Source organism: Amphiura filiformis, chromosome 15 (genome assembly GCF_039555335.1).
Source record: "Amphiura filiformis chromosome 15, Afil_fr2py, whole genome shotgun sequence".
Classification (NCBI taxonomy): Eukaryota; Metazoa; Echinodermata; class Ophiuroidea; order Amphilepidida; family Amphiuridae; genus Amphiura; species Amphiura filiformis.
Genome location: NC_092642.1, coordinates 45,978,040 through 46,476,412, shown reverse-complemented (window position 1 = coordinate 46,476,412; position 498,373 = coordinate 45,978,040). Strand labels below are relative to the sequence as shown.

Below are 498,373 nucleotides of genomic sequence, written 5' to 3'. Positions count from 1 at the left end.
AAGTCAAATTCCAGTTGTTTTTGTCCTAGAAAAATTAACCCTAAATAGCCCCAGCCCAAAAACCAACCAGCCAGAGTTGATTCTTGTTGCTTTGAAAAGGAGAACCCCACCAATTAATTTTGTCAGAAATCACACATTCTTTAATCAACAGGAATGATGATATACACTACACTCACCAGCCAAGTAGTGTAGCGAGTGAAAGAAGAGGGTTTTTTAACGCCTTTTTGGTCAAAAAATGTACAATTTTTTTCAAAATCAGCCCCCCAAAAAAAACCAAATCCTGGTTACAGGCCTGCCAAATGGACTGTGTTTGAAACATGGGAAGAAAGAACCAAAACAGGATCTGTTTTTGACAGACAAATAAAATCAGTAACAGGATCTGTTTTTAGCCCCAAATAAAATCAGTTCTATTTTAAACCAAATATATTAAAGGTTATTTAATGAATGGGTATTTTAGCAAACAATCTATCCAACCATGAACCCATTGATACGGTTCACTGAATACTGTATAACAGGTTGTTTTGAGATTTTAACAGTCTGAACTGTTTGGTAGTTTCCTTTATTATTCTTGTTTTTAAACCGATACAAATTGAAGCTAACAAATATTTTCATGCGGTTTTAAACGGGCTGTTCCCAGTTGAAATCCATACACCCCCATTGAAGATATGACCTCAATCTAACACAGGGGTGTATACTTCAAATGGAGTCCCCCATTCAGGTAACCCCATTTGAATTTCACACTCCCTGTGTGAAAGATTAAGCTCATGTTTTCCATAGAAGATGTATGGATTTTAACTGGAATAGCCAGGCTGAGAGTGGCTTTACTTGAAAAAAGCTGAAGTAGAACAAAAAAGCTGAAAACGGTGTGAAATTGGCAAAATGACACAAAATTGGGCTGTAAATAAATAAAAATGTGTAAATTTGAATAGTCAAAAAAGCTGAATTCAACTGATCAGGTGAAAAATCTCATGCCTGAATAGCACAATTTGCAGTTACCTGTTTAACCACAAAAAATTAACTTTCCTATTAACAATAATTACAAAAATAAAAATGAAATAAACCGGACTCATATTCAATATATGTTTATTTTTGAACACATTAACATAATGAATTTGCTAAAAACTTATGTTGACTTAAACAAAGGATTGGTATACAACTTATAAACAAACTGTGAATATTACAATTTGGCTTAATTGTTCAAAACCATGCAGCCGTTAGACTATCCCCAAGTTTTTAATACTGGTAATCATGGTGATAGTACACTTTATATAACAATGACATTGATTTGAGCCATTGAATAGCCTGTTATTCACTGTTGTTGTTTTTCTCTGGTATACCATTATAAAACAAATATTGCATGCCTATGTTTGTGTAGTCCGACAAGTAGGACCTTTTTTCTAAGTTTCACACTATGATCACTATCTGTCATGGTGCAAGAAAGACGAATCGCGAAAGTCCAGTGACCGTGCCGCCCTTTTTTTCGGGAGGGCGGTTAGTGGATTTTGTGGTTAATCTTTCTGGAGCGATCAGAGTTAGAGTATAGTTGGTAACTAAGAAAAAAACAGGTCCTACTAAATCGGAATATGTTTGTGCAATGGTGTAAATATATCACTCTGTCACAAGGCAAAATGGGAAAAGTTAAAAATTTTCTGTCAAAATTTGAACTTTTCCATTTTACAAGACGAAAATGGGAAAAGTCAAACATTCAATATTTGCATAATATACCACCAAAACTTAATGACAGTTTAGCATTGTCTTAATTGAATTGTTGCTCATTAATTCCCAACGTTAATTCTAGCACTAGGATCCACAACATGCTCATCTATCAGGGCACAGTTCTTTAACCCCAATACATCTGTATATTCATTGAATGACCTTTGAAAATTTAGGTACAAAAACTCATACTCTGTAACTAGTGGTCAAAATTTGCACTAAGATTATTTAATTGAGGTTAATGAACTATTTGTCATTGGGATGAGGCCATTGTGGTCCATAGTGTAGGTTTACTTGTCAAATGTGCCTTGGGCATTATTTTAATTAGTCTAGATTCAAGTCTTCAGTAAAGGAAATGGAATGCTTTTTTTCCTAGTGTATAAGTTACTGATAGACAATCGAACATCCCTTGTAAGTTGTATTATTAATATTTGGGGTTTTCTTATAAACCCTGGACATCTACTAGTCTGCATTCAAGTCTTAAATTGAAAATATTTGTTTATAATATTGCAATTGTGACTTGATCCTCTCTATGCGGGTGTCAACTGCAGACGACAAGTGTCAAATTTTGTTTAAATATGCAAAAAATTCAGAATTATACATTTTCATGAACAAATTTGAAATCAACATGAAAAATGCATTTAAATGAGTACAAACAAGCCCAGTATTGGTGCAGTAGTTTGTAAGATAGTTCTTGATATTTTGAGAAAATATCTCAAAACTTAATATGTTGAAGCCTATGGCTAGCATGCAAAGCATTAAAGCGCCAGTGTACATGCTTGATCCCGTTGGATATGTCTAAAGCATGCGCACTGGTACTGTATGATGTAAACTTTAATTAACCTCAAGTTTGGTATAGTCCAGATACCATCTTTGAGTCAGTAAATTAAAATCAAACTTTGAGATTTTCTCAAAAATGTTAATTTTTGCAGAATCTGGTGTGCTAGTTGAATTCTTTGCATCATTTCCTTCCTGAAAATGTATACTTTTATATAATTTACTTCATTACATTTAGAGATACAATAAAAATCAATATCTAAATTACTGACTCGATGAAGGTATACAGACTATATACAACAATGCATTACATGGAATGCAAAAATAATGTACCTGTGACATTGCACATAGAACTTTGCTCTAATCATTAACACTCATTTTCTTCGTATAATATAATATATAAAATTCTTGATCACATATGGCCCTAGCCCAGCTAGCTTTTAATACAAAGATTATAAAATCATCTCCTCCGTCCGCATTATTTATTATTTGCCCATTCCTTGATTCACACACGTTGTATTTCTATTGTTTATCATATATCTCTTTTTCACATTATATACATACATCCTTTACATTATAGAGTGGGTCATGTCTCAGACATAGGGCATAAATAGAGGTTTAAACATCTTTGTGTAGGTTATTCATCCAAGTTTAAAACATGATTTTGTAAATAAATCTAATACTGCATGCAACTATTGCTGTGTACAAGCACTGCAACAAGAACACTGAACACCATGCCAGTAACCCCCCACCCCCACCACCACCACCCAAGTCCCATTTGCGAGCATAGCAGGCAAAAATATTGGGTTTTTTTATGCCTTTTTGGTCAAAAAAGGTTCAAATTTTGGAGAAAAGGTTCACTTTTTCAAAATCCGCCCCAGTCCAAAAACGTCCCAATTTTGAAAAAAAAAGTTCACTTTTTCAAAATCAGCCCCCAAAATAAATCCTGGTTACGGGCCATAAGAAGCAGTTATCCTAAACAAGGAGATGTAGTTCGAGAGAGAAATCAGAGAATCCATTTCCAATTGTCACATGCATGGGTCCGCATTACAAGACAATCCTCGCCATCTGACATCACAACAACATCACTGACATCACAACAACATCATCACAACAACATCATCACTGACATCACAACATCATGCCTGCGACATGACAAAGTCCGATGGTTTCAATGCAATGTAGCAAAGTGAGTTGCAAAATTTCAGTTCCAGTATTAGATTTAATTTCAAAATAAAGAGATTCAAACACTTTGATAACCCTACCTCTGTATGAGGTTAAAATTGTGTTTGTTTGTCCGCTTGTTTGTATACAGGTTCATTATACACATAATACTCTGAGGCACTCACCTAACAAACAACACACAGACAACTTAACCCCATGAGACCTACCTGCTGATTGGCCAAAATGAATATTGTGTCCAATTTTGAACCAATCAAGAAGGGTAATAATAAGATGATCTGGAAATCCAAGTTTGACCATAAATAATTTAAAGCCTGGTCATAATTGGCAATTGAAATGAGCATTTCAAGTTATCAACCAATCAGAAATGCTGTTAGATGACCAGTAGTGTCCAGGGGTTAAATCATTTGTTCACAACATGTAAAGTCGATTACCTAAAATTCTCAATTTAAGGAAAACAACTTTATTTTGGTGAACATAAGGTCAAACTTAATTTTGTTGGCTCAGCGGTACAAAGACGTATGTCCATAAATTAGCTTCTGTTTGTTCAATAGCCTGTGACTATCATATCATGAGTTCAATCATGTATTCAAATATGCAGGACAAGCACTGTGTATTGAGTGAATTCATCCATATCACAAGTAATCATAGAGCACCCAATGGAGATACGGCTTTGTGCCACTGAGCATCAACTTATTAAAGTGCCATTCATTAAGTTGCCTCTATCACCAGAGACTGCACTTTCCTAAAAAAAAAAAAAATTGGGCAAAAAGTACCAAAAACAGGCTGAAATTAAATAAAGTTGTGGACATTTTGATTAAAAAAAACTTCATTCAGTTTTAAAACTGAAAATTCTCAAGCCTGAGTCTATCCTCTTTTGTTTCAAACACTACACCCTCTCAGATTGTCTCGCTCTGAAGTAAGATTTGTTTCGCCCACACCTGAGACACAGCTCTCACACTGATATGGTCTGTCTGATTTGTACACACATTTACATGTTTATATGGTACAGTTTTTTAGTTTTTAGAACTGTAAATTTGTCGATTCTTCACGACAAACAAACAGATAACAAATCTATTAATGTACAGAACTTAATTATATTTAGAAACATGGTTAACATTAAACATAACAAAAAGAATGTCATAACGAGGGATTTAAAAATGCTTACAAAATAGTGAAGTGTAGTACAATAGTGATATTTACTTAAGCAATCTTATCTTGCATACATATTTTTGGCTATTCCAGTTAAAATCCATACTCCCTATATGGAAGACATTACCTTAATAATCTTCCACACACACAGTGTGACATTTCAAACGGGTTAACTGAATGGGTGACTCCATTTGAAATCAACACTCCCTGTGTGGGAGATAAAGGTCATGTATTCCATAGGGGGTGTATGGATTTCAAAATGAATAGCCTACTGGTGTTACATGTGCATTAGTAACATCAAATTAACATTTTTTTTATTCTTGATCCATTTTAAATTTATGATCAAAACTGAGCCTACATTTTGGCTCTACATCCATGACACTTTCAATTAACAAACTTTTGTTGAAACATTGCATTCATAGAAATTTTATGACACAATTGTAAAATAATTTCATAATAATGATGTGCATATCTTGGAATGTGATTTCATCATACTTATTATTTTTCAACAATTAACCCCCCATGAGAACTACCTGCCTATGGGTCAAAAAGAAGTTTTCATTATCAATCGGACCATTCAGCAACATTGTTACAATAATTCCACCATGCAAAAAAATTGTGGTGAATTATTTACACAGCTCGAATCTGATTGGTGATTAAAATGAAGATATCATGTAATTGGCCAATCAGAGGCAATGTTAGATCGACAGGTAGTGCTCTGGGGGTGAATACCTATGGTGTCACAATCATAAATTCTACTAATACTTCTAAATTCACATTACTTAACAATTTAGAATCTGGAATGTTTGAAAATACTATTAAATGTAAACCTTTAGCTTTTGTGCTTAAGGTATTGTACACACATGTATGCATGGCCAAAACCATCCTGCAGAAAGGTGGTTTTTGTTTGAAAAATTTGATCATGAACGTGTACGCTATAAAGTTTCAGTAGACCCCACCCTGAGAGCTTTTCATCAAACGTGACCTGCTACCACGAAATGAGCGTAAAGTCACAAGTTGCTAGTTTCACCCACACCTGTTAAAGCCGCTAGTATGCCTGTATGTCCTTTTTGAATGGGGGCACAGTGGGCCATTCACTATATACTGGCTTGTACATGTGCGCAGCAAACATATAGAACATCAACTCAGCAGCCAGGATGTCTCAAAACTACCAACTTGCGACTTTACGCTCATTTCCTGGTAGCAGGTCAGCTTATGCACTGTAATTTATTGGTGACATGAGCATTATTTTAATAATCATTATTAAAACAAAAAAAAAACTTCTCTTATCATACATCACCATACTGTAATGTAAGCATTAAAATTTATTAAACACATTTATAATAACTAAACCCCATGAGCACTACTGACTGAGTTACTGGCCTCTAACAACAATATTGATTGGTTATAAAGAGGACTATATCATGTATTGAGCCAATCAGAGATATGGTAAGAATAGACAGTAGGGCTGAATGAGATTAAGCTTTAAATTGCTAAGAGATCTAAAAGCTCTACTTTTGATTGGTTACCGAGATGATTATATAATGTAATGAACCAATCAGAGGCTCTGTATTAAAGAAAGACAGCAGTCCCCATGGGGTTTATATAATGTTAATCATGATTTGTCATACATTTCAAAATAATAGTACAATATATAAATATTTTATGTCGCATTCACAACATTTTGATATTTTCAAAAATATTCTATTATTTTAAGGTTCATTAATAAAACTACAGGCATAATGCTTGTTTACCTCGATTTTATTTATGAACCAAATTCATTATATAGTCATAATAGTTTGTGACTCTTCTTCAAAATAATAGTAAAATATAACATGCAAAATCTTTAAGAATGTGATTGTCTTACTCTTCTTTGCAATCATCAGGCTAAGCAGATATGCTTATTGCAGTTTAAGACCAGCTCTTGACAGACTGCAAGAAACACTGTCCCACTTAGCAGTTTACGATGTATACTAGTTTTGGACTCTTTATCTTTTGACATTAGCTAAAAGTTGCCTTTTCAATGCATGTCTGTGTTAACTCGACTTCAGATGACAAGTTTCAAATATTTTTTGAAAAAATTCAACTTGTCAAAATACTGTTTCACCACGTATATCACGGTGACTCAAATTTTTTCGGCCGGGTCAAAGGTTAGGTTTTCCCGGGTAAATATAATGGTGTGATTCATTGGTGTGCGCTGTGGGGTCCAATCATGTGTGACAGTATCGCGTATCGCATGCTCGGCACAATGCTTGTGAACGAGTCTCATTCTTTGTCGTTGAAGCACTGAAGGAAGATCGGTGGATAAATTTTCTGACCATATTTGGAATCAAGCAGCATGAAAAATGCATTAAAAACAACTGGTTCAGTGGTTCTTAAGATAGCTCTTGATATTTGGAGAAAATATCTCCCAAAACTTAGATTTTTTATCTTGAAGCCTATCGCTAACATCCAGAGGAAGCAGCAACGTACCTGGCGACATCATCAAAACATGAGCGTTGTGTTTACAATTGTGTTTAGGATTGTAAACACAACCCTGAACGAAGAGGCCGTGATGGCGGTACCCCAAGAAAAATAAAGTTGGTCCTACAGAATTAATTTGGAGAACAATGACTCCCTATGTGTAATAATACGATCACTTATGTGGTAAAAAAATTCAGATGATATGGTGTCCGGACAATCGAATGATTTTCAGTTGTCCAATTGTACTTTTTAGTTTCCCAGGCGACGGAAAACGGGCATGAATTTCGTATTCATAGGTGCCTCAATTTGGTGCCAAGCTAAGTTACCTCATTTAATGAGATACACCAAGCACCAAATGCTACCTATGAATATGACCTTCATGCCCATTCAGTTATGTAACTCAGAATACAATTGAGGATATTTGGGTCCTCATTCAGTATGTGAAACAAACGCAAACAATTCTGCATGATCATCACACTATAATGCATTGCATCGCTCCTTAGACGCTTAATAAATGCATCACGCCAAGGATCGCGCACAAACATCGATTAGTTCTGGGTACATTTTGTGCAAAGCCCGTATACCGGGTCTAATTTTTGTTAGATGTGTGATCAAGATGGTGGTTGAGTACAGTGTTCTCAGGATTTAATTGTGATCGATCCTCAATGAAGTCTCTGAAAAGGTAACTTTTTAGCTAATGTTTACTTGCATGCATGTATGAACTACTGTTTTAAACAGTATTTTCTGATAGGGTCTAAAATACATTTCTTGGCAACTAATTAATTTTATTTTCATAAGAGGATTGTATCTGTTTCTTTGAACATCAAAATTAAATACATAATTTAAAACACATAATATCATTTGCTCTCCAACATAATTGAAGATATATATTCTCTTAAAACCAAAGACATTTTGGCACAAAACATAAACATATTCATAATATTTGCACATTTTCCTGTTGTTTGGTAAAATTTTATATACATATAGTTTCTTCCAATGGCATTGAACATCAAACAGCACAAATTATCAAAAATTATAATATATCATATATCTTAAAAATAGCAATCGCCATCTGACACAAAATTACTAATATATAAAATAACACACATAAATCTAACCCATAATTACCATTTGTGATATTATATGATCCACTTAGACCAAAGTTGGAAATTTTGAATATTTTATTATCACCATTACTACTTTGCTAAGTACCTAAACTTAGGCCAAAAAAAAAAAGATTGTTTGCTTGTCCTCCACCGACAGACCCTAATCTAGAAAATCTGTTATTGGACCAAATTACACGTCCAAATTGATGGGTAGATGGGTGGCTAGCTAAAACCCTGCTGCTGACTCACTAGGCTCCACAACATGCTCATCTATCAGGGACAGTTTTTAACCACAATACATTTGTACATTTATTGATTGACCTTTGAAAATTTGGGTACAAAAACTCATGCTCTGCAACTTGAGATCAAATTTTGCACTATGATTGTTTAATTGAAGTTATTGAACTATGTCATTGGGATGAGGCCATTGTGGCCCATAGTGACTTTGGTCTATTGGATCAGAATGTATCACAATTACTTTACTACAAAACGGTTTTGTAGCTCACTTCTCCCAAATACAAATACAGTATCTGCAAATCATCAAGCAACACATGCTACCTCATGACTTGGTGTTTTTGATCCTTGCTCACAGAAATTATAGATCTACATACAAATTAAAGGCCTATTCAGTGATCTTCCAGAGAATCGTAAATATCATGAAAATTTAGATTTTGAAACGTTTGTTAGTGTCATAGATTTGCTAACAGTCGTTAAGCTGAAAACCACGTATTAAAGACAAAATAAGACATTCTACCTGAATCTGTAATTTCTATACTAAAGTAGAGAAATTACCTACATGTATTTGAACGGGTTTCAATATTGTTAATACTGTCATTTTCCGCAAAATTTTTCATTTCAAAAATACCTAATGACAATTTGAATAACTTATCCTTCGCCGCCAATTTACGCACAATTCAAATTTCTACACTGGGATCACTGAATAAGCATTTAACTGAGATCATCAATTTGCATCCTTCCCATGGCATTAGCCTACTTCAATTGAAATCAATACACCCTTTAAAGACATGACCTTAAAGAGGAAGCCCCACCAGAGCAGTTCTTTTGAGGTGAACCAAACCTGCCTGGTTATCAAATTAATCAGTGACAAGGTAATCTCTGAATTTGATGGGTGCTAACTGATGCAATAACATTAAAACATCACCTGTCAAATTCAGAGATAATTTTGTTACTGATTAATTTGATAACCAGGCAGGTTTGGTTCACCTCAGAAGAACTGCTCCGGTGGGCTTCCTCTTTAATCTCAAATGGGATTACCTGAACTCCATTTGAAATCTACATCCCCTGTGTGGGAAATTAAGGTCATGTCTTCCATAGGGGGTGTATGGATTTCAATAGCCAATAAAATAGAAAAACTAATGATAAATATAATATTTTTTTACCTTTGATTAAAAAATATCTTGCGACTCTATGACAACAGTATTTAGTTAAATCAATGACACACAAATACTTAAAACAGTAATTATACAAAATACATAACACAGTGAAAATTGACAAAACCATAATGGAGACAGGCTGTGTTTAACCCCCAGGGCACTACCTGGCGATTTAACATTGCCTCTGATTGGTCAATGACATGATATCTTCACTTTAGTCACCAATCAGAATGGAGCTTTGGAAATAATTCATCCCATTTTTTTGTGTGGTGAAATTATTCTAACAATGTTGCTGATTGGTCCAATTGATAATGAAAACTTCTTTTTGGCCAATTGGCAGGTAGTTCTCATGGGGTTAATGAACTCCAGCATGCCCTTATTAAAGGCAATCTATGCATTTAGGGTTGCAGCAATTACATTCACACCTAATATTGGCTGTACACGATGATATAATTCACTCCATGTGGGTGTCGACTGCAGGCGACAAGTTTCAAATATTTTTTGAAAAATTCAAAAAATTCAGAATTGTAAATTTTCATAACCATATTTGGAATCAGCATGGAAAATGCATTAAAATGAGTACAAACAAGCCTAGTATTGGTTCAGTGGTTCTTAAGATAGCTCTTGATATTTTGAAAAAGATATCTCAAATTTGGACTTTTTATGTTGGAGCCTATGGCTAGCACGCAAAGCATTAAGCACTTCCCAACACCCACTGTGTGAAACTTAGTACCCAACTCAATGTTGTGAGCAGATACATCAAAGTCACCTGCACATTGCATAGGGTTGTACCGTCAATAGGCTAGTCCACTTGAAATCCATACAACCCCTATGGAAGACATGATCTTAATCTCCCAAACAGGGGGTGTAGATTTCAAATAGAATCACCCATTCAGGTAACCCCATTTGAAATTCACCCTCCCTGTGTGGGAGATTAAGGTCATGTCTTCCATAGGGGGTGTATGGATTTCAACTGGAATTGCCCATTATTTGACATTCTCACTGCTATTTCACTATGTAAACACAGACTCTAATGTAAACTATCTAGGGTTCTGGAGAATCTGAGATTGTGGATACGTTAAATGCCCTGTGCGGAATTGGACTAATCATGCAAAATTATCGGTAATGCTTTGAGTTTTGAAGAAACAATATTTTAATTCATCAAAAGAAAATCAAATTTTGATTTATCACTTTATTATCATTAAAATGATTGATATGTAAGGTTTTATCAGTGAGGTTAGCAAAGATGACAGAAAAGCAGGATTCAATACAACAATGAAAATACTCTGGTGGCTTCTCGTCCATGCTTCACAATAATTTACTTTACAATGCATAATATGAACTGTATTTAAAGCATGGTATATTGCAAAATCTGCCTTTTTCAGAGTCCAAATACACAGGAAATATTGTGATGTGCTGATTAACACAGATGATGGTGGATGCGATATCGCTAATACTCTGGTGGCTTCTCGTCCATGCTTCACAATAATTTACTTTACAATGCATAATATGAACTGTATTTAAAGCATGGTATATTGCAAAATCTGCCTTTTTCAGAGTCCAAATACACAGGAAATATTGTGATGTGCTGATTAACACAGATGATGGTGGATGCGATATCGCTATTTTTGACGCCGCCATTGGATTAACACATAATCATGAAATCTTCACAAACAATTCTAAATTTGTTATGTGGTGTCAAAGCAAAATTATCTTACTCTAAAACCGTTGGGGTTCTGCAAAGTACCCCACTGCAAGTATGTTAATTGTCCATTTATAATCGCTAACCGTGTATTGTGAATGGGGCTGTCAGCCCTGTATCTTCACCAGCCTCGTACGTCCGTGTTGCGTGTCCTATGCCGCCTGGATTAACACAACATATCATGGCCCCCAATCAAGGATTCTCATGAACCCTATAGGCTATTCCAGTTGAAATACTTACATCCCTATGGCAGACCTTAATCACCCACACAGGGGGTGTAGATTTCAAATGGAATCACCCATCCAGGTAACCCAATTTGAAATTCACACCCCCTGCATGGAAGATCAACTAACCGAACCCATGTTTTTTTTGCTATCAGAAGGGAAAGAAGAAAAGAAATAGGAGAGAAGATGAACAAAGAAGTCACTTGGTACCCCCAGGATCTGAAGAAGATCGCTGACCGGTAGCCACGGAGGTTTCGCTGGCCCAGCCAGCGATTCCATGGATATATGATTTAGGCTGATTTCGCCATGGCATCACATGGAAAGTATGCATGCGCAGTGGCTTTCCTAGTGAGATTTAGTAAGTTTTAGTGTGGTTAGGGTTAAAGTCACGTCTTCCATAGGGTGTACAAAATTTCAACTGAAATAACCCAAAGTACCTAAGTCTTCATTTTTACTGCAATATCATTTAAACAAAACAACACATACATGTACAATATACTCATATACATGTATATATAAATTAAAACATGGTTGTCAAGCAATTATGAAATGATCAATAATGATACAAAAAAATATACAAGTTCACACAAATATAAATTCCACATTTCTGTCCTGATAACTGCCAATTAATTAATTAATTAAACAGTTACCAGACACTCTATTGTACAGCACACAAAAATTAAACACAGCAAATAACATTGAAAACATAATACTACGACAGTGATCATTTTGTAAACTTAAGTTATTGACTTTGTAATGGACTTTCTGGTACTGTTTTCAATATAGTTCCAATGTCATATTTTGCAAATATCGAATTCCACCTGTAACTTGCGTTCTTCTGGACCACAATGCTTTTATAAAAATATAAAGGTTGTAAGCCGTTGACTTCAACGGTAAAGATTTGCAACTAATGGAATTCCAATATAGCATTATGCTCCAAGACCACATATTTGTGGTCATGGATCACATTTTGTGGATGGAATCAGATATTTACATTATATTTCGTCTCAGCTTTCATCGTGGCTCTCCTTACTCTCATTTGGTATGTTGGCATCTTTTTGGTCCTTGTCAAGAAAAGTTGAATGATGTAGTAATTGTAGCGAGGAATGGATCTACAACAAGAAAAACAAAAACTAAATTTTAAACTTTATAAAAAAAATGAAATTTTAAAATTTGTTAAAGAAAAATCAACTTTTAAAATTTGTTAAAGAAAAATCAACTTTTAAAATTTGTGAAGAGATTCATCAAGTTTGTAGATAATTACATTTTGGAAATTTCATGTTACAAAACCAAAAAGTTAAATGTTGTACGTCACGGACGAAGTTCCTCGAAAGTGCTCCCATTAAGCGAAATAAACAAGACTACTTTAAAATTATTCTCAATACTTTTCATTCTCTAAATATCATATCAACCAATATACTCACTCTAGAAAGGGATTCTAACTGGGAACTTAAGGCATCTTGTATTTGAGCAACTTTCTGTTTATGATTCACCTGCTTCGACCAGAAACCACCTTCAAAGCTGAAATGAGAACAACAAGTGCGAATTACAATAAGAACAAGTGGTGCAGTGGTGTGAGAATCAACTCATAATTGCAAGGTAGCTTGAGGTCATGGGTTTGAATCCCTGCAGCATCAAGGCAGGGCAAGGCTCTTCACCCTTATTGTCTCTCCCCATCAGGTGTACAAGTAGGTACCAGCTTTATGCCGGGAAGATAACAGACTCACTGTGTAGGAAATAGAGATCTCCCCACAGCAACATTACAAGGAAGAGATGAGCATTCCGCCCTGTGAACACAGGCAACGAAAAAAAAAGTCCTCTTCTATGGGCAGACGGGCCTTTCCAGTAGGGTCGGATGGTCGGGCATTTTTTAAATTTTTTTTATCGGGGCTAAAATTACCCTAAAATTTCACCAAAATCTGACAAATATGAAAAAAAAAAAAAAAAAAAGAAGATTTTTTGCAAACATTTTTTCTATAATTATTCAGCAAAAATTAATACATTTCATTTGGCCCCAAAACGGCTGATTTTCTCAAATTCTGGGTTGGTTGGACCTGTAGGACAGGCTTTTTTTTTGTTGCCATCGCCTTACCTTATAATACAACTCATCTGATTTGCTTTTAACTTTATATTATTTGGAACTCAATAACAATGGTATATTGCGGATAATATTCGGAAAGGTCAAGATGGGATCAAGTGGGGGAAATAATCTTCTCCTCTGGCAGGCTATGTGATGTTATTGATATTGGAACATACCTTTCTGGTGTTGGAGTATTAATATCTCCCAGGTGGCATCTTGCTGCATCTGTGGCTCAAGTTTGGGTTAGGGCTAGATTTTAGATGTTTTGGAAAGCTTAGCATATTAAAACCTACCTTTCTGGTGTTGGTGAATTAATATCTCCCAGGTGGCATCTTGTTGCATATATGGCCCATGTTTGGGTTAGGGTTAGGGCTAGATTTTAGATGTTTTGGAAAGCTTAGCATATTAAAACCTACCTTTCTGGTGTTGGTGAATTAATATCTCCCAGGTGGCATCTTGCTGCATCTGTGGCCCATGTTTGGGTTAGGGCTAGATTTAAGATGTTTTGGAAAGCTTAGCATATTAAAACCTACCTTTCTGGTGTTGGTGAATTAATATCTCCCAGGTGGCATCTTGCTGCATCTGTGGCCCATGTTTGGGTTAGGGTTAGATTTCAGATGTTTTGGTAAGCTTAGCATATTAAAACCTACCTTTCTGATGTTGGTGTATTAATATCTGCCCAGGTGTCACACGGTTGTATCATTGGTTTAGTTTGGGTTATGGTTAGGTCTAGATTTCAGATGTTTCTGAAAGCTTAGCATAACTCTTTCCCTACACGACCTACCTTTCTGGTGTTGGTGAATTAATATCTCCCAGGTGGCATCTTGCTGCATCTGTGGCCCATGTTTGGGTTAGGGCTAGATTATAGATGTTTTGGAAAGCTTAGCATATTAAAATCTACCTTTCTGGTGTTGGTGCATTAATATCTCCCAGGTGGCATCTTGCTGCATCTGTGGCCCATGTTTGGGTTAGGGCTAGATTTTAGATGTTTTGGAAAGCTTAGCATATTAAAACCTACCTTTCTGATGTTGGTGTATTAATATCTGCCCAGGTGTCACACGGTTGTATCATTGGTTTAGTTTGGGTTATGGTTAGGTCTAGATTTCAGATGTTTCTGAAAGCTTAGCATAAATTATTAAAACCTACCTTTCTGGTGTTGGTGAATTAATATCTGCCCAGGTGGCATCTTGCTGCATCTGTGGCCCATGTTTGGGTTAGAGTGAGATTTTAGATGTTTTGGAAAGCTTAGCATATTAAAACCTACCTTTCTGGTGTCGGTGAATTAATATCTGCCCAGGTGGCGTCTTGATGCATCTGTGGCTCAAGTTTAGAAATACGATATCTGAGTACTAAGGCTGATGTGGTTAGGCAAATTAAGCTGAAATAACAAACAAAAAACAATAAAAGTTTGGTTAACTGCGGGCATATAATTGGGATATTTCAGTTGAAATTAATACACCCCCTATTGAAGTCATGATCTTAATCATCCTCACAGGGAGTGTGAATTTCAAATGGGGCTACTTGAGTGAGTGATCCATTTGAAATTTACACCCCTGTGTGGGAGATTAAGGTTATGTCTTCCACAGGGGGTTTATGGATTTCAACTGGAATAGTCCATTACAACACAGTTGATTGCATGTTTTAAAATAGCACTTGGGTTATTTTTAGGAAATTTCTCTGGCAACTTGCAGTTTAAAAACAAGACATTTCAAGCACGCACTTGGCGCAAAGTATAACGCTTGAAATGCGCAGTGGGCGCACGATCCAGTGACCTAATTTGACTGATCTGTACAACTTGTTTTCACCGGCACCCAGCATGATGTAGCTACGTCCCTGCCAATAATGATCATTTGTACTGAGTAGCCCCCCCCCACACACACACATTAGTGCAGGGGCATGTTTGTACTTACAGTATAATGGTAAGCCCAAGGAAGATCTGAGTATGACTAGCATCTTTGAGAGAACTGAATATCCTTAGAAGAGATTTGAACACACTCATTGCACACACAACTGTATACAGAAAAAAGAACAAATCAATATTCAAATGAGTTGGTATAAGGCAAAAAAAACAACCCCAGAACAAGTTTGTTTCCTGCAGCAAGGCGCATTTCATTTTGATGGCTTATTTTATGCATTAGAATTTTTTTCACTTACAAAGAAAAAAAACCCTGGAAAATCACAAAAAATAATATAAAACACTACTGGAAAAAACATATACACATTACACAAACGAGCGTAGTGAAAAACTACTGGAGAAAACATCACACATGTTTTTAAATACCTTTTTAATCTGCAGGTTGAAAGGTGATCATAAATATTCTTGAATATGAAGAAATATGATTTTTTTGTGGGTGTTGGAGAGACCCACTGTAAGTTCCCATTCAAATTTGCAGTAAAAAGTGTTTGTTCTTTTTCATTTCAAGGCATGGATTAAAAAAAAAAAAAAAAAAAAAAACATTTCGCATTTGACTTCTTAGACCTGCTACAGGATACAAACATGGTTTTTTTTTTGGCCTAATGTGATTATATGAAAAACTTTTCACATGCTCCTAAAGGAGTATTTTGTGGATCTAGCATCCTGTTTTTATGGTACGTTTGAGTTGATATCCATGAAGAATTTTATTCCCAAATTTTCAGTTGATTCTGATTTTGCTTTTGCGAGTTAAACATGATTTTATGTTTGAATGTAAGTTCATACGTGCTGGTGATAAACAATTTCTAAAAGTTTAAACTGACTTTCAGCACAAAAATCCAACTAATCTTGAATTTTTGATGTGTGACACACATCTTCATCAGAAGAAGTCCTAGGATGTTGTGATGGACTTGCCCTTTGGTTGAATTGGTTGACTTGCCCTTTGGACTGGAATTGCCAACCCTCTACAACGCCCTCATTCAACCAAAAGTCGCCAATGGAAGTCCATCACAACATCCTAGGACTTCTGATGACGATGTGTGTCACATCATCAAAAATTCAAGGTTAGTTGGATTTTTGTGCTGAAAGTCAGTTTAAACTTAAAGAAAATGATTTCATGTGTTATACTGCTCCATAGACCAATGTGTTTTTGTTCTGTTAGCAGAACATGACACCAATTTAACAATATTTTTGCAAAGCGAATAAATTTGCAAGAAATATTTTCCACACAAACATTATGTAGCCAGAGGTTTCTGGTGGTATAAAAATCTCATTTTTTTGAGAAAAGAGGGGAATGAGCACCGGCGTGTCCAGGATCTTTTCCTGCCGGGGGCTCAGAGAGGCTTTCAGAGTTATGCGAGGGGCTTAATGGCTAAAATCACCAAAAAACGGCAGATTTTACATGATTTTTAACCAAGTGCGGGGGCTTCGGCACCCTAAGCCCCCCTGGACACGCCACTGATGAGGCTACGGATCACCAAATGCCCCTTTAGAGGGACACTTCATGATCAATGGCTCCACCCCCACAACTTACTCCAAAAATACTGAGATTTTTTAAAATGAATACAGTTCTACATGCCATCAAACAACTGTGTACTATGTTAGATTCTCTCACCTTTGCTCATTTTTGAGCAATTTTCATTGGAATTTAAACTTTCTTCTCTCTCTATTGATGACTTTCTTCTGTAGCTGGCTGCTCTCTTGCGAGGTACACCGTCATCTTGAAAAAAAGGAAGGAAAAAGACACACAAAGTTGAAATTAATGTGGAATTATACATTAACTATACTGTGTCTCGTCTTATTACAGCTGTTGAGAGTTGCTCAGCATGCCTACCATCAATGCATGATACGGAAAAATTCACAGAATTCGGGGTTTGCTCACGGAAATTTGAAAATGCCACAAAATAGTGAAACACTGTGTAAAATGTCTAACTTTTGTGTTGATTGGCAAAAGAAAGCAAAGAAAAGTGATAATTTAGCAGTAATCAACCATTAAACAATCCATTCTAGCATTTATTCTAGGCCTATGATGCAAGATTCTGGCCGATACAGCTATCGGAAGTACACACAAGACAATTGATGATGCTTAATTTTAATGGAGATTTTGAGGGGAGACTACAGTAAAAAGGTACATATAATTATATAAGACAAATTACACTTTTAAAAACATGCTTGTATTCACTTTTCAGTGCTTTATAATGTAAAATGAAAAATCACAGAATCGTCCAATTTGTAACACGGAATTTAAATTTTGTAACACAGAAAAATCGTGGCTTTAGTTTAAGCTCTACGTTACAAATCAACATGTTTCATAAGTGAATTCTATGGTGACTGTAAGGTCATTTGAAGCTTCAAAAACACCTTGGGTGATCCAACACATTTTGTCCTGGATTATAGATATTACAGTGCCTCAAATTACTAAAACATGATAGAACATATCTACAAGTTTGTTCCTGGGCTATTTGAAAAGCACTTGTACGGTAAAAATAATGGCCAAAAGCTAATGAACAAGCCAGCTAGCCTGAAGTACATATATATAGATTCCTCTCATCTGATTGGTTAAAAGTGGAGTCAATAAAATAGCTGTGGCCCCTTTTTTCTATCAAGATGACGTCATAAGCAACTGTGCCCGTGGCATATATTCAACTGTGCCCTATAAATAATTGGATAGTCGCAACCCCAAATACACAGATCACACATATAAATTACGCACCCACTATACGGCCGGCGTTGATTACGAGTGTTGTAAAAGAGACTAGCGGCCACAGTTCACGATAAATTGACATCTTTGCCCTTGCAGACAACGACCTCTCACCGCAGTAATTTGTTTACAATCTGTGGGGAGTTTTTCCTGCCAAATGTCACTTTTTAGACAAATTACTACCACCTGAAGACTCAGCAGTATGTGATGTTTGCAAAGAAATGGTAGGGTTTTAGATATGAAATCGGTAGATATAGTCAGTCCAAATTCTGCACCTTGGTTCTTGCATGCACTGTGCATTTTGTATGGTACATTACAGTTCAAAATTAAGGCTTATGCTTGTAGGCCTTGTCAGTTCAGGAAATCTTTTAACCAATCAAATGACAAGAATCTATATTATTTGGTATATAAAACAATATTGACTGCTTAATATTCGGGTTCGCTTCGGGCATAGTCATGGTTTTGACATCACCTCAGGCCTATCATTTTAAATTGTGCCCAAAATATCAAGCAGTCAGTATTTGTATACTATTTACCTCCACCATTCAAGTCTTCTGGTACTGGCATATCTTCTTCATCCATCCCATTCATAGCTATCATTTCTGTTGAATCCACACTTACTTCACTTTTTTGCTGTAAAGAAGCAAAAAAATAGAGAAAAACATATTCAACCACCAATTGAAGCCTAAAAATATGATTTTGGTCCAATTTTTAATTTGGTAATTCTTTGCCAAATGTTAAAAAATAATATTAGTAACAACTGTCAGGAAAGTTTTCTGGTCATTTTAAGTCTAACTAAACAGGTAAAATGAAAGAAAACTTACTTCCTATCTTAGCTATCTTAGTCGCTTAACTGTGATGTTCAGACCCGTAACCAGGGGGTGGATGCCTCCTCCGCCAATCCCAAAATGTCCCGTGAAAAAAATGTGTTTTTTATGCCTTTTTGGTCAAAAAAGGTCCAAATTTGGGGAAAAAAGTCCACTTTTTCAAAAGCTGCTCCCCCTAGTCCAAAAAGGTCCAAATTTTGGAGAAAAAAAAGTCCACTTTTTCAAAATCAGCCCCCCCAAATATATCCTGGTTATGGGCCTGGTGGTGTTCTATGGGAGTATAATTCATACTTGCTCAGTTCCCCTAAAAGCAGGTAATCCCAATTAGGTGTTAAGTTGGGACATATGTAAACATTACAAATATGCTGAAAAAAATCATGTTTTAAAAAAATTGACTCCATTTACATTATGGCTTTAACATGATTAATGTAGCTGCAATTAACACAATGAATGCAATCTACTGAATCCGTTTTTTATGAGTGATACATCATTCTATATTGCAAATTTTACTTGTTGATGTGAATGTAGTAACTCCTATTAATCATGTTCATGTTAAAAATGATGATGTACAGTCTGACTACATCAATGCATCATTTTCATAGAGTAATCATCATCTATCTCTCTATCTTACATAAAAATAAAGGGGTGTTGATAATGTGCGAGTTGCAAGTTCGAGTTGTGAGATGCGAGTTACGAGCAAATGCCAACTCGCAACTTGCAAATCAACTCGCATCTACCCATGGCAACTCGCAAATACCATTAACTCGCAAATCCCCTTGGCAACTCGCAAATTTCAACTCGCAGATTTCAACTCGAATCTCACGACTCGAACTCGCAAATTACCTTTACCCAAAATAAAGGCACACAACATTATGTGAAATTTGTTAAGCGTATGCAGTGGAACGATCAGCATATGTGTATGTGAGAAAAACATAGAAAGCATAGGAACTTTGATGTGATTGAAATTTGATCTCTATCTTTAATGAACTTATGAAAAATGAGCTATTCCACCTGAAATCCATACACCCCTATGGAAGTCATGACCTTACTCTTTCATACAGGGAATGTTAATTTCAAAATGGGGTTACCTAAATGGGCGACTCCATTTGAAACCTACACCCCCTTTGGGGAGATTAAAATCATGTCTTCCATAGGGGCTGTATGGATATCAACTGGAATGTCCCAATAAAGATGTTGATGATCACTACTTGCTGCTAATTAAGGAATGTGGAAACCTCTACGTGTACATGTGTGTGTGTGTTCGACGAGAAAAGAGTGATAATATAATCATGCAGAGACGATATTACTCTCCATCATCCACGGTTGAAAGCTGCTAATTTATAAACCTTCATCAATCTTCACGCGCCTAATTTATTCTTATAGCCCACTTTCAGTTCCAAATTAACTAACCCCATGAGAACTACCTGCCGATTGGCCAAAAAGAAGTTTTCATTATCAACTAGACCAATCAGCAACATTGTTAGAATAATTTCACCACGCAAAAAAATTGGAGTGAATTATTTGCAAAGCTCCATTCTGATTGGTGATTAACCCTAACACTGGACCCTGCTTTTTGGGATCGGAAGTCAAAGAAGATCCGAAAAAGTCAAGGAGAAGAAGAATTTTTGACTTGGCACCCCTGGATTGAACCTTTGACCCTCGCATGCCAACCACACGATCACGGTCCGGTAGCTACACGGGTTATTGCTGCCCGGCCAGCAATTCCGTGCGCATATGACACTTAGGCTGATTGCGTCATCGCAGACCCTGGGATTCATGCATGCGCATATTTTTTCATCGTAAGATTTTATAAGATTTTTGGGTGTTAGGGTTAAAGTGACGATATCATGTAACTGACCAATCAGAGACAACGTTAAATCGGCAGGTAGTGCTCAGGGGGATAAAGCACCAAAGATCATTTGTTATATTGGGCTACCCCAGCTGAACTCCATACACCCCCTATGGAAAACACAACATTAATCTCCTACACAAGGGGTGTAGATTTCAAATGGAATCACCTATTCAGGTAACCCCATTGGAAATCCACACTCCGTCTGTGGAAGATTAAGATTATGTATTCCATAGGGGACGTATGTATTTCAACTAGAATAGCCCCAATGCAGACTTACAGGTAGGTAGAGATCAAGACATTCGGAGTCTGTGTCTTCTGAGGCAGGGCTACTTGAGTGATCCTGTGTAGGGTGAAATGATGACAATACAATGGTATACAATGAGTGAGTGAGTGATGTAGATCCACAACATGTTCATCTATCAGGCAGAGTTCTTTAACCCCAATACATTTGTACATTCATTGAACGACCTTTGGAAATTTGGGTACAAAAACTCATACTCCACAACTTGATCAATTTTTCACTATGATTGTTTAATTGAGGTTATTGAACTATGCCATTGGGATGAGGCCATTGTGGTCCATAATGACATGGTCAGAGAAGATGTCTTAATACCCTTCCCACAATGCATTTCTCCCATTTCAATATCCTGTTCTGATTTCTAGTGCAACGTGGGTCGAAGTCATAAAAAGTACCTCAATTAACAGAGCACATCCATATCTTGCATTATCGACCCATGTTTAGCCAGTCTATTCACAACATGAAACAAATGGAAGCTGTACAAAGTAATAGGAGTGTCATTTGATGTAATGAGATGATGCTTCATATTGCAAAGGATTCTGGGAAGATGTAAGACATCTTCTCTGGTTCATGGTAGTGAAAGTGAGGTGTTCTAAAGAGACTTCATTTAAAAGAGTCTAGAAAAATACCCCTGTGCAAAATGCTATATGCACAAACTAAATAGATACAGACAATCCGCAAACAGGTTAAGTCCTAGCATTACCCGTTAATGAGGGCCGATCATTCCATGAAGTGTGACAGGCCATAACTGCTACACACATACCACATACTTTTACAGCCTTTCGTGTTAATACAAAGTGAGACAGGCAGCGCTGGCGTGATTGTTCGACGTGCACGATCAACGATCGACCCTCATGAATATGCAAGAATTCACAGCATACAAAGCACTGGGACTTTGGCTATTTGTGGATAATCTGTATCTCTTTAGTTTATGGCTCTGATAAAATGTTTACAACAGTGTAACATGTTACTTCTCTGTTAAGCTTTTATTTATGTTGCTTCTCTGAGAGGCTTTTATTTCCATTGCTACTCTGAGAGGTTTTTCTTTCTGTTGCAATTCTCTGAGAGGTTTTTCTTTCTGTTGCAATTCTCTGAGAGGTTTTTCTTTCTGTTGCTACTCTGAGAGGTTTTTCTTTCTGTTGCAATTCTCTGAGAGGCTTTTCTTTCTTTTGCTTCTCTGAGAGGTTTTTCTTTCTGTTGCAATTCTCTGAGAGGTTTTTCTTTCTGTTGCTTGGCTGAGAGGCTTTTCTTTCTGTTGCTTCTCTGAGGGGCTTTTCTTTCTGTTGCTTCTCTGAGAGGCTTTTCTTTCTTTTGCTTCTCTGAGGGGCTTTTCTTTCTGTTGCTTCTCTGAGAGGCTTTTCTTTCTGTTGCTTCTCTGAGAGGCTTTTATTTCTCTTGCTTCTCTGAGAGGCTTCTCTTTCTATTGCAATTCTCTGAGAGGCTTTTCATTCTATTGCTTCTGTTAGAGGCTTTTATTTCCATTGCTTCTCTGAGAAGCTTTTCTTTCTGTTGCTTCTCCGAGAGACTTTTATTTCTGCTGCTTCTCTGAGAGGCTTTTATTTCTGTTGCTTCTCTGAGAGACTTTTCTTTTTGCTGCTTTTCTGAGAGGCTTTTATTTCTGTTGCTTCTCTGAGGCTTTTATTTCTGTTGCTTCTCTGAGGCTTTTATTTCTGTTGCTTCTCTGAGAGGCTTTTTATTTCTGCTGCTTCTCTGAGAGACTTTTCTTTCTGTTGCTTCTCTGAGAGGCTTTTATTTCTGTTGCTTCTCTGAGAGACTTTTCTTTTTGCTATACTTTTCTGAGAGGCTTTTATTTCTGTTGCTTCTCTGAGGTTTTTCTGTCTGTTGCAATTCTCTGAGAGACTTTTCTTTCTGTTGCTTCTCTGAGAGGCTTTTATTTCTGCTGCTTCTCTGAGAGGCTTTTATTTCTGCTGCTTCTCTGAGAGACTTTTCTTTCTGTTGCTTCTCTGAGAGGCTTTTATTTCTGCTGCTTCTCTGAGAGACTTTTCTTTCTGTTGCTTCTCTGAGAGGCTTTTATTTATGGTAAAAACACAACCTGTTTGACTGAAACATGTGATTGATAATGCCCACAGTGAAATCAGGCTTTTCTAATACTAATCTATATACAAGTCATCAATCAGCTTTATTGAAATGAATGTTTGCGCAAGATGAGCCAATTTTATCTACTTGACAAAAAGCATGGAAATGTATTTTACACTTGAAATGACCTCTGACCTTAAAACAACTTATGACTGGCACCCTGAAATGACCTCTGACCTTAAACAATGCCATGCATCCTGTAAGTATTACTAGGTGTTTATACTAGCTCCATTTAAGGCCCTTTCATGTCACTGATATAGATACATGGCTTCTTTTTTCTGAATCACCATAAGATTTGGTTAGCAATGGCTATGTTTGCTTTGCTGCAGATATCCGACATTTAATCAAGTTGCACATCCATCGAAAAGGGGTATAATCCTTCTTGTCTTCCATGAGCAACCGCATCACATCGGGTATAATCTTCCTTCCAGGAGCAACCACTGTGCATGATTGACGGGCTATTCCATTGCTCGTAATAGGGTACGGTAGTGTATTTTAGCGCGACAATGCTGGATGGTGCACGCATGAGTCCAAATTACAACACCTTCAGGCTGTGATATATCATAATATATCACATCTAGAAATGATTAATCCACATTGAGCTATCCCAGTTTTGATCCATACACCCCCTATGGAAGACATGACCTTAATCTCCTAAACAGGGGGTGTAGATTTCAAATGGAGCCACCCATTCAGGTAACTCCATTTGAAATTCACACTCCCTATGTGGAAGATAAAAGACCATATCTTAATTCCATTGAGGATGTATGGATTTCAAATGAAATAACCCATTTTGGAGCAGACGTCACTGAATAGGTGGTTTCGTTTGAACTTCACACTCCCTGTGTGGAAGATTAAGATCATGTCTTCCAGTGTGGGTGTATAGATTATAATTGGAATAGCCTACAACTAGCCCCGTTCACAAACCGCGATGCCTCTCGAATAGTGCGTAAAGCAAGCACCGAGGGTGGAATATCTTGGATCATCATAGGTATCAGAGTACAGCACAGAGCCTGTGCTAGAAATAGCCCATTGTGGGTCTCCAACAGAACACAATTTTACAGCCCCAGCACAATTCTAACTGAATAATGCTATATCCTAACACTCATCGTGTCCCATATCCTCTGGGTCTGAAACTTGAATCTTGCATGTTGATTAATCAGCATTTATTTCTAGTCCATAGGAATATGATATGTAGGTGATCTATACAATATGTGCCCATCCACCACAAACTGGTCGTAAAGTCGGCATTTTCCATTTTGAGATAAATCAAAAACAGTATATGGATTTCTATATAAAATATATTAGGAATTTGACCTTTGATGAACCATAACTTCACTTCCAAATGTCCGATGAAGCTGGTTGAGGTGTTATTTTAAAGCTGAAAGTGAATTCTTTCAAAATCTGCAATAAACAGAAGATGACCTAGAGCCGACTTTACTACCACTTTGTGGTGGATGGTCACATATAGGGCAACTCTTAGCCATTCCTTCCATCCAAAGGGCTATTCCAGTTATTCCATACCCTTGGAATTCATCATGGAATTGCTCTACAAGATTCTACATGTACTACGGCTATATTAATAACTAAATTTAGCCACTAAATTGATTTTTCAAATTGTTTGTGAAATTTGATGGGAAGCAAGATTTTAGTGTTAGGGGTCAATTTCACTAAACTTAGCAAAGCTTTCTTTTAAAGGTTTTTTGTTGCTGCTATCATATTTACTCAATGATCCGTAATGATGACAATTCGTCGGCAGAGTGCAACACCATCGTAAGTACAGTAGAATGCAACAGCTGCCATTTGCAACATTTCAATAAATGTACTTAATTTTAACCTATAACACTAGAAAAAACACCCAACTACATGTACAGGTGATCAATGGTGATATCTTGGGTTAGCTTAGTGGCCATCAGGAAAGTATACAGAACATCAACACTTTATATTATAATGAGCATGATGAGGGGATTGTGCTGCAAACAATAGGTCTTTTACAAAAGGCAGCTATTGTATTCTACTGCACTTACGATAGTGTTGCACTCTACCAACGAATTGACAAGGACACCCTTATATTATTACTATGTATGAAATGTTCATGACATGATGATGACATACTGTGTGACCGCCCATGTCATCCACAATCGTGTCATAATCGGAATATTACAACAACAACAACAACAACAACAACAACAACAACAAATTTTGGACATGACTGCCACATCAAAATGCAATTATAGGATCCACATAATTTGTTGATAAGTTATGGTCATTTCAAGAGTATCCAATTTTGCATTTGAAAGAAGTAAACTTTTATATAACATGTATAATCATCAAAACTGATGGGTACCAATCATAATAGTATTTCCCATTTTGCAAGTATAATGTGCACTAGACCTTATAAATCCAGTGTGCCAACACATTTTGCACAAGTTAGTGTGTCTAAAAGGCCCCATGTCACATGGGAAAACATGGTAAATCGCACATTATTTTTGCAGAATCTCTCAATTTTGCCATTTTGTAGATTTTAAGCTCTCTTAGCATATTTTTGGTGATTTTCGGCGACTGATCAAAATTTGAAACAATTTTGTAAAATTTGCTGTGGTCTATCAAAATTTTGCTCAATTCAGGTGATCGGTCACAGTTTAGCATAATTTTAGTCAATTTGCTGTTATTTCCAGCAATTTTGTAGATTTTAAGCTTTCTTTGCAGATTTTTTGGCGATTTTCAGCAATTTTCGCAATTGATCAAAATTTGAAACAATTTTGTAAAATCTACCTCAATTTGCTGTGATTTATCAAAATTTAACATGATACATTGTGGTCGGTCACAATTTATCATACTTTTTCAGCAATTGTTGATTTTGGGCAATTTCCTGTTAATTCCCATGTGACATGGGGGCCTCCTAGATAAAGTAATTTTGTGTACATCATGCTTACCTCATCTTCTGTCCCTGATGTGCCTCTCCATACTTTCATTAATTGCTTGTGAGTTGCATGTCTTGAGAGAAGGGACCCAAACACATGCTGTAATAAATGATACAAAGAAAAACAGAACAATGAGAAATAAGAGTCAAGTCCCATTCAGTGATCCCAGCTCAAGTATGAAAAAGTTAAAATTGTAAGTAAACCCCTTAAAAGTGAAGCACAAGTCGTAAATTGTATTTCTGAAATGAAAAATTTGGACAAAAAAAAGGAAACAGCATTATAGTGACAAAGTTGAAGATCCATTGAAATACATGTAGCTTATTTATATACTGTCAGTATATATATTACAGATTCATGTAAAATGTGTTATTTTGTCTTTCATACACAGCTTTCGGCTGAACCACTAGCAGGCTATATGTTAGCACATCTATGACAATGACAAAGGTACCAAAAGCTGAATTTTGATGATTTTTTCGATTGTCCAGATGAGCAAATCACTGAATGGGCCTTTAATCTTCATTCGTATCTCAAAAGGCTGCCTTGTGTGATTTTTATTATCATTGTTATATGTTTCAGTATGCTCCTTTCTTGAATGAATGGACTTGAGATTGTAATAGTGTGATATTACTTGATTGATATATTAAAAGGGCATTTTGTGATCCACAGCATCATCCCCACTTTTTTCAATTATACCACTGGGAGCCTCCAACTACATAATGCTTATGCACAAAAAATTTCTTGCAGATTGATTTGTTTAACAAAAATATTGTGAAATGTGAATTAAGTTCTGATGCAGTGTTATACACATAATCATGCATAACTCGCAAACGCAAAATCGGAATCAACTGAAATGTTTGAAATAAGCTTTTTTCCTAGATGTCTGCTGAAAAATGTCATAAAAAGAAAATGCTAGGATCACGACATACTCCTTTAAAGGCTTAATGTACGATTTCCTTCAAATTTTAAATTTGTCATTATATACTCAAAATGCTGAAATAATACTAGTAATAATGATCGGGAATGGTTTCTGTCCATTTTGAGCTGAAATAACGAGGTAACGTGAAAGAAACACTGCTTGTTATTTTGGCCGTTTAACACACAGTTCTATGGGCGGACATAAAGTCATAATTTCCTGAATTATGACTTTATGTCGAACTTTGCTCTGTTTACCTACAAACACAACAAATTTGGCTGATTCCATTTAGGTGCAAGTTGTGACATGTGTAAACATTACAAATATGCCAAAAAATCAGGTTTGAAAAAAATTAACCAAATTCATATTATAAGATCGTACATTATGACTTTAAGTTCATTTTACAAGGTATGAATATCACAATTAGATGATTATAAAAAAATCTCACAGGGCTGAGCTTTTTGAGATATGACAGTATATGATGCAGAAGATGAATTTAATCTGTCTAAAATTCACTATATTAAAAGATGCAAAAAATATATACTTGTAACACCTTGCCAATGTCGTATGTAACAAATAAAAGGTTAGAAAGAAGATAACCTGGTCGCTATGGTAACCGTATTGAATGGAGATGAACAGACGATGTAATGGTTTTAAAAGATCGCATCTCTAGCCATGTAATTCCTGAATCCAGACAAGCTTTATTATAAATCATGTTTAGCTTCACTGTTTAGCAGTCAACTATAAAATGTTGCGCCATAAAGAAAAGTTACTAAATCCAATGCCACAATGGGCAATTCGATTTGAAACACGCACACCCTCTATTGAACACATGACCTTAATTTCCCACACAGGGGGTGTAGATTTCAAATGGAGTCACCCATTCAGGTAACCCCATTTGAAATTCATACTCCCTGTGTGGAAGTTTAAGGTCATGTCTTCTACATAGTGGGTACATATGAATTTCAAGTGAATAGCCCTTCAACTATATAAATGCTGCACCATATAAAAAAGTAACTTAATTCAATGCTTCAATGGGCTATTCTAGTTGAAATCCACACTACCCCTGTGGAAGATTTTGGAAATATCTTCCACAGAGGGAGTATGTTTTTTTAATGTAATTGGTCAGAGTTAACCATTTTGAAACCCATACTCCCCCTGTATTATGACTTTACCTATATCTTCCACAACTGGAGTGAGTATTTCAAATGGAAGTTACACAATTGTCTGTTCTATTCAAAACTCATACTCCCTCTGTAGAAAACTTAAGCCATCTTCTACAGAGGTAGTGTGGATTTTAAATGGAATAGCCCAATCCTTTTGCATTATTCACCTTTGAAGCAGATCAGTGTCTAGACTCATGATGTATTTGGCATCTGATAGTGTAATCAAGGAAACAATATGGACCACAAGAGCCTCATCCCAAAGGCACAGTCAAATAACCTCAATTACATAATCATAGTGCAAAATTTGACCTCAAGTTACAGAGTATGAGTTTTTGTACACAAATCTTCAAAGGTCATTCAATGAATGTACAAATATGTTGGGGTTTAAGAACTGTTCAACTGATAGATGAGCATGTTGTGGATCCTAGTGGTAGTCACATTGTATAACACGCTTCCTGTAAATCATAACTTTTCCAATAATTTTTTAGCCACAGGCTTCAACATAAAAAGTCCAAGTTTGAGATATTTTCTCAAAATATCAAGAGCTATCTTTAAGAACCACTGAATGAATACTAGGCTTGTTTATACTCATATTAATGCATTTTTCATGCTGATTCCAAATATAGTCATGAAAATGTACAGTTCTGAAATTTGTGAATTTTATGATTTTTTTCAACTTGTCATCTGCAGTCAAGACACGAGTGGAGAGTTTAAAGATACTTCAAATATGATCATGTCAATTTAAAATTCACTTTTTTTTACCTACAAAAATGTAACTTTACTCCCATGGAGCATGTTTATATAGAAAAACATACCCCATCAGCATTTCTTACATACACAAACCCCATTTCATACAAAATAAATCATATAAATCATATAAAAGTATGACAATGTAGGTCTATGCTCCTTGCATGAAAAAGAATCTCCAATGTATGAATTGATATATAGTAACACAATTTAATGCTATCTACAGTAGACAGCATGCAACACATATAAATACTGTCTGTAGTTAATACATAGCAGGTGGATCCCCAGAGGGGCACTTTGGGCCCCCTACGCCCCCACCCTAAGTTTACACCAGAAACATGAAAATCAGGATGTATTAGTAATCCTAGCCCAATCCTACTCCCAAACCCTAAATTCTAACTCTAACCATGGGTAGATGTCCTAATTCTTATGCCCTCTTATGCCCTATGCATGTAGCTGTAAGTACCAGGTCTTCTGTTATCAGTTTGTTTATTTTTGTGATACATATCCTTTAAAACATCCTAAGGAACCTTTAAAAAAAGAGCAGTAATTTATGGTGCGCTATGCACAGGCATGAGCCACAAGCCTCGGCACACTTTACTTTAACTCTCACCATGTGGGAGTCAACTGCAGACGACAAGTTTTAAAAATATTCAAAAAATACAAGATTGGCAAATTTTCTTGACCATATTTGATTAAAATGAGTATAAACAAGCCTAGTATTGGTTCGGTGGTTCTTGAGATACCTCTTGATATTTTGAGAAAATATCTCAGAACTTGAACTTTTTATTTTGAAGCCTATACTATATGGCTTCCATGCAGCGCATTAAAATGAAGTGCACAACAGACTAGATAGGGTTTTAAGCAGCAAGAACAAATTGACTATAGACTTGACTTTATTGAGAGGCGAGCTAAGGTGATCAAGCAAAATGAGTCGGATGTCGGGAATATTGATTTTGAGATATAGCCAATAACAGTATTCAACATCCTTTGTATTTTATTGTTCTGAGCAACACTAAAATGGTCATATCTCTGGAACCAAAAGTATAATTATGATGGGGGTTTCAGCAAAATAAAGCTCTGATAATGGCTTATGTAATGAAATTGAAAACTGAATTTTGATTTTGATCGACATCAGACTCATTTTGCTTGATAGCATCACATTTAATGTAAAAGCCTCTTGAGGCCAGGAGAAAAGTAATTTAGATTTGCTTTCCTGACTGACACAACGTTCAAGGTCGTGCACAATGAGATGTGAAATTACAATGTCATTACCATGATTATAGAAAATTTAACCTTTGTTTAAATACGCTCTTTCTCTTCCCATGACTGTTATAAACATTGTAGGCATTGGACCAAAGAAGCTAACTGCACATTTCAAAAGGATCTGGTCGTTTTTGACCAGATCTGATGTGATTTTCTAATCAACTTTGACTAGACTAGCTAGTTGAGTTAACGGGAGCGATTACTAAAACGGGAAGAATCGCTGAACAGATTACATGATGATAGAGATTATTTATAGGCATGGGGCCTAAATGGCGTTTAATGACATGCCAAATTTCTATAACGTAAATACTAAATACCCTAAACCATAACCCCGTTACCCCGGGACATTGTTTGTTTTTTTGTTTTTTGTTGTGCCTTATATCAGGCCTTGAAAGAGTGGTTCTCCAAAAAGAGTGGTTCCACTCTTTTTGGAGTAGAGTGGTTCTCACTCATTTGGAGAAGGGAGTTTTTCAGTCTTTTACAGTTAAGAGAGTAGTCTATAAAACGCAGGGGGAAAACTACCCGAAGTTTGCAATCATGATAATGTAAGGTCACCCCTTGGATCGCCCACTCCTTCATAAGTTGACATTTAGAACACTGCCATAAAGCAATCTCGGAATTGAATCCTTGTTGAAAACAGATAAAAAACACTTTACTGGGTTAAATTTCCTTGTCTTTAAAGTTCCACCTGCTAGTCTAGCATAAGGTTACCTGTAAACCAGTGAAGACATCTTACTCTTCCCAGAATTCATTGCAACATGTTACGCTATCTCCGGGGGTACTCAGTACAAATGACCATCTGGGACGTGCCGCAAATATGGGTAGCATTTTCAGCCTTTTGGTATATCAATGACTCCTTTTTCAAAGCCTATTTTGGTATATGAATGGGTCCTTTTTCAAAATTTTCTCAATTTTTTAGGAAAATAGCCCAATTTTTCGTTAATTTAGCAAAAATTTTCAAAATTTTGGGAAAATTTGTAAAAACTAGGACAATTTGGGTTAAATTCGGCCGAAAATTTTGACTTTTGGTATATCAATGGGTCCAAATTTCTTGAAAAATTGGTATATTTATGGGTCCACTTTCAAATTCTCAGCTGCACGTCCCTACCAAAACCAAACTTGAGTACCCCCCCCCCCCCGGTGCTATCTCATTTAACACAATCACTCCCCTGTATTTTTGCGGCATTACCACAAGCACTGATTTGCCAAACAGGGTTATTATTCAATAAACACAATAAAGTAGCATAATTTGGAAGATCAAGACATGATTTAGGGGTACATTCATACAACTTTGTTTATGCTCTCGGGGTTATACATACGCAACATTCCAACATTCGATGTGCTTTTATTTTCCTCCACAACTAAAAAAACAAAATCATTTTACACTAAAAACTTCCATTTCCTTATCCTTTTCCTTTTTAAAAGTTTTTCCATCACCAACGGAGAGAAAACGTTTACTTGCTCAGTTCATCGTGTTTGGATGCAATGCGAACATTGTGTACATCGCTTGCCCTTTGTGTAAATAGTACGCGCACACATGTGCATATATCCGACTCACAAGCATCCATAGGTTCTAGCACGGCTTGTTCACAACCCGAAAGCCGGGCATTAGCATTGTTTATGCCTGGTCTATTTCATTGAGGTACATTATGTCACTATCAACCCATGTGGACTGGATAGCAACCAGTACAGGAAATTGCAATGGGAGAAATGCATTGTGGGAAGTGTACGATATCTTCTCTGCTGTAAACCAACCTGCATTCTGTTGCACCTAGTCAAATAGTAACACACCATAATGTAATGCATCACTTACACATCCCTTGTAGGCATCTTTACACCAACTCAGTGTTGCCAGAATACTGACACACCATAATGTAATGCATCACTTACACATCCCTTGTAGGCATCTTTACACCAACTCAGTGTTGCCAGAATATAAACACACCATAATATAATGCATCTATTAACATCCGACATTTGGGAGCCCAATTAGGTGACTTTGAACAAATTACTACTGCCCCTGTGTAACTGTTGAGTTTGGAGTATATTTGAGTTCTTTTACAGTGAAAATGTACTCTCTTAATGTAAAAGAGTTGAAATCTCACTCTCTAAAAGAATGAGAAGAGTGAAAATCATTCCAAAAGAGTGAAAATCACAAATGTATGATATATAAAGGGACTCTTTTTAAGTAATGTCCCTTGTATCATACCTTGACAGTCGTTTCCACTCTTAATAGTAGTGGTTTTCACTCTTTTACAAGTAAATTTTACTCTTTTAGGAGTGGTTTTCACTTTTTTAGGAGTGATTTTCACTTTTCTCACTCTTTCGGAGATGGAGATTTTTCACTCCTTCACAGTAAGAAAGATATCATTTCTAAATCAAGTGCACAGAAAATCATTGAAAAAAATGGACCTTACAAATGGACTGACAAGTTGAATTTTAAGCTGATTTTCAGTCATTTGTGCAATATTTCACATGTTACCATCTGCTAAAAGGACTAAACACTTATACTATGGACCACAATGGCCTCATCCCAATGGCATAGTTCAATAACCTCAATTAAACAACCCAAATTTTCAAAGGTCATTCAATGAATGTATAAATGTATTGGGTCAAAGAAGTGTGCCCTGATAGATGAGAAATGTTGTGGATCCTAGTGTTATCCAATCCTACACCACCCTGGCGACATGTCAACCATGGTCAATTATTTATGTTGAGTAAACCCTGGTAAACTGTGCTTGGCTGGACTCTTAACCATGGTTGTACCATGGTGCCATTTCACAAAACACAGTTGATCATGGTTAAACCATGGTTAGACCATGGTTAACCATGTTAAAAAAGAAAGGAAAGAAAGAAACAAAGGTGAAAAAAAAACTACCCAGAGCTCTGACGCCTTGAATTGAGGCTACAAGTAGGCAGACAGTGTTGCTAACATATACCATGCATCATTAAAGTGCTGTGTTCCATATAATAATATGCTTAACTTTTATTGCCAGAGGACACAATGTTTGATAGATAGCATGCATTGAAGAAGTAACACTCTCAAAATAAAATAGCAAGTTAAACCGGGTCAATCTTTCTCTCATGTTGCAGTAAAACCCATCAAAATGTCATCCCAATTTGGCATTGGGCTGATCCAGTTGAAATCCATAGACCCCCTATGTAAGACATAACTTTAATCTCCTACACTGGGGGTGCAGATTTTTTACATGAATCAAATCAGGTTAATAAGCCCATTTGAAAATCACACTCCCTATGTAGAAGATTAATGATATGTTTTCAATAGGGGGTGTATGGATTTTAACTGGAACAGCCTAATGTGGTTCTTGGAAAAATGGTTCTTTATTGGAAAAGAGCCCTGTTATTTTGCGTCATCTATGCATAATGAAGCTAGCTATGAGGGGGTGTAAAGAACAGGTTTTAACCACTGGACACTACTGGTCATCTAACAGCATTTCTGATTGGCTGATAACTTAAAATGCTCATTTCAACTTGCCATTATTATGACTTAATTGGCATTAAACTATTTATGGCAAACTTGCATTTGCAGACGATCTTATTAAAGGTCCGTAACCCGATCGACAGCATCATCCCCCCGATTTTTTTCATTGCTGATGAGGTTTTGGTATCACATAATAGATACTATTTTTCTCATTACTATCCTGAAATTTGACGCTCCAAGTCGATGTATTTCGGAGAAATCATGAATCACAGCGGTTTTACAGGTATACCAGTTTGTAAACAATAAAATTACTTCGGATCATGGGAAGAAAAAAGCGAACTACGCTAAGTGTAGTCTCCTACACAGCCAGTTTGCGTCGGTCTGACACTCGTCGATCCTCGTCGATAGCCACATACAGTCTGGCTCGAGACTACGCTAAGTGCTGAGGAGACGGTCCGCCGTATATAATTAAAACAATTCCTTGATTATTTCAGTTGGTGAAATAGCTCAATTGGCTAGCGCTACCGTTCTTTTTACCCTAGAGGTACCGGTTCAAAACCCGGTATCGGAAGGTTTTTTCCTCTCCATTTTTAACCCAAACTTTTTTATATTCATTTGAAATGTACATATTGCAAGGGGAAATATATTTTGTTTCCTTTTTTTCTGAAACAGTACGAAAAAAAAAAAAAAAAACAAATATTTTCCGTTCAATACGGGCCGGGCATTGCAGCATGTCAGCATTCGTCATCTGAACGGGAATTGTTGTTGTTGCATGCCTACCCAGAATGCAATTCACGTATACAAGGTATTGGATTGCAAATTTGGCTATTTATTCACATTTACGCTGAAAATGCTCTCGTTTTTCACAAAGCAGCATAAAGGGGAGATATTTGATATTATTATGTAATTTTAAAGACAATCCATATCCAAAACCAATAGGGTTACCCCCTTTAATACCCTCCTTGATTAGTTCAAAATTTTACAAAATATACATTTTGGCCAATCGGCAGGTAGTTCTCATGGGGTTAAAACATCCAATATTAACTGACCCTTAAGCCATTACGGCAAACAGGTTTTCAGTGTCCAGATTTTTGGGATGTAATTCAGTATAGTTTTTGTCCCCTGAAGACATCAGCTGATACAGATAACCTTTTCAATCAGGCCCATTTTTATCGGATAGGCATACTTATAACAATGAAGTGGGTAATGGACAATTCCAGTTAAAATCCATACCCCTTATGGAAATCATGACCATAATCTCCCACACAGGGGGTGAAGATTTCAAATGGAGTCATCCATTCAGGTAACCCCATTTGGAATTCATACTCCCTCTGTGGAAGATTAAGGAAATGTCTTCCATTGAAGGAGTATGGATTTCAACTGGAATAGCCTGACTGCATATTTTGCAACCTGCCCACTGGACATCAGGACAGGTGTTTATAGCATGTTGCATATGGGAAAACAAGTATATAGATCAGTAAACTACATTGTGCGTAAAATATGTCCCTGAAAGAAGGGTTGGTTTGTTAACATTTTTGCACCCCCCCCCCCCCACCCGCACACAGCCATAAATCAGAGTTTCTTTTATAGTCCCCTTTCCAAACTCCATCATAATCACTTATTTTCTTTTTAAAAAGCAAGAGTGTAATCAGCATTTTTCATTTATGGGCTTAACCAGCTGGATTAGGGGCCAGACTCTCCCCTTAGAATATTTTTTCAGGTATAAAGTTGGGACAGAAAGAATGGGAATAAATGTAAAATCAGCTAATTTTTTGTTATCATTCCCTTCCACACAGTACAAAATTTTCAACAACATGTTCCTTGCTGCTTGAATTGACTCTCTTCACACAGGTGTTGACTGCAGACGAACACTAGTTTCAAATTTTTTTATCAAAAATTGAAAAATTTCAGAATTGTAAATTTTCATGACCATATTTGGAATCAGCATGAAAAATACATTAAAATGAGTACAAACAAGCCTAAAAATGAGTATTCATTCAGTGGTTTTTAACATGGCTCTTGGGACTTTTTATATTGAAGTACGGTATATGGTTAACATGCAGAGCATTAAATTCCAAAAAGGATAATTTCCCAATAATACGAACAAAATTCTTCTAGTCAGAACTTGTCACTTAAAGCTATGCGAGACACCTGTAATACCTGTGCTAGCAAGAAACTATAGAAATTTTCGCGGACCATTAATTTTGTGCTTGTCAATCTCAACACAGCTACAACGAAAATAAAAACATGCCAATATGTTTAGTCTTTTATGCATAGGTCATGTGTGAAATCTCAAATTCGGGAATTTAAAAACAAGCTAAATCGTTAAAAATTGGTGAAGCACAAAAAATTACCTACGCGTAAATATAACAGTACACAGCCAGCATTATGCAACCATTGCTGACCTATCCATGCCTTATCTAATATACACAACAACAAATTGGCTTGAATTGTCTAATTTGCTTTCCTAATCTAATTTCATGGTTGCCAATCAGCGCACAAGTTGACTGTCCAATATGTTGACCAACGTGTCACAAATACTGGACCATTTTGCCGAGCCATGCTCGCTGACATTCTACTTGATCAGACGCGTATACAGAACTCCAACAACTGGGGCGCGCAAATTTTCTTGGTGAGCTAAGAAAAAATCATGAAACGTGTAATAACATATTGAAGCTTAAATGGTCAAATATGGTTTAAATTGGAACAAATTTATGCGGTTAAGCTCGCCTAACTTTTTTTTTTAAGCTGAAGACAGTTACAATTCAGAGACACCTATATCCTCCATGCTGTGTCAAAGAGGCTCTAAATTTGCAGAGGCTCTATAAATTTGAAGAGGCTTTAAATTTGCAGAACTGTTTCACAAAAATAAATGACTAGTCTAATAGAAATGGTAGCCCCAAAGTAATTGGACATTGGACAATGATTGCATGAGTGGCATAGTAAGGATTTTCCAGGAAAGAGACAAAGGGGAAGTTGTCCGATTGAAGATTGGACCTACAAATCATGGCAGTCAGCATCCCACAGGGGGGGGGGGCAAGAAGTTCAAAGGGGGAAACTTAACTGTCCCCTTAGCTATGCCACTGTTTCATAGTAATTAAAAATAGGGACGGCGGTCCAATATTCGCTGTCGTAGTGCACGTTACAATATGACCGTTGCTAGGCCAACTGGATCACGCTTTCTTTGTTACGAACCACTGATCGAAATAATCACAACACAAAGCCTATGGCATATCAAAATTCGGAACAGGTGTATGAGCCCAGGCTTGGAGCAGTAACCAATGGTTACTAACGTGCACTACGAAAGCGAATAGGTCATCAAAGCCATGACTTGAATCTCCCATACAGGGAGTGTAGATTTCAAATGGAGTCTCCCATCATCATTAGGTAACCCCATTTGAAATTCACACTCCCTGTGTGGGAGATTAAGGTCATGTCTTCCATAGGGGTGTATGGATTTCAACTGGAACAGCCAAGTGATCCACAAGAAGCTCTCTATAGCCATAACAAAGAATATCAGATAAAGAAATATTACTGCAGTCCCACAAGTGAATAATATTTTAGTGTGGGCCTCAGATATCTAAAAAATAAGCTTCTCAGTTTTCCTCTTTAGAATGTCTATTATGTAATATTATATATGATGCTCTGATTGGATTTCATACTTAATGGGGTATAATGTACAACATAGGGATGTGATGCTTAGGATGTGATGGATTAATACCACAATTTTAAAACCTAATCAGTGCCCCTTAATGCTCTGCATGCTAGCCATATAGGCTTCAACATAAAAAGTCAAGTTCTGAGAATATCTCAAAATATCAAGAGCTATCTCAAGAACGACTACATGAATACTACTATTACTAGGCTTTTTTGTACTCATTTTGATGCATTTTTCATGATGATTTCATAATATATGGTCATGAAAATATACAATTATGACATTTTTTATTATTATTTTTTTTAAACTTGTCCTCTGTGGTCGTCACCCTCATGGAGAGTTAAGCATCCTCTATAGATTGGTAAGCACCATAACTCTTTCCATAGCAGGCAATTGCTATTTGACATTTACATATACACCAATCCGAGAAGCGTTTACTGTATTTGGCCCTCTATTGACGGCAACACAGATGTACCAGAGCGGGAGATTTAATTCGTAATTCAATACTCATGATTGTGTATTGAATATCACTGTTGTGTACAATTCCCGGGTACAATTCTGTATAGCACACAATAAATAATGGATGGAACCCCCGACCTCGGGACACCGCAGTTTTACACCGGGGACACCGCAGTAATGGCGAAGTCGGATAGGTGTATAACAGTGACTATTAACCACAATTCAAATAAAAAATAAATTTGACTAAATGAATAAGATGGACATTCTACAGACTCTGAGTATTCTACGTATAATATTTGATGTAACATATCTCGTTTATTTAATCTAGTCCCATTCTATTTCCAGTAATGTTCTAACGAATGTTTGATGACGTAAAATCGATATTAAATATGTTACGTATAATATCTGGTAGAAATATATTATCGATTTTACATCATCGATTTTACATCATTACTGGAAATAGAATGGGACTAGATTAAATAATATAGATATGTTACATCAAATATTTTACGTCGAATAAAAAGTCTGCAGGGTCCTAAGGCCTAAAAAATTATTTGATTGGCGTAACATAAAAAATAGGGTAGGTCGGTAGGGACCTTTTTTTAATTTTTAAAGCTGTAAATTGTGTTTGATAAAGGCCTAGCCTTGGAACTTTTTTTGTTTTTAATTTAACATTTTTTTAATTTATTTTTTTGCAATTTTTTTTAGGCCTAAAGACAGATGATCATCTCACTTGGCAAAAAGGTAACAATCCTGTTAACTCTGACATTTCCATCACTTAAGACATAAAAAGGGTCAAAATTAATACCATTTCAACCACCTATGCTTCAACTTATTTGCACTAATAAAAGCTTTTTCTATGAACCATAAGATGCCATATTAAGGGGGTACTACACCCCTGCCTAATTTTGTGCCTATTTTTGCATTTTTCTAAAAAATTATAGCGCATTGGGGACAAGTAAAATATTTATAATATAGGGGCAAGGACTACAACTCTTGCACTGGAAATTTTATTTCAGCACAGACAACACTTGTGGAGTTACAGTCAAAAATGAGGGAAAACCAATATTTGATCAATAAATCAATAACTACTTGCTTTGAGTTGCTGAATTTTCAGTACAGTAGTTATAGTCCTTGCCCCTATAATATACATATCTTACTTGTCACCAATGTGCTATATTTTTGAGAAAAATGCAAAAATAGGCACAAAATTGGCCAGGGGTGTAGTACCCCCTTAAAGCAAACATCTAATATATTGATGGTCTAAAATGTCTTTTTTTTTGTCTCCAATTATTAATCTCAGACACCTTTCTATTCTAATACCAGAACAGAATAAAACGAACCGGTTACTTGACAACCACCTGTACCATTGCCATGGCAACCAGTTCATCTACACACATCATATAGTGATGTTGACATTTGGAGGCTGCTCCTATGCCCTGACATATCACCCATTAGTAGCATAGCATTTAATAATGATGTAACTGATGATGGCTGCTTTGCTATAAACTTAATGTAGATGTGTGATTTCCAAGAAATATATCTATATAAATAAAAGGAAGTCGCTAAATCTTGTCCAGAAGCAGGCGCCAAGATGCTTTCACTTTCAGCTCTGATTTTTGCGTACATTGATCGGGTACATATTGCCATTAAACCATCTGACGTTCATTTTTGCAAAACTATTCAATCACTATGGAAATAACAAAAAAAGTGGTTGGTTGCTAGGCCGTTGAGGTCAATAACCTTATGGATTAGATCATGACAGTAAATGCGTCAAATGCTGTAAGTGGCGAGTCACGCACCTGCGCGTACACGGCACCATAGTTTCACGCGTATTGCCGCGCATGGCATGGACGCATTTAATGTTGGCTTCGCGTGAGGCCTAGACAGTGGCGAAGGGGGGGCACACTCAAGTTTTTGCCGCCACCTTTTGAATGGCCACGAAGCACCATTGTGTCGCGCAGACCGTGCAGGGGTTGTGTCCCCTCAGAATTGAAAACTTGGTGAGTAAAGGCCTTGAAGCCATTTCGGGGGATCATGGGTGTAAGCTGATGAAAAGGGGTTCATTGGGTGACAGATTTGCAAGAAAGTCCACTTTTCAGAGGGAATGTTAAAATGTAGCCAACAGGGACAGAACTGTTCAGTATTATAGCCCGAAAAGGTTAAATGTTAGGGTGTGGGTGAATGTCCACATTTTGGAAATTCTGCGGCCCCCGCCTCGCAATTAAATCCTGGCTAGAATATAGGCCTTGCTATTAACAACACGGAATCGCTTAAAATGTTTTGCAGCAACTTTTAATGTTGCTTACGATTATAACCCGAAATTGAAACGTTTTCTAGCAACCTCTTCTAAACTTAATGTTTTATGTTTGTTGGGATAAAGTTAAAATCAATCATTTTGTCACAAGCTGTTTCAAAAGTAATCTGATGGATTGAATGAGTAACAACATTATCACAGGTCTGGATACTTATGATTATCAAGCTAACATGATCATTGCTATACTGGATGAATAAGATGATCTACACCAAGACACCATGATTATCATCACCGTTTACCATGTTTACTAACCACTCCCGTTTACTAACCGCTCCCGTTTACTCAACTAGCGGGGACCCGCGCGAAGGGGGTTGTGTCCCCTCAGAATTGAAAACTTGGTGAGTAAAGGCCTTGAAGCCATTTCGGGGGATCATGGGTGTAAGCTGATGAAAAGGGGTTCATTGGGTGACAGATTTGCAAGAAAGTCCACTTTTCAGAGGGAATGTTAAAATGTAGCCAACAGGGACAGAACTGTTCAGTATTATAGCCCGAAAAGGTTAAATGTTAGGGTGTGGGTGAATGTCCACATTTTGGAAATTCTGCGGCCCCCGCCTCGCAATTAAATCCTGGCTAGAATATAGGCCTTGCTATTAACAACACGGAATCGCTTAAAATGTTTTGCAGCAACTTTTAATGTTCCTTACGATTATAACCCGAAATTGAAACGTTTTCTAGCAACCTCTTCTAAACTTAATGTTTTATGTTTGTTGGGATCAAGTTAAAATCAATCATTTTGTCACGAGCTGTTTCAAAAGTAATCTGATGGATTGAATGAGTAACAACATTATCACAGGTCTGGATACTTATGATTATCAAGCTAACATGATCATTGCTATACTGGATGAATAAGATGATCTACACCAAGACACCATGATTATCATCACCGTTTACCATGTTTACTAACCACTCCCGTTTACTAACCGCTCCCGTTTACTCAACTAGCAGGTCTCCCGCTAGTTATCCTTAATTTGTTTGACATGACTTTTATAGTCAGTCTTTCATTGAAACGGGCTATTCCATTTAAAATACACAATACCCCTGTGGAAGATTTAGAAATATCTTCCACAGTGGGAGTATGAATTTCAAATGGAATTAACACATTAGCAGCTCCATTTGAAACTCACTCTCCCTCAGGGAAAGATTCAGGTTGAATCTTTCTAAGAGGGTGTGTGGAATTCAAATGGAGCTGCCTAATGTGCTCATTCCATTTGAAATTTATACTCCCCCTGTGGATGATATTTCCAAAATCTTCCATGGGGGTAGTGTGGATTTTAAATGGAATAGCCCAATTTGACAAGTACAGTTGCCATTTTATTCTTAAAATTTTCCAACTGTAGTGTATTAGGTTAAGTAATACATTTATCAAGTAAGGTACTTAAAATTGAGGTACAGCACGTATATAGGAAGATGATGAAGAAGAGGAAATTATGATAGGTTTTTATAATGTTTATATAATTTGCACAGGTCTTATTGCGACAGATTATTTTCTCCGTTAATTTCTACATTAATACGAAAAATGACTGAATAAGATGTTTTTAAAAATTTGATCTCAAATACTTTTATCAAGTATTTGTTAGTCAATCTGTTTTGTATCTCCTAACATGTCAAAATTGTGAATTTAAAAACATATGAAACAGCTCAAAGTCGGCAAAGCACAAAAAATTACATACGCAAAAGTATTACTTTTAAAGTCAATAAATAATAATTGTTGGGCAGGAAAAACCTCTTATGAAGCCCCTGAACATGTTTAACACTGTTAATGTTAATGTTAACAGGAACGATGATGATACAGTCAAATTTGATTACAACTATTACTCAGTGTATAAACGTGGTTACAGGTCGATGTTTCAAGGGTCATTAATCGGAAAACCTCAGTTATTAAGGGATCTGGAATGAGCGTTTTGAGCGCTTCAACAGTATTTTTTATGAGACATGAGAGCACATCAGACATATCGAATTGCATTTTGAATCTGGTATGTCTTTCTGATATCAAATAATTTTCATTTTTGAAATTCACGATATAATACAAATTTTATGACAAATTATTAAAATTTGATATTTTTCACATTTTTGATATATAACAGTCCTCAAGTAAATTTCATAAATCTAATGATATATTCTTAAAGTGTATGTAGCTGGGAGGAAAAGCCGATGATCAATTGAAAATTTTGACCTTTCATATTGAAGATATGGATTTTTTTCCCAAAAACACCTAATTTTTTTTTGGTGTTTTGGGAAAAAATCCATATCTTCAATACGAAAGGGCACAATTTTCAATTGATCGTCGGCTTTTCATCCCACCTACATACATCTTAAGTATAAATCATCAGATTTATAAAGTTTACTTCGAGTACTGTTAAATATCAAAAATATCAATTTTTAATCATTTGCCATAAAATGTGTATTACATTGCGAATTTCAAAAAATCTAAATTATTTAATATCAGAAGGACATTCTTCGTATTCAGAATGCAATTCGATATTTCTGTGGTGCTCTAATGTCCCACAATAAATACTGTCCAAACGTTCATACCCCATCCCTTAAGTAAACTTATAAACTCTTAACCCTTACCCTAAACTTTGCCCTAACTCTAACCTATAACATAAGCCCTAATCATAACCCTAAACATAGCCCTAACCCAAAACCTAACCATAACTCTAATCCTAACACTAACCCCAACTCCAACTTTACCCTATCCCTAATAATAATCCAAATACTAACCCCTAGTGCTAAACTAACCCTAAGGCCAAAAAAATATTGTTTGTTTGTCCTCCACAGCTTTGAAAGAGGACGTGCGGGCGGGCGGATTTTTATTTTTTTTATTTATTTTTTTTTGGATTTGGTGTATTCCTGGACCTAGTTAGAGCTAAATGCTACAATCATTCATGGTGACTTAAAAAAACCCAACATTTTGTTTCTTTAATATGCAGATAAATTTATAATTTGTGTTCATGTCATAGTCTTGTAATGATTTCAAATCCAATGTATTTTGAAGTCACTAAAAATAATAGACTATGACATGAACACAAGTTATAACTTTGCATATTGAAGACACAAAATGTTTTTGGGGGCTTTTTTTACTTTCAACCATGAAAGATCTTAGTATTTAGCTCCAGCTAGGTCCCGAGATACAGATACACCAAATCTGAAAAAAAAATTGAATTTTACTTATTTTTATAAAAAAAAAAATTGAAAAAAAAAAATTGGTCAGGCCTTAATCTGAGGAGCTGGCGGTGGAGGACAAACAAACAACTTTTTTTTTTGCCTAATGTAAAATGACTTAAACCCTAACCTTTTACGGACTAACAACCCTTCGGACTAATGGGCTGTTCCTATAAAGCATTATTTCTTTATTAGTGCAAAAAGCACAAGGCAGTTTTTGTCCTGACATCCCATTTGAAATCCATACATGCCTATAGAAGACCTCACCTTAGTCTCCCACACAGGTGGTGTAGATTTCAAATGGAGTACCCATTCAAGTAACCCCATTTGAAATTCATACTCCCTATGTGGAAGATAAAGGTACTGTCTTCAATAGGGGGTATATAGATTTCAACTAGAATTGCCCCATGTGCTTCTTCTCATACATAATACAGATAGGTGATACAGTCTGGTTTATAGTTTGCACAAATAACCTGCACGCCGGGATGAGATTTCACATTACTCTCTATTAGTGTCAACATGCTGGCCATAATACGCATCAATATAAAAAGTCCCAAGTTTTGAGCTATTTTCTCAAAATATCAAGAGCTATCTTAAGAACCAGTGAACCAATACCAGGCTTGTTTGTACTCATTTTAATGCATATTTCATGCTAATTATATGGTCATGAAAATTTACAATTTCAAAATTTTCGAATTTAATTTTTTGTTATTTTACAACTTGTATGTCGTATGCAGTCGACCCGCGTGTTGAGAATTAATGTCAACTTCACTATTTCATATGATGCTAACTACATTCCAAAATGAATGTCACGAAAGGCACATTTATTATTAAATTCTTTATCATTATCTTAGTATGTATGCTTGTGTGATGCAGATGAACTTAATTTACTGACATGAAGAAGTGCAAGAACTAGCTAGAGTCAGACTATTACTAGTTTAACATTATTTCTCACTAAACCACCTGACACCAACAAATTTATAGGCATTTTGTTGCTTTAAAATTGTGATCATCATGTTCGTATTCATATCAAAGTTTAAACAACTGAGTTGGGTCCCATTTTATAAATGGGGATCAAACACAAACTTTCATTTATAAAAATTTTCAAGCCTTTTTTCATTTCAAATTGGGTTTGTATCCAACCTTTAAAATCTTGAAAAGGCATAAAAATGTATGAGTTGATAAATATATTCTATAAAATCAAATAATAATAAAACTACTTTTGGACACTGATGAAACTGTATCCAGGGATGCCAGTGGTCTGAAGTGACTCTGAAGGAAAGGCCTGAAAAAGCACACAAATTTGGGCTCTAATTAGCTAAAGCCTCAAAACAGGCTGAAAATAAATTAAAAGTGCCGGGAAATTTGGAGTAACAAAAGGTAGGAAACCCTACAATTGATGGGAATCTGGCATCTCTGAGTATTGTGTAAAGCCACGATTTCTCCGTGATACGGAAAAACTGAAAAATTCACGGAATTAAAACACGCTCACAGAAATTTGAAAGTGCCACAAAATAGTGAAAAACTGTAAAATGTCTAAATTTTGTGTTGATTTGCAAAATAAAACAAAGAAAAGTGATTATTTAGAAGTAATCAACCATTGATGATGTTCAATATTATTGGCGATGTTGAGGGGAGACTACAGTAAAAAGGTGACATGTAAGACAAAAACACTTTTAAAACATGTTTGTTTTCACTTTTCAGTGCTTTATGGTGGAAAACGGAAAATCACGGAAATCAGACAATTTGTAACACAGATTTTAAATTTTGTAACACGGATAAATCGTGGCTTTAGTATTGCGATAGTTAGAATACCTGATCATTACATCTTCTATGGGCTCTGTAAAGGTCAAAGTATGCATAAATATGAAATAATGGCTAAAACATATAATTCAAATTCAAAACACAGGGAGTTTGAATTTCAAATGGGGTTACCTGAATGGATAATGCCATTTGAAATCTACACTCTCTGTACGGAGGAGTAAGGTTATGGATTTCAACTGGAATTCACTGTAGAAGTGATGTAATAATTGGATTAACTACCATAGCAATAGATGAATAAAATTTTGACTAATCGCCCTGCACTACAATGTTTATGTGGTAACTATGCATTGAACCATATCTTGTTGATCACTTGCACCTGTAAGATTAGGATCTTTGAAAAGAATGCAATTGTATTCAATCTATGATTGCAGACATACACAGGTGATGAGTGTAACCTACTTGTAGTGCCGGGCGATACAGTCAAAATTGTATTCATCAATTGCAATGGTAGTTAATCCAAATTACATCACTTCTACAGCGAATAGCCCATTAGGCCCAATGCCCCACCTACCTTCTCATCTTGTGTTACTATGCCAATAGCATTTGGTACAACAATAGCTGTTCTTTCTTTGGTAATAGCTACAATACTGCTCACACGGATCACTACCTGTATATGCACAAAGAAAAGAAAAAAGGAAATAATTACAATTATGATCGGGCAATACGACCTAGCTGGTATAAATTCATTAACAAATATGTGTCATTATTAATACAAGTTGTAATTTTCATCAGCAATCACTATATTACACATCTAGCATTAGTCTGTCTCCCCGGGAGGGGGGGGGGGGTCACTCGCATACCAAAGTGGTACGCATGCTCATCCCCAAAAACGGCCTTGTGGTGGCGTCAACGTTTTTAGAAAAAAGGGTGCTTTTCAGATAAAGTTTTGACGTTTAGGGTATATTTTTTCAACTTCAGTGGGTTTGTTTTAGAATTTACGCCATTTAGGGGTCCATTTTAGTTTCTTATGCCGAATTACGCCATATTTTAGGGGCAAAATTTACAGAGCCTTATGCCAATAAGGGGTGAAATTTTTCCACACTGATTACGCCATTTAGGGGCCATTTTTGAGGTGCTGGGACGAGCATGCATACCACTTTGGTATGCGAGTGTCCCCCGGGTCTGTCTCCTCAGTCACCAGTTGATTCTTGATCTTGATGTTGATACTGCCCAACACTCCTTGAGGAGTCACACGGAGTTGATATGCACATGCAGGAGAATGGGCTTTTGGCAAATCTGATTGTACACATAAAGTCAATTTAAAGATATGGGCTGCATTTCTCAGCTGTCTTCCATGGACTTCACTTCTACTAGGAGGAAGCAACATGTTGGTACGCTCTGATTTAGCAAGCAAATTCGTGGACTTATGCGAGTGTTATCCTTCTGGCAGGGAGAGAGTCTAGATTACAAACACTAACTGTGTTACCAAAAGAAATATAATCAGGACCCAAAATGATTCTGCCTGCACCTTTTTTGGACATGTTCAAGTGTACTGGATTGCTTGACAGTGGCAATGAATGCAAAATGGCATCAGAGTATTCCAAAAGGGGACGTATGTGTAATGACCAACGTAAACTGTGGTGTACTCATAAACAATGAAACCAACACATTTTAGAGAACAGAGCCTGACGAGGCGTAGGAGTACTTTTTAGATGTTTCCCTATGTCAGGAAACTGTAAGCCTACAATAGAGGTAGTCATTGTGACGTCAACGCCGCCATCTTGTGGGTACAGAGTGCCTTGTTGCTAAGATCACACAGGTGCGTCACGTGCTGCGACTTCCGCGTAATCGGGGCGTAATGTCTACCGACATGCAGAACGGCAGTACCCACAAGATGGCAGATCCCGCTGAAAAGGCTGACGGCCTCTATAGGTCTTGGGATAAACATAGTACATACATACATACATACAACGGCATTTATATAGCGCAATTTCAAAGAATGATCATTGCACTTTACAGAAAAACTTACCCTACTAATAAAGACTACAAGTAAACAAAAATATGCAAAAGAAACAACATAAAATTAGCAATGGTTAAAAAGATGGGTTTTCAGGCTACGTTTGAAAGTAGTAACTGTGGGAGATGACCTAATGGATGAAGGAAGATTGTTCCAGATTCTGGGTCCAAAGACACTGAACGATCCATCGCCTATCAGTCTGTTTGTCTTAGGAATTATACGGCGCGTAAGATCTTGATTTGAACGAAGACCTTCCCTAGTTGGAACACGGATGGTCAGACAATCAGAGAGGTAGGGTGGTGCCAGATCGTTCAATGTCTTGTAAATGTAAAGTAGCACTTTGAAGCAAATTCTCTTGTCTATTGGAAGCCAGTGTAACAAATTTAAAAGAGGTGAAGATGAGTGACGGCGTGGAACTTGGAAGATAATGCGGGCAGCACGGTTTTGTAGTCTTTGTAAGCGAGCAACGTCTTTGCTTCTACATCCAGACAGAAGGGCGTTGGCATAATCAATCTTGGATAACACTAGTGCCCGCATGGCATTACTGGATGCATCTTCGGTGACAAACCTACGAATTCTGGACAAGTTCCACAAGAGAAAGTTAACTGTTTTACAAATAGATGTTATATGGTTAGACATGTTCATCGTAGCATCAAAAACAACTCCCAGATTCCTGATGGTAGCAGATGGAATTACTTCAGCATCACCAATCTTTATATTGATGTTGGAGAGACTGGGCATATTGTGTGGAGGGGCAGCAATGAAAAACTCAGTTTTGGAGTCATTTAACTTGAGCATATTACAAAGCATCCAATCACGAACTTCCTCGACACACATGGATAGCTTGAAGATGGCACATGCTGAATCACCAGGAATCTTGGGATTGAAAAACATATAGATTTGAACATCATCGGCATATATGTGAAAATGTAAACCATGACGACGGATTATGTTAGCAATATACTGAGAATATTTTGTAAACACTCTTGGCCCAATAATAGAGCCTTGAGGTACGCCACACTCAAGAACATGCCTATCAGACATCACCCCTCCAACAGATACTCTAAACTGACGACCACTTATGTAAGACTTGAACCACTGTAGGACTGTGCCTTTGATACCAAAGCCATGCTCTAAACGAGAAAATAAAATGTCATGGTCAATGGTATCAAAGGCAGCAGAAAGATCAAGTAGGCACACAGTTCACATCAGGGAAATAGCTTGCACCATTTCCCTCATGAACAGTCAATATTTGTATAAATAATAAAGCTTTGTAATCAACCTAAGTGACAAGTAACCTTTCCTTTATATACTGCGCCAATAGAGTATCCTTACACTTGGAAAAATAATCACAATTTCACAATCTAATCCTGCCCATTATGACACCACATTGAATCCAATGTGACCTCAAGAAGTAAAGTTACAAGCAATTGAATAGATGAAGGTCCAGTTTTAAAAGTGACAAACTGGCCTATACAAGGCGCAAAATGATTCCGACAAGCGCAACAAAGAGACAACACAGTTTCTTCAATGAAGCGTTATTTAAAGCAGTTTTTTTTATCTCAGTTTTTACTTCTACGTACTTTTCATAACTTTCACTTTATTTGTCAGTTCTTTTGTTTCAGTTTTCTTTTGTTCCTTTTGTTTTAAATTAAAGCCAAACGCATAAGTTAGCCATTCACCACTCTCAAACCAGATTTGTGGTCTGTGGAGTTTTGAATAGGCCAGTTTGTCACTTTTGAAACTGGACCTTCGTCTAATCAAATGCTTGTAACTTTACTTCTTGAAGTCACATTGGATTCAATGTGGTATCATAATGTGCAGGATTAGACAGTTCATCTATTAAAAAAACAAATTGACTCCAATATTGTTCAGTTTGGAAATTGTGATTATTTTTCCAACTGTAAGGATACTTTATTGGCGCAGTATATAAACATTATTATAACTTCATTTGTAATTTAAGAGATAGACAATCACATGAGAGTAGTGAGTATTACAATCACCTTTCACCAACTGGCATTTGATCTTACAGCATCCGGAAAATTTACAGCAAACAATGTCACCAGGCAAAAGCTTAATAGAGGCCGTCAATGTGACGTCATATGCCGCCATCTTGTGGGTACATGCTGTGATGGTCGTTCGATCTTCATGCGTGAACAGCAAAATCACCGCGTTGATGCGTTATAACAGCTGCGTGGCAAGCTGCGCCCTGCGCGTAGTGTCCGACGCATGAACACGCAGATCATTTGTACCCACAAGATGGCGAAAGGTTGACGAGATAAACACGTCTTTGATATGATGTAGCTTTTTAGCCAGGAAAATTAATCTTCCCTTTGACTTTAATACTTATTAGGCCTAAAGGCCAGCATCAAATTTTATGACCGATATTACCAAACTTTCACAAAAAATGTCAAATTTGGATTCTTTTGAGATCTTTACTGTTATTGTCTGCAAAAAGGACCCAATTGCCAGTCAACTGCCAGTAGCTAGTCCCAATTGCTGGTTCTGCCAGGTGGCAGCAGTAGACCAGTGGGTGGGTTTTGAATCCATCCCTTACAGCTTTATTGCCAACAAGCAGAGTCCCCAATTGGGCTATTCCAGTTGAAATTCATACACCCCCTATGGAAGACATGACCTGAATCTCCCACACAGGGGGTGTATATCATCAAATGGATTCACCTATTCAGGTAACCCCATTTGGAATCCACACTCCCTGTGTGGCAGATTAAGGTCATGTCTTCCATAGGGGTGTATGAATTTCAACTGGAATAGCCCAGAACTTAAACCCAAATTTATGTGCAGTAATTGCACGGTCTTGATCATGTTGATGACAGGGTTTGATTTCAAGTTGATTATTGTAACTCTCAAATCATTAGTTTGCTTCATCACTACCATGCAAGCAGCAAATTGCCCTTCTAAAAGAATTGTCTTGTTTTATTAAACAGAATATTACATGTGCATGATGTGATCAAGAAAAATAATATATATTGATTTTGAGATGCAGCAAAACAAAGGAAGTATTTCCTTTCGCATATCTTTTTGGAAAACTCTTTTACTGCTCATATCTTTTGAACTGGTTGTCCAAATTCAATGGGGTTTTCTGCAAAATGTAGCTTTGCAAATGCTGTTTACAATCATATAAGAAATTGAAAATGTTTTAATATGTCCGACTTCAGACTGATTTTGCTTGATCACACCACATAATAGGCTTAACCAACAGCATATTAAATCTGGAAGTCATGTAGACATACACTTGGGATACTGGCATTTTGATCTTCAAATCACACTTCCAATCATACATCTATTAGTAATGAAATGAACAAACTGATGTAAGAATGTATTTTTGTCTAATTGGGCTATTCCAGTTGAAATCCAATCCGTACACCCCCTATGGAAGACATGACCATATTTCCCATAGGGGTGTAGATTTAAAAAGGAGTCACTCATTTAGGTAGCTCCATTGGAAATTCACACTCCCTGTGTGGAAGTATGTGGATATCATCTGGAATAATGTATAATCTTTTAATACTATAAAATTGTTTTTCCAAACCTGATTTATTTTTTTCTATAATTTTTTTAACCTGATTTTTGTTGTTGTTGCTATATTTGTAATGTTTACACATGTCCCAATGTACACCTTGTAAATGAAATTTGTGAAAGTTGTTGTGTGTGTAGACAACGGAGAAAGTTCAACATAAAGTTGTATTACAACATCATAGTTCCACATAGAACTGCACATTAAAACAGCGAAAAATAGCCAATGGAGTTTCTTTCACTTTACCTTGTTATTTCAGGTTACAATGGAGAGAACCCCTTCCTGACAGTTATTACTATTATTATTTCACTATTTAGGGTAAAGAATATCAAAATTAAATTTGACAGAAATTGTACATTATGGCTTTAAAGACCCAGCAAACTTTAATTGTTTTCCAGAAAAAGGTTAAATGTCAGGTTATATAAAGGGTATAAAATGTTTTTAATGATAAAACATTCAAAAATATTTTTGAAAACTTGAAACCAATTCAAGAGCATTAAAAATATCTGCATCACAGATAAACTACAATATCTCCTATGGATTTATTTAATTGCATGCAGATTTTTTTTTTTTTGCAGGTGGGGGGTGGGGGGGGGGGCACAGGACTTCCAAAAAGAAAGTGCGCTGGTGCAGATTTGTTGTAAAAAGTAAACCTATAATTTATGAACCTCCTTAAAATTGCCCTTTGGACTTTAGAATGCCTTGCCACCAAAAACTGGGCCTTTTGTCAATTTTTTGGGACTTTTTGAAAAGCTTCCACCAAAAAGTGGGCTTTTTGTCAATCACTTTTTGAACCTTTTATGAAAAAATAGCAAAAAGTGGACCTTTTTGGATTTTGGGCAGCATACCACCTCCCCCGCCCCCCAAAATGTCAACAATGCCTAGAAAAGTTGCTTTTGCCTTGTAAAAATACCATTATTTTTTTGCCATATTCTGCGATTCCTTTTTTTGATCGGCACCAAATCAACCTTCCTTTTACATGTTACTAACCAATCAAAGGTCGTGGGGAGTTTGATTGACAGCGACGTTAGATGCAAACTTGTGTTTTTATTTTGCTGTGAATCCCCCTCTCCAATCGGCACCAGAATCAACCCTCCTTTTATACACTACTAACCAATCAAGGGTCGTGGCAAGTTTGACTGACAGTGACGTCAGATGCAAACTAGTCTTATTCATTTTTTCTACATGCCATAAATAAACATACATCGGGCAGATATAGCAATTAATTAACTATGCTACTACTTAACTTATAATACACTAGCTACTTTTGGCCTGACATACATTTTTTTTCAATCAGCTCACATGAAATCCATTAAACATTTTTCTTACTTTTCCAATTAAGAGCATTCAATTTGATTTCTTTGTGATTAATACTAGAGAGTGAGCTAGTTGACTATCAACAAAAACTGGGTCTACAAAATGGTTACCATAGCAACCTGATGTCCTTAATGTTGTGATGCAGTAACTGATGTGGAAAATGTTCAATAATGCACAAATGGGCTTATTCCAGTTGAAATCCATACACCCCTGTAAGATATGACCTTAAACTTCAGGGAGTGTGAATTTCAAATGGGGTTACCTGAATGGGTGACTCCATTTGAAATCTACACTTCCTATGTGAATAAGGTCATGTTTTCTATAAGGGGTGTATGGATTTCAATTTGAATACCCCAAAGTATGTATTCCCTGTATACTCTTCTTATGTCTTTATTTGCTTGACTTCATATATCTGTCTCATCTCAAGTTGAGAGTAACACCATGTTAGATTTTGCAGTGCCAGATTCTTATCACATGTGTTTGTAAACACAGTGCATCGCCAGCGTATGGCCAAATCAGAATACTTTGGCCAAATCGCCCTTCTATGTGTGTGCATACGCCTCATGGGATTCGGTTATTGCATGTGACTCATATCTGCCACTATGAAATCCAACATGGCTTTATCTCAACTTGAGATGAGACACAGTATAGAACCTATTTCAAGAGAGTTCTCTATTCAAAATGAACATTTTCTTAATTCTACTAAATATTTGAAATCATTCTGAAACCTTGAATTGTCACTTTCCAAGTGAGTAATTTCAAAAACACAATTTGTCAATTTAGAATTCCAAGCACTAAAGCTTTATATGAACAACAACTAATTCAACCGCAATATCAAATATAAGAGGTCTGAGCTTTCCCCTCTAATATCTCCCTCCCTCCTCTACAAGCCCGCAGCCAGATTTTATTTGGGAGTGCAGCTGGCTAAAAAAGGGACCTCTAAATAATTTTTCCTTCAAAAAAAGGGCCAATTTCAATGTTTTTGACATTCACCTGAAAAAAATTCCAGCCAAATCACCAAATTTAATTCAATATTGTTACATCCAATTCCTGTTTGACCTCATTTCTTTCCATTACAGCACATTACCCACAGACTATACAGAAAACAATGTTTTCCACATGATCAATCCCACATATCTGGAAGTCATTATTGTCTTCCCTACAAGAATCCATTTAAAACATACTGTCAATTTAAGCAGGAAGGTATCTGGTACATTTATTTTCACACATTTTAAACACTTTAAGGGATGGGGTATGAATGTTTCGACAGTATTTATTGTGGGACATTAGAGCACATCAGACATATCGAATTGCATTCTGAATACGAAGAATGTCCTTCTGATATCAAATAATTTTGATTTTTTGAAATTGCAATGTAATACACATTTTATGGCAAATGATTAAAAATTTATATTTTTGATATTAAACAGTACTTGAAGTAAACTTTATAAATCTGATGATTTATACTTAAAGTGTATGTAGGTGGGATGAAAATTTGACCTTTCGTATTAAAGATATGGATTTTTTCCCCAAAACACCAAAAAAAAATTAGGTCTTTTTGGGAAAAAAATCCATATCTTCAATATGAAAGGTCAAAATTTTCAATTGATCGTCGGCTTTCCTCCCAGCTACATACACTTTAAGAATATATCAGTAGATTTATAAAATTTACTTCGAGGACTGTTATATATCAAAAATGTGAAAAATATCATATTTTAATAATTTGTCATAAAATTTCTATTATATCGTTAATTTCAAAAAATGAAAATTATTAGATATCAGAAAGACATTCTTCGTATTCAGAACGCAATTCGATATGTCTGATGTGCTCTCATGTCCCACAAAAAATACTGTCGAAATGCTCAAAACTCTCATTCCAGATCCCTTAAACTAGCATGAATAAATTTATCTCGCATCTGTATTACCCTTGAAAAACAATGTGTCAGTCTTATAATCATGTACAACATCTTCAGTACAATTTCATGTAAAGCATGCAAAATGTTACAAAAATATTATACTATGAATTTTCGATGTATGTATAGAGGAAGCACACATATTACAAACATTTAAAAAGGGGGATTTAAAGCACTATTCAGAGTGATTTCACTCATAGAAGTCTAGTAAGTATAGTGTCCAGCTGCAGGGGTGTGCTTAGATTAGATAACATCATTCCCTGGAAGCTGGGTCGGTGGGACGTGCCTCAAACAAGGGTTGCATTTTTAGCCCTTTTGGTATATCAATGACCCCTTTTTCTAGGCCAATTTTGGTATATGGATAGGTCATTTTTTCCTCAATTTTGGGGAAAATAGCCAAATTTTGCCTCTCTGTAGCCCAAATTTTCCAAAAATTTCACAAATTTTTGACAAAAAAGATATGTTTTACAAATTGACCTCGCCCTTGTGCTGTGATTTTGAAATTTTGCCTCACTATAGCCCAAATTTGCAAGAAATGTCCAAAAATTTTGGGAACAGTTATTAAGTTTGGCTGACAATTTTAACTTTTATGTATATTAATGGGTCCAAATTTCTTGACAAAATAATAATAATAATAATAAAGACATTTATAAAGCGCTAGTATGCAAGAAAGCCTCTTAGCGCTGTTATACAAATGACATATTGATGGGACCACTTTCTATTTCTCAGTGGCACACCCCTACCTACCCCTCCAGCATACATCTGAGCTGTATATGAAGTCCTACGACGTATATCCCATTCCTTGGACTTTTATCATTCTTCTTACTCACTCTTTATTTATTTCCTAACTAACCTCAAGCTATTTTTTTTTCAAGAACCTCTCGAGTTTAGAGAGGACAAGATTGTATTTCTACGAACCATTACGGCTAACTAGAACCATATGGCTTCATTTTACCGATAGAAAAAACAAAAACAATAACACTATGCTTATCAGAGCAACTTGACATTAACTCTCTCCATGCAGGTGTCAACTGCAGATGACAAGTTTCAAATTTTGTTTTAAATTAAAAATTCAAATATTTCAGAAATGTACATTTTCATGACCATCTTTGGAAGCAGCATGAAAAAATGAATTAAGGTTGGTCTGAACCCTGGAATTATGGAAACTATCGGGCCTCACAACTGCTAAATTGTTGGTGTAAAGTATATAAAAGTATACATATTTAGAATGGCAAAGACTTCATAAGTTCATATGTGAGGTCAAATTTGGGCCAAAATGCTCATTTAGGTCTTTTTGACGGTTTTTGGCCCACTTTTTTTTTAGTGCAACGTAAAAAAAAAAAATTCATGGGCCAATTTTTTTTTTATATTAATTTTTAAAAACTAGACAAAAATATCTAGGGACTGTTTTTTTATTTTTTGAATTTTGACCAACTTCACCAAAAATATTTGAAATTTGGGTAGAAAAGCTGGCTTTTTATGATTTTTTGAAAATTCAGCATTTTTTGACCATTTTTGGTGAAGTTGGTGAAATTCAAAAAAAAAAAAAAAGGTCCCTAGATATTTTTGTCTAGTTTTTAAAATTAATAAAAAAAAATTGGCCCAAGAATTTATTTTTTTACGTTGCAAAAAAAAAGTGGGCCAAAAACCATTTTTAGATTTGGGGCCAAAATGAGCATTTTGGCCCAAATTTGACCTCACAGATGAACTTATCAAGTCTTTGCCATTCTAAATATGTATACTTTTATATACTTTAGACCAACAATTTAGCAGTTATGAGGTCCGAAAGTTTCCATAATTCCAGGGTTCAGACCAACCTTAAAATGCGTAAAAACAAGTCTAGTGTTGGTTCAGTGGTTCTTAAGATAGCTCTTGATATTTTGAGAAAATATCTCAAACCTTACCACTTTTTATGTTGAAGCTTTGGCCTATTCAAAAATTCATGGCCTTCTAGTTTGAGAGTGGTGGATGGCTAATTTATGCGTGCCTTTTTATTTAAATTTAAAACAAAAGAAATAAATGAAAACTGAAACAAAAGAACTGAAAAATAATATAAAAGTTGTGAAAAGTACAGAGAAGAAAAAAACTAAAATAAAAACTTACTGCTTGACTGAACAAAATGTGTTGTCTCTTTGTTGCACTTGTTGGAATCTTTTCGCCTTGAATAGGCCAGTTTAATTTGTCACTTTTAAAACTGGACCTTTTGGCGCAGTATACCAATGCCATTACCATCATGTGTGGACCGAGGTATTTCTAGCTTACTTACACAAGATTGTATGGAAATTGTTTAAGAGGGAGTAAGGAGGGTGTTTATTTAATTTGATTTTTCAAAAAGACCGCAGAGGTATTTATTAGAGGAGGGGCATTTCTTAGAGAGGTATTATGCATTTTTGGGTCTTTTTGAATCTTTTCACTTTCAAGACATGGGCCTTTTGTAAATTTTCCTTCCACATCAGGACCCTTTTGACACATTTTAACACTTAATTCATTTACAAAAAAAGTAGAAATTTTGTGATTTTGAGTTGATTCGTCAAACTCCCACGCACCTAGCTATGGGCCTGGCTGTCGGCACATCATTTTGTAAAATCTTTCCACTGTTCATTTGAGAGTTTGGCCTTTATTGTGACCTAAATTACCTGAGTTATTCTGTCTTTTCTTAAACCCAATTTGCTTTTGCTTTAACTGTTATTGGATATTGTCTGGTGAGAACAACTTAGGTATGAAAATGGATTGATTTACACTGGAGAAGACATCCTATCCCATAATGCATTTCTTCCATTTTAATTTTAAATTTCTGTACTAATTTGCTATCTAGTGCAACATAGTGACAAAAAGTACCTCAGTACAATAGAGCATATCCAGATCTTGCAAAAATTATTTCTTGACTATTGATCCACATATAGTCTATTACTCTATTCTCAACATGAAAACATATAGGCAACCTGAACAAAGTAATAAGAGTATCATTTGCTGTAACGAGGTGATGCATTATGTTGCAAAGGATTCTGGGAATGGTAAGATATCTTATCTGGGTTTACACTTGACCTGATGGTATAGAGTTTGCTGCCTCTTTCTATATGGCAAGTGTCTTCTTCATTCAGTGACGGCAACATATTTTTTGTCCCGGAGGTAGGAAGTGGGAGCCAAAGTGATTTTGAGGAAGAAAAAAAACAACAGTATTTGCCTAATATTTGATGATGGGGAGTTTTTTGGTTGTTGTTGTTGTTTTTAATAGGGAATTACTCCATTCATGTTGACATGGCATTATATAGTTAACCCTAATAATGTAAGCAACATGATCGTTTCTCTATTGCTCTGATCGACATATGCTCTGCTAATGAGCATCATATGCCCATGGCTTTGTGTTCCCTTCAAGAATGCCGCTCTTCGCCGAATGAAGCTTTGACGCATAATCTGCCAATTTAACCGGTCTGCTGTTATGCTTGAATCAGCCAAACAGAATCCCATTTCTCTGTTAACATGTACGCTCACCACAGGCACGAGAGTGCCATTCTTCTGTGGAATTAGTGTAGGACACTCCACCGGGCTATTCCAGTTGAAATCCATAGACCCCCTATGGAAGACATCTTAATCTCCCAGTCCCACACATGGGGTATAGATTTCAAATTGACCTTTTCGGTAAATCCCATAAGCCTTTGCGAGTACACCTGAGATGCCGTCATTTGACGTCATGCCCTCTTGCAATGCGCAATAACAATGTTCGCTAAACAATGTGTGCATCGGCGAAAATCGGTGTGAGGTCAAATGACGACATCTCAGGTGTACTCGCAGAGGCTTATGGGATTTACCAAAAAGGTCAATGGAGTCACCTGTTGAGGCAACTCCATTTGAAATTTATCCTCCCTGTGCGAGAGATTAAGGTCATGTCTTCCATAGGGGGTGTATGGATTTCAACTCAAATAGCCCATTTAGTATGATATTTAAGCTTACCTGAGTCTCATAGGTGAAAATATTGGAATGAAAACAGATCCAGTTCTGTGAGACAAACATCCTCCCATGAAGAAGTATCTCTCTACACAAGGCACATGAATAAGCTGAAAAAACACAAAAAGAAAATATAACTAAATTTAAGTAAATTTGCATGGGGAAAATGCCACCCCCCATCAGAATCTTTCCCCAAGATGTCCCCAGTAAAAACACAAATGGGTGACATGGGGATGCGGGAGGTGTGTCATGGGAGAAATGCCCCCTGCCAGACTCTTTCCCCCAGATTCCCTCAGTAGAAACACAAAATTATGAAAATGTCCCATTTTTGCGGCAATTATGTGCAAAATTTGTTGATTGTTGCACCCCCCATTCTCTTTCCCCACGCCCTTCCTGAAAACTTGTTTCTGTTGCCACCACTGAACCTGGTAACCAAGGGAGGACAATGCCAGTGCATTGATTGGTCACCCCAGGTTAAGTAAGAAATATAAATAAATAAATATATACATATGAGCCAAGCAAAACCCTTTTTTTTTTTCTCCTGGCCTAATTTTTTTTCCAAACCAGGCTAAGCAAATGGAACAATAGACAAAAATATGAATCAAATACTGGACTCACCACGATTTTTCAGTAAGCGTTGCGACCCGTTCACGGGTCTTCATCAGACGCGCAGAGACTTGACTGATGGTTTGGTCACATGATGGTAATCTCGCAGTCTGATGAAGACCCGTGAACGGGTCGCAACGTTACTGAAAAAAAATCGTTGGTGAGTCCAGTATTTGATTCATATTTTGTCTATTTTATACTACTGGATGACTCAAAACATTCATAATCTTCAAATGGAACAATAATCTGCTGACCATCCACAATGTGAATCTGGGTCATTTTATTATCTACAGTGCTAGTGTTGTCCAGAATCCTCATGCCAACATGCTGACCACAGCTTTTGACTGTGATCTGAAATAGTAGCCCATTATTATCCCCAGACAGAAATAAAACGAATCACGCCATTGGCCAAAGCTAGTTACCCGGGAAAAACCTGACCTTTGACCCGGCCTGAAACTTTCTTTCTGCAGGTGATAAATTGAGTTTCACCGCGATATACGCAATGAAACTGTATTGTAAGGCTTCCAAATAAAAAGCACCTAAAATCAGGGCCCTAACAAGCGGAATTGCCGGAGAGGCCATGGCTACCCCCTTTTTGAGAAATTTGTTATGTTTTTCTTTAAATCTTTATTTAAATTTGGGGGATATATTTGCATTTTGGCCACCCCACAATTTTGATGGCCGCAAGCTCAAAAAATTTAAAGGGTCCAATTGGTTTTTTTTAGACCCTTTAATCCCTGCAAAACCCAAATATAAGGGGTCAAATGAGAATTTTAAGGGGTCCAAAAATTGTCAAATACTGATTTCGAGTCCACAAAATATCTTGCCAACACAAGATCAATGTTATTGTGTTGTTATTGTATATATACTAACCGGTTATTTTCATGACTTTGGAATACTCTATTCAGAAGATTTCTTGGGTTTTCTGTGTTAAAATGTGTTCCTTTTTTTGTATCGACAATGATATGAGCAACTCAGCAAAGCATTTACATAATTTAAGCTTCAGTAGTGCATCATAAAATTTAAGGGTCCATGCAGTATGTCATCCAAGCGACGTAATTATCCTATACAAAATGAATGCCAACCAAAATTCAGAAAATTTCAGGATTTTTATGTGTGTATTTAAGGTTATTTGCAAAAAAAGTTCTGACTGACCGACCCTACTTGAAAGGTCCATCTGCCCGTAGAACAGGGTATTTTTACATCACCTAAACATGGTATTTGAGAACAGACAATTGAAGCACATTTGTAACCTTAAAATACTATACATCTGCATGGTAAAATTAACCACTGCCTTATTTGCAGAACCCCAGAGTAAAAACACATTAGGGCAAAAATCAATTCACAACATAGCACATTTCTGCGGAATTTAATGATCGGTTACCATGACAACCATTGGGAGGTGACCATCTTTCACATCAATCTGTCTGTGATTAAATGTTGTGTCATAGAGCTTTGGCTTATGCAATTCTGGTCTACTTAAAGCTATGTTGATGTACTATTTATTGCCTTTTACTAAGAGAAAAATAAATTAAACAAGTAATGTCTTTAATAATGATAATGCCGTGGATGAAGTTCATGTTTCATAATTTTACATTGACAAGTACTTGGAATGCTAGTAATTTTGTGTGTGTGGCACATGCACAACTAACCTGGCAGGAAGAAATTCTCAAGAAATGTTCATGTTGAAAGCTAAATTGAAAAATGTATGCTAAATAGGTCTAAGTTTAATTCATAATTGTAACAAAGTGATCAATGGAAATCACATCCACACAGAGTTTCACAACAATCCAACAATCTATATTCAGACCTGACTCTGATCCTGACTCCACATCGCAGCGCGATGCGATGCTATAAAAACTGTAATCTGAGCCAGGTTTTTACGAGCTCAGCGGTGAAAATTCTCATCACGCGGTGGAAATTTCGAATTTTTTTTCTAACTTTTTCGAATCGCGCGGCAATATCGCAGCCGTGCACGCTGCCGATTAGCTGCTGGAAAATCAAGGTCGGTAGAATGACCTTAAAAGGAGATGCAGACCCCACATGCTTTTAAAACATCGCAACATCGCACGATGAAACTAAAATGTACATTTTAATTTCATCGCATCGCAGCATCGCACGGCATCGCATTGCGATGCGAAGTGGCGTCAGGATTGGGCTTAAGAATGTTTGCTGCCCAAGGGTGATCATAACCAATTCACGACAATTCAAATATCAGTAACTGTTAACTTTGATTTGACCTTGATGGTTTTGATGCTTAATTGTGATTACATTTTATGACAAGACTTTGAACATTCTGACAACCCAACAATAAAAATACTTCCTTTTGTTTGGCAATATTTCAAAATTAATATTTCCAACTTCCGTCTGATTTTGCTTGATCACATCACATCACAAATTTCTTCATCCATTGACCACTTTATTCTGTTATTCGCTGGCCAAGTGATGTAATAATCAGATTAACTACCATAGCAATAGGTGAAAACAATTTTTGATTATACCGTGCTGCACTAGTACGGTTCACACGCTACCTCTGCATTGAGCGATATCATGCTGATCACTCGCACCTGTAAGATTAGTATCTTTGAAAAGACCAGTATTGTATTCAATCTATGATTGCAAACATACACAGGTGATGAGTGCAAGCTGCTTGTAGTGCAGCGCGATATGTTCAAAATGGTTTTCACCTATTTGCTATGGTAGTTAATCCAATTTATTATGTCACTTCACCAGCAAATTTAGCTTTACAAAATGGCCTTTGTCTTTTAAGACAAAAAGTATCTGAACACTTAAAAGTGGTCAGATACTTTTTGTGTGCAGTAAATTTTATAATAACCACTTAGCTATTACCTTTTATATATTGCCATAATGCAGTAGTGCACTATACCCTATGTTTTTGCTTAATTTTCAATAATGACTTTCCTGTTATTCGTTAAAGGTTATTATTGAATCTGCAGTGCTATTATAACTACTGCAGGCTATATAATGTTGTGATTGTAGTGATGTGCCCTTTAAATCAATTATAGTTGGCTCTGGAGCTCACTGTAGCTAGAGCTTGGGCACTATGACAAACATATATAATAGTCGTGTTCACATTTTGTGTTACCCCCGGCATAAACTTACACTAACGTTGATAAAAATTCTGCAAATATTTTCACACACCTAGCCTACTCCTAGCACTACACCGACCAGTTCCACCAAGCATTCACTTCTGGTCGGCGTAAACATCGGCTAGTCAACTTCCGGTGTTTCTGTGACCTTTTTCAACCACGCAATATGTAATGTCTTAGTTCCAACCAACAAAAGGTCAAACTTAAACCGGGTGCCAGGAGTAGCAGCGTTCACATTGCAACTTACGCCTGGCGGAGGTTACACCCAGCTTGCTACTCCTGACTTTTGTTAGGAGTAAATCGTCAGACGTATGCCTGGCGGAACTTACACTGACCATCGTTCACATTACCACTACTCCTAGCAACTTGCGCCGATCAAGTTCCGCCGGGCGTACGTCCGACATTGTGAACACAACTATAGTATAGTGACCCGCTCTCTCTTATACAAGACCATTAGCAGGGATAGCTGGTGAAAACAAAAACCTGAAAAGGTACGGCAATGAAATGAGCAAAAACAATGCTTGATTGAGGCACAATCTTTTTAGCAAAAATGAGGGATCGAGGGTATTCCCCCCTTATGGTATCACCCCCTTAAATTGGAATTAGTGTAGGACACTCCACTGGGCTATTCCAGTTGAAATCCATAGACCCCCTATGGAAGACATCTTAATCTCCCAGTCCCACACATGGGGTATAGATTTCAAATTTCAGGTTTTTTCAGGCAATTTTCAACTAGAAAGCCAATAAAGACCCTTGATTTTGACCGTTCTCAGCTCCGAAAGACCCTGTTTTACCGGTGCACTGTCAGCGCCAAAGACCCACTACCTCGAAATTCCAGGGGAGCATACCCACCAATTAATGTTGTGCCCTCCACCCCACCTGGGTGGGCAGGTAACTGTATAACAGGATTTCTCAATTAATTATATTTACTCATGGGCCATGGAGGGTCAAACACATTTAATCGCATTGTGCAGCTTTGGAATCAGCTGCCTTTGTCTACAAGGACAGCCGGTTCCTTTGCTTCCTTCAAATCCGGGGTGGTTGAATTTTTGAATTCTCATTTTTCTCAAAATTTTTGTTCTTTGAAAACATGCTCTTACTGCAAATGCTCAAATTGCAGGCTTATTTAATTTGGGATGGGGCTGTGATGTTGTTTTCAAAAATCGAAAGGTGGGATGGTCCTAGAGGTGATTTTGCACCTGTTTGTCCCATTCTTTTCGCTGGCATTTTATTCTATTTACCTTGTCTTGATTAGTATTTGCAATATTTATATATAATATATTTGTATATGAGCCAGTGATGAAGCATAATAAATAAATAAAATAAATAAATAAATTTAAAATATCTGTGTGTGGGGGCCAAATGCTGGGCAAATGAAGAACCATCCAACACAAGAACATTTGAACATGAAATATCAATGGAAAGTCATCTCCCGTATTCATTAATAATGTGAAACAAAAGCCTCTTCCCTTGTTTCACAAAATACACCCTGTTTTGAATTAATTTTTTGAACTTATCTGTGCGACCCAAATTTTACAGGATTTAGGGTCAGTCGCTGAGGGCAACACAACAAAAAAAATTTGGTCTAATGTACACTGTACAGCATGATCAAAAGGCAAAAAGGGCATTAGATAAAGAGAAATTAAGAAATAAAAATAAAATATGACTGAATTTTTTTTCATTGCTACAACAAGAAATCATGAAACAAGAAGTCAAAAATCACAAAATATTACTGCATTAAGGGCTGGGGTATGAACGTTTGGACAGTATTTATTGTGAAACATTAGAGCACATCAGACATATCGAATTGCATTCTGAATACGAAGAATGTCATTCTGATATCAAATAATTTTGATTTTTGAAATTCGCAATTTAATACACATTTTATGGCAAATCATTAAAAATTGATATTTTTGATATTTAACAGTACTTGAAGTAAACTTTATATATCTGATGATTTATACTTAAAGTGTATGTAGGTGGGATGAAAAGCCGACGATCAGTTGAAAATTTTGACCTTTTCGTATTGAAGATATGGATTTTTTTCCCAAAACACCAAAAAAATTAGGTCTTTTTGGGAAAAAATCCATATCTTCAATATGAAAGGTCAAATTTTCAATTGACCGTCGGCTTTTCCTCCCTGCTACATACACTTTAAGAATATGTCATTAGATTTATATAATTTACTTCGAGGACTGTTATATATCAAAAATGTGAAAAATATCAAATTTTTATAATTTGTCATAAAATTTGTATTATATTGTGATTTTCAAAAATGAAAATTATTTGATATCAGAAAGACATGCTTCAGTATTCAGAATGCAATTCGATAGGTCTGAGGTGCTCTCATGTCCCACAAAAATACTGCAAACGCATAATAAATGCTCATTTTAGATCCCTTAACTGCTACAAATATTTTACATTCCGACTAAAATTTGTTTGACTTCGCTGTCAAATTTGTCTCTAAATAGTTGAGATACAACCTCTAAGGTCATTCACAATCAATTATTCTCTCTGTAAGATGCTTGCAGATGATACAAACCTGTACCATATTTCACCTTGCTGCGAAGATTATACACAAAGACGATTAGGCAAAAAAACTGTTGTGATGCCCTTAAGGGGGTACTACACCCCTGGCCAATTTTGTGCCTATTTTTGCATTTTTCTCGGAATTTATAGCACATTGGTGACAAGTAAGATATGTATATTATAGGGGCAAGGACTGCAACTACTGCACTGAAAATTCAGCAACTCAAGGCAAGTAGTTATTGATTTATTGATCAAATATTGGTTTTCCCTCATTTTTGACTGTAACTCCACAACTGTTGTCTGTGTTGAAATAAAATTTCCAGTGCAGTAGTTGTAGTCCTTGCCCTATAATATACATATCTTAATTGTCATCAATGCTCTATAAATTTTGAGAAAAATGCAAAAATAGGCACAAAATTGGGTAGGGGTGTAGTACCCCCTTAAATGGGGAAAATCAGGTTGGCCAGTCAGTCGGTCAATTTATTTTAAACCCACGCTTTTTTAAAAATCCAAAAATATCAAATAATGCTTCCTTTCATGGGGGGACATAATATCAATTTTAACTACTGGATAATTGTTAGATAGTCAATTTAAGACTTGTATTTAAATAAAACACTAATTTTTAAGTGGAAAAGATTGAGATTTTGAACATATCTGTAAAAATCAACATTCAGTATTTAGGGTTGGTCACTGAGGGCAACACAATTCCTTTTTGGCCTTATACACAATCATGATATATGGGATGACCTGAGTCAATCGCATAAATTGTTTCCATATTCTAACATATATCTGATAATTTGTGTATCAACTGACTCTCCTGTGGCACATTGAGATGATGGTACGTCCAGGTACAATTCAATTAGGTGATGTCAAAAAATATTTTAAGGCAACCCCCTCCCCCAAATTACAAAAATTTCCACTTTTCCTGGAAATTTTATGCTAAATTTGTCAATTTCCCCCTTGACATTCCCTTTGCGACCATCACCATGATTTTTGTAAACATATCATCATATATGGTATATATGTAGCTTAGGGGTACTACACCCTGTCCAATTTGTGCCTATTTTTGCATTTTTCTCAAAATTATAGAGCATTGGTGACAAGTAAGATATGTACGGGTATATTATAGGGGCAAGGACTACAACTACTGCACTGGAAATTTTATTTCAGCACAGACAACAGTTGTGGAGTTACAGTCAAAAACGAGGGAAAACCAATATTTGATCAATAAATCAATAACTACTTGCCTTGAATTGCTGAATTTTCAGTGCAGTAGTTGCAGTCCTTGCCCTATAATATACATATCTTACTTGTCACCAATGTGCTATAAATTCCGAGAAAAATGCAAAAATAGGCACAAAATTGGCCAGGGGTGTAGTACCCCCTTAAGGGCATCACAACAGTTTTTTTGCCTAATCGTCTTTGTGTATAATCTTCGCAGCAAGGTGAAATATGGTACAGGTTTGTATCATCTGCAAGCATCTTGCTGAATTTTCAGTGCAGTATTTGTAGTCCTTGCCACTATAATATACATATCTTACTTGTCACCAATGCGCTATAATTTTTGAGAAAAACGCAAAAATAAGCATAAAATTGGCTAGGGGTGTAGTACCCCCTTAAGGAATATTTTCCTGTCAGGAACAAAGCAGAATTAATTGATCTCATATTAGTGTAAACAAAAGCAAATGAGAACAAATAAGTGACAGTCATCACCAAATTATGGCCTACATGTATATTCACTACAGAAAACACACAAGTGTTTCTTAGGGACCTTTTTGTTTAAACAACCGACTACTGCCTTGTTATCCCGGGTAAGCAAAGAGAGAATTGGACTTTCTCCGAATTGCCGCAAGCGTCATAACCATGATAACACAGATTACTTGGAATTGAATCCCCAAAGAAGCCGTACAAGGAACGAATATTCCTAATAAGCCGTATACTACAAATAAACTTTGCCGGAACACCTGCTGAACAGATCAATTAACAAAACGTGGATTGGATGTCTTACAAAATAACTGGGATCGATATGTTTTTCTGCTTTGGAATAACACTATGCCTAGTTAGCGGAGAATTAGTTTTGGATTATTCACCATAAATTGTGTATATTATACATGCGCGTTTTTTGTCATAAGCAAGACAAACTAAGAAAATATTATAATTATCCAAAGTCAAATTTATTCTCCAACTTAAAATGGGGAATGTGATGAAAATTGGGATATTCCATTTAAAATCCATACTACCCGGTATCCGTGGAAGATTTTGGAAATAACTTCCACAGAGGGAGTATGAATTTCAAATGGAATTAACCCTCCCTCAGGGGATGATTCAGGTTGAATCTTTCTCAGAGGGTGTATGAAATTCAAATGGAGCTGCCTAATTTGCTCATTCCATTTGAAATTCATACTCCCCGTGTGGCATATATTTCCAAAATCTTCCACAGGAGTAGTGTGGACTTTAAATGGAATAGCCCAATGAATACTTTCATCTATGGTGATACACCACAACTGCAACTGAGGCTCAATCTTTTGTGTCAACAAGTTCACTGAAATAAGTTCTGTGACCAACTCTGACAAAACCAGGAACAAGTTGCATTTTTAACATTTTATGATTTGAATAGATAGACAATATGCTTTAAAATGATACCAAAATTATAAACATAGCATCAATACTTTTCAAGATATGGATAATTTTGTAAATGATACCTTGATATTTTGCCAAATTGCTATTCTGAGTAATGGACCAATTAGTTTCCTGCCTTACACAGCATTGAACAGGGATTTTCATAGTTCAACTGTTATTTAAAGATTCAAGAAACCTCTTTTAAATAAGTACTTTCAAGGATTTGAAAGTCCACTTAGTCCCACAGTCAAATACCATGAAATTAAGAATTCCAAAATTTCATATTTGTTCCGGGTATTGTTGGAGCTCACATATACGGCCCATTGTCATAGCTTTCTTTTGCTGAAAACTCTATCACAGTTGGACTTACAGTTATGGAAATTGCAGTGACGCTCAATACAATACGACTCAGCTTGATCATCACATATAATTTTATCTATAAGCATATGCTTCTATAAAACGAGGATTTTTTTTAGATGAAAGAGACGAAAGGCACCTTACACAAAAACATTATTTGGAGTTTGAGCTACTATATTACTGATACAGGTGGCTGTACAAACAGGTAAGCCTACTAATATAAGACCAAGCTATTGTAATGGTTTTGTGGAGGGTATCTGCCTTTCGTCTCTTTCGTCTAAATAAAACCCTCGTTTAGAGGTACATTATGCTTGCAGATACATTTTTGAGGTATTATCAGTTTCTGGATCTGAACTTTTCACATGTAGGCCCTATACCATTACATCCCGTGCTTTCCTCAAATATGTCAACAAGAAATGTCTTTAAAAAAGACAATGCCATGGATGAAGTTCATGTTTCATAATTTTACATTGACAAGTACTTGGAAAAATGCTAGTAATTTTTTGTCTGTGGCACATCCACATGCACAACTAACCGGGTGGGAAATATCGAAATATCGTTACCACCAATGACATATAATAGAAGGCTATCAACGGGGTCGTCGACCTGATTAAGTTATAAAGAGACTACACAAGGACAGACAAATTACTGTGGTCTACTTACTATTAACGACCACCTCATCTTCTGGCACTTCAGGGAAGAGTTTGTGAAACTGTTTGTTGCGACTGTCGTGACTGATTTCCTGTAGAGACAGATAGACACAGAGAGATAACAATTAACACGGTTAGAAATTAGTTGGCCTACAAGGTAAAAAGTCAGCTATTTATGGAACAAAAACCACTATAAAAATAAAAGGCACTGGTCAGGGAAGTAGCCAGCTTTCTTGGTCGGGTCGGGGGGGCAAAATAAAATGTGTAACTGTTTTTGGTGGGGGCAAAGACAAAAATAATGCTCGGTTGCATCATTTTAGTTGGTAAATGGGCTCCTTCCTCTTTTATTTTTCTTTGCCTTCCTGATTTTCTCTTTTTTTTTTGGATTGTGGGGGGCACTTTTATTTTTCATTTTTATTTGAGGAGGGGGGACTCTGGATTTTATCCATCATAAAGTAGGATAATCCTGGAGGAAAAAGCTGGTTACTGTCAACACCATGTTGACAGTAACTAAACATGGGGGCATCAGTGGGGAATTATACACATTATTATGTTTTGATGAATCCAAGTGTGTGAAAATATTGGATCCAAAACATAATAATGATAAAATTGGATGCTTTACACCCAATATTTATTGGTCTCGCTATGAGTTTTAAAATATTAGACTTTAAAATATTGGACTCGACTACGTCTCGTCCAATATTTTAAAACTCATAGCTCGACCAATAAATATGGGCTCAATCAATCCAATTTTATATCAATGCATGGTCATATAGATGAGTTGATTTCTGATGTCATTGCCTGGCAGTATGTGCACGCATCATCACAATTTCCATTGTTTTTTGCCTGGCAGTATGCCCGCGCATAATATTTTGTTCATGACCTGTGCTTTTAAACCTCCCGCCACATCTCAATAAGGCTATTGATCAGTGTAGTGGTTGTATGCAGTTCGCTCAAGCATATCTATATACCAGTCCCTTGCATTTGTTGATAAACATTAAGGTCAGCTCATCTATACCAGCTGCAGATAACCTTTCCCCTGTAATTATGCAAATGATTAATGCATTGTCAAGCATTTCTCTGGTATTTTATCACAATAAAAAACACCTTCAACAGCAATTTTCCAATTTGCTTCTCACCTGAAATAATACCATAATGAGCAATAGAAAAACAATAGAGATAACAATTAAGAGTGGTCACAGTTAACCTGTAATGGAAAAGTGGGTTAAAAGTCACAGCTCTATTAAAGGTTAATTGCTAAGAATATTGTCAGAAGTATACTTGACAGGTTGAAAATATTCAAGGGAAAATACATATATACGAGGGGGTATCAAAAAGTTTTAGAAATCGCCCAGAAGTGAAAGAGCTATATCAATGAAATTTTGTCAGTGCAATCACTGGTCCTTATTTACATTGTGGTCTAAAAATGGTCTCATAGGTATGTTTACTTTTTTTACAGGTGGCACTAGATGCCAATAACCTGCTGCCCCAGTTACTGAGCATAAACTGCAAGATTGAGAAAATTGAGGCAAGCAGCATTATTAAGATCCTGCTTTTGAAGGGTTGCAGTGCCTAGAAAATTAATGATGAAATGAAAGTTATCTTCGGTGGTGATTGTGATATGTCACTGTCGCTTTTTGGAAAAGGAATGTTTATTTCATCACAGATTTTCTGGGCACTGTAACCCTTAAAATGGAACTTAATCATGCTGCATGCCTCCTTTTTCTCCATTTTGCTGGTTATGGTTACATAGGCAGGTAGTGACATCTAGGTCCTGTAAAAAAAGTAAACACACTTATGAGACCATTTTTGCACCATAGTGTACATAAGGACCAGTGATTGCACTGACAAAATTTCATTGATATAGCTTATTCACTTCTGGGCGATTTCTAAAACTTTTTGATACCCCCTCGTATATATACGTAGCAGTGATCCATTTTATTCTCTTAAAATAAAACCTGGCCATTATTATGAAATGAAAAACCCTTACACTGGGAAAAATTCTCTGGGAGATCATTCATAATAACTTAGTATTTCTAGATGCTGACAAGAAAACATGCCTTAGATGATGAAAAAATAAACCTTGTTTTAAAATTTAAAAATTTCTAAATTTGTTTGAGCTAAATTCATATAAAATCAGCTCTTTTTGGGGCCAAAATTGATTGATTTTGACTGAAAAGTTTTGAAAAAAAAAAATCAGAACAATTTCAAAATATATTTGCAAAAATATTATTAAATTCCTCCCAAATTTTCAAGCTGTTGGTGATATTTTCATCGCCTTATCTCAGATAATATGTTTTGCTGTATATGTATTAGGTCATCCATCATCATGAAGCCCCACAAAACATGCAGAAATACAGAAAAGATGAATAGTCCAAACACCTACTATACTGTCTGTTTCATGCTCTGGGGGTCACTTGTTTTTCAACATAATATTATCATCATTCCCATACAAAAACAAAGGAGAAAGGGTAATTTATATCATGATCAGTCCAAAACCCTGCCTATGTCAGTTTCAAGCTCTGGGGGTCACTTGTTTTTCAACATAATATTTATATCATCATTCCCATATAAAAACAAAAGGAGAAAGGGTAATTTATATCATGATCAGTCCAAAACCCTGCCTATGCACTGCAAATTTGGCTAACAAAAAATGTTGTGTTACCCTCAGCGACCAACTTCTGAAAAATTGGTCGCAATTTATTGATTTACAGACGTTAAAAAATTGATGTTTTTCACTTAATATTGAATGTCCTTATGGAAGAAGCATGATCTTATATTTGTGGGGATTTTTAAAACTGAAGGTTAAAAAAAAAAGGGAAAAAAAGCAATTGACCAAAGCTTCCCATTTGAGGGCAACAGCAAATTTTTAGAGCAAACATTCACTCAACTAGCAGGGACGGATTTAGGGGGGGGGCGCAGCCGGCGCGCGCCCTCTCTATTTTTTGACTAGCAAAGGGCGCCGGTAACTTAAAATACAAAAATTGTAAGAAATTTAAAAAAGGAACAAATTCGCCATGAACAGCAAACAATGGGCCAAAACCGTTGAGTTTTCGAGGGGTAACCCCTTTAACACATTTTTTTCAGTCATCGACCAAAAGGCGCCCCTTTATCAAAAATTCCTGGATCCGACCCTGACTAGGGTGCCTAATAGTAATATACATCATCATATTGTTTTAACAAAAGCAAGAGGTATAGGCCTATATTTGAATAGGGTGTCATTATTGCAATTACAATTTACATAGGCTACTTGTTTAAGGGTACACAAGGTATTGTTGGTCGAAGCAGCCCAAAAATTGATTTTCATTATGTAAATCAATATATTGAAAAATAACACTTTGATGTTTTGCAAAATTTATTCTACAAATCTTATATAGTGTGAGCCGGCATCCACTACTCAAAATATTCGACCTGTCTATCGCTCTATCACACGGTAGAGGATAGTAAAAACAAAAATTCCTATTGTTAATTCTATAAACCAACTGCAAACATGTTTATAAAAAAAGGCTAACAAAATCCTACACTGAACAGTCTCTTTGCTGGATTTAAGGGCTAAATAGTTCTTGTCATGTGGGGCAGGATTAGATAAAGGCATACAAACTAGGGTATGAGATATTAGGAATTATTTCCTAGCCTCTTAACCACACTGGTGGGCTACAATAGCTATTTAAGACACAGGATATGTAAGGGATAAACTGTGCATATGAGATGTGGGGGAAAGTGGCCTCATTTCACTGCTGTGAAAAATATGACACCTGGCAGCTATCATTGCAGATGAGTGCACTACTATTAATCCTGGATATACAGATATGACAAGACTACATGTCAGGATATATGCATGATTAATAAATCAGGATACTGTGTTGTCTAAACAGGATAACATGAACTTCTATAATCATCACTGCAGTTCAATTGGTTTATGATGGACCAAATGGATAATGAATTTCCTGGACAGACTAAACAAACATGGTACATGTACAGATAATCCAGTTTGAACCAGACTAAACCAACATGGTACATGTACAGATAATCCAGTTTGAACCACTTGATCAAAGTCAACTTGACTTCAAGTTCAACTGAACAATTTCCATATTTCAGTGCCAAAGCAGTTTTCAGTGGTATGATCAGGCCCATACACAGGATCTACTTTGGAGGTGTGGATTTTTTGTAAAAAGTGGACCAACCCCCCCAAAAAAAAAATTGCCCTTTTTTAGATTTGTTGAAAACCTTGTCACAAAGAGTGGATATTTTGTCAATTTTTCTCTTACTTTTGTTATCTTATATCACTTATAGTTAAAAAAATTTAAATTTTAAATATGTACAAAAATATTGTTGTAATTATCAATTGTACCTGTTTAAATTAAGCCGAAAAAAAACCCTGTTTTGGTTCTCATCCCGCCTCAATTTCAGGAATTTAAAATTCAACATATTTAAGTCTTTGGAAAGCTTTAGGAAAACTTTACACAGTAAAACCTCATTATAACGAAATCTGATACAAGAAAAACCCTGTTATAAAGAAGTATTTTTCCAGAACCAAGATACAAAATTCTTTTGTTATTTATTGTTTTTACAACCCTGATATAACAAAATTTGGATAAGAACTATGGTAATTTCTCTGTCCCTGACAACTTTGTTATAATGAGTTTCAACTGTACATATAAATAGGTTTATTACAGAACAAGGTCACTTCCTTTTTGTGGTACTGGAGGTTTATCCCTCAGAATCTCACATTTGAAAAAAGAAAAGAAAAGGGGCCTCTTCTTTCCTCGAGCACTATTGGAAAAGATCAAAAACTACTAATCATGCTAATCTACAGCCTTATTACAGAAATTTATAAAATCATAATTTACAGCCTACATTGGACACATGCGACTTTTTCCTACGCAAATGTAAACAAGGTAATACCCTTCAAATTCTGACTACATCATCTAATAATAGCTCCCCACACCGTATTTCCCTGTGCTATTTATAGCTATACATTACAAGCTTTCATTTACTAAAATCTCTGCCAGGCTAAATCTATATCCAAGCCAGCTTTACTTACGTACAAGCTAGCATCGTACGATATCACGCCATACATCACACCATAATATATTCTCAATAGTAGATAATGCTTTACTTCCCAACTAGGCAAACCCAATTTCTGTCATGATATTATTTTAGAAGTTCATAATCAGAGAATATATCTTACACTTCCCACAATGCATTTCTTCCATTTCAATTTCCTGTACTTTTTTATCGAGTGCAGCATGGGTTGATAGTGACAAAAAACACCTCAATGATCAGAGCACATCGAGATTTATTTCTTTACTATCGAACCATGTTTAGCAAGTCTATTCTCGAAAAATAAATACAAAGAGAACCTGCACAAAGTAAAGGGAGTGTCATTTTGTTGATGTAATGAGGAGTTGCGTCATGTTGCAAAGGATTCTGGGAAGGGTGAGATATCTTCTCTGGTTCACAATATTATAAAGCATGAAAATTCATGTGCAATAAAATTTCGCAAGTGGCATCATGGATTTGTGACAATTTCACAAATATTTCTTTTTCCTATAAGCCTGTTAATAAGGAAATGAATCAATATTGTGAAAATTACATAATACAATTTTTTATTTTTTATTTTAAACATTTTGTACCGCTAAAATATTGTGGTTTACAGTAGCGATAATTGTGTATTAACCTAGATAATAACCAGTAATTATGAAATTATAACAAAAATTGTGTTATCAGACGTTTGTCACACAGTTATGACACCAAAATTGTGCATTTCCAACTATATATAAGCACAGCATTTAACCCCATGGACACTACATGGGCGAATTTCAAAAAATCTATCTGATGTGCACTCAAGTCCCACAAAAATACTGTCGAAACGTTCATACCAGAGCCCTTAAACTTTGACTAAAATCGTAATTGGATTTTAAGTTACAGAACTAGAATTATTTATAGAATACAAAGAAATCTCATTGACTATGTTTCCATTTCCTCAACATAGGCCTATAGGCAAAACTATATTAGTTTCACTTTCAGTATAACATAGGCCTAAACTAGAATAAATATCACTTTCAGTATTTTTTTATTCAGAATTTTTTTAATTCATAAAATATCCAACTTGACTTTCAAATTAGAAATGATGTTGGCCCTGAAATAATAATAGGATCACTGCCAAAATGGTGCTCCCCTGAGTCATAATATTTTGTCATGTAATACCAATTCAAAAAAAAGAATAGTTTGTACCATCTACAACATTTTGTTACTTAGGAAACAGCAAAATAGGTCACAATCAATGACTGGGTCTTACCTCTAATTTTGTCAGCGCATCAGTGAAGGCCTTTGAGACAGAAGTGCCAATAGATTTGGATCTGTAAATGAAAATACGAGAAAAACAAAACTATCATAAAAATGCAATTTGACGACAAAATGAGACCATAGAAAACTGACTGATTCATTCACTGGACACTGCATCATCAGGCTGTATTAGGCTATTCCAGTTTAAATCCATATACCTCCTATGGAAGACATGACCTTAATCTCCCACACAGGGGGTGTAGATTTCAAATTGAGTCACCCATTTGATCAGGTAACTCCATTTGAAATTCTCACTCCCTGTGTAAAAGATTAAGGTCATGTCTTCCACAGCGGGTGCATGAAGTTTTTTATTGGGCTTCAGCACCCCAGTTTTCTGTAAAACAAACAGCCTATTTTGCACATATTGCAGTCACTCGATCAGCCCCTGGAGGACAGGTTTTTGGGTACCCCACCAACTTATTCCGTTTGCCACCATAAACCATATTTCTATACCGATGATCAAAATGTTCACATAATCTATACTGGCAATGTGCATTGGGAGTGCTTTTTATCTTGACCCAATAAGAACTGCTTATTATTAGGTAATCATATAAAGGTCAGTGAATTCATGAAAAATACTCCAATGTTCCTGTAGCAAGTATAGCCATCACATAATGATCCACTCATACAGGTGGCATGCCTGATGGCCATGTCACATCACACACCCGATGTTCATCAAACTTATTAGCTCTTGATCAGAGCCCTCGAAATGCTTGATGTCCGAAGGTCCTGTTTCCTAGACGAGCTTAAAAGGACAATGTCCAGCGTGGCCCAAGAAGCATAATACTGTCTAGGCAGGCCACCACAGGCACGTGAAGCGAACCTATAGTAGTAAACTGTTTGCTCATAAAGCAAGTGTAGAAGTGTGCCCACTCACCGAGCGTTAGCGAACACGGTCGCTCTTCGGACCAGTGTCAGAGCGGATATGTCATGCATAGTTTTTCTCTTCTATTAGGTGGTAAATTATTGGTAGGCTTTGGAGCAAAGCTAATCTGTTTCTACTGAGCACATTAACATGTAGCCGTATCTATATATTCTAAATCAAATTAAACTAAACGGTACCAGCAACCTGTCCTGAATAGAAACATACTAGTTGGCCGCTTGTATCTATTTGTATATAAATATCATACTTATGTACTACATATACGTCAGTATAGAGGGAAAGTGACTCTTTTCAGAAAATGTATGATAAAAAATACAATGCATTATTGTTATGAACTTATGGCCATTGCAAGCTATTACATTTCTTAGTAAAACAAAACAAAGTCAGTCAGTATCAGAGATGAATTTATAGTGAACAGTGAACGAGGGAAATTCCCGCTTAATTAGCATCATGAGATGTGAAAGTAATTGCATTATTATACTATTTAGATTAAATATAAGATTCTTGCGAATAAAACCAAAATTACCTCACTAGTTTCCAGTTTTGCTTTTTGTGGACGAAAAGCATCAGTCTTCAGTATACTGATTAATGATCATATCTTCCGACTGGATGAATCCCGACCAGAGAGGGCATACAATTGTCCCACAGAAAAGGATCATAAAAATTATATAAACATGATCAAGAGGTCTTTGTACAAGAGGAACCAACGTCATGATTGTTGTATTGCGGTACAGAATAAGAATTCACAATTTCTAATTTATCGACCCAAGAGCTAAGAGCAAAATCATATTTGTTGGAGTGGCGTTTCTTTTCCTTACTCTTTTTCTCAATTTCCTATTTCTTTCTGTTCTCTTCATATAGGTCAGCATGCATATAAGCTTTTAAGGCTTGGCTTAAGCATTTAGCTTGAGCCTGGTCACATCAGGAACCAAGTGTGTATCCACCCGGACTGGCCAGTTAAACAAATGAACAACAATGACAGGGACCAATATCATGTCATGTGTATCATCCTTTTGGGGATTTGCCATTTGGTCTAATACCATTTGGACTAATATCCATTCCGTCTACATCCATTTCGTCTAAACCCATTAAGTCTATATCCACTACGTCCAATAATCATTTTGTCTTTTAACCATTTGGTCCAATAACCATTTGGTCCGATAACCATTTAGTCTAATAACCAATAAGTCTAAAACCATTTAGTCTACCAACCATTTAGTCTAATACCCATTTGGTCTATAACCAATAGGTCTAATAGCCACTTGGTCTAATACTCATTTGGTCTACAAACCATTTAGTCTTACAAGCATTTAGTTTATTAATAAATAGACAAAATGGTATTAGACCAACTGGTTATTAGACCATATGAGTATTAGACTTAATGGTTATTAGACCAAACGGGTATTAGACCAAATAGTTATTAAAGAAATATTAGACCAAATGGTTATTAGACTATATGGTTAGTAGACATACTGGTTATTAGACCAAACAATAATAGACTAAATGGACATTAGACTATATGATTATTAGACTAAGTGGCAATTAGCCTGTCTGGTAATAGACCAATTGAATATAGACTAAACGGCAATTAGACGAAATGGTATTAGACCAAATGGCAATAGACCATCCTTTTCTGACCAACATACACCCTCTGTGGTCGGGATTTGTCCAGCCGAAAGAAAGGCAGATCATCAATCAAGATTCTGAAGATACTTTTTTGTTCATGAAAAGGTAAAGCGTCAAACTAGTGAGTATGGTTTGTTTTCAGGAATCTTCAAACCTGATGAATCTATTCAGTGACTGTTTTGTTTATTATTAATTTACTCCATATGCCCACCAGGTCCACCTGATGACTGAGAGGAGGATGTGCATCAAAGCATAGTCTACAGGGTGAAACCTAACAACCATAGAAAATAATTATGTAATAATTACATGATACTAATTTTACTATGCTTATAATTTTTGTCAAGTCATATACCCAGCAAACACAAAACATTATACAGAAAACAGAAAATGTTTGTATCACTGCAGGTTATAAGGGTAAAGCATTTCAATAATATTCAGAAAATATTTTTGAAAACTTCATGCAATACATTCTATAATGTTATTATTAAAGTGTCCATAAAATATTTTGCCAAAATGTTTGCCAAAATGACCTTTATATAACCCAATACCCAACATTTAAAGTTATTAAAACATTTCGACCATAATCAAAACACATTTATAATGTTTTTAAAACATTTTTGTGTTTGCTGGGTATCAGCATTAATCACTATAAGTTTATACTTTTATCCAAGTTTCTAAACTTGCAACTAAATTACAACATAGAAACCATAACCAAGTTACAAAACTTCAATTGAATCTACATTATGCATAGGGCTTTTAGCATCCATTTCTTCAATGAACAAGATAAAAGGGCAACAGAGTATATCAATGCATGGCCGGCCTAGCCTCTATACATGGCATTCAAATAACCACTTTGCTAAAATGTCTCTTGGTCATTTAGTGGACTTCAGCATTTCATCCATAACGACAGTCCTGCTATTTGAAAATCCAATTTGAAATGACCCTTTCGGATTTCCATTTACCGATCAATCGCTTTTTGTCATTAGCTAATAGATAGACATGATTACGTACTATGGCACCTGACTACTGCTGGTAACAATTATGTAACTTCCAGTATGTACATGCATAAGGGTTATATAATTTAAGGGTAGACAAGGTATTGTTGGTCGAAGCAACCAAAAAAACAATTAATTTTCATTATCTAGATCAGGCTTCCTCAAATAGATTTGTTGAAGCGCCACATGAAATAAAAAGAAAACTGCAAAGCGCCACTCAATGGCTGCAAAGTCGCCGGGGGAGTCAGAGGGGGTGTCCCCCCTGTGAATCTATTGATTTTTTGAAATTTGAGGTGCAAATGACGCCATTTGGTGCAACATTTTGTACTATTTTGGCCTGTCTTTACAAGGATAACATGGGAATCGCATTGTTTAATGTTGAAATATAGAATATTGGAGATATTTCTGCAAAGTTTGATCAAAGGGTTTGATTTTTTTTAAATCTAAACGGCGCCGCGTGCCACTCGGGAAGCCACGCGCCACATGTGAAGGCAAGGCCGCTATTTGCGGACCCCTGATCTAGATCAATATCTCAATATCTGAAAAATAAACCTTGATATTTTGCAAAAGTTCAGTCTACAAATCATATACTTTGAAAACTTACTTGATTAATTGTTGTAAATGAGTTATGTAAGTTTTACAACAGTGTTGTTGTTTCAGCCCTCTTAACAACATAACTCAAGAACCACAGGACCTAGAAAAGTATATCTGTGATATCTAAATTCTTCTACACACTCACTATGAAATTATCAATGCAATTTTTTCCCAAAGCTCACTACCATTCGCAAGATGCTGTGAACTACCAAAACGCAACAGTTTAAAATAGTTGCTAACCTTTAAGACCATCCTTAAATATATACCAAAACTGGTGTCATTTAGTGAATCAAATATCGGCACATTATATTCTCTCAAGACTCGAAAGACCGAGGTCATAACTGAAAAGTGCCGTGTTAAATATGTACCACTTCCGGCAATACCGTACTAAATTTGTCCTCAAGTGTTCAAAGTGCCTCAATATACATCTGTTTAGATCGCGAGTGATATCAATATGTGCATTCCTGATACGGCTGGACAATTTCTGACCCTATAGAATTTATACGCCGAAGAACCGACATTAGTTCCATAAACACGCTTATACTGTGGCTAAAATGCAGATGGTCTTTTTAGTGGGCAGAGAGACTATTGGCTGAAATACAGGTGGTGATCGGCATGATAGAGAGCTATGGCAAAACCGCTCAGCTGTATGGCACTTTCCATACACTCGAACACGAAGTGAATCGGGAAGTGAATTTCGCAGCTACCGTGATCACTGGTACGTGCTGTTCGATTTGCACACTGAGTGATCGGAGCCTACAAACATGGTGAATTAAAAAATTTCACAGCGACTCTCACCCATTAATAATCAAATTTTACTGTATTTAATTAATTTGAAGGTTAGTTTTGTGGGGTCATTATCGAACCCCAACAGTTTTAACTTGTATCAATATTATTTATTAACATAAGTCTGCTTACTTGTGATATTTTAAGCTTTTAAAATTTCAAAATAATCACATTCAATAACACGGCCGACAAAGGAAATTTATTGAATTTAGAGAATTTTGTGGCGCTCACAACTAACTAAAATAGGCCAAAAGAGAGTCTTATTTTGCATTCACTTGCCACGTATTATATAGTACCGTGCAGTTGCAGTTAACAACTCCAAATCACTGAGATAAGAATACTGTTAAAGGGGTACTACACCCCTGTGGTAAATTTGTGACTATTTTTGCATTTTTCTCAAAAATAAATAACACATTGGTAACAAAAGTTATGTAGGCCTATATTATTGGGGCAAGGAATCCAATTACTACACTGAAATTTCAGTGAATCAATACAAGCGGTTCAGTAAACATGAGAGGAAATGAGGTACATCCTAGCGGTACCTCATTTTCTATCACAAGTATCGAACCGCTTGTCTTGGGTCACTGAAATTCCAGTGTAGTAATTGAATTCCTTGCCCCTATAATATACATATAACTTTTGTTACCAGGGTGTTATTAGTTTTTGAGAAAAATGCAAAAATATTCACAAATTTATTGAGGGGTGTAGTACCCCCTTAAGTATTAAGACAATAGGCTTATAACAATGGGCTATACCAGTTAAAATCCATATACCCCCTATATACCGGAAGGTAGATTTCAAATGAAATCACCCATTCCCGCACCCATTCAGGTAACCCCATCGCACTCCCTGTGTGGAAGGTAGAGTTATGTTTTCCATAGGAGGTTATGAATTTCAACTGGAATAGCCTTGTGTTGCATAATTGGAAAAACTCATTTATATTAAACTCTTCTATAGCGTTACTGCATTGACATTAATTATCTAAAGAACCTTAATTAATTACTATCGTCATAGTATACTAAAATTAATGGTGGCATATAGCTAATAATCACCATATTAATCTTACAGCTATATCAAAAAATCCTCTATAGTTTGATCAGCTCATAATCGGCGGGAATTATAACATCGAGGATTAATAATATCAATATATTTTATTTTGAGAGTTGTCTTGTGACATATCTCACCAAAAGTATCACAAATTATTAATTCAAAGTACTATGCTGTATCTACTTTCATTAACAAGCACAAAATAGATCAGCTGGGCCAACTATATCAATCTTAATGTGGGTCTACTTTTCAGCGTAGTGGTAAAAGCCAAACAATTCCCGCCGATTACGAGCTAATCAAACTATATGTTTTTGGTTATGTTATAACTGCTCGAGCATGATCAGGTACACTGCCTAAAAGCATTAAATGATAAGGAATCAATCAATATGAAGGTTGATTGATGTCTACACTTAGTACCTGTTTTTAAAATGAAAATCGAAGCAGAAGTGGTGCATGATTAGCCATGAATTACATATATCTGAGGGATACTTAAGAACACTCCTCAACAGAATTTCAGAACACTCATCAACAGAATGATCAAAAATGCAATTTACTAGCCCAATTAGGCTATTCAGTTGAAATCCATACACCCCATGGAAGACATGACTTTAATTATCCCACGCAGGAGGTTTGAATTTCAAATGGGATTACCTGAATGGGTGACTTCATTTGAAATTCACATCTTTGTGTGGGATAATAATGGAGATGTCTTTCTTAGGGGGGTGATGGATTTGATTTCAAATGGAATAGCCCATTGGGTGACTTTTGAAGATTTTCCCACCACTCTAACCATTTCCTGTCCTATAGAAATTAGAAAAAAAAATAGGCCCCTGGATTTTTGGTATTTATCTGTTCCATAAACACCAATTAAAATGGGTGAATTTTCAGGCAATTTTACCCATAATTTAGGCTGGAAATATTTGGCAACTCTTCTCATCAATTGCCTTGTATCATGTTTAGGGCTAAAAAAAGATTTGTATTGCTGGACAGATCATAAAATCCGAAAAAATTGGGTCACATTTTTTTTTCTTTTCATATTTGAATTTTCATTTTGGTATAAAATTCTCAATATGTTTTGCCTGTTTCTAATTCATATCGCACAACTCCAATACATTAAAAAATCCTAAAGCCTTATAAATCATTATTTACCATCATATTTTGTGAACTTCCAGTTTTTTTTTTCAATATTGTATGTGGCAAAATTTAAAAAAAAATACTGACCATGCAACCCTGGTTTTGGGGCTTTAAGGCAATACAAACTTTTTTTTTAATTACTAGCCACTTACCGTTCATCATCAGTATCATTACTGTAATAAATTTCTCCAAAGTACAGGTAATTATCCATTGTATCTGATTTAAAGCTTTCCAAATGATTGCACTAACTGGTACTGATGATACTGATACTTTCACAATCAGAAATTTAGCTTATTCATATAATTAAATCCACACTGGTATAATGGTCCTGGTGTATGGTTGGTAGTATCCATAAAATGTGTTTTTGAGTAAAATATCCACAAATGAATCGATCAATGGCCACATGAGTACACATACTCAATGGTATGAACGATTATTACAAATGATACATACAATGTAGCATTATCACAGCACAGTGCACATATTCGTTGCTGGCTGGTCTAGAAATGAATTGCAACCTTGTTATGGATCAGCACTATATATTCCTATAAAGTATTATTATATACATGTAGTCCAGACTTATGCAAGAAAGCGACTGAAAGCAAAAGAAGGTTGAGTAATTGTATGTCTGCAATGGTAGTCTGCAACCTTCTGTCTGAGTAATAATAATGCATTTATCTCCAAGGCTCACTGTCCTGAATTAGCATTAGCACTATTTGAGTAGACCATGAAAAAGGAAGTGTCAATATAGACTGTATAGTGCTAACAATAGTCCTGTTTGATGTGTGACTGGCAAGCAAGCATGCTGGCAAACAGATCTTCTTTGAGGCCTTGTCACTTGTAAGGCGCAGGATGGGTTGTGTTAACACATTGCAGTCAAAAGATCATCTGGACTTGTGTCCAATAAACTGGATCTCTTCAAAATGATTTTCACTGATCAGAACACAAGTCCAATAGTTGCTAATTATCCACAAGACTAATTTGTGTACACCTATCCATAAGCTTCCATAGCCACCAAGTAAGACTAAATTTCTTGCTTAGCAGACCGTAAAGAAGAAAAAGGTCAGGTCACACACAAAACATCCTATTTGCGTCAATTATGATTTAAACATAGTAGGTCAGTTAGATCATGAGTACTGGCATCATAGTCTCCTACATGTAGTTCCGGGTTCCCCGATGGCAACGTGGATATACAAACCGAACTTAGTCATCAGTTTATGATACATGCAGAATTGCTATACATTGTCCCAGATCATGATGTAAACATGGGAACCACCAAATTACTATCAGGAAGTCCTTCGAAAAATACATATAAATCTCATATATTACACATGTTACAGTAAGACATGTGCATTGCCGTGATTACAAGAAGTTCTGTAGATCCTTTGAGGCAGAGAAAGTGGAACACAACGATACGGTGCCTGAATTCCACTGAACTCTACTGGGCTATTCCAGTTGAAATCCATACACCCCCTTTAGAAAACCTTAATGCAGAAGGAGTGTGAATTTCAAATTAGGTTACCTAAATGGGCGATTCCATTTGAAATCTGCACCCCCTGTTTTGGAGATTAAGATCATGCCTTCCATAGGGGGTGTATGGATTTCAACTGGAATAGCCCTCATTGCTTAGTAATTTGCAAAGTTGTAACAGTGATTAATTGCTAGCAGGGGTCATTAGTTCATGGTGCTGAGACTGAAATCATGAGTGGATCTATCACTTGATGATCTTTTCATAGTCAATCATGTGATGAATCCTGTTCATTGCTAATATCGTCACCTATTATGATAATTGCTTAAGTCATTTTTTGTAATTTTGAGAACATTGAGTTATGTAATCACCCTAATTATTTTGGATTATTCCCTTTTATTTGTATCATTATCATTTGTTCTTGTGCAAAGAACAAATAAATATGTTCAATGCATGATTGAACTATATTTTGTACTTTGTTCACAAAATTACAAAAAAATGACTTAGGCAATTATCATAGCAGGGTGACAATTTATCCATTTAGAAAACATACCCATAATGCATTAGCGAAGATATGCTAAATAATGTAGGCTGTGGCGGAGCCAGAAATTTTTTTCTTTGAGGGCATTGAGGGGAAAAGTGAATTTCAGGGGGGCAAAATTACCATAAAAAAGTGAAATTTTCGTAATTATGGGTTTTTAACAGGGGGGCATTAGAGTTCTGACTGGGGGAATTTTCCCCCCTCATGCCCCCATGGCGCCACCACTGAATGTAGGTAACCTTGCTTATTTACATTGCTAAATATGAGTCTCAGTTAACAAATCAATGCATATTGCAACTCGGAATATCTTACATTTTGCAGAATGCAATTGTTGCCTTTAATGAGTTGCTGTTCTGTGCAGAGGTTTCACCCCACCCCCAACCAAATGGCAAAAGTAAAAAAAAAAAAGCGTCCCAAATTCCCAATTTGTAAGCATATCAAGCAAAACATTTTATGCTTTTTTGGTTGAATCCCTAAATCAGCTCTACCTATCGTCGTTGGGCAGGAAAAAGCTCCCATGTGTCATTGGCCCTTGAACATGTTTAAAGCTAAACCTCCTATGTAACAGGTTGGCAGTTTTGTTTTAAACATGTTCAGGGGCCACAAACACATAGGAGGTTTTTCCTGCCCAACGACACTATATACCGGTACCTTTGTATAGGAGCTAAACGTTGTTAATCGGTGATGATTCCACACTTAAATTTGGGCTCTAGGTGAAAATGGCATTTTTTTTAAATATGACAAAATACCCTTTTTACACAAAAATTAGGCTTTCATTTAATGATTATGAAAACAAAACGGAAAGACAGACAAACCTTTCACGACTTGTTTCTCTACGCCTATGCCTGAACAAATTGTTATTCAAACCATGAAAGTCGTCTCGTACTTCTATGTTCAAACTGTTCAAATTGAACGGTCGCATGTTCCTAGGTCTGGCATGTGCTGACATATATCATTGACATCCATGTCATACAATACCATACTATCTAGGCCTATATCAGGCTATCCGCCATAGGTAGCTCCATTATCAACGTATATTTACTGATGACCACTGATTAACGATGATGATACAGGTATAAAGTTTATGTCAAGTTCTTGGCCATACTGACATTGCTGTAATTAATTGTGTTTCGTCACAGTCCATTTGAGCAGCGGTAACATTCTATACGTGCTCATTCTTCACACTTCACTACACAATATAGCCGTCATGACATCACCGCCTTCCACTTGACTTAAATCCTCAAATTATCGCCATGATATGACATCCACATGACAGTTCCCTGCTTCATAACTGTATTACAAAATCCTGGACTAAAATAGCATCAGAACTAATCTAACAAGTCCAACTACCAGAGAACGAACTATACACTGAGTCAACGAACAAGTTTTGGGTCACATGAGTTCAATGCAGCACAATATTTTGAGCTATGAATATTTTCATGTATTTTCAAGTATCAATCTGGATATTGGGCTATTCCAATTGGAATCCATACACCCCCTGTAAGACACAACCTTAATCTCCCACACAGGGGGTGTAGGCCTAGATATCAAATGGAGTCACCCATTCAGGTAACCCCATTTGAAATTCACACTCCCTGTGTGGGAGATTAAGGTCATGTCTTCCATAGGGGGTGTAAGGATTTCAATCGGAATAGCCAAATGAGCCCACCTGCACTTGGATCTTTAACATGCTCATACATCAGGACACAGTCCTTTAATCCCAATATGCTTGTACATACATTGAATGAACTTTGAATGCATTGGTACAAAATCATACTCCATATATTGAGGTCAAATTTTGAAGCATGATTGTAGAATAGAGGTCAATGAACTATGCCACCATAAACGGGAATATTCTTGGCTATAGTGCAACAGAAAATGATTCCATGTCTGAGGGCAGCCATCCATGAAAATTGAAATCTGCTCAGCAAATGCTTTGACTTGAATTTCAGACAGAATGTAGACAGTACTATCTATGATTTCACTTACATAAAAGTAGGGTTAATTGACTGGAAAAGTTGTCACAAAGTAAACTTGTATAGGTGTACATCTATATCAAAACGATGCACTTGTCGGCTGCTACATGTGTCTCATTTCACAAAATAGCTAGGAATAAATACCAGACTCATATCAAGTGTACGTCACTTCAAATTATCACCAAGTCAAATTATATAAGGATTGATCAATGTATTCCTAAACCATATGACTTGGGATGATTTGAAGTGACCTCCACTTCGGAGATGAGTATGATATTATTCCTAGCTATTATGTGAAATGAGACACATGTAGCAGCCGACAAGTGCATCGTTTTGATATGGATGTACCCAAATGAAAAATGTATGTGACATAGGCTATGTGCAAGACCTAAATTGGTGGATTCTTTTGCTATATTATCCTACTGATCATATAGTTTGCAGTATTAGTTAGAACAGGATGCGATGATAAACCAAACCATGCATGCATGCTCATGCATGGCTACAGTGATTTAGCCATTGAGAGTGATTGCAGCAGTGGTGTAGCATGGGTCGTGACCATGGGGGGGGGGGGGCACCGACAATGATTGGGGGGCACCAGGTCTGATTGGGGGGCACAAGCCGTTTTTCAGCAATTTTCCTATAGGATTTAACAAAAATTCAGATCGATGGGGTGGGGGGGAGGGCACGTGCCCCTATAACGCTACACCACTGGATTGCAGTCTCCCTGAGAAACAAAATGAAAAAAAAAAATGAAAAAAAAAGAGAGAGACAAAAACCAAAACAAAGCAAAAAAACAATGCTCCAAAATCTCAAAGTTCTTAATCTCCAGTGCCACTTATTTCTATGCTTGTTTTGCTTTCACCTGTTGGCCAAAATATATTCAAACATTACCATATTATACAGACATAGGTGGTTGAAGTGGGGGTGGGAGGGGGTAGATCCCCTCCCCTCCCCTAATTTGTTTCCATGGAAACATTCTCCCTAAAAATTCTGAAGAAGACAAATTAAAGCCATAACTGCCCTGAGTATCTACATTATTATTTGGGCCATGTTTTTGGCCCAAATAAGGTAAAATTGCAAGCATTTTGCCCATGAACAGTATTGAACACACTGCCCTATCATCTTCATTTTGAAATTTATCCAGTAAAACCGTTACAAAATATGCTTGTCCCCTCTAAATTGTAATGCTTGTACCATCGTTTTATATACATACATGTATATATAACCTATGAAGAACAAGTTGTGAATACAAATTGAAAAAATACAAAATCTAAGTATCAAGGCTATTACTAATTAAGAATGGCTATTATTTTAAAATAAGAGAAATAATAATAATTAAAAAAGTAGTGCTTCAAATGGATTTTATAGCCTTGTTTTAATTTAATCAATTATACATTTTTTTTAATTTGATCATTTAATATGAGTCTTTAACCAATCAAATTGTGTGCCTATTAGCAGCAATAGAATATACAATAATTTTTTATTGATTTTTTTTTATATTTGATTATAAAGCCATTAAAAAATTCTGTTTTCCAAATATTTGAATTCATAATCTGAAATTAGTTAAGAGTACAGGGGCTTGATTGTCAGAGCAGAATACTTTGGTCAGAGCATACAAAAAACATCCTAAAAATGTATATTTTTTGCCATGAAAAATTGGCCTTGTTGCCAGTTAGAACTAACCATGGAAGTAGACAGTAGTAGACTACTTCCATGAACTTAAGGTAATACACTATTTTAAAGTGTTGCGATTTGGTAGTTCACAACATCTTGCGAATGGTAATGAGCTTTGGCAAAAATTGCATTGCTCATTTCCTTACGAGCGTGTAGAAGAATTCATATATCACAGAAATAATTTTGTAGGTCCTGTGGTTCTTGAGTTATGTTGTAAAGAGGACTGAAACAACAACACTTTTGTAAAATGTACATAACTCAATAACAACAATAAATTAAGCAAGTTTTCAAATTATATAATTTGTAGAATGAACTTTTGCAAAACATCAAGGTGTTATTTGTCAATAATTTATTGATCTAGAGAATGAAAATCGATTTTTTTTTGGTTGCTTCGACCAACAACACCCTTAAAGGGATTAGGATTTAGCTTTATTTCAATTGGCAAAGTCAATCAAGTTACAAATCATAATTTAGATTTTATGACACACTGCCTGAATGTGGGACAGCTATTATATCATGCATGATAAAGGGTCATTGAAAGTGTGAAGAGGGCCTAATTTGTGTTAATTAGACCTTGTACAGGTAATTAGTAAGGATATGGCCCTATCATTTCCTGATGCTAACCACTGTATAGGTGTGCAGCATTATCATATTAATAATGCCACAAGGTTTATCAGGTTATAATCAGGGCTGTGACACTCTTGCAGCGTGTTTATACTGAGCGTACGCTGTACGGCTTTTTGACTCGCTATTTTCCAGGCACAAAATACCGATCATAATCCGCCACCGTTACCCAGCTTGTTTCTACTGAGACCAGAAAGCCGTGTCTCGCATACGATGCACTGCATTTTTTCCTGTAAACCGAATACGGAAAACAGATTTGACGGTTGTATCCTAAATTTAAATGTCTACGCATGGCAGCTCATGGCATATGACCTACAAGTCACAATTTAGTGTTTTCGTAAAATACAAATTGCATTAATTTACCAGCGGATCTAGTAATTGGCTATTATGATAATTAATTTACAGCCAAAATATAACCAACTATAAAGAAGTAGGCCTAGACTAAGTTAAGTCATATCCATTTTACTTCATCAAGTTCATGCGAGTCACACATCATGCCAGTGTATATAATATCAGAAAGAAGGAACCTACTACATTATAGGCCTAGGCTAGACTATACAAGTATAGAATATAACTGTCGCGTTATTTTTGCAACACGCATGACCTCGACCCGGCAACCGATCACACGGCTCGTTTCTACTGCGCGGATTACACGCTTTGACCGGCATGATCCACCTCAAGAGGTGGATCACTTAAAGGCGAAGCACATGACCCGGCAACCGATTACCCAGATCGCTTCTACTGGGCTTGTTACCCGGTATGACCCGGCACGGCACGGCATGGCACAGAATTTGGCCCTCAGTAGAAACACGCAGATATACAATCCCTGTATAGAAAGTGACATGTACTTCATGGCACACATACCCAGCAAACACAAATATGTTCTAAAACGTTTATTCAAAACGTTTCATTTAAATGTTGGTTTATATATACAACGTAGGGGATGTGTGGCTGGGATCTGAAACCCTGCTCAACTTTAAACCAAATTTGATGGAAAACTGATCCAAAATTATACCAAGTTTTACAAAAAAATTATGATTTTTTTTTGGTTGAAAAAACATTCTCTCTTAAACCCATGATATTGAAGGGTATAAGGCCTAAACCAAAATGTCTGAAAATACATCTAGAGTCTAAACTAAATGACTGCAAATGCACCCGAACCTGTTGCACATTGCCCTACCTTCATTTCCAAAAAAAAAAAACATTTCAAAACTGCTATAACTAAGCGTGCAAGGTCTATTAAATACTTGTAGTAGTAAAGTCATCATTTTTTTAAAGTATAGCTGCTTGAGCAAAGAGTTGATTTTTGATACTGAATAATTTGTATAAGTATGTAAATAATGTATTGCTTTGAGCTATATGTGAACATACCATAATGTACTCCTTCTATAATTTACATACATATAGGCCTATATACTAGTATCCATAATGCCAAGGCCCACAGTTTTATTTTATGCAAATTGGTCAATGTCACATTGCTAATGATTTGACAATATATATTTTGGGGTGAAAATAAGGGAAAATATGTACATTTTTGAATCGCTCCTGACTTTATATTTGAGGTCACATTAAAAAAGCAACCTTACCACCATAAAGTAATATCTTTGTGCTTTCCCCAGATGCAAAAAATATTTCAATAATACTTCCCTATGTGCAATTTTAGGGCTGGGCAACATTGCCAATTTAGCACTTTTGAAAAAATATAATTTTTATCCTATCTTTGAAGTCTAAAAACTAATTTTGCCTGAGCACCTAGAATTATTTCCTCTTTGTTGGTACTTGGGCAGACATTGCCCCTTCCAAATTTGGTAAAAAATCTGTGGGGCTATTTGACCTGTAAAGCCAGTGTTGACAGAAAGTTTGATAATTTTCAAAAAATGCATTTTTCGAAATAATGCATTTTCTACATATTTACTCATGTAACCTTAAATACCACTAACTTAATTGAAATATTGGCACACTTTGCACACATGATTAGACACACATTGCAACGGAAGCAACACTTTGAGGCTGGGAACAAGTTCTGTCCTGCAAAATCCGGTATTGCCAGAAAATCATATTTTATAAATCCAAATTTCCAATTTGTGCGTTTTACAATTATTTATTAAGCTTAATTTTATACTATCAATGTTTAGTTGAATAGAATGTGCATTTAAACATCATCTGATACAATAGAGATTCAGACACATGGGCGAGTTTCTCGACAGGTGGCTTAGTAATCCTTTGGCTTAGGCGTCCTTGAGGATACTAAGCTAGTTTTGACCAAAAATAGTACCGTAATGTTTACATGGGAAATTGTTTTGAAAAATGACATATGCATCTTGGAAAGTGTATCAGCTTACTAAGACATGTAAGATGGATGTTTGGATCAAAAAAGTAAATCACAACATTTTCCTTTGACCTATGGTTTTTGACTCATGACCTCTCTTGGAATTCATAAGTAGGCCTAAAATGCAGGTTTTTAATGATTTTGGTCATTTTGGGCAAAAATGGACCCTTAACAACCATCTCAAACAGGTTTTGAAACATAGGCAATGATGGTGTTACCAGATTATGACAATTAATTTACCCATACCCGTAATTTTTGAGTTCGTCAAAACATGCGTGCATTTGTTTAAAAATGTAGCCTGGTAAAATGAATGATACGCACAATAAAAACTTCAAACTCCCATGGGGGCATCAATATTGACGTTTGCATTATTTGACACCCTTATTTAATTTCTTCCCTAAATTTAGACATCCGTTTGTTGTTCTGATGCCTTCAATTTGACTTCTACTTCTACGTTGATACAGGACCTGTTGTCCAGGGTGGAAAGCCGGGGTGGAAAGGTAACATCACATGTGTTCACATCGAAACAACTGTGCAGACAATATTTATCATGTTTACAATGCAAGTAAAAATCCAACTGGTGATGAAGCTAGAGGCCTGATGGGCTGTTGCTATTAAAACACTCCCTATTTTCCCCCATTTCCTCTAGTTTCTAACACAATCCTCAAGATAAATCTCTATCCGTATGTGTACATGCTATCAATTTGGTTAAAATTGCCATGTATCATGTTATCATGTCGGTGGTATCAAAGTATCATGGTATGATCATTGGGTGGAAGGGAGAAAAGATATAATACATATTACGCTAAAGGATGTTGAGGTTGAAGGTCATTTAGGGGTTGAATTTAAAATACCTGTGATTGGGCTCAAAGTTGGTGAATATAAACAGAAAGGGGAACGTGTTAAAAACACAGCAGAGGTCACTTCAGGTCAAACATCATGCACAGGTCAAATTTCAAAATTTCTCTGATTAATTTAATTGTGAATAATAAATTCCTAAATAACATTTGACACAAAAGAAGACCTCTCTTACTTCCATACCCTACTAAATCTAGCTTCCCTTTGAAAGGTCCGATGTTTAACATTTGCCCTGAAAGACTCACAATTTAAATTTTTCCTCCTCCCGGGATGCCCAGGATCAGGGATGTAAGGATGTGATCAACTGTGGAAGATAACAGTCGATGGTCTTTATAATAAAAAATGAAGGATCTAAAGATTTACAAAATCCTGCATACCAGAAAAATATTTATGTATGTGGGCCTTGATCTTGGTCACATTCCGGTCCACATTGAGGGTTTGGGCCTATAAAGGAATTCATTCAGCCAAGTGATGGTCACAATTCAGTTACTGGGTCCCGTCTGCACCAAACTGGTGTTCTTACTGCCCAATTGGGCATTGGTGGAATGTAGTTTCATAGCCCCGCCAAGGCCCAGGCGGGGAGTCGGGGGGGGGGGTAGACCCGCCCCCTCCTTCCAGCCTTCCAGGAAAGGAAAGAAGAGAAGAGAAAGGGGAAGGGGAAAAAGAGAAGAGAAAAGGGAGGAAAGGCGATTATTTTAAGCATTGTTTGAAGACGGGTCCTCGTCCTAAAAGCATGTGAAAATTACTATGGACCCGCCAATATGCAGGGCCCGTTACACTTTGCCACCAAAGTCAGTATTAAGACGGACTCCATACTGACTTCATCGATCTATGCATGCTTTAGTAAATGCGAGTCTCAAGGTTTGTAAATTGGGTTGTTTAAATAGTGCAAAAATGATGCACCAAATGGCTTGAATTGGACTTTCAGTTTGCAAAATTTTCCAACTTCTGACACCCCTGCGTAATCCATATACAAGTGGCTATTTCGCTCCTGCTTTCACGCATTTGTCAATATATGTTTAACACCATTTATAGGCCTACAATAATAGGGAAAAACTTATACACGAAAGGCTTCACGGACCGCTCATTTTACAAATTTTTGGCTTTTTTAAACTAAAATCATTAACAGGATTATCATAAAGACTACAAAAATTGTTTGATTGTCATAACATTTTAAGCTATTAGAAGAATTTTAAGAGAACACAGTTTCCATGGAAACAGCCATTTAAACCCATTTTTTGTTAATTTTACTGGGAAATATTAGCTCTATTTTACAGATATTTGCTTAAAAATGAGCATTCATGGCCGTTGCCATGGAAACTGCATACTCGTTGAATTCTCTCAATAGCCTAAAATTAAAGAAGTCCTATTTATCAATAAAGTTAAGTATAGTTTTGTAATACAAAAAATGGTTAAAAAGGGTCAATTTTTGCCCAAAATGACCAAAATCATTAAAAACCTGCATTTTAGGCCTACTTATGAATTCCAAGAGGTCATAGGTCAAAAACCATAGGCCACAGAAAAATGTTGTGATTTACCTTTTTGATCTAAACATCCATCTTAATAAGCTGATACACTTTCCAAGATGAATATTTTTAAATTTCCCATGAAATAATTACTATTTTTGGTCAAACTAGGCTTAGTATCCGCAAGGTCACCTAAGCCTAAGGCTTACTAAGCCACCTGTCGAGAAACTTGCCCATGTGTCTGAACCTCTACTGTATCAGATGATGTTTAAATGCACATTATATTGAACTAACATTGATAGTATAACCTTCACGGAATAAATAATTGTAAAACGCACAAATTGGAAATTTGGATTAATAAAGTAAGATTTTCTGGCAATACCGGTTTTTGCAGGACTGGACTGGTCCCCAGCCTCAAAGTGTTGCTTCCGTTGCAATGTGTGTCTAATCATGTGTGCAAAGTGTGCAAATATTTCAATTAAGTTGGTGGTATTAAAGGTTACATGAGTAAATATGTAGAAAATGCATTATTTGAAAAATGCATTTTTTGAAAATTATCAAATTTTCTGGCAACACTGGCTTTACAGGTCAAATAGCCCCAGAGATTTTTTACCAAATTTGGAAGGGCAATGTCTGCCCAAGTACCAACAAAGAGGAAATAATTCTAGGTGCTCAAGCAAAATTAGTTTTTAGACTTCAAAGATAGGGTAAAAATTGCATTTTTTCAAAAGTGCTAAATTGGCAATGTTGCCCATCCCTAAAATTGCACATAGGGAAATATTATTGAAATTTTTTTTGCATCTGGGGAAAGCACAAAGATATTACTTTATGGTGGTAACCCAGCAAACACAAAACGTTTACAAAACGTTTTTGTTAGGTTCTGTTAGGTCTTTTCGTCTTCGTCTTCCAAAAGCGTGTTTAAAACGTGTTTAAAAGCGTTGCGATTTGGTTATAATGTTGAAGCTTTAATTTCGTTTTATTAGTAAGTTCACAGGACGTGTTGTGAACGTTATAAAATGAACGTTATTTCATGACGATGTATAAAACATTAAGCCTGCAACTTTCTCAAAACATATTGTGCTGACGTCTGTTAAACGTTTCTTTATCAATAGAATATTGGAAATGTAGGCCTACAATATAATGTAGGCCTAAAAGAAGAATTTAAATTCTACAAGTAGAAATTTGATTTAATTTATTCATAAGCGTGTACAAGATGACGCGTTTATTTGCATTTTGCATAGGCCTATGGAGTCAATATATTAAATAATTATTGCGATTTTGTATTTATATACTCATGCATAAATAGTTCTATAGGCCTATATGTAGGCCTACACGTAGAACGCAAACATTTCAAAAAGTGAAAGGGAAGTTAAAGATTTCAAATGGTCCCATGAAAACGGTGTATATGTGCCTACACTTTCACTTGTCTTGACCTCAAGAGCAAGACTATAATAGCACCCACCCAGAATATGGAAAGAATGCAACAGGTTGAACTTGACCTTAACGGTCACTCACCAAAGCAAGTACAGTACTGTGTACAACGTGTATGTATCCACTGTATTATTATGTATGCCGGAATCTCACTGTAACACATGGCTCCGGGAATAATTCTTCTATATATATTATCAAAGCATCAACGTTTTCCAAGAAGTGACATTTTCAGGTAGGCCTATAGTGATGTTTTTTTCCTTGATTTGTGTTACCGACTAACCACTTCCCTGTGAAAACGGAAAGTGTGTTGTAGTGTTTGTAATGCAAGTGTCTTGTTGGTACATGTATTGGCGGAATGATTAAGGTGCAAACATAATAATTATCCCAAACAGGTATCATACAGGGATGTGTTTCTGCTTATCGTGTATATTTTTCCCGGGATCATGCTGATATTCCTGCCGGTAAAATAAAGGACCTGCTGCTGCTGCTGTCGAACACGTAACTGTTGAGGTCATACGTATTACCTTTGGTGTGAATACTATCATCATCATGGTAGACGATTATCACTACAAACGGTTCTCGTGTTCATACTACAGTTTTCGTCCGGAGTTTTCTTCACTTGGTCACTGTAAAACTGCCATGGACCGCGTTTTTTCTTCTAGAAGCCGGACCTATAGTTTTGTATATTATGTATGATATTGTTGGTACTTTTGTAAAGTGTACTTATAAAAGTTTTCAATACGACATTATAACGTTCTAAATATGTAGTAGAAGCGTAACATAAGTGCGTCCTGCAATAAAAAACAAAATATACAATACGCTTTTTTACGTTCCTATAACGTTTTCATATATACGTTAGATAGCGCGTGCTCCAACGTCCGACACGTTTTCTGTAGGTCCTGGATACGTCCTGGGTGACAGAAAGAAAGGTTTTAAAACGTTGTTTACGTTGTGAAAGCGTTTTTAGAACGTCTCTTAATAACGTTTTTAGAACGTCAAAACCTTCAACAAAATTACGTGTTTAAAAGCGTTTTATCGAAACGTCTAGAAAAGCGTCAACGGTACTTTCTCAGAACGTTTTGAGAACGTTATTTGGTTAGCTGGGAAGGTTGTTTTTTTAATGTGACCTCAAATATAAAGTCAGGAGCGATTCAAAAAAGTACATATTTTTCCTTATTTTCACCCCAAAATAAGCAAAAATCGCCAAAATCATAAAATCTGCCGTTGCTATGGCAACAAGCTCCGGAGGAATTTTTGATGTGACTTTTGTAACCTACTACCAAAGCCCTTTCACCTCATGCGATAAAAAAATTTTGACCGTTAGCAGGCACATGTGGTTTTTACCCAGAATTGCAATTAAGCAGATGTCCCAGGTCATTGGCAGATCCACCTTAACCCTCTCCCCACGCGCTGTGGGTGTCGACTGCAGACGACAAGTTTCATTTTTTTTTATTAAAAATTCAAAAATTTCAGAATTGTACATTTTCATGGTCATATTTGGAACCAGGATGAAAAACGCATTAAAATGAGTACAAACAAGCCTAGTATTGGTTCAGTGGTTCTTAAGATAGCTCTTGATATTTTGAGAAAATAACTTTTTTTTTATGTTGAAGCCTATCGCTAGCATGCAGACCATTAATTAATGCTACTGACCTATAAAATTATCTGTCAATTTAATTAAGAATAGGCTTAATGAAATTGCTTATTCACTGTAAATTATTGCTGTGATCAAGAAGTGCATGTCTTAAAAAAAATTTGACCATTAGGTTAATGGAAATGCATTTATTAGTTTACAATTAGACACCTAAAAATTACAGGAATAAGAATATATTTCAATGAAAAAACAGGATTTTTTTGGGAAAAAGGAAAAAGTGTATAAAATATGGTAAAATGCTAAAAAGCGGGCTAAAAACAAATAAAACACGGATGTTTGGGCAACAAAAAAAGTAATTACTGCAAAAAAAAAGAAAATTCTCATATGCCTGAAATTACAAATAACTTAAATATTGCACTGGTCTAATAATGTGTTGTACTTGCTTCTGCTTTGATTTAATATCCGATTTGAGGAAAAAAATCCCTAAACATGCATCCCGATTTGAGAAAATTTGTCAAAAACTGTCAAATTAGCCGTTTTTTAGGTAAAAAGATCAAACATGGGTTCCCAGGACATGGGTCCCAATTTAAGAAATAATTTTTTTAGGTAAAAAAATATGGGTAGATGTTTCATAGTTCCAGCGGCACAGTGACCCATCACATACATAAGCAAAATTACAAATTGTAATATGTAAAACAATAACGACCAAAGGTCATGCCACCTTTATATAATACAGACACACCCGGTAAACAGTATTGGCGCTCATTGGATTGTGTCCTCTTGACTCCAACAAATTTTTTATAGAACAAACATTGCATGCATGCTATCTTTTGGTAAATTTTATCAGTACATATTTTTTGTATGTTGTAAACAGTCATTTTTGAGTAACGTTTTACATGTAGGTTATGATTAGATATATACACAGTTAATTTTAGCCAGGTACAAAATCTGGGTATCAAATATAGTTCATTTACAAAATGGAATAAATTCAATGGCTGCCTTGTGTGCTAATTTTTATATAAATATTATTATTTTATGTAACATATCATTACTTTATGTAATGGCTAATTACAGAGGTCACTGAGTATACCAAGTATACAGTAAATGCTGCACATATTAAAATGCTGATTCCATTTAAAAAGAAATATGGACAGTAAAATTGCAAAATGGCAAAATAAAACTAATATACCAATAATTAGCTAATAGCTCCTAATATTGATAATAAATATAATCATAGGCCTTTGAAGGCCTATGATATAACACAAGGCAGATCTTGGTGTATATCAAGTTTTACATCTGAACTTGATCTTCACTTGAGTTCTATATGCAAACATCCAATGTCCAATGATATTTTTAGATTACGTGTGAATGCACTTAATTATCATGTTCCTTTGTTGAACACTTCCTTATCATGTCTACAGTTGTATCCACACCCCAACTCATCCCACACACAGGCAGCACCAGGATTATTTCAGGGGGGGGGGAAGTGAATTTCAGGGGAAGCAGCAAAATCAACCAATTTTGCGCAAAATTGCTGAAAAAAGTGACAATTTTTGTGATTTGGGGTTTTTTGCTTCAAAAGTGGGAGGGAACGCATAAATGCCCCTTGCCCTCCCCGTAGCACCGTCACTGCCCATATACACCTACAAATGTGTCACCACTGGCAAAAGAACATGCCAACACACCCCTATACATGCATTTGCCAGCAAACAGAGACCCCTGTACTGAACACGTTTTTTTCCCAGGGTGGTCACTCACTACTTGACTTGCTACGCACCCGTGTCCAAGAAAAACGTCTAAAAGGGTATGTTTGTCACCACACAGCTTTTTGAAAAAGGGGTACTTTTTCAGCCAAATCCTTAGACGTTTAGGGTTAATAATATTATTGTTTGAGTGAGTTTGCACTAATTTGATAAAAAATCACCACTTTTTAATTGATTCTTGTTACTTTTGTGCATGTTTTCTTCAGTATCTATATGTCTGCAACATCAAAAAGACACCTTGGGTATCAAATTAGCTCATTTTCCTGTTTACGCCACTTAGGGTATCAATATAGATATTTCTGAGTTGATGCCATTTAGGGTATGGTTTTTGCATGTGCTTCGCCATTTAAGGAGTGCAATTTGGTTATGTGAAAATTCGCCATTAAGGGTGCATTTCAGAGGTGTTCGGACGCGGGTGGGAGGCACTTTTGTGTGAGAGTGACCCCCCGGGTTTTTCTTCTTCTGATTTTGTGCCCTAACCGGGGATGTTGTCCCCGTTTTACACATATATACATAAAAATTTTGGATTTTAACCTATCAACCGGGGACTTATCATGATGTTTATGCAAATGCGTGTTTTAGACTGCTTGTAGTCAATTGCACATCTTAGCTAAAGGACAGTTTTACCTCCCTACTACTGTTTCAGCAGTTCATTCATTCATTTGTTTTAAAATTATAATATGGTCTGATCACAGAAAAAAAAAAAAAAAAGAAAGAAAGGTCTATATGGTCTGATGCTTAATGCATATGTGATCTTTTTACCAATGTATTTACTTTGGCCTGGTATGCAAGTAAAACACAGTCGACTTCTGCTTAACCTAAATAATGACAAATCTGTGATACACACACCCCAGTTCACATAAAGTTGAAGTAAGTTTTCTCAACAAACAAAATATCGCATGACGTTGCACATTTCATTTTCGAAGCAAACAGGTAATAATTATTTCCATCTACTGAATTATTTGGCACAAAAACAGTACTTGTAATCATAACTGAAGGGGGCACGCAGGATCACTCAAAGTCGGAAATTTTAAACATTATTTTGTATTGTATCTTTAAAAGTAATGATGATAAGTACATAAAAGTATACATTTTCAGAAAGGAAATGACACAAGGAACCCAACTAGCATAGCAGATTTCTGCAAAAATGAGCAGTTTTTGAGAAAAGCGCCAAAATATCAAAATTGACAAAAATGACATATCTGTGTTCTAAAGACACAAATCTAGAAAGTGTTTTCTGGCCTGGTATGCAAGTAAAACACAGTCGACTTCTGCTTAACCTAAATAATGACAAATCTGTGATACACACACCCCAGTTCACATAAAGTTGAAGTAAGTTTTCTCAACAAACAAAATATCGCATGACGTTGCACATTTCATTTTCGAAGCAAACGGGTAATAATTATTTCCATCTACTGAATTATTTGGCACAAAAACAGTACTTGTAATCATAACTGAAGGGGGCACGCAGGATCACTCAAAGTCGGAAATTTTAAACATTATTTTGTATTGTATCTGTAAAAGTAATGATGATAAGTACATAAAAGTATACATTTTCAGAAAGGAAATGACACAAGGAACCCAACTAGCATAGCAGATTTCTGCAAAAATGAGCAGTTTTTGAGAAAAGCGCCAAAATATCAAAATTGACAAAAATGACATATCTGTGTTCTAAAGACACAAATCTAGAAAGTGTTTTCTCAATCAATATTTTCCATGCCAATTTTTTTCGGTCCACCATAACAACTTACCCAAAATATCAAAATGGATTAAAATTGCATATTTGTGTTCTAAAGACACGCATCTAGAAAGTGTTTTCTTTGTTTTAAAAATATGGGTCAAAAAAGATCAAAATTTGCCTTTTTTTTCAATTTTGACCAAAATTTGAGATAATTTAAGGTATATTTTCAAAACGAAGAAAAAATTCAAAAATTTGAGAAAACACTTTCTAGATTTGTGTCTTTAGAACACAGATATGCCATTTTTGTCAATTTTGATATTTAGGCGCTTTTCTCAAAAAGTGTTCATTTTTGCAGAAATCTGCCGTGCTAGTTGGATTCCTTGCATCATTTCCTTTCTGAAAATGTATACTTTTGTACTTATCATCATTACTTTTAAAGATACAACACAAAACAATGTCTAAAATTTCCTACTTTGAGTGATCCTGCGTGCCACCTTAATCAGAGAATCAAGGCTAAAACAAAATCACAATTTCTTTTTGGAGGCAATTTTAGGCCTAAAAACTAAGGGGTCAGTCGGTTGGTAACTTTTTTGTTCTTGTTTATTTTGCACGTACAATACTAAAAAATGCAAGCTCACAACAAAATACGATGGTAAACAGTGATGCATAATTAAGGTTTGTATCTCTCGGTGACCCAGTTTTGTCAGGCTTGTTTGATATAAATATCAGAGTTGTGTAGTACAAATTAAAACTGGCAAAACATTTTGGTCGGTCAGCAAGGGCAATTTTTATTTGAGAAATTCAGAAAAAATTAAATTAACTCTTTCTTTTTATCAAATTATGAAATAACAAAGCTGTCAAAAATGCAATGCATAATTAATTCATCCATTTTGCATTTAGGCGTTACCATGGTTACATAATCTGAGACTAAAGGCACTTTCATTGTCACCTCTGTTTTAGAACAGATAAGGTATCTTACACTTCCCAAAATGCATTTCTTCAATATCAATAATCTGTACTGAATTGCTATCCTGTGCAAACATGGGTCGATAGTGACAAAAAGTACCTCAATGAACATCCAGATCTTGCATGTTTAGCCAGTCTATTCTCAAAATGAAATAAGTGGAACATGCATGAAGTAATAGGAGTGTCATTTGATGAAATCATGTGATGTATCATATTGCAAAGGATTCTGGGAAGGGTGAGATATCTTATCTAGTTTTAGTAGTTAAAATGTAGGTCAGGTTTTCTTGTAATCAGAGCAAAATATCTGCAGTATATAGGCTGTTCCATTTGAAATCCATACACCCCCTATGGAAGACATGACCTTAATCTTCCACACAGGGGGTGTGAATTTCAAATGGGGTTACCTTAATGGTTGATTTCATTTGAAATCTACACCCCCTGTGTTGGAGATTAAGGTCATGTATTCCACAGGGGGTGTATGAATTTCAAATGGAACAGCCCTTCATGTGGGTGAGTTGAAATCATCAATGCCATCAACATTCAGTTTCAATACAAATATCTAGCCAGGGATATCTAGTCTCTAAAATATCAGGATGCAGACATATCCTTCTACTATGATCAATAAATTACACAAATATATTCTGATACTATATAGCCATATTCAGCATGTTTATGCACAGCAGCATGATCATGTTATTGAATGTTTTAATGTTGCTGTATATACACACCACAAAATAATTAAGGTACCAGTTATTTTCACCCCTATATCAGTGGCGTGTCCAGGGGGGGAGCTTTGGGTGCTGAAGCCCCCCGCACTTTGTTAAAAATCATGTAAAATCAGCCGTTTTTTGGCGATTTTAGCCATCAAGCCCCCCACATAAATCTGAAAGAGGGGCTGAGCCCCCCGCAGGAAAAGATCCTGGACACGCCGGTGTATATATATCCTAAACAGATGTGTCATAGTTATAGAACCATCAGCCAATAGCTGCATCTTTTTAGCTCGGAATCAAGACATTATGTAAGAGACCAGAAATGGGCTGAATAATAATTGGTATCATGATTCCATTGTTTTAGGAATCATGGTACTAATTACCAATGAAGACCCAAATCATAAACAGATTAAGAGTCATGAATAATTGATAAGCTTAATGCTAGGTAGCACCAACATTCTAAGTGGACAAACTAAGAAGGCCAGTAGTGCTAACCACTTCATTATCATATGAATGATCACTTAAGATCAGTCTAAACAACCAGTCGTGATTCCTCATGATATGAGCAAAGAGGTATAGTCAGACCTCCCAAAACATCATGATGGTGTGTTTACCAACAATCATCTTAAGTGGCCTCTTAATGAGAGAATAATAATATAAACTTAGTTTGGAAACACCCAGAGAGTTGGGGCAGCCTAGCAGATCTAGTGGGCAGTCGATCTCTGATCTCAGGACTGAACACACTCTTACCAATGAGCCTCTCTACTAACAAGAATGGTTACTTCATTAAAAGACATTAAAAAATTATATATCTTGTGTCTTTGACTTTGATCATTGCCTGATGAACCCATGCGCGTTGATAGGGAACCCCACCCTTCAACAATTATTTGTTGAAATCATTCAAGAAAAATGAAGACACCATGAAGATAAGACAGATGTGGAAACGAGAGTATTTATAAACAGACTATAGAAAAATTATTTAATTTGTGTACATCGTGGAACATTCAACTACGCTTGTTACTCCGCGACTAATCCACGAGCGTACAACGCTACTCTACGCGGCCATATTAGCGAAGTTATCTGTGTACAACAGCTTACTACGCACAGCTACGCAAAGAGTATGTTCCACGATGTACACAAATTAAATTATTTTTCTATAGTATATAGATACTAGTGACTAGTTGAAGTCAGACTAATGCATGGCCTACTGGATGTCTTACGGGAAAGTTAGCTCATTTTTGCAAGACTTCCAGGTGAAATAAACCCAGTGGCGGCGCCAGGATTTTTTTTCAGGGATGTGGGGTGCGCGTAAAAGTATTATTCTCATTATTATTATTACCATTATTATTATTATGTATATATGTGAATTTGTATGTTTGAGATGGAACCAAATAAATGAATCTAAATCTGAGTATAGCTGGGATGAAAAGCAGACCAACAACAATTTTGACCTTTCGTATTAAAGATATACAATTATACATGAAGTTTCCCAAAAGACCTAAAAATTTTAACTTCATGTACATCTTCAATACATCAAACCCTTTTCATAATCATCTAATTCTGAAGTTTAAGTCTAGCTCAACCAACATCCTATAGAGAAGAAAATGGCCTCCTATGTACATATACCATTTCCACGAGAGGCGACACATTGGTGCTGATCACAGCATTGACTTACAGCCCAATATAAAGCATAACAACATCATCTACCATCCATGCTGGTAGGATGAGGAGGCCCTGTATCGCGCGCTGAACACCGGCAAAATGTGATTCACTCATATTCAAGCTAAACACTTACGGTACTTCACAACATGGATAAGTTTCAGCCTGAGAAGATATGTTACTGTTCCCAGAATCCTTTGCAACATGATGCATCACCTCATTTCATCAAATGACACTCCTATTACATTTATACAGGTGGTTTAATTTTCAAGAATGGACTAGCCAAACATGGGTTGATTGTCAAGAAATAACAAGAAATGTCTTTAAAAAGACAACGCCATGGATGAAGATCATGTTTTATAATTTTGCATTGCAAGTACTTAGAATGCTAGTAAATTTGAATGTTTTGCACAACTAACCGGTGCGAAATAAAAATACTTCACATCATCTGGATGTGCTCTGTTCACTGAGGTACTTTTATTCACTATTGACCCATGTTGCACTATAGCAAATCAGTACTGAAAAAATTGAAATGGGAGAAATGCATTATGGGAAGTGTATCTTCTGTGAGTTTCTGCAACTCATGTAAAAGCACAGGTAATATTCACACATGTACTTTTTTCACGCTTTGCCTATTATAAACTAATTGGCTTGTTTATAAATTCATGAGTTTGAATAATAGCACATATTTGTGTAATTTTTTTGTGACTTGAGAAATATTACACCACCATATTATATATTTGGTTTAGTATCAGCACATCGAGGGTTAACAGATTGACAGTGGTGGCGCTCCATTGGGGCAAGTGGGGTATTTTTCCCCCTAAATATTTTTCTTGCCCCCTCCCCCAAAAAAAAAAAAAATTGAAGGCAAAAACCTCAAGATTACATCACTAGGGACTTCCCAGTTTGGCCACTGTGTTTTTTGGTGGTGTGTATTCTTGAAATGTTAAAAAAGGGGTGCTTTTGTAAAAGTGTCCTTGAAATGCAAAAAATAGGGGTAATTTTCAAGGCTAATTTGTACCCGTTTTTGTGTAAAATAGGGGTAACAAATGCTGAAAATGTTCTTGAAACCGTGGAAAATAGGGGGGATTTTTTAACTTTGGGAACGATCATGCGTTACGCCTTTGCATAGTCAGTGACAACACCAGGATTTGAAGTCAATACTGAGGAGACAGCAGGTTGTATGCTAATATACTACTGGTGGCCCGATTCAGTCAAGTGGCTATTAGAGTCTTTGAATGATAAGTAGCTTCCATAACACAATCAAATTAAACCTTTTCATTATGCGAGGTCATGTCTTAGGAAGTAAATTCTATGATCGCTCATAATGCAAGCAGTTCCCAGAACCTTAATTCACTGGAATTGTAGCCATTCAATTAATATTGGACTATTCCTGTTGAAATCCATACACCCCTGTAAGACTTCTCCTACACAAAGGGTGTGGATATCAAATGAAGTCACCCATCAAGGTAATCCCATTTGAAATTCCCACTCCCTGTGTGGAAGATTAAGGTCATGTCATCCATAGGGTGTATTAGATTCAACTGGAACAGCCCGTTTTGAAATTGGACTTGGTCTGAAATGAGGATTGACATGCATTGAGTTAAAAAAAAAACGAGTTCAGAGAAACTGGATTCACAGAATCGGTGATGACTGCACAACAGACCGAATCCTTATAAGTAGTTATTGCTGTCATCATCATCATCATCATCATCATCATCATCATCATCATCATCATCATCATCTTCATCATCATCATCATCAATAGGATATTACATAGTAGTACCTGGAATCAAGCTACTACACTACACTTTGGAAGGAAAACAACTTGGGCAATCTGCACAATTTTGTCATCATCATCATCACATCATCATCATCATCATAATCTTCATCATCATCATCATCATCATCATCATCATCATCATCATCAATAGGATATTACATAGTAGTACCTGGAATTAAGCTGCTACAACTTCGGCAATCTGCACAATTTTGAATGTGATTATTACCTAAAAGCAAACTGTTTAAGATGCATGTTTAAATTGTCATATTTCTTCGATACCCCTCCAAACACTTTTATGCACAATTTTCCATTTTAAAGTAAGTGTTGACTGTAAATGTACATAATGTTAACCCCCTGAGCACTACCTGCTAATCTAACATTGCCTCTGATTGGTCAATTATGTGATATCTTCACTTTAATCACCAATCAGAATGGAGCTTTGCAAATAATTCAACCCAATTTTTTGCGTGGTGAAATTATTCTAACAATGTTGCCTATTGGGCCAATTGATAATGAAAACTTTTTTTTGGCCAATCGGCAGGTAGTTCTCATAGGGTTAATTTAAAGTCTAGATCTCGCAACAACAAGAACCATAATAACACCAACAACAACAGCAGCAACAACAAAGACACACACATTTCAAATCATTAAAATTTAAGCACAGTAGTATTGAACTTTTGACATTTTCAAAAATGATTAAAAAAGAACCTAAAAATGAAAATGAAATAAAATTGTGTAACCTTTCAATTCCATTCTTGACCAAACAGCCATTCTGTGGAAATATTTTTGTAATAATATGTCAAATCAAGTTTGCCCTAGTTTAATTGAGAGGGATATTTACTTCACAAACATTTGTAGGTAGGTTTAGGTGGAACTACACCCCTTGATAAATTAAATATAAATTGATGTATTATGAAAACCGTATGTTTGATTTGCGTCAAACAAAAGGCATACTGATCAGTGTCCTTTGCCTTACTCAATTAATCTGTTTAAAACATATCCTAATTTCCAGAAATATCCTAATAAGTACCTCATCTCTCTCCACACGGATGTCAACTGCAGACGATAAGTTTCACATTTTTCAAAAATTTCATATTTGGAATTAGCATGAAAAATGCATGCAAAGGAGTACAAACAAGCCTAGCATTGGTTCAGTGGTTCTTGAGATAACTCTTGCAATTTTGAGAAAATATCTCAAAATGTAAGAATTTTTATGTTGAAGCCTTATGGTTAGCTAGCACGCAGAGCATTATTGCACACATGAACAAGGGAATTTGTGTACCAAATCTTCCAGCTGGAATTGGCAAAAATGTTGACGTCTTCCATAGGGTCTTCATAAACTTATCATTAATTCATTATTACATAATTTAGACCAGCCTGAATTGCACCAAATGTCTGGCTTCAATACCCCCAGCCGGAATTTGAGTCTTATCTCAACCGGAATTGCACAAGTTCACATGCAGGCCCATATGCAGGATTTCATTTGGGGGCGCTGATTTTGAAAAAGTGGACTTTTTTCCAAGGGGGGGGGAGGGCAATTTTGTGAAAAGTGGACAAAACTTTGACCTTTATTGTCCAAAAAGTCGTAAAAAACCTGATTTTTTGCTCATTTACGCTTGCAAATTCTGACATTTTGTATACTTTTCCAAATTGGGGGGTGCCTGTTCACATGTCTTCCATAGGGGGTGCAGCCCATTAGCACACATAGCTGAGAGATTTAAAATAAATAGCATCGTACAATTGTTGTACATTCGACTCTGCTCTCACTGAAGTGGAAACTCTTTAAACAACTTGAAGCCAAAAAACTCTTGAAATACACAGAAAAGTGGGAAACTCTTACAACAAAGCTATAGACAAATATGAAATACACAGAAAACCTATTATCTCTGACGTATGGTGGTACGTACTTTTTGCCTATTAGCGAGAAGCTTAAGGCATTCAGCTCTTAGAAAATAGGAAGCCTAGATAATAAACAACCATTTCCAAGGCTAAATTACATCTATATGCACTCATACAGGGATAAATGCATATCTGCTAAATTGAAGTATTCAAAAACAAGTTTTATCCTAACATACATTATTTTAAACTGAGAACAGGCAATTATGTCATGTCGTCTTGTTAATAAAATGGGGAATTCACAAGTAACAGATCAAAGCAATTCAACACACTGTAAAATTGGAAATGTTCATGGAACATTAATTTTTGCATCTTTCGTGCTCAATGCAGCTACCGCATGAATGTGTTCTTATATAAAACCGTATGAATATGTTCTCTCATGTATAGGTATATGTAAGACACCTCAAAATTATGAATTTAAAACCAAGCGAAGTAGTCCAAAATCGGAAAAGCGTGAAAAATTACACTCACGAAATTTACAGTAGAAAGAACCAAACCTAAGAGTAGGTATATCACCCCAAAAATAAGCGCAGCAGAAACATGTTATTTGACGCTTTTAATTGAATCATCGTTATGAATGCTTCAAAAAACAAAAAACAGAATTAAAATCGGATAATGCAAAGTGATGTAACGTCAACTTGCAGATACCCGAAATCGGGTGAAAACCTGCCACAAATTGCTATAAATGGCAAAATGGTAATTTTTGGGATTTGTAATGCTTATTAGGACACTTACTTGAAAAGGTAGCATTGATTTAAGTATCACAGATTAATTGCATATCTTTCCGGACTTCGTTAAAGAAAACAAGATTAAAATATCTCTCCTCGAATAAATGTAATAAATCCACCAAATATACAATTTTAGCCATTTTGACCAATCTGCAGACAAATAAAAGCTTAAAAATGACTAAGTCCAGCTAATTAATATGCAAAAATAATGCCAACAGAGAACCGTACATGATATGAGGATGCGGTTTTTTTGCACACATAAGTACCCAAAGTTCTTTCATTTGGTAACAAAAATACACAAAAAGTCATTAATTATGCAAATTAGCTAATTACATCTAATTATATATTTATGCCATTCTTATGTTAATTAGGCATATGTAATTTTTACTTTTTCAATGTTTTATTTATGTTTTATTCATACAGCATGATTTTGTCAAATATGAACCTGCTGTGATGTTGAATAAAGAAACTGCAGTTAATTGCCTAAGTGCACCGAGTTTTCAATTGGTATAGGGAAGTGTTTCACTCATTGTCCAAGGAAAAAAAATACATGATAACAAACACTGGTATTTCAGACCGGTGGTACTAGGTCCTCTATTTCGAGAGACCTATATTTCTTGATTTATGGACGATCTAAAAAAATTCATAAAACAGGTCTTAACTCTTAAACTAGGCAGTGTTTAATTTGGCGGAGTTGATAGTGATTTAGGAAATGTTTCACCTACCATATATTAAAAAGACAAATTATTGTGATCAATGAAACATAACGAGGAAATCGTTTTTTGACATGTATTTTTTCAAAAATTGGCCAACTCTGATCCGCGCGCTTTTTGATTCACTGATATGTATGCGTGCACAGTATGACAGAATTATTGTGCAGCCACTGTGACATACCTACTAAGAGACTGTATTCTCAATAACAATATTTTTTTCTGTGCATCTAAAGTAGAACAAATCTCAAAGAAATGTTTAAAAGAAGTAGTAATATTTGTAATCATCTCAGTATGTTGAGATAATGTGCTATTCCAGCTGGCATCCATACACCCCCTGTGGAAGACATAACCCTAATCTCCCACACATGGGGTGTAGATTTCAAATGGAGTCACCCATTCCGGTAACCCCATTTGAAATTCACACTCCCTGTGTGGAAGAGTAAGGTAATGTTGACCATATATGGGGGCGTATGAATATCAACTGGAATAGCCCAATGATGCATATTAGCGAACACATTAAGCAATACGCTTGGGGCAGGTAACATTCATGCAATATAAAGCATGAAAATATGGCTTTCTTCAGGCGACAAAGGTTCTCAATATTGGAAGCGTCTACACAGGAGACCAGATTCGGATCAGTGTGAATTAGTTTTTATTTATAACATTCAGCCGAAGCCAGGCAATGCCCAATAGTGCTCAGAGGCTACTAAATTCAAGGAATGCCTATCGGACTTTACAGGGACAGGGATATGGGAAGAGGTCCGATTTTAGATACAAGAGGAAAACCGGAGCACCCAGAGAAAAACCTGCAAGGACGAGCATGGATCGGCAATAAAACTCACATGTGGCAATCTACACAAAGAGACCTGATATGGATTAATGTGCTTCTATGTACTTCTATGGCCGAATGGGGGTCAGATAATTACCGGACTTTGCAGGGACAGGGATATGGGAAGAGGTCCGATTTTAGATACAAGAGGAAAACCGGAGCACCCGGAGAAAAACCTGTGAGGACGAACATGGATCGGTAACTAAACTCACATGTGGCAATCTACACAAAGAGACCTGATATGGATTAAAGTAGATCAGTTTGGTACTTCTATGACCAAATGGGGGTCAGATAATTATTACACAAGATGAATACATCATACAGTAAAGTCTGGTGGGACAGTATTGTTATCTTATAATGTAATGCTTTAGGCATTTTTCTGGTATAAATATTTGTGCTAAAGTTGGTTGCTACTATCACAGACTACTACAGACCCCGGCTACAGACCATTAGCAAACAGGTAAAGTGAGGTAAAAGGGAGAGAGAGTTGGCGCAGTGGTTGTTCCCTCGCCGTGCCCAAGGACTGTATGTGCACTTGGTTTATCCCGGTTCCATGCTTGCTCTCGCAGGTTTTCTCCGGGGATCTCCGGTTTCCTCCTGTGATTAGTTGTTTGGTTATCAGAAACTTCCTTCACCCAATGGAATTTGGGGAGCTGCACAAATAATTGGTGGATGTTACAATCTAAGTGCGGATAAGGTTCGGCAGCAACTGGCCTAGTTGATGCGATCTGATTGTGATGATTCACCATCCAGGCAGCAAAACTACAGCGTTTTGAAAAAATGATTTGGAAAAAGGCGCTATATAAATCCGAAATTTATTATTATCATTTATTAAAATTCCAACACCCTTTAATGAAGGCTAATCATTCCATGAAGTAAGACAGACAGACATTTCATGTAACAGACTATAGGGGAAAGAAACCCTCAATAACAAAAAAGATTTTTTTTTATCATTATGTAACAGAGTAAAAAAATCTTAATAACCAAGAACATTTTAATCATTTTAATCACTTAAAAGTGATGAAAAATTCAAGCTCCTTAAATTGGAATATCAATAATTTGTGACATTAACTCTCCCCAAGCGGGAGTCGACTGCAGATGACAAGTTTCAATTTTTTATTTAATTCAAAAAAAAATTCAGAATTGTAAATGTAAAAACCAGCATGAAATCAGCATGAAAAATGCATTAACAATAGTACAAACAAGCCTAGTATTGGTTCAGTAGCTCTTGCTCGAAAACTCGGGACTGTTTTTGTTAAAACCTATGGCTAGCATGCAGAGCATTAAGAAAGCGGCTGTTAAACATGAACACTAACAAATAGTGTTGCTTTTACTAACTACAGAATACAAATATGTTGCACATTGCTAAATTGGATTTTTGTTGAACATAATAAGCTTTTATAAGAGAAATATTAAGTAAAGATACTCTTTTGCTTTTGAAAGCAGTCAGTCTGTGCTCAAATATCTTCTTTCATCATGATCTTTGCATCGATTCTTTATTAACCCATCAAATACTGTGTGTTGCTATCTACTGTAGATAGTTGAAACAGATAGTATGCATGTTGTTATCTACTGAAGACAGCTCACATCAGATAGTATCTATGTTGCTATCTACTAAATCTACTGAAGATAGCTCACACCTAGGTTTCATTATCATTGAGGTATAGGACTTTTTATTTTTTCAAAAAAGAGCAGGTAGGGCAACTACTTGATTATATTTCTACATGTTCATACTACATATTCTGAAAATTTTAGAAAATTTGCACGAGTCCGTTTTTTTTTAAGTCACATTTTTGTTATAGGGCTACATGTAAAGACCAGTTATAGACAAATGGCCCTAAATAAAACAGACTCTTGCAAATTTCCTCAAATTTTGCATATGATGTAGATTTAACATCTGGAATGTAATCCAAGTGATGTCGTTGCTGCTCTTCTAAATTCATTTTTAAAATGTCCGCCCCAGACCAAGGTGTTCACATCAGATTTTATATATATGTTGCTATCTACTGAAGATAGCTTACATCAGATATACATATCAGATAATATCTGTGTTGCTATCTACTGAAGATAGCTCATATCAGATAATATCCATGTTGCTATCTACTGAAGATAGCTCACATCAGATAATATCCATGTTGCTATCTACTGAAGATAGCTCATATCAGATAACATCTGTGTTGCTATCTACTGAAGATGACTCACATCAAATAATATCCATGCTGCTGTCTACTGGAGATAGCTCATATCAGAGAATATCCATGCTGCTATCTACAGAAGATAGCAACATGGATGTTATCTGATGTAAGCTATCTTCTGAACATAGCTTTAAGATGACCAGATGATATGCATGTTGCTATCTACTGAAGATAGCTCACATCACATAACATCTGTGTTGCTATCTCCTGAAGATGACTCACATCAGATAATATCCATGCTGCTATCTACTGGAGATAGCTCATATCAGAGAATATCCATGCTGCTATCTACAGAAGATAGCAACATGGATGTTATCTGATGTAAGCTATCTTCTGAACATAGCTTTAAGATGACCATATGATATGCATGTTGCTATCTACTGAAGATAACTCACATCACATAACATCTGTGTTGCTATCTCCTGAAGATGACTCACATCAGATAATATCCATGCTGCTATCTACTGAAGATAACATCTGTCTTGCTATCTACTGAAGATAGTTCACATCAAATAATATCCATGCTGCTATCTACTGAAGATAGCTCACATCAGATAATATCTGTGCTGCTGTCTACTGAAGATAGCTCACATCAGATAATATCCATGTTGCTGTCTACTGAAGATAGCTCATATCAAATAATATCCATGCTGGTATCTACTGAAGATAGCTCACATCAAATAATATCCATGCTGCTATCTACTGAAGATAGCTCACATCAGATAATATCCATGTTGCTATCTACTGAAGATAGCTCACATCAGATAATATCCATGCTGCTATCTACTGAAGATAGCTCACATCAGGTAATATCCATGCTGCTATCTACTAAAGATAGCTCACATCACATAATATCCATGCTGCTGTCTACTGAAGATAGCTCACATCAGATAATATCCATGCTGCTATCTACTAAAGATAGCTGACATCAGATAATACCCATGCTGCTTTCTACTGAAGATAGCAATAATATATGTATTGCTATCTACTGAAGATAGCTCACATCAAATAATATCCATGCTGCTATCTACTGAAGATAGCTCATATCAAATAATATCCATGCTGCTGTCTACTGAAGATAGCTCACATCAGATAATATCCATGCTGCTATCTACTGAAGATAGCTCACATCAGATAATATCCATGCTGCTATCTACTGAAGATAGCTCACATCAGATAATATCCATGCTGCTATCTACTGAAGATAGCTCACATCAGATAATATGCATGCTGCTGTCTACTGAAGATAGCTTACATCAGATAATATGCATGCTGCTGTCTACTGAAGATAGCTCACATCAGATAATATGCATGCTATCTACTGAAGATAGCTTACATCAGATAATATGCATGCTGCTGTCTACTGAAGATAGCTCACATCAGATAATATCCATGCTGCTATCTACTGAAGATAGCTCACATCAAATAATATCCATGCTGCTATCTACTGAAGATAGCAACATGGATGTTATCTGATGTAAGCTATCTACTGAGCATAGCTTTAAGATGACCAGATGATATGCATGTTGCTATCTACTGAAGATAGCTCACAACTGATAATATCCTTAGCTTACAGCTTGCTGCTATCTACTGAAGATAGCAACATGGATGTTATCTGATGTAAGCTATCTACTGAGCATAGCTTTAAGATGACCCAGATAATATCCATGCTGCTATCTACTAAAGATAGCTGACATCAGATAATACCCATGCTGCTTTCTACTGAAGATAGCTCATATCAGATAATATATGTATTGCTATCTACTGAAGATAGCTCACATCGAATAATATCCATGCTGCTATCTACTGAAGAAAGCTCATATCAAATAATATCCATGCTGCTGTCTACTGAAGATAGCTCACATCAGATAATATCCATGCTGCTATCTACTGAAGATAGCTCACATCAGATAATATCCATGCTGCTATCTACTGAAGATAGCTCACATCAGATAATATCCATGCTGCTATCTACTGAAGATAGCTCACATCAGATAATATGCATGCTGCTGTCTACTGAAGATAGCTTACATCAGATAATATGCATGCTGCTGTCTACTGAAGATAGCTCACATCAGATAATATGCATGCTGTCTACTGAAGATAGCTTACATCAGATAATATGCATGCTGCTGTCTACTGAAGATAGCTCACATCAGATAATATCCATGCTGCTATCTACTGAAGATAGCTCACATCAAATAATATCCATGCTGCTATCTACTGAAGATAGCAACATGGATGTTATCTGATGTAAGCTATCTACTGAGCATAGCTTTAAGATGACCAGATGATATGCATGTTGCTATCTACTGAAGATAGCTCACAACTGATAATATCCTTGTTGCTATCTACTGAAGATAGCAACATGGGTGTTATCTGATGTAGCCTCCATATTACTATCTACTGAAGATAGCTCAAATTAAATACTATACATGCTGTTCAGGTAAATTCACACCCCCATGTGGAAGATTAAGGTCGTGTCTTCCATAGGGGGTGTATGGATTTCAATCGGAAAAGCCCACTGCGAGACTCTGGATTCCATGCAGACAATTGAAAACTACAGACATGTATATACATTGTAATGATTGTGTTGAGACTATAGGGTCATGTTAAGTGTACTGTCTTCCTAAAAACAAGGCCATGCTTGACGTGCCTGATACATGACCTACTTCAAGTGAATTCATTAAAGTGGGAAACGCTAGGCTGTTTTAGCACATACTTGTATAGATGCATTTTAAATTATCAAGCATTCTGTGTGCCAAGCAACTTTGCAATAATCAGAAGCATATTGAGAGTCATGGGATCAGGGAACCGAGACTGTTTGAAGGGGCACCAGCTGTTTTTCGTCAATTATTAATGACAATTTTGCTAAATTGAGGCCAATGGTGGGAGGGGATACATAACCCTGTACCTCAATGATGCTACTTCACTGACACACATGACCACACCTTTATTTATTATGCCCTTTTAAGAGATATACTGATGTACAACACAGTTTGTCTCCACAAAATGATCTAAGTAGGTCCAATTTGATTATACAATAGATCATGGAATTCATTCTGTGTGTGTGTGTGTGGGGGGGGGGTGACCTATCAAAGCACCATTGTCAAATATGATAAGCAAAAGCAAAAGATTTTTTGTTGCCTGAATTAGAGGAGGCTAAAAAATAAGATCTTTGAAACCTCCAGGTTTTGGACTAAATCATGCAAAATACGACCATTTTGGCGATTTTGGATGACCAACAGCTGCTCTGGTACCCAAACTGGATTCCAATCAGCCCTCGAATTAACCCACGGCACCGACGGCATATTGCCGTGGGTGCCCACCCCCATTGCCGCAATGCCCTCAAAATATGTCCTTTACCGACGGCAGTCACTTGCCGTGCCCCTAAATGAAGTTGCCGTGGGTGCCCTAGCCGGCCAGGCCTGCCCCTTCATTATAAAATCATTAACAAGTACTGGTTAAATCGCCGCAAAATTGTGGAAAATTAAATCGAAAATTTTGAACACGATCGCTATTTTGAGCATCGTAAACCCAGCTATTAATCACAGTATGTACACAATAGTTTGTTGTGAATTAATATTCATTACCCCTACGTAAGCTTACATATTCAGCCAATCACATCAGCTTTTATGGTTGCTAGAAATCTGGCTTCATTTTCTCGATTGGTCAGAGAAATACCTTCAGCGTACTATCGACCAATCAGAAACGCTGTTAGTAACTAAACAGCTAAGCTTCCTCGACCTCGTGTCATGAACAAAATCTGAGCGCTGGGCAAATCAATTGATCTCTCGATTAGCAAACATTGACTTCCCATTGCAAACCGATGGCGATACCCTTCCGGTATCGTCTTATCTTGTACATGTAAGCCCATCTCTAGATATTTTTTGCACGAAATAGTTTTTTAAATCCCGGCGAATTTGATCAATATTATTACCAAAAGTTACAGCTGTTTCATCGCTGTTTCGAGTCAGTTTTGCAGCTCAGAACTAGGGATCGCAAAATTTAAGTAAATTAAACTGTTGATTTTTGATTGCTTTGTATTATTTTTAAAGCAGGTTTTTTAAGCAATCAGGTTAGTTTTAGTATAAAGTTGAGAGTCGAATTTTACTTTGGTGTCGAATTCAGCTGACGGCAATGTATCTATTCGCTTTTGAAAAATTGCCTTGGTGCCCTTCTCAAATTTTCAACAGTTGCCTTGATGCCCTTTTGAAATATTACAAATTGCCGTGCTGCCTTGCCTTTTCAGTGAAAATCCACGGCAATTATCAACTTGCCCTAAAAAGGTTGCCGTGCCCCTTCAGATCCTTAATTCGAGGGCTGATTCCAATATCATCCAATTTCAAACATGCAAAAAAAACAACATGAAAAGCGTGTAAGAAATATTTTGACTTGTCCTCTCAGTATATATAGAATATTGCTGGATTCTTCAATGTCAAGGCTATTCAAGTTGAAATCCATACACCCCCTGTGGAAGACATGACCTTAATCTCCCACACAGGGTGTGTGAATTTCATCATAGACTGTAACAGTCTATGATTTCATATGGGATTGCCTGAATGGACTCCATTTGAAATCTGCACTGTCTGTGTGGTAGATTAAGGTCATGTCTTCCATAGGGGATGTGTGGATTTCAACTGGAATAGTCCATTTTTCTGGTTGTCATGCATTACAAGTAAATAAATGGCAGAATTTCTAAAAATATAAGATATAAAATGGAAGATGCTGATAGAACTGACAGATGCCCTTGTGCATTGTACAATGGTGGCCAGTGAAGCCCTTGTTTCATTTTAATAACATCTTCATTAAAAAATACATATTGTTAGATTTCCTTTTCACAAATCTAATTTTCACAAAATCCACTAGTTAATTAATATATCTGCCTTTATAGATGAGTTGACTTCTGATGTCAATGCCTGGCAGTGTCGCACGCATCATCACAAATTCCATTGTATACTGCCTGGCAGTATGCGCGCACATCATATTATGCTCAGGGATCGTGTTTTTAAAACTCCCGCCACATCATGATAAGGCTATTGAACAGTGTAGTGGTTACATGGGGTTCACTTAAGCATATTGATATACCAGTCCCTTGCCTTTGTTGATAAACATTTATAGACCACTTGACATGTGACGTCATTGCCCGGCAGTATCTTGGCGCACATTAAGGCAATTTCCATTGTTCTTCGCCCTGCAGTGTGCATACGCATCGTAGTTTGCTCAGGGCACATGCATTTTAAATTGCCCACTACATTTCATATAATACAAGAAAGCCACTGAACAGTGTAGCGGTTCGTTCAAGAATGTCGATAGACTAGTCCCTTGCGTTTGTTGATAAACATTGAGGTCAACTCTATAGAGATTCAAAATAATATAATATTGGAACTAAAATTTTCAAACTCACTTTGCTAAATCATCTTAGGCCAAAAAAAAGGTTCGTCTCAAATCTCACGCGCGCATTTGTAAAATCGCGCGATTTGAATTAAAAGAAATGCAGACATTTTTTTTATTTAAAAATTTTTTTTTTCATTTTTTACTGTAAAAATTAAGCGAAAATCTTTTCAAACCACTCGTGAGCTTTAAGACAAACCTTTATTTTTTTGGCCTTACCAATAATAAGTGACACAGCAACATGAGAATTATCTAATGGATATTTGTATGCTCTTAGGTGCCCACTTTTATTATTATTTCATTGTATTATCATTACGTATCCATTATCAATTCTATTATTTCATTGTATTATCATTATGTATCCATCATCAATTTGATTATTTCATTGTATTATCATCATGTATCCATTATCAATTTTATTATTTCATTGTATTATCATCATGTATCCATTATCAATTTTATTATTTCATTGTATTATCATCATGTATCCATTATCAATTTGATTTCCTGAACAAGAATGCCTATTATATCCTTTTTGTTAAGTTTCCAAATTGTTTTCACTGGTCGTCAATTACACTGAATGTAATCATATATCCTTTAGTTGGCATTAAAATCAATATACAAATGCAGATGGTTGTCTGTCAAACACGTAATAATTGAGTTGACTGTCACACAGAGAACTCATGCAAAGGTGATATGCACCTTTATTATAGAATTAATACAGGGATACAATCATATACACAGTGGTTTATCAGATATTAATAACGATGCATCTAGGTTTTTTATCGCGGTAAATATGATATATGGAATGATGGCCTAGTTTTGCTTCTACTTGCTTGTTTGTTTGTTTGTTTTTATTCAAATCTTATTACAAACATTGCTCATCCAGCATGCACTCATCAAAAACATGTTAGACGTGTGAGGCAAATAAAGCTGACACACAAGAAGAAAGGTATGGGTTCTATAAAGAAGATCTCAAGACTTGATATAGGGGGTGTCATTCGTATCCATGTGCATGATTTTTCTCAGGAGGGAAACAACCAAAACTTTAATTTTGATATATTATTGGCCTTACGTCAAGAACCGCAAAAAGGGATCCATTGCATTTCAGATCTTTATATGGGTCACAATATAGTCAAAACCTTTGAAGATTTGGTTTTAGAATTTGATATTTCCATTAAAGACAGGAGAAAATACAATTATTTAATGAATGGGATTTATTTGGATTGGTTCCAGAACCCTAAGAACATTCAAGAAAACATTTTTGATACTATTTCTGCTTCGCTTTTAGATGCAGAGAAGGTTTCAAAACATGCCTACTCAACTCTTAGGAACCAAGCCACTGTTGAAGCTGAAAACAAATGGGTTGATTGTCTCGATGTGTTTGATGAAATTGAATGGAACTGTGTGCATAGTAGCAATTTTAAATGTACTATTGAAACCCAGTTACGCTCTTTTTTATTTTAAAGTTTTTCATAGGGCAATTTGTACAAATAATTTTCTTCACAGAATTGGTAGGGTGGATTCACCCAATTGTTACTTTTGTAATGAATTGCCGAAACAATTTTGCATTTATTTTGTGAATGCAAGAATGTGTCTCCCATGTGGGATGAACTATGTTTTATATCAACAGTGTCACTGGGGATTCTTTTACATTTTCCAAATTTGATAAAATGTTTGGTATCAGGGATACCTCAGAACATGACCTTTGTATTAATTTCCTTTTTCTGTGCCTTAAATTTTACATTCATAAGTGCAGAACAGGAATAAAAAACTTCAAAAAAAAAAAAAAAAAAAAAAAGAACCGCAAGATCTATGGAAATATAAATGTGAATATTGGCTTCACTTATTTCTTAAAAGAACAATGTATTAATATTCTGATAGTACAATGACTAAAATATTGACTCTTGCCATCAAACTCTCTTTAAAGACGTTAAAGTAAGTACAAATTGATTGTTATTCTAAAGTGTTTTAGCATCTTATTACTTACAATGCATTTCCCTATTATTTTCTAAAAGGCCATTTCCATTAATTTCAATCTCTTTTACATTAGCAAAAAGTGAATTGAATTATTGAGTTCAGTTATAATACTTAAAACCATGGCAACTGACATTATGTAGCTTGTTTTAAAAATGCAAGTTGCAAAAATTCAAACTCATCTCACAGTGATTCAAGGTTAGAAATAATTTAATGATAAAATAAAAAGCTGGAGCTAATTTAGACATATATTTGCAGCTCCCATGCATCTATGCTTTAAATATATTACGGTTATGGTGGTCGACCTCTTTTTTTATTTGGCACAAGACCCCACTACAGAGCCTGATATTGCCTACCCTAGGTTTATTACACAGTGTATGTTTCATCAATTTATTAATCAGGTGGAGGCCCGTTAGTAAACGAGGTTATATAACACTAGACCTTTTGCACTTGATATAGTTGAAGCCCTGATTTTTATTACACAACAGCAGCCACAGTCCAATGCAGATATTTAATGATTTTTTAGGAGCCAATCCAAACCAAGTTGTCATTCTTCGCATAAAAACAAGTTACATATACGAGTACACATTTCAAAATGCAAAAGATTTTACTAAACATTCAACATGGATATAGTTTAGAAAAATACAGCTCATGAATTTGTAATACAGAATGTTGGTATGAAGGGGTCTCGATGGTTGCCTATAGTCTCTACACCTTCTAAATGTAATAATGAGAAATATATCGAGGGTTGAGAGCCAGAAAGCCTCAACTCACAATCACCTGCTCCCACAAAATGAGCACAAAGTTGCTAGGGCACTATAGAACAGTCCATATAATTGTGACAAAATTCAATACAGGTAGTCATTGTGACGTCAACACCACCATCTTGTGGGTACTGAGTGCCTTGTTGCTAAGATCACCACGTTGATGCTTCACTGAAGAGGTGCGCCACATGCTGCGACTTCCGTGATAATCGGGGTGTAATGTCTAACGATGACATGCAGAACGGAAGTATTCACAAGATGGCGGATCCCGCGGAAAAGGCTGATGGCCACTATAGAAAACAAAAGACAATGTAGAGGAAATATTGATTTTGAAGACCAAAGCAAGGAGCCAACTTTAAGCTCATTTCGTGAGAGGTGGTCATAGTGAAAACTAGCAAAACAGATTCCTTCTAAAATTAACAGTTTTTGAGAAAATCGCATCATCGTGTCATTTCTACTCCGCTTAAATACAGGGTGCTGATTTATGTATTTAGTGGGGAAGGCGAAAGTCTGCAAAATATTTTTGTGACCTTCAGGGTCAGATTTTGAATGCTGGCGCTGTATAGAGGTTACATCCACTTTACTCATGCGTGACTTCTAACAAAAGGCGCTGGTTCCCGTAGTATTCCTCATTCAAACTAATTCAATGCACGACCTCGGAGTTACCTGCATGACTTTGGCGGGCTATTTTGAAATAGTCATGGTTGCACTTGCAGGTACTGCTTTTGAAAGTCCTAAACAAGGTACAGGAGTCGCTGGTAGGATATGCAGCTTATAGAACACGGATAACCTCTATTGTAGTAGGCTAACTTCCTGTGTCACCCACCAATTCTTCACCTGAATTGTTTCTACTGAGAATATTACCACATATTCACCACAATTAACCACCTAAAAGGTGGTTGACGGTTGATATCAAAGTTCACTCGCATCACCCGCATTCACCTCCACCCGATCTGTTTCTATGGGGCCATTACCACATATTTCTTGCATCACCCCAAATTCACCCACAACTGTTTGCTCAGTAGAAACCCCAGTTAACTTGAATTCACTGGCAACCATTTTCTCAGTAGAAACCCTGATTTAACTCTAAGTTACCCGCAACCATTTTCTCAGTATAGAAACCCTGAATTAACTCATTTCACCTGCAACCGTTTTTTCAGTAGAAACCCTGATTTAACTCGAATTCACCCGCAACCGTTTACTCAGTAGAAACACGCTGAATCACATGTCAAACTCAAAATACACAATTGCACTTGTATGCAAACTCAACATAATATACAGCCTACCAGTAAGACAAACTGATACATAGTAAAAGTAATTTAGCTAATATTAAAAATGTATGAACATCATATTGCACCGATTTTTGCTTTGTTTTTTGAAGGCAAAATATACAGCCTACCAGCAAGACAAACTGATACATAATAAAAGTAATTTAGCTAATATTAAAAATGTATGAACATCATATTGCACCGATTTTTGTTTTGTTTTTTGAAATGAAAACCAGTGAAGACAGATAGCACTGGAGTAATATTGCACATGGGGTTATCAAGTTACAAGTAAATTATGTATTAATATAATAATCATAGAGCTTTATATTGAAAACGAAAGGGATTAAATGACCATCCTATTTAATATGATAAGGGTTGTCGTTCCATGTACATTGCAGATGCAGTTAAAAATGTTTGGCTGATGTTAGCATGTATTTATTGGGAATGGGGCATATAACATTTCAAATACATTCCAATTTGAATCAGGAACTGACATAGACAGCCTAAATTTTGTCAAGGGGGGACATCCTCAATACAATATCATTTCCTTCAACATATTCAACCAAAAAGCACACTTCCCTGATACTGATATTTTAGTTCAGTGCACTTATACTAGTATGAAGTTAATTAAAAGATACAATAAATCAGATAAAAACAACCAGGACATTAATAAATTGTATCAGCAGCGATATTTTGTTCTGTACAGTTGCAACTTATCCTGAGTGTCCTCTGGTTAGGTTGACATTCAATGGGTCAAAGCATGCCTCCATGAAGACTTGTGCTGGTGCTTAGGGTGCTAATTTGGTTGAATAGTGTGTAAGTTGATGAAGTATAGTCAATTTGATGATGCCATCTCCAGATCGAGAACCAGATGCTGAACATGACGTATCAAGCAGCTGGGGAAGATAGTAGGTACCCTGGGATGTCATTCTCATATAGAGCATTGACATCTCCCTCCTCGGTGTTGTGATTATCATCGTAATCATCATCATCAACAACATCCTCTTCATCACATTATAATCGTCATCACCATCCTCGTCATAATCAACATCATCATCATAATCGTTATCATTGTCATCATCAGGCTGCAAAGTAAGGATTCTGAAGGGCACCCATTTCAAGGTAATTTTGAAAGGGCACATCTATTTTACAAGGCAATTACATGTTAAAGAATAGCAGCAATTAATAGGGCATCAAGGCAACTGGTAGGGCACCGAAGGCAATTGCCTTCCTTCGGAGCCTTCGGTTATTTTGCAGCCTGGTCATCATATCATCATCATCATCATCACATGTACCTCCATGGACCTCATGTTGGTGTTACTGAACCTCCCTTGCATATACCTGTACGAAATATCACTACCTCAAGCAGGGATGCGAGATGAGCAGGAGAATGCCCCTGAGGAGTGGATGTTTTCTCATCATATTAAATCAATACCTTCATGATGACTTCCAATCTGATTCTACCTAAGACATAAGACCCAAAGAGATTGCCGCAGGTGTAATGCGATGGTAAATCCCCCATCTTGGTTTGTTACTTAGGCTATATAGGGCAAATAGCGTACCTCCTGCACTTAGTATGCGCATCATCATAATCATCATCATCACTATCATCATCATCCTCATCAACATCCTCTGCCTCATTATCATCATCATCACATGTACCACCATGGACCTCATGTTGGTGTTACTGAACCTCTCTTGCATATACCTGTACTATACATCACTACCTTATCTACCTTATCGTTTCATACAGATGAGCAGGAGAATGCCCCTGAGGAGAAGTTTTCTCGTCATAATCAATACCTTCATGATGACTTCCAATCTGATTCCACGAAAGAGATAAGACCCAAAGAGTACCAACTCAACATTGCCGCAGGTGTCATGCTATGTCAAATCCCCCATCTTGGTTTGTTACTTAGGCTATATAGGGCAAATAGCGTACATCCTGCACTTAGTATGCATCATCATAATCATCATCATCACTATCATTGTCATCATTATATCATCATCATCATCATCAACATCCTCTGCATCATCATCATCATCATCACATACCTCCATGGACCTCATGTTGGTGTTACTGAACCTCCCTTGCATATACCTGTACTATACATCACTACCTTATCGTTTCATACAGATGAGCAGGAGAATGCCCTTGAGGAGGGGACGTTTTCTCGTCATAATCAATACCTTCATGATGACTTCCAATCTGATTCCACGAAAGAGATAAGACCCAAAGAGTACCAACTCAACATTGCCGCAGGTGTCATGCTATGTCAAATCCCCCATCTTGGTTTGTTACTTAGGCTATATAGGGCAAATAGCGTACATCCTGCACTTAGTGTGCATCATCATAATCATCATCATCACTATCATTGTCATCATTATATCATCATCATCCTCATCATTATCATCAACACCAACATCCTCTGCCTCATTATCATCATCATCATCATCATCATCATCATCACATACTCCATGGACCTCATGTTGGTGTTACTGAACCTCCCTTGCATATACCTGTACTAAACATCACTACCTTATCGTTTCATACAGATGAGCAGGAGGATGCCCCTGAGGAGAAGTTTTCTCGTCATAATCAATACCTTCATGATGACTTCCAATCTGATTCCACCAAAGAGATAAGACCCAAAGAGTACCAACTCAACATTGCCGCAGGTGTCATGCTATGTCAAATCCCCCATCTTGGTTTGTTACTTAGGCTATATAGGGCAAATAGCGTACATCCTGCACTTAGTATGCATCATCATAATCATCATCATCACTATCATTGTCATCATTATATCATCATCATCATCATCAACATCCTCTGCATCATCATCATCATCATCACATACCTCCATGGACCTCATGTTGGTGTTACTGAACCTCCCTTGCATATACCTGTACTATACATCACTACCTTATCTACCTTATCGTTTCATACAGATGAGCAGGAGAATGCCCTTGAGGAGGGGACGTTTTCTCGTCATAATCAATACCTTCATGATGACTTCCAATCTGATTCCACGAAAGAGATAAGACCCAAAGAGTACCAACTCAACATTGCCGCAGGTGTCATGCTATGTCAAATCCCCCATCTTGGTTTGTTACTTAGGCTATATAGGGCAAATAGCGTACATCCTGCACTTAGTGTGCATCATCATAATCATCATCATCACTATCATTGTCATCATTATATCATCATCATCCTCATCAACATCATCAACACCAACATCCTCTGCCTCATTATCATCATCATCATCATCATCATCATCATCATCATCATCATCACATACTCCATGGACCTCATGTTGGTGTTACTGAACCTCCCTTGCATATACCTGTACTAAACATCACTACCTTATCGTTTCATACAGATGAGCAGGAGGATGCCCCTGAGGAGAAGTTTTCTCGTCATAATCAATACCTTCATGATGACTTCCAATCTGATTCCACCAAAGAGATAAGACCCAAAGAGTACCAAGTCAACATTGCCGTGGGTCTAATACTATGATAAATCCCCCATCTTGGCCTGTCACTCATGGAGGGCAAATAGCGTACCTCCTGCACCTAAGTGCATGTTTTTGGCACACCATGTTACACGCAGAACGCAAACAACAACGCAACTTGCTAATCGCAAAGCGTAATAATCCGGGTACACAATTTTACCCTCCATGAGCGCCATGCCAACATACATTTTTGTAGCAGAGTCGGTACTCTTTGGTTCTACCTCACTGAAGTTACAGGATTCTCCTCCTGATCACCCATATAGCATAACATACCTGAATTCATCAACACCAACACCATGTACCCCAAGCTGATGAGGTTCCTGCATTGCCTTAACATGCATAATATGCAGTCACTGCTGTTGAAGATACAGACCACCTTTTCATGGTGCTTGCAGACGTCGTTATATCAATACTACGAGTTCTAGTCTGCACTTCAGGATGCGATAAATGCAACAATCCTCCTATAAATTCCTGTACACGTAATACCACTACTACTAATACCAACGATGATGATAATTCCCAAGCCATGGTATGGTCTCCAGCATCCGTACAATCATCACAGCACATATGTACGGCTTAAAAATCCACCACCACACTTAGGTTGCGTTAGTCCTGCCATTTAGCTATATGCAATAACTGAGCTAGCAGTGCGAGTCAAGCATACAACACAAGCATCTCACAGGTTGTGCTAGCTGATGTACAGTGCTGCATTATGCATATACGTGTGTGTGTTTTGATCAGCTGACTGGCTCAGGCATCTGCCTGCTTGCTATAATGGTCTCACAATCCAATGCTTAGGTGAATCCTTATAATTAATGCTCTGCATGCTAGCCATAGATTTTGAGATATTTTTTTCAAAATATCAAGAGCTCTCTTAAGAACCACTGAACCAATACTAGGCTTGTTTGTACTCAATGTAATGCATTTTTCATGTTGATTTCAAATATGGTCATATAAATTAACAATTCTGACATTTTTGAATTAAACAAAAAATGAAATTTGTCATCTGCAGTTGACAACCGCATAGAGTTAAACCATATACAAGAGCACACAGAATTGCAGTATGCATGCAGAGACCCTTGCAGGCCACCTGTGTATGTACTCCCCATTGCAATACTCTGAATACTGCTTTAATTTCATATCCTCCTTGTTTATGAATATAACAAACTTGAAATTACATAACAAAAATGTTTATATAATAACAAAAATAAGATGTGTGCAAGAAAATTTGTAAAAAAGGTGAAAAAATAATGAAGTAATCCAATTTTCTGAATTGGTGCCTTACTAGAATCACACAATTAAATTGTCAGTTAAAAATAGGACAAATTAAGTAAGTGTAGCTAATATTCCCTGATGCAACAGTGCCAGTGTGGGTGTAGGATATGTGATGCAAAATGCTCTATATCCTAATGCTGCTTTGTGCATTTTTGTGGGTGTCGACTGCCGACGACAAGTTTAAATTTCAGAATTGTAATTTTCCATTACTACATTTGGAATCAGCATGAAAAATGCATTAAAATGAGTACAAACAAGCCTAGTATTGGTTCGGTGGTTCTTAACAATGCGTAGCTAATATACCCTGATGCAACAGTGCCCATTTGTGGGTGTAGGATAAATGACGAGTTAAGATGCAAAATGCTCATTACCCAATTGCTGCCTTATGCATTTTGGTCTTAATTAACTTTCTTCATGCAGGTGTTGACTGCAGATAACAAGCTTAAATTGTTTTAATGCAAAAATTCCAGAATTGTAAATTTTCATTGATTTATTTAGAATCGGCATGAAAAATGCATTAAAATAAGTACAAACAAGCCTAGTATTGGTTCAGTAACATAACATAACATAACATAACAACAAGAATTTATAATGCGCCTTTGCCTAAGGATTCAAGGCGCAAGAGAAAAGAAAACCAAAAAATTTAACCAAAAATACAGAAAGCAATGGCAGCAATAATTAAGGAAATAAGTGTGTTTTGATCAATGACTTAAATGAGTCCAGGCTGATAGCATTTTTGATAGTCGATGGTAATTCATTCCAAAACTTTGGAGCAGTTACTGAAAAGGCCCTATCCCCAGCACATTTCCTGGTGCGAGGAATGATAAAATTAACACTCTCACTGGACCTAGTGTTCATAGCATGTATGGAGCTCTTGACCATGAGACAGTTGGAAATGTACTGAGGAGAGAGCCCATTCAGGGACTTATACACAAGTGTGAGTGTCTTGAACTTGATTCTCTCATGAACTGGTAGCCAATGAAGATCTCTTAAGAGTGGGCTCACATGATCAGACCTGGGCTTGCGATATATCAGCTTGGCACATTTGTTCTGTAATTTCTGCAGTCTGGAGAGATCTTTCTGTGTTATTCCATTGAGCAAAATGTTACAGTAATCAAGACGTGAGAGAATGAGGGTTCTGACAGTATTTTGACAAGTATTGAAATCTAAATTGGACGAATTCTGGTGATGTTTCTAATGAGCCCATTTACTGATTTACATAGTTGGGTGATGTGAGCAGACATACACATTTGACGATCAAAGACAACCCCAAGGTTACGAACAGAAGTGGATGGAAAAATTTCCACACCATCAAGAATAAGGCTAACATTGGCAATCTTCTTAAAATGGTGGGGAGATGCTGCCAGAAAAAACTCAGTCTTTTCTTGATTTAGTTTGAGCTTGTTTTCAATCATCCAAGTCTGTATGTCTGCAACACATCTGGCGAGCTTCCATAATGCACACACTATATCACCAGGAATAGTAGGATCTACCACCAAATAAATCTGGGTATCATCAGCATATATATGGTATTTTACATTATGCTGACGTAGGATTTTCCCAACAATATGAGTATAATACACAAAACCCAATGGCCCAGTTACAGACCCTTGAGGGAGGCCATACTCCAGATGCATATCGTTAGAATAAGTACCTGATACCAGTATTCTAAATGATCTATTTTCAAGATATGAGCTGTACCAGTCATAGGCAGAACCTCCAATACCAAAGTCATCTCTGAGCCTATGCATCAAAATTTCGTGGTCCACCGTGTCGAAAGCAGCTGAGAGATCTAACATCAGCAGCAAGACAACCTTTTGATCATCTAAAGCACGCAAGATGTCATTTTGGACAGAGACTAAGGCCGTTTCAGTACTGTGTTGCCCTCTGTAGGCAGATTGCATAGGCTCAGAAAGGTTATTGGTATCAGTGTGATGAGTTATCTGAGATGAGGCACATTTTTCAAGAACCTTGGAAGTAAATTGCAGGTTTGAAACTGGACGGTAATGCTTGAGATCATTATTGTTCAGTGGTTCTTAAGTGAGTGTAGGTAATGTTCCCTGATTCAACAGTGCTTATGTGGGTGTAGTAATAGCATATTATGAAGAGGCAAAATGCAAAATGCTCTATACCCAAATGCTGCCTTGTGCATTTTTGTATTAACTCTCTCCACGCGGGTGTTGACTGCGGACGACAAGTTTCGATTTCTTTTAATGTAAAAATTTCAGAATTGTAAATTTTCATTGCTTTATTTAGAATCGGCATGAACAATGCATTAAAATGAGTACAAACAAGCCTGGTATTGGTTGGGTTGGTTCTTAAGATAGTGTAGCTTACCCTGATGCAACAGTGCCCATGTGGGTGTAGGATATATGAAAAGGTAAGATGGCTCTATACCCAAATGCTGCCATGTGCATTTTTGTATTAACTCTCTCCATGTGGGTGTCGACTGTGGACGACAAGTTTCAATTTCTTTTAATGTAAAAATTTCAGAATTGTAAATTTTCATTACCGTATTTGAAATCAGCATAAAAAATGTATTAAAATGAGTACAAACAAGCCTAGTTTTTGAGAAAATATTTCAAAACTTTTAAAAATTCAAAAATTTCAGAATTGTACATTTCCATGACCATATTTGGAATCAGCATGAAAAATGCATTAAAATAAGTACAATGAGTATGGTTCTTGATTTTTTGAGAAAATATCTCAAAATTTTATATTTTGAAGCCTATAGCTAGCAGGCAGAGCATTATATTGCATACCATTAGATATTCTGTAAATGCTAATTAGTGGGCACTAATTAGTGTGAGTATGGTATTGGAAAACAATTTTCCCCATAAAAATTCACTTTGTCCCCCAATGCCCCCCGAAAAAAATCCTGGTGCCGCCACTGATTCTTATAGGCTACATGTTAGATTATTTGAATATTTCCACTTCTTTCAGGTTTGCCAAATACAAAATATTTCACAACTTTTAAAATTTCATAACGACCTGAAATAACAAAATAAAATAAAAAATAATGAGGAATGTTATGGGTTCTATAAAGGAGATCCCAAGGCTTGATAGAAGGGAAATTTTATATGCCCCATGTGCATGATTTTTTTTATTAGGAGGGAGAAACACCAAAACTTTTCTTTTGATATATTGTTTTAATCAAGTAAGGCAAGACATATGGAATTATAAATGCAATTTTTGGTTTCCTTGACTCATTTCCTATAGGATTAATGGTGACAATCCACTACAAATGAGCCCAGAAGTCGGCCCTTCATAAGTTGATATTTTTTACAGATTTGGGAGTATCATACCTGAAGCTTCAAAATAACACTTCCAACTAACTTTGTACGATATCCAGAAATGAAGTTATCATACTTCAAAATTTGCCTTACAACAGATCACAACACTGAGAAAACTGCACTTAAAGTTATCAAAATTCTATTATTTCTGTTGAAACCAGCTCCATAAAATGTTTTAAGTTTTTGTATAGCTGTGTAAGAGAAGTTGGAAATATTTCAAATCTGTGACAATCTAATTGTTCTCAAAATATGAAATTTTTGTGCACTGTAGTTCAAAATCACATTTTCCGACTCCTGGGCTCATTCATGGTGGATATGTATTAATATTAAGAAAAACACTGCAGGTTTTTTTTATGGCTACAACTGGAGAGAATAATAACTATGGCTTCTGCCATTGAGCATGCCTTGAAAGGTTAGAAAATGATGAATTTCATGTTAAAAGCTAAATCCAGGGCTTCTTGAACAAGCTATGGCTTCAATGCCTTTTAAGTCAGTCCATAGCAACCGCATGTCCAAACAACCTGATAACTTGGTTGCCATAGAAATAACTAATTATACATTTAATGGGCTCTAATTATGAAATAAAATATATATGAAGGCCTTTCAAGCAATTTGTTTGATGATGATTACATATATTATTGTAAATGAAAAAAAAATCATAATCGTCAAGCAAATTTGGCAGTTGTAAACATCATTACACATTTATAAAACATTATATAATAATAAGGCTAAAAAACACTGTTATGTCTCAAAGCCGCCGCGCGAATTTGTCTTTCTTAACACGTCTGTGTCAGCTGAAACAGCAAATTCATTTTTTATTTCCTTTTTTTAGGTTTTTTGCTGCAAAATCATGAAATTCTATGACAAATTTGGAAGAAATGTTACTGGATTCCATCTCTCTATTGTTTGAAATTCCAAAATCTCCCACACCTCTTCAACTTCTTGTGGATGAAAATGATTGAATCTAAACAAATTTGTGGGGGTGCGATTTTCAAATGGAACAGCCCAATATTCATCCATAATGCTTTCAAAATTATAGTGAATGGACTACAGTGAAAATCTATGTGAAGTTTCATTTTCTGACAATCATACATACTGCAAAAATTCATTTCATTTCATTATATTGCAAAAGGAACTACTGTATCACAGGAAATTTGTTCAAATTGCAAAAAATTAATATAGCGAAATATCATGTTTAGCAGTAGAATAAATGAGAATATACTTTCAATTCTGCTCACAATAAATATTTTATATGCAATTAATGGACTCAGTCATTGATACGTGAATTATAACGAGATCGCTCTCATAAAATGATAGCAATTTATTTTGTTTGACATAATTAATTTATACAAACCAACATCCAAAATTCCACACATATGCATACAAATGCTAATTAAAAGTACAATGGCAATCAATAAATCAATAATTCTGGGAACATGAATTGCAGCAATCTATGCTACCATGTATGATACTCATATATCTCATATAAATAATTATTAACAAATCGTTTTAATAACTAAACACAGCAATACCAAATGTGATCAATACTAATATTATAAGCAGCGGATTCACAAGGTGTTTTAAGGGTTGCTGCTCCCCATATTATTTGCTAAAATCATTCAAAATCAGCCCACTTTTGATATAAATTTGGATGGTTTGAACACAATATACAAATTTATTGGTCAAGCTATATGAGTTATATGTAAAAATGTAAAAAAAGTGCAAATTCTCTATATTTTGGACAATAACTGAAGAACTATAAGACATAAATTTGACATTCTCAGAAAATTTCCTACACAGTCCTACACAATGCATTGCATATATCACATTTACAAAAATGTTACAATTGTTTATTTTGAAAAAATAGAAAATTGATCTACAGATGGACCCACATGGCCTGTACCCGCACAAAAATAGCAAAATTGTTCCTGCAATCATTTTTACATTAGAGGTCATATCTTTAAAACTTTTAAACAAATGAATTCTGGTTTTCTGCCAATTATAGCTACAAGATGGGATTTTACTTATATCTGATGTGAGCTAACTACAGCAGATAGCAACATTACCATAACATCTTAACAATGACAGTTATGTGCTATTTCAGTAGATAGCAACATAAATATTGCCTTCAGTAGACAACACTAACATGATATAGGCCTACTTTGATATGAGCTATCTTTAGTAGATAGCAGCATGGATATTATCTGATGTGAGCTATCTTCAGTAGATAGCAGCATGGATATTATCTGATGTGAGCTATCTTCAGTAGATAGCAGCATGGATATTATCTGATGTGAGCAATCTTCAACAGATAGCAGCATGGATATTATCTGATGTGAGCTATCTTCAACACATAGCAGCATGGATATTATCTGATGTGAGCTATCTTCAACACATAGCAGCATGGATATTATCTGATGTGAGCTATCTTCAGTAGATAGCAGCATGAATATTATCTGATGTGAGCTATCTTCAGTAGACAGCAGTATGGATATTATTTGATGTAAGCTATCTTCAGTAGATAGCAGCATGGATATTATCTGATGTGAGCTATCTTCAGTAGATAGCAGCATGAATATTATCTGATGTGAGCTATCTTCAGTAGACAGCAGTATGGATATTATTTGATGTAAGCTATCTTCAGTAGATAGCAGCATGGATATTATCCGATGTGCACTATCTTCAGTAGACAGCAGCATGAATATTATCTGATGTGAGCTATCATCAGTAGATAGCAGCATGGATATTATTTGATGTAAGCTATCTTCAGTAGACAGCAGCATGGATATTATCTGATGTGAGCTATCTTCAGTAGACAGCAGCATGGATATTATCTGATGTGAGCTATCTTCAGTAGATAGCAGCATGGATATTATCTGATGTAAGCTATCTTCAGTAGATAGCAGCATGAATATTATCTGATGTGAGCTATCTTCAGTAGACAGCAGCATGGATATTATTTGATGTAAGCTATCTTCAGTAGATAGCAACATGGATGTTATCTGATGTGAGCTATCTTCAGTAGATAGCAGCATGGATATTATTTGATATGAGTTATCATCAGTAGATAGCAGCATGGATATTATTTGATATGAGTTATCTTCAGTAGATAGCAGCATGGATATTGTCTGATGTGAGCTATCTTCAGTAGACAGCAGCATGGATAGTATCTGATGTGAGCTATCATCAGTAGATAGCAGCATGGATATTATTTGATATGAGTTATCTTCAGTAGATAGCAGCATGGATATTATCTGATGTGAGCTATCTTCAGTAGATAGCAGCATGGATATTATCTGATGTGAGCTATCTTCAGTAGATAGCAGCATGGATATTATCTGATGTGAGCTATCTTCAGTAGACAGCAGCATGGATAGTATCTGATGTGAGCTATCATCAGTAGATAGCAGCATGGATATTATCTAATGTGAGCTATCTTCAGTAGATAGCAGCATGGGTATAATCTGATGTGAGCTATCTTCAGTAGATAGCAGCATGGATATTATCTGATGTGAGCAATCTTCAGTAGATAGCAGCATGGATATTATCTAATGTGAGCTATCTTCAGTAGATAGCAGCATGGGTATAATCTGATGTGAGCTATCTTCAGTAGATAGCAGCATGGATATTATCTGATGTGAGCAATCTTCAGTAGATAGCAGCATGGATATTATCTAATGTGAGCTATCTTCAGTAGATAGCAGCATGGATATTATCTGATGTGAGCTATCTTCAGTAGATAGCAACATGGATATCATCTGATGTAAGCTATCTTCAGTAGACAGCAGCATGGACATTATTTGATGTAAGCTATCTTCAGTAGATAGGAACATGGATATTATCTGATGTGAGCAATCTTCAGTAGATAGCAGCATGGATATTATCTAATGTGAGCTATCTTCAGTAGATAGCAGCATGGATATTATTTGATGTGAGCTATCTTCAGTAGATAGCAGCATGGATGTTATCTGATGTGAGCTATCTTCAGTAGATAGCAGCATGGATATTATCTAATGTGAGCTATCTTCAGTAGATAGCAGCATGGATATTATTTGATGTGAGCTATCTTCAGTAGATAGCAGCATGGATGTTATCTGATGTGAGTTATCTTCAGTAGATAGCAGCATGGATATTATCTGATGTGAGCTATCTTCAGTAGATAGCAGCATGGATATTATCTAATGTGAGCTATCTTCAGTAGATAGCAGCATGGATATTATTTGATGTGAGCTATCTTCAGTAGATAGCAGCATGGATATTATCTGATGTGAGCTATCTTCAGTAGATAGCAGCATGGATATTATCTAATGTGAGCTATCTTCAGTAGATAGCAGCATGGATATTATTTGATGTGAGCTATCTTCAGTAGATAGCAGCATGGATATTATTTGATGTGAGCTATCTTCAGTAGATAGCAGCATGGATGTTATCTGATGTGAGCTATCTTCAGTAGATAGCAGCATGGATATTATCTAATGTGAGCTATCTTCAGTAGATAGCAGCATGGATATTATTTGATGTGAGCTATCTTCAGTAGATAGCAGCATGGATATTATCTGATGTGAGCAATCTTCAGTAGATAGCAGCATGGATATTATCTAATGTGAGCTATCTTCAGTAGATAGAAGCATGGATATTATTTGATGTGAGCTATCTTCAGTAGATAGCAGCATGGATGTTATCTGATGTGAGTTATCTTCAGTAGATAGCAGCATGGATATTATCTGATGTGAGCTATCTTCAGTAGATAGCAGCATGGATATTATCAAATGTGAGTTATCTTCAGTAGATAGCAGCATGGATATTATTTGATGTGAGCTTTCTTCAGTAGATAGCAGCATGGATGTTATCTGATGTGAGCTATCTTCAACACATAGCAGCATGGATGTTATCTGATGTGAGCTATCTTCAACACATAGCAGCATGGATATTATTTGATGTGAGCTATCTTCAGTAGATAGCAGCATGGATGTTATCTGATGTGAGCTATCTTCAACACATAGCAGCATGGATATTATCTGATGTGAGCTATCTTCAGTAGATAGCAGCATGGATATTATCTAATGTGAGCTATCTTCAGTAGATAGCAGCATGGATATTATTTGATGTGAGCTATCTTCAGTAGATAGCAGCATGGATATTATCTGATGTGAGCTATCTTCAGTAGATAGCAGCATGGATATTATCAAATGTGAGTTATCTTCAGTAGATAGCAGCATGGATATTATTTGATGTGAGCTTTCTTCAGTAGATAGCAGCATGGATGTTATCTGATGTGAGCTATCTTCAACACATAGCAGCATGGATGTTATCTGATGTGAGCTATCTTCAACACATAGCAGCATGGATATTATTTGATGTGAGCTATCTTCAGTAGATAGCAGCATGGATGTTATCTGATGTGAGCTATCTTCAACACATAGCAGCATGGATATTATCTGATGTGAGCTATATTCAGTAGATAGCAGCATGGATATTATCTAATGTGAGCTATCTTCAGTAGATAGCAGCATGGATATTATTTGATGTGAGCTATCTTCAGTAGATAGCAGCATGGATATTATCTGATGTGAGCTATCTTCAGTAGATAGCAGCATGGATATTATCAAATGTGAGTTATCTTCAGTAGATAGCAGCATGGATATTATTTGATGTGAGCTTTCTTCAGTAGATAGCAGCATGGATGTTATCTGATGTGAGCTATCTTCAACACATAGCAGCATGGATGTTATCTGATGTGAGCTATCTTCAACACATAGCAGCATGGATATTATTTGATGTGAGCTATCTTCAGTAGATAGCAGCATGGATGTTATCTGATGTGAGCTATCTTCAACACATAGCAGCATGGATATTATCTGATGTGAGCTATATTCAGTAGATAGCAACATGGATATTATCTAATGTGAGCTATCTTCAGTAGATAGCAGCATGGATATTATTTGATGTGAGCTATCTTCAACACATAGCAGCATGGATATTATTTGATGTGAGCTATCTTCAGTAGATAGCAGCATGGATGTTATCTGATGTGAGCTATCTTCAACACATAGCAGCATGGATGTTATCTGATGTGAGCTATATTCAGTAGATAGCAACATGGATATTATCTGATGTGAACTATTCCACAATTGGTCCTGCAAACATTTTTAAATAAAAGGCCATCCCTCCCTCTCCAGCTGCAGATACTGTCATGACATCAAAAAGATTTTTCTCCATTTCCATAAAATAGTCTCTAATTTATTTAATGATTGGCTAACAACACAAGTTTGGTCTGATGTGAACTATTCAATATATTTTTAATAAAAAAATACATATCTACACAGCTGCAATCCATGCAGGTAGTTATAAAAATTAATTCATGACCAATTTTCCAAGATGGTGATCATTAGGAATGGCAAATAATTATAATCAACCAGCTGCAGTAAGCACTAGGCTATTCCATCTGAAATCCACAATACCCCTGTGTATGATTTAAGAAGAGTCTTCAACAGAGGGAGTATATTTTTCAAATGTAATTGGCTAGGGTTTCTAACTCATACTTCCCCTATTATAGCCTTTCCTCCACAACTGGAGTGAGTATTTCAAATTGGTAGTTATGCATTGACTATTATATTTGCAATCTCTACTCCCTCTGCGGAAAACTTTAGCTAAATTTTGTACAGGTGGAGTGTGGATTTCAAATGGGCCCATTATATGATTAGTCAAAAATTCTAGTCATTATTATAACATCGCCAAAGCTTGTCATTTGGGCGAGGAAATGGCTTTTGGTTCCTAAACAAGATTGACACTTGCGTAAGATTTAATCTTTCCCTAGAGAAGTCCTTTTTGGACGGCTGAGTTTTCGGAACTATAGCGTGTGCAATCTTCAGATGAAGATGGCTTTCGTTAGAGTTCCGAAAGCTCAACCCTCCAAAAAAGAAAGGACTTCTCTAGGGAAAGATTAAATCTTACTCATGTTTACCGACCTAGAGTATCAAGTAATTTTAAAAAGTTGCATGGTTTTACTATATCTAAAAATAAATTTAACTCATTTCCAACTCACATTAAATATCTGGAGTTGAGGTTGTTTGTTGTTTTTGTGTTGTTTATTGTTGATCTGACCCTGATCTAACAGTACCCATTATGACGTCACGGGTCATGTTGGCTCTGCGCCAGCAGACTCGATCGTTTCAAAAGTCGGCCTCAGAAGGGCATGTATTTTATTGCAAAAAATGATATTTTAAACAGTAAATATGATTATAAATCATACTCCAGTCTGTTCATCATTAATTTCTGAAGCAAATTCTTTCATTTTCTGTCGGTGAAAAAACCCTCCATATGAGACCTTTAATATAATTTTGATATTGTGCCGAAACTGCTTCCACTATGAGCAAATATAGGCCAAAATATATTGTGTTGCTTTCTCTACATCCGACCAAATATTTAATTAAAAAAATAATATGAATATTTTATTTTTTAATACTAGAACAATTTGTTTCATTTCCCGCCTTATGATGTATTCACTTGAAAACAATTGATTTGCATTTTATAAAACACAAATAAAATAATATTTGGGTGAAATACCCAAATCTACTATACACAAAATGTATCTATACCCTTTGTACTGCACAAATCTGATATATTAAAAAACAAGCCTAACAAACCTTATAAATCATTCCTTACCATCCTAGTTTGTGGTGATTTTTTTAAAAAAATACCAACAGACCTACCCTGTGTTTGATGTGTTTAGGGCAATACAAACTTCTTTCTTTAGGCCTTATCAAAATCATTTTTGTCAGGTTAAGAAAATTAAGAAAATTATGTACAAGTGATATGAATTAATAGATATCTTGTACCAACTAGAATTACACGGTTCATAATTAATCAATAATTAATCAAATTCCCATTGAGCACATATTCTTTTTAAAGGAGTTTTTATTCAGATTTACCCTATTGTTTCTGATTTGACAATAAATCCAGACACAGAAATAAGAACATTTAAAAATGAAATCAAACACATCTCACATCATAGATTTTTTAACATCTTCAAAATCCAAAGTTTAAAGCAGTATACAGACTTTTTTTATTGTACAATATTGTATGTACAATATATGTACGTTATTTATCTATTTTATTTATTTCCAGTAATGTTTAAGTTCTAACGAATGTTTGATGACGAAAATCGATAATATATTTCAGCTAGATATTGTATGTAACATATTATCGATTTTTCGTCATCAAACATTCGTTAGAACTAAAACATTACTGGAAATAGAATGGCAATAGATTAAATAACGTATATATTGTACATACAATATTGTATGCATAATACTGGAGTCTGAAGCGCTTAAGATATTTTCTCACAATATCAACATGATCAAGAGCTATCTTAAGAACCACTGAACCAATACTAGGCTTGTTTGTACTCATTTTAAGGGGGGCCACAGGTCGTTTTTAGGTGGAATTTTGAATGGCCTTGTTTATAGCCTATTAATAATAGAAGTATGGCTTGTTATAGATATCAATGTAACACACAAAGATTGAAGTTTCAGAAAATTATATTTTTTTTACGTGTCGATATGTATATGCAAATGAGGCGAGGTCAAAGGTCAAATATGTTCAAATGAGTCATAGGAAAAATTTGAATTTTGCCCCCCAAAAGTAATGATTAAGGAGAACATTTAACTTACTATTTACTATCCAGATATGTTATATAGGTATAGCTTTGCAACCTAATGGAGAGACATTTTGACATTTTTGCTTTCTGTTGCCATGGCAACTGTTTGGTGATGAAAAGAACTGATTTTTTCATCTGGATTTGACCTATAAATCAAAAAGTAAAGCAGATATCAACAAAAGCTCCCATTAAGTTGTAGAGCATTACAAATAGTACATGTGTGCCGAATTTCATTGTCATAGGCCTATGGGAAGTGGAAAAGTTTTTGGGGGCAAAATTCTGACATCGCCGAATTACCATTTTGAGATATTAGCATTTTTAGTCTAGAAACACTAAATATTTTTTTAATTCACATTGTAGAAACACTTACATTCAAATATTGATATTTGTATTGATTTATATTTCCCCAAATTACTAAAACAGTTTACACCATAAATTGCTGTTTACTTTGCTGTAAATAATATTGTTATGAAATTCCTTAAATATCGCAGCTTGAAAAACAATAAAATACATAAGAAATGATTTATATAGTAATAACATAAGAACGAGCTGCTATTTCTAGTACTTTTCTGCGACTTATCATCTTGTATTGGCAATAACTTTATATAGGAATGTCCGATTGTAACCAAACAAAGACCAAATTAAAGCTCAGAAATAGTACAATTTACCTCTGACAAAATCTCCATTTTTACAAGGGTTTGGGAAGTTGACCTGTGGTCCCCCCTTAAAGCATTTTTTATGCTGATTCCAAATATGGTCATGAAAATTTACAATTCCAAAATTTTTAAATTAAAAAAAAAAATAGAACTTGTCGTCTGCAGATGACACCCGTGTGGAGAGTGTTAATTTGTGTCTCTCTCTCTGGTAATGAAAAGATGAATATAAAACAATAGCAAATAAATAAGCCATCATGATTACGAGCATCCAATGTAATTAACACATCTATTTTATACTGACGTCAATCTACGATCCCGTCTGACCCAGCCGCCATAACATATTGATTATTGGACAGGAGTAAGTGGAAATGAAACACAACATTGCATAACATATTGTTTGGCACTATACTATACAATGTCAATACATATACCCAGCAAACACAAAACATTTTTCACATTTTTCGCAAAAGGTTCGAAAAGATTTACACAAAAAGTGTAAATGTCTGCTTACGTATAAAACATTTTCTGAACATTTAAAAACATTTTTGTTTAATTAAATTTGCTGCCAAATAATCTACCATAATGTTATTCAAATAAAGTTGACAAGATATTTTGCAAAATATTTGGAAAAAATGTTTGCAAAAATATTTTACAATAACATGTTAACAACATGTAAACAATGTTTTTGTAGTGTGTTTTCATACAAAACGTTTTAAAACGTTTTCATGACCTTTATACAACCTGACATTTAAATGTCATCAAAACGTTTTAACCAAAACTAAAACCGAAAATATACCCCACTTAAAACGTTTTGTGTTTTCTTGGTTATATATACACCGAGCGTAATTTTTGTATGTATATTAATTTTATTTGAAAACAGTAGCATAGGAAAGTGCAGTTGCAAGGTCTGTCATTCTTCGATGTATATCTTTTTTGATACATAATAAATAATAGTATAGGCCTACACATCAAACGATATATTTTATGTATTAATTTTATTTATAAAGTGTATGAAAGTGCAGTGCCAAGGGCCGTCATCATTCTTTGATGTATTTCTCTACTGACATAACTAATAAATAATAGTATACACATCAAGCAATATTTTGTATAAATTCAATTTTAAAACACAAGCATAGAAAAGTGCAGAGGCGAGATCTGTCATTATTTGATGTATTTCCTTTTTATACCTAATAGGAACTATACACATCAAGCGATATTAAACAAATTTTAATCTTTCCCTGCTCTGGGGAAAGATTATTGTTCAATGTTCATCCTATCAACCCAGAGATCTAAGTATATTAACTTTCATACCTGTGACTTTGAATATTATTTTATAAATATGCAGTTAAATTCATATCATTAGATATGCACAATTCACTTCGCGGACTGTTGAATTTTTAAAATATCACTTTGTAATCATTTGCCATAAAATGTGTATTATATTGCGAATGTCAAAAATCAAAATTATTTGATATCAGAAGGACATTCCTCGTATTCAAAATACAATTTGATATGTCTGATGTGCTCTCAGGTCCCACAATCTGAGCCCTTTAAAAGGATCAGAATCTGAAAATCTTGATTTTAACTTCTTTCTGTTTTTGTTTGTTCTTATTTTGCAGTGTCACAGGACATTGTTACTTGGTATTAAAAGAGTTTTGTTGATAAAAATAATGTCTTGAGAATTATTTCAGATGTACGATTGACCATAGACTTCTTTTATGGTCTATGGATTGGCCTTCCATCTTTCCTTCCTTCCATCCATCCTTCCTTCCTTCCTTCCTTCTTTCTTTACAGTGATGTACAGACCTCAAATGCTTGAATATATATTATATTGCACAGTAAAATAAATGTTGGCATTTATAATTTATACAGCACCTTTCACGTGTATCAAAGCGTTTTACATTTATTCTGCTGTCGTTAGAATATATCAGCTGCCATACAATGCCCAATGCTCACATCTTTGGGCAGCGCTCCTTGACAATATTCATAACAGCTCCCCATTTCACCCCTGGGTAGAGAGAAGCAAGGCAGGTAAAGCACCTTGCCCAAGTGCACAACACGATGGCACCACTGGGGCTCAAACTCACAATCCTCCTATTGTGCCACGTCCACGGTTCGCTATGTGTGGTTATTTACTACATAAATGTGGACTCTGCCACCACACTCTAGAATGGGAGCATGTGATACTGACAGGGTTCGAATTCAGTCAATTTTTTTTGCATCGCAGTTTGTGCTATGCAAAACACATGTTTGCATAGCAGTATAGCACTTTTAGCTATGCATTTTGGAAAAGTGCATAGCAGTTGATGGAAATTGCATCGCATTTTGCGATGCGATACCGTCGAATTCGATCGGTGGATACTGACATACACAAAAACTGTTCATAAATGTGACAAATGCAGGAAAGCAGGCACTATGCTAAAACCATTATTTATGTCCATTTGCAAATTCCATTTTCTCAATTTCAATCTTTCAGTTTTTGTCTGTTGTCTTAAAAATACTAACAAATCTAATCACATCTCTGGTGCAAATTTGTACCAACAACAATGTGGTCATTTTGATCGTGTGTAAGGTGGAGTTACCTGTACTATTAAGTGCCTCTTTATCTATTCATTACAAATGTCTCTTTTTACATGTAATATTAATACAAACAATACACATTGTGGCAGCCCTTTTGTTGTATTATATTTGGCATCTGAACTATGTATTAAATAAAAAATAATTCAAATGGATATTTTGTATGAGATGTGATGAGTTAGTTGAGAGTACCGGTATACCATTACTTATTCATTTTTGGTATTTCATTGTTTTCAGCAAAAAGATAATTAGAAACTATAAACCTCGTTTATTTTAAAGTACTTTTCACAAATGCATTTGATGTTTATTCCTGTACTTTAGATTTACAATATTAATTTGTTCTACATTGTATCGTGGCAAATTAATGCAATTAAAGAGATAGCAAAAATTAAAACTTGTATAACTATACGCTGATTAATTATTACCCTACCAATAATGTATATGTTAATTAAGACCATAAATAATTCAATCATATTAAAACACTTTTAGAAAGGCAATTATATCAATTTAATTTAATTTAGTTTTAAATACTCAAAAGGTCAAGTTTTATTCATATTACTGATGATGCATTAGCTGGTCTTTGTCAAAGACACTCAAAGGCATGCTGAGGAAGGGTATGAAACCAGAGTCAAAGGCAAAACCCCCAGGGGGGTTCACTTGAGATATTATTAGGTACCCATGCTCTTCACAAAAAACATCGAAAAAGGGTCACATTTTGACCTGCTGCCGTAGATGCCACTTTTAGGAAAAGGAGTACCTTTTAAGGGTAATCTTTGATGTTTAGGGTTGTCATTTCAACCCATCTTCGATGTTAAGGTTAATATTTTACAATGCTATACTCCTACACATGCTGGTAGCAGCCGCGAGTAGTAATCAGTTTGCTAGTCTGTAACATAGACTATAGTAGCCCCATAATGCATATTATCTATTTAATGACTGCGCATCAGTTGCTTTGAGGGTATTGTGACAAATCTAAACATTTTACTTTGGAACCGAGGAATATTATGAGCAAGATGTTTAGATTTCTCACAATACCTGAAAAATATCTGATTGTATGAGCATGACTGTTTGGTTGCATAAGTATACACAGAAGTCATAAAAGAGCTATACTACATCACATGGCATGGCAATTATAGGCTATCAATAACATGCATTTATTCCATGTATTTACAATCAACGAACTGATCTAGGGGTCTAATTTAGAAATTGCTCTGATTGGGCTCATTATTATATTTGACGAATCCAAGTGTGTGAAAATATTGGCTCCAACACATAATTATGAAAACATTGAATAGTTTACGGCTACGCTATGCCCCCCCCCCCAATATTTTTAAAACTCAGCTTTACCAATAAATATGGGCTCAATTGATCCAATTTTATATTAAAGTTGGTTGACATTTCATAAACCTGAAGAGGGGAACATGTTAAAAATCAAGCGCAGGTCATTTGAGGTCAAAGGTCATCTAGGGGTCCAAAGCTCTGATTGGGTTCAAGGTTGGTTGACATAAACCTGAATAGGAGTGGTCACAAGCAAAGTTATCAGCTATGCTGTCTATAGTTGATAAATCTACCTCCAGTCACCGGCACTAGCTTTGAAGTTCAGCATTTTCTACATTAACTTTATAGCGTCACTTGGTGGGTGTGCATACTTTTACCCACACAATCAAAGTAACACATTCGTACATGCAAGAAACAATGCTAAGCCAACGCTGAACTTCAATACCCAAGCCCCAAAGTTGGGGAGTTGGTTGCTATCAGAGAAGAAGAAGGGGTATCAGAGAAGAAGAAAATGATCAAGAAATAACGACGGGAGAAGGTAGTACTTTGCCTTCGGATCACATAATGTCCCTTAAAAGTCTGGTTATATAAAGGGTAGGCCAATAAATTATTTTATTAACATTCAGAAAACATTTTTGAAAATTTGATGCAAATATTTTATCATGTTATGTGTTGATAAAATGTTTTGCAGAAATGTTGGCCAACAAATATTTTGCAATAACATTTTGACAACATTTTTAAAAATGCTGTAGTGTTTTGTTTTGTTTTTTCATATAAAATATTTTTTAAATGTTTTCATGACCTATATAACCCAACAGGTAGAAAAAACATTTCGACCAAAACAAAATGTGTTTTATACAACATGTTTATAACGTTTGAAAAAAAACTTGTGTTGTTGGTAAATAATATACTAGTAAAACTTTCTCCCTTGGTAGCGCCCATGTGTTAATTGCACCACTCGAGTAAAACGTGAGAGAGGGGTCTGAAACCCTTCTTTTATTCTCATTGTGTATCCGTGCATACTTTGAAAGCCTCAAAAAAGGGGTCTGAAAACCTACTATCTCTTGTGCCGTTAGTGAAAATATTCTTCCTTTCTGTATTCAATATCTAAAGGGCTCTTGCTTATTTGGGCTATTGCATTTGAAATCCATACACCCCCTATGGAAGACATGACCTTAATTTCCCACACAGGGGGTGTAAATTTCCCATGGGGTCACCCATTCAGGTAACCCCATTTGAAATTCACGCTGTGTGTGTGGACCTTTGTGGAAGATTGAGGTCATGTCTTCCATAGGGGGTGTATGGATTTAAATCGGAATGGCCCATTGCTAATTATTTCGTTCATGATTTAGGCTACATATTCTATTCATCTTCTTTTGTGTACTCAGGCACTGGCTTTTAACCTCATCCAATGAAGGGAGGAGGGAGAAGTTATAATCCCCTTATTGTTTTCAACATGGCATGCGAAATTGTATAATTTTGTAACACTGTGATTTGTCAAAATGCGTCACATGAAAGCCCTATATTTGATATAATGTGCCCTGATTGGGTATGAAACGCAATAAAGCTTACACATTCTACACCAGTGGCGTGTCCAGGGGTGCTTTGGGTGCTGAATTCCCCGCACTTTGTTAAAAATCATGTAAAATCAGCCGTTTTTTTGGAGATTTTAGCCATTAAGCCCCCCCCCACATAACTCTGAAAGAGGGACTGAGCCCTGCAGGAAAAGATATCCTGGACACGCCGGTCGCCGGTGTACACAGAGCAATATTCAAGGTTACGTATAGAATTATCCCGCGATACACACCATCGCTTATTTGGGCAAAAAGTTATATTTTTTATCTTTAAATCACATTATTTTTGAGGTATAAGAATAGAAAATAATGTGTTCTTGGCAGTGCAGGAAAAACTCTTAAATATATAATGAGTTCAGCTGCGCCTCACCCATTATTTACGTTTTTACTGCCTCAGACTCATTATTTATTTCACATAATGCCATAAGTGACTTGGCAAAATTGTAAGTTGGCCCTTTAATTGAGCTCATTTTAGCACAACAAAAACCTACCAAAGATGGACATTTTGACAATATAGTTTAAAAAGTATTTTGTGATTCCATCATCCTATTAAATGGTATGTTTGAGTAGATGTCAGATGCCATTGTATCCTATGGAATCCTACATATCTTTGCTGTGTAAAATGCTAACTAGACATTGCAGATAGTGCAAGCTATTCTTTTTATGAAACCTTTGAACTAGGCTCAATTTGCCTCAACTTTTATGAAAATTTGAGCAACTTTGACTTTTGACCCATACACAACAAGCAAATCGGCCTTAGACCTTTTATGCCCTTACTTCTTAACTAGAGGTTGTACAATACGTACATTAGAAACATTAAATTTCTGGGATCCGTGGGGCCATACACATAATTTGACATACATGTATCTGAAAGAGTTGTTGGAATCAAATTAATTTCCCCCCCCCCCCAATACGATCCTATGGGGTCATCTGGGGGGTATTTTTGAAGATCACAATCTCAAAATACTGCTTGGTATACAACAGATTCCAGATTAACATACCCAAATGAACATAAGTAAAGCAGGTTGCCAACTTTTACGCAAACTTCCTGGTTGGAACACAATTTTCGCAAAATAAAACCAGTCTATTTCTGATTGGATCTTGGATGAAAAAACCTCTGAAATACTCCTGGGGAGTTCAAACTGGATCAGGATCAGGGGTCTATTTGACCAACTTAAAACCTTTCGTAACTCAAGTAACAAATCGTAAAGTTACGAATACCCAATATTAGACGTAACTTTATGAAGGATCCCTGTAGTAAATTCCTATATACTTACGAAGGGTACCATTCGTAAGAAAGTTTAGTGAAATGGAACAAACGACTCGTCTTAAGTTACAAACGATTTTAAGAATTACCAAAAAGCTTCGTAAAGTTTAGTGAAATGGACCCCTGGTTGTGCCACATATATCTTATATCAGACTTTACAAATGACTACATGTAGGTTCTTAGATAGAACACATTATCAGTGCACACAACAATTCCAATTGTCCTAAGTAACCATGGTAACACACACCAGTTGATAACAATACAAGGCTTACCCCATGATCCCAGATGAAGGACTACTTGATCGACCCAACATGTCCATTCCATTAATCGGCATCAAAGTCATCAATAATTTGGACCTAGACTTCCGCCACTGACAATCTGTACTAAGTATTCAAACTTCTAGTCTTGTGGTAGTTGATATGTGTAGAGATAATATTATTCATTATTTGAACTAGTGATGACATGTAACCCCGCATATAACTGTTCCTTATTTATTTAGTGATAAAATTGTTATATTAGTTGTATGACTTTTGCACTAGCAGTTAGACAGTACATTGGTTGTAATGATCACACCTAACGGGTCGCAAAAATGTTTCTCTCTTCAAATCTTTTAAAATTACAATATTTTCTGAGAAATATGTGTCAATTCTTTGCCCAAGTTGTCATTTTTTTCTATCTGCATTGTAATTTGCAATGCATTGTGGGACAGTTTTTGCAGTTTTGTGATACTTCGCCCTCTGACCTATATGGAAAATTGTTTTTTGTGCGTACAAAATATTATTTATGTTTTACTAGAATAAAAATTGTTTAAAAACAGGATTATTTCATAAATTAATTTTAAAAATATTGTTAAATAAGTTAATGATGACATACTACAATAATAAATGAATGAATAATAATTACAGCAATTTTCCCGATTATGTCAGAGGTCAAAGTGTCCCCAAACTACTCTAAAAATCTGGAAGTTACAATGCCGATTGGGCTTATTCTAGCAATGGGGATGGACCTTCATTGCACCTGTTCATCTTAGCAATGATATACACTGGAATTTTGAACTGCCTGCACACTTAAAACTACGGGGTCAAAAAATGACCCAAACGGGGTCATTTTTGACCCCAGCATAGTTATCAACTAAACACCATACCACTAACGGGGTCATTTTGACCCCATTGGTCGGGTCATTGCAATGACTACGTATTTGGGTCAAATAGTAACCCCATTGGGGTCAAAATATTACCACATTTCGGGGTCAAATGAAATGACCCCTTCAAAAGGGTTGCCTTATTGGGTTACTTAATGACCTCATTTCGGGGTCAAATGAAATGACCCATTTGAAAGGGTTGTTTTATAGGGTTACTCAATAACCACATTTAGGGGTTGTTTGGATTTTTTAGTAGGCCTATGGTCATGCTGGTCCCACCAGGACATAAGTGTGTTTCTGCACAGAGAAAGCATTACATAAACAGCAAACTGCAAAATGCATCTGTGTATCACACTCACACACAGTCAGTCATCGCCTATGACAGTTCACGTATTATAAGCTTACATGATATAAGCTTATAACAACTGCAGCCAAGACACCAGCCACGACAGCATGAAATTGGAATGAATTTATGCATAGACAAGGGTCTATATGCATCCTTGCAGTCTCACTTTTCAACTAACTTTTCATATTCCATCATGCAGACAAGCACACACGACAATCCGCTGAGCTGCACAATCAGAACAAATATGGCGCTGATGTGACCACGTGAGCCGATGCACACCGTGTGTGCAAATAGTTCAAATGCAAGTCATTATAAAGTTGACAAATTGGGTAACTTCGGTCAAAAAATTAGTTTTATTTATTAATCAACAAACATTAATTGCAGCTCATGTTTAAACTCATTTATGCATTGAGATCTTCAAAGCGGAAGATTGAAACTGATATCAATGACGGTATCGGCAAAATGACCACTAAGTTTTTGACCACGTTCATCATGGCTAAAATGACCTCGTGAAAGTGGTCAAATTAAAACAGTACAACCCCTTGAAGGGTCAAAACAACCCCAAACGTGGTCAATTCAAAATGACCACGGAAAATATAACCCCGTAGTTTTTAGTGTGTGCTCTACACACAAAAAAGTATTTTAATTATGTTTATATCAGAAAGTAGAGAGGGGGAAATGCCCCAATAAGAGACATTGCCCCCTCCCCCCCAAAATAGAACATTTCATGTTTTATGCCCCCCCCCCCCCTAAAATTCACTTTCTCCCCAATGTCCCCCTGGACGAAATGTTTCCAGTGCCACCACTGCTGACTATTTGGAACTCCCTAGATTTTCTTTGAGTACTCAATACTAAAAACAAAACCATTTAGTCTCATGAAATGAACCTGAAGTGCCACTAACCAATGCAAGTGACCGGGGCAAGTGAGCAAAGCGAGCACAGCGTATAACAGGTGGGGTCGAGGGGCCATGTTTCCAATTTTTTTTTTTTTTTTTTAAAGTGGAAGTTGCACGCCACTTGGAACCCCGCCACACATGGCCCGCTATTTGAGAATGCCTGCTCATTTAAACAGAAAATAATTTTCTGTTTGAACCATGTATATGCTACATAATTGTACATGATGTATGCTTTGCTTAGGCATTTAAAGCACAGCCAGATCTCTAAATAAACAGAATTAGAGGTATATAAATAGCATTCACTGATAACAAGCTAACCTTTATGTCAGATGTGACATTAACTTTATCATTTTGACAGTAACATTGGAAACATAAGATTACATGACAACACAAAACAAAACTTTAGACTAAAATACCACATTTGTATGCATAATTCTACATGTTCCAGTTCTACATATTTGGGACCGGGTGGGGGGGGGGAGTACTCAAGTTTGGTTTGGGAAGGGGTGTGCCGCTGATAATTTGAAAGTAGACCCATCAATAAATTTTGAGAAAATTTCGAATTAGGCTATTTTCCGAAAATTTTGAAAAAAGGACCCATCCAAATACCAAAATTGGCTTAGAAAAAGGGTTCATTGATATACCAAAAGACTGAAAATGCTACCCATGTTTGTGGCATGTCCCGTATGGTCATTTGACAAAGGCTGTCATTGTTTGGTTGGTTGATGTAAATCCCTTCTTTGCATTAGGAGCACCAGAAAATCAATTCTGTAAAAAGTCACAGGATATAGGGGAGAGCGGGGAGTGTTCGCGCTATTTTTTTCTGACTAGCCTAGCGATGTCAATCTTAAGGTTACACACAATTTTGACAAAATTTTTTCAAAAACTGGCTGTACGTAGCCACCTAAAAAAATTATTTTTTCAAAAAATAAACATGGTAGGCCCAAAAATTATACTTCATCTTAAAGGTGGCCCTCTAGAGATTATTATTATAATATTTTTAATGTCATAGCTCATACACAAATGTACTTTGCAAGTGTTTCAATTTTGTTCACGTGTCATGAGCATGAAGATTTTTAAGACAGAGGCCATAATTTCCTGACGATAGCCCGATTTTACTCTCGATTTGGCTACTGATTATAAACAGGTCAACAAAATAATGTAGCTATTTATTTTCTATGCAGCTTTGCTGATTTAATTTTATAGCTCAGTGTATTGACAGAATTTCAATGGAATCTGGTACCACTTTGTTGTCATTTTGCAACAATAATATTGTTTTCGTGGAATATGTTGTCGACATAATTCTTAGCTACATTATTTCTATGATCCCTTTACAAACAGCATGTGGTATGCTTATTTTACTAGGATTCGCCAAAAACGAAATATCCGTGCGTTTATTCGCATCCATGCCGTCATTTTCAAAGATTTCAATATCTCGAGTTATAGCCAATGACAGAAATACACATGACAAAATCACCCGTTTTAACTATACCTTTCAATCTGTTGAATGCGCAATGGACATGATGATTACTAATAAACCTGGAATTGTAATCGCCAACTAAATACTCACCATTTATGTAGAAAAGTGCAAAATTTCATCATAATTAGTTCCGAGATGAGCGTGCGTTCACATGTTCACGATTTACTTGAAAATCAAAATAAAACAGGTTTTGCGCACGTCACTGATGAGGTCAACTCGCTTCAGAACCAAATTGACCAATGCAAATTTGCCCCGCTATGGCAAACAACTGCGCCCAATTTTATCTGCCGTTTTCTTCTTCCTCTCTTTCTTTCTCCCGCACTCCCCCTCCGCTGTCTCTTCCTCCTAAAAAAAAAAAAAAAAAAAATTAAAATAAATCCATAAAATATATGAAATTAAATAAAGAAGGATACGTAAAAATAACATAGGCCTAAATAATATAAAATAAATGAACAAAAATTTAGAATAACATATAGGACTAGAAAAACCTCTAAATAAGAACAAAATGCATAGGCCTAAACGAAATGCATGAGAAAAAATATGAAAATAAATGAAATAATATTTACCTAAGGGAGTGTTTATAAAAGTTGTAACCTCAGACATCATGATTCGTAAAAAAGGTTTTTTTTTTATCATGGGCTAAATAATTTGACCCCCCCCTTCATAAAAAAAAGAAACCAAAAATATATGTCATGAACTCATTAGCTAAAAATTACCGTTTGGAGTTATTACTCATTTGAGTCATAGTGTTACACCCAAATTGTAAAGTGTGCACATTTTGTTAATTTGAAGCTTGAGAGTATGGGCTTACATAATTAAATGCTTAACATTCCCTGTAAGGACTGAATTGTTATTATCCCCCTTTTTAGGACCCCCCCCATTGTAACTGCTAGGTATTCCTTAATTTTGGTCGCCAACAGGGCCACAGCTCGAAGTGGTAGGGGTAATTGAGGTGTGGGGAGGGGTAACACCTCTAGTTCTTTAAATAATTTTTTGCTCCAGCTTCCCCCCGCCCCAGGCTTTTTAGATTTGGGTCAACCTCGGCCTGTTGCTGCAAATGGCGGCAAAATTTACATTTTCCGGACATTTTCTTATAGCCCCGGGTTGGAGCGGACACGCACGATACGCTGATGTTACGCGTGTAAGTACTGGCATACAACCGACGACGGTGCACCGCGGTGATCAATTCTACCGCACCTCAAATATTCGCAGACCAGATCACGGTTCGTACCATCATAGTATTGGAGATAAAACTTACAGTGCCATTGAAATTTTATTGATTTTGTTGGTCATGAGGAAATTAGCTGGACATAGTATAAGAGAGAGTGTTCAACAAGACTAATCCAAACCATGTAAGTTTTAGGTTTACAAATTGCACGTGTTCCTAACAATTTGGAATTTACAGGGCACAGTGTCATCGCCCCTATTATCTTCATGGTAGAAATCACCATGGTAGGTTGAATCCACAGCCACGCATGGCAATTTTCTTCCGATCTTTAATATGAGACGCAGTAGCCAAGTGACCTGACTAAGGCTACTGACAATAGCCGGGTTGTATACGACATTGCGGTCAATGGTCATACTGCCTCCACTGTGCGGGGGTATACAGTATGGTGGCCGACGCTGGTACTTTGGTGTATAGTACCAACGTCGGCAACAAAGGGCTTGTGTACTCGGTAGTAGCAGCGGTAGTAGCCGCGAAGTAACATTGCAGCAGAGGTACTCCGTCGTCAGGAATCTTGTAGTGTATAGCCTGCGCGCTGTAGTCCATACAGGACCAACGCAATATAAAATTAGAATTTTGGTCAGATTTTGAGTTCAAGACGCATGGCCTTTTCTCAAGACGCAAACTAACGACTATCATATCCCTCCTCCCACCGGACAGATAATTACCACCCCCGGTATTGCACAGGAGTCCAGCCACATGGCATAATTATGTAGTAGCCTGAGACCCTTTAGCACTAAAGTGACCTGGTGACCTTTTACTGTTTAGTCTATTATAGTGCGTCTACCAGGGTCAGTTGTCAATAGGCAAAACTGAAAAAATATTCTACATGAAGCTAAGTGTTTTAGTTTCTACGGTATATTGGCAGTGTTTTAGTCTGAATACTAGGCTAAAAAGAAGATTCATAGGGCAATTCTGGTCGGTAGAACTTCAGCTCCCCCAAGTCTTGTTCAGATGCTGACCGCCCTGAAATTTAAAATTAGTAAGCCAGTTTTGTGTGCCTTTTAACCCATTTTTGATTCCCCCCCCCCTTGACAGTTGCCCTGCCACCCCCGTCTCAAAAATGTCCTGTCTACGCCACTATTCCCTATAGTAATTACATTAAATATTTGTCAGGATTGCCAGTCACGAACTATTATAATAAATTATTTTTATTGGCCTAGTTTTTATCTTTTTCTGGCTTTTAAGTTTTATATAGGGAGGGCTGTGCGTTTGGGACCGAGTTAGCACTAGGTCGAGTTGGTTGGTTTGTCTTGGTTGGTTCCAGCCAGTTGGTGGCGGCTTGTGCTAAAATACGAAGGAGCACCAAGCTGACTGGGACTGGAACAAATTACATTGCCTTGTGTTCTGTTCAGTTCAATATCTATATTTGAATAGGAATTGTTTTACGCACTTACAAAATTTTCATGGAACACATTTTCTTCAATATTTTGTCAAGTTGACGTCAAATGTTCAGTTCTATATTATTTGGCAATAGTGTCTTTTATTCAGAGCACATCCAAAGTTGTAATTTTGTGTTTCAGATTGCAAAAATCGGATATTTTTATTCACGACTGCACGTCCGGGGGCTTCGCAAGCATTGGCAAGGGTGCAGAATTCAACAAAACTTTGACGGTAATTTTGCCTGTTTGGACACTAAAAGGCATTCGATCCTTAATTTTGTTTAAATAGAGTTTTGATTAGGTAACACAATGAGATGTGTACCGATTTTATATACAAAATTGTGAAGAATTGTTTTCAAATGTCCGACCTGTGTACTTTTTATTGATTACAAATTGGCGTGTGTTCGTCCTAAATATACATAGGCACATCGTATATAGGACTGGTAGCGAGTCTAATACTGTAAAATGTGTTTATCGATGAGACTACTACATCGCTAACAAGCGTCCCTAACAACCCGTCAACTTTAAGACAAATAGGTGAAAAATGACACTTTAATGATTTGTTTTCATTGATTTTTTTATTTCACGTGATCCATGCTCATATCGCCTAGCTAAAAATGAAAAATATTTTTTAGACTAATCAAACCAATATATAAGCCTATATAACCTTAAGGTAGGATGAATTTGATTGGCTCATGTCAAGTCTTGCTCTGTATGGTTCACCAATTTTCAGATCAAACACTTATTTTAATTCTAATGATTATGCCTATATCTTGATATGTTAGTAACTGAAACTGAAAATGAAATTGGCCCTTCATTGCTTTACTCAACAATATTTCGTTTTATACCTTTAAATTGAATAGCAAAGTTCAATAAACTTTTCATGATATATCTATAGATGAAAACCAAAATGACAGGAAGTAGTTTGTCTATGTTCTTGTCATAGGTACCATGTGACATTTTTTGTCAGCCTAATATTTTGCATAAACAACATAACCAAATACTGTGATGCATGGTGAATCGATACGTCCAATGCTCTCCAAGTACATTAATGAGCATGTATTTTTCTAGATTGAGGCCTATGTTAACCCTACCACTGCCAAAATTAACAAGATCTAGCACGAAAAACCAGTGAGCATACATGCATTCCATGCGATGCCATGACACAATCACCCTAAGTCATATTTACGCACAGAATGGAAATTTACGCCAACAAAACAGCTGTGGCTACCAGTCGGTGATCGTGTGTTTGGCATGTGAGGGCCCGTCTCAATACTAATTTCGGGGGAACCAAGTGACTTCTTTGTTCATCTTCTCTCCTTTTTTTGTTTCTTCTTTCTTTCCGATAGAAAAAACCCATGAGGGTGTTAGGGTTAAGCTATACTATGAATCCTTATTCAAAATCAGTCCTAGTTTCCCCAATCTTTTAGCTGAAAAAGGCAGTAATTACTCATTAAACTATTGCAAAAACATGCTTTTAACATGACATCTGTTACCAACTGTCAACATTTGACAACCAATTGACTCAGAAAAAGGTCACTTTCTGGAAAGCTGGACTGAACAAGGTCATCTGCTGTAACTGAAGTGGGTGACCGAGCCCTTAAGGTGGTAACAACTCATCCAACCATATCATATAGCCATACATACTTCAAGCATGCCACCTGTTACCAACTGTCAACATTTGACAACAAATTGCCTGAGATGAAAGTCACTTTCTGGAAAGCTGGACTGCAACAAAGTAATCTGTTGTAACTGATTCCCCATCTGGGTCATATTACCATTGGCTGTATGACAAACTTGCAAACAAGGTCATCTACTGCATGCTGTAACAGAAGTGGGTAACCAAGGTCTTAAGGTAGTAAAAACACATTCAACTATATCATATAGCCAAAACATGCTTCTAGCATGCCACCTGTTACCAATTGTCAACATTTGACAGCAAATTGCCTCAGATGAAGGTCACTTTCTGGAAGGCTGGACTGTAACTGATTCCCCATCTGGGGCATATAACCATTGGCTATATGACAAACTTACAAACTGTTAATTTCAGTAAAAGGGGGGGAAATACCAATTTAGGTAACCACATTTGAAATTTATACTCCCTGTGTGGAAGATTAAGTTAGGTCATGTCTTCCATAGGGGGTGTATGGATTTCAACTGGAATAGCCAAATATACCAAATCATATGTCCATGTGATCAAATGGACTGTGAAAAGGCATTCAAGATGAGGGATCACGACAACACTACCTCATTTCCATTTCTGTGCAGCATTTTAGGTAACAATGAGATATTTTAACAACTAAATTTTCAGAAAGAAATTCTTTTTCAGTAACACAAAGCCTCATCTCCATAACACACCCATGTCAAAGTTACAAGCTAAAGTTTGTTCGGCTTATATAAGGCGGAAATCATTCGGCTTTTGTTACTGCCTGCGTCAATAAAGTCCCAACTCACGCTCACGTAAATTCACATAAGCTTGCACCAGTCAAGCATTACGCAACGCACAACTAGCGTAAGCATTGCGCCCAACTGTGTGCATGCCATTCTATATCAATACACGGTGTTATGAGTCTTTATTTTTCCACCTTATATAAACCAACCAAACTTTAGTACATGTATAACTTTTGGGCCTCATCATATGGTTTATAGTATGATCAAACGTTTCTTTGATCTCAAAATGGTCATAATACTAGAGATGGGGCAGTATTGCACCAAATCCGTGATTAGAATCAGCTTTACTATGTTGCCTAAAAATAGCTCATAGCGAGTATTGCACGTACACCAGTTTGATCACATGACCACACCTGTATATAGGTATTTCATGTTATTAACTTATCAAACTTACTATAGACATAGTACTGATTAATTTGGAGTGTTTGTACATCTAACAGGCTCGATAGTTGTGGTTCACAACAAAATGCACATTTATAGCATTTCTGTGTGAATCCTGTTGGCAAGAGACTCCATGGAAACCAAAATCACACACAATGTACAAATAATGGACATGTTTGTGGGATGAATTGTGAACAGATTTACAATGTGTTTAAATCTAAAGCAAAATGCACATCCCATTTGTGTGAATTTTGTTGGCAAGACTCCATGGAAACCAAAATTATACACAATGTGCAAATAGTGTGAATATTTGTGCGATGAATTTTTCACACTAAGCCAATTGTGACCGGTTCAGTGGCATAGATTTCTTTTTGACATGGGGGGATGGGGTTGGAAAAAATTCTTGAAGTATAGTGAATCCAGCACCATTTTGCGATCTAATAAGTTAATATGATACAAATGTTAAAAATTTTGCCATATTGAAGCTAAAATTATGAAATATGGTGCAAAAATTGAATATATTTGTGTGAAGCGCGCAAAAATTGTTACTTTTGGGGCTAATATGGCCAAATATATGAGGTTAACTTGGTTAAAAACCCACATACAGGCATCAACATTGGGGGGGGGGATGATTATATGTGACACGATCTGGTCCATGAGGCATTTCTGACAATTGAGTTACTGTGTTTATTATATTACACATACAGTAGGCTATCATTTCCTGAAAACCCCAAAGGTCTAGCATATACTTGGTTCTAAAGTTATGAAGTTATTTGATGTCTATTTTTTTTTAAATTTTATTGTTTTTTTACTCTATATTTTTACATTTATCTCAGTTTCAAATTTGCCGCCTTTAGCCCCCATGGACCATATCGTGTCACATATGGATCATCCCCCTGGCAAAATATTGGGGGATTTATCCACCCCCATCCCCCAGAATCTACGCCTATGGATCGGTTTCACTTGTGTGTAAATTCTAAGCTTAATTCCCTACATAATTTTTGTCCACCACCCCCAGCATTGACCTAAATACACAAAAAGGGAATAATTCATTTGTATTATTTTTGCTGTAGTTGACTCGTAATGCAAAAAACACAAAAATAATGTTGCAAGAAAATTTCCACTTTTACAGTTCTTTGTTTCCTCAGGGCTCACATCACAGTCACATCCATGTTAGATTCATACAAAGATTTGATATCTGACATAGAACTAGCCCTGTTCGCATACCACAACGCCCCTCGAATAGTGAGACTAGCCCAGTTTGCACACCACGACGCCCCTCGAATAGTGAGACTAGCCCAGTTTGCACACCACGACGCCCCTCGAATAGCGAGCGTACAGCTGGAAAATCTTAGATCATCATACAGGTATCAGAGTCTAACACAGAGCCTGTGCTAATCTGACAGTGAAAGTAATTTGTGGGGGAAAAATCTATTTTTTATGGAATGGAAATTACAATATTCCTTTAATATTCAGCAATGATTTATATATTTGTGTAGATTATATGAGCAGAAAAATTAATTTGAAATGGCTGACAAAACTGAACATGGCTTACTTTAAAGGGGGACATCACCCCTCGATAAAAATGTGTCTATTTTTGCATTTTTCTCAAAACTAATAACACACTGGTAACAAAAGTTATGTATATATTATAGGGGCAAGGAATCAATTACTACACTGGAATTTCAGTGACCCAAGACAAGCAGTTTGTTATTTATGATAAGAAATAAGGTTAAAAAATAGGATGTACCTCATTTCCTATCATATATATGGAACCGCTTGTCTTGAGGCACTGAAATTTCAGTGTAGTAATTGGATTCCTTGCCCCAATAATATACATAACTTTTGTTACCAGTGTGTTATTATTTTTTTGAGAAAAATGCAAAAATAGTCACAAATTTTCCACATGGGTGTAGTACCCCCTTAATATACAGGTAGCATGATAAACAAAGCTAGCCTCAAAAGAAAATGGAAAAAAAAGCAAAGCAGACCAGCATGCCACTCTTTTCTTTTTTCACTTGAAAAAGGCTATGCAAAATGCTCATATTTATGGCATTATGGGTTTGGGGCAATATATTTTGCCAATGTTTTCTTTTGATGACCACAAAAAAGAAAAATAATACAAAAAAGCACCCCAAAACCTGAAAAAGCAGCAAAATGCACTAAAATCCTAATTTTAAAAGCTATGCGCATGGTTTCTGGAGACAAACCTGATCCACTTTACACATGATATGTTTTTATGATGAAATACAAATTAGGCAATCGACTCACCGCTTCAATCCATTGCTCGGACTTTTTGCGATCCTGTTATACAAGGGACACCAGAAAAACAAAAATACTATCAGGTAACAAAGAAAAAAAACCCTGTTCGACAGGTGGACGAACTTGCCAAGTATGTTCCGTCATTAAAACAAATCTGACCGACTGACCCTACACCTTGGAGAGGATCTATGGACAAACAAACAAAAAAATTCTGGACTAAAGGAGATGTTAAATTCTTTTTCTGAAAATGACCCTTTACGCAAAATTGGAAACAAGAATGCTTACCTACGAATGAATTGTTGTGCCAAACTCGTAAGTAACCCGCCATAAGTCGCACTCAGCCATTTCGAGATACGGCGAGCCAAAGTTCGGAAGGGGGTGATAAACCTTGCAGATTTCGTTTTTCAGTTTTTATTATTTTTTGATTCCTTAATATATTTACTTTAACCTACCATTGAAAACAAAATATTCTTTTACGTCTAAAGCACCCAATTCTAGCATTTTCTGAGTCAAACCAAGTCCTTTAAACATCTTTAAAGCCATTTTTTCTTGCATTTGTCTTTTCTTTATGTGTTGCTTTCCCCCTTCCCGTTGAAAGATCATAGAATGAGGATCACATGTCCCAGAAACATAATTTTGGTATCAAATGAAAGCGGAAGACATTATACTAAATGATGACATCAAAAACTCAATTTTCAAAATTAGTGACTTATGTCTGGTTTTGTGGGAGCGGTCACAATTATGACAACCATTATGATATGAGATGTAAATTTGTTGTTTTAAGGCAGGGCATTCACAGTGAGGGGCATTTGGTGAGAGCAAAATGTATAAAATACAAGGTCATTGGGTGAGAAACCGACAGTTTGGATCTAAATTAGAGGTGCAGAATATGACTTTTTTTTAATGGGGTCATTGGGTGAGAGCCACAATAAACCTCACAAATTGAATTTCTAGTTCTAAATGGCATCAGTTGACATGTTGCTGTTAAAATGGAAAAAAATATGGGTCTTCGGCCGGGTCATATGTGACGTGTCATGTCAAAAGGAGACACTTTTGGGCAGGATCGTAAATGGAGAAATAGCCAAAAATCTGCCGGGAGTGATGTGTTGACAATTCGGGGTTGGCGCGAAGTTGTGATGTTATTAATGTTAAAAATGTTGTCTGATATTTTCAGACCGGAATATAACTGGCATCTTGTATTTTTTGAGACATTTTTCAAGGTAATTCCTACTCTCAACATTGTCAATAATATTTTTAAAGGCCGATATCTCAATTTCCAATTTTATAACACCATAACTTACGAACTCAATATCTTCACTTAGGAATGTCTGATTTCATTGAGGAAAACGGCGTTGTGGAGCAAAATACCTGTATATTTCAGATATGTAAAAACCTCAAAATTGATAACCTGCCCAAAAGTGTCTCCTTTTGACATGACACGTCACATATATCATAATGCAAAATAAGGGGTGTTTGGGTGAGAAACAAAAAGGGGTGTTTGGGTGAGAAACAAAATATGTGGTCTTTGGGTGACAGCTAAGCTGAAAAAGGGGGTCTTAACAGCCCTACATATGCATCACCTCCAAAGTTTGAGTCACCCCAGATATTAAGTTTGGGTTTGATCAAACTTTACCCTTTACACAATATACACAACGTTATCACGCACATGTCTGAATGAGTGATGACATCAAGACATGCTTGAAGAAAACTAGTCTAAATCAAATGTAGATACAAAACACAAACTTTATTTTTCTTCCAAATTTGAAAATAATAGCATACTTAAATAACATAAAAGCCAGAATGAAAATGACACTGTTTTACACCACTTGTTATATACTGCGCCAATAAAGTATCCTTACACTTGGAAAAATATTCACAATTTCAAAACTGGACAATATTGGGTTCAATTTGTTTTTTTAATAGATGCACTATCTCATCATGCACATTATGACACCACATTGAATCCAATGTGACCTCAGGAAGTAAAGTTACAAGCAATTGAATAGACGAAGGTCCAGTTTTAAAAGTGACAAACTGGCCTATACAAAGGCATAAAAAGATTCCAAAAAGCGAAACAAAGAGACAACACAGTTTCTTCAATGAAGCGTTATTTAAAGCAGTTTTATTTCAGTTTTTACTTCTCTGTACTTTTCATAACTTTCATTTTATTTGTCAGTTCTTTTGTTTCAGTTTTCTTTTGTTCCTTTTTATTTTGAGTTAAGCCAAACGCATAAATTAACCATTCACCACTCTCAAACCAGATGTCTAATCTGTGGAGTTTTGAATAGGCCAGTTTGTCACTTTCAAAACTGGACCTTCGTCTAATCAAATGCTTGTAACTTTGCTTCTTGAAGTCACATTGGAGTCAATGTGGTGTCATAATGTGCAGGCTTAGCTAGTGCATCTATTAAAAAAAAACATTTACCCCAATATTGTTCAGTTTGGGAATTGTTATTATTTTTCCAACTGTAAGGATACTTTATTGGCGCAGTATATGAGCATGCACCTACATTTGAATCATCATGAAATTTCCTCAACATAAAAAAAAATGAAATCTATAATTGAAACTACTACAAAATGTATATTTTTGAATGGATACATACATACCTTTGCCCTGATAATTCATCCATAATTTTAGTCAATCGTTTCCTATACATTTATATAAATTCCATAAAATCCCTTAAAACTGAAAAACGGTGTCTACATCCAAGCGTTGTCTCTTTATTATGCCTACTGCTGTTGAATGATTACTGAACACCATAATACGCTTATCGCTGATCCACTGTCAATAGGAGTTATCAATGTATTTCTTATCAGCTTGTGTTTCGTAGGGGAGCAACAAGTTATAAGGTATGTCCACACGGAGGGCTTCTTGCTTAAGCAACAGGGTTCTCAGGCAAAAGCTTGGGGAGATTTGCCATGAACTGTTTCGAGAATTCCAATTCCTAAGTTTGCCCCAAAATTTATCCCCAAGAAATTGATAGGATTTCACGATTTCCCCAAGTAATCCTTGAGTTGTCCTCGAGTGCTACCGCAGCGCTCCGTGCGCAAAGGGGGGGCACATGCCCCCCACTTTTGTTAGTCATTACGGGGAAATTCGGGGGGAAACGCTAAAACCGCACCTTACACACCTAAATCATTCGGGGAACTGAACAACCTGGCGCTCCCACTTTCAATGTGCTGCGCACGCCACTGGCGAATGATCCATTTTGCCATTCCTGAGTGCTAAGCTTAACCTATGACCTTGGTTTAGTTATATTTCATATGGCTCAATTTGGCGCACCACTAGATGACTTCCTGTTATATCTCCAGAGCTGACGTCATCAGGCATTGCGACACTCAAGGATTCCAAACTTCAATACAGTCGTGTGAACACACACTTGGGGACTGACTTGGGAATTGTAATTCTCGAGCACGCCGATCCTTGAGAATTCTATGAATATCTGAACACAACTAGAGAACTGTTGAAATATTATAAATAGACATTGGTAAATAAATACCTATAATTGGATGTTGATTTCTATTATTATATATGGTTTTCTATTAAATAAATTTATTTATTCATATATTTAGATTTGAAATTTATTTTTAATAATAATATTAATATAATTATTTATTTTCTTAAAGGTTTGTATTTTGAGATGAGTTACTTATCTAGAGCAGTTTTTACTGATGTCAAAATGTACATGATTCATGCTAAATGTTAACAGATATAATATCATTTGACCTAAACCAAAACGACACACCTACAAGTTAGTATTAAAATAATCACTTGATTACGGAATTGGATATCAACATTTGCACAGTATTTTTTGTGGGAGCTGAGAATACATCAGACATTATCAACTGCATTTTGAATACAAGGAATGTCCTTCTGATATCAAATATTTGAATTTTTTTGAAATTTGCGATATAAAACAAATTTTATGGCAAATTGTTATAAATTAATATTTTTGATATTTAACAGACCTCGAAGTAAATTTATAAATCTAATGATATTCACTTAGTATAAAGTAAGTGTATTTTGTGGGGCATCGCGGTTTGCGACTCACGGCTTGTGTTCACCTAAATTGGGAACAGCCTTTGGCCATGAGGGAGCACACATGCGCATTTCACCCTTTTAAAGGGAATTTTTATTAAAATTAAGGGATGTTCACAGAGTTTTGAGTTTTAAATTCTCTCAATAAATTTGGTTTGATGGTGACCCCTACCTACACATTTAGCTACAATTCAAAAGTACATTCCAAGTTCATTTTTGCATATCAAATATATATGCGATCATTATTGTAATTAATTGCATTTAGAATCCTGGGCTCACAATCAAATAATTATCTTTTTATTGGGGCTGTACTACTATTACTGGTAGCTTGCATATACTTATGCTGGTATTTTATCTAGCATCAGTATGGAAGGTTTTTATTTCAAACTCTAATCGTGACCCGCAGGTCAAATTGCTAGAATTGTACATTAAACACACCTAAACAGACACAATGCAATTTGCAGGCAGCAGCTTAATCAGCGCCAATATTGCAACATTGAAACAAACAACATAGTATTCAAACAACATAGTATTCACACAGAATTCTCAAATAGCAGTACACATGCCACAAGTAGTGAGCAGTGGTGCCCAACCTCACCTAAAAAATTAAATTAAAGGGGAAAAAATAGGGATCAAACTCAAAAGTTTTAATAAAATTTCAATCACTCTGCAACCAGTATAATACCTGTAACACCCTTGTTATGATTCATCGGAGACATGTGTTCGGTTTACAGAAATCATTCCACAGAAATCACTTTAAAATTGAAGTATAATTATGATTATTTAAATTTGAAAACTTATACAAAAACATGCCAGAGAGCCCCTCCCAGTGCGGTCCATAAAGCTACAATCCAAGAGCGTCGGGAGCTCTGCCACCTGGAACACCGCCGCCAGGTTATCCCAGGACCCCACCCATTACATGCTGCACTTGCTTCGCTCGCTCGCATTGGATAATGATAATGGCACTCCAGGTTCATTTCATTCCAGACAGTACGCAGCACTTCATAATATCCATTGAGAATGTCTGGTATAAATCCCATCACAGAACAATAAACCTACAGTTTGCATTGTATTACGAGCTAGTGAAAATATAAACACTCAAACAATTTTAAAACAAGTTTAAAAAAAAAATCAAAAATTTCAGAATTGTACATTTCTAAAACTATATTTGGAAACAGCATGAGAAATGCATTAAAATGAGTACAAACAAGCCTGGTATTGGTTCAGTGGTTCTTGAGATAGCTCTTGATATTTTGAGAAAATATCTCAAAACTGGGGACTTTTTATGTTGAGGCTTATGGCGAGCATGCAAAGCATTAAATACCTCACTTGTCTAGCCACAATATATTTTATTGCTCTGTAGCTGCATTTATTGCTGTCAAGCTCCATCATAAAAAAAAAAAAAAAGTTGTTTGTTTGTCCTCCACCGCCCGCTCCTCAGATTAAGGCCTGACCAAATTTTTTTTTTTTTTCATTTTTTTATAAAAATAAGTAAAATTCAATTTTTTTTTTCAGATTTGGAGTATCTCTGGACCTAACTAGAGCTAAATGCTAAGATCTTTCATGGTTGAAAATTTATTTTAAAAAAAACCAAAAACATTTTGTGTCTTCAATATATGCAAAGTTATAACTTGTGTTCATGTCATAGTCTATTATAGTGACTTCAAAATACACTGGATTTGAAATCATTAAAAGACTATGACATGAACTCAAATTATAACAGCATATTAAAGAAACAAAATGTTGGTTTTTTTAAGTCACCATGAATGATTGTAGCATTTAGCTCTAGCTAGGTCCAGGAATAAGCCAAATCCGAAAAAAAAAATGTAAAAAAAAAAATAATAACCCGCCCGCCCGCTTGTCCTCTTTCAAAGTTGTGGAGGACAAACAAACAATTATTTTTTTTTTTTTTTAATGCAACTTTAATTTGTACAGTCACAAAACCAGCAGAGTAAAATCCCATTGATTTTTTCCATTATTGTTTTATTGCAAAATGGTCACAGTATTCATCGCCGAATATATTCGGTGGTGAATACTATTCTTTTTTTTGTCAACTAATATTTTTTAGAAAATAAAAATCACAGGAACCAAATTGAATTGAAAGAAATTGAAAATTTTAAGGTACTTCGCATGCATCGTCCCCGTCAATGTTCATAATGATCATTTTAGCTTGAAATTAAAAAATTTTCCACGCTTTGCGAGCAAAAGTTGCTACTTTCATATGTCACACACATTTTGTCCCATTCAATGCTCATTCTTGATTATCCAGGCTGTCACCATGCCAATAAAAGGATACCATAATTTTTCGCCATTTTCTGCGATTCCTTTTCTCGGATTAACATCAGATGAATCAACCTTCCTTTATAACACGCTATTAACCAATCAAGGGTCATGGGGAATTTGATTGACAGTGACATCAGATGCAATGCAAACTAGTCTTTTTAATTCTGTCTTTGATTATAGCTTTATGTTAAATTCCAGTTGAAAATTATTGAAATTTATACAATCCAGTTGAAATGTGCACAATTTAGCCAAAAATAAGACAATTTTGTTTCGGAATCAATACCTTTTCCACTTTTTATGCATCCAATTGTTTGGATCTGGACTAGTTTTTACAAGAACCATTGTTCACGCATGATACCCACCTGTCAATGACCAGTCACCGGCCAGTGGCGGCACTACGGGGGAGGGGGGCAAGGGGGAATTTTCCCCCAAATATTTTTCTTTACACCCAGTTTGCCCCCTCCCCCACTTTTGGGGAAAAAACCCCAAATTATGTAAATTTCCACTTTTTGCGGCAATTTCACTCGAAAAAAATTCCTGGTGCCACCACAGTCCCCGGCCCCCTGGGATTGTCCACCCGAAGGAAGCCCAGCTTATGGTACTGGTCAATGTGAAACCCAAATAAAAGGATATAAATAAGTAAATATTTATTAAGTATACTTTTAGATTTTTTTATTTTTAGATGATTATCACTATATCTTATCTTTCCAATACTTCCAATTCCACAGAGTTTATTTTTGGAAAGTAACACCTATACAAAACACAGAGGTATTAACCGTAATGTCCCAGTTGCTTTTTGGCGAGGGGGAAGGAAAGGAGGAGGAAAGAAAGAAGAAGAAGAGAAAACTTTTTTTCTCGGGTGCGGTTTTGACCCCCAACCCTTTGGGTGCCACGCCCTGCACTGGCCTACCTAGCCACGGGGAGTAGCTTGCCCGCCAAGCTTTCCGTCGCCATATATGACTGTTCACATGATGACGCAATAGCATCACGTGGGATACCTGCTTGTGCCTACGCTTTCTGAATTGAGGTTTTTTGATGTTTAGTAAAGTTAGGGTTAAGCTAAACATATAGGAGGAAAATTAAGGTGTTATTGGCCCTAACGTCCCAGTTGCTTTTTTGGCGAGGGGAAGGAGGAAAAGAGGAGTTTTGAACCCCCGACCCTTCGAGTGCCACGCCCGTGCACTGGTCTACCTTGCCACAGGGGAGTAGCTTGCCCGGCCAAGCTTTCCATCGCCATATGACTGTTCACATGATGATGCAATAGCATCACATGGGATACCTGCTTATGCCTAAGCTTTCTGAATTGAGGTTTTTTGATGTTTAGTAAGGTTAGGGTTAAGGGGATTGGTCACCCACCTTTGCACAGTATTTTAGCTTACTTCGAGAACTATTAAATGTCAAAAATGTTACTAATTTCGCAAATTTCAAAAAATCAAAATACATTGTAATTTGATATCATATCAGGACGTATTAATCATATTCAGAATGCAATTTGGTGTGTCTGATGTGCTCTCAGGTCTCACAAAAAATACTGTGCAAAGGTGGGTGACCAAACCCTTAACCCTAACACTACCTGGTACTGCAAAATACTACTTGATATATGCACTGGGCGTGTGTGCATCCCACATGTTGTAACGACGCAATCACCCAAAGTGATATATAGGCACGCTTTCATTGGGCAGGCCAGCGGAAGACCCCGGGGTGGAAGACCCGTGGTCAAGTGTCGCCGACCTAGTGCTTGGCATGCGAGGGGTCTCGGGTTTGAATCCCACCCAGAGCAAACAACTTCTTTGTTTGTTTTCTCTCTTTATTCCTGCCTTGTTTGACTTCCAGTGGCCAAAAAGCCCGCCTGTGGGGCGTTAGGGTTAGGGACAGGGTTTCGGCAACAACATAATAAAAATATAGTTAACTTTCTATGATCATGATTTGTCTACAATCATGCATATTTTTTTTGGGGGGGGGCTTTGGAGGTGCGAGCCCCCCGAGGTAAAAGTAGGGGGCTGCCAAAAAGAAGGGCTGCGGAAGAAGAAGGGGCGGCAAAAAGAAGAGCTGCAGAAGAAGAAGGGGCGGCAAAAAGAAAAAAGGGCGGAAACAATTGAAAAAGGATAAAAAACTGAGAAAAAATGATTTTCTTCAGGCCCCCCGGGTAGGAGTGGCCACGGTACGCCACTGACAATAGTTGGAAATTGGACTGCTTGGTAATAATCCCATCGATACAATTGGGCTATTCCATTTAAAATTCATACTACCGCTGTAAATATCATCCACAGGAGGAGTAAGAATTTCAAATGGAATGAACATATTAGTTATTAGGCAACTCCATTTGAATTTCATACACCCTCTGCGAAAGATTCAACCTGAATCTTTGAAAGAGGGAGGGTGAGTTTAAAACATTAAAGTTTGTAACATCCATCAAGTTGGCCCGAGCTGGACCTCCATTTACTTAGTGATCATGGTGATGGTCCAAATTTCCAATACAACAAAATGCTTTCAACACATGCCTTGAAGAGTTTGATTTTGAGTTGATCTTCCGAGGTCGGACTTCTAGATCCTATGCAATCTATTGCAAGCATTCCATTGCTGGGCTTTCTTTACACCTGAAGTCGTGAAAAGAATCTGGAACATATGAAGCCAGGAACTTGAATTCAAAGATATTTCCCAGCTGACAGCATTAACAAATTAACAAACTGGTCACTTCCACTAAATGTGACATGATCAAGGGAAATGAGTCGGATGTCGCTAATATTGATTTTGAGATATTGGCAAAGAAAGTGTTACAATTCTTTTGTTTTATACTGTTTTCAGCGATTTATAAATTGACGTAACTTCACAACGAAAAGTCGTATCAACATGGGGTTTTCAGTTTCTGAAAGCTCTAAATGTCCTCTTTTTTTTTTTTGACCAGGGCCGACATGCGACTCATTCCCCTTGATCATGTCACAAATGATTTTGGCACATTTCAAACAGCATCTTAGGTATCCTTCAGAATATGGTTGACATGGTTACAGCAGGCCAGTTCGTAAATAAATGTGGGTGTATTCTTAATCCATTTTGGTCTATTCTTAATACATTTGGGTGTATTTTATATCCATTTGGGTGCCATTTGGGTGTATTCTTAATCCATTTGGGTGTATTCTTAATCCATTTGGGTGTATTCTTAATACATTTGAGATCTTACCTGCCTGAGTCCACTTCACCCCTCTTCTTCATGTAGCTATGAGTATATGACATCAATAGGTTATCTTGGCCTATCGTATCCTCGGTATCACCGTATTTGAATATATCAACCAATTCACTGGCTTCATCCACACTGTCTCTGTAAAGAAAACAAAAATTAATATAAGCAGACATGTTTTATCTGTGTGTTTTATTGCTTTTTGGACAGATACTATAATTTGACTTTGCAGAGGCTCTGTGCTGAACTCTGATACCTGTACGATGATCCAAGAATCGCTCACTATTTGAGGGGCGTCATGGTTTGCGAACAGGGTATAGATGTAATGTGACTGAAAACTAAATGTTAACTATGGTCGTTGTTGTTGTCCTATGAGTCATGACTGACCCGTTGTGACCTTTTTGATGATGTCATTCCAACTATTTCGGTCTCGTGAAAGACGTTAGGCTGCGGTAAGCGTCCCGTACACTCTTTGATTCCATCGGTCCAACGTGTCTTACTATGGTGGGATAAACCTAACCCTACAAGAGGCTACAAAAGGCTACACCACAGAGAGACTGTTCCTTCTTTCCTTCTCCTTCGACAAACCTCTTCCCTGCATTGGGCTAGTTCATTTAAATTCCATAAACCCCTAAGACCATTATCTTCCATGCAGGGAGTGTAAATTACAAATGAGGTTACCTGAATGGGTGTCTCCATTTGATATTTACACCCCCTGTCTTCCATTGGGGGTGTATGGATTTCAACTGGATTAGCACATGGAGGTTTGCACTAGCCCTACCTAGGACTTCAAAAGGTTACAGCAGAAAGCGACTGTAAGTGCAAAAATTAAGTATAAGGTATATTGCTGATCGAGATCGATGGGCAAACGTGATGCATGCTGGGAATGAAAAGGGGCTCAAAAGCTATAGAATTCATCACCCGAGATCGCAAATTTGAGCCCTTTTCCTTCCCGGCATGCATCACTTTTGCCTATCGATCGCTATCAGCAATATACCTTATCCCACAAACTCCAACTCCGTAATCATCCAAACACACATTATAGACACGAAAACGTTGGTCTGCTAAGGTACACACATGGCTTGTTTTTCCACACTCAAATTATTATAAATAAAATATCTCCAGGTCTTCAACACACAGATCTCCAAACCTTATATTTATATCAAAATTAATACAACAATGCACAATATTTGAATGAATAGGCGATCTCAGTTTTGCTATGTTTGACTAACATGAAAGCTTATACATACTGACTTCTACGAATTTGCTTTTTTAACACTACGCAATTACTTTGCAACAAAATGAAAAATCCCTTATTTTGTATACTTTCCACAGCTTCATCTTTGATTAAACTGCTACCAAATTATAGATTATATACTATATTAAGCATGCAATCATTACATGAACAACGCTGTGTGCTAGCCATAGGCTTCAACATAAAAATTCCACTTCTGAGATATTTTCTCAAAATATCAAGAGCTGTCTTAAAGAACCACTGAACCAATACTAGGCTTGTTTGTACTCATTTTAATGCATTTTTCATGCTGATTCCAAATATGATCATGAAAATTTACAATTCTGAAATTTTTTAATTTTTAATTTTTTTTAAAAAACTTGTCATCTGCAGTTGATACCAGTATGGAGAGTGTTAACATCAATACCATCAATGCCAAAGACATTGACTTCCTAAAAATAACTCAACATCTCATACATTTCTTCATTTGCAATCGGTTATTCAGTTGAAATCCATACACCCTATGACGGAGCATAACCATGGAGTCACCCATTCCATACAAGAAACCCAATTTGAAATTCACATTCCTTGTTTGGATATATCTTCCATAGGGTGTATGGATTTCATCTGGAATGGTCCAAAAATGGAGCCATGCATGGCAAAGATCAAATATCTTGGAATAGTATCCCCTCGATTCGAAGTACCTGTACATGTTCACACATTACCTCACACAACAGGATCGTATTCTGATTCGTTGAACCTTCTAATTAGCATACTTTTGGATATACCTCCATATTTGATATTACCTAGGCCTTAATTATTAATACCCCTACATTGTTTACATAGTGATGCAATTACAGCTGGACACTTCAGCAGTATAAACATGATGAACATTTGCACTTTTCTTTCCATTACTGTTACATTGTATACCATATAGCTGATGTGTTAGTCCAATCGAAGTGAGATGGTGGATCAATGCAAAGGGCAAATGGCCCAACACACCCCAAGGATTGCAGGGATCACACATCGCATTGCACACCATGATGCACCGATGTCTAAGGTCTTGCTGATTGAGCTAGAACTTGACTGGTGATGGTTAAAAGATAATCTATCACTGGGGAAGACGTGAGCGCAAGAAGACCACTTGGCCCCACTTGGCCCCTCAACATGTATACACTAAAGTTACGTATAGTTTCCTAGGGTTTTATAATGTTTAATACATGTTCCAGGAGAAAACATCATGATAGGTTGTGAAAGATTTGTTTTGGCCCTGAACATGTAAAAAATATTACCAAACTATACGAAACTATGCGCAACTTTAGTGTATACATGTTGAGGGGCCAAGTGGACTTACGGTCTTCTTGCGCTCAGGTCTTCGTCAGTGTCATTATTGCCCTGAAGAGTGCAAAAAGCACAACCTTCCAAAACTGAGTTGGGCTAGTGCAGTTGAAATCCATACACCCCTATGGAAGACATGACCTTAATCTCCCACACAGGGGTGTAGATTTCAAATAGAGCTACCCATTCAGGTAAACCCATTTGAAATTCACACTCTCTGTGTGGGATTTAACACTCTATGTGGGAACACCACACGGGGTGTAGATTTCAAATTGAGCTCCCCATTCATCAGGTATTAAACCCATTTGAAATTCACACTGTCTGTGTGGGATAATTAAAGTCATGTCTTCCATAGGGGGTGTATGGATTTCAACTGGAATAGCCCGTTTCTAACGAGATAACATCCTTAATTAACAGGTTTACCTACTTTAAAGCAATAATGTGTGATTTACATGAAGAATAGATTCATATTTAAATGTTGTTAGTTTTCACTGATAGCTACTGATCACATTGTCCCCTTTTAATTTTGAGCCAAACAAATGAGGTAAAACGAAGAAAATTGCGATTTCATTCCAGAGCCTACAATGCATGTATTAGCCTGCCGATCGTATTATTATCATGATTTAATATTGGTGGCGCTTCACACAGCTGATGGGATGAAACAAGACATAAGACGAATAGCGATATACACACAGTTTATGCGTCAAGACGGACAGCGCCTACAATGTGTGTATCATCTCGCCGATCATATTATGATCATGACTATTGGCAGAGCTTCACGCAGCGGATGGGATGTACGAACAAGACATAAGACGAATAACAATATGCGTACAGTTTATATGGTACGTCACTGATTCAATGATACACACACACACACAATGTGTTTATCCAGCACTTGATTAGTGAACTCAGAATAAAACCGGCGATCTTCGGTTTTATTATAAAGGTTAAATTTTACTGTAATTAAAGCACTCCGGTTTTATTATAAATGTTAAATTTTACTGTAATTAAAGCACTTTATAGGCTTAGTCTTTCACAGGACATTTTATGTACACCTATGGCCATTACAATGGTGCAAAAAGTAGAAATTAAAAAAAATTGAGGGTGTTGCTGTGGAGCAAATCACACATTATGGCTTTAACTGAAAGAAAATTCAAATCATGCTGCAAGTTTTTAACATTGAATGACAAAACCTTCAACAGTCTCTTATTTCAGCAAATTGTGACAAAACAAAAATCAGAAATATTGTTTAGATACATACTATCATAGTACTGGTCAGCACGACAGATGATTTGAATTCCAACTCCACAGTTTTCATCCAAAGCAACAGTCTCACAAAAGCGGTATATTCATTGTCATCTTTACAACATCCATTCCCTCATACATCTCACACAATGCATTCGAATATACCACACTGACTATAAATAGAGCTCACATACTCCTTAGCTTTTGAGCTAAAATTTAACCAATCCCTCTTGTAACAGTCACAAATGAAGGAAGAAATAAAATATATTGAAGTTCAAAGTCCATATATCTGATGCATGGCAAAGAAATACGGGCTATTCCAGTTGAAATCCATACACCCACTATGGAAGACATGACCTTAATCTTCCACACAGGGGGTGTGAATTATCTGAATTGGTGACTCCATTTGAAATCTACACCCCCTGTGTGGGAGATTATAAGGTCATATCTTCCATGGGGGTGTATGGATTTCAACTAGAATAGCCAAAAGGAGAGATTTTCTGTTGGTTTTGAATTTGGATTCCATTTAATTATCAACACATAAATAATGCACACATTTCTATCAGGCTCTTCCAGTTGAAATCCACACCTCCATTTGGAAGACATGACCTTAATCTCCCATACAGGGGATGTTGATTTTCAAATGGAGTCGCCAATTCAGGTAACCCCACTTGAAATTCACACTCCCTGTGTGGAAGATTAAGGACATGTCTTCCATCAGGGGTGTGGATTTCAGCTGGAATAGCCCAAATTTGCGTTTACCAATGCCTATTGTATTTTGAATCAGACAGGTAGTATAGCATTGAATAATTTCACTTTCACTTTCAATTTTACATGAAAATATGTGAATGTCACTATTTCCATGGATACTTCACATGATTTTCACATTATGTATTTTCATTCTTTTAAGTGGCAGCATGACCTTGCGATGTTTGCACTCAAATATTGAGATAAATAAAGCTGGCACACAAGAAGAATGGTATGGTATGGGTTCTATAATGGAGATCCCAAGGCTTGACACAAGGGGTGTCATTTCTGTCCCATGTGCATGATTTTTCTCAGGAGGGGGGGATATGTAAAATGTGTCAATGTATTAAGAATTACACTGTAGTTTAATTATGGCTAAAACTGAAAAATATATATACCAAAAAGGTTCTTAAACCCATAAAACGGTGCTTTGAAGAACTAACAAAGCTGAACCATTTTCTGGAAAATGGTTCTTTCTAGAACCATTTTGGGATATGGTTCCGTAAACAGGACAAAATAGGTTCCAAGTCAAACTTTTTTCCAAGAGTGTATCTATAAATACTGCAGTGTTGCCACATATGAGCGGAACCAACTTGTACTTGGTATACGCTTATTACTTAACTGTATGCTGCAGAGACAAATTCTAATGATATTTGTTGTCAACCTGCAGAGCTGCCTTTTTCCAACAAATCTTGCTTTATAATTAATCCGAAACTCATGTTATCATCTATCACATCACACTAATCAAATTGTTCATTACGAGTTACCCAATGTTAATGGTATGCACAGCACAGCACACATGGTTGCCAAAATATTTCAGCCCGAATCGGGGGTCAAATAATCACAAAGTGGCCCAATTTTTCTCTTAAAATGATTTCTATAACTGGAAACTACCAGGAGCCAATATTGAAAAGTGGCTCATTTTTTTAACCATTGATTTTTATGGACAGGAAATTGTCATGGGGAAAATCTTCAAAAGTCACCCAATTGGGCTACTAAATTTGGGGGGTTGGCAACCTATTTGGGCCCAATCGGACAAAGTTTAAAATTTGACCTTTGACCTTGACCTCCGATGACCTTTCAAACCACCCCATAAACGTGGAATGCCCGATACCTATCTATATCCGAAATATCGGAACCATGCGTTGAAGCGCAGCGAAACGCATAGCCGGATAGACAGACAGAGCTCATTATTTTATTAGTATAGATTGATTTTTATGGACAGGAAATTGTCATGGGGAAAATCTTCAAAAGTCACCCAATTGGGCTACTAAATTTGGGGGGTTGGCAACCCAGCATGCACCTGCAAGACAGCTCATTATTTACATCACATGACACTTCAATTGATTGTAGTTTGCTTTCAGTCACATGGCAATGATTATTACTAGTCGTATATATAGTCAAGTACAAGTCATGTGACAAAAAGCTAAATAACAAGAGTGTCTAACACAGGCCTTCTCAAAGGGCGGCCCGCGGCGCCCTTAAAAGTGGCCCGCGGCCGGGCACTGATAAAAAAAAATATAAAAAATAAAATAAAATAAAAAAATAAAAATATTGAGGAAAAATAAAAAAAAAGCATGAAAATAATACTGAAAATTGTTACTACTCTGTTGAATTGATGAATTGCTTGCATTTTACGATCATTGTAGGCCTATTATAAGTACACGATATGGATTGGCCCAGTTTACCTCATAAATTAAAATGAACGGTTCTGCTGCATAAAACGAAAATTCAGATCTAGGTCAATTAGCCTTGGAGGGGTAACGCAATTGGGTCAATAGGGTCACCCCTGCCAGACACGTACCATGCACGTACGCATGTTGCACAATCAGTGAATCACAGTCATACATCCTCGTGTTGAATGAAAGCCGTACAGGCGCGATTTTGGTTGTTGTGATCAATCGTATTTGTTATTTTAGGCTGTTTATCATCTGCGATAGTGCCTAACCAGGTATACCAGCATGGCTAGTCGCGATAGAAAGCGGAAGGTTGACACGGAAAACAGAAAATTCAAGGAGGAATGGAGACTAATGTATTTTTCTACGGAAAACTCCCAAAGCAACATGCCAATGTGTGTTATTTGTGGAAGAACACAATCAGCATATAAGAAAGATGCTATTCGGCGACATTATGATACAAACCATTCAAACTGGTCTGACAACTACCCAGTCGGCAGTGGTGTGAGAAAGCAAAAGTACGAGTCCCTTCGGGCTAAGTTTACAGAGGAGTCAAACCATCATGGTGAGAAGCATGACTGAGCAAGAGAAATCCACAGAGGCTTCATACAGGGTATCGTGGCTTTTAAATCGCCACAAAATGGCATTTGAAACAGGCGATGTAGTAAAAGAATGCATGATAGAGGCATCCAAAGCGTTGTTTAATGACAAAACAATTGCTGACGCTTTTGAGAATGTGCCATTGTCAAATGATACGACAACCAGACGCACAGAAAAATTGGCGGATGACATAAGACAGACTCAGAAACTCAGAAATGCTGAAAATATTTCTGTATGTGTGGACGAATCTACTGATAACACTGATGTAGCGCAACTTGCAATTTATGTGAGGTTTCTTGATCCTGAGTTACAACAATTCCGCAAAGAACTGTTGCCATTACTACCAATGCTTGACACAACAACTGGTCAACACCTATTCAACAAAATAAGTGGATTTTTTACTGAAAATCAAATTCCTCTGAACAAAATAACATCATTGGTAACAGACGGCGTGCCAGCTATGCTCGGCACACATAATGGACTAGCCGCGAAGTTGAAAGCTGTCAACCCAAACCTCATCTCTTATCACTGCATTATACACAATTCCGTCCTATGCATGAAACTCAAAGCTAAATATGAAGACACCATGAGCACGATAATCAAACTTGTAAACTTTCTGAGAGCGAATTCATCTTTGCGGCATAGGCAACTTAAACAATTCCTCCTAGAAAACGAAGCAAGCTACCATGATGTGCCGTTTCATAATGCAGTTCGCTGGTTGAGCAAAGGCACAACATTGAAGGTAGTTTGGGACGTAATTGACGATATTTCAAGCTTTCTTGCTGCTATGAATCCCACCCCAACCATCACGCCATTTGTGGAATTCCTGTCAGACAATGAAGAGATGGAAATCAGTGCATTTCTAGTTGACGTGTTTGGTCACCTGAACAAACTTAATAAGTTGCTACAAGGTCGGCAGAAGTTTGTGTCAGACCTCAGAAAAGAAGTGCGATCGTTCACTGCACAGTTGATCCTGTTCAGAAATGATATCAATAGTGGCCAATTGCTGCATTTTGACACCCTGAGAAAATACAGAGTCAAAATTGGGAGCCATAGGAGTCTGGATTCGGAGACGAAGTTCATTGAAGACTTAATTATTGAATTTGATACGCGATTTGAAGATTTCAGCGATAGCGATGCCCTACTTATGATGATCAAGAACCCTTTCATTGCTGACCCGCAGGGTCCATGGAATGGCCAGGTTGGCAAGTTTTGCCCAAATGCTTCCCTTGCAGGACTGCAAACTGACCTCATTGGCGTGCAAGCGGATGACGAGCTAAAGCACTCGCACAAATCTGACTCAACAGATAACTTTTGGATACAATTACCTCCCCGGTTTGAACATCTGAAATCATTGGGTATTCGAGTATGCAGTATGTTTGGCTCTACGTGGCTTTGCGAGTCGCTATTCTCGCACATGAACATTGCTAAGAGCAAATCAAGAAGCAGCCTAACCCATTCTCATTTGGACCAAATTTTGCGAATAGCGACAACTTCGATAACACCTGACTTAAAAAAACTTACGTTGGCTACAAAGTCGCACCATTTCAGCCACTAACCAGCTAGCACTCGGCATGGTAAGTTATATATTAAATTTGATATGCATGATTTTTAATTTTGAAGTTTACTTTTTTGATGTAATTGTTACCTATGACTCTGTTCTTGTACCTATGTTTTTTCATGCAAAATCTGTGTTAAAAATAGGTCAAACCGCTCAGCTTGCCCCTTGACCCCCGCCAGGGGCCCTAACGCGGGCCCCTGGACCCCACGCGCTAATACGCTCCGCTCGCTACGCTCTAGTGAGTGGCCCTTCAAGATAATGTTTTAAAAAATTTGGCCCTTGGAACAAATTAATTGAGAACCCCTGGTCTAACAGTATTGAAATACCATCTTCCATGTGTAGTGCTCCTGGAGCAATTAGGTTGTTTGATAACCTCTATCAAGGGAACAGATATCGCAACCAAACTTCTCATGAATATTTTAGATATCTTATACATGTAGTGCTCCTGGAGCATAGGTTGTTTGATAACCTCTTAAAGGGAACAGATACTCTCTAAATGTGGAAAAGTGAAAAATCACTCAAAAAGAGTGAAATCTCACTCTTTCAAAGAGCCATCTGAGTGACAAATATTGAGATAAATAAAGCTGGCACACAAGAAGAATGGTATGGTATGGGTTCTATAATGGAGATCCCAAGGTTTGACACAAGTGGTGTCATTTCTGTCCCATGTGCATGATTTTTCTCAGGAGGGGTGGATATGTAAAATTTTTCAATGTATTAAGAATTACACTGCAGTTTAATTATGGCTAAAACTGAAAAATATGACTTTTGCCATTCATTTTTAAAGATTCTGTAACCCATAAAATGGTGCTTTGAAGAACTAACAAAGCTGAACCATTTTCTGGAAAATGGTTCTTTCTAGAACCATTTTGGGATATAGTTCCGTATACAGGACAAAATAGGTTCCAAGTCAAACTTTTTTCCAAGAGTGTATCTATAAATACTGCAGTGTTGCCACATATGAGCGGAACCAACTTGTACTTGGTATACGCTTATTACTTAACTGTATGCTGCAGAGACAAATTCTAATGATATTTGTTGTCAACCTGCAGAGCTGCCCTTTTCCCACAAATCTTGCTTTATAATTGATCTGAAACTCATGTTATCATCCATCACATCACACTAATCAAATTGTTCATTACGAGTTACCCAATGTTAATGGTATGCACAGCACAGCACACATGGTTGCCAAAAAATTCAGCCCGAATCTGGGGTCAAATAATCGTAAAGTGGCCCAATTTTTCTCTTAAAATGATTTCTATAACTGGAAACTACCAGGAGCCAATATTGAAAAGTGGCTCATTTTTTAACCATTGATTTTTATGGACAGGAAATTGTCATGGGGAAAATCTTCAAAAGTCACCCAATTGGGCTACTAAATTTGGGGGGTTGGCAACCCTGTATGCACGTGTGAAATTGCTCATTATTTACATCACATGACACTTCAATTGATTGTAGTTTGCTTTCAGTCACATGGCAATGATTATTACTAGTCGTATATATAGTCAAGTACAAGTCATGTGACAAAAAGCTAAATAACAAGAGTGTCTAACAGTATTGAAATACCATCTTCCACATGTAGTGCTCCTGGAGCATAGGTTGTTTGATAACCTCTATCAAGGGAACAGATATCGCAACCAAACTTATCATGAATATTTCAGATATCTTCCACATGTAGTGCTCCTGGAGCATAGGTTGTTTGATAACCTCTATCAAGGGAACAGATATCGCAACCAAACTTATCATGAATATTTCAGATATCTTCCACATGTAGTGCTCCTGGAGCATAGGTTGTTTGATAACCTCTATCAAGGGAACAGATATCACAACCCAACTTATCATGAATATTTCAGATATCTTATACATGTAGTGCTCCTGGAGCATAGGTTGTTTGATAACCTCTATCAAGGGAACAGATATCGCAACCAAACTTCTCATGAATATTTCAGATATCTTATACATGTAGTGCTCCTGGAGCATAGGTTGTTTGATAACCTCTATCAAGGGAACAGATATCGCAACCAAACTTATCATGAATATTTCAGATATCTTATACATGTAGTGCTCCTGGAGCATAGGTTGTTTGATAACCTCTATCAAGGGAACAGATACCACGACCCAACTTATCATGAATATTTCAGATATCTTATACATGTAGTGCTCCTGGAGCATAGGTTGTTTGATAACCTCTATCAAGGGAACAGATATCGCAACCAAACTTATCATGAATATTTCAGATATCTTATACATGTAGTGCTCCTGGAGCATAGGTTGTTTGATAACCTCTATCAAGGGAACAGATATCGCAACCAAACTTATCATGAATATTTCAGATATCTTATACATGTAGTGCTCCTGGAGCATAGGTTGTTTGATAACCTCTATCAAGGGAACAGATATCGCAACCAAACTTATCATGAATATTTCAGATATCTTATACATGTAGTGCTCCTGGAGCATAGGTTGTTTGATAACCTCTATCAAGGGAACAGATATCGCAACCAAACTTATCATGAATATTTCAGATATCTTATACATGTAGTGCTCCTGGAGCATAGGTTGTTTGATAACCTCTATCAAGGGAACAGATATCGCAACCAAACTTCTCATGAATATTTCAGATATCTTATACATGTAGTGCTCCTGGAGCATAGGTTGTTTGATAACCTCTATCAAGGGAACAGATATCGCAACCAAACTTATCATGAATATTTCAGATATCTTATACATGTAGTGCTCCTGGAGCATAGGTTGTTTGATAACCTCTATTAAGGGAACAGATATCGCAACCAAACTTATCATGAATATTTCAGATATCTTATACATGTAGTGCTCCTGGAGCATAGGTTGTGTGATAACCTCTATCAAGGAACAGATATCGCAACCAAACTTCTCATGAATATTTCAGATATCTTATACATGTAGTGCTCCTGGAGCATAGGTTGTTTGATAACCTCTATCAGGGGAACAGATATCGCAACCAAACTTATCATGAATATTTCAGATATCTTATACATGTAGTGCTCCTGGCGCATAGGTTGTTTGATAACCTCTATCAAGGGAACAGATATCGCAACCAAACTTATCATGAATATTTCAGATATCTTATACATGTAGTGCTCCTGGAGCATAGGTTGTTTGATAACCTCTATCAAGGGAACAGATAACGCAGCCAAACTTATCATTAATATTTCAGATATCTTATACATGTAGTGCTCCTGGAGCATAGGTTGTTTGATAACCTCTATCAAGGGAACAGATATCGCAACCAAACTTATCATGAATATTTCAGATATCTTATACATGTAGTGCTCCTGGAGCATAGGTTGTTTGATAACCTCTATTAAGGGAACAGATATCGCAACCAAACTTATCATGAATATTTCAGATATCTTATACATGTAGTGCTCCTGGAGCATAGGTTGTGTGATAACCTCTATCAAGGGAACAGATATCGCAACCAAACTTCTCATGAATATTTCAGATATCTTATACATGTAGTGCTCCTGGAGCATAGGTTGTTTGATAACCTCTATCAAGGGAACAGATATCGCAACCAAACTTATCATGAATATTTCATACATGTAGTGCTCCTGGAGCATAGGTTGTTTGGTAACCTCTATCAAGGGAACAGATATCGCAACCAAACTTATCATGAATATTTCAGATATCTTATACATGTAGTGCTCCTGGAGCATAGGTTGTTTGATAACCTCTATCAAGGGAACAGATATCGCAACCAAACTTCTCATGAATATTTTAGGTATCTTATACATGTAGTGCTCCTGGAGCATAGCTTGTTTGCTAACCTCTTAAAGGGAACAGATATCACAACCCAACTTATGGTAACTATTTGTGATATCTTACATTGCTCTTGGAGCATAGCTTGTTTGATAATCTCTAAGTGGTGTATTCATGCCACCCTCTGCATACCACCTGAAATATTTGAGATATCTTTTCTTTTCTTTTCTTTTTTGGAAAATTTTTCGCCTAAATACATATTTACAAAATCGGAAATGTAAGAAATGTTAGATTTTTACAATTAAGTCAGATTCTTACTCCACATCGCAGCACGATGCGATGCTTTTAAAACCTCGCAGCATCGCGCGATGAAATTAAAATGTACATTTCAATTTCATCCATGCGATGCTCGCGAGGTTTTAAAAGCATCAGCCAATCACAAGCGTGCACGGCTGCGATATCGCAGCGTGATGCTATAAAGTTGAAATCCAACTCCATCGCGGACCGAAATTTCCACCGCGCGATGAGAATTTTTACCGCCAAGCTCAAAAAAACGTGGCTCAGATTTCAGTTTTAAAGCATCGCATCAGGCCATGCGATGTGGAGTAAGAACCGCATTTTAGTAAAGTGACCCTTTTTGTTATGCATTCCCATATATCATAACCTGCGAGTACTACATTAGAGAGACGACACTGCGCTTCGCAAAACTAAGGACAGAGTAAGTGTGGGACCTTAGGCCTTGCTGTCTAGATTTTAAAAGGCGAGTGATCAATCACTCGCTAGCATGATGTTAGGGCAGTGGTTGAATCACTCTCCAGTAATATGTAGTATTTGAATCACTCACTATTTTAAATGAATAGACCTGATTGATTTAACACAGGAGCTATTTTACTGCAAGAGTGTTGTATCCGAGGCAGCTACCTTAAGCTCTGAAAAATCATTCATATCAATATGAAACACTAATACGCACTGCTGACACCCTCTCTTTCATTTCAGGGATTATGGCTAATATTTATTGCGAATAATCTACAAACATCTCCCATGTGTACTCTGGAAGATTTTGTGTATGAAGCAGGCGGCGGGTGGCATGATGGTCGGAGAGAGCCGGCAAAACCGTTCGCCCGTATGACATTTTCCATATACCAGTTAGTTTTGTGGGGTTCCTTTTCGAACCCCAACGGTTTTAGCTTGTATTTATATTGTTTATTAACATAGGCCAATTTGTTTGTGATATTTCAAGCGTTTTAAAATTTCAAATAATCCCATTCAATTACCCAGTTGACGATGAAAATTTACTAAATTTAGAGAATGCATGGCGGCCACCACCTGGTATGAAAAAAGTGTCACATGAGACTGGACCATCCCGACAAACATTTTACTTACAAACAACAGGTTGCTATACAGGTTGCATGCAAATTTGCATTTAAGCAAAAACAGCAGTTTTTTTGATGAATTTTACCTTAGCTTCATAAAAGTTTGCTCAAGCTTCATTAAGTCATTTAAAATCATAATATCACTTATTCTCAGAAATGACGAAAATAAGATAACAATATCTCGCCCTCCAATCTGAACTCTTTCAATGTATAATGACACTTGAAAAAAATGCATAGAAAACAACACTTCTGATTTGGGCAAATAATGACTGAGTTCATATGCAAAATATGATACACATCAAATGGCTGCCTGATGTGCTTTTCTACTGATGTTTACAAAATGAGGACAGATATAGGTTTGTCCGAAGATATGGGTATATAGTGAACACCACGCATAGTAAATATTCAATTTTTTATTTTTATTTTTATGAAACACTTTTTTTTCATATTCAGGCAATTTTTCAAATTGACCTCAAATGACCTTTGACCTCAGTATGTGACCTTGAACTTCACCATTACATGAGCTTTCCAGTAATGCAGCTTTGGCTCAAGTTTGATATAAAATTGGATTGATTGAGCCCATATTTATTGGTCGGGCATTGAGTTTTTAAATATTGGACGAGATTTTCTCGAAATGCGATTTTCTTGAAATGCGTATTTTGCAAATACGTCATAATGCGATACGGCCGATGATATGTCATGATAAAAAAAAACACCAGAAGGCAGCATAGAGATGTTGCACCTGAACACTCCAAACAGAGATTGACAAGTCCACTCAGAAATGATTTGAAAATGGGCTATTCCAGTTGAAATCCATACACCACATGGGTGACATGACTTTACTCTTCTACACAGGGAGTGTATATTTCAAATGGGTTACCTGAATGCATAACTCCATTTGAAACCAGCGCCCCCTCTGTGGTAGATTAAGGTCATGTCTTCCAAAGGGTGTATGGATTTCATCTGGAATACCCATTGACAAGTCCATTGACAAGGTAATTTCAAAATACATGCAAAAAGCACTGATGAGTAAAATATTTTAATAGTAATTATTGCACTTGGAGGTTTTTATAGTTCTGACATTTGTGAGGTCATTTCATTTGAAATATTAATCATTAGATAGCAAAATCCCTTCCCTTTATTGAAATATTACAAATAGGGACTACTTGCAAACAATGTAAATGCATTCAATTTTGATTTCCTATTAATGTGTGTGTAAGAAATTTTAATCAACTGAAAATGTGTAATAAAATCCTAATTCTTTAAAATCTGACACGATCTTACAAAGAAAACCACTGCATGCACTTCATGTGATGCCATGATGCAATAATGAAGTCATATCAGGGAATTGCTGGTCAGACCAGCGAAACCCCTGTGGCTAAAGTCAGTGATCTTGTGTGGGGCACCAGAGGGGTCTAAGGTTCGAATCCAGCCAAGTACCTCCTTTGTTCATCTTCTCTCCTTTTTCATTCTTCAATCTGTCCTTTCCGCTAGCCAAAAACCATGTTTAGTGTTAGTGTTAAACTGGAAAAGATAGGGAGGGGTTAGGCCTATTTTCTTTCCAAAATTCTTACAATCCATACCAGGTACAAGATTGAGTGACGGCAAGAAGATGCAACATGACATTCCGTAGTGGTAATAAAATGAAGATAAAGTAAGTATTTTTGAATCAAATTGTACTTACAGATGAAATTTCGTCCCATATTTGTCGATAAATCATGACAACACGGCAGAACTGGTTGTGTAATTAGTAGTAGTATAATCCTAAATCCCTTCCTACATGAGGAGCACCATCCAGATCCAAGATGAAGCAGAAGTGAGATAAATGCAAATCACATTTTTGGCCTATTTGTAAGCAAATCACATTTTTGGCCTATTTGTAAGATTATCACTTTTTTTTGCGTGTTATTTTTTAGAAAACACTGGTGTGTTCTTTGCTCTCATAAATCGCACACAAGTCCGACCTTTAAAATTGCAGAGTGAATATGGCAAATGTATAGCTTCACTTAAGTCAGCACTTAATGCTTTGGTGAAGACGATCAAATCTTTCTTATTTTATTTTATTTCTACTTTATTCACAGACAAGGTTTATTACTTTGTTAATGGGTATTGTAGCTTTCTCTTTACAATTTGATTCTACTCTGTGATTCTACATGAAGATAAAATTGGGTGACAAACAGAATTGCTTTAAAAATGGAAGTAGCTTTTAGCCTTTGTAAATTTTGCCATTGTTGTGTTAGTTTTTTAAATGTCAAAGATTTAAAAAAAAAAAAAAACACATTGGTAATGACAAAATAAACAAAAATAAAAATATTTGAATATAACCATTGTAGGCTACTCATATAAATTTCTCCAAGGCAATTTTGTTCAGTGAAATTGTATAGTAAATTCACTGGACATTTATCGATTTTTTCTGACCACCATCTACTGTTCAATACACACAGAGCAATGTAAACAACATTTCTATTGTTCGATCCGAAATTCCGCACACACAGCGTTACTGGATCATGAAACAGTTAGAAACTGTGGAACATATTTTTTGTTCTTTTGTCATAGCCCCCCAATAATTTATTTTTATGACATTTAAAAACAACAGTGAAAACAAACACATTTTCAGCTTTCTGTACATATAATATTGTATATCGCTCATTCTACAAACTACAGAGCCATTCCACTATAGAAATTGAAAAAATTAAAGTTGTTCAAAAGACCTGCTTTTGTGTTTTTTAAGAGTAAATGTATCACTACTTTCAGATGTAAAAAATTGCCAACACCACTTGCATATTTTTCTTTCAGGAAGTCATGATGTTTTTTAACACTAAAACTCAATGTAATGTGAGCTACGTTACCGACTACAAAATGGGCTGGTTTTACTCAATCCAAGGTCATAAAAAGCAAACTAAAGATCAATTGAGTGAAATGTAAAACAGATTTCACCATTTCATAGAAGTTTTGAAGATGCGTAAGTGAGTGTGTAACGTAGCTCACAGAAACGTAATTCACTGGTTTTTAATGTTTTTACTGTGATTTGCTAACGTTAGAACGTTATGTCCGTTAATTCTAATATAAATGGGGTTCGACCACTGGTAGCTTTCACATATTATTAGGAAGTACATGTAATACAAGTGCATACTATAGAATCCTGGTAACGTAGCTCACCAATCTTAACATGGTCGGTCGAAATTTCAATGTTTACAACATTTCTATGCCAAAAATGCTACAGCATCACGATTTTTACTGTGATTTTTAAAAACCTATGAGTGTTTCCTTTCCAAAACTGCAAATTACATTGATACCTCTGCTTTACTTCTTTCCAATAACGTGTGTTAAAAAGGGGTAACGTAGCTCACAGCGTTTTGGTGGAAAGTGCAATTTATTTTAGAATTACACAAAGACGTTTTAATCACTAAAAAATAATGTTGATAAACAATATGATGGTGCGTTATCTAATTAAAAAACAACAAATATGTAAAGAAATCGCATTTATTCAAAGAACATATTCAGGGTTAGATGTGACACTTGAGCAGTGGAAATGCATTTTTAGCGATTTTTGAGCCTTTGCAAGGGTTAATCAGGCTTTATCTAGAAACACTCTTGATGATGCGCCTGTCTTGGGCAGCTCTCTACAACTAGTATGATTTTATACTACTTCCAGTTTGAACTTTCCAACTATTTTTGAACTGATGATAGATATACGCCTGGCAGTCAACTTGGTCAACTTATTTTTGACTATTTTGCTGTAGTTTGCAAGTATTTTACCAGCTTTTTATTTCATGCTCTGTATCAAACTGTATGCTCATGGCTACTACCATTACATTGCACAGGACAGTGAGCTATGCAATCAATAGTATCATCCTCATTGGACTTGTGTTGATACATATTGATCTGGCTTCATTAGATTCAATATTGTTGAGATTTAATTCAATCAAATCTCACACCACCACAATGGGTGTATATACCAGAATTGAGCTACTTCAGTATCAGGATAATAAAACTTGTAATGACAAACTTCCTCAAGATGTTTGGAACACAATTTGGTCATTGGGTATAGAGAGAGATGAATTTAGACCCACACGCCGTGGTGTAAAATCTGGTCTTAAAGTGAAACAGAAAAGAACTCACTATGATAAACATACATTCTCAACCCAATCCAGTACTGCTTCCAAGAACAATACTAACCTAAATGTATGTCAGTGGAACATACGTAGTATAAGGAACAAAACAACAACATGTTCGGACTTGGTAATGGATCACAAATTAGACATTATGTTTCTTACGAAACTTGGTTGTCTGCTGATTTAGATCAAGTAGTCATTGGTGAACTGACACTACCCGGGTATAATTTCATCAATATGCCCCGTAAAACTGACCGACATGGTGGAATTGGCGTTCTTCATAGATCAGCACTAAAGCTGCAGATTTACCCTTCTGATTTCCTTGCAGAGACATTTGAACATGTTATCATAATTGACAAAGAAAGTAAGATCAAGTATGTCATTGTTTACAGGCCTCCCCCATCGTCTGAAAACAAATTCACAACATCAAAGTTCCTCTCCGAGTTTGACGATTTCTTAATGTTTGTGAATACGTTGAGCGGAAAGATCATTTTCTTAGGTGACTTTAATGTTCACGTAAACAAGCCAGAGAGAGCTGATGTTGCCCACTATTTGTCATCTTTAGAAGGAATTGGTTTTCACCAACATGTTGTGGGGCCTACACATATAAGTGGTAACACATTAGATCATGTCATGTCCCGCACCGATGAAAATCTGGTTCTTCAATGTACTGTTGGAACAAGGTTATCAGATCATAACGTCATCCACTGCAAGCTCAATGTTGAGAAACCTAGCGATCAAAAGGAAATTATTTCCTCCCGTAAAGTGAAAGACATAGATTCAGTGTCTTTTGAAAGTGACTTTCGCTCAGCGCTCATCTCTTCGAATAACACCCCTGATGATGCTAACGCTGCTGTCGAAATGTTTGAGAAAGCAGTAACCCTAACCCTGGACAAGCATGCCCCTGCTACGGAAAGAACTTGTAACCGTAGGGTTCGGCCAGCCATGGTATAGCAAAGAAATTCATGAAGCTAGAAGAGTTCGATTTAAATTGGAAAAGAAATGGCGAAGAACTGGACGATTAGAGGTGCACCATCAACTCTATCTTGACCAACATAAGCTTGTTAATACCATGATTGAAAGTGCAAAGAAGGCTTATTTTAGGGACAAATTAAAGAACGCTGATAGCAAATCTGCTTTCAGAACCATAAATGGTCTTCTCAATAATAACAACAAGACCTTACCTACTCATGACTCATTGCAATGTTTATGTGATGATTTTGCTTTTTACTTTAAGGACAAAGTTGATAAGATCCAGAAAGGACTCAAGTAGAAAGAAGCAGTGTAAATAGTAACAGTGTAATTGATTCATGTAACCAAAGTAATGTTGTGTATGAACTATCTGAGTTTCCATTGTTAAGTGAGAATGATATGTCCAAACTCATTCAAGGGTTTGCAGCAAAAAACTGCTTGCTTGATTGCATTCCCACATGGTTTATAAAGAGTAATCTTAACGCATTTGTACCAATTATAACCAAAATTGCTAACATGTCTCTGTCAACAGGTGTTTTTCCGGCTGCACTGAAACATGCCATCATCAGTCCAATCATCAAAAAACCCTCCTTGGATCCTAACAACCTCAAAAATTACCGTCCTGTGTCGAACATTAAATTCTTATCCAAAGTCATCGAGAAGCACGCTGTAAATACCATCAGCAACCACATGCGTGAATGTAATCTTGGTGAACCTTTACAGTCTGCCTAGCGAACCGCAAACAGCACCGAAACGGCACTTTTGAAGGTTAAAGATGACATCATGACCGCAATTTATCATCGTGAAGGTGTCTTTCTTGTGATGCTTGATTTAAGCGTTGCGTTTGATACTGTTACACATAGCATCCTCTTTGACAGGATGGAATACGAACTTGGCATAAAAGGCAGTGCTCTTATGTGGCTCAAATCATATTTCAGTGGCCGTACCACCAGCATTTCCATCAATGGTGCCCAATCTGCCAATTGTACCTTGGACTACGGTTTGCCACAGGGCTCCATAGTGGGTCCTCTATCTTTCACTGTTTACACCATTCCGATTGGAAGAATTATTCAGAAACATGGCTTATCTTACCATCTCTATGCGGATGATGTTCAACTTTACATCAGTTTTGACCCATCCAGTAACTTGTCTATTGATTCAGCTCTCTCCAAACTTACAAAGTGCATTAGTGATATTCAAAGTTGGATGACGTGTAATTGGTTAAAGCTGAACAATGACAAAACTGAATTTTTTGTGGCTTTGTCACCTTTCAACAAACGCCGCATGCCTGCTGTCAAACTTCACATCGGTAATACTGTGATTGAGCCAACTGAGACTGTGCGTAACCTTGGTGTCGTTTTTGATAGCCAAATGTCCATGTCTCCCCAAGTTACTTCTCTCTCACGCAGCGTTACCTACCATCTCCGTAACATCTCTCGCATTCGTCATTATCTAGACTTTGATCGTGTAACAATGTGGTTCGCTCACTCATTCTGTCCAGATTGGATTATGGTAACATCTTACTTTTGGGTTCGAATGTCACTGAAATTGCTCGTCTTCAAAGACTAGAGAATTGGGCAGCCAAGATTATTTTTTTTTTTTCCAATAAAGACCATGCTTCACCATTGCTCCACAATTGCACTGGCTGCCTGTGAGGGAGAGAATCTACTACAAAGCCATGTTGTATGTTTACAAGTGCCTTGCTGGCTTGGGGCCAGATTATTTGGCATCCTCCTTGACATTATACATCCCTGGAAGACAAGGACTTGATCTGCCACTGATGCCACTCGTCTGCATGTGCCCAAACTCCACTACCGTTCATTTAAGTCTGCCGCTGATAAGGCTTTTGCTTTCATAGCTCCCTCAAGTTGTGGAACCAGTTACCTGTTTCAGTCCGCTCCTCCAACTCTTTGCCAGTGTTCAAAAAGGGCTGAAAACATTTCTGTTTTCAGAAACATAATTGCTTGTTATTGGTTCTTGTGAACTTTTTGCTTATATTCTATCATGTTTTTGTTGTATATTTCTTGCTATGTTGTTTTGAGCGCTGTGATCATTTGAAATGGCGCTATATAAAAGCCTATTGTATGTATGTATGTATGTATGAAGAAAGCATTTAAAGTATGGAAAACTATATATGTCCGTGTAGATCTCGTTGAGTTCTACCAGAAAAACAACATATTTGATGCCCTAAATGCTCGACAAAGTGTTTGTGGACCAAAGAATGGAAAAAAGGCTATTGGCACCAGATTTTGTAGAATGAGCGATATATATCTACATTAGCAAGGTTATTTTGATCGGAGGAAGCCGAGTCCCGTGGCCAAGTTTGTCACCCATGCAAACGCTATGGAAATTGCTGATATTACGCCGCTTCGTATTGGTTGTTACGATAGACAGTGCTTTATTTTAACCAATTGGAAAGAATTTTATATCAGCATTTGGCTAAGATTGCCAGTAAAATGATGGCGCTTTCGTCCAAAATAAATGATACACTCCGGGAGTATGATACGCAGAAGAAGCCGGTCGCCATGGACTAAAAACGATCATGCCACAGGAAATTTGCCGAAACTTGGGAACAGAAAAAATTAAATGACGGCGGATTTTTACAAGATATAAATATAAATTTTATACTACAAGATCGGTAACAAACTAAGCTTCAACAAACCCTTTTCGTCCATGAAAAAAAAAAGACCTTTCCATTCAAAAGAACAGAGTCAAAACCGTGCGAAATCGGCCATTTTTCAAGCCTTTTCTTACCAGAAAACAAGTCGCACTGATAATGAAGCTTGAGTGAACAGGACAAATTCATATGTTTCATCACAAAACTCGCCAAATTCCATAGATGCCGTGAGACAGGACTTTCCCTACAACGAGTACACATGCATGACATGGGTACAAAATGCAGCCAAAACCTGGGACTTATAACGCACCATAACGACCCCTAAACGCAAAATCAGTACGGTACACAAGGACGCAGAATATAGTAGTTAAACATGGAATCTTCACAAATTTGCACATAAATAGTCACCAAAGATGATGTTACTATGATTTTACAATGCCATTACGTTGGTATTACGATGGTTGATTAAAGAGCAAGTCCCACCAGACTATTTCTTCTAGGGTGAACCAAACCTGCATGGTTATCAAATTAATCAGTGACAAGGTTATCTCTTAATTTGATAGATGCTAATTGATGTTTAATGTTATTGCATCGATTAGCATAATCAAATTCAGGGATAACCTTTTTTACTGATATTAATTTGATAACTTGGCAGGTTTGGTTCACCCCAGAAGTCAACTGCTCTGACGGGGCTTCCTCTTTAAGTATAAACACCGCAGGTTCGCTGCTATTTTCCTGTCTGATTGTAAACACAAGGTGGCGCTACACCACAATCACAATCAATCAATTACGCAAAGAGGCCTAAACTTGAAACAAATATACTCAAAACAAATTGGCATTTACAACTATGCCTAACTCCTGGGATGCTTATGTGTATTTTAGTACCATGGTACATTTGTACACATCATACTTAGTGGTAATGTCTTGCGTTTAATAATTAGCTTCACTAGCTTGTACTTATGTCATATGCATTAAAGATAATGCATCAAATACTTATTTACTGTGGTATATACAATTGTTTATTCAACTTCATTGACATTCTTGACAGAGACATGGGCGTACTTTAATGTGGACACTCAAAATTTATAGACATGTCAATAAATGTTTCAGATATATGAAGACATTTCAATGACAAACCACAACCCACAGGATCCTTTATTTACATTGCCCATCAAGGTGCTCTTCAGATACTTCATAGACCCTGTTCACATTAGAAAATTTCTTCATTCGACGAAGATAAGTTAATCTTGATTAACTAATTAAGCAAGCATACACATTGCGCTTAAAAAAGACCAAACAAAGACATTGCACTATACACATTAATTTTCATGAAAATTAACGAAGCTATTAACGCCCGGTTATTATTAAAGACGGCAAGGGTCACTTGTCACATGATCACTTTCCTTCGTCGAACAAAGCGAACATACACATTACAAAACTAACTTCGTCGAACGAAGTATTCCTTTGTCAAAACAACCTTTTTAGCTTCATTGAACAAAGCAATTTTAATCTTCATCGAAGGAAGAAAAGTGCATACACAGTAGGAAGAAACAATTTTTAATCTTCGTTCGAGGTTCATCGAATGAAGAAAATTTTACAATGTGAACAGGGTCATAGGCTCTGGGGTGGTTAGGGATGTAGGGAATGGTATGGAAGAAGTATGATTGACAGAGGCTATGAAGCACTTAGATAATTTGGTGACAACTCTCTAGTCCGAAGGTTCCCTAGTCCGAAGCCTCCTTAGTCCGAAGGTTCACTAGTCCGAACACGTAATTTACCACTCACTAGTCCAAATTCGGAAAAGGGTTCGCTAGTCCGAATATCGGGTTCTCTAGTCCGAATGTAGAATAAGGCTCACTATAACCCTAACACTAACCCTTATTCTATTTTCGGACGACAGAACCTTCGACTTAGCGAACTTAATTTGGTTTTTGGACGTAGCGACCCTTCGGACTAGTGACCCTTTGGACTAGAGAGAAGTCCCGGATAATTCAGCTTTATCTCTGTATTGGTACATTGAATGATTTAAAGTTTAAAACTTTTGACCCAATAACAAATAAAATACTTCTACCTCGAAATTTTTTTGATTTTCTCTTTTCAATTTCATTCTACATATCGACTGCTCAGTGTCAGAAGTGGGTAAGTGTAATAGCTGCCCTGTGAACATTTGGCAATTTACACACAGTATATTGTACTCATTTACACATGGCAGCTATAATTGCACTTACCCACTTCTGGCACTCAGCAGTAGACTTTGGTTGGAAAAATCTGTGAGTGAGTATATTGGAAGTTCCAGTGCCAGTGATAATTTGTGTGCGCAGTATACAAGAAGCACTGAAGGCAGTGGCGTGTCCAGGGGGGTGCTGAAGCCCTCTGCTCTCACTGTGTTAAAAATCATGTAAAATCAGCCGGTTTTTTGCGATTTTAGCCATTAAGCCCCTTGCATAACTATGAAAGCCCCTCTGAGCCCCCCACAGGAACAGATCCTGGACATTTTTTTACAAAACAAACTAACACCTACCTGATAAACCTGTATGCAAGTCATTGATTATACATTCCTATATCCCTAGCAAATGCTACAAAATCATCTCAAAACTCCTCCTCCAACAATTCCTCTGCAAAACTATATCTCTATTGAATAAAGAGTTTAACTTTGACACTATACACTATTTTTTGCTCATCTAGAACATTTTCACTAGTTCGACTAGCATCTTCAGCAGATGGTGATGCTGTGATGATATCTTGTCTACAATCAGGATATTCCTCACAGATGATGTCATGTGATTGACTGTATGTCATAGGATGTTACGATGTAGCCCCCCCCCCCCTTCTCGGGCATCAGCTGGTTATCCCAAATAGGATCTATTTCTAGTCCTTGGTCACGATTCAGTCTCAGTTTTTGAGTCCTTATGTGGATAGCTTCAAGATCTCTCCGGGAAAACATTCCATGTGAGCGAAAAATAGTGTAGTGTCGCAGTTAAACTCTTTATTCATTTTATCTACCACTATGTATGAATATCAACTACTATGTACGAATATCCAGTTATCCAGTTATACACTTCTAGTGCCCGTTTCTATTCATCGTTATGTATTCTTCTCCCGTGCATTATTTTCGCGAACTACCCTTCACAGCCCAAATTATATAAACCTGCACGCTAAACAATGCATTATCTAAAACCTGCACGCTAAACAATAGATTCTAGATAATACGTGCACGCTCAAATACTAGAAATACTACTTTCACATAACCATAAAGTAGAGTTAGGTGGCGCTTTAGACACAGAGCTAGAGATCACATAACTATATAATTGTCTGTTCGATATATATACCAACAAAAAAGTACGAATATACATTCTGTGGTGTTAAAATGGTATAGTTACAAACGGTGTTCTATAATACCGAACAAGGTGCAACTCGCTAGACTTGAGTCCAGTCCTCGTTTACGGAGTTTAGGATTAGGGTTTAGGGTTGGGATAGGGCAGTCTTGTAATAAGACTAGTAGAGTTGCACCCTTGCAAATATCATTGTCATAAATTATGATTAATGACCTCAAATAAATCAAACATCAAATGAGAATAATCGAGCTTCTATGAATTAAAAAGGGCCAAAAACAGGTGGATCATAATTATACAAGATGACACCATTGCAAAATATTCAGTATTTTACAAATGAAATACATGTAGGCCTATATCTAAAATAACATAGCCGGGCCCGGGAAACACACACTAGCGCATAATATCATGATCATGCTTTATAATACCATAGGCCTTCAAACACATGTGTTTGAAGGCCTATGATAATACTGAACAAATTGTTAAATCCCAATGTCGTGTGTTTTAATATAAGTAGTTCAAATTATAGAGCTATAAAGTCCAGTTGATATTCACCGTAGTACTAGTCTGACATCTAAATCGATCGTTTCCAACTGGTTCAGTGCTCTCTGTGTTCGAAACCACGATATTAAATGATCACAACATAAAGTCAAGTCAATTAAACCATGCGTGAATAAGTTACCTAAGTATGACGTATGGCTTAATCGATACCATTGATTACAGGGATTGATTTTCTTTACCAGTTAAATGCTACGTAGCTGGTCAATGTCCTGACGGTGTTTTTAAAATGTAAGATATTTTCCTAATATTAAAACTAATATAATGAATGCAGCAATTAATATTGCCTATTGTTTTAATAGTGTATGACGGATAATGTACTCGTGCAAATGCATTCGTCAAGATAATTGCACTTGCCATGGAGTTATTGCATTTAGCTTTCGAGCCTATCGGCTCTCAAGCTAAATGCAATAACTCCACGGCGCGTGCGATTATCTTGACGAATGCATTGCACTCAGTTCATTATCCTTATCATATTTATCTCTATTGTTTACCTGCTATAGAAGAAAGACTACTATTACATCACATAATTCACTTGCACAAAATATTCTATTCCAACAGATTCCACTTCAGGTACGTAGTACAGGTGGGCCAAATATGCCCTTGGCTATCCACATTGTGCCACCACTTTAACGTATTATGACATGTTGTATCACAATTCCATTTGTACAATATGAGAAAATTACTAATCCAGGGCATAATTTTGACCCACTAAAAGAATAATGAACATTGTGCATTTAAGTCATTTTGGTGGTAGGTTCAATAATGGACTACGGCATTTAATGCATGTGATGTACGTGATTAAGCCACATAGGTTTGTTTGTTGATCAATCAATTTGAAATACATCGGTTTTTCTAATTTGATAAATGGGCTTAAAGCTAATGGAAATGGATCATTAGCATCCAATTGCAGGGGGCACTCCCTTATAATAGTACATGTCATGTGCCTGTCAATAGACCCCCTTTTTTGAGGCAAACTCTACACCCAATGCCCGCCTTTTTCATCAGCTTATACCTAATGACCTCCTTTTCTTACAAATTTACACCAAATCTGCAAATTTGTGCATGCTTCATGCATATTTTAAACAAATTTGCATACCGTATTTCCTCGAATAGTCGCCCCCACCCCCAAATAAACGCCCCACCGCTTTTTTCAACCAAGATGTTTCAAAAATGCCGATATTTCCATACTATCTTGTGTAGTAAGCTTATCAAGTTGCACACATAGCATCGATAATCTGCAAAAATCTGGTCGGAACCCTGCAAGTGAACCTGAAGTAACGGGAATAATCGTTCAAAAATGACCTCTAATAAACACCCACCGTTTTGAAAATGCAACGCCCCTGGGGGCGTTTATTCGAGGAAATACGAGGTATTATAATAGTATGTATAGTTTGATGGCCAAATTCTGGGTTTGTATTCAGATATTTAATATATTTCTCAAGTTGTCTGTTGCTTTGTTAAATCATTAACGCTGCTACAAACTTTGTAGTCTTTGCGGCTTTGGAGTTTGGAAAGGCAATGGTCACCAATGTATTTGTTGATGTTTGTTACTGTTTTGTATGCTTGCTTTTCCGCAAACCATTACTTTGAAAATCTGAATCGCTTCATAACGTAGATAGAGACATTTGAATAGAGGCTATTATGTACACAAAGTATATGGAAATTTATTACCATGATACCTGTACAGCACCCATAAACAATACTTCTCTCCTCTATCAGGCCCTATGCTAAAATATTCATGACTTCAGTATGAAGTCATCTTGCATTTCACACAAGGAACTCAGATTGACATTTCATGAAGGCCCATCAAACAAGGTTTTGCTGTTTTGGCTGTTTTACCTGGTTGCATGTTTGACCTTTTGATATAGGTTCTTCTTGCATGTGGAAAATAAGGTTCAGGCCTAAAGAATCGGATAGCAACGTTTGCACAGTATTATGTTTGTGGTTTTCAAAGAGCACATCAGACACACCAAATTGCATTCTGAATTTAAGGAATGTAATTCTGATATCAAATAATTTTGATTGTTTTTAATTTCGCGATATAATACAAATTTTATGGCAAGTTATCAAAAATTGATATTTTGATATTTACTTGCTATTTACTTTATAAATCTAATGATATGAACTTAAAGTGTATAGAGCTAGGAGGAAAAGTCATCCATCATTTGAAAATTTTGATCTTTCGTATTGAAGATATACATTTTTCCCCCAAACACCTACAATTTTTAGGTCTTTCAGCTTGGGAATTTTGAATATCGTTGTGATTGTCGAGTGTTCCTTTAACTACATAATAAATACAGCAACTGCTTGTGTTACGTTTTTCACAGGTAAGTTTTACATCGGGTTTGGCAATTTGCAAACAAGTATTTAGGCTTCTCTAAACCCCTTTTTGCTGCAATCAGCTTCAAAATGCTATTCAAATCTGCCGCAAACCCCGTACCCACTGATGCATGATGGGATAATTTGATATCCCCTCCCTACCTCTTTGACAACTGACTCATGATTGGCCAATTATGGTTGTAAGGTGAATACTCACTTGAGGCCTCCAATAAATCCAGATTGGTGTCATTGCTCCTGACTTTCTACAGCTATATCTATTTAATAAATATAACATTAACATACAAAACTACCCTTTTTCCCTTTTTACAAAAGGGTTTTTTAAGTGAAAATTTCCATTTTTCATCTATGTTATATGTATAAATCTGGTTTGCAACCACCATGACCATCATCTACATACATACTCCATATTCAACTCTGCTCTATAGACAGTGGTTTGTAAACCAAAATAATATCAAGAACCAAATGGGCCATTCCATTTAAAATCCACACTCCCCCTGTGGAAGATTCAGCTAAAGTCTTCCATAGAGGGAGTATAAGTTTTGAACAGAAGAGACAATTGGGTAACTTCAATTCATACTCACTCCAGTTGTGGGAGATATAGGTAAAGCTATGAGTATGGTTTCAAACTGATTAACTCTAACCAACGCAATTACAATTAAAAAACACACTCCCCCTGCGGAAACTATTTCCAAAATCTTCCACAGGGATGGATTTCAATTAAATGGAATAGCCAAATGTATGTCATCGACTTACCCATCTTCCTCCTGAAAGTACTGTATGTCCGAGTCAAGTGCTAAATCTGCGTCCCCGCATGACGACTTGATAGCTCCCTGTGCCCTGTGTGTACATACAAACGGAAAGAAGCGATGAGTAAAAAGCTTAATGATGCGTTTGAACACACTGCTGATGGCCAACTGCTGATATGTACCACGATCAACTGGAATGAGTCTGATGTCGGTAATAATTGAGTCTGAGACATGGGCAAAAAAGGTGGTTGAATTCTTTTGTTTTCTTGTTGTTTTGAACTGATAAATTGCCGATAACTTGGTTACAATAAGCTCTATTTTCACAGCGTTTGCATCAAAAATAATATTTTTAAGGGCTAGTAACTGATGTAAAAAAACTTGAAATTGATAATTTTTGACATTAGACTTATTTCTCTTGATCATGTCACAATATGTGATGTGATCAAGCAAAATCAGTCGGAAGTCAAAAATATTGATTTTGAGATACAGCCAAACAAAGGAAATATTTCCTTTTGTTTCCTATTGTTTTGGAAACTCTTTAACTGCTCATATCTTTTGAACTAGTTGTCCAATTTCAATGGGGTTTATTGCAAAATGTAGCTTTGCAAATGCTGTTTACAATCCTATATTGAATTGAATATGTCCGACTTCCGACTCATATTTCGTGATCATGTCACATATGCTTGCTGGTTACGATTTTGTGTTTGGTGCAGAAATGAGGACTGATGATATATTCAAGAACGAAAATGCCAGAGATAAAAGAAAACAACACTAAACCTATCAAAATGTTATTAAAATATCTTCAATGTTAAGGGTAGACGAGGTATTGTTGATCGAAGCAGCCCAAAAATTTGGCTAAATCAATATATTATTGAAAACTAACACTTTGATGTTTAAAACTTCATTCTACAAATCATACACTTTGAAGATTGGCTTGATTTTGTTGTTAATGAGTTGTATATGTTTTACAAACGTGTTGTTATTTCAGCCATCTTTACAACATAACTCAAGAACCACAGGACCTACAAAAGTATATCTGTGACATTTGAATTCTTCTGAACACTCGCTCTGAAATGATCAAAGCAATTTTTGCCAAAGCTCACTACCATTCGCAAGATGCTGTGAACTACCAAATCGCAACAGTTTGAAATAGTTGCTAACCTTAAAGTTTGTATACCTTATAATTGGCGAAAATTATCCAGTTATTGTTACCATGCATGTCAAGAAAGTCAGATAAATTATGCCCCAGCTATGTGCACACCACTCTATATCAATACACAATGTTTTGAATCGTAATTTTATCGTCAATTAAGTCGAACTTTGCATATAGTTATTTTAAAATACAAAAATATCAGCTGATCAAGCAAATATAAATATCTTCTTGCGTGTGAAACATAATAGCCAGGAGATATTTAGATCTCAGGATGCTTTTTGAACAGAAAGTCCTTTGTTTCTGCATCAACATCAGTGACACCAGTTGCTGTCTACTGAAGATAACAAAACAAGTAAATTGGTTACTACCAACTCAAGACAGCACAAACAAGACTCAATGTCTGCTATTGTTCAACAACCCCAGGTGATAACTCTCTAGTCCGAAGGTTCCCGAGTCCAAAGGCTCCTTAGTCCGAACGTTCGCTAGTCCGAACATGTAATTTACCATTCGCTAGTCCGAATTCTGAAAAAGGTTTGCTGGTCCGAATATCGGGTTCTCTAGTCCGAGGGTTCACTACGAATAATAAATAAGGTTCTGAGTGCGAATATAGAATAAGGTTTGCTAACCCTAACCCTAACTCTAACCCTAACCCTTATTCTATTTTCGGACTAGAGAACCTTCGGATTAGCAAACTTAATTTGGTTTTTGGACTAGCAACCCTTCGGACTAGAGAACCTTTGAACTAGCGACCCTTCGGACGAAGTCCCGATTTCATTACTGCTATCTACTGAAGATAGCAAACTATAATCAACAAACTTTGCATTTGACTGATTTGTAGTATCCACTATCCACTCAGAGTGGATATATTACCCTTCTCAGAATCCTTTGCAACATGATACATCACCTCATTTCATAAAATGACACTCCTATTACTTTGCACATGTTGAGAATAGACTAGCTAAACATGGATGGATACTCATGCAACAAATATAAATTTGCAAGATAGATCTGGAATGTGTGCTGTTCATCGAGGGATCTTTTGTCACTATCAACATATTTATTTCATGGGAAGGCAGTTTTTATGTAAGTGAGTATATTTATTACATGGGAAGGCAGTTTTTATGTATGCGAGTATATTTATTTCATGGGAAGGCAGTTGTTATGTATGTGAGTATATTTATTTCATGCAGAAGACAGTTTTATGTAAGTGAGTATATTTATTTCAGGGGAAGGCAGTTTTTATGTATACAAGTATATTTATTTCACACGGAAGACAGTTTGTTACGCGAGTACATGATTAAGGCTAATGGAATGGCCGAAATCAGTAATTAGTTTCTGCCCAGAAGTAAACAAAAGTAATTAATGCTAAGCTGATCACTATTAAAAATTGATGCCACTGAAAATGAAACGTAAATAGGAATCAAGTCTGAGGCTATCTCCAAGCCATTTTTTCCAAGTATTGGACACAAGAAAAAGATAGAAAATGAAGGGAGCACTGGGCTATTCCAGTTGAAATCCATACACCCCCTATGGAAGACATGACCTTAATCTTCCACACAAGTAGTGTGAATTTTAAATGGGAAATTGGCGACTCCATTTGAAACTTGCACTCTCCATGTTTTTCTGACCCTTTAACCTGAATCTACCACTGAGGGAGGGTGAGTTTCAAATGGAGCTGCTAGTGTGTTCATTCCATTTGAAATTCATACTACCCTTATGGAAGATGTTTCAAAACTCTTCCACAGGAGGAGCATGGATTTTAAATAGAATAGCATATTCCACTGAAACATACCATTTTCCATTTTTTTTTTTTTTTTTTTTCAAAAATCATTAGGGATGAACTTATAAATTGTGGATCCTATGCCATAACATTCCCATCTCTTATAACTTGAGAGCAAAAAAATGCAACATTGAAATGGATGTTGTCTGTGCAAACTGTTCACTATATCATGTTTCGAAGTAAGCTGGTGGTGACAAAACAAATCCGATCCACTTTGCCCTATCTGGTAACATAAATGCACAACACTCCTGATGCACTTGAAACCTCCCTCTACAATGAGCAATAAGATATCGGAGCTCCAAATGGATACAAGATCTACAGAACATTCAAGAAATGAAAGAAAACAAATGGTGTTTTCGGTACATAATCTGATCCATTCGAACAATCTAGCAACTTCTATATTGCACATGGAATACTCAACAGAAACATTAATGAAAACTTATGGAGACAAGTCACCACTACTCTTTTATCCCCAGACAGAAATAAAAAAACATGTTGACATTTTCTTGCATCTCATGTCGACATTCGAGAAAAATCAGTGAATTAATTTACCAAACTTAATTGTTTGTCGAAAACTGGAATCAGCCATTACTTAAGCAGCCAAATTTGAACAAGTGATTGCTGGAACTTTACTTTTCTGGGGAGGTACAATAAAGTTGCTACTTGCACTCATTTCACCGTGGGCTATTCCAGTTGAAATCCATACACCCCCTATGAAAGACCTAACATTAATCTTCCACACAGGGAGTGTGAATTTCAAATAAGGTTACCTGAATGGGTTAGTCTATTTGAAATCCACACCCCCTGTGTGGGAGATTTAGGTTATGTCTTCCATAGGGGGTGTATTGATTTTAATTTACTGGAATGGCCATTTGTTTTTAAAGCCTTATTTATCATGATTAGCCCTGTTTTAAACCAAATATAGAAATGCCAGCCACTTAATTTGACCACTTAATTATAAAATACATCTAATTTACAAAAAAACAAAGAAAAAAAACATGTCACATTCAATCTTAGATACTATAATTTGTTGTTAGTATTTTCTCTGTTTCTGAATATCTGCATGCTCTTCGAATCAAAAACACCATTTAGACCGAAAGTATTTTTCCGAGTGTTTTTTTTTCCTTCAGAAAAAATGCAAAGATATTGAAACAGCATTCACTTTTTAATATTTATACAGTATAAATAAAAATACGAAAAAAATATCAAAAAAAGTGAAGAATTATTTCAAAGAGAAAAGCTCAGATGGAATGTCTCTAATAAAAACTCCCACTCTCTGAATCAATTCATCTGATTCCGATCCGCTGAATTCCTTCAAATGCTTTCAAGACTGATTTTTCTTTTATTAATTGTGATGAAAAGTACTATGTTACCATGGTAACTGTATAATTAAGGATAATCTTATAAGTAACACACAGGAGTATGCATACATGTGATCAGATCTCGTCAATTCCTATAGTGCTTTGGTTTATTACACTTTTTCTGTACTAAAGTCTGCACAAAAAGTAACACAGATGTTATAAATACGCCCATAGCTTCAGAACTAATAAATGTTTCCACAATATTTCTACATAAAGAAAGATGATTTATTTACGCGCATTTTGATACCCCATTTGTCAAATGTTGTTCAATATTAAAAACACAGCAGTGCTTTTAAAGAAATATACCCTAATTTAAAAGTTGCAGTTTACAACGATCAATGGTTATTACGCAAGCATTGTGGCACGTAAAACCCTCCATTTATCTTCGCGCTGACTTCAAATCAATACAAATAGCGGCAACTTTTAAATTCGGGTATTTTTCTTTTAAAACACTGCTGTGTTGTTAATATTGAACAAATTTAGACAAATGGGGTGTCAGACTAATGCGCGTAAATAAATCATCCTTCTTTCTATCTTGAAATATTGTGAACACAATTATTAGTTTTGACGCTATAGGCGTATTTATAACAACTGCGTTACTTTTTGTGAAGACTTTATAAAAAATTACTTTCTGACTGCACACATGAACTTTCAAGAAGCCAAAGACAATCAAGTCAATATTGAAGGTGCTCCGTTGGGTATATGAGATGATATAAGTGTACTTTTTGTAGTGCATTTTCTGTTGGTTTGCTTTTTATCCGAATAAGTCTGGTTTAATTGAAATTTATTCTACCACCTCAAAAAACCAAGCCAAGCAGATGATCACAGACCTGTAGCCATAAGGGTTTCGTTGGCCGTGCCAATGAAAGCGAGCCTATATATCACTTAAGAGTGATTGTGTCATAACATCACGTGGGATGCACGCATGCTTACGGGTTTTCCGTGTTGGATTCTGTTGGGATTTGGCAATGTTAGGGTTAATGTATGCAGTAGTATTAACCCTAACATTGCCCGTAGTTTTTTGCTATTGGAAGGTAAAGAAGGAAAAAAAGGAGAGAAAAAAAGGAGAGATGAACAAAGAAGTCACTTGGTACCCCTGGGAATTGAACCCGGGACCTTACCGTGCCACGCACAAGATCACCGACCGATAGCCGAGGGGGCTTTGCTGGCCCGGCCAGCAACTCCATGCTTATATATGACTTATGATATGTGATTGCATAATGGCATCATGTGGGACATGCTTGCGCAGTGGTTTTTCTTGTAAGATTTTTGATAGGTCTACTTTTAATCAGCGTACTATCACTCACCAACCATTTCTACAGAGTAAGTTTCATTTCAAAAGTCTGAATCTGCTGCTTGTTATTTGCCATGTATGTTGTTACCATTTCTTCATTAATGGGAGTAGACTAGATCATATCAGGTCACATAAAGCACACAGACAGCTTTTTGCTTAAAGGCATATATTGGAATGTCATCTTTCCCTGGGTAAGATCTGACACCATGCCAGCCCATGGCCAGAGGGTAACATGAGTAGGTTTGTTTCACCTTGAAGGCAAGGATAGTCTGGCTAATATGGGCTAACTTTCCCCTAGGCCATCCAATATGCCATGAATTAGTAGGACTACAACTGATATCTACTGGTCACTTTATACTCCTATTTCCACATCTGTTAATTTTATATGGGCCTTTAAGTAAAGCAGTTCTCAAGCAAAAACAGAATCCACTGTGTAAACTGTCTTGAGGATTCCAATCCCTAAGTTTGTCCTCAAATTTATCCCCAAGAAATTTAGGGGATTTCCTGGATGACCCCTTTTTTTAGGTACGGCTACCCGATGACCCCCATTTTTAGGTGCGGCTACCCTGCTGGGTTTTTTTTGTCTGGCATTGTATCATCAAAATACCACAAAATAATTTAGAAACTTTCAAATTCTTTTGTTTTCAGCAAATTTGTATCGTAAATTTGGAATTTGGAACAAGAAATAGAATTTCCATTTTTACAATGACTGTCATGTAGATGTAAGCGTGATCCTAAAAAATGCCTTTCACATTGACCAAAACTAATTACAAGACCTCTTCTACATTGAGGCTGGCTTTCCCTTTTAAAGGGAATTTTTATTATACTTTTATACCCAACTAGATTTCGCGGTTCTCGGGTCGGGCGCTTCTCGTGATAGGCCTATTTCTAATTATCCAAACCCGTTACCCATATACCTACCCTGACTTTTTAAACTACTATGAAATGCGTCTCTCAATGATCAAGACCCAACTTGAAAAATGTGTTGGGTCCGATGAGATGCACCTGTAAGTCACACTGTAATGCTTTTCGATCGCGCACTGTACGCCGCGACTTTTCCCGTTGATAGCGCATCATGAGCACGCGATAGTGCACCGCGTGAACGCGAACGCGCTGATCTTGAACGCGATAGAGAAGCCATGGACGGACGGACACGCCGTTATTAGTATTAAGATGACCCCCTTTTCCAAAATATTATGCCCAATGACCCCCTTTTTCATTATGTTTGTACCCAATGACCCCTCGTTTTGTACTGATAGGCCCTACTTGGCGATGCCGGTAGGCACATACTCGTCACTTCTAAAGTTGAGGGGGGGTGTGGACACACAGTCTGGGATTGACTTAGGAATCCGAAGACCATCTGAATACACCTATAGTGGAAATACATCTTTTCGCAAACCATGTGTGCTAGCTCTTTCACATTTCTGAATAGGAATCATGGTAAAGTTACAATGTTCAGGAATCAACCCTGCAACTTATACTAAGTGAATTTCATCAGATTTCAGTCATAAAGGTTAAAGGGCTCACGCCATATTGCTGATAGTAATCGATAGGTAAAAAAGATTACATTTCAGACTATTTTAGCCAAACTAAAAAGGTGAATTTCGGCGTTTGATGTGCCAATGCGTGCAAAATTGTGCAATTTTATCCTATTTTGATCCAAAATATGGTGTTTCGGGGGCTAAAAAGGAAGCCGCACCTGGGTCAATTATATTGCTTTATTTTTTCTTCTATATTAGAATTTGTAGGGGACATCTCTCCTAAGGAAAACTATGTGTTGCCTTTGCCCCCCCCCACCCTTTCAGCCACCTATGGCTGCCAGGGGTTCTTGAATCTTCCAACTTGCAACTACACACTCATATGGTCACATACGATTAATGGAGAATGACCCGTCTATTGCATGATTGATATTACTACTTCCAGGTATGGTGAGATACATGTATTTAAGGGAATTCCCCTTCTATTGTGCAGCTGTTTATTTGAATATTCCACAGAGTAAACATATACTTCCTGACTTTGGTTTATTATATTGTAAAAGTAGAAATTTTCGCAGCATATAATTTTTCACGCTTTGCCAATTTTGTGAACATTTTCCTCAGGACTGTTTTACTTGTTTTTAAATTCACAATTCTAAGCTTCCATACTATAATTTCGTGAGCAGATCTGGTCCAATATCAGGCTAATAATGAAACTGTGATATAGGCAAAAAATGAGCGAAAAAAACAAATAATAAAAAACATCAGGGGTGTTATTGACATATGATTTCTAATTCAACACTTCGTTGGGGAAATTTGACACTTGACAATTGACACGTGTTGACACCCGTAATGAGGTCTAAAATGCCGAAAAAGGTTGATAGATAAGATTAAATCACGCCAATATGAGTTACGATCGGCAACTTCCGCTGCAAACATACTTCCTGGTTGACGTTCTCTTATGGATTCGGGTCATCTTCGGCAGGTAATTTTTGACTTCGTATGGTAAGCTTATTTGGACAAAATAGCATGGAAATTTCATTTTTTTCAAGCATGTGTGCCATATCGTTTGTGTATCGATACTACCATTGAGTGTACCAACATGTCGGAAGTCTATGAATTTTCCGACTATTGATACTTTCGACAGTCGATAACGGGCCTAAAAAAACATAAGAAAATGGACATAATAAGTTCACAACTTTGCCACCAAGTATTCAATAGACCTGGAGATTCAACATCAGTAAATACTGAGGAAGTTAGTATAATGGTAATAACTCAATTTTCAACATTTCCGACTTTGGCCTGAGTGAATCAGATTAGGTCACATGTCTGTACAGAAAAGGAATACATTCGCGCATTGTAATTTTCGCGGTACCTGCTAACGTCTTGCTTTAAACGTGAAAAGCGAAAAATAAATGCGGTGAAAACATTCCCATTGTTACAGGAGCTGTATCAATCACATCAGGATCTGTGATTACATATTCTAGATAAAATTTGATGCAGACATGCACTTTGCTTTTGAGATATGACCTTTGATAGTGAAACACAAAAACATGGAATACAATTGAATACCTGAGTGGAAGAAGGGCCCAACTCCAATTTTTAACAAAAATGAGTTAGACCCAGCATGTTATTACCAGCAGACTGTTCTTCCTTGTGTGTGAAAGATGAGCCAAAATCCACTCTCTAAATAGTCTTCCATGTACACTTAATCATGGTTTTATGGAAGAAAGGCCCAACTCCATGGAGTTGGGCCCTTCTTCCACAAATATTGGGTTAAAGAGGAATTTTTGTTCCTCCATGAAATCTGCTTTTCACTACAATAAACTTTCTTGCTAACATATTACATGCTTCTACTTGTGCAATTAATGGATAATTACCAAATTTCTGTAGCTATTTATAACACATCTGCTTACGGAACTACCGCTTGCAGTCTATTAGTGGAAGAAGGGCCCAACTCCAGCTCGTATTTTTATTTATTTATTTAATCTTTCTTTAACCAGGGTAGCCCCTTCAGTAACTAGTACTGATCTCCAAGGGGGCCCTGAGTGACAATTCACAATATACATATACATTGTACAATTTCATAACAGAGGTTAATATAAATTAAATTAAAAGCAATGCATGGAATCAAAAGTTACATGATACATTAGTTACATTGTACATCAGGTTCATTTTTACATTAGGTCTGGTAACACCTATAGTTACATGATTAAATATTGATAATATTATAACAATGTACATGTTTGGCAATCAGATATAAAGAAAAGACAAAAAGTTAAATAAATTTGTGGAAATAGATAAAATCTAATCACAAATCTGAAATACAGGTTTTAAAAGTATTAACACTACATATCTCAGAAAACAGTACAATATAGCAAAATCGAGGAAAAGAGGGGTCAGCATTTTTTACTCATATTTTGAAGTTTCATTAGGTTCCCTAAAGTATTCATGAAAATAGTGATGAAAAATTCCCATATCCCCCCTGAGCAAGATACCAGACCACCCTAAAACCGCCCTAAAATATGATTCTGTTAACCCCTGACAAATTTGAAAATATTGAATTTTGCACACATTTCAGATGATATGTTTGAATATAACACAATGATTTATCAGTTTATTTTTTCTGTCATGTAATATTACATATTTTTACAATATAAAAATGCAAAGCAAGCTTAAAATTTTTTTTGGAATGTTCCATTTTCAGCTTGAGGGGTGAGACTATATTCTAGTATTTTTGAAATGTTGAAAATGCCTAATTTTCCCCAATCTTTGATGGAAAAAATAAAAACCTTCATATCTTTTTTTATTTTTTATTTTTTTGTCATAAATTACCCCAGTATTGATGTTTACAAAAATGCATTCAAAATCATGGAGACTTCTTTAGTATTTTACTTACATGTCCACCAATTCAGGGCACTTCTAACAATTAGTCAAATGAGGCATTTGTGTTACTTACACTTCTACTTCCATATCACTGCATATGATGATGACTTTAATTCAAAATTGCAATATTTTGTTTATCACTCTATACCACATGACTACGGTGACACAAACATGTGATATTAGCAAGGGTTAGTCCATTATTTCAAAGGGGTGTTTGACGAAAACTGGGGTATCGAGGTTTTTGCTATATTTCACTGTGTAAAATGGCTGATATTGAGCAGATAATAGCTGTACGGTCTGCTAAATGCTCATATCTCTACAGTATGATGCTAACTAGGAGAGTTGCATTAACGTGGTCAAACTTAACAAATATGGTTATAACAATAAGCAACAAAAGACTTTTGAAAATGCTTTTTTTACAATATCCAGGTCTCCATGTTCAAAATGCCTTCGTTCATAATTTTAATTTGTGTGTTTTTATAGGAAATATTTTATTTTTCGTTAAACATTATTCCACTATTGCTGTTTGCACAAATATGCAGTCATATCATTGAGACAACCCAGGCCTTGCCGGCTAGATTTTAAAGGCGAGTGGTTAATCACTCGCTACCATGATGCTAGGCGAGTGGTCGAATTTTCACAAATATAACTTATTTGGGTATAATCAAGTAAAGCTTTGGTCTTAAAATGGTATCTATGTATTTCGCGCGCTAAAATTTTTGACTTTCTCCGCTAGGAGGGGCATAAAATCGATTAAATGCTGAATTGGTTGATTCGATGGTAGATTTGGGAGATTCGCGGCGAGTGATATTAAATGTTTATGGCGAGTGGAAAATCGCTCGCTAGAAATCGAGTTTGGGCGAGCGGTGGCGAGCGAGAGCGATCGCTCGATCAAACAGCAAGGCCTGCAAAAATTGCATCTTACTTACATGTCCACCAATTCAGTGCATTTTTAGCATTATCCCATTATTGCTGTTTGCACAAATATACAGTCATATCATTGCAGAGAATACCATAGCATCTAACATATCCACCAATTCAGAGCATTTTGAACAATTGGTCAAAGGAAGCATTTGTGTTTCTTCAGGTATTTCTTACACAAACTACCCGGTACTTCCTGTACAACAGATGGTAATGATTTCAACAAAAAATACGTTTAACATTGTGTCACTGGGGTGTTTGTAGAAAACTTAATTATCATGGTTTTCACCATATTTCATTGTTTCGTATGGTTAACATTGAAGGGATAATACATAAATGGTCTACCAAAATGCTGAATCGACAAATTTTACGCAAAATTGCCGCAAAAAGCGGATTAAAAAAAATTAAAACCAAAATCAAGACTTCAAATAACCAATTAAATTCAATATATTTACAACAGCTACATTCTAGCATTGGGAAAAAGTAGTCCACTTTCGGGGCTTGTATCCGATAAACTGAAATACTCTCCATGATTTTTATTTTTTGATTTAATTAGTCTGGAATAAAACTAGTTTACCTGTGAAAATAAAAGATATGAAGGTTTTTATTTTTTTGCGTCAAAAAGTGGGCAAAAAACGCATTTTTCCTTTTTTTAAAAAAAAGTGAAAAATAGGAAAACACCCCTCCTAAAAATGGAACAAACCAATTAGATTTTTTTACGTTTTCTGTCATATCTGTTAAGGGTAATATATCAACTTGATACCTACAGAGTATATTTTTTATTGTGAATGTTTTTCTATATCTTTGATCATCGTTAAAATACTCATTTTCTAGCCTTTTCGATGTCATTGGCCCATTATAAGCAAACTTGTTCTAGAGTGATGCCTCTGTATTATAATGGAATAGCCCAAGCTTCAAAATACCCTTGATTGTCATCTTAGACATTATAAAGGAGAAACACTTTCTTTTTAATAAAAATACACAATCAAGACTTCAAAAAACCAATTAAACTCAATTTCTTTACAACATCTGCATTCTAGAATATGGAAAAAGGAGTCCACTTCGGGGCTTCTATCTCATAAACTAAAAGACTCTCCATGAATTGTATTTCTTTATTTAATTAGCCTTGCATGAAACTAGTTTACATGTGAAAATAAAAAAAATTAAAAGGTATGAAGGTTTTTATTTTTTGCATCAAAAGTGGGTAAAAACACATTTTTCACTTTTTCTCAAAAAGTGAAAAATAGGAAAACACCCCTCCTAAAAAATGAAACAACCCAATTAGAATTTTTACTTTTGCTTTCATATCCGTTAAGATTAATATGTCAACTTAATACCTGCAGAGTATATTTTGATTATTAATGGTTTTCTATATATTTGATCACCTTGAAAATACCAATTTTTTAGCTTTTTTGTTGTTGGAAAGGGGGAGGCAGGAGGTCATTTTAGGGGGGTCTTGTATCTCGTACCAGAGGGGTCGTGAGATTTTTTTAATGTCACCAGTGTGCATAACTTGGGACACTTGCTCAACCATGAAAGAAATCCGCCTACCCTCGTTTTCCTCGGTCTGTCTGCTTCTACCAGATATTCCGTGTTAAGGGTCATGGAAGAAAAGTTTCTGCAGATGTCTTGAGGGAGTTCGTTCCAAGCATAACATGATCTGTAGTGAAAAGTTCTCTTGCCAGGATTTATGTTCCATTTTGGAATGGTAAGAGAATTGAAAGTTTGGCTTCTGGTACCATGAGTATGAAGAGATTGCATATAAATAAATTGAGAGGATAAGTAAGATGGTGCATTATGGGTAAGGCACTTGAACACAATTATCAGAAGTTGTTTTTCCCATCTTGTATGTAGTTTATCCCAGTTAAGGAGGCACACAGGATCACTAATTATCCATTATTATTCACCTCATAACTCGAAAACTATTAATGTAAAGTATATAAAAGTATACATTTTTTGAAAGGAAATGAGCTCATAAATTCATTTAAAATGTCAGTTTTGGGTCAAAAAGTACAATTTTTGAGAAAATCCAAAAAAACGGCTTTTTTGACCAAAAATTTTTGGTCCGCCATAAAAAAATTATTTGAAAATCAAAAACTGTAAAACATGAATTTTATTAATTTAGACAAATAAATCTAGAAAGTGTTTTTTTATTTTTTCGAAGTTTTGCTTAGTTTTTAAAATATCGGCAAAAAATCAGTAAAAACGTGTGACCCGTGTTCAAATTTTTGAATCATGGGTGATAAAAAAAGTTCTAGGCCCTAAGCAAAAAAAAAATAAAAAAACACTATCTAGATTTTTGCCATATCTACACGTTTGACTTAAAAACTTACCTCGGTGATGCTTCATTTATACGCTATGACGGACCAAAAATGGATAAAAGTGGTCAAAAATGAACTTGCCGAAAATCGCGATTTAGAAAAATACAGCGAATTTTAGGTCCATTTTTGAAGATTATTCCATAAATATATAATCCGGTGACTTGTGACGTTTGGTCAAGTTAGAAAATGAGAAAGGGCGTCCAACTGCAGCAGATTGGCATTTTTTTGGTGATTTAGAAGGTAAAATATACAATATGACAAAATTATCCGTGCACATTCGGCAGATGTTTATCCACATGGAGTAGCCATTTTATTTACTTCAGTCTTGTTTCCATGGTGCAGCAGAGCGTCTGGCAAGGCCGCGGCGTCGCGTCGGCGTTGAGGAGCGACTGGCGCAGCGGACAGACAGACAGGTTACGCGAATAAGTTGCACAGTGCATGGTCGTGTTGCCATGAAGCGAAACCATGATTATTTAAGCACAATTTTGTCCTGTTCCGTAAAAAAAAAAAGATCATGCTCTGTATTAAAATTTGCGGACATCAGAACATTAAAAGTAGCATAGAATAACTGACAAGCAATTATTTTAGCAGATAATCAGGAAGTTTATGAAATGAAGAATAAATTGAGACATAATCATGATAATTGCGATTTCTGTTTTGTCCTAATTTTCATAATTTTGCTTTAAAATGCAATGTTTTTAATTTATCGTTTTTGGTGATTTTCTTTTTTTCTTTTTTTTTTGGTGTTGACAAATATTGCATTTTTATGTTCATTGTCCTTTTCTGAACCATAAACATGATGTTGTTACTACTCGTTGCTTTTTCTTGAGAGGCACCACCGCGGCCCGTCCGCGCCAAAGATAGGGGCCTAGGCATTTTAACGCCCGTTGTAGCTACAATCAACGAAAAAAGTCCTTGGAACGCTTGGCACACTCTGTCGAAATTCCGTGCAGAATTTCTTATGTTCATGGAAATGACCTATATTGTGTTTGGGAAGAAACATGACATCTACAACAATGATTTACCCTTCCCTCTCCCCATCAAGCAATGTTGGAACACATTGGGGAACCGCTGAAGACATTGGCATTTCTCAACATTGTACGGGGAGAGGGGTGACAGTTTTCCGTTATTTACACGCAAGCGTTCCAAGACTTTTTTCTTTGATTGTCTCTACCGAATGCAAAATATTTCATCTAAATTTCGTTTTTGTTTCATAACTCAAAACGGAATGTCGCATGAGCTTCAAATTGCACACGATTTGAGAGTGGATTATATGCTTTGTAATCATAATAAAATTGTTGCTAAAGAATTTGGTTTATTAAGGGAGTGGTCATTTTAAACACCCCCTATGCTAAATTACTCACGTTTCTTAATCATGGCTCTAAAATGCTCTAAAATGTCGTTTTTGTCCATAACTCAAAAACAGAATGTTGTATGAGTTTCATATTGCACCAGATTTGAGAGTAGATAATATACTTTTGAATCATAATAAAATTGTTGATAAAAATGTTGGGTTATTTAGGGAGTGGTCACTGAAAATACCTCCTATGCTAAATTACACAAGTTTCGTAATTATGCCCTCTACTGTAAAAAAACCTCAAAAACACTACAAATACATTTTTTACAATATCACAATGTTTTGCAGCATGTTTCCAAAATATTTTCAATGTTATTAAAACTTAAAACATTTTGTACCCTTTATGATATAACCCAACATGTAAATGTTTTCTCTAAAACTTGTGTTAAGCTGAGTATAGGCATATATAAATGTCTTCTGGAAAACTTGTGTATGCTGAGTATAGGCATATCCGAGCGAATCAGAACGATTATGATGTAACAATTTGAAACAACTCATTTCTGAATATTATTTATATTAAAACACGCTTTAGCCATGAGAAAAAACAAGAAAAGAAAAAAAAACACAATTGAATATACTTTTGTTTTAAAGACCACCACTGGGACTCGAACCATTCACATCGGTCAATAGTCAAAAGGTTATCAGTCTGAGGACTAATCCGCTACGCCACGCTGCCATTTCGCAATCGAAGTAACAAGTTTTGTTCTTTTATAACTTTTATAGTAGTCAGATATCGGGAAATTGTAAACTTGTATAGAGTGCTTGCACGAAAGGTCATGAGTTCAAATCATCCTCCAGACACGCTCCATAAGATATGCTAATGCATGGAGTACAAAGAATTACTTTGATCAAAACCAGTTAAACAGGTGATTGGTATTGTACTCCGTGCATTTGTATGTCCTCTGGAGCGTGTCTTTAGGATGGTTTGAACTTTATGATCTTCCATGCAAGCACCCTATAGTAGAAACGGCAAAATGTATCAGTTTACCATAATGACAAAATGGTCCAAAATCGACATTTTATGTTTTTAGGTCGCATCTCACGAAGCGTCACGTTCGTTTACATTTGCTATACCAATTGAAAATGTTTTATTGCAAAAGGAATGAAACATTCGTTTCACATATGAAATTTGTTAACAGTTAAGTTTATTACCAATTTAAATTGAAATAAATACGCATAAACAACTCATTTCTGAATATTATTTATATTAAAATACGCTTTTGCGATGAGAAAAAAAACAAGAAAAGAAAACAAAAAAACAACAATTGAATATAATTTTTAAAAAAAGACCACCAATGCGACTCGAACCACATCGGTCAATAGTCAAAAGGTTATCAGTCTGAGGACTAATCCGCATTCATACGCTGCCATTTATTTCAATATCAAGTTTTGTTCTTTTATAGTAAGAGTATTAAAGTGTCATTGTATAGTGGAAATGGCAAACATTATCAATTGGTATAATGACAAAATGGTCCAAAACGAACATATTATGCTTTTTGAGGCGCATCTCTGAAAACATAAAATCGTTTACATTTGCTATACCAATTTTTAATTAAGGAATGAAACATTGATTTCATATATAAAGTTTACACTTTAACACTTTACCATTTTGAATTAAAAGAAAAAACATGTTATTTATTGTGCAATGGCAGCGTCATTCCTTGTAGCGATTAGTCCTCCGACTGTTAACCTTTTGGCTATTGACTGATGTGCGCGGTTCGAGTCCCAATGGTGGTCTATATTTTTTCTTTAAGTGTATTAAATTGTTGTTTCTTTTTTAGTTTATTTTTTTCTCATCGCAAAAGCGTATTTTGTTATAAATAATATTCAGAAATGAGTTGTTTCAAATTGTTACATCATAATCTTTTCTGATTCGCCGGATGTGCCTATACGCAGCAAACACAAGTTTTAGAGAAAACATAAATTTTATATGTTAGGTTATATCATAAAGGGTACAAAAGCGTTTAAATAACATTCAAAAAACATTTTGGAAAACATGCTGCAAAACATTGTGATATTGTACGAAAAATGCATTTGTAGTGTTTTTGAGTTATGAGACAAAAGCGACAATTGACTCGGTGTCATACAGAAGAGGGCCATAATTACAAAACTTGTGTCATTTAGCATAGGAGGTGTTGTCAGTGACCACTCCCTAAATAACTCAACATTTTTATCAACAATTTTATTAGGATTCAAAAGGATATTATCTACTCTCTAATCGTGTGCAATATGAAGCTCATACAACATTCTGTTTTTGAGTTATGGACAAAAACGACATTTTAGAGCAGTTTAGAGCCATAATTATGAAACGTGTGTAATTTAGCATATGGGGTATTTTCAGTGACCACTCCTTAACTAAACCCAATTCATTATCAACAATTGTATTATGATTGCAAAGCATATAATCCCCTCTCAAGTCGTGTGCAATATGACGCTCATACAACATTCTGTTTTTGAGTTATGGACAAAAACGACATTTTAGAGCAGTTTAGAGCCATAATTATGAAACGTGTGTAATTTAGCATATGGGGTGTTTCCAATGACCACTCCTTAAATAAACCAAATTCTTTATCAACAATTTTAATATGATTGCAAAGTATATGATCCACTCTCAAATCGTGTGAAATTTGAAGCTCATACGACATTCCGTTTTTGAGTTATGAGGCAAAAAACGAAATTTAGATGAAATATTTTGCATTCGGTAGAGACAATCAACGAAAAAAGTCCTTGGAACGCTTGGCACACTCTGTCGTAATTCCTTGCAGAATTTCTTATGTTCATGGAAATGACCTATATTGTGTTTGGGAAGAAACATGACATCTACAACAATGATTTACCCTTCCCTCTCCCCATCAAGCAATGTTGGAACACATTGGGGAACCGCTGAAGACATTGGCATTTCTCAACATTGTAATGGGGGAGAGGGGTGACAGTTTTCCGTTATTTACATAAGCGTTCCAAGACTTTTTTCTTTGATTGTAGGCCTATACCTACATCACAGGAATCCCAAGTAAAATTTTAAAAGATTCTGATGTGTCGCATTACTCAATATTCCGTTTTTGTTATTGTAATTGTTTGTTGTTATCATATTTTATTTTTAACTTTTTACGGAATATCAAACACGTACAAATAGCCACAATAAAGTTGTAAAATATTTTGTACCGCATAAAAGTGAATAAAATACAACAACAAAAATTTAAAAAGTGTGTCTGTTGTTGTTTGCAATCAAATAAGCGATGTAAAAAGTGGGGTAAAAGTTGTAATATGTCTTGAATAAACTTCTTGTAAAACGGAAAAAAAAAGTAGGCCTATATATATGTTAAGCGGGCAAAACACGGAGAGGTCACAAGAAAACTGAAAAACAGGGAAATTGGACATAGCCTAACAAAACCGAATTTCAAAAGTAGAAAGCGGAACACTTATGGCTTTAAATTAAATTGTGGTTTATGCAGTAGGCCTACCGTATATAGGCATCATGCTATAAAGAGCGTTTTAAAACACTGCATGGTAATAACTCAATTTTCAACATTTCCGACTTTGGCCTGAGTGAATCAGATTAGGTCACATGTCTGTACAGAAAAGGAATACATTCGCGCATTGTAATTTTAGCGGTACCTGCTAACGTCTTGCTTTAAGCGTGAAAAGCGAAAAATAAATGCGGTGAAAACATTCCCATTGTTACAGGAGCTGTATCAATCACATCAGGATCTGTGATTACATATTCTAGATAAAATTTGATGCAGACATGCACTTTGCTTTTGAGATATGACCTTTGATAGTGAAACACAAAAACATGGAATACAATTGAATACCTGAGTGGAAGAAGGGCCCAACTCCAATTTTTAACAAAATGAGTTAGACCCAGCATGTTATTACCAGCAGACTGTTCTTCCTTGTGTGTGAAAGATGAGCCAAAATCCACTCTCTAAATAGTCTTCCATGTACACTTAATCATGGTTTTATGGAAGAAAGGCCCAACTCCATGGAGTTGGGCCCTTCTTCCACAAATAATGGGTTAAAGAGGAATTTTTTGTTCCTCCATGAAATCTGCTTTTCACTACAATAAACTTTCTTGCTAACATATTACATGCTTCTACTTGTGCAATTAATGGATAATTACCAAATTTCTGTAGCTATTTATAACACATCTGCTTACGGAACTACCGCTTGCAGTCTATTAGTGGAAGAAGGGCCCAACTCCAGCTCGTATTTTTATTTATTTATTTAATCTTTCTTTAACCATTGTAGCTCCTTCTGTACCTAGTACTGATCTCTAAGGGGGCCCTGAGACAATTCACAATATACATATACATTGTACAATTTCATAACAGAGGTTAATATAAATTAAATTAAAAGCAATGCATGGAATCAAAAGTTACATGATACATTAGTTACATTGTACATCAGGTTCATTTTTACATTAGGTCTGGTAACACCTATAGTTACATGATTAAATATTGATAATATTATAACAATGTACATGTTTGGCAATCAGATATAAAGAAAAGACAAAAAGTTAAATAAATTTGTGGAAATAGATAAAATCTAATCACAAATCTGAAATACAGGTTTTAAAAGTATTAACACTACATATCTCAGAAAACAGTACAATATAGCAAAATCGAGGAAAAGAGGGGTCAGCATTTTTTACTCATATTTTGAAGTTTCATTAGGTTCCTAAAGTATTCATGAAAATAGTGATGAAAAATTCCCATATCCCCCCTGAGCAAGATACCAGACCACCCTAAAACCGCCCTAAAATATGATTCTGTTAACCCCTGACAAATTTGAAAATATTGAATTTTGCACACATTTCAGATGATATGTTTGAATATAACACAATGATTTATCAGTTTATTTTTTCTGTCATGTAATATTACATATTTTTACAATATAAAAATGCAAAGCAAGCTTAAAATTTTTTTTGGAATGTTCCATTTTCAGCTTGAGGGGTGAGACTATATTCTAGTATTTTTGAAATGTTGAAAATGCCTAATTTTCCCCAATCTTTGATGGAAAAAATAAAAACCTTCATATCTTTTTTTTTTTTTTTTTTTTTTTTTTGTCATAAATTACCCCAGTATTGATGTTTACAAAAATGCATTCAAAATCATGGAGACTTCTTTAGTATTTTACTTACATGTCCACCAATTCAGGGCACTTTTAACAATTAGTCAAATGAGGCATTTGTGTTACTTACACTTCTACTTCCATATCACTGCATATGATGATGACTTTAATTCAAAATTGCAATATTTTGTTTATCACTCTATACCACATGACTACGGTGACACAAACATGTGATATTAGCAAGGTTAGTCCATTATTTCAAAGGGGTGTTTGACGAAAACTGGGGTATCGAGGTTTTTGCTATATTTCACTGTGTAAAATGGCTGATATTGAGCAGATAATAGCTGTACGGTCTGCTAAATGCTCATATCTCTACAGTATGATGCTAACTAGGAGAGTTGCATTAACGTGGTCAAACTTAACAAATATGGTTATAACAATAAGCAACAAAAGACTTTTGAAAAATGCTTTTTTTTACAATATCCAGGTCTCCATGTTCAAAATGCCTTCGTTCATAATTTTAATTTGTGTGTTTTTATAGGAAATATTTTATTTTTCGTTAAACATTATTCCACTATTGCTGTTTGCACAAATATGCAGTCATATCATTGAGACAACCCAGGCCTTGCCGTGCCTAGATTTTAAAGGCTTAGTGGTTAATCACTCGCTACCATGATGCTAGGCGAGTGGTCGAATTTTCACAAATATAACTTATTTGGGTATAATCAAGTAAAGCTTTGGTCTTAAAATGGTATCTATGTATTTCGCGCGCTAAAATTTTTGACTTTCTCCGCTAGGAGGGGCATAAAATCGATTAAATGCTGAATTGGTTGATTCGATGGTAGATTTGGGAGATTCAGCGCAAGTAGTGATATTAAATGTTTATGGCGAGTGGAAAATCGCCGCTAGAAATCGAGTTTAGGCGGCGGTGGCGGCGAGAGCGATCGCTTCGATCAAACAGCAAGGCCTGCAAAAAATTGCATCTTACTTACATGTCCACCAATTCAGTGCATTTTTAGCATTATCCCATTATTGCTGTTTGCACAAATATACAGTCATATCATTGCAGAGAATACCATAGCATCTAACATATCCACCAATTCAGAGCATTTTGAACAATTGGTCAAAGGAAGCATTTGTGTTTCTTCAGGTATTTCTTACACAAACTACCGGTACTTCCTGTACAACAGATGGTAATGATTTCAACAAAAATACGTTTAACATTGTGTCACTGGGGTGTTTGTAGAAAACTTAATTATCATGGTTTTCACCATATTTCATTGTTTCAGTATGGTTAACATTGAAGGATAATACATAAATGGTCTACCAAAATGCTGAATCGACAAATTTTACGCAAAATTGCAGCAAAAAGCGGATTAAAAAAAATTAAAACCAAAATCAAGACTTCAAATAACCAATTAAATTCAATATATTTACAACAGCTACATTCTAGCATTGGGAAAAAGTAGTCCACTTTCGGGGCTTGTATCCGATAAACTGAAATACTCTCCATGATTTTTATTTTTTGATTTAATTAGTCTGGAATAAAACTAGTTTACCTGTGAAAATAAAAGATATGAAGGTTTTTATTTTTTGCGTCAAAAAGTGGGCAAAAAACGCATTTTTCCTTTTTTTTCAAAAAAGTGAAAAATAGGAAAACACCCCTCCTAAAAATGGAACAAACCAATTAGATTTTTTTACGTTTTCTGTCATATCTGTTAAGGGTAATATATCAACTTGATACCTACAGAGTATATTTTTATTGTGAATGTTTTTCTATATCTTTGATCATCGTTAAAATACTCATTTTCTAGCCTTTTCGATGTCATTGGCCCATTATAAGCAAACTTGTTCTAGAGTGATGCCTCTGTATTATAATGGAATAGCCCAAGCTTCAAAATACCCTTGATTGTCATCTTAGACATTATAAAGGAGAAACACTTTCTTTTTAATAAAAATACACAATCAAGACTTCAAAAAACCAATTAAACTCAATTTCTTTACAACATCTGCATTCTAGAATATGGAAAAAGGAGTCCACTTCCGGGGCTTCTATCTCATAAACTAAAAGACTCTCCATGAATTGTATTTCTTTATTTAATTAGCCTTGCATGAAACTAGTTTACATGTGAAAATAAAAAAAATTAAAAGGTATGAAGGTTTTTATTTTTTGTGTAAAAAAGTTGGTAAAAAACACATTTTTCACTTTTTCTCAAAAAGTGAAAAATAGGAAAACACCCCTCCTAAAAAATGAAACAACCCAATTAGAATTTTTACTTTTTCTTTCATATCCGTTAAGATTAATATGTCAACTTAATACCTGCAGAGTATATTTTTGATTATTAATGGTTTTCTATATATTTGATCACCTTGAAAATACCAATTTTTTAGCTTTTTTGTTGTTGGAAAGGGGGAGGCAGGAGGTCATTTTAGGGGTCTTGTATCTCGTACCAGAGGGGTCGTGAGATTTTTTAATGTCACCAGTGTGCATAACTTGGGACACTTGCTCAACCATGAAAGAAATCCGCCTACCCTAGTTTTCCTCGGTCTGTCTGCTTCTACCAGATATTCCGTGTTAAGGGTCATGGAAGAAAAGTTTCTGCAGATGTCTTGAGGGAGTTCGTTCCAAGCATAACATGATCTGTAGTGAAAAGTTCTCTTGCCAGGATTTATGTTCCATTTTGGAATGGTAAGAGAATTGAAAGTTTGGCTTCTGGTACCATGAGTATGAAGAGATTGCATATAAATAAATTGAGAGGATAAGTAAGATGGTGCATTATGGGTAAGGCACTTGAACACAATTATCAGAAGTTGTTTTTCCCATCTTGTATGTAGTTTATCCCAGTTAAGGAGGCACACAGGATCACTAATTATCCATTATTATTCACCTCATAACTCGAAAACTATTAATGTAAAGTATATAAAAGTATACATTTTTGAAAGGAAATGAGCTCATAAATTCATTTAAAATGTCAGTAAAGAATAAAAAAGTACAATTTTTGAGAAAATCCAAAAAAACGGCTTTTTTGACCAAAAATTTTTGGTCCGCCACAAAAAAATTATTTGAAAATCAAAAACTGTAAAACATGAATTTTATTAATGTAGACAAATAAATCTAGAAAGTGTTTTTTTATTTTTTCGAAATTTTGCTTAGTTTTTAAAATATAGGCAAAAAATCAGTAAAAGCGATGTGACCCGTGTTCAAATTTTTGAATCATGGGTGATAAAAAAAGTTCTAGGCCCTAAATTAAAAAAATGAAAAAACACTATCTAGATTTTTGCCATATCTAGACGTTTGACTTAAAAACTTACCTCAGTGATGCTTCATTTAGACGCTATGGCGGACCAAAAATGGTTGAAAGTGGTCAAAAGTGAACTTGCGAAAATCGCGATTTAGAAAAATACAGCGAATTTTAGGTCCATTTTTGAAGATTATTCCATAAATATATAATCCGGTGACTTGTGACGTTTGGTCAAGTTAGAAAATGAGAAAGGGCGTCCAACTGCAGCAGATTGGCATTTTTTTGGTGATTTAGAAGGTAAAATATACAATATGACAAAATTATCCGTGCACATTCGGCAGATGTTTATCCACATGGAGTAGCCATTTTATTTACTTCAGTCTTGTTTCCATGGTGCAGCAGAGCGTCCGGCAAGGCAGCGGCGTCGGCGTCGGCGTTTGAGGAGCGACTGGTAGCGGACAGACAGACAGGTTACGTGAATAAGTTGCACAGTGCATGGTCGTGTTGCCTTGAACGAAACCATGATTATTTAACTTAGAACAATTTTGTCCTGTACAGAAAAAAAAAAAAGATCATGCTCTGTATTAAAATTTGCGGACATCAGAACATTAAAAGTAGCATAGAATAACTGACAAGCAATTATTTTAGCAGATAATCAGGAAGTTTATGAAATGAAGAATAAATTGAGACATAATCATGATAATTGCGATTTCTGTTTTGTCCTAATTTTCATAATTTTGCTTTAAAAATGCAATGTTTTTAATTTATCTGTTTTTGGTGATTTTCTTTTTTTTTTTTTTTTTTTTTGGTGTTGACAAATATTGCATTTTTATGTTCATTGTCCTTTTCTGAACCATAAACATGATGTTGTTACTACTCGTTGCTTTTTCTTGAGAGGCACCACCGCTGCCCGTCAGCGCCAAAGATAGGGGCCTAGGCATTTTAACGCCCGTTGTAGCTAGGCCTATACCTACATCACAGGAATCCCAAGTAAAATTTTAAAAGATTCTGATGTGTCGCATTACTCAATATTCCGTTTTTGTTATTGTAATTGTTTGTTGTTATCATATTTTATTTTTAACTTTTTACGGAATATCAAAAACGTACAAAAGCCACAATAAAGTTGTAAAATATTTTGTACCGCATAAAAGTGAATAAAATACAACAACAAAAATTTAAAAAAGTGTGTCTGTTGTTGTTTGCAATCAAATAAACGTGTAAAAAGTGGGGTAAAAGTTGTAATATGTCTTGAATAAACTTCTTGTAAAACGGAAAAAAAGTAGGCCTATATATATGTTAACGGGCAAAACACGGAGAGGTCACAAGAAAACTGAAAAACAGGGAAATTGACATAGCCTAACAAAACCGAATTTCAAAAGTAGAAAACGGAACACTTATGGCTTTAAATTAAATTGTGGTTTATGCAGTAGGCCTACCGTATATAGGCATCATGCTATAAAGAGCGTTTTAAAACACTGCATGAAAACCTGTTACCTTTTAAAGTATACAGAAAACATTATAAACGTGAAAGTTGAAAGCCAGACAAACATTGCAAATAAAAAGTCATTCGACCAAAACATTCGCAAAAAGTGTTGTAAAACCAAAAGCCTTTATCGCAATCATGGCATATGGTAGACCTAATAGGCCTACTATGAAAAAAAAAACACAATTTGCGTTTTCGATTATATTTCTCGTTTGAAATCAAAACAAAACAAAAACAAACAAAAGATTCACTATTCTGTTCATATAAAAAACCCACTTTATACCACTATATCAGCACTTTTTTGGCGAAATTGATCGAGTAGGCCTACTGATTCTGGGACGGACACGGTGGTGGTCTGTCGGCCGGCAGTTTCGCAATGCAATGGTGCAAGCTTTACCTACCTTGGAAGAGATCAATACCGTGACGATAAGCGGTACATGTAGTGATCGCGATTGGCGACTCAAGCGCCTCAATCAGCAATCACCTCGCCCATCCAGTTTACCATGTGTGCGTGTCTTTGCTAGCTGCATCGCCGCAGTACGCCAAGCACTGAGAACGCGATCTATTGCGGAAAACAATGATTTATTTGCTTTTGCATATTGACGAATTTTTAATGAAAAGGGTCTTTAAAATAGCTTTTCTTATGGTTCAAATTTTAAGATTTCTTTAAAATCTATTAATGACAAGATAAAATACGGTTTGAAGATGACATTAGTGATGAAAACTCAATTTTGGCCATGTAACACTTCAGTGATCCTGTGTGCATCCTTAAGAGACTCCATCATATCATTAATAGGAGTTCTTATATCTGCTGACAAAAGAGTACGAGCAAGTCTATTATGGTGCACTTGCAGTGAAGTTGAAAGGGTGTTTATGCAATTTGTCCAAACAGGACTACAATAGTCAAAGTATGGCATGACAAGGGCATTGGCAAGCATTTTAAGGGTATCATTTGGAAGATAATACCTAAGTCTACGGATTATGCCAATGCGCTTTGAGATATTAGAAGAAATATGGCTTACATGTTCATTCCAAGATAATAATTCATCAAATACAACCCCAAGATACTTGAATTTATCAACTCTTTCAATATTATTACCATTGTATGAAACATGTACCGTTGCCATGGAAACATCATATATGATTTTGAATGTATGTAATAATGTATGGCCATGTATTAAAGGTTCCCTGAAGATGAAAACATTCTGTCTATAAAACTTTTCCAAATATTAAGTTTTTTCTTAATATCTCAAAAACAGTTTTGATGGAGTTGGGCCCTTCTTCCACTCAGGTATTCAATTGAATACCTGAGTGGAAGAAAACTCCATCAACACTTTTTGAGATACTAACAAAAACACACTATTTGAAAAACTTTTAAGAGACAGACTGTTTTTATCTTCAGGGGACCTTGAGTACTGGTACATGAACAAACATTATAACATACATTTGAAATGATATTGTTGCAATGGCAACAGTACAGGTCTTTTAAGATATGATAAACTCATTTTGGTAAAATGGACTTGGGCCCTTCTTCCACTCAGGCATTCAATTAAATGTAATAGGTCTGTCACACTACGACGGACTGGATCAACGTACATCACCGAATACAAAAATATTTTATTCGGTGGAAAAATCACCAGTCCGGCAGAAGATTCGGTGGGATTTTGGGTCCGATTCCCGTTCGTCTCTCTATGCGTTGTGGCCGCTAATAATCCTGCAGGCGTCTTATATCTGATCGTTCAACGTCCGACAAATGACCGGATTTGGGGTCCGATTCCCGTTCGTTTCTCTATGCGTTGTGGCGCTAATAATCCTGCAGGCGTCTTATATTCGATCGTTCAACGTCCGACAAATGACCGGATTTGGGGTCAACGTCCGACAAATGACCGGATTTAGGGGTCCGATTCCCGTTCGTCTCTCTATGCGTTGTGGCGCTAATAATCCTGCAGGCGTCTTATATTCAATCGTTCAACGTCCGACTAATGACCGGCGAATCCGTCGCATGTGGCACCAACAGGGACGTCCACCCTATCAGAAAAGTGGGGGAGGAGAGGGTGTTTGAGAGGGTTTTTGACCCTTTAGAGGCAGTGACGTAGCAAGCACTTTTTCAGGGGGTGAACAAAGTGGGGAAAGACAACTTTTAAGGGGGAAAACTGGAAAAATGGTCAAATATTGGCTAATAAGTACAAAAGGGCTACAAATCTTATATATCAGGGCAACCAGCGTCCGGGGGCAATAGAGGTGAGAAACCTTTGGACAATGAAGGCCCAATTGAAACCATTTGTCATTTTTTGGATCAATTTTAGCACTATTATTGGGTACTATTTTAGTTTGAAACAGCCGCAAATTGGTGAAAGCGAAAGCCTAATTGAAGCCATTGAAAAGTTTTCACCATTATTGTATAATATAAACAATATTGTTTTAAAAATAACACGTGGATGTCCATAGCAGAAGAAAAAAGGAAGACTTGTCCATTTTTCAAAATGAAGGTCCAATTGAAGCCATTTGCATGGGGACTGTAGGGCCTATTTACATTATTAGGCCTACGCCTATTGTGTAAAAATTTAGTTTTAAAAATGGAAAATTTGGAAAATTGTTTTTGGTGCATCATTTTTACACTATTATTGCCTTAAACATGTTAAACAAAAAACAAAGAAGGCCCGAACTGAATTTGCAAAATTTAAAATGTTACACTGGTCCACTGACACTTAGATATAAGACTTCAGACTCGTAATTTCAGGTAAAGCATGCATGGATTGATATGTTAAAGTCAGTAATAGACCTAAAGTCCGTCTTAAATACTGACTTTGGTGACAAAATGTCACGGGCCCTACATATCGACGGGCCGGCAGTAATTTTCACAGGCTTTTGGGCCAAGGACCCACCTTTAAGCACTGCCTATAATAATCACAGGCCTATACTTAGGCATACTGCTATCCTGGGCCTACTCAATAACGTACAATTTAACCTTTTCTCTTCTTTTTTCTTTCTTGTCAATCACTAAAACTGGTAGGAATTTGATATCGCGTCCTCTACCCTTCAGAAAGTGCCCCTCCCCCAATACATGCATGGACCTACTTATTACGTGCAATTTAACGTTTTCTCTTCTCTGTTCAATTTTTCTCACTTTCTATTCTTTTTTTCTCTCCTTTCCCCTTTTTTCTACTTGTCAGTCACTACTAAAACTACTGGGGGGATTTGATATTGCGTCCCACACCCTTCAGAAAGAGCCCCCCCCATGATCGATGCACATGTTCGCCATAGGCCTACATCCGGCACAAAAACCTGCGAAACCTCCCAAACACCTGCGGTATATAAACGAAAGAATAACAAACAAACCAATCGAATATATACAGGATCGCATGCGAACACACATCGGACAACTTCCGAACATGTGTATCCGGCACACTCCGTTTCAAGTTTTGTGCATGCACAAAACTTGAAACGGAGTGTCGACGGACTAAAAAAACATCACCTAACACAAAACGCATTTGGCGGATAATAGCAGGACATATGAAGAACATAAAACGAACATTGACGAACACTAACGGATTTGCTAAAATACCGTCCGTTTCTTGTACGGAAGACCGATCCGGTGTAGTGTGACACTAAGACGGACTGGGTCAACGTACATCACACCAAATATTTGGGGGTGAAGGCCTCACAGGCGTGTTTGCAAGCGAACACGGGCGAGTGCAACGAACAAAGAACGAACATGAACGAAAGGAGAGCGAACAAACTCCGGCAATATGCAGCACCATACGAACACACATCGGATAAATACCGAACATGTGTATTCTGTACACTCCGTTTCAAGTTTTGTGCATGCACAAACTTGCCGACGGACTTAACGAACATCACCTAACACGAAACGCATTTGACGGATGATAGCAGGACATAAAAAGAACATAAAACGATCATTGACGAACAACAACGGATTTACTAAAATATCATCCGTTTCTTGTACGGAAGACCTATTCGGTGTAGTGTGACAGACCTATAACACTATGTATACTACAATTAATGTAGTTTCGTTTTTCATAAAATATTTTGTGCTAATGCATAAACTGAAAATGCTTTGAAAAAGAAACCATCAGCACCACATATATGTACACATACCACCAAAAATACAAAACCTGCACACCCCCTCCCAAATTGTGTGTCAAGCGGGGACACCCACATGTCAAACGGGGATGCTCACACACATTGTTTGTTTTCAATCGACCAACCGGGGACAAAATGGTTGAATCCAAAAACATTTTTTGATGGAATACGCTGGCGAAGTTACGTAATAATCGGATTAACTACCATAGTAATATAGGTGAAAACAATTTTTGAATATACCACGTTGCACTGATACGTTCACGCAGTACCTCTGCATTGAACCATATCATGCTGATCACTTGCACCTGTAAGATTTAAGTTTCTTTGAAAAGACCAGTATTGTATTCAATCTATGATTGCAGACATACACAGGTGATGAGTGTATTAACCTGCTTGTAGTGCAGCGCGATATGTGACCATCCAGCACAACTGAGCCCTGAAGTCGACAATCATAATTTTTGAGATATTCAACCAAAATATTCTGCTTGAAATTAGCTTTAAAATGATGTGTATCATGTCTATAGTACTTGACATTCAAGTAGTGAAAAATCAATAAAACAGTCAATAAATCCTTTGTTTCCTATTGTTTATTGTTAAGTTCAATGGAGCATATCTCAATAGTGGCACTGGAGACATCCGGGCTCAGTTGTGGTGGATGGTCACATATGTTCAAAATTGTTTTCACCTATTGCTATGGTATTAATCTGATTAATTACGTAACTTCGCCAGCATATAACTACCTACCTACTGCCTAAAGTAGGCCAACATTCTGGATTAGAATGCCTTCTTCTATATCTACGTCTAACATCCCTTGATCCTGGCCGAGACATCTCAGTAACTACCATACCTTCCCATCCTATTTAATTTAACCTCAGTCACCCATGTCACTAAAATGCAACAAACTTACATAAAACCCACATGATCAACAAAAAAAGCTAAAAATAGAGAAGACTCAAACTGTTTTGGAGCCCTACAGGTATATGCCAGGTATATGTGACAAAAGAAGTGTAAACATGGTATTTTGCGAAAGGCAAAGCGAATATCTAATGCTTGAATTACTCTGCTATTGTTTAGATTATGTACATACACTATATGCTAAATATTGGCTATGAATTTGATATCCAAACCAAATTCACTGGACAAGTAACCTTTACATGATTGGGTTCAACTGTTCAGAAGTAAAGGTGGTGTAAACAATGGCGGCACCAGGATATATTTTTCGGGGTGGGGGGGACATTTGAAGGCAAAGTGAATTTCAGGGGGGGGGGTCAATAAATTTTGTGCAATTTTTTCCAGGCATTGCACCGCTGAGGTCCCAGGCATTGCACAACTGAGGTACTGGGCATTGTAGTCCGAATAATCAGACCCAGAACAAAATATTAATTTCTGACATGATCCTGTTCTGGGCATTGCACAACTGAGGTCCCGGGTTCAAGGTACGGCTGTTCTAAGACAACTTTATGATGCCTATAGAGCTGGTTCACAGGCATTCCGAATGCCTCACAAGAATGCTACTGAATGCCTATTTACTCATTAAGCCCTCGTTAAAGCTCAATACTATTAACTTAGGCATTCCTAAGCATTCATAACTTAGGCATTCCTAAGTGATTCTAGGATTAGGCGGTTTGCTATAGGCACTCAGTGGCATTCGGATAAGTCATAGGCATTCGGTTTACAAACTTCTTAAGTAATAGGCATTCCACTGAAAAATTTCTAAGTATTAGGCATTCGGTTAAAAAATTTCTAAGTAATAGGCATTCCATTCAATTAGGCATTCTGCTAATAGCCTTGACTAGCATTCCTTAGTGGTTGACCCAAGGGTCAAACAAGTGCATGATGGGAATATATTTCTAACTGCCATTTTAAACTGGTGTGAATGCAGAGATGATGGATTCTAAATCCTTTCATGTTTCCAGCTTTATTATAAGCCTTATTTTACACTCTTTACATTTGGGATGTTACATGACAATGCATATTATGTGGACAACATCATACATGTATGGGATCCATGTAGTTATCTTTGTGTACAATAATATGCCACAATATGGATGGTGTAAGTATAGGTAAGCTTATAAATATGACTAGATGTAACTTTGAATATAGGTTTTTATGCAGGCAGTTTCTTGAAATATGGAATGGTCTAGTGTTAGGAAGGAGGAGCTAGTTATAGCATATTGGGTCTGTTCTGGGCATTGCACAACTGAGGTCCCGGGTTCAAGGTATGGCTGTTCTAAGACAACTTTATGAGCATTTGGTCAGGACCGCGATACCCGGCACTTGTTGGAAGACATCTAGTACAGCAGACAGTACATGTACAATGTGATTTTCTCATTTATAATTAGGATTACGTCATTGCCAGAGCTTGTTTATTTGTTCATTAGAATGATTGACAGCGGTGGGCGGACTTATACTCTTTGTTTTGTGAGCAGTACAAAAATGTGATTCTCTTATTAATTATAGGTCAAGGTAGGTCAATTCGGACCGTCTCTTCCCCAGACCTCTATGTAGGACTCTATGGTATCTTCTCATTACACGATCGTAGTAAGACTTGGCCGGCGACGACGCTTGTGAATTGCCTGTCTTCAACTGCTGTATAGCATGGTACAGGCAGTTTGTAGAGAGTGTCTTATCTCATTATTATAGTATCTCTGATTTGGTTTCCTGTCCATTCTTCCCAGCGTACTAATTTTGAAAAAAAAAATACCCATCAACATACCAAAAAGGGGTCATTGATATATAAAATGGGAGAAAATGTGACCCAAGTTTGCGTCCCATCATCCCTGACTCCCCGTATGGCCATTTGTACCGAGTACCACCCCACCCCCGACATCATCTTGGAAATAAGGGTTCTTGGCTGTCCTGTATGTGGAACCCTCAAGAGAAAAGGGTCCCCCAGAATCCTATTCAGGTCTAGAGTGGTTCTTTCTGACCTTTCCAGAACCATTTTCAGGGCTGAAATGGTTCTTTAATCTCTTATTTGTAGAACCATTTAAGCTTCCACATACAGGACAACTTCAGAACCATTTTAGGTTCTACTTAGAACCGTTTTTTTTAAAGAGTAGAGCCAAGCTTCGAGAAATCAGCTCTTAGTGTGTAACACAATCTGCAAGCCAGAAGGATAGACACTAGGATCTATACAACATGCTCATCTATCGGGGGCACAGTTCTTTAACCCCAATACATTTGCACATTCATTAAATGACCTTTGAACATTTGAGTACAAAAAACTCATACTATGCAACTTGAGGTCACATTTTGTGCTATGTGTTGTTTAATTGAGGTTATTGGACTATGTCATACACACTAAAAACTACGGGGTTATATTTTCCGTGGTCATTTTGAATTGACCACGTTTGGGGTTGTTTTGACCCTTCAAGGGGGTTGTACTGTTTTAATTTGACCACTTTCACGAGGTCATTTTAGCCATGATAACGTGGTCAAAAACTTAGTGGTCATTTTGCCCGATACCGTCGCGCATTGATATCAGTTTCAATCTTCCGCTTTGAAAATCTCAATTCATAAATGAGTTTAAACATGAGCTGCAATTAATGTTTGTTGATTAATAAATAAAACTAATTTTTTGACCGAAGTTACCCAATTTGTCAACTTTATAATGACTTGCATTTGAACTATTTGCACACACGGTGTGCATCGGCTCACGTGGTCACATCAGCGCCATATTTGTTCTGATTGTGCAGCTCAGCGGATTGTCGTGTGTGCTTGTCTGCATGATGGAATATGAAAAGTTAGTTGAAAAGTGAGACTGCAAGGATGCATATAGACCCTTGTCTATGCACGCAAATTCATTCCAATTTCATGCTGTCGTGGCTGGTGTCTTGGCTGCAGTTGTTATAAGCTTAGGCATATATCATGTAAGCTTATATATACGTGAACTGTCATAGGCGATGACTGACTGTGTGTGAGTGTGATACACAGATGCATTTTGCACTAGTTTGCTGTTTATGTAATGCTTTCTCTGTGCAGAAACACAGGCTTATGTCCTGGTGGGACCAGCATGACCATAGGCCTACTAAAAAAATCCAAACAACCCCTAAATGTGGTTATTGAGTAACCCTATAAAACAACCCTTTCAAATGGGTCATTTCATTTGACCCGAAATGAGGTCATTAAGTAACCCAATAAGGCAACCCTTTGAAGGGGTCATTTCATTTGACCCCAAAATGTGGTAATATTTTGACCCCAATGGGGTTACTATTTGACCCAAATACGTAGTCATTGCAATGTCCCCGACCAATGGGGTCAAAATGACCCCGTTAGTGGTATGGTGTTTAGTTGATAACTATGCTGGGGTCAAAAATGACCCCGTTTGGGTCATTTTTTGACCCCGTAGTTTTAAGTGTGTAGGGATGAGGCCTGATAGTGGTCTATAGTGAGAGTGACCTACATTGATCATCTGTGAGAGTCATGTGGCCAGTTTGGACATTCCTTTTTCAAAAAGCAATAGTGCTATATGATGGGCAATCATCACCGTAGATTGCTTTCATTTCATCATAGATTTTCTGAGCATTGTAGGCCTAACCCTTCAAATGCAGGAACTTAATCACGCTGCGTGCCTCAATTTTCACCATCTTGCAGGTTATGCGCCTACTGCCTATCTAGCGCCACCTGTAAAGAAAGTTAACATACTTATGAGATCATTTTTGGACCATAATGTACATAAGGACCAGTGATTACACTGACAAAATTTCATCGGTATAGCTCTTTCACTTCTGGGTGATGTCAAAAATTTTTGGATACCCCCTCGTATGATGGCTTTACCTATATAATATAATTAAAGTATTTCAAATGCAAGTTCACAGTTGTCTCTTTTATTTGAAACACATACTCCTTCTGTGGAAGACTTTGGAAAATAATGTTCCTGCAAAAAGGTTAGCCATTCACTATTCACAGAAAAAACTACAGCAAAACTAAGTAATTTCACAGTTAATAAGTCTCTTGTTGGGGCCAATTACAGTAATAGTAGAACTAGCTTAGTGTGCAGACTGCAACTGCAACGCCCTCAAGCGCCCCGACGGAAGCGAGCTGCCGTAGTAGTGGCTACCTAGTGTCGGTGAGTAAACATTCTTAGTCAGTGGCTATGGTTTAACTTGTAGCGCTGAATTTCACTGGTTTCTGCATGCCGTTTATCACACGGTAGACGGCAGCAATCGCATGGTCATGGAAGATGTGTGTCGAATTGCGAGTATGTAGCACGTTCTACAATAATTCAAGAGTTCATATCTCAGCTTATGTGAACTACTGCCCGAATCAGCCTCTATGAGCTATTGGATATAAAGATGGCGACATCATCATGTATTGGGCCAATCATTGATATTGTAAGAATAGGCAGTAGGGCTGAAGGACATTAAGCTTAAAATTGATGAGTGATCTAAAAGCTATACTTTGATTGGTTACTCAGATGATTATATCATGTAATTAACCAATCAGGACTCATCTTATATGATCCAAATAAATTTTATTATTTCTCAATTGATCCAATTATAGTGAGTGAATACAATGCTTTTAACCAACCCTTCATTAATGCTCTGCGTGCTAGCCATGCGCTTCAACGGAAAAAGTTGAAGCTTTTGAAATATTTTCTCAAAATATCAAGGGCTATCTTAAGAACTACTGAACCAATACTAGGCTTGTTGGTACTCATTTTAATGCATTTTTCATGCTGATTCCAAATATGGTCATGACAATTTACATTTATGAAATTTTTTAATTTAAAAAAAAAATTTGAAACATGTCGTCTGCAGTCGACACCCGCGTGAAGAGAGTTAAAATAATGATTATTGGATTCATGTGCTACAGTATGTGCATAATTATTTTATTAAATGTGCCATTGATGTAGCAAATGACAATAAATGGTGCATTTCATTTTAAATCCACACTCCCCTGTGGAAGATTCATCAAGGTCTTCCACAGAGGAGTACAGGTTTCAAACAGAATATGTAATTAGGTAACTTCTATTTGAAATACTAACCCCAACTGTGGAAAATAAACGGGGACCAGGATATAGGTAAATTAACCCTGGTCAATTCCATTTGAAAAACATACTCCCTCTGTGGAAGACTTTTGTTCATTCATTCCACAGAGGTATGATAGATTTTGAATGGAATAGCACAATTTGTCCTTCAATTATGTGAAACAGCAGTTATTCAGTTTTAATTGCAATGTTCAATCAAAATAATGATTTATTATGCAATCATTATTTCAATTGAATACTGCAATTATGCTCATATCTAACTAACTATTGTTTCACATTTTGAATGCCAAATAATGTGATCAAACTAGTGCTAGCAAACAGGGTTGGATATTTTTAGTGCTGGGTGAAATTTGATGAAAATCTTGCATATTTGGTACTTTCTTGCCAAAATTGACAGAATTCTTGATTAATTCAACAAAATTGTGCAATTTTGGACTCTGAGTGGTGGGGGCTCCAGTGCTATAATTGCAGCTGAGTGGTTGACTCCAAAACTGAGTGGTGGGCTCTGCCCAGGCCCGTAGCCAGGATTTTTGTGGGGAGTGGGGGTGCTGATTTTGAAAAAGTGGACTTTTTTTCTGGAGGGGGGGGGCAATTTTGTGAAAAGTGAACCTTTTTCCCCAAATTTTGCCTTTTTTTTTTTACAAAAAAAGCTTTAAAAAACCTAATTGTTTGGCTTGCAAATTCTTTAATTTTGGGACTTTTGTATACTTGTAAATTTGGGGTGGGGTGGGGGTTGGTGGGGTGCGTTGCCCCCTTGGCTCTGGGCCTGGCTCTGCCGCCCACCACCACCCACTGTAGTTATAACCCTGCCAGCAAATATCTAAGTATCTTTGAAATCAGGGGTATCTTAAAATTAGAGATAACTAAAAAATACAATTCTCCAAAAATTATAGATACTGCACACCAGGGGGTTGCACATTGATCCTCCCAAATGAGTTGGTTTGCTAACTCACCCCCCCCACCAAGAAAATTTCATCCCCTAATACCAAGGGATTTTTTTTGATGCAGCAACAAAATGATGCCCCCCCCCCCCGAATGCAAAGACTACAATATGTTACATGACATTAAAATTGTACGGATTCAGACTAGCTCTATATGTTTGTCGCCCTCTTCAGACTGAGGCATTGCATGCAGCACATACTGTACTCATATTGCTGTTCAATACACAATGCATTTGACAATATCGGATTCAAGAATTAGAAAACTAGAATACCCTGATTCATAAAATTTATATTGAAAGTTTTGGACAAAGTACTTGTTAATAAAAAAAATAACTCACAGAGGTTTATACACTGCCCTCACATGACAAAGCATGCATGCTATCTTCAGAAGACAGCAAAAACAAAATGCTTGAAATTACCAATTTAATTTGTCAAATTGTGGAGTCATAACTAATTATTCACTCAATTTGGTGGAAAATACTTACAAATTAGTATAATTACAATTACTATTTAAAAACAAAATATCCCGCACTTCAGTTTGCTCATGTGATAGGCAAAAAGCTTCATGTTAAAATTCAGGAACTTTAAAAATGAGTGGAAACACAAGAGGGCAGTATAACACTTTTCACAATGGGCATCTTTAGTTACTAAATAGTTTGTGCTGATGTGTAATTCTGATTTTAAACTGGTCATTATAATGTTTTGCAGATTTCTTTTTAAGCATTACTCCTCATCCTTGCGTGTACCCACGCAACGTCAAGCGTGTCCAGAGAACCTTGTTTATAATAAGTAATGATATGTATCGAGAGAAAAGTGGCTTTTTAATGATATCATATAATTTATAGATATTTATGAGATCATAAATAACCTGATTTAGAAGGGTTTCAAAAGAACAACAAGTGTGGTGGAATGAAGGGGTCTCCCCGTCAGTCCGAACCACCGCTAGTCCAAATGTTTAGGGTTAGGTTTAGGGTTAGGGTAAGGTTTAGGGTTATGTTTAAGGTTAGAGTTAGCGTTGGCGTTAGATAAACTTAAAATTCGGACTAGCGGTGGTATGGACTGACAGGCATTCGGACTGACAGGGTGTACCCGGATTGAAGACCAAATAGGCAAATATCATGACTAATGACAGGAAGTCTTGTTGCTATTTTGAAACTTGATTGTCTCATTACAAAGCTGAATTTCTACTCTTTGCCGAAAAGAACATCGCACACATGCTCAGTGTAAAAAATATGCTGCTTTTGCATACTGATTACATGCGATTTGATCAAAAGTGTTCAAGTATAAATTAAGCTTAAGAGCTGCTAGACTTCTCCGTTGTCCATTTGCCCATTGTGCATACTCTTGCTATTACATTTAAGCATAAAACTCTGATTTGTATTAATTTGTATACAATTGATAGATTTTCACATCTGATATTTTCAGTCACTGTACTCCCTCTGTTACTTAGCTTCCAAAGTGGACTACTGACTTTGGATTGCGGTTTACATGCTTAACACGGCTGTCTATGGATGAGATTGTTGGATTTCTGGCCTACTAAAATTGGCTATGATGTAATGCATCTTTAAATGGATCTGGCTTGTGATTGATCGCCCAGATCTCGCTATTGTTTAAATCCTCCAGGCACGTGCCATTACCAATAACTACATCGTACACAACAATCTGTGGAATTTGCAGCGCTTTGTGCTGGCGAAAGTTAAACTCTCACTTGGTGCATGGACATACGTTTAGTGCATCTTTGTACTCCATGCTTTGTGCTTGTGTTTAAATTGGATTGATAAACAAGTACACTTACAAAAGTGTGTGTAAGGGACAAAGTCTTGCTAAAAATCCAAAGTATATAGTAAGATATACATACATGTAGCATAGGATTTAGTAAGATCCTATCTGTTAGCATTGTGGTACATCAATTTATCACTTGGTGGTCTTATTATGGCAGCACCCATTGGTCATAGTGGCCATTAAATAAAGTGCCTTTTATAAATTAGCCTAAGCTAGCTGACTAACAAAAGAGTAAATTTGCAGACTGCTGTCACTGTGTGAACCAATTAGCTTAGTTTCCATAGTAACCTGTTCGCAGTTTAGCTGTTATAATAAGCACATTCTCTTTTATATCTTCATATAAGCTTGCACATACTGGGCTATTCTATGTGAAATCCATACACCCTCTATGGAGATGAACTTAAAGCCATATTATAACATTTGCTGCAGAGGATGACCTCAATATTTTTCAAAATTCTGTTTTTACAGGATTGTTACTGTATGTACTTAAAAAACTAACATACCCTGCAAAAATCAAGACTTAAGGTGCTGTAGTTTTGTCAAAATCTGAGATTTTGAATAAACCACAGGAACCGTTGTTTTATTATTACGATGGAAATATTAGTCGAACACGTACACGATGTGCATAACACAGTATGTAAATGGTGTGCGGGCGGTCGTGACATATCAAAAGAACCGACATGACTCACATTCGAATGAGTGGCTCGCATTGGCGACATATGTGCTGGTATTAAATAGCAATTTTCTTTGTATTGCCTCGTCTGATTGGGCCCAAATTAAAAGAGGACATATCTGACAGTGAAAACTAACATTTCGTACACTCATAGAAATTGTTCGTTGGCATTACTCAGTAAGTTGATGTAAGTCGTTGCTTCAACTTTCCGAGTAATGCCAACGCATACAATTTTGAGTAACGCTGACTCGATATCATTATGTTGGTCGCACTCATTTGCACTTACTTTATTGAGTTGTTACAACTCAGAAAACTAGGTTAGCATAATTTTCTAGAGGTGTGCTATAGTATACAAAATGTTGCACTGATTACAAAAATAAATATTTGAATACTGCTAATTGTGCAGAAAATGATCCAATTACGTGAATTAAGTAACGAAGTACTAAATTGGAATAACTCAAAACAATAAGTACCAGTAACTTAATATGAGCGAGTTACATCAACTTACATGTTGAGTTACAATAACTCAACTAATTGGTTCTTTGAACCTTGTTTATTTTCTAAGTTCCCTGAACTTGAATTCAGAAGTTGGCATTACTTAAAAAGTTGATGCAACGACTTACATCAACTTTTTAAGTAATGCCAACAAAGTTGATTAGTTGACGGAACTTTTTGAGCTTTTTCAGCATTTTTTAAGTTCGGATAATTAAAATGAATTTTGTTTTGGCAACTTTTACACTATTTTTGAGTTGTCCAAACTTACTCCTTTTGAATTGCACCAACAAAGGCGAACAAGTCATTTCTATGAGTGTACCATAAAAAATACAATTCTATTTCTTATGGAAATATTATAATATGCCTTTAATCTTCCACAAAGGGAGTGTGAATTTCAAATGGGGTTACCTGAATGAGTGACTCCATTTGAAATTTACACCCCTGTGTGGGAGATTAAGGTAATGTTTTCCATAGGGGTGCGGATCTGAATTGTAATAGCCCAATCAGCACATTCTCTTTATTTCTTATTAATAGCTATTACATTAACCTGTTCAGTAAAACTCATGAGACTACTTTGGTAAATAACCCTCTCCACGCAGGTGTCGTCTGCAGATAACAAATTTCAAATATTTTCTAAAAATTCAAAAATTTTTATAATTGAACATTCCATGACCATATTTAGAATCGGCATGAAAAATGCATTAGAATGAGTACAAACAAGCCTTGTATTGGCTCAGAGGTTCTTGAGATAGCTCTTGATATTTTAATAAAATATCTCAAAACTTTTTCAGGGACTTTTTATGTTGAAGCCTATGGCTAGCATACAAGACAATAATGTATAATGTCACTTATATCATATTATCCTCATAAGCTTCGACATATTGCCATCAGATATTCTTATTAATAATGTATAAGCCGTGGTAACAGTCTGTGATAGAGATGTTGCTAACTTAACATCCATAACAGGCAGTGGCGTTGCCGAGAGTATTTCTGGGGACAACACAACTTTCAAAGGAACAAAATTTGATGAAAATTTTTTTAAATGGGCTAAAAATACAAAAAGGTTTAAAAATCTTAAAAATCTTAAATATCAGGGTGGTCAGCCCACATGGTGCAGGGGGTGGGGATGGGAAAATATTGGACTGTGCATCATCTGCGCATCAACATCTGGGTCTGCTTGCGATATAAACAACCCATTTGCTTCATTTACAATGCATGTAATGAACTGCGCCTGTGAGGGATTCCCCCCATGATTTTACATTCCTATTTTTACACAAGCAGTTTCTAACCAGCTCATCAACACTTTGCTTGTCTTATGCAAGTGTTCAGAAGATATCAAGAGCAAAGAAAACACGTAGGAAGTGTTTTTTACAAAGTGCAAAGTTCACCCTCATTGAAATACTGTGGCAAAACCGTAATGTCTATCTCCAAAGCTGGGTGAGCATATTACCTACAATGCACTTCGATTCTGAGACTGCATCGAGTGCCAATTTGACATGAAAAGAATCAGAAAGTTGAAGCTACATGTAGAAATTCAACAGTATATGACATTCAGCAAAGTGAATTAGAAACAAAGGCCAGTCAAAATGGGGGACACAGCTTCACCATTACGAGTTTACACAACAATAAGGCTGAAAAAAATAAGTTGACTTGCCCTTATCGACCGACCCAAAAATTTAAAGAAAAAAAATGGTCGCTGTTTTTTTTTTTTAATTTGACTATAGGGAAATGTCATATTTTAGTTTATAACATTCAAAATATGTGTTTTAATCATGTTAAACTTCGGTATAAACGCATAAAATCGTCAATTACTCACAAATTCTAATTGATTTCTACATTTGTTCGGCAACGTAAACATACGCTGTTACTTTAATAGGGAAATGCGGGATGGAAATTGTGTTCAGTCGCATTTCCTGCATTGATTTGAATCACATTTCCGTAGTATTTTTGATAAATACACGCCCGATGATGCATACATTTGTAAAGCGCATACTGTCTCTATTTCTCTAAAAATTCTCTATGCAAAGTATTAGGCATCACATCGTATTTAGAAGTAATTGCAAAAATAAATGAAATGAAAATAATAAGAAAAAAATATCCACCAACCAACCCAGGTGTTGGTGCCTAAAGGGCAAGACAACTATTTTTTTAGCCTAATTGAAGTACATGGCTCACCCCATGGCACACTTTCATTATGTAAATGTATACAATAAGAGAGGGTTAGAAAAAGTCAACAGCTCCATTAGAATTGCATTAGTATGAAGCTAAATGGAATGGAGAGACACAGTGTTTATTTTCTTGTTAACGTTCTCCTTTTCATTTCTTTTTCATCTCTTTTCTCATTTCCATTACCTGCCTAATTTCAATTAAATACTTACTATATGACAAATGTATGAGTAAATAGCAGCTACAACAATACATTATCAGCAGTAGCTAGCTATTTCATCAATAGGTTTATCAGCAGTAGATAGCTACTTCATCAATATATCAGCAGTAGATAACAAATTATTCATCAATATCTCTATCAGCAGTAGACAGCTACTTCATCAGTACCTTTATCATCAGCAGTAAATAGCTACTTCATCTATACCGCTATCAAAAAATCCATGTTGCAATTTTTTTGACCTTTTCAGCTGATTTTACTGGCCTAATACCAATATCAGCAGTAGATAGCTACTTCATCAATACCAATATCAGCAGTAGACAGCTACTTCATCAATACCAATATCAGCAGTAGATAGCTACTTCATCAATACCAATATCAGCAGTAGATAGCTACTTCATCAATACCAATATCAGCAGTAGATAGCTATCAGCAGCAGATAGTGATTTTAATATTATGTATTTGAATGTATTTAGTATTTTTAAAACCTTTTTGAATAATTATGTAAATGTTGTATTGATCTCTGGGCCTCAAGGAAGAACAGATGATTAATAGTGTTTTCAACTGATTTAGTGTCCCAGGTTAAAGAAGAAATAAAACAAACAAACAAACAAACACATTTCATCAATATAGGCCAGTAAAAATTAGCTCAAAAACTCAAAAGGTCAAACAAATTGCAACATGGATTCTGTTTTCAGAAAACGTTGCTCTTAAGTCTCCTTTTTATCATACTCAAAGTCTACCAAAATCAACCTCTCGAAAGATGGACAAAATGGACTTTTTCAAAATGGCAGCCTAAATGTCGTAAAATGATAGACAGTTTTAATTTCAAGATATATTGAGTGTCCATGTGGGAATTGGGTGACATGTTTGACCTACAACTGCTCTTAGGCCCTAACCATTTCATAAATAATTATTTGTGTGCATATTTTTTGTTCAAAATTCAAAATGGCTGCCAACTACGCTCATTATGTGTTGTGAATACAGGCAGGGCAATCAACTTTTCACCATAGGAGCTGAATCAGTATTAAAATAGTACAAATAAGTTATGATAGACATATTATATGTATCGGCTCCTTTTAGAGTAAATGTTAACTGGATGAGCACGGTTTCTGCAGCTCTTATTCGGAAGTCTTAAATTTTGAGCAAGGTGCTGCTGTTACTCCACGTACTGCAACACTTATCACTGAAGGCCAGTTTGTGCAGTACTCGGCCGGCAACGTGGACCACAACATTCGTACATTAGATGGACATGGAACATTTCATGGCAGGGGTATGATTGCTGCAGTCACACCTGGCCATACAGTTTGTAGTGTAGTCCCACTGACGACAGTGACATCAGCTGAAATCATGAGATCAGGACGATTAGCGTTACATCATTATAATTTTCCCAAAGAACAGAATAGCATATACTTTAGGGACCTTGCATTGCTTAAGGGCTGGGGTATGAGCGTTTGGACAGTATTTATTTTGGGACATTAGAGCACATCAGACATATCGAATTGCATTCTGAATCGAAGAATGTCATTCTGATATCAAATAATTTTGATTTTTTGAAATTCGCAATTTAATACACATTTATGGCAAATCATTAAAAATTGATATTTTGATATTTAACAGTACTTGAAGTAAACTTTATAAATCTGATGATTTATACTTAAGGTTAGTCTGAACCCTGGAATTATGGAAACTTTGGGCCTCATAACTTCTAAATTGTTGGTCTAAAGTATATAAAAGTATACATATTTAGAATGGCAAAGACTTGATAAGTTCATCTGTGAGGTCAAATTTGGGCCAAAATGGCACTTTTGGCCCAAAATCCCAAAAATAACGGTTTTTGGCCCACTTCTTTTTTGTGCACCATAACAAAAAAATTCTTGGGCCAAATTTTTTTTTTTTATTAATTTTTAAAAACTAGATCAAAATATCTAGGACCCGTTTTTTCATTTTTTTGAATTTCGACTAACTTTGAGAAATTTGCGCCAAAAATGGTCAAAAAATGTTGATTTTTCAAAAAAATCATAAAAAGCCCGTTTTTGGTATTAATTTCAAATATTTTTGGTGAAATTGGTCAAAATTCAAAAAATGAAAAACGGGTCCTAGATATTTTGATCTAGTTTTTAAAAATTAATAAAAATTAACTTTTGCCCCAAGAAATTTTTTGTTACGGTGCACAAAAAAGAAGTGGGCCAAAAACCGTTATTTTTGGGATTTTGGGCCAAAAGTGCCATTTTGGCCCAAATTTGACCTCACAGATGAACTTATCAAGTCTTTGCCATTCTAAATATGTATACTTTTATATACTTTAGACCAACAATTTAGAAGTTATGAGGTCCAAAGTTTCCATAATTCCAGGGTTCAGACTCATTCTAAAGTGTATGTAGGTGGGATGAAAATCCGACGATCAATTGAAAATTTGGACCTTTCGTATTGAAGATATGGATTTTTTTCCCCAAAACACCAAAAAAAAATAGGTCTTTTTGGGAAAAAATCCACATCTTCAATATGAAACGTCAAAATTTTCAATTGACCGTCGGCTTTTCCTCCTGCTACATACACTTTAAAATATATCATTAGATTTATATAATTTACTTGAGGACTGTTATATATCAAAATTTGAAAAAATATCAAATTTTATAATTTGTCATAAAATTTGTATTATATTGTGATTTTCAAAAATGAAAATTATTTGATATCAGAAAGACATGCTTCAGTATTCAGAATGCAATTCGATAGGTATGAGGTGCTCTCATGTCCCTCAAAAAATACTGTCGAAACGCAATAAACGCTCATTATAGATCCCTTAAGGGTAATAGCATACAAAACCGCGCACACAAACCATTTACCGACATCCTCTGGAACTTCTCACCATTCCTGAAATGGCCACGCCAAGGTTGGTCTGGCTTTATACAGATGGTACACAACGGAAACCACCCTGGCCAGGCAAATGTTGTTTTCTTGCCTATGATTGACTTAGATCCAAGTGATATGACATGCATCTACTCCACACTAATATTTCTGGCCGACCAAGCAAGAAGCAATAATGTCACACCAGTCATTACATTTGACCAGCCCTTGTGGTGGAAGGCTCATTCTATCATTACAAATAAGCCTCGCGACAGCAAACTCAAATCTATCGTGCTAAGAATCGGTGGTCTGCATATAGAAATGAGCTTTTTGGGATGCATAGGATACCTTATGGAGAACTCAGGTCTGTATGAAGTTCTTGAAGTGGTATATGCCAGTAACACAGTATGCTCCGTGGCAAGGCACTGTCAAGGGTTCGTAGAGGTCATTGCAGATGCGTTTCAGGTTCCTTTGCCAGCCATGTCTAAACCTACGACAAGTATCACCGATGACGAAGGTAATGAAAATTCACTAAGTACTTCTTATATATCACAGCCAGTCAGACACATAAACAGGCGACAGAAGGGTCATTGAAGGTAATCTCTGGACGAGAAATTAGTTCCACAGATAACTGTATTACAAATGTGGATGATGGAAATAATGTGATGGCCAACGCAAAGAAGGCATTTGATAAGCTAGGGTCAGATGGCAGTTTAGATGAAGAGACATGTGGAGCAGTACTTCAAATAAACGCAAAATTGGATGAAGAGAAGGCAAGTAATCAGGATAGTCGTACCAGCAGTCTATGGCGACACTACAGTATATGAAAATGGTGGACACCCTAAAGCGTTTCATAAGAGCAGAAAGAACAGGAGACTGGAACCTCCATCTCACTTCACTGCACTGAAATGCTCCCTTTCTTTGCCGCTGCAGGCCAGCTAAAACGGTATATCTATATCTGCAGGAAATGGACAAACTCCCAGCAGTAAACTCCCTACTGCTGACCCCCAACTTCATTCAAAGTTTCTAGCAGATCTACATGTGGTTCGCCGTAGTGACAGGTTTTGGGCAGGTTTGTCAACAGATCTGGTAATTGAACAAGTGCTGATGCGTAGTATCAAGACAACCGGCGGTCTGACTAGAGGAAAGGGTATGACAGAGTTGCAAAGAACTGTCTGGGTCAATTCTATGCCTGCCTGTTCACACATTAAACAAGCTATGCAGGAATTTACTGGAGTTTCATACAGCAGCAATGAGCAGCACAAGGAAACATCAAAATATTGTCAGAAAAGAGACTGCGTCGACACCAAGAAACTGGTAAGCTTTCTGCAAAGTAGGAACCCATTTATGAAGGCAGATAAGTCACTACGTAATATTATTTCAGGGGTTGTAGGTGAAGCACATGTCAATGCTGATGAAGCTGAAGCGGTTGGCATAGATATCATTCAATCAATAGTTGGCCAACCTGTCACAAATTACTCCTTTAAGAGGAAACAGCAGGCTGCATGTTACACTTGGATCCAAAACAGCCCTAGTGATAAACAAAGACGCTGTTCAAATTGACCCACAGATACCATGGTGGAAGTCCTTCTGTTGGTGGCTAGCCTGAGTAAGCCTCTGATAATCTGTCTTTCCAGCATGACGGTTAATGGTTTGTGTGGCGATGGTCTTCATTTGGTCCTACATTGTATGAGGTCATCACAGTGTATTTCGTCCTTATTTATAAGGTTATATTATATCATTAGAATGAAAGTTCATCTGTGTTGGTAGTAAACATAATTTAGAGGTTTAAACCTTTGATCACAACACAACAATTTGCGTACCTGGAATTTTCAGTCGACACTTCGACTTTCATCAACAGACTGGCAACTCAATTCAGAGGTCAGCGACCTTTCGGACACTTGACCCCAAAATCGGGTCATACACTCTAGGTAGCTTGTATCGGCCCCCGTCTCTGTTCAGCGATGGCTGGTTCACTCTGATATAAATGGCCTCCTTCACACCACGCTCAAAATATCTGGGTTCCTTGTCCAGAATTTGAACTTTGTCCAAGTCTATGTGATGGCCGGGATGGCCGATACAAGCTACCTAGAGTGTATGACCCGATTTTGGGGTCAAGTGTCCGAAAGGTCGCTGACCTCTGAATTGAGTTGCCAGTCTGCTGATGAAAGTCGAAGTGTCAACTGAAAATTCCAGGTACGCAAATTTTTGTGTTGTGATCAAAGGTTTAAACCTCTAAATTATATTATATCATTATGATAATTTCCCTCACTTCGTATTTTGTCACTTTGTAATATTGAGAACATCGAGGGTGATATTTTGCTTCAAACTGTTTTTGCATAAGTACAGGTATAGTTGTGTAAACTCGTTGAGCACATGCCAAACATGAATTATTATGAAACATGTGTAAATGGTTATATCATGATAAAACTGATAAACTAAAGTTTACCAGCATTTACAGCGCCCTCAGTCTTAAAAAAAAGTTAAATACGGTATGTGCATAATTAACAGTTTAAAGGGAAACATTTATTGAATGATGAATAAATCATTTGAGAGTCATTTGGTATCAGAGATAAATCAACGATTGAGTTTAGAATAATAATTGAAACTTGTCATTGTTGACCAAGATTACACTGTTAACAATAGTAAATAATGGTGGTTTGTTGTTATAATAGTAGATATTACATCCAAACCGTCTAGTTATGCCACACTTTCTGTAAATATGAACACATAAATAACTTTAAGATGAGTTTACAAGTGGCAATGCCCTATTTAATTAGAGTCACGCGGTAGCCGTGACCAGCAAGTTTTAAAAAAAAGACTGATAAAGAAGACTAATAACATATGCTCCCATGAGACTATATTTACACCTAACATTAAAACACTTGACTTCTATTGTTCGAAGTTATTTTTCGCTGGGTACAAAATGTATCTAAAACCATGGTAAATGTTATTTACAGTCCCAGGTGTAATATCTTGACAACTCATTAATTCCAAAAGGGCCACCAATCCTACAGTCAATTATTGTTCGTAATAAACAAATATTTTTGCTTCCATTTCACGCGGTATTTCATAGCGAAAATTAGTTGCAAATCAAACTGATCCAGAATTTTTAGACACTGCTACAGGTCTACCTGGTTCTCACCTTCACACTACTTTTTCAGATTCACTTCCAAATATACCCTAGCAGTTTCTGAGATACCCTACATACAAATTCTGAGCCCCATTCGCCAAAAAATCAAATTTTTCACAATTCTTTTGTTCTTATCGGACGACGCATCCATTTATATAATAAATGCTGTATTTCGACACAGCAATTTTCAGCAGAGGCCCATGGCCTAATGGTTAGGCGTTTGACTCCAGATACGCTATCCCGAGTTGAAACCCGGTGACCAACTGATTTTTTTTTTCAATATTTTATTAAACAATTTATTGTCATTAATCAAGGATAACATAATTTTAAACATCCAGTGCTATTGTGACATTATTTTTTTATTAAAGCAATTTAAAAACACAGCATAGTGTGATCATGGTAGGTATTATGAGAAGGAGAATTCACGAACCCAGTTCCCTTTGTACTATGATCGTTATGAGTCGATACTGAGCAATCAGGTATGAATGGTGCACTATCGATTTGCTAAGCTTCTTATCTATTGAGCTTGCCATGTCGACTTATTATCAGCATTATGTCAACATGGCGATATAAAATATCTCGCCAAGACAACTGAACAAACAAGTCAACATGGCAAGATATATTATCATGCTAAGTCGACATACCAAAAATGGATGTTGTCTTCGCGAAATAAATTATTATGCCAAGTCAATTTAGCAACAAATTAATGTCAACATAGCAGGATATTTTGTCACGTCCAGTTGACTTAATAAACAAACAATAAGTCAACATGGTAAGATAAATCATACCAAGTAATAGTAATTTTTGACACCGTATAATTTAAATTATTGAAAAGCATCCTCGGGATGTAGAGGAGGCGACCCGAAATTAAAGGGAAAATTAAAACCACAAATCTCAAAAGACCGCCGACAACCGCCGCTTAATATGGATATCCAACAAGATTGCCCTTGAGGGCTACAAAGAACCACAAACTACGAAATTTGGATATCCAGCTAGATTGCCCCGCAGAGACTCAGGAACCACAAATCTTGAAATATGGATATCCTACAAATTAAAACCACAAACCGCGAAAAACCGCCAACAACTGCCGCTCAATAGAAATATCCAACTAGATTGCCCCTTGGCTACAAAGAACCACAAACCGCGAAATTTGGATATCCAACTAGATTGCCCTTAGAGGGCTATAAAGAACCACACACCGCGAAATATGGATGTCCAACAAGTTTTAACTATAAATTAGCCCTCGATAGAGGGCAAGGCTTGAAGGATTAGGGAAATTATAACAACGAACCGCGAAAGTTACCTTAACAAACAATATAAGTCAAAATGGTAAGATAAATTATCATACCAAGTAATAGTAATTTTTGACACCGTATAATTATTGAAAAGCATCCTCGGGATGTAGAGGAGGGGCGGCACGAAACATTAAAAAAAGGGAAAATTCAAACCACAAATCTCAAAAGACCGCCGACAACCGCCGCTCAATAGGGATATCCAACTAGACAAAGAACCACAAACCGCGAAATTTGGATATCCAGCTAGATTGCCCCGTAGGACTCAGGAACCACAAATCTTGAAATATGGATATCCTACCAATTAAACCCACAAACCGCCAACAACTGCCACTCAATAGAAAAATCCAACTATATTGTCCCGCAGGGCTACAAAGAACCACACATCGCGAAATATGGATATCCAACAAGCTTAAACAATAAATTAGCCCCGATAGAGGACAGGGCTTGAAGAATAAAGGAATACCACAAACCGCGAAAGACCGCCAACAACCGCCGCTCAATAGAGATATCCAACTAGATTGCCTGCAGGGCTACAAAGAACCACAAACGGTGAAATTTGGATATCCAACTAGATTGCCTCAGGGCTAAAAAGAACCACGTACATTTAATAGGTTTAGCTACATATACTCGTATTTTTATTGTCATAAATCAAGGATAATATTATTCAAACTTCTATTTTTCGTTTTATTCGTCTTAGGGAGTACTTCGTACCCGGATGACTTTTCAAGCTTGGAGCTACTCGGCTTCATTCATAAAAGAAAGGAAATCTACCAAAAAAGCGTTGACAACGTAAAGAAAGCAGCAAGTTTAAAAGCCCCACCTCGGCTCACTTTTTGAAACTTGGTCCCATTTTGAACATCAAATACAGCGCGTCCAACGTTTTAATAATAGCATGACTGGCATTATATGCCTATTTGTTATTTATTTAATTCGATCATTAATCATGAAATTAATATTATAAAACAAAACATATATAGGATGTTGGCTTACCATGCAAGAGCAAGATTATAACCTTTCTGATCTTACAAATTAATATCGCATCGGCACATTAAAGACTCATAACACATATGGAAATGTTTGAAGTTGATAATATTATGATAAAGTTTAAATCAGTTCCAGGAAATCAGTACGTTTACAAATGGGACCAAGTTTCAAAAAGTTACCCAAGGTGCGGCTTTTTAAACTTGCTGCTTTCTTTACGTTGTCAACGTTTTTTGGTAGATTTCATATTTACCTTTGCTCCCCTATAATAAACGTTCTAGCTATTTTGGCGGCCATTTTGAAAACCTTGCAAATGGGAAAAAGCGGTGAATCATATTTCACACCCTCTAAGCATGGTTTGGGACATACGAATCGTGTTATTTTTTTACTAATAAGTGACATAGTGAGTCTGTTTTCTATCATTTTGTCCATCATTTTAATCATTTTGGAGGCCATTTTGGAAAAGTCGATTTATCCATTTTTTGCAGAGGTTGATTTTGGTAGACTTTTAATATGTTACTAAAGGCACCTAATAGAAATATTTTCCTCAAAAAAAATCCATATTGCTATTTTTTTTACCTTTTCAGCTGATTTTACTGGCCTAATACCAATATCAGCAGTAGATAGCTACTTCATCAATACCAATATCAGCAGTAGACAGCTACTTCATCAATACCAATATCAGCAGTAGATAGCTACTTCATCAATACCAATATCAGCAGTAGATAGCTACTTCATCAATGCCAATATCAGCAGTAGATAGCTACTTCATCAATACCAATATCAGCAGTAGATAGCTACTTCATCAATACCAATATCAGCAGTAGATAGCTACTTCATCAATACCAATATCAGCAGTATATAGTTACTTCATCAATACCAATATCAGCAGTATATAGCTACTTCATCAATGCCAATGGGGGGAGGCAGAAGGGGCATGTGCCCTGGGCGCCACCCTTAGGGGGATGCCAAATCAACCAATTCAGCATCAATTCTGCACCCCTCCTATTGATGAAAGTCAACATTTTAGTGCTTTGCACACATTTCACCACGAAATCATTATAACCAAAATTAATGAGGGATAGGCCCTATTTGTGCAAATTTTCATGCGCTGTGTTTGCACTTGTTTCAAGAATTGGGGAGGGGCGCCATTACGTACCATAAGCCCTGGGCGCCACAACCCTTAGCTAAGCCACTGCTCAGAAAGGCATCATTTTGACAGACACTTCAAATATCCTAAGACAATAACATTAAGATCAAATTTCTCGACTTATAATACAAATAATGTTGTACCTCACCAACCACCTAATTATTTTCCCAAGCCAATGTATGCTTTCTAGCCTGAAGCCCTTTATAAACTATTTAATTCCCAGGTCTGATATCAGAAAATGACAATTTGACCCACTTTCTCTTAAATTTATTTAAGAAATAAAGGGTAATGCAGTATCCTTTACACCCAAATAATGTGTCCGAGGCAGTACAAACATAAATAATTTAAACATTTTACTGCCGAGGGCAGCACCCGTTATTTCTATTCTATTACCACAAATAAAAATACCACGAAGATATTTCCAAAATCTTCTACACAGGGAGTATGAATTTTAAATGGATTAGGCAATACAGTGGCGTGTCTGGGGGATTGCTTTGGGTGGGCTTTGGGTCCTGAAGCTCCCCGCATTTGGCAAAAAATCATGTAAAATCAGCCGTTTTTTGCAGATTTTAGCCATTAAGCCCCCGCATAACTCTGAAAGGCCCTCTGAGCCCCCACAGGAAAAGATACTGGACATGCCAGTACCGTGCAATACCCTTTGGAAATATGTGACATGATCAAGGGAATGAGTCGCATGTCGACCCTGGTTAGAAAATGAGTTTTCATATGTTTCTAAAGAGGACATTTAGAGCTTTTAGAAACTGAAAACCCCAAGTTGATACAACTCTTCTTTGTGAAGTTATGTCACTTTATCAATTGCTGAAAACAATAGAAAACAAAATAATTTTAACAGTTTCTTTACCAATATTTCAAAATCAATGTTAGCGACATCCGACTCATTCCCCTTGATCGTGTCACATATGTTGCTGCTGTGGAAAATGAAAATAATCTCAGATTATTTTTCTGGTGCAACCAGTCCCAGTTCGATCCCTGGTGGGGAAAATTCATATTCTATTATCCACTCTCTCCTTTACTGCAATTAAATTGTGAGGCAGTAGACAAAGACCTCACAGTCAGTTCCAGTCAGGGTAACACCTGGTTGTTTGTACACCCCACCATGGTCCCTGGGCATCATGGGAGAGCAGTGTTTCAACAATGAATGATTTACCCAGGTTAAAATAAAAACACACCTTTTTCCAAAAAATCTCTAAAACGTTTCTGTGCTAATTATTCCGTACAGCTCACATCTAGCCAGATGAGGCCACCAACATCCTCATATCCTACCAGGGTCCTCCATTACAGATTTGTTTAGCTCCCAGTGAAGGATGCATATATCGGTCTTATAAGTTTATGCTTCTTATAGGTATATGCCTAGATTCAAATCCAGGGGCTAGTACAAGAAGGTGCATCCCATAATAGCTGCCAGGGTCCATTTCACCTAACTTTACCAAGCTTCATAAGTCTGTTATTTGTTTTTTGCTTAAGCGGCCTCCGAGGTTCCATTTCTCTCCCCTTAGTTACGACTTGTACCCTTCATAAGTAATAGGGATTTTCTACAGGGACTCTCATAAAATTTCATCTAGTATTGGGTATTCATAACTTCAGTGGCGTAGCCAGTGGGGGGGCGTCGGTTCATGTAAGGCCGTCGGTAGACGTAAGGCATTGTTGAAAAAAAAATTGGGTTAACACTAGACTATTTTTCACACAGGGTGACAGGAAAAAGGGGAGAATTGTAAAGAAAATGATGAAAAATTGATTGTGAATTACACATAAAAATTATATGTTTTTATGTTAGTACCGCCTATTATCCTTTTTTTATTTTTTTATTTTTTGCTCTTCACTTTTTCAAACCATGCAAAAAAATTTTGGGTCAACAAACAACTTCCGTCGGTAAAAAATATTTCCGTCCGTACATTTACAAGTTGTGCCCCCTCGGTTCCAAAATCCTGGCTACGCCACTGCATAACTTTACAAAAGGTTACTTGAGTTACGGAGGGTTAAAAGATTAGTGAAATGGACCCCAGGTGTCATATTTGTATAGACTAGCGGGTACCCGCGCTTCGCGCGGGCCCCCGCTAGATGAGTAAACGGGAGGCGGTTAGTAAGCGGGAGGCGGTTAGCATAAACGATGGAAAATGGTAATCATGACAATTGGTATCGATTTAACAGCTCAATTATTAGGGCCTACTCGGTCAGTGATGTGGTAACATTTCTTGCCTCCATTTTATCATAATCTTTTGCGTAATTTTTGTACCAAACACCCTTTTGACTTATTTTTTTCTTTGTCTTTCCACTTGTTGCTTTCCCGTAGTGACGTGCGCAGCACATTGAAAGGGGGGGGTGGAGGTTGTTCAATTCCCCCGCAAGGAGTCTGATTAGGAGTGTGAAGGGGAAAATTTATTCCCGCGAACCCCCCCAATGCCCAACAAAAGTGGGGGGGGGGAATTCCCCGCCCCCCCCCCCCCCCCCCTTTTGCGCACACCACTGCTTTCCCGTTATTTCGTTCCATTTCTCTCCTTTTTATTTTCTTGCTTGTTCCCTTTCTTTCTTCTCTCTCTCTCTCTCTCTCGCTCTCTCTCTCTCTCTTTCTTTCTTTCTTTCTGTCTGTCTGTCTGTCTTTTTTTGTCTTTCCCATTCTTTCTTTTCGTTTCTCTCACCCTTTCTCTTTCTTGCTTTCTTTCTTTCATTCTTTCTTTCATTCTTTCTTTTTTTCTTTCTTTCTGTTTTTCTTTCTTTCTGTCTGTCTGTCTGTCTGTCTTTCTTTCTTTGTCTTTCTTTCTTTCTGTCTTTCTTTCTGTCTGTCTCTCTGTCGTTGTCTTTCTTTCTTTCTGTCTGTCTTTCTTTCTTTGTCTTTCTTTCTTTCTGTCTGTCTTTCTTTCGTTGTCTTTCTGTCTGTCTGTCTTTCTGTCTTTGTCTTTCTTTGTCTTTCTTTCTTTCTTTCTTTCCTGTATACATATGTACATGTGGGTTTCTGATTAACCTCATATTTGGCCATACTAAAAAGTGCCCATTTTTGCGGTCTTCGTGCGAATTTGTTCCACTTTTGCACGCATGTATGTGGCCGTCAGTCTTTCTTTCTTTCGTTCGTTCTTTCTTTTAAATTTGTTTCTGTTTCATCAAGTAGGCCTATACTATATAGCAACATTGGGTTTCAAGAAGGTTGAGTTACATAGGCGTAACTTCAGGTGATGGGGTGGGGGAAATGGTATGGCAATTGGTATCGCTTTTACCCAATAACGCGTGTTTGTATATTAGAATTTGACCAAAACACAAATCCATTTTATGTATTTTTGGTAGGCCATACCTTTTTTTAACTTCGTTCTTTCCATTTGTCACTTCACCTTCCTTTCTTTCTTTCGTTCGTTCGTTCTTTGTTTTCTTTGATCTCTTTTCGACACATCCTTCCGTCCTCACTTTCTTTCATTCCTACCCTTTCCCACCATTTATTTATTTATTTCTCGCCAGACTCCTTGTCATTAAACCTTTCTTTCCTTTCATTTCTTTCTTTCTTATTTTCCTTCGTTCTCAGTCCTTCTATCTCTCTTTACTTTTGCTCACATCATTTCTTTAGGCCTACTTCTTTCTCATTTTCCCTCTCTGTGTCTTTTTCCTTCTATTTATATCTCTTACGTTAGGTTTTCTTTCCCTTTCTCCTACTCTGTCTTTCTTCCTCTCTAGGCCTACTCAAGTTATAGTCAAACGCATCAAAACTCAAAATTTATTTTCAAATTACAAATTTACATACCTTTAAATCAGTTGTGTGTAGCGTATAGCGTGATATGGACAGGCATGTGCCTCCAATCGATCTGAAAATGTAGAAAATTCCACAGGAAAATTGCCGAAAAACTGCGGCCATCAAGCCCCTCCCCCCCCCCCCATGGTCGGTGACCCCCCCTCAATATGATGACATAACTGCTTAAAATCTTCTAACGGTAATAGCATTTACTGTCGCAATTTTCGTACCGTCTCTGCCATGTTTGCGTCTTGAGGTTAATGCGTGCTCGCTCGCTGGGTTGCTATGCGTGTGTGCGTATTAATGTGCGTAGGCCTATAGCATGGCAACGAAATGACGGGCCACCATTGGTTGATCCACCAAATAAATCCAAATAATTATTTGTATTTATTAATTTATCTAGGCCTATTTTTCTATGCAATTACCATTCATCTGGAAATGCTAGAACTTATTTATTTATCTATTGATTAATTTATTTGTCATCTATAATCTCTGACATGATACCGATGAATCGATCAGTTCCTCTTCAAAGTATCGATTATCGGCAAGTTCCTCTTTAATAGTATAGATACAATACAATGTAGCATGCAGAAATGATCACATGTCTATAGGACAGCTATTGCAGTTAGGGCCTTCTTGTAAAACCTCGATATATAGGTTTTGATGTTTCATGATTCTTTAATATATTGATATACATATCCATAAAGTTGCTTAAAAGCTCTGCATGCTTGCCATAAGCTTCAACATAAAAAGTCCCAAGTTTTGAAATATTTTCATAAAATATCAAGAGCTATCTTAGGAACCACTGAACCAATACTAGGCTTGTTTGTACTCATTTTAATGCATTTTTCATACTGATTCCAAATATGGTCATGGTAATTTACAATTCTGAAATTTTTGAATTTTTTTTAAAAAAAATGAAACTTGTCGTCTGCAGTCGACACCCGCGTGGAGAGTTGAAAGCTAATACAGGATGTCAACAATATTAAATTTCCCAAAACGTGGGAGCTGAGAATAAAATTGAAGTATTTTAGTCTCAAGTGGAGCAAGAATTTATGGTTTTATAGTAATAGCGGCTTTTGAAAAATTTTCATGGATCTATCATAACTGGTATTTTAACAAAGCACTATTATGACATTTCATTAACAGGATTCATAAAATCTTATATTAATAATTCTCAGATAAATACAATTAAAAGTGCACTCTCATAGCCACATACAAGTTATTATGCAAATTTCACATAAGTGAGAAGTAATTTGTATTCTAATTAAGTTTGAAAATCAAAATTTGCCTATCATAGAGAAAACCTATCTTTTTCCTACTGCCTGAAGTTAGACAAACAATTTGGCACAAGTTTCATGAAAATCGGAGAAACTTTAATTTTTGAACCCTGTACAACTGGAAAATTGACATTCTACCCCTTTCGGCATATACATGTAACTCCACAACCACAGGTCATATAGGTACAAAATTTATATTTTTAGTATCCTTATGACCAGACGGATAATTTGATATGCTAATGAACGAATTCAGATTATGTTTAATTTTTGACCCCAATATGTGTACGTCCATATCAAAACGATGCACTTGTCGGCTGCTACATGTGTCTCATTTCACATTATGGCTAAGAATAAATACCAGACTCATCTCAAGTGGAGGTCACTTCAAATAATCCCCAAGTCACATGGTTTAGGCATACAGAGAATATTCCATAACCATGTGACTTGAGATGTTAGTCTGTATTTATTCCTAGCTATAATGTGAAATGAGACACATGTAACTTTAACAAGTGCATCCTTTGATATGGATGTACATATAACTCTATGGGGTTATTTCTGGGGTCATTTTGAAGGTCATAGACTCAAAATAATGCTTGCTCGCCACCTTTTTTGGATTCAGCAGGTCAAAATTAGTGAAGATAGCTAGGTTATCAACTTTTACTCAAAAAAACAATTTTACGCAAGCACAAATTTGAGATTTCCTTCTTTTTAGTCTAACCCATGTTTACAGCACATCCCCTGCATGGTTATTTGTACCCAGTATCACCCGCCAATTTTCATTAGCAGTTTTAGTTCAGTTTTTAGTCCAGTTCAGTTCAGTATGTTCTCTATAGATTAGATGTTGCAATACATGTAGTGATGATGGACACTTCCATTGTCTCTGATGATTACATCATTTAAAATAAAACAAATCTTCAAACAAGTCAATCATGCAGTGTCAAAACAACTTGCTTCAGTGGGTGAGAATATGTTATTATAGTGCGTCTCATCTCAAGTTGTGTGTAACACCATGTTGGATTACCCAGAGGCATGCGCGTCAATCTTGGGGGACAGGGGACGTGTCCCCCACCTCAAAACGACCCACTTTTTGTTCTTTTCAGCCACTTTTCAACAATTTTGGCCGATTGTTCCACCCCCACATTTCAAGCCGGATTGGCGCTTATGCCCAGAGGCAGTTTTAAATCACACAAACCTAATCCCATATGACATATACAAGTGTGATTTTTACGTACGCGGCCAATACAAGTGTGTAAACCCACTGATGGCACTGTTACAGCTCTCAACTTGAGACAAGACAGACTATACCATTAAAGCCATTATAACATTTCCATAAGAAATAGAATTGTATTTTTTGGTATAAACTGTTAGTTTTCACTGGCAATATAAAGAAAATCACTATCTAATACCAGCACATATGTCACCAATGCAAGCCACTCATTCCAACACGAGTCGTGTCTGTTCTTTTGATGTTACAACTGATGTACATACATTTGTACTGTGCTATGCACACCGTGTAGCTTCGTGTATGCGTTTGACTAATATTTCCATCGTAAGAATAAACTGACGGTTCCTGCGGTTTATTCAAAATCTTGGATTTTGACAAAACTACAGTACCTCAAGTCTTGATTTTTGCAGGGTATGTTGGTTTACTAAAGTACATAATAATCGTGTAAAATCAGAATTTTTAAAAATATTAAGGGCATCCTCCTCAGCAAATGTTATAATATGGCTTTAAACTGCTCAAAACAAGCAAGATTTGTACTTACATTTTGTGGTCAAAGAGTAGCATGATAGCTGACGTATTATTCACCAATGACGCCGCAAGCGTGGTAACTATAGAAACTACTCATATCCCCCGGGGTTGGCTCCTCCTTCCTTCCATCCTCCGATCCCACATCTGACACACCAGATGAATCCATCCTCTCCACAACCAAACCTCCTCCAACATCCAATTCTGTGAAAACCTCATTAGGATCCAATACTTTGAGTCTCTTCCTCCTGTGATAAGCATGTATGTAAAATTTTGAAATTGAATATTTCAGTTGAAATTGTTTACATTGAAATGAGAATCATTTATCTTAAAACATGAGGGGTCAATCATGTCTGTAGGCCAACAATTGGTGATGTTATGAGCAGGCCTGTAGCCAGGATTTTTTGTGGGGGTGCTGTTTTTTCCAAGGGGGGGGGGCAATTCTGTGAAAAGTGGACTTTCTTCCCCAAAATTAGACCTTTTTTGACCAAAAAAGCTTAAAAAATCAAATTTTTTGGCTCGCTAAGCTCGCAAATTCTTCAATTTTTGGACTTTTTGTATAATTTTGCAAATTTAGGGGGCCTGGTTATGAGCAAAAATAGGTTGTCTGAATTGCCAAAATTTTGTGTCCCAGCATTATCATGGCTTCCTTTGTCTTAAAATGTGACTCAAATTAGTCCACTCAGGCTAATGTCAGCAAATACAAAACTGATAGCCAGAAATAGGTTATGGATATAGTTCATCATAGTTAGACCATGAACAAGTAAAAATGTTGTAACATGGGATGTCGACTGATTTTGTGAAAATTTTCCTATTGGATTAACAAAATTAAGACAGGATGTCTTGGGTCACAATTTCAGCCCTCGCATGTCAAAAATATAATCATACATGAATGAAGAGGTTTATCAGGTCTGTTGATTAAACAGCTTATAAAGTTCTTTGCCAAGACCAAAGGAAAAACTTATGTTTTTTTTTTTTTAACAATAACATCCGGCTGGGATTCCTGCTCCAAGCAGATGGATCAATAACAACATCAATCACTTTGAGAAAGTCAGGAGGTTTCTGGCTGAAACTGTCGGCAGAAAAAGCGTAAGATTTCCTTTGGTCTTGGCAAAGTACTTTATTAGCTATAATCATACTTACCTATGAGGTAATTCCAGATTGGGTGAAACATCTTTTCTTGGTGAATTCCTCCGCTGTAATCCGGTTCCTTCAACTCATTCAAATCAAAAAGTTTTCTTTTATTCCACTACTTGACAAGTAACAGTCACTATAAATACTGCCCTCTGTTGACTGTTTTGGATTTCTCGTAGTGTCAGTGTCCTTGTAATTAAGCTCCTGCACGAGTAGAGAATTATCCTTCTGATCAATATTAGTATAACCAATTGAGCCGCTGCTGCTACAATTACTAGTTTTTCGAGTCAAAAAATCATTGTTTTGATTCTTCCTCCATTTGGTTTCGCCGTCCTTGACATTGATATTTTCATCAGTTTTACGAGGCACTTTTTCAGGCTTTGCAATTTTAGCCTGTAAATTAGATTGTTTCTCACTAGGATTACATACTCCTATATCACCACCACTACCATGCATTTGTTTGTCCTGAGTAACATCCCTTTTGCATTTTGTATCGTCACTGCATAGTACAACATTATCATTCGTATCTATTCCATAACCTAAGTCATCCATGATTCGCTTTGTGTTCCTCTGTCTTGTTTTCACTAATTCAATCAAGTCTGCAATCGCTTTATGTTCTGTGTCAAGTTTAACCCCAACATCAATTATTATCGCCGGCTTTATTGTGCAAACCGGATGAAACGGTGCAACTTCTGAAAGGCGCAGTGCAACGGGTTCATCCCCGCTAGCCGGATCGTAATTACAACGCCCTCTAGGTGTCGTAGGGTTCCGTTTACTCTTCCTCTTCTTGCGACTTCTATAACATGAACCTTGAGGCTCACTAATATAAACAGCTTGCTTATGATGCAGTCTCAACTTAGTGTTCCATGTTTCTGAACACGGTTCAAGCATCCTGGTGCATTGTACATGTTTATCATTAACTATCGGATTATACACATACAGAAATCTACACTTATGCTTTAAACCTTTCTTATTACACTTCACCTTACAAATATGGGTCGTTTTCTTGAATGTTTTCTGTCGTAGATTAGCATACCACGATTGTTTTCTCACTGGCTGCGGGGAAGAGTGTATTCCCAGTAGCTGGGGGAAGATGACAACAACGACCCCGGTACCGGGTTAGGTTTTGGTAAAGAAGAACTACTCGCAACCTTCTTCATCATATAACACATAAAAAGGTCAATGCCTTAAGATGATTTGCATATTCTATTGCATTACAAAATCGGAGACTTACTCAAAATTGAAGAAATGGATTTAGGAATAACATCTCTAACAATATATGGAAGCCCAAATTAGAGAACGTTGAACTTAAGAATAATTCATAATGCATATTTGACTGTACTGCGTAATTATAATTGATATGACATTTGAAATATTTACATAATAGTTATATCTAAAGCAATATAAGATCATTACATTTGCTACTTTCACTCTCTCTCTCTTTAGATGGATTGCAAGATTATAAAGCAATTATAATTAAGCACACAGATGAAGATGCTAGTGAATTATATATAAATGTCATACTTTGAAGGATCACTATTATGTACTGATAGGCATATAGAAATATTTTGCATGATGTAAAATGTAAAAAAATTGCCTTGTGCAAGGCAGTGTACATAAATCTACTTTATTAACTTAACACCTTTGCTGTTCAGTCAACTACGGCCAATTTCATAAGCTCGTAAATAAGTGGCGCAGTGCTATATATAAATAAACACTTTTACACATGTATTCATCCATGGCAGAACAGTGTCGATATCATATCGGAGCATGCATGCTATTATTAATAGCTTTGATGTTATTTGAGTGTGCAATTACAGAAAAGTGTAAGAGTACTTTAATGTATCTGTCTGTCGGCATTGATTATGTACCGATAACATGTAACATTGTAAATGATTGCTGTCTGGAAAAGATGAAATTAACTCTCATGCAGATGACAAGATTCAAAAAAATTTTCAAAAATTTCAAAAATTTCAGAATTGTACATTTTCATGACCATATTTGGAATCAGCATGAAAAATGCATTACAATGAGTACAAACAAGCCTAGTATTGGTTCAGTGGTTCTTGTGATAGTTCTTGATATTTTGAGAAAATATCTCAAAACTTGAACTTTTTATGTTGAAGGCTATGGCTATCACACACAGCATTAAAGAGCTTATACTATAAATACAATTCTTGACAGGGTTCAGTAGCTGTCAGCGGCTCATAATGTGATATTCATGTGTTATCAGTGATTATGAATGTTATTGATGTAAATACCGATATTCAAGCTGGAAACCATCGAATATTTATTTGATGAGATTTGTCACAACATTCATAAAAGGCAATATTCACATGTTATACTCATTACAATTGATCTATTGAAATGAACCGGAAATCATGACATCAAAGTCTGTGAAATTCCAAGTTCAGTAGGCTTTTTTACAATGTAGCAGAACTTTAACCAGCAAATTCTACCATAAAGGCATGGTACTGGTCCAGTTTTGGAATGTGTGGCAGAACTTCACTAAAATAGTCCACCAAATCCAGTGCTTATAATGATACACTTATATCAACATTGCCATGTAGCAGAACTATACAGTCAATTTCCACTATTCAAACACAACCTTGCCGTGCTACAATAATTAACTCTTGTAACATCCATTCATGGTCAAGTGCAAAATTGCCAATCAATTTGAGCAATTCCATTAAATGTTGTGTTTATTGATTGCAATATTTGATATATCATTTGTATGTGGTTAGTAACATAATAGAAGTGGCATCCTCACTTTGGTATAGCAACGTTATACAACATCGTGTAATAATATTGAAGCTTAAAGGTTGCTTGTGGTGTTCTTAAGTGGTGTTCTTAAGTGGTCTTCATAAATGGTCTTCATAAATGGTGTTCTTAAGTGATGTTCTTAAGTGGTGTTCTTAAGTGGTGTTATTAAGTGGTGTTCCTAAGTGGTGTTCTTAAGCTGTGTTCTTAAGCAATGTTCCTAAGCGGTGTTCTTAAGTGGTGTTCTTAAGCAGTGTTCTTAAGTGGTGTTCTTAAGCAGTGTTCTTAAGCGGTGCTCTTAAGCAGTAATCTTAAGCTGTGCTCTTAAGCAGTGCTCTTAAGCGATGCTCTTAAGCAGCTCTTAAACAGTGCTCTTAAGCAGTGTTCTTAAGCGGTGCTCTTAAGCAGTGATTTTAAGCGGTGCTCTTAAGTATTGTTCGTAAGTGGTGTTCTTAAGTGATACTCTTAAGCATTGTTCTTAAGCATTTTTCTTAAGTGGTGTTCTTAAGCAATGTTCTTAAGTGATGTTCTTAAGTGTATTTGTAAATGGTGTTCTTAAGTGGTGTTCTTAAGTGCATGAACAAAGCTGGTATATTATGCTGCACTTTTCCAGTCAATTCGATGAAGTTTCAAACACAAAATGTTTTAGATCTACATGAAGGTATACATATGTGCACATCTAAACATTGCATCAAACTAGCTCACAGCTGCCGTGAAAAAATCTGTATGATCGGTTTATTCCTGTCAAACAGCATGGAATTAGCCTAGCACAGAAATCTACTATTGAAGGATTACACAGCTTTATTCTGTAAGCTGTTTAAGTCATCAATGGAGCCTTTACACTAGTCTAACTCATGAATATCTTACACACAGGATAATTACCATATAATTCTACACTGTCAAAGTAACCAGCTGAATTTGAAGCTTCAAATATGAAATGTTTTGTACACCTCCATATCCATGTATGAATCCATCCAGTATTAAACCACAATGGCTCAAAGTTGTGATCTAAGATTCATTCAAATCCAATCACTGCTGCACTTTTAAAACAAGTGGATGATTGGACGATACAGTATTTGTTAGGAGTACCTTTTGGTACAAGTACCTGACACTTCACAAGACTTCTTGCTAACAATATACAGATCATCCGCATTGATGAATCATTGTTGAATATTTGCTAATATTCACTGTAGCGCCGAAGCAAATATCTTCATCAGCGTGAAATATGACTTAATGTTCTCCCTTGGCATATAACAATTCTCTGCACGTCAATTATTCATGTGCTTTCATTTCCTTTATAAACCGACTCACAGGCTCAAAATGCTTCTCAGTTATATCTCCTGTGCATCAAAAAGCAGATTACAAGTCGATAAGAAACCCTAGTCACAATGCATATGACAGGATAAGAGAAGTCAAAAGTAGGCTGCTCTATAACTTTGACTGCTCACAGGGTGATCACTAACTGCTCTCTCAGGGCCATCAAACTGTTAGGTACCTGATTGCGAAACCTGTCACACCGTCTGCTGCAGCAGTCGACGAACATCACTTGAAAATCCTTTGGCTTAGTTCTACTACCGCTGTACATTATCGTTCCCAAATTGGTAATACATGTATTTGGAGTAAAAGCGTAGCTTGTCTTGTCTGCATCATGAATAAATATGAAGAAGCGGAAATAATTCGAAGATTTCAGACCGGGATTTCAGCTCGTTAATTTGAACTACAAATACTCAGTGTCTTGATTGCTGGTGTTTCACGCTACATCGAGAATCCATGATCATTAGGCTTGTTATCTTCTGTGATGATCTGTGGACAGTAACAGGAAACAAAGAGACCAATTAGTAAAATTATATCTTATGTCAAAAGATTTCACACAATCAAAGTAATTGGACTAATTTTGACCGTATGTGAACACTAATGAGGCAATTTAACAAAAGTGTTACAAAACTATATAACATCATTTTTTATATAAACCACTCATATATTTATGGAAAAATATTATGAAAGACCGCATCATTATGATTTTGTTGTAGTGCAAATGCATGTACACTGTAATTTCCGCACCAGAACAAAGCAGGAACTCAAAGGGGGGTGCATTGTCATGAGAAAAAATTAAAGGGGAACAAGTGCATTGATTTGCATGTCAACAAAAGTATATCAGTCATTTAAACCTCATTCATAAGTATCGTAAAACCATTGGTGTCATACAGGTACGGTGTATTTTGTTACATTAAAAAATCACCAAAACCAAAAGTAAAAATATATATCCATAATTAGCAGCCCAGAATTGCTCACCCGTAATTAAATTGATTAACGCCATTGAAGCGTCGATACGCACGCGTCAAGCAGTAATACGCTAACATGAATTCGTGTCTGTGCATTGACAAAAATCAATGCATGAAATGCACAGTTTATCAAAGCTCAGTTGTTATCAGTTCCTAAATGAATATTACCGTTTATGAATACTTACCAAACAAGAAAAGAACATTTAAAAATAGAGAGCTTGCGAATTCAAAACATGCATATTGAACATCCGTGCAATCAAATCACTCCTTTTTTACGGGATTTTGAATATATATGTACGGGCGTACAAAACGTATGTTTGGAAATCGCATCCTCTCTTATATATCACAACTTGAGTGAAGAAACATCAATTCTATTGATATATTTTTAATGCATGATATTTTCTAGAAATATTATCATTGGTATAATTAAATAGATGCTAATGAACTGTGCATTATTTTGTGCCATCTGTCTCAAATGGTATTGAAAATGACAAGGTCGGACTCATCTACACCATGTATGGTCACCTTATGTATGCTGTCACATGTGACATATGAGAGTTTGAGGGCCATACAGACTCCAGTATTAGATGCAGAATATTTGATGTAACATGTCTTTGTTATTTGATCTTTTCCCGTTCTATTTCCTGTAATGTTAAACTTGTAACGAATGTTTGATGACATAAAATTGATAATATGTTATGTAGAATGTCTGGTGAAAATTTTATGTCATCAAACATTCGTTAGAAGTTAAAACATTACTGGAAATAGAATGGGTATAGAGTAAATAATAAAGACATGTTACATCGAAATATTTTACATCCACTCTGTACCGGCCCTTAGATACATAAAATACATAAACAAACATAAATAACTCTACCTAAAGACGTCCAAACGAGCACTTACAACTTCTTCCTATTTAACCATGGACCTTTTAAGGGCCCGACCCACCCAGATTTTGCAATTTTGGGAGATTTTTTTATATTATTCCGCTAAAATCATGTAAAATTAGTGACTCCATCCAACACACATACATTCACACATGAACTCGATAGTTGTCTAGATCGATCCCTATAGCCCTGACATCAAAAACCTCCACTTACGAGTAAAAGCTTTAAAAGACCGTAAGTTTTACTTTATTTACAAGTAAAACCTTTAAAAGGCCATAAGTCTTGCTTCACTTACAAGTAAACCTTAAAAAGCTGTAAGTCTTGGTTCACTTACAAGCAAAACCTTTAAAAGGCCGTAAGTCTTGCTTCACTTGCAAATAAAACCTTTAAAAGGCTGTAAGTGTTGCTACACTTACAAGTAGGCCTATACCTTAAAAGGGCATAAGTCTTGTTTCACTTACAAGCAAAACCTTTAAAATGCCATAAGTCTTGTTTCACTTACAAGTAAACCTTTAAATAGCTGCAAGTCTTGGTTCACTTACAAGTAAAACCTTTAAAAGGCCATAAGTCTTGCTTCACTTACAGGTAAACCTTTAAAAGGCCACAAATCCTGCTTCACTTACAAGTAAAACCTGTAAAAGGTCGTAAGTCTTGCTTAACTTACAGGCAAAATCTTAGAATGGCAATAAGTCTTGCTTCCTCATCCACACAAGATCCCAGATGAACAAACTACAACCTAAGTTTACCTTCATCAGAGTTCCATGCCACATTAATTTCCGTAACATTACCTTGTATGGAAAATGTCACATTTGCCTTTATTGACAAAGTAAGTGCCCCTTGAAACAACTTACTACTAGAATAACCTGGGGCACCAGTTAGATCAGATATGATACGGCAACTGCTGCAATTATGAAAATAGTTCATAATTGAGTGCCACTTCACAGTCCTCAACAGTCTTTAAAAAGGGGCTATTCCAGTTGAAATGCATACACCCCTATGGAAGACATGACCTTAAGGGTAGACGAGGTATTGTTGGTCGAAGCAACCTAAAAATCGCTTTTCATTATCTAGATCAATATATTATTGAAAAATAACACCTTGATGTTTTGCAAAAGTTCATTCTACAAATCGTATACTTTGCAAACTTCAGCCCTCTTTACAACGTAACTCAAGAACCGCAGCACCTATAAAAGTATATCTGTGATATTTTAATTCTTCTACACACTCGCTATGAATTGAGCAATGCAGTTTTGCCAAAGCTCACTACCATTCGTAAGATGCTGTGAACTACCAAATCACAACAGTTTAAAATAATTAGTAACCTTAAACGGAAGCTGATTTGTTGGCAATTAGGGTACTGTGCTTGGCTATTCCAGTTGAAATTCATACACCCCCCATGGAAGACATAACCTTAATCTCCTACACATGGAGTTTGAATATGAAATGGGGTTACCTGAATGGGTGTTCCATTTGAAATCTACACCCCTGTGCAGAGATAATATAGTTTTCTTAGTTTTGAGTGATATTGGGGGTGTAGATTTCAAATGGAACACCCATTCAGGTAACCCCATTTGAAATTCAAACTCCATGTGTGTCATCCACACCCTTATAGATATCACGCCAAGTATGCCGTGATATTGGGGGTGTAGATTTCAAATGGAACACCAATTCAGGTAAACCCATTTGAAATTCAAACTCCCTGTGTGGAAGATGAAGATCATGTCTTCCATAGGGGGTGTATGGATTTCAACTGGAACAGCCAAGCACAGTACCCTAATTGCCAACAAATCAGCTTCCTTTATCCAATACCAATATCACTCAAAACTAAGAAAACTATATCATCCTAAAAAGTTTAATGTCTTCTTGAGAAATATAGGCCAAGTAATGTTCTAATCTTACAAACAAAACAAAATAATATGACTAATGCATGTCTTAAAATCTTCAAGGAATAGCCTGTCTAGACATGGCCGACAAAATATGCATTGGCTTTTCCATTTGAAAGCCTTACGCCCTTTACAGAAGATATTACCTTAATGCTCTGTGTGCTAGCCATGCGCTTCAATGGAAAAAGTTCAAGATTTGAAATATTTTCTCAAAATATCAAGAGCTATCTTAAGAACTACTGAATCAATACTAGGCTTGTTTGTACTCATTTTAATGCATTTTTCATGCTGATTCCAAATATGGTCATAAAAATTTACATTTCTGAAATTTTTGAATTTTGAATTTTTTTAAAAACTTGTCGTCTGCAGTCGACACCCGCATGAAGAGAGTTAATCTCCCACATAGTTAGCTGAATTCCTCTAGCCTTCTCCACTCTGCACAAAGGCTAGAACATCGTTGTATTGAAAAACGCAGGGTTCCTCGACCCGGCAGGATGGTCGGCAATAAGACCCAAGAAAAAAGTTTAATAACTATCTACTCAACTGTTTTTGGAATGCAACGATTCCAGAAATGATTGAGATTAACATTTCATGTTTAATTTAAAAGACATATTTTCCATGTCGTTCGGATGATTTTCTATGGTACACCAAGTTCGCCAAAAGTCGCAATCTTATCTTCACTTCCGCGTTACGTGTTGGAAATGTTTTTCTTGTTATTTTGCGATGACAGACCGAAAATGTGTCAAATAGTATTTGGATTAAGTTTAGAATGTGTACTTTAGGATTGTACTAGTCTATATTTGACAGATAAAGTCATAGAAAACATTGCTTACAACAAAGTGCAGTAATGTAGGCTCCAAAAACCCTGCATTTTCACGTGTATCGGTTCTCAGACCTGATATATCGATGTCCCAATATCTGAGAATATCAGTCTGAGCAACCTAAGACTACCACACAGTGGGTGTTAATTTCAAATGGGTTTACTCCATAAATCTACACCCAGAGATTAAAACCATGTCTTCTATAGGGGGTGTATGGATTTCAAATGGAATAAACCATTTGGGAGCAGACAACCCTGAATGGGCAAGCTCCATTTGAAATCTACACCCCCTATGTGGGAGATCAAGGTCATGTCTACCATAGGGGGTGTAATGATTTCAACCGAAATAACCCATTCTGGAGCAGATGACACTGAATGGGCAATTCCATTTGAAATCTACACCCCCTGAGTGAGAGATTAAAGCCATGTCTTCTATAGGGGGTGTATGGATTTCAACTGGAATATCCCATTTTGTAGCAGACGATCCTGGATAGGGGACTTTATTTGAAATCTACACCCCCTGTGTGAGAGATTAAAACCATGTCTTCTATAGGGAGTGTATGGATTTCAAATGGAATAACCCTTTTTGGAGCAGACAACCCTGAATGGGCAAGCTACAATTGAAATCTACACCCCCTGTGTGAGAGATTAAGGTCATGTCTACCATACAGGGTGTATGGATTTCAACTGGAATAGCCCATTTAGTGCAATCAAATAATCAGAGAGGGCACAATCTGTATTTCAAATTTGACATTTCCATTTTTAAAATCTTTCCTGTGGGCAGCCGGCATACACACATTATTAGTTATTAAAAGGGTTTTGTTTCCTGACTTTTTCTGATGGTTTTATTCTCCAATGACATACTGATGACAACTAAAAATACAGCATTAATCATCTACTGCTGTAAGCATGCAATTTCAGAAGCTGTTCAAATTTCATCATCTACACAAGGATGATAATATGTTTTGCAAATACCAACATATATGTCCAACACACATTGTATGTGCTAGCTGATAACATACTATTTCTACCTTCAAAATAGAGATGATAACACACATTTATCACATTTATAAATCAGTTAATTTATAAATATCTACCTCATCAACACTCTATTGCTGATAACACACTATACTTCATCAACTTGAACTATCTACTGCTGATAGCACACTACTTCATCAACTACATGTATCTACTACTGAAAGCACACTACTTCATCTACTATCTACTGCTGATAGCACACTACTTCATCAACTATCTACTGCTGATAGCACACTACTTCATTACATTAATTTATCTACTATCTACTGCTGAAAGCACTCTACTTCATCCACTATCTATTGCTGATAGCACTCTAATTCATTCACCATCTACTACTATCTACTGCTGATAGCACACTACTTCATCAACTATGCACTGCTGATAGCACATTACTTCCATCAACTCTACTGCTGATAGCACACTACTTCATTAACTATCTACTGCTGATAGCACACTACTTCATCTACTTTCTACTGCCGATAGCACATTACTTCATCCACTATCTACTGCTGATAGCACACGACTTCATCCACTATCTACTGCTGATAGCACACTACTTCATCTACTAGCTACTGTTGATAGGACACTACTTCATCTACTATATCTATTGCTGATATCATACTACTTCAATAACTATCTACTGCTGATAACACACTACTTCATCAACTATCTGTTGCTGATATTACACTACTACTGCTGATAGCACACTACCTGAACTACCTACTGCAGATAACACACTAATTCATCAACACTAACTGCTGATAACACACTACTTCATCAACTATCTACTGCTGATAGCACACTACTTTATCAACTATCTACTGCTGAAAGCACACTACTTCATCAACTATCTACTGCTGATAGCACACTTCTTTAACTATCTACTGCTGATAGCGCACCACATACTGCTGATAGCACACTACTTCATCAACTCTACTGCTGATAGCACACCATTTCATCTATCTACTGCAGATAGCAATCTACTTCATCAACTCTACTGCTGATAGCACACTATACCTCATCTACTATCTACTGCTGATAGCACAGTACTTCATCAACTATGTACTGCTGATAGCACACAACTTCATCAACTCTACTGCTGATAGCACAGTACTTCATCAACTGTGTACTGCTGATAGCATACTACTTCATCAACTCTACTGCTGATAGCACAGTACTTCATCTACTATCTACTGCTGATAGCACATTACTTCATCTACTATCTACTGCTGATAGCACACTACTTCATCTACTATCTACTGCTGATAGCACACTACTTCATCTACTATCTACTGCTGATAGCACACTACTTCATCTACTATCTACTGCTGATAACACATTACTTCATCTACTATCTACTACTGATAGCACAATGCTTCATCTACTATCTACTGCTGATAGCACATCACTTCATCTACTATCTACTGTTGATAGCACACTACTTCATCCACTACCTACTGCTGATAGCACACTACTTCATCTACTATCTACCGCTGACAGCACATTACTTCATCTACTATCTACTGCTGATAGCACATCACTTCATCTATACTATCTACTGTTGATAGCACACTACTTCATCAACTATCTACTGCTGATAGCACATCACTTCATCTACTATCTACTGCTGATAGCGGCAAAAACCTGCAAACCTGGTTGTCCCCACACTTCACATAAGAATCCACTTGGTTCAACATGTATTTCCACCTGAAACCTCTCCAGCCTCGCATTGTAATCTGATAGCTCTACACATCCATAAATGTATGTTTAGTTTTTCTTGATGCAATGTGCAGAGAATTTTACACCTCTGTGGTTGCATAATGATATCCTGGACTGTGATGAGGGGGCCCATTGTGCAGTCAGAATGGATTTCTGAGACCTATGTTACTATGTAACTCTATGTTACCAGTGGCCTATGCAGTGGAGATGCAGACATTTGTTTCTTAGTCTCGGTCCCAGCCAAACAAACATTCAAGTGACAAGCTCCTAGTACGTCTTTTCTGTTTAGACTTCTTTTGTCACTATTCGTCGGCTGTATTCCATAGTGGCGTATATTGAGGTACCGCAAATAAACAACTTTTCGAGAAAATCAGACTTTAGTATATTGATCAGTATGCATTTTGAAGATGTGACTTAGATCCTCTGCTCAAGACCAATGTTGGAGACAGGAGTGCTATTAGTTCCAGTAAAACAGTAACATTTCCACTCCAAGCAGATAGATCTTTGAGAAAGCCAGGTTTCTAGCAAAACTGTCAGCAGAAAAATGCAAGATTTTCCTTGGTATTGACAAAGAACTTTAGTTGGTCTCTTTATGTTGAAAGCTATATGGCTAGCACACAGAGTATTAACTCCCTCCACACGGTTGTCAACTGCAGACTTCGTTATGAAAAAAATTTAAAATTTAAAAATATCAGAATTGGAAATTTTCATGACCAGATTTGGGATCAGCATGTAAAATGCATTCAAATGAGTACAAACAAGCCTAGTATTGGTTCAGTTGTTCTTCAGATAGCTCTTGATATTTTGAGAAAAAAATCGCAAAACTTGGGATTTTTTATGTTGAAGCCTTATGTAGTCAGCACGCATGAGCATTAACACACCAGAAGTCTGGTCAGTATTTTGACAACAAGCACATTACAAACTTAAGCCCAAATTACAGACTATACAGGCTAAGATCGTGTTAGTAGTTTATGTCTAGGACAGCTTAATGGACTTGGATTTAATTCACATTTACACCACAGGCTTTGAAACTCCTTTCTGCAGCCAATGGCCTTTTAAAAGTCATTTAGTTCTTCAATCAGACCAGGTCCTGTTAAAAGGCTTTAAAAACATAAAGACTGGCAGTTTGTGTGCGGGCATTTTGATACTCCATTAAGCTTAATTTCAGCCCCCAAAATGCTGTTTTAAAAGCTGCACCTGAGTGCATAGGAGTCAAACTCAGGCCTATCCATGTGTGGAAAGTTGACATCTATGCACTCAGGTGCAACTTTTAAAACCGCCTCTTTTTCAGATAATGAACCATTGTGATTGAATGCAATGATGTGTGACAGGCAAATAAAACTAAGATTAGGAAAGAGCGAGGAGAAAAAACAATAAAAACATTAGAAAATTGATTTAGGTTCATAACTTTGCAACCAAGAATTCAAGAGTTCAACTGATTCCAAATATGGTCATGAAAATTTACAAGTGTACTACTGAACAAGTTACTGTGATAGTAGTAACTCAAATGTCAACATTTCCCACTTTGGCCTGAGTGGATCACATCGGGTCACAATTTAAAATCAGGACTATCAACACACTACATTGTATAAAGAAGTTAAATTTCAATACTGCAATATATGGCTTCCAGTGGATAAAATAATTTTGAGGTTAACGACTGTTTTCTCAAAATACCAAGCGTTATCTCAAGAAACACTGAACCAATACTATAATTAAAGACAGAGATAAAAACAATTTATCGCGTCTGATGTCACTGTCAATTACGATCCTTGATTGGTTTACACAGGTTAATCAGCGCGTAAAAGGAAGACCGATCTATCTGGTGCTGATCGGAGAAAAGGAATAGCAGCAAATGGCGAAAAAGTTCGTACTTTTACAAGGCAAAAAGCAGCTTTTCTAGGCATTGTGGACATGGTGCCTTCACCAAAGAAAGTTTCCTACTATAAAGACCTAACTTTTGAGATGGTTTGCATGTCGAAAGGTGCAAAATCAACAATAAGGCGCCTGGTTATAAATCCGCTTTCAGCAAGTCATCATCACGACACTTGTAAACAAACCGTGCTCGAGTTTGATTGACAGGTGACATCAGACGCGATAAATTGTCTTTATCTTTGTCTTTCATTATAGGTTTGTTTGTACTCATTTAAATGCATTTTTCATGCTGATCAGGTCTTAAAAAAATGTTACTTTCCCGGGAAGCAAGCTAAATTTCCCCACAATTTATAGTATGTTTTTATATTTTAAAAAAAGGGACAATTTCCCTCCAAATACCAGAATTTTTCTCCAAACACCAACATTTCCTGGGAATGAGCTTTCCAAATTATCCACTTTTTCGAGCCATGATGCCGATTCCAAATATGGTCATAAAAATGCACATTTCTGAAATTTTGAATTTTTAAAGAAAATTTTGAACTTGTTGTCTGCAGTTGACACCTGTTGAACTGTGTAGAGGGTTAATAATTCCTCATTGGGCTCTACTATATGACTATATTTTGCAATAGTATTCAAATTAGCCTTTTCGAGATATGGCAAACACAATAGGATGGCGCTGCACAAAATGGGTTAAGTCTTTTGAATTTGCTGGGTTTTACGCATATTGAAGACTACCCTCCTGTTGTGTACGCCATACCTCGAAAAGGCTAATATAGTCTTGGTGGTTCATTTGATATAGGTGGTTGCACACTTTACAATGATAACATCTGATGTGTTACCATGATGATTAATATAACACCTGATCAATCTACTCTAGACAGGATAAACCCATTATGCATGAACACTGGCATACACATACAATGACGTAAAACACCAGGATCTGTGCACATACCCAGTGGCGGCGCCACAGGCGGGGGGCATGGGAAATTCCCCCAGTCAGAACTCTTGCCCCCCCCTGTTGCCCACAGTAAAAACCTAAAATTATGAAAATGTCCACTTTTTGCAGCAATTTTGGGCAAAAGTTGTTGATTTTACCCCCTCTGAAATTTACTTTGTCCCCCACCATGTACCCCTCCCCAGAAAAAATTCCTGGCGCCGCCACTGCACACACCACAGAATTAGAGAAGGTGAACCTGGACTCGACCACCATCTTGATAAAGGCATGGATCAAAAATTGGGGGTATTTGGTTTCCCTCGGAATGCTCTTGAGGCAATCGTTGTCATGCAAGAGCGACATGGATGGACACACACCCCTACACCCCAAGCCCGATTGTTGGCTACACTTGTCTGTCCTGTAAAAATGCCTCAACTGGCTATCTACGCCAACCCAGTCGAACCCACTTCACCAGGTCATTTGTGCCTGTCCAAAGTTTTGTCAGCGTTATCTCCTAGATAATGCCTAGATATGCTTGACATAAAAACACACACACACCTGATTGCAGGCATATGCAGATGTTTCTTAGCCCTTTGCATCCAGGGAAGAAATTTTGGTATAACCATAAAGCTATATATCTATGGGTACAACTCAATTTCTTGCTCGCAAATTAACCCCATGAGAACTACCTGTCAATTGGCCAAAAAGAAGTTTTCATTATCGATTGGCCCAATCAGCAACATTGTTAGAATAATTTCACCACGCCAAAAAATTGGGGTGAATTATTTGCAAAGCTCCATTCTGATTGGTGATTTAAGTGAAGATATCACATAATTGACCAATCAGAGGCAATGTTAGATCAGCAGAGAGTGCTTAGGGAGGACAGTTTTTATGGTCTACTGAGCTCAGCAATGCTTTGCTGTCTTCGATAGCGCATTGTATCGGAGAGGTACCTGGCTTTTATCAAAGCCCAAACCCATTAAAGCCTGTAGCAAACTCTTTTAGGCTCCGCTCAATTGACAACTCTGCTCCGATACAACGCATTGACCAAAATATTGATCGAATCAATTTTACGACCATGCTTGAATTAACAACCCCTTGAAACCTAATTACACCACTTTATGTAAACATAAACTTACACACATTATTTACTTTCTATTGACCACAGACATGCGTATTTAATGACCACTTGAGTAGTTGATGAGTGGGTCGTTATGTACTTACTGAACACAAAGGAAATTGATTTTGGTTTTACCATCGACCGTGTTTATAATCCTGCTGCTCTGCTGAACGCTCCGATAGATATCAGCAAACTCGTATACTGTTAAGCTTGTTCCTATCGAAGCGCTCTAGCGATACATGAACCATTATCGAAGACAGCAAAGCATTGCTGAGCTAAGTAGACCATAAAAACTGTCCTCCCTTACCAAAATGTATTATTCTAATCTGGGAGTTGGGGGAAAGCATGCACTGGCATTAAATATTCATATTACTTTGACTTAACTCTCATTATTTTCCCAATCCATTTAGCAATTTGTATTGTAACATGATGAAACATCTTTATTTCATAGATTGATTGAAACAGATGCAATTTTCTAGACATGGGGCATAGAAATGGAAATATTATTGAAAAGCAAGAACAGTGCTACAAAATAGCAGGTACCTATGACACAGCTCTTTTGTATATATATAGCAGGTTTATTTGGTAGAGTATCATTTCAACATGCCAGCTATTTATCTTCAGTAGATATCACATTAATTTAACAGCTATCTTATCATCTGTACTGTAGATAATAGCTATACATAATGAGACAGCTATTTTCAGTAGATAGCAGGTTGATGTGACAGCTATCTTCAGTAGATAGCAGATTAATGTGACAGCTATCTTCAGTAGATAGCAGGCTGATGTGACAGCTATCTTCAGTAGATAGCAGGTTGATGTGACAGCTATCTTCAGTAGATAGCAGGTTGAGGTGACAGCTATCTTCAGTAGATAGCAGGTTGATGTGACAGCTATCTTCAGTAGATAGCAGGTTGATGTGACAGCTATCTTCAGTACATAGCAGGTTGATGTGACAGCTATCTTCAGTAGATAGCAGGTTGATGTGACAGCTATCTTCAGTAGATAGCAGGTTGATGTGACAGCTATCTTCAGTAGATAGCAGGTTGATGTGACAGCTATCTTCAGTAGGTAGCAGGTTAATGTGACAGCTTTCTTCAGTACATAGCAGGTTTATGTTACAGCTATCTTCAGTAGCTAGCCAATTGATGTGACAGCTATCTTCAGTAGATAGCAGGTTGATAGGACAGCTATCTTCAGTAGATAGCCAATTGATTTGACAGCTATCTTCAGTAGATAGCAGGTTGATAGGACAGCTATCTTCAGTAGATAGCAGATTAATGTGACAGCTATCTTCAGTAGATAGCAGGCTGATGTGACAGCTATCTTCAGTAGATAGCAGGTTGATGTGACAGCTTTCTTCAGTAGATAGCAGGTTGATGTGACAGCTATCTTCAGTAGATAGCAGGTTGATGTGACAGCTATCTTCAGTAGATAGCAGGTTGATGTGACAGCTATCTTCAGTAGATAGCAGATTAATGTGACAGCTATCTTCAGTAGATAGCAGGCTGATGTGACAGCTATCTTCAGTAGATAGCAGGTTGATGTGACAGCTTTCTTCAGTAGATAGCAGGTTGATGTGACAGCTATCTTCAGTAGATAGCAGGTTGATGTGACAGCTATCTTCAGTAGATAGCAGGTTAATATGACAGCTATTTTCAGTAGATAGCAGGTTGATGTGACAGCTATCTTCAGTAGATAGCAGGTTGATGTGACAGCTATCTTCAGTAGATAGCAGGTTTATGTTACAGCTATCTTCAGTAGATAGCAGGTTGATGTGACAGCTATCTTCAGTAGATAGCAGGTTGAGGTGACAGCTATCTTCAGTAGATAGCAGGTTGATGTGACAGCTATCTTCAGTAGATAGCAGGTTGATGTGACAGCTTTCTTCAGTAGATAGCAGGTTGATGTGACAGCTATCTTCAGTAGATAGCAGGTTAATATGACAGCTATTTTCAGTAGATAGCAGGTTGATGTGACAGCTATCTTCAGTAGATAGCAGGTTGAGGTGACAGCTATCTTCAGTAGATAGCAGGTTGATGTGACAGCTATCTTCAGTAGATAGCAGGTTGATGTGACAGCTATCTTCAGTACATAGCAGGTTGATGTGACAGCTATCTTCAGTAGATAGCAGGTTGATGTGACAGCTATCTTCAGTAGATAGCAGGTTGATGTGACAGCTATCTTCAGTAGATAGCAGGTTGATGTGACAGCTATCTTCAGTAGATAGCAGGTTGATGTGACAGCTATCTTCAGTAGATAGCAGGTTGATGTGACAGCTATCTTCAGTAGATAGCAGGTTGATGTGACAGCTATCTTCAGTAGATAGCAGGTTGATGTGACAGCTATCTTCAGTAGATAGCAGGTTGATGTGACAGCTATCTTCAGTACATAGCAGGTTGATGTGACAGCTATCTTCAGTAGATAGCAGGTTGATGTGACAGCTATCTTCAGTAGATAGCAGGTTGATGTGACAGCTATCTTCAGTAGATAGCAGGTTGATGTGACAGCTATCTTCAGTAGATAGCAGGTTGATGTGACAGCTATCTTCAGTAGATAGCAGGTTGATGTGACAGCTATCTTCAGTAGATAGCAGGTTGATGTGACAGCTATCTTCAGTAGGTAGCAGGTTAATGTGACAGCTTTCTTCAGTAGATAGCAGGTTTATGTTACAGCTATCTTCAGTAGCTAGCCAATTGATGTGACAGCTATCTTCAGTAGATAGCAGGTTGATAGGACAGCTATCTTCAGTAGAACGCAGGTTTATGTTACAGATATCTTCAGTAGCTAGATAGCAGGTTGATGTGACATCTATCTTAAGTAGATATCAGGTTAATGTAACAGCTATCTTCAGTAGATAGCAGGTTGATGTGACAGCTATCTTCAGTAGATAGCAGGTTGATGTGACAGCTATCTTCAGTAGGTAGCAGGTTAATGTGACAGCTTTCTTCAGTAGATAGCAGGTTTATGTAACAGCTATCTTCAGTAGCTAGCCAATTGATGTGACAGCTATCTTCAGTAGATAGCAGGTTGATAGGACAGCTATCTTCATTAGATCGCAGGTTTATGTTACAGCTATCTTCAGTAGCTAGATAGCAGGTTGATGTGACATCTATCTTAAGTAGATAGCAGGTTGATGTGACAGCTTTCTTCAGTAGATAGCAGGTTGATGTGACAGCTATCTTCAATAGATAGCAGGTTGATGTGACAGCTTTCTTAAGTAGATAGCAGGTTGATGTGACAGCTATCTTCAGTAGATAGCAGGTTAATATGACAGCTATCTTCAGTAGATAGCAGGTTAACAGATGTGACCACTATCTTCATTAGATAGCAGGTTGGTGTGACAGCTATCTTCAGTAGATAGCAGGTTGATGTGATAGTTATCTTCAGTAGATAGCATGTTTATGTTACAGCTATCTTCAGTAGCTAGCCAATTGATGTGACAGCTATCTTCAGTAGATAGCAGGTTGATAGGACAGCTATCTTCAGTAGATCGCAGGTTTATGTTACAGCTATCTTCAGTAGCTAGATAGCAGGTTGATGTGACAGCTATCTTAAGTAGATAGCAGGTTAATGTGACAGCTATCTTCAGTAGATAGCAGGTTGATGTGACAGCTATCTTCAGTAGATAACAGGTTAATGTGACAGCTATCTTCAGTAGATAGCAGGTTAATGTGACATCTATCTTCAGTAGATAGCAGGTTAATGTGACAGCTATCTTCAGTAGATAACAGGTTAATGTGACATCTATCTTCAGTAGATAGCAGGTTGATGTGACATCTATCTTCAGTAGATAGCAGGTTGATGTGACAGTTATCTTCAGTAGATAGCAGGTCAACTCAACTTCTAGTCTAGCAAAACATGAAGACTAAATTCACTTGCTAGATGTGTTTATAACACAGAGGGGTAATAATCATGGGTTTGGTATTCTGCACCCTAAATGGAAAAAACAGCACGTGTTCCACACTTATGATTCTGAGACATAATGACACTTAGCAGATTAATGTGACAGCTATCTTCAGTAGATAGCAGGTTAATGTGACAGCTATCTTCAGTAGATAGCAGGTTAATATGACAGCTATTTTCAGTAGATAGCAGGTTGATGTTACCGCTATCTTCAGTAGATAGCAGGTTGATGTGACAGCTATCTTCAGTAGATAGCAGGTTGATGTGACAGCTATCTTCAGTAGATAGCAGGTTAATATGACAGCTATCTTCAGTAGATAGCAGGTTGATGTGACAGCCATCTTCAGTAGATAGCAGGTTAATAGATGTGACCACTATCTTCAGTAGATAGCAGGTTAATATGACAGCTATCTTCAGTAGATAGCAGGTTGATGTGACAGCTATCTTCAGTAGATAGCAGGTTGATGTGACAGCTATCTTCAGTAGATAGCAGGTTGATGTGACAGCTATCTTCAGTAGATAGCAGGTTGATGTGACAGCTATCTTCAGTAGATAGCAGGTTGATGTGACAGCTATCTTCAGTAGATAGCAGGTTGGTGTGACAGCTATCTTCAGTAGATAGCAGGTTGATGTGACAGCTATCTTCAGTAGATAGCAGGTTGATGTGACAGCTATCTTCAGTAGATAGCAGGTTGATGTGACAGCTATCTTCAGTAGATAGCAGGTTAATAGATGTGACCACTATCTTCAGTAGATAGCAGGTTAATATGACAGCTATCTTCAGTAGATAGCAGGTTGATGTGACAGCTATCTTCAGTAGATAGCAGGTTGATGTGACAGCTTATCTTCAGTAGATAGCAGGTTGATGTGACAGCTATCTTCAGTAGATAGCAGGTTGATGTGACAGCTATCTTCAATAGATAGCAGGTTGATATGACAGCTACCTTCAGTAGATAGCAGGTTGATGTGACAGCTATCTTCAGTAGATAGCAGGTTTATGTAACAACTATCTTCAATAGATAGCAGGTTTATGTGACAGCTATCTTCAGTAGATAGCAGGTTGATGTGATAGTTATCTTCAGTAGATAGCAGGTTGATGTGACAGCTATCTTCAGTAGATAGCAGGTTGATGTGACAGCTATCTTCAGTAGATAGCAGGTTGATGTGACAGCCATCTTCAGTAGATAGCAGGTTAATAGATGTGACCACTATCTTCAGTAGATAGCAGGTTAATATGACAGCTATCTTCAGTAGATAGCAGGTTGATGTGACAGCTATCTTCAGTAGATAGCAGGTTGATGTGACAGCTATCTTCAGTAGATAGCAGGTTGATGTGACAGCTATCTTCAGTAGATAGCAGGTTGATGTGACAGCTATCTTCAGTAGATAGCAGGTTGATGTGACAGCTATCTTCAGTAGATAGCAGGTTAATAGATGTGACCACTATCTTCAGTAGATAGCAGGTTAATATGACAGCTATCTTCAGTAGATAGCAGGTTGATGTGACAGCTATCTTCAGTAGATAGCAGGTTGATGTGATAGTTATCTTCAGTAGATAGCAGGTTGATGTGACAGCTATCTTCAGTAGATAGCAGGTTGATGTGACAGCTATCTTCAGTAGATAGCAGGTTGATGTGACAGCTATCTTCAATAGATAGCAGGTTAATAGATGTGACCACTATCTTCAGTAGATAGCAGGTTAATATGACAGCTATCTTCAGTAGATAGCAGGTTGATGTGACAGCTATCTTCAGTAGATAGCAGGTTGATGTGATAGTTATCTTCAGTAGATAGCAGGTTGATGTGACAGCTATCTTCAGTAGATAGCAGGTTGATGTGACAGCTATCTTCAGTAGATAGCAGGTTGATGTGACAGCTATCTTCAGTAGATAGCAGGTTGATGTGACAGCTATCTTCAGTAGATAGCAGGTTGATGTGACAGCTATCTTCAGTAGATAGCAGGTTGATGTGACAGCCATCTTCAGTAGATAGCAGGTTAATAGATGTGACCACTATCTTCAGTAGATAGCAGGTTAATATGACAGCTATCTTCAGTAGATAGCAGGTTGATGTGACAGCTATCTTCAGTAGATAGCAGGTTGATGTGATAGTTATCTTCAGTAGATAGCAGGTTGATGTGACAGCTATCTTCAGTAGATAGCAGGTTGATGTGACAGCTATCTTCAGTAGATAGCAGGTTGATGTGACAGCTATCTTCAGTAGATAGCAGGTTGATGTGACAGCTATCTTCAGTAGATAGCAGGTTGACGTGACAGCTATCTTCAATAGATAGCAGGTTGACGTGACAGCTATCTTCAATAGATAGCAGGTTGACGTGACAGCTATTTTCAATAGATTGTCTTTTAGCTGTAATTCTCCGCTATTACCTGGTGAACAATTTTATTGGAAAAATTCTGAATGTTCAATAGAAAAGAAACATGCTTTAGGAAACATAATTACACTAATTATGGATATGAATGCTACACCCTAAATAGAATAACTATACACAGCACATGCTATACACTTTTCAAGCCCTACATGTAATAACCATGATATGATTACAAGACATGATGACACTTCACTTCTTACAACTCAACTTTTAGTATAGCACAACATGAAGACTAGATTCACTTGCTAGATGTGCTTATAAAACCGAGGTATAAGCTTGTATTCTGTACCCTAAATAGAATTACTATACACAGCATGTGTTATATACTTTTCAAGCCCTAACAACCACAATATGATTGTATATAGACATAATGATACTTTCACTTGGAGCGAGCATCTTCCAACTCAACTTCAAGTAACAGCTGTATGAAGACCAACAATCCTGCGCGAAAAGCTTGGGACAGTTTGTTTATTTTACGCATCCCCGCTCCCCTTATTCAATGTTGAATGCTGAAAAATAGTAAAAAGTGGTTGCGCTCAATGTCTGCTCCAACATTGTTTCCAGGGGGAGGGGACGGGGAGTAAGCAAGTACATAACGTGAGCTATGAATCGTATCATGTATTTTCAGCCTGATGTTCAATTCACAGGAATTTGAAGGTTCAATGCATGCTTGTTTAATGTGTTTATAACTCTTAAGGGATAATCTTGGATCTTGGGCAGACTTGTGTTTTTCGCCAGAACTACTAGTATTATGGTTACACCAATCATGAATTTGGTATTCTACACCCTAAGTAGAATTGCTATACACAGCACGTGTTATATGCTTTTCAAGCCCTAATAACCACAATATGATCGCAGACATAATGACACTTCATCATATGCAATACGCATCTTCCAACTCAACTTCTATTAGCATTGTATGAAGACCAAGGTTCACTGGATGCTTGCTAGATGTGTTAACACTATGGACCACAATGGCCTCATACCAATGCCATAGTTCAATAACCTCAATTCAACAATCATAAAGCAAAATTTGACCTCAAGTTGCGAAGTATGAATTTGTGTACCCAAATTTTCAAAGGTCATTCAATGAATGTACAAACATATTGGGGTTAAAGAAATGTGCCCTGATAGATGAGCATGTTGTGGACCTGGTAATCCTGAGGGATAATCTTGGATTGGGCTATTCCAGTTGAAATAAATCCCCTATGGAACATTCAAATGGAGTCACCCATTCAAGTAATCCCTTTGAAACTCACACATGCGGTTTGCAAATGGGGCTAGTTCTAAATCAGGGCTGTCAACTGTCAAGCATTCAGGCACTTTCTCATGCCTAGGTAGTAAAATGTCACACTAAGGTAGTAAACGTCACGTCAAGGGTATAAAATCGCACAAAATCATACACATCATCAAAATTAATTGTTTTCCCCCATACGCCTCCCCCCCCCACACACCCCTACACACTTTTTAGATTCTCAAGTGCCCTAGCTCAAGTAATCATAGGTCAAAATGAGCAGTAATAGGCAAACAATAATTTCACCCCAGTACGCCACTGTTCAACAGCATCTCATTCCAAGCAATTCTAAAAAGTTGACAGTCCTGTTCTACCCATGTATACATGTATGTAGTCCTACACTATGCACGAATATGGAACCCTTACCAAAGGTGATGTAATCTCAGCATACAGTCAGGAACTGTTGTGCAATGCAATATGATATCACCGCAAAATTGTAATGTCATTTCAAACTTGTAGTTAGTGGCTGTCATGTATTGGGCTATTCAATTTGAAATCCACATTCCCTCTGTGGAATATAGTCTTCCACAGAGGGAGTATGGGTCTCAAATAGAATAGAATAGACAATGCATAACTTCCATTTGAAATACTCACTCCGGTTGTGGGTGGAAGATATCTAGGTAGAGCTATAATACAGGGGGAGTATGGGTTTCAAAATAACCCACCCTTGCCAATTCTATTTAAAAAACACACTCCCTCTGTTGAAGACTGTTCTTAAATCTTCCACAGGGGTATGGGATAATTCAAATGCAATAGCACAATGCCTTGAATCTACCTGTGGAACCTCCGGAGGGTTTATAACCATATAAAACACTTTGCCTGCTAATAAATGAACCATACATCTAATGTAATCACTACTGTTCACATGCCATCCATTTAAAAACAGGAAAAACATTCAATGTTGACTCTTCAATGTGTAATTTCAATTGACTTATGGAGTCAATGTTTAAAGGGACACTTAAACAAAACAGAATTCAAGCAATATTGGGCTATTCCATTTAAAATCCACACTACCCCTGTGGCCGATTTAGCTAAAGTCTGCCACAAAGGGAGTATCAATTTTGAATAGAATAGACAATTGGGTAACTTCCATTTGTAATACTTACTCCAGTTGTGAAAGATATAGTAAAGCCATAATACAGGGGGAGTATGGGTTTCAAAATGATTACCTCTGACCAATTACATTAAAAAAACATATTCCCCTTGTGGAAGATATTTCCAAAATCTTCCATAGGGGTAGTGTGGATTTCAACTGGAATAGCCCATTGTAACCAGGGGGGGCCGGCCAAGATTGGCTCAATTTTGACGTTGTCATTGGTTTTACACGTAAACACAAAAATGTCTCAAATTATTCCAAAACTGTACGTATGTTATTAAGCACTATTTTATCAGTCTAAATCCGTTGAGGTTCGCCAGTGAACCTCATTGTACTGTTTTTTAGTTTTTTTGTATGAATAACATACGATATGTTACGATATATACTGAAAATTTCCCCACGTGTGTCAATGAGTTTACGTGGTGTAGTGGTTACGGATCTCGCCCACCACGCATAGGGTCCCGAGATCGATTCCCCTCCCCGGCCATAATCAAAAAAGTTTCTTCTTCTTTTTTCTTTGAATTTAAAATTGTTTATTTTCATGTGAAAATTTATATATTGCACTGGGAAATATATTTTGTGCATTTTTTTTCTGTAATGTGGCCACCCGGCTAATAGAGCTAAAAACGGATCTTGGCTCCGGGAAAAAATAATTGCGATCCATCGTGCAGGCAGTGTTGCCGTCATATTGTCTGTTTTGTTTACGCTTTTGGCTGTTGCCACATTGAATAATGTAGTCCACCATCGTCTGAATGTAACATATGCTGATGAGACGCCCTCAATGTTTTTCAAAATACTAATTTTTTACATGATCGTAATGTACTTTAGGAAACTAGCTTAACCTGCAGCTTTCGGTGCTCTTTTTATGACCAAATCTGACATAAAAAAAGATGCATCCAATCATTTTATTCATACCATACAATGAAAATATTAGTAGAACGCATATACGTGATGTCATAATAATGGGCTATTCTGGTCGAAATCCAAATACCCCCTATGAAAGACATTACCTTAATCTCCTACACAGGGAGTGTGAATTATAAATGGGTAACCTGACTGGATGACTGCACTGCAAATTCACACCCCCTGTATGTGAAATTAAGGCCATGTCTTCCATAGGGGGTGTATGGATTTCAACAGGAATACCACAGTAGAACATTTCTCGACCACCTCTAGAGACTTTCCGAAACAAAAAACACTAACAAATAATGAACTCCAGCTCACCTGTGCTGAAAGACCAAAAGCATGAATCCAAACATATGTCTAAACAATCACGCCAGCAATGAATATGAACAGAACAACACAACACATGCAAACTAAATACTAACTGCCATTCATAACACATATTGGCCCAGGCATAGCAAGTTGTACTGTAGTGTAATTTTCATGGCAATGTTTCTAAGGGAAAATTAAAAAAACTACTTGTAATTCCAGTAAGCCATCATAAAAGGAACCAGTTTTGAAGAACAAAATTTGCCACATAGCAATTTTGATGGCTTACATAAAACTTACGGAAATATATCCTCGCAAAAAGTATGAATTATTAACAGTATTGCTATTTATAAGCAAATAACACTGGGTTGTGAACCGGCAGCGCTTATTTAATTGATGTAATGGCATTGCATGTTAAGTACTTAACCATACCCATATATACACCATCGATATAGCATATGGGGAGAGGGTTACAGTCTAGACATAATTTGTGTGATAAAAATGTTCAAAAAACTTTGATTTTAAAGGAGTATTACGTAATCCTAGCAATTCTTCTTTTTATGACATTTTCAGTAGATATCCATGAAAAAAGCTTGTTCCCAAAATTTCAGTTGATTCCAATTTTGCATTTGCGAGTTATGCATGATTATGTGTATTACACTGCTCCATAGACAGTGTTGTAATTTTGTTCTGGTATACCGGAACAAAATTCAAATTTCACGATATCTTTGCTGAACGAATTTTAAAATCTGCAAGAAATTTTTTGTACATATAGGCCTACATTATGTAGCCAGAGGTTTCCAGTGATATAAAAATCTCATCTATTTTAGAGAAAAGTAGGGTGATGATGCTGTGGATCACGAAATGCCCTTTTAAAATATATTCATATGCTAAATAAGTCGGATCAATTTCTTTGAGTAGTATAGATTTCACTGTGATCGTGCAATTTACTTTGATAAGAGTGAATTTCCACTGATTTACAAATATACACTCAATTTAGATAATTTTTACAGACCATAGAGAAATTGATTCCTCATTATGATTTTCACTATTCTTACGTTTACATAGTATGAATCTTGTAAAAGTATGAAATATTTCAAAAACATTTTAACAATTCATTTTTAACGGTTATAAAACTAGACCCATTATCCCATTAAGCCTAAGTGAGAGCAACTATGGATTTTCAATAATATTATATAAATAGCATGGTATTGCACATTGATCTAATTGGGCTATTCCACCTGATGTTCATACACCTGCTGAGAAAGACCTGGCCTTAATTGCATACACAGGAGGTGTTAATTGAAAATGGAGTCACCCATTCAGGTAACCTCATTTGAAATTCACACACCCTGTGTGGAAGATTAAGGTCATGTCTTCCATAGGGTATGTGAATTTCAACTGGAATAACCTATTTTGGAGCAGACGACACTGAATGGTTGGCTCCATTTGAAATTTACACTCCCTGTTTAGAAGATTAATGTCATGCCTTCCACAGGGGGTGTATGAATTTCAACTGGAATAACCTATTTTGGAGCAGACGACACTGAATGGGTGGCTCCATTTGAAATTCACACACCCCTTGTGGGAAAATAAAGTCATGTGTTACATAGAGGGTGTATGGATTTCAATTGGAATAGCCTGATATAGCCCATTATTGGAATGAAATCGCTACGGTAACACATTTACTGCTGCCAACTGTCAGGTTCAAATTTATGTGCATTTTTTCTACTGAGCATATGGTGTCAGCTGCTGAAAAAAATTAGATATTATACCATTTTTTCCAGAATAACTTCACACTTGAATGGGTTTATTACCATTTTTAAGGACAGTTTCACACTTACATGTACACCCGTATATATTTAATACACAGTGGCAATAGTCAATATAAATACTATGGATGATTTGCCTGAGAATAAACATCCCAGAAAACACAAAACAATAATTTACAGAAAATGTTTACATGTTGGGTTTATAAAATAAAGCATATAAAACGTGTTAATAACATTCAAAAACTTGCTACAAAACATATAAACACAAATGTTAAAGTGCTGTCAAACTATTTTGCAAAAAAACCCATATTTTCCTAGTCATATATTCAGAGACTTTCTCACACACTCTCAAACCCCCCTACTTTTTAGATTATCTAGCACCCTGGCACATATAATCATAGGTCTAAATGGACAACTGTAGTTGGTAAACAATAATTCGGACCCAGTAGGCCACTGTTCGACAAGCAACTTCCAAAAAGGATACTGGACCCTCTCTTTTTTTTTAAAAGTACTTCTATTTCCTACATTGGAATAAAAGCTAAATAAAATCCTTTAAATTGTGCTCATTAACTGAGAATAAATATTTTCGGGTCAATATTCAAGTGTTTTCTCTTCCGCAGGGAACAAATTAATTAGGCTTCTACAATTCCCATATAGGTACATGCAGTTCTCTTTGTATTCCTGTTATTATGCACTGTATGCTGGCAATAGGCTTCAACATAAAAAAGTCCATGTTCAGAGATATTTTCTCAAAATATCATGAGCTATCTTAAGAACCACTGAACTAATTTATTATGCCGAATACAAATATGGTCATGAAAATGTACAATTATTGAATTTTTACAGAAAATTTGGAACTAGTCATCTGCTGTCAACACCCGCGTGGAGAGAGTTAATATCATCTGACATGCTTAACATTTTACTAAACAAATTCACAGCCACCAGTACAAACCATATAAAATGAATTTAAAACAAATTCTGCAATTAAAAAAAAGATCAGCACTGCTTGTATGGTGGAATTTTTACGGGAGGGCACTTCTAGTTTGTGCCTAAAATTTCAGTTATTTCAAGGAGCCCATATAATGTGCCATTAGGCGAATCCTTACGGTACGTTGCTATCTACGGTAGACAGCAAACCATACCACCAAAAATCAATCCAACTTTTGCTGTATACTTGAGTTATGAACGTTTAAAATGGTATCGAGACTTTTGGGACAACCTGTACTTACTAAACGTCCGTTCATACTACGCCGCAATGCTTTGCGATGCGTTGCCAATATATCGCTTACTTTTTGCCGCAACTCAACACAACTCGTCACATATCCAAGTTAAAATGTATTTAACTTTATTTTGATATCGCAATGCAGTGTTTTGCGGTACGATGCAGTGTGGCAACGCACCGCATTGCAAAGCAATTACGGCATAGTATGAGCGTACCTTAACTCGTTCACAAATTTATTAACTCATTAACAATACATCATACTCACTCGCTAGCTTGCAAAAGGTTGCTGGCTTGCACACTTGCTCACTCATTTTACTAACTCACTCACTCACATCAGTACTCATTTAGTTACTAACTTTGGAGTTTCTGAAAATAAATATGTATAACCTTTATGCAAGTGTAAATGTTTCCAGTTCTAAAAACACACACCATATAAACATCTCAGTGTGGTGAATTACTATTCCCACAAACACACATTTCACGCCCTGGGATGCAATTAAGGTAGCACAATATAATCATACCTGTATCCAAGTTGTACTACACTTCACACATGGGTCTCCAGTAGACAATAGCAACCAAATATATCCATCCAACATATATATTCCTTTATGGTCCCTCCACTCATGGTATAGCAAGCGTGAATTATTCACGCTATCTTAGGTAGACAGCATACTATATAGACATCACACGTTGGCCTCAGGAGGGGTTAGCTGACAGTCTGCATTGGACAAGTTGCGGTGGTGTTATGGCAGAGTTCCTTCACCTTAGGTATGGTTATACTGTCCAGGCACTAGGATCCACAACATGCTCATCTATCAGGGCACAATCCTTCAACCCCAATACATTTGTACATTCATTGAATGACCTTTGAGAATGCGGGTACAAAAACTCATACTCTCCAACTTGAGGTCAAATTTTGCACTATGATCGTTCAATCGAAGTCAATGAACTATGCAATTGGGATGAGGCTATTTTTTCCATAGTGATATTACTAGGTGAGAAGTGAAGGTGAGGTCACACGTGCCTGCACTGATGATGCCTGGATTACTAGTGCATACTAGTAAACTACTCTGTGTGTCTGCATGGAGACATGTGTCATGTGTATACCCCGGGTGGCAGCAGTATTTATGCCGTCAATTAGGCAAGTGGTTATCAGGGGGAGCTTGATTACTCTGAAATGAAAAAAAGAAGACAATCAATAAATAAAGCGACATGAACAAGTTACTTCTCTTGCTAGCTGTCACCATTAATTTTTGAGGGAAATATTTTCAGTTGAAGAGGATAATTTTTAACAAGGAGAAATCTAAAAACACAAAAACTAAATTTCAGAAAATGTGCACTTTTAATGGTCTGCAAGCGATTCCACACATACTCACAGCGGGACTCACAGATTACGGTACTGTGGGGTTTAATTGGTTAGCCTTGCTGTTCCATTTTTTGTGGTAACAAACCCAACATTTAAGGCTTTTACAGGCCTTGCCGTGTAGATTTTAAAGGCAAACGGTTAATCTCTCGCTAGCATGAGTCACGAGTGGTCGAAATTGCACAAACACCACTACTTTGGGTATACGTATAATCAAGTAGAGCTTTGGTCTTAAAACGGTATTTATATTGAAATGCACGCAAAGCGTGGTAAACTTTGGAACTTTCTCCGGCTCCATTTGGAGAATTGTGCACAGAATCGATTAAATGCTGAAAATTGGCTGATTCGATGGCTGATTTTGGGAGATTTGCAGCGAGCGATATAAAGTGTCTATGGCGAGTAGTTTGACGAGTAGGACCTGTTTTTTTCTTAGTTACCAACTATACTCTGACTCTGATCGCTCAAGAAACATTAACCACAAAAATCCACTAACCGCCCTTCCCGGAAAAAACTGGACTTTTGCGATTCGTCTTTCTTGCACCATGTGAGATAGAGATCATAATCTGAGTGAGTATAGTCTGGTATGCTTAGAAAAAAAGGTCCTACTGGTCGGACTAATGGCGAGTGGAAAATCGCTCACTAGAAATTGAGTTTGGGCGGCGGTGGCGAGGAGAGCGATCGCTAGCCTCAAACGGCAAGGCCTGCTTTTAATGGTATTTAAAGTATTGAAAGAGCTAAATATTCACTACTTTGTGAGCACTGATGAGAAACTTGAATGTTACTCGGAATACACAAAAAGGACATGTCAAAAATATGCATGATTTTAATTTAAAGCTGCCTGAAACAAAGAAAGTCGCAAGACGGTAATGATAAAAATATGATCGATTATATAATACCAAAAACTCGATCAACAGTGTGAAAAATCGGGGAGATGAGGCTGTAGATCGGGTTACGGACCTTTAAGATCACATCTTCCATAGGGGGGGGGGGGTGTGGTTTTCAAATGGAATGGCCCAATGCTACAAGACAGTGTGGGAGAAGAGAAACAAGAAAGCCAATAAAAATCAAATTAAGCTTCCATTCCAAATATCACTACTATAATAATACACAGGAAATAACACAGAGAAATCGATATATCGTGTAACAAAAAAAGTCAAATAATCTAATATTAATGTAAATAAGAGGGAGTAAATACGGATGGATGAAGTAACATAGGTCAAGAGATGCTTTTTCATTCTTTAAGACCTACAAAAACAACACATTTGGCAGATGCCATTTAGGTGCAAGTTGGGACATGTGTAAACATTACAAATGTGAACACAAAAAAAATCAGGTTTCAAAAAAATTAACCAATTTCATATTATATATATTTCATATTCTGCGTTTTATTCAAAATCTCAGATTTAGACAAAACTACAGCACCTAAAGTCTTGATTTTTGCAGGATATATTAGTTTAATAAAGTACATTACAATCATGTAAAAAAAACAGAATTAACAAAAATTTGAGGCCATCCTCCTCAGCAAATGTTACAATATGGCTTTAATTAAAAAATAATCCATAACAGCATCTTACAAAAAGTGCATTTCCAGTCAATATTGTAAATTTCTACATGCAAGTACCTGTTGTACCTCCAGAGATATGAAATAAGATACAGTAGTATTTCAGGCACACTTTGCAAATATGACGTAAATTACCAGTACCATCCACGATCATGAGTATGCATACAATAGGATGGGAGGAGAGCAAAGGGTTTTCCGATCATGCTATTGATTTCTCATTATTCACCTTTAGCCAACAGGTGCGTCTGATTATTATTATAGGCCTAGTCAAGTATAAATTGGGCTATTCCATTTAAAATTCACACTACCCCTGTGGAAGATATTGCAAATTTCTTAAGGGCTGGGGTATGAACGTTTGGACAGTATTTATTTTGGGACATTTAGCACATCAGACATATCGAATTGCATTCTGAATACGAAGAATGTCATTCTGATATCAAATAATTTTGATTTTTTGAAATTCGCAATTGAATACACATTTTATGGCAAATCATTAAAAATTGATATTTTTGATATTTAACAGTACTTGAAGTAAAATTTATAAATCTGATGATTTATACTTAAAGTGTATGTAGATTTTGGGAAAAATCCATATCTTCAATATGAAAGGTCAACATTTTCAATTGACCGTCGGCTTTTCCTCCCTGCTACATACACTTTTAGAATATATCATTAGATTGATATAATTTACTTGAGGACTGTTATATATCAAAATTCTTATAATTTGTCATAAAATTTGTATTATATTGTGATTTTAAAAAATGAAAATTATTTGATATCAGAAAGACATGCTACATATTCAGAATGCAATTCGATAGGTCTGAGGTGCTCTCATGTCCCACAAAAAATACTGTCAAACGCAATAAACGCTCATTTTAGATCCCTTAAACAAGGAGGAGTATGAATTTCAAATGGAATTTACACATTTTAAAACAACTCCATTTGAATTTCATACACACACTGAATCTTCCGACTTCCATGGATGAGCTTCAAATTTAGAGCTGTAATACTCATTCCATTTGAAATTCATACCCCCTGTGGAAGATATTTCCAAAATGTTCCACAATTTAATATCTTAATATGTGACATGATCTGGTCCATGGGGGCCAAAGGCGGCAAATATGAAACTGAGATAAAGATAAAACTATGGAGTAAAAAACAATAAAATACATACGAAAATAGACATCAAAAAAATTCATAACTTTAGAATCAAGTATGCTAAACCTTTGGTGTTTTCAATAAATGATAGCCTATTGTATGTGTAATGTAATAATTACAGTACCTCAATTTTCAAAAATGCCTCCTTTGGCCCCCATGGACCAGATCGCGTCACATATATGGATATCTCATGCCACATCATTTGCCTAATCTCATGCTAAACCATCCTCCACAACTGGAGGGCCTAGGACCTGAAGGCCCTATCTTAGAGCCATAAGTTTTCTGTTTTCTACGTTTACAAGAAGTTTAATAAAATATATTACAAACTACGAGGGGCAGTCAGTATGTTTTAAGAGTTGACTCGTGATGTAATTTGTGGATTGTTTTCATGGCATTTCTCAATGATTACATAAACACTGTACCTTTGTCTTTCATACAACACATGTAAAAATTATATCATACACATGATTACGTAACAGCATTAGCATAAAATCAATAGTCTAGGGACACTGCCAAATCACGCAAAAAGGCGGGCCTTTTAAATTACAGAAAAAACATGTGTTTACAATGTCCGAGAACAGCAAAAGTACAAGGTGCATATGGCTAGTTTTCGGCAGGAATAAACACTAGGTCATCAGTTTGCATTTGGTAAAATATGAGACTTGCCATTAAACTTGGGTGGAAATGGGACATCTGGAAACTTCAACAACTTTAGGGCTTGAATGTAAGCGAAAATATTCTGCAAAAATGGCGAAAATAAAAAAGCAGTTATTACAAATGACATCAATTATCTCCAAAATTAAACATACTAAAATATAATGACTGGTCACGTGTGAGAGCTGGTACTCAGTGCGATGATAACTGGTGCAAATCAAACAACAATCTCATGCATGCGTAGGTGAGATGACCGATACAACATGGTGGAAATGCACGAAAATTGCAAAATTCCATGTAAATAGGGCCTAAAATATTACAAAATGCTATGAAAATTATAATTTAAATAATCGTATGAATTTTTATGGATGATCTCAACCTGAAATGAACAGAAAAGTTTTAAAATTAATTTCTCATTCAAACGATGGTCTCTCTCTTTGTACCACTACTTTTTGTATAAATGTAACAATGGTAGAATAACAGTTATATTTTAATCACGGATTCAAATATTTTCTAGGGAGACTCCCGTTTAAATGTTTAGAGATTAGTCAACAGAACTGGCAAAAAAATTTAAATTTCCACGTTTGCTATTTTTGGCAATATCAAGATTTTTAAAGAAAGAAAAGCCAGAGAAAAGCCTTGTTTTTGTCCAAAATAAGACATATTTGACCACACATTTTAAATAAACTAAAACCTTTCCAGCCCAACAAACATGGTTTAATGAACTAGTAGTTTGTGTTCTATTACTGTTCCAAACGGCAATATTCTCCATTCTTTAATTCCCGAGAAAATATAGAAAATACAACAGTACCAAATTTCGGCCTCTTATTTCCCTTAACAAAAACGACTCAATTTCACCAGGTGACTCTAGACCATTGATTTTATGCTAATGCTGTTACGTAATCATGTGTGTGATATAATTTTTACATGTGTTGTTTGAAAGACAAAGGTACAGTGTTTATGTAATCATTGAGAAATGCCATGAAAAGCGATCCACAAATGACGCCACGAGTCAACTCTTAAAACATACTGACTGCCCCTCGTATGTACCATTTATTAACAAATAGTCTGTTCTAGTAACTAGGTGAATAGATTCTCCACATCTCCGTTGAAATACAGCATGTGCTTTGAGAGCGATATGGAGGTTGGGAGGGGCATTATTTATCGCACTTTTCATGTGTTTATTTGATTGAAAATAACAACAAACAAACAAACAGACAGACAACCATTTGGATGATAACATAATTAGCCCCACATATGTGGGGGCCAAAAAAACAAATTATTGTAGCCCTAAAAATGTCCATAGATCCACCATGAGCCAAAATGGCCTCATCTACAATGGAGAAGTTCATTGACCTATATTCAACAACAAAGCCCTAGAATTGACTTCAAGTTGTTGAGTATGAGTTTTGGTACCCAACACTAGCACAGGTCATTCTACCAGCTTTAACAGGTATTTGGGTCATGGAACTTTGTCCTGACACACTGGATATTGATATCTCTCAAACTGACCTCATTACATCAGTGACAGTATTTAGTATAAAATGTTTCTTTATTTTACAAGATGGCAATAGGCTGTTCCAGTAGAGGTCCCCCATGATACATCTTCTATAGAATACATGACCTTAATCTAACACACAGGGGGCATACATTTCAAATGGAATCACCCATTCAGATAACCCCATTTGAAATGTACACCCTCCTGTGTGCAAGATTAAGGTCATGTCTTCCACAGGGGGTATATGGATTTCAATGGAACCGCCCAATGTTGAGCCACTTGCTACAAATTAATTGGATAAATTAGACATCATTTATTCCTATTTGCATTTCACTGATAGAAATGGATACATATCAGCCATGACTTATCATATACATATAGGTGTACAACTATCTATATCTATTGCCCAACATACTCCCTTTCTATTATTTAGTTTGCTCATAAAAGGCGTTCTCCATCTCCAAAAACATGTTCATCAATTCTGCTTTGCATTTTCATTTGGCAGCTAAAATTCAAAACTTCTTCAATAAGTAGAGTAGCAATTTTTGTGCCATGAATTTGTGCTGCAATGATTTTAAATATTCTTCATGAATTCTGTCTGTCTTGTTTTTACGTCTTTTACTGTCTTGATTTACCGACTAAATTATTGTGGCTATGTATTCTATCTTCAGTAGACAGCAGTTCCTGATGCAGGCCAGAGTTCTATATTTTAAATTGGTTTTGTGTTGCTATCTTCAGTAGACAGCAGTTCCTGATGTGTTTCTTTAGTAGGTGGGAGTTGTATATTCTAAATTGGTTTTGTGTTGCTATCTTCAGTAGACAGCAGTTCCATATTTGAGTCTTTAGTAAGTGGGAGTTGTATATTCTAAATCAGTTTTGTATTGCTATCTTCAGTAGACAGTAGTTCCTGATGCATATCTTTAGTAGGCGGGAGTTGTATATTCTAAATTGGTGTTGCTATCTTCAGTAGACAGTAGTTCCTGATGTATTTCTTTAGTAGGCGGTAGTTGTATAGGCCTATTCTAAATTGGTTGTGTTACTATCTTCAGTAGACATCAGTTCCTGGTGTGTTTCTTTAGTAGGCAGGAGTCGTATATTCGAAATTGGTTTTGTGTTGCCATCTTCATTAGACATCAGTTCCTGGTGTGTTTTTTTAGTAGGCGGGAGTTGTATATTCTAAATCAGTTTTGCGTTGCTATCTTCAGTAGACAGCAGTTCATCCTGATGCATATCTTTAGTAGACGGGAGTTGTATATTCTAATTTGGTTTCAAGTTGCTATCTTCAGTAGATAGCAACTCCTGAGGCATATCTTTAGAATTGGTTTTGTTCTGCTATCTTCAGTAGAAAGCAATTCCTGATGATGTTACCATCTTTCTCATTCTGTTCCTAATTACTATCATCAATATACAGTAACATATTTTATCTAGTATCTAGTTTCCATGTTAGTTTCATTTTGCCATCTTAAAGCAAACGATAATTAAATAATTTATTTTCTTCAATGTTCCAGTATATACCAGACATTTTGCTCCTGACATACTTCATTTATCTCATCATCAGTAGCCCAATTTACCTTTACAATACCTTAAGGTTATGTGCTGACACATGTTTCAATTATTGATCCAATAAATTAGACACCATTACAATATCTATACTTCCCTGATACATTAGCTAAATTGGGCTATACCAGGGTAATAAGCCAAATTGTTGGCTACACATGCCTGTCACGTAAAAATACCTGACCAACTATGTTTGGTGACCCCTTCACCAGGTTACTTGTGCCGGTTTTGCTGGGCAGCGAAGCCCAAGACCTGTGGCAAAGTGTCGCTGACCCACTGCATGCAAGGGGTTTCGGGTACGAATCCCATCCAGAGCCAAGAACTTCTTTCTTTGTTTTCTCTCTTTATTCCTTCCTTCTTTCCCTTCCCGTCGCCAAAAAGCCCTTAGGCGATTAAGGTTAAGCAAAAAGCCCTCTGTGTGAACGTGACTAATGCATCACACAGGCAGGTACAGGAAGATGTTATTAACTCCATTAAAACTACCTGCCGATTGGCCAAAAAGAAGTTTTTATTATCAATTGGACCAATCAGCAACATTGTTAGAATAATTTCAACACTCAAAAATATTGGGGTGGATTATTTGCAAAGCTCCATTCTGATTGGTGATTAAGGTGAAGATATCATGTAATTGAGCAATCAGAGGCAATGTTGGATCGGCAGGTAGTGCTCAGAGGGTTAATGCACTTAATTTTGATGACTCTTTTTATCACATCCTCATTGTTATGACACACCTGTGTATCCCATCAAATCATAGTCCTTGACATTTTTTGCAATATTCAGACAAATTTTATGAGATTCAAAATATGCACAATTTTATTACTCAAACTAATGATCTGTAAAAGAGTAAACGTTATCATATAACATTACGAAACTCACTGGTGGCAGAACTTTATTATTTTTGGTAGGATGGCAATTTGTCATGATCCATTTAACAGACTGATTGGCACGACATATAGAGCATATCTGTTGCTATCTGAATTCTCTGGGGCCATTTATTGTAACACACTGGTTGATTGATATCTCTGACTGACCTCATTCCAATGACATGAAGGGGGAGGTTGCACATGCCCCCCAAATAAAAATCAATTTGAACATTAAGAGTAATATTAAGGTGTCAAAGCATTGTCTCAAAGAGAGATTCGTAAAAAGAGATTGGATAAAGGAGGCTGGACTGTAATTGTATTTTCTTGACAACTCAGAAGAAGTATATTGTACATTAATCTGACTTTCACATACCATATTTCCTTGAATAGTCGCCCCAGGGGGCTTTGAATTTTCAAAAAGGGGGCGTTTATTAGAGGTCATTTTTAGAAAGATAATTCCCGTTAAAATCATTAGGTAAGCTTAAAACTCACACTGAAATGACGAACTATGAACTTCTGGTTCACTTTCGGGTTTATGATAAGATTTTTGCCAACTACCGACACCATGTATGTGTGCACCTTGGTAAGCTTACTACACAAGATAGCATGGAAATATCAGCATTTTGGAAACATTTTGGTTGAAAAAAAAAAAAATGGTAGGGCGTTTATTTGAAAGGGGCAACTATTCGAGGAAATATGGTATGTATGGTTTAACACTGACATGCACCTTCTCCCAACTATGACACAGTTTATATGTATCTTTTGCTTTCAGCAACAGGTAACAAATTTCTCTCCCTTTTAAAGTTTTTCAGCAAAAATGCATATATTGAAAAATCAACCCTGTGAATTCCCCAGCGATATGCTCCCAGCTAGGCTTTCTCTTCCATATAGGCCTTGTATTTCCTAAATCCCCCTTCCCTCTATACAATCTACACCGCCATTACACACAAACCTGCTTCAAAACCAGTAATTTGTAAGACTGTATAGAGCAATGTTAACCCATTTTTTAAACTTATTTTTTTCGTAAGGAAAAAAACAAAAGCTGGCTTACACGTGTGAGATGGGTTAAGCCCAGAGAAGATATCTTACACTTCCCATAATGCATTCCTCCCATTTCAATTTCCTGTAATGATTTGCTATCTAGTGCACCATGGGTCGATAGTGACAAAAAGTACCTCAATGAACAAAGCACATCCAGATCTTGCAAACTTAGTTATTTCTTGACTATCGACCCATTTTAAGCCAGTCTATTCTCACAATGAAAACAAAGGGTACCTGTACAAAGTAGGCCTAATGGAGTGTCACTTGATTAAATGAGGTGATGTATCATGTTGCAAAGGATTCTGGGAAAGGTAAGGTATCTGGGTTAAGCTTGGTAGCACCTGTTCACCCATCTACCATGGCACAGTTTACATCTATGTTTTTCCCGCCTTCAGCATTAGATAAGTGAATTTCACTCCAAGGAACTTCTTTTTTATTAAAAAAATCTTTTTCATGAAAAAAACCCTTAATCTTATGAGTTCCCGTGGATCCTTCCACCCCAGGTCAGGCTTTCCTGTAAGCCATGGGCTTGCACTTACCATATATCCCTTTCACACTTATGCAACATCAAATATTGGGTGAACAGTGGAATTTATTTTCAATTTTGAATGAGTGGATTAAATCCTGTACAAGATAAATGATGTGATGAATGCCTTCATCTCAACAACACTCAGGAATTGAATTTATATTGATCTTTTGCGCCTCTGATTTTGTGCCTTTATTTAAAAACATTAGCTTAAAGCCATAACATTTTCATACAAAATAGATTGGCATTTCTTTGCCATAAAATGTTAGTTTTTACTGTCAGATATATCCCCTTTTATTTTTGAGCCAAACAACTACGGCAAAGCAAAGAAAATTGGAATTTACTACCAGCGCATATATGTCGCCAATACGTACTCACTCATTCGGTCATGTTATGGTACGACCCTTTGTTGTGTAGATCACCGTCCCCGCACGCCGTGTACATGTACGTACTGTGTGTTATGAACATCATGTATGCGCTTGACCAGGCCCGTGACGCAGGATTTCATTTGGGGGTGCTGATTTTGAAAAAGTGGACCTTTTTTTCCAAATTTTGTGAAAAGTGGACTTTCTTCCTAAAATTTGGACCTTTTTTTGTCCAAAAAGGCGTAAAAACCCTAATTTTTTGGCTCGTTACGCTCGCAAATTCTGAAAATTTTGGACTTTTTGTATACTTTTCCAAATTTGGAGGGGTGCGTCGCACCCCCGCACCCCCCCTGCGTACGGGCCTGCGTTTGACTAATAATTCCATCGTAATAATAAAACGCCGGTTCCATCGTTTTATTCAAAATCTCGGATTTTGACAAAACTACAACACCTAGAGTCTTGATTTTTGCAGGGTATATTGGTTTAATAAAGTACAATATAATCATGTAAATGAATTTTAAAAAATCAGTGAGGGCATCCTCCTCAGCAAATGTTATAATATGGCTTTAAATTGATGTTGTTAGATTGGTGTGAGCATACACAATGTGCCATTGGCATACAAAGTTCTGTTACAGCATCTTGGTTCACCATGCAAAATAATCCTTTAAAGCACAACATATTTTGCATCATAGAGGGCCTATGTAGGCTAAGAGAAGACATCTTTCGTTTCCCAGAATCCTTTGCAGCATGATACATCACCTCATTTCATCAAATGACATCTATTACTTTGTGTACATTGAGAATAGCTACTATGCTCTACTACAACATGGTCGGTACCCGGGGTCGGTACCCGGGGTCAGTAGTCATGAAATAAACATAATTTGCCAGATCTGAATGTGCTCTGTTCTTTGCAGATCTGAATGTGCTCTGTTCTTGAGGTACCTTTGTTGAACTGGATTGAAATCAGTGCAGAAAATTGAAATGGAAGAAAGGCATTGTGGGAAGTGTAAAAAATCTTCTCCGTTGTAGGCCTATATCTTGTCTTATGATAATGAAAATATCTCAAAGCATATCAACATTGTTATATTACAGGTATTTCCATGAAATATGATTTTCTTTCTCTCCTTCAACTCATACAAATTTTGTATATTTACTATTTCTGTACATGCAAGTATACACGTTGTACTGCTTCATAATATTTTACTCTTTCGTATAATCATCATGAGTTTTTGTATCCCTGCTACTATAGTAGAGAGGCCATGTAGTAATTTTGAGATTTTCCGGCAACATTTTTGGACAAAGGTGACAGCCATGATAAAATAAATCTACTCGCTCGGATCTTTTCAATTTACCCGGCTGAGATTTCTGAAAAGCGATGTGAGCTGAAATATTTGGGTTGAAAAATGCAGTTTTTGTGATTTTGTTACATTTTGTCAATATTAAAATAACTACAATGTATAACTTTAAAAGTATAAGCTTCATATTTGTTGTGGAGACTACTTGTCACATGCATGTTACTGTTAACAAAAATTGAACCTTTATGATCTTGATGCGATATGAGGGGGTGCATTATTTTGGTGATTTTTTTCAATTTTGATCAAAAAAAGTTAATTAAACAGAAATGGCAGCTGGGTAAAATAAAAAGATCAGAGTTGAGTAGATCACAGATATTGGAATGTGACGCGAGTAGATATATTTTATCAAAAATATTGCATTAAAATGTTGCACGAAAATCTTAACTAAAACAGCTAGACAGGTGTGGCCTCTACTATTCAACATACCATATAATTGGTATCTCTTCTAATCAATCAAATACCTAAATAGCTGTAAATAATCCTCCGCTTCAATCAATCATATAAATGTCAGATTGATGCTTACATCTCAAGTGCTTAAGGTGGTACTACACCCCTTGATAAATTTGTAACTATTTTTGCATTTTTCTCAAAAACTAATAAAAGGGGCAGGTAGTAAACTGTGCTTCATTGAAGTAAGACATGCTTATTTTGCTCTGAGCTAATCTTGTTTGCTACTGAGTTCTATTTGAACTTGCCTTCAGTTTTTGACTTGAATTTGTTTTTGACTTATTTGTTTTTAAACTACAGCATGTAGTTTTCGTTGTTTGCTTTTATATTTTGTTGTCTGTCCCTGAAGAAGAGCTCGAAACGTCGGTTGTTTTTTGTCTGTTTGGTTTTGTTCGTCTGCTCCAGGTTACTTTATCCTTGTTGTTTTTGCAGGTTTAGCACTTTTGTGAGCCTTGAACTGGTAATTTTGGCTATCGAACTTTGCCTACTTCCTATGCCTACATTTGCTGGTTTTGCCCCCCCCGCATATTGTCTAGTCTGTATTTTAGTTGTTTCCCCACATCAAGTTGGTGTACCTTGCTCGTTTTCTTTTCTAATAAAACACTGGTAACATAAGTTATGTATATTATAGGGGCAAGGAATCCGGTTACTACACATAACAGGAATTTCAGTGACTCAAAACAAGTAGTTATTGATTTATTGAACAAATATTGGTTTTCCCTCATTTTTGACTGCATAACTCCACAACTGTTGTCTGTGCTGAAATAAAAATTACCAGTGCAGTAATTGTAGTCCTATAATATACATATCTTACTTGTCACCAATGCGGTATAATTTTTGAGAAAAATGCTAAAATAGGCACAAAATTGGCCAGGGGTGTAGTACCACCTTAACTCTTTCCAGGTATGTCGACTGCAGACGACAATTTTCAATTTTTTTTTTAATTAAAACATTTCAGAATTGTACATTTTCATGACCATATTTGCAATCAGCATAAAAAATGCATTAAAATGAGTACAAACAAGCCTTGTGGTTCTTAAGATAACTCTTGATATTTTCAGAAAATATCTCAAAACTTTTGATGTTAAAGCCTACCGCTAGCAGCAGAGCATTAAATGGTCTTCATTAGAGTCTCTTAAGTGATGGGGTATAAATGTTTGGATAGTATTTATTGTGGGACATTAGAGCACATCAGACATATCGAATTGTATTCTGAATACAAAGAATGTCCTTCTGATATCAAATAATTTTGATTTTTTGAAATTCGCAATGTAATACACATTTTATGGCAAATCATTAAAAATTGATATTTTTGATATATAACAGTACCGTATTCGAAGTAAACTTTATAAATCTGATGATTTATACTTGAAGTGTATGTAGGTGGGATGAAAAGCCGACGATCAATTGAAAATTTTGAACTTTTGTTTTTAAGATATGGATTTTTTTCCCAAAACACCAAAAAAAATTGGAAAAAATAAAAATATATTATTATTAATCATGATGAACGCATCCTGTTGGAACTCGAAATTATACTGATGTGTATTATAATTAATAGTAATGGTCTTAAAGAGTTTATATAATTAGTGACAGTAAAAGTAAAGTATACTTATGTTATTGAATGCAACATATCTTGCATAATGGCTCACTTTAATACCGAAAAATTCTGATTTTGGAATCTACCAGTTTATTTGCGAAAGCCCAAGTAAAAAATCTGACTATGTACTTACGCTTTTAAGCAGAACTTTACCCAGGGACTTTGCTCTCTAAAACACACTATCAATCATACTTGTTAATTATCAATCACATTTAACCACAAGCACTAAGCATGGTACATTCTGATTTTGGAATCTACCAGTTTATTTGCGAAAGCCCAAGTAAAAAATCTGACTATGTACTTTGGCTTTTAAGCAGAACTTTACCCAGGGACTTTGCTCTCTAAAACACACTATCAATCATACTTGTTAATTATCAATCAAAATTAATCACAAGCACTAAGCATGGTAGTACAATACGCGGGCAGCGCCTTAGTAGGAAGCTCCTCTATCACTCTCTGCAAAAGCAACCAATTTGTACCTGTTCCAGAATGAAACCTCTTGGAATTTTTATATGGACATACTGTATCAAGCATCAGGATCACCATTGTTATATTTTTATATCTGCAATACTTCAGGATTTTAAGTATTTTGTGATTATGTATTTTCAACTTTGTGTGTGTATCTTCAAGTATCTCTACAAGTTCACCTACATTGTGCATAGAGTGCACAACCTGCAAGGTCAAAATTGATCCATGCCTTAATGTTTGACCTACTGACCTACTATGCAAGGCCCCTATATTTCATCACCAACTTCATGGTCACTTCTGGACTCAATGACATTTCAGTTTTTTCTATTCAAGTTAATATGATGGAAACTGCACTTGACTTCAATTATTAGTGTTATTGTTATGCTTGTGACTCCCACTGGGTCTACTGCTCCCAGTATCAAGTATAGTGCTGATTTTTTGCTTGGTCTACAAAACTGTAGTTCTGTTATAGGTTGTCCATTATCAGAAGAGACTTGTTCATTTATACAAGCTAACAAACTTCATAACAGTAAATGTAATATTCATCCCAACAAGAAATCCAAGAAGCGTACCAGAAGGGGTACTAAAGCTGGTAAACGCAGAAAATATTCCAAATCATCATACTCTAATAACAGTACAAAGTTCTGCTGTATTAATACAAGATCAGTTGGAAGCAAGATAACCGAGTTTGTAGATTTTGTTATTGAAGGAAATTATCATCTTGTGGCAATAACAGAGACTTGGATAAAACCAGAGGACACATCTGTAATTGGGAATATTACCCCACCTGGATATTCTCTTAAACATGCCCCGCGTATTGGTAAAAAACGTGGAGGAGGGGTAGCACTTCTGTATAAAACTGGTTTGAATATAGACTTTTATGACACTGGACTTGAATTCAAATCATTTGAATTGCTATGTGTAGACATTACAAGTGAGAAATCTTCAATATCTCTTGTTGTTTTGTACCGCCCTCAATGCAAATCAACAGGTTGTTCATTTGGTATCTTCATTGAGGAATTTTCTGATCTAATTGATCACTTTTTATTAAGACCATTGCCTCTTGTCATCACTGGTGATTTTAATATTCATGTAAATGTTCCTGATGATGTGGATGCTAAATTATTCCTCAATGTGTTATCTGCTACTGGACTCGAACAGCACGTTACTTTCCCAACACACATACATGGAAACACATTAGATTTGCTCATCACACGCATATCTGATCCACCAGTCTTCTCCAATCTTCACGGTGTTGATGGACTCTCAGATCATTACGTGGTCAAATGTAATCTCTTTTTAAAGAAGCCATCGGCCATCACCAAGTCAATTACTGCTCGCAAATTAAATGGAATAGACATTGATTCATTATGTGATGATATTGCTACCATTGACCTTTCAACCTATTCCTCAAATTTGTCTAGCAAAACACAAAAATATGACTTTGAACTTAGCGCATTAAGCCTGGTGGATAGTCACAGCATTTTTCTCGCAGCAGCAAATCGCCGCGATTTCTCGCCAACGTGTGCGACTTTTCGGCGAAAGATTGCGACTTATCACGCTTTCAAAAAAAAGAAAAAAATTATAGGCTTGCGTTGCCAGTCTATTATGGTGACATATGTTGCCTAAATAATAACGTCTTGTCCGGTTTTATGCATTTTATAACAGTGTCATTTTCAGTATGAAGTATAATAGGATACCGGTTATTTTTGAAGGACAATTTAAGATTTTCTTTCTCTCTCCAGTCTCTTGTGTTTTGAATATTTACCATGAAATAGATCACATGTAGGAAAATAATAGTCTCGAGTCTTGCACATTGGCCAATACTCCGGCGGAGTCAAACGGTCAGGCTAAAAAACCTAATAGTAGGGATGCCCACTCTCAATACAGTTTCCACTAGAACGATTTTTCATTTACTGTGTGCGTGCACTCACACACGTATTGTCTATGGAGAAACTGATCGATACAAGAAATCCCAGGCCTGTTAAATGGCGTACATACGGCGTCATCGGACCTAGCGCTTTCTCAATATACACATTACCACTTGGTGACATTATACAAAGCCATGGCCTTGATTACCATTGCTATGCGGACGATACCCAGATATATATTTCTGTAGACCCTGACCAATGTAGCGTTGATGCTGCTATCAATCGCTTGGAAACATGTATTGATGAGGTAAAATTGTGGATGTCCCATAACTACTTGAAACTGAATGATGACAAAACAGAGTTCATGGTTATTGGTTCAAAATATCAAACTGCAAAAGTCCATGTTGCACATATCAGGGTAGGAAATGCTAATGTTATCCCATCATCAGAGGTTCGAAACCTGGGTGTTATTTTTGACTCATCCCTTTCTATGGAATACCATATTACAACAGTGTGTAGAGCAGCATATGCGTCTATTAGAAATATAGGTCGTATTCGCAGACATGTAAACAGGGAGACTGCCGAAATGATGGTACATGCCTTCATAACATCCAAGATAGACATTGGCAACTCTCTGTTGCATGGCATCACAAAGACCCAACTGCACAGACTACAGAGAATTCAAAACATTGCTGCCAGACTTATAACATACACAAAACCACGTGAGCACATTACACCTGTTTTACATGACTTGCATTGGCTACCAGTTGAACAAAGAATCATATTTAAAATAGCCTTGTTTGTCTACAAGATCTTGTATATATCAGCTCCAGCATATTTAAATGAACTTGTAGAAATGTATTCACCAACTCGTAACCTCCGCTCTACTACAAAAGGACTTCTTCAAGAAACAGTTGCCAGAAACCAGTGGGGCAGCAGATCATTTCATGTTTCAGCTGCAAACATTTGGAACAATCTGCCATTTTCGGTTCGCTCTGCCAAGAGCTTGTGTAGTTTCAAAACAAATTTGAAAACACATTTGTTCCAAAATGCTTTTAATTGACTCTTTGCATATCATGAACTATACAACACTGATGAACTGTTTTTGTTATCAATTGTTATAATATGTTTGTATCATTGTACATTGGTTGTTTTTTGCAAAGCGCCATGAGCGTCTCTCGACGGATACCGGCGCTTTATTAAGTGTACATTATTATTATTATTATTAGAGATGTACGCCATCCACCAACTTTCCCGCCAACACAAAAGCAACATTGAGTAAGTTTTTACTCATTTGTTAAGTTGTAACCTATATGAGCTCAATGTTGAGTAATTTTTACTCAACTGTTGAGCTGTGACCTTTTTACTCAGTGTTGAGTAAAATATTTTTTGCAGTGTATACATGACTGTCACATTTTCACCTACATTGTAGTTTGCAACCTGTTAACATGGTCCATTAGCCAACATCATTCATTTTAGTAAAACATTATTTCTACAGACTATGCTGCAGATGTGTAGATCTACTAGAAATCTGCAGTGTTGCCACGACTTTTCAGAGCCAAGGCGCGGCAAATTGGCACACCAGGCCGCAGTGAATGACTCCCAAGTAGCCTAATTTTTAGAATTCCAAATAAAGAGCCCAATACCTCATATTTCGGCCCAAATTTAGAACGTAAATCACTCAATTGGGCGGAAAAGTACTTGACCATTGACTCAAAACTTCTGGTACCGTACTTAAAGCCATATTATATCATTGGCTAGGGAGGACACCCACAATATTTGTCAAAATTCTGTTTTTTACACGATTGTTATCTACTTTAGTAAACATACCCTGCAAAAATCAAGATTTGAGGTGCTGTAGTTTTTGTCAAAATCCGAGATTTTTAATAAACCATCTTAATAAGATGGTTTATTATTACGATATTAGTCGAACGTGTACACGATGTACATAACACAGTACGTACATGGCGTGCGGGCAGTTGTGACATATCAAAAGAACCGACATGAATCACGTTCGAATGAGTGGATCGCATTGGCAACATATGCGCTGGTATTAAATAGCGATTTTCTTTGTATTACCTCATCTGTTCAGGCCCAAATTAAAAGAGGACATATATCAGACAGTGAAAACTAACATTTTATACCAAAAAAATACAATTCTATTTCTTAAGGAAATGTTTTAAGGAAATGTTATAATGGCTTTAATGGGAAGTTGACTGACTTATCAAAACAAATTGTAATTGCAATTTGAAGCTTCAGAGACTCAAAACGTTTATAATTCAACTAAATTGAAAGAAAAATACGTAAAATTACTGCCACGGCATGACACTTACAAAAGTAGCCCAATTATAGGCAAGTAGCAGCATGTTTTTGAGTATAGCAGCAAATGATCACCAAGTAGCCCAATTGTGCACCTAAGGTGCAGCATTGGCAACACTGTAGATGTGCATTATCACCGGTATGACTTGGCTACATTAGCTGATGACAACAAATATATCAATATGTCTAAAATGAGATATTACACAATGTCATTGATTCAGAGATTGATTTCCTTTTATCCCACAATGCTGTGTGAGTCTAAATATTGACCATCAACACTAAAAGGGGGGAGGGGGACATGTAGGATCATGGATAATCCAATTTCTAGTTTTCTACATATCATATGTATCACTGAAAAAAAAAAAAAAGAAAGGTTTGTCTCAAAGCTCACAAGTGGTTTGAAATGAAAACAAAATTAATGCAAAATGCATTTTTTTTAAATTCCCGACTCGGTATTTTTTAATATGGTATTTTGAGAAAATTTTTTTTTTTTTTTGAAATAAAAAAAAATATGCATTTCTTTTTTTCAAATTGTGCAATTTTACAAATGTGCGCGCGCAAGCTTTGATAAATACCTTTTTTTTTTGGCCTAATTCCATTTTTTTTAGTGGGAGGTACTGTACAATGAGGATTTGAGGATGATAAAATTCCCATGTACACAGGCCTGGAAAGAGTGGGAAATTTGGAAACCTCAGTCATACTGTCACTTACAGGAAATAATGCATGGAGGAAAATTAAGATAGGCAAATTTTATAGAAGCACCTAACTAATAAAAGGGAAATCCGGTCACTCTTAGAGGGAAATTTTGCATTTATATACCCAGGAATTTCATCTCTGCATATAATAGTCCCCCCCCAACCAGGGTTCGATTTACTTAGAAAAATTTGTATAGCAATTATTAGTATAGCGAAAACAGGGTTCAAATTCGTTTAAAAATTTTGCATAGCAGTTTTTTGGCCAATTCCTCATAATCAAGATACTTCCATATACTAAAGCACTATAAAAAGTGCTATACAAATGCAAAATTGGGTAGCAGTTACTTCAAAATATGGAGCAAACTGCTATGCGATACAGCCGAATACGAACCCTGAGCGAAAACATTATTTAGGTGATGTTCTTATAATCTTAGCATATATGTTTACATTGTAAAAAATTGCTATACAAGTTGTGTAGCAGAAATAGGGAGCATTTTGCTCCGCGACACAAGTTAAATTGGGATCAGACTTAACAAACAATATTTCCATCCCTGTGTAATGCCCATGTTCAACAATATCTCATGCTAGTGAAAAGTTGACAGGTGGGGAGGGGGGGCAACCCTGAAAACATTCCAAATCTGGTAACACCCTCAAAACTTGATTCAAAAGTGATACAATTTTGGGGTAAATTTAAAAAAAATCAAAACATTGATTTTCTCAGAATCAGCCATTTGCTTATTGTACATGTATGGGTGGATTGTAGACAGGGGGGGCACTTAACACAAATGACCATACAGGTATGCTCCCCGGAAAGACCCCTCTTTTTGGATTTTGCAGCTTCAAAAGACCCCCTATATTTTACCAAAATAGAGCTCCGAAAGACCCTTGATTTTTGATTTCATTTCAGCTCTAAAAGACCCCCAAATTGCACATTCCTCATATTTCTGGGGTTTTTTTCAAGCGATTTTCAACCAAAAAGCCAAGAAAGACCCTGCATTTTGACTGTTCACAGCTCAAAAAGTCCCCATTTTACTTGTTGTAAGTTATGTGATAGTAATGATGTTGAAGATAAGTTTCACTTTGTTAGGCCAAAAAAAAAAAAAAAAGGTTTGTCTCATAAAAAAAAATTTAAAAAAAAATGCGAAATGCTATTTTTTTTTTTTTTTTTTTTTTGGTTTAGAAGCTATGCTAATGCGTTTTTTTTTTGTTTTTGTTTTTTTTTTTAGCCTGAGACAAATAAAAATCACAAGACAGGTATTGGAAAACTACAAGTGGTCTTACAATGAAAGAGAAGCAACAAATTTACAATGTTAATATTCTGTAACTGTATTTTATTTGCCTTCCTAGAGCTGATCACTATTAAAAATCAGTGCAAAATACGGGTTACAGCTTCAGCCCGACACCAACTCATTTTTAGGGCATTCAGAGTAACCGAATCGGCGCACCGATGCAGTGCCCAATTCCTCAGCACAGTCCCCCTGTTTTAACTATACTGAATCTGAACAATCATGTTGAAATAAACGGTAAAAATTCGTTAAAAACAGCTACAAAAAATACAAAAATTTATGAAAACAACATGGCTTCACTCGATCGCAGAGTTCTCCGTAGGCTAAGTCCTTTTATATTGCATCCACTTTGCTTCGTCGGCTTTACACTCCGTGCCGTTGCAAGGATGGCGTGAAACTATCGAGACTGAGGCTACGGTGTGGGTTACGGGCTATCTGCAACACTAATGGCATACGCGCTGCCTGACATTTTCGATGGTTTTCTGACATTGAGGAATTCATTTTTACTACGTTGGTCGAACTATCGGGAACCGGAAAAATCGGGAAAAAAAAAAACCTTTAAAAAGGCGGTCAGCGCGAAGACAAACGCGCTGTATCGCTTTCACATACTTATGCGCGGGGGTTCGTGAGACAAACCTTTTTTTTTTTTTTGGCCTTATGAAGTGTTCTTTTTACAATGACTTGCGGATACGATTGCTTGATAATTTTAAAAACATCTATGACTTTGACAGTCTATCTGATAGAGATATCTTTATACTTATTATGAGTGTACAAGACTATGATACCATCCATCAAGTTATTCACTAATATTCAGTTTGTAAACTCAGCTTTTGATAAACGTATTACGCATGATATTTAATCATTTTGTTGTTGTTTAAAACTATATTGTTTATTTTTGCCTATTTGTATTTGTTACAATGTATTTGATCATATCTTATTGTAAGATGAATATCAAATAAATAAATCTTGAATAAATCTTGTTCGCAGCCCGGTTCGCAGCTCCAAAAGACCCCCATTTACCAGTACGCCGTCAGCTCCCAAAGACCCACCACCTCAAAATTCCAGGGGAACATACCCACCAAACATTTTTGATGTGCCCCCCCCCCCTGGATTGTAGACATCCATTAGACAAGTTGTTTAGTTTACCTGCATTAATGAACTCTTTCCACACGGGTGTCGACTGTCGACTGCAAGTTCCAAATTTTGTTTCAAATTTCAACAACTTCAGAATTGTTCTCATTTTAATGACCATATTGGGAATCAGCATGAAAATGCATATAATTACAAGGAGTAAAAACAAGCCTAGTATTGGTTCAGTGGTTCTTGAAATATCTCTTGAAACTCTGAGAACTCTGGGGGGCGGGGTCACATCAAAATATTTTGGTGGGTATGTTCCCCCGGAATTTTGAGGTGGTGGGTCTTTGGGAGCTGACTGCGTACCGGTAAAAGGGGGTCTTTAGGAGCTGCGAACCGGGCTGCGAACAAGTAAAATGGGGACTTTTGGAGCTACGAACAGTCAAAATCAAGGGTCTTTCTTGGCGAAATCCAAAAAGGGGGGGGCTTTCCGGGGTAACATACCCAACTGGTCATTTGTGTTAAGTGCCTCCCGCAGGGATAAAATATCTTCACATTTGACACTCAATTATAATCATAGGCATGACAAATTCATGAGTTTTAAACAAACATAACAGGCATTCATGACCAGACAGCTAATCATGCTAATTAAAATATCACAAAAAGTAACTTCCTCTCAAATTTCTTTTGAATAATTATGTGACCAGTCACATCAATGAAATTCAATGTTCATGTAAAGTTTTAAAAATGAAACCTTTCAAGTGAGAATTGGTCAATGCATTCATAGCCATGAAGAAAATGGGTAGAAATTACTTTTTATTTCTAATACTTTAAGGGGTGGGGTATGAACGTTTGGACAGTATTTATTGTGGGACATTAGAGCACATCAGACATATCGAATAGCATTCTGAATAATGAAGAATGTCCTTCTGATATCAAATAATTTTCATTTTTTGAAATTCGCAATGGAATAAACATTTTATGGCAAATGATTAAAAATGGATATTTTTGATATTTAACAGTACCGGGGTACTCGAAGTAAACTTTATAAATCTGATGATTTATACTTAAAGTGTATGTAGGTGGGATGAAACGCCAACAATCAAATTGTTGACCTTTCGTATTGAAGATATGGATTTTTTTCTCCAAACCACCAAAAAAAATCAGGTCTTTTGGGGGAAAATCCATATCTTCAATATGAAAGGTCAAAATTTTCAATTGATCGTCGGCTTTTCATCCCACCTACATACACTTTAATCCTATACCATTAAATTTATAAAATTTACTTTGAGGACTGTTATATATCAAAAATGTGAAAAATATCAAATTTTAATAATTTGTCATAAAATTTGTATTATATTGTGAATTTCAAAAAATGAAAATTATTTGATTTCAGAAAGACATTCTTCGTATTCAGAATGCAATTCGATATGTCTGATGTTCTCTCATGTCCCACAAAAAATTCTGTAGAAAAGCTCAAAAACGCTCATTCCAGATCCTTAAGGGGTACTACACCCATGCCCAAATTTGTGCCTATTTTTGCATTTTTCTTAAAAATTACAGCGCATTGGGGACAAGTAAGATATATTATAGGGGCAAGGACTACAACTACAGCACTGGAAATTTTATTTCAGCACAGACAACAGTTGTGGAGTTACAGTCAAAAATGAGGGAAAACCAATATTTGATCAATAAATCAATAACTACTGACTTTGAGTTGCTACATTTTCAGTGCAGTACCGGTAGTTGTAGTCCTTGCCCCTATAATATACATATCTTACTTGTCACCAATGTGCTATAATTTCTGAGAAAAATGCAAAAATAGGCAAAAAATTTACCAGGGGTGTGGGGCAGGGGGGAAAAGTGCCCCCCTGACAAAAAAATGAAAGAAAAAGTGCCCCTGTGACAAAAAAAATGAAAGAGAAAATCAGGAGGGCAAAGGAAAAGAAAAGGGCAAGGAGCCCTTTTCTAGCAAAATTCAGGCCAAAATAGCGTAAAATACAATTTTTTTCCAAGGCACGCACGCACATTGTAACAATAAAGTCCTTTTTTAGCCGGATAATGGGCGAAAATAGTGTAAAATACCATTTGTTTCGCGCTACGCGCGCACATCATCCCAAGGCCCTTTTCGGGAAGCTAGAAAACATACAGTCTCTATGTATTGTATGATGCAACTGGCTTTTTTTTCGTCTGTGCCCCCAAAATTTTATTTTGCCCCCCCCCCCTGACCAAGAAAGCTGGCTACGCCCCTGTGGTTGAGGCAAGTAAGGTATCAAAATATGCAGAACTCAATTAGGGTTGTTTATAATCCAGGGCCCAATAATTGAACCAAGGGTATACTTTTTAAAATTACAAAAACATAAGGAAACAAAGTTCATCTCAGAATCTCCATGTATTTTGACCATATCCACTCCCCCCACCACCCACAAAGAACAAAATGGCCATGGCCATAATGTGCCAAAAAAGTGGACACAAAATGCAATTACAAAATGCAATTAAAAATAATAATAATAAAATAAATCTAAATCACAAAGCTACTTTACAACCACTTTTAGGGTGGGGCAAACTTATACTTCAATATAGACCTACCATAGCATACTTTAGGCCTAAAGGCTTGATAGTGATCAGTATAATAGCTCAAACTTCAGTTAGAACTAAATAAACCACACCAAATGTTAATTGAGTTATGGAATCACATTGATTTTTTTGGCATAATTGATTATTGTTCAAATGAATTAAGCGCTTGGCCTGGTCACATGGTGCCCAGATGTGAACTGGTGATCGGTTCTGCATGCAGTGCTGACCAATGCTACATTGATAATCAATGGAATCCTTAATATTCCTTTACACATTCATTTATCAATTATGCAATATATTTGTGACCAAATAATTGGGTGAATTTGTGGATGCTATGTGCATGTAACAATCAAGCATTTTAATTTTACTGAATTCTGTACAAATTATAAAAATAATAACAATAATTTTGCATAATTTATAAACTATATATAATTTTGGTTTGTACTGCAAGTCCCTAATTTTTTAAGGAAAGTACAATACATAGGCCTATTATGTTTCTGAAAATTATTTAATAACTATAGGCCTATACAAATAAGAAGTGGTTTTTAAAACATTATCATAGGTTTGTTTTCCGTCAGTGGCGTGCACAGGGGGGGGGGGCGTGCCCCCCACTTTTGTCACTCAGTTGGGGAAATGTACCCAATCAGGGGGAATTCTCGATTTAGCTATAGGCCTAGCCCCAACTGAACAGTACTATGGCGTTTCATCATGTTCATGAGAGGGGAAAAGGGTTGGTCACGGCCCATCCAGTGTGACAGTATGCACAGCTTTGTAAATTGACAGGTCGAGCTTGAGCTCATATGCAGGCGCAGGCATGCTTTTACTCAATACGTCAGTGCATGATGAGATGAGAGTTCATACATCACCAGTTCAAACTTATATTCATTCACTTTCAAGTACGGTAGTTATAACATCACCCTTACCTGATATTAGTGATAATAGAACTGATAATATTCCGCTGGTGTAATGACAGCTAATGAGAGTCAAGTGCAAGTGTCATGTCAAGGTACATGTGCATGGCACTTCGCAGCAACCACGGCATACAGTACTGTACACTGTAAACATGGTAAACACACCACACCAGCCGAAAAAGGAAACCAAGTTGTCGATGTTTATGTTTCCCGACAGGTGTATTGTAGTGCTGGGCAAATCGATCAAACATATTCCTAAGTAGGCCTACTGTCACATCAGTTCATCAAGTTCCTTCGTTCGTTCGCAAAGTATTCGTCCAAGTCAAAGTAAAGTCGACGGTCCGTCCGTTTATTCGTTCATTCTGTCCATTTATTCATTCATTCATTCATTCATTCACTCAGTCAGTCAGGCAGTCACAGTTGCGTAGGGGGCAAGGGGAGCTTCCCCTGTAACGCCCCGGGGTCTCAAGTTCCCCTCTGTGGGATGGTGGCCACCCCGATATTTAAGATTTTTTGTGTTTCTGACCAAATTAACCTCATATTTTGCCATTTTAACCTAAAAAGTGCCAATTTGTGCGGGCTTCGCGAGGATTTATTCCGTTATAAAATGTGCCACCAAGTTAAAATTGGTCTTTCCCCCCCCCCCTTCCCTCTGAAAAAAGTCAGCCAAGTCCCGGGGTCAAGTCAGTCAGTCAATTCAGTCAGTCAATTCATTCATTCATTCATTCATTCATTCATTCATTCATTCTTATGTGTTATTTTGGGGCAAAATATGGCCTAAGTATAAGAAGCTATAAGACTATCTGCTCCAAAAATGGCAGTTTCCTACAATTTAAAACCATTGTTTATGGGCAATGATGGTAGTATTAGCTATAGTATTGTAAGCAAAACAACATTTTTTATGTGATAAACAGTTGCTCTGGATCGAACCTGGGGGCATGCCCCCCCCCCCATAATCTGAGGTAAAATTCATAATTTCGCGATATAGGCCTAATACACATTTTATGACATAAATTATTAATATTTTATATTTTTTACATTTTTGATATATAACAGTCCTCGAAGTATAAACTTTATAAATCTAATGATACCCGGTATGTACTTAAATAAGTGTATGCAGCTGGGAGGAAAATCCGAGGATCAATTGGAAATTCATGACGTTTCATATTGAAGATACACATTTTTCCCCCAAAATACTACCTATTTTTTTTGGTGCTTTCATGTCCCACAAAAAATATTATTGTCCAAACGCTCATACCCCACACAGTGACATCGGCCCGATATCTTCATGGTAGAAATCGCCATGGTAGGTTGAATCCACAGCCACCCATGGCCATTTTATTCGGACCTTATGAGATGCATAATTAGCGAAGTGACCTGCTAAGGCTACTGACAATAACCGGGGTAATTGATTTCTCGCTGTGTGAGTAAGCTGTATACGACATTGCGGTCAATGGTTATACTGCCTCCACTGAGTAGTGAGTGCAGCTAGCCTGCTCCGCGCTGTAGTCCATACAGGACCAACGCAATATAACATTAGCATGATTAGAGTTTTGGTCAGATTTTGAGTTCAAAGCGCACGGCCAATTTTCAAAGCGCACGCTAACGACTATCATATCTGTTCAACACATATTTTCAAGTGTATGAGACCACATCTGGTTGAGAAAAAATCATTTCCGGGAGATATTCATCATTTTCTAACCCAGTATCCGAAGATTTTCGTTTTTGGAGCGGAGTGCTCGAAACGTGTTAAAAATTTTGACCGTAAGTGTAAAGAAGGCGCGTGGAGTGCGCAAAAATCTTGCATTGGGCTTAAAAGGACATTTCGTGATCCACAGGCTCATCATGCGAGTATTTTGGGGGGCTTTGGGGGTGCCAGCCCCCCGGGTAAAAGCAGGGGGCGGCGAAAATGAAGGGGCGGCGAAAGAATAAGGGTAAAATTAGGCCTAGTAAATAAAAAAAGGGCGGAAAAATCGGGGAAAAATTTGATAAAGCATAAAATTTTTTGAAAAAATGGTACTATACATCAAAATGTGTTGCTTTTAGGGCGCTAGCGGCTGAAACCCTTTTTGGGTCAACCTTTTCGAGCTGTTGAGGAAGGGGCGGCAAAATTGAATTTTCCCGGGGCGGGTTGGGGCGGCCACGGTACGCCACTGCTCATCCCCCCACTTTTCTCAAAAAAAGTTGAGATTTTTATATCACTGGAAACCTCTGGCTACATAATGTTTATGTACAAAATATTTCTTACAGATTAATTCGTTTCAGTAGCAAAGATATCGTGAAATTTGAATTTCGTTCTGGTGCACCAGAATGAAATTACAACTTGACACATTGTCTATGGAGCAGTGAAATACACATAGGCCTAATCATGCATAACTCGCGAACGCAAAATCGGAATCAACTGAAATTTTGGGAATAGGTTTTTTTCGTTGATATCTAATGAAAAATGACATAAATAGAGGATGCTAGGATCACGAAATACTCCTTTAAGGTTGTGTGCACATTTTGTTAAAAAAGTGTAAAAAAAGTTTACAATGCGCGCGCAACGCGTCTAACATTTTGAGTGACCAGCCCTTAATAATTCCTATTTTGGTTGTTACAAAATTACCCCCCCCCCTATTTTTCGACGCAAAATTCTCCCGGAAAATTCTATGACCCCCCAGTATATTCATGACCCACCCCCTGTCCCCTTCCGAAGAAAATGACAGCGGCCCCTAAAGAATTTGTCAGTTTCCAAACCCTATCAACTTCCTAATAGATGGCGCTACAACGTAATTTTGTGCGGTCTGCGGTGCACCACGGACCGATTTATGGTTATCGCCCATGCCTAAATTGATATATTAAAATGGCTGCTTACACAACAACGTCGTGTGCTTCGAAGTTGCTAACAAAAATCATTTTATTATTAACTTTTTTTAATTGCACGACTTACGAAGTATACGCACACAAAGATTATCCTTTCTGGAATGCTTCGTTACCATGGGATGATCGATTAGACGATTTGTTAGGGCGACTTTTACTGGATGACATGGTGCGAATGATGGCGAGGGGAGGTGCACTCAAAAACAGTTCACCTGCAATAAAGCACAACCCAGACAACTTGGGCATACAACCATATAACTGGAACACAGAGTGTCTGAGAGGAGATGCGTTGGCTGGTAACGCTACATCGTTTCCTCAAGCATTAGGCTTAGCAGCAGCGTTTAGGTAATTAAATGAGCAGTTGAAGACATCCGGAAATGAAAAGACTAAAGTCTTTATTCTTTTCATTTAGTAAAGAGTGCAATCGTCCAGGCCAGCACTTCAGCAGGGCCAGGTTACTCGAGAACCGGGCAAGTAATGTTCAGATTTCCTTTTACAAATTAAGCGTACTGCGCTAGCCGTCCAGCACGTTTTATTTTGCACATGGTCCAATGCACACGCTTGACGTCGCGCACAGTACGCGATGCATGGATGGTTAATTTGTAAAAGGATATCTGAATAATACTCGCATTCGATACGGTACTTTACTCTGGTTTTCGGTAGGACAGCGGTGCAATTTTTTACACCAGAGGTTATTTATTCTGTTAATGTTGAAATTTGGATTCATGAAAGTTATTTTGATGAATCAACTTTTTTGAGCAAGATTTGCATATTTTGGACAGTCTAAAAATTTTGCTGAAGTGTAATTTTAGCAACATTTTTGATGCAATCGTCTGTCGTGATCGTCTGTGTTTACTTCTGAATTTCCATTGCTTTACACGGTGTCATGCTTCAGCGAATCCGACTAGATTTTGAATGCAAACCAATGGTCTCTAGCCTAGAATGTGAAGCTATCGGTGAGCAAATTCTTCGCTAGAGTTCTCGAGCAAAAAGGCCAGGTAAAAACTGAAAAAGCAAGCTTTGCGACTTGCGAGGCTTCAATTACATGAATCGCATTATTTTGATGAAATATTTAAGAATCACAAAATGTTCTGGACTTCTGGTACATGTTAATGTGTGAACTGGGTTCATTCATGCATTATTTTCATGACTAACGGAATAACGGTTGTTTATGCCCTCAGGCTGCAAGCGGCCCCTTAGGCATTTAAAACGACCATTTAGTCATGAAAATATATGAATGAACCCCTAAAGGCTAGCATCAAGAAAACACCAATTCATGACATGAATTTGGTGTTTGTTATTATGCTCCCAAGAATATGTGGTCAATTCCAAGCAACCTCGCCCAAATTGTCAAAATTTAAAAATCAAGTCAAGTATGTGATTTTGGTCTCATATTGTAGCTAAAAAGCTATATTTTCTGAAAACGCATTTTTTAGGAGGAAATGGTGTCCATTGTTAGAAAAACATCCTAATTTGCATAAATTTGCATATTCTTGACTGGTAAAAGCAGCAAAACTAAAAACACAGCAACTGCTCTGTACTGTAAAATTTTGGAAACAAATTATGCATGTGAATATAAAGTTTATAACTTATAAGTACCTCAAAATATAAACACCAGAAATTTTCAAATTTTATAACGTGTAGCTTCGTCAGCATTGTTTGACTACCAATTTTACGATTAAAAGCATCATTCTGCAACGCAAAAGTATCATTTATTACCACTGCAATTTTAAAATAAGGTTGATTTTCATTGAAACTAGAATGCAAAGCAAATTTATTCATCCTATCCAATGACCCAAAAATAATTTTCAAAAAGTCTAATTTATGGCGGTAACGAATTAATTAAAGTTGCATCATTCCGCAACGCTATGGAATGATGCATAATTCATAATGTGCCCGTTTGAATAAAAATATTCACAATTTTGGGTTTGAACTTTCTGAAATGCATTGCACAGAATTATCTTTACAGTAATTGATGTTTCAGCATTGCCTGAACCATTGTAAGTGACATAACTCCACAAAACCCCTGCATCATTCCGCAATGCCATAAGGATTCATGGATTGCAAGGATTTTTTCTTTAAATTTACGATAAAATAAAAACAGTGATGATTATTTCTTGATAGATGGTGATAGTTGTTATGTTACATCCTATGGCTAACACCCAGTGCTAAATTTCACTTCCAAGAATTTTAGACTAGCAAAATGTTGACATAATTTTAGTTTCAAAATGTGACCATGCAACACAAGTTATCTGATTTAAAAAAATCGGTGATAAATATTTTTGGATAAATATTGATATTTGTCAGCTAACATAAGTAGCCAAGTATATAAAACACAATTTACTCAAATTTATTGATCTATTTATTTTATTTTCAAACATGGACTGCTTTTCATTTTCTATGGATTTTACACACAGCATCATTCCGCAACGCTCCTTGCATCATTCCGCAACGTGACCTAGTGTCGGAAAATTTGGCATAAAGAGACGATGCCCAAATTTTTTTTAAATCGGTACTGACAATTGTCAGTTTACATCCTAAGCTTTAGATTAAGTGGCAAATTTAATATCTCAGATTACTAAACTCACAGAGTTTGTCTAAAATGTTTTAGTGCAAAAATACTGGTCCCGTATGCATCATTCCAAGAACGCTTAACTTTGCATATATGCAAATTAGGAAATTAGGGTGGTTTGGGAAGGTTTCTCCTACCTTAATCATTCACTAACCAAAAATACTTTTACATTATGCGATTCACCTTGTTTTGTTAATACATATTTGGCTGCTGCATCAAAAAGAAATTCGTACAAAGGCAGTTTGCATCATTCCGCAACGCTTGGAATTGCCCATGTACGGAAAAGGCCTATGTCTGGGTTCCTACAGTCTGAGGGTCGATGACACACATTCAATGGGTGTTTAAGGGCTGTGCAATAAAGTGAATAATTATGAGCCCTGGGGGAGGGTAAAATTCGGGGCAAGCCGAGAGGAGGGGGCTAGAGATTTTTGGCACGCATTCATGCAGCGCCTTTTAAATAAAACGCTCTAAAAAGTCTTGGAAAACAGTACGGAAATGCTTAAATATGCAAATTTTCCTGCTCGCTGCGCTCGAAACATGTATCTAGTTCTAGACCATTTAAGGTTTTTAAATTGGGATCCCAAAAATGTGGCATGCACAATGGGGGGGCAAAGAATTTTTGGCTGGCCAAGACAAGGGGGGTGGGCAAGCGATTTTTGGCAAGCCGTTTGGAAATTTTACCCCCCATGGGGGCTCATAATTATTGCACAGCCCCTTAGTAGGCTTGTTCAATCATATCATGTATAATCAAGTTGATTTTGATTTAACTTTTGATCCAAACACAAGGAATTTAATTCCTACCTCAGAATTTTCAGATTGTACTCCATCTTTCATCGGCGAGTGAGTGACTGTATCAGGTCGACTGAGGTCATGACCTCTTTTGACCTTTGATCTGATAACAGACTCCTAGACTCCTGAAAGTTTGAACCGGCCCGTCTTTGTTGAGAGAGGGCTGGTTGGCTTTGATGTGAACTGGGTCTTTGACTCTACATTGGAACCACCTGCTGTCTCTGTCCAGTACGGTATGTGAACTCTGTCTAAGTCCACAGAGTGTCCTCTGTTCAACTTCAAACTTTCAGGAGTCTATGAGTCTGTTATCAGGTCAAAGGTCAATAAGATCACGACCTGATACAGCCACTCGGGCTGATAAAAGATGGAGTACCATCTGAAAATTCCGAGGTAGGAATTAATTCCTTGTGTTTGATTAAAAGTTAAATCAAAATCATGATTTATACCAACACAGATGAACTTTCTTGAAAGTTTATAAATGTAGGCCTATTTCAAAGGGGCTTCAACTTCGTTAATACTCCTGTTTTCTTCGGGGTTTTTTTTGCCAATTTTGTCATTTCAAAAGTACCAAATGACAAATGACTTATCCTTCACTTTTTAAGCAATTTATAAAAAATTTTAATTTTTTAAAACTTGCGCTGGGATCAGTGAATGGGTCTTTAAACTTCAATACATTCTTCATCACTTGTTGGCCTAAGTGCTTTCAAAATTCAAAAGGTAGGTATATATAATAGGATGTCAGTACAGGTGTTTTTTCCCCAAATAGGCCTAATCACCAAAAATGGTTTCAAGAAAAATGTAAAATTTTGGACAATTTACAAAAAACATGTGATCAGCGTTGGCCATAGCCGGTATCGCGGAGCAAAATGCTACTAAATTTTGATCACTTTGCTACACAATTTTGGAAATTTGTTGCAATTTTATTCCATAGACTTATAGTAGTGAACTGTGCAAATGTAACAAAAACCAAGTATGGTACGGTACCGTAGTGGAAGTAGACCCTCCCTCGGGTCCATGGAGAACGACTGGTAATGGAGATTACATAGCATTAAAAATCAATCCAATACATGGACCCTCCCAGTCTGTAAGCAATTTGCCTTCCAGCTCCAAGCATTTTGTGGGAGTTCACTTTTACCGATCCTGGGTCAGGCGCACTTTCTACATACCACGTCCGTGTTCTCACTACATTAACGTTTGGACCAATCAACGCAGCTTGGCAGCGCGGGGATATTTGCAGAGGCTTCCCAAGCTAAATAATGTGCAAACATTTGCAAACCGCACGCGATGATATACGCAATATGGAGAATAGGCCTAAGTCCGAGTCGAGTGGTTGCCTTTTATTATTGCGCGTACCATGGGTCTATCAGACGCGTGCCAGTTGAGCTCAATACCTCTCAGTTGTTGACAAGTATCCCATCCGATCTTGCGTCACATCCCGTGGCATAGCTTTGTGCTACCATATTTGAATTGAAACTGGGGCGGGGCTTTCGTAATTGACATCGGAATCACTGTGCTTCGTTGAACGATTATTTGGAAGGGAGATCTCTAACAGATTGGACCAGTCGAGGAATCAGTGCTCAATGGACTTTCGCGTTCACTTATAATACGAGTACCGTATATTTTTATATTACTGCATGGTTGATTGTGTGTGTAATCAGTGGCGTCGATTTGTGGATGAAGAGAAATGGGTTTTTGGCATTGAGGAAAATAAGGGGGGGGGGGAGTTACAGGACAGGGCATTTTTTTCATAGAGCATTATGTAATTATTTATTGTTACATTATCCAGAGATGGAACCGAGCCAAGACTGTGGGCCAGTCTATAGTGGAAGCTGATAATGCTATGCATCAAAAATGTCTTACGTCCAACGCTGCATGTGATTTTGATCAAAATTTCAACTATTTTTGGTTGGTCAAAAACAAAATTTGAAAAATTAAAAATGCATTCCTAGATCTTCATCTAGTTTTGGAAAATTTAACATAAAATTTTGTTTATGCTGTCAAAAAAAATGGCTCAAAATTTTTTTCTCAGTTTTATCTTGTGTAAGTTGTGTTGTGTTGCATTTTTTACAAACATCAAATTTGATGTGTCCATCCTTACTTTGATTCATTCAAGATCTGGTTTGTGATGTTGCCAGAGCCACAGCTTTAGAGCTCATGCAGGCATCAAAGGGAATATTGGCCCTACCCTCCTTAAACCTTCACCATTTTGTTGGTATAAATGGGTCTTAGGGTCGTTTTTGTCTCGCCTGAACTTTGTTCAGGATGGGACTTAGTAATCACTATTTCTGTCTGTCCGTGTGTGTGGATGGATGTGTGTGTGTGTGGATGTATGTATGTATGTGTGTCCGTCCGAGCTGTATCTGGGGAACCGTAAGACTTACGGCGACGCTTACTTGGTGGGAGGAAGGGTATCCAAGTTTGCTCAGAATCAGTATGTTTTGGGGAAAAATATGCAAATTAACATAGCTAATTTGCATAATTTATGCTGAAAATCAGCGCAAATTGATAGCGGAGTTTGTGGACAGACTATCTCAAGATCCGTTGGGCGCATGGTCACGACACCTGGTGTCAGCTATGATACACATCTGCTGATCACCTGATTAGTTTTTTTTTTTTTTTTATGCGCATTTAGTTGTTAATTGGCATAATTTATGCGGAACGATTCTACAAATATGGTTGGAAATCTGAAGAAATCCACCTTGTGGAGCTGTATCTGGGGGATTCGTAAGATACTTAAGCCCTATGATGATGAAACGTGGTAGGGGGTAGTATGACCAGAGGATCTCAATCTGATTCGATTTTCAGCGCAAAATATGGTAATTAAGTACCTAATTTGCATAATTTATGCATAAAATGCAAAACCTATTTTCTCGGAGACTAGGGTCGACGTTCTTCAAACTTGGTGGGTGGGTGCATCTTCACCCCAGACAGAACAAGTTCGTATTGGTTAGTGCGTCAAGGTCATCCAGGGGTCATCTGAGGTCAAATGACTAAAAACTGTCGTATGGGCACGATACTTGGTGGGTACGGTCAACATAATGTGGTAGGGGAAGTATGACCAGAGGATGCACACTAGTACCCCCCCATGTGGCCCCTCCCACACACTCAAAGTTTGGGGGGGGGGGTCAAAAATTTAATGAAATATTGTTTTTATATTGCGCATTACATATATCAATTTCGGTCATGTAGACCAAGTCATTAGGCCAAAAAAAGACTTAAGAATGTCTCTCATGTACAAAAGTATAGGAAACTGTACATTTAAAACAACCTTTTTAGGGTGAAGGAAGCATTTTTTCAAAAAAATGTCTAAAACGGGTTTTTATGTCAAAAATGTCTCTGTTGGGGTGCTACATCGAGTCAAATGTTCGGAAGATTATTTCGGGGTCATCTGAGGTCACCCAGCGGCCATATGAGCTCAACTTACTAAAAACTGTCGGGGGGGCGTGAGACTTGGTGGGTACAATCAACATTTAGAGTAAAATGTTAGGAAGATTCTTTCGGGTCATCCGAGGTCACCCAGGGGTCATCTAAGGTCAAATTACTAAAACTGTCGTATGGGCATGAAACTTGGTGGGTACAATCAACATTTAGAGTCAAATGTTAGGAAGATTATTTCGGGTCATCTGAGGTCACCCAGGGTCATCTAAGGTCAAACTACTAAAACTGTTGTATGGGCATGAAACTTGGTGGGTACAGTCAACATTTAGAGTCAAATGTTCAGAAGATTATTTCGGGTCATCCGAGGTCACCCAGGGGTCATCTGAGGTCAAATTACTAAAACTGTCGTATGGGCATGAAACTTGGTGGGTACAGTCAACATTTAGAGTAAAATGTTTGGAAGATTATTTCGGGGTCATCCGAGGTCACCCAGGGGTCATCTGAGGTCAAATTACTAAAACTGTCGTATGGGCATGAAACTTGGTGGGTACAGTCAACATTTAGAGTAAAATGTTTGGAAGATTATTTCGGGGTCATCCGAGGTCACCCAGGGGTCATCTGAGGTCAAATTACTAAAAACTGTTGTATGGGCATGAAACTTGGTGGGTACAGTCAACATTTGGAGTAAAATTTTCAGAGGTTATTTCAGGTTCATCCGAGGTCACCTAAGGGTAATCTGAGGTCAAATTACTAAAACTGTCGTATGGGCATGAAACTTGGTGGGTACAGTCAACAGTTAGAGTCAAAGTTTTGGAAGGTAATTTCGGGCCATCCAAGGTCACACAGGGGTCATCTGAGGTCACATTACTAAAAACTGCCATATGGGCATGAAACTTGGCGGGTACAGTCAACATTTAAAGTTTCAGAAGGTAATTTAGGGTCATCCAAGGTCACCCAGGGGTCATCTGAGGTCAAATTACTAAAAACTGTCGACGGGCATGACACTTAGTGGTTACAGTCAACATTAAGAGTCAAATTTTTGGAAGGGCATTTCGGGGTCACCCAGGGGTCATCTGAGGTCAAATTACTAAAACTGTCGTATGGGCATGAAACTTGGTGGGTACAGTCAACATTTAGAGCCAAATTTTGGAAGGTCATTTTGGGTCATCCAAGGTCACCCAGGGGTCATCTGAGGTCAAATTACTTGAAACTGTTATATGGGCATGAAACTTGGTGGGTACAGTCAACATTTAGAGCCATGTTTTTGGAAAGTCATTTGGGGTCATCCAAGGTCACTCAGGGGTCATCTGAGGTCACATTACTAAAAACTGTCGTATGGCCATGACACTAAGTGGTCACTGTCAACATTAAGAGTGAAATTTTTGGAAGGGCATTTCAGGGTCACCCAGGGGTCATCTGAGGTCAAATTACTAAAACTGTTGTATGGGCATGAAACTTGGTGGGTACAGTCAACATTTAGAGCCAATTTTTGGAAGGTCATTTTGGGATCATCAAAGGTCATCCATGGGCATGACACTTGGTGGTTACAGTCAACATTTAAAGTCCAATTTTTGGCAGGTCATTTCAGGGACATCTGAGGTCACCCATGGGTCATCTGTGGTCATTTCTAAAAACTGTCACAGGGGCATGAAACTTGGTGGGTACAGTCATCATTTAGAGCCAAATTTTGGACAGTCATCGCAAGGTCATCTGAGGTCACTCAGAGGTCATCTGAAGTCAAATGACTAAAAACTGTTGTATGGGCATGACATGTACAGTCAACATTTAGAGCCCAATTTTGGAAGGTCATTTTGGGGTCAGTAGGGGTCATCTGAGGTCAAATTAGTAAAAATTGTCGGATGGGCATGAGACTTGGTGGGTAGGCCTACAGTCACCATCAGCCAGGTAATTGTGCCCAGCCGAGACCCACCAAAATTTAGGGATCAAAGGTCAAATTCCAATATTGGTCCAATCAAGCTCAAATTGAACAGGCAAATCGCCATGGGTTGTTGCAGGTTCATTTACTTCTACCAAAAGTAATCGTAAAAGCAGGCGATCGCGAAAGCAGGCGAGACTCGTGGTTCGAGAACCGCCTTGTATCTTTTCAGCTCTATTATTCAGAAATGAAAACGCAAGGGATTATGTGATCTGTAATTTGAATTCATTAAAGTTTGAAGTACCAATTAAAAATCATCTTGATATTTCAATAGAGGTGGATGGATGCTTGCTGTCAATCAAGGTTGGATAAGACAAGATTATATTTAAAGAACACACAGTGTGTGGAACACCTGTGTTTTTAGTGGTCTAGCGCCCTTTCGCTTTTATGTCCTCTAATACCTATAATAGGCCTTTGATGTTGTTAAAGTGGTTCACATTAATGTGACAAATTGCCAATTCGAATGAAAAGGTGACTCTTTTTCTGTAAAAACGTTGAAAAGCAGCCCTTACATCACAAAAGGTCCGCTTTTGAGCCGATCAGTGTAGCACATCATATTTCACTTCTCCCTCCCCCTTCGAATCAGTATCCCCTCTCAATCCCAGCAATCTCTCTCCTCCCGTATCCTTCTTTTTCTAGTCTTTCCGTCTATCCCTGACCCTCCTCTCTGTCTCCCTCGCCCCCCTCCCTTCACCTGTTCAGTCTATCAGTCTCAAGCAGGACTATCTCCCCATCCCTTTCTGTGAAATTTATCATTTTGATCAATGCCTGACAAAAATCAACTCCGCAAAAATAAACATTTAGAATAAACTCCAGTCACGCATATAGGCCCAACCAATTATCAGATTAGCAATTGCAATTGTTAAGAATGAATAGAATAAATTATCTTATAAACATATTAGCATTATGGAATGTGACCCCGAGCACAGCGGGTGCTCTTCCAATGTATTTGAATAGGAAGAATTCCTCCTTTGAGGCAAAATAAGTTACTTGTCGCAAGTTAATAATGTTATGGTAAGTTTCCGTAGATAAATATTTTTTTCCGTAGATAGATATTTTTGAAATTACGCTTTGATGATATTGTGAAAAATTAAGATAACATAATATTCAATAAATTTGCAATGCACAAATTTCTATCAAAATTGCGGTCAAAAATACTATTCCAATTCAAAATTACTAAGACTTGAATAGCGAGGTCACCGCCGGGGGTCAGAGATCAGGCTCGAGGTTACACTCACATTGATACGCATTGGTCATGTGTCCAGAAAATTTTCCCGTGAAAATTTACCTATTAATGTTGACTGGAAGTCGGAGTTAAAAAGCCTAAACATAACAACTGTAGGCCTACTACCAAGGACGGTCTAGTCATAGGTGTCCCTGAATTAGTCAGATAATCACCCCCAATGTATCACAGGTAGGGGTGTGATTTTCGGGTAATTTTGTGCCTGTGTACCCTCTACATTTTCAAGGCGGGTAACCGGCACCGAAATTGCAAATTTTTTTTTTAATTTCGAGTAAATTTCAGGAAATTCCCTGCTCGGGTAATAGGATTCTCGGGCGGGACTCGAATTCCCAGGACTCACTCACACCCTTAATCTCGGGTCCCCACTTTTATGTGCCCCTATCTCTGCTTATTTTCAATTTTCAGCCGAGATCTGATTCATGATGTTGCCAGAGCCACAGCGTATGAAGTGAGAGCTAAACATAACAACTGTACCAAGTATGGAGACTGCAAAGATCACCAGGGACTCAGCTGCTTCAGTCCAGTAATTAATATCATGAGACATCCATTATGGGGAAGGAACCAGGTATTTATTAACCCTAACACTCCCAGGTTTTACAAAATATTACTATGAGGGTGAGATGGCCGAGTGGTTTTATATTAAAGGCGATGTGCTGTCAGCCGGGAGAATACGATCAGAGAGGGTTCAAGCTTTGGGCTTGCCTTAGGTGAGAATTTTCATCTCTCCCAAAATGTTCCTAAAGGTTGGAAATCCTGCAATTGCGTTCAGTTACACCATAGAATGTAATTGTAGAATTTCTTCTCACCCTATACGCTGTTTAAAACGTGCAGGTGCAGGCAGTGTATATGCGACTATATGGGATATGGATTTCAACTACAATAGCCCATTATGTAGTATTGTCAATTTGCTTAAGGGTACCATTAATGTTAAAGTGACAGATAGACAGTGCCGCCGCGAAAGACGGGTGACCGCGAAAGACGGGTGACAGCTAGTAATTATAATTAAAAAGTTTTAATAATCATCTTGACAACTATCATTAACTGCCATTTTATTCAGGAAACCTATGGTGAGGACCCATATATGAGTGGTGAGTTTGCCAAGAGTTTTGTTCATGGACTGCAAGGAGATCATCCTCGTTACATCATTGCCAATGCCGGATGCAAACACTTTGATGTCCATGGTGGTCCTGAAAATATACCGTCCTCCAGGTTTACATTTGATGCTAAGGTTAGTGGTTTTATAATCATGATAATCCTCAAAGAGCTAGACATCCTGTTTCATGCATTGATCTTAATCTCCCACATAGGAGGAGCGTAGACTTCAAATAGAGTCACCCATTTGGAATTCACAGAATTCTGTACAGTGGCATCCGCAGGTTTTCAAAAGTTTGGGGAACACAGGTCTCGATTCCCCCGACTGTTCAAAATTTTTCAGCTGCCGTAAAATCCCCAATTTTACCCCCATCTGGGTGCATTTCCCCTGACTGATGACAAAAGTGGGGCTGTGCCCCCCTTTGTGCATGCCGCTGTCCCTGTGTGGAACAGTAAATTAAGGTTATACATTTGTATCTTTCAAAGGGGTGTATGAAGATTTCAACTAGTAGAGTAGCCCAGTGAATTATTTTTATTTAGATGTGCAGATAAAATTCCTACCTTAAAGCCACACTGTAACATTTGTATAGATCTTTCAAAGGGGCGTATGAAGACTTCAACAAGTAGAGCCCAGTGAATTTATTATATTTAGATGTGCAGATAAAATTCCTACCTTAAAGCCACACTGTAACATTTGTATAGATCTTTCAAAGGGGGTGAAGTTCAACAAGTATAGCCCAGTGAATTTATTATATTTAGATGTGCAGATAAAATTCCTACCTTAAAGCCACATTGTAACATTTGTATAGATCTTTCAAAGGGGGAGTATGAAGACTTCAACAAGTAGAGCCCAGTGAATTTATTATATTTAGATGTGCAGATAAAATTCCTACCTTAAAGCCACATTGTAACATTTGTATAGATCTTTCAAAGGGGGTGTATGAAGACTTCAACAAGTAGAGCCCAGTGAATTTATTATATTTAGATGTGCAGATAAAATTCCTACCTTAAAGCCACACTGTAACATTTGTATAGATCTTTCAAAGGGGGTGTATGAAGACTTCAACAAGTAGAGCCCAGTGAATTTATTATATTTAGATGTGCAGATAAAATTCCTACCTTAAAGCCACACTGTAACATTTGTATAGATCTTTCAAAGGGGTGTATGAAGACTTCAACAAGTAGAGCCCAGGAATTTATTATATTTAGATGTGCAGATAAAATTCCTACCTTAAAGCCACACTGTAACATTTGTATAGATCTTTCAAAGGGGGTGTATGAAGACTTCAACAAGTAGAGCCCAGTGAATTTATTATATTTAGATGTGCAGATAAAATTCCTACCTTAAAGCCACACTGTAACATTTGTATAGATCTTTCAAAGGGGAAAATGAAGACTTCAACAAGTAGAGCCCAGTGAATTTATTATATTTAGATGTGCAGATAAAATTCCTACCTTAAAGCCACGCTGTAACATTTGTATAGATCTTTCAAAGGGGGTGTATGAAGACTTCAACAAGTAGAGCCCAGTGAATTTATTATATTTAGATGTGCAGATAAAATTCCTACCTTAAAGCCACATTGTAACATTTGTATAGATCTTTCAAAGGGGGTGTATGAAGACTTCAACAAGTAGAGCCCAGGAATTTATTATATTTAGATGTGCAGATAAAATTCCTACCTTAAAGCCACATTGTAACATTTGTATAGATCTTTCAAAGGGGGTGTATGAAGACTTCAACAAGTAGAGCCCAGTGAATTTATTATATTTAGATGTGCAGATAAAATTCCTACCTTAAAGCCACATTGTAACATTTGTATAGATCTTTCAAAGGGGGGTATGAAGACTTCAACAAGTAGAGCCCAGTGAATTTATTATATTTAGATGTGCAGATAAAATTCCTACCTTAAAGCCACACTGTAACATTTGTATAGATCTTTCAAAGGGGGTGTATGAAGACTTCAACAAGTAGAGCCCAGTGAATTTATTATATTTAGATGTGCAGATAAAATTCCTACCTTAAAGCCACACTGTAACATTTGTATAGATCTTTCAAAGGGGTGTATGAAGACTTCAACAAGTAGAGCCCAGGAATTTATTATATTTAGATGTGCAGATAAAATTCCTACCTTAAAGCCACACTGTAACATTTGTATAGATCTTTCAAAGGGGTGTATGAAGACTTCAACAAGTAGAGCCCAGTGAATTTATTATATTTAGATGTGCAGATAAAATTCCTACCTTAAAGCCACACTGTAACATTTGTATAGATCTTTCAAAGGGGGTGTATGAAGACTTCAACAAGTAGAGCCCAGTGAATTTATTATATTTAGATGTGCAGATAAAATTCCTACCTTAAAGCCACGCTGTAACATTTGTATAGATCTTTCAAAGGGGGTGTATGAAGACTTCAACAAGTAGAGCCCAGTGAATTTATTATATTTAGATGTGCAGATAAAATTCCTACCTTAAAGCCACATTGTAACATTTGTATAGATCTTTCAAAGGGGTGTATGAAGACTTCAACAAGTAGAGCCCAGGAATTTATTATATTTAGATGTGCAGATAAAATTCCTACCTTAAAGCCACATTGTAACATTTGTATAGATCTTTCAAAGGGGGTGTATGAAGACTTCAACAAGTAGAGCCCAGTGAATTTATTATATTTAGATGTGCAGATAAAATTCCTACCTTAAAGCCACATTGTAACATTTGTATAGATCTTTCAAAGGGGTGTATGAAGACTTCAACAAGTAGAGCCCAGGAATTTATTATATTTAGATGTGCAGATAAAATTCCTACCTTAAAGCCACACTGTAACATTTGTATAGATCTTTCAAAGGGGGTGTATGAAGACTTCAACAAGTAGAGCCCAGGAATTTATTATATTTAGATGTGCAGATAAAATTCCTACCTTAAAGCCACACTGTAACATTTGTATAGATCTTTCAAAGGGGGTGTATGAAGACTTCAACAAGTAGAGCCCAGTGAATTTATTATATTTAGATGTGCAGATAAAATTCCTACCTTAAAGCCACACTGTAACATTTGTATAGATCTTTCAAAGGGGGTGTATGAAGACTTCAACAAGTAGAGCCCAGTGAATTTATTATATTTAGATGTGCAGATAAAATTCCTACCTTAAAGCCACATTGTAACATTTGCTGAGGAGGATGCCCTCAATTTTTACACAATGTACTTTATTAAATTAAGATTCCCTGCAAAAAATATGCCACATTCCTTCTACACTTCAATGAATGTGTTATTTCTTTGTCTTATAAATACAGGTTTCAGATCATGACTGGTATACCACATTCCTACCACAATTCCATGAATGTGTTAAAGCTGGAACATACAGCTTCATGTGTAGCTATAACAGGTAATGTATAATGGGCAGCTAAAATATTTTCAAATGTTTTGTACAATAGTGCTAACTCTGAACCCTAACACGCCCATCCCCCAAGTACTTCAAAATACTACTTGATATATGCGCTGTTCGTGCGTGCATCCCACGTGGTGTGATGACGCAATCGCTCTAAGTGATATATAGGCAAGACCTGTGGCAAAGTGTCGCAGAGCCAGTGGTTGGCATGCGAGGGGTCTCGGGTTCGAATCCCACCCGGAGCAAACAACTTCTGTCTTTGTTTTCTCTCTTTATTCCTTCCTTCTTTCCCTTCCCATCGCCAAAAGGCCCTGGCGGGTTAGGGTTAGGTGACCACTATCGTTACTCAGTATAGGCTCAGTTAACCCTAACACGCATGAGTACTACAAAATACTACTTGATATATGTGCTGTTCGTGCGTGCATCCCACGTGGTATGATGACGCAATGGCTCTAAGTGATATATCTATAGGCACGCTTTCGCTGGCCAGCGAAGCCCAAGACCCATGGCAAAGTGTCGCCGAGCTAGTGGGTCTCGGGTTCGAATCCCACCCAGAGCAAACAACTTCTTTCTTTCTTTTCTCTCTTTATTCCTTTCTTCTTTCCCTTCCCTGGCGGGTTAGGGTTAATCAATGAGAAAGTACTATTATAGTACGAAACATCTAAATATTAAAGCAACATTGAACAACATTTTATACTGTTTATACTTCTTTTCACACACACTCCTACTCAGCCCTCAAATGAAGAATTTAAAAGGGCAGCCAATCCATCGCAATTTTTAAAAAATTGAAAAAGGGCACCAAGGCAATTTCATGCTTTATTTCAATGGCCTGAAAACACAGAAATGTAGAGTACAAGGCAACACTATAGGGCATCAAAGTCAATTGCCTTCGATTAATTTGAGGCTTGCAGTCCTACGTTTGTGAAGGTTGTCATTCATCCAGGTATAATCAAATATAAAATTAAACTTGTTAAATCTATTCAACTGGACTCACGGTTTTGAGAGGCAACGGTTTCACACCTTATCCTAGGTGCATCTTCAGGCCGTCTGTTGGTCTGTCGGCAATTGGCCAATGACCAGTGGCGAGATGGTGTTGCCAGAGGTCGTAGATTTAGAGCCAAACTTCTTTGGAATGTTCTTAATAACGGAATTGTAGGCCCCCGCCAAGTTGTGACGCAGGCCGCCTCCCCTGTTGAGTGAAGGCTGTTCTTTCTTGACATAGATCGCTTCTTTTACTCCTCTTTCATACCACCTGCGCTCCCTGTCTAAGATCACAACGTCCTTGTTGTCAAAGGTGTGATTCGTGCTGTCCAAATGCGTATATACTGCAGAATCCCCACAACTGGTGCTGGCACGTCTGTGTTGGTACATACGCTTAGCCAAGGTCTGTTTTGTTTCACCAATGTACAAGTCCTGGCAATTGTTGACCTTGCATTCAATAGCATAGACAATATTGCTCTGTTTGTCTTTGGGTGGCTTGTCTTTTTGGGTGTACCAGTTTCTGTCTCAAAGTGTTCGTATGTTTGAAAGAGACGGGGATCTGATGTTGGTTGAAGATCCTACGAAGTTTCTCCGATAGATCTGACACATATGGGATGGTAATGTTCCTGCGCTGAACCGGCGTGTCGTCGTTTGGCGTGTCGCGAGTGTCAGCGTCGTTGGAAGCATGTTTCTTAGTGGGAAGCGCTTTGTGAAAAGTCCATTGGCGATATCCACACACACCCAAGGCTGATTTAAGGTGTTTATGCTCCTCCTCTTTCACGATTTCATTAGAAGAGATGGTATCGGCTCTATGGAACAGAGTTCTGATGACCCCAAGCTTGTGTATTAAGGGGTGATGTGAATCGAACAGTAAGTATTGGTCAGTGTGTGTGTCCTTGCGATATACTGACGTTTCAATTTTGCCGTCACTTTGAACATGGACCGAACAAGTTTTCCTTCCTTGATGGGCTCTTGGGTGAACTTGATGTGTTCATTCACTTGGTTAATATGTTCAAAGAAGGGGGACAGCTGGTCTTTGTTTATCTTCACCCAGGTATCGTCGACGTAACGATACCAGTGCGTTGGTGGCGTACCGGTGAATGAATCTAAGGCTGTGCGTTCAAATTGTTCCATAAACAGATTCACCACGATTGGAGATACTGGCGAACCCATCGCGCAACCATGGCGCTGTCTATAAAATTTGCCATTATAGACAAAATATGTAGTGTTCAAGCACAGTTCCAGTAATCCGCACACTTGCGATGCACTAAGTTCAGTCCTATCCTTCCAGGTGTTATCGGAGAAACTTCGTAGGATCTTCAGCCAACATCAGATCCCTGTCTCTTTCAAACCTACGAACACTTTGAGACAGAAACTGGTACACCCAAAAGACAAGCCACCCAAAGACAAACAGAGCAATTTTGTCTATGCTATTGAATGCAAGGTCAACAATTGCCAGGACTTGTACATTGGTGAAACAAAACAGACCTTGGCTAAGCGTATGTACCAACACAGACGTGCCAGCACCAGTTGTGGGGATTCTGCAGTATATACGCATTTGGACAGCACAAATCACACCTTTGACAAGGACGTTGTGATCTTAGACAGGGAGCGCAGGTGGTATGAAAGAGGAGTAAAAGAAGCGATCTATGTCAAGAAAGAACAGCCTTCACTCAACAGGGGAGGCGGCCTGCGTCACAACTTGGCGGGGGCCTACAATTCTGCGTTATTAAGAACATTCCAAAGAAGTTTGGCTCTAAATCTACGACCTCTGGCAACACCATCTCGCCACTGGTCAGTGACCAATTGCCGACAGACCAACAGACGGCCTGAAGATGCACCTAGGATAAGGTGTGAAACCGTTGCCTCTCAAAACCGTGAGTCCAGTTGAATAGATTTAACGAGTCTAATTTTATGCTTGCAGTCCTACTTAGTTTTAGTATCTCAGTGTTTGATGTTTTGTTTGACTTGTATCCAAAGTAAAATGGTATTGTTTCTTCTTCTTCTTTTCTGTATGTGCAGTATAAATGGCATCCCAGCATGTGCAAACAAGAAGCTTCTTACAGATATCCTACGCAAAGAGTGGGGGTTCAAAGGTTACGTAGTCAGTGACCAAAAGGCCATAGAATACATCTATACACAACACAACTATACATCCACTCCCTTAGAAACATGCGTGGCCAGCGTCAAAGCCGGGTGCAACCTGGAACTCTGCATCAATCCAGACAACGTGTTCATGCACATGACAGAGGCTGTACAACTGGGCATGCTCAGTGTGGACGATATTATGCAAGGCGTGAGACCGCTTTTCTACACACGCATGCGACTTGGCGATAGTTTGATCCAAAGAAGGATAATCCGACGCTAAGCTGGATGTGGATACGGTCGTCGAGAGTCCGGAGCATAGGGAGTTGGCTGTTAAGGCTGCTGTGAAGACATTTGTGTTGCTTAAGAATAAAGGGAATGTACTACCGGTGAATAAGATTAAAACATTAGCAGTAAGTAACATTTTGTCGGTATCATGACATACTGATATATTTGACACAACACAATCATTTCACCTACAGAGATAAGTTCCATGTTAAAGCCATATTGTAACATTTGCTGAGGAGGACGCCTTAATATTTTCAAAATTCTGTTTTTTACACCATTGTAATGTACTTTAGTAAACTAAGATACCCTGCTAAAATCAAGACTTCAGGTGCTGTAGTTTTGTTAAAATCTGAGATTTTGAATAACCGTCTGAACAAAACAATTATTACACTGGAAATATTAGTCAAATGCATACATGCGTTCATAACACAGTTCGTATGCATGGCATGCGGGATGGTCATTGGTCATTATACACACATCAAAGGACTACTATTGCACGACCGATGGAGTAGCATGCATTGACACTGCTAGGAAATTCCAATTTTTATTGCTTGACCTTGGTTGCTCGGCTCAAAATTAATTCACGATCAATGACCCATTGGGGACATAGTGGTGCAGCGGTACGGGCTCTGCATCAGAGGATTGCAAGTTCAATCTCTGGCAGTGCCATTGTGTTGTGCCCTTGGGCAAGGAGCTTTACCTCACTTGCCTCTCTCTACTCAGGGGTGAAATGGGGAGCTTTTGTCCAGTGAGCACCGTCTAAAAGTATGCAAATGCCTTGGGCATGGCAGCTGACATATTCTAACGACAGCAGAATAAATTTAAAGTGCTTTGATACACACAAAAGCGCTGTATAAATGCCATCATTTATTTTATGTTTATTGTATTATTTTCAGATAATTGGACCACTAGCCAATTCTTCCATCGACCTGCTTGGTAGCTACGCTGCACAGACTGAGCCAAGATATATCGAGACTCCTTTACTAGGCCTGTCAAAGTTGGCTCAGAAGACGCAGTATGCAGCAGGGTGTAATAATGCTAAATGCAGCAAGTACGACAAAGCTGGGGTGACTGCAGCATTAAAAATGGCAGACTTTGTAGTGGTCTGTTTAGGTACAGGTAAGGTTATAAAACTATTTTTTTCCCTGCAAATTTGGGTATTCCATTTGGTATCCAAGCACACCCTATGGAAGACTTGAACTTTATCTGTCACACAGGGAGTGTGAATTTCAAGTTGCTGAATGGGCGATTCCATTTGAAGTCCACAACCACTTGTAACAACAGTTGTTACATTGTTTAAAGTAGCTGGATATTTTTTCCATGGTGGTTTATTTGCCTATATTAACCTTGGAACCAAAAGATTTCAGTGTCAGTGCATTGATTGGTCATCCCAAGTTAAATAATAAATAAATGAATGAATGAACAGACGGACAAAAGAACAAACAAACAATAGAGGCCGGCCTTTTCCACGGGATCCGCCATCTTGTGGGTACTGCCGTTCTGCATGTCATGCGATAGACATTATGCCCCGATTACGCGGAAGTCGCAACGTGTGACGCAACTCTTTAGTCAACGTGGTGATCTTAGCAACAAGACACTCCGTACCCACAAGATGGCGGCGTTGACGTCACAATGACTACCTCTATAGCCAGCTCGTTAGTTAAAATGGCAGGTATATGTCTAGGTAGATAATGATATTATCATGTCTGTAGTGCTGTCGTTGACAAGGCCTTTGGCGACAATGTTGTCGGCAAGGCACATTTCCCCAACAGTCAAATTGTTGACATGCAAGAAGGGAAAAAAAGAGTTTACTACGCATGTAGCAGCTAGCATGATCCAGCATTACACAATGATTGAGATTACGATGGATGAACAAGTTCCAGATATTTTAAAATAAATTAATAATAATAAGAGAACAAAAATGGAGCACTGTATCTTCTTTATTATATACTTTTTTTTGTGACGATCACAATTTTTGGTGGTTAAGACCATTGGTTGATTTGGTGGATCTGATTTGTTGTCTTTGTCAACAACGTGTCATCATCGGGATTGACTTTTTCTCGACATGTCACCAAGCCAAACGCTTGTCGGCGACAGCACTACATGTCTGTGGGTTGTCTAAACTTAAGGGCACATCTCAAATCGACCACCACAACTGTCTCTATGGCCATAAGCTGCTTAGTGTGATAGGCTGGTTTCATTTTGAAACACTTTTTTTTTGTTGCAGGTGTGTCAGTAGAATCGGAAGCCAATGATAGAGGTAGTCTTAATCTACCTGGTAAGCAACTCCAGCTCCTTCAAGATGCAGTACAACTTGGTAAGAGAAGAAACTAATGATAGCATGATAAACATTCAAGCCATATCATGCAGGGACTGTCTTGGAATTTGCAGGAGAGCATTAAATAGCTGTTTAGAACTTTTACAATAAAATGTAAGGACAGAATGGTCAACTAAGGAGAGCTAAAATTCACTCTCATATATCGGATTTAAAGAGAGCAGTATTGCTCTCTATAGAGAGAGCGATTGCTCTCGCTCTCCTCAAAAAGCAGTCCCTGCTACGGGCTATTCAAGTTGAAATCCATATACTACACCCTTGATGGAAGACACAATCTTAATCTTCCACACAGGGGTGTGAATTTCAAATTGTGTTATCTTCCTTAGGAGGTATAGGGCTTTCAATTGGAATGGCCCATTTCAGCTGGATAAAAAAAGGAAAGACCATCAAAATCCTATGTTTCAAATATTTTAAATATATACCATGGGGGTGTAATGATTACAACTGGAATAGCCCATTTCATTCCTTATTCCAGCTGCAGGGAAACCATTGGTGTTACTTCTCTTCAACGCTGGTCCTCTTGATATCAACTGGGCAGTGAATAGTCCAGGAGTCCATACTATCGTGGAATGCTTCTTCCCAGCTCAAGCTACAGGGGAGGCTCTGAGGCAGATGTTCACCAATGCCAAAGGGGCTAATCCAGGAGGAAGGCTGCCAGCAACATGGCCCATGTCCATGAATCAGGCAAGTACATGTAGTGAGGGTACTTAACTCTCTCCACGCTGGTGTCGACTGCAGACGACAAGTTTCAAACTTTTTTTTAATAATCAAACTTTTCGGAATTGTAATTTTTCATGACCATATTTGGAATTGGCATGAAAAATGCATTAAAATGAGTACAAACAAGCCAGGTATGAGTTTAGTAGTTCTTATAAGAGAGCTCTTGATATTTTGAGAAAATATCTCAAAAGTTGGGACTTTGAACCTTATAGCTAGCATGCAGAGCATTAAGTTTGGTTTAGGTAGGGAGGTGCCACTGACAAAACTAAAGTGGACCCATTGCTATATGTCCATGAAAATATTACTGTCGATATGGCTAAACTCGCAATTCTCTCAAATATTTAAATAGCAGTTTTTACCAAATTTCTAGAAATATTTGACACATTTTTCACCCTCCAATCAGGACAATGATTTGAAATATAAAAATCCATTGTTATATTCCTGTATCTTTTCTCCACCACCAAGTACAGGGCAATAAAAATGGAAAAACCAAAAAAAAAAATCCATTGTTATGCTTTGTTCATCTTGTAACATGTAGGCAAAAGTCATGTTTTTTTTTACTCATGTATGCACGTCAAAAAGTCCTTAGCTCACAAAAGCGTCAACCGTAAGAAAAAAAAAATTTTTTGTCATGATCAGTTTTAATGCCTGCTAGATTTTGCATTCATGTCACAATCATATTGACAAATTAAATATTGCTCATTTTAGAGCTTCTTGATTCTTGGTGGTAAAAAATAAAGGAAGAGGAAGATAGTCATTAGAGAGGAACACTTTTTTGGTGAAGGCATTTCTGCATGCTGCATCTCCTGCCATCAATATATTGAAATTAATAACCATTTGCATTTAGGCTTATTTGGGTTTCGTTGAGTTGAAATCACTGCTGTACTATGAATATTGTCCATTTTCTGACTGAACTCTCGAAATGAAACTTGAAATAAAAGTTTAATTCTCTGTTCAACAGGATAATATACTGTGTCTACCATGCTATGGCTGGACCTACTCAAATGTCCCGCCAAATACATTGGACGGGCATTGAACCTTGTGTTGCATTATGTCAAGTAAACATGGTAAACAGCTTACTAAGGAATGCGTGGAATGTGGGCTAATTACGCATATTGTGAACTTGACAGTCACAGGGGTAGTAGTAGAGGGTACATATATATTATGTCACGAAAAGGACATTTATATTTGTTAACAGTAACTTTGATTATTTTCAAAAATCTACATGTAACCTTTTTTGGGACGCCCGGTATGTAATTCTTAATTCTATTTTTTCTACTCAGGTGCCACCAATGGAAGATTACAGCATGGCAGGCAGAACTTATCGTTACTTGAATGGTGATCCACTCTTTCCATTTGGTTATGGACTCTCTTACACAAACTTCAGTTACTCTGATATGACGGTAGAGCCCACTAATATCAAACCTTGCGATAATGTGACGATCAGAGTCACTTTGCAGAATGTAGGCAAACTAGCAGGAGATGAGGTAAGGGGAACAATTGAGTTGTTGTCAACACACAATGCTCCAGGAGCACAATAACTCATGTCGACCATCATATTTCAGTATTTATGATTATTATTTATATCAGGCTTTTGAGCGATACAATAAAACTGTATATTGTACAATATTTGCAAAATACCGGATGCAATACAATAATTTTTTTTAATATTGTACGCAGTATCTCAGACGCTGTCACGCATTACCATGGTGACAGCACCAACACGCTTCATGATACAACAGCACAACAATACAGACACCGTAATGGCTCACACAGCCAAAAAAAATCACAAACTAAATTCGCGGCAATTCTGGATGATGATAACCTTAGGAAATATAATCCACATCTACAAATAAACCTATATATAAATATTATTCCGAAATTGTATTTGGAGAGTAAAGAGCAGAAAACAAGAAGGTCAAAAGGTAAGCTTACATTACAATACACATTGGTTAAACCCGGTGGCTAGGTACCGGTAAGCTTAAATTTTCATTTTACTGCATAGCAAAAGCCTGATATAAATAATAATACTAATATTGAATGGCTTATTTTCGTGTGATACAAGAATATATTGCACTCGATAGAAAAATATTCTTGTATCACACTCAAAGCCATTCAATATAAGTATTTTGGTCATAGCAGCATATCTTGATATTGGAATCTGTGATATTTTGACATTTGGTTGAAAAATTACCTTTTTCAGACTCTTAGTTAGCAGCGATATAGCTTGCGACACCATGACAGCATCTTCATTTAGCGTAGTAATAATTCAATAATTAAACATGTAATAATTTCCAAAGAAGAGATGACAGTTTTTGTTTCTTTGAAATGCTAGATAGTAAATACTATAATCTTTTCCTGTAAAATTTTGACGAAAGCTTATTTTAAGCATACATCGTGTATTTACTGTGTTGAAATGCACTTGTCTCTGATTGGCTGCTGAGGCGATCTGCTGTTGCTGAGTGTAAATTTATGAATGAACTTTGCGCCGTAAGGGTTTGGTAACTCTGACTTCACAGTAGTAGGCACTTGTTATAAAAGTTTATGGATTAATATTAAGCAATTGCTTTCAGCATTTTGATGAAAATAAATGTTGGTAAAATATGGATTGAAAAGAGTTTAAATTGATTCATAAAACTTCCCAAAAGTAAATGTTAGATATGTCTATCTCATGAAGTTTGCTAGATCTTTCCTCATTCAAGTTTATTTCAAAAATCACTATATTTTTTTACCCTTCGTAGGTAACCCAAGTATACATCCGTTGGCCTGATGGCATCACCCCTACCCCACCACAACTCCAACTGGTCAACTTCAACAGGACAGAAGACCTGTTATCCGGAGTCCAAATTAACCTTCGCTATGTGATCACACCACGAGTGAGGGCGGTATACAGTGACAAGTACATCGTTGTTCCTGGTGTGTACCAAGTATATGTCGGTGGACAGCAGCCAGGGCAGAAGACGAAGGCTAGTTCAAACGTAGTACAGTCAAGTTTTATTATCACTGGTGAAGAAACGCCATTGTCAAGTTGCAACTATGCAGGGTAGATAGATTTGTTATAAGGCAAAAAAAAAAAAGTATGTCTCAAAGCTTGCAAAAGATTTTAAAATCCAATGGGAAGTGCTTTGTTTTTGTTCTGCCCCTGCCCTTCTGATACATGTATGCACAAACTCAGTCAAAATGATCGGAACTTTCCAAAACTTATGCACATAATGAAATAATTTAACTTATTTATACTACAGTGTTAGTCATACAACTCTTACAACAAAAAAAACATTTTTGTAAAAAAAACCGAAAAAGATTGAGAGGAAAAAACGTGCATTATCAAATTTCTCTGAGACAAATGCACATATTGCAAAGCAAATGTGCATTGCAGCTTGATGACATACTACTTTTTTTGGCCTTAAAGAGACTTATTCATGTTCATGACTATTTTTTACAAACAAACAATAGATATTTTTACACTAATTAATCTGTCTTCTTTGTTCTTTCTGCAAAAATAGTTTATTCCAGTTGAAGTCCATACACCCCCTATGGATGTCATGACCTTAATCACCCACACAGGGAGTGGGAATTACAAATGGGATTACCTGAATTGGTGACTCCATTTGAAATCTATACCCCCTGTGTGGGTGTTTAATAAGGTCATGTTTTTCATAGGGTGTATGGATTTAAACTGGAATAGCCCAATGTACAGCTGGCTGTATTTTTTGCATCAATATTAAAGGAGGATGGGCCAGTTGACAACCTCTTTCCTACTTTTTCCCATCAATATGGAGATTTTGGTATCGGTACATACTGGTGTGAAATTGCATAGTTGGGGAGTTGGGGTCAAGGTTGTTCACCCATGGGGTAACCATCATGAAATTGGACACTCCTCCTTTAAGAAGTCTTTGGGAATTATAATAAAAGTCTGATGTGAAGATAGTGTTTGACAGTCCTGTCAATTAAACTCACCACAGCCTGTGATTGGTTAGTAGCGTGTAAAAGGGAGATTGATTCATCTGGTGCCTTCATCAAATAAAGTGATTCACAGAAAATGGTGAAGGATGTTGGTACTTTTGCAGAAAACAACTTTATTAGGCATTTTTTTCGATTACTAAGACTTTCAAGATGGTTTGTATCTTTGAAGGTGCAAAACTAACCATAGGCCACACTGTTGTATTGCTGCGCTCAGAAATTTTAATCATCACTACAAATCGGAAACAAACTTATTTCTTAGTCTGATTGACAGGTGATGTAAAACACAAACTACAGGTAAATTAGGTAATTCTTGGTCAAGCCCGAACACTATGAACGCTTGTGGCTCCGCGATAAACGCACACACGCACATAGCGTGGTACAGAAGAAAGCATACACATGCCTTACATTGCGTATCCGCTTAACACGCTACGTACATGGACGCAACAGGTATGTTCGAGCTTGGCCAATTATTTTACCTGTAGTTTCTTTATATTTGACTTTTATTATAGGGAGTTCCAGTCGTTCCATTGTATTATAATTAATGATGGCAACAATTATCAATAGTTTACAGTACTAACCTTGTCTTTGTCATTGCCTCAGCCGAGAATTGGGTTATTCCAGTTGAAATCCATACACCGTCCCCCTATGGAAGACATGACCTTAATCTCTCGCACATTGGGTTTAGACAAATGTAGTCAACTAGTCATACATTCAGGTAACCCCATTTGAAATTCACACTCCCTGTGTGGGAGAATAAGGTCATGTCTTCAATAGGGGGTGTATGGATTTCAACTGAAATAGTCCATTGGCTTGTTGCGAAGGCATTTCGTATGTTGTGTTTTATAGTTAACTGGTATTTGTATACAGAAACCATATAGATAGTATGATCATGTGATACTCACTTGAATTATATATACAGAAACCATATAAGGTATACATACAGTTATTTTTTATTACTTCCATGGTCTGTGCTGTACGCTGAGCGTACATATGAGCGTAAACAATCATGCTGATTGGCTGATCAACAGTCTTGACCTATTGGTCGCCGGTGTGTAAAAGGGGAGGTGACTTCGCCACTTCTACGTGATCACCAGCACGTACCCGGACCACAGAATTAATCAAATATTTACTGCAGATAGTGCGATCATATGATGTTCACATGAATTATGTTGGCCAATATATACAGGAACCATATAAGGTACAAAAATGTATACATAAATAGTGTGATCATGTGTGATGGGCACATGAATTATGCATATAAGGAACCATATGAGGTGCCCCAGTATACATATTAGTGTGATCATAAGGTTTACATATCAGTCTGATCATGTGAGGATCACATGAATTGTGTATATCATATCATTTATGTGACCATCCACCATGGGCTGTAATGTCGACAGATCTTAATTTGAGATATGTGACGTGTCATGTCAAAAGGAGACACTTTTGGGCTGGATCGTAAATGGAGAAATAGCCAAAAATCTGCCCGGAGGTGATTTTTTTTCACAATTTGGGTTTGTTGCAAATTTGTGATGTTATTAATGTTTATAATATTGTCTGATAGTTTCAGACCGGAATATAACTGGCATCTTGTATTTTTTGAGATATTTTTCAAGGTAATTCCTACTCTCAATATTGTCAATAATTTTTTTAAAGGCCGATATCTCAATTTCCGATTTTATAATACCATACCTTATAAACTCAATATCATCGCTTAGGAATGTCCGATTTCATTGGGAAAAACAGTGTTGTGGAGCAAAATATCTCTACATTTAAGATATGTAAAAACCTTAAAATTGATAACCTGCCCAAAAGTGTCTCCTTTTGACATGACACGTCACATATGGTCTTTTAAATAATAGAAAACAAAGGATTTCCCAACTCTTATACTACCTCACTAAATAAGCAACAGGTATATGTAATATCAATGGCAAGCTTATTATTGTAAGGAAAAGTTGCCTGTCCAATATCTGAAATAATGCAATGCCTACATTACAGCCCATTTGAGGTGGATGGTCACATATAAATGTACTTATTATGTTTATTTTTACTATTTAGATCAATCTTATTCCAAGGTGCAACAAGATAAAAGAAAACATAAATGTACAAAACAAATAATACATGCATGTATGTATGCATAATACATACCTTGTGGGGTATATACACACTTTATGTAGCTTCCAGAGGAGAACAGCACTTCTTTTTTTCAGGTTTTCCTTGATAAACATAGAGCTAACTTTGAACCGTGCATGCAAAATTATATATTTATTTGTGATTTCTGGATGAATTGCCATTATATGGCGGTTCATATAACCTTCCTCAAATTTGTAAGGGGACCCTGGTGGTCTCCCATCTTTAACTGATTTTTGAATTAATTGAGCCCCTCCGCCCCAATTTTGCCAAGCCAAATTTGAATCTGCTAATTTGCTCCATGGTGTGGTTCAATCTAGTAATCTGCAACTAGAATTTGGTTAATCATTAGTTGGAAAAACAATAGAAGAGGTTTTCCTTGATAAACAGAGAGCTACGGAAAAACAATAGATTTTATAAACCTTACAGTTTATTCATTATGCTTTGCAAATTGTTGTAGTTGCATGTTTTAACTTAAAGAACTGCTATACCCTGTGATAAAGTCAAGAGACCAGTGAAATGCTAGACATACGCAATAAAATAAAAGTACACAAATAGTCATGTTTAATTATTAAAACTACATGCGTCTAAACAGGGAAATAATGATTTTTAAATCAAGAAGAAATGGGGAGGAAATATTAAAAAGTTAGTGTTAATAAGTAGCAAGAAATCTCAAATTCGGGCATGGACAAATGTGTCTCCCCTTAAATCTGTTTTTACTGCTGCATATGTTCCCTGGTAAGCCGCCTGTCATTTATTACTTTTGTCCTGATAACCTCTCTCTTTTTCTTCCTCGAAGAGAGTCCCTTTATTGACTTGGGCGTCCCTTGCCTATCCAGAAATCTCTTAATTTCTTCTGGACCTGCATGAAAAAAAAGTGTATGAAACTGAAATGAAAATGTTATACAAAAGTATACACCACATTTGTGCTCACACTGCCTTGCCATTAATGTTGTGTAAACGACTACTTATAGCCAGATTGCTTCCAACCGATCAATGCAATCTTCAGCAAGCGCAACAATATTTGAAGAGGTTTTCCTTGATAAACATAGAGCTAACTTTGAACTGTGCATGCAAAATTGCATGCAAAACCTCTAAAACATGTCATATGACTTCTATCTACCATACTTACTTTTAATCTTCACTACCCTTATATATTTATTTGTGATTTCTGGATGAATTGCCATTATATGGCGGTTCATATAACCTTCCTCAAATTTGTAAGGGGACCCTGGTGGTCTCCCATCTTTAACTGATTTTTGAATTAATTCGAGCCCCTCCGCCCCCAATTTTGCCAAGCCAAATTTGAATCTGCGAATTTGCTCCATGGTGTGGTTCAATCTAGTAATCTGCAACTAGAATTTGGACATCATTAGTTGGAAAAACAATAGAAGAGGTTTTCCTTGATAAACAGAGAGCTACGGAAAAACAATAGATTTTATAAACCTTACAGTTTATTCATTATGCTTTGCAAATTGTTGTAGTTGCATGTTTTAACTTAAAGAACTGCTATACCCTGTGATAAAGTCAAGAGACCAGTGAAATGCTAGACATACGCAATAAAATAAAAGTACACAAATAGTCATGTTTAATTATTAAAACTACATGCGTCTAAACAGGGAAATAATGATTTTTAAATCAAGAAGAAATGGGGAGGAAATATTAAAAAGTTAGTGTTAATAAGTAGCAAGAAATCTCAAATTCGGGCATGGACAAATGTGTCTCCCCTTAAATCTATTTTTACTGCTGCATATGTTCCCTGGTAAGCCGCCTGTCATTTATTACTTTTGTCCTGATAACCTCTCTCTTTTTCTTCCTCGAAGAGAGTCCCTTTATTGACTTGGGCGTCCCTTGCCTATCCAGAAATCTCTTAATTTCTTCTGGACCTGCATGAAAAAAAAGTGTATGAAACTGAAATGAAAATGTTATACAAAAGTATACACCACATTTGTGCTCACACTGCCTTGCCATTAATGTTGTGTAAACGACTACTTATAGCCAGATTGCTTCCAACCGATCAATGCAATCTTCAGCAAGCGCAACAATATTTGAAGAGGTTTTCCTTGATAAACATAGAGCTAACTTTGAACTGTGCATGCAAAATTGCATGCAAAACCTCTAAAACATGTCATATGACTTCTATCTACCATACTTACTTTTAATCTTCACTACCCTTATATATTTATTTGTGATTTCTGGATGAATTGCCATTATATGGCGGTTCATATAACCTTCCTCAAATTTGTAAGGGGACCCTGGTGGTCTCCCATCTTTAACTGATTTTTGAATTAATTCGAACCCCTCCGCCCCCAATTTTGCCAAGCCAAATTTGAATCTGCGAATTTGCTCCATGGTGTGGTCCAATCTAGTAATCTGCAACTATAATTTGGACATCGCTAGTTGGAAAAACAATAGAAGAGGTTTTCCTTGATAAACAATAGATTTTATCAATCTTACAGTTTATTCATTACGCTTTGCAAATTGTTGTAGTTACATTTTTTAACTTTAAGAACTGCTATACCATGTGATAAAGTCAAAAGAGATTCAGTGAAATGCTAGACATACGCAATAAAATAAAAGTATAAAAATAATTATGTTTAATTATTAAAACTACATATAAACAGGGAAATAATGATTTTTAAATCAAGAAGAAATGGGGAGGAAATATTAAAAAGTTAGTGTTAATCAAAAAATAATAAGTAGCAAGAAATCTCAAATTCGGGCATGGACAAATGTGTCTGAACCCTTTTGATGAATTAATCTTTTGAGCATGCTGCTTCCATTCAATTATTATCTTTCCTTTGCAGTCCGAGTCCATCTGAAACCTCCTCCACAGCTGTTCTGTTCCTCTTTTCCCACCTTCCCATATAAATTATATTTCTTCGTAATGCAACATTGATATCTTGAAGTTACTAATTTTTAGGCATTCCTTTCACTTTCATGCTCACTTGGTTCAGCTTGTCTATGTAAGCTGAAGTTTGCTCTTCAGAATTTGAAATGTGCTCGAGGGATGCATTACTTGTCAGACGGAATGGGTTACTCTTCCATCTCTCACTTTGAGAAAGTGGCTTAGAGAACTAGCTATAGATTGTATCTGCCGATAGACGCTTTCTTTTGCAGCTGATTCACACCGCTGCGTATACAATCTGTACATTTTGGAAATGTTCAAAGCTTGATCCAGGTAACAGTGGTGAGTGTCACTGCAGAGGAAAGATCATCAATGTTGCAGATTGTAAGAGACAAGCACACTAGAATGGATTTTTTCAAAATGATATGTGGCTAATGTAAAAGAGACATATCTTTGATTCCAATGGGCCGACTGTATCTCGTCCTGCCAGACGCATGTGTAGTTCTCGGAAAAGTCAACCTGGATAAGAGCCTCTTATGGATTGTGTGTCTCGGGATGTGATGCCTTCCCCCTCAGCATTATAAGATGCTGCCTGCTCTCCCGTGATATAGTCAGTGCTCCAGAAATTGTGGGACCTGGTCACAGAGGTGATCCAGAAGGTCATCAATTGTGCCCTCTTCCACTGCTTTCATGAGTCCTCAAGTATGCTTCTGGTTGTTCTTTTCTCCTTCCAACTGATGTTTAGTATTCTTCTACAGAACCACATTTCAGCAGTAAGCATTCGGTTCTTATCTGCTTTAGTCCTAGTTCAGCCCTCCAAGCCATAAAGGAGTACACTCCATACTAGTATTTTGATCACTTTCATTTTCAGTTCTGTCGTTGCAAGGTTTTAATCATTCCACAGATCCTGAAGTTCAAGCATTCTTCCTTTGGCCATTCCAATCCTGGCTTTGATGTGTGACATACAATTTGTATTGGATGTTTTCACCAAGCCCAGATACTTGGAAGTGGTTGACTTGTTCAACTTCTTCTCCATCTTTTCCTTCCATTCCAGACAAGCGGTGAGTGTTTACTGGAATCTGGTTTGTTGTAATAACCCCATTGTAACCCAGACTGGATGTTTTTTGAAATGCGATGCCTTAGGGCAATGCTTGGGGTTTCACTACTTGACAAAATCCGCCACAATTCCATCAGACAGAGTCTCAACATCACTAGCTCCATCAACTATGTTATCTGCCGGAGACGTTTGAAATGGGCTGGGCATATCTTCAGGATACCTCTACATCGGCTTCCCCACCAATCCTACATTAATGACTTCAGCAAGAAAAGACCACCAGGTCGTCCACCAACCAGATGGAAGGACCAAATTCAGAGGGACTTGGGAATGACCCCAAATGAAGCAAAAACACAAGCAACAGACAGAACTGAATGGAGGAGGCTTACCCGGCAGAGGGCAAAGGGCCACAACGGCCTGGGCAGATAAGTCAAGTAAGTCAAGTAACCCATGTTAACCAAAGCTTCCTCCACATTTGTGTCATATGGTGCACCTTTATAAATGTGGTCAGTCATGCTTGTTGTTTCCATCAGTTATTGCAATTTTCAGAGCCACCATAGCAACTTCTTCGCTGAAAGTCAGGTGTAACCCCTGGATATAGTGATATCTCGAGAACGGTAGTGCATGCATTGCTACCTTGGTGGCCTCCAAGTGTTGCTTGAGAAAAAATTGCAGGGCAGGCATAAATTGTTACAGTCCCAGCTTCTGACTTGTTGTGATGCCAGATTCAGCATGAGACTGGTGAGTTGTGCCTGACGCCACCATTTGTAGAAATGTTGTTGCCTTCCCTGACCTGAATGCCGAACCAATACATCGCAAAAGTTGTGATGGTTGGTGTAGGGAGGCAGCTTGCCTTGGGGTGTTTATTGCCAGCCGTGGTGATTGCCTTGGGGTGTGTCCTGCCAGCCGTGGTGATTGCCTTGGGGTGTTTACTGCCAGCCGGGGTGATTGCCTTGGGGTGTTTACTGCCAGCTGTGGTGATTGCCTTGGGGCGTTTACTGCCAGCTGTGGTGATTGCCTTCGGGTGTTTACTGCTAGCCTTGGGGTGTTTACTGCCAGCTGTGGTGATTGCCTTGGGGTGTTTACTGCCAGCCATGGTGATTGCCTTGGGGTGTTTACTGCCAGCCGTGGTGATTGCCTTGGTGTTTACTGCCAGCCATGGTGATTGCCTTGGGGTGTTTACTGCCAGCCATGGTGATTGCCTTAGGATGTTTACTGCCAGCCGTGGTGATTGCCTTCGGGTGTTTACTGCCAGCCATGGTGATTGCCTTGGGGTGTTTACTGCCAGCCGTGGTGATGGTGGTTGGTGTAGGGAGGCAGCTTGCCTTGGGGTGTTTATTGCCAGCCGTGGTGATTGCCTTGGGGTGTGTCCTGCCAGCCGTGGTGATTGCCTTGGGGTGTTTACTGCCAGCCGGGGTGATTGCCTTGGGGTGTTTGTAGCTGCCAGCTGTGGTGATTGCCTTGGGGTGTTTACTGCCAGCTGTGGTGATTGCCTTCGGGTGTTTACTGCTAGCCTTGGGGTGTTTACTGCCAGCTGTGGTGATTGCCTTGGGGTGTTTACTGCCAGCCATGGTGATTGCCTTGGGGTGTTTACTGCCAGCCGTGGTGATTGCCTTCGGGTGTTTACTGCCAGCCATGGTGATTGCCTTGGGGTGTTTACTGCCAGCCATGGTGATTGCCTTGGGGTGTTTACTGCCAGCCATGGTGATTGCCTTGGGGTGTTTACTGCCAGCCGTGGTGATTGCCTTCGGGTGTTTACTGCCAGCCATGGTGATTGCCTTGGGGTGTTTACTGCCAGCCATGGTGATTGCCTTGGGGTGTTTACCAGGCTGCCAGCCGTGGTGATAGCCTTAGGGTGTGTCCTGCCAGCCGTGGTGATTGCCTTGGGGTGTTTACTGCCAGCCGTGGTGATTGCCTTGGGGTGTTTACTGCCAGCCGTGGTGATTGCCTTGGGGTGTTTACTGCCAGCCGTGGTGATTGCCTTGGGGTGTTTACTGCCAGCCATGGTGATTGCCTTGGGGTGTTTACTGCCAGCCGTGGTGATTGCCTTAGGATGTTTACTGCCAGCCGTGTTGATTGCCTTGGGGTGTTTACTGCCAGCCGTGGTGATTGCCTTGGGGTGTTTACTGCCAGCCATGGTGATTGCCTTGGGGTGTTTACTGCCAGCCGTGGTGATTGCCTTAGGATGTTTACTGCCAGCCGTGTTGATTGCCTTGGGGTGTTTACTGCCAGCCGTGTTGATTGCCTTGGGGTGTTTACTGCCAGCCATGGTGATTGCCTTAGGGTGTTTACTGCCAGCTGTGGTGTCAATATCAAAAAAGAAATTTTATGCTAATTTTGAACAAGAAATAAAAAATCTGCCCCTTTTAACATGCGACCAAACACGTTTTTGCTTAGCTAAGAATGAAAAATGCTAACATAAAACTTATGTTATTTTGGTACAGACATCGGGTGCAAAGCAATACAAAATCTGACCAAAGTTAAATTACTGCTTGATCCGAATCCTTGGCACTTGTTGGTTTTTTATTGGTTCTGCACTAGTAAAGACATCTTCCAAGCAGAGGGTTTTTTCAATATCAGCAGATGTCAATTCCTGAACTTGAACTGAGGGCATTTGTGCAGCAGCAGTAGCAAAGGTCTATGCATCCTTCACAATATGCTTTGTCAGACATACTCCATTCCAAACATAATGCTTGGTTGATCCGCCAATGCCATCAACTGGCTCTTTGCCATGAGAGGGGGCAAAGTAGTTCCACCAGATTTGGACACTCTGCTTTTTTTTTCTAAAGCAGGAATAGCTACTGCAACATACTTGTTCTTAAATTGTGCGCTTGGACCATCTGGCCATAAAGACACAAATGGAAAATATGCCCCTTTTGACATGCTACCAAACCATTTTTGCTTAGCTAAGAATGAAAACTGCTAACATAAAACTTGGGATTCTGATTATTTTGGTACAGACATCGGTGTAAAACAATACGAAATCTGACCAAAGTTAAAATTACTGCTTGATCCGTCTCCTCGTTAGTCATTGGTTTGATACTGTTACTTAAACTTATGGCAGTTTCAAACTTAATGAAAAGAATTTTGAATGTGTTTCATATTTCTGCAATTTTGGTCTGAATTTCTGTAGCTCGCTTTAAATTGATATCTTGAAGGTGCTCTTCAAGTGTGCTCATTGGTGTTTCTAGTAGTATTTCTATTTTTGGGGGATAATCAAAAGAGTCAATAAAACATAAATTATGTTAAAAACTATTCATAACTTCATGTAAAAAGATGAAATATTATACTCCACGCGTGAGATCCAATACATATAATTATATTAAAGACATTCATAACCTTGTGTAAAAAGATAAAATTATACGCCAAGCGCAAGATCCAATCATTTCATCATTTGTAAAGATTTAAATGCAAATAGAAGTAATTAATACATCGCAATTTGACCACTAAGTGCGTAATTGTTCCAATCTTGCACAACCCACATTTGGGTGTATAGTTTCTTAATGCGCAAACATGTATGTGTAATTATCACTGTGAAAAGCCCTCATACTGATCGTGTTGATCTGTATGAAATGCGCATTAAGACAGTGAATGGAATTTGCATTTTAAATAGTCGGTCTATAATGCAAAAAAGAGTTTGTGTTTTTTTTTTCATTAAAATTGTTAATTATTAGAACTACATGCATCAAACTTCATCTTCAGTTTGTAAGAGTCAGTTTCGTATTCAGATGATTCACAAATTTGTGATACTTGCATTGTGGGAAAAATGTGATGTTACAACTGTACAAGAGACCTAGGGTAGTGCTAGGTCGCTTTAAATTTTCTGCAAGTTCAGGGGCCCTTCAGACCCCCAGTTTTTCAATCTAGCGCTATTTATACTATTTGCGCAACTCGGACTCTCCCAACTCTACTCCAGACCCCCTATTTTTTAATTTTCTGCAAGTTCGGGGGTCCCTGCGGACACTGGAGTGTTTAGTTCTAGCACTACCCCTGCTTGAAGAGACTGCATAATCTTTGATATATAACATATAATTATATGAGTTTGCAAACATATGGTTGACAAAACACACATACTTAAACTGGATCTATGAAGATACACCCCCGTGAAGTAAAATCAAATAAAACGAACGGAGACGGGAAACAGTTATACTTTAGCAAATTTTCGGTACCAAGCGTACCTTCATATGATTATATGGAGATGCATCTTATTTTTGGTTCATCAAATAAAGAGTACCTTGTTTTCGCGCCTTTGGCTTTGGTGTCACGTCTTTGGTTTTGAATGATTCCGATGTTTCTAATATGATATGAATAATCTTTCAATGAGGAATAATCATCAGATGACGATTCTGAAACTACAAATAATACTTGCATATTTCAATTTAATGTTAAGAGGAGTAGGATGGCAGAAGCCATAATTTTCTGTTTTCAGCCATTTAAAAACTGCTAAAAAAATAAAAACAAAAATGCAATGTACTTCTAAATATTAATACATTGATTTTATAGGAAATGAGTCAACTAAATCAACCTGGAGGTTAAAATAATACAAAAATAATCATGTTTAAAATCGTTAATTATTAAAACAACATGCATACAGGTTTTAAACAGTATGAAAGGCTTATTTGTCAAATTAAAGTCAGGTTGCCTCCTCATGCATTGTTCTATCTATGCAGCCCTGAAAGAGATATATTGAAGATATCTATGTGCTGCATTGTACCCAAATCCTGCATCCTGCAATCCTGCCTCATATTGCCTTGACGTTTCTTTGCCACTTTTTCCTGTTCCCTTTTTTCATCTTCTCTTACACAGCGTGGTAAATAAGGCGGGCCCGGGGGCCCATGGCCCGTGAAAATCAATGCGGGCCCGACGAAAATGTGCCATGAGGGCCCGATTGGCCCATGAAAAAAATAAGCAAATAAATAAATAAATTTAAGCTTACTGAAAAACGGGACTGAAAATACAAAAAATCTTCCAAGACATCGTCCATACTACACTAATTCATAATGGAGATTCATTTTAAATGCTGATTTTTTCAAAAAATGTGTTTATTTTCCACTCTCAATTTATTCGGGCCCGCAAAAGTTTGTGAGGGCCCCTAAAGATTTAAGAACAAGGGCCCAAATGGCCCGTGGTCATTTTTGCTTATTTACCACACTGCTCTTACATCTCATCTTCAGTTATGTTGCCATTGTGCCATGTTAATCACTATATGAGAGACTGCATAATCTTTGACATAACATATGAATATAAGAGATATCTGCAAGCAAAATTTGAAACTTCCTTGTCTCTTGTCTGCCCCTACTTTGATCCATATCTCGTCTGCAGGTATATTGCCATTGTGCCATGTTAATCAGTCCTGTAAAGCAAAAAATAAGAGATTGACTTCTATGACTTTTCATGTCGGAAATATGTGATGTTACAACTATATGAGAGATTGCATAATCTTTGATATATAACATATGAAGAGATGCATATTATTTTTCTTTCATCAAATCAAGAGTACCTTGTTTTGGTGTCTCATCTTCAGATGATTCGGTCCATGATTCTTCTTCTGATGATGATTTTGAAACTACAAATAATATATACTTGCATATTTAAAATTAAATTACAAAAACTCACCTGAAGCTGACCGATGCAGTACCTCAGCTATATTTATCCAAGAATTGTTTTTATATAGCGCATCCTTGTATTCTGGGATTCCATTGTTAAATATAGCTGGATTCGCCTCCACGGCCGTGAGTGGGTGCTCTGTTTTGGACGGACACCATTCCTTTGGCTTTATTAAGCTTAACTTGAGCTGCTCATGTTGGCTATTAAAACCTACATTAACACCAAATAACTCATCAATACATGTAGTGGTAAGCTTATCACGAACACTGCTATCATCATGATCATATGTCTCTGGTGAATTTATACTCTTCTATTCCCTGGCTGCAAGCTTGAGCGAGCAAATCTCCATAACCTCTAATACACTCCATTATACATGACTGTATCGAATAAAGAGTACCTTGTTTTCGCGCCTTTGGTTTTGGTGTCACGTCTTCGGTTTCGATTGATTCCGATGTTTCTTCATATGAGTAATCTTTCGATGAGGAAGATTCCTCAGATGATAATTCTGAACTACAAATAAATATTGCATATTTCAATTTAATGTTAAGGCGAGTGGGATGGCTGGAACCATAACTTTCCAGTTTCAGCCATTTAAAAACCGCTATTAAAAAAACTGCATTGTACTTCTTAATATTAATACATTGATTTTATACAAAATGAGTCGGCTTAATTAACCTGGAGAGTAAAATAATACAAGAATAATGATGTTTAAAATGGTTAATTATTAAAACAACATGCATCTAAACGGTTTTAAACAATATAAATGCCTTATTTGTCAAATTAAAGTCAGTTTGCCTCCTCATGTATTGTTCTATCTGTGCAGCCCTGAAAGAGATGTCTTGGAAGATATCTATATGCTGCATTGTCCCGAAATCCTGCATCCTCCAATCCTGCACAAATATGCCTCACATTGCCTTTGACCTTTTTTTTGCCACTTTTTCCTGTTCCTTTTTCATCTTCTCTTACATCTCATCTTCAGTTGTATTGCAATTGTGCCATGTTAATCAGTCCTGTAAAGCAAAAAATAAGAGATTGACTTGTCGGAAATATGTGATGTTACAACTATATTAGAGACTGCATAATCTTTGACATATAACATAGGAATATAAGAGATGCGTATTATCTTTCATCAAATCAAGAGTACCTTGTTTTGGTGTCTCATCTTCAGATGATTCGGTCCATGATTCTTCTTCTTCTGATGATGATAATTTTGAAACTACAAATAATAATACTTGCATATTTCAATTTAATGTTAAGGGGGTGGGATGGCAAGAGCCATAATTTTCCAGTTTTATCCTTTAAAAAAAACAAAAAAAACAATGAAAACTGCTATGTACTTCTTAAAATTAATACATTGATTTTTATAGGAAATGAGTCAACTGAATTAACCTGAAGAGTAAGATAATACAAATATGATCATGTTTAAATTGTTAATTATTAAAACTACATGCATTTAAACAGATTTTAAACAGTATGGATGACTTAAAGTTGTCAATTTAAAGTCAGCTTGCCTCCTCATGCATTGTTCAGTGGGTTCTATCTATGCAGCCCTGAAAGAGATCTGGACTTACAGGCGATATCTGCTGCATTTACTTTACATGAGCCGTATTCGACTCAAAAGGTCAAGGGTCAAAGGTTGCCCTATATAAGAAAAGATGTGAACTGGCAAAAGAATATACCCTGAATTTATTTACAAATTATAGATCGTGAGTGCTTACCTTCAAATGTGACTCCTCGCCACAACTGAGCCCGGATGTCGCCAATCATCATTTTTGAGATTCAACCAAAATATTCTGCTTGAAATTAGCTTTAAAATGATGTATATCATGTCTATAGTACTTGACATTTAAGTAGTGAAAAATCAATAAAACAGTCAATAAATCCTTTCTTTCCTATTGTTTATTGTTAAGTTCGATGGAGCATATCTCAATAGTGGCACTGGCGACATCCGGGCTCAGTTGTGGCGAGGAGTCACAAATGTGAAACAAATTGAAAAATAAAATGAGTACAAGAACTGATAATAAAATGAAAAAAAGAAGAACACTCCAGACAGGAACAGTTTCCATTCAATTTATCATCTTTCCTCCGTAGTCTTCCCCACTCCTCCTCTCCGAGCCCATCTGATTCCATTCATTTACTTGCGTACAGGTGTTAAAACTTAATAAACTAATTTCTTTCTTGTTTGGTCACCTGCGGCACAACCTTCGTGGCTGACATCTCAGTAAGAACCCCAAACACTTTCACAATATTTAGCTTTATGACCAAATTCCCCACATGAGACCTAACAGCTGTGCAATATCTTCCCTTCACGTCCCTACTACAGGGATGTAAATCTTCAGGAAGTTTTGCTTGGATCATCCCTGTACAAAGAATAGGGAAATACACATTTTCAGGAAATGTTAAAGCAGTTTTTGGAAAACATGAGCCGCTTTCGACTTAAAAGGTAAAGGGTCAAAGGTTGTCCTATACAATTAAAGATGAAAACTGGCAAAAGAATATCGCCGGAATTTATTTACAAATTATAGATCATGAGTGCTTACCTTCAAATGTGAAACAAATTGAAAAATAAAATAAGTACAAGAACTGAGAATAAAATGAAAAAAAGAAGTTCCACTCCAGACAGGAACAGTTAATTTTGTGTTACAATCTATTAGGCATCTGAAACCAAAATAAAGAGTTTGCACGTTATTTGTAACATCTTTGGGCCAATAAATAATGCCAGAGTTTGCAGGTCTTTGCCCAAAAAATAACCCAATCTATGTACAAATAACACCAAAAAAGGTCAAGGGTCAAAGGTTGCCTTATACATTGTCTGAATCCGTTTTTTTGATGAATTAATCTTTTGAGCGTGCTGCTTCCATTCAATTACCATCTTTCCTCCGCAGTCTTCCCCGCTCCTCTCCGAGCCCATCTGATAGGTCCTGAAAATTGATGACGGGTACCAAACTTTGAATAAAAAGTGATGTGTTTAAAGATGTTTAAGGTACCAACCAATTTCTTAATCTCAGACTGTAGCTTCTTCACCCTTGCTGCCTCTCTGCTTCTTCCCACCTTCTCCATTATATCCTCTACCACCTCCAGTTCGCTCTTCTCCTGTAGACACTTTGCTATCCTCCTCTGCTCCATCTCAACCCATTTTGAGAATTCCTCCTGTTTTCCTTCGCAAAAAAATGTTGATTAATATGCTATGCTCAATCCACCCAAGAGAGTCTAATAAATAACCTTATAGCTGTGAAATACTTTTCACAGTATGCTTGTTGTTGCTGTTTTGGTTTCAATATTTTTACATTCTGTTGAGAAATCTTAGCATTTACATGATCAATATAAATAGGAAATTAGATTGGTGGATGTATAACACTGTGAGATATATCTTTAGATGTTTCTTTCTTTCATTGGAACTGAAATGATAGAATTAATGAGATCATTTAAATGATCTTGTAGTTAAATGATGGATGCTTTGGATACAACCACTTTGCTCCCTGTGTCGCATCCCAGGATTTTTGTTCGTATCCGTATCTGTGTGCTCCTCTTGTTCTCGTCTTGTTTAAACCCTCCAGACTTCTCTCCAACTCCTCTTTGCCCAAGTTTTGTGTGTTATGTACTTTTGTTACGAAGTGGACAATGTGCTTTGCATACATGTATGTATATATGCATACCAACCATTCTTGAATAACACATTGAACTTGTTGCCAACCCAAGTCATGAACATCACTTGCTTTTCTTTTCCACTATCTGTCCTTGACTGGAACCCTTGTGATTTGAGATATGGTGTTAAGTCTTGGCTAATATTGATGCTTTGATCATGAAACAGTTTGTCAATGACTCGAATTAAACATTGAGTATTTGATTCGCCACGTTGACGATATAACACAGGGCCATCAGTGTCTTCAGGTTCATTTTCTTGCAGGACTTTATTACACACCTTTTGGAACGAATCCAATGGACGCATCATGCATCTAAATTGGGTTACCTCTGCGCCCTTTTCCTCCTCAATGATGAGTTTATCAATAGACGTGTTTACAATATGATGGTCAGTCATTGTGTTACTGATATTTGTAAGCAAATATCCACTTTCATCTGATTCATGATTGTAGATGCATAATCATTGACTGTTCCGCCAGGCTGTTGGCGTACCCCCAGCAGTAGCGTTTCGTGCTCCATCTCGATCTCAACTTCTGTAATACATGTTTACCTTTTTTTATCTGTCGTCCCATCATACTTAAGAAAATTGGTCTGTCCTTTGTGCCTTCCACTTTTTTTATATACTAATATCATACCATTTTTACACAGTGTTTGAAATTACAATTTGGATGCATGTGATTTAAACGTTGGATTAATGAATGCTGCCCTCCATATTTTAATAAATGTCCTATACGCAATGGTTAAAATACTGCTTGGCTGACAATGGATTCGAGTTCAACTTGCCGATTGGAACATAATATTTCCAAAATATAACAAGTATAATACAAAGGCGACTATACAGAGTTTTGGAATTAAATCTAATACTGGAACTTACTTTTTGCAACTATTGCGACGCTGCGTCTGGAACCACCAGACTTCATCAGGCAACTGACCCGTTGGACTGGTCACGTGATAGACGGCTAGGTATCGACCCGATGGCCCGGTCCCATGCATGAGATATAAAGGCGACTATTTTTACCTACTTTACATGAGCCATTTTCGACTTAAAAGGTCAAGGGTCAAAGGTTGCCCTATACAAGAAAAGATGTGGACTGGCAAAAGAATATAGCCTGAATTTACAAATTACAGTTAAATGCACCATCTATTTAACGGTAAAATTGCCAGGGTTTGTGTGTGTTTATTATAAGTGGTTATAGATGTCAGTTGGAGTGTTTAGTTTCATTGGTTCCTGGGTGTTGTATTGTAGTACATGCCAAATATGCAATCGCATTACATACCACGATTTATAAACAAATTTCCTGGGAGTTTTCAAGACGGTAAAAGATTTTTGTGCAATAGTAGAAACAATCTATCAAAGAATTTCATCATTTTCATAATTGATAATTTACCTTCAATGATGTTTTTACATCATTTCCTTTGAATGTCTTTACATGGTGTTGTTGTCTGCAAATATTAAATTAAATTTTTGCAATGCTATCACCAAGAGCTGCATCTGTGTTTACATCATAGGCCTATACTTTTTTGAGTGGCCTTATGAGACTCGCTGGCAACATCATTGATATGCCCACAGCCTTCACAAGAGTGGATCTATACCATTGTACAAACACACATTGGTAGATTTTGTATCCACTCCATGCAGCATCTAAGGTCCCCAATATTAATCAATAAAATTAAAATTGATAGTGTAGACCTATGGGCCATGTTAAACGTAATAAACCTAGGAATAATTATGGTATACCCTGCACAAAAGTATAATACTAACCTAACCCTAACCTAGATGTTTATCAACTTTTGTTGTTTGAACTGTTTATTATATTACAATAATTATATAGGCCTAGGCATATGCACAATACATGATATAATCGATAAAACTCACCAAGAGCTGCTTTGTGTTTACATCATATATGTGACTCCTCGCCACAACTGAGCCCGGATGTCGCCAATCATCATTTTTGAGATATTCAACCAAAATATTCTGCTTGAAATTAGCTTTAAAATGATGTATATCATGTCTATAGTACTTGACATTTAAGTAGTGAAAAATCAATAAAACAGTCAATAAATCCTTTCTTTCCTATTGATTATTGTTAGTTCGATGGAGCATATATCAATAGTGGCACTGGCGACATCCGGGCTCAGTTGTGGCGAGGAGTCACATATTTTCTTTGAATTGTCCAAATGAGACTTGGAGCTGGCAATGTCATTAATATGCCCACAGCCATCACATGCGATAGAAAATATACAGGCCAATCAAATGATTTTCTCGCCGATAATATTGGTGATATGTAAAATTGACCGCATCTTGTGCATCCCTGATGGAGCTGCCGCACAACCGCCGAAATCTCAATGATGCGTCGACCTGTTACTGGACTGTCGTGATCTTTGGAGGACCGGTTATCAGTAGAACTGTGCTGGGGCTGTTTGGGAACAAAATTTACCAGACTGGAATGTCGCTTACCATCTCTCTGACCTCCTCCATTTTATTGAGCATTCGGGAAGTGGCTGTTTGAAGACGTCCCTTCTTTTTTGTGAATTTTACCAGCGGTAATTCTTCCTTAATTCGATCTGTTGTTCCTGTCGTTTAATTTTTTCTTTCAGCCTCCTTTTTGCCTCTTGCTGAGTATGTATCTCTTCCTCGAAGAGTGTACGTTGGTCTATTACTTCACATGCACACTCACTGAGAGAAACCTGTATGTAAATGTATAAATTGAATGCATTATTATACATGGCTGCAAATTGCACATTAAGTTTTAAACAGTCTGCGCAATAAATAAATACAAACAAGAATTTGTCCAATTTTGACTACATGTGTGATGAAAGCTGGGTGATGAAATACATGAGGGAGGCATTTTGTAGTGTTTTTTTAGCTGCATGAAATTAAACACTTTGATTCTGAAACTACAAATAATACTTGCATATATTTCTATTAAATGTTAAGGGGGTGGGATAGCAGAAGCCATAATTTAAAATATGAACAAAAAAATGCAATGTACTTTTTAATATTAATACGTTGATTTTGTACGAAATGAGTCAACTAAATGGAGAGTAAAATAATACAACAAATAATTAGGTTTAAAATTGTTAATTATTAAAACTACATGCATCTAAACAGATCTTAAACAGTATGGATGACTTACATTTGTCAAATTAAAGTCAGCTTGCCGCCTCATGCATTGTTCTATTTATGCAGGCATGAGAGAGATATCTGCGTTTATATCACATTTACTGTGGAATACAAATGCCTCATGATGTCTAGTCTCTGTAGACTCTGGGGATTGTTCATGGATAGAACCTTGGTATCAAACATTTTTGATAGATCTTCATATGTAATTGGGGGATAGTGCTTGCTGGTATCTTTTCCATCACTTTTAATGACCCACTAAATACATTGTTGGCTGATGAAATTGCTCGCTGCGAATATGTTAATTGTCCTGTTAAATGGTGGAGACGAGATATATCTCTGCAACGCAGCCCTGATATTGAGAAGACTGGACTTGGAATATGGTTGACCATTTTCTTTGCGTGCTGATCCATAGAATTGTCTCAGTAGCTGACATAATGTATCTGGTGCCAGGGTCTCCAATTTGTCATCGTGGTTTGTGGCCTTGCACCATTCTGCAAAGCAATTAAGAAAATACAATACCAAAGTAAATTTTTTGTTGATTGCAATTTTAGATTTTTTAGGTTTTGTCTTTGATTTTGCTATAAATATTGACATGTTACTTTCATTACATTTTATTAGGCCCTTTCTTACACAGCCGTGACGTTAGTCACGGCTGTGTCTTTTTTCTTACATGTTTCTCTTTCTTCTTCTTCTGTCAACCATTACATTTGCTCTAGCACTCACATGCTTACATCGATTTTGACCTAACTTGGTCACAATGATCATGCCCCTACATGTCACATGAAACTCACTGGGTCAAAGGTCACACAGGGGTCAAAAACGTGATTTCAACTAAAAATGCACCTTCTCCTACAACTTACGTAGGACAGCGACCCCAATTGCACATATGCATTGTTATTACCCAGTGTCTATGTGGTGTACACAGATGGTCAAAGGTCATTAAGGGGTCACTTCCGGTATAAAACGAAAAACCATCAAAAAATTTTATTAGCTAAGTAAAACATAGCACAGTAACGGTATGTTCACATATGATCTGCAGTCACCCAATGTATATGTGGTATTTTTTTCATTTGGGGTCAAGGCTCATTAAGGGGTCACTTCCAGTATAAAAAGAAATACCTTTAAAATGCATCTTCAACCAATTATGTGGGACAGAGACGCTACTAGCACACATGCATTGTTGTTACCCAGTGTCTATGGGGTGTACACAGATTTGGGGTCAAAGGTCATTAAGGGGTCACTTCCGGTATAAAACGAAATACCTTCAAAAAATTTTATTAGCTAAGTAAAACATTGGACAGTAACGGTATGTTCACACATGATCTGCAGTCACCCAATGTATATGTGGTATTTTTTTATTTGGGGTCAGATCTCATTAAGGGGTCACTTCCGGTATAAAACGAAATACCTTTGAAATGCATCTTCTTCCACAGATTCTGTAGGACAGTGACGCCACTTGCACACATGCATTGTTATTACCCAGTGTCTATGGGGTGTACACAGATTTGGCGTCAAAGGTCATTAAAGGGTCACATCCGATTCTTGAACAAATTCATCTGGACTGTTCATAGTAGAATTGTTAGTTGTGATTTCTTACGACTAGTCCAATAAAATATCCACTTACTTGCAGACGTTTCGGAAACTGTCAGTTTCCTTTATCGATGCTATTGATGTAATGACGATCTGTATACAGCTGATGTTGACTGCTGCTTAGCAACTGAGTTGCCAGTTGCTTTCTTGTCAGTTATCAGATCGTCAAAAACGTGACTCAAGTTGTATTGCCCCTCGCCTCTGTTCATGGTGTTGCCCCGCTTTCTGATGGTAATTGCCTCTTTGATCCACCTTTTATATCTGTTGCTCTCTTTGCCCACGATCTTAGCCTCATCCCAATCGATTACATGATTGTTTTCAACCACATGGTCTGTAATAGCCGACTTGTGGATGACAGACTGTGATGCCTTTCTCGTTGCTCTTGTTTTGATGTTGTCTCCGATTTTCTCAGCCTCAGTTTTATGTTCACAAGTCTTTTTCCAAATTTCCTGCCTGTCTCCCGATGTAAGTTTCGAATTACAGTTTTTGCAAGGAATGGAATATATCACATCGGTAGAATTATGGGGTTCCCGCTTGTCTTTTGGATGTACTAAGAGATTGCGAAGTGTGCAATGAGGTTTCATTGCCGCAAGTCGGCTATTACAGACCATGTGGTTGAAAACAATCAGAGACGAGGGGCAATACAACTTGAGTCACGTTTTTGACGATCTGATAACTGACAAGAAAGCAACTGGCAACTCAGTTGCTAAGCAGCAGTCAACATCAGCTGTATACAGATCGTCATTACATCAATAGCATCGATAAAGGAAACTGACAGTTTCCGAAACGTCTGCAAGTAAGTGGATATTTTATTGGACTAGTCGTAAGAAATCACAACTAACAAGGGTCACATCCGGTATAAAACGAAAAACCTTGATCAAGCTCAACAACGAGCCGCTGTTGCGCGCCGTGCAGTGGGTACCGTTAATATACCAACGTGCGTGTACTGGCTGTATCGGAGATGGGAGGATTTGGACTTGGGAAGTGAACTTGATACTTTATTTGGTTTTATTTACCCTTCATCAGCCACACTGCCCATGCTGTTGTGTCCATAGTATTCTTTTCATGATGTGCACTTTCTAGTTTAACTAGATCTGCTTCAGTAGTGTCAGCAAATCTTGGTTGCTTAGCTGGCATCCCCTACTTCGTGTTGCTGTTGGTTGTCATGGTTAAGACCGGGGTACTCGCCCGGGTACTCGCGGTGGTAGTCACTGGTTCTGAAATGGGCTGATTTTCCGATTGGTTCGTACCATATTCTCTCTCAATAGCTTCTATTGTGTCTACTATATCATCATACGCCAAATCAACCCATAAATTGCTAAAATTAACCTCTAAATCCATGTTTACAACACATCGGATTCTAAACTTCGTATCGGTGCAGCCGGTTCTTCAGCTGAAAGTCAGCCGCCGGTATCGGCAGAGATCAAACATCAGCAATCACCATGGAAATTCGGGCACAGAAGTCATGTTTCATTTTTCAAAAAAAAATCTTTATTGACATTAAAGGAGTATTTCGTGATCCTAGCATCCTCTTTTTATGACATTTTTCTGTACATGTCCACGAAAAAAGCATATTCCTAAAATTTCAGTTGATTCCGATATTGCGTTTGCGAGTTATGCATGATTATGTGTATTACACTGCGCCATAGACAATACGTTGTAATTTCGTTCTGGTGCAATTCAAATTTCACAATATAAAATCTTTGCTAAACGAATTAATCTACAAGAAATATTTTGTACATAAACATTATGTAGCCAGAAGTTTCCAGTGATATAAAAATCTCAACTTTTTTTGAGAAAAGTGGGGGGATGAGGCTGTGGATCACGAAATGCCCTTTTAATTATTACAAAACTTAGTTGATTAATGTTACACAAGATTACTATGTACAAATATTTTCCTAAAATTGCATTCTTTGTTTACATTTTCTTGTTTATATTTTGCATCGGGGTTTCTCTGTGTGCAATTTATTTTTAGTGGTTATCGCCATCTTTAAATTCGCCGCCCTCATTTGCATAATGAAAGAAATCCATGGGGATCGGGGCCCCAATCAATTAAAATTCGGTGAAATGTCACAATTTTAGGTCATTGTTGTGCGCCTGACGTCACGAGACGCGGTCATTATACTTTTTCAATGACCTGCAACTGGGGTCGCGTATTTGAGATTTATGATCGGTGATTGGATTAAACACATCGTGTATATTAATGAGGTTATGAATGATCTTCAATGCATCATCATGCATCCGTGAAATTACTGTTTCCTTTAAGTGTTTATTATAAACTGCTCAAATAAAGAAAGTCCGCAGTCATATAACCTGTCCTACACCACAACCTGTTCTTGTTATGACAATTTGATTGATACCGCCGTGTGCAGAATCTTGTTATCTCCAGTTTGATACCAAATTTGCTACCAAACACTCCAAAGTGACAAAGATTGATACCAGTTTATGGCATTTGGTGCAGTTTCAAAAGTTGCAAATCAAAACTATGCACGCGGTCGAAATTGCTTAGCGTGGCAATGTGGTCAACGATGGGCCCCTATCAACTATCCCAAGTACGCGCTTTATTCAATGTTAATTTAAAACGCATGGATTGCTACAGTGCTTTACTGATGAATACTAGGGCACGATGCAATCGATATGACCATACAAGCGGTTGTTTGTCAATGGTCGCGCTCTGCATTCACCTGTACAGGTCCGCGTGGTCCGTTTTTAATTTGCAACTTTTGAAAATGCACCAAATTTCATATACTGGTATCAATCTCTCTGAATTTAGAGTGTTTGGTAGCAAATTTGGTACCAAATTGGAGCTAACAAGATTCTGCACACGACCTTATCAATTAAATTGTCATAACAAGATCAGGTTTTGGTATAGGACAGGTTACATGACTGCGGACTTTCTTTATTTGAGCAGTTTAGTTGTTGTTATCTGATCTGTATGTGGTTCTACATTCTTCCAACAACATTTTGCACTTGGATAGTAATGGTAATGGAGAATGCCTTGTATCTTCCTCTGTTTGCTCCATTTCTTAAAATGTGTAATGAATTTGATGACCAATTTCTTTTTGGTTGCTGATTTAAATACTGCACCAGCATTAATTAAAACTGAATTTTACATTTTTTGAAGTTGATAAACATTAAAAAACTTACCATAAAAGTTCACATTGTAAATTTTTGGTGGGACACAAAAGGGCTTCGTAATGAGGTAAATCATTTTTTAACAACAGCAATTTGTAATTATAAACATAAAAAGAGTTGCATTTGGTTTCGTAACTTACTTTCTATCTGTCCTCATTTGCGTCCATTTCTTTCTGGTGTCGCTAAACCATGCTAACCCATGGTTTAGCGACATTGTTTTCTTCCTCTTACATCTGCCAAAACGATCTTTTGCGTAAGGTTTGGTTAAATCCCTCAGCTTTTTTTCTTCATTTTTCATGTAATTTCTTGCTTGCCTTGATTTGGGTTTATTGTCTTGTCTTTTGATTACTCTTGCAAGCGTTATTGGCTGTTGAAAGAATGGGAAACATGTTATGAACAAAGAAAAAAAAATCTGTTGTGGCTTGAATGTAGGTGGTGGCTACCATTTTTTGTATCGGCCATAGGCTGTATATTTATTTAGCGGAGCAAAATGCTACTCACTTTTGATCACTTAGCTACACAATTTTTTAAATTATGTGTTTTTGTAAACAATCAAATTATATATATAAATAATTGTACATTAGAAACATCCAAGTATTATAAAAATCATATAATTGTGCAAATATTAAAAAGTAATAATAATTATGCCATTCCAGCATATGCTCCAAAATTGTTAAAAGCATAAAATCTCTCGCTCAACACTACTCAGCTCATTAATGGCAAAAGCATTTCCAGTTGCTTATGTCCAATGAGAAGCTTGGAAGTTTGAGAGTGCACTAAAAGCCGGAAAATACATGTTGTCATCCTGTCTCTACTCTACACCATTGGTATCGTCTTTAGGTGATTGTAATGAAATGCTTCTGCATTCTGAACAAATTTCCCAACCAGTGCACCTGCTAGAGACACCAACACATAGTGTAGATAGAACTTATGTTGACTCAACACATTCAATTGGTTTGCTATTCATAATCTGATGGTTCAAAATGCACGATTTCGTGCACTTCACAGTTATTTGTGCAGTAACCTTTGTAGCAGTTGATGCTTTTGGTCTTAATGGCAAATAAAACAAAAAAAAAAAAAAGGAAAAAAAGAAAACTGCAATGTACTTCTAAAATATTAATACATTGATCTTATAGAAAATGAGTCAACTAAATGAACCTGCAGAGTAAAATAATATAAAAAATAATCATGTTTTAAATTGTTAATTATTAAAACTACATGCATCTAAACAGGTTAAAGAGGGTTGGCTTACATTTGTCAAATTAAAGTCAGCTTGCCTCTTTATGTTTGTTCTATCCATATGCAGCCATGAAAGAGATATCTAGGAGATATCTATCTGCTGCATTGTGCCCAAATCCCAAATCATTTATTGGATTTTCATATTGTGCTCAATTTTAAATACAGAGGAGGTCGCAAAGCGACAGTCAAGAAAGCAACACCAGTGAAAAAGGCAGTGGCTGCACCAAAGAAAGCTGCCACTCCAGTCAAAGAACCTACTCCCAAGAAGACCAGAGGAGGACGAAAGGCAGCACCCAAGAAGGCAGCAACCCCAGTCAAGGCCAGTGCTCCATCTCCTGCCAAGGAACCGACTCCAAGGAAAACACGAGGAGGTCGCAAGGCTGCCCCTGCAAAGAAGGCAGCGACTCCAGTAAAGGCCACCACACCAGCTAAAGGTCGCGGTAAGAGGAGAGCACCTTCACCAGCCAAAGCTCCAGCAAAGAGAGCAGCCCCTGAACCAGCACCTTCCACACCAACACCCAAGAAAGCAAGAACAACAAGGAGCAAGAAGGTTGCAACTCCAAAAGCTGCAACCCCCAAACCAGTGAAGAGAGCAGCAACCCCTGAACCAACACCCAAGAAGGGAAGAACAACAAGGGGAAAGAAGGCTGCAACTCCAAATGTAGCAACCCCCAAACCAGCTAAGAAGGCTACAAAGAGAGCAGCAACCCCTGAACCAACACCTAAGAAGACAAGAACAACAAGAGGCAAGAAGGCTGCGACTCCAAAAGTAGCAACCCCTAAACCAGTTAAGAAGGCTACAAAGAGAGCAGCGACTCCTGAACCAGCATCCACACCAACACCCAAGAAGGCAAGAACAACAAGGTCTAAGAAGGCTGCGACTCCAAAAGCCGCAACCCCCAAACCAGCTGCAAGAGGAAGAGCAGCAGCCTCTAAGAAAGTAGCGGCATCACCTAAACCAGCAACGCCTAAGCCAACAAGAGGAAAGAAGGCAGCTGTAGTCAAGAAAGCAGCGACTCCTGCTGCAACACCAGCCAAGACACTTAACAAGGAAAGCTCCAGCAAAGGCAGCAGTGGCAAAAAAGTCTGCACCGTCACCATCTCCCGCAAAGCCTAGGTCCACCAGGTCAAAAAAGGTAGCTACACCCAAGAAGGTGCCAGCAAAAGCAGCAAAGGTCACAAAGGCAGCGGCAAAGAAAGTATCATCACCCGTAGCTAAGAGAACAACCAGGGCGAGGAGGAAGTAGACATTTAAAAAGTATATGAAGAACTTTATTTTATATTGATGAATAAATAAGATGCAGTGTATTTGTAGTTCGTCTATTGGCAGACACAAACAACAAGATAAGTCATTTAGTTGGAAAGTTGGAAGTTGTCTTGTTCACAGGATTTGGGGCAGCTTTTTGATCACATGTAATAATATGCCATGATGTGTGAACATGTACAATTACGCCTTAATTTGTACTTTGTAGCATTGCATAGCACTATCGGCCATAGGCTGTATATTTATTTAGCGGAGCAAAATGCTACTCACTTTTGATCACTTAGCTACACAATTTTTTAAATTATGTGTTTTTGTAAACAATCAAATTATATATATAAATAATTGTACATTAGAAACATCCAAGTATTATAAAAATCATATAATTGTGCAAATATTAAAAAGTAATAATAATTATGGCATTCCAGCATATGCTCCAAAATTGTTAAAAGCATAAAAATCTCTCTGGCTCAACACTACTCAGCTCATTAATGGCAAAAGCATTTCCAGTTGCTTATGTCCAATGAGAAGCTTGGAAGTTTGAGAGTGCACTAAAAGCCGGAAAATACATGTTGTCATCCTGTCTCTACTCTACACCATTGATACTGTCTTTAGGTGATTGTAATGAAATGCTTCTGCATTCTGAACAAATTTCCCAACCAGTGCACCTGCTAGAGACACCAACACATAGTGTAGATAGAACTTATGTTGACTCAACACATTCAATTGGTTTGCTCTTCATAACCTGATGGTTCAAAATGCATGATTTCGTGCACTTCAGTTATTTGTGCAGTAACCTTTGTAGCAGTTGATGCTCTTGGTCTTAATGGCGACTCCATTAAGAGTCTCTCTGCAAATGAAGCAGACAATATTTGTTTTGAGAGCATTACAATGCGTGACGGAACATGATCTGTAAGTTTGTTCATAATGCTCATTCTGATCCTGAATGTTTTGATTCCTTGCAGGGCTTTACCCAAAATGTTGAAAATATGATGAAGTTGTTTACTTTTCCTGCTCTGACATTTTTCCCAATCCACCACTGCAACTGGCTGACGACACTCTCTGTGGTAAGCTTCCCTAGTTATCATCCAAATATCCTGCATAGAATGGAAATGGCATTGATGCTTTTGCATTCTGACCACTGCACCAACCATACCAGTGGATTGAACTTGACATGTTGACACAAAATAAATTCATTGGGTTTGCCCTTCATGACTTGAATGGTTCAGAAGGCAAGAGTTTGTGCATTACAGTTATTTGTTAGGTTTACAGCAAATGACAGGAAATGCACAATTTATCCTGTTATAGTGACTTGTTACCTGATATTTACCCACCTTGTAATGAGGAGCCGTTGCAATTCCTCAAATGTGTTTGCTTGCTGTGCTTGCTTGCTATATTTGCAATTCTATTGTCGATGTGGATGATTACTTTTTTAAGTCGCTGCTTCTAAAGCAGCTTTTTGGTTGGTTCTCTCAGCACACTGCCCCTCCTCTTCTGCTGATATTCCCATGCCTCTCGGAATAGAGATCTAGCATTAACCTTGGAATGCAAACAGTGCTGCCTCCATCTCACTGGCAAGCATACTGGCGTCTGCCTCCTAGGTGTGTGTGATATGCCCCATGGATGTGGTGTGACATGTTCAGAGGCAGCCTGCCATCAGCATCATCTTTGAGGCTTTTAATGGCTGCCTCCAACATGCATAAATTGGAGGCCTATTTAATTAAAGCTCGAACAATAAAAACCATTGATGGGCCTAAGGATCAGAATGGAACGAGTGAGTTAAGACCAGAGGATTATGGCGGAAACAAAACACATTGAGATGGATCAAAGACTGAGATGACAAATCGGTGATGAAACCCTCATCAAGATTTGCACTTGGCAAAGACGTAGAATTGTCTTTGCCAATAGTTAGTAAGAAAACATTTTAATTAAAACAACACTTTACCTACGGCACACCCATGACACCGAAGGTGTCCTGAGGGTGGAGACCCTTGCTCCTCCCTGTCCTTACATACCTATATCAATCACGGTGATAAACAAATTAAAAGAACTGCCCAAATTATCAACACGTCTTTATCCCCAGACTCAAAAACGGTTTCTTCCCCTCCAACCCGCGGGCCTTTTCGGGCCGTTTCCTGATCTGGGATTGGTCCAGAAGCCGTTTTGGGCCATCAATGTACCGTTTTGAGGGTTATGATTGGCCGAAATTTCTGGGTGAAATCCCAGAAAACCGTATAACCAAAAATAATCAATTATCTCTACGCTTGTATCCAAGGTTCTACCAAACAAGTAGATCTCGAGGTAAAAATCCCCAAAATGCAACTTTGAAAAGAAAAATAAATAATTAAAATAACTGAATAAATTTTGAAAGAGTTTTAACAAGTTTTATCATGTTACGCGCCGCTGATGTCTAATAATAGATTGAGAAACCAAAGAAAATGATGTCCGCCGTGTTGCGATAAAAAGGTTTATAACAGCATCAAAATAACCTGGCCAACAGAGGGCGGTCATCCACTTTGTGACATAGAAATAAAAATAAATAAATTGAAATCGTGCGTCTTTGCAATAAAAATAACGTTGATTAAAGTATACGTTCGGCAACTTTGGTTGCCAAATGTCCGTCTCTGACTGATAACGCCCACTTTGGCAACCGCAACATTTTTCAGGTCTTCGGTTCGCATTGCAGCTTTATCTTAGTAACTTGCCGCTTCATCTAAGTCTTTTTTGCTTTTTCTCTAGCCATTCCTCTTGAGAACATCTTGAATTTCAAACAAAGCAATTTATTCTGTTATAGTGACTTGTTACCTTTTGATATTTACCCACTTTGTAATGAGGAGCCGTTGCAACTCCTCAAATGTGTTGGCTTTCCAGCTTGCTGTACTTGTTATATTTTCAATTGTATTGTTGATGTGGACGATTACTTTTTTTAAGTCGCTGCTTTTTGGTAGGTTCTCGCAGCACATGGTCCCTCCTGTTTTGCTGATATTCCCATGCCTTTCGGAATAGAGATCTAGCATGCACCTTGAATGCAAACAGTGCTGCTTTCATCTCACTGGCAAGTGTACTTGCATCTGCCTCTTAGGTGTGTGTGATATAATGTGCCCTCATGACATTCATCACCTTGCCGTATATGCTGTGACATGTTCAGAGGCAGCCTGCCATCAGCATCATCTTTGAAGCTTTTAATGGCTGTCTCCAATGTGGTAAAGTTACATGGCCTCAACATCTTTGTGAGTGGCATATTGTGTTGGTTGGACTGTGCTGGAAAAAATCCCATGATAGCTTTAGTAAATGACAGGATATTTGTATTCATCTCAACACAACAAATGATAACAATAAAATCAAACGGTAAATTTACAGTTATGATTAAATATGAACATATTGTAAACGTCAAACAATTAATACTATAATAATAATAATGATAATAATAATAATGCAATGGAAAAAAAAGTAATAGCAACATGTTTCTTTAAAATACTTGGTGCATCCCTTTGTAGAGGTGCTTGCCATGAGCAAGGCACCAGGATCAAGTTGATGGATCTTGGCCAACTTCATCATGTTCATCTGTTCAGGATTCCATCATACCATATTGCACAGTAAGTTGAAACGAAATGATTCCTAACGCTTGAGTATGAAACCGCAAAGGACATTAAAGGTCAGGTCAAATTTAAAGTTGCTCCGATCGGGCTGTAACTCGGGGGAAAATGTAGTATAATCAGACAGACTTTCTCAGTCTACCTGAATCTTATTGCACCATATACCCATTAATTGCGTGAAGAGTGCCAACTGCATTGAAGTTGGAAGCTGATATAGCTCTTACTTAATCAACTTGAATTTGCAGCAGCAAGAAATGCTGTCGTTCTCTAGTGTTTATATAATTTATAAAATCAATAGGTACATGAATTGAAACTTAACCGACATTTTCCTCAACTTTCAGTGCCATTTTTTTGTTAAAGTTAAGGATTCTGTCTATATCTTCTTGATTAATTGGTACTTTTGAGTTGTTTGTGTGGTTGTTTGCAACTGGCAGCTGCATTGACAGTGCTGGTGGTGACAGTGCTGGTGGTGACGATGGTGGTGACGGTGAAGGTGGTGAAGATGGTGACGGTGAAGATGGTGCTGGTGGTGATTGTTGTAGTGATTGCAAGGCGACTGCTATGGCTGGTTTAAATATTAAAAGAAATATTTGGATAATAAAAGTAGATGGGGTTTCTCTACTGGAATTCATAATAAATAAGTAATACTGAATAAAAAAAAACCTCAATGCGCTTCACATAATAAACAACAATACAATCAGAGATACATATGATGATATGACAGCAAAAATATTTGATTATACAATAAGAATAGTTTAAAAATTTAAAAATAAATAGGTTTAAATTAAATTTAAATTAAATGGCCTTGACATTGATGACGTCTATGGTTTCCAAGAGTGTGTGGTTCCTAGTAGTTTCTCTCCCTATGGTAAAATAAGCACAGACTGTTCTGCTGGCTGATCCTGAATGTTTTTGATTCCTTCCAGGACCTTACCCCAAAATGTTGAAAAGTTGTTCAGCTCCCTGCTCTGACATTCCTCCCAATCCCACCTCGGTTAAGACATGTCAAAGTGTGTAAAAATTCACCCCAGAGTGAAAATAGCTATGTTTAATTTCTAATGTGTCTTTTCTAGGGTAAAATTGTTTGTAGAACATGATTTTTGTTATCAAAACGTGTGCATCGTACATCGTTTTGCTACAAAATGTTGATTTGTGGCCGATTTTGCCCGAAAAACGCACTTTTTGGGTGACAAAAATTTTCACATGCCAACTTCAGGGATCTTTGGCCGTTGCCAGAAGCTTTTGCAGGCAGGGTTAAGCTTCTCTTTGTACATCATGAACGATGAAACAGGGCATCTTGCGTTGCCAGGTTTTTCCATCATAATTCCTCCTTGGCTTTTTTTCTGTGTCATTTTTTGGCGATTATTTTATGTTAGAGTGTCTTGAAGAGTGATGAAATGTTTCCCTCCCTCCTTCAAATCTCTCCAATGTCATCTCTCACAAATATTCTCGCCCTCGGTTGCAGAAATAGAGCATGACGTCAAAAAATACCTTGTCTTGTAGGCCTAGTGGAGTTGACCTGCTTCTTTGTATTATCGTTATCCGCCGATTCTATGATATCTTGTAAGCTGTCATCATCGACGAGAGCAAACCGAGGTTGAGATTGGGCCATGTTTTAACTAGTTTTTGACCATTTACTTCCAGCACTATGGTCGATCGTAGCGTTGTCTGCAAGTAAAACAAAATCATCGCACTGACCCATCTCTGCTACAGTCGTAATGTCACACTTGGCCATGACGCATTCTAAACAGCGATATTATTCAATCAAGAAGAAGCTATTGCCCGGGAAAAGTCATTTTAAAAAAGACTATTCCCCGGGAATAGTTCAGTTTTACGTAATTCTTAAACAAGGAGGGCATAGCTAATTCAATGACTGCACTTTTAACCAATCAGATGACAGGAATCTATATATGAGGTATATAAAATGGGCTATTTCATTTAAAATCCACACTACCCCTGTGGAAGATTTTGGATATGTTCCGCAGGGCCAGGGAGTATGAATTTCACATTATTAGTGACATTAGGCAGCTCCATTTGAAACTCACCCACCCTCTATGAAAGATTCCGGTTGAATATTTCTCATTAGGTGTATGAAAATCAAATGGAGCTGCCTAATGTGCTGATTCCATTTGAAATTTGTACTCCCCCTTATGGAACATATTTCTAAAATCTTCCACAGGGGTAGTGTGGATTTTAAATGGAATGGTCCAATAGATATTATTACCAACAGGTTGGAGTGGTCCCAGTAATTTGTATTAAAAACGTGTTTTCTGCTGTAATTTAGGAATTATGTGTCCATCTCCATTTATGACATAAGCGTAACTTAACCCTAACCGCCTAGGGCTTTTTGGCGACGGGAAGGGAAAGAAGGAAAGAATAAAAGGAGAAAAGAAGGAAAGAAGTTGTTTGCTCTGGGTGGGATTCGAACCCGAGACCCCTCGCATGCCAAGCACTCGTTCGGCGACACTTTGCCACGGGTCTTGGGCTTCGCTGGCCAGCAAAACCGTGCCTATATATCACTTAGGGCGATTGCGTCATCACACCACGTGGGATGCATGCACTGAACAGCGCATATATCAAGTAGTATTTTGTAGTATTCAGGAGGGTTAGGGTTAAGCTTTGTCCCCCAAAAAATTTGTTGTTGCATCTAAAATTTGCATGAAGTAGCATAAAAATACAAATTTTTGTTTGTTCTTGTGGGCATTAAAATGCCTCTGCAAGGAATAAGGTCTCTGTAAGGACATTCCTCCAGAAGCAAGTATGAACTATTTGTATATATTATGCAAGCAAACACAATAAAACACTTAGTACTGCTAAATCTAGTATATATAGTGATTAAAAACTAAAAAATGTTGTAGGGCCGCAACACACATATTTTAATATGATGAAGTTTTTTCTTGAATTCTAAGAGAGAATTAAAAAAATCTGACCCAATTGACACAGCCTCTCTCTTTTTGCCATCAAAATTAAGATTCTTGGTATAAGAAAGCTCAGAATTTGCCTCATAACCCAAGTTTAATTTTAGGCCTGATATATAATATATGCCAATGCTAAAGTGCGAAAAGTGACGGCTTCATACTGCACTGTGGTGCACCACATGTACTACTATATTGTCTAGTATAACATTTTGCATATCCTAACTGCTTGAGCAACTGAACTTGTTATCATACTGAGGCTTTCACATAAGGTTGTTCATATACCCAGTACCAAAATTGGGACCACTTGCCTTTAATATAGAGCAAGCACCCAATCCGCATGGATGAGGCAATATTGGGAATTAGGTGTTGTGTTCAGCAGATGGAAACAACATGATGATACTGTGCACAGTAAACAGGTGATAGCATCATAATGCTGATTACAAACCAGTTCTAGCAGAAAAAGCCTGATTGAAACATCTGATGAGTGATAAACCATGAATAATACCATCACTGTATGTGGTGTAATCAAGCAAAATCAGTCTGAAGTCGGACATATTCAATTTTCAGTTTCTTATAGGATTGTAAATATGTGACCGTTCACGGCGAATGAGCCGTAAATTCCTCCCCCGGTCAATTTTGTTTTATTTCATGTTTAACAAATATACATCATAAGCTTTAAAATGGTATATCAGTTGACTTCAAACGATACCCAAAAGCGGGGTTATAGTTTGTTAAACTTTGCTCCTTCAACGACATTGAATACGACATTCGTACACATTTTACGCTGTAACTCAGAATACAATTTAGGGAATTTACGGCTCATTCGTGCTGTACGGTCACATATAGCATTTGCAAAGCTACATTTTGCAGAAAACCCCATTGAATTTGGACAACCAGTTTAAAATATATGATCAGTTTTAGGAGTTTCCAAAACAACAGGAAACAAAAGGAAATACTTCAGTTTTTAGGCCGGCTGTCTTAAAACCAATATTTCAGATTTCTGACTGATTTTGCTTGATCACATCACATATGTTTTCAGTAACTTCAGTTCACTTAGATACATTATTGGAAACTCTACTGGTATTTAAAAATATCTTGAAAGAAAAGTAGTTCCTAGGACCTGTAGTTTTCCTATTGTCAACAACAGTACAACTTTCTTAGTGCTATTTCCATTCAATTTCACCTGAAGTATTTTTGTCTAACCACATGCTGTTCAGAAGTTGCTTATTCCATTTGAAATCCATACACCTATGGAAGACATGACCTTAATCTCCCACAAAGGGGATGTGTATTTTAAATGGGGTTACCTGAATGGGTGACTCGGCTCCATTTTCTACACCCCCTGGGTAGGAGATTAAGATCATGACTCTTCCATAGGTGTATCATGATTTCAACTGGAGCAGCCCATTGTGGCGCTTATTTAGAAATTTAACTAAAATTATGACTGTATTATATATTTAAAATTGGTTTGTTAGAAACCAGTTAGGTCTGTAACAAAAGTTTCTCTCATAATATCTTATGAATTATATGATTCAATAAAATATTATTAAAACTGCATGTGTGACTGAGTGAATTTAATGTGTTATAGACTGGTCTATATTGTAGTCGGAAATAAACCAAATTGTTCAAGGGCAATTGGGCCTTTTAAAAGTTTGAAAACTTTACACAGGGCCACATTTGTGGCCCTGTGTAATAATAAGCGTAAAGTCTTTAAGTCGTTAGTCTCTCAAAATGCCCTGGCTACTGTTTTGGCGTTCACACACCTGTTCAAGCCACTAAATATGTCTGTATGCCCTTTGTGAATGGGGGGCAATGGGCCATTCACGAAGGATAATACTACTGGCTTATTGTTGTACACAACGCTCTGCAGGGTCTATTGTTCTATTGTTTCCGATTAGAGCGCTGACATATTGGAAAATGTGCCAATCAATATTCATGAGAGTGTACATTCAACGTCCAGGTTGCGAAATTGGGTGAGTTGTGTTTGGTAGGTGTGAAATACATCTGACTGGGCGTTTTAATTACGTAACGAATAAAAGCATTGACATCGTCGAATGGCTGCCCAGTGCTGTTATGTGTTTAGTTATTATATAGGCCTAATAATTATTATTAAATGTATTCATCATTCCTTTCTTTTCCTTCTCTGTACATATTCTTTCCTAGACCTACACTTTATCACTCCCTCGCTCTCATTGTCCCTCTCACCCTCCCTCTCTCATTCCCATCATTTTCCTTATATTTCTATTTATCTACTTGTCTTTATTATATTTTTTAATTCTCCTTCCTCCAGCCCTCTCTCATTCTCCATATCCCTCCTCCCTCTTCCTCCCTCCTCCCTCCCAAGACTTCTCACAGATGGGAATCTGCCCTCCCCAACCCCTCCCCTCTTTGGGTACGCCACTATTTCTATACCAATCTCCTTCTTAAAATAAGATTAAATGGAAATTTCTTAAAACAACCTTCATAGGCCTATACTTATACTTACATGTATACGTAGACCGATTACCATTATAGTGTAATACAGATATATGGACTGGACATGGCAGCCTTCATACATTCTAATGTGTTATCGATCACCAAGAGCATTCAATTTATTTAAATGAAACGCCTATCGTCAGGTGGGTGGTAAAGATGATGGCATCGACAGCTAAAGCCTCCTTATAGTCTTCAGACCCACACAAGCACACATTTGGGATACATGACTACAATGGTACCACTTTACACATGACTGCCCTTACACATGACTGTAGCGTGGTCACTTATTGATACTCGCCTGTTGTGTAGAGCGTTAATATGATGCCGGATCAGTGACCAATTTAATGGCGGAACCCCTTTCTTCGAAACAATGGTACCACTTTTATGAATAGCCTGTCGCAACTTCTAATCGGCATCAAACGAACAAAAGATTATATAATCTATTGCGACTCTATTTCTATTAAAAGCTCTTTGGTTGTACAGATGCACGGCAAACAAAGAACATCACAGTCGGACTGAATGTCTTGAAACTATCTACTCAGCGAACTTTATATTAATTTCCTTGCAGGTCATATTTAGTGACACTTTTAAAGACCTCAGACTTGCTGAAGATTTTAATGTTACAATGGTTCACATTCTGTGACACTTCCAAAGACCTCCAACTTGCTGAAGATTTTAATGTTATAATGGTTCACATTCTGTGATACTTTCTAAGACCTCCGACTTGCTGAAGATTTTAATGTTATAATGGTTCACATTCTGTGATACTTCCAAAGACCTCCGACTTGCTGAAGATTTTAATGTTACAATGGTTCACATTCTGTGACACTTCCAAAGACCTCCGACTTGCTGAAGATTTTAATGTTATAATGGTTTACATTCTGTGATACTTTCTAAGACCTCAGACTTGCTGATGATTTTAATGTTACAATGGTTCACATTCTGTGACATCCAAAGACCTCAGACTTGCTGAAGATTTTAATGTTACAATGGTTCACATTCTGTGACACTTCCAAAGACCTCCGACTTGCTGAAGATTTTAATGTTACAATGATTCACATTCACATTCAAATGTTTTCAAAAAATGTTATTGTAAACTATTTTTGCAAACATTTTTGCCAAATATTTTGTCAACACTTAAATAACATTATGTTAAAATATTTGCACTCAGCAAACACAGAAATGTTCTTAAAATGTTTTTTCAAAACGTTTTAATAACATTTAAATGTCGGGTTATATAAAGGTCATGAAAACGTTTTAAAAACGTTATTGCAAATATTTTGGGCAAACATTTTTCGCAAAATATGTTTTCAACCCCAAAATAACATTCTCTTTAGAATGTTTTGTATCAAGTTTTCAAAAATGTTTTTGGAATGTTATTAAAACGTTTTTATACCCTTTATATAACCCGACATTTAAACGTTTTCTGTAAAACATTTTTGTTTGCTGAGCAGTAGATTATCAGAAAATGATTTTTAATGTTATGAAAACGTTTTATACCCTTAATATACCCTTTATATAACCCGACATTTAAACGTTTTCTGACAACCTTTTATAACCTTTTGCGAATGATGTCGAAAACGTTTTGTGTTTGCTGGGTTGCTGAAGATTTTAATGTTACAATGGTTCACATTCTGTGACACTTCCACATGTCTTGAAACTATACCTACTCAGCGAACTTTATATTAATTTCCTTGCAGGTCATATTTAGTGACACTTTTAAAGACCTCAGACTTGCTGAAGATTTTAATGTTACAATGGTTCACATTCTGTGATACTTTCTAAGACCTCCGACTTGCTGAAGATTTTAATGTTACAATGGTTCACATTCTGTGACACTTCCAAAGACCTCCAACTTGCTGAAGATTTTAATGTTACAATGGTTCACATTCTGTGACACTTTCTAAGACCTCCGACTTGCTGAAGATTTTAATGTTACAATGGTTCACATTCTGTGACACTTCCAAAGACCTCCAACTTGCTGAAGATTTTAATGTTACAATGGTTCACATTCTGTGATACTTTCTAAGACCTCCGACTTGCTGAAGATTTTAATGTTACAATGGTTCACATTCTGTGACACTTCCAAAGACCTCCAACTTGCTGAAGATTTTAATGTTACAATGGTTCACATTCTGTGATACTTTCTAAGACCTCCGACTTGCTGAAGATTTTAATGTTACAATGGTTCACATTCTGTGACACTTCCAAAGACCTCCAACTTCCCAGTAAACACAAAAACGTTTTAAAACGTTTTAAATAAGTTATGTTGTGGGTTTTGGTTTAGGTAAAAACGTTTTAATAACATTAAAATGTCGGGTTATATAAAGGTCATGAAATCGTTTTAAAACGTTTTGTATGAAAATACACTACAACAATATTTTTAAATGTTTTCAAAAATGTTATTGTAAACTATTTTTAGAAACAGTTTTGCCAAATATTGTGTCAATACTTAAATAACATGTTAAAATGTTTGAACCCAGCAAACACAGAAATGTTCCTAAAATGTTTTTTTTCAAAACCTTTTAATAACATTTAAATGTCGGGTTATATAAAGGTCATGAAAACGTTTTTAAAACGTTATTGAAAATATTTTGGGCAAACATTTTTCGCAAAATATTTTTCAACCCCAAAATAACATTCTGTTTTAAATGTTTTGTATCAAGTTTTCAAGAATGTTTTTGGAATGTAATTAAAACGTTTTTATACCCTTTATATAACCCGACATTTAAACGTTTTCTGTAAAACATTTTTGTTTGCTGAGCAGTAGATTATCAAAAATGTTTTTAAGGTTATGAAAACGTTTTATACTCTTAATATACCCTTTATATAACCCGACATTTAAACGTTTTATGACAACCTTTTATAACCTTTTGCGAATGATGTCGAAAACGTTTTGTGTTTGCTGGGTTGCTGAAGATTTTAATGTTACAATGGTTCACATTCTGTGATACTTTCTAAGACCTCCGACTTGCTGAAGATTTTAATGTTACAATGGTTCACATTCTGTGACACTTCCAAAGACCTCCGACTTGCTGATGATTTTAATGTTACAATGGTTCACATTCTGTGATACTTTTTAAGACCTCCGACTTGCTGCAGATTTTAATGTTACAATGGCTCACATTCTGTGACACTTCCAAAGACCTCCGACTTCCCAGCAAACACAAAAACGTTTTAAAAACGTTTTAAATAAGTTATATTTTGGCTTTTGGTTTAGGTAAAAACGTTTTAATAACATTAAAATGTCGGGTTATATAAAGGTCATGATAACGTTTTAAAACGTTTTGTATGAAAAACACACTACAACAATATTTTTAAATGTTTTCAAAAAATGTTATCGCAAACTATTTTTGCAAACATTTTTGCCAAATATTGTGTCAATACTTAAATAACATTATGTTAAAATATTTGAACCTAGCAAACACAGAAATATTCTTAAAATGTTTTTTTTCAAAACCTTTTAATAACATTTAAATGTCGGGTTATATAAAGGTCATGAAAATGTTTTTAAAACGTTATTGAAAATATTTTGGGCAAACATTTTTCGAAAAATATTTTTCAACCCCAAAATAACATTCTGTTTAGAATGTTTTGTATCAAGTTTTCAAGAATGTTTTTGGAATGTTATTAAAACGTTTTTATACCCTTTATATAACCCGACATTTAAACGATTTCTATAAAACATTTTTATTTGCTGAGCAGTAGATTATCAAAAAATGTTTTTTAAGGTTATGAAAACGTTTTATGGCCACGCGTTTTGAACTCGCCACCCAAAAATGGTGGTGTTGTTACGCTTTTCCAAATCGAGACTCGTTCAAATTGTTATATCTCTGCTTAAACAATAGGTATTGAAGTGTGTTTGGTGTCATTTTGTAGCTATATAAGTGCCCTAACAGACCGCCAAAGGAGAATTGTTTATCAGCTAAGATAGTGGAGTTAGAGTTGTTTGAGTTCAGAATGACCGAGGTGGTGGATGAGGCGGTGGCGGATGAGGCGGTGGCGGTATGTGCAAAGTCTATGGGAAATAAAGATTTTGTGTGTGTGCGTTGAATCAACTGATCATATCTTTGCATCCATATGGGCTACAGACATGGTTAAGAGCTCTTTTGAAGGATTATTAATTCTGCTAATTGTTTTGAATCATTTTTAACTCTTTATGATTGGTTTAGTCTATAAAATGCAAACTTTTATGTACAAAACTACCTGTTTTCATATTAAACACTGTAGTAAGCAATGCGGATGTCTTCAAAATCTAAAAGTTGCTGTAAATTTTAATTACTTATCCTATCATAGTCAAAGTTTACATTTTCTGAGAGGAAATTTGATGAGGAATCTAAATATGGACTTACTTTTTTTGTATGGGTTAGGGGTAAAATGTTTCAGTTCAAAATATGTTGAATTGTAAAAAATTTGAACATATTTTGGGACACCCTGTATTCGAGATTACCAAACAGCTGTGATTTTTTTTCTTCCAGAGTCAGTAGGCTCCCCCTAACCTCTAACCAAATCAATGTTGTTTACTTTCAGTTTATAACTGCAAGTTAGTAATAAGCAATGCATTAAATGACCCATTTTTTATTTGGATTTTTTTATTCCACCCTGTATAACTTCAAGGTCACCCTGTACAGTGAGTTGAAATGTGTATATTTAAATTGCTTTTGCCTTCAGCTTTCCAAAAATGTATACTTTTGCTAGTTTAGGGTTGATAGTTGTGGAGATATTCTAATTTGAAACTTGATTGGTGTAAAAATTCATAATATTTGTGATGTAACGCTAAGGGTGGCGAGTTCAAAACACGTGGCCTTATACTTTTAATATACCCTTTATATAACCCGACATTTAAACGTTTTCTGACAACCTTTTATAACCTTTTGCGAATGATGTCGAAAACGTTTTGTGTTTGCTGGGTTGCTGATGATTTTAATGTTACAATGGTTCACATTCTGTGATACTTTTAAAGACCTCAGACTTGCTGAAGATTTTAATGTTATAATGGTTCACACTCTGTGACACTTTCTAAGACCTCAGACTTGCTGAAGATTTTAATGTTACCATGGTTCACATTCTGTGACACTTCCAAAGACCTCCGACTTGCTGATGATTTTAATGTTAGAATGGTTCACATTCTGTGATACGTTTTAAGACCTCCGACTTGCTGCAGATTTTAATGTTACAATGGTTCACATTCTGTGACACTTCCAAAGACCTCCGACTTGCTGATGATTTTAATGTTAGAATGGTTCACATTCTGGGATACTTTTTAAGACCTCAGACTTGCTGAAGATTTTAATGTTATAATGGTTCACACTCTGTGACACTTTCTAAGACCTCAGACTTGCTGAAGATTTTAATGTTACAATGGTTCACATTCTGTGACACTTCCAAAGACCTCCGACTTGCTGAAGATTTTAATGTTACAATGGTTCACATTCTGTGACACTTTCTAAGACCTCCGACTTGCTGAAGATTTTAATGTTATAATGGTTTGCATTATGTGACACTTCAAAGAACTACTTACTGAAGATATTAATGTTATAATGGCTTGCATTATGTGACACTTCAAAGACCTCCAACTTGCTGAAGATATTAATGTTATAATGGCTTGCATTATGTGACACTTCAAAGACCTCCTACTTGCTGAAGATATTAATGTTACAATGGTTCACACTTTGTGACACTTTCTAAGACCTCAGACTTGATGAAGATTTTAATGTTATAACGGTTCACACTCTGACACTTCTAAGACCTCAGACTTGCTGAAGATTTTAATGAATTTTTTAATTTGTTTATCAGGATGTTGATTTGAAAGTGCAGCCTATAACCTTTAACTTCTTGGACATTGCCCCTACTTTGCATGAACAGGTCACAAATTATACTTTGACCACTGAAATGATTCTACTCTTAAATTTAATTTTATAAACAAAATTTACACAAAATATTTAAGCTCTGACACCAAAACAAAGGACAGGGCAAACTGTTGTCATAACAGATTACTAGTATTTTGTTAACAACCCCGCAAAACATTTCGACATCATTTGCAAAAGGTTGCCAGAAAACGTTTAAATGACGGGTATAAAACGTTTTCATAACATTTCAAAAACGTTTTGTGATAACTTACTGCAAATATTCGTAACCTGTACAAAGATGATGCTTTTTGTCAAGTTTTTATATTTGATAATTATATCTGTATGGAGTTCATATTCTGGTACATTTTCACGATTAAAAAACACTGATCCTAAAAGAAGGCTATTTTCCAAATGTCAGACAGGTAATAAATAATTTGATTTTTATATTTCTGGAGTAATGTTTCATACAGTGCACAAGGTACCAGTTATGTTTCCCCCTGTATACAGGTATATCCTAAACAAAGACAGATAGCTGCATCTTTCAGCTTGGATTTAAGGCCTCTTTCGTTTTGTTGAAATTGTTAAGACATGATGATCCGCGCTTAACGGGTTAGGCCATTTTAAATCGACTTTCGAAAAGTTTTTTGATACATTCATTGATTTCTCAAAAAGTAAAAATCGCAGTTTAACAAATAACGGTTCAAATGAAAGCCATTATTGGGGCTAATTGTTGTATCACTATGAAAGGCCTGACACCAATATAAACACTTATTTCGGTGACCCAAGTTCATGGTCATTTCTGCTCACGCACTTTTTACAGATGGCCTAGAATTTCATATTTCGGTTTCAGCGATTGCCCGAAAAAGGTGGTATGTTTTTGAAAAGCGTTTCCGCTTGGAATGTAGATAGTTGTTGTTGCTATTACTGTTCGCGATTTTAATTTATGCACTTTTTAGCCGACAATTTTCAATGCATTTTACATAATAGAAATGTCGCTGGCATAAATACCGATATTTTTAACAGTATCGTTTTTAAAATCAAAATACCATCCAAAAGAGTTCCCAATACTTTTATGAAACCGTAGATACCAAATCGGACTGCAGGTGATGAACAGATTTTGAACTAGAATTAAAAGAACCAGCGTAGGCCTTCTCAAAATGTACTTTTTAAAAATATCGAGTTGTTTAATTTTGGACTGCTTTTTCCTTGTTTTTTATAACAAGAAAATGCTTTACATACCCCAAACTTCTCACATAGTCTTGGCTAAGTGTCCGTTACTGGTTGATATTATTAGAATTAAACGATTTTCATGATTAACTTACTTTTACCGCAATGTTTTCCCTCGCAATGTTCAAATATATCCCCAAAATGGCGTTGCTTTCTGTCTCACATTAATGACAAGGTTATCCCAAGATGTGTGAGAGTTTCTGACACTATATTCACGGGTATTCTATAGCTATTCAAACATATACAAATTTGGCTGGTTTGCGATAAGCTATACCATTTTCACCCTGATGTGGTAGACTGGATCCTTCAGTTTTTCAACAACTACGCACGGTCATCGGGTTGTGCTGTTGGTGAATAAGGCAAAGTGACGGATTGTGGGTAAATAAAGACGCCGTCATTAGAGGCCAGAAGGATTCAGGCTACTGATATGGCAGTGACATCAGCACTGTATGAATTTCATTACACTCCCTAGCGTTCGATCAAAGCGCTGGTGTACACTCGCACGCGCTTAAAGACACCGCATAGATGCGCGAGCGAAACAGCTGCTTCAACGCGTTGACGTCACTGCCCCACGGCATCGGGGTGAAAACTGGTATAGGTCAGGCTTCCTCAAATAGGTTTGTTGAAGCGCCACGTGAAATAAAGACTGAAAAGCGCCACTCAATGGCTGCGAAGCAGCTTTCGCGGTGCTTTAGCACGGCCGGGGAGTCAGAGGGTGCCCCCTGTGAAGTTAACGTGGTTTTTTTTTAAGTTGAGGTGCAAATGACGCCATTTGGTGCAATATTTTGCACTATTTTAGCCTGTCTTTACACGGAGAACATGGGAATTTATTTATTTATTTATTTATTTATTTATTTATTTTAAATCTAAACGGCGCCACTCGGGAAGCCACGCTATTTGCGGACCCCTGGTATAGGTAATAGATGACTATGAAAACTTTCCGCATACCGAATATGGGTTTAGCCCATATTTAATTGCCTTTAGGCCCTATGATTTATTTTTAGAAAAGAAAGCCTAAGACTGGAGCCTAATCAATTGAGAAGGGAATGGATTTTGTCACAGTAATATCAAAATTAATATCGTCCATAACAAGAAGGAATGCATCACGATTTTTCGATATCCAGCTATAGTATTTTAATTGATTTACACTGAACATGAAGCTATAATATCTCTACTATATAGCTTCATGCATGGACATTTGCAGACCGACCTTCTCCATGTAGCGAGTACCACATTAGATTGTGTTTACAAGAAATATATAATAAGCGCCACTTCCACGAAATGTCCTATATGCCAGCAACTTTGATGATAATATATTATCTACAACATCACACCTGTTTTTCAAGAACTCTCTTTTATCTATTCACCTCAAAGAAAGGATTAGAATTATTATAATAGAATCCCTGACCTGATGCAACGCATTTTAATGAGTTGCTGAGGACTAGAAATCTTTATGGTCGAATGAACAACGTATGACCACTACACAGGTCAATGGCCTTATTGTGTTCTGGCGGGTTATTTAAAAGCACGGTCCCTGAATTTTTCCAGACAAGGAACAATAGGAACAAATTGCCTGGCAATGGGGTCACATATAATCCCAGTCTATAGTGTGATCAGAACATTATAGGCAGGTAATCATTATAGTATAATCAGTACGAAAAGTCCAATGCGATTTTTAATGTATTTTAAAAAATTCAAAGAACCACTTTTTAGCGGGAATTTTTGCAAGTTACACAGCTGAAGTTGTAAAATGGTTGACATACTACAATATTACGGCGTAAACAAGAATATGTTTGTTTGGTCTTTGTTCCTACAGCCACATCCCTTAAAACTAGCATCGTGCTTTCATTGATGATGGACATGGCATAAAAGTGCAACTTTTGATTTTGTTCCTTCCTTAGGTTTTAGATCACCGTTTCTTTAATTCTCAACCAACTTTGATACTAAAGGGTACAGTTATTGGCTGCTTGTTTTCATTTTTACATATTTGTCTTTGTTTAGGATATATAGGGGTGACCATAACTGGTACCTTAATTCTTTGCCGCACTGTATTCGCCGGCGAAGTGACGTATAATAATCAGATTAACTACCATAGCAATAGGTGAAAACAATTTTTGAATATATCCCGCTGCACAAGCAAGTTGCACTCATCACCTGTGTATGCCTGCAATCATATATTGAATACAATACCTCTCTTTTCAAAGATACTAACGTTACAGGTGCGAGTGATCAACATGATATTGTTCAATGCAGAGGTACTGCGTGAACGTACTAGGGCTGCACGGTATAATCAAAAATTGTTTTCACCTATTGCTATGGTAGTTAATCTGATTATTACGTCACTTCGCCAGCGAATACTTTTCACAGTCAGAAGTAACAAATGTTGTCATAACATCATATGATGCTTAATCTGCATATATATTTGGTTAAAAATTCAAAGAACAGACCTTCCAGAATAGGTAGTCGTTACTCTGAGTTTCATGTCTAAAAGGCAATCGTCAGACGACACGATGAAATGCTTTGGGTGGATTACCATCTCTTAGGAATGTGAAAAAATATACATTCCATGGTGTCAACACAGCCAAAGTCTATTCAGAGTCAGTCTGTCTATCGGAGATAGTCAGAAAGTGCTCAACTGCAAAATAGGAGCGTAATAACAACATTTTACTCAAGTTAGACTATCTTTTGAATAAATAGCTCAATCCCAAAAGGGAGAGCGTATAAAAATTCAAAGAACAGACCTTCCAGAATAGGTAGTCGTTACTCTGAGTTCCATGCCTAAAAGGCAATCGTCAGACGACACGATGAATGCTTCGGGTGGACTACCATCTCTTAGGAATGTGAAAGAATATACATTCCCTGGTGTCAACACAGCCAAAGTTTGAATTTATACGCTCTCCCTTTTGGGATTGAGCACTTTATTCAAAAGATAGCCTAACTTGAGTAAAATGTTGTTATATATTTGGTTAAATAGAATTAAATATCAAGACTTAGTATGAAAAATAGTCACTTCTACCTTCATGTAGGAAATATGTTGTTTTTGTATCTTACAACCGGGATGTCACATCACAAAACCGTGCAAATTTATCTGAAAGAAGTCATTCAGAGAACTTGTATATTATACTCCCCATTAAGTCTGTGTCCCAGGTTTAAGTGCAAATATTATACCATCAATTATAATTTACTCAAGGAATCTGATAATCAAATCAACAGTATGTAACAAGGTAAGGGAGGAAGTTTTCATGCATACATTTTATTTTGAAGTGCTAATATATTTTCAATGTAATAAAAATAATTGTCCATTGTTTTTATGATATTCCAAGAAGCTTTCAATAAATCTTTTACCGGTGGAAGACAGTTATCTCTGTGCGAGTGTTTCCATTGTAGCTATATACTGCGCCAATAAAGTATCCTTACACTTGGAAAAATAATCACAATTTCCAAACTGAACAATATTGGGGTAAATTTGTTTTTTTAATAGATGCACTATCTAATCCTTCACATTATGACACCACATTGAATCCAACGTGACCTCAAGAAGTAAAGTTACAAGCAATTGAATAGACGAAGGTCCAGTTTTAAAGTGACAAACTGGCCTATTCAAAACTCCACAGATTAGACGTCACGTTCGAGAGTGGAGAATGGCTAATTTATGCGTTTGGCTTTAATTAAAAATAAAAAAAAAAAAAAAAAAAAAAGAACTGACAATAAAATGAAAGATATGAAAAGTACAGAGAAGAAAAAACTGAAATAAAAACTGCTTTAAATAACGGTTCATTGAAGAATCTTTTTGCGCCTTGTATAGGCCAGTTTGTCACTTTTAAAACGGGACCTTCGTCTATTCAATTGCTTGTAACTTTACTTCTTGAGGTCACATTGGATTCAATGTGGTGTTATAATGTGCACGATTATATAGTGCATCTATTAAAAAAAACAAATTTACCCCAATATTGTTTAGTTTTGAAATTATGATTATTTGTCCAAGTGTAAGGATACTTTATTGGCGCAGTATAGCATTAGGTGAAGGAAAAATATCTCTGTGTGTTTTGCAGAATAGCATGAGAGAAAGTGGTGTTTTGTAGAAAATTGCATTTGAAAATTTACCAATTTCTGAACACTCACTGTGAAGCAAACAATTAAAAAAATGGTATGTAACTAAGTTTGTTGTTCATGTTCACATCATTGGAACATCTTTAACCATTTAAAGGAGTATTTCGTGATCCTAGCCTCCTCTATTTATGTCATTTTTCATTAGATATCTACGAAAAAATCTATTCCCAAAATTTCAGTTGATTCCAATTTTGCGTTCGCGAGTTATGCATGATTATGTGTATAACACTGCTCCATTGTAATTTCGTTCTGGTGCAGAATTTCACGATATCTTTGCTAAACGAATTAATCTGCAAGAAATATTTTGTACATAAACATTATGTAGCCAGAGGTTTCCAGTGATATAAAAATCTCAACTTTTTTTGAGAAAAGTGAGGGGACGAGGCTGTAGATCACGAAATGCCCTTTTAACTGAGTCCGCACAGAATGGGATTTTTATTTTCTGTCCCAGCATGCATAGCAGGATTTTGCCATTAGCTAATATGCCTTATTGCCACTGTTTGATTCATGAATGGTCCACAAAAAATATTCTTTTCAAGTCTACAAATATGTGACATGATCAAGGGGAATGAGTCACATGTCGACCCTGAGTTTTACATGTTTCTAAAGAGGACATTTTGAGCTTGCAGAAAGGGTCGGTTCATAGTGAATATTCGAAGGCGAATATTCGGATTCGAATACTTATGTGACGTCAAAATATATACGGCAACGAATAAAATATGAGTTGGATCGGATTAAATATCGCTCAACTGATAGCGAGATACTATTGATTTATATGAAAGGCTCGAGGTCACCTGAATATCGTTCGAGGAACGATGATTTCAAAAATCCCCAATGATTTTGACATGCTCTCAAGACTGCAAACCCGATTCTGCCATTTTTAATTCGCGGACCTATTTTCTCAATAAATATAAAATGCGACTTTTTTGTAAAAATGCGACGAATTTATGTATAGGCTTTCCACTTTTATTTAAGCTATAATTCGCCACTCTTTCTGATTAATAAGTCTAAAGACCAGCCCAAAATACCTCAAATAGTTTCTGTATTTTACCGGAACTCATTAGGGTTACACAAATGGCGCATTGATTTAGTGGTGTGCCCCCTTATTAGTGCGGTACAAGCGTACCCTTTTTTATATGATATGAAAGTAAGGGACTATTAAGACGTCCAGGAAAAGGGAAATGCCTGGCAGGCAATAGCATTCCAATGCTGTAGTGATGGTATAAAGTAATGTTTTATGCAAAATTATGATATTTAGGCTTACAAACATAACCTAAATGTACAAGTGAATGTTTCCATATTAACGTAGCTCTATTTAAATCGACTGATGCAGGAAAAAAGTCTAACTCCAAATTCAGATTTATGCCTCCACCCCGGTTCAGAGGATGATTTAAGCACTTCCCACCACGCCACTGTGTTGACTTGCGGTTAGCACAGCTGTGTGAGTGAACATGACACCACTGCTCGCACATTGCATTGACGGGCATGGTTAATTTGGACTGATATATTTACAATAAAAACGCATTCAAAATGCTAGCCGATTTCACATTTTATGTTACCTACAGAAGGTGTGAATTATCCTTTATGCATACATCACTTTTGTTCTGAAATCGACCAAGTAATAATAACACACGCACAATATTCTTAAACAACATCTTTTGCACAGAATTCAATGGGATTTGAAAAGTAAAGTGGCAGTTGAAACTCTAGTGATAACACGTTTGCAGTGCATGATGGGGCTTCCTTAAATCATCCTCTGACCCCGGTTTTACATAAATAATGTTTGGCCCCAGTTCTAGGTCCCCATATGCATCTGCCCCTGGCAGAGGATGTGTGAGGGTCTGGGGGTGGTAAATCATTGGTTATTGATATAAAATGCGTTTGCCACGGCGGTTCACCCATTTTTGTCATCTTTTCCGCACTAGCGGAATTCTTGACGTTTTTGGGCACCTATAAACGATGTTATTTTGGGTGGAATAAAGATGTAATGCGTTCAGTCAAATTCATAATTATAATTAATAATTAAGAGGGCAAAATAAGTAACATGTAGGAATGGATATATAGCGCTTTGCAATGAATATCTTCATAAACTATGCAGAACAACCAAAACCACGAGCGTTGGTACCCTATCATTGCGTGTTGTTTTAAAAAAAATTCTTGTTTATTTCTATAATTTGTGAATCAGGCATTAAAGGAGTATTTCGTGATCCTAGCATCCTCTTTTTATGACATTTTTCAGTACATATCCACGAAAAAAGCATATTCCCAAAATTTCAGTTGTTTCCGATATTGCGTTTGCGAGTTATGCATGATTATGTGTATTACACTGCTGCATAGACAATACGTTGTAATTTCGTTCTGGTGCACCAGAACGAAATTCAAATTTCACGATATCTTTGCTAAACGAATTAATCTGCAAGAAATATTTTGTACATAAACATTATGTAGCCAGAGGTTTCCAGTGATATAAAAATCTCGACTTTTTTTGAGAAAAGTGGGGGGATGCGGCTGTGGATCACGAAATGCCCCTTTAAAGCACACTTAGGCCCTAGCAATGTAGGCCTACACAAGTTCGGAACGAGACTTTTTATCTTTTGACGCGTATTTCGGTCGAATGCCAAAATTGATTGCTCAATGAATCATGAAATGAGAGCAATACTACTTTGATGATACCGATCTCAAGTGGATATCAGCCAATGAAAAATGTATTTACCGGAAATATATTTGTGGGAGTTGAATTTTGTTGAACTCGACATATTGGTGGGTCACCGTTGGTAGTCTCATATATAACACTATTGTGAGGGCTGTCATATTTGTCGTCGCTTCAATCATATCTTATGATATGTATTTATTTATTTATTTATTTATTTATTTATTTATTTATTTATTTATTTATTTATTTATTTATTTATTTAATTATTTATGTATTTATTGACTTATTTATTTATTTTTTATTTATTTATTTATCTATTGCCTCATTCATTTCTTGATTTGGTTTGCAGTTGAAACCTGCAAGAAGGTATGGGTCAACCTCCGCGCCGGTTACAGGCAGGTCGTAAATGCCCCGAAAAGCAAATCTTTTTGACTCTCAGGGGCGTGACCAGATCTGACCTTCCGGGGGGGGGGGGGGCAAGATTGAAAAATTCCCAATTTCTGATCAAAAGTTTTAGTATTTATGTTCGAGAGAAAGCTCGCTTGCCGCGAAGCGTTAAACGGGTGGAGTCGGTGGGGTCCAGGGCAAAGCCCAGGCGGGGTCAAGGGCTGAGCGCCATGAAGCTCCTGGTTTTTGGCATATTAGAAAATATCAGTGTTTCAGAGTACAAATTTCACAATGAAAGTAGTAGTCCTATAGATCTTCTTCTCTCTTTCTTTCCCTTTTCTCTTCTCCCTTGAGTCCCTTCCCTTTTCTCTTCTCCTTCCCCCTCTTTTTTTCTTCTTTCCCTTTCTCTTCCCTCTTTCTTTCCCTTTTTTCTCTTCTCCCTTCCCCTTTTTTCTCTTCTTTCCCCTTTCTCTTCCCTCTTTTTTTTTCCCTCTTTTTCTCTCTTTCCCCCTTTCCCCCTTCCCAATTTTTTACTCTTCTTCCAGGTTTTTTGTGTCCGGGGCAGCTTGCACCCCCGGCCCCCACTGGTTACGCCACTGCTCCTATTTAGACCCATAGACATTAAATCATGGAGTTTACCTATTATGATTTTATTAACTTCGTTAAAGAAATTCTCTAAATTTTGCTTACCTTGGTCAACGGGCAATACTTGTTAACAGTCGGGCAACGCTGTGAACTGTAGAAATATATCTTTCTCCGGTTCATAGTTTTATATTCGAAGCCGCATATATTTTGACGCCCAAAACGTATTCGAAGCCGAATATTCGCCTTCGAATATTCACTTTGAACTGGCCTAAACTGAAAATCCCATCGTTGCGAAGTTATGTCAATTTATCAATCGCTGAAAACAATATAAAACAAAAGAATTTGAACACTTTCTTTGCCAATATCTCAAAATCAATATCAGCGACATCTGACTCATTTCTCTTGATCGTGTCACATACAGAGGATGATTTAAGCACTTCCCACCACGTCACTGTGTTGACTTGCGGTTAGCACAGCTGTGTGAGTGAACATGACACCACTGCTCGCACATTGCATTGACGGGCATGGTTAAATTTGAATTTGGACTGATTATTAACAATAAAAACGCTTTCAAAATGCTAGTCGATTTCACATTTTATGTTGCCTACGGAAGGTGTGAATTATCCTTTATGCATACATCACTTTTGTTCTGAAATAATGACACACGCACAATTCTTAAACAACATCTTTTGCACAGAATTCAATGGGATTTGAAAAGTAAAGTGGCAGTTGAAACTCTAGTGATAACACGTTTGCAGTGCATGATGGGGCTTCCTTAAATCATCCTCTGTGTCACATATTTGGATATCAACTTGACCTTCACATCACACTGTTGCATGGCAGATCTCAGGAACCCCAATTCACACAGTTTTATTCTAGAACCCATTCTCAATCAAAACATTTAAAAATCCTAAATCTTTCACCATATTTTTTATTGAATTTTTATTCCACAACTTAATAGCTAATGCATTCCTACGGCAATGAGTTTTGCTCTGAAGATGTAACAATCCATGCCACCTGTTGCCCCAGGGGGATCCCCTGGGTCTGACTAGGGGTAGGGGAAAAACATATTAGGAAACAACCTTGCATATGCTGTAATCACTATACTGCCCGTAGCGATTTCAGTTTCTATTGTTACAGAAACGTAATACAAGGTTTAAAAAAAAAGTATATTTCTGCAATTGCAGTTATAACAATTCCGATTATTCTTCAGTTAGATGAGGAAATGTAGGTAAATAAATTGGCAAAAAAGAACAAACATTGTGATTTGTGTCGGTACACCTGTAGCCATATGTGCGATAAAATCCATAAGCATATGGGACGCGAAAGTTTATATATCAAGTTTTATTTCCTGATATGGGAGAAGCAACATCTCAAGGTTCAAGAGTATAATCAGGGCTATTCCGGTCTCCAGATATACCCCCTGTTTCACATCCTACCGTCAATGTTCAGAAGTGTACACTTTTGAAATAATTCTCTTCTGAAAAACACTGCCTTAAATTTACAGATATTTCACTGAGGTATTTTGTTATTCTTTGCCAAAAATTATTACATAATAATAATAATGACTGTCAAGCAATGTTTGGCTCAAAATTAAAGCCATAATGTGTGATTTGCTCACAGCGACGCCCTCAAATTTACTCGGATTTCTACTTTTTGCATATTAATTATAATGCCCAGTGGTATACTAAAATACCACGTAAAAAAACTAAGCCTGAAGTGCTTTAATAACAGTACAATTTAACTTTTTGTATTAAAACCGGGTCAACCCGGTTTTATTCAGAGTTCAGCGATCGAGTACTTGCTAACAGGTACCATGGATGTCAGCTTGTATGTACACACGTCGAGCGCGATGCTCCGTGCAGTTACATGTAATACGATCGGCGAGCGTAGTACACGCATTGTAGACGTTGGAATGAATCGCAATTTTCTTCGTTATACCTCATTTGTTTGGCTCGAAATTAAAAGGGGATAATGTGATCAGTGAAAATAAACATTTAAATGAGAATCTATTTTTATGCAAATCACACATTATTGCTTTAAAAGGGGACAGTGTGATCAGTGAAAACTATCATTTAAAGATGGGTGACCTGATCGACAGCATCGTCCTCCCCCCACTTTTTCCTATCAACGTGGAAATTTTGACATTAGACATGTTAGAAGAAAGCTCATAGTTTTCTCATAATCCCAGTGAAATTTTAGATTCAAATTATATTCCGTTTAGATGTTATGAATGAAAAAGGGATAGCATCATCCCCAATTGTGGTATACTAACAGTGGACTTCGGTTGTATATATAAATGCGCACGTGACCAGATGGCCAGTGCCATGTTCGTGTTACCTCACTGTCAATCACTGAAATTGCGACCACAGTTCCAGGTGGTGGCCGCATTGCATTCTCTAAATTCAGTAAATTTTCATCGTCAACCGTGTAATTGAATGGGATTATTTTGAAATTTTAAAACGCTTGAAATATCACAAACAAATAGGCCTATGTTGATAAATAATATAAATACAAGTTAAAACCGTTGGGGTTCGATAATGAACCCCACAAAATTAACCGACTATATTGGAAAATGCCATACAGCTCAACTGATCATACTTTTCCTACATTCGACCTTGCATGATTTTTGAGTTGACACAGTCATGAAAATAAGTATAGATACTTGACAGGCCATTAGTAGCCCAGTTCTGAACCTTTTCATTGATCATTCATAACAATAGGTATCTGATGGATCAGTGAAGATAAGAAGGGATTATAATATATCCGTAACCTTGATATTATAGTACATCTCGAGGAAAAAGTGCAATGGACATGTTTTCATTTTATGTTTCAAATATCCCGCGCATGAAAATTGAGTATTTAACCCAAAATGGAAAATGGAACAATTTATTGGAAATCTGTTTTAACAGATTTTTTTGACATCTTTTTCTGCATTGTATTATACCTAAATTAAGAAATTTGATAAATATTCAAAGAAAATATAGGTCATCCAAAAATGTTGATTTTTACACATTTTGGGGCAAAAAAGGAAAAATCTGTTTTAACAGTTTCATTCATCAAGTCATAACAAACGGCCTACATGCTTAATTTCTAATAAAATATTGAAATTGTGAAAAATATAGGTATTTATTGATTTTCATGTTTTTTCTTGCAAATATGCTAATAATATGCAAATTATGAAATTGCAAAATAGAGTTTCTACATAGCATACATCTTTCAAGTGTGATGTTCAAAATGACAGACATCAAAAAGAGATTCGATGAAATGTAAAGGTGTAGTAACAATTTTGGCATGGACTGTCTGGTTAGGCAAAGTACGGTAAGTTGAGCTGTACGGCCGGGCGGTTTCACAAGTTGCCGGCTCGATCATGTCATCCGCCGCCTGCACAGTTCTGACCTTAAAGCCAATCATGTCCCCTTTCATACTTTCATGCCGTTGCGACAAGAGGCATGACTTATCAGCCATTCACAAGTCTTGATTGTGTCTGTTTGTCTACAATGCGCGTGTGTCACGCCGCTCGGCGGCAAGCAGCATGATAGTATGAAACCAGCGCTACGTCATAGATATGGCCAATTGGCACGCCCATTTAGCACGGAAATTATGAAATATAAGTTTGTAAATCAGCTATATCTAGCTTTTCCGTAGTTCTTTTTTTTTCCGTGATGGAAAACGTTAATAAAGAGTTTATCTTTCGGGTCAAGTTATTTTACCCTTTGCAATCAATGCCACTATTTTGCAAAAGCAATTTTCCTTGCGACCTGTCATTTTCCCCTATACTTTTGCACGGGGAGTTTATGTACATCCGGGTACCTTATATCGTTTAATACGGTATGGCGAATTGTAGATGTCACGTGCGCATTTATATATGCGCAATTATATATACAACCGAAGTCCACTGTCTAATATCAAAACGGCTAGTGCAGTTTACCTTGTTTACCTCAAAACTTGGGAATTGAATTATTTTGGTACAGGCATCAATGTAAGGTACAAAACACAATACACATGAAGCTATTCTTTATGCAAATCACATATTATTGCTTTAAGGTAGTTGAACGCAGGAGAACAGCCCATAAACCCTTGAGGCCTTACAAAAGATCAAACTAAACACAATTAAGATCATTGTAAAAGAATTTCAAAAATATCAACAAAGGAGAAGCCACGAAGACAGCTGACAAATTGTACCCGCTGTGCATCCAAGAACTCCCATTTTATTGACAAAATTTACTAATAAGTCCACTGAGGCAGTCTTTGATATTTTATGTTCACTTTCTTATTTTCATTTCTCCTTGGCACTTCATAGTATTGCTTCCATCTTGTGCATTTTGTACACCCACATGATTAATTGCTATAATTAAAGACGAGGGGGAGAATGTTCGAAACATTAATATAATTAGCAAAAGATAACAGACAGATCCAGTTTTCACGTTTTATGTTTGTGAAGCGCTAATGATCCACATTGATGAAGGCATTCTGGCAATGAACTGTCTATTTCTGCATGCATTTAAAAAACAACCAGTGTAATTTGAATACTGTATCCATTTTGGTATTATAACTGTTATATGTCTCTACAACAACTTTGTTGTACGTCAGAATAAATTGGTTCATAATGCATAATGTGCAGCCACGAATCCATTCCATGGTTAAAGTACGGGGGAGGAGCTGATTACATAGGACCCACAGATTGTCGAAAGTGGGCTGATTACTTGATTTTTCCCCCTATGTGAACATCACGGTATAGTTATGGAGCAGAGGATGATTTAAGGAAGCCCCATCATGCACTGTAAAAGTGTTATCACTAGAGTTTCAACTGCCACTTTACTTTTCAAATCCCATTGAACTCTGTGCAAAAGATGTTGTTTTAGAATTGCCCGTGTGTCATTATTACTTGGTCGATTTCAGATTTAAAGTGATGTGGAAGGATAATTCACACCTTCTGTAGATAACATAAAATGTGAAATCGACCAACTTTTTGAAGGTGTTTTTATTGTAAATATATCTGTCCAAATTCAAATTTAACCATGCACGTGTGTATGCAGTGGGCGGGCAGTGGTGTCATGTTCACTCACACAGCTAACCGCAAGACTTGCTGGGAAGTGCTTAAATCATCCTCTGGTTATGGAGAATAATCAGGTGTGAAAAGAAATGAGCGAAGGAAAGATGGACTCCATCCAAGAAATTAATCATTTTCAGTTTAACCTTTGACATGTTTGAAGGAATAAGACTATACAAGAAAGTGTAAATGGGGACACTTTGTTGGTCCTAAGGTTCGCTATTAGGTTCTTTAGTCCAAAAATAAGGTTAGCTAGTCTGACAAAAAGGTTCGCTAGCTAGTCCAAAACATAAAATGGGTTCGCTAAAGTTACGGCAAGGGTTAAGGCTAGGGTAAGGGTTAGGGTACTACACTATTAAAACAACGTGGTCAAAATTGACCACGTAGTAGTTAACTATGAACCTTATAAAAGGGTCAAAATTTGACCACAATTTAGTAGTAAGGTGCATATTTAAATACTACATGGTCAATTTTGACCATATTGTTTTGAGAGTGTAGTAAACAGTTTGGACTAGCGCACCTTATTAGGACTATAGCGTAGACCGGCCTAGTGAATAACCTCAATCCTTGCAGCCCTTGTGCAGTATGTTGATTGTTCAATGATTCTTGGTACTGCATTCATTATTAATATCACAGTAAAATATGATTTCGTAGAAAGCTGAGGTCCATATCCGCATTGAAATGAAAGGTAAATGGAAAATGGTTTCCATGTAAATAAAAGAGTGGAAGTGCCGTCTGGAATTAAGGAGCTTGGAAAACCACTCATTTGATCAATTTTTTTTTTATGTCGAGCATATCTAGGCATTAACAGCTGAAATTTAGGATATAACGCTGACGAGACTTCGGCCAGGCACAGGTGACCTGGTGAAGGAGGTCGCCGTAGATAGCTGGGTAGTGTAGCCGACAATCGGGCGTTACCCTGATCGGAACCGACTCTAACGAGGTCTTTTATCATGGATCATCTGCCCTGCCATTACCAGATGAACCACGGGGAGAGTGGAGATTTTTTTGGAGGGGGGGGGGGGGCATCCTGCGGGGAATTGAACCCGGGACCTCTCGCACCAAAGGCAAAGACCTTAACCATTGTGCCACGCTGCTCTCTAAGTTGAAGAGTTCTTACTAAGTGTAGCGCATAACACAGTGCCAAAAAAAGCCATGAAATTGAAAACATTGAAATTGATATTAAATGTTGTTAGCTACAAAATACAAAAAGAAAAATTGTAATCGGGCACGTTGTAATACATCTATTACTTGCCAGTTTTCTAGTAGTAAATTATTCGAGTAAAACTCACCTAAAAGCACTCGTAATGTAAACATTGAATGATCATACAGGTATATAAGAACATATTTCTAAAGTTGAATTGTTGGCGGGCAGGTGCAGAACTACAGCAACTGGTCCACTCTCTGCGAACGGGCAAGTTGTTCAACAAGCATGATACGTGGTATACAATGATGAGCCTTTGTTATTTTCTGATACATTTTCAGTGTTTGCCATCGTGAAATTGATCCAACCTAGGAACTATAATTGAATTTTGCGTCTTCCAAACAAAAAGGTAAACTCGTCAAGATGATTCCATTCTTTTGCAATACAAATGGGACATTCCAGTAGAAATCCGTACACCCCCTATGGAAGACATGACCATAATGGGATGTTTTAAATGGAGGCACCCGTTCAGGTAATCCTATTTGAAATTCTTATTCCCTGGTGGAAGATTAAGAAGGTCATGTCTTTCATAAGGGTGTATGGATTTCATTTGGAAAAGCCAAATTAGTTTGACGTTGTTTAACAACCTGCCGGAATTATTAAGTTGCTTTCTATTTTCAATATCAAATTACAGCTTTTCTCTTATGTAAATTGTCACCTAAGTTAATTTTGTGTCACGTAGTGCATCCCATCTGGGGAGTGTTCCTCTTTGTCTGACATTTTTTTGTTTAAAGCCATAATGATCGATTTTCAAAATGCTGAAATAATAAATTAGTAAGGACTGTCAGGAAGCGGTTCTGTCCATTTTAAGCCGAAATAATGAGGTAAGTGAATGAAAACCCACATTATATTTTGGCCGTTTAACGTGGAGTTATTCTAAAGAAATTTAAGCTCATTCAATGGCGTGTTGGTGTAAATATTCGTATGGAATGGAAACAACTTTCTCATAAACATTAATATGACACATTTTTAAAGTACCATTTTTAAAAACTTCAAGTGTGTTGTTATTTTTAATGCAGTAAATGAAAAAGCATCAGAAAGCTAAATATTGTTGTCAAACTAGATGGTCCTTCCCGATCCCGGTAATGGTCCAAGCAGGTGAATACGATTTGATTATTTACACTGCAATATTCGAGTATCGCGTATCAAATCCCTTTGTTGTATAGCGAACAGATTTATTATTCCAAAAAGAGAAAAAGGTGAGAAATTCCAAATTAGCCGGCATCCATTGCGCACAATTTTGCATGAAGTTGATTTCATCACACGTATACAGGTATACCGTATGCGCAAACTTGGTTTTTTTTTATAGATAATTTGATATGAATACTAGGTGTTGCCTTTTAAATGCTGGTTTCTATAGACTGCAGGGATGGGCAACCTTTTCAATCCATCGGTACAAACATTCTTTATCAAATTACGCGCATCTGGTTAAGGCAAACTGACAATGGCTGAAGGTTTATTAAAAAAACTCACTGATATTGGCTAAAAATAATGTTAAACCATTTTTCAGATGGATTCGCGCGGATCGCGGGCCGTACAAAAATGCGAACTGTGCCCGTGCCTGCTTTAGAGTAGCGAGTTTGTACGCATTTTGAAGTCGTTCGTTGACGTATGCACTAATTGCGCTAGGAGTTATGGGAAGTCAGAAATATTCGGCAACCTAAATGTCCCGACCCTGGACACTACAGACAGGACGTAACAATATAAATGACACAGTTTTCAAAGAAAATCCATCTTTTTTGACAGGCAGGTTGTAATCAGAAGATACACTATTATTATTTGTCATTGTATAACCTGCAGTATATGCACCTTACTTGAAAGCCTGTTTACAATGTATCATTCCATTATATAGTAGTGGTTCCAGGAATTAGTATTCTTGGAGTTCTTGAAGCTTACTTACTTGTTTATTTTGGATGATTTTTGCCAAACCAAGACAGCTCTCCATCCTCCATCTCCTGCATCGTAGTTCCCATGCAGCATGCAGGTTAGATGCTTCTAGACCAGTGTCCTGCTTGAACACATCTATAATAAAATGAATAAATAAATAAATGTAGATATTTATATAGCGCTTTATGCCGTAAACAGTCTCAAAGCGCTTTACATTTATTCCGCCGTCATTAGAATATGTCGGAACCTAACAGCTTCACATTGCATCTGGGTGGGGTGAGGCAAGCGAGGCAAAGCGCCTTGCCCAATGGCGCAACACGGTGGTGGGACGGGGAATCGAACCCACGCACGTCGAGCAAGCTCTCAGATTATGAGTCCAAGGCCGTAACCACTGAGCCACCGTAATACAATGGGAGAATTATCATGTGTAGTCGAGCAAACAAAAAACATATACTGCTATATAACTGGAGCCAAGGCGCACCTAGACAAAAATGGAACACTAATGTTTTTGCCCACTAGCGACTCTAAACACCCTCCTGAACAACATCTCAAAAAAAAAAAAAAAAAAAAAAAAAGGCCACAGGGGAAATGTTAATTTGCATATTTCCAAAATGGCCACTAATGCAGGCCTCAAATTTTAAAATTGGGGGAATATGGATCAAAATCATCTTATTGTCCATTCGTTGACAATAACAGTTAATAACGTTTGCATTATCGAAATCTGTATGTATGCTTCGTTTGAATAAAGTACGAAAACTGCTCATCGGGTTTACTTTAATAAATAATAAATAAGAGCTTGTTTCCAAAAGGCGCTAAATCCATATTAGTGAAATAGGAGAAAATCATCGTTTTTTAAATTAAAAGCCTTATTAGTATTTATTCATCTATTTTTTGGTTTTAAATGTTAGTTCTCATGTTAGTAACTACAAAAACACCTATTTTTGAGATCCTGATTATAATGTTTAATTGTAAGTATTCTTTTATTAAACAGCTTGAAGTGGATTTAGCGCCTTTTGGAAACAAAATATCCAATACCCGTGGATTTAGCGCCTTTTGGAAACAAAATATTCAATGATATTCAAAATAATTTGCAATATTAAACAAAATACACACAAATATTTTTTTATAAAGCAAACTGCACTTTATTTCAACAATGTAATGATATTTATTCACTAAAAGCTTAAAAATGTGAAAAAATTGTGCACATATTTTTCAGAAAATTTACAACGAAAATTCTGTCAAATCATTCCATTTTGCACGTAAAGTGTCGTCTGTGCTTGCTGGGGGTATGATCAATAGTTGCCTTGTCAACAGGAAAATAGTCCTATGCAATTTTAGTCTTTAATTCCCTACTGAGCACGGTGATTGGTCGGATGGATTTAGCGCCTTTTGGAAAAAAACTGAAATGGATTTAGCGCCTTTTGGAAAAAAAGTCAAATTTCTGGCCCACCCTGTAATGGGATTAAGCTCCTTTTGGAAAAAATAGTTTGATTCCTTGAAACTTATGATATAACACTATACACTGGTACCAATAACTCAATTTTTTCCAAAAGTGGATTTAGCGCCTTTTGGAAACAAGCTCTTCTTAAATGAGCATTAACCATAATTGACCGCACTTGATAAAAGTTGCCACGTTATAGTATTTAAAATAATATTTTATTGACTCAAAAAAACCGCGTAAACATGACGTCTTCCTACTCAAGACACTCAATCATTTGTTTATATAACGCAATTGTATTTTTCTTCAGGCGTTTGAAATTTTACTGACCCGGCCTGAATACATAATGGGCTATTCCAGTTGATATCCATACACCCCCTGTGGACATGGTGGAAGACACGACCTTAATCTTCCACACTGGGGGTGTGAATTTCAAATGGGGTTATCTGAATGGGTGACTCCATTTGAAATCTACACCCCTGTGTAGGAGATTAAGGTCATGTCTTCCATAGGGGGTATATGTATTTCAATTGGATTAGCCTGTTGATTGTTTTCACACAATGTTTTTATGACCTTTTTGGAGACATCGGTACTTGTCATTTCGTCTTTGTTGTATAAACTCAAGAAGCTAGGTGTAGCAACAAAACAACACTAACTTTAACACAAACATAAAATAAACTTTATAGCAACCGACGTAATTCGCCGTCGAAGTTATGTATTAATCGGATTAACAGCACCATAGCAATAGATGAATACAATTTTTTGAATAGATCGTTCTGCACTACAGCAGGTTGCACTCATCACCTAATAGATTGAATACAATACCACTCTTTTCAAAGATACTAATCTTACAGGTGCGAGTGAGTAGCATTTCTTTGACATCTATGGTTCAATGCATAGGTACCGGGGTGAAGTGCAGGGCGATCTATTCAAAAATTGTATTAATCTATTGCTATGGTAATTAATCCTGTTACATCATTACTTCGACGGCGAATTCGCCTCTTCTCTTGCGATTTCTGACCCGCTAATGTTTACACAAGCTGCATCAAAATGTTTGGTACCCGGGTTTGGAACCCATCAATTTTGATGTTTATTGAAAAGCCTACTTTTTCCAAATGCAACATTGAATACTCTTGAAATGTCCTGAATGTATAGGTAATAAGTTGTTATACAATTTGAGGGCTCAGAACCAGAAAGCCGTAACTCACTAGGACCAGCTTCTTCAAAAAACAATATTTCCTCCACAGTATCTTTTGTTTTCTATTAAATTTTGTCATGATTAATGGACTGCATCTTTTATAGTGCCCTGTGAGCTGAGGTTTTCTGCCTCTCAACTCTCGAATTAATCTATAAATTATTTGGATTTAAGTTGAATTTTGATGTGTCAGACTCATCCATTATCAATGAAAACTGATGGGCACCAATCATTTCGATATAGCTTGTATATACCGGTACGACAGGTTAATCAATGATTTAAACCCAGCCACAGTTACTTTTGATTCCATGTAACTGGCGTACGCGTTGACGTTTGTGAAGAAATCGCAGTCTCTGCATCTCACATTGCGCATTCAGCAACAAGTTCAGGGTAAAATCTTTTTCACGTGAAATAATCTTTTGGAAATGATGCTGTATTTGCAAAACCTACATCAAAACTTAGCATAAATTTTGCATGTAATTCTCACTTCTTTCGCTATGTTTCTTTCACTATTTACTTAATAATTAACAATTATTGTTTTTTTTTTCTGTTTGTTGTTCGTGTGTGTGTGGAGGGGGAGGTGTGTGGGGTGATGTGGGGGTGTCAAACCTAGGACTAGCCCGTTTGCGAACCGCGACGATCCTCGAATAGCGCAATCTCTCAAATTAGATACCTTATTTCAAATAATTAGAGATATAGCGAACTCTAATTAAAATTAGTGTATAACCATGATAACGAACTTTATTTAAAATGATTGATATCGGTCCTTAGAACTAGCGAACCTTATTTCCTAAATAGTGATATCGAACCTTAAAAGCAGTGGACACTGTATTAGAAATAGCGACCTCCCCCCATTGGATTTACACGTTAGTGATAGCGAACCTCTGAGATAGCGGATAGGGATAGCGGACCGTCTGTCACCGACCATGCCGACTATCAGAGTGCTAGCACAGACTTACTATATTTGTTCTAACGTCATCACATTTCTTGCCTGTTGACAAAGGCTTTCCCATGGATGGAATATTATTGAATTTGAAAGTACTCTTTCTTTCGCCAGTATCGAGATTGTAACAGTAGTCAATTTTTAATTTTATTTGCAATAACCCCCCATAGTTTTCTTATTCTGGTTTGAATAACTTCTTAAACAACAAAACAACTTAAACACTCCGACTTACCTTATACATAATATATGTTGGAAGACTATAAATAAACCCAATATATCTGAACAATTATTATAAAACTGGTTTAAATCAACTTTGTTTTATTTATATAGAAAAAACCTTATCTAGGGGCGATGAGCAGGCATCCTGACTCCAATATCCTGATTGACGTCAGCAACAAGAGAATTGGGATACTAAAACAATCATGATGACCGAGATCCGCCATTACCCTAGATATTTTTATCCGTTCTTTTGCCTTTCCTTTCCTTTATTTTCTTTTTCCTCGCTCTCCCTTGAAATTTGAAATTTGCAATATAATACACATTTTATGGCAAATGATTAAAAATTGATATTTTGGATATTTAACAATACTCGAAGTAAACTTTATAAATCTGGTGATTTTTACTTATTGTATGTAGGTGGGATGAAAACCGACGATCAATTGAAGATATGGATTTTTTTTCCAAAACACCAAAAAAAATTAGGTCTTTTGGGGAAAAAATCCATATCTTTAATATGAAAGGTCAAAATTGTCAATTGATCGTCGGCTTTTCCTCCCAGCTACATACACTTTAAGAATATATCAATAGATTGATAAAATTTACTTCGAGGACTGTTCATATATCAAAAATGTGAAAAATATCAAATTTTAATAATTTGTCATAAAATTTGTATTATATCGTGAATTTCAAGAATATGAAAATTATTTGATATCAGAAAGACATTCTTCGTATTCAGAATACAATTCGATATGTCTGATGTGCTCTCATGTACCACAAAATAAATACTGTCGAAACGCTCAAAACGCTCATTCCAGACCCCTTAAGTAAATATAATATAAAGCCAATCCAAAGTAAAGCGGCCTATCATCCGTAGCTATCTGGGTCCTAGCAGGACATCCTCAAATGTGAGATGTGAAGCTTAGACAAACTAGCACTATAATAAAGGAGAGAAAAAGTCAGAACCGTGAGACATTTCCCTCTCTCTTTATAATTAATTTACATCGGCCGTGAGACATTTACGAGAGAATAAAATCATTAATTCGCCGGCTGATCCGACATGAGGAGTTGTGGCGTGTGGTGGTGAATTCAACGACATGTAATCCTGAGTGGGCGCTGGTTCGAATCCGAACGGTTCTGATTTTTTCTGTCCTTTATTATACATGCCAGTTTGTCTGAGCTTCACTTCTTTATTTATTATATATTTTCTATAGGCTTATATCCTTTGTGATCCTGACATTTAATATGTTCTGCTAGGACACAACAGATAGGCCACTTATAAATTTATGATTCTCCATTCTACCTATGTTCTACGCAAAGTTTCGATCAGCCTATAGCAAATACAAGATTAAATGAAATCTCTTTGATCCACTTAATCCAGTTATTTTCTCTGCCATGACAGAAGAAAGTACTTCAATTGAATTAATATTATACTATACTGGCAGGCATAAAAAACACTAAACATTCCAAAATTTGCCGAAATTGCGTCTGATAACATCAAACGTCATCAGGCAATGTTTGATGACACTGTAAATACTCCCATATCGAAATTTTGGTATTTGATGTTTTGAAAAAAAATATTTATTGTTAACCTTTATTTGACTTTGCATATCCCCGAGTCATCAATCATGAATAAGTTATAGATCTAATGATACTTGCGGGAACATGTAGTAAAGTTCGAATTTAATTTTTAGAAAAATTGTACCAATTATGCTGTGCATAATTTTAGTTGATCATGTTGATGCAAGTATCAAATATCAAATTATTCAATTATTATAATTATATGTTCGCAATTATATCCAATGTTTCTTAAAGCTCTGGGCCGATATTCATAAAGCCTTGCTAAATTAGCAACCAACTAGTGCTTAGCAAGATGCTAAATCCACTAGTTGATAGCTACGTAGCAATCAACTAATTTCTTATTCATAAAACCTTGCTAAACACTTTGCTAACTAGCTATCAACTAGAAATATTTAGCTGATAACTTATTTGGGTGTTTTGGGTGCTATGGCCTTCAACAGTTGTGTAACATCTAATACAATAGGCTTATATAATACATGTCTATTATACTTGAGCTCTGAACCACAGTCAAAATGATCAAAATGTAATGACTCATTGCTGATGGTCTTCATTGAGATTTCGTTAATAAAATTACATGTGTATTTTGTAAGCTATATAGGCCTACAAGGTTGTTACGGCAAATCATAACAACATGTCCACCATGAGTAAGCCAAGCATGATTTATCTTTATCAAATTGACATATAATTTGTTATTGAAAATAAGTCATGCATCTTTACCAAAGAGAACATTGGTAACATGTCTCCAAAATATATATTTTACGTATCAAACAATTGAACAGAATTGCTTCGATTGAACATATCTGCTTAACTAAAGATTACTTGCTATATCATAATCATTTTTCTTGTGCAAATTTGGTTAAACAATACTGGCTTAGTTCAATGTTTATTCATTCACCCTAAATTTGTTGTGTGTTTTTAAGACAGTTTCTTATGTGTAAAACACACTGAAGACCTCAGAAACAGAATATTCTGAGAACATTATTTTTCATAATTGACAACAGTTAATATGAAATTAAAACAATAAATCATGTCCAAATGCAGACTGACTAGTTGTCAACTACTGACTTAGCGCTGCCCCAGATCAACTCTAAGTTTTGGCAAAATTTTAGAATGTTGCTAACTCTAACTGGGTTTTATGAATAAGAATTAGCAATCAGCTAGGCTTAGCAGCTTGCTAAAGTCAATTTTAGCTGTCAACTAGGCCTAGCGTGGTTTTATGAATATCAGCCCTGCAGGCTAGCCATATGCTTCAACATTAAAAAGTCAAAGTTTTGAGGAGTTTTTTCTGAAAATATCAAGAGCTATCCTAAGAACCATTGAACCAATACTAGGCTTGTTTGTACTCATTTTAATGCATTATGCATGCTGATTCCAAATATAGGCATACAAATTTACAATTCTGAAATTTTTGAATTTTGAATAATTTTTTTATAAACTTGTTGTTTGCAGTCGACACCAGCGTGGAGAGAGTTAATAATAATTATATAAAGTGTATTGTCATTGCACTAGAGCATAGTGCACTTACGTCCACGGCGAATTCACCGTGACCTTTCCACATAAACCCGCTTATTGAAGATTAAACCGATATATGCAGTACTAAACCATTATATAGTAATCTATTGTCCAATGCAAATGTATTACCACCTGATAATATTGATCCAATGAGCGACCGAATTGTCCGCTACGGACGACTAATCCAATCGATAATGACTCTATTGATATGTACGAACAGAGCCCCACTGACCGAGTTTTGGGATATTTTTCACTGGTTTGCAGCTGTTTGCTGTCATTTACTCATCAAGGCGGACGACCATTATTATAATGCCAATTATTTAAAGATTGACATGTAGAGAATAAGCCATATTTGATTGACAGAAAGTACTAAATTTGTACCTATGACGGTTTTATGACACCAATCTTCAAAATACGATCAAAAAATGGCTGCCCTGTGAAGCAAAATGTGCATTGGAATAACACGGCGAGTTTGGATAGATGGTAGTATTTATTATAAAAAAAAAAAATGTATGTTCCCCCGTTATTAAAGCTTGTACCGGGTTGAAGATTCAGATATGTGGAAAAGAATAAGTAATTGAAACATAGAGAGAGTACTAAAATCTTAGCTTTTATACTTTTTGATATATGATACTAACTAGTTCATCCCCAATAGCTACGATACAGCGCTACCAGTAGGGTTCAATTGCCTATTGTGAGTGCCCCTGTGTTGTGTGCATACATGTAGTTAACAATAACTGCATGATGGCTTGTTTTTATAATGACTCTGATCATGTTTGTCCCTTTCCCCCTTTGTTCCTTCTTTTTCTTGGAGCCTTGTATCCTTTGAATTTGTGAATATTCTCAGTCATCCAGGTAGATAAACATAATAAAATGAATATTAAATCTGTTCATCTGGACTTACTATCCGTGTGTTATTTATATCCTTTGGCAATTACGTCGCTTTTAAGTATCCATTGTTTGCATGCTGCACAAGAACAAATAAACACAATGGGGAACGATTGCTCACTACAAGAGGAAACTGAATATATTTAATAAGAAAGAATGAACAGTTTACCAACCCAAAGTGTTACAATAAAACATGACAACAAATAAACACACATCCCGACCGGCACACAACCCAACCCGGTCGGGATGTGTGTTTATATTTTTTTAGTGTTTTGGGAAAAAAAATCCATATCTTCAATACGAAAGGTCAAAATTTTCAATTGATCGTCGGCTTTTCATCCCACCTACATACACTTTGAGTATAAATCATCAGATTTATAAAGTTTACTTCAAGTACTGTTAAATATCAAATATATCAATTTTTAATGATTTGCCATAAAATGTGTATTAAATTGCGAATTTCAAAAAATCAAAATTATTTGATATCAGAATGACATTCTTCGTATTCAGAATGCAATTCGATATGTCTGATGTGCTCCAATGTCCCAAAATAAATACTGTCCAAACGTTCATACCCCAGCCCTTAATCTTGTCTCTTGCCTTTTAATAGGTTGTTTGTTCTTACGTGATCGCATTTGACTGTCATCAGTGGGCTTGTGATCGGATTCACTACTTTGCTTTGTATGTAATTGGTTTGAAAATTATGGCATTTGTCATTTATACTATGTATTTTTGAAGTTGTGAAATAAATGTTTCTTGAATTGTTTCTTGAATTGAAAAATTTCAATTTTTAATCATTTATTATCAAATTTGCATTGTATCGCGAATTTCAAAAAAATTAAATTATTTGATAACAGAAGGACATTCCTTGTATTATGTAATTTGTCGTGTCTGATGTGCTCTCAGGTCCCACAAATATACCCCTTAAACGTTGCCTTCTTTCTTGAGTCTTTATTGAACGGCAACACAACGCTGACTGACGGTGCCATGATGGTGTTGTAAGCTAAGTTGCTACTCAAGAAAGACTCTGCAAAGGTAACTTTAAGTAAATACCTAATATGTTGTAAAAGGCTATAAATAAACCCAGAATATTCGAACGTTTAGGAGAAATGGTTTAAATCAACTTTTCGTTATTTAGAGGAAGCTTTAACTAGAGGCGATGAGCCGCCTTCTTGACTCCATCATCCAGAATTGACGTCAGCATGGTCAGAAAACGAAACCTCACATATCTGATATTATGACGATCCCTCGATTCAAGTACTCAGTTTTAGTTTCTCTTTGATCAGAATCAAAAATAGTTCTTATCTGCAATCACAACACCAAAAGCTGAATTTATACTTCATCACTGAGCGATAGTGATTAGCCAATGAGGTAGAGCGCTTTTTGTTGCGTTGGGAAAAGCGCAGCTACTTCATTGGCCATATACCAAACGCATTTTGCTCAGCAATGGAGTTAAAAATTCAACATTCGATTATCTTAATGACCATAGCAATAGATGAATATAATTTTGGTAGTGTAGTAACAGAAGGAAATTGGCATGTAAGTCATAATAAATGAGATTCATTCATTACTTGCGGCATTTGGGTCTTTGGAATGGATAAAAGACAAATAATCAGCTGGACTTTATAAAAATTCCAGTAATCTGTCAAAACACTATACGGTATATAACAAATGTGGCCCCAGGGATGATTTGATTCAGACCGTGAAGAATAATAGAGACAATATAATAAATAATGCCTGTACAATAAAAATCGGAATTACAGATTAATGTGACAATGACGACACACGGTTGTTTGATGGCTTTTAAAACTGTGCCATTTTTAAGTAAAGTTGAACAATGATGGCGCTATTTATCTTACAGGGGATACACTAACTTGTATAATGATATTAGAACATCAGAAAAAGGACGAACAATAATGAAGAAAATTTTCAAAAACTTTTATCATTATATGTGATGCGATCAAGCCAAATCAGTCGGAACTATCGAAATATTGATTTTGAGATATAGCCAAACAAAGGAGATATTTCCTTTTGTTTCCTTTTGTTTTAGAAACTCTTTGATTGCTCATATCTTTGGAACTGGTTGTTCAATTTCAATTGAGTTTTCTGTAAAATGCAGGTTTTTAAATGCTCAATACTATCCTATAAGAAACTGAAAATTTCACATTTCCGGGTTCCGACTGATTTTGCTTGATGGCATCACATATGTTAGGAACAATTTATATTATTTGGCTAATTTAAACTTAAACTATATGTATATAGCGCCCTCAATTTGCATACAAATGTACAGTTTATAGAATAAAAATTACCACATAACAGCAGAAAAAGATTGACATAGATACGAAAATCTATGTGAAAATAGCTAAAAATTATGTGTGGATATTACTGTGATAACTGTTGGTATTGTTTAGGTCTAGACTTTATATAATGTTTTGTTAGAAAAATTAATAAATGACCACATCACCGTGCGGCGTACCTGTGCCTACATTTTATTTCGTTTCATATTATAATCGCTGAAGCGTGAAAAGTGAGAACCAGTTTTTAGCAACGGCAGGATATTGGCTAGCAAGTCATATTAAATAAGATTCATTCCTTGGCATTTTTGGTGTTTGGGATGGATCAAAGACAAAATAGTCAGCAATCTTTATAAATTCCAGTAATCTGTCAATCACTGTATAACAAATGAATGAGACCGTTGGGATGCAGACCGCAAAGGAATAAAGACATATAAAATAATAATTATCTTGTACAACAAATACGTTGGCACAATACTACTTTTATACTATCATGCCGCTTGCCGCTGAGCGGCATGACGCGCGTGCATTACAATAACGGACACATTCAAGACTTGTCATTGGTTGATACGTCATGCGGCTTGATACGTAGCGGCAAGCGACAGGATAATATGACAGGGGCATAAAAGATGGCATAAACTGTGCCTGTTCTTAAAGGTGCATTTATTTCTTTTCAATTTATAATCGCTAAATGCTACTCCATCTGTATACGCCGTAGAAGTGACGTAGTTAATCGGATTAACTACCATAGCAATAGATGAATACAATTTTGGCAATATCGCCCCGCACTACAACGTTCATGCGGTACCGATGCATTGAACCATAGATGTCAAAGAAATGCTAATCACTTGCACCTGTAAGATTAATCTCTTTGAAAAGAGTGGTATTGTATTCAATCTATTATTTGATTGAAGACAGGTGATGAGTGCAACCTGCTGCAGTGCAGCGCGGTATATTCAAAAATTGTATTCATCTATTGCTATGGTAGTTAATCCGATTATGACGTCACTTCTACAGCGTATAATACTTGGGTCTTACAATTGATCAATAGTTGAATGAAAAGCAGATGGCACAAGATGTCATCGAAAAAAATGTAAACTCAAGACTAAATTTTGTATACAGACTAGATAAGGATAAAAGTTTTATACAGATTGCTTTAATAAAAAAAATGAAGATAACGTAACTCTGTAGCGTTGACTACCCTATTGCCTCATGGTATTGAGGTATAACGGCGTAAGTTTGTTCTTTATTATATGGTTACAGGTCAATCAAAGTATTATAACCCCTAATCCTTACCCTAACACTAACCTTAAATTTGAAATCCTTATGCACTCTTCTCTTGAAGGATGGTGGGCCATTGTCTGATATGTCTCCATCTGGTAGGCTATTCCAAAAGTAAACAAGGTGAACTGTATTGTGGACGAAGGTCCGCCGCGCCAGTAGATATGGTTCTTATGGGCCTATGCAGTGATATGCTCATTCAGAAAATCATAACAAATATGTTGTTTGCACCTTTATTATTAGCATAGATATGCTAACATAGCCTGCAAGTGGTTAAGTCGAAAGCGTGTATCAAAGACACAATAGGACATTTTACATGAAAATGTAATTTTTCTATTTAAGTAGCGAAATTAGCTTTTGATTGCCAATGAATTCTTCTGTTAATAGCGTGACGATATTCGTGGGAAATACAGCCCTTATGGAGGATGTAATTAATGCTCATGCCTCTAGTAAAATGATTTATGCCGATGATAATTTATATATTGTGCTCGATGAATGTGAACGTTCATATCTTCTTCCAAAGCTTGAAAAATGTATAAACGACATTAAAACCTGGTCAACCATGAACGATTTAAAAGTAAATGAGAACAAAACGGAAGTAGTCCATATCACATTTCGTTTTAGACATAATTAACCATTAATACCACCTGCTCATTATGTGACTCGTTTATCCAACCTGTAAATATAGTGCTCGTAATCTTGGTGTAATTGTCCAGAATGGTCTTAGAATGGATTCTTTTGTTAACCCTAACACCCAAAAATCTTACAAAATCTTACGATGAAAAAATTTGCTGGCCGGGCAGCAATAACCCGTGTAGCTACCGGTCCGTGATCGTGTGCTTGGCATGCGAGGGTTCAAAGGTTCGAATCCCGGGGGTGCCAAGTCAAAAAAATTTCTTCTCCTTGACTTTTTCGGATCTTCTTTGACTTCCGATCCCAAAAAGCAGGGACAGTGTTAGGGTTAATAACATTTGCCGCTCAGCTTCCTTTGCTCTGTATAATATTGGCCAGATCAGAAAATATCTTGATAACAATTGTATTGACATGCTTGTTCATGCTTTTATAAAGATTTATAAAGTTTACTTCGAGTACTGTTAAATATCAAAAATATCAATTTTAAATGATTTGCCATGTTTAAGCAGTGATCGGAGTGCCCATCTCTCTTTCATTGGCGATTGGACCAGACTCCTCTATGTAATATTGCTATAGGGGGATCGCTACACCTCTTCCACAGCGAGTCTGTTACCTTCCCAGCATTTAAGAATGCCGGTACCCATTTATACACCTGGGTGGAGAGGAGTAATCGAGATAACGTGCCTTACTCAAGGGCACAACACGATGGCGTCGCCGGGGCTCGAACCCGCAACCTTCCGATTATGAATCGGAGCTCGTTCCGCTTGGCCACCGTGCTCCCTGCCATAAAATTTGCCATAAAATATGTATTACATTGCGAATTTCAAAAAATCAAAATTATTTGATATCAGAAGGACATTCTTCGTATTCAGAATGCAATTCGATATGTATGATGTGCTCTTATGTCCCACAAAAAATACTGTCCAAACGTTCATACCCCATCCCAATAATCATAGTTGGAAATGTTACCGCGAGTTTTTTAGGATGAGTTTTGTCCCAAATCACTCCATGAAATTATAATCATATTGAGGGTAAAAGAACTGTGTCCCGACGAATCTTGCACTAGGCTATTCCATTAGATATCCACACCCCCATGGAAAACATGACCTTAATCTCCAACACAGGGGTGTAGATTTCAAAGGGCGTCACACATTTAAATGAAGTGGATTACAGACTTAGAATTCGACGTAGAATATTCAGCAAGTATTCGTTATTCAATTTATTTCAATTCTTTTTATCTTCTAACGAATATGTGTTGACAGAAACTCAATTGTATGTTATGTCGAATACCTGGTGGAAATACATGTATAGGTTTTACGTCATCAAACATTCGCTGGAACTAGAATTGGTTTAGGTTAAAAAACAAAGGTTTAGAATTGGAATAGGTTAAAAAAAACGAAGGTTTAGTATTCAATAAGTTGGTAAGAAAATGGGCGATTAATCCAATAAAATCCGACTTTAGACTCACCGTCAAAATTGTTTAGACTGAAGACCTGGTTACTCACCAGCCTTTTCGGTAAACATTTAATTGTATCCATTAATGTTTTGTTGAGCTTAAGATGAATGATTTTACGTAAATCGTAATGTTAAAGGCCCATTCAGTGATTTGCTCATCCGGACGATCGTAAAAATCATCAAAATTCAGATTTTGGTACCTTTGTAATTGGCATAGATGTGCTAACATAGCCTGCTAGTGGTTCGGTCGAAAGCCGTGTATTTTAGACAAAATAAAGCAATATGCTTCTGGACTTTTGATACTGACAGTACAAAAAGTCCGACTCGAGATCGAAAGAAGCTCACTCTCCACGTACCAACACGCGTTGCGTATTGTTTCTACTACTTATTACATCAGTAGCTACTATTTTAAACAAAATACATACACAATTTTAACTGTTTTTCATATTTGAATTGACCGTTAGTTTGCCTCGGTGACCTTTAATTGCTTATTTTGTTTTCTACTACAAAAATTAAGCGTCTGTTTTAATTCAATTTAGACTCTACTTCCCCCGTGTTAGAAACACTGGACTAGGAAGTTTTTCCAGTCGATTGGTGGCGCACTGTACGAAAATCTCGATTTTCTCGAGTCGATCTTAGTTGAAGTATAAAACCTTTCTAAAACTTCTGTTTTTAGACTAATTTTCGATGTATTCAGGGGAAAAGTGGTTTAATGAAATTCTGTAGACTTATTCTTTATTTCTAAGCAACTCTGACAAATTTCCATTTTTTTTTTAATGTTCCTGTGAAATCACTGAAAGGGCCTTTAACTGACATTTTAAGAAATATACTGCGTGTCAGATCTCATGTTGTACAGCATTCCTGGGGTGATTGCGAATACTGCAGAAAAAGCACGCCAGAACAGACATAACCTAGCCTTTGTTTAAGACTTTATTCTAAACGAGTCAACAACAAAAATTGTCAGGTATTGAGAAATCTCGTATTTCTCCCACAAGCTATACAATATATAGATTACATAAATTATTCTTAAGTCTCTCCACACGGCAGATCATAGATGAACTCCTGGATGGGGCAGCATTAATTAGCATGAGGCCGAATTGATATGTAAATAGCGTATTGTTATTTAAATTTGAAGAGCAGAGCTTCGAAACCTAGCTAAGTCAGGTGATGTGAAATTCTGCTGCGTGACCTCCTCTGCGTGGTAGAATTATATTAATAAAACATTGAATTTAACGGATATCATGGGCAGCCAACCACGATTTATCAGCATTTAAAATATATGTTAATTAACAAAGATAAATAATAAAGCGTACAAATGGCAATTAACTAGTAAACAAGCCTGAAATCTTAAAATGTTGCCACGTGATTTCCCGAACACATGATATGTCATATGTGACCACTATTCAGATTTACCGTAAATATTTGGAGTATTGATGCACGGCTTGCACATACACTCTGTATTTCTTTACCTCCGTATAAAATCAATAATTCATGCTGGGAGCCAAGTAACATTCTGTCTGCTTAGTGCAGAGTGGTATTTTATTTTACTTGAGAGCATAATAGAAATACATCAGACGAATAAGCCGCCATGATGGAAGGTCAGGTCGGGTATCAAAGGTTATTATAGCTTAAATACTACTTGTATTTCACACCTTGCCTTTGTCACATATTTCCTTCATATTATTGACAGCAAGGCCTAATTTTGACTTTGCTATTGCAACATGTCATTTCATATCAAATTAGTAGACTTTCTTTGAAAAAACATATCACTGGTGCCTGATGGGAATACCCGTCCGCCATTTCATTAAACTGGATCGTTTTCGCCTGGTTTGTGCCCAGATGTATTGGGGGCGCGCTATACTCTCATTGAACAGGCAAAGTTCGCAAAACTAACAACGTTGTTCATACTGCAGTTACTGTCCGTTTTCCTATACACAATACACAGTGCTCTCACCATTGTCGCGTGACCTCTACAAATGATGTATGTTGGGAGAATGGACACTTGCCTAGTTAACATCACTGTGTGAAAAATAACCAGCCAATATTTTATTTTCTCCAAAACTTCTAGCAAATATATTTCTCTAACATGACCTAAAATTACAGCTAGGTTAGATGTTCAGAAATGGTCGCACTTTTGTAAAATATGAGTGAGGGCAAGGCATAGCTAGCCAACTCCCCGTGTTAATTGAATGGAGATTTGACCGAAAATATTGGTATCGGACCGCTCACTTCTGAAGGATGCCACAAAAAACCGGTAAAAGCTACATTTAAATTATTCTAAATAGGTTCTAGAAAATAAAGTTTTGTAACATGTCCTAAATTTTTAGATAATTTAGATGTTTGGAGAGGGTCGCACTTTTGTGTTTTAGGAAGGATATGTAAACGACAGATAACACCAAAAATATGAAGAAATTATTTCCAAACCGTGTTAAGTCAACAATCATTATGTTGCTCATTTTGAAGAATGCTGGTTAACAAAAAGCAGGTCTTTGTCTCATTTCGTGAACAAAAGTACACATACCATTGTTTCCTTTCGTTTCCTTTATAATCGGTTACCCAACTGAAGCTATAATACGCAAACTTTATTGCGATATCGCACATGAAAACAGTCACATGTGCACAGCCAGAGAAGATCCGATTTAATCAGTTGAGCTGTTTCAATGAGTGTTATCTTGGTTTAATAGCTTTTAATGGGGTTAAGTCCTGCAAAGGTCGAGATGAATTCTACTGTAGACATGACTGCATCATGTATTTGCCAAACTCAATTAACATGATCCAAGGGGTCGAACATGAATTATTCATAACGAGCTATAACGGATCGATAACTGGCCTCACTTTCTAGCTAGTAAACCAGCTGAATTTTTCATAGATTTTGCGTTGCTAATAGAACAACCGTGAATTTAGTGTCACCCCCTTGGGCAGATGACAAGTTTCATTTTCTTTAATTCAAAAATGTCAGAAATGTAAGTTTTCATGTTTATCGTTAGAATCAGCATGGTAAAATGCATTAAAATGAGTATAAACAAGCCTAGTATTGGTTTAGTGGTTATTAAGATAGCTCGTGATATTTTCAGAAAAAATATCTCAAAATTTGAATTTTTTATGTAGAAGCTGATGGCCAGCACGCAGATCATTAATCTGTAGTGAAAACATAATACGGTATTACAGTTGAATCAATCTTAACGTTAAGTGAATCTTACGATGACAAAGATATTTTAATATCCAATAAGATCATCTTTCACAATTCCCCTTCATCCAGATTGAAGAAGAAGTTTATTGACATCATAAAAAAATATTATTATTCAAATCAACATTACCCCAAGCAATGTTGTGGCATGCGGATAGTACTGACGCATGTAAACCGTGTTTTAATGTTACGCATCATAAGGTTTTATGGAATGCGAAAATGACAGTTACTGGCAGTTTTCTCAATCATCTAATATAAGAGATCGTCTGCATTTTCATCCAGGGAAATCGACACTTTTCAGGTAGAATTTCCCTAAAGATACTCCAGTGTGGTTGGTTGTGCAACTTTAAGGAGTATTTCGTGACATTTATGACATTTTCAGTAGATATCCACGAAAAGCTTATTCCCAAAATGTCAGTTGATTCCGATTTTGTGTTTGCGAGTTATGCATGATGATTTATATTTGTATTACACTGCTCATATTGGGGAGTGTTGTAATTTTGTTCTGGTGAACCAGAACGTAATTCAAATTGGCGATAATTTTGTTAAAAGAATTAAACTGCAAGAATTTTTTGTACATAAACATTATGTAGCCAGGTTTCCAGTGGTATAAGAATCTCACCTTTTTTTAGAAAAGTGTGGGATGAGGCTGTGGATCACGAAATGTCCTTTTAAGAATTATAATATCAATAAGAATCCGCCTTAAAGCCCCACATTTTGACAACTTAAAGTCAATAACATGTGTTGTTTGATTTAGTGCCAACAAGAAATAATAATGTTTATAAATTATACTTCATTAATATATTCTTGTTCATTGATTGGTTAAATGTGGATCACATGACCAAAATAGTTCTACCATCAGTACTCCTATCCGTAAATAGTACCTCTAAGCCGTAAATAGTATTTTCAATGTCTCGGATGAGCCGTAAATAGTACCTCCAAGCCGTAAATAGTACTTTTGACCATGTCTTCCGCGTGAGCGCATTTGATGCAACGGAACGGTTCACGCACGCGAAACTGCCATTGCGTGATTTCGCGCTGCTGTAATTGGTTAGCCCGATTTTAGCCTATTCGATTTTTTTGAAGGGCAAAATATAGGTTGTGCTTAAATAATTGGTCGTGCTGTTCATTCAGGATAGAAGCTGGAGAGTCAAAACGTCAAATAATTTTCTTTTAACCAATCAATGAACAAAGAACATATTAATGAAGTATATAAAACAAATACTGCCTTTATTCGAAGTTCTGGTTAAAACTATGGTCCCTCGTTGAGATCAATTAATACTATTTTCCTTCGGGGCTGCGTCCCTCAGGAAAATAGTATTATTGATCTCACATCGGGCCCATAGTTTTAACCAGAACCTCTCATGGCAGTATATATTTGTATAATATTATTTGATCACACTTTGAGATATGGGCTACTATAACCAATAATAGTGTGAAAATGAGCACCAAATGCTTTCAACTAGGGCGCAAATATCATTTGGATCTCTAACTAATTCAGGATGACTTGAGGACATGCAAAGGTTAACATTAATTTTTACAAAGATGAAATCAAAATATGCCTTGATCGGAAGATAATACAGTATAGTCATGGTAATACAATGCCTGACATGCCTGATGGAGTTTGATAATTTTATGAAAACAGAAGTTAGTACTATTTTTATCATAGCACTACGAGAAACTCCATCACAATCACTATTTGCTTGAACTTCATCCATTTCAAAAGGAACACATTAGGCTCTGTAATAAGGTCTCAAATTCTACTAACAAAGACATATTATAAAAATACCGTATAATAAATAATATAAAAATACGTATTTTATCATTTGATCTGTTCTATTCTATGCGATTCTATTCTATTCTATTCTATTCTTATTCTATTCTATTCTATTCTATTCTATTCTATTCTATTCTTATTCTATTCTATTCTTATTCTATTCTATTGTATTCTTATTCTATTCTATTCTTATTCTATTCTATTCTATTCTATTCTTATTCTATTCTATTCTATTCTATTCTATTCTTATTCTATTCTTATTCTATTCTATTCTATTCTATTCTTATTCTATTCTATTCTATTCTTATTCTATTCTATTCTTATTCTATTCTATTCTATTCTTATTCTATTCTATTCTATTCTATTCTATTCTATTCTATTCTATTCTATTCTTATTCTATTCTATTCTTATTCTATTCTATTCTATTCTATTCTATTCTATTCTATTCTATTCTATATTCTATTCTATTTTTCCGATCCCCTGATCGGCTACAATTGCCTTCTATTCTATTCTATTCTATTCTATTTTCTATTCTATTTTTCCGATCCCCTGATCGGCTACAATTGCCTTACTCGCTATCTACTACGACCTACGTCACCAAATTACTTGGAAGTTGGTCCGGTTGAAGTTACGCCAGCGTTATCCCTGATCTGTTAACATTGATAATGCTTACTTACAAAGAAGAGGGTAGAAAGTAGAGATGGAATGGAGAGAGGGAAATAGACACCCGCGAGCATAACATTATATTACTGGGTACATTGATTTTGAATTTTGAAAAATTGGATAGAAGTATAGGAATCGGTGAGAATTTTGCCTCCAAGAAACCAACTATCTTGCAATTGAATTTATGTAACATTAATACATATCGATGCCATCGCGAAATATCACGAGATATCATTTTTCTAAGCCGGGTCGGATGGCATGAACCATATTTATCCATAAAACTAAAAACTGCAGGGTACTTCTTAAAGGAGTATTTCGTGATCCTAGCATCCTCTTTTTATGACATTTTTCAGTACATATCCACGAAAAAAGCATATTCCCAAAATTTCAGTTGATTCCGATTTTGCGTTTGCGAGTTATGCATGATTATGTGTATTACACTGCTCCATAGACAATACGTTGTAATTTCGTTCTGGTGCACCAGAACGAAATTCAAATTTCGCGATATCTTTGCTAAACGAATTAATCTGCAAGAAATATTTTGTACATAAACATTATGTAGCCAGAGTATTCCAGTGATATAAAAATCTCAACTTTTTTGAGAAAAGTGGGGGATGAGGCTGTGGATCACGAAATGCCCTTTTAAGTCAACAAATAATCATAGGCGTAGATCCGTTGGGCGCCGGGGTCCATACAATGTTGACGTCTGTATGTTCTCGCTTCGCCCGGATTTATCCCATTTTTGCACCATATTTCAACAGTTTAGCTTCAAAATGACAAAATATGTACCATAAACTTATTATTGCACCAAAAGGTGTCGAAATTCAATATACTTCAAGAAAATTTTCCAACCCCATCCCCCAAATTCAAAAAGAAATCTAGGCCACTGCAAATAATCACATTTATATTTACATATGTCTTGCTGTTCTTGAGTTTGAGTTTGGGGGTCCCCACCACGAGAAAAATCAAGGATATGGGGCAAAAATAAAATCCCCTGTGGTTTCCTTTATAGAACCCGTACATGTCCCCCTACCGATTCGAATTAACCCTTTACATTTTTAAGAGTGTAACTTTTCATTTTCTTATCGTATAGTACTCTCTACATTCCAAAGAGTGAAAAAGTGAGTGACTCTTCGGGTCAATCAAAAAGATTGACATTTCAATCTACCAAGAGTGAAAATCACATATTTTCCTCCATACAAATAACATTTTCCCTCTGCAAAGAGTGAAATCTAAATCTTTTTGGAGTGAAATTTGCAATCTTTTCACAGAGTGTTCCCTCAGCACAATCTCTCTCGATTGAAGTGTGTTTAATAAACATAAATAAACTTCAATCGGGAGAGATTGTGCTGAGGGAACACTCTTTGAAAAGATTGAAAATTTCACTCTAAAAAGATTGAAATTTCACTCTAACATGTCTAAAAAGATTGAAATTTCACTCTTTGCAGAGTGAAAATTTTACTCTCTTGGTAGATTGAAATGTCAATCTTTTCGATTGACCCGAAGAGTCACTCCGATGAGGATTGACTTTTTCACTCTTTAGAATTTAGTAAAGCATTTTCATAGAAACTTTAGGGATCTAAAATGAGCGTTTATTGCGTTTCGACAGTATTTTTGTGGGACATAAGAGCACCTCAGACCTATCGAATTGCATTCTGAATACGAAGCATGTCTTTCTGATATCAAATAATTTACATTTTTGAAAATCACAATATAATACAAATTTTATGACAAATTATAAAAATTTGATATTTTTCAAATTTTTGATATATAACAGTCCTCGAAGTAAATTATATAAATCTAATGACATATTCTTAAAGTGTATGTAGCAGGAGGAAAAGCCGACGGTCAATTGAAAATTTTGACCTTTCATATTGAAGATATGGATTTTTTTCCCCAAAAGACCTAAATTTTTAATGATTTGCCATAAAATGTGTATTAAATTGCGAATTTCAAAAAAATCAAAATTATTTGATATCAGAATGACATTCTTCGTATTCAGAATGCAATTCGATATGTCTGATGTGCTCTAATGTCCCACAATAAATACTGTCCAAACGTTCATACCCCAGCCCTTAACGTAACCTGAATGGGTGACTCCCTTTGAAATCTACACCCCCCGTGTGTACGAGATAAAGGTCACGTCTCCAATAATAGTGGATGTATGGATTTCAACTGGAATAGCCCATTAGTTACAAATTCAAAAATCCGCAGCAAAATTTACAATCATACTTTTGAAAGCGTGTCTCAGTTCGATTAAACGTTAAACCGTTTAACAATGTCTCATGGGTGTTTACCTGATCAATTCAAATAACTAAAATATGTTAATTAACCTTTCTGTCAATAAGTTTGACTAAGGCGTATATAACTTGATATTATTGTTATTTGAAAAACTGTGGCTTCAATATTGACAACACAGTATGTATTTTGCAAAGAAAAAAAACCCCGAATTTAAAAATTAGAGTCATGCGGTAGCATGACCAGCAAGTTTTAAAAAAACGACTGATAAAGAAGAATAAACAGATGCACCGCAAGACTATATTTACACGAAACAAAACGCTATTGTTCTATGATATTTTTCGCTGGGTACAAAATATATCCAAAACCATGCTAAATCTTATTTACTGTCCAAAGTGTAATATTTTAATAACTCATTAATTCAAAAAGTTACACCAATCTTACAGTCAATCCGATTGTTTGATAATAAACAAACATTCTTGTTTATTTCACGCGGTATTTCATAGCCAAAATTAGTGGCAAATCATAGCTTATCATACTGATATCCAGAATCTTTCGTCACTGCTACAGCCATACATGGCTGTCACTGTCGCACTACTTTTTGAGATTCACTTTCAAAATATACCCTAGCATTTTCCTGGATACCCTACATACCAATTCTGGATCCCATTCGCCAAAAAAATCAAGTTTTTCACAATTCTTTTATTCTTTCCGGACCACAGCATACATTCATCATTCATATTAATAAATACTCCACTTTCACACGTCGTTATATCGGGACGTCCACGTGGTGAAGTGGTTAAGGCCATGGACTTCTAATCCACTTATGAAGTTTTGCTAAAGTTCGAAACTTCCCACCACCTTTTTTTTAATGTTTTATTATTAAACCAATTTATTGTCATAAATCAAGAATAACACCATTTCGAACATCCATATTGTGATATTATATTTTTTTTCATCAAACAAACATGTTTGATTTTTTATTCACATATAGGCCTAGGGCCTACTTTCACCATCCAGATGCTTTCACCATGCCTGACGATCATGATATTTTCGTCATTTAAAACACATTTATCAGTGGCTCTGTTCACAGCTCACATTGAAATTATATTTGTAATAAATATTATAAATTGTCACAAATTAAAATCACAAACCGCGAAAGATCGCCAACAACTGCCGCCGAATATTGTTATCCAACTAGATTTCCCAGAGGGATATAAAGAACCACAAACCGCGAAATTTGGATATATACTAGATTGCCCCGCAGGGCTATAAAGAATCACACACCACGAAATATTAATATCCAACAAGCTTAAACTATAAATTAGCTCCCGATAGAGGGCAGGGCTTGATACGGGGAATTAAAATCACGAACCGCGAAAGATCGCCGACAACCGCCGCTTAATAGGGATATCCAACAAGATTGCCCCGCAGGGCTGCAAAGAACCACATACCGCGAAATTTGGATATCCAACCAGATTTCCCGCAGGCCTATCGATTATAAAGAACCACAAACCGCGAAATATGAATATCCAAAAAATTAAAACCACAAACCGCGAAAGATCGCCAACAACTGCCGCTCAATATTGATATCCAACTAGATTACCCGCAGGGCTATAAAGAACCACAAACCGCGGAATTTTGATATGCATCTATTGCCCCACAGGGCTTCAAAGAACCACAAGCCACGAAATATGGATATCCAACAAGCTTAAACTATAAATTAGCTCCCGATAGAGGGCAGGGCTTGATGAGGAAACTTAAAACCACAAACCACGAAAGATCGCCGATAACCGCCGCTTAATAGGGTTATCCAACTAGATTGCCTCGCAGGGCTACAAAGAACCACAAACCACGAAATTTGGATATCCAATTAGATTGCCCGCAGGCCTATCGATTATTAGCAACCACAAACCGCGAAATATGGATATCCAACAAATTAAGACCACAAACCACGAAAGATCAACAACAACTGCAGCTCAATATTGATATCCAACTAGATTGCCCCGCAGGGCTATAAAGAACCAGACACCGCGAAATTTGGATATGCAACTATAGATTGCCCCACATAGCTACAAAGAACCAGAAACCACGAAATATGGATATCCAACAAGCTTAAACTATAAATTAGCTCCCGATAGAGGGCAGGGCTTGATGAAAACCACAAACCACGAAAGATCGCCGACAACCGCCGCTTAATAGGAATATCCAACTAGGTTGCCTCGCAGGGCTACAAAGAACCACAAACATTAAAACACGATTATATTGCCTACTCGGGGCATTTAGACGCTTCTATATATAGGCTTAAATATAATGCGCATTTACCAGTTCCGACCTGAAGTAGGCCTAAATCGGACTAACTCTCTGTGTCTCTGTGGCATTGTCAACATTGGGTGTGTGTTGTTCATATTTACATTTTCTTTACATATTTACGTTGCCTTGAATAAAAATATATTAAAACGTATATTGATCATTGTGTACGCCTCTTAACATTACAGTCACGCATGACAAGCAAGTTTTAAAAATAAACAACTATAAAGTTTCGTTTAATTATTTATTGTCATGAATCAAGAATTGAAACTTCAAACATCTATTTTTCGTTTTATTCGTTTTATGGAGCACTTCCTAACCTGATGACTTTCCAAGCTTGGAGCTGCTTGGCTACATTCATAAAACGAAAAGAAATCTACCAAAAAAACGTTGACAACGTAAAGAAATCAGCAAGTTTAAAAAAACCCACCTCGGCTCACTTTTTGAAACTTGGTCCCATTTTTAACACCAACAGCAAATCAGTATTTTTATTTTATTTCAACAGAACACAGCGTTTCCAACAAGATTACAAGCCTACTTGTTATTTGCTTATTAATTCAATCATTAATCATGATTATTATGCAAGAACAAGATAATAACCTTTCATTTCATTCATTTCATTTCATTTCATTTTATTCGCCAGAAAAACATTATAAAATACATATATTGCACATTTATAAGTACTACATCAAAAACAATTAGATATTTAAAAACGATTAAATATGAGCCCCTTGAATAAGTTCATCAGGACTGTTAGACGACATACCAATGGTAAACCGCTTCACAAGTACAACAATTCACTCCCTCTCCAGACGTCCCACCCCCGATCGGAGGACCCCCTCCCCAACACGACGAACCAGCAACACCCCCATCTCCTGAGCGCACAGCTCCCCACAGCAGCCAGCCACACACATGACTTAGTGGTCATGTCCCCCCATAAACAAGTCCGCCATGACAGATCACGCGTCACATCAAAACCAAAGCATCGAATGGATGCTAACGCCAATAACGGTGATGAAGGGACACACTCACCAAATCCTGCATATGACCAACCACCGCAAAGTCCGCACACTCCGGAACGAGAGTAGGACTGCCGCCAGCCCAGCATCACCAATGACGTCCTCCGACCGGAAGATGAGACGTCCAAAACGCGAGGTCGTTCCAGAAAGCTTACAAATTAATATCGCATCTGCACATTAAAGATACATAACACTTCTGGAAATGTTTTAAATTTATATAAATATGATTAAGTTTAAATCAGTATACCTATTACAAATGGGACCAAGTTTCAAAAAGTGAGCCGAGGTGGGTTTTTTTAAACTTGCTGATTTCTTTACGTTGTCAACGTTTTTTTGGTAGATTGCACTTACAGCGATCAATAGTTATCAAACGCGTGTAAAACCTGCCATGACGGTGAATTAAAATCGATACAAGTAACTGCAACTTTTATATTACCCGTTCTTTAGTACATTATTGGTTTTTATGAAATTGGGTATAAAAGTGTTGAATCAGTTCATGATTCTGTTATCATTAATTGCAACATCCGTGCATATAATAAATATCACCTCTGTCTCATAAATCATTCTTCTTCTCGTAACCACAGCAAAATAAAACTCTTATAGTAATAGCGTTGTTCTCTGCAAGGTTCTCAGCTTAGCATTCTTGCTCCAATACAGGACATCGCACACCGACACCGCCTGGCTAATAATTATTTGGTGCAGCAGAGACACTAAAATGAATACACGGGATCGATACACGTGAATTGCTATGCACGATTTTGATATCAGACGAAAATCTTCGGATACCGGGTTAGAAAATGATGAATATCTCCCGTAAATGAATTTTTCTCAAGAAACCAGATGTGGTCTCATACACTTGAAAATACGTGTTGAACAGATATGATGGTCGCTAGAATGCGCTTTGAAAATTGGCCGTGCGCTTTGAACTCAAAATCGGACCAAAACTCTAATTTTATATTGCGTTGGTCCTGTATGGACTACATCGTGTAGTACAGCTGCACTCACTACTAGGCAGTATAAAAGTCGATGACCATTGAGCTCAATGGGGTATACAAGCTTATTCACGCACAACCAAGATCAATTACCCGGCTATTGTGAGTAGCCTTAGTCATGTCCCTCGACTAATTATTCGTCTCAAAGAGCTTCAAAGGTCTGAACCAAATGGCCAATCGTGGCTGTGGATTCAACCTACCATGGCGATTTCTTCCATGAAGATATAGGGTCGATGACACTGTGCATCGCATAATATGGTCAATGGTTTGTGGTTCAGTTCCATATACGCAAGCCACATCTTCAGTGTTTAGATAACCCCACTTTTTGAGCCCAGTTTGATTCGGCACCAGGGGGAAGTTATTCTTTGGCACATATGGACATGGATATTGTTTGTGGATGATTAGCAAATAATCATTGACAGTAAATGAACGAAATTTAAGAAGTGCGTAGCGTAGAAAACATCATTCCATTCATTTACAAAAGCCAACGCATTTGACTTCTTTTTACAATTATGCTGATAACACTTCTTCTTCTTCTTCTTCTTCTTCTTCTTTCTGGATACTCTCCAACATTCCACAAGGAATCACACGAAGAGGGTGAACCAGGGAGCACAGAGTACTTTTTTTGAATTCTTAATGCTATTTTTAGTTGCACCATCAATTTGGATGGTCCATGGCAAGTATTTTAAGCACCGACCGGGAGACCCCCCAAAATATTCACACGGACCCCCCAGGGGGTCAAATCTGAATTTCATCGAAAGTATGTCAATATGGGTATCAAATGAAAGGAAATCACACAAGAAATTCAAATATCACAATTATATCTTGTTTAAACAAATCGTTTTTCATTTATTTTCAAAAACACCATATATAGCATAAAATATGTGTCAATGGATGCGTTATTTGTACATGAGCGTATTACAATGGCGTAACTCCTATAGGCTCAGGGTGAGTGAAACTGCAGGGCACCCCAGACTTGCACATTACCCTTATTTTCAGTCTAAAATGATCCCACCATATGCACCTGCTTCACTTTGAGCCACAAGCACAGGCAGCCACTGTGTATTACATTGAGTCTTTGCGACTTGATTGACATATATTGAAAAATCTTGCATTATCATTCTACTTGGCAATCTTACACGATATGCATTGTCAACATGTTTTTTATTAATTATTTTGTATCTGCTTTGAGTCTGCTTACCACAGGATTGATCTCAGCCACAGGTGTGAATTAGAGAATAAGGGTATTGTTTTTAGCCCTGGAGTGCATCTATCGTCTCATATAACACGGGCGACATCATTATTTTAAGTAAAACAACGAGGCGAAGCCGAGTTGTTTTACGCCAAAAATAATGATGTCGCCCGTGTTATATGAGACGATAGATGCAGGACAGCGGCTAAAAACAATACTTTATTCTCATTCTTAAACACTTCAATTCAAATAAAAATATCATTACAAGTAGGCCCCCTATTACAAATATTAATGAAATTAAATCCTACATTTTGCAAGGAATTACCTAGGGCTTAAAATCGATCAGTCCCGTTGTTGTTATGCGCCTCCGATTGGTTCAAATAGCGAGTACGCGTATCGCGTCAATGCACACGCGCTGACCCGTGTGATATCGTGTCATATCACACAGGTAAGAACCAATAAGATTGCAGGAACGTTCTCAAGTGTTTAAGAATCTTATTTAAAGTATGGCTTAATTATGTTGAACCATAATAACTTTACTGAAAAGTGAAAGTGCTGTTCAACACACATTTTAAGTTGCTCCTTAGCAATGTATAATTTTGTATTTAACATATCAAATGGTATACTACATATATCGCTTTGACAAGTTGGAAAAATTAAATGCCTTAGTGTGGTCTTACTAAATATACTAAATCAATGCTGTCCCATTGTTTTGTAAGAACTATTGGACAGTATCTCTAAGACTAGCTTTACTACATTTTAACAGCCCAATAACAATTAATGGTCATAAATGTATAGATGAGGTGACATCAGTGTATATCAACCAGGGCAATTGGAATAATATTGATGTTTAAAATGGCTTTCTTGTATGCCTACATTTTTGTACTAGATATGAAATGGACCTTGATCAAAGTATGATGCATAAGCATAATGCTGGGCAAAGAACAGTGGAAATTGCCATGATGTGTGCGCATGATGTCACCTGTCACCTTATCTATTATCCCCTTTCCCTTAATGTAACATACATTCTGCAAGTTCTTAATCTTGAATTACTTAATTATTATTTCCAAAATGACACTTGCTAGTAGTAGTCGATATAATCTGTTCATCAATGCATTCATTCGTAGAGCCATTTCATTGATCTGAAAAGACACAAACAATCTAGTTTTACTCATGTTATACTCCATTTCATTTAATCTTGGCAGTGAAATGGACAAGTGAAAAACAATGTGTGCACAACTGTATCATGCAAGACATTAGCCTACCATTGCCAACTGCCATGATGAAATGACCTGAAATATTATAGGTTTGTCTTTGCTACAAACATCTTATAATTTACAAATCAAATAATATAATAATATTAGTGTGAATTCCCACTGAGGAAACTGAAGTGGTTTAGGCCCTATAGGAGCAAAAGTAGGCCTACTTTTAAATGTTTCTGTGGGAAAATCACCCCTGTGAATTCCCACTGAGGAAACTAAAGTGGTTTAGGCCCTATAGGAGCAAAAGTACTTCAACTTCAAAATAATTGCTACAACATAAACAATGAATTTGTCAAAAAATCAACTTTTGATATGTTCAGACTTTATCCCTGGATGTCTGCTGATGCCAGTGTTTTGCTATGCTACGCGCGTGCTGCGTACAGATATTACCACGCAAAGTTGTTGTGAAATAGGAGCATCGGCAGACATCTGGTGATAAACTCTAGTGCACGATATCCATCAATCTATATACTTTTTAGTGTGTAGAACTACAAAATGATAGGAAGTACAGAGAGAGAGAGCTGAATACCACAAAATCACCCGTCTTTTACAATGATTTATAAAACAAACTTTTAATCAGGTCACAACTTTTAGCGCAAAATATCCAATTGATGCATTTTTGTGCATATCAGGGACATAAAGGTAATATAAATGTCAGCCTGCAATAGAAAATTCTCCTCTGGAAAGAGAAATGACTAATGAAATTCAATCCAAATGCTGCACAAAGAACTGCTAGTTTGATGCAGTTAGGTTGTGATATTTAATAGTGAACAATCATGCTCCCTTGGACTCAAAACAAATGAATGGTTATAAATAGAATCATGTTAATTGTAACAAATGAATGGTCATAAGGTTATAATCATGTTAATTGTAACAAATCAATGGAAATAAGGTTATAATCATGTTAATTGTAACACATTAATGGTTATCAGTTTATTATTTATAATCAGATTAATTGTAACAAAATATGAAAATAATTAATATCATGCAGTGTCTCAAGAAAGTTTTTTTTTTTTCCTTAATTAAACTTGAAAATGTGATGAATTGGGTTGAGTTGCAGACAAACGCAACTGATATTGGCAATTCATGCAAATGTGGTCATAATTTATGAATATCATTTTTATCAACATATCATTTTTTATCATGACTTGGATTAATTATTGTAAAATTGTAAAATAAAATAAATACAGAGATGTGATACAGTACATGGTCAAAATTTCCTGATATGCTTTGAAATTTCCTGAAAAAATGAGCTGTCTCATTCTAATTTCTATCGTGCAGGGCAAAATTTCCTGAAAACAATAAATTTTTAATAAAATTTCATGAAATCAGGAAAATTTCTGAAAATCACATCTCTGTATTAAAGTATAAAGTTAGAAACAGGGAATAGAAAACTTGTTAGAAATTCATGTGAACTGGCAAAAAAAAAGTACAATTGCTTACGCTTATCTTGCAAATCTATATTTCTGCATGGCGACTCCCTTGACTTTGCAGCGGCTTTGGATAAACTTGGTGATATTTTCACTCCCTTGACCTTGCAGCGGCTTTTGATAATCTTGGTGATATACGTCTGAAATTTTCAAAATTGTGTTTAAGTTTAAATAACGTTTATTGAGTTTATTGTTCAGCAATAAACTTTTTGCCGCCAGAAATAAAGAGGGTCAATGCGGTTGCTATGATTTTGTTTTGGTTGGTTACGGCTTTCGCACCATTGTTGTATTATTAAATTTTACTATATTACAACCAGAGGATGGAAAGTAAACGTGGATGCGCTAAAGTGTAACACGTGTTACCGTGGAAATGCCCATAAATGACCACATTTCACATGTCATGTATACAAGTCGAAATTCCCAATAAAATACATCAATTGGGAAAAAGACAATAGAGCAAGAATAGACTTGGGACATAGACCTAGATATTCCTGCAGATCTCTGTGACAATATTGCACTTTTTTTTTTGTTTTTTATACAGGCCTTTTACACTTAGCATTACGTCCAAACTTATGGATCCTGCTGAGTCGACCGACGCTAACGTAAACACATTGACTGATAGGGCCTAAGTGATAAAGAATAATTTAATCCCGAATTTAATATTTAACACTGGACAGCTTGAATATTTCCCTGTGCAACTAACTTGTCTTGAAGCAAAATTGATTACGTATTAATGCATGAATGGTACCAGTAACTCAACTGATCAAACCAGTCATTTGATACATGATAATAACAATCATGACAATAAATATCAATATCACATAAATTATTTATATTACCATTAAAATATCATGTACGGTACCGTACAGGTATATGCTCATAGTAAAGTGGAATTTACATTCATGTACCATGATATGCTTTCTAAAGTGAAAGTCAAAACTTCATAGATAAAATGCAACTTACCAAGAATTCATATACCTTCAGTCTCAGAAGACAGAACCACTGGCACTGGAACAAGCCTAAGCTTAGTCATGACAGTTGATACAAGCAGTCACAAACACCACACCGTCAGGTTGTAATAATCATGTTATCATGCTTGACGTGTCTATCAACGGCAGCTTGAATCTTATAACTTTGAGTTTAACTTCTTTTAAGTGGATCTACTCCAACTAGAACATTCAAATCATGCAATTTAACCAGTGCCATATAATTTGGCAAATTTGCCCACCACCGTGTGATAATAGCTATATGCAGCATGTCATGATGACAGGCTGCGTATAGCTCATTGGCAGCAATTCGCCTACGAGGGCAGTGTTCGACTAATCAATTTTATGTGATTAATTACATGAAAACCATACACAAATTTTAAGTTTTATTTTTGAAAAAATTAATTTACATGAATATCTTTCTTTTAAAACCAAATTTGTCATAGTAAACTGCATAATAAATAAATGCAGTCAAAATCAAAAACAGCTTTGATTTCCCTATACTTTACTGTACAAACCCTAATTTGACCCCCCTGTAACATGAGCTGTGTGTATTTTTTTAATGGTCTACCTTTCAGGGGACATTCTAGAGGTAATAAGGTATCCAAAAAATACTATCAACTAAAAATAGCAAAAAATCATATTTTTAAACTCTAACATCACCTGGTGCTCCTGGGTGCGCAATGCTGTGCTGCTAATTAGTCTCTGATATTATTTCTTGTGTCTTGGTTCTTGAAGTATTCTGGAGTGCTTGATTTGAATTGATTAGGTCCTTCAATTGAATGCAAATCAGGTGGAAGTGAGTTCCAATCCACGACGGTGCGAGGCACAAAAGAGTTCTTGAAACAATTGGTTCTGGCGTGGTATGGTATAAAAGTGTTGGTAGTAGATCGTCTTGTGTAGCGGCTGGCCGGGCGCAGGTAGTCCGACACTGGTAGGGCCAGGTGACCCCCGGCTTTATGTAGTACATTGACCCTAGCGATCTTCCTCCGTGTGCTTAACATGTCCCAGCCAAGATCTCTTATCAGACCAGATGCACTAGTGGTTTGCTGATAGTCATTGCAAACCATGCGGGCCGCTCTCCTCTGGATTTTACCAATCTCATGTATGTGTTCATTTGTAATTCTAAGGAGGAAGCATTTCTGGGCATTAAAATTCATGAGCCACTTGCTTTCCCATTCAGATAACCTGTCAAGATCATCCTTGTTTACATCGCGTATTTAATATGGTTAACAAGTAGAGGAAACTGGATTTACCGTACCCGGATTAAAAGATGTTGACGGGATTGCAAAATTGCGATATTTACATTACTACACATTAATTAAATATGAATATAATCTATGACAAATATACCCGAAGAAACGTATTTTACCTTTGAGATAACATGATACTCAAATTTGAAATTCAAAAAAATTAACTTAATGCTGGTATAACGTATAAGCATGATTAAATAATATGCCATGCAGAGCTTTGAGCAAGAATCATATGATACCAGTACAGGACAGATGTAACGAGGGCATGCATATTCTTATAATAATCTACCTTCTTCGCTACCGATTGCAGCCTACAGATTTCATCCATAATAAACCAAACTGACATATGCATTCAGATTAGTACATAATAGTATATTAAAGCCTTAATGTACGATCTTTTTAAATTTTTAGATTTTTCTTTTTTTCTTCTAAAATGATAATATGCAATCATTTGAAAGTTCCCAATACATTTGGACGCGAAAAACATTGGGAATTTGCAAAGAAACAACATCATAAACTTCACCTCTATCACTCGAAACATCTCGCACTATTTGGATAATAGACAGCGAGTGCGGCCTCAGAGTTAGTCTCCTACGCGGTTAAAGTTTGGTTACGCTCCTCCACATGTGGAGGGAGCGTAACCAAGCTAGTTTTGTACGAGACTACGGTTTGCGATCGTGGCCGACATAAAGTCATAAATCTAAAAAATTATGACTTTATGTCGGACCAACAGAAAATCGTCCCGTTTTACTACAAATAGGACGAATTTGACAGTTTGCTCATAGATTTAAGTTAGAACATGTGTAAGTATTACAAAAATGCCAAAAAATCAGGTTTGAAAAAAATAAAGGTAAATATTAAAAAAAGATCGTACATTATGACTTTAAGAAAAAAAAAAAAGGTTTGTCTCAAAGCTTGCGCGCGCGTTTGTAAAATCGCACGATTGAGGTAGAGACAAAGGTAGAGGTATGCTTTCAAATTTATAACCACAATGCTAGACAAAATAGGTTGGAATGAAAATAAAATGTGCACCTTGAAATGGCCATATTTTCGTTATTTTTAGAGTGATGAAATGGCACTTTTTTAGTGTCAAGTCTAAACATTACCCTCACCCCAATACCTCCCCCTGCCCCCTGAGCGCACATGAACAAAATGTCAGGATTCAACATTGATTGGGGGAAACGGGGGCTCATTTGCAATACCGTACTAATTACATTCCAACCCTTTTATCCAGGGTTGCAGTTTCTTTAATAGTGGATGATTTTCGGGAGTACACATTCTGCGTTTCCTTTGTACTATATATTTGTTCAGGAAGATGACTCCGGTTATTGTGTTTCTTACGAGTTGGAGCAGCCTATCACCTCACTTGACATTTATATATTGTTGTTGTTGCAGGCTGACACGCACCTATCATATTTCAATTAATGGTTTCAAATGTGTTAAAAGCTTTCAGAACCGTTACTTGATGTTGTGTTATTGGCTATTGATATCATGTCCTCACGGGTGAATGATTAGTAGCTATGAAGCAATTTTGTTTTTAGCAACATTTATTCATTTGTTTTCTACCTGTTTAAAAACAAAATATGAGAAAAAGAATAATTTCATTTGGTAAAGAAAACACTCTGACCAATAATGGAAGATCTAAAATGGGGTTAAGTCACATTGAGTGCATATGAGGAAAATGGACAAAAACGTGTTTTTCACTATCCCAAAATATTTATCTCCCTGCCAAGTCCTCCTTCCCTCCTCCAACTCTCTCCCCTCTCCCCACTCTCTCTCCCTCACTCTCTCCCTCCCCTCTCACTCTCTCCTCTCTCTCCTCCTCTCGACCTCCTCCACACACACCCTGCACAGCCTTTGCATCGGGGCTTGAGATTGGAATTACAGTTTCCTTTCTCACCAAGTAAGGGCTAAGAGTAAAATTGTACAATTGTGTTTGGGAGTGGCCTTCTCTCCTTTCTCCTTTTCCTGGCTATTTTCTTCCATTTCTTGCTTTGACCACAGCATACATTCATCATTCATATTAATAAATACTCCACTTTCACACGTCGTTATATCGGGACGTCCACGTGGTGAAGTGGTTAAGGCCATGGACTTCTAATCCACTTATGAAGTTTTGCTAAAGTTCGAAACTTCCCACCACCTTTTTTTTAATGTTTTATTATTAAACCAATTTATTGTCATAAATCAAGAATAACACCATTTCGAACATCCATATTGTGATATTATATTTTTTTTCATCAAACAAACATGTTTGATTTTTTATTCACATATAGGCCTAGGGCCTACTTTCACCATCCAGATGCTTTCACCATGCCTGACGATCATGATATTTTCGTCATTTAAAACACATTTATCAGTGGCTCTGTTCACAGCTCACATTGAAATTATATTTGTAATAAATATTATAAATTGTCACAAATTAAAATCACAAACCGCGAAAGATCGCCAACAACTGCCGCCGAATATTGTTATCCAACTAGATTTCCCAGAGGATATAAAGAACCACAAACCGCGAAATTTGGATATATACTAGATTGCACCCGCAGGGCTATAAAGAATCACACACCACGAAATATTAATATCCAACAAGCTTAAACTATAAATTAGCTCCCGATAGAGGGCAGGGCTTGATACGGGGAATTAAAATCACGAACCGCGAAAGATCGCCGACAACCGCCGCTTAATAGGGATATCCAACAAGATTGCCCCGCAGGGCTGCAAAGAACCACATACCGCGAAATTTGGATATCCAACCAGATTTCCCGCAGGCCTATCGATTATAAAGAACCACAAACCGCGAAATATGAATATCCAAAAAATTAAAACCACAAACCGCGAAAGATCGCCAACAACTGCCGCTCAATATTGATATCCAACTAGATTACCCGCAGGGCTATAAAGAACCACAAACCGCGGAATTTTGATATGCATCTATTGCCCCACAGGGCTTCAAAGAACCACAAGCCACGAAATATGGATATCCAACAAGCTTAAACTATAAATTAGCTCCCGATAGAGGGCAGGGCTTGATGAGGAAACTTAAAACCACAAACCACGAAAGATCGCCGATAACCGCCGCTTAATAGGGTTATCCAACTAGATTGCCTCGCAGGCTACAAAGAACCACAAACCACGAAATTTGGATATCCAATTAGATTGCCCGCAGGCCTATCGATTATTAGCAACCACAAACCGCGAAATATGGATATCCAACAAATTAAGACCACAAACCACGAAAGATCAACAACAACTGCAGCTCAATATTGATATCCAACTAGATTGCCCGCAGGGCTATAAAGAACCAGACACCGCGAAATTTGGATATGCAACTATAGATTGCCCCACATAGCTACAAAGAACCAGAAACCACGAAATATGGATATCCAACAAGCTTAAACTATAAATTAGCTCCCGATAGAGGGCAGGGCTTGATGAAAACCACAAACCACGAAAGATCGCCGACAACCGCCGCTTAATAGGAATATCCAACTAGGTTGCCTCGCAGGGCTACAAAGAACCACAAACATTAAAACACGATTATATTGCCTACTGGGGCATTTAGACGCTTCTATATATAGGCTTAAATATAATGCGCATTTACCAGTTCCGACCTGAAGTAGGCCTAAATCGGACTAACTCTCTGTGTCTCTGTGGCATTGTCAACATTGGGTGTGTGTTGTTCATATTTACATTTTCTTTACATATTTACGTTGCCTTGAATAAAAATATATTAAAACGTATATTGATCATTGTGTACGCCTCTTAACATTACAGTCACGCATGACAAGCAAGTTTTAAAATAAACAACTATAAAGTTTCGTTTAATTATTTATTGTCATGAATCAAGAATTGAAACTTCAAACATCTATTTTTCGTTTTATTCGTTTTATGGAGCACTTCCTAACCTGATGACTTTCCAAGCTTGGAGCTGCTTGGCTACATTCATAAAACGAAAAGAAATCTACCAAAAAACGTTGACAACGTAAAGAAATCAGCAAGTTTAAAAACCCACCTCGGCTCACTTTTTTGAAACTTGGTCCCATTTTTAACACCAACAGCAAATCAGTATTTTTATTTTATTTCAACAGAACACAGCGTTTCCAACAAGATTACAAGCCTACTTGTTATTTGCTTATTAATTCAATCATTAATCATGATTATTATGCAAGAACAAGATAATAACCTTTCATTTCATTCATTTCATTTCATTTCATTTTATTCGCCAGAAAAACATTATAAAATACATATATTGCACATTTATAAGTACTACATCAAAAACAATTAGATATTTAAAACGATTAAATATGAGCCCTTGAATAAGTTCATCAGGACTGTTAGACGACATACCAATGGTAAACCGCTTCACAAGTACAACAATTCACTCCCTCTCCAGACGTCCCACCCCCCGATCGGGGACTCCCTCAGCAACACGACGAACCAGCAACACCCCCATCTCCTGAGCGCACAGCTCCCCACAGCAGCCAGCCACACACATGACTTAGTGGTCATGTCCCCCCATAAACAAGTCCGCCATGACAGATCACGCGTCACATCAAAACCAAAGCATCGAATGGATGCTAACGCCAATAACGGTGATGAAGGGACACACTCACCAAATCCTGCATATGACCAACCACCGCAAAGTCCGCACACTCCGGAACGAGAGTAGGACTGCCGCCAGCCCAGCATCCCCAATGACGTCCTCCGACCGGAAGATGAGACGTCCAAAACGCGAGGTCGTTCCAGAAAGCTTACAAATTAATATCGCATCTGCACATTAAAGATACATAACACTTCTGGAAATGTTTTAAATTTATATAAATATGATTAAGTTTAAATCAGTATACCTATTACAAATGGGACCAAGTTTCAAAAAGTGAGCCGAGGTGGGTTTTTTAAACTTGCTGATTTCTTTACGTTGTCAACGTTTTTTGGTAGATTGCACTTACAGCGATCAATAGTTATCAAACGCGTGTAAAACCTGCCATGACGGTGAATTAAAATCGATACAAGTAACTGCAACTTTTATATTACCCGTTCTTTAGTACATTATTGGTTTTTATGAAATTGGGTATAAAAGTGTTGAATCAGTTCATGATTCTGTTATCATTAATTGCAACATCCGTGCATATAATAAATATCACCTCTGTCTCATAAATCATTCTTCTTCTCGTAACCACAGCAAAATAAAACTCTTATAGTAATAGCGTTGTTCTCTGCAAGGTTCTCAGCTTAGCATTCTTGCTCCAATACAGGACATCGCACACCGACACCGCCTGGCTAATAATTATTTGGTGCAGCAGAGACACTAAAATGAATACACGGGATCGATACACGTGAATTGCTATGCACGATTTTGATATCAGACGAAAATCTTCGGATACCGGGTTAGAAAATGATGAATATCTCCCGTAAATGAATTTTTCTCAAGAAACCAGATGTGGTCTCATACACTTGAAAATACGTGTTGAACAGATATGATGGTCGCTAGAATGCGCTTTGAAAATTGGCCGTGCGCTTTGAACTCAAAATCGGACCAAAACTCTAATTTTATATTGCGTTGGTCCTGTATGGACTACATCGTGTAGTACAGCTGCACTCACTACTAGGCAGTATAAAAGTCGATGACCATTGAGCTCAATGGGGTATACAAGCTTATTCACGCACAACCAAGATCAATTACCCGGCTATTGTGAGTAGCCTTAGTCATGTCCCTCGACTAATTATTCGTCTCAAAGAGCTTCAAAGGTCTGAACCAAATGGCCAATCGTGGCTGTGGATTCAACCTACCATGGCGATTTCTTCCATGAAGATATAGGGTCGATGACACTGTGCATCGCATAATATGGTCAATGGTTTGTGGTTCAGTTCCATATACGCAAGCCACATCTTCAGTGTTTAGATAACCCCACTTTTTGAGCCCAGTTTGATTCGGCACCAGGGGGAAGTTATTCTTTGGCACATATGGACATGGATATTGTTTGTGGATGATTAGCAAATAATCATTGACAGTAAATGAACGAAATTTAAGAAGTGCGTAGCGTAGAAAACATCATTCCATTCATTTACAAAAGCCAACGCATTTGACTTCTTTTTACAATTATGCTGATAACACTTCTTCTTCTTCTTCTTCTTCTTCTTCTTTCTGGATACTCTCCAACATTCCACAAGGAATCACACGAAGAGGGTGAACCAGGGAGCACAGAGTACTTTTTTTTCATTCTTAATGCTATTTTTAGTTGCACCATCAATTTGGATGGTCCATGGCAAGTATTTTAAGCACCGACCGGGAGACCCCCCAAAATATTCACACGGACCCCCCCGGGGGGTCAAATCTGAATTTCATCGAAAGTATGTCAATATGGGTATCAAATGAAAGGAAATCACACAAGAAATTCAAATATAACAATTATATCTTGTTTCAACAAATCGTTTTTAAAAAATAAACAAAAAACACCATATATAGCATAAAATATGTGTCAATGGATGCGTTATTTGTACATGAGCGTATTACAATGGCGTAACTCCTATAGGCTCAGGGTGAGTGAAACTGCAGGGCACCCCAGACTTGCACATTACCCTTATTTTCAGTCTAAAATGATCCCACCATATGCACCTGCTTCACTTTGAGCCACAAGCACAGGCAGCCACTGTGTATTACATTGAGTCTTTGCGACTTGATTGACATATATTGAAAAATCTTGCATTATCATTCTACTTGGCAATCTTACACGATATGCATTGTCAACATGTTTTTTATTAATTATTTTGTATCTGCTTTGAGTCTGCTTACCACAGGATTGATCTCAGCCACAGGTGTGAATTAGAGAATAAGGGTATTGTTTTTAGCCCCTGGAGTGCATCTATCGTCTCATATAACACGGGCGACATCATTATTTTAAGTAAAACAACGAGGCGAAGCCGAGTTGTTTTACGCCAAAAATAATGATGTCGCCCGTGTTATATGAGACGATAGATGCACGACAGCGGATAAAAACAATACTTTTATTCTCATTCTTAAACACTTCAATTCAAATAAAAATATCATTACAAGTAGGCCCCCTATTACAAATATTAATGAAATTAAATCCTACATTTTGCAAGGAATTACCTAGGGCTTAAAATCGATCAGTCCGTTGTTGTTATGCGCCTCCGATTGGTTCAAATAGCGAGTACGCGTATCGCGCAATGCACACGCTGACCCGTGTGATATCGTGTCATATCACACAGGTAAGAACCAATAAGATTGCAGGAACGTTCTCAAGTGTTTAAGAATCTTATTTAAAGTATGGCTTAATTATGTTGAACCATAATAACTTTACTGAAAAGTGAAAGTGCTGTTCAACACACATTTTAAGTTGCTCCTTAGCAATGTATAATTTTGTATTTAACATATCAAATGGTATACTACATATATCGCTTTGACAAGTTGGAAAAATTAAATGCCTTAGTGTGGTCTTACTAAATATACTAAATCAATGCTGTCCCATTGTTTTGTAAGAACTATTGGACAGTATCTCTAAGACTAGCTTTACTACATTTTAACAGCCCAATAACAATTAATGGTCATAAATGTATAGATGAGGTGACATCAGTGTATATCAACCAGGGCAATTGGAATAATATTGATGTTTAAAATGGCTTTCTTGTATGCCTACATTTTTGTACTAGATATGAAATGGACCTTGATCAAAGTATGATGCATAAGCATAATGCTGGGCAAAGAACAGTGGAAATTGCCATGATGTGTGCGCATGATGTCACCTGTCACCTTATCTATTATCCCTTTCCTTAATGTAACATACATTCTGCAAGTTCTTAATCTTGAATTACTTAATTATTATTTCCAAAATGACACTTGCTAGTAGTAGTCGATATAATCTGTTCATCAATGCATTCATTCGTAGAGCCATTTCATTGATCTGAAAAGACACAAACAATCTAGTTTTACTCATGTTATACTCCATTTCATTTAATCTTGGCAGTGAAATGGACAAGTGAAAAAACAATGTGTGCACAACTGTATCATGCAAGACATTAGCCTACCATTGCCAACTGCCATGATGAAATGACCTGAAATATTATAGGTTTGTCTTTGCTACAAACATCTTATAATTTACAAATCAAATAATATAATAATATTAGTGTGAATTCCCACTGAGGAAACTGAAGTGGTTTAGGCCCTATAGGAGCAAAAGTAGGCCTACTTTTAAATGTTTCTGTGGGAAAATCACCCCTGTGAATTCCCACTGAGGAAACTAAAGTGGTTTAGGCCCTATAGGAGCAAAAGTACTTCAACTTCAAAATAATTGCTACAACATAAACAATGAATTTGTCCAACAATCAACTTTTGATATGTTCAGACTTTATCCCTGGATGTCTGCTGATGCCAGTGTTTTGCTATGCTACGCGCGTGCTGCGTACAGATATTACCACGCAAAGTTGTTGTGAAATAGGAGCATCGGCAGACATCTGGTGATAAACTCTAGTGCACGATATCCATCAATCTATATACTTTTTAGTGTGTAGAACTACAAAATGATAGGAAGTACAGAGAGAGAGAGCTGAATACCACAAAATCACCCGTCTTTTACAATGATTTATAAAACAAACTTTTAATCAGGTCACAACTTTTAGCGCAAAATATCCAATTGATGCATTTTTGTGCATATCAGGGACATAAAGGTAATATAAATGTCAGCCTGCAATAGAAAATTCTCCTCTGGAAAGAGAAATGACTAATGAAATTCAATCCAAATGCTGCACAAAGAACTGCTAGTTTGATGCAGTTAGGTTGTGATATTTAATAGTGAACAATCATGCTCCCTTGGACTCAAAACAAATGAATGGTTATAAATAGAATCATGTTAATTGTAACAAATGAATGGTCATAAGGTTATAATCATGTTAATTGTAACAAATCAATGGAAATAAGGTTATAATCATGTTAATTGTAACACATTAATGGTTATCAGTTTATTATTTATAATCAGATTAATTGTAACAAAATATGAAAATAATTAATATCATGCAGTGTCTCAATAAAGTTTTTTTTTTTTCCTTAATTAAACTTGAAAATGTGATGAATTGGGTTGAGTTGCAGACAAACGCAACTGATATTGGCAATTCATGCAAATGTGGTCATAATTTATGAATATCATTTTTATCAACATATCATTTTTATCATGACTTGGATTAATTATTGTAAAATTGTAAAATAAAATAAATACAGAGATGTGATACAGTACATGGTCAAAATTTCCTGATATGCTTTGAAATTTCCTGAAAAAATGAGCTGTCTCATTCTAATTTCTATCGTGCAGGGCAAAATTTCCTGAAAACAATAAATTTTTAATAAAATTTCATGAAATCAGGAAAATTTCTGAAAATCACATCTCTGTATTAAAGTATAAAGTTAGAAACAGGGAATAGAAAACTTGTTAGAAATTCATGTGAACTGGAAAAAAAAAAAAGTACAATTGCTTACGCTTATCTTGCAAATCTATATTTCTGCATGGCGACTCCCTTGACTTTGCAGCGGCTTTGGATAAACTTGGTGATATTTTCACTCCCTTGACCTTGCAGCGGCTTTTGATAATCTTGGTGATATACGTCTGAAATTTTCAAAATTGTGTTTAAGTTTAAATAACGTTTATTGAGTTTATTGTTCAGCAATAAACTTTTTTGCCGCCAGAAATAAAGAGGGTCAATGCGGTTGCTATGATTTTGTTTTGGTTGGTTACGGCTTTCGCACCATTGTTGTATTATTAAATTTTACTATATTACAACCAGAGGATGGAAAGTAAACGTGGATGCGCTAAAGTGTAACACGTGTTACCGTGGAAATGCCCATAAATGACCACATTTCACATGTCATGTATACAAGTCGAAATTCCCAATAAAATACATCAATTGGGAAAAAAGACAATAGAGCAAGAATAGACTTGGGACATAGACCTAGATATTCCTGCAGATCTCTGTGACAATATTGCACTTTTTTTGCAGATTTTTATACAGGCCTTTTACACTTAGCATTACGTCCAAACTTATGGATCCTGCTGAGTCGACCGACGCTAACGTAAACACATTGACTGATAGGGCCTAAGTGATAAAGAATAATTTAATCCCGAATTTAATATTTAACACTGGACAGCTTGAATATTTCCTGTGCAACTAACTTGTCTTGAAGCAAAATTGATTACGTATTAATGCATGAATGGTACCAGTAACTCAACTGATCAAACCAGTCATTTGATACATGATAATAACAATCATGACAATAAATATCAATATCACATAAATTATTTATATTACCATTAAAATATCATGTACGGTACCGTACAGGTATATGCTCATAGTAAAGTGGAATTTACATTCATGTACCATGATATGCTTTCTAAAGTGAAAGTCAAAACTTCATAGATAAAATGCAACTTACCAAGAATTCATATACCTTCAGTCTCAGAAGACAGAACCACTGGCACTGGAACAAGCCTAAGCTTAGTCATGACAGTTGATACAAGCAGTCACAAACACCACACCGTCAGGTTGTAATAATCATGTTATCATGCTTGACGTGTCTATCAACGGCAGCTTGAATCTTATAACTTTGAGTTTAACTTCTTTTAAGTGGATCTACTCCAACTAGAACATTCAAATCATGCAATTTAACCAGTGCCATATAATTTGGCAAATTTGCCCACCACCGTCAGTCAACATTAATAGGTAAATTTTCACGGGAAAATTTTCTGGACATGTGACCAATGCGTATCAATGTGAGTGTAACCTCGAGCCTGATCTCTGACCCCCGGCGGTGACCTCGCTATTCAAGTCTTAGTAATTTTGAATTGGAATAGTATTTTTGACCGCAATTTTGATAGAAATTTGTGCATTGCAAATTTATTGAATATTATGTTATCTTAATTTTTTCACAATATCATCAAAACGTAATTTCAAAAAAATCTATCTACGGAAAAAAATATTTATCTACGGAAACTCTTACCATAACATTATTAACTTGCGACAAGTAACTTATTTTGCCTCAAAGGAAGAATTCTTCCTATTCAAATACATTGGAAGAACACCCGCTGTGCTCGGGGTCACATTCCATAATGCTAATATGTCTGCGCCCATGGGTGTCACGTGTCCAGAAAATTTTCCCGTGAAAATTTACCTATTAATTCTGACTGACCGTGTGATAATAGCTATATGCAGCATGTCATGATGACAGGCTGCGTATAGCTCATTGGCAGCAATTCGCCTACGAGGGCAGTGTTCGACTAATCAATTTTATGTGATTAATTACATGAAAACCATACACAAATTTTAAGTTTTATTTTTGAAAAAATTAATTTACATGAATATCTTTCTTTTAAAACCAAATTTGTCATAGTAAACTGCATAATAAATAAATGCAGTCAAAATCAAAAACAGCTTTTATTTCCCTATTCTTTACTGTACAAACCCTAATTTGACCCCCCTGTAACATGAGCTGTGTGTATTTTTTAATGGTCTCCCTTTCAGGGGACATTCTAGAGGTAATAAGGTATCCAAAAAATACTATCAACTAAAAATAGCAAAAAATCATATTTTTAAACTCTAACATCACCTGGTGCTCCTGGGTGCGCAATGCTGTGCTGCTAATTAGTCTCTGATATTATTTCTTGTGTCTTGGTTCTTGAAGTATTCTGGAGTGCTTGATTTGAATTGATTAGGTCCTTCAATTGAATGCAAATCAGGTGGAAGTGAGTTCAATCCACGACGGTGCGAGGCACAAAAGAGTTCTTGAAACAATTGGTTCTGGCGTGGTATGGTATAAAAGTGTTGGTAGTAGATCGTCTTGTGTAGCGGCTGGCCGGGCGCAGGTAGTCCGACACTGGTAGGGCCAGGTGACCCCCGGCTTTATGTAGTACATTGACCCTAGCGATCTTCCTCCGTGTGCTTAACATGTCCCAGCCAAGATCTCTTATCAGACCAGATGCACTAGTGGTTTGCTGATAGTCATTGCAAACCATGCGGGCCGCTCTCCTCTGGATTTTACCAATCTCATGTATGTGTTCATTTGTAATTCTAAGGAGGAAGCATTTCTGGGCATTAAAATTCATGAGCCACTTGCTTTCCCATTCAGATAACCTGTCAAGATCATCCTTGTTTACATCGCGTATTTAATATGGTTAACAAGTAGAGGAAACTGGATTTACCGTACCCGGATTAAAAGATGTTGACGGGATTGCAAAATTGCGATATTTACATTACTACACATTAATTAAATATGAATATAATCTATGACAAATATACCCGAAGAAACGTATTTTACCTTTGAGATAACATGATACTCAAATTTGAAATTCAAAAAAATTAACTTAATGCTGGTATAACGTATAAGCATGATTAAATAATATGCCATGCAGAGCTTTGAGCAAGAATCATATGATACCAGTACAGGACAGATGTAACGAGGGCATGCATATTCTTATAATAATCTACCTTCTTCGCTACCGATTGCAGCCTACAGATTTCATCCATAATAAACCAAACTGACATATGCATTCAGATTAGTACATAATAGTATATTAAAGCCTTAATGTACGATCTTTTTAAATTTTAGATTTTTCTTTTTTTCTTCTAAAATGATAATATGCAATCATTATGAAAGTTCCCAATACATTTGGACGCGAAAAACATTGGGAATTTGCAAAGAAACAACATCATAAACTTCACCTCTATCACTCGAAACATCTCGCACTATTTGGATAATAGACAGCGAGTGCGGCCTCAGAGTTAGTCTCCTACGCGGCCAGTTTGGTTACGCTCCCTCCACATGTGGAGGGAGCGTAACCAAGCTAGTTTTGTACGAGACTACGGTTTGCGATCGTGGCCGACATAAAGTCATAAATCTAAAAAATTATGACTTTATGTCGGACCAACAGAAAATCGTCCCGTTTTACTACAAATAGGACGAATTTGACAGTTTGCTCATAGATTTAAGTTAGAACATGTGTAAGTATTACAAAAATGCCAAAAATCGGTTTTGAAAAAATAAAGGTAAATTCTGAAAAAGATCGTACATTATGACTTTAAGGCAAAAAAAAGGTTTGTCTCAAAGCTTGCGCGCGCGTTTGTAAAATCGCACGATTGAGGTAGAGACAAAGGTAGAGGTATGCTTTCAAATTTATAACCACAATGCTAGACAAAATAGGTTGGAATGAAAAATAAAATGTGCACCTTGAAATGGCCATATTTTCGTTATTTTTAGAGTGATGAAATGGCACTTTTTTAGTGTCAAGTCTAAACATTACCCTCACCCCAATACCTCCCCCTGCCCCCTGAGCGCACATGAACAAAATGTCAGGATTCAACATTGATTGGGGGAAACGGGGGCTCATTTGCAATACCGTACTAATTACATTCCAACCCTTTTATCCAGGGTTGCAGTTTCTTTAATAGTGGATGATTTTCGGGAGTACACATTCTGCGTTTCCTTTGTACTATATATTTGTTCAGGAAGATGACTCCGGTTATTGTGTTTCTTACGAGTTGGAGCAGCCTATCACCTCACTTGACATTTATATATTGTTGTTGTTGCAGGCTGACACGCACCTATCATATTTCAATTAATGGTTTCAAATGTGTTAAAAGCTTTCAGAACCGTTACTTGATGTTGTGTTATTGGCTATTGATATCATGTCCTCACGGGTGAATGATTAGTAGCTATGAAGCAATTTTGTTTTTAGCAACATTTATTCATTTGTTTTCTACCTGTTTAAAAACAAAATATGAGAAAAGAATAATTTCATTTGGTAAAGAAAACACTCTGACCAATAATGGAAGATCTAAAATGGGGTTAAGTCACATTGAGTGCATATGAGGAAAATGGACAAAAACGTGTTTTTCACTATCCCAAAATATTTATCTCCCTGCCAAGTCCCCCTCCCCTCCTCCAACTCTCTCCCCTCTCTCCCCACTCTCTCTCCCTCACTCTCTCCCTCCCCCTCTCACTCTCTCCCTCTCTCTCCTCCCTCTCGACCTCCTCCACACACACCCCGCACAGCCTTTGCATCGGGGCTTGAGATTGGAATTACAGTTTCCTTTCTCACCAAGTAAGGGCTAAGAGTAAAATTGTACAATTGTGTTTGGGAGTGGCCTTCTCTCCTTTCTCCTTTTCCTGGCTATTTTCTTCCATTTCTTGCTTTGTTTATCAAAGCTATCTAGGCCAGCATGCATTTTATTAGATTACACTGGCTATGCGTTTTTAGTATGAGCTTGGAATGGTCCATGGAATTCCCATGGATTAGCATGTGTCCCTCACGGACCAACCTGGGTAAACAAACACCCACCCTCACATCACACTCTTTCACTCACTCTCGCCTTCCTTGTTTTTCTTTAAATAAGCAAATTTAATGTTAAATAAATTGTTAAATCATATAGCTTCAATTCAAATGATATGCATATAAATAGATGTGTACAGATCAGTGTCTATTCATTTGTAATCCCGAGAGCAAATATTTCGATGGTCTATACTTTAACACAGGGAAATAAGCATAGGGTATAATTGTTAATCCACGCTTTTAAATGTAGATTAACATGTTCGATTTCGTGAATATTGCACTGCGAAATTTAAACATTTCTTTTGTATACTGTGATCAAGGAAACTTCAAACCAAACGATTCTGCGGTCACACGATTATGTAACAAACTGAAATGAAAACCGAAACTGCTTTCACGTTTTAAGTTTCTAACAAAGGGTACAGACAAAAATATCGATAATGACGTCAGTCAAAAGCTTAGGCAGGATAATAGGAAACCACGTGACCAAAACCAATACTGAAACTCGTACTCATAACCCGGGCTCATAACTTGAAACGACCAAGTGTCGAGATCTCGAGGCCCTGGTCACGGTTGAGTTTCGGCCAGTGTCTTCTGATTTGTATGGCTTGGGTACTCTCTGGCGTGAGTCAGCACTTTGTTCTGTGACCGCCAAGGGGGTCCTGCTGGGGGCAGTATATCTTTTACAAAATCATGCACACATCAAATAGTTATGAAGAAGTCTTGTACTGAAACTTTCAAAGATTAACAAAAAAACGGGTTTGCTACAATATACTAACTTAACTGGTGAAAAATAAAGAATAAAACAGGTCTCGAAACAAACCAGATACAAAAGACAATGCAAAAAGCTAATACAAATACACGTATGAAAACTAAATTGAGTAGACAGTCTTGAACAAGTCACTTTTAAGCCGCTGACTGAGTTGTAAAATCGTCACCTAGTCGCAGAAAAAGAAAGCACTTTTAAAAATTTAGAATTGGATCGAATTTCAAAAGCTCATTTTTAATGAAATCTTCACCAACACAGCCAAGCTCTAATGTTTTGGAAGTCTATTTTTGGTTCGATAAAATCTTTGACAGCTAGTGGAAAACATGTTGCTGCATTTCGGAAGTTTGAGATGCAAGCCGAAAGCAACATTGGTAAATAAACTAATTGAAGGCTCTCGCGCAGGGTCATGAAATAATGCTCCCTTTATATGAGAACTACATCATTATAGCAGCCTCCTTAACCTTTGACCTAATTCTTTTAGAGCTTGCCATACCCATCAACTGCCTTCGACTATATTTATAAATACGTATTTATAAATACGCACGTGATCCATGGGCACGAAATACTAAGACCAGCAAGCGGGACCAAATCATCATGCCATTGACCACTATACAGAAAGGGATAGGAACAATTTAGATAAATATCATCAAATTTAAATATATTGAATAGCAAATTACACACGGGGGAATTCCGAATTTATAATATGTTATCAAAAATATTTATCGACGGAAACGTCTACAATGCAATCCATGTTTAGCCAGTATGTGGCCTCACGAACACGTCGAGCGCGAAGTGCGACTAGTAACCTCTTTCTATAGTAGACTGCATACTAAAAGCAACAGAGTCTAAAAGTATTGCTATTCGTGATTTTAGCTTCCTCTTTTTAGGGTATGGTTCAATAGATATCCACTAAAAAGCTTATTTCCAAAATTGCAATTGATTCAGACATTGGATTTGCGAGTTACGTATAATCACATAATTATTGCAGTGTCCTAACCGGCTACTCCCAGCAAACACAAAAACTTTTAAAAACGTTTTAAATAAGTTATATTTTGGCTTTTGGTTTAGGTACAAACGTTTTAATAACATTAAAATGTCGGGTTATATAAAGGTCATGAAAACGTTTTAAAACGTTTTGTATGAAAACACACTAGAACAATATTTTTAAAATGTGTTAAAATGTTATTGTAAACTATTTTTGCAATCATTTTTGGCCAAATATTTTGTCAACACTTGAATAACATTATGTTAAAATATTTGCACCCAGCAAACACAGAAATGTTCTTAAAATGTTTTTTTTTCAAAACGTTTTAATAACATTTAAATGTCGGGTTATATAAAGGTTATGAAAACGTTTTTAAAACAATATTGCAAATATTTTGGGCAAACGTTTTTCGCAAAATATTTTTTTCAACCCCAAAATACCATTCTGTTTAGAATGTTTTGTATCAAGTTTTCAAAAATGTTTTTGGAATGTTATTAAAACGTTTTTATACCCTTTATATAACCCGACATTTATACGTTTTCTGTAAAAAAATTTGTGTTTGCTGGGCAGTAGATTATCAAAAAATGTTTTGGAAACGTTTTATACCCTTAATATACCCTTTATATAACCCGACATTTAAACGTTTTCTGACAACGTTTTATAACCTTTAGCGAATGATGTCGAAAACTTTTTGTGTTTGCTGGGCTGTTATGTAATTTCACGTTATCGACAGCCCGAATATACAATTTGACGTTACCTTAGTAAAGTACCGAATCTGCAAGAAAGCTTATGCACACAATCATGTTGTAGTCCCAGGTTTCTATTAACCCTAACACCGAACCCTGCTTTTTGATATCGGAAGTTAAAGAAGATATGAAAAAGGAGAAAAGATAAACAAAGAAGTCACTTGGCACCCCCGAGATTCGAACCTTTGACCCCCCCGCATGCCAACCACACGATCACGGACCGGTAGCTACACGGGTTATCGTTGCCCGGGCAGAAATTCCGTGAGCATATAACACTTAGGGTGATTGTGTCATCGCAGACCCTGGGATTCACGCATGCGCAGCATTTTTCATTGTAGTATTTTGTGGTGTTTTTTTTGGGTGTTAGGGTTAATATAAAACGTTTGGGATATGTTGCTTCGGATTACGAAGTGCCCTATTTACGACCTCTTTTGGGCTATTCACAGAAAATGAAACAAACCAGTATATCTGGGTTCTATATTGACTTGTTTATGGATGTCAAGGAGAGGAAACATCCCAGCTGCTGCCAACAACAACACTAATATCGTCTATTTCACTATAAGCCTCGCCATCTCAATTTCTTGTTTGCTTAGTAGTTCTGTCAAAACAAATTACACGTAAATATTGGCATGTCTTGTTAGAAAGATGCTGAGCGTCTTGTAGATGATCAAGAATTCGTGGATTATGCGTTTACCCCAATATTTATTTAAGTGTATTTTGTAAGCGTATGTTGTAATCGCTTTATAAACATTAAAATTAATATTTCATGGGGGGTGAATCCCACCAATCCACCAATATTATGATAAGGGGGAGGGGTAGTCCGTACAATCATCCCTTCCAATATTGACGTGGGTTTCTGACCAAATTAACCTATTATCGGGCCATTTTAGCCTAAAAATTTGTTCCACTTCATACCCTATTTTACCATATTTTGAGCTTCAATGACAAAATTATTAATTTGTGCGCAAATAAACTTATTCTGTCGCCGTGCTGGATTTACTCCACTTCAATCATTTTTTCCACCCCATGTCAAAAAGAAATCCACGCCATTTTTTTACTCATCAGTGAGGCAAATTTTTTTTCAAAAAACCCCCTAGCCCCCCCCCCCCGATAATTTTATCGTAGTCGCCGGCATCCACTACTCAAAATATTGGCCAGCCCATCCATTATGACACGATATTGGATAGGCAAAAGACAAAATCATGTCTTTTATTCTCATTCTTATTCAGTTTTAATGTAATTTTGCGAGAAAAACTGCCCTTTTTCAGACAAAAATAAAGTTACTTAAATTGTGAGGACATCCCCGTTGTTTTAAATGAACGAAACCATCACGAACATCTAAGCCGCCGAATCGCGTTCTTAGTTCTCGCACGTGTATTACGCAATTGCATTATCGCGTGATCATTGAGGAGCAACAAGCGTGCCGCCGTTGCGTGGCGGCGCGCGCCCTGACTAATATCACTATCAACTATTTTGAGATAGATATTATACACCAGAAAACCAATCAAATTACGTGAATTCTTTACAAGACGCACCCATTGAATAAGAATATCTAATGGTGCATCCCTAACGACCTCTTTTGGTCTATTCGCTGGAAATGAAACAAACCAGTACCAGTATGAAGATAACTGGTTTCTATATTGACTTGTTATGGATGTCAACGAAAGGAAACATCCCAGCTGTTGCAAACAACAACACTAATATCGTCTATTTTACGAAGCCTGGCCTTCTCAATTGCATTTTAGTCTTGCCCTATAGTCTTGTTTACACAGTTCTGTCAAAACAAATTACACGTAGACATTGGCGTGTCTTGTAAGAGAGATGTTGATCGTCTTATATATGATGAAGAATTGGATGATTTATGTGTTTACCACAACATTTATTTGTACGTATGTTTGCAGTATTTTGTAATCGCTTTCTAGATATTTAAGTTAAAATCAGGGGTGAAATTAAGTGAGAGACGGGAGCCGTTTGGCCCAGAAACTCTGAAATGGACCCTGGTTCCATCTCAATTTTAGTTGACCAGGGGACACTTTTCTCACAAAACTGGCCCCCTGGATAGTGAACCAAAAATATCAAATTACAAGCAAATAGTGCTTATTTAACTCATCCACACATCTTTATTTTTATTGGCCCCTTGGTAATAGGAAATGGCCCCTGGTTGTTCCAAATCTTGGTGAACCAGGGGCCACTCTTTTTGCCAAAGTGGCCCCTGGTTCACGCGCTCTTATTTTCACCCTTGGTTAAAATGCATATAATTTGATATTTTGTTCGTACTTTTATTTTCCAACACTGCCTGAATCACAATCAGATGAATAGCACACATATTTTGATAAGGGGGCATAGTACATAGAATCAATTTTCTGACCAAATTAACCTAATAATATATTTGGCCATTTTACCCTCAAAAGTGCAAATTTGTTCCACTTTTGTTCCATATTTTGCCATTTTAGGTTACATACCACTAATAGGCCTGGGCGATACATGGAAATACGACGAGTAACTATTTGTTTGCATGGCATCTGAAAGACTGCATTAAAATCGCTGAAATTGATCCAGTAATATAGGCAAAAAAAGTACTTGATGCTTCAAAATGGTATATTTTCTCTCATTATATGACATTTTTGTTGTAATAGTACCAAAATTCATACGCACGGCTTCAGTTTTTAGTAAATATTCGCCCTATCATATTGTAACTTTCAGCTTCGAGGGCGCACTGCCATTTTATGGTGTTTACGGTTCAGTGCGTTAAAACAAGAAAAGTCTCAGGTCAACCTATGTTGAAACATATAGTTTCACCTGATATTAGTGGCATTTAACTGTGAGAGTTCTGAATATGAGAAAATTCCACCCGAAATTAGTCATTTTCCCATTGAAACCCGTGTAATACATAATCATGCTGAAGGCATCCGGAACAGCAGGCCGGCAGATGCTTTGGAATATCTGCAATCGGATATGGGAAACAGGAGAGTGGCCAGAAGACTGGGTCTCATCCGTTTTCATCACAATCCATAAAAAGGAGGATTTAACCAACTGTGACAATTATAGAACAATTGCCCTCATTTCACATGCCAGCAAAATTTTGCTGAACATCGTGCTGAACCGCATACAGAACATCCTGAACTGTGAAATTGCAGAGGAACAAGCAGGTTTCCGCAAAGGAAGGGGAACGCGAAACCAAATCTTCAACTACAGATGATATTGGCATTTTACCCTCAAAAGTGCAAATTTGTTACACTTTTGTTCCATAGTTTGCCATTTTAGCTTCAATGACAAAATTATTCCTTTGTGCGCATTTGTCGCCGTGCTGGATTTACTCCACTTCAATAATTTTTTCCACCCCCATGTCAAAAAGCAATCCACGCCATTGTTCTCAGTTGGTGTTTCTTTAAAAGAAGCAGAACATAAACATATGTAGATAAATACGTGATAATGTAACTTTACAACATACATTGGAAATGAAAAGGCTTTACATCTAGACAGACAGGATTATAGCCAACCGTCAAGATACTCATGGCTGCTGCATTTAAATTCATAACTTATGAGCTTGAGCTATACTCACACTTTACTATACTATACTTTTGAATATAGATGAAAACCACGCTTCTCTAGAATGTGCAATAAATTAGCATTAAAAATGTTCTTATTCTAACAGCAAGCGTTTCTAAAATGCAGTATGGCGAAATGTGGTGTAAGCTATACTTTTGAATATAGATGAAAACCGGATATTGTTTGTTTCGAGCGGATATTGTTTAAGGGCTCGGATAGCGACGTTTGTACAGTATTTTTTTGGGATTCGAGAGGACATCAGACACGCCAAATGGCATTTGCAATTTTTTTTTAAAATTCGCGATATAAAACAGATTTTATGGAAAATTATTAAAATTGACATGTTTTCATTTAGCAGTCCTCGAAGTAGGCCTAGATTTCATAAATGTAAAGTGTATGTAGTTTGGACGAAAAGCCGATCATCACATTACATTCCCTGAGTCAACTAATGTGATATTTACTTCGCACGATATACACCCGTATTTATGAAACTGATATTTTACTTATTTACTCAATTTATGATATAGGTATAACCGAATTGGAACGGTTGAGGTACTAATATACGGGACCACGTTTGTAAATATGGAGTATCTCTGCTTAATTTCCGTTTGGAAGGAACTATCCAATTGGTTTAACTTTAAAATATACTTCGCGCGCATTTGTGCTGGTAACATCACATTTTAGTAGCGGGTCATCGATTTGAAATTTTGCACCTCAGGCTCGGTGGTCCCAATACGCCTCTGTAGGCTATATAAAATGTTGTTTCTCATACGAACGGTTTTGTTGACAGGGGCTCATTAAGGCCTGAGAGCCTTCCCTACTCAGAGGTCTGTACATCCACTGTCCGCCACCCGGCAGCCATACTAGAGCCTTCCCTACTCAGAGGTCTGTACATCCCCTGTCCGCCACCCGGCAGCCATACTAGAGCCTTCCCTATACAGAGGTCTGTATATCCCCTATCCGCCACCCGGCAGCCATACTTCTCTTATCAAAATTATTATAAAGCAATCGAGTCGATGAATATGTTTGTCTTTCGGTTGACATTAAGCGAGTCTAATGTTATTTCAATGCATTGGAACTGAATTGAATTGAAATTGATTTTAACAAAAAAGAGACACAAAAAAGGATACAATTTTCAAGACTGTACTAGAAACGCAGTAACTGTAAACATATAAGATATCAGACACCGCCGTTTTATTTGGGGTCACGTGTGTTTGAATAAGTTTGCTCACGAAGTCAATATACAGTATCAAGACTTTACAAAAAGTAACGTTGTCGTTACGAATATGTTTATAGTAATGTCAACGTTTAAACACAGAAAGAACGATGATTTTCTTGCGCGCAATTTAATACGCGGTAAAACAGGTCATGACAAGATATTTACATTTAATAGTGAAAGTATTTGATTTGATACAAAAACGTGCTTCACAGTGAGCTAGGAAGTAACAAACGGACATACATTTGACAAAAAAAAAACATTTTGTGGAATCAAAGGGTCACACAATTTGTGTTGTTCGTCCGTGAGGAACGGCAGTATTATAATTTCAGGAGAGTGGGATTTCATAAGGGCGATGCCGGGTCGAATGGTTACAACCAGGGCGGCGCCAGGGTATTTTGATAGGGGGGGCAAAACATTTTTGGAAATTTTTTAATGCAGCGCGACAGCGCTGCCCGTCGGGCTTGCGCTACGCAGGGGGGTGTCTGAGGGGGGATGTGCCCCCCTCAGAATTTAGAAAATTTTCAAAATGAAAGCACAAATGAAGCCATTTGACGCACCATTTTCACCCTTTTTAGGGTTATTTATTTTCCAACCGCATATTTTTATGGATTTCATTCATGGGCCCCGACTTTCAGCCCGCTGGTTTTAGGCATGGACCTACTCAATTAGTAAATCCAGCACCTTTTGGCAACAAAATAAGTTCATGGTACAAATGTGCACAAATTGAAATATGGTGGAAACGTCAAGTCAAAAATTTGGCACTTTTTAGGCTAAAATGGCCAAATATGAGGTTACTTTGGTCAGAAAGCCGCATACAGGCGCCAACATTGGGTAATGATTGTATGGACCATCTACCCTATCAAAATATTGGGGGGATTTATACCCCACACCCCGGGTCAGATCTAGGCCTCTGGTCGCAACGCCAACGCGGTGTATGTTGAGTCGGTTGCATTGTATATGATATGCCGGTTTTTTAAAAATATAAATTGGCACGATAAAATGATATGAATGGGGGGGGTTGAGGTCTTGAGGTTGGAAATATTTCAAATTGAAAGCCGCAATCAAGAGCATAGGCGGGAGGTAGTCGCCCCATATGATCACTAAAACCCGAAAATGTCCACTTTGCGAGCGTAGCGAGCGAAAAACCCCATTTTTTTAATGCTTTTTCAGTCAGAAAAGGACAAAATTTGCCCATTCGCGAGTGCAGCGAGCGAAAGTAGTTGGGAGAAGGCAAGAGAGGCCCTTGTGACTTTTATGGGGGAAAATTTGCCGAAAATGGGCCCAAAATATAAAAACCAACAACTTTAAAACCGCGTAGGTCAGCATTCCACAAGGGGCAAGATGTCCGAAGGGGGAGTTTCCTCCTTCTGCAATGTTCTAACCATGGCCAGGGAGGGGAATGGCTCCTTTTCTTCTTCTCCCTCCTCTCTTTTTCTCCCCTCCCTTTTCTCTCTCCTTCTTCTCTTCCTCTTTTTCCTTTTACCTCTTTTTTGAAAATCATAGGGGGGGGGCAATTGCCCCCCTTGCCCCCCCCCGTGGCGCCGCCCCTAGTTACAACAATGCTGGACTTCTGATACACACATTAACGCCTCCGACAACTATACAGCTATTATAGTCTTCTCCGCCTTCATAGCACGCTATTTCTTTCCAAGATCTGTGATTTCACTCATTACATGTGGAGTAACTGGAAGCACACTGGCGTCGGAGGTGAATTACTAGCTGGTCAGACGGTCTAATTCCATCAAGCAAAATAATACCTCTTCACTACAGAATATGTTGTATGCTGAACTTATAATTTAAAATTGTAAACCTGTTAACTGATGTATTTTTGTAACGAAGAATTATGACATGTGAATAACATCTTATAGGAGCAAAATGGCCACTTATGGCACCTATTGTCCAGACCTAAGATACACACACTTGAATCGTGACGCAATTCCATTCACCCATCCTACAATTAAACTTTTCTTGATAATATATGTTAACTTTTGCCTATACTTGTCCTTGATCGTGTCAATTCGTATATATATTTGTTCCTGAACGTGTTTCGAAATAAGCGCAAGAACATTATTCAAACACTTGCTTTAACCCTAGAACTAAGAGGAGAGAGAAGATTTTTATCCGTCATAAAAATGTGCGCCTTTACGCCCAAACGACTTCAAGCCTATCGTAGATCCACCCTTTGCGCTCATTTTAGTGATAACATTTTAATAGCACTATAGGTGTACCACTGTAGGTGTACCAGCCCCCTAAGGGTTTTCATCCATCCTCAGTGCTCATTTTTACCCCAGGGGGCAGAACCGCCCATCAAAGATGACCAGGGGGCGGTGAGGCATACCATTACAGTCAAATCCATGATTTTCATTTCCCTTTTTCAAGAGATTCTTGTTTTCTTTTATAAAAGAAAAAATCACATGTATGTTGGTTGAATTTTTAGCCAAAAATAAATTTTTCTTCTTCTTCGTATTATACTGCTCAACTTCCCAACGAAGAGATAATTCGCTGTCGTAGTGCACGTTAGTAACCATTGGTTACTGCTCCAAGCCTGGGCTCATACACCTGTTCCGAATTTTGATATGCCATAGGCTTTGTGTTGTGATCATTTCGATCACTGGTTCGTAGTAAAGAAAGCGTGATCCAGTTGACCTGGCAACGGCCATATTGAAACGTGCACTACGACAGCGAATACAAGCAGGGATTATGACGTTCTAGCCACATTATGTGGGGAGTGTTTTACTTATTTTGGTATCACTGGATGGAAGAGACCTATAGCTATACATTAGTACCAAATATAATGGTATATGACTTCTATAATTGACAATTACGGGGTTGACACCCCCTTCGTATTACAAAATTAGGCTCAGTATTTTTAGGGTTAAGGTAAACAATATTTTGCCAAAAACCACATTGTTGCTTCACAGGAAATCACTCAATAACAAAATAATAATGACTTTCTTTGGCCAAAGCCAGGTTATAATTAAACCACATTGATTGTTGCCTCAGAGATAAGAATTCAAGAAACGAAAAAGAAAGAAATCAACTTCTTTCAGTGCAAAGCCGGTGGATAAGTCCATTATTTACGTAGCCTTCTAACTGAATGGACGAAACTTTATTCTACTTTATCAAGGAATGAGTGTGTTTAATCATGATAAATTTGTTTGAAGGAAACAACAAAACAAACTAATACTAAATACTATCCGTACAGTTAGACCAACGTTAAAGTTTTATTTCATAAAACAGAATTATTGATAAAAAAAATACCTGTGACTAAAAATGTATCACAAAAAAAGTATACCCAGGGCAAAAATCAAGTATACGACATGTATACGCAATTACGCATATCATCTTCGAAACCTTTCTAGGATCCGTAGGTATCTTGATCGTGATACTTGCCATCTTGTCATCCGTGCCCTCATCTTGTCTAAAATCGACTATGGCAATGGGCTGCTCCTAGGGTCAAATAAAACTGACATTCAGTGTATTCAACGCATCCAGAACTTGGCTGCAAAGATGATATGTCAAGTCCGTAAACAAGATCATGCAACTCCATGTTTGGAAGAACTGCATTGGTTGCCTGTGGAAAAAAGAATTGTGTTTAAAATACTTTTATTTGTTTACAAATGCCTGAATCACATGGCTCCCAATTACATCTCCTCTTGTATCACTCTCAATCAACCTGGGAGAGCTGGACTGCGCTCAGCATCTGACACCACACGACTGACAGAGTACAATACATCTAACTTGCTGAAGTCTGCTGAGCGCGGAGCCTTCTACTATAATGCTCCCAGAATGTGAAATCGTCTACCGATCAATATTCGTGAATCTGCATCACTTGCTGTTTTTAAGAAGGCTCTTAAGACACATTTGTATAAATCTTCCTAATTGTTCTGTTGCTCTGTATGTACCGTATTTTGCTTGTGTATGGCCTTTTGCCACCTTCTATATTGTGTGTAGCGCTACGCTCTTAATGTAGCAGCGCTTTATAAATGCTCAATATGTATGTATGTATGTATGTGGAGGAAGTTGAAGCGGGTTCTTATTTGATATTATATAGAATTCTTAATCAAGATATACCCCTTTAGCATCACAGAACGTATCAGAGATCGTATAAGTAAATGTACGATAATGTTGCCCAATAAACTGTATCTTTTGGGAAATCATATCTGAAATGTGTCGATTTCCCTGGGACGATGCTTTATATATATTTGTATATTAATAAAGTAGAAACCAGTGAACTATATTTTGTGACACAATTTGAAATGTCGGTTGTATTTTTGTGAACTTTTGTCTATGCTGTTCCAGTATATCTCGAAACTTGCTTGGTTGTCAGGTCATCCACGTACTTCCAACATCTGGTGCTTGCATCTTTGGTCTAAAAGGTATTATAAATGATATACCTGGAAGCCAATTGGATCGAGTCATGATGCAGTCATGTCTACGGTAGAATGCATCTCGACTTTTGCAGGACTTAAACCCCATTAAAAGCTATTAAACCAAGATAACACTCATTGAAACAGCTCAACTTATTAAATCGGATCTTCTCTGGTTGTGCACATGTGTCTGTTTTATATGTGCGGTATCGCTATGAGGTGCTATAATACAGCTTCAGTTGGGTAACTGATTATAAAGGAAACGCAAAGAAACAATGGTATGTGGACCTTTGTTCACGAAATGAGACAATGGCCTGCTTTTTGTTAACCAGCATTCTTGAAAATGAGCAATATAATGATTGTTGACTTAACACGGTTTGGAAATAATTTCTTCATATTTTTGGTGTTATCTGTCGTTTACATATCCTTCCTAAAACACAAAAGTGCGACTATTTCCAAACACCTAAATTAGCTAAAAATTTAGGACATGTTACAAAACTATATTTTCTAGAATTTCATAGAATAGTTTAAATGTAACTTGTACCGTTTTTTTGTGGCATCCTTCAGAACGGAGCGGTCCGTTACCAATATAGCTCAATATTTTCGATCAAATCTCCATTCAATTAACACGGGGAGTTGGCTAGCTATGAGCTAGCTATGCTTTGCCCTCACTCATATTCTACGAAAGTGCGACTATTTCTGAACATCTAACCTAGCTGTAATTTTAGGTCATGTTAGAGAAATATATTTCCTAGAAGTTTGGAGAATAGTTTAAATATTGGCCGGTTATTTTTCACACAGTGATGTTAACTAGGCAAATGCAATATACTTCTAACATACACTATTTGTAAAGGTCGCCCGTCAATGGTGAGAGCACTGTGTATTGTGTATAGGAAAACGGACAGTAACTGCAGTATGTTTTATTCCAACTTAAGCGATGAGTTCCTTCGAACGAGACAGATTTGACCTAGAAAAAGGTTGACGTCATGAAATGACTGTGCCTGCTGTGCGAGAAGGGACTATAAATATTCTCAATGCACAGAACGTATACTGTTGTTGTTCACAGAAAAAAAACCTCTGAATTAAGTATTACAAATTTATATGGTTTTTAAACATATGGATAAAATCAGTCGCTTCTTTTAGTAAACTGTGATATTACAATTCATATGTATATCAATATCATGAGAAATATTTGGGCTAAAAATAAAAAAATAATTTGAGCTTAGAATTTCACCGTGATCAATCTGAGACAAGCATATAAATCATGTTAAGTCCACAAACTCATGTATCTGATTTCCCTGTGCGGTATTGCAATGCTATAGTTATTATAGTTTCAGTTGGATGAAATATTACAAAGACAACGCATAGTAACAATACTGTGTGCGCTTTGTTTCCGAAATGAGAACAATAGTCTGCATATTGTTATGCAGCATTGTTATGGTAAATAATAGTACAACTCATTGTTGCTAATGTCAAACTTACGTCATCAGAAAAATTAAATTCGCTTCAAACGGGGAAAAACACGTACGAGCCCGAAATTTACCCACACAATTTCTCTTTTTTCAGGAGAAATACGCATAAAAAAATCGCAACGAGTGTCAACTTGTAATGTAATAATTATTCTCTTCGAATAGAGATAAACTTGTTTTTGCAATTATAGACCTGCCCTTTAATTCAAGTTACTTCAAAAACTTGGTAACCTCGCTCAGTGAATGAATAACCATAAACTTAGCCTAAAGTAAACTTGCACAACGATCTGTTCTGAAGTATCTTATGGGAAATCATGCGCGACATCTGTCGATTTTCCTAGATAAACATGTTAGACGATGTGGTATATGGGAGGATTGAGAAGACTGTCAGTAACTGCCATTTGTAGTTCCGTAATACCTTATGATACGTAACATTAAAACACGGTATACATTCGTCAGTACTGCTGTATGCCACAACATTGCTAGGGGCAATGTTGATTTGAATGAAATGATGTCAATACGCTTCGTCTTCAATCATAAGGAGCTGGATAGGGATATTATGGTCTAATTGGTTGATATCTTTAAGATTAACTTACAATGGTTTTACTATAACATAGTTTTTACTACATATTAAGAATAACATCAAGACATTTTTATTACATGCAGGAGAAATAGAACATGATGAATACCCCTGGCACATTTTTTGTTTAGACTGTCAAGGTCTTTAATAAAGACTAGGTTATATTCTGTTGTGACGTAAGGGTTTAATGGGAGTGCTTTTTCTTCAGCGTTTACGGCATTCGCAATCGCCCCGGGAATGTTGTCCAATATATGATACGAAGCGCAGAATACTTCTTTAAAATGTCAGTTAACATTACGATTTACGTAAGCCATGTAGTCTTAGGCTCAACATATCATTAATGGATACAAAATAAAGGCTTACAGGAAGGCTGGTTAGCTGGCAAGTCTTCGGCTTAAACAATTTGTACATTGAGTCGAAAGTTTTGACTTCATTTAAGGGATCTGGAATGAGCGTTTTGAGCGTTTCGACAGTATTTTTGGGACATGAGAGCACATCAGACATATCGAATTGCATTCTGAATATGAAGAATATCTTTCTGATATCAAATATTTATCATTTTTGAAATTCACGATATAATACAAATTTTATGACAAATTATTAAAATTTGATATTTTTCACATTTTGATATATAACAGTCCTCGAAGTAAATTTTATAAATTTAAAGATATATTCTTAAAGTGTATGTGGCTGGGAGGAAAAGCCGAAGATCAATTGAAAATTTTGACCTTTCATATTGAAGATCTTCAATACGAAAGGTCACAATTTTCAATTGATCGTCGGCTTTTCATCCCACCTACATACACTTTAAGTATAAATCATCAAATTTATAAAGTTTACTTCGAGTACTGTTAAATATCAAAATATCAATTTTAATCATTTGCCATAAAATGTGTATTACATTGCAAATTTCAAAAAATCAAAATTATTTGATATCAGAAAGACATTCTTCGTATTCAGAATGCAATTCGATGTGCTCTAATGTCCCACAATAAATACTGCCCAAACGTTCATACCCACCCCTTAATGGATTATGTATGCTTAATGCTTTACGCGCTAGCCATAGGTTTCAACATAAAAAGTTCTGAGATATTTTCTCAAAATATTAGCAAAGCTATCATCAGAACCACTGAGCCAATACTAGGCTTGTTTGTACCCATTTTAAATATGAGAATGTACAATTCTGAAATTTTTAAAGAAAATTGAAAACCTGTCGTCTGCAGTCGACAACCACGTGGTGAGGGTTAATCGGTCATCTTATAACTAGTCTTTTGAATACTGAAGACAAGAAAAACCGTTGCTTCATTAGCTTTAAAATGACCCTTTGTTTAAACATTTTAAACATCTTAACACAATTCATATTGGCAAAATATTATATCACATGTGTTCAAAAGTTGGTAATAGTGCAATCAGTTATACCGTCATAGCGACTTTAGTTAAAGCTATAATTTGTAACATTTCCATTAGTAATAAAATTGCATTTTCTTTTCCACACAATATCAGATTCAACTGTCAGATGGCCCCTTTAATTTTGAATAAGGCAAAACAAAGCAAAATCACTATATCATTCCAGCGCCAATGCGTGTCACTTCGTTGATCGTGACTGAGTTCGTTCCCTTTGATGTGTTATGACCGTCCCGTACGCGTATGTAACCGTATAGAGGCCAACTTCATGACATTTTCGCGTTGCTGTTAATGGGTCAATTGTTGCCAAAATGCCCCAAAATCGCTAAAAACCTTTTATACTACTAATGAAAATCAAAAGGCCATTCAAAAACCATAGGTCACAGAAAAATGTTATAATTTACTTTTTGGATCCAAATATCCATATCAATGAATTGATATACTTTTTATGACGCTTAAATCATTTTTCAAAAACATTCACATGTAAAAATCTTTTGGTCAAAACTGGACAAAAATCCTCTCAAAATTTTCACCTATAAATCAATCGTATTGAACGAAGCCACGATTTTGTTCCTAATTATCAAATATACGTATGAATAAAACGACGCCAAATTTGTCAACCCGTATTGATCGATGAACGCCTATGTTATTTTTTTTAATGTAAGCAATATAATATGAGACGTATGTTTCTACAATTCGATTATTTACACTGTTTTATCAAAATCAATGTGGTGTCTACACAATATCCATATAATTATCATCGTCGTCGATAGACACTTTATCATTTAAAAAAAAATCAATTTACACACTTATAGTTCATTTTACGATTTCGCACATTGTTGCATTTAGTCACAATGGCTCATTACGTACGAAAAGATGCGTTTTTGTTTTGAAGGGTGACTTCAAATAAAGCATTGTTTGAGTTGAATGTATCATCGAGCAACTTTCAAATAGCACCTTTTCTTACATTATGGGCCATTGTAACCGAACGCAACTAGTGGAATGGAATAGAATAGTTGTGTCAAACAAAATAGAGAGATAGCGATGTTACATACGTGGTGCGTGGGCCGTGCGTTTATACGACGTTCAAAACGGTGTTAAATATCACTAGTCTCTGTTCCAAACTAGATTGTGCTCATTCGTCACGAATGAGAACCGGGGAGATGGAACAAAGGCTATCATGATCTGATCTAGTCAATAGAGGGCGACGCGAATGAAAATTTAACGGTCCCCGGTTCCTATGCCTACTTCAATACAGCATGCCTTTGATTTTGATTAAAAACCAAGGTTAACATGCTGCTTAAAATAAATTGTATTTCAGTCTCGGATTTCAGTGTTTCCCAAATATTATGGTTGCCGAAAACATATATTTCTGTAGATTAAGGACCACCACATTCATATATCATGACTTTACTTTCAAAATGAGAATTAGGCGCGTTGCATGAATCTCGAGATGCTGTTAATATCCGCATGTACTGAAGTCGCTTAAAATGGTTGATATACGCTCGAATATTGGGAAATACATTAAACTTGATAAACCATTTTCTAAGACTAAAACGCAGTGTCCACCATATCTGTGATGACAAAATATTCTTCATAAAGATTTCTTCCTCAAACAAGTTAAAAATAGTTCACATTCACCAAATTGGCAGTCTGTACTGTGCACTGGACCCTTCCCTGGACCACTGTGCGATCTCATCATCTAACACACCATTACCTGTTGGTTCTGAATAACTGGGTGAGTGTATACTTTGATCAGCTCGTAATCGGCGGGCCTTATAACATCGCGGATTAATATCAAAATATTTTATTTTGAGAATTGTCTTGCCAGAAACATCACATAGTCCTGTACTTTGTCTACTTTCTGTAACACCCAAATATAGGCCAATCAGGTCAACTAATAGCACTCTTAACGTGGGTCTACTTTTCGGCGTAGTGGTAAAAGCCTAACATTTCCCGCCTATTAAGCGCTGATCATACTATAATTGAATGCCTTAAGGGCATACTACACCCATATATTGGTTTGATTGGTCTAAAAAAATATTTTTTCATTTATAGCTGGGCGATATATGCATGGATCATGTGAAATAAAAAAAAAATGAAAAAAAGAAGAAAAAAAATGCTTTTACACATTGTAGTAAGTCATTTTAGCCCTATATATTTTTTGTTTACTGTGTATCCTAGTAACTCAGATCTGTGTTTCATAACAAACTATAATTTATTCTTTTCAACATGTTCAAGTAGGGTACATGAATAGAATACATTAAATCCTTTGTTATACTCTCTATAGAAAATCTATAGTGGTGCATGCAAAATATATAACACTGAATAAATTAAATAAACACTTACACAATGGATGAATAGTCATTAGTCAATTTAATTATATAATGTGTTGTTAGGAGAAGAAAAGGCTATTAGGTCACCGTATGTCAGGTTATAGGTCAATTGGTTCAGGACTTCAGGTCAAATTTAAGCATCAATTTTGAATACACATGTAAGAGTCTGTGATATCATAATGAGGAATAATTTTGATATTCTGTCTTTAACTGGATATATATCGAGAAGTGCAAGGTGGATATACTAATATACCTTGGGATGTAAATGGTGAGTACAATTTAGAATGCCTAGTTGACATGGATTTCACAAATAAATATAAAATAGTTACCAAAATCACAAACGTTAAGCTTACGGAAAACTACCCAATATGGTGGTATAGGTGACAAGAAATACAATTTTTTCAACATTGCTGCAGTATGGTTGTGGTAACCTGTTACCTGGGGCTTAATTATGTTTCAGTGAAATAATGTCGCAAGTTAAAAATACAAAATATAGCTCAACATTGAAAATAGAAGCATTTTAACCAGTTCCTTTTTGATAGTTGTGGAGCACCAAGTTCATGAAGTCATAAAAGAAATCAGGAACCACTTATTCCCATTTTACATATCAACTTTATTTCCCTAACGTGTTAGCAACACATATCCAAAAATTTAACGAAATCCGTTGATAGTAAGCTTTCCAAAATGAAGTGAATTTAAATCATCAGTGATGTACCACCTTTTGGCTTCTACTTTTAAAAGCATGTAAGCTACGTTGATACCGATGCCACCAATAAAACGAGAAGATTTGCCCCTTCATTTTGCATACCACTTTGTCCAATTTTTTTGTAATTTCTTCACAAAATGCAAAAAATGCAAAAAAAAAAAAATCAATGGGTGTAGTACCCCCTTAATCTTTCTACTTCTCATTTCATTTAATCGTTGAAATATCAAGTATCTGTTACTTTCCTTTATTTTTAGCGTTTTGTAGAATGTCCGCTCTCCCCGTGGCTCATCTGGGCAGATGACCTATTAAAGACCTCGTTACAGTCGGTTCCGATCAGGGTAACAAGCCCGAATAGTTGGCTATACTTGACTGTCCTGTAAAATTTGCCCCGACCAGTTATCTACGGCGACCCCCTTCGTTCACCAGTCACTTGTGCCTGGCCGAAGATTCGTCAGCGTTATCTCCTAAATTTCAGCTGTTAATGTCTAGATATGCTCGGCGTAAAACAAAAACAAAATGGTTGCCGTCAACGAATGCGATTAGAAAGTTTTTATGGTGAATTGTCAGTTAAGTCAAAGGTCATGTCGCAGTTATACCTCGCAATCTGACTATTCCTCACGCAATCACGCTAGGCCGTTTTTGCATTTTACACACAAATCTCTTTGGTTCATCAGAACAGTTACAATTCTCCCACACATGGACATGTTTGCGCCTAGCACATTGTCTGGCCGGGATATCCGCAGGCATACCCGTCTCCCAATTTGTGTAAACTTTTGACTCCCATCTTGCCACACAAACGCAGTGCCGTCATATTTCAAATCAATCCAGATGCCATACGATCTTCCAAACGTGCTATTCATGTACTCTGCAAGAAACTGATCTTCCTCTGCGCTCAGCACTGACGCAATACGCGCAGTTTGAGTCCCGTAAGAAAGACTTTGACATCTTTGTGTTGCGTCCGTCCGAGTAGGTTAGTAGTGTATCAATCAAGAGATAGCAATGGTTCCCAAAATCTTCCCAATGTGAAGGACAATGACAGGACTTCCCTGCTGCAGATGATGCATTCATCACAAAAAAGATGCACAATAATATCACAAGGTCATGACGATGCAAAAACCAATGAAGACACAACTTGTCGCAACTTTCCATTGTGTTGAATAAAATTTCGCCGAAATATGATAGTTTCAATTTATATTCAGTCGCGATATGAAACTTTGTAACCAATAGCTTAATTCTTGCGCTACATGGACGCTTCAAAGACACATTCTAGATCTAGATTCAGATAGTTAAAGTAGTCCTGAAATTATTTATTGTCACGTGTGAAAAACAGTACATACAAAGTAGCGGGTAGAAAACTAGTCGTACAATACTAGGAAGTAGGAACTATAAACAGTTGCAGTCAACTTGTCATTATGAGTTTTCAAACCGTACTGACCGATGAACGTCTAATTATTTAATCTAATATTAATTATATTTCTACATTTCGATTATTGTTACGTTGTTTTATTAAAATCAATGTGGTATAAATATGATATCCAATTATCCATATCATTATGTCGATATTTGTAATTTTATTATTAAAACATCTCTCAATGTAATAATTGTAGTATTTACTATTTAGGTTCAATAATTACGTAGACAATCTAAAATTCTACTACTGTTAGACTGTTTCGCCACCCAGTGACTTCTTCAGTAATGCGATGATCCACCGGTTTTCTCACGAGAATTCTCATCCCTAAGTTGTTCTAAACAGCGGGTCATAATTATAATACGGAGAATATATGCCTTCATCTCGATCATTTGTGACGTCCCATGTCAAAATCAGACACTTTTGGGCAGGATTGTAAATGGAGAAATAGCCAAAAATCTGCCCGGGTGATTTTTTTTCACAATTTGGGTTGGTTGTAATGTTAAAAAAAGGAAGAAAAAAAGGAAGGTTTTATTTCAAACTCTAATGGTGACCCGCAGGTCAAAGTGGGAGCACGTGTGGCCGAGTGGATAAGGCGCCCGACTCATAATCCATAGGTTGCGAGTTCGAGCCCCGCTCGTGCCAACGTGATGTGTCCTTGGGCAAGGCACTTTATCCTCATTGCCTACTGGGGAATGGGGTTGGGTTGGGTTGGATGTTTGTATAGTTGTTTGTTTCAATGTTGCAATATTGGCGCTGATTTAGCTGCTGCCTGCAAATTATTGCATTGTGTCTGTTTAGTTGTGTTTAATGTACAATTCTAACCTTATAGCTGCTGTGCTCCTCCACACACATAAACCATATGATGACTGGCGTTACGCCACAGCACTCTGCGTCAACGCTGATCTTATTATGCTTTCTTCCTCTTCCACGGTGATAATGTTATTAAAATCAATGACTGGTCAGTGTGTTATCTACATGATATCCATATAATTAAAATCATTGTCGGTAATGCAATATAGACAGGTTATTATCAAACCATGCATCAATATTAGTAAGAAGTAAAAAGATTAAAACTTTCAACTGCACTCACCAGGTTATTTTCCCAAATATTTCAGAACCAACTGGTTCCTTCCTCAGTGGGTGATGGTGTGTGAGATGCTGCTGAAATCAGTGTTTCTAGAAGATCTTCTACTAGAGTTGCCAGTTGGTTTCACTGATTTCAGCAAGCTGTTGTAAACTGGAGATAGTTCGTACCCCTGCGAGGTGTTGATTTTGGGCTGCGGGTCTCTCCTGATGTGGATCGCTTCGCGAATTTTCCTTGTATTGTTCCTGCTGTCCTTTTCCAAAGAGTAACTCCGTCCCAGTCAATATTGTGACCGGACTTGGTATGAGCAGATACAGGAGAATTGGCACTTGGAGCAACTGATTTATGCTCCTTAAGTCTGAACTTGAGTTTCCTTCCGGTTTCACCAATGTAAACAGAGCTACAATCCGTGCATGGAATGTGGTATATAACTCCTGTTTGATCTTCTTTTTCAGTGCGGTCCTTAGGTGCTACCAGATTCTTACGCAGCGTGGTGAGGGGTCTAAAGGTGGCAAAACCCCCATACTGCTGAAACACACGGCGAAGTTTCTCACTGGTAGCCTTGACATATGGCAAGTTGATATTAGCTTTGCATTTGGTGTTAGCATTCGCCGCAGAAGAGTTATCTGTTTGTTTTTTCGGTTTGCGAGCTTTGTGAAATGTCCAATGCTCGTATCCACAATTCTGGAGCGCGGACTGCACATGCGAGATTTCTTTCTCTCTGTCTAATGGGTCCGTAACTGCGAAATCCGCCCGGTGGAACAAAGTTCTGATTACGCTCAACTTATGCTCTAGCGGATGGTGGCTGTCAAAATTGAGGTACTGGTCAGTACCCGTAAAGAACCGTCCTCGGCGCGCTTGACCAAAGTGTATGCCAATTATACGTATTTACTATTAGTTATAGACATGCAGATGACGTATATCATAATAGTCTTCGTGGAATAAATCACGCAAATTAATATATATCATAATAAATGTTTTAGCATCCATTGAAAATATAAGCTTTTGCTTTTGCTGCTAGTCTGTATTTTGTATTTGTTAATGATACAACAAAGATCTGTCTTACACAAAATCGCAATTCTAGATATAATTCCAAGGTTAGCCTGACATCATTTTGTTCAGGACTTTTTGGTTCGGATTTTAATCGGGGACTAATTTTCATTAAAAAAAACGTCATCAAACTACCCTTCTAAAAACCCTTCAGTGTAGTAACTGGATTCCTTGCCCCTATAATATAAATAACTTTTGTTACCAGTGTGTTATTATTTTTTGAGAAAAATGCAAAAATAGTCACACATTTATCAAGGAAGCCGCATTGTTTTCTACATACAAATGAAACCTCAATGAAAATCGAATGGTAGACTTAATCTTAAATACGTGACTTGTTGCGTATTGATTCGATTCAATAGCCTTGGTTCCTTAATTAATTAGTAAATAAAGGGGAAGGTTACTGGAGACACGACTAGACACTTGATGTAATAATGCAAAGAGTGTTATCCAAGGATAAGGGCTTTTGCAACAAAAAATTTTACCCATTTTCTAGAAACCACCTTTGCAATCAAATTGAAAATTGAAATATTTCATTTACTTTTTTTATTATGAATTTTTAATTAAATCCGGCAAAATGCCATTTTTGAGCCTTTCAGCAGCCACAACTTTTGATTTTGTTTTTCAATCATAGTGACCCCAAAACAGTTCCTTTTGGTTTTAATAGTTAAAGAACATTCAAGGCTACATCAAAAAATTATTTTCCTAAAATTCGATATCATTTTAAGTTCAGATTTCCGGAAATTCTCTAAGATTTCCCAAACAGGAAATGTACGATATTAATGAAGAGCTTATTTCCAAACCGTGTTAAGTCCACCCACCTTCAAAATTGAGATTTTGATGAAAATGGGTAGTGAGTAACTAGGGCTATCCAGCAATGTGTTTGTTTTTTCCCAAAATTAGTCAAGTTCCGAAATATTGACACACAAAGTATCGATTTTTTCCCAAAACGTGTTAAGTCCAATCCAGTTTTGTAGCAAACTGTGTTAAGTCCACGAACAATGCCCTTGTGGGCAGCTTGTAGGCAAGTAGCACGGCATAGGGCTTCCAATAGTTAATCGCCAACGTTCTTGTTTGGTCCTGAGACTAGTATACATGAATTTGGTCTGCATAAAAAGTTGTTGTTGTTGTTTTTGTTTTATATTAGTAGGCTTAGTTTGCATGGGATTTCTGAAATATTTGATAGATACCTCCAGAAAGATATGAATAGGGTGGGAAGGGGGAGAGGGAGAGGCTGTGATGGTAGAATTAATGTTAGGGGATGGTGGTAGAGTTAGTTTTTGATATTATTATTTTATATGATTATCAAAATGTGCTAAAAAAAACTTAGGACTTAAAAACTTACGACTGTCAATATGAGATTAGGGTGGCAGCATGGGGGAGGGGGAAATATTTGTGATAATGTGTTAAAACAAGTGGATATTTCAGGTCATCACTTATTGTCAGTGAAATGATGTTTATTTAATTCTGAGAAATGCAATTCAACTAAGTTTTGAATTTTGAACTATTTTAAACGTCGAATTTTGGTAAAAATGGGCAGCAGGAGGGGGTTCGAGATGCAAGGTGTTTTGTGGCAAAATTGTGTTTTATAGTAGAGAGAATCACGTTTTGTATGTTTCTAATAAATTTGTTATCTTTTAAGACTAGTTTGAGAAAAATATGGTTAGTTCTGTGCAGGCCCGTACGCAGGATTTTTTTTGGGGGGGGTGCTGATTTTGAAAAAGTGGACTTTTTCCAAAAGGGGGGGCGATTTTGGGAAAAGTGGACTTTTACCTCCAAATGTGGACCTTTTTTGACCAAAAATACACTAAAAACCTGATTTTTCGCTCGCTACGCTCGCAAATTCTTAAATTTTGGGACTTTTTTGTATACTTTTGCAAATTTGGGGAGGTGCGGTCGCACCCCCCGCACCCCCCCCCCCTCTGCGTACGGGTCTGGTTCTGTGTTACAGATACTATGTTTTGTGTCAAAATGTGTTAAGTCCATGCCAGAAAGTGCGTTTTGTGTCATGTCCATGCTATTTTTAAAACAAATTAATTCATTAAAAAAAATCAAAAGTCTTTAGATTTTAACTTAACATCTATTTATGTCGCCTTCACTTCACTGTAATTTTATAGAAATCGAACTTTTTTTCATTGCCATAAAGAAAATTCCTGATTTTCTTCAAAGTGAATCTTGTGGACTAACACGGTTTGGAAATAAGCTCTTCATTTCTGAAGGGAAGGTGGTATGAAAGTCAAACAACCACCAAAATGTGTATTTGTACCCACACTATAATGTCATATCAATAACTCAATTTCAGACACGAAAACAATAAAAGAGAAGAATAATAGTTTGTAGCAGTGACTTTACTTGTCTACTATTCCAACACTTGCAACATTGGGTAATAATTGCACAAAATTCTTGTCCGAAATCCTGTACTGACATATCAAAAATTAAACATAAAAAAAATACAATAAAAAACCGCATTCCGCATTAGGTTTTCAATTTCTCACAAGCTTTGAGACACAGGATTTAATTAAGATATAACAATATTATATAATTATAACATTAGCGATATAAATTGCAGGAAAAAAAGACAACTGATTAAGAATATCCGATAAAAGGTATATTGTCTTAATTACATCTAAATCTAAATCGCATTTTTAGTGTACAGCAGCTTTTACATCCGAGTCAATATGATGATTAAATGGTCTTCTTATACAGATTGATCGTTTATGATGATAAAGTGAATTCTTATTTTGATAATAGAATCCTTAATTTAAGTTACTTGACAAACTTGGCAACCCCACTCAGCGAATGTATAAACTTTCCTAGCTCAGCCTATAGTAAAGTTGCACCATGATGCAGTCATGTCTACAGTAGAATTCATCTCGACCTTTGCAGGACTTAACCCCATTAAAAGCTATTAAACCAAGATAACACTCATTGAAACAGCTCAACTGATTAAATCGGATCTTCTCTGGCTGTGCACATGTGACTGTTTTCATGTGCGATATCGCAATAAAGTTTGTATTAAAGCTTCAGTTGGGTAACCGATTATAAAGGAAACGAAAGGAAACAATGGTATATGTACCATTGTTCACGAAATGAGACAATGGCGTGCTTTTTGTAAACCAGCATTCTTGAAAATGAGCAACATAATGATTGTTGACTTAACACGGTTTGGAAATAATTTCTTCATATTTTTGGTGTTATCTGTCGTTTACATATCCTTCCTAAAACACAAAAGTACGACCCTCTCCAAACACCTAAATTAGCTAAAAATTTAGGACATGTTACAAAACTATATTGTCTAGAATTTTAGAAGAGTACTTTTAATATTGGCCGGTTATTTTTCACACAGCGACGTTAACTAGGCAATGTACTATTACCTATAACATTAACTAAAACACCAAAGTACGAATATTTCCAAACATCTAAATTAGCTAAAAATTTAGGACATGTTAAAAACTATATTTTCTAGAACTTTAGAAGAGTACTTTTAATATTGGCCGGTTATTTTTCACACAGCGACGTTAACTAGTCATATCCCCATACTGTTAACGTAGGGCTATTTGTAAAGGTCACGCGTCAATGGGAAAGAGCACTGTGTATTGTGTATAGGAAAACGGACAGTAACTGCAGTATGCAACGATCTGTTCTGGAGTATCTTCTGGGAAATCATACGCGAAAACTGTCGATTTCCCTAGATAAACATGTATATGGGAGGATTGAGAAAACTGTCAGTAACTGCCATTTGTTAGTTCCATATTACCTTATGAAACGTAACATTAAAACACGGTATACATTCGTCAGTACTGCTGTATGCCACAACATTGCTGGGGGCAATGTTGATTTGAATGAAATGATGTCAATACGCTTCGTCTTCAATCATAAGGAGCAGGATTGGGATATTATGGTCTAATTGGTTGATATCTTTAAGATTAACTTACAATGGTTTTACTATAACATAGTTTTCACTACATATTAAGAATAACATCAAGACATTTTTATTACATGCAGGAGAAATAGAACATGATGAATACCCCTGGCACATTTTTGTTTAGACTGTCAAGGTCTTTAATAAAGACTAGGTTATATTCTGTTGTGACGTAAGGGTTTAATGGGAGTGCTTTTTCTTCAGCGTTTACGGCATTCTCAATCGCCCCGGGAATGTTGTCCAATATATGATACGAAGCGCAGAATACTTCTTTAAAATGTCAGTTAACATTACGATTTACGTAAGCCATGTAGTCTTAGGCTCAACATATCATTAATGGATACAAATAAAGGCTTACAGGAAGGCTGGTTAGCTGGCAAGTCTTCGGCTTAAACAATTTGTACATTGAGTCGAAAGTTTTGACTTCATTTAAGGGATCTGGAATGAGCGTTTTGAGCGTTTCGACAGTATTTTTTGGGACATGAGAGCACATCAGACATATCGAAATTCATTCTGAATATGAAGAATATCTTTCTGATATCAAATATTTATCATTTTTGAAATTCACGATATAATACAAATTTTATGACAAATTATTAAAATTTGATATTTTTCACATTTTTGATATATAACAGTCCTCGAAGTAAATTTTATAAATTTAAAGATATATTCTTAAAGTGTATGTGGCTGGGAGGAAAAGCCGAAGATCAATTGAAAATTTTGACCTTTCATATTGAAGATCTTCAATACGAAAGGTCACAATTTTCAATTGATCGTCGGCTTTTCATCCCACCTACATACACTTTAAGTATAAATCATCAAATTTATAAAGTTTACTTCGAGTACTGTTAAATATCAAAAATATCAATTTTTAATGATTTGCCATAAAATGTGTATTACATTGCAAATTTCAAAAAATCAAAATTATTTGATATCAGAATGACATTCTTCGTATTCAGAATGCAATTCGATGTGCTCTAATGTCCCACAATAAATACTGTCCAAACGTTCATACCCACCCTTAATGGATTATGTATGCTTAATGCTTTACGCGCTAGCCATAGGTTTCAACATAAAAAGTTCTGAGATATTTTCTCAAAATATTAGCAAAGCTATCATCAGAACCACTGAGCCAATACTAGGCTTGTTTGTACCCATTTTAAATATGAGAATGTACAATTCTGAAATTTTTAAAGAAAATTGAAAACCTGTCGTCTGCAGTCGACAACCACGTGGTGAGGGTTAATCGGTCATCTTATAACTAGTCTTTTGAATACTGAAGACAAGAAAAACCGTTGCTTCATTAGCTTTAAAATGACCCTTTGTTTAAACATTTTAAACATTTAACACAATTCATATTGGCAAAATATTATATCACATGTGTTCAAAAGTTGGTAATAGTGCAATCAGTTATACCGTCATAGCGACTTTAGTTAAAGCTATAATTTGTAACATTTCCATTAGAAATAAAATTGCATTTTCTTTTCCACACAATATCAGATTCAACTGTCAGATGGCCCCATTTAATTTTGAATAAGGCAAAACAAAGCAAAATCACTATATAATTCCAGCGCCAATGCGTGTCACTTCGTCGATCGTGACTGAGTTCGTTCCCTTTGATGTGTTATGACCGTCCCGTACGCGTATGTAACCGTATAGAGGCCAACTTCATGACATTTTCGCGTTGCTGTTAATGGGTCAATTGTTGCCAAAATGCCCCAAAATCGCTAAAAACATTTTATACTACTAATGAAAATCAAAAGGCCATTCAAAAACCATAGGTCACAGAAAAATGTTATAATTTACTTTTTGGATCCAAATATCCATATCAATGAATTGATATACTTTTTATGACGCTTAAATCATTTTTCAAAAACATTCACATGTAAAAATCTTTTGGTCAAAACTGGACAAAAATCCTCTCAAAATTTTCACCTATAAATCAATCGTATTGAACGAAGCCACGATTTTGTTCCTAATTATCAAATATACGTATGAATAAAACGACGCCAAATTTGTCAACCCGTATTGATCGATGAACGCCTATGTTTGTTTTTTTAATGTAAGCAATATAATATGAGACGTATGTTTCTACAATTCGATTATTTACACTGTTTTATCAAAATCAATGTGGTGTCTACACAATATCCATATAATTATCATCGTCGTCGATAGACACTTTATCATTAAAAAAAATTAATTTACACACTTATAGTTCATTTTACGATTTCGCACATTGTTGCTTTTAGTCACAATGGCTCATTACGTACGAAAAGATGCGTTTTTGTTTTGAAGGGTGCCTTCAAATAAAGCATTGTTTGAGTTGAATGTATCATCGAGCAACTTTCAAATAGCACCTTTTCTTACATTATGGGCCATTGTAACCGAACGCAACTAGTGGAATGGAATAGAATAGTTGTGTCAAACAAAATAGAGAGATAGCGATGTTACATACGTGGTGCGTGGGCCGTGCGTTTATACGACGTTCAAAACGGTGTTAAATATCACTAGTCTCTGTTCCAAACTAGATTGTGCTCATTCGTCACGAATGAGAACCGGGGAGATGGAACAAAGGCTATCATGATCTGATCTAGTCAATAGAGGGCGACGCGAATGAAAATTTAACGGTCCCCGGTTCCTATGCCTACTTCAATACAGCATGCCTTTGATTTTGATTAAAAACCAAGGTTAACATGCTGCTTAAAATAAATTGTATTTCAGTCTCGGATTTCAGTGTTTCCCAAATATTATGGTTGCCGAAAACATATATTTCTGTAGATTAAGGACCACCACATTCATGACTTTACTTTCAAAATGAGAATTAGGCGCGTTGCATGAATCTCGAGATGCTGTTAATATCCGCATGTACTGAAGTCGCTTAAAATGGTTGATATACGCTCGAATATTGGGAAATACATTAAATCTGATAAACCATTTTCTAAGACTAAAACGCAGTGTCCACCATATCTGTGATGACAAAATATTCTTCATAAAGATTTCTTCCTCAAACAAGTTTAAAATAGTTCACATTCACCAAATTGGCAGTCTGTACTGTGCACTGGACCCTTCCCTGGACCACTGTGCGATCTCATCATCTAACACACCATTACCTGTTGGTTCTGAATAACTGGGTGAGTGTATACTTTGATCAGCTCGTAATCGGCGGGCCTTATAACATCGCGGATTAATATCAAAATATTTTATTTTGAGAATTGTCTTGCCAGAAACATCACATAGTCCTGTACTTTGTCTACTTTCTGTAACACCCAAATATAGGCAAATCAGGTCAACTAATAGCACTCTTAACGTGGGTCTACTTTTCGGCGTAGTGGTAAAAGCCTAACATTTCCCGCCTATTAAGCGCTGATCATACTATAGTTGAATGCCTTAATCTTTCTACTTCTCATTTCATTTAATCGTTGAAATATCAAGTATCTGTTACTTTCCTTTATTTTTAGCGTTTTGTAGAATGTCCGCTCTCCCGTGGCTCATCTGGGCAGATGACCTATTAAAGACCTCGTTACAGTCGGTTCCGATCAGGGTAACAAGCCCGAATAGTTGGCTATACTTGACTGTCCTGTAAAATTTGCCCCGACCATTTATCTACGGCGACCCCCTTCGTTCACCAGTCACTTGTGCCTGGCCGAAGATTCGTCAGCGTTATCTCCTAAATTTCAGCTGTTAATGTCTAGATATGCTCGGCGTAAAACAAAAAAAAATGGTTGCCGTCAACGAATGCGATTAGAAAGTTTTTTATGGTGAATTGTCAGTTAAGTCAAAGGTCATGTCGCAGTTATACCTCGCAATCTGACTATTCCTCACGCAATCACGCTAGGCCGTTTTTGCATTTTACACACAAATCTCTTTGGTTCATCAGAACAGTTACAATTCTCCCACACATGGACATGTTTGCGCCTAGCACATTGTCTGGCCGGGATATCCGCAGGCATACCCGTCTCCCAATTTGTGTAAACTTTTGACTCCCATCTTGCCACACAAACGCAGTGCCGTCATATTTCAAATCAATCCAGATGCCATACGATCTTCCAAACGTGCTATTCATGTACTCTGCAAGAAACTGATCTTCCTCTGCGCTCAGCACTGACGCAATACGCGCAGTTTGAGTCCCGTAAGAAAGACTTTGACATCTTTGTGTTGCGTCCGAGTAGGTTAGTAGTGTATCAATCAAGAGATAGCAATGGTTCCCAAAATCTTCCCAATGTGAAGGACAATGACAGGACTTCCCTGCTGCAGATGATGCATTCATCACAAAAAAGATGCACAATAATATCACAAGGTCATGACGATGCAAAAACCAATGAAGACACAACTTGTCGCAACTTTCCATTGTGTTGAATAAAATTTCGCCGAAATATGATAGTTTCCAATTTATATTCAGTCGCGATATGAAACTTTGTAACCAATAGCTTAATTCTTGCGCTACATGGACGCTTCAAAGACACATTCTAGATCTAGATTCAGATAGTTAAAGTAGTCCTGAAATTATTTGTTGTCACGTGTGAAAAACAGTACATACAAAGTAGCGGGTAGAAAACTAGTCGTACAATACTAGGAAGTAGGAACTATAAACAGTTGCAGTCAACTTGTCATTATGAGTTTTCAAACCGTACTGACCGATGAACGTCTAATTATTTAATCTAATATTAATTATATTTCTACATTTCGATTATTGTTACGTTGTTTTATTAAAATCAATGTGGTATAAATATGATATCCAATTATCCATATCATTATGTCGATATTTGTAATTTTATTATTAAAACATCTCTCAATGTAATAATTGTAAAGCAATAATACGTATTTACTATTTAGGTTCAATAATTACGTAGACAATCTGAAATTCTACTACTGTTAGACTGTTTCGCCACCCAGTGACTTCTTCAGTAATGCGATGATCCACCGGTTTTCTCACGAGAATTCTCATCCCTAAGTTGTTCTAAACAGCGGATCATAATTATAATACGGAGAATATATGCCTTCATCTCGATCATTTGTGACGTCCCATGTCAAAACCAGACACTTTTGGGCAGGATTGTAAATGGAGAAATAGCCAAAAATCTGCCCGGGTGATTTTTTTTCACAATTTGGGTTGGTTGTAATGTTAAAAAAAGGAAGAAAAAAAGGAAGGTTTTATTTCAAACTCTAATGGTGACCCGCAGGTCAAAGTGGGAGCACGTGTGGCCGAGTGGATAAGGCGCCCGACTCATAATCCATAGGTTGCGAGTTCGAGCCCTGCTCGTGCCAACGTGATGTGTCCTTGGGCAAGGCACTTTATCCTCATTGCCTACTGGGGAATGGGGTTGGGTTGGGTTGGATGTTTGTATAGTTGTTTGTTTCAATGTTGCAATATTGGCGCTGATTTAGCTGCTGCCTGCAAATTATTGCATTGTGTCTGTTTAGTTGTGTTTAATGTACAATTCTAACCTTATAGCTGCTGTGCTCCTCCACACACATAAACCATATGATGACTGGCGTTACGCCACAGCACTCTGCGTCAACGCTGATCTTATTATGCTTTCTTCCTCTTCCACGGTGATAATGTTATTAAAATCAATGACTGGTCAGTGTGTTATCTACATGATATCCATATAATTAAAATCATTGTCGGTAATGCAATATAGACAGGTTATTATCAAACCATGCATCAATATTAGTAAGAAGTAAAAAGATTAAAACTTTCAACTGCACTCACCAGGTTATTTTCCCAAATATTTCAGAACCAACTGGTTCCTTCCTCAGTGGGTGATGGTGTGTGGGATGCTGCTGAAATCAGTGTTTCTAGAAGATCTTCTACTAGAGTTGCCAGTTGGTTTCACTGATTTCAGCAAGCTGTTGTAAACTGGAGATAGTTCGTACCCCTGCGAGGTGTTGATTTTGGGCTGCGGGTCTCTCCTGATGTGGATCGCTTCGCGAATTTTCCTTGTATTGTTCCTGCTGTCCTTTTCCAAAAGAGTAACTCCGTCCCAGTCAATATTGTGACCGGACTTGGTATGAGCAGATACAGGAGAATTGGCACTTGGAGCAACTGATTTATGCTCCTTAAGTCTGAACTTGAGTTTCCTTCCGGTTTCACCAATGTAAACAGAGCTACAATCCGTGCATGGAATGTGGTATATAACTCCTGTTTGATCTTCTTTTCAGTGCGGTCCTTAGGTGCTACCAGATTCTTACGCAGCGTGGTGAGGGGTCTAAAGGTGGCAAAACCCCCATACTGCTGAAACACACGGCGAAGTTTCTCACTGGTAGCCTTGACATATGGCAAGTTGATATTAGCTTTGCATTTGGTGTTAGCATTCGCCGCAGAAGAGTTATCTGTTTGTTTTTTCGGTTTGCGAGCTTTGTGAAATGTCCAATGCTCGTATCCACAATTCTGGAGCGCGGACTGCACATGCGAGATTTCTTTCTCTCTGTCTAATGGGTCCGTAACTGCGAAATCCGCCCGGTGGAACAAAGTTCTGATTACGCTCAACTTATGCTCTAGCGGATGGTGGCTGTCAAAATTGAGGTACTGGTCAGTACCCGTAAAGAACCGTCCTCGGCGCGCTTGACCAAAGTGTATGCCAATTATACGTATTTACTATTAGTTATAGACATGCAGATGACGTATATCATAATAGTCTTCGTGGAATAAATCACGCAAATTAATATATATCATAATAAATGTTTTAGCATCAATTGAAAATATAAGCTTTTGCTTTTGCTGCTAGTCTGTATTTTGTATTTGTTAATGATACAACAAAGATCTGTCTTACACAAAATCGCAATTCTAGATATAATTCCAAGGTTAGCCTGACATCATTTTTTTCAGGACTTTTTGGTTCGGATTTTAATCGGGGACAAATTTTCATTAAAAAAAACGTCATCAAACTACCCTTCTAAAAACCCTTCAGTGTAGTAACTGGATTCCTTGCCCCTATAATATAAATAACTTTTGTTACCAGTGTGTTATTATTTTTTGATTAATATGCAAAAATAGTCACACATTTATCAAGGAAGCCGCATTGTTTTCTACATACAAATGAAACATATTTATGTCGACTACATCAATGAAAATCGAATGGTAGACTTAATCTTAAATACGTGACTTGTTGTGTATTGATTCGATTCAATAGCCTTGGTTCCTTAATTAATTAGTAAATTAAGGGGAAGGTTACTGGAGACACGACTAGACACTTGATGTAATAATGCAAAGAGTGTTATCCAAGGATAAGGGCTTTTGCAACAAAAAATTTTACCCATTTTCTAGAAACCACCTTTGCAATTAAATTGAAAATTGAAATATTTCATTTACTTTTTTATTATGAATTTTAATTAAATCCGGCAAAATGCCATTTTTGAGCCTTTCAGCAGCCACAACTTTTGATTTTGTTTTTCAATCATAGTGACCCCAAAACAGTTCCTTTTGGTTTTAATAGTTAAAGAACATTCAAGGCTACATCAAAAAATTATTTTCCTAAAATTCGATATCATTTTAAGTTCAGATTTCCGGAAATTCCCTAAGATTTCCCAAACAGGAAATGTACGATTTTCTGAAGGGAAGGTGGTATGAAAGTCAAACAACCACCAAAATGTGTATTTGTACCCACACTATAATGTCATATCAATAACTCAATTTCAGACACGAAAACAATAAAAGCGAAGAATAATAGTTTGTAGCAGTGACTTTATTTGTCTACTATTCCAACACTTGCAACATTGGGTAATAATTGCACAAAATTCTTGTCCGAAATCCTGTACTGACATATAAAAAATTAAACATAAAAAAATACAATAAAAAAAAACCGCATTCCGCATTAGGTTTTCAATTTCTCACAAGCTTTGAGACACAGGATTTAATTAAGATATAACAATATTATATAATTATAACATTAGCGATATAAATTGCAGGAAAAAAAGACAACTGATTAAGAATATCCGATAAAAGGTATATTGTCTTAATTACATCTAAATCTAAATCGCATTTTTAGTGTACAGCAGCTTTTACATCTGAGTCAATATGATGATTAAATGGTCTTCTTATACAGATTGATCGTTTATGATGATAAAGTGAATTCTTATTTTGATAATAGAATCCTTAATTTAAGTTACTTGACAAACTTGACAAACTTGGCAACCCCACTCAGCGAATGTATATATAACCATAAACTAGTAAAGTTGCACAACGATCAGTTTTGAAATATCTTCTGGGAAATCATACGCGAAAACTGTCGATTTCCCTAGATAAACATGTATATGGGAGGATTGAGAAAACTGTCAGTAACTGCCATTTGTAGTTCCGTAATACCTTATGATACGTAACATTAAAACACTGTATACATTCGTCAGTACTGCTGTATGCCACAACATTGCTAGGGGCAATGTTGATTTGAATGAAATGATGTCAATACGCTTCGTCTTCAATCAGAAGGAGCAGGATCGGGATATTATGGTCTAATTGGTTGATATCTTTAAGATTAACTTACAATGGTTTTACTATAACATAGTTTTTACTACATATTAAGAATAACATCAAGACATTTTATTACATGCAGGAGAAATAGAACATGATGAATACCTCTGGCACTTTTTTATTTAGACTGTGGAAGTCTTTAAGGGCTGGGGTATGAACGTTTGGACAGTATTTATTTTGGGACATTAGAGCACATCAGACATATCGAATTGCATTCTGAATACGAAGAATGTCATTCTGATATCAAATAATTTTGATTTTTGAAATTCGCAATTTAATACACATTTTATGGCAAATCATTAAAAAATTGATATTTTTGATATTTAACAGTACTTGAAGTAAACTTTATAAATCTGATGATTTATACTTATAGTGTATGTAGGTGGGATGAAAAGCCGACGATCAATTGAAAATTTTGACCTTTCGTATTGAAGATATGGATTTTTTCCCAAAACACCAAAAAAAATTAGGTCTTTTGGGAAAAAATCCATATCTTCAATATGAAAGGTCAAAATTTTCAATTGACCGTCGGCTTTTCCTCCTGCTACATACACTTTAAGAATATATCATTAGATTTATATAATTTGCTTCGAGGACTGTTATATATCAAAATTTGACAAATATCAAATTTTTATAATTTGTCATAAAATTTGTATTATATTGTGATTTTAAAAAATGAAAATTATTTGATATCAGAAAGACATGCTTCGTATTCAGAATGCAATTCGATAGGTCTGAGGTGCTCTCATGTCCCACAACAAATACTGTCGAAACGCAATAAACGCTCATTTTGGATCCCTTAATAAAGACTAGGTTATATTCTGTTGTGACGTAAGGATTTAATGGGAGTGCTTTTTCTTCAGTGTTTAGGGTATTCGAAATCGCCCCGGGAATGTTGTCCAATATATGAATCGATGCGCAGAATACTTCTTTAAAATGTCAGTTAACATTACGATTTACGTAAGCCATGTAGTCTTAGGCTCAACATACCATTAATGGATACAAATAAAGGCTTACAAAATGTTGCTTAGCTAGCAAGTCTTCGGCTTAAACATTTTGAATATTGAGTAGAAAGTTTCGACTACATTAACGGATCATGTGTGATTAATGCTCTATGTGCTGACCACCATAGACTTCAAAATTTCCTCAAAATATATCAAGAGCTATCTCAAAACTCATTGTACAAATGCTTGTTTGTACTCATTTCCGATTTCCTGTTTCCGATTTTGATTCCGAAAATTAAAAACTTGTCGTCTGCAGTCAACACCTGCGTGGAGAGGGTATTAATCGCCCTCTTACTAATTTGAATACTAAAGACAAGAAAAACAGTTGCTTCATATATCAGTTTTAAAATGACCCTTTGCTTAAATATTTTACACAATTCATATTGGCAAAATATTATAAACTCATCCCAAAAAGAAAGTATCCAGTTTGATTTTGGTTCATAAGTCAAAGAAGGGGTCTTAAATCAAGACCTACTAAAAGTATGTTACAGATAAATTTATTCCACACAGTCTGATACCTCATTTGTCCAAATCGATGCAGAATTGATGACACAGTGACCTTTTAAATGCAACGACCTCAATTTTAAAAGTTGCAGTAATTCATAATTGATGTGGTTTTCCTGCTCAAGATTCGTCATAAAGGTACACAATAACAGAGACGAACTAAGACTGTTTGACTTCACTTCATGTGTTTTATTGAATACGGATACTCTTTTACTCCTTCCTTAATGTTTTGCCCTCCACTCTTCACAGGCAATATCTGGTATGTCCTCCTGCTGCATCAATGACAGTCAGACATCTTTGGCACATGCTCTCAGTGAGACGTGAGTCTGATGCGCCCTTGATCTTTCGCTGCCCATAACTGAGTAGCAGGACCAATAGGAATTACTGCAACTTTTAAATTGAGGTGATTGCATTCAAATGGTCACTGCGTCATCAATTCTGCATTGATTTGAACAAATGAGGTATCAAACTGTGCGAAAAGAATTTATATATAACATACTTTTAGTAGGTTTTGATTTAAGGCCATATCTGTGACTTATGGAATAAAATCAAACTGGATACTTTCTTTTTGGGATGAGTTTATAAATGTTGGTAATCATGGTAATAGGGCAATCGGTTAGTCAAAGCACAGTCAGTGTGGGTCAATGTCTTACACGGTAATAGCGATATTATATACATGTAGTTGAAGCTATATTGTAACATTTCCATCAGGAAAAGAATTGCATTTCTTTTCCAAACAATGCCAGATTCACCTGTCAGATATAGCCACTTTTAATTTTGAGCGAAACGAATTTGGCAAAATAAAGCATGCAAAATCACTCTTTAATTCCAGCGTTAATGTCACCAATGCATGTCACTCCGTCTATTGTCACTGAGGTCGGTCCCTTTGATGTGTTATGACTATCCCGTAATGAGTTAATGAGTCAGTTGCTGACTAAAATGCCCCAAATCACCAAATTTAAAGTTACAAATTTTACAACATAAAAAAATGAGTCTCCAGACTCTTAAGAGCATTTTGATGATTCATCCATTTGAAAAATCTGTCCTACGCCTACGAAATCGTTAGGTAGAGCGCTTTACATATTATGTACATCGCTCGACAAATATTTCAATCATATGAATAAAATAACGGGACACGTTGTTTTATTATTTTTTGCAGAGTATTTTAGTTTATTTAAAAAAAAGTACATTGTAATCGTGTAAAATTATTAGAATAAACATAATTATTGAGGGCGTCCTCTTCAGCAAATGTTACAATGTTAATAATACAATTAATGTGCCTATATCAGTCTTTATATATCTGCACCTGTCTCGTCAGTCTTTTGTCTTATACTCATTGTCTTGTCTTCTTCGTTTGTATATCTTGTCCCATAACTTCTTCACTTTAAGGGTCGCCAATTTTTCAATAATTACCTTGCGCAAACCAGGTTTTGTTAAAACAATATTCTTGCCTCAAAGAAAAAAACACGATAATGACTTCCTTCGGGCAGCTAGGTCGTGACAACAAATGTCAGCTTTCTTTCGGGTAAGTCCATTATCCACGCATCCGTGCTAAGCATGGCGAAATAAATGAAACTTGATAACCTGAATATTGTTTTAAGCAAGTCCTACAAGTCAAGCTAAAGAATCCTTATTGTACGTCATTCAGAAATGATCGTGTCGCTGAGGTAGTATTTGACGATGACATTTTATTTGAATTTCTGGAAATATGGTATTTTTATACATTATTGTGGTATTCGGTTATGTGAATTACAATCGGTGAGTGGAATTCTGGATGATATTTTCAATTAAAAGTATCGTCATGATACACTGAGAGATAATAGGTAATACAAAAATATTGTATACAAATATTGACCGCCGTGTTAGGCTGACACGATGTCAAATACGCTCATCTATCAGACATAGTCCTTTCAACTCCAATATGGTTGTACAGTGATAATTTGGGTAACCAGGTACCAAAACTCGTCCTCCCAAATGATCACATTTTGAGCTATAAATGAGGGATAATGAACTGTGCCGATAAAGATGATATCCCGGAATGACATCATATTGATACCTTGTGACGTATGCCTGAGTAGTGGATTGAATAATAAATATGCTATTTTGGAACGCTTAGAGAACAAACGTCACTGAGTGGATTATTGAAGTTCTGTTTAAAAAGTATTGTATTATAGTTAAAAAAGTAAGTTATTGGTGAATTAGAGGGCAACCAATGGCGCCACATTAACCATAATAACCAACTAGTATGCTGCAAATCTGCGTTATAATACATGTGTTTTCTTTTTTGCTTTATTTTTTTATAGTGTCTCAGTTGTTGGATTCCATAACAGTGATCTGCCCAAATGGATGGTTTGTTTCTCAGCTGGCTTTAACTTGATTTTATCTTGTTGTTCTTATTCTTATGTCTGCTTTACGGCTACCATCGTTTTGTTGATGTTGTCTTTTTTGTTTTTGGTTTTAATTTTATGTTCAAACGTGGATACAATGCATGAAAGCGAATCTTAGAATTTCCTTCACACCATAAAATTAACACGTGATATCTCTAACTCTAAATTTTAGCCCTACTGTGCGAATGGCATTATACATAGATATACCGCATTTCTTCACAGCTGCTGTTCATTGTGGATATCATATTAATTTTACCATTACGCTTATCTTCTCACCTCTTAACCTGCAAACAGATCCTAACTCGATTTCAATATCTTTCACATAACATGGTATTATTGCTCCAGCCCTAATACTCATGCATGCTCTCCTTTAATCACAATAACATTACCTCTTTATTTCCCGTTATTTATCTCAAGCGTGAATACGTGAGAAATGGAATGATGTTGACTAGTAAGTCATAATAAATAAGATTCATTCCTTGCGGCATTTTGGTCTTTGGAGTGGATCAAAAACGAAATAGCCATCTTTATCAATATTCCAGTAATCTGCCAAATCATTATAACAAATGAGACCGTTGGGATGATTAAGAACGCAAAGGAATAGAGACAATCTAAAAATTAAATTTTAAAACTCCATCTGTATAATACTTGTGTCTTACAATTAATCAGTATATGAGAGCAGATACCATCAAAAGGAAAACTCAAGATTAAATTGTTTATAACCGCACTCAACAACATTTTGTTCCAACTCATCACGCCCTCTGCGGCGGTTGCTGTCGTCTATAAACGGAAACAGTCAAATAGGACGGGTTGCCATTCTGAGGGAACCAGTAGTGTAGTGGAAAATTAAACGCTAGTCATAGTTCGGGTGTGGACGGCGTCAGCACTATTCTATTAAAATCAATTATTAATAATATCAGCAAGGTCCTCTGTCATATCTTTAACTCTTCAATCAAAAACGGCATTGTTCCTGACAAACTAAAAATTGCCAAAGTAACTCCAATTTTCAAGTCAGGGGACTCCCATGACTTTTCAAATTACAGACTCATCTCAATTCTTCCAGCTATTTCTAAACTACTTGAAAAGGTTACATATAACCGAATTTATGACTTCATTTCATTTCACAATATCCTTAGTCCCAAACAATTTGGTTTCAGACAAAAACGTTCCACCTACATGGCTATCAACGAACTCTACACCAAAATTACCAATTATCTTGATAATAGGCTCCATACAGTTGGTATTTTCCTAGACCTTAGCAAAGCCTTCGATACACTTAACCATGAAATTCTCTTAAATAAACTTGACACTTATGGTATTAGAGGCACTGCTAATAATTGGATACGCAGCTATCTTAATAACAGAAAACAATATGTAGTTTTCAATCAGAGTTCCTCTGATATGACATCTGTCACATGTGGTGTACCACAGGGATCGATATTGGGCCCACTTTTGTTTTTAATTTATATTAATGACCTTCCTCTTTGTTCCAACAATGCGGACTTCGTCATATTTGCCGATGACACCAATATTCTTTTTTCACATAAAGATCAAAACTCCCTTGAAACTCTAGTTAACAATGAACTAGTAACCATTTCGAACTGGTTTAAACTAAATAAACTTTCCTTAAATATCAAAAAAACTAATTTCATGATTTTCAAAAATAAATACAGTAATATTCATAACAAAGATATTAAAATTCTCATAGATAATCATATTTTAGACACAGTTCACACAACTAAATTTCTAGGCATATTAATTGATGACGATGTTTCATGGAAATCTCACACTTCCAATGTATCCAAAATGGTCTCTAAATATAATGGTATTATCCGTAAGGTTCGCCCCTATCTACCTCAGGAATCATTACATACACTTTATAACACCTTTGCTCTCCCTACTTATCCTACTGCAACATTATCTGGGCTGACAAAATAATTCCCATATAAATTCATTATTCCTTATACAAAAAAGAATTATTCGGACATGCACCAACTCTCTTTGGCTTGCCCATACAGACCCGCTTTTTAAACAACTCAATACTCTTAAGGTGCAAGATATTTATTTCCATCAACTCGGAACATTTATGTTCCAATACCACCACAATCTCCTCCCAAAAGATTTGTCCATTAAGGAGTTTTTAGAACTAACAAAAGTATTCACCATCACCATACTAGGCAAGCCAATGATTTCCACGTTAAAATGTCCAATACCAAATTGGCTGATAATATAATTAGTATTCAAGGAGCCCTTTATTGGAACTCACTTCCCCAGTCTATCAAATCTTGTAGTTCAGTGCCATCTTTCAAATCAAACTCTAAAAAATCCTCATCAGCACATATGTACAACACTGATTAGCCTACACCTGCAGTTGTTGTTTTTGTTTGGTTTTTTCCTTCTCATTTTTCAGGATCTACTTGCATAAAATTAATTCAGTATATATGTTCCACAACAAATCGGACCCGTTTGTCTGTCTGTTTGTATTGTTCCAGTCTTTATTTATTATTATTATTACTTTGTTATATTAAAAATAAGCTATTTGATAAATTTTGTTAGCTCGCTTTGCCTTGTATGCAGATTATCACTTTTGCATTTCATTGTTCTTGCTCTGCAGAACTATACACCATTTACCATGTTAATTTATCGTTCCATTAAATATGTAGATTTAATTTACAAAATATTGCATTAAATATATAGTTACCTGCTATGCTAGTTATAACTTAGCTCATTATATAGACTCGTTGCAAGTGCACGTGCAATCATGTGCTTATGCTTTCACCCGGGCTAATTTTTACATTTTTGTTACTATTGTACCGTAATACTTATGCCATGCCTGAACTGTTTTATATTATAATGGGATTTTACAACCTTTTACACCTACTGTGTAGGTTTGGTTGTTATTTTCACCATCACTACTCATTGATTTATAATTGAAAGCACAGCTCTTGTGATAATTAGTTTATACCTAACCCACAAGGCATATATCTTGCTATTGTATTTATTATTATTCTAAAAATTTAAAGTCTAAAGTTTATCATAATTATTTAATACTAACTTCTGTAAAGGGTGCCACAACAACACGCTCTGCGTTCAGTGGCATCCTCATCATTTCACCATATTATACGATGTTTGTAAAAGCTTTTTTATATTGTATTTATTTAATGGATGAATTTGATGAAATAAAACTGAACTGAAACTGAACTGTGGTGAAACGTCAATAAAAGAGTTAAACCCTAGGAATTGTTCTGGCCTATATTTTTGATGTTTTGTTTTATATTTCATTTATAAGAGTATTGGAGTACTTTAATGTTGGTAATTGCGAATTGAAGGCGGTAGCCTTACTGACTAAATGTTCGTTTTACCCGAAATACCCAAAATTGACCGACAAAAACATGCATAGAATACATGTACAAAGGGTAGATTTGTCAACAAATTAGTAGTGTTTCTTTATTACGCCCGAATAACCCTAGAACTACTGAGCTAAAGAAGGGGCTGTTGCAACCCCCCTAATTTTCAATTATTTACATCATAATTATATACCGTTACATTTGGTACTAATGCATAGCTATGGGTCTCCTCTAATCCAGTGATATCAAAATAAGTACAAACATTCCCAATATAATGTCACTATGATATCATAATGTGATTCGCAATCTTGCAAAATTGGGAAATTCTGGCTATGTACAAAAGTATAGACAAAATTGATTTGCAGCTAAAAATTCTACGAACATGCGATTTTCACTGAATTTCCTCATAAATATTAAAGGAAATGACTTTCAAACTAACTAACAAGTAACAAGTCAATATTATCTTGGAATAATTTTATAAGAGCGAAATGAACACCCCTGGTCATTTGATGGTCGGTCCCGCGGATTGTCGGTCCTACGGATAAGGTGCTGGGGTAAAAAGTGAGTAAAAATGAGCTCAAAGAATGGATATACGATTAGCTTAAGTAGCTTAGGCGTAAAGGCGCACATTTTTATGGCGGATAAAATACCTTAGAAGGGGATGGTACAACCCCCTTCCTTCGTAGTTCTAGGTATAAACCTTATCACGGTACGCCCTAATAATCCTAGTCGCGTTGCCTAATTTACACGTTCCTTCTTTGTATATATTTCCTTCGTTCATTTCATTTTTCAAAAAGCAACAGGATTTTAGAATTCTTTTATGTTAATATACTGAAATAAATACACTTTATTTTGATGCATAGACAATACGAAACAATATGCATTTTCCCAAAATTAGCCATTATTGGCAAGCAGTTCTGAAGAAAACCCGCATTATTTAAACTTGATGTATTGTCAATATGGCCACAAGGCATTATCTTTATTTTCAATAATTATCAGAAATTGTTCTAAGAAACAGCATACGTTTCACTCCACGTGCCACATTAGGCTGTTCCAGTTGAAATCCATACACCCTGTACGGCAGACATGACCTTAATCTGCCACACAGGGGTTGTTGATGGAGTCATCAATTCAGGTAACCCCATTTGAATGTCACTCTCCCTGTGTGGAAGATTAAGGTCATGTCTTCCATAGGGGGTGTAAGGATTTCAACTGGAATAGTCAATTGACTTTTTCAAAATTAGCACATCATTGGCGTGAGTGTATTTATAAAGTAATTCCAGGACTTATTATCTATCAGAAAAAAAGGAGAACACATACATTCAAATCTTAAGAAAATCATAAATGGAAAATAAAATATGATAAATTCACAGAATAAAATGAAAATAACAATATAAAAGCATGCAAAATGTATTTATCTATCTTTTTGATTATTAGACGGATATTTTTATAAGCGAAAAATATCCAATATAATTCTATGGCTATTATTGAAGATCTTATATATATCCTTTCTTGATAGCTAATGAGTTCTTGGGTTAATGGTGACAATATTCGTGAGAAATCAAATTATGCATGGATGGTATTCCAGTAAGTCGGGTCAGTAAGATATAGCATATTATCTTAAATATAGCTCTAATTTGAAACAAAAATCAAGCAAACACCAAATATTATCAAACGTGAAATAATAAGTATACCAAGGTCGTCTCGGAGCATTTTGATGGTTCTCCCGCGTCTTGCATTTTCAAACACAGTGTGCCGATGAATTAATATAGTGTAGCCATATCACTGGTTGCGTCTTCACCGGTGATTATTATATAGGTATCGACTTCGCAACATTTTGCCATCGTCTTGCTCTTTGGCTTGTCATTTTAATTGTGTGAAACCTTGATACTGGAGTTTATTGTAGTAATTATTTGAGTTTAATTATCGTGAGTAATTTGTGGATCAATCGATATAATAGAAATGTATATATCGATTCATCAACGCACTTAAGGACATTAATTGGTTCGGGTATTGTCAAGTATTAAAATCATGCTGCGAGAAATACAGGAGTTGGGCCGATGAAGGTAATGAACGGGTGCCTGAACATGGCTTTTATCGGCAGACACACATTTTGTTATTGCTTATCGCAAATAGTATATTATTTCTCAGCATAGCTGTATCGTCTTGGGTCAGCGTCTTGGCTTGCGGCACGCCGACGAGTTAGTCGGTTAGGTTGTGCACTCAATCCTTAGGATGACTGAACATGGCACAAACCTTCCAACTCCTGGACTCTAACCCGTGTTTAAAAGTGAGCTGCATGGTGCAACTTGTTTTATTGATAAATATGATTGAAATATTATTTTACCATGGATGTTTGGAAAATGGAAAATCTACTTTAGTAGTGTGCATTTATATATACGAAATGTTTTGGTGTTTGTGTCGGTGTAGATACATGTTATGCTGTGGGTGTGTGTGGTGCGTTTATGGGGGAGGGGAGGTGTTGGCGAGTAGAAATGTTTTCTGTATTTGATATGTATGGGGTGGCGAGTAGAAATGTTTTCTGTATTTGATATGTATGGGGTGTGTTTAGGGAGGTGCGTGACGTGAGGTGTTCAGCATATTGCGTCGCTTATCTCGTAAAAATCAACATTCAATTCTTTTTTAATTTTAATTTTGATTTTAATTACATGGGTGACAATATATTGAATTTCCATTAGAAGTACGGCTATATATGTTCTATATTCACCTAGAAGAAATTCAAACGAGCTTGTCGTTTTTGCTTATAACTCGCTTGAATGTAAGCGATAAACTTGCCTCCGGATTTTACCTTATCGCGTCCAATTAGTCCGATACAGCCGGAATGCTTATGGCGATAATGGTCAGCGAAAATGATACACGGGTCAATGTCAAGAGTCACTCGAAGTCAATTAGTTTGTTAAAGTGGTCAATTGAAATTGTCTTGTAAGTCACAGGGGAATGAAGATGGTTTACCTGATACAAATACACAATTCAATAAGGACACAGTAAGTTACCCGGTGAGTAGTGTAACTCGCAATAATGGAGAATGCAAGTATGGTAATTATAAGAAATTTAATTCGTTATTATTTTCACCTCTTTACTGTCTTCCTTCCGTGTGTATCATAATGACACAATAGGTTACTCGGTGAGTAGTGTAACTCGTAATAATGGCTAATAGCCCAATGTTTGTGGTTTTCCTGATACAAATACACAATACAATAAGGACATAGTAAGTTACCCGGTGTGTAATGTAACTCGCAATAATGGAGAATTTGAAATGGATTAAACTGACACCGTATGAAACTATAGTTAAAAATATAATACATTTAAATCGTTATTATTTTTCTTCTCTTTACTGTCTCCCTTCCGTTTTGGGAGTTCCATTTCTCCATTTCCCGTACCTAACAACACAAAGCATCTAGGGTCAATACGCCTATTCTCGGTCACACGCCTATTCCCGGTCAGTTAGCGTATTGAACAACCGCTGACGATCGTTGCTTTAATTTCAGCCGTGTCTTCCGAACGAATCATTTAGCCGTACCGGTGCTGCAGGTTTTGGTGACTTCTTAATATCACGGCAGCACAGTTCACCTCAAATGATAGATTTTAAGATGGTATGGTGACCTGAAATATCGGCATTTAAAAAAAATAATGACGTCATTTAAGAGGTGATATTGTAATATAATCAGTGATGCGAAATTGTACATGCATTTTAAAGCTGTAATTTTAACAAGTTGATCCATCTGCATCGTAAATAACACCATAGCAAATGATTGGTGTTGTGTTTATGTAAATTCCCATAGAAACAGGGGTGTCCGAGAATAGGCATACGAATTCCGTTGGCATTCCTATTCTCGGTCAGTGTTCCTAGTATGAGCTATGTTGACATTGTTGTTGCCATGTGTCCTACAAATGATCATGCATGAGCACATGAGAAGTGTTGCATTTTGCTCTGCAGGCCTATAGCCATTTGTCAAATACAAATGAGCGAGGAGAAATTATTTGTGACCGCCCGCCCCTCCCCTCCTCTACCCCTTACCCATCCCCTACCCTGTCGTATTTCCGAGCTTTTTCGGTCGGCAAAACTGGGTCAACAATGTCACATTTCTGTCGGCAAAAATGGTTCCTGCCCTGGTCCGAGAAAGGCGCTATAACTGACTTGCGCAGATAACATACACTATCTCCTCGGGCCTACACGTGCTATTAGCGCAATTTTGTCATTACTTTATATACATGTTAGCACAATAGCACCGCTATTTTCATGTGTGTGCTATTTGTGCAATTGACAGTGTTATTTTTTGAGGACTTAGAAAAAAACCATTAGGGACATTAAAAATAGCTTTAAATGTTAATATATTATTAGCGCAGTTATCATGGTTATGCTATTTTTGAGTTCTCCTATTACTTGGAGGGGTGTTATTAGCGCTGTTGTGCTATTCTTATGGTTAGACCTTATAGCGTGCTATTAGCGCTATGGTGCTATTCTTAAAATGGTTAGGCCTCATAGCGTGCTATTAGTGCTATTGTGCTCTGGAAATTGTTTTGGCCTTTGGGCATATAGCGCGTTATTATCGCAATAATGTTATTTTTGAATTCTTGTACACTTGGAGGGTGCTATTAGCGCTATTGTGCTATTCTTAAAATGACCTAGACCTTATAGCGTGCTATTAGCGCTATTGTGCTATTCTTCAGGGGCACAACACTAAATCCTTCCGTATTTAGTGTAACCTTGTATAGTTCCGGTTAAAACTAGCGCCTGAGCAAAATGTATCAGCCTCTCGTGGGTACTAAATTCAAGTGAATCGTGCTTGTTTTTATGGGAACAACAGAGTAGGACCTCAACATTAAAAATCCATTCCAAAAAATGTTTCAAATCGATTGTGAATTAGTGACAGGCTGTCGGAATAATATCAAGGCCGGAACTGGTAAGGAGGCGAAATTGTCGGCTGAAATTCGTGAGGGCGCTGTTTAGGTGCCCGTAGCGCAAAAATTTGACTTTCATCGCTTGGATGCTATATTGGTCAATTTGGCGCCCCTAAGGTATGTTGTCCCCCTGCCCCTCCCCCGTAGTTACGCCACTGATCGATCTGCAGTGGTATTGATACCAAAATGAATTCATTTTCATCAGTAAAACGTGAGTTTTGGTGATTTGTATGTCCCCTACCCCTTAATATTGTTATTATTTTATGTTGCTACACATGAAAATTAACCCTTTTTTCACATTTTATGTCTATCTACCTGACAACTAATGCTTTTTAAAATTACTTTTAAAATTGCTTTTAAAATAATTACTAGAAAGTTAGAACAACCAATTAGCTACATATTGATACCAAAATGAATTCATTTTCATCAGCAAAACTTGAGTTTTTCGTGATTTGTATGTCCCCTACCCCTTAATATTGTCATATTTTACGTTGTTAGATATGGAATATTAACATATTTCTCATATATTATGTTTAACTACCTGACAACTAATGGTTTAAATGCTTTTAAAATAATGCTAGAAAATGAGAACAATCAAACAGCTACATATTGATACCAAAATGAATTCATTTTCATCCCCAAAACTTGAGTTTTGGTGATTTGAATGTCCCCTATCCCTTAATATTGTCATATTTTACGCTGTTAGACATGGAATATTAACATTTTCGTATATTTTATGTCTATCTAGCTGACAGCTAATGGTTTAATTGCTTTTAAAATAATACTAGAAAGTTGGAACTGTCAATTAGCTACATATTGTTACCAAAATGAATTCATTTTCATCAGTAAGACCTGTGTTTTGGTGATTTGTATGTCCCCTTACCCCTTAATATTGTCATATTTTACGCTTCTACACTTGAAAAATTGATATTTTTTACATTTTTAAGTCTATACAGCTAACAACTAATGGTCATTTTGCTTTAAAAGATTACAAGAACCAAATAGCTATGTTTTGATGCCAAAATGAATAAATTATAATGAATAAACATCGAGTTATGTTGGATTGTACGTCCCTACCCCTTAATATTGTCATATTTTACACTGTTACACATTGGAAAATTAACATTTTTTCACACTTTATGTAGACCTGATGGTTTTTCTGTTAAAAATAATACTGGAAAGTTAAAACAATCAATTAGCTACATGTTGATACCAAAATGAATTCATTATTATGAGTAAAGGTTGAGTTATGGTGGTTTTATTTCCCTAACCCTTAATAATACCATATTTGACATGATGATTGGTTATACATGAAAAATTAACCTTTTCTCACATTTTATGTCTATCTACCTGACAAATAATGTTTGTTTTGCTTTAAAATAATACTAAAACATTTGAACAATCAATTAGCTACATATTCATATATATTATGATGGTTTATATTTCCCCTACCCCTTAATATTGTTACACGCGCTGCTACATGTGGAAAAGTAACTATTTTTTACATTTTCAGTCTATTTTCCTGACAAGCAGTGGTTGATCTCACCCCGCACATATAAATATTCAAAATATTACATGAATGGTAACTTACCAAACAAATTTTGTTAATGGAACTTATATAGTTCAGCTGAGTGACATATTAAGACATATTAAGACACGTAAAACACCCCAACCCCGAACCCTATACACACCTACCCCAACCCCCACATACACACCCCACCTACCCCAAACCTACACAACACAAACCAACATGCACGCAAACATGCACTTATATAAATATTTGAACCAGAACATCAATGTTTGCCTAGATATGCTTGATATTAAAAACAAAATTAAAAAATGGAGCTTAACTAATTTTGAAAATAGAAATTGGCACAATAGTAAAATTTGAAGCCAGTGCCATAAAAACACCCACCCTACGCATTGTTGTGAAAAATCTCATTTTCCACTAGTGTATGGACTGGCCACTTCCAATCATGATCTAATGAAACCTTTCAAATAATACTAGAAAGTTAGAACAATCAATTAGCTACATAGTCATACCAAATTAAATTCATTATTATAAGTAAAAGTTGAGTTATGGGAATTTATATCTCCCCTACCCCTTAATTTTGCCCTATTTTTTGTGATTTTATGTGATTATACGTCCATATATAAAATGACCTGTAAAAAAAGTGTTACCACAATTTGAGACCACTACTTACTTAGCAGTGATCTAGAGGGTCCATACTAACTACCTATGGTGTCAAACCTTGTATGTAGTGGGGGTAAACGAACTCCTTTTTTCGGGCCTTGTGTGTTCTTGCTCCTGGACTAGTCGGGCGTGCCACCGCATTCCGCTGTGCGCTCCCACAAAATAGGACCGCCTCGGACCCCGATCGGATGGTACGAAAATTTTTGCCAATAAACCGTTTTGAAAGGATCGCTCCTTGCACTTCAGGCACCTACCACATCAGAAGCGAGTTTTCTTGTACTTCTACACATGTGATTTATGCACTTGGGTGTCGACGACATCCGCATATTTTGTACATCGGTGAGACTGAACGGCGTTTGGCGGATAGGTTCACCGAACATAGACGAGACGTCCTCATACGTGACACCGCCAAACCCGTCCCTCAACATTTTAGAGGGGATAGTCATACCATCACGGACCTTACAGTTACCGCTCTCACCCAAGTGCATAATACTCACAAACGGAAAGTCGAGGAACAACGCATCATATTTAATCTTGGCACACTTCAACCCAATGGGATGAACATTCAATTTAATGTCTTCAACCTCAATATTTAACTTTTCACATTACCTTCATCTTTTGCATTTCCTTTCTTTTCTTTTCTTCTTTTCTTTTCTTCTTTTCTTTTTTCTTGTCTTGTCTTCTTTTTTTTTTCTTTTTTTTTTTTCTTTTCTTTTCTTTTCTTTTTTTTTTCTTTCTTTTCTTTTCTTTTCTTTTCTTTTTTTCTTTTCTTTTCTTTTCTTTTCTTTTCTTTTCTTTTCTTTTTTCTTTTCTCTCTTCTCTTCTCTTCTCTTCTCTTCTCTTCTCTTCTCTTCTCTTCATTTCTTTTCTTTTTCTTTTCTTGTCTTTTCTTTTCTCTTTTCTTTTCTTTTCGGGTTTCTTTTCTTTACTCTAATTTTTCTTTTCTCTTCTCTTCTTTTCTCTTTACTTTACTTTTCTTTCTTTATTTCCTTCGTTTTTCTTTGCAGTAATTTTGATTTTGACCTTTTGCGTGTCTTCCCCCTTTGCGTCGCGATAGACCTCGCGCATTTCAATCTATGTTTTCACGCACGACTCCACGCGCGACTCCTCGCGCGTTTCTGTGCTCTCCTCTTCCTTTGTTTTCCGGCACGCAAAAGGTCATCACTTGACAAAGGTCTATGACCGAAAATTCGTGTTTAATTTTGCTACGCAAATAAATCTATACAAATGTGGTTTGACACCAAATATTTCTGCTCTTGGACTCTTTTACTTATCATTATTCAAACCTACGCAGCCACAACTTTTTTGCTCCTTGTCAATATATCTGAGAATACTGCACACGTATTTTATTATGGGTTTAAGTTATCAAAACCGCATCATACCGATCAACCAGGCTTCCAAAAGAGAATGACCGAGATTAGGTATAGAAAAACTATACGGTGACCGAGAATAGGAGTTTAGTGACCGAGAATAGGAGTTGTCGCCAACTTTGACCTTTTGACCTTATACTTCCAATACAAGTTCAATGGCAGGTGTCATGCAGGGTATGTTAAACGGGGTGTTGTGTGGAATGCACGTTCCCATATAGCTAACTTTTATAATCATTTACGCAAGAAATAGAGCGGGTTGTTTCTTAAGTGACCGAGAATAGGCGTATTTACCCTATGTGTTTCTGGGGAGAGGAAACTAACTCGACGAAATAAGATTATTTATAGTAATAGCCATGCAGTCGCTTTTAGATCCAGATAATAGTCATTTGTTGAAGTATTATATAATTTGTATATAACTTTACTGGTCAGTCCTTTCTTGCAAGTTCAATCATGCTTGTGGTGACGAGTAAACCGGATGTTAATTTGTTTTGGTCAACGGTCTTGTGATGGTCCATTGATGGTCATGTATCAAAATTGTGATGCTACATAATATTATATATATAATATATTGACTTGGAAAAAAAAAGTCTGAAATTAGTTGGCAACTTCTGTAGATTAAATTCAGACTTCCGCTCTCCCCATGGTTCATTTAGAATTGGGTAAATGAATCATGAAAGTACTCCGTCCTTCGGAGGGGACGTTAAGCCGTCGGTCCCGTGTACCTGTAGTATATTTTAATCTACATCAGACTAGCCGGCGCACATTAACGTTAAATAACAAAATAAAAACAAAACAAAACAAACAAACAACAGTGCATCTTGCCACTGTTTTGCAATGTTTATTTTAAAAATGTACGCTGTCTGTTCTGTTTATAGATTATAATTGGTTCATAAATTCAGAGAAATAAATATAATAATTTCATCCCCATGCGACTTCGTGTATCTGCTACTCTACAGGTCTGATACCTTCCGCTAGGAATGTGACGAACATCATTCGAGCCTACTATGCCCATAGATTTCGATCTTTTGTTCTTCTCCGGTGTGCCTCTGTTGGATAGAGCGTCGTGCTAGTAATACGAAGGTTGCCAGTTCGAATCCGGCCAGTTGGACTGCGGTTTCCACGTTAATGTGCGCTTGATGCTCTGGGTAAAGATTAAACTTAGTACAGTTCATCCTATCAAACCAGAGAACTAAGTATAATACATGTAATGCTTGTATATAATATACCCCGTGCGACAAGACCGTCAAACATGGGACAAACAAAGCCCTCCTCAAGTGAAGGTCACTTCCTAATTACTATATGTGATGCGATCAAGCAAAATCAGTCGGAACTCGGAAATATTGATTTTGAGATATAACCATACAAAGGGAATATTTCCTTTTGTTTCCTCTTGTTTTGGAAACTCTTTAATTGCTCATATCTTTGGAACTGGTTGTTCAATTTCAATGGGGTTTTCTGTAAAATGCAGCCTTGTAAATGCTTTTTACTTTCCTATAAGAAACTGAAAATTTAATATTTCCGAGTTCCGACTGCTTTTGCTTGATCGCATCACATATGTCTGCACAGATAAAGACTTCCGGGGAAACTTTTCCTTTCAAGTGAAAGTGCAAAGCGTATTTAGGGCAGAGGTAGCGTGAAGGTTGATCTGACAAAATGTTACTTCGGAAAATACCCGAGTATTATGTAAACAAACAGGTATTTACATGGGTGTCAAGGACACATGCCATCTAATATTGACGAGTGTGTTGCTCCACGTGTAAAACATCTGCTGAATTTGGCACTATATTATAATGTATATTTGATTTTCCTACATTATTAGTAGACGGGTCACGCAAATCAGTCATAAGAACGTTCTCAAAAACACGTTTTTTCTTGTCTAATTTGACACTTCGACAGAAAGTTTGACGAAACGCTTTCCTAAAGCTGTTACTAATCATATTATATAAAACTGGATTGACTGCAGAATTCGTATACATCATCATCCGAGTCACGTGAACTAAAACAATAGCGTTGATTGGCAGGTAATGTCCAAAGATATCCAACAAATTGATGACGCGAAATGGCGATATGCAAATGATGTAAACAATGATGGTGATGATTAACATACGAATCACAGTGATTTTATCGTCGATGTTTCTTTGCGATACCAGTTGAGTTTGATTACTTCTAGAAAGTCGCCTTAACTCCCAAACAACACAGATATACAAAATCATAATAATTGGTATTTCAACTAAAATAACGATTTGATCGATTGCTAACGAGTATCTGAAACTCTGACAAGGTTTTTGTTCTCTCGGTTGGCAGTAGTCACATGTAGAATACCTAGTCGGGTAATTTCTATACCGAGGTTCGTCAGGCCATTCTAAAATCGCAGGTTGTAGATATAAATCGGAGAAGAGAAGGTCTGGTATCTTGTACACGAATGAGAAAATCCACACTAAACAACACGAAAAAACGAGTCGTCTCTTATCACTGAAGCTTCGATACAGCAATGGCCAACATATTGCCAGATAACGTTCTAGCGTCACCAACCCGATGGTTAAACAAGAAACAATAATCCCAACATCTGAGAGATAAACATATACTTTACAATATATCCGTCCTAAGTAAGTAAAATCCAGTGTGATCGGCGAGGTAAGATACTGTCCCCAGTAAGCAGGTACCGCACCCAATAGAAAGATCATATCAGCAAAAGCAAGTGATATTAGGAAGTAATTTGTAGTTGTTCGGATTTCGGAAACTTGATGAAAAACAATCACTACTGCGGTGTTACCTATAATTCCAACAGCGAAGATTAGAGGCGCGACAACGGTCACTAAAATACGCTCTACGGATGAGTAGACAAATTGTGACAGATCTGATGTAATGTTAATGTTAGTACCATGAAGTTCGCCATCTGGTAACATATTTTCCTTTGAGTACAAATAAGTCGTAAACTCATTCCCATTCGATGCCATTATCTGTAAGAATGAAACAACGTATCAACCATTAGAAACTTGTATTCACTTCGTATAACAGGCTAGTATGAGTGTAATATCATCTGCGATTACAGTTTATCTACTTATGAGCCACGCCAGTATACAGCGGTGGTCCTCTAACTGTATAACAGGTTATGAGTGTAACTGATGAGTGTAGTAGCATCTTACATGTCTGAGATTGCAGCTTCTACTTATGAGCCACGCCAATATATAGCGGTGGCCCTCTAACTGTAATGCATTGCTTTTTGTTCTGCAACGGCGCAGTTCATACCCATATGTTTAGTGACTCAGTTTACCTTAGGTTTGTCTTGTGTACCACAATGGGACTGTCAATCAATGATGATTTAGATTCATCAATAAGAGAACAGATATTATAAGATATAAAGTTCATTTCAAAAACAGATATGCAATCTATTCTGTGTTGTTTTTACACGTAGCCTATTAATTGTCCTTTTTGGTAAATCCTATAAGCCTTTAGATCTGAGATTCATGATTATCAATAAGTCCTGTCAATCAATTTTGGAAATAAAAAAATAGAGCGATTGAACAATTTACAAAAGGTAAAAATATGCAATAAAATATATTTTAAACGACACATTCTTGATCGATGTAGAACATATGGCTCAAGAATCGCCGAACCTTTAATGAATTCATAGACTGGTATTGTAAATTTTCAAACACTCGGTTTTTGTTTGGGATTGTTTTTTTTTAATTCTTAATGTTGGTGATACTGTGAAAAAAGAAGAAGACTCGGCAATTATTTGTGTAGTCTGGTGGTTGATACCTTATACATGTATTATAAGAACAGCGTTAAAGTAATAAAATCGTACGAGTTCCAGGAAGTTTGATTCCCTAAATGTAATGAAGCTGACCCGTATTAAACTAAATTAAACCAGTTTCATGAACGCGTGGGCCCGTACGTCAGTAATACAATCACATTTCCAACAGTTTTCGTGACATTTGTTTGATAGCTATACTTGCAAATGCTTTAAAATGATTACAAATAAATCTAACACCGATGCAGTGGATCTTGGATAAGAGATCGGAATTGAAAAAATAAAGGTTAAGAAGATGATGTTTTAGGTGGAGGGCCTAGCTAGCTATAATGCATGAAAGAATGATACAGAATACCTGATACAACTATTAGGTTTCATTTAAATGCAAGTCACGACTCAATGATGCGACGTCCGGTAAAAAACATGTTGCTAATAGAAAACAATGAACTGGAAGAAGGTGCTCCTCAAAGTACACTTTGAGTTCGACTAGTAGGACCTGTTTACTCGTCGACTTTAATGGCAGTAGAGATTGGATATTGTCTTCCTCTTTTAAGAGGAGTCAATGATTACTTAGTAGCCGGGAGTAGCATTCTTTAACTAATTCTTGTTCCTCAATTATGATCCCACCTGTCACACGTGTTCCCACGTACATGAAACTTGCCGGTTATTGCCTCCTCCACACATGGGTCAAGTGGAGGAGTAGGTTCTGGCTGAGATAATTTATGTTGGTTGATTAGGGCTTGCGCTGATATCGAACTGCGAATCCCTGGAGTGGTTTATGAAATGGACCATCAGTATCATGGACTTTATGTAAAGTGTCCAACCTCTCGGTTTGGTAGCGCACATTGAAAATCATCACTTATGAGTATTTATTGTATTTATCTTTATCTATACCCAAGAGGGCCACAGTGTGTTTACGCTCACAACTGAATGAACAATGTACCATGGAAAATAATGCTGTTAAATTGTGTGGAGATGTCGCATGGAAATGAAACACAGAATAACTATATCAATCATGCAATAGTAACTAGAACACCTCGCTTAATTTTCATAACGATATATGTGAAAACTGAGAAGCAAATTAATAATGCCAATGGGCTCGTAATGAGCATAACATATTCCTATAATTGAAAATCTGTATCACTGATACTTGAAAATATTACTCAAGACTCAAGGCTAAATCGTGATTAAATCACGGAGTGTAAATATAGCCTGACTTTGTGACACACGTGGTTTGTCAGGGTTTGGTCAAAGGACATTAGTAAATTGGATTGGATAAGAAAATTACGAAACTTGTTCCATTGTGAGTCATGATGTGACGAGAAGACGATTTAATTTTAGGTTGTAAAACATACACCCCGCACAAGCTCCACCCACCCCACACAAACACACTTTCTAGATAACGCTGCTGAGATCTACTCTAAAAGTATATAAAAACAGAACACGTCTCTTCTGCCAGGGTCTATGCTTCTGCTTTGTTGATTATAACTGTGACCTGCTACCACGAAATAAGCGTAAAATCGCAAGTTGGTAGTTTCAAGAGGTCCTTGCTGCTGCGTTGGTGTTCCTTGTTTCACACGTACCTGTTCAAGCCAATAGTGTGTGTGTCATACTGCAGTTACTGTCCGTTTTCCTATACACAATACACAGTGCTCTCACCATTGACGCGCGACCTTTACAAATAGTGTATGTTAGAAGTATATTGCATTTGCCTAGTTAACATCACTGTGTGAAAAATAACCGGCCAATATTTAAACTATTCTTCAAACTTCTAGCAAATATATTTCTCTAACATGACCTAAAATTACAGCTAGGTTAGATGTTCAGAAATAGTCGCACTTTCGTAGAATATGAGTGAGGGCAAAGCATAGCTAGCTCATAGCTAGCCAACTCCCCGTGTTAATTGAATGGAGATTTGACCGAAAATATTGAGCTATATTGGTAACGGACGGCTCCGTTCTGAAGGATGCCACAAAAAAACGGTACAAGCTACATTTAAACTATTCTATGAAATTCTAGAAAATATAGTTTTGTCCTAAATTTTTAGCTAATTTAGGTGTTTGGAAATAGTCGCACTTTTGTGTTTTAGGAAGGATATGTAAACGACAGATAACACCAAAAATATGAAGAAATTATTTCTAAACCGTGTTAAGTCAACAATCATTATGTTGCTCATTTTCAAGAATGCTGGTTAACAAAAAGCAGGCCATTGTCTCATTTCGTGAACAAAGGTCCACATACCATTGTTTCCTTGCGTTATAATCGGTTACCCAACTGAAGCTGTATTATAGCAGCTCATTGCTATATCGCACATATAAAACAGACACATGTGCACAGCCAGAGAAGATCCGATTTAATCAGTTGAGCTGTTTCAATGAGTGTTATCTTGGTTTAATAGCTTTTAATGGGGTTTAAGTCCTGCAAAGGTCGAGGTGAATTCTACTGTAGACATGACTGCATCATGTATGACCTTTGTGTATTGGGGCACGATGGGTCATTCTCGAAATACATACTCCTGGCTTGTACAGATGCGCGACAAACAAAGAACATGGTCCAGGATGTCTGGAAAATACCACCTTGCAACTTTACGCTGAATACAAAAAATTTGCCTCTGCAATATATCTAGGTTTTATATTGCTTCACTCATAGCTACTGCAATTTGATATTGAACGCAAACTAATTCAAACCCCTAAGCCGACCAAAGTAAAAAGACAATATCTGATATCCAGGGTTGCATGTTAAACTATAGTCATTTTAAGTAAAGGTGAACACCGATGGCGCTATATATCGTAAATCTTGTTTCATCTTTACAAGGGGGTAGACACTGGTATAATGACATTAAAATATCAGAAAAGAGTAAGAAATATAGCAAGAAAATTTTCAAACAAGTTTTTATAATGAATGGTAAGGAATAACTTTGCGCCCTCAATTTGCACACAAATATACAGTTTATAAAATACAAAATTACAAAAGTTTATAAAGAAACAAAAATCTATGTTAAAAATATATACAGAATATATGTGTACACCTACTGTGATAGCTGTTGGAATTGTCCAGGTCTAGAATTGAACATTTATATAATGTTTTGTTCGAAAATTCAACAAATGATCATCAAACAACCGTGTATCATTATGTTTACAGTTACTGCGTTTCTAGTTGAGAGGGTAGAGATGTAACATTGATACAACGGGTTTAAATGTCTTCTAAATGAATTAGAGTTTGACAGACATGATTTAGTAGATAGAATAATCTCTCTACACTTGTAAACATCATACTTGAAGCTACTATAGGGCTACACATAGGTTGGGTTTCATACCGGGTCTACCAACGCTCTGCAGGGTCTATTGTTCTATTGTTTCCGATTAGAGCGCTGACATATTGGAAAATGTTGCCAATCAATATTCATGAGAGTGTACATTCAACGTCCAGTTTGCGAAATTGGGTGAGTTGTGTTTGGTAGGTGTGAAATACATCTAACTGGGCGTTTTAATTACGTAACGAATAAAGGCGTTGACATCGTCGAATGGCTGCCTAGTGCTGTTATGTGTTTAGTTATTATATAGGCCTAATAATTATTATTAAATGTATTCATCATTCCTTTCTTTTCCCTTCTCTGTACTTATTCTTTCCTAGGCCTACATTTTATCACTCCCTCGCTCTCATTGTCCCCTCTCACCCCCCTCTCTCATTCCCATCATTTTCCTTATATTTCTATTTATCTACTTGTCTTTATTATCCCTTCCTCCAGCCCTCTCTCATTCTCCATATCCCTCCTCCCTCTTCCTCCCCCCCCTCCCAAGACTTCTCACAGAGTTGAATCTGTCCTCCCCAACCCCCTCCCCCTCTTTGGGTACGCCACTATTTCTATACCAATCTCCTTCTTAAAATAAAATTAAATGGAAATTTCTTAAAACAACCTTTATAGGCCTATACGTATACTTACATGTATACGTATAGCGATTACCATTATAGTGTAATATAGATATATGGACTGGAAATGGCAGCCTTCATACATTCTAATGTGTAATCGATCACCAAGAGCATTCAATTTATTTAAATGAAACACCTATCGTCAGGTGGGTGGTAAAGATGATTGCATCGACAGCTAAAGCCTCCTTATAGTCTTCAGACCCACACAAGCACACATTTGGGATACATTGAGTACAATGGTACCACTTTACACATGACTGCCCTTACACATGACTGTAGTGTGGTCACTTATTGATACTCGCCTGTTGTGTAGAGGGTTAATATGATGCCGGATCAGTGACCAATTTAATGGCGGAACCCCTTTATTCGAAACAATGGTACCACTTTTATGAATAGCCTGTCGCAACTTCTAATCGGCATCAAACGAACAAAAGATTATATAATCTATTGCGACTCTATTTCTATTTAAAAGCTCTTTGGGGTCTACCAGCACCGCATAAATCCACATAATGTGCGCATTTTAAATCAATACGATGCATACAAATAAAAAAATGTTCCAAATTAATTTCGATTCCAATGCATTGAAATCAAAAGTGACCAAAATGTCTATTCAATTATAGTGAGAATTCCAATTGAATGAACGCAGCTTTTAATAGCGTGACGAATTTTTGCGTACACTGCGTGATGTACGCCAGCGTGTGCGACTGTGCGTGAGTAACGCGAAAGTGAATCAACCATGCCAACGCACTCATGATTGGTTAGCATTGTATCCAAGGTCGTGCATTCGCATTGTAGTTTGAAATACGCGATATACGATCGCGGTTGATCGAGTGCAGCTGTTGAAAGCTGCGTTCATTCAATTGGAATTCTTACTATAGTTCCAATGCATTGAAATAACATTAGACTCAATAAATGTCACGTCCAAAAGACAAACATCTCGTTTTTAAATGTGATTTCAGACTGCAGTACACGAACAAGAACCTTTCGAGTAATATTCTGCTTTCAAGTAATATTCTTCCTACCTAAATTTAGGAAGCAAAAATACTCGTGAAATTTGAGATTTACACAAAGAGAGCATGGTCAATGCCCGGGGGGTTCTTCCTGGTTGAAGGTATACGGGGATGTGCCACGGTTTTGGGGTACCTTTTCAGCGATTTTGGTATATAGATGGGTGGGTTTTCAGTGGATAGCGCATTTGGGCAAAAATGCCATTAAAGCGCCCAATTATGGCAAATTTGGGTGCTTTTTGGGTGCTTTTTCTTGAAAATTGGTATACTGATGGGTAGCAAAAACAGCAAAAAGTAGGTATAGAGAAAGTCAGCATCCGAAAGTCTGCGTGGCACACCCCCGTACAAAATTTTTCGAAGAACCCCCCCCCGGGGGTCAATGGGTAGTGTATACTCTACAATGTTGCATAAAGCCCCGGCGGTGGTAACTTACATGACTGATGGGCTACTCATCTGGTGGAAAAATCTGCAATTGAACTGGCAACATGAAGGTTAAATTCTCCTTACTATATTCAAAAATATTAGTCTTCCTTTCTTGTTTCTCTTTTCAGTCTCCCATACATTATCTATTGGTGAACACTACTTCTTGCCTTTCAAAATTATGTTTGTTACATATACTACAAAATTCCCAGAACACGTCGGCGCGTTCTGGATGCGTCGGAAGCAGTGGCGTAGATTTCTTTTTGACAGAAAGGGGTGGTGTTGAAATTTATGGTACAAATGCGCGCGGACCATTCTTTCTCTTCATCGGAGGGGACGTTTTACAAGACCCACCTACAGGAGGGAACAGTCTTGTGTACAGATGGCACACCGTCGACGTCCTATACGATAAATATAAATTTAATACTCCGTTGGTGAGCGACGGGCGAGTGGTAGTGAGCGACAGGCGAGTGGTATTTCACTGAACGCAAGAAAAGGAGTTCTATCTGATTGGCTAGCAATCGATCGCTTAGGTCGCTCAGTAGTCAACTACAAACTCATGCATTCAATTCGATTGAAATCGATTATTCTATTATTGACGAAGATAAAGAGCGTGATAGTGTGTCAATAATGTACATTGTATTGCACCTGGTTTTACCAGCATTCCTTTATAAAATAATTTTCTCAAAGAGTTAAATATTATCAAAATTTTTACCCAGGATTTCAAATGTTTTACATCCACAGCAAAATACCGGTCCTCACTAATTAGTACATTTAATTTCCAGTTAGTACATTTAAACGAAACCTGTGATTTACGTGATAACAAATAAAATTTTCTTACAATAGAAATATCATATGGGATACTGATATGGTATGCCGCAACCGCCACAACGTGGAGCTGCTACGCGTAGCTGACTTTTTGTTCCGTGGAGCCAAATTGACCAATCATGTTAGAGTTTTTCATTACTCGGAGGTAAAACTGACCAATCAAGTACGACTTACTCATTACGTGAAGCGAATTTAGTCATTAAGAATTTGCCAGACGAGCTTCACGTAGTTGCAAGATATCCTCGGTCACGATAGTTATGATTCAAAAAGTAATTTATGAAAAGTACGAACCGACTTATTATTAAGATGGACATGCACTCACAAGAAACTCATACAGTAATCATTATTGTACACAACTATATAGCTAGGCAGAGTGGTGGTAAACCATGCACACAATTCTGCGATCTGCAGTGTATCGCCGGGAGCTGATTTGTACATCTTGTAACGGCGTGGCCTGCGGAATTCGACCTTCAGCAAACCAGTTCGGATTTACTTTATATACTAGTAGTAGGCCATACATACTGTAGTTACGGTACTGCCCGTTTTCCTATACACAATACTCAGTGCGCTCACCATTGACGCGTGACCTAGTGTATGTTAGAAGTATTATGCCATTGCCTATATGACGTCACTGTGTAAAAAATAACCAGTCAATATTTAAAGTATTCTCTGAAATTCTAGAAAATATAGTTTTGTAACATTTCCTAAATTTTTAGCTAATTTAGGTGTTTGGAAATATTGGTACTTTTGTGTTTTAGGAAGGATATGTAAACGACAGATAACACCAAAAAATATGAACAAATTATTTCTAAACCGTGTTAAGTCTGCAAACCATTATGCTTCTCATTTTCAAGAACGCTGGTTAACAATAAGCAGACTATTGTCTCATTTCGTAAACAAAAGCCCAGACAGTATTGTTACCTTGCGTTCGCTTTATAATCATTCACCCAACTGAAACTATAATACCAGCTCATTGTTCATTGCACAGGTAAAACAGACACAAGTGCAGTGTGTATTTAACCAGAGAAGATCTGATGTAACATAGTTGAGCTGTTTTCATTGAGTGTTATCTTGGTTTAATAGCTTTTAATGGGGTTTAAGTCCTTCAAAGGTCGTGGTGAATTCTACTGTAGACATGACTGCATCATGATTATTTTAAAGTCAACAACATTCAACAATATGATCACCGTGATAGTATGACAGTATCAGTACCGTGGGTGTCAGTGATCCTGGCCTGACACAGTAGACAAACAAACAAACACGCCACACACATGGCACATGCATGCAAGGTAACATTGACTATACACTAATCAAACAATGGTATTGATCCTGTACAACTGTTGGTGGTTTATTTACATTCGATTCATTTAAAATCCACATAGTAAACATTAATTTTGGCAAGAGTTTTCTCTCTGGAACGATGATGCATCAACTGGCTCCGCGTAATGAAAAGATCTAACATGATTGGTCAATTTAGCTCCGCAAAGCGAAAAGTAAGCTACGCGTAGCAGCTCCACGTTGTGGCGGTTACGGCCAGCCATATACTGATCATGCGAAAATCGTAAAACATAGAATAGAAACAGTGTGGCCGGCTCTCAAAATCTCAAATTGTATGCATAGCCTGAGTCGCACGGCCTATCTCAAACAAAATCACCATGCGTAGTTGTTGAAAAACGTGAGGATTTATCGTACTACCACGGCAATTTTTAACACGAACATATAGGGATGATGACGGTGTGGATGGGTCATACCAGACAGTTTCGATAAGCGTAGTGTCTGATGCGTTTCAACTCGTCCTCGCGTTCAAATGGACCCCGATGAAAATAAGCTTCAAAACGGCTTTCTTGGGTTATATATGGTTTTCTAACCCGAACTAATGAAATTAAATGCGTTGAATAATGTTATTATAAAAGATCATTGACTGTTTGGGTATCCTTAACATTACAGATGTAGATTAATCTAAATCGATCTATATCCCTGTATGCCGTGTCGCTATCTCAAGCCACAGGTGCGTATCAAGAATCTTAAAAGCAATCCACGTGTAAATGACACTTTTAGTGTTGTGACTATGGTAGGAAAGAATAATACCAGGAATACGTATCTAATTCCTTTGAAGCAGGTTAAAAGACGACAGTTGCTCCTCACCATGTTTTGATAATCTTCGGGTGTTTTATAGAACTCGTCGACTCATTTTGCCTATATTTAATTTAGATTACCAAATAGTGACACATCTTGTACGATCTAAAGATAATATGATTATATAAAAATAAGGCCACACTGTTTGTTTTATGAGAATTGAACCAGTTGACCCACTTGATTTCCTGAATAGAAAAAAATATTTTTATAAGGTGAACTGTAAAGTTGTTGTTGATAAACTGTATGAAACTGCATTGTCGTGTGCCTTCAATATTTAAATCCCAGGTCTGAACATTCAATCCATATTTTTAGTTAGTACAACATGAACTAAACCCCAGAATTTAAACAGCATCCCATATCTGTATTATTCAGAAGCATGCGAGGTTATTACTTGCAGAATAAACAACATTACTGACAGTGTTTATGTACTCAGAGCAGAGAATAGTAGGAGTCTGGTTATCATATTGTTCGTTAACGTTCCTTGTTCTTATTCATATTATCAGATATTTTGCAAGCTCAGCGTTAGAAAAAAAAAAAACGCCCCAAAACCTTAGACACATATATCTGGCACATGTACATCGTCTTGTTAAATGTGACCCATTCTCAAGAAACCAGGAACTTGTTGACCATTCTCATCAAATTAAAATTATAATCTTAAAATAATTTTCATGAGTGATGTTGAAGCCGAAAGTGGTCTTTTAAGAATATATTTAAAAAATATATGACATTTTTCAATGTGACTTGATTTGATGTTAAGGGCCAATTTTGGTGTCGAATTGTAGCTGAAAATCCTTATTCATTGACAATTCAAAAAATGTTAACACCGTTTTCCTGATTGTGTGGGTACGTGCGTGTCACGTCTTTGCCAGTCTCCC

The 498,373-nt window shown here is 36.7% G+C and overlaps 1 protein-coding gene, 2 long non-coding RNA genes and 1 pseudogene across 6 annotated transcripts; 1 reads left to right on the top strand and 3 right to left on the bottom strand.

Annotated features, from left to right (window-relative positions):
• Window positions 1-11,255: 11,255 nt before the first annotated feature.
• On the bottom strand, window positions 11,256-254,744 carry LOC140171728 (uncharacterized). Of its 4 annotated transcripts, XM_072195039.1 has the most exons (16): window positions 250,972-254,744; window positions 249,845-250,076; window positions 192,954-193,037; window positions 164,752-164,889; window positions 74,198-74,258; window positions 67,910-67,988; window positions 58,032-58,135; window positions 45,870-45,965; window positions 26,417-26,503; window positions 21,363-21,425; window positions 18,943-19,039; window positions 17,321-17,425; window positions 15,704-15,803; window positions 15,058-15,171; window positions 13,138-13,234; window positions 11,256-12,825 (listed from the first exon to the last, which is right to left on the bottom strand). In XM_072195039.1, exons 2-16 carry the CDS (start codon window positions 249,865-249,867, stop codon window positions 12,721-12,723), a joined length of 1,353 nt encoding a protein of 450 aa, XP_072051140.1. In that variant the 5' UTR covers window positions 249,868-250,076; window positions 250,972-254,744; the 3' UTR covers window positions 11,256-12,720. The 4 variants fall into 4 exon arrangements, with proteins under 4 accessions (XP_072051140.1, XP_072051139.1, XP_072051141.1 ...); XM_072195038.1 differs by lacking the exons at window positions 249,845-250,076; window positions 250,972-254,744 and adding an exon at window positions 222,138-222,259; XM_072195040.1 differs by lacking the exons at window positions 164,752-164,889; window positions 192,954-193,037; window positions 249,845-250,076; window positions 250,972-254,744 and adding an exon at window positions 123,382-123,821.
• A 52,455-nt stretch (window positions 254,745-307,199) lies between these two features.
• Window positions 307,200-331,429, top strand: LOC140170990 (uncharacterized; annotated as a pseudogene).
• Window positions 331,430-416,022: 84,593 nt separating this feature from the next.
• LOC140171727 (uncharacterized) lies at window positions 416,023-420,421 on the bottom strand. Its single transcript, XR_011861633.1, has 3 exons — window positions 420,025-420,421; window positions 419,075-419,201; window positions 416,023-417,511 (listed from the first exon to the last, which is right to left on the bottom strand). It is a non-coding gene; the product is annotated as an uncharacterized lncRNA (long non-coding RNA).
• An 8,079-nt stretch (window positions 420,422-428,500) lies between these two features.
• LOC140171726 (uncharacterized) lies at window positions 428,501-432,009 on the bottom strand. Its single transcript, XR_011861632.1, has 3 exons — window positions 431,742-432,009; window positions 430,791-430,917; window positions 428,501-429,225 (listed from the first exon to the last, which is right to left on the bottom strand). It is a non-coding gene; the product is annotated as an uncharacterized lncRNA (long non-coding RNA).
• Window positions 432,010-498,373: the final 66,364 nt, after the last annotated feature.

Bases quoted from the DNA above. Each gene is read 5' to 3' on its own strand.
- LOC140171728 (XM_072195038.1), bottom strand. From the start codon at position 222,238: ATGGTAGTTACTGAGATGTCTCGGCCAGGATCAAGGGATGTTAGACGT. The intron at 74,259-164,751 runs GTAAGATCTCAA...TTTCATTTACAG, and splicing joins GGTGAAGTGGACTCAGGCAG to ATCCAAATCTATTGGCACTT. The intron at 67,989-74,197 runs GTAAGACCCAGT...CTGTCTCTACAG, and splicing joins ATGCGCTGACAAAATTAGAG to GAAATCAGTCACGACAGTCG.